Source organism: Choloepus didactylus, chromosome 4, assembly GCF_015220235.1.
Source record: "Choloepus didactylus isolate mChoDid1 chromosome 4, mChoDid1.pri, whole genome shotgun sequence".
NCBI lineage: Eukaryota > Metazoa > Chordata > Mammalia > Pilosa > Megalonychidae > Choloepus > Choloepus didactylus.
In genome coordinates this window covers 137,572,421-138,074,108 of record NC_051310.1, presented here as the reverse complement: position 1 = coordinate 138,074,108, position 501,688 = coordinate 137,572,421, and the positions used below count along the sequence as shown (strand labels likewise).

At 39.9% G+C, this 501,688-nt stretch overlaps 11 protein-coding genes and 10 pseudogenes across 26 annotated transcripts; 10 read left to right on the top strand and 11 right to left on the bottom strand.

Annotated features, from left to right (window-relative positions):
• Positions 1-2,449: 2,449 nt before the first annotated feature.
• Positions 2,450-5,394, top strand: LOC119532106 (annotated as a pseudogene).
• Positions 5,395-36,508: 31,114 nt separating this feature from the next.
• On the top strand, positions 36,509-107,668 carry TMEM62 (transmembrane protein 62). Of its 4 annotated transcripts, none has more exons than XM_037834164.1 (14): positions 36,509-36,955; positions 37,230-37,341; positions 38,468-38,605; positions 43,321-43,366; positions 67,170-67,311; positions 69,150-69,274; positions 69,421-69,543; positions 71,473-71,628; positions 80,472-80,631; positions 85,161-85,274; positions 87,149-87,233; positions 94,454-94,558; positions 97,841-97,959; positions 98,958-99,172. In XM_037834164.1, the coding sequence occupies exons 1-14, from the start codon at positions 36,776-36,778 to the stop codon at positions 99,027-99,029; spliced, it is 1,677 nt and encodes a 558-aa protein (XP_037690092.1). In that variant the 5' UTR covers positions 36,509-36,775; the 3' UTR covers positions 99,030-99,172. The 4 variants fall into 4 exon arrangements, with proteins under 4 accessions (XP_037690092.1, XP_037690091.1, XP_037690093.1 ...); XM_037834163.1 differs by lacking the exon at positions 98,958-99,172 and adding an exon at positions 106,782-107,668 and having other exon boundaries at positions 36,519-36,955; XM_037834165.1 differs by lacking the exons at positions 37,230-37,341; positions 98,958-99,172 and adding an exon at positions 106,782-107,667 and having other exon boundaries at positions 36,716-36,955.
• LOC119530921 lies at positions 41,978-42,974 on the bottom strand (annotated as a pseudogene).
• LOC119532102 lies at positions 52,357-53,858 on the top strand (annotated as a pseudogene).
• LOC119530920 (ecotropic viral integration site 5 protein homolog) lies at positions 73,052-76,353 on the bottom strand. The gene is made up of 2 exons (XM_037831593.1): positions 76,310-76,353; positions 73,052-75,682 (listed from the first exon to the last, which is right to left on the bottom strand). The coding sequence occupies exons 1-2, from the start codon at positions 76,351-76,353 to the stop codon at positions 73,510-73,512; spliced, it is 2,217 nt and encodes a 738-aa protein (XP_037687521.1). The 3' UTR covers positions 73,052-73,509.
• Positions 107,669-107,762: 94 nt separating the features above from the next.
• On the top strand, positions 107,763-115,536 carry CCNDBP1 (cyclin D1 binding protein 1). The gene is made up of 11 exons (XM_037834162.1): positions 107,763-107,966; positions 108,140-108,199; positions 108,565-108,641; positions 109,885-109,966; positions 110,729-110,825; positions 111,002-111,075; positions 111,603-111,679; positions 112,032-112,315; positions 113,417-113,477; positions 114,771-114,817; positions 115,062-115,536. The coding sequence occupies exons 1-11, from the start codon at positions 107,858-107,860 to the stop codon at positions 115,174-115,176; spliced, it is 1,083 nt and encodes a 360-aa protein (XP_037690090.1). The 5' UTR covers positions 107,763-107,857; the 3' UTR covers positions 115,177-115,536.
• A 1,911-nt stretch (positions 115,537-117,447) lies between these two features.
• Positions 117,448-135,686, bottom strand: EPB42 (erythrocyte membrane protein band 4.2). Its single transcript, XM_037835422.1, has 13 exons — positions 135,556-135,686; positions 133,059-133,244; positions 132,243-132,476; positions 130,007-130,125; positions 127,141-127,245; positions 126,122-126,299; positions 125,411-125,549; positions 125,036-125,139; positions 123,855-124,097; positions 122,500-122,799; positions 120,565-120,725; positions 119,727-119,860; positions 117,448-117,944 (listed from the first exon to the last, which is right to left on the bottom strand). The coding sequence occupies exons 1-13, from the start codon at positions 135,563-135,565 to the stop codon at positions 117,782-117,784; spliced, it is 2,076 nt and encodes a 691-aa protein (XP_037691350.1). The 5' UTR covers positions 135,566-135,686; the 3' UTR covers positions 117,448-117,781.
• An 11,834-nt stretch (positions 135,687-147,520) lies between these two features.
• Positions 147,521-189,798, bottom strand: TGM5 (transglutaminase 5). The gene is made up of 13 exons (XM_037835421.1): positions 189,720-189,798; positions 175,897-176,076; positions 175,514-175,759; positions 173,651-173,769; positions 171,044-171,172; positions 169,761-169,938; positions 154,127-154,265; positions 153,354-153,457; positions 153,008-153,247; positions 150,155-150,520; positions 149,516-149,676; positions 148,214-148,347; positions 147,521-148,031 (listed from the first exon to the last, which is right to left on the bottom strand). The coding sequence occupies exons 1-13, from the start codon at positions 189,727-189,729 to the stop codon at positions 147,878-147,880; spliced, it is 2,160 nt and encodes a 719-aa protein (XP_037691349.1). The 5' UTR covers positions 189,730-189,798; the 3' UTR covers positions 147,521-147,877.
• Positions 189,799-201,122: 11,324 nt separating this feature from the next.
• Positions 201,123-223,410, bottom strand: TGM7 (transglutaminase 7). Its single transcript, XM_037835101.1, has 13 exons — positions 223,308-223,410; positions 214,138-214,320; positions 213,260-213,505; positions 212,162-212,280; positions 210,442-210,570; positions 210,173-210,350; positions 207,856-207,994; positions 206,303-206,406; positions 205,639-205,881; positions 204,051-204,377; positions 203,481-203,641; positions 201,523-201,656; positions 201,123-201,282 (listed from the first exon to the last, which is right to left on the bottom strand). The coding sequence occupies exons 1-13, from the start codon at positions 223,408-223,410 to the stop codon at positions 201,123-201,125; spliced, it is 2,226 nt and encodes a 741-aa protein (XP_037691029.1).
• Positions 223,411-244,470: 21,060 nt separating this feature from the next.
• LCMT2 (leucine carboxyl methyltransferase 2) lies at positions 244,471-247,312 on the bottom strand. Its single transcript, XM_037834159.1, has one exon. The coding sequence runs from the start codon at positions 247,197-247,199 to the stop codon at positions 245,142-245,144; it is 2,058 nt and encodes a 685-aa protein (XP_037690087.1). The 5' UTR covers positions 247,200-247,312; the 3' UTR covers positions 244,471-245,141.
• On the top strand, positions 247,051-302,531 carry ADAL (adenosine deaminase like). The gene is made up of 12 exons (XM_037834160.1): positions 247,051-247,252; positions 248,535-248,612; positions 280,917-281,139; positions 281,407-281,537; positions 282,039-282,099; positions 285,787-285,874; positions 288,201-288,282; positions 292,228-292,354; positions 293,643-293,723; positions 295,545-295,683; positions 299,087-299,187; positions 300,566-302,531. The coding sequence occupies exons 3-12, from the start codon at positions 281,077-281,079 to the stop codon at positions 300,758-300,760; spliced, it is 1,068 nt and encodes a 355-aa protein (XP_037690088.1). The 5' UTR covers positions 247,051-247,252; positions 248,535-248,612; positions 280,917-281,076; the 3' UTR covers positions 300,761-302,531.
• Positions 260,099-260,683, top strand: LOC119532097 (annotated as a pseudogene).
• A 136-nt stretch (positions 302,532-302,667) lies between the features above and the next one.
• Positions 302,668-304,348, top strand: LOC119532094 (annotated as a pseudogene).
• A 5,559-nt stretch (positions 304,349-309,907) lies between these two features.
• Positions 309,908-323,332, bottom strand: ZSCAN29 (zinc finger and SCAN domain containing 29). 2 transcript variants are annotated; one of them, XM_037834151.1, is made up of 6 exons: positions 322,689-323,332; positions 321,763-322,200; positions 321,101-321,305; positions 318,445-319,146; positions 314,787-315,257; positions 309,908-313,173 (listed from the first exon to the last, which is right to left on the bottom strand). In XM_037834151.1, exons 2-6 carry the CDS (start codon positions 322,078-322,080, stop codon positions 312,287-312,289), a joined length of 2,583 nt encoding a protein of 860 aa, XP_037690079.1. In that variant the 5' UTR covers positions 322,081-322,200; positions 322,689-323,332; the 3' UTR covers positions 309,908-312,286. The 2 variants fall into 2 exon arrangements, with proteins under 2 accessions (XP_037690079.1, XP_037690080.1); XM_037834152.1 differs by having other exon boundaries at positions 318,445-319,143.
• LOC119530919 lies at positions 315,503-317,113 on the top strand (annotated as a pseudogene).
• Positions 322,664-354,834, top strand: TUBGCP4 (tubulin gamma complex associated protein 4). 5 transcript variants are annotated; one of them, XM_037834156.1, is made up of 18 exons: positions 322,664-323,616; positions 327,210-327,344; positions 330,822-330,944; positions 331,280-331,333; positions 331,801-331,857; positions 333,786-333,865; positions 337,197-337,398; positions 339,553-339,718; positions 339,966-340,090; positions 343,543-343,593; positions 345,911-346,016; positions 347,552-347,659; positions 348,129-348,267; positions 350,579-350,756; positions 351,290-351,424; positions 352,875-352,991; positions 353,610-353,749; positions 354,376-354,834. In XM_037834156.1, exons 1-18 carry the CDS (start codon positions 323,539-323,541, stop codon positions 354,386-354,388), a joined length of 2,007 nt encoding a protein of 668 aa, XP_037690084.1. In that variant the 5' UTR covers positions 322,664-323,538; the 3' UTR covers positions 354,389-354,834. The 5 variants fall into 5 exon arrangements, with proteins under 5 accessions (XP_037690084.1, XP_037690083.1, XP_037690082.1 ...); XM_037834155.1 differs by having other exon boundaries at positions 348,126-348,267; XM_037834154.1 differs by lacking the exon at positions 354,376-354,834 and having other exon boundaries at positions 352,875-353,743.
• TP53BP1 (tumor protein p53 binding protein 1) lies at positions 352,265-493,591 on the bottom strand. Of its 8 annotated transcripts, XM_037834145.1 has the most exons (29): positions 493,464-493,591; positions 492,714-492,898; positions 492,417-492,510; positions 492,096-492,180; positions 477,247-477,377; positions 476,536-476,685; positions 476,051-476,180; positions 474,582-474,748; positions 473,151-473,280; positions 472,292-472,386; positions 469,785-469,993; positions 460,277-460,331; positions 459,041-460,180; positions 452,511-452,630; positions 451,529-451,732; positions 444,767-444,824; positions 414,717-414,809; positions 410,625-411,102; positions 393,843-393,995; positions 368,752-369,023; positions 367,957-368,106; positions 367,225-367,655; positions 364,556-364,747; positions 363,932-364,147; positions 361,942-362,157; positions 358,298-358,392; positions 357,550-357,749; positions 356,860-357,005; positions 352,265-356,484 (listed from the first exon to the last, which is right to left on the bottom strand). In XM_037834145.1, the coding sequence occupies exons 1-29, from the start codon at positions 493,468-493,470 to the stop codon at positions 356,297-356,299; spliced, it is 5,790 nt and encodes a 1,929-aa protein (XP_037690073.1). In that variant the 5' UTR covers positions 493,471-493,591; the 3' UTR covers positions 352,265-356,296. The 8 variants fall into 8 exon arrangements, with proteins under 8 accessions (XP_037690073.1, XP_037690071.1, XP_037690072.1 ...); XM_037834143.1 differs by having other exon boundaries at positions 459,041-460,331; XM_037834144.1 differs by having other exon boundaries at positions 459,041-460,331; positions 473,151-473,277.
• LOC119532096 lies at positions 383,132-383,474 on the top strand (annotated as a pseudogene).
• On the bottom strand, positions 385,730-386,656 carry LOC119532093 (annotated as a pseudogene).
• On the bottom strand, positions 416,298-417,512 carry LOC119532095 (annotated as a pseudogene).
• Positions 440,078-443,285, bottom strand: LOC119532098 (annotated as a pseudogene).
• Positions 493,592-501,688: the final 8,097 nt, after the last annotated feature.

Sequence of the window (501,688 nt, the reverse complement as noted above, 5' to 3'; positions counted from 1 at the left end):
TGGTAAGCAAAGAAATACAGATTAAACAAAAGTGGGATGCCACTTATTTCTTGTAAATTTGGCAATTTTTTTAAGAAAGATAGTAAGCTGATAAGATGGTAAGAAACTGGAAGGGTACTCATATGTTATTATGGAAAATGCAAGTATAAATTGGTAAACCTTTTGGAAGGCAATGTGGCAATATTCAAAAGCCTTTTTAAAACAAATGCCTAATCTTTGGCCCAGCAAATCTATTTTTAAGTCTTCATCCTGGAGAAATAATTCAGGATGCAACTGAAGTTTTAACTACATCCTTCTTGGTAATGGAGAAAAGTTAGAACCAAATCAAATGTCCAACAATGAAGGACATTGGCTAAATAAACTACACTCAGCATACAATGTAAATACTCTGCAGCCATTAAAAATGTAGAACAACAATTCTAAAGTCTAGTCCACAAACCTCCTGAGGGTTCCCAAGACTCGGAAGTCTGTGATGTCAAAATTATTTTTATAATAATAATACAAGGATGTTATTTGCCTTTTTTTTTCCTGTGTTGGTATTTGCAGTCATCCACCGTGTACAGTTATTCACAGTTGTGCACAATTCATATAGTTGTGCATTCATCACCAAAATCAATTTCTGAATATTTTATTACTCAAAAAAAATAATAAAAATACAAGTAAAGAAGAACACCCAAAACATCCCATCCCCCTCCCCCCCATTATTCATTTACTTTTTGTTCCCATTTTCCCACTCATCTGTCCATACACTGGATAAAGGGGGTGTGAGCCACAAGGTTTTCATGATCACACAGTAACACCGTGTAAGCTACATAGTTATACAATAGTCTTCAAAAATCAAGACTACTGGATTACAATTCAGCAGTTTCAGGTATTTCTTTCTAGCTATTCCAATACACTAAAAACTAAATTATAAAAATTTATAATGCATAAGAATAACCTCCAGAATGACCTCTCAACTCCATTTGAAATCTCTCAGCAACTGAAACTCTATTTTGTTTGATTTCTCTTCCCCCTTTTGGTCAAGAAGGCTTTCCCAATCCCACGATGCTGGGTCCAGGCTTATCCCCTAGAGTCATGTCCCACCTTGCCAGGGAGATTTACATCCCTGGGAGCCACATGTAGGGGGACACAAGTAGAGGCGAAGGCAGTGAGTTTACCTGCCTAGTGGGCTTAGAGAGGCCATGTATCAGATCACCTTTTAGTAGGGATTAGTTTAACAGATCCTGTAATCCAAGTTCTTTGAAATTGTACACAATCATGCTGTTGTGTGTACAGGAAGCAGACTCTAAGATAGGTTAGCATGCAAGGAGGTTTATTAGAGAGTGTTCTTGGTACATACCGATCATCACTGGCATGTCAAAAGAGATATGGAGGTCAATAACAAAAAAGTGGGTTCCAGCATTGGAAAGGTTATTTTCTTGGTAGTAAATAACATTTTCTTAGAAGTAAAATGTGTTGAAATACCTCCTCAAACTCAGTGCATGCCTTAATTCCAATTGCCATTACTTCTGGTGGGAGAGCTCAGGCCTTTCCTCATATACCTCCAGTGCCTCGGTTGGGCTCGGAGGGCTATTATATATCCAGAGCTCCTGATTCAGACTGGAACAGAGACAGTCTGAAGTTTGGCTTCTACTAGGTCCTGCCCAAGTCCCTGGTATTCCCACTGCTAGCCCTGGCTCTGTCCTCTCTTCCCCACTCAGCTCCATCTCCTTCCCTAAGCATTAATGTTCAATCCCAAATCCTTCCCGTCTTTGGCATCTGGTACTTGGTTTACGGCCCTTCAATCTGGGACTCTGCCTCTCCTTTTCCGGCCGCCCAGGACCTCCCACCGTGGCCGCCTCCCTGAGGCTCGTTCCTCGATTTCCAGATCAACAGCTCCGGCTGCTAACCCTCCGGCATTCAATGGTCAAGGGGTTCCTTCATAACATGTGTGTGGCAGCACAGCGCTGGGGGAAAAATCTCAATGCTGTTTACCTCCGCAGGGATACCGCTGCCACCATTGATTGGGCGGGGCTTCGAGAGGGCGGTGTCAGTGTGTCGGCCGAGCCGGGTTTAATCTTCGGCCTCGCACCCCTACCCCCGCCCCCAGGGTGTCACTGAAGTAGCACCTCCCAAAGAGGCAGGGCAATCTCGTGAACCACAGCTTCGCGTCCCTCTTCCTGCTCGAACTCCCCAGGGCAGGTCTTGCTCTCCGGACCCCGAAGTTTTCCCATTTAATGAGGGACATCTCCTGGCTCCATAGTACAGACTCAAGACATGAACATCCTCAGAAGAGTCAGGGCCAGGTCCCAAGTTTTGGGATGATGAAATGAATTTGTCTTAGATTATGGAGGAAACAAATATATTTTGTGTTTAAAAAAAAGGGGGGGAGGATTTCTTCGGAAAGTTAAGAAAAAACAAAGAGTCTTTCTGCTCCTGCCTGCTCGCCAGACAGCTCTGAGACACAATGGTGAAGGTCGGAATAAACGGATTTGGCCGTATTGGACCAGGGCTGCTATACTCTCCGGCAAAGTGCAGGTTGTGGCCATCAATGACCCCTTCATTGACCTCAACTACATGGTCTACATGTTCCAGTATGATTCCACCCATGGCAAATTCAAAGGCACCGTCAAGGCTGAGAACAGGAAGCTTGTCATCAATGGGAATCCAATTACTGTTTTCCAGGAGCAAGATCCCACCAACATCAAATGGGGTGATTCTGGTGCTGAATATGTTGTGGAGTCCACTGGTGTCTTCACAACCATGAAGAAGGCTGGGGCTCACTTGAAGGGTGGCGCCAAGAGAGTCATCATCTCTGCTCCTTCGGCCGATGCCCCCATGTTTGTGATGAGCGTGAACCATGAGAAGTATGACAACTCCCTCAAGATCGTCAGCAATGCTTCCTGTACCACCAACTGCCTGACATCCCTGGCCAAGGTCATCCATGACAACTTTGGCATCGTGGAGGGACTCATGACCACCGTCCACGCCATCACTGCCACCCAGAAGACTCTGGATGGCCCTTCTGGGAATCTGTGGCATGACGGCCACCGGGCTGCCCAGAACATCATCCCTGCTTCTACTGGCGCTGCCAAGGCAGTGGGCAGGGTCATCCCAGAGCTGAACGGGAAGCTCACTGGCATGGCCTTCCGTGACCCCACCCCCAATGTGTGTGTCGTGGATCTGACCTGCTGGCTGGAGAAAGCAGCCAAGTACGATGACATCAAGAAGGTGGTGAAGCAGGCATCAGAGGGCCCCCTGAAGGGCATCCTGGGCTACACTGAAGACCAGGTTGTCTCCTGCAACTTTAACAGTGACTCTCACTCTTCCACTTTTGATGCTGGGTCTGGCATTGCCCACAATGACCACTTCGTCAGGCTCATTTCCTGGTATGACAATGAATTGGCTACAGCAACAGGGTAGTGGACTTATAGTCTACATGGTCTCCAAGGAGTAAGAGCCCCTGGACCACCAGCCCCAGCAACAGCATGAGAGGAAGAGGCCGTCAGCTGCTGGGGAGTCCTGGCCCCAAATCGATCCCCTGACACCGAGCGTCGCCCGTCCTCCACAGCTTCCATACCAGACCCCCTGAGGAAGGGGAGGGGCTGAGAGCCCTACTTTGTCATGTACCATCAATAAAGTACACCCAGCCAAAAAAAGAAAAAAAAGAAAAAACAAAGAATGATATGCAGGTAGAACTTGGATAAATATGAAGGTAAAACTAAAAATTATATATGGTCATTGTCTCTTTTACTCAATGATAAAATAACTTACAAATGGTGATTATTTTAATAGTGATCTAAAATCAAGCTTTCCCCTATAACAAGGTGATCTTTTCTTAAAATTTTAGCCAATCTGGAACAGACGTCTCCAAAAACATAGTGTGAAAGAGAAATTTAAAATTTGGTGCATAAAAAAATCTTACTGACTTTTAGATAATCATTACAATGGAAGAACTGGCTAATCTATTAAGTCTTCTAAAATATAATACAATTTTATATAATTATCTGCCATCAAAGTGGTGATTGAAGAGGATATATTTATTCTCTTAACTTCCAAGAAACACCACCTACTTTAATTTAAATTTAGTAGAGACTAAACAAAGAATAGACATTAGATCTATTAATAGCTACAAATTGTGTGTTTGTGAAACTGCTTTTTAAGTTTGATACTTGCCAGTGAGGAAACTATTTTTTGACTTTGTCTTTGTCTACATAGGTTAATAGGGCTTTAAATCAGTGCTTCTTAAATTTTAATGTCCCTATGAATCACCTTAATTATTAAAGTTTTGAAATAGTTTACAGGAGACCTAGACATGGTCTAAATGTATTATTAAAAGTATTCTACTGATGCAAACTGATATTAAAAAATAATTCTGTCTTGCCTAAATTGTATGTCTCTATGAGTGACATGTACAGTCCCTTAAAGATCAATTTTGTATTCTTCAGCTAACTATGAGACAGTACTGTGTACAAGAATCTATAAATAGAACTGTGTGATTCTGCTCCTTAAAAATTGCAAATCCTTGCATCAATTACTGCAGATTTCTCTACCAACAATCTGGTATCTAATAAAAATCTGACTTTGTAATTTTGTAATTTCCCCAAAGTTTTAAAATATAAATGTGTTTGTTTAGGACCATGGGTATAAATTGTGCCTAACATTAATTTTTTTTAAATATCCAGTTGCCACTAACAAAAGTGTATAATTGCTTAAGATTATATACTGATTATCAAAACTCCATTTATCAAAAGAAAATCATTTTCCTGTTCACTAGGTAACATCTCTTGCTTCTGGGAATGACAAGAACAGATGTGTGTTGTAGAAACTTCTGAAGTTGTGAAGGTGGGTATGGAGAATAAATTGTTGGGAGGCGTAGAATGAAAAAGGGCAGAGACTGGAAGGAGAATAGTTAAATTCAGGCAAGAAATGAGAAAGAAATGAACTGAAACAGTAGAAAGGTCAGTTTTAAGAGTAATATAGGAAATAGAATTAATAGGGTTCTGAGATTGGTTGGATGCGGGGATGAGTAAGGATGTCAGCAGTGTTTCTGGCCTGAGTTACTGAATATGAACCACTAAAATAGGGACTCTTAAGAAGAACTAGTTTTGAGAGAAGTTACTGAGTTAGTTTTGAAAAGATTTTGAAGTGTCTTTGGAACATACGGTTGGAGCTGTCTAATAAGTGCTAGACATTCTGGTCTGCAGTTTAGGGAAAAGGCCTGACTGGAGACATAGGAGTCCAAGAGAATGAAGATAATAGTTAAAACTATGGGAATAAACAGGAGGGCTTAAGTACAGTGTGTAGAATAAGAAAACAAGTAGGATAAAATCCGGGAGAGACGTACATTACCCACATTTGAAGTAGTAAAGTAGCTGAAGGGCTGAGAAGAATCAGTAATCCTATAGAAAGTAAGGATTAGCACAGATATGTTAAAGTAAAAATTTAAAGGTACTTATTTTTAAGACTCTTTATTTGGAAATAATTTCAAACTTAAGTAGAAGAATAAGAATAACAAGATCAGTATAAGAAATGGTGATGTGAAAACAATTTCTACATCTCATATTTATGAGTCACATAGTTCAATTTATAACTATTGACAACAGCATACATTGTAAATGTCCAAGTGATAAATTCTCCTATGACTTTTAATTCTGTGAAAGTTTTCTTTCTTCACGAATTGCTGTCTGTTTTCGTTTTGAGATAATAAAGAATCTATTTACCTTTCTACTTTGACTGTCAGGAACTGAGAGCCAATACCATTTTTCCCCCAGCTTTTTAAACAGTTGCTGTATGTCGCAGTACTGACATTCATAGCTGCCAAACTCTAGCTCTGAGTCTCAGGTGACACACTGATACTCCAAGTTCTAGCTACCAACCAGGTTATACACAAAAGAGCTCAGCATCTCAGAATTTAGAGATAACCATTACAACTCAGGAATAGATGTGACTGCTGTAAGAGCTTACGATGTAGGGACCTTTACAATAAGCCTTTCCCAGATAACCTGTGCTCTAAGATTCAATTCTCGGAGTTTGCACATTATGCTTAGTCCATATTAGTGAGGTGTTATAATGTTTGTCTTTTCATTTCTGGCTTATTTCACTCAAAATACTGTCCTCAAGATTCATTCATCTAGTTGCATGCCTCACAACATGCAACCTTCCTTGCAACCACTCAGTAGTCTATTGCATCCACTCAGTAGTCTATTGTATGCATACACCACAGTTCACCATTCTGTTCATCAGTCGATGTACCCTTAGGCTACCTCCATCTATTGCAAATCGTGAATACTGCCACCATAAACACCAGTGTGCAAATGTCCATTCATATCTCTTCTCTCTATTCTTCCAAGTATATACCCAATAATGAGGTTGTAGGACCTTATGAGAGCCAGTACCTTTTGTGCCTAACTGTAGTGATTAGCTGATCTATCCAGGAAATACTGGATATTGATCTAGAGAATCAAAAACCATCATTATTAAATAAATTCCTATTCCTAATCACTTTGAGTACTGACACAGTTACATTTTTACCTGAGCCCTGTGATCCTGGAAAATAGGAAAAGTTAAGAAATCCCCTTATCCTTTGTAGTCTAGAAAAGGAGCTTTCTGCAAAGACCCACCATTCCCCAAAAGACTTAGATGACTCACCAATGCCCCCCTTGTTTACCTGTCACAGTGTTGGACACAAACCTTTCACATCCCCATTCTTTGCCTCAAAAATGATTACCTGAACTGTTTGTCCCCACTGATCAATTGGGATAAAATGCTTGTTAACCAAATGTTGGTTAAACGTCTCTCCTTCCTCCAACCTCCTGAGCTTTAAAGGTACCTTCAAGAAAATAGGCTGCTTCAGCATAAAATAGTCTCAGATCTACTATCTGATCATGCCAACCTTTCATCCACTTTCCTACTTCTATAAAATAAAACCCTTTTTTGCCTAACTCTTGGTCAGAGAGTTCTCCTTATTGCAATATTCTCCCTCTCTCTATTGCAATATCCCCTTTCCCCACTTTGTAGTAATCCTTTCAAATAAAGTCTCTCCTTACCAAGTCCAGATTTGTTTTTTTATTTGACAGTGCCATGGGAGAACCAGCTTGCTTGCAATTCAGCATTTGCAATTCAGACTGCTGACCTTTGTAACTTGAAGATGGTTTCTCTATCCGAGATGCCTATGAGCATGTCTGTTCCTACCAGCCATCACACAGCCTCTTGCTGTACCTGGAAAGTGACTTGCCTATTTTTTGAGGTTGCTTCAATGCATTTTACATATGCCACATTGCCTATGTTTTAAATCAGATCATCTCAAGCTTATCTGCCAAATTTGGCTTTAAAATATCCATCCAGAAGTTTTCTAGTGGTGAAATATTAGACAAAACCAAAACAAAACCAAAAACTATTTCATTCATATGGAGAAACTTCTCCAAACACACACACACTATAACCCTGGTCCTTCAGTAACTAGCACCATCTTTTTTTTTTTTTTTTTGGTTGATCTGTCTCATAAGTCACTTTTTAAATTCAGTTTTTTTGAGATATGTTCACATACCCTACAGTCATCCACAGTGTACAATCACTTGTTGACAGTACCATCATATAGTTGTGCAGTCATCACCAAAATAAATTTTTGAACATTTTCATTACTCCAAAAAATTTTTTTTAATTTAAAAAAATTTTTAAATAAAAACAAGAATAAAAATACAAGTAAAGAACATCTAAAACATCCCATCCCCCATCCCCTCTATTATTCATTTACTTTTTGTTCCCATTTTTCTACTCATCTGTCCATACATTGGATAAAGGGAATGTGAGCCACAAGGTTTTTACAATCACACAGTCACACCATGTCAGCTACATAGTTATATAATCGTCTTCAAAATTCAAGGCTGCTGGGTTACAGTTCAACAGTTTTAGGTATTTCCTTCTACCTATTCCGATAACACTAAAAACTAAAGAGGGATATCTATATAATGCATAAGAATAGCCTCCAGAATGACCTCTTGACTCTTTGAAATCTCTCAGCAACTGAAACTTTATTTTGTTTCATTTTTCTTCCCCATTTTGGTCAATAAGTCTTTCTCAATTCCACATTCCGGGTCCAGGCTCATCCTCAGGAGTCATATCCCACATTGCCAGGTCGATTTACACCCGTAGGAGTTATGTCAAACATGGGGGGAGGGAGGCGGGGCAAGATGGCGGAGTGGTGAGGAGCAGAATTTTGTCTCTCCCCTAGAGCAGCTGGCAATTACCCAAGAACTATATGAAACAGTGTTTTCGGGGTCTCCCGTAACCAGTCACACATTGGACACAAGTTTGGAATTGGAGGAAAAGCTGAGATCGCAGCAAACATTGTAAGTTCCCCAGACCAGGGGTCTGGCGCCCCTCCCCACCCAGACCTCACTGACTGTCTTGCTGCCGGCTCCCTGAAAGGGGGGGGGGAAAAAAAACCAAAAAACAGCAATCTGCTGAGGGCAAGAAGGGAGGCTCAAACCAGCTTCAACTGCAGAATTAATTAACAAATTAATTAACTAACTTTGGGAGCTGGGGTGCTAAAGAAGGGCTGGGCTCCAAGAAGTGGGGGCACGTAAAAGCGGGCACCCATTCCCAGACTCCAAAAAAGCCATTTTTTTTTCCCTTACATTTTGTCCCTTCTGGCTTCTCACTGATCCCTTATCTTTTTGCATTTCAATAGCCCCCCAGCAGGGGTGGAACTGAAGCGGTTGGAGAGTAATTATCAGACAATAGCCCAAAGCATATCTTTAAATGCTCTATTCTGACACTGACAAAACTTCCAGGCTGGGGAAAGACATTTAAAAGAGACTCTTTTTTTTTTTTCTTCCCCTTTTTTCTTTTTCTTGATTTCTTTTCTATTTTTTTTTTTTTTTTTAATCTGAAAGTAATATATGTGGTTATTTTCTATCGGAAAGCCCAGGTTGAGGGGCTAGGCTGGGCTTGAGGGGAGACAGAGTACCCACAGTGTCTTTGAATTCCGTATTCACTACTGAAGGCCTCCACCCCCGTCTTTAATTTGCAACTCAGGCTGACCAAGGAATCTACCTGGAGAGGCCCCAAAGAGGAGAGAGGAGAAAGGAATAATGCCCCTGAGAGACAACTGGAATTCTGAGGATTGGGAGAGTGGAGGGAGGCCCAGCTCAACTGGCAGTCCTCCTTCTGGGAATTCAGACCCCAGGGGCTGGAATTCAGATTCCAGCTTCAGTCAGCCATGCCCCTGACAGGATCAGAGTCACCAGGAGAACTAAAGGTTCCATACCTTCTTACACTGGTGGGGGAGCTGCAGGCTGGCCAGCGCCACCTGCTGGACAGGAGAGGAAAAGCACCAATTCTAAAGGCCTCATAGGAGGGTCTCATTCTCAGGAAAACTCCATACCTTCCCAATGAGACCTGGGCCTCACTAGACTGGGAAAATCTGACTAGGGTCGACCATATCTGAGGAGACCCACTCACAAAAAGGTTACATAGAGGCAGAGCAAGAAACAGAAAAAACAAGAGGGGAAAAATTCTGATCAACTAAATAGAACCTAAGTTAGAGGTCTAGAATAAGTTGAACTGAATAACAGAGGCCAGAGAACAAAGCCAACCAACAAGAAAACCACTAGGTAAAAGACAGAAAGCAAGCTCCAAAATAAGCTAATCAAGAGAATCAGATGCCTAGACAACTTAAGATAACAAGTCATACCAGGAAACACGAAAACATGGACCAGCCAAAGGAACAAACTAATAGCTCAGCTGAGACACAGGAGTGGAGGCAACTAATGCTAAATAAATTTGATGAAATGAAGGAAGATATAGCAAAAGAACTGAAAAAGAAGACAGTGGCTGACCATAAAGAAGAATTCATAAACTTAAAAAAAAAATGGCAAAACTCATGGGAATGAAGGCCACAATGGAGGAGATGAAAAACACAATGGAGGGACACAACAGTAGATTTGAACAGGCAGAAGAAAGGATCAGTGAACTGGAAGACAGGTCATTCGAATTCATACACACAAAAGAACAGATGGTGAAAAAAATGGAAAAATATGAGCAGGGTCTTAGGGAGCTGAGTGACAACATGAAACGCACAAATATACGTGTTATGGGTATCCCAGAAGGAGAAGAGAGGGGAAAAGGGACAGAAAGAGTAATAGAAGACATATTCACTGAAAATTTCCCAACTCTTATAAGAGACAGAAAATTAGAGATTCAAGAAGTACAACATACCCCAAATAGAATAGATCCCAATACACCTACTCCAAGAGACTTACTGGTCAGATTGTCCAATGTCAAAGACAAAGAGAGGATTCTGAAAGCAGCAAGAGAAAAGCAATCCATCACATACAAGGGAAAGTCAATAAGACTATGTACAGATTTCTCTGCAGAAACCATGGAGGCAAGAAGACAGTGGCATGATATATTTAAGATACTGAAAGAGAAAAACTGCCAACCAAGAATTCTATATCCAGCAAAACTTTCCTTCAGAAATGAGGGAGAGATTAAAACATTTTCAGACAAACAGACACTGAGAGAGTTTGTGAATAAGAGACCGGCACTACAAGAAATAATAAAGGGAGTGCTACAGGCTGATAGGAAAAGACAGGAGAGAGAGAGTTGGAGAAGAGTGCAGAAGTGAAGATTATCAGGAAAGATAAAAGGAGAGGAAAAAATAAGATATGACATATAAATTCCAAAAAACAAAATGGTAGTAGAAAGTACTGCCCTTACAGTAATAACACTAAATGTAGATGGATTAAACTCCCCAATAAAAAGACACAGACTGGCAGAATGGATTAAAAAACAGGACCCATCTATATGCTGTCTACAAGAAACTCACTTTAGACACAAGGACAAACATAGACTGAAAGTGAAAGGTTGGAAAAAGATATTTCATGCAAACAACAACCAGAAAAAAGCGGGAGTAGCTATATTAATATCAGACAAGTTAGACTTCAAAAGCAAAACAATTAAAAGAGACAAAGAAGGACACTATATATTAATAAAAGGGTCAATTCATCAAGAAAACATAGCAGTCATAAATATTTATGCACCAAACCAGAATGCCCCAAAATTCATGAGGCAAACACTGCGATCACTGAAAGGAGAAATACATACCTCTACAATAATAGTTGGAGACTTCAATACACCACTCTCATCAATGGATAGAACATCTAGACAGAGGATCACTAAAGAAACAGAGATGTTGAATTGTATGATAAACTAACTAGACTTGACAGACATTTATAGAACACTGCATCCAACAACAGCAGGATACACTTTTTTCTCAAGTGCTCATGGAACATTCTCTAGGATAGACCACATGTTGGGTCACAAAGCAAGTCTCAACAAATTTAAAAATATTGATATTATACAAAACACTTTCTCAGACCACAATGGAATGAAGTTGGAAATAAATAAAAGGCAGAAGGTCATAAAATTCACAAACATATGGAGGCTAAACAACACCCTCTTAGAAAACCAGTGGGTAAAGGAAGAAATTACAAGACAAATTAGTAAATACCTCAAGGCAAATGACAAAGAAAACACAACTTATCAAAACTTATGGGATGCAGCAAATGCAGTGCTGAGAGGGAAATTTATTGCCCTAAATGCCTATATTAAAAGAGAAGAGAGAGCAAAATTGAAGAGTTAACTGCTCACCTGGAGGAATTAGAGAAAGAACAGCAAACTAACCCCAAAGCAAGCAGAAGGAAAGAAATAACAAAGATTAGAGCAGAAATAAATGCAATTGAGAATAAGAAAACAATAGAGAGAATCAACAAAACCAGAAGTTGGTTCTTTGAGAAAATCAATAAAATCGATGGACCACTGGCTAGGCTAACAAAAAAAGAGAGAGAGCAGATGCAAATAAATGCAATCAGAAATGGGAAAGGAAATATAACTACCGACCCTGCAGAAATTAAGGAGATAATGAGAAGATACTATGAGCAACTATATGCTAATAAACTAGACAACTTAGATGAAATGGACAACTTCCTAGAAAAGCATAAACAACCAACATTAACTCAAGAAGAAATAGATGACCTCAACAAACCAATCACAAGTAAAGAGATTGAGTCAGTCATCAAAAAGCTCCCAAAAAGGAAAAGCCCAGGACCAGATGGTTTCAAATGTGAATTCTACCAAGCATTCAAGAACGAGTTAGTACCAATCCTGCTCAATCTCTTCAAAAAAATTGAAGAAGAGGGAAAGCTACCTAACTCTTTGTATGAAGCCATCATCACCCTAATACCAAAACCAGGCAAAGATACTACAAAAAAAGAAAATTATAGACCAATTTCTTTAATGAATATAGATGCAAAAATCCTCAACAAAATACTCGCAAATCGAATCCAGCAGCACATTAAAAGAATTATACACCACGACCAGGTGGGATTTATTCCAGGTATGCAAGGCTGGTTCAACACAAGAAAATCAATTAATGTAATACACCACATCAATAAATAAAAGCAGAAGAACCACATGATCATCTCGATTAATGCAGAAAAGGCATTTGACAAAATTCAACATCCTTTCCTGATGAAAACACTTCAAAGGATAGGAATAGAAGGGAACTTTTTCAATATGATAAAGGCAATATATGAAAAACCCACAGCTAACATCACACTCAATGGGAAGAGACTGAAAGCTTTTCCTCTAAGATCAGGAACAAGACAGGGATGCCCACTATCACCATTGCTATTCAACATTGTGCTGGAAGTTCTAGCTAGAGCAATTAGGCAAGAAAAAGAAATAAAAGGCATCCAAATTGGAGAGGAAGAAGTAAAACTTTCACTATTTGCAGATGACATGATTCTATATGTAGGAAATCCAGAAAAATCTACAGCAAAGCTACTAGAACTAGTCAATGAATACAGCAAAGTAGCAGGCTACAAGATCAACACGCAAAAATCTGTAGTGTTCCTATACACAAGTAATGTGCAAGAAGAGGAGGAAATCAAGAAAAAAATCCCATTTACAATAGCAACCAAAAGAATCAAGTATTTACGAATAAACGTAACCAAGGACACAAAAGACCTTTACATAGAAAACTATAAGAAACTGCTAAAAGAAATTGAACAAGACCTGAAAAAATGGAAGAACATACCATGTTCATGGATTGGAAGATTAAATATAGTTAAGATGGCAATCTTACCTAAACGGATTTACAGATTCAATGCAATACCAATTCAAATCCCAACAACTTACTTTACAGAAATAGAAAAACCAATAACTAAATTTATCTGGAAGAGTAAGATGTCCCGAATAGCCAAAAATGTCTTGAGAAAGAGGAGTGAAGTGGGAGGTCTCACACTACCTGACTTTGAAGCATATTACAAAGCTACAGTGCTCAAAACAGCATGGTACTGGCATAAGGACAGATATACTGATCAATGGAATCGAATTGAGTGTTCAGAAGTAGACCCTCACATCTATGGACAACTGATCTTTGATAAGGCAGTGAAGCCGAAGCAACTGGGAAAGAGCAGCCTGCTCAATAAATGGTGTTTGGAGAACTGGATATCCATTTCCAAAAGAATGAAAGAGGATGTCCATCTCACACCTTATACCAAAATTAACTCAAAGTGGATCAAAGACCTAAACATTAGCACCAAGACCATAAAACTCTTAGAAGAAAATGTAGGGCAATATCTTAAAGATCTTGTGAAAGGAGGTGGTTTCTCAGACCTCACACCCAAGGCACGAGCAACCAAAGAACAAATAGACAAATGGGATCTCCTCAAAATTAAACACTTTTGTACATCAAAGGACTTTGTCAGAAAAGTCAAAAGGCAACCTACACAATGGGAGATGATATTTGGAAACCACATATCAGATAAGGGTTTAATATCCCGAATATATAAAGGAATCCTGCATCTCAATAACAGAAAGACAAACAATCCAATTAAAAAATGGGCAAAAGACATGAACAGACATTTTTCTGAAGAGGAAATACAAATGGCTCAAAAGCATATGAAAAAATGCTCAACTTCACTGGCTATTAAGGAAATGCAAATCAAAACCACAATGAGATATCATCTCACACCTACCAGAATGGCCATTATCCAAAAAACAGAAAATGACAAGTGCTGGAGAGGATGTGGAGAAAGAGGCACACTTATTCGTTGTTGGTGGGAATGTAGAATGGTGCAACCACTCTGAAAGACAGTATGGAGGTTCCTCAGGAAGCTAAATATAGATTTGCCATATGACCCAGCTATTCCATTGCTGGGTATATACTCAGAGGAACTGAAACTTAAGACACAAACAGACATTTGCAAACCAGTGTTTATTGCAGCATTATTCACAATTGCCAAGAGATGGAAACAGCCCAAATGTCCATCAAAGAATGAGTGGATAAACAAACTGTGGTATATACACATGATGGAATATTATGCAGCTGTAAGACAGAACAAAGACATGGATCATGTAATAATGTGGATGAACCTTGAGGACATTATGTTGAGTGAAGTTAGCCAGAAACAAAAGGACAGATTCTGTATGGTCTCACTAATATGAACAGACATTAATGAACAAACTTTGGGAGTTAAAAGCTGACAACACAGGCGACCAGGAGATAGAAAGAGGGCAGAGATCAGCCATTTGATGCTGAAGGACTACAGAATGTTTAGGATTGATTGCATAGATCCAGAAATAGACAGGATAATACTGTGTGATGGTAGCATGGTATTGTAAGTACACTGAACAAAGTTGTCTGTGAGTAAAGCTGAAAGAGGTGGGATAGGAGAATGTATGACACCAGAGGTAAAGATAGATGATAAAGACTGGGACTGTATAACATGGCAAAAACTGGAGTGGCCAATGACTGTTACTAAATATACAAATATAAAAATGTTTTTGCATGTGGGAAAGCAAATGAATGTCAACCATGTAGAAATTTGAAAAAGGGATGGTATTCAGGAAAAAACATAATCAAAGCAAACTGGAGTCTATGGTCAACAGTAACATTGTAATATACCTCCATTAAATGTAACAAAGGCAATACGCCAATGCTAAATGAATATGAGAAGGGGATATAGGGGAGTAATATGGGATTCTTGGTAGTGGTGTTATTTGCTGTCCTTAGTAGTATATTGTATTGTATGACATGTTATTTTTCTTTTTATCATTTTTTCTTATTGCTAAAAAAAAAAAAGCAATTTTTCTTGTAGTAATCAGTATGTTCAAATGCTGATTGTGGTGATAAATGTACAACTCTATGATGATACCATGAACAACTGATTGTACACTGTGGATAAATGTATGTGAATATAACTCTATAAAATTGTAGGAGAAAATATATATAGGAGTTAAAGTGTTGGAGAAAACATGGTGAGAGGGATGATGCCTCACCAATATGGACTAACTACAATGTGTAAACTCAGAATTGAATCTTAGAACATAGCCTAACGTGGACACAATAATTGTAATAGTCCCTAGATTGTAAGCTCTTACAACAGTTAACTCTATCCCTGAATTGTAAGGCCTATCTCTAAACTTTGAGATGCTGAACCCCTAGCGTATTGTCACAAACATTGGGACTGTCGGTTTGATGTGCTGAGCCCTCGAGCATGGGACTTGCCCTTATGAGGCTCATTACCACAAAGGAGAGTCTAGGGTTGTATGTAATGGTGCCTAAGAGTCTCCCCCTGAGTACCTCTTTGTTGCTCAGATGTGGCCCTCTCTCTCTCTAACTGAGCCATCTCGACAGGTGAACTCGCTGCCCTCCCCCCTACGTGGGACCCAACTCCCAGGGGTGTAAATCTCCCTGGCAACGCAGAGTATGACTCCTGGGGATGAATGTGGACCCGGCATCGTGGGACTGAGTGTGTCTTCTTGACCAAAAGGGGGATGCAAAATGAGACGAAATAGTTTCAGTGGCTGAGAGATTCCAAATGGAGTCAAGAGGTCACTCTGGTGGACATTCTTATGCATTCTTATGGGTGTTCTTTTTTACTTTTATTTTTTATTCTTATTCTGATTCTTTCTGATGTAAAGAAAATGTTCAGAAATAGATTGTGGTGATGAATGCATAACTATATGATCATACTGTAAACAGTTGATTGTATACCATGGATGATTGCATGGTATGTGAATATTATTTCAATAAAACTGAACTAAAAAAAAAATCAATTGGCCACAAAGGGTGAAGGTTGAAACTGACTGTGTGTTAAAACTTCAACTTCCATGTGAGGCCAAGGGAAGAAATGTTTATTTGGTGTAGGATCTATACTTTCTAAACAATATAACTTCTACAGTCAATTTGTTCAAACACCACAATTACATGGAACTAGGGTAGGAAGTGAGATATGGTAGGTCTGTATGGGTTGGAGTGAAGTAGCAACACATCCCAAAGTAATTTGGGCAAAGAATAAAACTATTTATTCGGAACCCCCCTGTGCCAGTTTGAATGTATTGTGTCCCCCAAATGCCATTATCTTTGTGGTCTTGTGGGACAGACGTTTTGGTGCTGGTTAGATTTGCTTGGAATGTGCCCCACCCAGCTGTGGGTGGTGACTTTGGTGGGATACTCCCATGGAGGCATGACCCCACCCATTCAGGATGGGCCTTGATCAGTTGAGCCATATAAAACATGCTGACTCAAAGAGACCAGATGGAGTGCAGCTGTGAGTGACGTTTTGAAGAAGAGCAAGCTTGCTAGAGAGGAATGTCCTGGGAGAAAGCCATTTTGAAACCAGAACTTTGGAGCAGACGCCAGCCATGTGCCTTCCCAGCTAACAGAGGTTTTCCGGACGCCATTTGCCGTCCTCCAGTGAAGGTACCTGATTACTGATGTGTTACCTTGGACACTTTATGGCCTTAAGACTGTAACTGTATAGCCAAATAAACCCCCTTTTTATAAAAGCCAGTCCATCTCTGGTGTTTTGCATTCTGCAGCATTAGCAAACTAGAACACCCCCTGAGGAGCTGGGGGAGGATGTGAAGGTGTTGGACTTCCTCACCTGGATTGCTGCTGATGTTCTCACAAACACTGGGTACTGACAGCTTGACATGCTGAGCCCTCTGTCTTGGGTCTTGCCCCTATGAAGCTTGTTACTGCAAAGGAGAGGCTAAACCTGCTTATAATTGTGCCTAAGAGTCTCCCTCTGAGTGCCTATTTGTTGCTCAGATGTGGCCCTCTCTCTCTAACTAAGCCACCTTGGCAGGTGATCTCACTGCCCTCCCCCCTATGTGGGAACTGACTCCCAGGGTTATAGGTCTCCGTGGCAACGCAGGATATGACTCCTGGGTATGAATCTGGACCCGGCATTGTGGGATTGAGAACATCTTGACCAAAAGGGGGATGCGAAATGAAACGAAGTAAAGCTTCAGTGGCTGAGAGATTTCAAGTGGAGTCAAGAGGTCACTCTGGTGGACATTCTTACGCACTATATAGATAATACTTTTTAGCTTTTAATGTATTGGAATAGCTAGAAGTAAATACCTGAAACTACCAAGCTCCAACCCAGTAGCCTTGACTCTTGAAGACGATTGTATAACAATGTAGCTTACAAGGGGTGACAGTGTGATTGTGAAAACCTTGTGGATCGCACTCCCTTTATCCATCCTATGGATGGATGAGTTGAAAAATGGGGACAAAAACTAAATGAAAAATAAGGTGGGATGGGGGGGATGCTTTGGGTGTTCTTTTTTACTTTTATTTTTTATTCTTATTCTTTCTGGTATAAGGAAAATGTTCAAAAATAGATTGGAGTGATAAATGCACAACTGTATGATGGTATTGTGAACAGCTGATTGTACACCATGGATGATTGTATAGTATGTGAATGTATCTCAATAAAACTGAGTTTTAAAAAAAAGTTTGCAAACATAAAAACCCTACTGTTGTGATTTGAATTGGGTCTCCCAAACTATGTTCACGACCTAACTCCCGCTACATGTGACTGTGACCTTGTTTGGAAATAGGGTCATTGTAGAGGTAATCAAGTTAAGACAAGGTCTTAGATCAGATGGCCCTATGTCAATGACTGGTATCCTTATAAGAAGAGGGAAATTTCTACCTAGAAACACAGAGGGAAGTCGGCCAAGTGAAGAAGGAGACAGATCAGAGCTAAGCTGCCATAAGCAAAGGAATGCTTGTAAATATAAATAACTGAGGCAACCTGATAGGGTGGCCAACAACCATCCAGAAGGAGCCAACCCTGCTAACAACTTGATTTTGGACTTCTGGCCTCCTACACTGTGAGAGAATAAGTTTCTGTTGTTTTAAGCCTCCCAAGTTTGTGATCATTTATTATGGCATCCCTAGGAAACTAACACAAGTACTCTACAAGGTTTAGGGATAAATATATGTAGTGGTCAGGATAGTAGTTACTTTTGGAGGGAGGAGAAAGCTGCAACTGCAGAGAATTATGCAAGGGTTAGTTCTTCAACTACATTGTTAAGTTAAATTTCTTAAGGTCAGTTGTATATCAACAGGTATATATTATTCTTCATACCTCTTTGTATGCTCTCAATATTTTGTACTAAATGTTTCAAGTTATCAAATTAATTCAAAATTGATGGATTTTAATGAATGATAAACACATTTTTCAAAGCAAAGGAAAAAATCTTTTCTCTAAAATGCTATAGCATTTTGTATATTTTCTTTGAGTCTTTATCCATATATGTATACTTTTATGAGGTTGCAATCATTATAAACCATGAAATATTAACATACTTAATGAATTTAATATTAAACATTAGGCATTTTCAATGTTGCAAGTCTTTGAAATTGTCAATTTATAATAAACCCCTAATATTTCACTGTGCAGATATGTCTTAATTTTAACTATTCCCCATTACTTAAACATAGATTTCTTCTAATTTCCCTGTTATAAATTAAAAATAATGCTGTAGTGAAAAAAAAAATCAATTGGCCATAGATGTGTGGGTTTATTTCATCCCATTGGTCTATCTGTTCTGTCCTTTTGCCAGAGCCTACTGTTTTGATTACTGGAAATTTGAAGTAAGTTTTAAAATCTCGAAGTGTGAGTCCTCCAACTTTGTTCTTCTTTTTGAAGATGGTTTTGGCTATCATTTGCCATTCCATATGATTTTTTTTTTGTGTGTGTGTCCCTGGGAGGGCTCGTATGAATTTGATGATTTGCTTTTCCATTTCTGCATAAAAGGATACTGGAATTTTAATCTGGATCACATTGAATCTGTAAATTGCTCTGGGTACATATTGACATCTGTGATGGTTAGGTTTATGTGTCAACTTGGCCAGGTGATGGTGTCCAGGTACCTGGTCAAGCAAGCACTGTCCTAACTGTTATTGCAGGGACATTTGTGGCAGGTTAATAAAGCAGAAGGCTGGTTTATTAAATCATCAGTCAATTGACTGCACCTGTGACTGATTACATCAATGAAGGGCGTGTCTTCCACACTGAGAGAATCCAATCAGCTGGATTTAATACAATCAGTTGAAGACTTTTAAGGAAGAGAGAGAGAGGACCTTCACTCCTTCTTCGGCTAGCCAGCGAAGTGTTTCCTGAGGAGTTCATTGAACACCTTCATCAGAGTTGCCAATTGGCTGCCTGAGGAGTTCATTGAACACCTTCATGGGAGTTGCCAGTTCACTGTGTGCCCTATGGAATTTGGACTTGTGCATCCCCACAGTTGCATGAGACACTTGTATAAAATCTTATATTTACAAATATCTCTTGTTGACTCGGTTTCCCTAGAGAACCCTAACTAATACAACATCTTAAGTCTTCCAACCATGAATATGGGATGTCTTTCCATTTATTTAAATCTTTACGTATTTCAGCAATGTTGTATGATTTTCAGTGTATACATCTTTTACATCCTTGGTTAAATTTATTCCTAGATATTTGATTCTTTTATATGATATTACAGATGGAATTTTCTTAATTTCCTTTTCAGATTGTTCATTGCCAGTATGTAGAGACACAATTTATTTTGTTGTGTTGACCTTGTACCCCACAAATTTCTCTAGTAACTTTCTTGTGGATTCTTTGAGATTTTCTCTTTATAGAATCATGTCACCTGCAAATAGAGATAGTTTTACTTCTTCCTTTACAATTTGGATGCCTTTTATTTCTTTTTCTTGCCTACTTGCTTGTGTGTCTAGAATTTCCAGTACAATGTAGATAACAGTGGTGACACTGAGCATCCTTGTCTTTTTCCTGATCTTAGGGGGAAAGCTTTCAGTCTTTCACCATTGAGTATGATGTTAGTTGTGGGTTTTTCATATATGCCCTTTATCATGTAGCAGAAGCTCCCTCCTATTCTTTCTAATTCATAAAGGGTGCTGAATTTTGTCAGATGCCTTTTCTGCATCAGTTCAGATGATCATGTAGTTTTTTCCTTCAGTCTATTAATGTGGTGTATTTCATTGATTGATTTTTATGTTAACCACCCTTGCATTCCTTGGATAAATCCCACTTGGTTGTGGTGCATTATCCTTTTAACATGCTGGTGGATTCATTCTTCTAGTATTTGGTTGAGGATTTTCATGTCAATATTCATAAAGGATATTGGTCTGTGATTTTCTTTTCTTCTGTGTCTTTATCTGGCTTTGATATTAGGGCAATGCTGGCCCAAATATTGAGTTAAGAAGTATTCCCTCCTCTTCAGTGTTTTTGGAAGAATTTGAGAAGTGTTTGGTGTTAATTCTTCTTTGAGTGTTTGGTAAAATTCATTTCACTCAATGAAGCCATCTGGTCCTGGACTTTGCTTTGTTGGGAGGTTTTTGGTTACTATTCAATCTCTTTACTTATTATTGGTCTGTTGATATTTATATTTCTTGTTGGTTCTGTTTAGGTAACTTATGTATTTCTAGGAATTTTTCCATTTCATCTAGGTTATCTAGTTTGTTGAAGTACATGTGGGTTGTTTTTTATTATTATTAATGATTCAATCTCTATTTGTTATAGATATAATCAGATTGTCTTTCTTCTTGAGTGAGTTTCAGTAGTTTGTGTCTTTTTAGAAATATTTCCATTTCACCTAAATTGTCTATTTGTTGGCATACAATTGTTTATAGAATTTCTTTATAATCCTTTTTATTTCTTAAGGTCAATAGTAATGGTCCCTCTTTCATTTCTAATTATAGTAATTTGAGTCATTTCATTTTTTTTCTTAGTCAAACTAGCAAAGGTGTGTCATTTTTGTTGATATTTTCATTTCGTATTTCATTTGTTGATATTTCATTGTTGGTTTCTTTGATTCTCTCTATTGTTTTTCTATTTCATTGATTTCTACTTTAATCTTTATTATTTCCATCATTTTACTTGCTTTAGGCTTAGTTTGTTCTTCTTTTTTTCCAGTGTCTTAAGATAGAAGGCTAAGTTATTGATTCAAGATCTTTTTCCTTTCTTAATGCAGGCATTTATAGTTATAGATTTTCCTCTGAACACTGTTAGCTACATCCCATAAGTTTTGCTATGGTTTGTCTTGATTTTCATTCATCTCAATGTATTTTCTCATTTCCCTTATTTCTTCTTTGATCCATTTGTTATTTAGGACTGTGTTGTTTAATTTCACATATTTATGAGTTTACCAACTTTCTTCTTGCTTTTGATTTCTAATTTCATTCCATTATGGTCAGAGAACATACTTGTATGTTCTAACCTTTTATATTTATTGAGGTTTATTTTATGGCCTAGCATATGGTCTATCCTAGACAATGTTCTAATTGCCACTAAGAAGAATGTATATTTTTGTCATTGTTGAGTGGAGTGTTCCAAAGATGTCAGTGAGATCTATTTGGTTATAGTGTTGTTCAAGTATTTTATTTCCTTGTTACTCTCCTTTCTAGTTATTCTATCCATTATTGAAAGTGGGGTTTTGAAGTCTCCAACAATTATTGTTGAATTGTCTATTTCTCTCTTCATTTCTGTCAACTTTTGCTTCATGTTTTTGATGCTGTGTTATTAGGTGCATATATGCTGATAATTGTTACATCTTCCTGATGAATCAACCCTTTTATCATTATAAAACGTCCCTCTTTATCTCTAATAACATTTTTTGTTTTAAGACCTTTTTTGTCTTATATTAGCTTAACCACACCAGTTTTCCAGTGATTGCTGTTTGCATGATATCCTTGTCCATCCTTTTACTTTCAGTCTATTTGTGTCTTTGAATCTAAAGTGTATCTCCTGTAGACAACATATGTTCGGATCATGCTTTTTTTTTTTTTTTTTTTTTATACCACTTTGATAATCTCTGCTTTTGATTGGATTATTTAATCCATTCACATTTAATATTATTGTTATCACTGGCTTATGTCCTCCATCTTTATTTTGTTTTCCATAGGTCTCATATCTTTTTTATTCCTCTATTTCTCCTTTACTGCTTTCTTTCGCATTGAGTGAATATTTTAATCCTTTACTGCTTTTTTTCACCATATTTTTAAGCTATTTTTTAATTTAGTAATTGCTCTGTGGTTTACTGTATACATCAGCTTCAGATTTATACTACCTTAATTTCAGTAATATATAGACATGTTGCTCCTATATAGCTCTATTCCCTTTCCCCCCTTTTTGTGGTATTATTGTCATACATATTATATCTATTAATATTAAAAACCCACCAACACATTGTTATAATTATTACTGTCTGTCATCATTTTCTTAGCCCATTACAGCTTCTCTCCCAGTCTCCTTTGTGCTGTTATTGGCAAACATATTACACATATATAACATTTGTAATGTTATAGGCCCAAAAATACATTATATACAAGATATTTTATACAATTGTTTTTCAAATCAGAGAAGAAAGGAGAAAAATATGCATTGATATTTTATTTAGTAATTATGCATTGATATTTATGCATTACTATTCTATTGTAATTACATAATTACCCTCACTTGTGCTCTTTGTTTGTTCATGTGGATTCAAATTCCTTTAGTATTTCTTCTAAAGTGGGTCATCTAGCAATGAATTCTCTCAGTTTTAGTTTATCTGGAAGTCTTTATTTTGCCTTCATTTTAAAATAATAGCTTTGCTGGATATAGGATTCTTGGTTGACAGTTGTTTTTTGTTTGTTTGTTTGTTCGTTTTCTGAGCACTTTGAATATGTTATCCCACTTCCTTCTGACCATTGTTATTTTTGCTGAGGAGTCAGCTGTGAATTTTATTGGGGTTCTCTTGTAAGTGGTGTGTTGTTTTTCCCTTGCAGCTTTCATAATTTTCTCCTTGTCTGTGACTTTCAGCATTTTTATTATGATGTATAGGTTTGTAAGTCTCTTTGCTTTTACTTGGAGTTTGTAGAGTTCTCTGGATGTGTAGGTTATTGTTTCTCAATAAATTTGGGAAGTTGTCAAACATTATTTCTTTAAATACTTTTTCTTCTCATTTCTTTCTCTTTCCTTCTGGTATTCCCATTAAGTGTGTATTGTTGTGCTTAATGGTGTTCCATATTTCTTTGAGCCTCTGTTAATTTTTCTTGATTCTTTTTTTCTCTCTGTTCTTCACCCTTCATAATCTATATCAATGTATAAATTCAATAATTTTTTCTTCTGTCTGTTGAAATTTACCTTTGAGCCCCTCTAGTGAAATTTTAAATTCATATATTGTTTTTTTCAACTTCAGAATTTCCCCCTGGTTCTTTTAAAAATTTCCTCTGCCTTTTTTTATATTTTCTATTTCATGTGACATTGTCATCATATCTTCCTTCCTTTACTTTAGTTAAGCTTTCCTTCAGTTCTGTGAGCATATTTATAATGGATACTTTGAAATCTTTTTCTATTAAATCTGACATTTCATCACTCTCACAAGCAGTTTCTGTTGCCTGCCTTTTTTCCAGTGTATGTGGCACACCTTCCTGTTTCTTTGTATCTTATAATCTTTTTGTTGAGAACCAGACATTTTAGGCAATCTACTGTGACAACTTTGGATACTGGTCCCCCCTCTCTGGGGCTTGCTATCATTATTTGCTAGTTTAATTGTTTAGTGACTGACTGGATTATTTTCATGAAGTCTCTCCCCCACACAGTGACACACGCATCCCCTACTCCACCCCAAACACAGGGTTAAGTCTCTGGTGAAGAGCTTGGATATGCCTACAGTCACCCTGGGATAACAGTGTTACTGGTAGGGCTCTCTTCCACTCTTTCCTTGATCTTACCTAGCTTTTAAACTCTACTAATTGCTGGTTGATTGCTCTATTGTTTTCACCAATTCCCTGGAGCATAAATTCTTCTACAGATTAATCTAATTAAATTGTGGCTCCTTGGAAGGAATTGTTTCTGAGGTTGGTGTTTGAAATGTGTTTTGACCTCAGGAGGCCTCCTCCCAACTGTCTTATTTCTAGATTCTCTCTTGCAAACTAGCCAGCCTACAGTCTAGGCTATATCTTCATTACATCCATGAACCTCCTTCCATTTCCTTCATCACAACCTCCACTGTTGCTTTTTTTTTCATACCTACAGATGTTTTATTTTTTAAATGCAATTTTATTGAGATATATTTACATAACATACAATCATCCAAGGTGAACAATCAGTTGTTCACAGTATCATAATAAAGTTGTGCATTCATCACCACAATCTGAACATTTTCATTACTCCAAAAAATGAAATAAAAGTTAAAATAAAGAACATCCAAAACATCCCATTCCCTTCTCCGCCCATTGTTCATTTACATTTTTTTAATCTTCATTTTATTGAGATATATTCACATACCACGCAGTCATACAAAACAAATCATACATTCGATTGTTCACAGTACCAATCCATAGTTGTACATTCATCTCCTAAATCAATCCCTAACACCTTCATTAGCACACACACAAAAATTACAAAAATAATAATTAAAGTGAAAAAGAGCAATTGAAGTAAAAAAGAACACTGGGTACCTTTGTCTGTTTCTTTGTTTCCTTCCTCTATTTTTCTACTCATCCATCCATAAACCAGACAAAGTGGAGTGTGGTCCTTATGGCTTTCCCAATCCCATTGTCACCCCTCATAAGCTACATTTTTATACAACTGTCTTTGAGATTCATGGGTTCTGGGTTGTAGTTTGATAGTTTCAGGTATCCACCACCAGCTACCCCAATTCTTTAGAACCTAAAAAGGGTTGTCTAAATTGTGCGTAAGAGTGCCCACCAGAGTGACCTCTCGGCTCCTTTTGGAATCTCTCTGCCACTGAAGCTTATTTCATTTCCTTTCACATCCCCCTTTTGGTCAAGAAGATGTTCTCCGTCCCACGATGCCAGGTCTACATTCCTCCCTGGGAGTCATATTCCACGTTGCCAGGGAGATTCACTCCCCTGGGTGTCTGATCCCACGTAGGGGGGAGGGCAGTGATTTCACCGTTCAAGTTGGCTTAGCTAGAGAGAGAGGGCCACATCTGAGCAACAAAGAGGCATTCGGGAGGAGGCTCTTAGGCACAATTATAGGGAGGCCTAGTCTCTCCTTTGCAGCAACCGTCTTCCCAAGGGTAAAACCTATGGTAGAGGGCTCAACCCATCAAACCACCAGTCCCCTATGTCTGTGCTCATGTTAGCAACCATCGAGGTGGGGTAGGCCAATAACCCTGCATTCTCCACAGGCTCCTCAAGGGGGCACTACATATTTTTTTCCTTGTTTTTCTTTTTTTTTTTTTTTTTTTAACTTTCCTTTCTTTTTTAAATCAACTGTATGAAAAAAATTAAAAAAAACATACAATAAAAGAACATTTCAAAGAGACCATAACAAGGGAGTAAGAAAAAGACAACTAACCTAAAATAACTGCTTTACTTCTAACCTGTTCCTACTTTACCCCAAGAAAGTTACCTAATATAGCATCATTTCTGTGAACTTGTTCCTACTATATCCATCAGAAATTAACAGACCATAGTCATTCCTGGGCATTCCCAGAACGTTAAATAGCTTATCTGTTCTTCTTGGATTATTGTTCCCCCTTCCTTAATTGCTCTCTATTGCTAATTCCCCTACATTCTACATTATTAACCATTTGTTTTACATTTTTCAAAGCTCAGTTTAGTGGTAGCATATAATATTTGTCTTTTTGTGCCTGGCTTATTTCGCTCAGCATTATGTCTTCAAGGTTCATCCATGTTGTCATATGTTTCACGAGATCGTTCCTTCTTACTGCCGTGTAGTATTCCATCATGTGTATATACCACAGTTTATTTATCCACTCATCTGTTGAAGGACATTTAGGTTGTTTCCATCTCTTGGCAATTGTGAATAATGCTGCTATGAACATTGGCGTGCAGATATCTGTTCGTGTCACTGCTTTCCGATCTTCCGGGTATATACCGAGAAGTGCAATCACTGGATCGAACGGTAACACTATATCTCGTTTTCTAAGGAACTGCCAGACTGACTTCCAGAGGGGCTGAACCATTATACAGTCCCACCAACAATGAATAAGAGTTCCAATTTCTACACATCCCCTCCAGCATTTGTAGTTTCCTGTTTGTTTAATGGCAGCCATTCTAATCAGTGTGAGATGGTATCTCATTGTGGTCTTAATTTGCATCTCTCTAATAGCTAGTGAAGCTGAACATTTTTTCATGTGTTTCTTGGCCATTTGTATTTCCTCTTCAGAGAACTCTTTTCATATCTTTTGCCCATTTTATAATTGGGCTGTCTGTACTACTGTCATTGAGTTGTAGGATTTCTTTATATATGCAAGATATCAGTCTTTGGTCAGATACATGGTTTCCAAAAATTTTTTCCCATTGTGTTGGCTGCCTCTTTACCTTTTTGAGAAATTCCTTTGAGGTGCAGAAACTTCTAAGCTTGAGGAGTTCCCATTTATCTATTTTCTCTTTTGTTGCTTGTGCTTTAGGTGTAAAGTCTAGGAAGTGGCTGCCTAATACAAGGTCTTGAAGATGTTTTCCTACATTATCTTCTAGGAGTTTTATGGTACTTTCTTTTTTATTGGGTCTTTCGTCCATTTTGAGTTAATTTTTGTGTAGGGTTTGAGGTAGGGGTCCTCTTTCATTCTTTTGGATATGGATATCCAACTCTCCCAGCCCCATTTGTTGAAAAGACCATTATGACTCACTTCAGTGACTTTGGGAGCCTTATCAAAGATAAGTCGGCCATAGATCTGAGGGTCTATCTCTGAATTCTAAATTCGATTCCATTGATCTATATGTCTATCTTTGTGCCAGTACTATGCTGTTTTGACAACTGTGGCTTTATAATAAGCTTCAAAGTCAGGGAGTGTAAGTCCTTCCACTTCGTTTTTCTTTTTTAGAGTGTCTTTAGCAATTCGAGGCATCTTCCCTTTCCAAATAAATTTGCTAACTAGCTTTTCCAAGTCTGCAAAGTAGGTTGTTGGAATTTTGATTGGGATTGCATTGAATCTGTAGATGAGTTGGTAGAATTGACATCTTAATGACATTTGGCCTTCCTATCCATGAACATGGAATATTTTTCCATCTTTTAAGGTCCCCTTCTATTTCTTTTAGTAGAGTTGTGTAGTTTTCTTTGTATAGGTCTTTTACATCTTTGGTTAAGTTTATTCCTAGGTACTTGATTTTTTTAGTTGCTGTTGAAAATGGTATCTTTTTCTTGAGTGTCTCTTCAATTTGTTTATTTCTAGCATATAGAAACATTACTGACTTATGTGCATTAATCTTGTATCCCGCTACTTTGCTAAATTTGTTTATTAGCTCTAGTAGCTGTATCGTCGATTTCTCAGGGTTTTCCAGATATAAGATCATATTATCTGCAAACAATGACAGTTTTACTTCTTCTTTTCCAATTTGGATGCCTTTTATTTCTTTGTCTTGCCGGATTGCCCTGGCTAGCACTTCCAGCACAATGTTGAATAACAGTGGTGACAGCGGGCATCCTTGTCTTGTTCCTGATCTTAGAGGGAAGGCTTTCAGTCTCTCACCATTGAGTACTATGCTGGCTGTGGGTTTTTCATATATGCTCTTCATCATATTGAGGAAGTTTCCTTCAATTCCTACCTTTTGAAGTGTTTTTATCAAAAACGGATGTTGGATTTTGTCAAATGCTTTTTCAGCATCTATTGAGATGATCGTTTGATTTTTCCCTTTTGAATTTTTAATGTGTTGTAATACATTGATTGATTTTCTTATGTTGAACCATCCTTGCATGCCTGGAATGAACCCCACTTGGTCATGGTGTATGATTGTTTTAATGTGTCTTTGGATTCGATTTGCAAGTATTTTGTTGAGGATTTTTGCATCTATATTCATTAGGGAGATTCGGCGGTAGTTTTCCTTTTTTGTAGCATCTTTGCCTGGTTTTGGTATTAGATTGATGTTAGCTTCATAAAATGAGTTAGGTAGTGTTCCATTTTCTTCAATGTTTTGAAAGAGTTTGAGTAAGATTGGTGTCAGTTCTTTCTGGAAAGTTTGGTAGAATACCCCTGTGAAGCCACCTGGCCCTGGGCATTGATTTGTGGGAAGATTTTTGATGACTGATTGGATCTCTTTGATTGTGATGGGTTGGTTGAGGTCTTCTATTTCTTCTCTGGTCAGTCTAGGTTGTTCATATGTTTCCAGGAAATTGTCCATTTCCTCTACATTATCCAGTTTGTTGCCATACAGTAGTTCATAGTATCCTCTTATAATTTTTTTAATTTCTTCAGGATCTGTAGTTATGTCACCTTTTTCATTCATTATTTTGTTCATATGGGACTTCTCTCTTTTTGATTTTGTCAGTGTAGCTAGGGGCTTGTCAATCTTGTCGATCTTCTCAAAGAACCAACTTTTGGTGATATTTATCCTGTCTATTGTTTTTTTGTTCTCTGTGTCATTTATTTCTGCTTTAATCCTTGTTATTTCTTTTCTTCTACTTGGTTTAGGATTGGTTTGCTGTTCATTTTCTAGCTTCTTCAGTTGCTCCATTAGTTCTTTGATTTTGGCTCTTTCTTCCTTTTTAATATATGCGTTTAGTGCTATAAATTTCCCCCTTAGCACTGCTTTTGCTGCATCCCATAGGTTTTGGTATGTTGTGTTCTCATTTTCATTTGTCTCTATATATTTAGCAATTTCTCTTGCTATTTCTTCTTTAACCCACTGATTGTTTAGGAGTGTGTTGTTTAACCTCCAGGTATTTGTGAATTTTCTAAGTCTCTGATGGTTATTGACTTCTAATTGTATTCCATTGTGGTCAGAGAATGTGCTTTGAATAATTTCAATCTTTTTAAATTTATTGAGGCTTGTTTTATGTCCCAGCATATGATCTATCCTGGAGAAAGTTCCGTGAGCACTAGAATAGTATGTGTATCCTGGTGATTTGTGATGTAATATTCTGTATATGTCTGTTAAATCTAATTCATTTATCAGATTGTTTAGGTTTTCAATTTCTTTATTGGTCTTCTGTCTGGTTGATCTATCTATAGGAGAGAGTGATGTGTTGAAGTCTCCCACAATAATTGTGGAAACATCAATTGCTTCCTTTACTTTTGCCAGTGTTTCTCTCATGTATTTTGTGGCACCTTGATTGGGTGCATAGACATTTACAATTGTTATTTCTTCTTGTTGAATTGCCCCTTTTATTAGTATGTAGTGGCCTTCTTTGTCTCTCAAAACATCCCTGCATTGAAAGTCTATTTTATCTGAGATTAATATTGCTACACCTGCTTTCTTTTGGCTGTAGCTTACATGAAATATTTTTTTCCATCCTTTCACTTTCAATTTCTTTGTGTCCCTGTGTCTAAGATGAGTCTCTTGTATGCAACATATTGATGGTTGATTTTTTTTTGATCCTTTCTGCGAATCTATATCTTTTAATTGGGGAGTTTAATCCATTTACTTTCAACATTATAACCGTGAAGGCATTTCTTGAATCAGCCATCTTATCCTTTGGTTTATGTTTGTCATATTTTTCCCCTTTCTCTATTAATATCCTTAATTTTACCCATACCGAATCTCTTTAATAGTGAACCTTTCTCCAAGTCTCTCTGTCCTTTCTTTGTTTCTCTGTCTGTAGGGCTCCCTTCATTATCTCCAGTAGGGCAGGTCTCTTGTTAGCAAATTCTCTCAGCATTTGTTTGTCTGTGAAAAATTTAAGCTCTCCCTCAAATTTGAAGGAGAGCTTTGCTGGATAAAGTATTCTTGGTTGGAAATTTTTCTCACTCAGAATTTTAAATATATCATGCTACTGCCTTCTGGCCTCCTTGGTGGCTGCTGAGTAGTCACTACTTAGTCTTATGCTGTTTCCTTTGTATGTGGTGAATTGCTTTTCTCTTGCTGCTTTCAGAACTTGCTCCTTCTCTTCTGTGTTTGACAGTGTGATCAGAATATGTCTCGGAGTGGGTTTATTTGGATTTATTCTATTTGGAGTTCGCTGAGCATTTATGATTTGTGTATTTATGTTGTTTAGAAGATTTGGGAAGTTTTCCCCAACAATTTCTTTGAATACTCTTCCTAGACCTTTACCCTTTTCTTCCCCTTCTGGAACACCAATGAGTCTTATATTAGTACGTTTTATATTATCTATCATATCCCTGAAGTCTGTTTCGATTTTTTCAATTTTTTCCCCATTCTTTCTTTTATGCTTTCATTTTCCATTCTGTCATCTTCCAGGTCACTGATTTGTTGTTCAACTTCCTCTAGTCTTGTACTATGAGTGTCCAGAATCTTTTTAATTTGGTCAGCGTTTTCTATAATTTCCATAAGATCATCTATTTTTTTATTTAGTCTTGCAATGTCTTCTTTATGCTCTTATAGGGTCTTCTTGATTTCCTTTGTATCCCATACTATGGTCTCATTGTTCATCTTTAGTTGTTTGAGTAGCTGCTCTAGGTGCTGTGTCTCTTCTGATCTTTTGATTTGGGTGCTTGGGCTTGGGTTGTCCATATTGTCTGGTTTTTTCATATGCTTTATAATTTTCTGTTGTTTTTGGCCTCTTGGCATTTGCTGAACTTGATAGGGTTCTTTTAGGATTTGTAGACCAATTGAAGTCCTTGTCTCTAATTTATCAGATCTAAAGCTTCGTGGAGTACACTTTCTCTAACTAACCAGCAGGTGGCGTCCATGAGCCACCTGTTCTCCACAAGCCAGTTCTCCCCTGCTTAGCCTTTGTGGTGAGTGGGGGAGTGAGTCTTGTGGGGTCCAATTGGTGTACCAAGCTTGCATGTGTAGTTGTTGTTGCCCGCCCTGTATATGGGGCGTGTTTCTGGGCAGTCAGGGAGTGGGGGTGGCTCTAACAATCAAATCTCCCTGGTGATCCTGGAGTTTTAAAGCTGCTGCAATAGTCTAATCCTTCAGTTCAGTCCTGCCACAGTTTGTCTCTGCCACTGACCCACAAGTCCTTGGTATTGGCATATGGCTCCTGAGACTTGCAAGTGGGCCTCTCTTCCAGGCTGTGCACCCCCTGGTCCTCTGTTGAGGAATGACTGTGCTATGTCACAGGTGAGTCCTATCCCCCCAGGGCAGTTCTGGGCTGCTGGGCTGTGTAGGGAGGCTCCCAGTCTGCTGAAATGATGACTGAATGCGGCTTTGTTAATTCACACTGCTCCACCTTCCCAACTCTGGGACAATCAGCTGAGGTTGCAGGGAAGGCTAATGTCCACGCCCAGTTTTGTGGTGTGTGCCTGTTATTTGAAGCACTTCCGTCACACTGGGTTGTCTGGGGCAGCTCTGGGCTATGGGGCTGGCGATGGGCAGGAGTGTTTCCTGTCCACCAGGATGATGGCTGTGAGCGGACACCCCCCTTTTCTTGGGAAGTTGTGGTGTTTAGTGAATTTTCTCAGCTACTGGATTATTGCTTTTGTCTCAGAGCTCTCTTAGTTCTGCTCTTGTCTTGACCTGCCCAAATTGCAAGTCTTTGAAGCTTTCTGTATTGGGCTTCTTAGAGTAATTGTTTTAGAAAAAGAAAAAAGGATTAAAAAAGAAAAAAAAAAAGGGGGGCCCTCCTCAGAGATCTAATGGGTTATTGAAATGCTAAGAGACAAAGCAATTAGGGCCATTAAGGAAAGGTCCACAGGGCAGAGAGATCAGCTTTTCTTCGGGATTTGCATATGCGCCTCAGGGCCTGAGCTCTGCCCTTCCCCTTTGTATGTTCACCAGACCTCCAAAAATCCTCTGCTTTTATTTTGGAGTTTTTCATGTTGTTTTTTCTATGCCTGTTTCCTCTCTGCTGGGCTGGCTGCTCTCAGATTCTCTGGTGTCTGGTCTCAGTCTGTCTATGGTTGGAGTTTGGATCAGTAGAATGAGTTTCTGATAAGGGCTGCCACTGCAGTTCTCCCTTCTCCTTCCGGGAGCTGACGGCCCCTCCTCCCACGGGACTGAGCCTGGCAGGGAGGGGAGCGGGTCCCCTGGCCACAAAAACTTACAGATTTCACTGATCTCAGCAGTTCGACGTGTTCATGAGTGTTTTATGAAGTATGCCCAAAGTCAGATTGCTCTGTGGGGTCCAGTACATGCAGTTCCTGGCTTTCTACCTACTTTCCTGGAGGAGTAACTAAAACATACAGCTCACCAGTCTGCCATCTTGCCCCGCCCACTCCCATTTACTTTTTAAAATAAAGTTTTATTGAGACATATTCACATACCCTACAGTCATCCACAGTGTACAATCAATTATTCACAGCACCATCATACATTTGTGCCTTCATCACCAGAATCAATTTTTGAACCTTTTCCTTACTGCAAAATAAAAATAAAAGCAGAAAAGAACACCCCAAACTTTCCATCCTCTCCATCCCACCCTATTCTTCATCTAATTTTTGTCCCCATTTGCCCACTCATCTGTCCATACACTGGATAAAGGGAGTGCAAGCCACAAGTTTCTCACAATCACACAATCACAGTGTGCAAGCTACATAGTTACACAGTCGTCTTCAAGAATCAAGGTCACTGGGTTGCAGTTTGACAACTTCAGGTATTTGCTTCTAGCCATTCCAACACACTAAAACTAAAAAGTAATGTCTATGTAGTGCATAAGAATACCCTCCAGAGTGACCTCTTGACTCCATTTGAAGTCTCTCAGCCACTGAAACCTTATTTTGTTTCATCTCTTGTCCCCCTTTTGGTCAAGGAGATTTTCTCAACCCCACAGTGCTGGGTCCAGGCTCATTCCCAGGAGTCATTTCCCACATTGCCAGGGGGGATTCACACCCCTGGGAGTTATGTCCCACGTAGGGGGGCGGGTAGTGAGTTCACCTGCCTAGTGGGCTTAGAGAGAGGAGGGACCACATCTAAGCAACAAAGAGGCTCTCTGGGGAAGACTCTTAGGCACAATTATAAGCAGGCTTAGCCTCTCCTTTGCAGCAATAAGCCTCACAAGGGAAAGCCCCCAGATCGAGGGCTCAGCCCACCAAATTGGCTGTCCTCACTGTTTGCAGAAAATCAGCAATGACCCAGGTGGGAAAGTCCAACATTTCTGCATTTCTTCCCAGTTCCTATGAGGGGAAGGGGGAATGCAAATACACTTTTACTTTCTGCCCATATCACTCTGGGATATATCGGGATTTCATCCAACCTGTACAAACTCATCAAATCCCACTTCCTATTCTAAGCTCCATGCATCTATAGTGTTCTAGTTTGCTAATGCTGCTGGAATGGAAAACACCAAAGTTGGATTCGCTTTTATAAAAGGGGGTTTATTTGGTTACACAGTTACAGTCTTCTGGCCATAAAGTATCCAAGGTAACACATCAGCAATTGGGTACCTTCACCAGAGGATGGCCAATGGTGTCCAGAAAACCTCTGTTAGCTGGGAAGGCACGTGGCTGGCGTCTGCTCCAAAGTTCTGGTTTCAAAATGGCTTTCTCCCAGTACATTATTCTCTAGGCTGCAGTTCCTCAAAAATGTCACTCTTAGTTGCACTTGGGATATTTGTCCTCTCTCAGCTTCTCCGGAGCAAGAGTCTGCTTTTAATGGCCGTCTTCAAATTGTCTCTCATCTGCAGCTCTTGTGCTTTCTTCAAAGTGTCCCTCTTGGCTGTAGCTCCTCTTCAAAAGGTCACTCACAGCTGCACTGAGTTCCTTCTGTTTGTCATCCCATTTATATGGCTCCACTGATCAAGGCCCACCCTGAATGGGTGAGGCTATGCCTCCATGGAAATATCTCATCAGAGTTATCACTTAGAGTTGGGTGGGATGCATTTGCATGCAAACAACCTAATCCAAACGTTCCAACTTAATCCCCACTAATATGTCTGCCCCACAAGATTGCATCAAAGAATAATGCTTTTTCTGGGGGACATAATACATTCAAACCAGCACATATAGTGTTCAAGCAAACTGATTGTACAAGTTGAATTATCTACTGTGCTACAGAAAATATAGATCCTGCACCAAATAAGCATCGCTTCCCTTGGTCTCGTACAGAAGTTGAAGTTTTAAAACACAGTATCATCCTCTTCCCTTTGGCTTGTTTTGCCTTAGTCCTAACCAGATGCACTTCATTCATATCTCTAACTGAAGTCTGAACTCTTTTTCAGCTCTTTCAACAGTTGTTGTATGGGGTGATACTGACATTCATAGTTGCTAAGCTCCAGCTCCAAGTCTCAAGTGTCACACAGATATCCAAAGTTCCAGAGACCGACCAACAACCTTTACTGTTTCTGAGATTACTTTTAGATTTAGACTTCTCCAGGACTGGTTGCAAATGAAGTCAGTTCCTTTGGGAATTGGTTAGGAGCTATCTGTTTTATGGCCTGCTTTTTTCTCCCCAGGGAAAAATTCTGAGCCAGGTCTCTGGAGTTTAGGGTAGGGAGAATGGAAAGCTTCTCTCTGAGTGACACCTCCACTTCAGGAGCTGAACATTTGGTGGAGGAGGGGACTGTAGCCTGAGGTCTTCTCAGTTTGCCTCTCCTGGCATGGAACCATTGCCTCACTAGCTGGGGAGAGGGGTTTCAGGGCCCTGGTATTTTCAGCAGGACACCCAAGGCAGAGCCTCCATTCCAGGAGTAGGGGTTGGGTGGAGAAAGAGTCTGCATCTCTGGACTGCACTTGTCTAGGACTTAGCCTCAGCCACAGGCAGCTGGGGGCAGGATGAGAAATGCTGAAGTCTTGCTCCTTCTGGGAAGAAAGCCCTGGGAGCTGGGGGTTGGGAGGGTTGCGAGGAGGGAACCCTTGTTCTTGGCTGCAGCAGTGTGGAGGGAAGTCTCCAAGTTACTGAGCTGGGAAGGGGAGAGGGAAGGAGGGATCTTGGTTCACATACTACAAGCTCTCACCTTTCTCACCAAATTTTTGATTTTCCTGAATAGATGTTTCTTCATTTTCCATTTGCCCTTAAAACTATTTAAGGGTTTAAAATGGTTGGTTTTAAAAATAATTTCACCAGTTTCACTGGGGAGTCGGTCAGTGGAGCTTCTCATGCTGTCATGCCAGAAGTCGATCCTATTCTTCTTATAGTGAATTTGTGTATTTCTTTCCCCTACATAAGGTCCTAAGACAATTAACTATAGCTCTTTAACTACTTTCCTTTAGGTTTCTTTGTTTTCTGCTTAGAACAATCTCTTGCATTCCAAAGGTACTCAAAAGTACTTAATGAATTTAAATTTGCATAATTCCAATACTGGCGTCAGATCCCAGAAAAACGAGTCTAACATATAGAAGGAATGTCTGATCCAAGGGCCCTGCACCTTATCTCATAGAAACCAGGTATGCCATAAACTAAGGGTTGAAGGCTGTTTTAGAAATCCCAGTCACAGTGGCGCCTCGACCCCAAAAGGCAGATAAGGCTAGATCAGATAGGTCCATAAGATGAATGACCACAAGCAAGCCAAAAGGTCTGCTTCCTCCACATAGATAATACAACTGCACATCAAAGAAGAGTAGTTAGTTAGAACCCTAGCAACCAATCAGCTCAGAAGTTGATAAGCGCTCACCCACTCAAAGCACAGGACACCCTTCCTTCTCCACGTGGGTTTTTTTCTTTAAAAAATGCCACTCTCAGAAAGAGAGCTGGAGCCATTTTCTTTCTTTTCGCTGGCTGCCACCTGCTTTCTTCCTCTAATAAATCTTAAACTTTATACTTAAACTTTGACTTGCTGCATTGTGTGGATTCTTGAACGACTCCGACCTAACAACTGGCAACATATCCCAAGGAAATAACTCAAAGGAGGTTAAAAAATAAAGCAGCTATTTACATTTCAAAGTTTATTCAGAACAGCAACAAATGGTAAGCAATCCAAAAATTCAACAATAAGGGAATGCTTAGATAACTTAAAGACTAAATATACTTCTTTGGTGCCTAGGAAGTACTTAATATTTATTAAATGAATAGTATACCACTATGGTGGAATATTATGTAACCAAGTCATATGAAATTAGGTTAAGGAAAAAAATAACTTTTAAAAAACTTAGAGATTACATCTATAGAAAACCTATGGAAGTACACTGTTAATCAGAAGTGGCCGGGGAAAGCCACCTGTCACATTAGCACAGCAATTAAAAAGGGTCCTCCTACATACTGACTTTGATTCTCAAAACAACTCTGCGAAGTACGCTCGGGAGGTATTATTAACTCCGTTTTACAGGTAAGGAAATTGACCCAGGAAGGTCAGGAATGATTGAGCAAGAAGGAGCCAGCACTTTAACACCCGCCCTTGGGCACCAGGCCCAGGACAACTTCCCTGTCACCACTCGGCAACTGTGATCGGCGTTGGCGGGGGGGGGAGGGGGGTCTCCGTTTTCTTTTCTTCTTCCGCTTTACATTTGCAAACAGAGCCCAGAGACGCTGGCGGCCGGAGAGGGGCAGGTGTCGGGAGAGACTCAGGTGCCAGCTGCGACGGACTAGCGCGGCGCCTCCGGCCCTGGCCCGCTGCGTCGCCTTTGTCGCTGCCTCCTCCCGCTCGTGTCCCGCGACCATAGAGTTCGGAAGTGCGACCAGAGTGGCTCCCGGCTGCCTGCGAGGGCCGCGCCTTGGTGGGCGGTCGGGATGGCCGCAGCGCTAGCGCTGAGGGTGGTCGCGGGGCTGGCGGCCGCGGCGCTGGTGGCAGTGCTCTTGGAGCACTATGGCTTGGCTGGCCCGTCCTCGCCGCTGCCCCAGCCCCGCGCCCCCCGGAGCTGGCACCCAGCGCCGGGCCCTGGAGACAGCAACATCTTCTGGGGCCTGCAGGTGACATGGCGGGGGCCCGGCGGGGGCGGGGGCAGAGCGGTTTCTGCGGGGACACAGCCCGCGCCAGTTTGGACCCCAGACTCTCGGCCTCTGGCCTCTGTCAGGTTGTAGCTCGAGAGTCTGTTTAATCCTGGCCCTGCCTGAGTTCGGTCTTTCCCTGAGGGGGTTGGCATTCTTGCCTTTTCTTTCCGTCCTAGAGAGCCGCTTAGCCGCCGCTGCCCATGCTGCCGCTTCCTGACTCAGATATCTCTGTTTTAATACCTGCTTTCGGCAGATATCCGATCTTCACGTGAGCAGGTTTCAGGATCGAGACAGAGCGGTAGATTTAGAGAAGTTCTGTTCTGAAAATATTGACATCATTCAACCAGCCCTCGTCTTAGTAACAGGTAGGGAGGATTGCTGTGCTGTTGTGTTTTTTCTGTGGTCTGGATGGTAGAATACTAACCTGGGCTGTGGCCTTTCGCTTTGGGGGGCTTGAGAACACTGTGGCCACGGCCCCAAGTGAGTTCTGTGAGGTAGGGATGGTGCATTATAATTCCCTTTGCGGGTGAAACTGAGTCAAGAGCCAGGCTAAATGATTCGCTGTAGCAGGCTTTTTGCCAAACCAGTAGAAGCAAGGCTTATGATTCTCTCATCTCAGTGTGCTGTCTGCTATATTTGTATCTGATTTTTGTTGTTCTCTTTGTTACAGTTCTGGATTTGAGAAAGAATTAGGGAAAGCCCTTTAACCACAAATCACAAGTTCTCTTATCTTGCTAACCTCTCCGTTTTCACATTGTTAGTCAGTTCTATATGATCAATTGTTTCAGGCTTCAGTGTCTCAGCACTTTTTCTTCATCCCTTGGTACTTCTGTGGCTTGGGCTCATACATTCTTCAAATGCGTAACCATTTGCTCCCAAACTGTCTTGATGAGGAAATTAAAGGAGCATCTATCTTGTCTACTGAGGAACTCATTTCCCACCCACCTTACTGAAACAACCCTGATGATATAATGGAGTATCAGTTTTCATTTTATGAAAGCACCCCAATTTCAAATGTTCCACTTAGTTTACTAGAAACTTTGTTGTTTCGTTGTTCAAACTGCACTTTCCAGATTGCTTCTTGTTTTAAAAATAATACTTGGTCAGATTCCATATCATTATTTGGGGTTCAGAAAACACGGTTGCCATAAATATTAGGCACCTGCCCAGAGTGATGGAATTTCATATAAAAGATTTTCATTTTATCAAAGTCTTGTGCTGCATTTTGTACTGTGTGTTTAAAGATTTTTTTCACAACCCATTTCTAATATCTCAGGAGGTTAAATAAGAGCTTGCTAACCCATAGCAAACAAATAAAACCCTTGCAAACAAATAAAACATTTTAGATGGCTTGTTTTTATATAGATGGACTCATAAGCAGTTATGCTTATACATTTTGAGTACTTCGTTCTTTGTTCCTTCAGTGTGCTTTTTTTTGACCCTCCTGGAATTCATTTTGCATTGTTATTCAATTCTTATATAAACCTACAGGAGACCTGACAGATGCCAAAACAAAGGACAAGCTGGGATCCAGGCAGCATGAGGTAGAATGGCAAACTTACCAGGGTATTCTAAAGAAGACAAGGGTCCTGGAAAAAACCAAATGGCTGGATATCAGAGGAAATCATGGTGAGTCAAGACCCATATATAATTAAGAACAGATTATTTTTCCTTTAGGAACTTAAATTCTCCAATTTATATTGTTAAGGGTTAGATATGCTGAAGGCTACAATTCTGAAACACAACTATAATATGATTTTTAAAGTTCAGATTTCACTGCTAGCCTTTGAGGTGAGAGTTAGTATGGTCCTTTCTTCTTTATATGGAAGAAAAACTTCCAACAAAACCCATGCAAACAAACCGAATCAATCCAAAACAAACAAACAAAAAACCCATGCAGGCAAATGTTTAAAAAATATATACATTTTGCTAAGTGAAAGAAGCTGACCCCAAAGTCTACAAACTATATAATTCCATTTATATGACATTCAGGAAAATACAAAACTGTAGATAGGGAACAGATTTCTAGTCACCAGGGGTTAGGGATGGGGGAGAAAATAACTATAGAGACACCGTGAGGGAATTTTTGGGGTGATGGAACTGTTCCATATCTTGATTGGGGTGGTGGATAGAGGACTATGCATATGTCAAAATCCACAGAATTTTACTCTACACAGAGTGAATTTTACTGCATGTAAATTTAAAAATTAAAATTTTTAAAATGCAAACAAATCCTGACATACCTGGGTAGAGAAATAGATAATCCCTTTCCATTTTTTAGATAATCATTGTTGTTTTAGTAAGGAAATGAACTCTTCTCCAAAAGAGTCCTGATTGTAGATTGTTTATTTTATAAAGATTGACTTTCTTGTTGATTTTTAAGTACTTTATTCATCTACTTCATTTGATTATTCATTTTCTGATGAGTGCCTCTTTTTTAACTATCATTTTAAATGAAATTCTACCTGGTAAAATATGTGGTTATTGGTTTGATCAGAAAATGCCTTTTTTTTATAAATAGTTCTTATAAAGCAGCTAAGAAAAATAAGTTAAAATACGATATTCGGCTTAGAACTTTCTGTAGTATATTTATGTTTCCTTTTTTTCCAGCTACAAATTAGTGGTATACATCAAATTCTTTTGCAACAAATAGCAAATTTAGATATATATATTTATTTTACTTTATCAAAAACTTAAAAAAAAAACATTTCAAACAAAGCAAAGGAATAAGAAAAACAAATAACCTAAATTAACTACATTGCTTCCAACATGTTCCTACCATATCCCAAGAAAATTAACAAACCTAGTCATTCCTGAGCATTTCCATATCATTAAAATTGCTCTCCATATCTTATCTGTTCTTATTAGATTATTGTTCCCCCTTCACTAGTTGCTGTCTATCCCTAGGTCCCCTACATTTTACAATATAAAACATTTATTTTACATTTTTCACAGAGTTCACATTAGTGGTAACATACAATATCTCTCTTTTTGTGTCTGGCTTATTTCACTCAGCATTATGTCCTCAAGGTTCATCCATGTTGTCATATGTTTCACGACCTTGTTCCTTCTCTTACTGCCGCGTTGTATTCCAGTGTGTGTATATACCACATTTTGTTTATCCACTCATCTGTTGTAGGACAGTTGGGTTGTTTCCATCTCTTGGCAATTGTGAAGAATGCTGCTGTGAACATAAGTGTGCAAATATCTGTTCATGTTACTGCTTTCAGATCTTCTGGGTATATACTGCGAAGTGAAATTGTTGGATCTTAGGTAACTCGATATCTAGTTTTCTAAGGAACTGCCAGACTGTCCTCCAGAGTGGCTGTACCATTATACAGTCCCACCAGCAATGAATAAGAGTTCCAATTTCTCCACATCCTCTCCAGCATTTGTAGTTTCCTGTTTAATGGCAGCCATTCTAATTGGTGTGAGATGGTATCTCATTGTAGTCTTAATTTGCATCTCCTTAATAGCTAGTGAAGACGAACATCTTTTTCATGTGCTTTTTAGCCATTTGTATATATATATATTTTAGAATAACAAAAAATATTTTATTAAAATGTAAGTTTTGAAGAAGTTTCCAGACAATCCATACAAAATGGTTATAAGCTACTTTAAAAAAAATAATAAATTCAGTTTTATTGAGATATATTCACATACCATACAATCATCCATGGTATACAATCAGCTGTTCACACTACCATCATATAGTCATACTTTAATCACCCCAATCTATTTTTGAACATTTTCCTTACACCAGAAAGAATCAGAATAAGAAATAAAAGTAAAAAAGAACACCCAAAGCATCCCCCCCATCCCACCCTATTTTTCATTTAGCTTTTGCCCCCATTTTTCTACTCATCCATCCATACACTGGATAAAGGGAGTGTGATCCACAAGATTTTCACAATCACACTGTCACCCCTTGTAAGCTACATTGTTATACAACCGTCTTCAAAAGTCAAGTCTACTGGGTTGGAGTTTGATAGTTTCAGGTATTTCCTTCTAGCTATTCCAATACATTAAAAGCTAAAAAGTGTTATCTATATGGTGTGTAAGAATATGTGTCCACCAGAGTGACCTCTCAACTCCTTTTGAAATCTCTCAGCCACTGAAACTTTATTTTGTTTTGTTTCACATCCCTCTTTTGGTCAAGAAGATGTTCTCAATCCCATGATGCTGGGTCCAGATTCATTCCTGGGAGCCATATCCTGCATTGCCAGGGAGATTTACGCCCCTGGGAGTCAGATCCCACATAGGGGGAAGGCAGTGGGATCACCTGCTGAGGTGGCTTAGTTAGAGAGAGAGGGTCACATCTGAGCAACAAAGAGGCACTTAGCGGGGAGACTCTTAGGCACAATTATGAGCAGGTTTAGCCTCTCCTTTGCAGTAACAAGACAAGCTTCTTTTTTGAAGGGAGGATTCAGTGTTATTAGTGAGGGCTTTTAATGTTCCCATTTTGGTTCAAACAATCAAGCTTGTCATCTATAGTGTCTAAATATAATTAGACTTAGCTAGAAGGTATGTTCTAAAGAACTAGTTAGCTGCTTTTAACCAATGCATTTAATTAGATTCCCATAAAAAAGTAGTGGGGGGAGAGAAGCTCATAAAATTAAAATAAAACTAACCCCCTCTTCAAAAATAAAAATAAAATAAAGAAAAACACCCAGGTGCCTGCAGCTAACCCTGACAGCTACCTTCATTCACAGTGCTTTATACTTAAACCATGATGGGGAAAATGAATAAAAGCAGAAGAGGGGCCACTGCTTTTAAATGTTTCACAACAATCCAGATGATACTTCTAGCTTCTGCTCATGTTTTACGACAGTGAATCAGGACAAGACATAGATTTGCTAATGTGCATTTAATCACCAAAGGACTGAATATGTCTAGGCTTTTATTCTGTAATGTTTCCAAGATTGTGTCCATTAAATGCAAACAAAAAAGAAACACATCTTAGCAGAACAGGAGAAATGATGCACACTTGATCAGATCGATTTAAATATTATTCATGGCATGTAGCCTAGTCCATGCTCTAGCTGTTTCTATGGCTTGGGCTTAGTTGGGCTTCCACTGCACTGCTACTTCATTTGCAAATGGATCCTCTGGATTGGGAGCACTTAACAAAGCCTGGATCCATAGCAGAACTGGATCTGCAGTGCTGGGGACCACTTATCTTTCAAAATATCTAAACATATTCTTCCTAACTTGTCTACATTAGGGTGATATATTTTAGTCAGAAATGTACTTTAGGAGCTGCCATTGGGTATTCTTCTGGAAGGAAGAGTTCAAGTTTAAGAGTCCCTCCCTCAAAGGGGGAATCTTGGGGGCCAGCAATGACCACATGAAAATAATGGGCGCTGTTTTCTTTTGGTTCTGCTTTAATATGGGAACTGGTTCTGCCAGCAAATGCTGGGTTTCCTTGATAATCCTGTGGAGTAGGCTATCTTGTCAGATCTTGAGCTCAGCCTCTGGTGTTGTCTCTATGTATTTTTAAAAGTTTCCAAGCCAAGATACTGATTTCTTTACTTCAAATAATAAATGACAAGAAGACTCTTGTGGTAAGATAATTTGGATAGTCCCTTGGTGTTCATAGTAATGTAATTTGACTTGTATAGGCATAAATGTTTAGGGCATATGTTTACAGATATTTATACACTGTGTTAAGATAGAGGAGGGAACTAATCTTTATTAAGATTTAACTGTAACACAGTTGTTCTTTTATTTAGCAAGAGGATTACATACATGTTAATATCTCTTTTGTCCCAAATTGACTTTATAGCTTACTCTCTAAAGTTATTGAAAATGTAGTGGATTCCTGGAAGTCAAAGCTGATGAACAACTTTGGCTATTGCAAACAGGCTGTCAAGTTCTATAAAATCATTATATTTTCAGAAGTTTTCTATGATGTTCTTAAACTTACCACTTGCCATTATATAACTCTTTTCCCACTAAATCTTTTTAAGATTTAACAATACAAGGACTTTGTCCCCATAATCTAAATGATTTGCTGTTTAGAAGCACTTGACATGGGTCAATAAATTAGGCATGAATTCACTCCCTGTTGACTTGCAGAAACACATGATTAAAACAGCAACAACAACCCAGTCTTTTAACTTCAAATTGATTTATTCTGAATAGTGCATAATTCAAGGTACCTGTTATTCCCTAATATACCAGGGACCTTAAATAAATTGTCAGATAATCTGAATTTTGTTATGCCATCAAGTTTTAAAAATTATCAATCTAATTGATTGGAATTCTACATTTTAAAGTGTTATAGAAAGAACTGTCATTTTTCTTTCATTGTTAACATGTTTGCTTTTTCCTTTTTAATATAGATGCATTCAATATCCCAAGTCTGGAGAGTGTTGAGAATTATTACAGGTACTGTAATGAAGACAGACCACTATGTAGGGTCTGCAACAGGGAGAGTACAGTCAATTCAATGAATGGGTGAAAACATTTTTTAACAGATAAAATTTCTACATAAAGAACCTCTGGTAATTTAGAAAAGGAGGTATGCGTGTGTGTGTGTGTGTGTGTGTGTGTGTGTGTGCTTTGACAGATTCAGTTCTTTTTGTTTGGATTTTTTTTCCTTTAGTTCTTTTCATTTCTTATACTTTAATGCCTTTTATTAGTTGGTCACTCCTGGCTATTTTGTCCTTTCATCTCAGTATGTGATACACAAATATTAAAATTTTCTTTATGTGCCAGGAATGTGAAAAGGGTTAGGGAGCTCTGAGGCAGAAAACCTCTAGCTTCAGTGAGTTGGAGTCTTATTTTGCTTGTAATTGCACTTTCAGTACAGGTGTATTCAATAACTTTATTCTGCAATGTCAATCAATCAAGTAACGAGTATTTATTGAGAATCTATTACTAGTTAGGTAATATGAGAGATACAAGAGTTAATATTAAAAAAAAATGTGGTCTCTGCATTAGTCTAGTTAAGGGAGATAACAATTGTTTACAAAACAATTAGAAAAGAACATGAAGAAATGGCTGATGAAATGCTAGATTATATGGTACACATGATAACACCACCATGAAAAACCAGAAAAGACATAGATTGGAATGGGGTGACTTAGAGAAGTCTTTACAAAGGAAATGAAAATTGAATCCAGTCTTAAAATATGGATAGCATTTGGATTAGTAAGAAATGCCAAGGGGTATATTTTAGACAAAATGATCAATATGAACAGAGCTTTAAAAGTTAGAATGGAGCTTTGGGAAGGAAGTAAAGAAACTCATATTACCAGAATAGAAGTTCATGTTCAGGTCTGGTATGATGTTGAATGGGTAGCTTAAGGCCAATTTATGGAGGTCTTTTAAGTGGCAAATAGAACTTTAGATGTGATGGGTAATAAGAGTTCATAATCCAGTATAGGTTCTTAAGTGAACAAGTAATGTTTTATATAGGGTAATCTCACAACAAAAAAAGAAACAAGATAGGGGTAAAATGAAAAAAAGAGGGAGAGATTGGAATTACGGAGATGAAATTGAAAGGATAGGAGGAGAGCCTGAAATGAATAGAAGACACACTCATCTGAACAAAGTTCATGGATATGGGAATGGTGATATCAATTTGAGGATGACAGGTTGGAAAGCATAGGTTAAATAACTGAATTTACATAATTAGAGTCACCATAACTTTAAACAACTAGCAAAATCTGGCAGAGTCATCTTCTCAAAACTCTGGTAAACATCAAAGGGTTGTAGTAACTGTGCCAGTGCCAAATCAAGAAACTGCAGCTTTAAAAATGGGTAGGAGAATTTGTGGAACCCTTGCTGGTCCCTCCCCCACCCCCTGCCAGGTTGGTGTGGAGCCAGTCTACACCCCCATTGTGGGTCCCTGGCCTTATTCTGAAGGGAGCAGAGTAACCCCTCTGTGCATACTGGGGTGCCTGTATGTCATTGCCAGTGGCAGCCTGAAAGACTGATACTTGTCTCTGGCTCATCCTCCTAGAACTTGCCCTGCAGGCAGAAACAGCTTGTGGACAGCTAAAGCAGTGTAAGAAACAATTAGGGCAAAGTGGCCTGGGTAAAGGGATTACCTGTTTAAGTCATGCAATAGAAAAACTTTGAAAGGGAGAAAGTATTTCATAGGGAGTATAGGGGGCATTTGAATTCCTGTAAATGGGGGAATTCTTAGTGTCACAAGCAAGCACAGGCCAGGACAGAACTCAGGCTCAGAAAGGATGGAGAGGACCCTGCACTTCACATTCACCTGGGGCTGATGTTGACAGGATGGCTATACCCGAAAGGAGAACACCAGCCAATGCAGAGCCAATTTGCAAAGACTGTGAAAAGGGCTTTTTGCATTGGTTTATTTGTTTTAATTAGCACCTGGCACTCAGGAAATCTCTGTCATATCACTAGCTGTGTGCAAACTTAAAGAGCAGACAGTTCAGAGACTAAATCCCAGAATTAACACTTCAAAATATTAAAATGTGCAGCATGCAACAAAAGATGACAAGACAAACAGAGAAACAGGAAATTATGGCCTACCCAATGAAACAAGATAAAAATCCAGAAACTATGCATGAAGAAGACCAGACTTTGACATAATAGACAAAGACTTTTTTTTAAAAAAGATCCTCAGTATGCCCAAGGAGATAAAGGAAAACACACAGAAAGAACTAAAAGTTAGCAGGAAACCAATGAATGAACAATATGAGAATGTCAATAAGCAGATTGAAATTTCTAAAAGGAACCAAACAGAACTACTAGAATGAAGACCACAATCACTGAAAGGAAAAATTTTCTAAAGGGTTTCAACAGCAGATAGGAGCTGACAGAAGAAAGAATCAGTGAACTCAAAGACAAGATGATTGAAATGATTCAGGCTGAGGAGCAGAGAGAAAAAAGAAAGAAAAACAGTGAAGAGAGCCTAAGAGGTCTGTGGGACACCATCCAGTGTACCAATATATACATTATGGGAGTCCCAGATGAGAAGAAAGTAAAAGGGGCAGAAGGAATATTCAAAGAAATAATGGCATAAAACTTCCAAAATTTAATGAAAGACAGGAATATGTAATTGCAAGAAGCCAATTGTGCCAGTTTGAAACTGTTGTGGACTTCAGAAGAGCCATGATCTTTTTTTTTAATTCAGTTTTATTGAGATATATTCACATACCATACAATCATCCCAGTGTGCAATCAGCTGTTAACAGTACCATCATATAGTTGTGCATTTATCAACACAAACAATTTTTGAACATTTTCCTTACTCCAAAAAAAAAAAAAAAGAATAAAAATTAAAAAGAACAACCAAAGCATTCCATCCCACCCCATTTTTCATTTAATTTTTGTCCCTGTTTTTCTACTCATCTGTCCATACACTGGATAAAAGGAGTGTGAACCACAAGGTTTTCACAATCATATGGTCATACCGTGTAAGCTACATAGTTATACATTCATCTTCAAGAATCAAATCTACTGGGTTGCAGTTCGACAGTTTCAGGTATTTCCTTCTAGCTATTCCAATGCACTAAAAACTGAAAAGGGATATCTATATAGTGCATACAGATAACTTCTGAGTGACCTCTTGACTCCATTTGAAATCTCTCAGCCACTGAAACTCTATTTTGTTTCATTTCTCTCCCCACTTTTGGTCCAAGAAGCCTTTTTCAATCCCACAGTGCCAGGGCCACGCTCATCCCCACGAGTCATGTCCACACTGCCAGGGAGATTTATACCCCTCAGAGTCATGTCTCACATAGTGGGGAGTGCAGCAAGTTTACCTGCAGAGTTGACTTAGAGAGAGAGGCCTCATTTGAACAACAAAAGAAGTTCTCTGGGGATGACTCCCAGGCACAATTTTAAGTAGGCTTAGCTTCTCCTTTGCAGTAATAAACTTCATAATGAGAAGCCCCAAGATCGAGGGCTCAGCCTTCTAAATTGGTAGCCCCCAATGCTTGTGAGAATATCGTTAATTACCCAGGTGGGGAAATTTAATATTTCCACATTTTCCTCCAGTTCCTCAAGGGGCCTTTGCAAATACATTTTTATTCTCTGCCCAAATTACTCTGGGATGTATTGGGGCTTCACACTAACCTGTACAAACCAACCAGATTTCACTCTCTATTCAATGTTTCATGTAATTATGTTGTTTAAATAAACTGACCATACAAGTTAAATTATATAGTGTGCTACAAAAAATATAGATTTTGCACCCAATAAACATCTCTTCCTTTGGTCTCATAAAGAAGTTTACCTTTGAAAACACTGTCAATATCGTCCTTTACTCTTTAATCTGATTTACCTTAGTCCTAGTTATGCATTCACCACCACTGTCTATATGAGGACATTTCCATTTCTTCCACAAAAAAAGAGGAAGAGGCAAAAAAAGAGAGAAAGAAATGAAATGACAACTAAAAACCAACAAAAGAAAATTAAACTAAACTAAAATCAGACAACAACATCAATGCCAAGAATCCCATCTCCTTCCCTAATACCCCCCACTTAAAGACATTTGGCTTTGGTATATTGCCTTTGTTAAAATTAATGGAATCATATTACAATGTTACTCTTAACTACAGACTCTTGTTTGCATTGATTGCGTTTTTCCCCAATATCACCCCATTTTTAACACCTTGCAAAGTGGCATTCATTTGTTCTCCCTCATGTAAAAACGTTCTTATATTTGTACATTCAATCTCAATCATTGACCACTCCAGGTTTCACTAAGTTATATCTTTCCTTCTGGTGCCCTACATGCCCCTAATCTTTCTCTTCCAATCATACTCACAGTCATCTTTGTTCAGTGTATTTACAATATTGTGCCACCATCACCCAATATTGTGCTATCCATTTCAGGATCTATACAATCAATCCTGTTGAACATTCTGTACTCCTTGAGCATCAAATGTCCAATTTTTACCCTCTTTCTATCTCCTGGTATCTTCATTTCTACACTCTTCTCCAAACCTCTCTTTCCTGTCTTTTCCTATCTGTCTGTAGTGCTCGCTTTAATATTTTTTGAGGAGGAGGTCTCCCGTTCATGAACTCTTGCAGTGTCTGTTTATCTTTAAATATTTTAAACTCTCCCTCATTTTTGAAGGACCATTTTGCCAGATATAGGATTCTTGGTTGGCAGTTTTTCTCTTTCAGTATCTTGAATATATCATACCACTGCCTTCTCGCCTCCATGGTTTCTACTGAGAAATCCACACATAGTCTAATTGAGCTTCCCTTATATGTGACAGATTGCTTTTTCTCTTGCTGCTTTCAGAATTCTCTCTTTGTGTTTGACATTTGACAGTCTTGATTAGTAAGTGCCTTGGCATAGGTCTATTTGGATCTATTCTGTTTGGGGTATGCTGTGCTTCTTGGACCTGTAATTTTAGGTCTTTCATGAGTTGGGATTTCTCGGTGATTATTTCCTCTATTCTTTCTGCTCCCTTTCCTTTCTTTTCTCCTTCTGGGACACCTATAACACATATATTCATGTTTTTCATGTTCTCATTCAGTTCCCTGAGCCCCTGCTCATATTTTTCCATTTTTTCCCTATCTCTTCTTTTGTGTGTAGGATTTCAGATGTCCTGTTCTCAAGTTTATGAATCTTCTTCTGCCTTTCATTCCCTTAAGTTCTGCCATTTGTTTTTTCAAGCTTTCAAATTCTTCCTTATGGTCACCCAGTGTATTCTTTATATCCCTCATCTCTTTTGTGACATTTTCTTTCAACACATTCATTTGATTTAGAAGATTTGTGTGAATATCTTTAATTAGTTGTTTCAACTCTTGAATCCAGTTGACGTGTTTGTTTGTTCCTTTGACTGGGCCATATCTTCGTGTTTCCTGGTGTGGCTCATGATTTTTTGCTGTCTAGGCATCTGATTTTCTTGATTAGTTTATTCTGGAGGTTATTTTCTCTCTTTTGCCTTGGATTTTCTTGTTGGTTTTCTTTGAACTCTATACTTAATTGTTTCTCTCACTGGCCAGTCATCAGATTGGCTGTATCCTCAGTCTTCCCCCCAAATCAGGCAGCCCCATGGCCTGCCACAGGGATGGGGGGTTGACACTGGGTACCCCAGCAAGTTCATCGTATATGGTAATATAGATCTGCTGGCTTCCAGTGGTGCTCTGTTTTCCATCAGTTAGCAAGACCTGGTTTGTTTTAGAGCCCTGCTTTGACAGTTGGGTTGTCTGTATTTCTCAACCCAAACTGGGCTGGGTTTCTGTGCAGGGCATGTAGACCAGCTCCTCTGGTCCTAATGAAGAATCTGAAGCATCTTTTTAAGTGTTTCATTCACTCGCACTTTCCAGACTGTCCAGCAGATGACACTGTTTGGCAACTTAATTGTCCTCAGAGGCCTGCTTTTCCTCCAAGCACAGGCTTTATCTACCCAGGTGAGCTGAAACTGTGGGATTCCTATGCCCTCACTTTGCTGGCCAAAATATGGCTCAATGTGGGGCTACACCTGTCGCAGAGTACTTCCTCAGCTGACCCAGTATTCCAGCCATCCCCAAGGCAAGGAAATGGCCACCAGCTGCTACTTCCCTCAATGGTGGGGGAAGGGTTTTCAGACCCAGGGTTGGAAACACAGTCTCTGTCCACGTTTTTTTGGTCTCTTTGTTCCTCACTGACCTGGGCCTTGAATTGTCTTCCCCTGTCCCCTGGGTCTTCAAACAGTGGGGATGTGTCTCACTGCTGTGAGATTTAAAATCAGTGTTCCTAGTGGGAGGGTTCCTGTCTGCTGATTCTGTGCCTTTCCCACACTAAGCCCCAGTGATGGGGTGGGGAAGGACTGGCTGGTCTTTGACAGAAGACTCCTACCTAATATTTCTTCTCTTTCTTCAATTTAGCATCTGCAGGGTCCTTCTGCAGTCTATATCCTCCTCCAGAGTTTCAAACAATTCAGAAATGTCCTTTTTTTTTTTTTCTTGAATCTCTGGAGAGCAGTTTTCCATAGCTGTTTACATTGCCATATTGATGGTGTCACCTCCCATGATCTTTTAATCCAGTCTTGTTGGATGGAACCTTTTCATTGAGTGTTTCCATGGAGATGTGACCCACCTAACTGTGGGTGAGAACTCTGATTAAATTATTTTTTGGAGGTGTGGCCCCACCCATTCAGGGTGGGTATTAATTAGATCACTGGAGTCCTTTAAAAGAGCTCATGGAGAAGAGCAGTGCAGAGAAGCTGAGAGAGACATTTTGGGGAGAAACTAAGAGCCAACACAGACCAAAAAGGTGTTCAAACTAAGGTATCAACAAGAGGATACCTTCACTGAAGGAAGGCCAATGGCATCCAGAATGCCTCTGTCAGCTGGGGAGGTATGTGGCTGGCATCTGCTGGTCCTTTGCTCCCAGGTTCTGGTTTCAAAATGGCTTTCTCCTGTCTCTCTTAGCTTCTCTCAGCTCTCTGCTTGGTTATCCTGGGACATTTCTCTCTAAGCATCTGGGAGCCCTCTTTTAGCTTCTCTGGAGAAAACTCTGGGCTTCATCTTTTAGCTTAGCATCTCCAAATGTCTTTCTGTCTGCATCTCCAAGCATCTGGGTCTGTGTTGGTTCCTTCAGTTTCTGTGGGTCCTGGCTTAGCATATCCTGGGGCATTTTTTCTTCTCTGTTCTCTGTGTGATCTCTTAAAGGACTCCAGTAATCTAATTAAGACCCACCTGGAATGGGAGGGCTCACATCTCTATGGAAATGATCTAATCAAAAGGCTCACCTACAGTTGGGTGGATCACATCTCCATGGAAACATTCAATCATAAGTCTCCACCCAAGAAGATTGGATTAAAAGATCATGGCTCTTCTGGGGTCCATTATAGTTTCAAACCGGCACAGTTGGTATCAAATCAAACATAATCATCATAGATTTAGGATGTTAAATTTTAGCCCGATAGTAACCACAAAGAAAATACATGAAAAAATATATACAGAAAGAAATGAGCCTGAGGACCTCTTGTTGCTCAGATGTGGCCTCTCTCTCCAAGCCAACTCAGCAGGTAAACACACCGCCCTCCCCCCTACATGAGACATGACTCCCAGGATTATAAATCTCCCTGGTAATGTGGAATGTGACTCCCAGGAATGAGCATGGACCCTGAATTGTGTGATTGAAAAAAGCCTTTTGGACCAAAACGGGGAGGAGAATTGAAATAAAGTAAAGTTTCAGTGGCTGAGAGATTTCAAATGGAATCCAAAGGACATTCTGGGTGATACTCTTATGTATTATATAGATATCCCTTTTTAGTTTTTAGTTTATTAAAATAGTTAGGAGGAAATATCTGAAATTGTTGAATTGCAAACCAGTATCCTTGATTCTTGAAGGCGAGCATATGACTATATAGCTTACATGGTGTGACCGTGTGATTGTAAAAACCTTATGACTCACACTCCTTTTACCCAGTGTATGAGCAAATGAGTAGAAAAAATGGGGACAAAAAGTAAATGAATAATATGGAGGAGGGACGTTTTGAGTGTTCTTTTACTTTTATTTTTAATCTTGTTTTTATTTTTTGGAGTAATGAAAATGTTCAAAAATTGTGGTGATGAATGCACAACTATATGATGACACTGTGAACAACTGTTTTACACTTTGGATGATTTTATGGCATGTGAATATATTTCGATAAAATTACATTTAAAAAAAGAAAGAAATGATAAGGAACTCAAATTTGTTTACTACAAAAAATCAAACATGGTAAATGTTCAAAAATATTTGATAAATGAAACTCCAAACATTCAGAAACTATTTGGAAAAAAAAACAAATTTTGTTGAGATATAAAAAAGACAAATAAAAAGAAATCACTGCTATATTTCTGGTTGGAAGAAAGTTAACAATGTAAAGATGTCAGTTTTCCCTAATAATCTGCAAACAAACAGCATTTATACTCAGAAAACTAATTTCCATTTTTGTTTTGGAACTTGGAAAACTATTCTAAATTTCAACTGAAAGAAATTAATAATAAAGCCTTTTTTTAGGAAGAAAAAATCAAATATTTATCAAAGTAGGCATTAGGGGAAGAATTGAGGGACAAAAAGGTATAAAACTTACAAAGTGTAAATAGCAAAATAGCAGAAGAAAGGCCTGCCTTATCAGAAGTTACTTTTAATGTAAATCAATTAAGCTCTTCAGTAAAAGATTGAAATTGGCAGAATGGATTAAAAAGCATGACCCATCTATGTGTTGTTTATTAGAGACTTAGCTTAAATTAAAAAACATAAGTAGATTGAAATGAAAGGATGGGAAAAACTCACATGCAAATAGTAACCAAGAGAGAGCTGAGGTGGGAATATTAATATCAGATAAAATAGGCTTGAAGTCAGAAACTGAAATAAAGGACAAAGAAGGTCACTATATACTGATAAAGGGGTCATTCAACAAGAACACATTATAATTATAAATATAAATATATATGCACCTAATGGGAGAGCTCAAAAATATATGAAGCAAATATTGACATATTTGAAGGGAGAAATAAATGGTTTAAAAGTACATCACTTTTAGAGAGCTGAGAATGAGAGAAGAGTTGGGCGTCTGACCTGCACACCGTGCCTCCTCTCACTTTGCTCTCGCGGCCTTCCTGCCCTCTGTCCTGCTTGCTGCACAGAACACCTTCCACCATGGCCACCTCAGCAAATTCCCATTTGAACAAAGGCATCAAGCAGGTATACGTGGCTCTACCCCAGGGTGAGAAAGTCCAGGCCATGTATATCTGGATCGATGGCACTGGAGAAGGACTGCACTGTAAGACCCGCACCCTGGACAGTGAACCCAAGTGTGTAGAAGAGCTGCCCGAGTGGAATTTTGATGGCTCTAGTATTTTTCAGTCTGAAGGCTCCAGCAGTGACATGTATCTCACCCCTGTTGCCATGTTTCGTGACCCTTTCCGCAAGAACCCTAACAAGCTAGTGTTCTGTGAAGTCTTCAAGTACAACCGAAAGCCTGTAGAGACCAATTTAAGGCACTCCTGTAAAACAGATAATGGACATGGTGAGAAACCAGCACCCCCGGTTTGTAATGGAGCAGGAATATACCCTGATGGGGACAGACAGACACCCTTTCGGCTGGCCTTCCAATGGCTTCTCTGGGCCCCAAGGCCTGTATTACTGTGGAGTGGAAGCAGACAGAGCCTATGGCAGAGACATCATGGAGGCCCACTGCCGGGCCTGCTTGTATGCCGGCATCAAGATCGCAGGAACGAATGCTGAGGCCATGCCTGCCCAGTGGGAATTCCAGATAGGACCCTGTGAAGGCATCGACATGGGAGATCATCTCTGGGTAGCCTGTTTCATCTTGCATCTTGTATGTGAAGACTTTGGCGTGATAGCGACCTTCTATCCTAAGCCCATTCCTGGTAACTGGAACGGTGCTGGCTGCCATACCAACTTCAGCACCAAGGCCATGTGAGAAGAGAATGGTCTGAAGTACATTGAGGAGTCCATCGAGAAACTAAGCAAGTGGCATCAGTACCACATCCATGCCTACGATCCCAAGGGGGACCTTGACAATGCCCAGCACCTAACTGGATTCAACGAAACCTCCAACATCAATGATTTCTCTGCTGGTGTAGCCAACTGTGGTGCCAGCATCTGCATTCCCTGGATGGTTGGCCAGGAGAAGAAGAGTTACTTTGAAGACCGCTGCCCCTCTGCCGACTGTGACCCCTTTGGGGTGACAGAAGCCCTCATACACACGTGTCTGCTCAACAAGACCAGCGATGAGCCCTTCCAGTACAAGAACTAAGTGGACTTAGACCTCCAGCCATCAAACCTCTCCCAGTTCTTCACCCCACTCCCACTTTTCCTCTCTCCCAGTTGTCCCAGTTGTAACTCAAAGGGCAGAATATCAAGGTCTTTTATTTCCCTCATGCCCAGTTAATAACTCTTGCTTTTCTGGGCCTGGGTGGAGGGGTCAAGTTCTTAATCTCTTCACACCCACCCCACCCCTCTTTTTATCCTATCATAGAAGCTTTGGAAGACTGAGGAAGTAGTGCATTAGTGGGGAAGGGAGGGAGGGGGAACATAACCACTGCTTCCATTTAATTAGGTGTGTTTGTCCAGTAGGCATAGTCTAGTCTGGACAGAGAGCATCCGTGTTTGTGAAAGGAGAGCAGGACTTTTTCTGTGAGGTTAGCTAAGGTGAGGGGAGCTTGACTTACTGTGTAGTTAGCTGAGAATATACCCTCCCCCACTTTTGGTGGGAAGTTCCATTTTTTAAAAAAAGATTATAACCAACTTTCCTTTTGAAGTGGGAGTTATTAGAGAAGGAAGGGTTAGGGAGATTAGGAGGAAAATGCCCTTGATCTCTTGCTGTTATGCTTCCCTTGCTTGAGGCTAAATGCCCTAGGCTGAAGAGTGTTAACTGATGGATAACCCTACCTTAAGAAGAAGAAAAAGTTCCTATTGCTTGGTCCTCCATTTATAACACAAAACAGAGTAGTATTTTTATATTTAAATGTAAAAACAAAAAAATTGTATATATGGGCGTGTGGATATGTGTGTTTTTCTAAAGGAGAAAACCATTCTAATCACTGGAAGGCAAATTTGTTGCAAGTAGTCTGGTTAGTAATGAGGATCTCCTTTTGAGTTGGGGTGGAAGAGGCATTGCGTGAGAAGTTGGCTACTTGAGGCCATTATTCTCTCCCTATCACTTAGGGAGCTTCATTGTGCCCTGCCCATCCTTCCAAAGGGAGTGGGAATTGGTCCAGTAACAGGTAGATGCAGATTACTAGCAGTAGCGGTCATGTGAACCTGGTGGCTCTGGTTTGAAAGACACACATGTAGTTGTAGACATAGGGTTTCAGTAATATGAGTTGGCTGGTCAGCTTAAGCTTTATGTTCCTGACAGGGGAGTATTGGGGTTATTTTATGGTGGGAGTAGCATGTCACTAAAGCAGGCCTTTTGATATACTAAAAAATTTTAAAGCAAAGTTTAGATTTTAATCATATTTGTAGGGTTTCTGAGTCTTTCTGTTTTACAGAATTGTTTGTTGCCTTCAACTGTTTTCCCATCTCTGCTCTTTGAGGAGATGGGAAAGGCCTGAAGTCACGCAACTGTAATTTTGTATTCTGGTATCTTTCAATAAGTGCAAGATATTCCTTTAACATTTCTGAAGAGTTGTATTCTTTTCCTTTTATAATTAAAAAAAAAAAAAAAAGCAAATACTACCTTAATCCCTACATTTTTCCCTACTTGTTCTATGGTTATTTTTGTGTTGGCTGCAGCAAGTAGGCCGTGGTTTTCTCTTGCCATGATGACTGCTGATTGCAATGTACAGTATGTTCACAGTTAGATAATTCCTCATTGTAAACAAACTGTAACTGCCCAGAGCAGCTCTTATAAATCAACGTAACATTAAAAAATATATACATCACTTTTAATAAGTGACAGAACATCTAGACAGAAGACCAGTAAGGAAATGGGAGACTTGAGCTATACTTTAAACCAATTAGATCTAACAGAACATTTAGATCTTTAAACCAATTAGATCTAACAGATCCAATTAGATCCATTTAGATCTTTAAACCAATTAGATCTAACAGAGCATTTCACCCAAATGCAGCAGAATACTTTCTTTAGTGCACATGGATCATTCCCCATTATAGATGCATTAGATCACAAAACAAGTCTTAATAAATTAAAAAATATTGAAATCCTACAATGTATATTTTCCAAACACAATGGAATGGAGATAGAAATAAATAACAGAGAGAGAATGGAAAATCCTCAAATGTGTGGAAATTAAACACATGCAATGGAAGAAATCATAAGTGAAATTAAGAAGTATCTTGAGGCAAATGAAAACGAAGCACAACATACCAAAACTAGGATGCAGCAAAGGCAGTGCTGAGAGGAAAATTTATAGTTCTAAATGCTTACATTAAAAAAAGAAGAAAGATCTCAAATCAGGGACGTAACCTCACAACAGGAGCATTTAGAACTATAAATAGAATAAACAAAACCAAAAGTTGGCTCTTTGAAAAGATCAATTAAATTGACAAACCTTAAGCTGGGCTGATAAAGAGTAAAAAAAGGACCCAAATTACCTTAATCAGAAATGAAAGGGGGACATTACTACCTACCCCACAGAAATAAAAAGAATCATTAAGAGGATGCTATGAGCAACTGTACACAAACAAATTAGATAACCTAGATGAAATGGACAAATTCCTAGAAACAGACTATCAGCCTACATTGACTCAAGAAAAAACAGAAGATGTCAACAGATCACTGTAACTAGGAAAAATGGGATCAGTCATCAAAAAGCTCCCAACAAAAGAAAAGCCTAGGACCCAGATGGCTTCACATGTGAAGTATACCAAAATTCCAAGAAGAATTAACACCAATACTACTCGAAGTCTTCCAAAAAATTGAAGAGGAGGGAACACTCTTGAACTCATTGTTTGAAGCCAACATCACCCTAATATAAAGCCAGATAAAGATACCACAAGAACAGAAAATTACAGACCAATATCCCTTATGAATATAGATGCAAAAATCTTCAACAAAATGCTAGCAAACTGAATCCAGCAGCACAACAAAAGAATTATACATCATGATTGGGTGGGATTTGTCCCAGGTATGCCAAGGTGATTCAACATAAAAAATCAATTATTGTTAATACACCAATTGCCATCTCAGTTGACACAGAAGAGACATTTGACAAAATCCAGCACCACTTCTTCATAAAAACACTTAGAAAACTAGGAATAGAAGGAAACTTCCTAAATGTGATAAAGAACATATATAAAAAACTCACTGCTGATAGAATACTCAATGGCGAAAACTGAGCTTTCCCTTTAAGACCAGGTGCAAGACAAGGATGCTCATTGTCACCACTGTTATTCAACTTCGTACTTTAATTCCAGCTGAGCAAATAGGGAAGAAAAAGAAGTAAAAGGCATCCATATTGGAAAGAAAAAAGTAAAACTTTCCCTATCTGCAGATGACATGATCTTATATACAGAAAACCCTGAAAAATCCACAACAGAGCTACTAGAGCTAATAAACAAATTCAGCAAAATGGCAGGATACAAGGTCAACATGCAAAGATCAGTAATGTTCCTATACATTAGTTATGAACAATCTGAAGAGAAAATCAAGAAAAAAATTCTATTTACAATAGCAACTCAATCAAATATCTAGCAATAAGTTTACCAAGGAAACAAAGGTCTTATCCGTGGAAAACTACAAAACATTGCTAAAAAATCAAAGTAGACCTAAATAAGTGGAAAGATATTCCATGTTCGTGGATTGGAAGACTAAATATTGTTAAGATATTTCAGTTAACAAACTGTAAACAATTGACAGTTTCAATGCAATGCCTATCAAAATTTTAACAACCTTATTTCAGAAATGGAAAAGCCAGTCACCAAATTTATATGTAAAGGTATAGGGCCCTGAATAGCCAAAACTATCTTGAAAAAGAAGAACAAAGTTGGAGGACTTACACTTCTTGATTTTAATAGGCATTACAAAGCTACATTAATCAAAACAGCATAATACTGGCTCAAGGACAGGCATATAGGCCAATGGAATCAAACTGAGAGTTCAGAGAGAAACGCACATCCATATCCAACTGATTTTCAACAAGAGTGCCAAGTTCACTCTGTTGGGAAAGAACAGTCTCTTCAACAAATGGTGCTGGGAAAACTGGATAGTCACATGGAAAAGAATGAAGGCAGACCTGTCCCTCACACCATACACAAAAATCAACTCAAAATGGACCAAAGACCTAAATATTAGAACCCAGCTGTAAAACTCCTAGAAGAAAACATAGGGAAGCATCTTCAGGATCTTGTGTTAGGCAATGCTTTCTTAGACTTCACACCCAGGGCATGAGCAACAAAAGAAAATACAGGTAAAAGACCTCATCAAAATTAAACTTTTGTGCATCAAGGGACTTTATCACAAAAGTAAAAGATAGCCTATAGAATGGGAGAAAATATCTGGAAACCACATATCTTATAAGGTTTAATATCCAGAATAAAGAAATCCTGCAGCTCAAATACAGAAAGACAAACAAAAAATGTAAACAGACATTTCTCCAAAGATATACAAATGGCCAAAAAGCACATGAAAAAAATGCTCAACATCATTGGCTATTAAGGAAATGCGAATCAAAACCACAGTGAGATACCATTTCACACCTACTAGAATGACTACTATTTTTAAAGTGGAAAATAAGTGTTGGTGAGGATACGGAGAAATAGGAATACTCTTTCATTGTTGGTGGGAATGTAAAATGGTGCATCAGTTTGGAACTGAAAGTTTGGAACCAAACTGGAAAACAGTTCGGTGGTTTCTCAGGAAGTTAGGTGTAGAAATACCATATGACCTGCCAATCCCACTTCTAGATATATACCTAAAGAATTGAAAGTGGGGACTTTTTAAACCAGGGAATGTTTAAATTGTGTTTGACAAATTTTGAGTGTTAAATATAATGTCTATGATAATACATTTTTTTCTTGGATTATGATAGATTTGATGTCTGTTGTGGATCCCTGATAGCACATTAAGTTTCAGAAGTTTATTTGTATTTTTTTATATGTGCTCCTAATTAAAACATCATATAAGAAGACACTTAGAGAAGGTGGGGCAAGATGGCGGACTGGTGAGCTGTATGTTTTAGTTACTCCTCCAGGAAAGTAGGTAGAAAGCCAGGAACTGCGTGGACTGGACACCACAGAGCAATCTGACTTTGGGCATACTTCATACAACACTCATGAACACGTGGAACTGCTGAGATCAGCGAAATCTGTAAGTTTTTGCGGCCAGGGGACCCGCGCCCCTCCCTGCCAGGCTCAGTCCCGTGGGGGGAGGGGCCGTCAGCTCCGGGAAGGAGAAGGGAGAACTGCAGTGGCAGCCCTTATCGGAAACTCATTCTACTGATCCAAACTCCAACCATAGATAGACTGAGACCAGACACCAGAGAATCTGAGAGCAGCCAGCCCAGCACAGAGGAGACAGACATAGAAAAAAAACAGCAAGAAAAACTCCAAAATAAAAGCAGAGGATTTTTGGAGTTCTGGTGAACATAGAAAGGGGAAAGGCAGAGCTCAGGCCCTCAGGCTCATATGCAAATCCTGAAGAAAAGCTGATCTCTCTGCCCTGTGGAACTTTCCTTAATGGCCCTAATTGCTTTGTCTCTTAGCATTTCAATAACCCATTAGATCTCTGAGGAGGGCCCTTTTTTTTTTAAATCTTTTTTCTTTTTCTAAAACAATTACTCTAAGAAGCCCAATACAGAAAGCTTCAAAGACTTGCAATTTGGGCAGGTCAAGTCAAGAGCAGAACTAAGAGAGCTCTGAGACAAAAGGCAATAATCCAGTGGCTGAGAAATCTCACTAAACACCACAACTTCCCAAGAAAAGGGGGGTGTCCGCTTACAGCCATCATCCTGGTGGACAGGAAACACTCCTGCCCATCGCCAGCCCCATAGCCCAGAGCTGCCCCAGAGAACCCAGTGTGACGGAAGTGCTTCAAATAACAGGAATACACCACAAAACTGAGCGTGGACATTAGCCTTCCCTGCAACCTCAGCTGATTGTCCCAGAGTTGGGAAGGTGGAGCAGTGTGAATTAACAAAGCCGCATTCAGCCATCATTTCAGCAGACTGGGAGCCTCCCTACACAGCCCAGCAGCCCAGAACTGCCCTGGGGGGATGGTACTCACCTGTGACATAGCACAGTCATCCCTCAACAGAGGACCAGGGGGTGCATGCCCTGGAAGAGGGACCCACTTGCAAGTCTCAGGAGCCATATGCCAATACCAAGGACTTGTGGGTCAGTGGCAGAGACAAACTGTGGCAGGACTGAACTGAAGGATTAGACGATTGCAGCAGCTTTAAAACTCTAGGATCACCAGGGAGATTTGATTGTTAGAGCCACCCCCCTCCCTGACTGCCCAGAAACACGCCCCATATACAGGGCAGGCAACACCAACTACACATGCAAGCTTGGTACACCAATTGGACCCCACAAGACTCACTCCCTCACTCACCACAAAGGCAAAGCAGGGGAGAACTGGCTTGTGGAGAACAGGTGGCTCGTGGACGCCACCTGCTGGTTAGTTAGAGAAAGTGTATTCCACGAAGCTGTAGATCTGATAAATTAGAGATAATGACTTCAATTGGTCTACAAATCCTAAAAGAACCCTATCAAGTTCAGCAAATGCCAGGAGGCCAAAAACAACAGAAAATTATAAAGCATATGAAAAAAACAGACGATACGGATAACCCAAGCCCAAGCACCCAAATCAAAAGATCAGAAGAGACACAGCACCTAGAGCAGCTACTCAAAGAACTAAAGATGAACAATGAGACCATAGGACAGAATACAAAGGATGTCAAGAAGACCCTAGAAGAGCATAAAGAAGACATTGCAAGACTAAATAAAAAAATAGATGATCTTATGGAAATTAAAGAAACTGTTGACCAAATTAAAAAGATTCTGGACACTCATAGTACAAGACTAGAGGAAGCTGAACAACGAATCAGTGACCTGGAAGATGACAGAATGGAAAATGAAAGCATAAAAGAAAGAATGGGGAAGAAAATTGAAAAAATCGAAACGGACCTCAGGGATATGATAGATAATATAAAACGTCCTAATATAAGACTCATTGGTGTTCCAGAAGGGGAAGAAAAGGGTAAAGGTCTAGGAAGAGTATTCAAAGAAATTGTTGGGGAAAACTTCCCAAATCTTCTAAACAACATAAATACATAAATCATAAATGCCCAGCGAACTCCAAATAGAATAAATCCAAATAAACCCACTCCGAGACATATTCTGATCACACTGTCAAACACAGATGAGAAGGAGCAAGTTCTGAAAGCAGCAAGAGAAAAGCAATTCACCACATACAAAGGAAACAGCATAAGACTAAGTAGTGACTACTCAGCAGCCACCATGGAGGCAAGAAGGCAGTGGCACGATATATTTAAAATTCTGAGTGAGAAAAATTTCCAACCAAGAATACTTTATCCAGCAAAGCTCTCCTTCAAATTTGAGGGAGAGCTTAAATTTTTCACAGACAAACAAATGCTGAGAGAATTTGCTAACAAGAGACCTGCCCTACTGGAGATACTAAAGGGAGCCCTACAGACAGAGAAAGAAAGACAGGACAGAGAGACTTGGAGAAAGGTTCAGTACTAAAGAGATTCGGTATGGGTACAATAAAGGATATTAATAGAGAGAAGGGAAAAATATATATGACAAACACAAACCAAAGGATAAGATGGCTGATTCAAGAAATGCCTTCATGGTTATAATGTTGAAAGTAAATGGATTAAACTCCCCAATTAAAAGATATAGATTCGCAGAATGGATCAAAAAAAATGAACCATCAATATGTTGCATACAAGAGACTCATCTTAGACACAGGGACACAAAGAAATTGAAAGTGAAAGGATGGAAAAAAATATTTCATGCAAGCTACAGCCAAAAGAAAGCAGGTGTAGCAATATTAATCTCAGATAAAGTAGACTTTAAAGGCAGGGATGTTTTGAGAGACAAAGAAGGCCACTACATACTAATAAAAGGGGCAATTCAACAAGAAGAAATAACAATCGTAAATGTCTATGGACCCAATCAAGGTGCCACAAAATACATGAGAGAAACACTGGCAAAACTAAAGGAAGCAATTGATGTTTCCACAATAATTGTGGGAGACTTCAACACATCACGCTCTCCTATAGATAGATCAACCAGACAGAGGACCAATAAGGAAATTGAAAACCTAAACAATCTGATAAATGAATTAGATTTAACAGACATATACAGAACATTACATCACATTTCACCAGGATACACATACTTTTCTAGTGCTCACGGAACTTTCTCCAGAATAGATCATATGCTGGGACATAAAACAAGCCTCAATAAATTTAAAAAGATTGAAATTATTCAAAGCACATTCTCTGACCACAATGGAATACAATTAGAAGTCAATAACCATCAGAGACTTAGAAAATTCACAAATACCTGGAGGTTAAACAACACACTCCTAAACAATCAGTGGGTTAAAGAAGAAATAGCAAGAGAAATTGCCGAATATATAGAGACGAATGAAAATGAGAACACAACATACAAAAACCTATGGGATGCAGCAAAAGCAGTGCTGAGGGAGAAATTTATAGCACTAAACGCATATATTAAACAGAAAGAAAGAGCCAAAATCAAAGAACTAATGGATCAACTGAAGAAGCTAGAAAATGAACAGCAAACCAATCCTAAACCAAGTAGAAGAAAAGAAATAACAAGGATTAAAGCAGTAATAAATGACATAGAGAACAAAAAAACAATGGAGAGGATAAATATCACCGAAAGTTGGTTCTTTGAGAAGATCAACAAGATTGGCAAGCCCCTAGCTAGACTGACAAAATCAAAAAGAGAGAAGAACCATATAAACAAAATAATGAATGTAAAAGGTGACGTAACTGCAGATCCTGAAGAAATTAAAAAAATTATAAGAGGATACTATGAACAACTGTATGGCAACAAACTGGATAATGTAGAGGAAATGGACAATTTCCTGGAAACATATGAACACCCTAGACTGACCAGAGAAGAAATAGAAGACCTCAGTCAACCCATCACAAGTGAACAGATCCAATCAGTCATCAAAAATCTTCCCACAAATCAATGCCCAGGGCCAGATGGCTTCACAGGGGAATTCTACCAAACTTTCCAGAAAGAACTGACACCAATCTTACTCAAACTCTTTCAAAACATTGAAGAAAATGGAACACTACCTAACTCATTTTATGAAGCTAAAATCAATCTAATACCAGAACCAGGCAAAGATGCTACAAAAAAGGAAAACTACCGCCGAATCTCCCTAATGAATATAGATGCAAAAATCCTCAGCAAAATACTTGCAAATCGAATCCAAAGACACATTAAAAAAATCATACACCATGACCAAGTGGGGTTCATTCCAGGCATGCAAGGATGGTTCAACATAAGAAAATCAATCAATGTATTACAACACATTAAAAATTCAAAAGGGAAAAATCAAACGATCATCTCAATAGATGCTGAAAAAGCATTTGACAAAATCCAACATCCGTTTTTGATAAAAACACTTCAAAAGGTAGGAATTGAAGGAAACTTCCTCAATATGATAAAGAGCATATATGAAAAACCCACAGCCAGCATAGTACTCAATGGTGAGAGACTGAAAGCCTTCCCTCTAAGATCAGGAACAAGACAAGGATGCCCGCTGTCACCACTATTATTCAACATTGTGCTGGAAGTGCTAGCCAGGGCAATCCGGCAAGACAAAGAAATAAAAGGCATCCAAATTGGAAAAGAAGAAGTAAAACTGTCATTGTTTGCAGATGATATGATCTTATATCTGGAAAACCCTGAGAAATCGACGATACAGCTACTAGAGCTAATAAACAAATTTAGCAAAGTAGCGGGATACAAGATTAGTGCACATAAGTCAGTAATGTTTCTATATGCTAGAAATGAACAAACTGAAGAGACACTCAAGAAAAAGATACCATTTTCAATAGCAACTAAAAAAATCAAGTACCTAGGAATAAACTTAACCAAAGATGTAAAAGACCTATACAAAGAAAACTACATAACTCTACTAAAAGAAATAGAAGGAGACCTTAAAAGATGGAAAAATATTCCATGTTCATGGATAGGAAGGCTAAATGTCATTAAGATGTCAATTCTACCAAAACTCATCTACAGATTCAATGCAATCCCAATCAAAATTCCAACAACCTACTTTGCAGACTTGGAAAAGCTAGTTATCAAATTTATTTGGAAAGGGAAGATGCCTCGAATTGCTAAAGACACTCTAAAAAAGAAAAACGAAGTGGGAGGACTTACACTCCCTGACTTTGAAGCTTATTATAAAGCCACATTTGTCAAAACAGCATAGTACTGGCACAAAGGTAGACATATAGATCAATGGAATCGAATTGACAATTCAGAGATAGACCCTCAGATCTATGGCCGACTGATCTTTGATAAGGCCCCCAAAGTCACTGAAGTGAGTCATAATGGTTTATTCAACAAATGGGGCTGGGAGAGTTGGATATCCATATCCAAAAGAATGAAAGAGGACCCCTACCTCACACCCTACACAAAAATTAACTCAAAATGGACCAAAGATCTCAATAGAAAAGAAAGTACCATAAAACTCCTAGAAGATAATGTAGGAAAACATCTTCAAGACCTTGTATTAGGCGGCCACTTCCTAGACTTTACACCCAAAGCACAAGCAACAAAAGAGAAAATAGATAAATGGGAACTCCTCAAGCTTAGAAGTTTCTGCACCTCAAAGGAATTTCTCAAAAAGGTAAAGAGGCAGCCAACTCAATGGGAAAAAATTTTTGGAAACCATGTATCTGACAAAAGACTGATATCTTGCATATATAAAGAAATCCTACAGCTCAATGACAATAGTACAGACAGCCCAATTATAAAATGGGCAAAAGATATGAAAAGACAGTTCTCTGAAGAGGAAATACAAATGGCCAAGAAACACATGAAAAAATGTTCAGCTTCACTAGCTATTAGAGAGATGCAAATTAAGACCACAATGAGATACCATCTAACACCTATTAGAGTGGCTGCCATTAAACAAACAGGAAACTACAAATGCTGGAGGGGATGTGGAGAAATTGGAACTCTTATTCATTGTTGGTGGGACTGTATAATGGTTCAGCCACTCTGGAAGTCAGTCTGGCAGTTCCTTAGAAAACTAGAAATAGAGCTACCATTCGATCCAGCGATTGCACTTCTCAGTATATACCCGGAAGATCGGAAAGCAGTGACACGAACACATATCTGCACGCCCATATTCATAGCAGCATTATTCACAATTGCCAAGAGATGGAAACAACCCAAATGTCCTTCAACAGATGAGTGGATAAATAAAATGTGGTATATACACACGATGGAATACTACACGGCAAGAAGAAGGAACGACCTCGTGAAACATATGACAACATGGACGAAGCTTGAAGACATAATGCTGAGCGAAATAAGCCAGGCACAGAAAGAGAAATATTATATGCTACCACTAATGTGAACTTTGAAAAATGTAAAACGAATGGTTTGTAATGTAGAATGTAGGGGAACTAGCAATAGAGAGCAATTAAGGAAGGGGGAACAGTAATCCAAGAACAACAGATAAGCTATTTAACGTTCTGGGGATGCCCAGGAATGACTATGGTCTGTTAATTTCTGATGGATATAGTAGGAGCAAGTTCACAGAAATGTTGCTATATTATGTAACTTTCTTGGGGTAAAGTAGGAACAGGTGGGAAGTAAAGCAGTTATCTTAGGTTAGTTGTCTTTTTCTTACTCCCTTGTTATGGTCTCTTTGAAATGTTCTTTTATTGTATGTTTTTCTTTTTTGTTTTTTGTTTTTTTTTTTTTTAATTTTTGTTTTTCCGTACAGTTGATTTAAAAAGGAAAAAAAGGTTAAAAAAAAAAAAAAAAACAAGGAAAAAAATATGTAGTGCCCCCTTGAGGAGACTGTGGAGAATGCAGGAGTATTGGCCTACCCCACCTCAATGGTTGCTAACATGACCACAGACATAGGGTACTGATGGTTTGATGGGTTGAGCCCTCTACCATAGGTTTTACCCTTGGGAAGACGGTTGCTGCAAAGGAGAGGCTAGGCCTCCCTATAATTGTGCCAAAGAGCCTCCTCCCGAATGCCTCTTTGTTGCTCAGATGTGGCCCTCTCTCTCTGGCTAAGCCAACTTGAAAGGTGAAATCACTGCCCTCCCATCTACGTGGGATCAGACACCCAGGGGAGTGACTCTCCCTGGCAGCTTGGAATATGACTCCCGGGGAGGAATGTAGACCTGGCATCGTGGGACGGAGAACATCTTCTTGACCAAAAGGGGGATGTGAAAGGAAATGAAATAAGCTTCAGTAGCAGAGAGATTCCAAAAGGAGCCAAGAGGTCACTCTGGTGGGCACTCTTATGCACAATTTAGACAACCCTTTTTAGGTTCTAAAGAATTGGGGTAGCTGGTGGTGGATACCTGGAACTATCAAACTACAACCCAGAACCCATGAATCTCGAAGACAATTGTATAAAAATGTAGCTTATGAGGGGTGACAATGGGATTGGGAAAACCATAAGGACCACACTCCACTTTGTCTAGTTTATGGATGGATGAGTAGAAAAATAGGGGAAGGAAACAAACAGACAAAGGTACCCAGTGTTCTTTTTTACTTCAATTGCTCTTTTTCACTCTAATTGTTATTCTTGTTATTTTTGTGTGTGTGCTAATGAAGGTGTCAGGGATTGATTTAGGTGATGAATGTACAACTATGTAATGGTACTGTGAACAATCGAATGTACGATTTGTTTTGTATGACTGCGTGGTATGTGAATATATCTCAATAAAATGAAGATAAAAAAAGTATATGTAAAAAAGAAAAAAAGGAAGACACTTAGATAAAAGATGATACCAATTTTTCTTATCATGTTCTGAAATTTAAATAATATAGGTATGCCCCCAATATAATCTATATTCCTCGTCTCATTTATTCAAGGAATGCTTAATGCATGCCTTCTCTGTGTACTATGTTTACCCCATCCTTTCTCCCTGATCTTCCTTCTCCAACTTTAGGGACATCTGAACACTGTTGACAGTTAAGGCAGTGAGGACTTTGATTACTGGATGTGGACCCTGTGTATGTTATCAGTATATTTTTAGGAACTGAAAAAGATTTACTGACCCAAACCTAGTCTTATCATTTTTCTCCTGGCCATCTTGATGACTCTTTGTAAGACTTGATTGTGAATTAAGCTTCTGCAGTATTGTTTCAAGAAGTAAAAGCCTTTTGTATCTCACTACCCTGAGAATTCTGCTAGTTTTTAATAGGCCTTCACCAAATTTTTTAATGACTGATAAGCACCAGTTCACTGGATTCTGATTCATCTCTTTTTGAATGTGTAGTGGGCTGCCTAGAATAGTCTTCCTACTTCTCTACCATACTTGTTGACCTTGTTTTTGGTCATTGATAAATGTGTTTTTATGAGTCTTTAGTGGAATATTTTATAAGAGAAAAAATCTTTGAAATTTCTTTTAATCATGTGATTAATTGTGATTCTATTTAGTGTATTTCTTTGTCAGATTAGAATTTTTTTTTTTCCAAAGGGAGGCTAAATCTAGTGTTATATAGGGGAAACAGCTCAAATTCATTCTTTATGATTGTGCTAAAATTTTCCTGCCTTGTGTTTTTTAGGAAATATTCTGCTGTACGTAGGGATGGCTCTTTCCATTATGTCCACCGTACTCCCTTTGGCAACTATTCTTTCATCTCTGTGGATGCCACTCTCAATCCAGGACCTAAGAGACCCTATAATTTCTTTGGAATTTTAAATGAGGTATAGTAAAAATTTCACTTCCTTTTGTATCTTACCTGTTTTATATATGACTCAAAGTTATCCTAGATAAATAAGTTCTTATTTAGAAATGCTTGAGAAATACATTACTCTGGTTACAGCTATGGCTAGAAGTTGTCACTGGCTATTTCAACATTATTATTGCTATCCTTGTTTTTATCCCAAAGTCTGGGAAAGAAGTTCCTTGCATTTTTTATTTATTCCATACACATTTATTAAAAATAGTGCAGGATGCACTTTGCAAGGCACAGGGTATACAGCTTGTGTACAATATGGTATTTTCTTAAATCCTCCCAGTTGCCATTTCTAACTAATGGCCTATATATATTTTTATAAGAGAAGGCCAACTATTGTAGTAGTTAAGTTTCTTTTAAAGTATTGTTGGCAAAGTTAGGTGAAAACTATTGCTGGATTAAAACTGCCTGGAAAATAACATCTGAGAACCTCTCATTGTTTCTTGGTACAACAAATGCCAAGTCATTAAATAGCTAATAAGCACATGCCCATATGTCAGACACATGTACCCATAGGCCAAGTCTCTGAACTGTTAGAGAATTTAATCTAGTGGTAGAGTATACTACCAGTACAGAAATAATTATAATAGAGGTCAGAATTTGCTGAGGGATATGAAAGTTCAGTGATGCTTGAAATCAAGTGAACAGAATATTGTCAAATGTGTTATATTAGGCATTTTATTCAATGAAGGTATATTTTGCTTCCTACCTACCAAGTGTCTCTAGACAGACTTGATTAACTTATTTTAAATTCTACTCCTTATAATAGTGTTTTTAAAGGTATGAGTCAAGAATCATCTGCATGAAAATCAACTAGTCTTATAAAAATGCAGATTTCCTGGCCTCTTCCCAGACTTATCAAATTTGAAACCCTGAGGGTAAGGCCCAGGAATTTATTATCATAAGCACTTTATAGATAATTTAATGCACATTTATATACATGAAAATTATTTTTAAAATTTGACTTTATGAGGTATGATTTAAATACAATAAAACACTCATTTTAAATGTATAGTTATAAGAGTTTTTATAAATGTATACTCTGGTGTAATTGCTGTCATAATCAATACATAAAACATTTCTATCACCTCAGAAAATCCTCTTTTGCTAATTTGCAGTAGTATTTCACCCCTCTAATCCCAGGGAACCACTGGTTAAGTTTTCATCACTACAGATTAGTTTTGCTTGTTCTAGTATTTTATATAAATGAAATGATAAATGAAATGAAAAGATGTGCTCTTTTGTCTAGATTCTTTTGCTCCTTGTTTCAGTATGTTTCTGAAATTCATTCATATTGTTGTGTGTATCAGTAGTTTCTTCCCTTTTTATTGATGATTAGTATTCTATTATATGGATATACTACATTTGTTGATGGTTTCCAGTTTTTGGCTATTATGAGGAGACCTACTACGAATATTCAGGAATAAGTCTTCCTGTGGACATATTGTACATGTTGTTTTAGAATTTTAATTTTGATGTCCTTGTTATTAATTGCAATGTGGTGAACAGGGCCAAAAAAATTAGTGGTGACTTATTCCTTTCTCAGTTTCCATGTCTACCAATTAGAAATAATACCAGCCCCTCCCTATTTATTGCAGAGAATTAGTTTTAGGATCACGTGAATTATAATGTATGTGAAAAGTTTGAAATTTTTAGAGGTGCATGCAAGTCATTAATTGGTAGGGTTTAAGCCCTAGACACAATATAATTATTATTATAAAATTTCAGGGGAGTTGTTAAATTTGTTGACATCAATGTCAGCCTGATTCACTAATTAAAGATGCTTCTGTGTTTTTCCCATTTCAGAAACGGATGGAAGAGCTTTTATTACTGGCCCAGGAAAGTAGTCGGAGCAACCATACTATATGGTTTGGACATTTTACAACATCCACTATCCTTTCTCCATCACCAGGCATTCGGTCAATAATGAGGTGAGACCGACTTCCAAATCAAAATTAATTGTTTTTAGTTCTTTTATGTTGCTCTACCTACCTTGCTTTCCTGAAGAGGCATTTTTATTAATTCGGCATTTCAAGTTATCTTTTAAAATTTATTCCATTTATTTTTCATTGGTTAGTTCGGCTACAGCTTATTTGTGTGGGCACCTCCATACACTTGGTGGATTGATGCCTGTTTTGCATACTCGTCACTTCCAGGGCACTTTGGAACTTGAGGTGGGAGACTGGAAGGATAACAGAAGGTAAGGGAACTGTCCCACAAAATAAAACTTATACATGTAAGTTTTGCTAAAGCAATGAGTTTTCTTGTTGATATCATGGGTGATCCCAGTGAAGGAAAAATGTGATATTTCCTTCTTTTTTTTTTTTCTTTACTTTTTTAAAAAGTAATATATGTAGCAACAATCTGTGTCATTTTGCAAAAACCTTATTGTAGCATGATATTTGCCTTCAGTATGTTACATTGGTATTGTAAGACACATCCATTAGAAAATGTTCTCAAACTCTAGTATGCATAAGAATTATAGAAGAGCTTGTTACAAATGAAAATTTCCAGGGCCTACCTCTTGAGATTTTGATTCTGTTGGTCTGAGCTAGGATCTAAGAAACTGCATCTTTAAAAAGCCCAGTCGGTGGTCTATGGATCGCACTTTAAGAAACACTAGAACTAGAAATATGTCATTTATCCTTGAATTTTATATCTACCATTCTAGTTATTGCTACAAGATTCTAGTGATTTAGAGTCTTTAAATAAATGATAGATAATTTTATTAAGGTAAATCCTCTCTACTAGAGAAGATGAATTATTTATTAAATTAAATTAAATTATTTTGTCATTTTAAAGACTTGACTGTATATTTTGAGAAATATTAAGTGAAATAATTTATCTAAGTATAGATGAGTATCATCTCATTGTTTAACTATTATCAGTTGCTATTTAATTTTTTCAGACCCAGTACTCTGAAGATACTAGGCACGAGAAAAATATTTGTTGAGCTGAATATGTTATTTTCTGTTTTAACTGCTTCCATTAATTAAAAAGCAGTTTTACATCTTAGAAGGTACTTCCTCAATTTCTATTGACTTTTCTAGACATTCATATGAACTATGGTTGTAGCCTGTAATTCCTTGGCAACTATAATTACTTTGAGCTAAGATTTCGTCTACCCATAACTGTGAGGCTATGGGCTGGGCTATGATAGCCCTCCTAACTCTTAATTAGCTTCTTTAGTTCTTATAAATGCTAAATTTTACAAGTTACATGATGCTAACTACAAATCATTTCCTTTCTTTCGCTTCCTATCTGCTCTCCTGTGTTCCAACTGTGAGATTTATCTGGAGTTTTAATGAAAGGACCTGAATTTTACCTGCCCTTATATAGTTACAATAGAACAGTTTCTAAAAACAATAGATTAGTAATATTAAACTAGGCTTTGTTGTGGATGCAAATAAATCAGAAGTATAAGTGGCTTAACACTACAAATTTTTTTTCATTCACATAAAATCTACTGTGATTCAGGGCAGATCTGTTCCATGGGGTCACTCAGGGATTTAGTCTTCTTCCATCTTATAATGTCACTATCTCAACACCTCAATTACAGGGCAGGGAAGAGAACATGAAACATTCATACCCACTCTTAAGTATTTTGGACCAGAAGTGTGATACATATCACTTCTGATCATAGTCCACTGGCCATAACTAGTTACATGAGTCCCAACCTAATGTCAGGGAGACAGGGAAATGCAAGGGAGCACATGGAATATTTGTGAGCACTATTGTTTCTGCCACAGTTAATCATTTCACATTTTTTAAAGTCAGAAAATAGAAAACTTTTGTTACACTTTAATGAATATTTTATACCCTTCATCATGCTTTTGGGAAATCAAAATAACTTATCTTTTTTTAATAGTTGTCAAATTTGGACATAAAGGTTTAAGAGAAGTATGAAAGGCTTCTAACTGTGTTTATATTGGCCATTCATTTTAATATTTTATGTAGCATTTTTGATGGGATGGAGAATATCATGTATTAGGATTATGATGAATGTCTTAGGTAAAGTCACGTATTAAAAATACTAGTTTTGTATTTTTTATATTTGTTCCATATATTGCCCTCATGCCCTCTTATAATATGAAGTGACTAAATTACCTTATTGTCTTCTGGTCTCTAGGTACCGGATCTTTGCTTTTGATCATGACCTCTTTAGCTTTGCAGATTTGGTCTTTGGCAAGTGGCCTGTGGTTCTTGTCACCAACCCTAAATCACTCCTCTATAGTTGCACTAAACATGAACCACTAGAAAGACTCCTTCACTCAACACACATCAGGTATGTAGCAATTTTTCAGAATTTACTCTCAGTTTGATATTGATGGAGAATAAGTCGTTATGACTGCATTCCCATGTGAAGGCTATAAGATGCCCCACTTCAGTTGTTTTCTTAACCTAAATATTTGTAAAGATAAATTTCTTACTGTTTCCTTCCTATTCAGTTTTAAAAAATACCGTTTCTTAAACTTATAAATTTTTTTTTTATTAGTGACATTATGGGTTTACAGAAGAATCATGCATAACATGCAAGGTTCCCATATACCGCCCTGTAATTAACACCTTGCATTGGTGTAGTACACTTGTTACCATTGATGAAACACCTTTTTATAATTGTACTGTTAACTATAGTCCATGGTTTAACTTAGGATTCACTGTGTTGTGTAATTCCTTGTTTTTTGTTTTTAAATTTTTATTCTAGAAAAATATATACAACCTAAAATTTCTCCTTTTAACCACACTCAATATATAATTCAGTATTGTTAATTACATTCACAATGTTGTACTATTATCAACAGCATCCATTACCAATTTTCCCATTATCCCAAATAGAAACTCTACATTTTAAGCCTTAACTCCCTATTCCCTACCCCCAACCTGTCCTCTTGTAACGTATATTCCAGATTCTGACTCTATGAGTTTGCTCTTTCTAATTCATATCAGTGAGATCATACAATATTTCACTCAATGTGATGTCTTCAGGGTTCATCCATATTGTCGCATGTATCAGAACTTCATTCCCTTTTACGGCTGAATAATATTCCATTGTGAAAATACCACATTTTGCTTAGCCATTCATCAGTTGATGGACATTTGGGTTGCCTTCCATCTTTTGGCAATTGTGAATAATGCTGCTATGAACACTGGTATGCAAACATCTGTTGAGTCCCTGCTTTCAATTCTTTTGACTATATACTTAGAAGTGGGAATGCTGAGTCATATAATATAAACTGATGAAATTTTTATAATCACCCAGAAACCCAACATCCTATCATTATTATTTTGGTGTATTTTTTTTTTTTTTTTTTTTTTTTTTTTTTTTTTTTTTTTAAATATTAGTGTTTGGTTTATTTTTCAATTTTCTTTTAACCAATTATTTACAGAAGTCCTGTTAGTATGCTGAAAGCAGTCATGCTGTAACATGTATGTTCTTCATATAAAATGATGTTGAGTAAATAGATTTATAAATATGTACAAATAAACAACACAGTTGTAGTTAATCTACTAGTCTGATGAGTAAGCAACACACGAAAACATCATATGCATATAAAAATTAGAACTCAAAACAAAATTTAAAACTGTCAGGACAGATAACCACTAATCTGTGTTTATAAAATTATACAAAAAAAGGCTGTGTGCTTGGAAACTTTCAGTGGTCCACTAAAAAAACAGCTATTTTAATGGAAAAAAAAAAAATACCCCAAACACAAAAACACAAGGTAAATCAGATGTATGTCTTGGTCAAATGCTTATAGACAACCATTCTGAAGACAAATTGAGAAACATAAATATATGATTGTTCACTGAGCATAAACTATTGCACAAGAGTACTTTTGTCTGAGGAAATTCAATTTTCCATAGTTCTGAACTTCAAAATGGTTCCCACATAGTGATACAATTGCATTTTCTAAACAAGACACATTAATATTCAGTAATACTGTTAGAACCTTATTTCACCCTTTAACCATATTCTAATCTACTTTATGGCAATGTAAGCCTGTGGTAAAGATTTGGCAAAGATAAAAAGGCAGGTAAGGTTTTAAAATATATATATATGCATATATATATATATATGTACATATGGAACAGATATTTTCCCCAAATCCCTAATTATATGTAACTGATCCTTTAAAGAAATCCACAGTCTAGGTCACAGTGATGGTCAGACAGCGGTTGAGTACGACTCTCTTTTTCTCGGGGGCTGCTCCACCTGGGCCACACGATTGCTCTCTCTGGTTTCCAGCACACTGTCTTCTGTTTCGCTCTCACTACCATCTGCTACAGTGGGGTCCAAAGACATTGGGCCAGATCTTCTGTGCAAAGGAAAAACAACACCGCCTTCCTGTAAAGAATTATCTATAAAATCTTCATCAGAGGAATGGAATGATTCGTCATCTCCTATTAAATGGTTGACAATGTGGATTCCATCAAAAGGGGGTTGGCCTGAAAAGTCCCTCTGGCCTTTTAGGCATCTGAGCTCATGATTCAGCTCTGCTATCTGATCTTTCAGTTCCCTAATATACTGGTTAGAATCAGACTTGTTAAGTTGTCCTTGAAGCTTTCCTTCTTCTTTCTGAATTTCAAGCTCAGCAATGTGCTGTTGTAGCTCAGCCACAGCAGCTATGCTGTCTGCTTCCCGGAGTCTGACAGCCATTACTTCTTCCTTGTTCTTGCATTCAATCTCTGCTTGTTTGCGTTTTGCTTCACTTAATTGAGTAAGTAGTCCTTTATTCTGTGCAGAAAGGTACTGCACCTTCTCCTGTAGACTGATCGCCTCTTGTTCTGCTCTTCGAAGATGGTTACTATTGATCTGGTTCTGTGTTTCCATTTCCATCATCCTTTGTTTTATTTCTCTTATTTCTGCCTGTGTTTCAGCTTCTCTAAGTCGAATGGTCATCAGTTCATCTTGTAACTCATTCACAGCATTTTTCTTAGGTGGGTCTTTCCACCTCCCAGTAGTACGAGCTAAGTGGCGCTGCCAATGTTCCTCTAAATCCTTGACTTGCTGTCTAAGTTCTTTCAAACCCATAATAGCTTCTGCTTCTCTCAGTTTTACAGCAATGAGTTCTTCCTGAAGCCTTGCAATGTTATTCTCATCTGGCAGGGAGCTGTTCCTCTTCTCTATATCCAGGACTTTATCCTGCATCTCCTTTAGTGCACACTGAGACTCTGCTTCACTCAGTCGGGCTTGGACTAATTCCTTCTCTAGCTGTAGCACAAAATCTTCATTGTAGTTGGAACTGCATTTATGTTTTTCTAATGTTTCAATGCGCTGTTTTAAAAGTCTATTTTCTGTGCGTAACCTTTTAATTTCAACTTGTTCTTCCATTTCTTTAGTTTTTATTGTAGTGTATTCCTTTTCAAGCTTTTTCATTTTTTTTGAGTTGTATTTGACTTGGTAAGCTGCTTGGATTAATTTGTCTGGACCGCCATCAAACTGATGTGGAATGACTTTCTGAAAATGCTGTAACATCCCTTCCATGTCGAGCTGCATTAGTTCCGCCTGATTCATTTGAAGAAGTGCTAATCCTACTCGAAACACTATTTCTAAACCCTCAGACATAAAGATATCAAATATCCTTGTTGCAATTGGTAGTGGAAAAGTTGTAAGAAAGATAGTCAGAAACCAGGATGATGCATACATTGAGGTATGAAAACTTTGAGACTGAAAGTGCACAAAAAGCTCTGGAAGATGCTCCTGTATCATGCATTCAAACTGGTACATACAAAGGCCCAATTCTGCCATACTTGGTTTAAAAAGTTCACGGAGTCTATAATCTTGCATTAATTTAACAAATACACAGAAAGCTTCTTCTTCTGGCATCTGCATAAGCAACAACCCAACGATAAAAGCACTTCCTTGACAGTAACCAACCTCACGGTCCACTAAAGAATATGCCTTCATTACATTAAATAAAACCTCCTGTCCAAGGCTATCTTTTTCTTTAAAAAAATTATGTTCAGGATATGTTCTAGCAATGTCTCTTCGGATCAGTTTTTCACACGGTGAGGTCATTTTCAAGAGTTCTGAATACTGATCCTTAATTGGCATACTTTGTGCACAGCATAAAAGTTGCCAAACTATTGCTCTGAAGTGGTGGGGTATCCCTTTACGAACAAGTTCCTTAACTTGCTTTTCCTTCTTTTTCCGTACATCTTCCCATTCATTAACAATTCTTCCCCAAAGAATCCAAGAATCTTCTTCAAGGTGGCTGAGGTTGCTAGAGGCTGATGAACTTGATACAAGAGAGGAGCCACTGTTTCTTCTTGATCCATTTACAGATCTTAAAGACTTACTATCCGTCTCTAACAATCTGGGAGAGCCGGAGGGTCGCCTTGACTGGGTCTGAAGGGGACTATCTGTTCCTTTTTCCTATTTTGGTGTATTTTATTCCAGACTTTTTACATTGCTGTAATCATAATGCACATAATTCTTTGTCTCCTACTTTTAAAATTTTACATTATGTATCCAAAATATTTTTTTTTCCTTTTGATACATAACCTTCCAAAAAAGCAAAGAATGTATAAACCTTATGGAATTGAAATTTCAGTTGGCATATGAATATGATGATACAGATTAACAGAATCTTAATGGGATATTAGCATCCTTTTGGAAAGAAGTATATAACCTCTTCAAGTGTAAGGGCACTCTTTTAAATATATTTTTTAAAATTTTATTTTTAAAAATAAAACACCATGACAACCTTTGGAAAATAGGGTGATGGTATTATAGGTGTGTTTTACCCCCTAATAGAAATATTAACATTTCTGAGTTTTCCTTCTGCCACCTCTTTTAGGCATGTTTTTACATAGTTGTAATCATATGGCACAATCTATTCTAATTCTTACATTTTTTCTCTCAAAATTATATTGTTGCTAGATTACCTTCATAATGATTACTTTAATAACTGCTTAACATTCCACTGACAGAATGTACCACAATTCTCTAAGCATTTTCCTACCTTACTGATGAACCTTTAGGTTTTTTCTTATTTGGGATGAACATCTGGTACATATAAATTCTTCCCTCAGTTGAATAATTGCTTTAAGACAGAGTATTAGAAGTTGGACTCTAGGTGAAAGAGTTTGAGTTCCTTTATGATTGTTGATAAAGATTGCTAATTACTTTTTTTTTTTTTTAATTTTTATTGGGATTCTTCAGATACCATACAATTATCAGAAGATCCAAAGTGTACAATCAGTTGCCCCTGGTACCCTCATACAGCTGTGCATCCATCACCACACTCAATTTTTGTTCAATTTTTAGAACCTTTTCATTACTCCAGCCAAGAAATAAAGTGAAAGATGGAAAAAAGAAAAAAAAAAAGAAAAGGAAACTCGAATCCTCCCATATCCCTAACCAACCCACCTCAATTGTTGACTCGTAGTGTTGGTATAGTACATTTGTTATTGTTTATGAAAGAATGTTGAAATACTACAAACTGTAGTATACAGTTTGCAATAGGTATATATTTCTTCCCTATATGCCCCTCTGTTATTAACTTATAGTTGTATTGTCATACATTTGTTCTGGTTCATGGAAGAGTTTTCTAATATTTGTACAGTTAATCATGGACATTGCCCACCATAGGTTTCAGTTTTATACATTCCCATCTTTTGACCTCCAACTTTCCTTCTGGTGACATATATGACTCTGAGCTTCCCGTTTCCACCTCATTCACACACCATTCAGCACTGTTAGTTATTCTCACATCTTGCTACCGACACCTCTGTTCATTTCCAAACATTTAAGTTCATCCTAGTTGAACATTCTGCTCATATGAAGCAACCACTCCCCATTCTTAAGCCTTGTCCTATATCTTGTTACCTGATATTTCATGTCTATGAGTTTACATATTATAATTAGTTCTTATCAGTGAGACCCTGCAATATTTCTCCTTATGTGTCTGGCTTATTTCACTCAGTATATTGCCCTTGAGGTTTTGACATCAACCCATTTTTTTTTTTTTTAAGATGGTTTTGTTCACACCCCGTACATTTCATCCTAAGTAAACAATCGATGGTTCTCTGTATGTTCACATATTTATGTGTTCACCACCTTCACCACTATCTATATAAGGGCATCTACATTTCTTCCACAAGGCAGGAGGGAGCGTCAAAGAAGGTAGAGAGGGAAAAGAAAGAGGAAAAAAATGACAGCTAGGAAGTAGCAAAAGGAAAAGTAACCTTAAGTCAAAGTAGGGTAAAGAGTCAGACAACACCACCAGTGTCAAGTGTCTAACATGCCTTCCCTATCCCCGCCTCTTATCTGCATTTACCTTGGTATATTGCCTTTGTTACATTAAAGGAAGCATAATACAATGATTCTGTTAGTTACAGTCCCTAGTTTACATTGATTGCATCCCTCCCCCAGTGCCTCCCCATTTTTAACACCTTGCAAGGTTGACATTTGCTTGTTCTCCCTTGTAAAAGAACATATTTGTACATTTTATCACAATTGTTGAACACTCTAGATTTCACCAGGTTACACAGTCCCAGTCTTTATCTTTCCTCCTTTCTTCTGGTGTTTCACATGCTCCCCACCTTCCACTCTCAATCATATACATAGCTATCTTTGTTCAGTGTACTTACATTGCTGTGCTACCATCTCCCAAAATTGTGTTCCAAACCACGCACTCCCATCTTCTCCTATCACTCTGCAGTGTTCCCTTTAGTATTTGCTGTAGGGCGGGTGTCTTGTTCACAAAGTCTTTCGTTGTCTATTTGTCAGAAAATATTTTGAGCTCTTCCTCATATTTGAAGGACAGCTTTGCTGGATATAGGATTCTTGGTTGGCGGTTTTTCTCTTTCAGTACCTTAAATATATCACACCACTTCCTTCTTGCCTCCATGGTTTCTGCTGAGAGATCTGCACATAGTCTTATTAAGCTTCCTTTGTATGTGATGGATTGCTTTTCTCTTGCTGCTTTCAGGTTTCTCTCTTTGTTTTTGACATTTGATAATCTGATTATTAAGTGTCTTGGCGTAGGCCTATTCATATCTATTCTGTTTGGAGTACGCTGTGCTTCTTGGATCTGTAATTTTATGTCTTTCATAAGAGATGGGAAATTTTCATTGATTATTTCCTCTATTATTGCCTCTGCCCCTTTTCCCTTCTCTTTTCCTTCTGGGACACCAATGATACGTAGATTCTCGTACTTTGTTTCATCTTTAAGTTCCCAGAGACGTTCATATTTTTTCATTCTTTTCTCCATCTGCTCCTTTGCGTGTAGGCTTTCAGGTGTTTTCTTCTCCAGTTCTTGAGTGTTTTCTTCTGCCTTTTGAGATCTGCTGTTGTATGTTACCATTGTGTCTTTCATCTCTTGTGTTGTACCTTTCATTTCCATATATTCTACTGGTTGTTTTTTTGAACTTTCAATTTCTGCCTTATATATGTCCAGTGTTTTCTTTACAGCCTGTATCTCTTTTGTGAAATATTCTCTAAACTTTTTGAATTGATTTAACATTAGTTGTTTAAATTCCTGTATCTCAGTTGAAGTGTACGTTTGTTCCTTCGACTGGGTCATAGCTTCATTTTTCTTAGTGTAGGTTGTAGTTTTCTGTTGTCTAGGCATCTGACCTCCTAGGCCACCCCAATCAGGTTTTCCCAGGTGAGAACAGGCTCAGGTCACAGAAGGAGGTAACATTTCAGTATCTGATTTCCCTGACGGCTTTTCTTAGAGGATTGAGACACCTGTGTTTTTCTGCGGGGCAGATGCACCTTTCAGCCTGTCACCGGCTGGTGTAAGAGGGTGTGGCCTGTGGCTCTCCTCCCCCAGGCTTTGGGGTCTGGTTCCTGAAAGACTGAAAGACGGGCAGTAGAGCTGGGCCCCTCCCTTTCCTCTTGGGAAGCTATGCCCCCTCCAGAGATTTCATTTGCATATCAATAAGTTCTTTGTTTCTGTGACTCTGATGATCAAAGTGTTTTGATTTTAAGATGGCTAAGGCTGTCTTTACTGCAAAGCACTGCGGGCTGAGAATGTCTGAGGTTTTCTCCACAGAGAGAAAAAGGGACAGAAAAACTCCCAGGTTCACCTGTCAGCCAGAAATAGCACCCGATCCTTTGGGCTCCCTGTTCTGAGACAGATATGTCCCCCGACTCTCCCAAGGTCAGTTGTCACCAAAAGCCTCTGTCTGCTTGTTGAGGATTCACTGTCTGTATTGAGCAGTTAAGATTAAAACCCCAGTTGGAGCGCGGCTTCCATGAGGGAGGGGCTCTCGGCTCTCGGCTCTCAGTGTGGGTCCGCAGTTTTACTTACAGATTTTATGCTGTAATCTCGGGCATTCCTCCCAATTCAGGTTGGTGGATGATGAGTGGACAGTCACGTTTGTCTCCCTGCTGTTATTCCAGGTTATTTACTAGTTTTTTGATCATTTATGAATTGTTCCAGGGGGAGCTAACAGTCTTCCACTCCTCTCTATGCCGCCATCTTAGCTCCTACCTGCTAATTACTTTTTAAAACAGGATACTAATTTCTGATGTTACCAAGCAATATGTATGCCAATTTCATAACACTCTTATCATTATAGGATATTACACTTTACAAGATTTCCCAATTAATGTGAAACAATGGTATCAAGCTGTTTAAATTTATATATACATTTTGTTACTAGTGAAGTAGAACACACATCTCTAAGTCTTGATGGCAGCTGGGTATCAGATTTAAGGTTATATTCTCTGTAGGAGCATGGTAGCCTAGCCATGTGTTTAACCTTGCTTCTTCCAGGCAGATATGTTGAAACCAAATGAGCATTAACCAAAAAATGTTGCATTAACTAAAAAAAAAAAAAAAAAAAAAAAAAAAGGGAGAGACAGAGAAACCAGGACTTCAGGAGTTTCTTTAGAAAGAACTTTGGATCTACTCCAGCTGGATTTGTCAAGAGAAAATTGATTTTCCTTCTAAAAAGTAAAATGATATTTCCTAATTTCTCACAAATTTAGGTCTGCTGAATTGTATCTATTCAAATAGAAGCCAAAATCATGTGAAAAATAGTCCCTACTGTTGTGCAATTTGATGGTCCTTCCTATACTTATATATTTTGGGGATATAGTAGGGATATTCTCCTTTATAAAAACAATCACAAATACCTAAAACCATACATTTATATATGTTTTTATTTTAGAGTCTTGGCCTTTTCCTTATCCTCCATTACTTCTGTCATAGTTAAGATTGATGGAGTTCATTTAGGACAGGCTATTCATTTGTCTGGTCCTATTTTCATATTGAAGTGGAACCCCAGAAACTACAGTGATGGGACACATAACATAGAAGTAATTGTCCAGGTAAGTTAGTAATTTTCAATTTGTTGTGTAAATGATTAGGCTGTACCCTCACTGAATTCTGATTTAGGGTTTTTTCAGCCAATTGGTAAAGATGAAGCTAAGTTTAATTAAAATTTTTGAATCTACTTTTTTCCAGTATATTCTGAAAATAGCAGCGAGAGGAATTCTCTTAGACTAAAAACTGGGGAGAGGAAGAGGAACATGCAATTACTGGCCACAGTCCTACTTTTTTAACCATAGGAAATCATTCTTTTCTTTTCTCCCAACTCTAACCAAAGTCTTTTAATAATGGGAGCAAATTCCCCAAAATACCCAAAGATACTAGAATAAGTCTGAAAACATGTATTTATTTATCCATGCCTTTGATTGCTGTCTCTAATATAGGAAAATTGTGTCACTGTTTGGAAAGTCTAGGATGCAGAAATTTCAAGGCATTGAAGGAATTTTTTGTTGTTTGGGAAGAATGCATTGCTAGCATATACAGTAAATATCTGTTATTATTCTGATTCAACTTGGGGGAAGAGGGCATTTAATTCACTAGCACCTGCCAGAGTAGGTCATAATCATTATCAAAATAGAGCAATTTCATGAAACATTATGAAACCCTTCAGTAGATAAACCACTTAGAATTGGTTTCTTTAAAAAAATCTGTTAATTTCTACAACTTTATGATTTAATGACAATTTTAACTATTTAAACTTCTAATGCTACGTCTTAGTTTGAAACACCAAGTAATTCTTCAGAAAACACATGTAATTATTTTCATTATTTTTTTTTTCACAGAGAAGGGTTGAGCAGGAAGGAACTATTCACTGAGCTCCTCCAATGTGCCAGGCATTTATAATTTTTCACTTAATCCACATAATAATCCTATGTGGTAGGTAGTTTTATCCACATCATAGAAATTTATATGTCTGCACAAGAGAAGGCACTTTGCTATGCCATACATCTTTGAAGTGTTCTGAATAGGAAGAAGAAGAAACTCACAGGGAGGATGTGGAAGGAGGGATGGCTGCGGATGAACTCTGTATGTCTTTCATATCAGAGGTTGGATCATTTTAAAGAGTCTTAAAGGTACAAGTGTACCTAGAATAAATTATTCCCTATCTTTACAGTTATGGGGAATAAGTAAGAGCAACCTTAGGAGACCTAGCCATTACAGGAATGGAAAACTCCCAAATTCTTGGATTGCCTCAGAACCACAGTGCATTATTCTCTTAATAAGATAGATAACTTCTATAGTTTTATGAGGAAAGAACCACAGCTCACATTCCTTGAAACATTTCTGGCTGCTTAGTTGAATCCTTAGTAAAAATGTGTAATTACATATACTTTTTATATGTTTTATTGAGTTATATACAATATACCCTACATATTTAAAGTATATAACTTGAATTTTGATATATGTATATATCCTTGAGACCATTAATACATCAATACTATATATCACCCTCAAAAGTTTTCTTGTGCCCTTTTGCAAGCCTTCTCCCTTCCACCTCCATCTGCAGGCAACCATTGATCTGTATTCTGTTTTCTATGTATAACTTTTAAAAATTAGTCCAATGAATATGAAGTAGGGACTCTGGACCCCTTATTTGTTAATGGAAAAGTTCTGTCCTAAATACAGTATTCTGTAGATAATTCTGATTTGAAACTTAAAATCTGTGAGAGAAGACATCAATTGGTTATCTAATATCTTACCTCCTGTTTATTGAATACCTATAAATTCCTAGCACTCTGTAGCAACTAGATCCTTAGATCAATTCTCAAAGTTTAGTCCCTGACTACTAGCATACAATATCACCTGGGGACTTGTTAGAAATGCTAATTCTCAAGCCTCAAACCAAATCTACTGAGTCAGAAGCTCTTGGGATGGGATCCAGCAATCTGTTTCAACAATCCCTCTAAGTGATTCTGATCGGTGCTAAAATTTGGGAACCAGTACTTTAGATTACTGTGCCCACTTTGCCAATTTAATGAGGAGGCTATAGAAATCTCTGTATCTCAAAACTAAAGAAAATTCTTGCTTTAAAACAACAACTTATAATTTAAAGTTAAAACATTTTGAGCAACAGAAGTTTAATAACACCAGTATAGGGTTTTTTTTTTTTTGTTGTTGTTATTTAAAAATTTGTTTATGATGGGAAATTTCAAAAATATATGAAAATAGAGATAATAGTATAATGAACTCCCATATATCCTTCAACCAATGCCAATTAATAACCACTTATGACCAATCTTTTTTCATCTACACCTCTATCCCTTTCCCTTCACCCAATGCCCATCATATCATTCCATCAGTAAATGTTAGGTTATATCACTAAAAGATATGAACTATTTAAAAAAATAATTATAATACCTGAATATCATACCCCCAAATTAATAGTAATTCCTTACTATCAGGCTATCCAGCCAGTGTTCATTTTTACCAATTTGCCTTTCTCTCCCTCTCTCTCTTTTGCATTTGATTTATTCAAAACCAAAATCCAAACAAGCTTCACCCATTGCATTAAGCTGATTTGTCTCTTTAGCCTCTTTTAATTTCTAAGTTCCCTCTCCCTCTTTTGTTTTTCCTTTGCAATTTATTTGCTATGGAAACTGGATATTTTGTCCTGTAGAGTTTCCTGTATTGTGGATTTTTGCTGTTTGCATCCCTGTGGTGTTGTTTACCATCCTTCATCCCTCTAGTTTCTATTACTCATAGTTAGATTTAGAGGTTTGATATTTGAGTCTTTTTTTTTTTTAAAGAATTACTTCAGTTGGCATTTTATGCTTTCATCAGGATGCCCATGGTATCTGGTTGTCTTTCTTTTAGTAATATTAAGATTGATCAGTGTGTTCAGGTGTTATTAGCATTATCCAATAGTGTGATGGTAAATACTTAACAATCAGCTTGGGGGTGGCAGGGAAAGGGGCTGATCTGTAGCATTTGCCAATTTCTGTGGTGTAAGTACTCCCACCTTGGCTGATTTTAAGCTACCAACACAATACCAATAGGCTTGCAAAATTCCTGAAACTTTAAAAATTGGCTCTTGTGAGCCAGTCAGGACAGCTCCAGCACAATGCGGGCTTATTCCTCCAGTCATTATGAAGTACCCTCAGTTTTTCACCTAAGGGTTTTAAGCAGCCATTGATGATCACTGCCTAGATCCATTATTTCATTAGAGTTATAAAATGGTGATATTCAAATTGTCACTCCTTAGTATAGGAATATTAACTAGAATACTCCTATAAAGTAAACTTTTCCTTCATCTATTTGGTACCTGGATATAGAGTTCATGCAGGAAAAGCAGGATAAATTCTTGATTCCCTGCTCCTCCACTTTTTCTAAACCAGTTTACAGAATAATCAGTTGGTTCTCTAGCATCTGTCAAAGGTGACCGAGTCTTTTTTTTTTTTTTTTAGTTATCATTTTGAGTTCAAAGTTTTTAAAAAACATATTTGATGTGTTTCAATCAATTGCATCTGTTCTCTTTGATGCTCAAATCGTTCCCTCTTTGGCTAGTGGGAGCCTCTTCATGCTGGCCTCTTAAGTCCTCTGACACAATCTTGACAGTCTTTGTTAGTTTTCTTGCTTTCTGATATGAGAAGACATTCTAAGCTCTTGGGTATTTCTTATTCAGCCATTTCTCTAAAAAGCATTCATTCCTTGGAGTGAGAAATGGTATTTTGAGACCACAATCTGGGCAATAGTCCAGCTAGCTCGTTCCTATTTGGGTTTTTTTGTTTGTTTGTTTGCTTGTTTGTTTGTTTGCTAAAGCTGACAAAATGCAATATACCAGAAGTGGACTGGCTTTTAACAATGGGGATTTATTAGCTTACAAGTTTACAGTTCTAAGGCCGTGAAAATGTCCACATTAAGGCATCAACAGGATGGTACCTTCTCCCTCAAGAAAGGCTGCTGGTGATTTGGACTCTGCTGTCACATGGCGAGGCACCTGGCAATGTCTGTTGGTCCTTCTCTCCTGGGTTTAGCTGCTTTCAGCTGTCTGTGGCTTCCTTTCTCACCTTCTGTGTCTTTTTTTTTCTCTCAGCTTCTCTGGGGGGGGCTTTTTATCTGTCTTTCATCCTCTTATAAAGGACTCCAGTAAGAAGATTAAGACCCACCTTAAATGAGGTGGGTCATATCTCAACTGAAATAACCTAATCAAAGGTCCCACCACAATAGATCTACACCACAGGAATGGATTAAAAGAACATGATCTTTTCTGGGGTACATAACAGCTTCAAACCAATACAGGTTTGTTATTGTTTCTGTGCCTTTTCAGTAGACAGAGGGAAACATGGTTTTTTGTTTTTCTTTTTGAAGAGAAAGTATATTGTGAGTGCCTGCTGATATTTCCAATTCAAATGGACAATTATAGGATTTAAAAGAAGTGCTGTTAAACTACTTATAGGAAGAATCAAAAGTAAATTTTTAAAATGTAGCTCATCAGAGATAACTGACAAAAGTTAATGGAAATGTATTCTTGGAGTGTTATAAATATTTAAATGCATAAGAGTTACTTCTCTGCTGTGCTTATAACTAGGATTCTGCTGGAAGAAGTAAGACTGTTCATCACATATTTTCCATTCAAGAGGATATTCATCTCAGATTTGATCCCCTGGCATCATTTATTCTCCTTACTGATTTCTATATTGTGGTGAGTAAATTTAACCAAATGTTACATGTGTTTTTACTGGATTTGGTAAATCCAAAGTCCTAAATAATATAGTTAAGAATAAAATGCCTTTATGTTTATTTTAATTAGAAGAAGCAGCGGTATGAACAGATAATACCTGTGATTTGGGACCTGGTTCTAACCAATGCCATAAAACCTGGATAACTGAGGGAATTATAGGGAATGCACTAACTTAGATCAAGGATTTTTCAAAAATATTATTTCTTCCTAAATAAATGATACATGCTCAACGTAGAAAACTTGGAAAATATAGGAATACATAAAGCAAAAACAGTTCCATATCATTCTTTTATCATATTACCCATTATAACCATTGTATTTGTCCTTATGATACTCTGTATTTATTTATTTTGGGTTTTGTATACATATATATGTTTTTAATATAAAATAGTATTATACTTTTCATTCTCTTTTGACTTCTGATTTTCTTCCACTGAGAAATTTGTTTTGAACATTTCTCACATCAATATATATTATTTTATAACATAATAATCATTGGCTGCATTATATTGTCATAGATAAGCCAAAATTTATTTAACCACTCCCCTGTTTTTGGATATTTAAGTTGTTCTAATTTTTTCCTCTATAAATAATGCTTATAGCTAAGTTTTCACATATATCTCTAATATGTTTACTTGGGATAAATTCTTAGGAGTGAATTGCTGGATCAGAGAGTGGGCACATTATTCTATATACTTAATTATTTTATAATTACATAAATTATTTATTATATTTGTTATTTTTTGTCTGACACCCCTCAATAAAATATAAGCCCCACAAGGGCAGGAGTCTGTCTGTTTTTGTGCTGAGCACTTAGTAGGCCCTCAATAAATGGTGCTTGAAAGAATAAATGGGTGTTTTAAAAAAAATTTTACTACACAGTCAAATTTTCTTCCAGAGAAGCGGTGGCAATTCACACTTTATTTCCCTCAAATCTCACTTATCCTGGATATTAACTTAAAACACAACCATTCTTTTATCACGCTACCTAGACACTAAAATGTTAACAAATTGTAAACCTCCCTTAATTTCACCTCCCAGACATAGCCTTCATTAATCACTTTAGTGTTTATCTTTATAGACTTCATTACTATTTGTATTATTTTAATTTACTTTTATTGTATTACTTGTGTGATTGAGCTTTTTTAAAAATATGACTAATGAGCATTTGTATCTCATTTTTATAGATTTTTATTTTTCTTGTTTATTTTTTTTTCTGGGATTTTTAATAGTCATCTAAATCAGGCTTCACAGATTTAATGGGCATACCCATCACCTGAAGACTGTATTAAAATTGAGATTCTGATTCAGTTGGTCTGGGATAGAGCCTGAGATTCTGCATTTCTAGCAACCTGGATGTAATTCCAATAATGATCTGGGAATCATACTTTGAGATATAAGGATCTAGATTATATGTTTCTGTACTGTGAGTTGATCTCCAAGTGAATGACTTCTTGATGGAGAAAGCAAAAAACTTAGTCTCTGCTCACTCAGCCTGCAGTCTAAATGTGTACTGTTTTATACCCTTATACAACTTTAAATAAAATAAAACAAATTATACTTCTCCTAGTACAACAAAAATTGACTAATTAAATTTAATCACAAATGTAACTATAACATTACTTAGTTTCAGTATTGTTCTTAGTATTCAAATTCTGAAAGAGCACTGCTGCTGAGTCAACTTAAAACTTTCTTTTTTGGTGGAACAGATGTTTGATTCTCTTTGACCATGTATTTTTCTTATATAGCCATTTTTGTTAATGATGTTATTTAAAAAACAGTAACTGAAACTATACTCATGTATCTATTTCCCATTAACATCTATTTCTCTGCAGGCCCGGGTCCTCTTTTTGCTGATTGTACTGATCCAGATCACCATTCTTATTACTTTTAGGTATCGAGGACATCCAAAGCTTAAAGGTTAGTCACGGTTGCTTTTATGCTTAGAGGACTTTATTTTAAAGTATCACATAATGTCCTCACTATTACCTAGTGATAAATATTAATTTAACTTGTCTTTGCATTGAGCTCTGTGAGTTGCATCCTTCAAACTTTCATATTGTTTCCACAATAATTTAGCTTGAAAAAAATGCTAAATGCACAATTTAGCTTAAAATGAACAACATTTAATATAAGTAGATATTTAATCTAACTCTTACATATGAAATACTTTTAAATAGAAAGAAAACTCTTAGTTCAAATATTAAAGATAAGGCACTGAACAAAGCTTGACAATTTACATGGCATATATACAAATTTTGAATTACCTGTACAGAGCAGGCTGTAGAAAAGTTGTAAAGAAGGTGGAAGAAGCCTGTGGTGCTTCCTACCTCTTCTGACAGATGTCTGTACCTAGATATGGTTCCTCCATATATGTGCCGTGCTATTTAGCTGTCTAGCTGCTAATATGGTAATATATTAATGAACAATGAAGGTTAACTGATGAGTATTAATATGTAACCCCTCTTAGAGGAATGTGAATTTTAAAATAGCAGCAGTGATTAGAAAGGGCCCTATTTCCTCACCAGATTCTTTTCCACTCTTAGCCATTATTTCCTTATTTTTGGGAACCTGAGACTTAGGAGATCTTCTTCCAGTGTTACAATCATGCCTCACCTCAGACTTCTTAAGGATGATTTATCAGTGTCTGACCCTTCCCCCCAACTGCCCTGGATGACATATATGAAAATGTCTACTTTGATGCATGGCACACAGCAAGTGGTCCATAAATATTTGTGAAGTCTACTGAATCTCACCCCATTGAGGAAATAAATAAATAAATATCTGACATGCCACCTCTGATAACTGTTAAAAAAATATGCCAAAACTTCATAGGCATGTGTTTGGAACACTCAAAAGGCTGTTGTATTCTTCTAGATAGTTTCTCTTCAATTAAACCTAGGCTGATACCAGCTTGATAGTGGTGCTTTTAATGGCCTTTTGAAACTGTGAATCTTCCCATAGGTATGTATAAACAAAAGAATAATATACTTTTCCACTCAACTATGTCTTTCCTAGTAAAACAGAACTCTTTATCAATATATCATATAAAAGCACTTATAGTGACTATTAGCAGTGATTAGAGAGTTGTAAACATGAAGATACAACTAAATAATGTCTGTCACTAATTTTCAACAATTTTCATCATTCACTGTGTAATATAACTTTGGTGCTATCAAATGGCTCTGCGTAGACCTTTAGCTAATAAGCATGTAAAGAGGTATGGCCCTTTTTGTCCTCCTTACATTCTTGATCTGCTTGAAAATTCTCTCTTTTCATTCCTCATATTTTACGGCAGTGATTCCCAAACCTGGCAGCACACCTCATCACCTAGGGACCTTTTTAAAAAATATAAATTCAGAATCTCAGGTGATTCTGAAAACCAGCTTGTTTTATAAACCACTACTTCACTGTCTAAACCCCAAAAGAGAGAAACAGAAATAGTCACAGCCTTTTTATAACTACTGATAGGGATGTTCTGTTAGTTAGCGTCTAAGTGTTTTGAAAATTGAACTTACATTACTAATTTTAAAGTAGCATTAAACTTACAGATTAATACTTTTCCCTGGCTGAGTCCCTTAATAACAAACAGCTTCAGATACTCTCCTGTTTGGCTTAAAAGTAATATGTCTTTTTAAATATACAAGAATCTAGTTTCAAAGCATATGACAAAGATTTAAAATAAACCTATATAATGTTTTCTCTCCCTTTTTAGACCCTTGCCCTAAAGATTTAACCAGAATCATTGAATTAAAATTTTTAATTTAACTGTCACGGGATAAAGATCCTGAAAGTATTTCATAGTCCAATTTGGGAAGAAATGAAAGTAGAACCCCCAATTTGTAAGTTCACTATCTGCCAAATCCATGGCTGGGCCCATTTTTCCTTCTCTATCTGGGGATTGCACCCTGTTGACTACTCCTTCTCTCTCAAAAACCTCTCCTCTTGGTGTGTCAATTACTCAATTCTTCACTGTCCTGTTTCCCCCCCACTTCTCTGATTCTTCTTCCTGTGTTTCCTTCATAGGCTTCTCTTCTTGTAAGCCTCAAATAAATAAGGTCTGCTACCCTCTATTCTTTTTTATTCTTTAAAACAAACAAACAAACAAACAAACAAAAACATTTACTCCTTTGGAAAATCACTTCACTCACAGTTTCATCCATCACTGCTTTATGGATGTTTCCCCAATTTTAATATCTGTTCCTAATCTCTCTCACTGAATCCCCAAGTACATGCTAGATATTTCTACCAAGACATTCTCAAATCTACTCCTCCTGCCCCCAGGTTGATTTTCCCATATCGTTTTTTTTTTTTTTTGAAAATTTAAACTCATTTATTAATTATTGTTAAATAAAGTAGGCAAAAGTAAGAAATAAAAGAAAAAAACAACCTTATTAAAAAGCACAAATAGGTGTATTGGGACATTTATACAATTACACATTCAACAAATAAAGAATACATATTCTTACATATGGAAATGGAATATTTTTAAACACTTATTAGAGGATTGTGAAATCCTCAACAAATTTTAAAGAAGAGACTCTATATAGAACTATGAATTTAAGATAGAAATTAACAAAAAATTATTTTATATATATTTTTTCCCGTATCTCTTAATGGTACCAATATTCCCTGTCATTTTTCATTAATCTCCAGTCTTTGTTCCTCAATGCCAATATATTATCAAAACCCATTAATTCTTTCTTTAAGTGTTTCTTTTCCATTTGAGGGGCCTCCAATGCCTTGTCAATACCACCTCCTCTCTGAAATTACTGAATAGACTCTAACAGCTGCTCCTACATTCAGTCTCTCCATCTAATCTACACTTTTCATCATTAGCAGGTTATCCTCTTCATGGCAACTCACCCATAAGATCACTTCCACACTCAAAAGTCATTAGTGGCTCCCCAGAACCAACTGCATAAAGATCAATATCTAGACATTAACGATACTCCATGATCTGGTCTTATCCAACTAGAAATATCTTCAACCAGTTACCTATATTTCAGGCTAGACAACTTCTTCATGTTCCTTACATATACCATGCTCACTTTTGCTTCTGTGCTTTTGGCCCTGCTGTTATCCCTGATTTAAATCATTTTTCTAAACACCTCTAATTCTTGACTTCCTTTAGGGCTCACTCAGCTCAAGTCCTTTTTTTTCCATACCATTTTCTCCATCCATTCCAGGTCATAATCAGCTCCTGCTTCTCTGAATCCTTATGGTTTTCCTTATGATTAATTTTATACTTAATTAGCCACTCACCCTGCTTTATGTATTTACTTCAAATGAATATACATTTTCTCCCCAACCAAGCTTGTATGTTCCTCAATGTAAGAGCTCTTGTTTTCTCCTTCTTTTCTGTTTCCCATAGCACCCAGCACTGATATACGTGCATAATAAACAATTAATACTGACGGATTAAAATTTCCGTATCCCTTTCTAACTTGGATGAAATCCTTGGGATCAGGGACTGATGGTGGAGAAGGGGAAAGGAGAGTGGAACAACTCCTTTTAGCCCTGTAATAATGACTAAACAGTGAAACTGCTAAATAGAAGACAGTTAACTGAATTGATACTGTGCACATCCTACTGAATATTTCCCTGATTATAATGTTTCCCTGATTTATAAAAAAATTTATTTTTAAAAATTTTATGAAAAAGTTTAAGAAGTATTATTATACACATATATTTTCCTGCATATAATTTAAATGAATAAATGTTTGAGGACCCCAGCCTTATTATATGGGAATACCAATATCTTTGGTTGTTTAAAATTTACAACATATTCTTACCTATATTATCTCACTGAATACTTACAACAATCCTATTAGGTAGGTATTATTGTCCCCATTTTAAAGATTAGAAAACTGAGGCTTAGGCAGGTTATGTAGTTTGTTCAAGTCCTCATAGCTAATAGAGATGGAGGAGAAACTCAAAACTCAAGTCTTCTGATCCCAGGTCACTTCCTTCCTCTAAACAAAAGTTCTCAACTTTGGCTGCACTGTAGAATCCCCTGGAGAACTTATTTTTTTTTTCATAATTTATAAAATTATGAAAAATTATTAAAATTATAATTTATTAAATTATTTTTATGTTTCTGAATGCTATAGAGGATACTAAAATAAATATGATCTAGATCCTGCCTTCACAGAGCTTTTAAATGAATCTAGGAGAAGAGTTTACACAGATAAATACACAGAAAATCATAAATATAAAGCACATACTTACAAGCACATAATTACCTTAATACATGAGAAACTTGTATCATGTAGGTGAAGTCCCAGAAATCTCCCAAAAAGAAGACATTATTTCTCTTGGGGAGGGAGCCCCTGGAGAACTTATAAAACTGCAATGTCTACACAGCACCCTAGGCCACTTGAATCATGATATCTTAAGGTACAGTGAAGATTGAGAAGCACTGCTCTGTCTAAAGCAATATTTCTCAATCCTGTCTGCTTAGAATCACTTGGGTTACTACTAAGCTCCCCCTGTACCCTAGGTCAATTAAATCAGACTCTCTGGAAGGTGACATCTGGGCATGGGAATGTTCTAAAAGTTTCAAGTTATTCTAATGTGCAGCCAAAGTAGAGAATCATTAAAGTTGAAAGCATAGCTGCCTGTAAGGCTAAAGGATTATTTTTAAAGAAATAATATTGTAGTTGGATATGTAGATTAAGACTTTGAAAAGTACCAGACTAGAACACAAAGAAGCTGAGAAAGGAATGAGTAGCAAATATGAAAAACATAAAGTGAGAAGGGTCATGCATTAACAGGCATTGTATGAAATTAACTCTGTCAGCAGTCTAAATAATGTTTTAAGTATAAAATGAATATACTGGCTTATTAACTTATGTCAGGCTGTCTTTTATTGGGACCTATTCTTTAGATATTATTCACCTCTAATGTTGCTAAGTGTGTGCTGAACTCCCTGTCATAGTCTTCTGTTGATGTGTTTATGATCAGCCACATGCATGAGTGAAATGGCTGGCTGGGGGTGAGGATCTGTGGCTCTTGAATTTATTGCCACAGAATAGAACTTCTCTGTGTAAAGATCTTATGTTTGGGCTTTTGGGCACTATATTTTAAGAGGATGTTAATTTGAGAGCTTTAGGAATCCCTTTGAATTAGAGTAGGAGGCCAGCTAGCTATGAGCTAAGAACTGTGTCAGGTACATGAAAGGAATATTTGACAGATACTCATATTTAAGATTATATTATGTGCATCAAGAGACGTTATCAAGAAAGTGAAAACACTACTTACCAGAAGGGGAGAAAATATTTGGAAACCATATATCTGAGAAGGATTTAATATCCCAATATATAAAGAACTACAACTCAATAATAAAAAGATAATCCAAGTTTAAAAATGGGCGAAGGACTTGAATAGAAATTTCTGCAAAGAAGAGATACAATGGTCAATAAGCATATGAAAAGATGCTCAACATCATTAGCCATTAGAGAAACACAAATCAAAACCACAATGAGATACCACTTCATACCCACCAGAATGCCTATTATTAAAAAAAAAAAAAAAAAAAAGTACCATATGCTGGTGAGGAGGTGGAGAAATAGGAAAACTTGTTCATTGTTGGTGGGAATGTAGAATGGTGCAGCTGCTATGGAAAATAATTGGCAGTTCCTCAAAAAGTTAAACATAGAACTACCATATGACCCGGCAATTTCACTTCTAGGCACAAACCCAAAATAAGTGAAAGCAGGGACTTCGACAGTTATTTGTACATGAGTGTTCATGGTAGCATTATATAAAATAGCCAAAAGGTGGAAGCAACACAAGTGTCCATCAACAGTTGAATGGATAATGAAATGTGGTATGTCTGTTACTGTGGAATATTATCCAGCCATAAAAAGGAATGAAGTTCTGATACGTGCTACAAAATGGATGAACCTTGAAAATATCATGTTGAGTGAAATACCCAGACACAAAAGGATAGATACTATATGATTGTACTCATAAGAAATAACTAGAATAGGCAATTTCATACAGACAGAAAGATTACAAGTTACCAGGAGGAGGGGAAGGGGAAGAATTGAGAGTTGATGCATAATGGGTGCAGTGTTTCGGTCTGGGGTGATGGGGAAGTTTTGGTAATGGATGGTGGTAAGGGTAGCACAATATTGTAAATGTGATGCCTCTGAATTGTTTGCTTAGGATTGGTTGAGATGGTAAATTTTATGTTACACATATGTTACTACAATTTAAAAAAGGAGAGAGAGACTAAAGAGACAATGACAATAAAATGCAGTACAGGATCTAATAATGGAAGAGAAAATGCCCAAAAAGATATTATTGAGACAATCGAAAAAAAAAGGGAATATGGACTGTATGGTTTATATCAGTGTTAAATTTCTTAAGCCCAATAACTGTGCTTATTTGGTTACATAAATGAAAATCCTCACTCTTAAGAAATATACATGGAAGTAATAAGGGTTAGAGGAGCATGATACATGCAGTCTTCTCTCAACTGTTAGAAGATAGATAGGGAGACAGAGAGAGCGAGAGTGAGAGCAAGAGCGAGAGAGAGAGGAGGAAATAAATTGGCAAAGTGTTAAAATTTGGTAAATCTGGGTATCTGGGTAGGGGGAATAGTGGACTTCTCTGTATAGTTTTTGTATTATTTTTGCAATGTAGCTGTAAGTTTGAAATTATTTCAAAATGAAAAGTAAAACAGATATTTTGATATTCCTGTGACATACCTTTAATATAGTTTCATATACCTTTGGAACATTTTATATTTGGATACTAAATCCCATACAAAACAGAGACTTGATCATCCTTTGAACATAGCCCCATCTTTCCCTCTTTCAAATCTACATGAAGACAAAATAGTAGAGTCCTCTGGCAGGTATTTCTCCATTGTCCTTAGTCATAAACATATACACCAGTGATCAACTACACCATTTCTGTGAACTTTCTACTCTCTGCAGTTCTAAATGAATTGGCTCACCAGGATTTCTGCCAACTTCGGAATTTAAAGTAGTGTCACCTGCATAGCTACCATATAACAAAGGATTTACTGAATAGATAGTAGACAGTCAATGGAAGTCTTCTAGAAAATGTTGTAAAGAAATTGAACTTTGCCTGTATTCACTGGATTTTTCAAATTTTATTCTGTTTAGGATCTCCAGGATTTGTAAATCTGACTTTGTTTTCCCTTCATGTTTTGAGCAAAATAAACATCTTCTACTATTTTGTGTTATTGCTGACACTGTATACAGTGCTGGGTAAGTAAATTAAGAAACCTGGAGTTGTGGAGTTTGCCAAAGAATATATAGAGAATTATGACAAAAGAATCATTTAGGCTGCTAAGGTCATAATAAATGGCACATGGATCTTTCATAAGTCATTTCTTGGGACATGGTCTTGGGAAATAAAGTTCTTTCCTAACATGTTTAAAGAACATTTAGCTGATACCATGTTAATTTAAAGATGCCCAGAAGACAGTTAAAGAATTGGTATTTCTGTAGAAACCCAATAGAACATGGAAGTTCAGCTTAAATACCACTTCCTCTGAGCAGCCTTCTTTAACTACCTTAAAGTTTTATCCTCCTTTCATCACACTTTTTATTTTCTTCATTACCTCATCAGAATTTATGATTATTTTGTTTGTTTCTTATCTATTTCTTCATTAGCATATGTGTTGGAGTCTTGTCTGTCTTGTTCACCTCTGTGCCCAGCGCTAGGCATCATGCCTCTGTGTAGTTCAGTGAATATTTACTAATGTGTGGCTCCTAAAAACTCAGCTCAAAAATGAGGAAAACTGAGATGAAATATGAATTCAGGCATATCTAAGCTTTTCAGTTGTATTTTTAATCATGATACCCAATTCTTCTGAAGTTACTTAGCCACTTATGGAAGCAAAAAGCCCTGCAAATCTCTTTTTGCTTGGACTTTTTGCCAGTGTTCCCTAAGCAAGGTCTGTGAATTAGGAATAGATTAGCCTATTTGTTCCTAGTCTTAGTTTTTGCTTTATAATTTTATTCTGCCTTTGGACTTTTCTTTGCTCAAAATTAACTCCTATCACAGAACAGAAAGTAGTTAAATTAAAATTAAAATGGGAAATCTTGGATTGGATATACATTACCAGAATAAAAAAATTTAAAAACCCATAGACCCATACAACACAAAGAGTGAACCCAAATATAAACCATGGACTATAGTTAATATAATTATAATAGTATTGTGTTTTGGTTTGTTAAAGCTGCCAAAATGCAATATGCCAGAAATGGATTGGCTTTTACAAAGGGGATTTACTAGGTTACAAATGTACAGTTCTGAGGCCATAAAAACATCCAAACTAAGGCATCAACAAGAGGATACCTTCACTGAAGAAAGGCTGATGGCATCCAGAACACCTCTGTCAGCTGGCAAGGCACATGGCTGGTGTCTGCTTGTCCTTTCCTCCTGGGTTGCATTGCTTTCAGCTTCTGATTCCAGTGGCTTTCTCATTCCAGTGGCTTTCTCTTTAAGCAATCTGTGGGTTCTCACTTAGCTCCTCTGGGGCAAACCCTGGGCTGCATCTCTTAGCTTAGCATCTCCAAACATCTTTCTGTCTGCATCTCCAAGCATCTGGGTCTATGTCGGCTCTGAGCTGTCTGTCAGCTCTCTTAAGGACTCCAGTAAAGTAATTAAGAACCACCTTGAATGGGCGGGGGTCACATCTCTATGGAAACAACCTAATCAAAAGATCCCACCCACAACAGGTCTGCCCCCACAAGAGTGGATTAAAAGAACATAGTCTTTTATGGGGTACATAACAGATTCAAACCAGCACATATTGTTTAATCAATTAGAGGTACCACACTAATGCCAAATGTTCATAATAGGGAAAACTGCATGTGTGTATGTGGAGGGGGTATATAGGAACTCTGTACTTTCTGTATGATTTTTCTGTAAACCTGCAACTGCTCTAATAAAAAAAAAACTTGTTGAAAATACTGCTTTACAATTCTGTGTAACAAGCTATAGCAGATTCTCCTTCTATTAGAAGATAGGTTGAAGCCATTTTAGACACTTGTATTACACTAGGAGGTAAAGCAAGTATATTGGTTCCTGGGCTATAAAAGAAAACATTAAAAGGGCATAAGTTGCTCCATTTGTAAGAGGCAAAACATGAAGGGACAATACTTTCTTAGCCTAATATGTCTCTAAAATAGTTTATTTAATGTATATCTGAGAAAATGTATGTTTTTTTAAAGATGAGCGCTACTCTCACCAGCAAATGATTGTTTTTGCATTTTTAAAAGGGGAGTTGGGCTGTCCTTTATCACTCTTGACAATATAGTAGTTCCAGAAACCTGCACACTCAGAAAGGGCAGTAAATTGTAGGAAGGAGAGAAAATTCAGCATGGCATTCTAGATGAAAATTTTAAACAAAGAAGCAAGTTAAACTCTGTACATAATAATCCTGACTATGTAGTTGATGTACAAAGTAATGACTGTGGGTCATCAAAAAAAGGTTAAAATACATTAATTATATTCTTAAGAAAGAGAAGTACATAAATGTATTTTAGAAAGATATCCATCAAAAAGTAGTTTTAAAAAGTTTTATTGCTGAAAGGAGTAAATCTTAGTTATCTGAAAATAAACTTCTGTGGAATACCTCTTTGCTTCTTAAAGGAAATGTTAATGCATTAATTGAGGCTATTATTTTAATAAAATCTTCTAAAATTTGTGAATGTGTTGCAATCTGTTCTTGTAATCTACAGACTACTTATCTGTTCCAGGTATAGCATATACTCAGGCAGTTTTATAATCCAGAGAAATATGGAGGAAAGGAGCAAGTAGTTAGCTGGTTAGCTAGGACATCGGGTGCAACCTAGAGATTAACAAAGGAGAAAAGCTATTCAAATAAAATGCTTATAGATGACTGTGCTGGTTTTTATATATTATGTCCCCCAGAAAAAGCTATATTCTTTAATGCAATCTTGTGGGGGCAGACATATTTGTATGGATTAGGTTAGAACCTATTGCTTCAGTGTTTCCATGGAGATGTGACCCACCCAACTGTTAGTGATAGCTCTGATTAGATAATTTCCATGGAGATGTGGCCATGCCCATTCAGCGTGGGCCTTGAATAGTTAACTAGAGGCTTAGATAAGCTCAGACATAAGGAGCTCGCTGTGGTAGCTGAGACAGACATTTGGAAGCTGATGCAGACATTTTGGAGAACGCCATTTTGAAACTCAACCTGGGAGCAAGCAGACACCAGCCATGTGCTGCTCCAGCTAACAGAGGTTTTCCAGACGCTATTGGCCATCCTCCAGTGAAGGTACCCGATTGTCGAAGTGTTACCTTGGACACCTTATGGCCTTAAGACTGTAACTGTGTAACCAAATAAACCCCCTTTTATAAAAGCCAATCCATTTCTCGTGTTTTGCATTCTGGCAGCATTAGCAAACCAGAACAATAACTATTGTATAATATTATTCCTATAAATGTATTTCACAGATATATGTAATGAGAGTTATATAATTGTCTCCTTTCCTATCCATTGTCTCTTTCAGGACCATGGTTTGTTGGTGAAATCACTAAAGGCAAATTGGGCTGCCTCTTTTCCTTTGGGATCTTTGTTGATGGGCATTTCCTACAAGGCAGCTTAACATTTATAGTTGGAATTCTTCAGGTAAGAAGTCAGAAATACAATTTAAGAACATCTTGGCCTTTTTTGGACTAATTGCATTACAGTTAAGAATTAAATCCAATATCTCAGATTGAATATCATAGATCATTCCTACTTTTACAGTCAGGGCAATCTTTAATAAATAGTGTTTGTTTACTTTTTCTTCCACCATTCTCTTGTAAACATCTAAATTACATTCTGTTAGTAATTTAATTACAAGAGGTGAAATACAATTTTGTTGTTGATACTGTTATTTGTTTGTTTCATTGTGCTTTTTCATTGACAAAAAGTGAAATAAAAGGCTTATGGTAGAATAAATGATAGGCTCCTGAGTAAACCAAAATTGGTTATGATAATGAAGAAGGATAAAGTTTCAAGGGGAGGAAAGGAAAAATAGATACACAAGAAAAGTAAGTTATTTATCAAATAGAAGCTGCGTTAAGCAAAAACCAGACTCGGGCTTTCCAGTGATGTCTTAGCAATACACAAATGTTTGGAAACACTGATGTATTAGGTTTACATTTGGATTAAGATTCCTTTAAGACACACAAACAGAAATCCCTCATCTATAGCACATCACCATAAACAGATTTGAAAAGTATTTCTCTAGCAATTTCTTTATTTTGCTTACCTAATGGAGCTAATGCGCCAAAATCTGAGGTGATAGCCTGAAGTTTGGAAAGAAATCCAAAAACATTGTTCAAATGAGTTCAAAGCCTCATAGCAGGGTAGGAAACCGTGATAGGCCAAATAGGGAAGACCTCTGCCTAGCAAACACTGACCACAAGGCAGAACATTCTCTGCATAACAGCATTATATATGTGAGTAGATCCCAGGTCCCATTAAGTTTTCCATTAGGGAGATGGAAACTGTCTCTCAGGAGTATTCTTATATCAAGTAATAGCTGGGCCTTACCAAAAGGCAATTTTTTTCCTTTGTAAATATTTACATTTGTATTTTAATAAATAGTATACTAATAATGGATTTTATGCATCTTCCAGGCCGATGACTCCCAAATCTGTATCTCTAGCCTACACCTCTTATCTGCATTTCAACTCCCATTTCACATCTAACAGGCATCATAACTTAACATTATGTTGTAATAGAACCTTGAATTTCCATCCTCAAACCTGTTCCTCCCCTGGTTCTTTCCAATTTCAATAAATGATTCTGCCATTTGCCAAGTTTCTCCAGGATGTATCAATTCTTCCCCATTTCTCATTCCTATATTTACATATGCTACATCTTGTCCATCAGCAAGTCCTTGTTTGATCTACCACAATATATATCTCGAATCCGTCCACTTCTCTTCATCTCTGCCGCCACCACCTTAATCTAAGTCATAATTATTTCTTGCCTAGACTACTCCAATAATTCCCTAACCAGTCTTCTTACTGCTACTCTTGCCCTCTACTGTCTGATCACCACAAAACATTCACTGTGATCTTTTTGAAACCTTAATCAGCTCACTCCCTTCTCAGCTTTGAAACCCTTTAAGCAGAGCACTGACATGATCTCAGTCCTGCTGACTGCCCCAATTTCCACCTGGCTCATCATCTCTGGGTACATTGACCTTAAAGAATCCAATACCTTCCACCTCTGGGCTTTTCATTTGTTTTTTTGCATGGAATGCACTTCCCTTCATTGATTCATTCCCATTTTTCAATTCTCAGGGAGGCCATCTCCCAGTTCTCTCTTGTGATCCAGTTATTTCTTTCATTGAACTTATCACAATTAACCTTTTTTTTTTTTTTTCAGGATCTTGGGTTAGATTTTTTTTTTATCTTCATTTTATTGAGATATATTCACATACCACGCAGTCATACAAAACAAATCGTACATTTCGTTCACAGTACCATTACATAGTTGTACATTCATCACCAAAATCAATCCCTGACACCTTCATTAGCACAGACACAAAAATAACAAGAATAATAATTAAAGTGAAAAAGAGCAATTGAAGTAAAAAAGAACACTGGGTACCTTTGTCTGTTTGTTTGTTTGTTTCCTTCCTCTATCTTTCTACTCATCCGTCCGTAAACTAGACAAAGTGGAGTGTGGTCCTTATGGCTTTCCCAATCCCATTGTCACCCCTCATAAGCTACATTTTTACACAGTTGTCTTCGAGATTCATGGGTTCTGGGTTGTAGTTTGATAGTTTCAGGTATCCACCACCAGCTACCCCAATTCTTTAGAACCTAAAAAGGGTTGTCTAAATTGTGCATAAGAGTGCCCACCAGAGTGACCTCTCGGCTCCTTTTAAAATCTCTCTGCCACTGGAGCTTATTTATTTCCTTTCACATCCCCCTTTTGGTCAAGAAGATGTTCTCCGTCCCACGATGCCAGGTCTACATTCCTCCCCGGGAGTCATATTCCACGTTGCCAGGGAGATTCACTCCCCTGGGTGTCTGATCCCACGTAGGGGGGAGGGCAGTGATTTCACCTTTCAAGTTGGCTTAGCTAGAGAGAGGGCCACATCTGAGCACCAAAGAGGCATTCAGGAGGAGGCTCTTAGGCACATTTATAGGGAGGCCTAGCCTCTCCTTTGCAGCAACCATCTTCCCAAGGGTGAAACCTATGGTAGAGGGCTCAACGTATCAAACCACCAGTCCCCTATGTCTGTGGTCATGTTAGCAACCATCGAGGTGGGGTAGGCCAATACCCCTGCATTCTCCACAGGCTCCTCAAGGGGGCACTACATATTTTTTTCCTTGTTGTTTTTTTTTTTTTAACTTTTTTTTCTTTTTTAAAACAACTGTATGAAAAAAAAAATTAAAACAAAAAAAAACATACAATAAAAGAACATTTCAAAGAGACCATAACAAGGGAGTAAGAAAAAGACAAGTAACCTAAGATAACTGCTTAACTTCCAACATGTTCCTACTTTACCCCAAGAAAGTTACATAATATAGCAACATTTCTGTGAACTTGTTCCTACTATATCCATCAGAAATTAACAGACCATAGTCATTCCTGGGCATCCCCAGAACGTTAAATAGCTTATCTGTTCTTCTTGGATTATTGTTCCCCCTTCCTTAATTGCTCTCTATTGCTAGCTCCCCTACATTCTACATTATTAACCATTTGTTTTACATTTTTCAAAGCTCACATTAGTGGTAGCATATAATATTTGTCTTTTTGTGCCTGGCTTATTTTGCTCAGCATTATGTCTTCAAGGTTCATCCATGTTGTCATATGTTTCACGAGATCGTTCCTTCTTACTGCCATGTAGTATTCCATCGTGTGTATATACCACAGTTTATTTATCCACTCATCTGTTGAAGGACATTTGGGTTGTTTCCATCTCTTGGCAATTGTGAATAATGCTGCTATGAACATTGGCGTGCAGATATCTGTTCGTGTCACTGCTTTCCGATCTTCCGGGTATATACCGAGAAGTGCAATCGCTGGATCGAACGGTAACTCTATATCTAGTTTTCTAAGGAACTGCCAGACTGACTTCCAGAGGGGCTGAACCATTATACAGTCCCACCAACAATGAATAAGAGTTCCAATTTCTCCACATCCCCTCCAGCATTTGTAGTTTCCTGTTTGTTTAATGGCAGCCACTCTAATCGGTGTTAGATGGTATCTCATTGTGGTCTTAATTTGCGTCTCTCTAATAGCTAGTGAAGCTGAACATTTTTTCATGTGTTTCTTGGCCATTTGTATTTCCTCTTCAGAGAACTGTCTTTTCATATCTTTTGCCCATTTTATAATTGGGCTGTCTGTACTATTGTCATTGAGTTGTAGGATTTCTTTGTATATGCAAGATATCAGTCTTTTGTCAGATACATGGTTTCCAAAAATTTTTTCCCATTGAGTTGGCTGCCTCTTTACCTTTTGGGAAATTCCTTTGAGGTGCAGAAACTTCTAAGCTTGAGGAGTTCCCATTTATCTATTTTTTTCTTTTGTTGCTTGTGCTTTGGGTGTAAAGTCTAGGAAGTGGCCGCCTAATACAAGGTCTTGAAGATGTTTTCCTACATTATCTTCTAGGAGTTTTATGGTACTTTCTTTTCTATTGAGATCTTTGGTCCATTTTGAGTTAATTTTTGTGTAGGGTGTGAGGTAGGGGTCCTCTTTCATTCTTTTGGATATGGATATCCAACTCTCCCAGCCCCATTTGTTGAAAAGACCATTATGACTCAGTTCATGACTTTGGGGGCCTTATCAAAGATCAGTCGGCCATAGATCTGAGGGTCTATCTCTGAATTCTCAGTTCGATTCCATTGATCTATATGTCTATCTTTGTGCCAGTACCATGCTGTTTTGACAACTGTGGCTTTATAATAAGCTTCAAAGTCAGGAAGTGTAAGTCCTCCCACTTCGTTTTTCTTTTTTAGAGTGTCTTTAGCAATTCGAGGCATCTTCCCTTTCCAAATAAATTTGATAACTAGCTTTTCCAAGTCTGCAAAGTAGGTTGTTGGAATTTTGATTGGGATTGCATTGAATCTGTAGATGAGTTTGGGTAAAATTGACATCTTAATGACATTTAGCCTTCCTATCCATGAACATGGAATATTTTTCCATCTTTTAAGGTCCCCTTCTATTTCTTTTTGTAGAGTTATGTAGTTTTCTTTGTATAAGTCTTTTACATCTTTGTTTAAGTTTATTCCTAGGTACTTGATTTTTTTAGTTACTATTGAAAATGGTATCTTTTTCTTGAGTGTCTCTTCAGTTTGTTCATTTCTAGCATATAGAAACATTACTGACTTATGTGCATTAATCTTGTATCCTGCTACTTTGCTAAATTTGTTTATTAGCTCTAGTAGCTGTATCGTCGATTTCTCAGGGTTTTCCAGATATAAGATCATATCATCTACAAACAATGACAGTTTTACTTCTTCTTTTCCAATTTGGATGCCTTTTATTTCTTTGTCTTGCTGGATTGCCCTGGCTAGCACTTCCAGCACAATGTTGAATAACAGTGGTGATAGCGGGCATCCTTGTCTTGTTCCTGATCATAGAGGGAAGGCTTTCAGTCTCTCACCATTGAGTACTATGCTGGCTGTGGGTTTTTCATATATGCTCTTTATCATGTTGAGGGAGTTTCCTTCAATTCCTACCTTTTGAAGTGTTTTTATCAAAAACGGATGTTGGATTTTGTCAAATGCTTTTTTAGCATCTATTGAGATGATCAATTGATTTTTCCCTTTTGACTTGTTAATGTGTTGTAATACATTGATTGATTTTCCTATGTTGAAGCATCCTTGCATGCCTGGAAGGAACCCCACTTGGTCATGGTGTATGATTTTTTTAATGTGCCTTTGGATTCGATTTGCAAGTATTTTGTTGAGGATTTTTGCATCTATATTCATTAGGGAGATTGGCCGGTAGTTTTCCTTTTTTGTAGCATCTTTGCCTGGTTTTGGTATTAGATTGATGTTAGCTTCATAGAATGAGTTAGGTAGTGTTCCATTTTCTTCAATGTGTTGAAAGAGTTTGAGTAAGATTGGTGTCAGTTCTTTCTGGAAAGTTTGGTAGAATTCCCCTGTGAAGCCATCTGGCCCTGGGCATTGATTTGTGGGAAGATTTTTGATGACTGATTGGATCTCTTTGCTTGTGATGGGTTGGTTGAGGTCTTCTGTTTCTTCTCTGGTCAGTCTAGGTTTTTCACATGTTTCCAGGAAATTGTCCATTTCCTCTACATTATCCAGTTTGTTGCCATACAGTTGTTCATAGTATCCTCTTATAATTTTTTTAATTTCTTCAGGATCTGCAGTTATGTCACCTTTTTCATTCATTATTTTGTTTATATGGGTCTTCTCTCTTTTTGATTTTGTCAGTCTAGCTAGGGGCTTGTCAATCTTGTTGATCTCCTCAAAGATCCAACTTTTGGTGAAATTTATCCTCTCTATTGTTTTTTTGTTCTCTATGTCATTTATTTCTGCTTTAATCCTTGTTATTTCTTTTCTTCTACTTGGTTTAGGATTGGTTTGCTGTTCATTTTCTAGCTTCTTCAGTTGATCCATTAGTTCTTTGATTTTGGCTCTTTCTTCCTGTTTAATATATGCGTTTAGTGCTATAAATTTCTCCCTCAGCACTGCTTTTGCTGCATCCCATAGGTTTTGGTATGTTGTGTTCTCATTTTCATTCGTCTCTATATATTTAGCAATTTCTCTTGCTATTTCTTCTTTAACCCACTGATTGTTTAGGAGTGTGTTGTTTAACCTCCAGGTATATGTGAATTTTCTAAGTCTCTGATGGTTATTGACTTCTAATTGTATTCCATTGTGGTCAGAGAATGTGCTTTGAATAATTTCAATCTTTTTAAATTTATTTGTTTCGATTTTTTCAATTTTGTTCCCCATTCTTTCTTTTATGCTTTCATTTTCCTTTCTGTCATCTTCCAGGTCACTGATTCATTGTTCAACATCCTCTAGTCTTGTACTATGAGTGTCCAGAATCTTTTTAATTTGGTCAACAGTTTCTTTAATTTCCATAAGATCATCTATTTTTTTATTTAATCTTGCAATGTCTTCTTTATGCTCTTCTAGGGTCTTCTTGATATCCTTTGTATCCCATACTATGGTCTCATTGTTCATCTTTAGTTCTTTGTGTAGCTGCTGTAGGTGCTGTGTCTCTTCTGATCTTTTGATTTGGATGCTTGGGCTTGGGTTATCCATATCGTCTGGTTTTTTCATATGCTTTATAATTTTCTGTTGTTTTTGGCCTCTTCGCATTTGCTGAACTTGATAGGGTTCTTCTAGGATTTGTAGACCAATTGAAGCCCTTATCTCTAATTTATCAGATCTACAGCTTCGTGGAGTACACTTTCTCTAAATAACCAGCAGGTGGCGTCCACGAGCCACCTATTCTCCACAAGCCAGTTCTCCCCTGCTTTGCCTTTGTGGTGAATGGGGGGGTGAGTCTTGTGGGGTCCAATTGGTGTACCAAGCTTGCGTGTGTAGTTGGTGTTGCCCGCCCTGTATATGGGGCGTGTTTCTGGGCAGTCAGGGAGTGGGGGTGGCTCTAACAATCAAATCTCCCTGGTGATCCTGGAGTTTTAAAGCTGCTGCAATAGTCTAATCCTTCAGTTCAGTCCTGCCACAGTTTGTCTCTGCCACTGACCCACAAGTCCTTGGTATTGGCGTATGGCTCCTGAGACTTACAAGTAGGTCCCTCTTCCAGGCCATGCACCCCCTGGTCCTCTGTTGAGGGATGACTGTGCTATGTCACAGGTGAGTGCCGTCCCCCCAGGGCGGTTCTGGGCTGCTGGGCTGTGTAGGGAGGCTCCCAGTCTGCTGAAATGATGGCTGAATGGGGCTTTGTTAATTCACACTGCTCCACCTTCCCAACTCTGGGACAATCAGCTGAGGTTGCAGGGAAGGCTAATGTCCACGCCCAGTTTTGTGTTGTATTCCTGTTATTTGAAGCACTTCCGTCACACTGGGTTCTCTGGGGCAGCTCTGGGCTATGGGGCTGACGATGGGCAGGAGTGTTTCCTGTCCACCAGGATGATGGCTGTAAGCGGACACCCCCCTTTTCTTGGGAAGTTGTGGTGTTTAGTGAATTTTCTCAGCCACTGGATTATTGCCTTTTGTCTCAGAGCTCTCTTAGTTCTGCTCTTGTCTTGACCTACCCAAATTGCAATTCTTTGAAGCTTTCTGTATTGGGCTTCTTAGAGTAATTGTTTTAGAAAAAAGAAAAAAGGATTAAAAAAAAAAAAAAGTGCCCTCCTCACAGATCTAATGGGTTATTGAAATGCTAAGAGACAAAGCAATTAGGACCATTAAGGAAAGGTCCACAGGGCAGAGAGATCAGCTTTTCTTCGGGATTTGCATATGAGCCTCAGGGCCTGAGTTCTGCCCTTCCCCTTTCTATGTTCACCAGAACTCCAAAAATCCTCTGCTTTTATTTTGGAGTTTTTCCTGGTGTTTTTTTCTATGCCTGTCTCCTCTCTGCTGGGCTGGCTGCTCTCAGATTCTCTGGTGTCTGGTCTCAGTCTATCTGTGGTTGGAGTTTGGATCAGTAGAATGAGTTTCCGATAAGGGCTGCCACTGCAGTTCTCCCTTCTCCTTCCTGGAGCTGATGGCCCCTCCTCCCACAGGACTGAGCCTGGCAGGGAGGGGTGCGGGTCCCCTGGCCACAGAAACTTACAGATTTCGCTGATCTCAGCAGTTCCACGTTTTCATGAGTGTTGTATGAAGTATGCCCAAAGTCAGATTGCTGTGTGGTGTCCAGTCCACGCAGTTCCTGGCTTTCTACCTACTTTCCTGGAGGAGTAACTAAAACATACCACAATTAACTTTTAAAGTTATTTTTTTTGTGTGTATTTTGTTTTGGTCTCTCTTCTCCTTGTTAGAATGTAAGCACTATGATAGATCTTTTTCTGACGTTTTTCGCCAGTATGTTCCTAGTCTAAAGCCTAGCATACTACCTGCTTCATAATGGCGGCTCAGTAAATATTTGTTGAATGAATGAATGAGTGAGTGAACCACACAGCTGCTAAATTTGTACAGGAATGCAAATTAGAAGAGTACTCACTCATCATGCTGCCTCAAACAAAAATGCAAAGATAAGAAAAAAAATAGTGATATCTAAGCCTCTCCCCAACCCCACTCTGCAAAGTTTTATTTCAACTTACACTATTGAATATCTACTGTGTGACACTGTACTACAAGTTGGAAATTTCAGGGCACAAGAGGACACAGGCAAATACACAACCAACTGTCAGTCAACTGTTTTAAGTGTTATAAGCAACTGTAATTAAAGCAGAAATATCAGAGCTAAGCATATTCTTAGGAGCCACCAATAATATATTTACAAGACCCAACCCCTCCAAGGGCTTCATGGTAACAATTCTGTTCTGCTCCTCCTTCCAGCTGGCGTTTTTTAACATTCCTTTGATGGCTTACCTGTGTTGGAGCTTATTGCAACGGTGCTTTGGTCACAACTTCAGATCTCATCTCCACCAAGATAAATACTTGAAAATTATACCTGTTCACCTACTTATGCTACTGCTGTACATCTGGCAGGCTTATTCCTGCTACTTTCTTCATGTGACATATGGCACCCTAGCTTTTTTCTTCTCCCCTTTGTGGACCTGGTTGACACTGCTGACACCTGTTCTCATTCGTCGTGTGTGGATACTGAACTCCACTGAGCTTGGAAACTTTGTGGTGCTGTTAAAAAGCCACCTGAGCTTCTGATGGCTATATCTTACCACTGGCAGCTGGACCAAGCTCTGGTTTCCGTCCCTCTAATGCAGGACCCTGCACCAGCAGCAGGTAGAAGTCCAGTTGGTGGGAAAACTTCAGGGAGCTGCTGCTCCTTGGATATCCAGAGTTGGAGGGATTACCCACTACTGATTCCTGCAGAATGGACTAGAGACAAGTCTGTAAATAATGCGTGATTCCTTCATTCTCCAAGGAGGCCAAGGGTTGATTTACCTTTGTGAAGAGAAAGCCCTTATCCAGGAGATGCATTGCAGGGTTGGGTGTGTGGGAGTGTCTGAGGCCCAGCGTGTTTTTTGGATTATCTCATTTAAAACACCTGGCACAGAGCCTGGCACTCAAAAACTGGCAAGGGTGCCATTTTAGGGGCAGTGAACCAGTGTGGACTTGGGCCCCATTCTAACTATCAGTTGAGAAATTAGCTCCCAGTCCTATTTGCCCTCAGGGTTATAGACTCTCTGCTTCCTCAGTCGGGGGTGTTTTCAACTAATCAAATAAATGAATGAATGAATGAGTAAGCAATATCCTGGTTTCTGAAGGCAGGAGGAAGCCTGTGGGACGAGGGGCGTGTTTTAGCTTCTGGGGCGGGGCGGGGCGGGGCGGGGCAGGTTGTTGCCGGAAGTGAACGCGCGTCTGTGGTCCCCGGAAGTGGAGCGGCTTCGGCAGGGCAGCTTTTCCTGGGGCCGTGGCTGTGTTTCTCTGCGGGTTCCGAGGGAGCGAGCGGAATGGCGAACCCAGCTGCACCTGCAGCCGCGGCCCCCAACCTGGATCCGCCTTTGGAGCAGCTCTGGCACTTGGCAGTGGAGCTGCGGCTGCTCATGACTCGAGTGCGGGGTGAGCTGAGTCCGTCGCAGTTGGGAAGGGCGACGGCAGAGGTGGGCTTAGGTGGCAGGCTGGGCTGCGGCGGGTGGCGGGGATCCTGCGGAGGAGGTGGGGAGCTGAGGTGACCCCGCTTACCCCAACTTTTCTTTTCGCCTCCTCTTGCGCATACACGCTGCACTCACAAGTCGGCGAAGCCCGGGAGACCACAGAGGAGTTTAATCGGGAGAAGTTTTGGAAAAGACTCAGTGAGTGCTGTTCCCACTGGGGACCCCCATCCCTCATTTATCCTTGTGTGCCTTTCTCCAGCCTGAGCTGCATCGCGACCCCTCTCCCTCCCTCTCTTCCCCACGGAGATGACTGCCTTTTCCTCGCTAAATTCTCACGGTGGGGGTACCTCATCTTACCCAATCTCCACACATGAGAGGTTGAAGTTAAGTGTAAAATCGTGATTTTTGGAAGTGTTTTTGAGACGCCTTAGCCGGTGAGGGTGGAGAGGGACTTCATTATTTTTAAAGTCCGTGCAGCAGCAGCAGCCTTAGCCATTTAGCACTAACGTTGGCAGCAGACTCCTCCTCTGTTACCCCTCCTTCACTCCCCCCGCCCCCGTCAGATGACGCAGCTGAGAATGTGTCAAGGGAAGCCACGAATCTGACCGTCTTCTCTCGACTTCCACTGTCGTCTCCACAGGTGGGCTTTACTTTTCGTTGTCTCATGCTGCCTCATTATTCTCTAGGAATCCTCTCATTTTCCTTCCACCTTTTACATTCAAACAAGGGGATTTATTTTCCTCATCTGTCACGTGGGATTACAGTTCTTACCTCACTAGATTGTATTAAAGACTCAATATAGTAACATGTAAATTGCCATGTGCAGTATACCTAGCAATATTTAGGTCTTCTAAATATTGGTTCAATCTGAACTTCTGCCTAGTTATTTTTTTTTCTGATAACTTTTTTAAGCACTTGCTTTTTGCTAGGTGTTTTTACATACATGATCCCCAGCTGACAGATGAGCAAGCAGGCTCAGAGGATCAAGTTATGGTCAGTTAATAGTGGAGCTAGGATTTAAATTAGGGTCTGATGTCTAAGCTGCACTCTTTGTGCTATACTATATAATATTTTCATATTCATTTATTTTTATGTTGATTCAGAGTTTTATAGTTTTAGCTCTTATAATTAGGTCATTGATTGGTTTTGAGTTAATTTTTGTATATGGTGTAAAGAATTTAGGATTTAGCAGATGAGGACAAGGAAGATAAGAGAAAGCCTATGACTACTTAGAAGGAAAATAGTCAACATTAAGCATTGTTGAATCCATGTTAATTACCTTTTGGAATATGTGACTACTTAGAAGGAAAATAGTCAACATTAAGCATTGTTGAATCCATGCTAATTACTTTTTGGAATATATGGACTAATGATCTAACATAGGAATTGGCAAACTTTTTCTGAAAAGGGCTAGATAATAAGTATTTTAGGCTTTGCAGGGCAGCTCCTCAACTCTAATCATATAGCATGAACATAACTATAAACAGTATGTAAATGAATGAGCGTGGCTGTGTTCCAGTAACACTTTATTTACAAAAACTGGCATAGGCCTGATTAGCCCCACTGGCTATAGTTTGCCAACTCCTGGTTATGGTAAGTACCTCATAGTAGAACACTAGTATTTTGAGATATAGAATATCAGGAATACATTTTTCATGGTGTTTCTTAATGTTTTATTGAGTTGTCAGCCTAATGTCTGGTATCCAGCTACCTCTTTTCTGGTATGTGAGGGGTATAGCGTAAGGCCTTCCTCACAGTAGGAGTTCAGAAAATGTTGGATGATGCTGTACAGATATCTTGCTGTCTTCTGCAGTAGATGGGTTGACCACATTGATCTAATCCATTTCCTTTTTTCACCCTGAAATTGGTCCGTCATCTTAAAGAAAACTCAGATGTGCTGTGAGAAGGTCCATGCTGCCATCGAGGCAATTACTGCAGTGTACTATTCACTTCCCAAGAATCAGGGTAAGGTACTATGTACACGAAAGCATTCAGTTAATAGGGTAGATCTTTGCAAATATTGAAAGTTATATCCTGAGACTTTTACCTTTCCCCCAATTTTAGCATGTAACTTTCCCCATAAAATGCCATCAAAGATAAATTTAATAATACGAGGGACCTTTGGAAATGAGCAGTTTTGCTAAGATACACAGTATTCCCTGTTCACTATCCCTCCTCCCTTGCCTGATTTGGCTTTAAGTTCTCACTGGCTCCTCTCTCTCCAACCCATGGTAACCAACACAGCTGCTGGCTGGATCTCAGCCCCATACCCAGGCCCGGGCCATCCCTCTCCTCCACCCATATTACATCATTCTCTTTCTAAGCTCCCTCGTAAATTAAGTAGCTTCTAGCCCTGCTTGTAGATTCATGTCTCGACAAAATTATAAATTAATACATGCCATGGATCTTTAGGGTTAACCACAAATGTTTTAGACTTTTAGTGTTTCATCCATAATTGTCGTGGGGCTATTGTCCTTAGTGAATGCATGCTGCTATGGCAATATTTTGTTCCAGATCTCTTTTAGAAAACAGCATTAAGAAGTGGTAGTCGGGGCAAGAAAATGACATGGGGATATAAATAAGACCTGAGTTTTGTGTTGGACACTCCAGTTAAAGCATGTGGGTACACATTACCTCATCATCCTGAAATACTTAGACTCCCAGGAAAGCAGACACTGACTTCTAGAAAGAAGACCTGGCCTGCTTACTCTTTGGATTTGGCCATAGGAATCACTCTACGAAAGCTGGTACGGAGTGCTACTCTGGATATTGTGGATGGCATGGCCCAGCTTTTGGAAGTGCTTTCTATCACTCCAGCTCAAAGGTAATGTTGCCACGGTTTGGGTTATCACTTACTGAGGTTCCTTGCCTCAGAGAGGGAAATACCTCATTTCCAATAGCAAAGTTACTAATAACTGAGGCTAATGACCAGCAGGAAGTAGCTTTTTAGGTGACAGGAACTTAGATCACTGACATATCCTTATTGATTCCTTTCTCCAGCCCCGAGAACAAGGATCTTATTTCCTGCAGCAGTGTCTGGGTTGCATGCGAGCAGGTGCCTCAGATACCAAGAGGTGGGTGAGAATGGGAAGTGGACCAAAGAAGAGAGACCTCTTCATAGCTAGCTTCCAGCTTTATAGCCTGTATGTATTTTAATTTACATGAAGAATTTAGTAATATATATATAGAATATTACCAACATCAGAAGATAGATGTTACTACTTTTTGCCATTCTCTAGTTTTCTTACCTTTAAATTTAAACTCCACACTTGCTGTGGCTCTCTTGTGGAACAAATATGGTTCCACAAATACAGCTCCAGGAGCTGTATTATGGGACACACTGAAGCAGTTGAGTTGTCCAAGAGGACCATGATGAGAAATAGCATGTAACCATTTTATTTCTTCTTGGGGTGAATGAAGAAGAGCTTTTTAGGCCCCTATCTGGGTACCCAGGGGATATGTGGGAGAAAAATTTTACATTAAACTGTTACCTTTGCTTGGCACTTTCTTCAGTGGGAACACTGTTGGTTGTCCTTTGTAGTCTTAAGAGAATTGTTTTGCTTCTCCTCTCATTCTAATGTTTCTGATTTTTCACTCTTAGATAACAGAGCTGCAGCCCTTTTAATGCTGACAAAGAGTGTGAATTTTGTGAAAGATGCACTTGAGGAAATGGAGCGGGTGAGGGGACTTCTGTCTTTACTGGTCATAGGAAGGCAACTCCATGACTAGTAGATGAGAATTGGTTATTAAGATAGATGATTTCCTGAGCATTGGTCGAATAGGTCCCATACCAATTCCTGTCCTCTGTCTCTGGTTTCCCACCCTGTGTCAACGTGTAATCCAGTACCACTCCCCTCTGTTCAATTGTTGGACTAGAGGAGGGAGAACATTGGGAGGTGATTCAACTCTAACCATTAGTGAAGTAGTTGGCCGAGGTTTTTGGACTACTCAGACATGGTGCTGGAAGTATAATAGGCTTTTTTTTTTTTTTTTTTTTTTTTGCCTTCACATATATCTTGGTATGTCTTAGGCTGTGGAAGAATGTGACCCTTTCTCTGGCCTCTTGAATGACTCTGAGAAGGACAACTCTGATAACCTTGATAATGAGGAGGAGGATGTGTTGGGGTTTCCAAATAATCGGGACATATACTGGTCAGAGGAAGATCAAGAACTCATAATCCCATGCCTTGCCCTGGTGAAAGCATCCAAAGCCTGTCTGAAGAAAATCCGGATCTCAGTGGCAGAGAATGGGAAGAAGGACCAGGTGGCCCAGCTGGATGACATTGTAGATATTTCTGATGAGATCAGCCCCAGGTAAGTGTAGCTCCTCAGTCGAGACATCTGAACAGCAGCATTCTTGTGGTGTCACCCCAAAGTTTTTACCCAATTTATATTTTGAAAACTTTGAAACCTGCAGAAAAGTTGAAAAAGTGCTAAAGTGAATACCCGCACCTTCACCTAAATTTTCAGTTCACATTTTTCTGTAGATAAGTGGTCCGTTTTTTCCCAGAACCATTTGAGAATAAGCTACAGACATCAATAACATTTCACGCCTAAATGCTTTAGCATGTATCCCTAAGAATAAAGACATTCCTCTGTGTGACTACAATATTATTATCTCATCCAAAAAATTTAACATCTAATATAATATTATTATTTAATATTCACATATCTTTAGTTGTTTCTAAAATGTCATATAACTTTTTTTAATCCAGAGTTCAGTCACGGTCTCACATTGCATTTGGTTTTCTTCGCTTTAATCTTGTAATCCAGAACAGTTACCCTTGTCCTTCTTAGTCTTTCTTGACAATGACATTTTTAAAGAGTTTAGGTCATATGTCTTGTAGAATAGCTCACAATCTGGACTTGTGATTGTTTCTCATGATTATATTCAGGTTAAACATTTTTTTTTTTGCAAGAATAACATATAGTTGGATGTTTTTTGCTTCTTATTGCATCCTATTGGGGAGACACAAGATGTTAGTTTATTATTATTGTTATTGGTGTTAATAATTTGATCACTTGGTTAAAGAAATGCCCACCCGAGTATAGGTTAAGGTAACTTTGACCCAGTGATTTTAGCTTCCATTGAAGAACCTTGCTTGTATCAGTTATTAAATTGGTGGTTTTAGATCTTCACATTTTTGACTGAATTAATCATGTCCCATTCCTATTGACCACTGGAGTTCCCCACCCCCACCCCCAGCTTCCTAGTGAAATGGGGTATGCACGTGTTTAGTAAATACTTGTTGAGCATATTCTGTATTGGTTGCCCAGTTGCCCATTTTAAGGAACTGATAGGCATTTCTGAGGCAGTCATTTTCTCACTAGTTGCAGCCTTAGTTCTGTACTGGAATCCACCTAGCTGAGTTTTGTTTTGTTTTGTAAATGATTGTTTTTGCGTTCTGCTCTTAGTGTGGATGATTTGGCTCTGAGCATATATCCACCGATGTGCCACCTGACAGTGCGAATCAATGTAAGTACCTGCTTTGAAGGAATACCTACAAACGTAATTGGTAGAATTTCACTATTCACTAGTATTTCCTCTAAGCTATAGGATACATATTTATGTTATACTTGGATTCCAGTACAGCAGTGATGTCACAGTTCTTGCATGTATCTGTTAAATATTTGCTGAAGTTGAATTAAATATAGCCAAGAGCTTTGGTAGTTATCTGTTCTATAACTGCTTGGGTAACTTTAGAAAAATCCAAAGACCTTAAAAAATGCTGCTTTTAAAAGAAAGTGTTCATTACCACAGTGCTTTTTGAATCCCTCAACCTGAAGTCACAAGTTTCTAATTTCCGAACCAGATGGAAATAAGTGTTTCAGAAACATACTTGGTTCTAATATAAACACATTGTGTGATTTAAGCATAGAGGGTCAAGCTCTTTAAAAATCTGATGTTATTGTATTCTTATTGTATTCTCTATTGTATTCTGTATGTGCCTTTTGCTGGAGAGAGTTCTGTTGTCTTTTTAATTTAGTTTAATTTTTGTGAACTTTATTAGTTAGCAAATTTCAAAGAATGTCATGGGTAACAGTTCCATGTTGTCTTCCTTTTATAAACTCAAGTTCTAATGTCTAATGGTATTGGAAAGAGAAGTAAAACTGCCATATGGCTTACATTTTATAATCAGATGAATCAGTTCTAATAATATTTGATAAATTAGATAGTGGAAATTTGAGTCATCAAATTTATCTTCACAGTGTACAAACACCTTGAAACGGCATAAGATTCTTTTGAGCATTAACATTTTAAAAATTGATTTCCTAATAAATAAATATCTTTAGTAAAATATCTTAGTAGTTATCCCTATCATGATTATCTAGTGTGGTATTTAAAAATATGTACTGTATCTCTGTTTTATTTTATACAACTGGCATACTTAGATCCACATGTTATCTTGATATTGGTGTTCTTAAAATTTTATATATGGATTTTTTAAAAAAGGAACATTGATCATTTCTGTTTTATATTCTGGGCTATCAGCAGTTGAGAGAAATTCAGGTTACATTCTTTATCATTTTTTTTTTAAATTAAAAATCCTTATAAATTTTATAGCAAACAGTGTTCATAAGATTTTGCTAATTAGAAAAGAATTCACCATCCCCCCCACCCTAACGTAGTCATTTTATGATCAAATTATGCATATTTCTTTCAAGGTTTTTTTTTTATGATTTGTGTTGCTTGGGTCTTTTTCACATTTTAGCTCTCCTTTCCTGGTGGTAGGGCTCAGGGTGAGTAACTTCTCTGTTTCTTTTCTAGTCTGCGAAACTTGTATCCGTTTTAAAGAAGGCACTTGAAATTACAAAGTGAGTATGAGGACTTCTTCCCAAATAGTTCTTTGATAATAAACCTGGGTCACATTCTCAAGTCCCAACCCCCCATTTCAAGGATTGGAAGAAGCAGGGGTGGACTTTTCTTTCAACTTCAGGTGTGGAGAAGCTGAGTTCCTGCAGAGGAGCTTGCCTTTTCTTCTGTAGTTTTTAGGTTTAAGGATAGGTTTTCCCTCAACACTGTAATAAATTTAACTTCTCTTCCCCATTCCATTTGCAGAGCAAGTCATGTGACCCCTCAGCCAGAAGATAGTTGGATCCCTTTACTCATCAGTGCTGTAGATCATTGCATGAACAGAATCAAGGAACTCACTCAGAATGAACTTGAATTATGAGTTTTCAGGCTTGTTTGTACTCTCCTCCTCTTTCCCTTTCTCACTGTTATAGCCAGGCTATGATGCTGCATTTAGAATGCTTTCTGGATTAAAAGGGAGTTGTCTTTACTTAATAACAGATGCTATTACCAAAGGTTTTTGGTTAGGCCAAATTGGCAGTTATTTATAAACCACGTTAAGTGTGATATATTCTTCTGTGCTAGTTACAGAAGCATGACTTTGTGTTCCTGAATCACCACAAAAATTCCCAGAGAAGCTGCCTTGTATTGTAAAATCCTTATTGGCAATAAAGTGTGTTCTTTCATTGTTAAAGATGTTGATGGTCTCAATAAAATGCTAACCTGCCAGTGGTGAAATGAGTATCGTTCCAAAGTTTCTTTTTACCAGAAATACAGTGGATTGGGACTAGAACGTTGCTTTCACTTGAGTTTGTAGGTCTAAAGGTGTGGTTCTGATCAAAAGTATATTTAGAACAGAAACGCTTTAATTTATTCAGAGAAAATGACTCTACAACCCCTCTTAGTATTTTAGCATGTTATATGTTATTATTCTTAACAGTATGTCTTTCTGAATATTATCCCAGGATAACTCCCTGCCTGTAGAATTATTTTTTGGCATTGAGCTCATTTTTTAGGTCTGTCCACGTGATTGAACAAGTTTATTGTCCTTATACATACCTGTATTGTTTTCTTTGTTTTATATTACGTGTTCTCAAATGTGCATGCCAAATATTTATAAATCAAACATTTTTAAATGTGTAAGAGAGTTTATATAATTTAAAGGGCCTCTTCAGTTAATCCTGTAATGTAAACCTATACAGTTAATCCTTTTGTAAAACCATCGCCAGTTTTTGTATCTGTCTATCAGATCACATATTGGAAAGCAGGGTAAACCTGTAAGGTTGTGTATCCTGGTGACCTGAATTGGGCCTTCTACGTGTACTACAGGTCATCAACCTCCTATGCCAGTCCTCTTTCTTTAGGTATAATTCACCACATCAGCCTTTCTGATATCTCCATGCTCTCTTTAGGTATAATCAGCAGTGGCATTCATTTCTTTTGAATGACTAGTATGTACATGGGGTTGAAATTCCTTAAGCCAAATGAGTTTTCATTTATTTTTTTAAAAATGTTATTCTCCATTTTTTTAATAATGTAATAAAGGAAGGAATTGTCTTAAAATCAGAGAGTGCCCGAGCAACAAAATAATATTAAAAACCCATAATTTGGTACAAAAGGAGTCCAATTCTATTACCCTCCCTTATAGGGCTTATTTTCTATATACTTAATAATTCTCTTATTTCTCTACAGGACCAAATCCTTGTTAACATCAGGCCTTACTTGTTTAGAGTTAATGAACATAGAACTTGAATAAAAACTATCTCTGGCTGAATCTAGAAGATCATTCTGCTCTCAAGTCCAATGTTGTATATTTTATAACTTGTTCAGTCATCTTTGTATCTTTAAGGATAAAGGTCAGAGATAACACTGATTAATGTTATTTTAGGATTATCTGAAAATTCTGTTTTTAGCTAATATTGTTCCATTTCATCAGAGATATAAGAATGATTTAAATGTTAGATCCTTTCCCTTACCTATAAATTAATGAGTGTGTTAATGAGCAGTAAAATGGTTGTGAAAAACCCTGAATCTGAAAAATCTGAATTACTTATGAGTAACTTTTCAAAGGCTTCCTTCTTGTCACTCAAGCCCAGTAGTTTTTATCTTTTTATTTCAGTTTTATGGAGATACATTCACTTATCATACAGTCATCCATGGTGTACAATCAGCTGTTCACAGTACCACCATATAGTAGTGCATTCATCACCCCAATCAATTTTTGAACTTTTTCCTTACTCCAAAAAAGAATAAGAATGAAAATAAAAGTAACAACACCTAAAGCATTCCATGCCCCGTCCCACCCTATTTTTCATTTAATTTTTGTCCTCATTTTTCTACTCATCTGCCCATACACTGGATAAAGGGAGTCTGAGCCACAAGGTTTTCACAATCACACAGTCACACCATGTAAACTACATAGTTATACACTCGTCTTCAAGAATCAAGGCTACTGGGTTGCAGTTCGACAGTTTCAGGTATTTCCTTCTAGCTGTTCCAATACACTAAAAACTAGAAAGGGACACCTATATAGCGCATAAGAATGCCCTCCAGAGTGACCTCTCGACTCCATTTGAAACCTCTCAGCCACTGAAACTATTTTGTTTCATTTCGCTTCCCACTTTTGGTCAAGATTTTCTCAAGACCACAATGCCGGGTCCAGGCTCATCCTTGGGAGTCATATCCCATGTTACCAGGGAGATTTATACCCCTGAGATTAATGCCCCATGTAGGGGGGAGGGTAGTTAGTTCACCTGCCAAGTGGGCAAGCCCAGTAGTTTTTATTCTAAGAAAACCAGTCTTCATGGCTGCCTTAAGCTGGGGTGAAGGAAATGAATGTCTTATCTGTCGATTCCTTGGAGTCTAGTTCTGCTCCTGGTCACTCAACTTGAATTGAGATTCATTTGTCTAATAGCACAGTTTCCCTGCCCAACACATTTGGCTTCAAGAGGGCAGTTGGTGAGAGTGGTGATAGAGCTGCTGTATTTTCAAGCTGTAGGTTCAGGGGCTACCACAGTAACAGTTTTGTAGCTGGTGAGATTCTGGAACATGTTGCAATCCATTTCCACAGTGAGCCTCTGGGGCCCCACGTGTGTTGGCGTGAACTGGAACTGGGTGCGCAAGGTGTTTCCAGGCCGCACCGAACCTAACCTGAAATAAAAAGGCAGGTGGCTAGTTCTGTCCCAGGTTCGTTGCTCTCCAGTGACTCTGATCCTTCCTTGCTGGAAGCAGAGGTGGATCATGCAGAAATGAACATCTAAATACCTTGCTGTCAAAACAGGAGGTGGTAAGGAGATAGAAGACTGGAACCCACCTCCACTGAGCAACTGTGTGGTTGAAAAGAGAAACATCCTATTCTAAGGGCTCCCAAGCTGCAGCTGTTGTTCCTCTTGTTACCTGTGTCTTCAGTCTAGTTTGGTTCTTGATAATAATACTGGAGTATTTTGGGAAAGTTATAATTTGGAACCCTCATTAATGGCTAAGTGCTGTGGTACAGTGGATATAACAAGATGCTATCAGTATGTCAATGGGTAGTGTTTGGAGCCCTCTAAGCAATCTCCTGGCCTGCCTATGCACCTTTTTCTGGTGGCTGAGGGAATGGTGCAGGTTTCTTTGGAGGGGCTTTGCCCTGTAATTGATCTGGGAGACCACAAAAGTCTGGTTGGATGTTGGCAGTCCCTCCTCCTGCCTTACTGACAAGAGTGACTTACTGAATTTCATGAGGCTGGGACAATGGCCCAATAATCTGACACCCTGTCAGGGATCTCTGAGACAGCAGGGGTAGGCATCTTGAACTTTGAACTGTGTATTGTGTATTCAACAAAGGGTGCAGTGGACATAAGTAGCAAAGAAGAAAATGAAAGAAGATAACTACTAGCTAAAACCAACAAGGAACTAAAACCTAGAGTATCCAGGGAACTTACACAAATCAACAAGAAAAAAGGAACGCCAAAGGAAAAGTGGACAAAGGATATGAACAAGCTATTTACAGAAGGGGAAACCGAAAAGGTTAACAAACATGAAGAGTTGCAAATTAATAATATTATTTTATTTCTATTAGACTGGAGAAAAAAGCTGGGTAGTGTCAAAAGTGGAGGAGAGGTAGGAATAGAAAAACTCCCAAGTACTTCTGGAGGGAGTATAGACTCCTGCAGCCATTCTGCGAACAACTCAGACAGTATCTGGTCAAACAGGTAATTCCTATGAGATGCTATCAGTATGCTTTCAAATAAGTATATAAGGGGACATATACAAGGATGTTCACTGCACCATTATTTGTGGTGTCAGGAAGCTGGAGACAATCTGAATGCCCATCACTAGGAAAGGAGTGGTAAGAAGTAGTAAATGTACATGATGGAGTGTTATGTAGCAGAAGCAACGGGCTAGACATATGTGGATGACTCTTAAAAACATAGTTCCAAGGGAAAAGTAAGAAAAAGAATTAGTTATAAGAACATTATTTATATATGTTAAAAATACAGGCTTACAAAAGCTCTAGTACATGTTCTACAAGAACACATACTAACAGAAGGTTATGAAGGGTGGTGGTGGGAATGGGAATAAAAAGGAATAAAATTAAATAAAATACTATGTCGTGGTGGCCACTAATAGAATGCAGCTCTCCGGTCGCACTGGGAGGCAGCTGACCCTCCCTGCAATATTCTCTTGTACCCAGCCCCACCCCTCTTGCCTGCACTCACCAGCAATACCCAGGCAGCAACCAGGGTCTGATGAGTGCCCAGAGACCCATACAACCTCTGTCATCCCCTTTCCCCTGTAGACATTGTGGCCCTAGTGCGAGAGAGACCATTTTGGTGGCCCTAATACTCTAGTGCAAATTTTTGTCTTCACAGACTTGTTATTAATCTTGGATCCCTGCCTTTCTGACCAGTTGAGATGCTTCAGTGGGATGGGTAGCTTACAATCTCTTACCTATAGCTCATCTCTCTGTAAATGAGGTCCCTCCCGAGGATGGAGATCACGCAGTCCTTCATGGGAGAATCTAGGGAGTTATGGATGCTGACTGTGGTCTTAAGAGGCTGATACTGCTCTGCTGTCTCTGGCATCTGTGAGAAGAGGAAAAACCTGGAACAGGTGCCAAGGGATGCCCAGAGCTGCAGTCACTCCTTTCCCCTCCTGTGCACCCACCTTGGACCCTCCTCAATTACTCTCTTCATCTCTGGCATCCTGACCCAATCTCCACAGCAGCCTTCTTTACCCCTCTGCCTGATCTTCCTGCCTTCAGTCTCACCCTTGGTTCATCATTGATCATCTCTGATAGTCCTTCACATCTTCTGCCTGGAGTGGCCTTCCTCCATCTCTGCACTGAAAGCTTATTACCCATTTTTAAAGGTCCGGCATAAATGTCACTGCCTCCAGGAAGTCTTCCCTAAACCACCAGCTGGAATTCATCTCCTTTACTTCAGTTATCCCACAGTGACTTTATACCGCTATTAAAGCACCTTCATAGAAGACCAAGCATTATGACACCCTTACCAAACTATAACTTCCTTTTGGGTAGGGACTGTATCTCATTTACTTTGGCCAGAGTAGACATGTAGAAAGAGGGCTGGACCAAGAGTCATAATCCTCTAGAACTCTCTGTTTTTATGATCTCAGACATGTCACTCTCTAGGACTCAGATACCTCATCTGTATAATGGGAACAATTCCACCTTACTGCGCAATATTAAAAGCAATAAAGGAGGTGAAAGTGCTTTGAAATATGTATGAAGTGATAAATAAACATAGATTATTATCCTAGTGCCTACCTCAATGGTCAGATGTGGTCTACAAATGGCAATATCTTCCTGCACAAAACAGCTAAGGCTGGACTTGGAGTGTGTTGCCATAGCAGTCAGTCTGAGGATGCTGTTCTCTGGTGGGTTTTGCTCAAAATCGGAGAAGGACAGGCTTTTGGTTCTTCTCATAACTGAAACATATAACAGGTGGAGTCAGTACAAAGGGGTGAGCATGTCTGTCCCGGAAACGAATAATAGTTATGCGCACAATGCGAAGGAGTTAGGCTCTCAACAAAGCCAGGGAGACACCTCATTCCCCACAGCAATTTCAAAGTGTAAACTTACTCAAGACCCCAGCCCCCACCAACTGTACCACTTCCACCAACTCTCTTGGCAGACCATCCCAATGGAGTTGTGGAAAGGTCCCTGTGACCTAGAACAAGGTAAGCTCTTTTCACCTCAGTTTCCTTGTCTAATAAAAATACCTGCTTCATGGGATGGTTTGTGTTAAATGAGACACTGCAAATGAAGTGCATCCCAGAACCTGGCACAGAGTTGTTGAAAATACACTTACTTAGTTCCTTCCCGTTCTCTGCCCCTTCTTGTTCCCCTTTGCAGACAAAATGAAGACATCAAGTAGGAATCCTTTCAAGCTCATGTTCCCATTCCCAACCTATAGAGGTGGGACATCTATGCCTGCTGTCACCACCCTGTGAGAGGATGAAGTGTCCTCCTGCCCAAGTCAAATCTTCTGCTTAAATCCATGCCCCATTCTGACCCCACTACTATCTAGTTGTGTAACCTTGGTCAAATTACCTAACCTGTCTGTGTCTTGGTCGGTCTCATCTGTAAAATGGGAACAATAATGGTTCTTGCCTCATACCATTGATCTGAGGATAAATGCAGTAATGCATATAAAGCTCTTAGTGCCATTTTTGGCAAATAATAAGTTTTCATTCAATAAAATGTGAACTATAAGTATTCTAGTTGCCTTTCATTTCCCTAAGGATCACACCGTCAATTATAACCTGTCCTCCTGAATATGCAGTCTTTCCCTCTCTACTGATTATTTCCCTCTGCATGTAAGCATACTCAGCTCCCTCCACCTTATGAGGGAAAATATATAGATTTAGTACCCTCCCTCTATTATCCCTGGCTGGCTACCACTCAGCCTCTTCTTTTCCCATCCTTGTTTCCATGAAGGACTGCACAGCTTGCCTCACTTCCTCACCTCTCACTCAGTCTAACCCTGGGAAGCTGACCTTTGCCATTTTTGGTAAGGCCACTTTCTTAGGTACCAAAAGCAATGAATGCTTTTCAGCCTTGACATCTCGTAACTTCTCTGCTTACCTTGCTGGGTGGCCTTTCTTTTCTTTGACTTCTCAGTCCCTGTCACTTGCTGCTCTTTCCCTGTCTGCCCCTTAAATTCTAGTCCAGGGAATCTCAACCCTAAAATATCCTAGGGAGCTTTAAAAAAAAATACCAGTGACTGGACCCAATCCCATTCCAATTAAATAAGGTTCTCAGGGTAGGAGGGGGCCCCTTTGCACATGTTGTTCCTTTGCCTGGAATGCCCCTGACTCACCCTTCAGTCCTTCACTCTTTAAGACCAAATTCATGTATGATTCCCTTGGGGAGAGCCTGCTCCAGCCTGGGTCCGATGCTCCCCTGCCCTTGAACTCCATGTTTACCTCATCAAACACTTCTTACACAGTTATCATGGCCTAGTTACTTACCCAACTCCCATCTGAACTGGGTTTTATCTTTCTGCATCCAGCCCAATAAATATGTATTGAATGACTGACATAGAGATTGACAGGGTGAGACACAGAGAGATGGAGACAGAGAGAGCCACAGGATGGAAGCCGTTGCAGGAGACCTGCCAGGGGTGCTCTATGGCTGCTGCCTGCCCAGGGTGGGAGCCAGATGTGGGGGGTGTCTGGTGGGGAAACAGAGAGGTATTACTCTGGTTGGCATTGAGTGTGAGGGACAGCTTCTCTCTCCAGAGCTCGGTAGCAAGGACACCATTGTAGTATACCGCCTGAACCCCAATCATCAGCAGTACTGCCTTCTCCTGGTCGTTGGGGTTAACCAGGGTCACGGAGAACTGGGCATCCCCTCCTAGGGGCAGGGAGCTGGGCGCTTCCAAGAACAGGTACAGAGGCTCTGCAGTCTCGAGACTCGGAGGATGGATGCTGTTGTCTTTCCCATGCTCCATTAGCTCTTTCTGGACTTCCTCCAGGACCTCTTTTTCTTGATGAGATCCTGAAGAATGGAAAAAAATGAAACAGGCCTCTTACCCAGCAAGTATAGACCCTTCTAATAAAAGCCTAGGATTAAAATTCATTTACCCACTTCTGCTCAAATTACAAAGTCACAAGAGCTTTGTCAACATCTAAGGCCATATTTAGCCAAAAAAGGATCTCTGTGACGTATCTTCACCACAGATAGTGTCTCTTCGTAGCTACTTAAGGGTCAACTTTATCTTAAAAGTGCTATGAATTTGCCTCTTGAATGATGAGTGAACATGCTTTTGGACAAGTCAACATGGTCACCAGGGATGGTTTTTCAGGGACCTAAATCTTCCTATGTGCAGGAGTTTGGACTTTATTCTATGGGCAATGGGGGCCATGGAATGCTCTGGAGCAGAAGAATAACAGAATTACACTTGTGTCTTAGAAAGCTCATTCTGGCAACTCTGGAAGTTGAGAAGGGAACCATGATGGAGATACTGAAGGCAGGGGGAATGATTAGGAGGCCGTTGCAAAACTGTACACAAGAGATGAAGAGAGCCTGGATATAGGCAGGAGATGGGTGCAAGATTGATGTCGGCAGTGAAGGGGGAAGACTCGAGGATACTGTAAGCCTTCTTGTTGGGACAAATAGATGGCTGGTGATCCATCAACTGATATGGAGGAATAGGCTGGGGGCACTGGAGGAGAGGAGGCAAGTTTTCTGGCAGCTGGGCTTGGTATTAAGTGTATTGTTCTATAGCAGCGGTTCACAACTATGGGAAATTTGAAGATGTTTGGAGACATTTTTGGTTGTCACACTTGGAGTAGGGCTGCTGGCATCTAGGGCATAGAGGCCAGAAAAGCTGCTAAACATCCTACAACATGTAAGTAAGCACCCAGCCCCACCTCCACCATGACAAAGAATTTTCTGGCCCAGGATGTCAAGAGTGTCAAGGTTGAGAAGCCCTGTTTTATGTGATGGAGAAAGGGCTGGGACTCTCTCTGGCCTGCATCTACCAGGCCCACCCTTTCCCATCATTTGCTGGGTGAAGTACTGACAAGCCTGGGCCCCTTCCTACCCAGTACCTTCAGGATACTTGTAGTTCTGAGTGATGTCCTCACATCGATCACTGCCCACACCCTTGGTGCTGATGTTGTTGCCAACATGCTTGGTGTTGGAGTTGGTCAGCTCCAGAGTCCCATCCTCACAGCACTTCCAGACCACACACGTGGCATTTACCGCAGCAAAAAGCTCTGATACTGCAGGAGTCAGCCACAGTGACCCCTCCTTGACTGCTCTGACTGGGACCAGATCACAGGCCTCCAGGACTGAGAGAGAGAAAGGCTGATGAGCAAGAGGAGCCACACTGAGACCTCTGCTGGGGTCAGAGCTGCATAAACCCAGTCCCCATCCTATACCCCATTTTCCCTCTCCTGGGACCAAGGTCAGAGATGGGCACTAGGCAGGGTTTCCAAGAGGGCACCACAGAGGTGAAACTCACAACTACTTAGTACTTGTTGGTCATGGATGTAGCAAGAGCCCTCTAAGAAACTGGAGAGGTAGAGCCTCAGAGGAACCATCTGCTTAGAAGGTCCTGAGGCAGCTTTGCTACTGATAAGATAGGAATAGGCCAGTTTCATTGAGCAGTTACTGTGTGTCCAGCTCTGAGCCAGTTCTGTTCCTGGATGCAAACAGACATCCTTTCATGGCCCTTGAAAATTCCCTTTCTGGACTTGAGCCTATCCCGACACCCCTTTCATCTGTGTGCAGGACTTCAGCATTCCCACTGTACAGGCACCTGAGCCAGCACATCCATCAGTCATCTTAAGATGCTCTGCCCCTCACAGAGACTCAACTCCCTCCCCTAGGCCAACTTTCCCTACAGTTTTGTGGCCTGGACAAACTGACACCTTTGTTCCCTTCAGCCCACAGGCCTCAGGTCAGCATTCTCCCGCCACTATCATTCATTCTGCTTCTGTTTTGGAGGAGGCAGACCCTTTTGGACCCCTTGTTGCTCCTGTTTCCTCTCCAAGGGACTCCTCCAGTTCCTGGTCCTTTTGAAGAGCAGAAAGGACATGGGTGCTCTGCGCCGAGTGAGCAGAAAGAGGCCAGCTCTGCTTCCACACCAGATTGGGCCTAACGGCCCATTATTCAGTGTCTTGGCCCACCAGAAGCTATCATATTATGGTAACTATGGTTTTATAAGAACCCAAATATGATGATATCTGTATAGCCTCTTGTCCCTGGTTTAGCCCCCAGGCTTTACCTCTACCTCCTTTAGGAAGACTTGGGTATAGAATCTGCCATCCACCATAACCCTTGGGCAAGGCAGGCCGGGCCATCCAGCACTCTGTGGAGGTCTGGAAGATCCTGTAAGTAGCAAAGGGAAAAATTCAAAAGGAAAAAGAGGAGTCTGACGAGACTCTAGACATGCAGCCTGGCAGAATCTTGTTGCCACGTGGCTGGGAGAGTGCTGTGGTAAACTGGCTGCAACACACTGTGGCTGGCCACTAGCGTCCTGCTTCCAAGAGTCTCAAAGGCCTACTCCCAGTGCCAGGGCCAGCCAGGGTGTGGGCGTTGCCGTGGGGTCACACCACACAGCTCTGGTGGTCTGGGACCTCTTCTTGTTTGGGTTTCTCACCAGATTCTGCCTCTGTGGCCTTCTCCATTCTGAAGCCCTTCCTCGTTGTAGTACTCATCCACAAGCAGGCCCCCGCCAGTGCCATGGGCTGAGGAGAAGGTGGTGACGACACGGGCAGGGATTCCCAGGCACCGTAGCACTACGCAGAAGAGGGCCGAGTGTCAGAGGATGCCAGAGGTGGCATCTGTAAGTCTAGAATTTTCACTGTCTCCTCTGGGCAGGTTCTGTGTTAAATGCCAGGTGACATCAAGGAAAGAGGAGGGGGCTCAGGTACCCAGAATTTAGAACTGACACTCAAGAACAGGACTTTTGAAGACTCATAAATAAGTTACAGACCAGTGACATAGCAACACAGAGTATACAGCAGGGGAGAAGTTTCTATATAACAGAGCACTGGGGGCTTGCTCAATAGGGGCAATGTTAGGAAAGTTTCAGGGAGAAAGTAAGTTTGGGAGCAGAGTTTGCCAGATGGGCCTAAATTTGCTGAGGGAAAAGGAGCTTCAGAAGCTGGTTTGGCGGAGCTGCCTGGCCAAAAGGAGCACCTCAACCAGTTTTGGGGTGTGATGAAGGTGGGTAAAGACTGGAGTAGAAGCAGTGCCTGCTTTGGGGTCTCCCACAAGGGAAAGCAAGGGGCAACCCAGGAGGCAAGGCAGACACTCTGCCCAGTAGTCCATGTGAGCTGTGGGAGTGACCGGCAGGGCTGCTCTGTACCTGTGCAGGCCACAGCAGCCAGGACCCAGGCCTGCCCGTCATACACGGGCCGCCCTCGGCCTCTGAGCCACTGCCGGAGGATGGGCACGCTGCCCCGGCGCTTGTTCAGCAGGGCCCCTTCCTGGGCAGTCGGGGTCTGTGGGGCGGGCAGGACTCTCTCCTCCTTGAAAGCGTGCAGCTGTTTGAGGAAATGTGCGGATATTAGTGTGAGTCCCTCGGGCAGGGCAGCTTCCAGGGCTGCATGAGGAGGCTTCCGGGTGGTTCTCCAAACGTGGTGCACAGCCCACCTGCATCAGAATCACCTGGCACTTGTTCAACCTGCAAGCTCCTGGGCTCCACCCTAGGGCCACTGGATTATAATCTCTAGGGGTGGGGCCCGGGAATCCTCCTTTATAACAAGTCCTCCAGAAGATAGGGGTTTGTGGACCACGCTTGGGGCAAACAAAGCTCAAGGCACAAAGCGGACACGAGAGCACTCTGTCCTCTCTCTTCGTGGGTCCTGAACTTCCCGATCCGGTTTCCCTGAGGCGATTTGCATCTGGGTCCTTGAGGCCCACTTAGCCCAAGTTTCCCCTTCCTCACAGGCTGGCTTTGTGCCTCCCTTACCACCTTTTCAAAGGGGAGTCCAGAGTCACAAGAGGAAATGAGGAGCACCTTACTCCTGGCAAGGGGCTTCTAGGGACAACGGGACTGCACCAGGCTGCTTGCATGATCTGAATATTCTTAGGAATAATTTAGAAATAAAAGCAAGTCCCTCTGACCACCTCAGCAGCATAATACATACCCCGCCCCACACCCCTCCTCCCAGGGACCTAAGCCTCCAGGTTGGAGCTGGGGGGCAGGGGGAAGGAGGAGGACTCGGAGGAAATCCAGGCCTGTTCTAGCCCTCGGCTTTTGTCCTACAGCCAATCCTGAGGGAGGGCACCCCCCTGGCTTCACTCGCCCCTGCGGATGCTAGTATTCAAAGGGTTCTTGTCTCATTCCCTCCCCACCTTGGCCTCCCCGCCAAACTCACTCACCAGGGCACCCAGGACCCGGGCCACATGCGCAGGGTTGCTCCACTCCTCCTCCTGCGTGTCCATGTTGAGTAAATGCAGGCTGAGCTCAACCACATCCGCCTCGAACTGTAAGGACCACACAGAACCATGATGAAGGGTCTTCATCCCACAACACAGCCCCCATCGTCCTGTCTTTCCTCCAGACTCCACTCGTTTCTCCCTTACTTCACTGTCCCCATGGGACATCTGGCTCTTCCCTCCCTTCCACTGTGACCCTTGTCCCTGTGCCCGGGCCGTCCAGCCTTTCCCTGTTAGGTTGTCTGACTCCCCCACAGGGCGGGAGCTCTTGAGGACCAGGACTATGTTGTTTCATTTCATTTCTATTGTTTTACATTTAATGAGCTCCTACTGCTCCTGCCAGCCCAGAACCAGGTGTGGAGGGTACCAAGCCAGCTCCTTCTCTTGAGAAGCCCGCAGCTTAGAAGTGGAGATGGACACGTACCCCTGAGATTACAGATCCCAGCAAAGGCAAGGGCTCTGGTCGAGATCCCAACACAGAACTGAGAACACAGTGGAGTGAGTCTGCCTTTGGTGGCTGGGAGAAATTCCAGAGGGTCTTGAAGATGGGTAGGAGATTTCCAGGGTGATAAAGGAGGGAACATTCAGCCTGTATGTTCAGGGGCTGGTGAGGACCATAGGTGGCTCTTGGGGAAAGGAAAGCAATGGCCTGGATATGAAGGGCCTTGAATATCAGGTCAGGGGATTTGATCTTTCTCCTGTAGACAGTGGGGATCTAACAGCAGTTTGATTTGCCTCAGCTTTTAGGAAGATAACTTGGGCAGCTGTGGAGGATGACTGGATGGGGATCCTTGGAGAAAGAAAGGCATTGAAGGGATGAAATTGGTTAAAGAAAAGAATGGCTTCAAAACCAGGGGTTCAACTTGGCAGGTGGATTTGCTGCCCTCCCCTCTACATGGCACATGACTCCCAGGGATGAGCCTGGACCTGGCATTATGGGATTGAAAAGGTCTTCTTGACCAAAAGGGGGAAGAGAAATGAAACAAAGCAAAGTTTCAGTGGCTGAGAGATTTCAAATGGAGTCAAGAGGTCATTCTGGAGGGTATTCTTATGCGTTATATAACTATTTCTTTTTTGATTTTTAGTGTATTGGAACAGCTAGAAGGAAATACCTGAAACTGTTGAACTGCAACCCAGTAGCCTTGATTCTTGAAGACGAGTGTATAACTATATAGCTTATATGATGTGACCGTGTGATTATGAAAACCTTGTGGCTCACATTCCCTTTATCCAGTGTATGGACACATGAGTAGAAAAATAGGGACAAAAAAGTAAATGAATAATGGGGGGGGGATGGGTTGTTTGGGGTGTTTTTTTTTTCTTTTGTTTTTGTTTTTTTAATAATTCAATTTATTGAGATATATTCATATACCATACACTCTACAAAGCGTACAATCAGTAGTTCACAGTACCACCATATAGTTGTGTGTCCATCACCAAAATAAATTTTTGAACATTTTCATTACCATACACACAAACGAAATAAGGATAAAAATTAAAGTGAAAAAGAACAATTAAGGTAAAAAAGATCACTGGGTTTTTTTTGGTTTTTTTTTGCCCCCTTTTTCCTACTCATCCATCCCTATACTGGATGTGCCGGTTTGAATGTATTATGTCCCCCGGAAAAAGCCATATTCTTTGATGCAGTCTTTTGGGGCAAATGTTCTGGTGCTGATTAGATGTGACCCACCCAACTGTAGGTGATAACTGATGAGATATTTCCATGGAGGCGTGGCCCCACCCATTCAGGGTGGGCCTTGATCAGTGGAGCCATATAAATGGGTTGACAAACAGAAGGAGCTCAGTGCAGCTGTGAGTGACATTTTGAAGAGGAGCTACAGCCAAGAGGGACACTTTGAAGAAAGCACAGGAGCTGCAGATGAGAGACAGTTTGAAGACAGCTGTTGAAAGCAGACTCTTGCTCCGGCGAAGGTAAGAGAGGACAAATATCCCAAGTGCAACTAAGAGTGACATTTTTGAGGAAATGCGGCCTAGAGAGGAACGTCCTGGGAGAAAGCCATTTTGAAACCAGAACTTTGGAGCAGACGCCAGCCACGTGCCTTCCCCGCTAACAGAGGTTTTCTGGACACCATTGGCCATCCTTCAGTGAAGGTGCCTGATTGCTGATGTGTCACCTTGGACAGTTTATGGCCTTAAGACTGTAGCTGTGTAACCAAATAAACCCCCTTTTATAAAAGCCAATGCATCTCTGGTGTTTTGCATTCCGGCAGCATTAGCAAACTAGAACACTGGACAAAGCGGAGTGTGGTCCACATGGCTTTCCCAGTCACATTGTCACCCCTCATAAGCTACATTTTTATAACAATCGTCTTCAAGATTCAAGGGTTCTGGGTTGGAGTTTGATAGTTTCAGGTATTCACTGCTAGCTATTCCAATTCATTAGAACCAAAAAGGGTTATCTACATTATGCATAAAAGTGCCTACCAGAGTGACTTCTCAGCTCTTTCTGGAATCTCTCAGCCACTGAAACTTATTTCATTTCATTTCACATACCCCTTTTGGTCATTGGGTGTTCTTCTTTACTTTTATTTTAATTCTTTTTTTTTTTTTTTTGGAGTAAAGAAAATGTTCAAAAATTAATTGTGGTAATGAATGCACAACTATATGATGATACCGTGAACAACTGATTGTTCACTTTGGATGATTGTAGGGTATGTGACTATATCTCAATAAAATTGTAAGGAAATAAAACCAAAAAACTGGGGGCTTTTGGACCTACCAGCTCTGGCCTGAACACTGAAGGTTGTGGGCAATCCCTGCCCCACCCCACTCTTGATGCCCCCAGTACCTGGCCAAAGTCCCAGGGCTCTGTCTGGATGCAGTCAGCCGTGCCCAGGTAGATGAGGCCATTCTGATTCAACAAGTACTCCCTGCGTTGAGCCTCATTCTCTAGGAACACAGCATCCTCTGGAGAGAAGGAGGTAGGGATGAGGGCCCCTGGGGTGCTAGGCCTGCCCTCCATATCCAGTCTCTGCCCTCCCTGCCCAGGTCAGGCTCAGCTGCAGGCCTCCCCTTCAGCTCTGAGCCTGATGTCGCCCCACTGGGACCTAGCCTCCTCTGGTGAAGGGAAGAGAAAGGGTCAGAGTCTCTGGATCAACTGAGGTGTGGCCTTCATGGTCAGCCAGGCAGACACAGGAACAAGCCATGCTTAAAAAGCCTAGTGGTTCCCAGATGTCTGCAGCCAGAGTGCTATCAGCCCAAGAGAACATGGCAACAGCCCAGGGAGCTTCCCGGAGAGCCTACTATGTCTTTTCCACAAGCTCAATTTTGTAACAACAAAAAAAGTATTTTAGAAAAAACACAATCAAATAAACGTTGACGGTGTGGGCAGAAGGGGAGAGGGGCATTTGGCAAGACAAGGTTGGAGGGAGCCTGGGAACTGGGGAAAATGGAAGCCAGAATATTTTATTTCCATTCTGGGGATGTCCAACTAGAGTCAAGTCAAGTCTTTGCTTGTGTCTTTGCTCTGGTTGTTGGGGCCTAGCTCTGGAAGTGGACTGAGAACCAACCAGTCAGCACACTAAAGCCTTGGCTTTGGAGGGAAATGGCCTAAGGGTCTTTCTGTTGGTATGTGGAGAGCAACAGGGTCTCCCCTCAGCTGGAGGGGCCCTGAGTCCACATTTACCCACATTGGGCAAACAGCACCTGAATGGACATTAATTCCCATCTATTGTTCCACCCACCCACCTCTTGGAGTAGGAAAAAGGGGCCTGAACTAAGGGTAGGGAGGGACATCAGAAGGAAGGGGAAGATTGGAGAACCCCATCCTGGACAAGAGAAGTGGAGACAGGGAGTCCTTTGGGATTCAGGTACCCTCTAGAAAGGTTGTCAGGAACTGGGGAGCAGGGTCCAGGGATAAGGGCTCTGGGATCATGGGAAGACTTCTTTTGCTTCCCTGTATTTGCTCCCTTTTTTTCCAGCTCTGCCTTGTAACGAGGTCTCCTTCATGGCCATCAGTGAAACTCTTGAAAGGAAAAGGGTTAGATGCTTGTTGTCTGGGGTGGTGAGAGCAAGAAGCTTAGAGAAACTGTTTTCCTATTCCCCCCAAAACCCTTCAGGGAGCCCAAAGGATTAGGGTGGGTGGTGGCAGATTTAAAAGGAAAGACCTGCTCTTCAGAATTAAAAGATAGGAAAGATGCCCTCTTGAGTCCTGTTCTGGGCAAGTCAATCATGTCCAATGGTTTTCTCTGGAAGAACTAGCCCAGCCACAGCTAGGGCTGAGCTTTGTCAGAGGGGACCACTGGTTGGGCCACAGACGGTCATCTGACCCCAGGACAGCCCACCCCCACGCTGGCTGAGCTACAGGGGCCGCCCATGTAAAGTGCTCTAGAGTCAGATATTTAGACAAGTCAGTAAGGAGAGGACCTGGCAGTCTGCAGTCAGAACAGAACAAACAAGTGGAGAGAAGCAGAGACAATGAAACAGGAAAACAGAGATACGGCAAATTTACTAGGAATCTGATGAAACTGAAGCTTCGGGGCTCCTTGCTGGCACGGATCTCTTCTGACTCTGAGAGGTCCCAAGTGATTCAAAATGTTGTATTTTTTTTTCTAAGGAGGGTCCCCCAATTTATGTAAGTTTCAGGCCCCACAAAAGCTAGATTCACCCCGAAGACAGGCTGTTGGAGCCCAGAGAGAGAGAAAGATTGAAGTGCATCCCTAGGGCTGCCTCTGCTCCTGAATAGCTTTCCTGTTCTCCTCCTGCACCCTTACAACAAACCCTCTCTCCTAGGGTGATCTCATTGAGTCTACCGCTGAGACCAAAACAACCTGAGCCAGAACTAGGGTTTGCTGGTGAGAGGAGCCTTTGCTTTCAGTGGAAAGCCCCAGGCTGCTTCTGCCAGGAGTGACACCAAGACAGGCCCTGGGTCTGAGGGCCCATTCACCAGGGAGAAGGCCCAGCACTAACTGCAGGCTGGTGCTGCCCACCGGGGCCAGGGGCAGGCGCTCCCTGCCAGAGCTGCACCTCAGCCCTGGTAACTGGAGTCCCCTGTGCAGCCCAGGTTGGCCCAGGTCCATGCTCACCTCGAACCCAGGGGTTAAAGAGCAGTGTGAACTGGCCCAGGGGGCGTGGCTTCTTGCTGGAGACCTGCAGCAGGAGTGAGTAATGGCCAATGACGGCATCCGCAGGTGTAGTCATGGAGATGGTCCAGCACTGGGCATCTGTTTCCTCCACCGCCGCACTCCACCCCTTTCGGTCCCCCAGGCTGGAAATTGGGAATGTGGCTTGGGTCCTGTTGGCCACAGACGGCTGATCTCCTGCAGTCACATGGCAACGAATCAGTCATTTGGCTCCCTTGGCCACAACTCAGAGGAAACAAGCCAAGGTGTTACAAAGGTGGAGAAGATGCCCGTTGGGTAGAAAGAGGCCCATATGCTAATGGGAGCCAGTAAAGGGTGATGGGTGAGAGCACAGGCCCTCGGCACCCATGGACCTATACCCATAAGAGATTCATATCCTATAAAATGGGCATAATAATAGTACCTGCCTCAGAGGTGGATGGGAGGATGGAGTGAGATATTGCATGTACAGTACTCGGCCCAATATGTATTATGGATTCAATAAATACTAGCAATTACTATTATATTCAGTCTGGATTAGATCCTATTCAGGCTTTTCTGCAAAGTCGATATTAGGGTTGCAGTGATAATGCTGCCGAGCAACTTCTGGATCATAATAAATAATAATTACTATGTTTATCTCATGACATCCTCCCAACATCCCCACTAGGTGAGCCACAGGTGCAGTGAGGGCCATTTGCCCCTTAGCCCCCTGAGGGGGTGCTGGAGAGAACCTCCCTCATCCTGCTGCCAAAGGGGTCCAGGCCTGGCCACGCTTACCAGTTTTTGCGATGAGGGCCATTTTCTTCAGGGTAGGTAGAAACGCGTGGACTGGAGCTTGGAAGTGCAGGATGATGGTGAAAGGCTGCCCCCTCCTCACAATGAGGCGCTGGGAGCTGATGGCCTTGGTGTGGTGCTCCTCATTGTTTCTTGCTGCTTGGAAGTCACAGGTCTTGATACTAAAGGCTTTTGTGGAAAAGAGACAAATCATAGAGAGTTGGTAAAAAATGACAACATAAGTAAAAGCAGAGACCCTAGAGTCAGAGGGACCAGAGTTCAAATCCTTGGCTCAAACACCTACTCGCTGTGCAAACTTAGGAAAGAAAAGTAACCACTCTGAACTTCAGTTTTCTCTTCCTTAGAATAATCATCCCTCCTTGTAGGGTTTTGTGAGGATTAAATGAGATAATGTGTATATAATACACTCAGCACAGTGCCAGACGCATGGCAAATCCCATTAAATGGGGCTGGTATATTAGTAAGAACAAGGCTTGTTCTCATTGTTGGCTTCCTTTTCTGGTCCCAAACCAAAAGCAATGTATAAAATCCAGAATCTTGCTCACCTCTACTGATTTTTCCTTAGAACACAATCAGAGAATTTTTAGAGATGGTTTTGAAGTCACTGAATCCAATCTTCTCATTTTACAGTTGAGAAGAGTGAGGTCCAGAGAGTGGAACTGACACATCCGAGGTCATACATGGATCTTTGACCTAAATGCTCACCAAACCCATTGCACCAGGCAGCCCAGAAAGACATTGGACAGAGAGATCCAGGGAGTATTGTTTCAGTCCACCACTCAATTAGGTTTTACAGAAGGAAAATAGGGAGGGACAGTGAAATCAAAATATATGCTCAGCAAAGCACAAAATGAGGCATAAGATAGCAAAAATAATTTTTAGTTCCTTTTTCAGCAAAAGAGTTGCTTACTTTTCATTCCTTTGATGGCAGAAGGTTGGGGCCACCTTGGTCTGAAAGACACCCTGCAGTGTTTACACTTGCTCAGCTGCTGGGAGAGAGAAGCTCTGACTTTGGCTTGCAGGAATGGAATAGGGTCTGACTCACTTCAGGGAAGGGTCCTGACTTTGAAGGCAAAGTCTCTTAGGCTCCAGGACATGTCTTGGCTACTTCATACTTCAATTTTTTATCAGTCCCCAAGCTTTCTGGCTTAGAACTCAAGAGTAGAGGTAGGGATTGGGAAAGAGAAGGAAGCCCACCCCCTCCACTTTTTACTTTATTAGTGATGGAGATTATAGAAGATGTCAATGATACAAAATTAGGGGGAAGGAACTGACAATGTTGAACACGAAGAAATGTAAAGGCCTGCATAGGAGGGAAGGAAACACCCTGCTCGTCTGGTCCTGGTGCCCCTGGGTACTCCTTGTGTCCTTGTACCCTCTACCAGTGGGTTGCCAGGCCAGGCTGTAGATAATATAGCCACCATGAGGCTGGGATTTGTAAATCGAAATACAGCAGCGCTTAGAAGCCAAGAGATGGTTCCTCTCTGCTTTGCACAAAGCTGGTGCTGGGGCCCAGGACAAGCCCCACCTCTGTAGACTGGTTGGGTTCAATTGGACCATGTAATGGTGTGCAATCATGTCCTAAGGGATGTGCTTTAAGGCTTGGTGTATCTGAATCTACTTAATGATCACAGTGTCACAGCAAGAGCTACCATTCAGAGTTCATCTGGACTCTGGTTCTGTCTGGAACCTAATCCGTTTCTCTCCCTGGCAAGTTCATCTTCCAAGATCCAAATGTACCTGCCTGTGAAGGCTTCACTGACTCCTCCAGGCAGAGGTCTGTTTCTGAGTTCCCATGGTACTCTCCTCCTCTCTTTTTAGCACTTATCCCACTATATAATTATCATTTGCTGTGAGCTCCTCAGAGTATATTGTTTAATTCATATCCACATCCCCATCCCCAGCCCCAGCAGTGCCTAGAACACAGCAGATGCCCAATCCATGTTTGCTTGATCAATGAATGGATGAGAACATTGAGACAGCCTTAAGGAGAGTTTTCCAGCTGCCCCACTGAGACTCCAGGCCTGAACCTGTGATGACAGACTTGAGAAGAGGCCCCTGAGGTCTCTGCGTTCTATGGGTCTGCCTGTTTCCTTGCTTTATATCTGCTCTTTTAACTGGATTCCCTAACTCCCACCTCCCCTTCTCTCCCATTTGGCCTTGAGGCTATGAAGTCCTCATGCTTTCCCAGGGTATTACCCATTTGTATCACAACCTGGTGAGAGTAGCCATGTTAACACAGAGACCCCCTAGTGGAAAAATGCCCTTCAGATGTTTCACTGATGTTCACGGTTCCCCACCGTAGCCACACCACCATCATCACCACCACCAGCACCCACTTACCACCCCCCCACACACACACACCATCGCCATACCACCAAGACCTCTACCACCATCCTCCTTCCTTTAATGAGAACATGTAATGACAGAGGGACTACTGATAGTCCGGAAAGCCCTGTGGAGAGCTGGCTTGGCTCACCGTGTCCCATGGCTGCAGGCTGCTCTTATCTGCTTGACCACAAGAAATCTGCCTCTTGAACTGTTGCTTCTGAGCTCCCTCTCTGGATCTGTCTTCCAAAAACAAAATGATAGAAGTTTTTTCGTTGGCTTAAGAATTCCTTCCACTCCTCCTGTGAGCTCTTTGACCATTTCCTTCTCTCCTATGCCCTCCCCACTGCTATCTCTTGGACCAGCTGCTGGGAGTAACCTGCTTTCACTTTATCTTTTGTGCCAGAAGGCCCAGGCTGGGATATGCCTGGCAGGTCTGGAGTGGAAGGTAGAGTGAGGAAGGTCTGCCCACTGGAGAAGCCCAGGAGAGACCTCTAAGCCTATTGCTTCAGTAGCCTCAGGAGACCCTCAGAGATGTTAGAAAACTGGAAGACCTTGGAAGAGATGGCTCCACAAACAGGACGCCCACATCCACCCCCAGATCTCAGGGCCTAAGCCTATCGTGGGCTGTTTTGATCATATAAAGAGAGAACATGTATGTCTGGGGATTCGTCTGTGTGAAAGAGATAAGGAGGTGGAACTTACTGGTGAAAAAGAAATGTCCTAAAAGCAGAAGCTAAGGCCCCAGCTCTTCCAAGCCTACCGGGTCTGGGACACTCCACCAGAGCAGGTTTGTAACAATCTTGAGATTCAGGGCCTTTATCTTTTATATTTCTCCTTGTTTAGTGACTGAGGAGACACATGAGAAGATCTCATATTTGGTGCTCTCTGTTCTTCTAAAGCCCAGCTTTCACTTGTCACCAAAGCACCCTCAGTCAGTTGCATTTGCTTACACATATATGGGATATCTAGAGAAGGATATGAAAGAAACTACAAATAATATTGGTTGCCTTTAGAAAGGGAGCTGGGAGATGGGGTGTAAAGGGGAGTTTTCTGCCTTTTACCTTTTATACTTTTAAAAATTTGAACCATTACCCATTTGAAGAATATATTGTATAAAAAGAAAAAAAAGAAAATGAAGGTGCTACCTTCACATTCCCTCCAAAAGGATTCTTTATGAGAAATGAAGAGGTAAATTTGAAGATGATATGATTTTTACCTGGAAAACACAATTGAATCTGCTAAAAATGATAATAAACAATAAGTAATTTAGAAACCCTGGCAAGTACTAAAATTATATTAAAAGTAATTGCTAGCTAGCCAATAGCTTTCATACCTACAATCAACTGAGTTAGAAAATGTAATTAAAGACCCAATTTACAATAGCACCACCACCAACAAAAGATGAAATATCTAGAATTAAACTTAAGAGATGTGCAAGGGCTATCAGGGAAAAGCTTTGAAATGCTACTAAGGGACACAAAATAAAACTTGAGGAAATGAAAATGCAGACCTTTATGTCAAGAGCATAAAAATGTCAATTCTTGCCAATTCAATCCCAAGTAATCCAAGTTAATGCACTCACAATAAAAATGCCAACAAGATTTTTCTTTGAAACTAGATAAGCTGCTTCTAATGGTCAAAAGGAAATTTCTTAAAGGGTAATAATGACCAGTCTTCCTAGATATTAAAACATACTATAAAGTTACTATTATTGAAAAAGTCCATAGACCAAAATGCATGCATTATTTAAGTATAAAAATAAAGTTGATAAAATAAAGTTGGCTTTCTGCATTACCCCATACACCAAAATAAATTCCAGATGGATCAAAACTTTAAATGTAAAAAATTAAATCCTAACAGTACCAGAAGAAAAGACGGGAGACTTTAAAAACTCAGCTTTAAGAAGGCCTTTTAAAATACTACACAAAACTCAGGAGGCATAAAGAAAAGATTGATAAATTTGACTCATGAAAATTTTTTAATTGAAAAAACTCAAAGTTAAAATATATACAACAAATTCAGGAAAATAGTTGAAACATATCACAAACAGTTAATTTCTTTAATATAAAGGGTGTCTACAAATCAATAAGAACAACAAACCAATAGAAAGGCAATGTTGGACAGTTTGCAATAAAGGAAATACAAATGTCTCTTAAATATATGAATGGATGTCCAGCCTCACTTTATAAATGCAAAATAAAACTATCCTGAAATATAATTTTTTCACTTATCAAAATGGCAAAGATAAAATAATTTGACAAGATTCTGAGATGGTGATGGGTTTGGAGAAATAGTTGCTCTCATTTGATGCTGACAGGAATGTAAATCGGTTAAGTAAAATAATATCTACCCAAACTTTAAATGTCTATACTTTTTGATTCAGCCATTCCACTGATAGATATTGTTCATGCAAATAACCAAATAAATTGTATTGTGAAATTTATACATGTGTATTCATTGCATACGTGTTTCTAACAGCAAAGGATTGGAAATGGAATAGAAGCTCCAGGGGGCAGTGATCTCCTCTGAGCTGAGAAAGAATCAGACAGTGTAAGGAGCTGTGCAAAGGAAGAACCAGCTGATTTTGGAGATGTTGGCCCAATGAATGTGTTTGAACAGATGCTGGACCACCCCTGTTAAGGGTGAGAGAACCCCTTCTGACTTCCTGGCCACCCTTGGCCTCCAAATCAGCCACTGGAACCAGGCCCGTAGATACCAAGGCTGGGCGCGAGGGATGGCCCTGCACATCCTTGTTTTGGGGCTCAGCCTGTAGTTCTTTATTCAGCCTTCCCCCTCACGGAGAAAAACGTATCTGAGTCCCTGTCCTCCCACATTTCCAGAGCACGTCTCCCTGCAGCATTATGCAGACCTGGACTTCATCTCGGCTCCCCCTTTCTCCACATTCTTTGCTGTGGGAAAATGTTTTCTGCCTGTCCTCACATTTTTACCCTCACTACTGCAACAACCTCCTGACTAGGCTACCTGCCTCTAGGTCTCCTTCTCCTCATCATGTACATCCTGTAATTTGCCAGAACACAATATGGTCTCATTTGCTCACTGTTCTGAAGCGTTCAATAGTTCCTACCTTCCTACAAGAGACTGCAGAAGGTGGAGAACTTGCCTTGATTTGGCTGCCACCTGCCTCTGTGAGAAAGTCTTGTTACTTTCTTCTGCCCACAGCACCAAACATGACATGAATGAATGAATGAATGAGGAAAAAAATCAGGAAGCTGAACAGATTCTCCAGTGTTTTTAGTTTTGTAGTTGTAGAGAAATGTTAGTATCTGTATGAGATTAAACAATGATAGTCATTTTTTTAATTTTCATTTTGAAATAAATTCAAACCTACAGTAACAGTTGCAAAAATAATACAAGCCCCATACACAGAACTCCAGCATACCCCAAACCCCCTCCCCTGATACCTCGAGCTACCAACTTCAATATTTTGTCACTTTACCATTTCTTTCTTTGTCTCCCTATCATCCATCATCTATTGCTCTGTCTTCTGAACATATGAGAGCAAGTTGCACACATCCTTGAACAAATAATATAATTCACATATACATTTCCTATGAACAAGAATATTCATTTACATAATCAAATTAAATGTAGTTAAGAAGTTCAAGAAATTTAACATTGATATAAAGCTTACATTCTATATTTCATTTTTTTCTTATGTCCCAGTTGTGTCCTTTTGAGCCTTTTCTCCTCTATTCTTAGATCTTATCCAGAATCATCTATGGCATTTAATTGTCATTATCTATTTAGACTGTTTTTTTTTCAATTGTGGAAACATATATACAGCATAAATCTTCCCATTCCAGCCCCTCCTAGGCATTCCATTTAGTGGGATTAATCACATTCACAATGTTGCAATGCCATCACCTTCCCAACATCCATTACTAGAAATTTCCCTTCACCCCAAACAGAAAACCTACACTCATTTCTTATTAACTCCCCATTGCCCCTTCCCCCACTTCTCGTAACCCGTATTCTACCTTTCATCTCTATGATCATATTCTCTGATACTTTCTTTGTGTTTACTGTGGGGCTTAAATTTAACATCTTAAATCTATAACAATCTTGTTTTCTTTGATACAAACTTAGCTTCAATAGGACACAAACTATGTTCCTATACTCCTCCATTCCCCCACCTTTATGCAGTTCCTGTCAAAAATTACATATTTTACATTGAGTCCAAAACCACTGATTTATCATTATACTTTATGTATTTTAGATCCTGTAGGAAGTTACAGTCAAAATACAGTAGCATTGGTATTTATATTTACCATGTGATCTTTCCTGGAAATCTTTATTTCTTCATGTGGTTTCAGTCAATGGTTTAGCATCCCTTCCTTTCAGCCTATACAATTCCCTTTAGCATTTCTTATAGGACTGATCTACTGGTGATGAAGTCTCTCAGCTTTTGATTATCCAGGAATGTTTTCATCTCCCCCTCATTTTTAACCTCCAGGTGTTTGTGAATTTTCTGAGTCTATGATGATTATTGACTTCCATTTGTATTCCATTGTGGTCAGAGAATGTGCTTTGAATAATTTCAATTTTTTTAAATTTATTGAGGCTTGTTTTATGTCCCAGCCTATGGTCTATTCTGGAGAAAGTTCCATGATCACTAGAGAAGAATGTGTGTCCTGGTAATTTGGGATGCAATGTTCTATATGTCTGTTAAATTTCTCTATATATCTCTCTCCTTTCTTTGTTTCTCTGTCAGTAGGGCTCCCTTTAGTATCTGAAGTAGGGCAGGTCTTTTATTAGCAAAATCTCTTAGCATTTGTTTATCTGTGAAAAATTTAAACTCTCTCTCAAATTTTTTTTAATTTTATTTTGAAATAAATTCAAAGTTATCAGAACAGTTGCAAAAACAATACAAACCCCATACACAGAACTCCAGCATACCCTGACCCCCCTCCCCTGATACCCCAATCCACCAACTTTCACATGCTGTCACACCGCTATTTCTTTCCCTCCCTCCCTCCCTATCTATCGTCCATCATCTATTGCTCTGTCTTCTGAACATATGAGAGCTAGCTGCACACATCCTTGAACAAACACTTCAATTCACATATACAATTCCCATGAACAAGAACATTCTTTTATGCAATCCCATTAAACGCAGCTAAGAAGTACAAAAGATTCAACATTGATACAAAGCTTACATTCTATATTTCCTTTTTCTTTTTTCCTTATGTCTCAACTGTGTCCCTTTGAGCCTCCTGTTCTCCATCCTCAGATCCCATCCAGTGTCATCCTTGGCATTCAATTGTCATCTATTTAGACTGTCTTTTTTTTTTCTCTCAATTGTGGAAACATATATACAGCCGAAATCTTCCCATTCCACCCCCTCCCTAGCACTCTATTAGTGGAATTAATCACATTTGGAATGTTGTAATGCTATCTCTTTCCCACCATCCATTACTAGAAATTTCCCTTCACCTCAAACAGAAACCCTACACTCATTTCTTAACTCCCCATTGCCCCTTCCCCCATTTCTCTTACCCCATACTCTACTTTTCATCTCCATGGTCATATTCTCTGATAATTTCTTTGTGTTTACTGTGGGGCTTAAAATTAAACTCTTAAATCCATAACAATCTTGTTTTTCTTTGATACCAACTTAACTTCAATAGGACACATAAACTATGTTCCTATACTCCTCCATTCCCCTACCTTTATATAGTTCTTGTGAAAAATTACATATTTTACATTGAGTTCAAAACCACTGATTTGTCATTAGAGTTTGTGTATTTTATATCATGTAGGAAGTAAATAGTGGAGTTACAATTCAAAAATTATTGACTTCTATTTGTATTCCATTGTGGTAGAGAATGTGCTTTGAATATATTCAATTTTTTTTAATTTATTGAGGCTTGTTTTATGACCCAGAATATGGTCCATTCTGGAGAAAGATCCATGATCATTAGAGAAAAATGAGTGTCCTGGTGATTTAGGATGTAAGGTTCTCTATATGTCTGTTTAAATTCTCTATATCTCTTTCTGTTTTCTTTGTTTCTCTGTTGTTAGGGCTCCCTTTAGTATCTGAAGTAGGGCAAGTCTTTTATTGGCAAACTCTCTCAGCATTTGTTTGTCTGTGAAAAATTTAAGCTCTCCCTCAAATTTGAAGGAGAATTTTGCTTGATAAAGTATTCTTGGTTGGAAATTTTTCTCTCTCAGAATTTTAAATATGTCATGCCACTGCCTTCTCACCTCCATGGTGGCCACTGAGTAGTCACAACTTAGTCTTATGTTGTTTCCTTTGTATGTGGTGAATTGCTTTTCTCTTGCTGCTTTCAGAACTTGCTCCTTCTCTTCAGTGTTTGACAGTCTGATCAGAATATGTCTTGAAGTAAGTTTATTTGTATCTATCCTATTTGGAGTTTGCTGGGCATTTATGCTTTGTGCATTTATATTGTGTAGAAGGTTTGGGAAGTTTTCCCCAACAATTTCTTTGAATACTCTTTCTAGACCTTTATCCTTCTCTTCCCCTTCTGGGACACCAATGAGTCTTATATTTGGATGTTTTATTTTATCTATCATATCCCTGAGATCCATTTTAATTTTTTTTATTTTTTTCCCTGTTCTTTCTTTTGTTCTTTCATTTTCAGCTCTGTGGTTCCAGAGGTCACTGAGTCATTGTTCAGCTTCCTCTAGTCTTATACTATTAGTATCCAGAATCTTTTACATTTGGTCAACAGTTTCTTTTATTTCCATAAGATCATCTATTTTTTTATTTACTCTTGCAATTTCTTCTTTATGCTCTTCTACGGTCTTCTTCATGTCCTTTATATCCTGTGCCATGTTCTCATTGTTTGTCTTTAGTTCTTTGATTAATTGCTCCAAGTACTGTGTCTCCTCTGATCTTTGGATTTGGGTGTTTGGGTTTGGGTTCTCCATATTATTTGGTTTTATCATATGCTTTAAGATTTTCTGTTGTTTTTGACCTCTTGGCATTTGCTTTACTTGATAGGATTCTTTTAGGATATGAAGGATTATTCAGACAGCAATCTCTAATTTGTCAGATCTACAGCTTGGTGGCATACACTTTCTCTAACTAACCAGCAGATGGCGTCTGCAAGTCACCTATTCCCCTAAAGTCAGTTCTCCTCAGCTTTGTCTTTGTGGTGTGTGGGGGTCTGGTTCTTGTGGGGTCCAATTGGTGTAGCAGGTTTGGGTGTGTTGTTGGTGCTGTCCACCCTGAATGTGGGGCATGTGTCTGAGCGGTTAGGGAGACAGGGCAGCTTTAATAATCAAACCTGCCAGGTGTTCCTGGAGATTTAAGGCTGTTGCAAGAGTCTAAACCTTCATTTCAGTCTCTCCACAGATGGTCTCTGCCATGACCCATAACTCCTTGGTATTGGTGTAGGGTCCCTGTGATTTCTGAGTGGGTTCCTCTTCCCAGCTGTGCTCTTCTAGGGCCTTTGCTGAGGGAAGACTGTGCTACATCACAAGTGCACGCTGTCCCTCAAGGGAAGCCCTAGGCCACTGGGCCGTGCAGAGACATTCCCAGCCTGCTGTAAAGATGGCTGAATGAGGCGTGTTAATTTCCCCCTTTTCACACAGCTCCACCTTCCCAGCTCTGGGACAATGAGCTGTGGGTGCATGAAAGGCTATTGTCCATGCCCAATATTGTGGCGTGTGTGCGGTGTTGCTGGAAACACTTCCTGTCACACTGGGTCCCTTGGCACAGCTCTGGGCTGTGGCTTCAGCACTGGGCAGGAGCATTCCCAGCCCACTGGGAAGATGGCTGCAAGGGGCATGGTTTTTTTCCCCTTTTGACTCACCTCTGCCCTTCTCGCTCTGGGACAACTAGCAGTGGATGCATGAAAGGCTATCTTCCATGCCAGATATTGAGGCATTTGCACAGCCCTTTCCTGCCACACTTTACTGTGTGGTTCTCGCTGCTGTATCTGCAGCCGCTTTTGGGTTTTTTTTAAAAAAGAACTAGTCTGCCTCCAAACACCAACCCATGGTTTCCCCACACTGCAGCGTGGCTGCCGGACATTCAGCAGGCTCACTCACTCGTTTCAGAATGCCGACTCCCAGTTTCACCAAGTTTGTGGTCCCTGTGGATTCAGCAGACCTTGTCCAGCTGGTACATCACTGGAACTGGTGTTCTGGGTCACTTTCTGGCCTCTTACTAGTATTTTTCACAGAGGTGTTTTTTGCCCTGTCTCTCCTAGCTGCCATCTTAGGTTCTCCTCAATGATAGTCATTTAATGCTTTCTTTATGCAAGCTTGTTCTCTGAAGAATTGGATAGCCTGCCTTATTCCATTAAGGGTGCAATATTTATAGAATATATAGGGAAATTGAGATTCAATTAACATGATCTCTGATGTTTCATTTTGAATTTGTAGCCCAGTTAATACCCACAAAAAGATCTCCAGGGTTCACTCTTTTCTAAGCCCCCCAAGTCTCCAGTCCAGTTTAAAAGGGCATGGAAGACCATGTGAATTTTTTTATTTCCTGGAGGATTTTTCCAGGTCTGAACAACTGGTGGGTTAAAGCACAGTTACTTCTGCCTTATCCTTATGTAGGATAGGAGAGTAATCTGTCAGCTCATTAGAGGCCAGAGCCCCGGTCTGTCTGATCTGGAGGTGTAGTTGGGGCTGCTTTCTTCTTCCCTTATTGTGCCACAGCTGGGCACTTTCCAGAGAAAGTGTGGGCTTCACTGCAGACCCACACTCTGCAGGTCCCATTATGTTTGCAAACCTATATCTGCTGCAAGATTTTTGTTCTGAGCTGTGGCCCCTTTAAACTGTAAGAACTTTGACTCTTTTGTCAAAGTATAACACACAGTTATGAACAAAGTAGGCATTTAGGAAGTAGCTCCTGGGGTGTGCAGATTGTATTCACAGTGGGGTAGTTTGAGAATACACCATCTATCAAGAACTGGACAGAGGAAAGTCAGGTCTTGGGGGCAGGTAGGGAAGTAGTACCTGCCACATAATGATTGCTTCCCAGCTGGACAATGAGCCTTGTAGGGTAACACCAGAGACCAGGGGAGGAGCAGGGTCTGGGAAACAAAGTCTAGCTCTGGCTGCTGCTCCACCTTTCCAAAGAGCCAGCCCCAGCCTCTCTAGTTATTCACAAGATTGGGGTGAATGAAAGTTTCTGCAATTTCCTTGAACTTCAGGCTAGCTTATAGCACTAACAAAGACACCTTTAGGACCAATGGGATCTAAGACCATCAGGTAGCATGGCATAGTAGGAATTTGGAGTCAGACATAACTTGCTGTGTGAGCTTAAGCAAGTCACCTAATCGCTCTGAACCAGATAAAGCTCTCTGAATGCAAGCAACCGAAACCAGTTTTGGCGGACTTAGACAAAAAAGCAAGAGTGTGAGGGAGCTCCTAGAAAAAGGAGAACCAGGCTGAGAAACAGAAGGGTGGAATTCAGGGCAGCTCAGGAGGTCTAGGCAGCCAGAATGGATGGATGATCTCTCTCTGGGGCTCTGTTGCCAGTATGGGTCAGCTTCAAGTTTCTCCTTTCTCTTCCTTCCCCACTCTGGAGTCCTGGGAGGAGTGTCTGATTGGTCCAGCTTAAGAGGTCACATGCCTACTCTTGACCAGCAGAAAGCAGGGCTTCTTGGCTGAGAGATCCACCAGGGCTACATACAATGAGGAAAAAGAGATTTCTCAAAAAGAAGCAGGGTGCTGTTACCAAAGGAGGGAAGATGGATGCTGGAAAGATAACTAGAATTAAAAAAAAACTCAACAAGCATCCGTTACACTTTTTTGCCTCTGGTTTCTCCTCTGTAATACCTCCCTTGCAGGGCTGTTATGAGGATGCACCCATTTAATGCAGGTCATGTGCCCGGCAGCTGCAGGTGAGGGGATTGATAAATGAGCTATTATTTCAACACCTACAGCAAGGAAGTGGTGATGAAAAGAAATGACATTGGATTTGGAACTAGAAAACCTGAGTTTGATTGTCTCTGTCACTGTCAGGTTTTGAGGCCTTAAGCAAGTCACTTAACTTTCTCTGATTCTCGAGTTTTTTCATCTAAAATTTGGGGATAATAACAACACTGATCTCACAGGTGTTCTGGGCTTCAAACATGTGGAAGCACAGAGTAAAGGCAAAGTGTGATACCTCATAAGAGATTCCTAACTGCCACTTTCCAAAAGTATTTGCAAGGCACTTTTTGTGCCTGAAGCTGAACCGAGTGCTGTATGAAGAAAATTATACTGAGTTCCACTAGGGCTGGGGGCATGTGGGTTGGAGATGGGTGGGTGAGTGGGGGGACCTCATTTGCCTTGTTTATTGCTCTATCTCCCAGGCCTAGAACATTCAACAAGTGGGTATTCAAGCAATGGTAAATGAGTGGATGAAAGGCAACCTTTGCACTCAATGGAGTTTTTAAACTCAAAGGAGTGGGCCTGGTGGGAATTGCAGGCTCCTATGGCCCACCATGGTAGAGAACTATTTGTCCTTTAACTATTTCTCAAATCACATGAAGTGAGCTCTGCTTTTGCAAAGTAAAATCAGCTCTGACCACTGATGTTACAGGCAGTAGCTATGACTCAAGACTTAAAAGAATAGATGCCTGAACATGGTCCAAACTCCTTGGGCCATCATCTGAAGCTCTTTGTCCCCTGGATTCTGCTCTGCCACCTGCTTTCTCCCACTCTGATCTCTGGCCACTAAATGAGTTACACCTTACCTGATCTTTACCCCATTCCAGGCCCTTCAAGCCTTGAGTCTTTATTTGGCTAAATCTAGTTGTTTAGCTCTCAGCCTAAAAGCCAATTCCTCCAGGAAGCCTTCCTTGATCCATGACCCCAAGCCTGGGTTAGTTGCTCCTCCTTGTGTTCCCATACTACCCAGCCTCACCTCAGTGGTGGTTCTCACCACCCTGTGTTATAATTTCATGTTTATTTTTCAGTCTCCCCACACTCTTAGACTTGAGCTCCTTGGGAGCAGGCACTGGTCCTTTTGTTGTCCTCGGTGGCTAGCACAGGGCCTGTTCCCTAGTAGAAAACCAGTAAATATTTGTTGAGTGACAGAGTTACTGAATGTGGCATTAAAATCAGGATTCATAAAAGAGTCGAAAGGTGTGGTCGCTTATATCTTCCAAGTACGTCAGAGGGCATTGTCTCTGTAAGATGTTCCTCTCCACGGTGTTTTCCTTAAACCATTTTTTCATGGTTGGCAGGCAGTAATTACAGGATGAAATAATTGTAGGCTGTTTCCAGCTCCCTGCCGCCAGTCCTGGGTCCTCAGCCCAGTCTCTAACAGGACTATCAACCCTGTAATTCCCACCACACCCTCTTCTCTCCCTCTGATTAACTCCATTTACTCTTTTGTTTATATATAATGGAAGCATTTAAGTTCTTTATTTACTGTGTGTGCATTTAACAAATGCCCTAAACTGAGCTGTCTCAGTCATATAGCCAATGCCTGGAGAGCAGGTGCATCATGCTTTCCGCACACAAACTTGCACAGTGCCATGAAAAAGCAGTTGTGTCCCAAGAAGAGCTAATTGGAGTGGCTTTGCATTCAGTATGACCCAGAAAAGGTGAACTTTGAATTACCATAAATGCAAACTGCAATCAAAAGAAAAGTCTGATAGTTCTTCAATCCCTACCAAAATTCTACCTCATTCAGCTGGCTTTATCACCTGATAATCACAGCCATCCCAAGTCCATCAAGGACCACAATATATTTTGGACACCTCTTGGATAGGATATGAGAAGGGATTCAAAGGAAGGCCAAGCATGAGCGATTTCCCAGGCTTATTCCCCTAAGACACAAAGATGGGTAGGTAGTATTTGATAAATATCTAGAGGAATTTGTGTTTTCCTAACTGGATCATGAGTGATACAACATCTGTAAATACCTTATTTATTGAGTAACATGTTTATTGTCTGCCCCTGCTCCCTTGCCTCAATAGAATGGAAGCTCCATGAGGGCAGGGACTTTACTTTGTTTGCTCCCTTATCCCCTGCACTCAGAATAGTGCCTGGCACATACCAGATACCAATAAATATTTCTTGAATAAGTCAATGGATTCAGGCATTAAAACAGTAGGACACTCCCAGCATCTAGGGAGCAGGTGGGAGCTGCTATTGGGGAAGTGATAATTACATGGGGGTGAAGGAGCAAGGACTGAATTTTATTGGTAATAGGGAATTAGTCATTGAAACAACCAAACGACAGTGAGCTGCTCCACAGGTCTTCTTTCTTTGACCTCTAGGGGGCAGTAGGTCCAACCAGTATCCTCTGACCTCTGCCATCTCACACCCCTGGATGGGACACCATGGAGCCCTAGGGAGTGTGCAACTGGCCCTGGGAACTCTCCATCACCGGCATCCTCACGGACATCCTCTCTGCTGCTCCCGTCAGAGCCCCGCAAAACCTATGTTGCTGTGGAGGATGGAACAGCTTGCATTCAAACTAGCTCCTTTACCTAAATCTTGAAATCTGTACGTGCAGCTCATGGCCCCAAAATTTATAACCCAAACTCTACATATACATTCCGGTAACCCTTGATGTCCTTAAACTTGTTGCTCCTCAGATTAGCTTGGATCTGCCTTTGTCCACTCTTGAAGGGAAGAGTCTCCAGAGTGATGCTACCCCTGTGTTGGGGCTGGAGGATCCCAATGCTGCAGCAGAGAATGGAAAATGTCAGGAAAACATAGGCATTAGGATAACCCCCAAACCCCTTTCCACTCAGATCCCTGGTCCCCCTCTTCTCGGTTGTTCTCAGAGCCCATGTCCAGCAAGAAGGGCAATGCTTCATCCCTGGATAAAATGGGAGAGAAGGCTGAGGACTCCTAGCACTTACATGACTCTCTGCTGTTTCTTGAAGAGACCACTGCCTTCCACGGTCAGTACACAGTCCGTAACCTGCTCCGACAGGGGGTTTGAGAACATCACCTGTATGGAGAGTGGCCGGTTCACAATGGCTGCTCCTAGAACCTAACCAGAGAGACCCAAGCGAGGGTAAGGAGAGGAGAATTAGCCCTCACTCACCAATTCACCAGACATTTTTGGAGGGTCTACTACCCCCCAGGCACTGTTTCCTAAGTCTGTTTCCAAAAGAACTGGACTTCCATAGCCTAAATTTGCCCACCTATAAGTTGGAAACAATTTAGTGGGTCATCAGCATTTAAAAAAAAATGAAATAGAATAGAAGAAAACATCACAGCACATACCACAGGACTTTGTTGCACAAACTATTGTTTCAGTTGTACATGTATAGACGTTTGTGCTGGGCTGTGATGTAAAATATTTTACATTGCTTAACTCGGGGGATGGAAAAATCTCATGAATTGGAAGTCTCCAGTCAAATTTCCTCTGCTCCAAGGATTTCATCCAAGTGTGAAAGAATCCAGAGCTCCAAAGAATTCTCATGCGTAATTTGCATGAATAGACTCTTCTTTAGCAGTTTTTGTTTGTTTCTTCTTATTGCAACTCTACTGCAACCCTTCCCTCCCTCCTATCATCATTGGCTCATCCATTCAGGGCTGTAGAGAGAAGGGAAGCAGCCTCAGAAAACCTGATTGCACTCTCTGAAACTCCCTGAAATGACTTCAGAGGCAGGGTTTGTCATATTCACCCCACCAGGGGGCACTACGGGCTCACTTAGCATGGTCCGGAAGCTAGTTGGCCTTGAGAAGACTGCATTGGAAGGATGTTGGTGATGCCTTCCCATTCAGAGGACAGCAATATCAGAGCAGGAAGGGTCCTCAGAGGCCACCTAGTCTAATCCTCTCATTTTACAGTTCAGTGGCTTGTCCAAGGATGTACAGCCAGGAAATGGCAAGTCTGAGCTGACCTTCAGGCAGTACTCATTCCCCCACCAAGTGCCCTACTATTTGAACTCATACTTCCTTGTTTTGGCCTGGGGAAAGGCCAACAGTGGCGGTGGCGCAAGAGAGGAACATCTTCCCGACCTCTCCGTGGCCCCTGCTCAAGGACCCCCCATAAGGCCTCTAATGGTACAAGAGGATGGAGGCCTCATGCCAGTGTTTTCTGAGACAGGGCTGTGGTCCTGAGCAGACCCAGGCTGCCCTCACAGAGGCCTCCACCCTCTCCCAGCTGCGTCCCAGGGAGCCTGCAGGCCCTTTGCAGGGCTCTTGCCTACATGAATCATGATGCTGGGATAGGTCAAGGTGATGATCTTGTTCACCAGGATCTTCTCAGGGCTACTCTTCTCTTCACCCAGGGCACTGATGCGGATCAGCTTGTCCGTTGACAGGTACTGGCTGTACTGAGAATAGGGGATTTTGCAGGGGTAGGTCTTTTCTAGGGAGAGAATGCAAGGATGAGGTAAGAGTGACTGGGGAAACCAACTGGGGCTGGGTTGTATCTAGCAGACCCTTCTACAGTGAAGAGGGAGACTCCATGAAGCTGGTACTAGCTTTTCAAATAGAGAAACTGAGGTAAAGAGAGGCTAAATGGTTTGCCCAGGGTCATTCTGCTAGTAAATGGGTGAACTGAGGCTCTAACCCAGGTCTGGATGTTTCCAAAGCTCAGGATTTTTCTATGAAACCGGGCTACTTTCCTCAGGGTAGTAAAAGAAGGGGAGAAGGAGAAGGAGAAGGAGAGCCAGGGGAGGGAGAAGAAGGGTAGGAGAGGAAAAGGGAAGGGGAAAAGAGGAGGGAAAGGAAGTTGTCACAGTGGTCTGCTCTCAGAGCCCTGTTGGCTGGCTCCACCCCAATGGCATTTATGTGACCCACTCCATGTACACAGTCTGTCCCCAGGCCCATCCCCAGACCCATACCTTCTTTAGGAGAGAGTGTGATGAACGCCGTGTCCTGCCAGAATGGGGGCAGGGGGCTGCCGTCATGCAGCAGGGACTGGGAACTCAGGTTCACCTTGAGGTCCTTGAACTGGGGTGACATGTTGAAGGCCAGCAGGACAAAGCTTATGTCCTGGCCCATGATGGGGGGGTTGAGCAGCTTGAATTTCAAGGAGACCTGGACAACATCACTGGGCCGAAGGGAGGGTGCATCCTGGTCCTGAGGGATGCCTTGGCTCAGTGGCCCAGCCCTGGAAGGTTGGGAGCCTGCTTGATAGGCGCCATGGGACCTTCCAGCCTTCAGCTTCTGAAGAGCCTTCAGAAACACCCGCCTCTCCTGGGGGGAACCTGGAGGACAGAGCACAGCACCGCTTGTGGGCCTGGCGACCCAGGGGATAAGCCTTGGCTGAACACCTCCCCCAACATCTAAACCAGCCATGTTCAACCAGGGATATTGAAACTTTCATTTCCAGTAATAAACACTAACTTCCATTCATCAAGGGCTTTCTAAGTACCACACCCTGCTGAGCCCTTCACACCTTCAATCTTCACATCAACCATGAGAGAGACTTATCTTTATTATTATTCCATGCTGCAGGTGAGGAAAATGAGGCTCACAGAGGTCATGTCATTGCCCAAGTCACACAAATGGCAAGAGGCAGAGTCCAAATCTGCCTGATTCTAAAACCTGTGCTCTCGAACCCTCAACTCTATCTTGCCTCCCAAGGGAAAGATGAAGGCTCATAAATGCAGAGGAATGCACTCTTAAAGACAACAGGTCCTGATGTGACTTCTTGTTCCAGAACTAAATCCTGGAAATCAAGACACTGTGAAGCCACAAGTGAAAAATGAAGACATTCAGGCAAGCGTGGCCCAGGACTCCCTGCTCACTCTTGGGGGAGGCCGTGTGGGCAGGATGTGCAGGAAGACCCTCCCCGTTCTTCCCTACTGATCCCAGCAGCTGCCTTTACTTCACCCTACTGTACCCAGGGACCGACTTGATCCCACAGTGCATTGGCACAACCTCCCGAGGCAGAGGTCATTCTTATCACCTGACTGTGGGGACCATTCTAAGCCCAGGTCCAGGTAGAAGAGGACCTTGAGACATCTGCTCCAGTAAGAGTGGGCCAGAGAGATGTGAATCAGATTTAGCTCCTCTGTGGTCTGCTCAACCCCCAGATCCTGTCAGGCTGGGTGGGAGGGCTTAGAAAACTGCTGGCCCAAGGGACCATGACTGAGCGGGACACTTGAGACCACCAGGATATAATTTTGACCCACCCACACACACACATTCAGCGCAGAACCTCGTGGACCTCTGCAGCAAATGCTGTCAACGCTCACTGATATCCCCTTGGAGCTTGCCATTTTAGTAACCTTGTGTACTGTTTTCAAGTTCTAACACCAACTCTTTGTCCAAGGCTTCCTCTATCTCCAGTGCTGACTCAGCCCATGAATGAGGCAGGCCAGAAGTGCTAAGGAATTTACAGCTCCCAGGAGCAGCCCTGACCAATGACTGACAGGAAGGAGTTGGTGGATAAATACCCCAGCCCCTCTGACAAATCTGCTGTGTTCTACATTTCGTTTTGTCTCCCAGCCTGGGTTGCCAGTTTTAGCAAATAAAAATATAGGGCCAGTTAAATTTGAATTTCAGATACACAACAAACAATTTGGGACATACTTATACTAACACATTATTTGTCTTGTATTTTACCTGGCAACACTACTCCTGCAGTGCCCCGGCATGATTTTAACTTCCAGCTGTCCACAATGGGCTGGAAAACACACCCTATATCAGCTTCCTTTCCTTCCCTGTCTTACTTCCTTATTTTCCTACCAGTATTTCCTGGAATTGTGATGCAAATAAACTACTTGTATTTGAATCCTTCTCTCAGGATCTTGTTTCTGGGGCAACCCAACCGAGACAACCCCCAGAACCAAGGGGAATGGAGGGGGTAGGTAGACAGTTACTGCTGGGCCGTGTTCAATATTTGTCTCTTATTGTGTGCGTCCCCTTCCTAGGCTCAGATTCTGGAGCTTCTCTTTGTCTGCCCTGAAGGTCCGCATAGACGAGCCACGGACACCAATCACCAGTGCTCTCAGCAATTGCCCAGTGACCCCAGGCCCCATGACCCACACATTCCCGACTTGTTCCTGCTCAGATCCTGCCCCTGCCAGATCTCAGCTCTGTCCCCCCACCCGTCCCCCCCGGTCTCTAGACCTCAGGGACTGGATATTTTGCCCTTTTGCCCCCCTGGCTTGAGTAAGAAGTCCCAGCCAGGGCTCTCACCTCTCAGAACCCCTCCTCTCACACTGCCAGGCCGAGCCAGGGTGGGGTTATGAGGGTGAACACTTTGGCCTCACACCAGTCTCGGTGCTGGCTGGTGGTCTGGCCTGTCTTCCAAACACTCACTAGAGCACAACTAATTAAACACTAAGTTAAATAAAATTAATTAAATTAATTAGTGGGAGAGTTCATTAAATCCCCTGCCATCTTCAAAGGACTGATTTTCAGGGAGGCAGGGGCAAGGAAGTCATATACTGTTAATGGAATGCCTGTTGATTCCAATGCAGTTAACGTGAGCATCTTTCGGGGGGCTGGGGGAGCATGCTGGCCTGTGAGGTGTGGGGTGGTGGTGGGCAGGAGGAAGGGAAGCACGAGGGACACCCCAACGGGGACCTTAAAGCTAAAAGGCTGAGGAGACGCGGGCTGGGGTTCCTGCCCACAGAGGCCTGCTGGCTCCCCAGCGACCTGCCCCAGCCGGCTGTGAGGTTCCCTGGGGCAAGGGAAGGGGCCCCTCAGGACTGGGCCTCTGAGTGGGGCCAGCTTCCACGTACCTTCTCCGTACTTATAGTCCTCTGTGATGTCGTCCCGCTCATCACTCCTGATGCTCTTGGTGCTGATGAAATTACCAACAGAATTCGTGTCCCGGTGAAGTTTCTGCTTCTTCCCTCCATAGACAAGCCAGGACATGCAGTCGGCATTCACCATGGAAAAGGCAAAGGGCGTGTCATAATTCAGATTCACTTCTCCTTCTTTGATGGCTCTGACGGACGCGGGGCCGCAGCAGTAGAGGCCTGAAGGAGGACAGAAGAGCCTTGAAGAGCCACTTCCTGCAGGGCCAGGTGGGGTCGGGGACGGTTTCTCGGGAGCAGGCTCTGCCTTCCGTCAAGAGAGCCTCACCGTTGCTTGTCTCCTGTGGGGTGGCATCCAGCACCTGCCAGCCACCGAACCCAGGAGGCAGGTCCCGTCGGGCCATCCAACACTCATTCCAGACGTGGAAGTTCCTGAGAGAGAAAAACCAGAGGAGTCAGGGTCGAAGGAGGCTAAGGGAGAGGTTCTATTGCTCGCCTTCTTTCTAGAGCAAGGCAGGGCTGGAATGAGCGGATGAACTGTTAGATAGACCGACCTAGGGTGCCCCAGGGCCTCAAACCCCTGTGGTTGGCATAATGATGGAACTTCCTCCCGCCAGCCTCGGTTTGCCACCCAGAAAAGAGATCTCCTTTGCGCCTCTGATTGTGAATAGACAGTGAGGGCTTCCAGAGTCAGCTGAGGTTAAAAGTTCTTTACTCCCCGAAAAGGCCCTTGAGGATCTTTTTCTGTGTGCGTTGCTGATCCTTAGAGGAAGTCACAGACTTCCTGGAGGTTGGACTTCGGGCCCTTCTGAAGAATTAGATGAAGGAGGTGACCAAGAGGAAGAGCTCAATCTAAAGCAGAGAGCTTTTATGACATGAGGATATCAAACCCAAATCATTGCTTTTGACTTTTGGTTTTTGCTGTCCTGATGTCTCTAGCCTTGAGGTTGGGGACATCGGACACCGGGTTGGCGAGAGGTAGGGAGGAGATAGGAGATGAGTGGAGCAGCAGGCTCATGGTCACAGGCCTCCTCCAGTTCCTGATAGTGAGGTTTGGCTCTGACTCGTGGCCCCAGAATAGATTGAGAGGTTGTCTCTCACCAGACAGTATCCTTCTTCTTATTCTCCAAAATCCTGCCTGTGCTGTCATAATACTCATCTATAATCAGGTTTCCATCTGTGTCGTGGCCGGAGTCAAAGTTGGTGACCACGCGAGTGGGGATCCCCAGGCACCTCATCACTGCAGAAAGAGCAGAACAACCGCATGTGGCTGAGGACTCAGCACTCTGTGGGTTCCTGGGCTTAGGGCCCTGGGCCTAGGGAAGTCATTCATTTGGCACCTGCAGGACCAGGCAGGAGCTGTCTGGAGCACCAGGTTGGCTATTTCCAACCTCCCTCCCCGCTTTGCTGCATTCCTCTCCCCCAGGCTCATGGGAGAGACTTGTGCCAAGACTGGAATGCTGGTTGCTCAGACAAGAACTCCCAGGGCCAACAGAAAGTCTGGCATATTATTGGTTCTGCCCATGCCAGCAGGGTGGGACAGGCACACCTTCTTGAGCAAAACGCAGGGGACTGACTCATCCTCTTCTCTCCTGGCCATAAGTCTCCATCTTTAAATCAAATTGCTACAATTCTAATTCCTTCCTGTGGTTAGGATACTTGGCTGAGACCGTCAGTTTCTCAGGCAAAGAACTCTGTGGCTTTGACTTCCCTTCTTTCCATGAGTGTGTTATCCTGGAAGCCCCTCAAGGAAAGCATCACAAATCAAGCAAGGAAGGGGAAAGAACTGTCTAACAAAGCTTAGAAAAGTGAGTCAATGCCTAGTAGAGCAAGTTTTGAAAAGAGGTAGAATGTTGTCTTCATTCCCGAGGGGCATCCTTCCGCTTTGCTGGCCAACTTCTTTCCTTTTCCCTCTGCTATATTTCCCTCATTCTGCTATTTTAAGTACAGCAATCTTCCCCAGTCTATCCCACCACCAAATACCCTGGAAATCCTGGTCCCCTCCATTCCAGCAGTGACAGCCCTCCCAATTAAACAGTAATAGTGATGATGATGATGATGATAATGACAATGATTATAGCTTCTACCAGCCAGGCATGCTGCCGAGTGTTTTACACACATCTTCAAGACAACTGTTATTATCCCTATTTTCTGAAGAACCAGAGGCTAAGAAAAATCAGCTATTTTGACCAAGCTAGTCACACAGCTAGTAAGCGGCAGAGTTATTACTCAAATCCAGATCTCACTGCTAAGCTGGTGCTCTTAATGAGCCCATCTCTCAGTACTGTGCACACAGTTCAACATTCCAGTATTTTCACCTGACTATCCACACCAAGCATTCTCCCATGTTATCAAATATTCACCAAGAGCAAACATTTAGTGGTGGTGATTTGGGGTTGGTTGGCAGTTTTTATTCCCTGTTGTAAACAATGCTGTGCTGAATATCTTTGTAGGTTGATCTTTTGTTTTTTCTTTCAGGACAAATTCTAAGAGGTAAAATGACTGAGTCAAAAAGTGTAGTTTTTTCTAAGAGTTCTTTCCACATACTACTGTGACATTTTTGGTTTTTAATATTTACAGTTTTTAAGTTTAAATATTGACTCATAATAAATATATTTAACATGCTTATAGTTTTTAGCTTATTCTGCACTTTGGCCTGAAGCATTTCCAGCCGGGGTGGGGACATACTCCTGGATGTGGCCCGGGCTGGAAGAGGGCTCCCAAAGGGGAACCCTGAGTTCTCAAGGCAAGTCTGAACAGAGCCCAAGAACTAGGGCAGGGAGTGGGCAGAGCTGACAGGTGGGTGGTAGGTGGCGTTGACACAGGACAGACTCAGAGGTGACGGTGAAGGTTGGAAAAGTTGCCACTGAAGAAACATGAGACAGAGTGAGGCAAGCGAGGGATTCAGGAGCTTTGTGTGGGCATATTTATGCTAAAAGTACAGTCAGGAAGGTGGATAACACAGCAATGAGAATGTGCCAAGGAGGGGTGGGCAGGAGAGCAGGAAGCAAGGCTCCTTTTCTCACCCTGTTTTGTGATTTTACGAATGTCCCCCTGACGTGCCAATGGTGGTGTCAACTCCTGCTAAACTCGGCTTGATGGGCAGTTTCCACCTTAGCCCAGGTAATTGGTCTCATTTTTTAAAGTTCCTTTCAAGAGAGAAAACCCATCTGTGTTTACACATGACCTCACCATGGCTTGTGAGAGGACTGGGTGGGGATGGGGGACAGCCTGTCAAAAACAAACAGAATGATTCTATGGTGGGGCAAAGCCAAGACTTTAGCTTCAATATCACCATAAGGGAGCTAACAACGCTCAAATCTGTGCAGCCAAGTTCATATGGGCACATGTTTCCAGGGGCCGTGTCCTTGTTCTGTCCTCTCACAAAGAGCTCATCCTGTCTTGTGGCTTCAACTCGCACCTCTCTGCCCATGACTCCTAAATTTGAATCCTGAGCCTGAATGGAGACCTCGCCGTCATTCAACGCATTCCCCAACCACCTTGCCTTTCAGTCTAAACCAGCGGCCCTTCACCGCCCCCCTTTCTGGTCAATGGCATCATCACTGTCACAGGTGCCAGGCATGGTGCCAAGCACTGCATCTCATTTATCTTCACCAAACCCCATGATTATCCCGACTTAAAGGTGAGAAACTTGATGCTTAGGAAGGGGAGAGCTGGGGCCAGACTTGAACATTTCTCTGATCTCAAAGCATGCTTTGAACTGCTGCCCACCCCACTGTGACTTCACTGGGCATCCCAGCAGCACCTCAGTGTCAACACACCCCCCACTGTGAAGTTTTTGCCCCCAACTCCACACCAGGCTGATCTCTCTTTTCATGCTCTTGACTCATCCCAATCATCTGTGCCACACGTTTTAGCACAGGATTAAGCTCTCTATGGTTTCCTATATTTGTTTTATCAGCCAGATGCTAAATCCCCCTAGAGTAGGACTCATTCAGCTATTTTTCTTGCTTTCTTCCTTCCCAGCACAGGGCTGGGCACAGAGCAGATATTCATTAAATTCCAGTTGAAGTGAGTTGTCCTTAACTTGTGAACAAGGTTTCTGCACACAATGGTTTTGATGGCACACTGTTTGACATGGGATCCAGGTGACCCTTCCACTGATAATTTTATGTGAGCTGATTCCTTCATAAAAGAGAAACTCATACAGGACATGTGTGTTGTGTGAGTGTACATACATGCATCCCCAATCATGCAGGGATACCTGAGCAAGGTGGACAAGATGCTAGAGTTGGGAAAAGATAGCAGTATTTCCAAGGTATATTGCACCACATCCCCAGCATTAATAACTATGTTTCTTCATTCAGCCATTCAGCAAACATTCAGTCATGCGCTGAGCCCCTGCTATGGACCCTGCAGTGGGTTAGAAGCAGAGAATACAAAAAGGAAAGACATTCCTACTTTCAAGAGTGCAACTTCACTTTTAAAATGTGTTTTCCAATGGTGGAGGGAGGTGAGCAAGAATGGGTTATGAGGATAAAAGGGAAAAAAACAACCATATAATGGTACTGTAAACAATTGAATGTACGCTTTGTTTTGTATGACTGCATGGTATGTGAATATATCTCAATAAAAATGAATTTAAAAAAGATTTGAAAATATTTATGGGATAAATAACCTAGTTTCCCTTTCCTTATTGAGGAAAATATTCAATGTTACATACAAAGTGTAGAAATATAATCCTGAATTCAAACTTTCTAACCTGTAAATTATGCAACTTTTCCTTGATTAAAAAAAAGAAAAAGGCATTTATGAAGATAAATGCCATGAAATGAGGAATGTGATTAATTTAAACTTCAACACTCCAAAGAAGAAAGGAAGGAAATAAAGAAAAGAAGTAGTAGAGAGGATTGGCAACTAAAGTTTGGGGGATGGCTGGAAACACCTTTTGAACAAGGCCCAGCTAGATCTCTGGAGTACAAGAGGCAGAGATCAAAACAGTCTCCAAATAATAATAGCTAACACTTATGTTAAACTATGTGCCAAGCCCTCTCCTAAGTGCTCGCCATATGATGGAAAATTCCAAAAAATCTTTGATGTCCCATGAATCGATGGAAAATAATGGTAGATTTGTGTTTCAGCCAGGGCGTTGAGCAAAAGAAAGTCTGGAGGAGGCGGGGCAAGATGGCAGACTGGTGAGCTGTATGTTTTAGTTACTCCTCCAGGAAAGTAGGTAGAAAGCCAGGAACTGCGTGGACTGGACACCACAGAGCAATCTGACTTTGGGCACACTTCATACAACACTCATGAAAATGTGGAACTGCTGAGATCAGCGAAATCTGTAAGTTTTTGCGGCCAGGGGACCCGCGCCCCTCCCTGCCAGGCTCAGTCCCAGGGGAGGAGGGGCTGTCAGCTCCGGGAAGGAGAACAGAGAACTGCAGTGGCAGCCCTTATCGGAAACTCATTCTACTGATCCAAACTCCAACCACAGATAGACTGAGACCAGACACCAGAGAATCTGAGAGCAGCCAGCCCAGCAGAGAGGAGACAGGCATAGAAAAAAAACAACACGAAAAACTCCAAAATAAAAGCGGAGGATTTTTGGAGTTCTGGTGAACATAGAAAGGGGAAGGGCAGACCTCAGGCCCGAGCTCAGGCCCTGAGGTGCATATGCAAATCCTGAAGAAAAGCTGATCTCTCTGCCCTGTGGACCTTTCCTTAATGGCCCTGGTTGCTTTGTCTCTTAGCATTTCAATAACCCATTAGATCTCTGAAGAGGACCCTTTTTTTTTTTTTTTTTTAATCCTTTTTTCTTTTTCTAAAACAATTACTCTAAGAAGCCCAATACAGAAAGCTTCAAAGACTTGCAATTTGGGCAGGTCAAGTCAAGAGCAGAACTAGGAGAGCTCTGAGACAAAACGCAATAATCCAGTGGCTGAGAAAATTCACTAAACACCACAACTTCCCAAGAAAAGGGGGTTGTCCGCTCACAGCCATCATCCTGGTGGACAGGAAACACTCCTGCCCATCGCCAGCCCCATAGCCCAGAACTGCCCCAGACAACCCAGTGTGACGGAAGTGCTTCAAATAACAGGCACACACCACAAAACTGGGCGTGGACATTAGCCTTCCCTGCAACCTCAGCTGATTGTCCCAGAGTTGGGAAGGTAGAGCAGTGTGAATTAACAAAGCCCCATTCAGCCATCATTTCAGCAGACTGGGAGCCTCCCTACACAGCCCAGCAGCCCAGAACTGCCCTGGGGGGATGGCACTCACCCGTGACATACCACAGTTATCCCTCAACAGAGGACCCGGGGTGCACGGCCTGGAAGAGGGGCCCACTTGCAAGTCTCAGGAGCCATACGCCAATACCAAGGACTTGTGGGTCAGTGGCAGAGACAAACTGTGGCAGGACTGAACTGAAGGATTAGACTATTGCAGGAGCTTTAAAACTCTAGGATCACCAGGGAGATTTGATTGTTAGACCCACCCCACCCCTCCCTGACTGCCCAGAAACACGCCCCATATACAGGGCAGGCAACACCAACTACACACGCAAGCTTGGTACACCAACTGGACCCCACAAGACTCACTCCCCCACTCACCAAAAAGGCTAAGCAGGGGAGAACTGGCTTGTGGAGAACAGGTGGCACGTGGACACCACCTGCTGGTTAGTTAGAGAAAGTGTACTCCATGAAGCTGTAGATCTGATAAATTAGAGATAAGGACTTCAATTGGTCTACAAATCCTAAAAGAACCCTATCAAGTTCAGCAAATGCCACGAGGCCAAAAACAACAGAAAATTATAAAGCATATGAAAAAACCAGATGATATGGACAACCCAAGCCCAAGCACCCAAATCAAAAGACCAGAAGAGACACAGCACCTAGAGCAGCTACTCAAAGAACTAAAGATGAACAATGAGACCATAGTACGGGAGACAAAGAAAATCAAGAAGACCCTAGAAGAGCATAAAGAAGACATTGCAAGACTAAATAAAAAAATGGATGATCTTATGGAAATTAAAGAAACTGTTGACCAAATTAAAAAGATTCTGGACACTCATAGTACAAGACTAGAGGAAGTTGAACAACGAATCAGTGACCTCGAAGATGACAGAATGGGAAATGAAAGCATAAAAGAAAGAATGGGGAAAAAAATTGAAAAAATCGAAATGGACCTCAGGGATATGATAGATAATATAAAACGTCCGAATATAAGACTCATTGGTGTTCCAGAAGGGGAAGAAAAGGGTAAAGGTCTAGGAAGAGTATTCAAAGAAATGGTTGGGGAAAACTTCCCAAATCTTCTAAACAACATAAATACACAAATCATAAATGCTCAGCGAACATCAAATAGAATAAATTCAAATAAACCCATTCTGAGACATATTCTGATCACACTGTCAAACACGGAACAGAAGGAGCAAGTTCTGAAGGCAGCAAGAGAAAAGCAATTCACCACATACAAAGGAAACAGCATAAGACTAAGTAGCGACTACTTAGCAGCCACCATGGAGGCGAGAAGGCAGTGGCACGATATATTTAAAATTCTGAGTGAGAAAAATTTCCAACCAAGAATACTTTATCCAGCAAAGCTCTCCTTCAAATTTGAGGGAGAGCTTAAATTTTTCACAGACAAACAAATGCTGAGAGAATTTGCTAACAAGAGACCTGCCCTACTGGAGATACTAAAGGGAGCCCTACAGACAGAGAAACAAAGAAAGGACAGAGAGACTTGGAGAAAGGTTCAGTACTAAAGAGATTCGGTATGGGTACAATAAAGGATATTAATAGAGAGAGGGGAAAAATATATATGACAAACATAAACCAAAGGATAAGATGACTGATTCAAGAAATGCCTTCATGGTTATAACATTGAATGTAAATGGATTAAACTCCCCAATTAAAAGATAAAGATTCGCAGAATGGATCAAAAAAAATGAACCATCAATATGTTGCATACAAGAGACTCATCTTAGACACAGGCACACAAAGAAATTGAAAGTGAAACGATGGAAAAAAATATTTCATGCCAGCTACAGCCAAAAGAAAGCAGGTGTAGCAATATTAATCTCAGATAAAATAGACTTTAAATGCAGCGATGTTTTGAGGGACAAAGAAGGCCACTACATACTAATAAAAGGGGCAATTCAACAAGAAGAAATAACAATCATAAATGTCTATGCACCCAATCAAGGTGCCATGAAATACATGAGAGAAACACTGGAAAAACTAAAGGAAGCAATTGATGTTTCCACAATAATTGTGGGAGACTTCAACACATCACTCTCTCCTATAGATAGATCAACCAGACAGAAGACCAATAAGGTAATTGAAAACCTAAACAATCTGATAAATGAATTAGATTTAACAGACATATACAGGACATTACATCCCAAATCACCAGGATACACATACTTTTCTAGTGCTCATGGAACTTTCTCCAGAATAGATCATATGCTGGGACATAAAACAAGCCTCAATAAATTTAAAAAGATTGAAATTATTCAAAGCACATTCTCTGACCACAATGGAATACAATTAGAAGTCAATAACCATCAGAGACTTAGAAAATTCACAAATACCTGGAGGTTAAACAACACACTCCTAAACAATCAGTGGGTTAAAGAAGAAATAGCAAGAGAAATTGCTAAATATATAGAGACGAATGAAAATGAGAACACAACATACCAAAACCTATGGGATGCAGCAAAAGCAGTGCTAAGGGGGAAATTTATAGCACTAAACACATATATTAAAAAGGAAGAAAGAGCCAAAATCAAAGAACTAATGGATCAACTGAAGAAGCTAGAAAATGAACAGCAAACCAATCCTAAACCAAGTACAAGAAAAGAAATAACAAGGATTAAAGCAAAAATAAATGACATAGAGAACAAAAAAACAATAGAGAGGATAAATTTCACCAAAAGTTGGATCTTTGAGGAGATCAACAAGATTGACAAGCCCCTAGCTAGACTGACAAAATCAAAAAGAGAGAAGACCCATATAAACAAAATAATGAATGAAAAAGGGGACATAACTGCAGATCCTGAAGAAATTAAAAAAATTATAAGAGGATACTATGAACAACTGTATGGCAACAAACTGGATAATGTAGAGGAAATGGACAATTTCCTGGAAACATATGAACACCCTAGACTGACCAGAGAAGAAATAGAAGACCTCAACCAACCCATCACAAGCAAAGAGATCCAATCAGTCATCAAAAATCTTCCCACAAATCAATGCCCAGGGCCAGATGGCTTCACAGGGGAATTCTACCAAACTTTCCAGAAAGAACTGACACCAATCTTACTCAAACTCTTTCAAAACATTGAAGAAAATGGAACACTACCTAACTCATTTTATGAAGCTAACATCAATCTAATACCAGAACCAGGCAAAGATGCTACAAAAAAGGAAAACTACCGGCCAATCTCCCTAATGAATATAGATGCAAAAATCCTCAACAAAATACTTGCAAATCGAATCCAAAGACACATTAAAAAAATCATACACCATGACCAAGTGGGGTTTATTCCAGGCATGCAAGGATGGTTCAACATAAGAAAATCAATCAATGTATTACAACACATTAACAAGTCAAAAGGGAAAAATCAATTGATCATCTCAATAGATGCTGAAAAAGCATTTGACAAAATCCAACATCCGTTTTTGATAAAAACACTTCAAAAGGTAGGAATTGAAGGAAACTCCCTTAACATGATAAAGAGCATATATGAAAAACCCACAGCCAGCATAGTACTCAATGGTGAGAGACTGAAAGCCTTCCCTCTAAGATCAGGAACAAGACAAGGATGCCCGCTGTCACCACTGTTATTCAACATTGTGCTGGAAGTGCTAGCCAGGGCAATCTGGCAAGACAAAGAAATAAAAGGCATCCAAATTGGAAAAGAAGAAGTAAAACTGTCATTGTTTGCAGATGATATGATCTTATATCTAGAAAACCCTGAGAAATCGATGATATAGCTACTAAAGCTAATAAACAAATTTAGCAAAGTAGCGGGATACAAGGTTAATGCACATAAGTCAGTAATGTTTCTATATGCTAGAAATGAACAAACTGAAGAGACACTCAAGAAAAAGATACCATTTTCAATTGCAACTAAAAAAATCAAGTACCTAGGAATAAACTTAACCAAAGATGTAAAAGACCTATACAAAGAAAACTACATAACTCTACTAAAAGAAATAGAAGGGGACCTTAAAAGATGGAAAAATATTCCATGTTCATGGATAGGAAGACTAAATGTCATTAAGATGTCAATTCTACCCAAACTCATGTACAGATTCAATGCAATCCCAATCAAAATTCCAACAACCTACTTTGCAGACTTGGAAAAGCTAGTTATCAAATTTATTTGGAAAGGGAAGATGCCTCGAATTGCTAAAGACACTCTAAAAAAGAAAAACGAAGTGGGAGGACTTACACTCCCTGACTTTGAAGCTTATTATAAAGCCACAGTTGCCAAAACAGCACGGTACTGGCACAAAGATAGACATATAGATCAATGGAATCGAATTGAGAATTCGGAGATAGACCCTCAGATCTATGGCCGACTGATCTTTGATAAGGCCCCCAAAGTCACTGAACTGAGTCATAATGGTCTTTTCAACAAATGGGTCTGGGAGAGTTGGATATCCATATCCAAAAGAATGAAAGAGGACCCCTACCTCACACCCTACACAAAAATTAACTCAAAATGGACCAAAGATCTCAAGATAAAAGAAAGTACCATAAAACTCCTAGAAGATAATGTAGGAAAACATCTTCAAGACCTTGTATTAGGCGGCCACTTCCTAGACTTTACACCCAAAGCACAAGCAACAAAAGAGAAAATAGATAAATGGGAACTCCTCAAGCTTAGAAGTTTCTGCACCTCAAAGGAATTTCTCAAAAAGGTAAAGAGGCAGCCAACTCAATGGGAAAAAATTTTTGGAAACCATGTATCTGACAAAAGACTGATATCTTGCATATATAAAGAAATCCTACAACTCAATGACAATAGTACAGTTGGCCCAATTATAAAATGGGCAAAAGATATGAAAAGACAGTTCTCTGAAGAGGAAATACAAATGGCCAAGAAACACATGAAAAAATGTTCAGCTTCACTAGCTATTAGAGAGATGCAAATTAAGACCACAATGAGATACCATCTAACACCGATTAGAATGGCTGCCATTAAACAAACAGGAAACTACAAATGCTGGAGGGGATGTGGAGAAATTGGAACTCTTATTCACTGTTGGTGGGACTGTATAATGGTTCAGCCCCTCTGGAAGTCAGTCTGGCAGTTCCTTAGAAAACTAGATATAGAGTTACCATTCGATCCAGCGATTGCACTTCTCGGTATATACCCGGAAGATCGGAAAGCAGTGACACGAACAGATATCTGCACGTCAATGTTCATAGCAGCATTATTCACAATTACCAAGAGATGGAAACAACCCAAATGTCCTTCAACAGATGAGTGGATAAATAAAATGTGGTATATACACACGATGGAATACTACGCGGCAGTAAGAAGGAACGATCTCGTGAAACATATGACAACATGGATGAACCTTGAAGACATAATGCTGAGCGAAATAAGCCAGGCACAAAAAGAGAAATATTATATGCTACCACTAATGTGAACTTTGAAAAATGTAAAACAAATGGTTTATAATGTAGAATGTAGGGGAACTAGCAATAGAGAGCAATTAAGGAAGGGGGAACAATAATCCAAGAAGAACAGATAAGCTATTTAACGTTCTGGGGATGCCCAGGAATGACTATGGTCTGTTAATTCCTAATGGATATAGTAGGAGCAAGTTCACAGAAATGTTGCTATATTATGTAACTTTCTTGGGGTAAAGTAGGAACATGTTGGAAGTTAAGCAGTTATCTTAGGTTAGTTGTTTTTTTCTTACTCCCTTGTTATGGTCTCTTTGAAATGTTCTTTTATTGTATGTTTGTTTTCTTTTTAACTTTTTTTTCATACAGTTGATTTAAAAAAGAAGGGAAAGTTAAAAAAAAAAAAAAAAAAGAGAAACAAGGAAAAAAAAAAAGATGTAGTGCCCCTTGAGGAGCCTGTGGAGAATGCAGGGGTATTCGACTACCCCACCTCCATGGTTGCTAACATGACCACAGACATAGAGGACTGGTGGTTTGATGGGTTGAGCCCTCTACCACAGGTTTTACCCTTGGGAAGACGGTTGCTGCAAAGGAGAGGCTAGGCCTCCCTACGGCTGTGCCTATGAGCCTCCTCCCGAATGCCTCTTTGTTGCTCAGATGTGGCCCTGTCTCTCTAGCTAAGCCAACTTGAAAGGTGAAGTCACTGCCCTCCCCTCTACGTGGGATCAGACACCCAGGGGAGTGAATCTCCCTGGCAACGTGGAATATGACTCCCGGGGAGGAATGTAGACCTGGCATCGTGGGACGGAGAACATCTTCTTGACCAAAAGGGGGATGTGAAAGGAAATGAAATAAGCTTCAGTGGCAGAGAGATTCCAAAAGGAGCCGAGAGGTCACTCTGGTGGGCACTCTTATGCACACTTTAGACGACCCTTTTTAGGTTCTAAAGAATTGGGGTAGCTGGTGGTGGATACCTGAAACTATCAAACTACAACCCAGAACCCATGAATCTCAAAGACAGTTGTATAAAAATGTAGCTTATGAGGGGTGACAATGGGATTGGGAAAGCCATAAGGACCACACTCCACTTTGTCTAGTTTATGGATGGATGAGTAGAAAAATAGGGGAAGGAAACAAACAGACAAAGGTACCCAGTGTTCTTTTTTACTTCAACTGGTCTTTTTCACTCTAATTATTATTCTTGTTATTTTTGTGTGTGTGCTAATGAAGGTGTCAGGGATTGATTTGGGTGATGAATGTACCACTATGTAATGGTACTGTAAACAATCGAAAGTACGATTTGTTTTGTATGACTGCGTGGTATGTGAATATATCTCAATAAAATGAAGATTAAAAAAAAAAAAGAAAGTCTGGACTAGGATCTGAAGAGAGGTAGGGAGAAAATAATGCAGCTGCTGCCACAGTCTTGGCTGAGGTCCCTTCTTTGAGAGCTAACAGCTCAGGAAAAAAAGTGACAACAAGGGTTATTATACTGAAATGAAGATAGTGAGATACTTTATAGAAGCCACTACATGATTGAGTTAGAAGAAATTTTAGATAACATTGAGGCCAGGGATTGTCAAAAAAAATTTTTAAGCAGAGGGCCCTATATGCAAGCCAAATCATAAGTTGAGACTCAATATATAAAAGTCCTACAAGTGAGGCTGCTTTGATTGGAGAGGGGAGAGCCCAGTCTGAATCAAATAGCCCCCCCACCTCCTGCTCCAATTTCCCACAGCTCCCCCACCCCACATACACACACCGTTTAGAGGGGAGGGGGTGATGCCCTAGAGATCACCTCACAATCTCATGTTAGTGCCCTCGATCCTCCACCCCAAGTCATTATTACCCTCCATCCCTGTCCCAAGCAGTTATGGGCAAGAACAGACCAGACACATTTCCAGGATGCCTTGCTTTATATATATATCAGCTTAATTGGGATATAATTCCATACCATAAATTTCACTCTTTTAAGGTATATAATTCGGTGGGTTTTAGTATATTCACAGGTAGTGCAAGAATCCCATCTAATTCCAGAACATTTGCATTACCCCAAAAAGAAACCCTATGCCCATTAGCAGTGACACCCCTTTCTCCCCTCAGCCAAGCCTCTGGCAACCCTGAATCTACTTTCTGTCTCTAAGGATTTGCCTATTCTGGGTATTTCATATAAATGAACTCATACAAACTGTGACCTTTTGGTGCCCGGCTTTTGGGGAGATTTTTCAGGCAAAAGAACATTGCCATCCTCTCTGTTCCCTTGCTGCAGCTCAAGGCATCCAGGCTACCTGACAGACCTCAGTCAAGGGGACAGGGTCCTGACCCTGTCACAAGGAGGGGACGGCCAGGACAGGGAGAGCCCAATGACCTAAAGCTGTGGGGCAGCCAGCCCTGAGCACAGGAGGGGTAGGCCAGAATTGCTCTGAAATTCCCAAAGTAACAGCCAACTAAATGGATGTAAGGGAAGAGCCAGTCCAACAATTTATCTTGGTTGTACACAAAACCTGCCTTTGTGATTTTTCCTTAGGAAATTGAAATTAGTATGTTGCCATCCAAAAAAGCCAACACTTGGAGGCAGGACTGCAGAGGGGAGAATGCATTTCTGAGTCAGGTGAGTCACTTGATTGCTTAAAGGGTCAGTTTTCTCATCTATAAAATGGCAGTAATGATACCTATTTTGCAGGTGGTTGTGAGGATTTGAAATAGTGAAAGTGCCCAGTGTGTGCCTGAAACACAGTGGGTGCTGGAAAAATGGCAGCTTCCAGCAATGTTTGTGAGGCACTGTGGCTCAGGGGTGAAAGCGTGGTGTGAGACAGCCTCTGCAACTCAACTTCCTCATCTGCAAAATGGAGATGATGACAGAGGCCATATCATTAAGTCATTTAGGGGCTCAAACAAGGTAATACTGAATACTCAGGTTAGCCAGGCACTATTCCAAGCATTCTGCGTATATAAACTAGTCCTTTCATTAACACTGTGAGGTGCCATTACATTCCCCATCATATGTATGAGGAAACTGAGGCACAAGTTAAGTAACTTGTCCAAGGTAACCCGGACAATTAATGATAGTGTTGGTATTCGAACTGCCTTCAGAGCCCACACACTTAACTGTTGCTCTAGGCTGCCAAGTGTTTAGCACAGTGCCTGACACAAAGAAAGTCCTCCATAAATATCAGCTACTGTGATTGAGAAATAACAACAGCAAATAATAATCACCATCGTCAACATGCTTTGATAGCTGTATTGGGTTAAGGAGCTTGCTAAATCCTTAACTCTGACTTAGATGGAGCCTGGAAGTGGGTCTTACCCATCTAAGACACTTGAGGCACACGGCCTGGTACAGTGTAGGAACTCAGTAGGAACTGTTGGATGGATGATTGCGCTTCTCAAACCAATATATTCACCAGTAAACAACAGAGTGGTCCTTTTGGGGTAGGCTGGTGCTGATTGAGCCACGGTTGGATTGAGCCACATTTGATCCATCTTGCCCAACTCTTTGGTCTCAGGTAACCAAAGGGCTATGAATCTCATAAACATTTTAATTGATCTGCTTCTGTTTCAGAATTTCCATTCACTGGCTCCATCTGCCTCTCTTTATTCAGTTCTAGGTAGCCATACTCAAACCTCTGGCCCTCTTCCCCTAAACATACACACACACATGCACACACGCACACACACCAGGCCCACGAGACCCTAGGCTTTTCCACACCCACAAAGGCTCTCTTTCTCTCTTGCACAAGATCCATTGTCTGCCTTTTGGTGTTGTGCCTGCTTCTTGGATGACTCATACCTCCCAGTTCACACAAATCTCCATGATTTTGGGTATTAAAAGATGTTGAATTACTTATTTCTTATCCCCAGGGTATGAAAGCATCCAATTCAAGATGCAAAGGAGGACTAAGCTCAGGACTTCCTCCTCACCAACGCATGCAAAATCACTCTCTGTCGGTGTTGACAGAAACCCTCTTGTGCCCTTGGAGAGCAGACTGGGGCTTCTCCTGTGTGGTTCCACAGCCCGGAGCACTCTGGGCTTCCTCCAAGGCTGCTGACATGGGGCTCTGGACTCCAAGAGCCAGAGTCGTGCCCTGCACACACATGCGCAGACTGTGCCAAGTTTCGTCACACAGGGAATTTCTATACAAAAGGCCTGAGCTCTCAATAAATACTAAGTTACGGACAGATCTCGCCAGCTGGTTGGACTAGAGAGTCCTGTTAGCAATAATCTCACTTGGCCTCTTTCCCCAGTGAATAAGAACATTAACTTCCTGATTGTGTCCCAAGTCAGGTATATGGATGTGCGTGCCAAGAGGCACTGAGCTGGCCTAGGAGAGGGGGTGGGGGCTGGGTGAGGGTGAGGGCCAGGAGCAGAAGTTTGACCTCCTCCTGTTCTTCATGTCCAGGTGTCAGTTCCATCAAGGTTCCACCCCCCACTGCCACCTCCTCTTTCTACATATTCCTCTTGCTGCCCACAAACCAATTTCCATTTATCTTCTTTTCCCCATATGCATTTTTTTTTCAGCTTTTCTTCTACTAATGTAGCATCCACACCCTATCTGAAAAGCTTATCTTCCATTTTCCTCCACCCCTAGCTCCCTGTCCAGAATCAGGCCTCCGGGTCCCCTGAACTTGAGAGAACTCCAAATTCAAAGTCATTTTATTAGGCTGTCATCTTGCTCTGGCCCCGCAGCCTATACCGCAACTCAGATGCATATTTCCCTTCCATATGCACATCTTCATTAAGTCCATTTTCTGTGCTCAAAAACAGCACTCAACCCTGTATAAGTTTTCTAATTACTTGGCCTCTCATTTCATTCCTATTTTGGACCTGGACAATTCCCAGCCAGGCTTTTAGGAATATCCCATTGGGATGCCCACGCTCAGACAGAGGGAAGGTCAACAGGTCCTGGGAGTGTGTGATTTCCACCTCAGAACCATCCTCTGAAATAGGCCCAGATTGGTGAAACCTGAGCTTGGTGATGGGACATTTTAGTTGGAAAGGGCTTCCTTCCACACATCCCTTGGTGGGAATGGGTGAGGCTGGGACAAGAACAGTTCAGAAGGGCTAATGCATGGGCCACTATACTTTTTGATCTTTCCATGGAGGCCCTTTCCACTTCTGGACCAGGCTTCCTACCTGTGCACAAGACAGCAGCAAAGACCCAGCACTGCCCGTAGCGCACCGGCTGGCAGCCTGAGGCCTGCCACTGCTTCAGGATGGCCACACTGCCGGTCCACTCTGCGGGGTTGATGCCATCCAAGTAACGCTCACTCCAGTTTCCATTGAGCACACCATTGTCATCATTACTGTTGATCTGAAAGGAAGCCACATATAGAAGCGTTAGGAGCATTCCTTTTCCCCTAAAAGACATGTATGAGCTGACTTGAAAAGCTCGTGGAAAGGTATGCCAGTTTATATATATTATGTCCCCCAGAAAAAGCCATATTCTTTGATGCAATCTTGTGGGGGCAGATGTATCAGTGTTGATTAGGTTGGAACCTATGGGTTCAGTGTTTGCATGGAAATGTGACTCAATCAACTGTGGGTGAGAACTTTCATTAGATTATTTCCATGGAGGTATTGCCCCACCCATTCAGGGTAGGTCTTTATGGATCACTGGAGTGCTTTAAAAAGAGCCACACAGGCCCAGACGGAGAGCAGCCGTAGCTAAGAGAGAACAAAACACTCCAAGAGCAACACTTTGGAAAATGCCATTTTGAAATGCAACCTGGGAGCAAGAGGACGCCAGCCACATGCCTTCCCAGCTAACAGAGGTTTTCCAGATGCCAATGGCCTTTATCCAGTGAAGGTACCCTATGCCTTACCTTGGACACTTTATGGCCTTAAGACTGTAACTGTTTAACCAAATAAACCCCCTTTATAAAAGTCAATTCATTTCTGGTGTTTTGCAAAATGGTAGCATTAGCAAACTGGAACAGAAGGAGACCTTTGACCTCATTGTACCTAGGAACTTCCCAACCTGTAGAGCAAGAGGTAGGGCTTGGGGGAGGGGGCAGCTATTCTGATTTGTCCTCTGCTGTTAGTTAATTTATTATTCTATCTCTATCTAGCTCTGAACCACCACCACCCCCTTCCCCAAAGCTGGAGCTTGGCTCTGAGAGCTTTTAAAAATACTTCAGAGCAAAGGAAATTTGGAAACAATAACAACATTTCCCAAACAACATGACTCAAACCAGAGCTACACTCAGTCTTTCTCAAAACATGCAATCTGGAATTAGTAGAGGTGATGGCCCACACCCAGCTATTTCAGAGCTCAGCTGAGAAAACCTGTTACCCACATTTTGGCATCAGTCTCACACACAAAAAGTGGCTCTCCCAGCTCTTCATATCCCCATTGCACTGGGCAACTGTGACCAGGCAGGGCTCCCCCTGAACAGCCTCCTCTCCTTGGACCTTACCATGGCACACAGCACTCTGCTGATGTAGACAGGGCTTCCCCGCAGAGCATAATCCGTGGATGGGTCGATCTGGAAGTTTAGGCTCTTGTCCAGCAGCTGCAGGCAGATGTCTATGATATTCTCTTCAAACTGCAAAGGGAAGTGCAGAGAAGTGAGGCACCCTTGCCTGGAGTATGTGCATATGCGGAGAAATACATGACACATCCCGCCCAGCTCTCTGATGGCACGTGTTTGCAGAATGTAAACCCATTTGGGATGTAGCTATGTCTAACAGAACAGCCACATACAGCACCTGCCTAGGATGTTTATTGAGCCTGGCAAGTCAAATCCTTCCCGCTTCATTTTGAATTGGCTGCTGCTACTGCTGGATTTTTTTTTCCCCAGTAAGTCTGGCTGAAAAGTCTGTGTGTCCCTCTCCAACCCCAAGCCCCACACTCCTGGAGCCCCTGGGATGTTCTTGCTAAAACCATGTCACCTCATCTCCATCTCCCATCTGCTGACCCACCTCATCATTGGCAGTTACTGCTCAGGTGTTGATGCCAACTCGCCATGGCATCTGTGATTCAGTGGGGCTCCAGAATGACTAATTGTATGTGAGCTGTGGGAACTTCCCAACCGTAGCAGGCTGACTTCTCCTCATCCTCAGGGCTTGGCACAAATGCCACTTCTTCTGGGGCCTCCCTGAGCCTGAGCCTGATTTAGCATCATAGCACTGGGTATGTTCCCTCCGCTCATCAGACTCATTTATAATGATGTAATCTATCAGTGTCTTCCCCGCCTCAGTGGATGCTCTGTTGCTCTCCAGATCTCACAACTCTAGATCCCAGATTTGGCACAAATGCCTAGCATAATAGGGACTCCATATATCTTTGTTGAATGAATGAATTTATTCCCATGGAACACACGGCAATAAACAGAATCAAGAGGATTCTCTCTGATCCCTCTTCCCAGGAGGCAGCCTGACCAGTTTGCTTCTGGGCTTTAAAACTTTCAAGGGCCCTCTCTGACCCTTGGAATCAAAACTCCAACCTCCTCTGCAAGGAGCATAAGACCTTCCCTGTTTTAGCCCCTACCTCCAGCAGCACCCGACTTTAACCTCTGTGGCAGGACATACCATTAATTTCTCACCTTCGTATCTTTGCTCAATTTGTCCCTCAGCCTGGAATATTCTTCCCATCTTCCTCCACTTGGCTAACTCAGCTCAAGCATCTCCTCTCCCAGGAAGCTTCCCCTGACATCCCAAGCCCAATAAAGTGCTCTTCATCCTGGCTCCTAGAACACCCCATGCCCATTTCTCAATCTTTACATAACTCACGGCATGTTAAGTGACCTGTTCATGTGTCTGAGTCCCCACCGTGCTGTGGGATAAGGGGCAGTGTCTTATTCACTTTCATCTCTCTAGCACCTAGCACCCTGCCTGGCACTGAGCAGGCATTCAATTTACATTTACTGAAAAAAAGAGAGAGAGAGAAAAGGAAGGACCGCAGCTCAGAAAGCAGCAGCTCCTTACTTCTGTTTCTCACAAACGACAGCACACTCCCATCCAAGGCCTCTCCGGATCCCCAGTCTGCCCGTGCTGAGAGAGGAGTTGGGAATGGTCAGTTGAGGCTGCCATGTCTCATCTTGGCCGTAGCCACCCCAGGGCCTGGTCTCATGGCCTAAAGGCCACGTGACTTGAACTTCTGTCTGGGCACATCCAGGAGAGGAACCCATATCAAACCGATACAAGGCTCCACAGAGACCCCAGGATTTCCCAGCCAAGACCCCTTCTGAGACCTCTCCCTCTCCACAGCGTTCCAGATACCAGGACTCAGCCTAAAATCTCTCCCCTGGCCTGGCACTGATTCCTGGAGCACCTGCTTTTGGAAAGGTAGGAACTGCAGGGCAGTGGGATCAACATGATGCTATTCACAACAAAAATCTCCTTTTAGAATAAGCATAGAAGACAAAATGGAGGGGAACATCCTCCCTGTTCTAGGTGCCCATTTTGTCATGTTTCTTTGCAAAGCACATCAAACAATCATGTATTGCTTTTATAATGAAAAAAAAAGACATAATCAAAACAAATTTAAAAATAAAATGGCAATAGTATTTGTGAGGGAAATGCATTGCTGCCCATCAGCCCTGTTTCTGGCTGCAATATTCAGGGGACAAGATTCCCTGGTGTGACAGGATGACCTTAGGGTGCTGCACCAGGGTTGTAGGGATGGAGTGAGAGAGCAAAAAATGGGGCCTTACTGGAAACACAGTTTCACAAACAAAAATAGCAGACACCATCATTGCCATCGTCCCTGCTGTCCCCTGCATTCTCACCCTCATACCCAGTGGAATTACTGGGTGGGGCATCGTTAGCTGCCCTTGCCCTTTAGATCCTGTTGTCCAAATCAGACATGGTCAGTAAAGAAAGGATCCCGCACCCCGAATTCCTGTAGCCATTCTCCTAGCTCCCTATGGTCACATCACACAACTTTCTTGTCCAATTTGGTTACCATTTAGTCAGCAGTTCTGGGTGAACCTCGCACGAGGGAAGTCCTCCCATCCTGCTGCCACTGCCCCCTCCCCACACTCCCAGGGCCTGCACAGAGCATGAACGGGGCTGAGATTCACCTGTCCATAGTTCCAGGGGCATGGTTGGATCCAGTTCTTGTTCCCTTGGTAGATGAAGCCATAATCATTCATGACATACTCCTGCCTCTGAGGCTCGCTGTCCAAGTAGACAGTGTCCTCTAGGAATCAAAGAGGGGGGACACAAAGGAGAAGAGTCATCTTGCCCCTCCTGCCCCATTCCCATCTCAGAAGACACAGTTGGGCCTATGAAAACCATGCTCTGGGGAGGGCACCGGCCAATACCAACTGGGGCATGAGAGGGGAGGCCTTGGACAGACCCACCTTTCACCATGCCCCCAACACCAGCAACAGGCTCGACATGAACTTGAGGTGGAATCATAAAAATTTACCTTCGGTGGAATCATAGTCTCATTTTAAGGTTGAGAAAATAGGCTCAGAGTGGTTAAGTAACTTGCCCAAATTTCACATGAGTACAGAGCTGAAATTTGAACACAGAGCCCATGTGACTCCATAGTCTACACTCTTTCTACTACACTCAAGTAATCCTGGTTGGAAAAGAGTCAATCAGAACTTACGGGTGGACCTTTTAGCGGAAGGGGCTTCCTGGCCAATATCCTGGGTGTGGTGCTGGGGATACTGATTGCAGCCCTCCCAATCCCTAGCCCCAACATGGGGTCTCCCTGGGACCCAAGTAGGGTATAAACCTCAGAAGAGAAGGCCCCACAGATACCACTCTCCCCAACCCCGCAGCTCGGAGGTGGCCCTCCCTCAGTGCAATTCTGTAACCCACCTGGCTGGAAAGTGAGAGTTCTGAGCCAGAGAGTGACAGGAAAGTGGCAGGTGTTTGGAGGGTCAGCCAGGGTTCTGACACCACCCAGCAGGTAAGGGGGTGGCCCCCCTTGGGATAAGGTTGTGGGGAGATGGGAAGGAGAACATCCTTTAAGTAAGGAGTGAGTTCTTTTTGAGTCTGTACTCTGCCCCAAAGCACACTAGACCTATTTTCTATTCTCCTCCTCTCCTGCCCTTCTTCCCACCCTCTCTTCTTTGCCCGCGCTTCATTCTACCCATACTATGTCCTTGTCTATGTTTCCACCCCCACTCCTGCTCCTCCAGGGTAGATTTAGAGGACAGGGCTAGTGGGACAGGTGGTGCTGGGATATTCACTACAGGTTTTTTTGTTTTTTGTTTTTGTTTAAATAAAAGCACATCTGGAAACAGTCTAATGTCTGCAAATAGGGGACTAGTTAAGAAGCATTTGGTGTCTCCATAGAGTAGAATAATTGTGGCTGATAGAAAGAATTAATGATAGGAAAATATGTCCAAAGTGGAGTTGTTAAATGAAAAAAGCAAATCGGAGAATGGCATGTATTCTATAATCCCATATGGGGTATGTGGTATGTATTGTATATCGTATATACGCATACATACACACACATTTGATTAAACATAGAAAAATTTTATAAGACTACTCACAAAAAAATGTTGAGTGATTTCCTCTGGAGAATGGAATGGGAATATTGTGAGGTTTTAGTTTTCACCTTATATCTTTAATTTTTTTTATCCTTTATTCATTCAACAGACATTCAGTGCAACCACTGTGCATCTATTACTTTTATAATGAAAAACTTGAGTTAACTTGAAAAATGTATAGTGGAGATAGATGTTAACAGTGTTCAAACTTAATTGTAATAGTTTTCTTTTACAAGAAAACTCACAATTTTGAAATTCTATACAAGTGAATAAATAGCAAGGGCTCCCTGTCCTGGTTGGTGGTGGCTGGGGGTAGTTGCTGATGTGGGTGACCAGGGAATAGGCATCTAGAAATCCTTGGGTTGGATCTCTGGGACAGCACTGACAGAGAGATGAGTACAGAGGGCCCCCCACCCAGGCACCCCACCTTACCTGGGCACCAGGGATTGAAGAGCAGAATGAACTCTCCGAGCTGGTAGGCAGTGATAGACCCCTGGAAGGAGTCGATATGAACCTTCAATAGGTACAGACCCACAGGTGCCATAGGAGGGGCGCATAGGCTCACTTCCAGGGAGTTGGCCCCATTGAGCTCCAGTGAAGCGATCCAGCTGTTGGGGCCACCACGGCTTGCCAGGCTGAACACGGCCCGAGTCCCCCTGGCCAGGTCCGGCAGGGGGCCTGGGAGGGAAGTGGAGCTGAGGCCCTCTGCAGTGATCTCCGAGCCCCCAGGCACAGCCCTCCCCCCAAGACATGCCCTCCCCCCAAGACATGCACATGCATGCACATGGCTTCTGTGCGCTAGCTGGGGTCCTCACCCATCTCAACCACGAAGATGACGTTGTCCAGGTCAGGCTGGAAGGCCCGGTTCCTGAAGTAAAGGGTGATGTTGAAGGCCTGGCCACGGCGGATGAGGAGGCGGGTGGAGCTTATCTCCTCTGTGTGGTGCCTCAAGTTGTTCCAGGAGCTCTGTAGGTCCGTGAGGACCACCTCCAACCCTGCGTGGGGCAGAGAAAGAGCAGGGTTGTGGAGTTATGGAGCCTGGTGCAAGCCTGTCCACCACTTACTAGATGTGCAAACTTTAGAAAGTGGCTCTCTGAGCCTCACCTTCCAAGTTGGTAAAATAGAGTCCATAATACCAGGCTTACAAGGTGGGTAGGAGGATTAACCATGGAGAAGCGTCTGTTTTCCTTCCTCTTTTCCTTCCCTTCTTCTCTGACCCTCTGTCTCTTTCTCCCTGATTCATTCCCTGAGGTACATGGTTTTTTGCCTCTGTTCAAATCTTGTGCAGGACTGGCCAAGTCTGGTTGCTCCCTTCAACACAGCATGTCTCCAGATTCACGCAGGAATCTGCCTTCTTGGACTCAAGTTTTACCTCCCGTTGCTCCTGTACCAGCCTCCAGACCTGGGAGCAAATTTCTGAGTTATCTGTCCCTGGGTTAGCTGCTCTCTTTTTGGCAATTTGCTGGCTCTCTGACCACCACTGATGCCATGTACCCAATGCCCTTGGAACTTGGATGCTGAGGACAGCCTTCCAAAGCTTCTGATAAAACACAGGCCAACTTCACTGTTCTCCTGGTGTACTTCCCCAAGAAAGGCTCAAATTCTAGGTTCTCCACATTTGGCCGTGATCCTGTGATAGTTCCTAGGCATCACCTTTGAGTCACACTTGGCTCAACCATCTCCTTCTTGGTCCATATCCGTTCATGTGTCACCCAGTCCATTGAAACCTTTTTGGTGTCCATCTGTCCCTTTCATGCTCATATAATTCCTACCCCCTCACCTTACACCTAGTGACTGTCGCAGCCTCCATCACATCTCCTGGCTCCTGTCTGTCTCCATATCATCCCACCCCTTAATGCATCACCAAATTACCTTTCCTCAAGAAAATTTGATCATGCCATCCTTTTAATTCAAAAGTTCAGAGATACCCTACAGGCCACAGTATAAAAGACATAGTCCTTGGGAGGCGGGGCAAGATGGCAGACTGGTGAGCTGTATGTTTTAGTTACTCCTCCAGGAAAGTAGGTAGAAAGCCAGGAACTGCGTGGACTGGACACCACAGAGCAATCTGACTTTGGGCATACTTCATACAACACTCATGAAAACGTGGAACTGCTGAGATCAGCGAAATCTGTAAGTTTTTGCGGCCAGGGGACCCACGCCCCTCCCTGCCAGGCTCAGTCCCAGGGGAGGAGGGGCTGTCAGCTCCGGGAAGGAGAAGGGAGAACTGCAGTGGCAGCCCTTATCGGAAACTCATTCTACTGATCCAAACTCCAACCATAGATAGACTGAGACCAGACACCAGAGAATCTGAGAGCAGCCAGCCCAGCAGAGAGGAGACAGGCATAGAAAAAAAACAACACGAAAAACTCCAAAATAAAAGCGGAGGATTTTTGGAGTTCTGGTGAACATAGAAAGGGGAAGGGCCCTGAGGCGCATATGCAAATCCCGAAGAAAAGCTGATCTCTCTGCCCTGTGGACCTTTCCTTAATGGCCCTGGTTGCTTTGTCTCTTAGCATTTCAATAACCCATTAGATCTCTGAGGAGGGCCCTTTTTTTTTTTTTTTAATCCTTTTTTCTTTTTCTAAAACAATTACTCTAAGAAGCCCAATACAGAAAGCTTCAAAGACTTGCAATTTGGGCAGGTCAAGTCAAGAGCAGAACTAGGAGAGCTCTGAGACAAAACGCAATAATCCAGTGGCTGAGAAAATTCACTAAACACCACAACTTCCCAAGAAAAGGGGGGTGTCCGCTCACAGCCATCATCCTGGTGGACAGGAAACACTCCTGCCCATCGCCAGCCCCATAGCCCAGAACTGCCCCAGACAACCCAGTGTGACGGAAGTGCTTCAAATAACAGGCACACACCACAAAACTGGGCGTGGACATTAGCCTTCCCTGCAACCTCAGCTTATTGTCCCAGAGTTGGGAAGGTGGAGCAGTGTGAATTAACAAAGCCCCATTCAGCCATCATTTCAGCAGACTGGGAGCCTCCCTACACAGCCCAGCAGCCCAGAACTGCCCTGTGGGGACGGCACTCACCTGTGACATAGCACAGTCATCCCTCAACAGAGGACCCGGGGTGCACGGCCTGGAAGAGGGGCCCACTTGCAAGTCTCAGGAGCCATACACCAATACCAAGGACTTGTGGGTCAGTGGCAGAGACAAACTGTGGCAGGACTGAACTGAAGGATTAGACTATTGCAGCAGCTTTAAAACTCTAGGATCACCAGGGAGATTTGATTGTTAGACCCACCCCCCCCCCCCCGACTGCCCAGAAACACGCCCCATGTACAGGGCAGGCAACACCAACTACACACGCAAGCTTGGTACACCAATTGGACCCCACAAGACTCACTCCCCCACTCACCAAAAAGGCTAAGCAGGGGAGAACTGGCTTGTGGAGAACAGGTGGCTCGTGGATGCCACCTGCTGGTTAGTTAGAGAAAGTGTACTCCACGAAGCTGTAGATCTGATAAATCAGAGATAAGGACTTCAATTGGTCTACAAATCCTAAAAGAACCCTATCAAGTTCAGCAAATGCCACGAGGCCAAAAACAACAGAAAATTATAAAGCATATGAAAAAACCAGACGATATGGATAACCCAAGCCCAAGCACCCAAATCAAAAGACCAGAAGAGACACAGCACCTAGAGCAGCTACTCAAAGAACTAAAGATGAACAATGAGACCATAGTACGGGAGATAAAGGAAATCAAGAAGACCCTAGAAGAGCATAAAGAAGACATTGCAAGACTAAATAAAAAAAATGGATGATCTTATGGAAATTAAAGAAACTGTTGACCAAATTAAAAAGATTCTGGACACTCATAGTACAAGACTAGAGGAAGCTGAACAACGAATCAGTGACCTCGAAGATGACAGAATGGGAAATGAAAGCATAAAAGAAAGAATGGGGAAAAAAATTGAAAAAATCGAAATGGACCTCAGGGATATGATAGATAATATAAAACGTCCGAATATACGACTCATTGGTATCCCAGAAGGGGAAGAAAAGGGTAAAGGTCTAGGAAGAGTATTCAAAGAAATTGTTGGGGAAAACTTCCCAAATCTTCTAAACAACATAAATACACAAATCATAAATGCTCAGCGAACTCCAAATAGAATAAATCCAAATAAACCCACTCCGAGACATATACTGATCACACTATCAAACACAGAAGAGAAGGAGCAAGTTCTGAAAGCAGCAAGAGAAAAGCAATTCACCACATACAAAGGAAACAGCATAAGACTAAGTAGTGACTACTCAGCAGCCACCATGGAGGCAAGAAGGCAGTGGCACGATATATTTAAAATTCTGAGTGAGAAAAATTTCCAGCCAAGAATACTTTATCCAGCAAAGCTCTCCTTCAAATTTGAGGGAGAGCTTAAATTTTTCACAGACAAACAAATGCTGAGAGAATTTGCTAACAAGAGACCTGCCCTACTGGAGATACTCAAGGGAGCCCTACAGACAGAGAAACAAAGAAAGGACAGAGAGACTTGGAGAAAGGTTCAGTACTAAAGAGATTCGGTATGGGTACAATAAAGGATATTAATAGACAGAGGGGAAAAATATGACAAACATAAACCAAAGGATAAAATGGCTGATTCAAGAAATGCCTTCACGGTTATAACGTTGAATGTAAATGGATTAAACTCCCCAATTAAAAGATATAGATTCGCAGAATGGATCAAAAAAAATGAACCATCAATATGTTGCATACAAGAGACTCATCTTAGACACAGGGACACAAAGAAACTGAAAGTGAAAGGATGGAAAAAAATATTTCATGCAAGCTACAGCCAAAAGAAAGCAGGTGTGGCAATATTAATCTCAGATAAAATAGACTTCAAATGCAGGGATGTTTTGAGAGACAAAGAAGGCCACTACGTACTAATAAAAGGGGCAATTCAGCAAGAAGAAATAACAATCGTAAATGTCTATGCACCCAACCAAGGTGCCACAAAATACATGAGAGAAACACTGGCAAAACTAAAGGAAGCAATTGATGTTTCCATGATAATTGTGGGAGACTTCAACACATCACTCTCCTATAGATAGATCAACCAGACAGAAGACCAATAAGGAAATTGAAAACCTAAACAATCTGATAAATGAATTAGATTTAACAGACATATACAGGACATTACATCCCAAATCACCAGGATACACATACTTTTCTAGTGCTCATGGAACTTTCTCCAGAATAGATCATATGCTGGGACATAAAACAAGCCTCAATAAATTTAAAAAGATTGAAATTATTCAAAGCACATTCTCTGACCACAATGGAATACAATTAGAAGTCAATAACCATCAGAGACTTAGAAAATTCACAAATACCTGGAGGTTAAACAACACACTCCTAAACAATCAGTGGGTTAAAGAAGAAATAGCAAGAGAAATTGCTAAATATATAGAGATGAATGAAAATGAGAACACAACATACCAAAACCTATGGGATGCAGTGCTAAGGGGGAAATTTATAGCACTGAACGCATATATTAAAAAGGAAGAAAGAGCCAAAATCAAAGAACTAATGGATCAACTGAAGAAGCTAGAAAATGAACAGCAAACCAATCCTAAACCAAGTAGAAGAAAAGAAATAACAAGGATTAAAGCAGAAATAAATGACATAGAGAACAAAAAAACAATAGAGAGGATAAATATCACCAAAAGTTGGTTCTTTGAGAAGATCAACAAGATTGACAAGCCCCTAGCTAGACTGACAAAATCAAAAAGAGAGAAGACCCATATAAACAAAATAATGAATGAAAAAGGTGACATAACTGCAGATCCTGAAGAAATTAAAAAAATTATAAGAGGATACTATGAACAACTGTATGGCAACAAAATGGATAATGTAGAGGAAATGGACAATTTCTTGGAAACATATGAACAACCTAGACTGACCAGAGAAGAAATAGAAGACCTCAACCAACCCATCACAAGCAAAGAGATCCAATCAGTCATCAAAAATCTTCCCACAAATCAATGCCCAGGGCCAGATGGCTTCACAGGGGAATTCTACCAAACTTTCCAGAAAGAACTGACACCAATCTTACTCAAACTCTTTCAAAACATTGAAGAAAATGGAACACTACCTAACTCATTTTATGAAGCTAACATCAATCTAATACCAAAACCAGGCAAAGATGTTTCAAAAAAGGAAAACTACCGGCCAATCTCCCTAATGAATATAGATGCAAAAATCCTCAACAAAATACTTGCAAATCGAATCCAAAGACACATTAAAAAAATCATACACCATGACCAAGTGGGCTTTATTCCAGGCATGCAAGGATGGTTCAGCATAAGAAAATCAATCAATGTATTACAACACATTAACAATTCGAAAGGGAAAAATCAATTGATCATCTCAATAGATGCTGAAAAAGCATTTGACAAAATCCAACATCCGTTTTTGATAAAAACACTTCAAAAGGTAGGAATTGAAGGAGACTTCCTCAACATGATAAAGAGCATATATGAAAAACCCACAGCCAGAATAGTACTCAATGGTGAGAGACTGAAAGCCTTCCCTCTTAGATCAGGAACAAGACAAGGATGCCCGCTATCACCACTGTTATTCAACATTGTGCTGGAAGTGCTAGCCAGGGCAATCCGGCAAGACAAAGAAATAAAAGGCATCCAAATTGGAAAAGAAGAAGTAAAACTGTCATTGTTTGCAGATGATATGATCTTATATCTAGAAAACCCTGAGAAATCGACGATACAGCTACTAGAGCTAATCAACAAATTTAGCAAAGTAGTGGGATACAAGGTTAATGCACATAAGTCAGTAATGTTTCTATATGCTAGAAATGAACAAACTGAACAGACACTCAAGAAAAAGATACCATTTTCAATAGCAACTAAAAAAATCAAGTACCTAGGAATAAACTTAACCAAAGATGTAAAAGACCTATACAAAGAAAACTACATAACTCTACTAAAAGAAATAGAAGGGGACCTTAAAAGATGGAAAAATATTCCATGTTCATGGATAGGAAGACTAAATGTCATTAAGATGTCAATTCTACCCAAACTCATCTACAGATTCAATGCAATCCCAATCAAAATTCCAACAACCTACTTTGCAGACTTGGAAAAGCTAGTTATCAAATTTATTTGGAAAGGGAAGATGCCTCGAATTGCTAAAGACACTCTAAAAAAGAAAAACGAAGTGGGAGGACTTACACTCCCTGACTTTGAAGCTTATTATAAAGCCACAGTTGCCAAAACAGCATGGTACTGGCACAAAGATAGACATATAGATCAATGGAATCGAATTGAGAATTCGGAGATAGACCCTCAGATCTATGGCCGACTGATCTTTGATAAGGCCCCCAAAGTCACTGAACTGAGTCATAATGGTCTTTTCAACAAATGGGGCTGGGAGAGTTGGATATCCATATCCAAAAGAATGAAAGAGGACCTCTACCTCACACCCTACACAAAAATTAACTCAAAATGGACCAAAGATCTCAATATAAAAGAAAGTACCATAAAACTCCTAGAAGATAATGTAGGAAAACATCTTCAAGACCTTGTATTAGGCGGCCACTTCCTAGACTTTACACCCAAAGCACAAGCAACAAAAGAGAAAATAGATAAATGGGAACTCCTCAAGCTTAGAAGTTTCTGCACCTCAAAGGAATTTCTCAAAAAGGTAAAGAGGCAGCCAACTCAATGGGAAAAAATTTTTGGAAACCATGTATCTGACAAAAGACTGATATCTTGCATATATAAAGAAATCCTACAACTCAATGACAATAGTACAGTTGGCCCAATTATAAAATGGGCAAAAGATATGAAAAGACAGTTCTCTGAAGAGGAAATACAAATGGCCAAGAAACACATGAAAAAATGTTCAGCTTCACTAGCTATTAGAGAGATGCAAATTAAGACCACAATGAGATACCATCTAACACCGGTTAGAATGGCTGCCATTAAACAAACAGGAAACTACAAATGGTGGAGGGGATGTGGAGAAATTGGAACTCTTATTCACTGTTGGTGGGACTGTATAATGGTTCAGCCCCTCTGGAAGTCAGTCTGGCAGTTCCTTAGAAAACTAGATATAGAGTTACCATTCGATCCAGCGATTGCACTTCTCGGTATATACCCGGAAGATCGGAAAGCAGTGACACGAACAGATATCTGCACGCCAATGTTCATAGCAGCATTATTCACAATTGCCAAAAGATGGAAACAACCCAAATGTCCTTCAACAGATGAGTGGATAAATAAAATGTGGTATATACACACGATGGAATACTACGTGGCAGTAAGAAGGAACGATCTCGTGAAACATATGACAACATGGATGAACCTTGAAGACATAATGCTAAGCGAAATAAGCCAGGCACAAAAAGAGAAATATTATATGCTACCACTAATGTGAACTTTGAAAAATGTAAAACAAATGGCTTATAATGTAGAATGTAGGGGAACTAGCAATAGAGAGCAATTAAGGAAGGGGGAACAATAATCCAAGAAGAACAGATAAGCTATTTAACGTTCTGGGGATGCCCAGGAATGACTATGGTCTGTTAATTTCTGATGGATATAGTAGGAGCAAGTTCACAGAAATGTTGCTATATTAGGTAACTTTCTTGGGGTAAAGTAGGAACATGTTGGAAGTTAAGCATTTATCTTAGGTTAGTTGTCTTTTTCTTACTCCCTTGTTATGGTCTCTTTGAAATGTTCTTTTATTGTATGTTTGTTTTCTTTTTAACTTTTTTTTCATACAGTTGATTTAAAAAAGAAGGGAAAGTTAAAAAAAAAAAAAAAAAACAAGGAAAAAAAAAAAGATGCAGTGCCCCCTTGCGGAGCCTGTGGAGAGTTCAGGGGTATTCGCCTAACCTACCTCCATGGTTGCTAACATGACCACAGACATAGGGGACTGGTGGTTTGATGGGTTGAGCCCTCTACCACAGGTTTTACCCTTGGGAAGACGGTTGCTGCAAAGGAGAGGCTAGGCCTCCCTATGGTTGTGCCTAAGAGCCTCCTCCCGAATGCCTCTTTGTTGCTCAGATGTGGCCCTCTCTCTCTGGCTAAGCCAACTTGAAAGGTGAAATCACTGCCCTCCCCGCTATGTGGGATCAGACACCCAGGGGAGTGAATCTCCCTGGCAACGTGGAATATGACTCCCGGGGAGGAATGTAGACCTGGCATCGTGGGACGGAGAACATCTTCTTGACCAAAAGGGGGATGTGAAAGGAAATGAAATAAGCTTCAGTGACAGAGAGAATCCAAAAGGAGCCGAGAGGTCACTCTGGTGGGCACTCTTACGCACACTTTAGACAACCCTTTTTAGGTTCTAAAGAATTGGGGTAGCTGGTGGTGGATACCTGAAACTATCAAACTACAACCCAGAACCCATGAATCTCGAAGACAGTTGTATAAAAATGTAGCTTATGAGGGGTGACAGTGGGATTGGGAAAGCCATAAGGACCACACTCCACTTTGTCTAGTTTATGGATGGATAAGTAGAAAACTAGGGGAAGGAAACAAACAGACAAATGTACCCAGTGTTCTTTTTTACTTCAATTGCTCTTTTTCACTCTAATTATTATTCTTGTTATTCTTGTGTGTGTGCTAATGAAGGTGTCAGGGATTGATTTGGGTGATGAATGTACCACTATGTAATGGTACTGTGAACAATCGAAAGTACGATTTGTTTTGTATGACTGCGTGGTATATGAATATATCTCAATAAAATGAATTTATCTCAATAAAATGAAGATTGAAAAAAAAAAAAAAAAAAAGACATAGTCCTTAACCTAACACGTACCTGGCCTCAACTATAGTTGCACTATCACTTTGTTCTGCTCCTAGCATGAGCTTTCTCCTTGAGCCAATCTGAAGTTGAACAGATGGCACCCCTGTCTATGAATTTTGTTCCTGCTGTTGTATCAACTCAGAATGCCCCCTCACTAGCTAACTAAATTCCACCTGCCCCTCAAGTACTGCTCAAAACCCACCTCCTTCATGGAACCTGCCCCAATTGGTCCACCCTTCTTCCCATGTCCTACTAATCTATAGTGCTTAACTGTACCACTCATAGGGAACCTTCATGGCTTAACTGTCAAGTTTAAATTACATGTCATGTTCGTTGTTCATTTATATCAAAAAGCATTTCTGAGAGCCTGCTAGTTTCAAGCTCAGCATGTGGTGTTCAATATTTTTTTAAGTACATTTTTATTTGTCTGTCTTCCACCACTAGATATAAGGCAGTGAAGACAGGGACCTAGATGCTTTATCTCACCTGTATTTGGATTTTTAAAAAATATTAACCAAAGTTTTTCACAAAACACAACACCCTTTCATGATAAAAGTACTCAACAAACTAAAAATAGAAAGGAACTTCTTCCCCTCAGTAAAGGGTATTTATAAAATTCCACAGCTAATATCACACTTTGGTGTGATATTTACCCAACAAACTAAAAATAGAAGGGAACTTCCTCCCCCAGATAAAGTTATCTATAAAAAATCCACAGCTAACATCATACTTAATGGTGAAAGACTGGATGCTCTCCACATAAGATCAAGAAGACAAGGATATCACACTTGCCACATCTATTCAACATTGTTCTGGAGGTTCTAGCCAGTTCAATTAGGAAATAAAATAAACAAAAGTTATCCATAATGAAAAGAAGAAATAAAATTATCTCTACTAGGACATGACATGACCTTGTATACAGAAATTAATAAAGAATCCACAACAAATATATTAGAACTAATAAACTAGTCCTGCAGGGTTGCAGGACACAAGATCAATATACAAAAATCAGCTCAATTTATGTACACCTGCAATGAACAATCCAAAAGTGAAATTAAGAAACCAATTCCATTTACAATAGTATCAGAAAGAATAAAATACTTAGGAATAAATTTAACCAAAAAAAGTGCAAGACATGAACACTGAAAGCCACAAAACATCCTTGAAAGAAATTAACGAAGATCTGTATAAATGGAAAGGCATTCCATGTCATGAATTGGTTCATGGATTAATACTGCTAAGATGGCAAACTGAGCAACAGATTTAAGGCAATCCTATTAAAATCCCTCCTGCCTTTTTTTTTTTTTTGCATAAATTGACAAGCTGATCCTAAAATTCATGTGTAAATATGAGGTACCCAGAATAGCCAACACAACCTTGAAAAAGAACAAATTTAGAGGACTCACACACATCCCTATTTCAAAACACACTACAAAGCTACAGTAATCAAGACAGTATGGAATTGACATAAGGATAAACATAGAGATAATGGAATAGAATTGAAAATCCAGCAATAAAACCCATTTGTCTATTGTCAACTGATTTTCAACAAAAGTGCCAAAACAACTCAAGGGGGAAAGAATACGCTTTTCAACAAATGATGTTGAAAGAATCAACAAGAATGCAAAAGAATGAAGCTGGACCCCTACCTCACATCATATATAAAATTTAACTCAAAATGGATCAAAGATCTAAAGGTAAGAACTAAAACTATAAGACTCTTAGAATAAAACATAGGGATATATCTTTGTAAACTTGGATTAGGCAATGATTTCTTAGATATGACAACAGAAGCACAAGCAGCGAAAGAAAACAAAACAGATACTTTTTTTACCAAAAATTAAAAATTTTTGTGCTTCAAAGTACACCATCAAGAAAATGAAAAGACAACCTGTAGAATGGAGGAAAATATTTATAAATCATATATCTGACAATGGATTTGCCCAGAATATATAAAGAAGCCTTATAACTCAACAATTAAAAGACAAATAATCCAATTTAAAAATGGGCAAAGGTCTGAACAGACATTTCTCCAAAGAAAATATACAAAAGGCCAATATGTGCATGAAAAGATGCTCAACATCTTTAGTCATTTGAGAAAAACAAATGAAATCTACTTCACCACCCCTAGGATGTCTATCATTAAAAAGACACAATAACAAGTGTTGGCAAAGATGTGGAGAAATTGAAAACCTCATACATTGCTGTAGAATTTTAGAATGGTGTGGCCACTTTGGAAAACAGTCTGACAGTTCCTCAAAATGTTAAATATGGAGCTACCATATGACTCAGCAATTCTTTTCCTAGGTATCTTCAAGAGAATTGAAAACATATGTCCATAAAAAAACTTATACATGAATGTTCATAGTGACATTATTCATAATAGCCAAAACACAGAAACCATCCACATGTCCATCAACTGATGAATGGATAAATAAATGTGGTATATCCATACAATGGGATATTATTCAGCCATAGAAAAGGAATGTTGAACATGCTACAACATGGATGAACCTAGAAAACATTATTCTAAGTGAGAAAAGTCAGACATAAAAGGCCATATATTGTATGATTCCATTCATGTGAAATGTCCAGTAAAGGCAAATCGATAGAGACAGAAAGTAGATAAGGGGTTGCCAGGGACTGTGGGGGAGGGAGGATGGGGAGTGACTGATAATAAGTATGGAGTTTCTTTGGGGGTGATGAAAATGTTCTGGAACTAAATAGTGGTGATGGTTTTAAAACTCTGTGAATATGTAAAAACCACTGAATTGTACTCTTTAAAAGGGTGAACTTTATAGTATGTGAATTATTACGTGCTATTATTACAAAACACAAACCAAATCAACTGCACTAAAATGTCCTGATAAATATTAAACTTTATAATTTTAATCCTCTTCAAGTTCTTGCTCATTAACTACTTTACTATTCTTATTATTGTGAAAGAAATATAAGCACAATGATTGGTACATTGTAGATCCTCAAAAGTATTTGCTAGTTGAATAGAGTTCTTATCTTGCATAGTCACTGTGTTCATCTTTCAGGTTTTAGATTCAACCAACACCTTCCTGAGCACCTTTCCACCCTGGGTTCAGCACTGCACCAGGTACTCCACGACAGTGGTCTCATTTAATCATTGCCACAGCCTTGCAGGGGCAAAGCAACCTGTCGTCATACTTGTAGATGAGAAAAACAGGGTTCAGATAGGTTAAATGTCTTGTCTGAGGTCAAACCCAGGCTTCCTGACCCCTGACCCAAGTCTAGTGCTCTTTCCATTTCCCAACAGATGCAGCCCATTGCTGGCCTTCACTCAGGTTCAGAAAAGACATCCCAACCCCCTGCCAGTTGAGAAAGCACTTGGCTTTTTCCTAGCAGCTGGAAAAGGAAGCTCGCCCCTCTTGGTGACCGATAGACCACACCAGGCCCATAAAATGGGCTCCGATTATGGTCAGGGCACATGACCTAGGTGACCCAGAGCACTTGCTGAGGCTCTGATTTGACCACTGGGAACAAATCTCATTCTCTGGCTACATCATATGACCGAGTGAACCTCTGCCCATAACCCGGGGATCATTAGTCACCTCAGACAGCTGCTTTCCCAATAGGAGGTACGTATTTAATACCAGGGAGAATTTGTGCTCTTTGATGTGAGGGCAGAATGGAGAGAAATGATCGGGGACTTAGAAAGAAGACTTCTCCTTCTAGGAAGAACTTTTAAAATAAATGACCTCAATATCTATCCTAGGGAGTCACTCTCACATGAGCATAAAGAGGCATGGATAAGGATGTATGTCACAACTTTGCTGGTAGAACTGAAAAATAGGAAACAACCTAAATGCCTATCAGTAGAGGACTAGATAAACAAATTTGCACTGATACTATGGAATACTATGCAAAGCGGAAAACTTTGAGGTTGATCTATAGAGACTGACTGGCATGAATAGAGCTCCAAAGCATACTGTTGAGTGAAAAAAAAAACCAAGGTGTAGAAAAATATGTACAATAAGATGATACCATGTATATACCAAAAGAAATAAGAGCCACATATGTTAATCCTATGTACTGTATTGAATAAATGTGTCAACAAAAGACTGGTAAGAGCAGCTAAACTCTGCAGATGAGCCTGGGGCTAGGGGTGTGTGCAATGATTGATTTATTTTACACTAACTATATGTTCATATATTTCTTATGCAATTAAACTTATAACAATTTAAAAATAAAATTCTAAAAACAAAAACTAGTAAATAAAAGTGAAGCTGTAATATTAAGAATAATTGATATGCATAGAGCAAGTTAAAAGTACATTACTATAAATGGTTTCAATTAACCATTTAATCTTCATAGCAGCTCTTTCTAGAGAGAAGGTAATGATCTATAGAGAAGGGGGGAGATTAACTTAAGATGGGGAAAAGACCCTCTGAGGTGGGGAAAAAGGGAAGATACAAAGTTTCAGAGACTTCAAGATTGCCTGATCCAACCTCCCTTATTTTCCAGGCAGGGGAGTGGTAACCAGAGGGGAAGTGACTTGCCCAAGGTCAAAGGGTCAGCTGATGGCAGCAAAAGGCAGGGGCCCTGAGCCCCTGATCCTGCCCCCTCCCACCTGGCCGTGGAAGCAGGTATGGTGGCACCAGGCTGGCTGGATTCACCTGCTGGTCTCCACCCTGTCTCCTGGCTCTCAGGCCACCGCTCCTGAGCTTCAGCTAATTCTGAGGGATCTGGGATTTCTGCTCTTCCTGCCCATGTTCTTTATTTACTCCTCCATTCCTCTGAAGTCGCCTTCCCCCCAGAGTTCCCACAGTCTCTCTGTCCTCCTCCCTGCGCTCCAGCGGCCCCTGGGCCTCCCCTACCTTGCTCCATGGCGGCTGCCTCCAGTGGCTGGCCGGCTCTCCAAGAAATGGGTGAATCGACTGGAGCTTCAGGAAACTGGCCATCCCTCAAGTTCTAGGAGACACCAAAGGCGGGGCCGGCTGCAGCGCTTCCATCTGCTTACTGAGCAGATCACAACTGGTTTACTCACTCGCCCTCAGGTTTTTCTTGGCTGGGTGGCAGAGCTGAGAGGAGGCGTGGAGGCCAATGAACTGTCAGGCCTGTGCTAGCGCTTGGGCAATGGGGCATTCCCAGCAGGTACTGCGGTATGGAGCCAGGTGGGTGAGGTGAGTTGATGGGGCCTCCGGGAGATGCAGAGGACCTGGGTCCCTGCAGGAAGGAGTATTGGTGTTCCAAGACTATAGCTCACAACTTAAAGAGACTTGGTGAGCCTGCAAGCCTGCTCTGCGCCCAAGCCCTCTCTTTTATCCTGGAGTCACTTTCTGGACATCATATGCAAACAGAGCCCACACTTGTTCATATTCGTCTGATTTTATTTTATGTTTTGGCTGCAGCATTGTCTTGGGTGAGACCTGCCATACTAAGGTGAATCTCAAATGAAAGCAATACAGGAGGAAAAATTGGGAAGATACATGGAGGAATTTTTGGAAAGGAGAGGGTGGAAATGCCAGTTAGCAAGCTCCTTTATCCTAGTAAGAAAAGTGAAAGCCCTTGGAGAGCTCATAAGAGAAAAATACAGATAGGAGAGCAGAGAGGGGAAGTGGGGTGAAGGGTTCTGCGTAGTGAGTAGAGTCGGGGGTCACGCAGAAGCAAGCATCTGCACTCACCCCACCCTGCCTTTCTCTGCTGCGCGAGACGACTCCTTGTCTCTCGCAGCTTTTTGGCCTCTTTTCCTCTCTCCTCAGAAAACTCATTCACCAGCATCAATCCTCCCTCCTGTATTTTCAACCCTCTCTCTTTCCCAATCAGCTCTTACATGTGCAATTACATGTACAATTCACTACCTTAACACACCCACATCCACACCAAGCCTCCCACAACCCCGTGTCCCCTCTTGCTCTGGCCTCTCTCTCAACCCACTGTCAGCCATGCACCTCGTCCCCTGCTTCACCTCCCACGCACTCCTCACCCACTAAGTCTGGCTTCGTCCTGAACCCCTGAAACCACCCTTTCCTCGCCCCTCGGACCACCCGGCACTCTTATCTTGGGGGCTTCCCGTAGCCCTGAGTGTCCTGGCCACGCCCTTTGAGAACCGACCTCCTCCTGGGCTGAGGTGATATCCCTCTCTCTGGGTTGTCCTCCTGCCCTGTCCATTCTGTCCTCTCTTTCTCAGTCCCCTTTACAGGCTCTTCCCAGGGACTCATTTGGGGCCACCTCTCTTCTCACTGTGCACACTCCCACAACTCCACACAAGACAAAGGTAAAGACGCCCAGATCTCCCTCTGCATCTGCTCAGCAATGAGGACAGCTCCATTGGGTGGACCTCAGACCCTTCCAACCCCACACTCCAGAACAGGACTCCTCCTCTCAGAAAACCCCGCCCTTTCTCCTGAGTGAGAACAGTGCCCACCCATCCACCCTGGGAGAAACCTGGGCACCGTCTCGTGCTTCTCCATCTTCCTCACCTCCCTTGGCTCATCAGTCCCCAAGCCCTGTCCAGCTGACTCCTGAGTATCTCCTAAAATTTGGCCTCTCCTGGCCACCCCCTAGCCCTGTCTTCACTGAAGCCCTCTCCTCACCTGAGCAACAACTGCCAGCCACTCTCCCATCTATCCTTTCCCCAAATGGGTCACCAAAGTGATTTTTATGAAGTGCCAGTTTGACCAAGTTGCAGTTCTACTTAACAACCAATCGTGAATCAAGTCCAGACTCCTCAACATCACCCTCAAAGCCCTCAGGCTTGGCCCCTCACCACCTGCCCCCAGAATTCCAGATTCTCCCACAGAGACCTGCTCTCCAGCCCCTCAGTGCTCACCTGAGGGTTGGTCTCTCTCTGAAATGTTCTTGCTTCTCACTTGTCTACTTTCTCTAGTGCCCAGGTTCAAACATCACCCACCTGAGAAGTCTCCCTGACACCCTCTGTCTAGCACACCAGGTGTTTAGGGGATCCCTCTATTAGCCTACTCATACTGCAACATTATAAATACTGACCCTTTTTCCCCCAACTAAATGAAGCTGGGAGCCCCTTGCAGACATGGATTGTGTCCTAATTAATAGTATACACAGTAATTATAGAGGCTAATAGTAGAGGAACCACTAGTAGACTTAGTAAAAGCTTGTAAGTGCCAGACACTGTTTTAAGTTCTTCACGTGCATTAGCCCACCTAATCTTTACTACATCCCTCTGAGCTAGGTACTATTATTGTCCCCACATTACAGATGAGGATTTTGGGGCCTAACAATGTCAAATAATTTCCCCAGGATTACTTACTAAGAACCGCTGGGGCTAGATTTTGAACACAGGCAGTCAGACTGCCAAACCCATGTGCTTTAGAAGTGCCGGAGGCAGCATCCGAAGCATGGTCACTTTTCCAGTTTGTATGTGTTGATTGAGTGAACAAATTTAAAATCTCAGGTACATCTCAGGTCTGATCTCCTCATTGATGGTTTCTAATGCTTTAACCTTCTCCTTTACCTGGACCATCTCTTCCTGTTTCTTTGCATGTTTTATCATCTTTTGTTGAAATCTTTTGATATTTTGATATTTTAATTTTTTATTACTGGAAGTTAGACTCTTGTACCCGTGCCTTACGCTTGATTCAATTAGTGTTATGACAGTTGCTTTTTCCCGTGTCAAAGATAAACTGAGGCAATTAAAATTTTTTTTTGTCAAAGTTTATTTAGGTAACAATTCATGAATCAGACAGCACCAAACTGATAGTGGTAAGGAGCTTGGCCGATGAAGTGGATGGAAAGGGGAAACTTATATAGGGCAATTGGAAAGCAAGTGAGGAAATGTTCTGATTGGCTGATGTTGTTTCCATTTTACACAGGGGGAGTTCTACAAAGTGGGGACCAGATATACAATGATTAGTGTGGTATGCTTGTCCATTCTGCTAAGCTATCTCTCCTGAACTGATACTGGTTTAACACCAAGTGTTGCTTATCTGCAGTTCTGCCCAGTGCATTCCACTGTTCCATTTTCTTGGAAAGCCCCGGCATATCAATTGTTTTTATCGTCTGGAAAATGCTTTCTTGGAAAGGGGTCCCGCCCAGCAATGCCCAGTGTAGACGGCCATTTTATTTTACTTAACACCAGTCTTTGCAGATTGCCCTGTGTGAGTGTGCTCCTTCAGAGCTTATACATCTGATGACTTGAGAGAATAGCTGGAGGCCATAGCAGGGAGGCTGCCCTGATCCTTTCTGCTCTGCCTCTTGTCTTAAGCATGTGACCTTAGGAAATCCCCCATTTATATGGATATGAATGTCCCCTCTTCCCTAGGAAACAGTTTCCTCTGGTCCCAGGCACTGCATTGTTTATCCTACAGCCAGCAATCCCTTGCCCAGGCAGCACAACTTATCTGCCCTCCCACAGCATTCTGTGGGAGAGATCCATGAACTGCCTTCTACACACAGGGCAAGTTCTGGGATGGTTAGTCCATGAAGAGTGTCCTGGTTCAGTCTCTGGGGCTGCCATCAGAACGATTGGGCCAGACATACATGCTCCCAGTATGTGCATGAGGGTTAATCTCTCCTTCCTGAACTGGGACCAGGGACCCACACAGGGCACCACGAGATCCTAGTGCCTTTTTTTTTTTTAATTCAGTTTTATTGAGATATATTCACATACCGTACAATCATCTACAGTTTACAGTCAGCTGTTCACAGTACCATCATATAGTTGTGCATTCATCATCCCCGTCTATTTTTTAACATTTTCCTTATACCAGAAAGAATAAAAATAGGAATAAAAAATAAAAGTTAAAAAGAACACCCAAATCATCCTCCCCCATCCCATCCTATTTTTCATTTAGTTTTTGTCCCCATTTTTCTACTCATCCATCCATACACTGGATAAAGGGAGTGTGATCCACAAGGTTTTCACAATCACACTGTCACCCCTTGTAAGCTACATTGTTATACACTCGTCTTCAAGAGTCAAGGCTACGGGGTTGGAGTTTGATAGTTTTGGGTATTTACTTCTAGCTATTCTAATACATTAAAACCTAAAGAAGATTATTTATATAGTACATAAGAATGTTCACCAGAGTGACCTCTTGACTCCATTTGAAATCTCTCAGCCACCGAAGCTTCACTTGGTTTCATCTCGCATCCCTCTTTTGGGGATGTTCTCAAAGAAGGTGTTCTCAATCCCACGATGCCGGGTTCAGGTTTATCCCCGGGAGTCATAGCCTGTGTTGCCAGGGATATTTACACCCATGGGAGTCAGGTCCCACGTAGGGGGGATGGCAGTGAGTTCACCTGCCAAGGTGGCCTAGCTAGAGAGAGAGGGCCACATCTGAGCAACAAAGAGGAACTCAGGGGGAGACTCTTAGGCACAATTATAAGCAGGTTTAACCTCTCCTTTGCAGTAACGAGCTTCATAGGGGCAAGCTCCAAGATAGCGGGCTCGGCATACAAAGTCGTCAGTCCTCATTGTTTGTGAGAACATCAGCAACAAACCAGGTGAGGAAGTCCAACACTTCCACATTTCCCCCCAGCTCCTCAGAGGGGCCCTGCATATATATTTTTATTCTCCACTCAAATTACTTTGGGATGTGTTGCTTTTTCACTCTAACCTATACAAACCTACCATATCTCACTTCCTATTCAAAGTTCCATGTAATTGTGATCCTAGTGTTTTTCAATTACCTTTTTCTTGCCCTGTTACTACAGTCCTTTAACTGATTTCTGGAGCTTTGAGAAAGATGTTTCTGCCAGGTCTTGCTGGTTGTTCAAAGCTTCTGTGGGGAAATGGAGTCTGGATACATCTCCCTCTGCCATCTTGATCAGGGTGGACTTGAATGAATGAATTTTAAAATGACTCCTTCATGAACAAATGGATAAAATCCACCAATACATTGGTTAAGCTGGGTTAGGCTACAGTCAGCAGAACTTGGGTGGGAGGAGGAGATATAAGCAGAGAACTTAATTTTCAGGGAAGGTTGGATGGCCTTCCAATGAGGGGGGTGGGTCTGGAAAGGTAAGGCAACCAAAAAGGAAGGTGCCTTTGGTGGTTTGAAGCTGTATCTACCCCAGAAAAACATGTTCTTAAAGTTAATCCATTCCTGTGGGTGTGAACCCATGGTAAATAGAAACTTTTGATGAAGCTACTTCAGTTAAGGTGTGGCTCACTTCAATCAGAATGGGTCTTAATCCTATTATTGGAGTCCTTATAAGAGAATGAAATCCAGACAAAGAGACAAAGCCAGCCATGGAAGCAGGAAGCTGGAATCAAACAAAACCTGGAAGAGAAGAGAGAGATCAGCAGATGCTTCCATGTCTTTTGCCATGTGGCAGAGGAGCCAAGGATTGCTGGCAGCCAGTCTTTGAGAGAAAGCATGACCTCGATGATGCTTTGATTTGGACATTTTCCCAGCTTCAAAACCAGGAGCAAATAAAACCCCATTGCTTAACCCGACCCATTTCATGGTATTTGCTTTGAGCACCCTAGGGAACTAAAACAGATTTTGGTACCAGGAGAGTGGGTTGCTGCTATTGCAAATACCAAGAACTTGGAAACAGCTTTGGGATTAGGTAATGGACAGAGGCTGGAAGAATTGCAAGGTGCTTGGTGGAAAAGGCCTAGATTGCTCTGAAGAGACTGTTGGTAGAAATATGGATGCTAAAGCTTCATCCAATGAGGCCTTAGAAGGAAATGATGAATGTGTTATTGGAAACTGGAGGAAAGGTCATCTTTGTTTTAAAGTGGCAGAGAACTTGGCGAAATTGAGTTCTGATGTCAGGTGGAAAGCAGAACTTGAGAGTGATGAACTTCACTATCTAGCTGAGGGGATTGTCAAGCTAAATGTGGAAAGTGAAACCTAGTTTCTCTTTGCAGCTTATAGTAAAATGCGAGAGGAAAGGGATAAGCTAAGAACAGTACTGCTGGGCAAAAAGAAACTAGAAATTGACTGTTTAGAAAATTCTGAGTTTCTGGAAAGTGAATCTCCAGAGAATAGAGCTCCATGTGAAGTTTTGACTGAACATGGAAACAGTCATTTCCATGCAAGTCAGGATTGGAGATGCAGTTATCCAGGAAGGAATTGTAGAAAGTTCTTTTGTTTGATGGTTTAGACCCCAGTGAACTACATGCAAAACCAACAAGTTTTTTGTGAGATCTGTATGAATGGAAACACTGACAGCTGGACTGAAAGGGACAGAAAAGGGACAGATTGGAGGGAAAATCTCTTCAAGGGCAGGACCATGGAAGCTGAGGTCTGGACTGAAGACTTCTTCTTAGGCTAAGAGAGCGGGCCCACCCCTATGTGTGGAAAGAATGAGTCTGTCCCAGTGCTTGGAGAGGGCTGGCTTTCCACCCCATTGTTCAGGAAGAGTGCTACCACCCCAGTGGTCCTCAGAGTGTGCCCCAGGGATTGCAGAGAGTCTGGCCATCATCCTGATGCTTGTAAAGGGTAAAGCCTTCACCTCCATGTTTGGGGAGAGCATGGCTGCTGCACAAATGCTTGGAAGGGCTGGGGATGCTGCTCCATCAGGCCTGGAGGACAAAACATCATGCCATAGATGACTCTCAGAACTTGAAATCTAATGGAGTATGTCCAGCTGGGTTTTGGAATTGTTTGGGACCTGTGACCTCCATTTTTCTTCCAATTTCTCTATATGGGAATGAAAATGTTTATCCTATGCCTGTCCCTCCTTCGTATATTGGAAGCAGAAAACTTGGTCTCTAGGCTTCACAAGTCCACAGAGAGAGGAGAATTGTCCCCAGGACAGACCATCCCTGTAACCGATTTTGATGAGACTTTGTACTTAGCCTAGTTTCTGAAATGACTTAAAGTTTGGGGGATATTTTGACATAATGAATGTACTTTGCATATAGAAAGAACATGCCTTTTGGGGGTTCATAGAGTGGAGTGTGGCAGTTTGAAGCTGTATGTACCCCAGAAAAACATTTTCTTAAAGTTAGTCCATTCCTATGGGTGTGAACCCATAGTAAATTGGACCTTTTGATGAGGCTACTTCAGTTAAGGTGTGGCCCACTTCAGTCAGGATGGGTCTTAATCCTATTACTAGAGTCCTTATAGGAGAATGAAATTCAGACAAAGAGGGACAAAGCCATGGAAGCAGGAAGCTGGAATCAACAAAACCAGAAGAGAAGGGAGAGACCAGCAGATGCCTCCAAGTGCCTTGCTATGTTGCAGAGGAGCCAAGGATTGCCGACAGCCAGTCTTTGAGAAGAAAGCATGGTCTTGATGATGCTTTGATTTGGACATTTTCCAACCTCAAAACTGTGAACAAATAAATTTCCACTGTTTAACCCAACCCATTTGCTTTGAGCAGCCTAGGAAACTAAAACAGTGTCCAGTGGCGGGCGGGACAACAGCCTGTTCCATGGCACCCCTGGGAATCGTTGAGAGAAACTTGGAGCCATCAGGCAGCCACTGTGAGTGAAGTCCACGACGTTGTGCCCCAGAGCCCCTGGTCAGTGCCCCTCAGTGGGGCCAGCCTGGGTCTGCCTTAATGTGGGACAGCCCCCCTAACCCTAGCTCCACCCCAGTGCAAACGATCCTGGATGGGAGGGAGCCAGCCCGGACCAAGTCACATGTAGGGGGTTGTGCACAGAGGACAGAGAATTCATGTCCACCTGTGAGGGCCCATCAGGGGACTGGGCAGAAGGCAGGAGATGGAAGACCCCCAAAGGGTCTCCTGGAGGAGACCCCTCTAAGGTGGCCACTGGGCAGGAGAGAGGGGGTAGAGGCACCACAGCAGCAGGAAGCCCATTAATGGGGCCAGGAAAACATGTACCAGCTCCTTTGCCTGGGCGCTGGAGGCTGAAAAAGACTTGGGCACAGGGCCTAATGAGCTGATTTATAGGTTCAACCTTTCATTTGATTCCTGCAAACCATTAGTTAAAGGGTGTGTGGAGGGTTGTGCTGGGAGGCAGGAGGAGGCCCTGATCAGGGCAGCTTGTCCTTTGGCCTCGGGTAAGGGAGGCAGAGGAGGGAGGGGAAGCCGAGCAGGATTGAAGAGCATCTGGGAGCAGGAAGCGGTCCCCAGGGATGGCACAGAGCAGATCCTAAGGCACTTGAGTAGAGCCGTGGGGGCTCACCTGCCATCCCCACAGGGCAGGCCAGCTCAGTATGGTGGGGATGGTGGCCCCCAGACCTAAGATCCAGAGGACTGGGGTCTAATCCTGGCCTCCAGGAATTCTCAGTATGCCCTTGGGCAAGTTTCAGTTTCCTTGTCTGTAGACTAAGGGAGGGTGAGGAGCTTCCCCACAGAGGATTGCAAAGGGAAGACAGAGCTTCAGATCCAAGAGCAGCCTCTGCCTTCTCCCTCCTCCCTCCTCCAGACATGGAGACAGCCACCCTGGAGAGGCGATTAAAGGGATAGGAGGGCCTCTGCACAGGAATGTACTCTACCATTCACAGAGCATGTTAGTATACATTTTCTCATATGATCCTCACAGCAACCCCGTGAGGGCAGGTAGGGCTGGCACTACTATTATCATAATTTTTGTTTTATACCCAGGGAACCAAGGTCGTGCCATGAGGGAGTCAGGACTAGATCCCTATATATGCACAAGGATGCTGGACAGCCACTGACCCCAAAACTATAGTCAGAGGACACAGGATGAGTCTCTGTGAACACCATGGGGGATGTGAAGACCAGGAATCAGGAGACGCGGGTGCTGGTTTCTGCTGCCACATCACACTTCTTTTGATAGATCCTTGGCTCGGAATTTGTCTTTGGGAGCCCTGCCTGGCCTGGTCTGTCTCACGGGGTTGTTGTGAGGCAAGGGGAGGGTGCAGGAATGAATGCAGGGCCGCTGGCTCTAACATCAGCCTGCTTTGCAGCAGCAGGCGTGGACGCCAGCATTCTGGGGCCCATCAAGATATTGGAGCCAGAAAGGAGCTTGGGGATTATCTAGATCATCAACCAGGGTGAGGAAATAAGGCCCGGACAGGCTTGCCTGAGTGGAAACAGAAAAAAAAACAGGAAGAAAACATTGCAGAGTATAATTTTTAGCCAACTTTTAGGTGAGGAGAGAGGAAATAATTGAAAGGTCAGCTGAGAAGACAGAGATGGCATATACCCACATCCCCTGGGGCCGCCTCGGAGGCGGGTAGGAAGCCAGCCCACTGTTCCCCTCTCCAGGGCTGCAGCTAAACAGAGGAGGGCCCAGTCCTTGGCAGACAGAACTGGGTTTCAGATTTCCACAGGAGCCAGCACTCTGCAGGCAGGGAGCCCCACGGAAAGGCCATAGGGCCCTTAATGGGGAGGGGAGCCCCGGCAGAGCAGGCCGGTGCCCTGCTTTCCCGCCCAAAGCAGCACTCGGTGTGGGCAGGGGTGAGAGGCACAGGCCTGGAGCAGCGGGAGAGAGAACATAGATGGGAGGCAGGGGTGGAGGACGTGGGGCTGAAATTAAAAAAAAAAAAAAGAAAGAAAGAAAAGAAACCACCAAGCAAACAAAGGCAGAGCGAAGAGAGGGAGGGGGGCCAGAGAGGCCAAACACACAAGTGGAGCCCCAGAGATGTGGGCCCACGCCTGAAAACCGCCTCTGTCTCTGCTCTTCTGGAGTTCCTACATTTTCCATGATGATGTATCAGTTTGTAATGACAACTTTAAAAAATCTAATGCAAGGGGAGTAAAGGCCAGAATGACTCATGGCAAAATGTTAGCAGCAGTTTCCCTTGTGAAAGGGGGCACTTCGTGATTTTCCTTCTCTTTTTTTTTTTTTTTTTCACTTTTCTGTTCTTTCCAAACTGTCTAGAATGAGAATGGATGATTTTGATAATTACAGAAAAACAAAAAGGAGTGGCTCCCTCTCTCTGTACTTAAAATAAAAACAAACAAAAACAAACATACAAAAAAAAAAAAAGACCAAAACATCTCAAAAGAAGAGAGACTGAGGAGCATTTAGAGTAAAACAGAGAGAATGAAAGATTAGAAGGCGTGAGGAGTAGGTGAAGGGGCAAAAGTGGGGAGTGCTCAGGGAAAGTGAGAGCAGCCAGCTGCCAAGAGCTCCCCAGTTATCCTGAGCCTGCCCTGAGGGGACCCTCAGCTCAGTTTGAATAAATCCGTGGGGAAGACAGCAGTAGCCGTTGGGGGCAGTGCTCCCAGGCTGGCAGCAGAGAAGTCCTGCAGGGCAGCTCTGGCCAGTCCCCAGGACACTGCAGTCACCGTTCTTCCAGCACAGCCAGCCGAACCTTCCTCCAAACTCAGCCAGCAGCCTCGCAAAGACAAGTTAAGTGTGGAGACCTGCAATCCTTAATTCCAGGGAGGCTGTTTTAACGTGAGGGTGGTGGGCTTATTATTTTTTATTACTTTTTATTTCAGATTCAAAAATTTTAATCATTGGATGAAGAGCACAATCATAGCCTCTACAAAAGTCAGACCCAGCAGACTTCTTGCTGCTATTTGGAGCCAATGACCTCTTCTGGTATCTAAACCTAGAAGCAACCAAATAGAATTCTGAGGGTTAATATAGCTACCCCTCAGGCATCGAATGAGTGTAAATGTCTACTGACAAGGAAGGAGGCTGGCCATGATGTCAGGTCACTGGGTAATGTGCGGGCATTAGAAGATTCTTTTTCTACCACCACCTTCTCCCCAAATCACTCTTCTAAAAACTCACCCTGATACATTCTAGGCTATTGTCAGGACTGGACATAGAGGTAGAAAATGGGGAAGTTGCAGCTTTGAACTATAAAGTTAATTTTGGTCATTGTTTTTGTGACAATTAGAGCTCCCCAGCCAACCTCTGCCCGCCTTGGAAATGCTAGTCCACTCCCACTCCAGTAACCCTGAGCATCACAGGCTTTTTCACTACTAGGAATGTGCAAATTGACCCCACCTCAAAGCTCTTGCTTTCCTCTTCTTTAGACCCTGACACCCTCCTGAGCCATCACTGGTGGTCTGTGGCACGCACACAGGGCAGGCAGTGAATGGAAGTGCCAATCCAGAGCCCTGCCCAGTGTATGAGCTTATTTTGTGGTTGGGACCCTTAAGGGAAGAGACAGGGGAAAGAAATAGCAAGGAGGGGCTCACCCTACAGCTGGCAGCCAAGCCAGCTCGGCCACCAGAGGGTTTGCTGGCATAGGAGAGAGAATACCTGTGATAAAAACATCTTTATTTTTTCTTCCCAAGGTGCACAGTGGTTCCAAAAGAGCTTCACTCACCCCCAGGCAAGCTGGAGAGAGGACAGAGGTGGAGTGAAGATAACGTGTTCAACAGTAAGAAAAAGGGGGAAGGGCGTGGGGTTGGAGGCTATGGAAGGGTACGGGAGAGCAGCATGGAGCTCAGGGAGCCCTGGCTGCAGCCACCCAGATGTGCTTGTAGCCCTTGATCTCCTTGACTTCGTTGCTACTGATGAGGACCTGCAGCTGGTGGTGTCCAGCTTTGATGGGGTAGAGGTTCAGCTGGATTTGGATGGTGTGTCCGGCCATCAGCGTCCCAAGGCTGAAAGTCAACACAGGCTTATTAGAGCTCTGAGGAGTAACCACTGGGTGGTGGTCTGGTTTTTAGACCTTCCCCTCTGGACTGGTACCTCCCACCTCCCAACACCACTGAGCTCAGCCTTCCCTGAGGAAGGGGGGAAGTGAGGGCAAAGATGCATCATCCAGGAGATTGAAGGCCCTATGACCCACAAGGCACCTGCCAGAGACCAGAGTGAGAGAGGCAATGGGTAGTGTTACTTACTCTTTTGATATCTGCCCATCGATAAGGCCACTTCCCTCCAGCACCATCGTGCAGTCACTCAGAGCCACAGATTGGGTATTGGTGAGGGTGATATGGACTTTCAACTTCTTGCCCACCTCAGCCCTCTCTGACACCTGTATGGAGAGAGACATATCTTGGGCAGCTGGCCTCCTTTCTGTACTCCAGTTCAATAACTTCCCTCTCCATCCCTCTGGTGACCACGAGGAATTGCTACTCAGAGCTAAAATGCTGCAGTTGGGAGAACAGAATATGAGCCGAGAGTATTCAAGGTTAACACATACAACCTAAGACCTCACCTGCTTAGAACACGATATTCCAGGAAGCCACTGCTAATCAGGAATGGGCACCAGGTTGAAACCTATTTCTCTTCCCACTATCTAGTTCAAGATGGCAAACAAATTTGAACTCAAATGGCAGCTCCAATCGGTGAGTGGTAGCTAGTAGGAATGTTGTGTTAAAAAGGGTCCCGAGGACAAGTGAAGGGTTGGTGGGAGAGTCATGACTGAGTAGCAGCACCTGACACAGGTGCAGGATAAGAGAGCAGTGTCATGCATGCCATTTATGTGCCATCGCTGATGACATTCCAACCTGTCATTCTGTAAATGAGGAAACCAAGGTCACATGATGTGTGGGTGGCAGAGCCAGGACCCACAGGATCTTGCCCCCATGCTGCTCTTCATCCACACTTTACCAGGTGCTGTAATTGCATCACATGTGAGGTCTGTGTCATGGGGCAGATCTTCTTGTCCCATTGGGGGTCCATCCTGCAGTCCTGGCCTGTGAGTGGGAGGCAGGGATTCTGTCATACTCATTTCTGGAGCCCTGGAGCCCAGCACAGTGCCAGCTGCATGGTGGGTATTTGGTAAACGTGTGCTGAACTGAAATGAACTCCAACCACCCAGATGATACTGGGGGCTTCTTTTGGCTCAGCCAGAGAATCAAGAAGAACAAACCCACCCTGACTTCACCAGGATCCAAACAAAAGAACCAAGTCCCTTGTCCCCTAATGAAGGTGCTAAAATAGAACAGGTTAAAATAACTTTGGAATCAGCACGGTCAAGCCCATCACCCCCAGGACACTTTCTGATGGGCACCAGTGAATAGACTACTTGCGTCTGATCGGTTTGCATTGGGATCTTGTTGTAACCAGGGCTCCATGGATACAGGCAGGGCCTAGGTCTTGCCACCAGGCTTGTGCCTGCCATTTGCCATTCTGTCCAACAGTTTCCTGTCAGGAAGGCTCTCTGTCATCACCTGACCAGATGATCTGACAGCATGCCCAGGTGAAAACCATTAGGTGGGCCCTGTGGTTTATGGTATGGAGCCACCCAACTGAACTTGTGGTCCTGGGGTGGCGTGAAGCATGTTGTTGACAGACCCACCAGGTGCAGTGCCAGGTTCAGATTAGGCAGTGGGCAAGGTCTTTCAGAGTGGGAGGGGAAGGTGGGAAAATCCCGGAAGGAGATGGGAAACAGTCCCTGCCCCTCTCACACCTACAATTCCTTTCCTGTTTAATGGTCTCAGCACCTACTCAGGCACCTGACTAGAAATCTTAGGCTCACCTTTTATTTCCTTCCCTCTTTTCTTGTCACCCTCAGCTCATCACCGGTCACCCTTTGGATCAGCCCTTAGGATCTCTCTCAAATCTTTCTCCTCTGCTCCATCACCAGTCCGTGCCATTCATAGCCCTTTCCCTTTACAAAGTTATATCCTTACTTCGAATGCCTCTACCTCCACCCTCATTTCCCCATACTGTGCCTTCCTAAGCATTCTTTGCATAAACGCCACATCCTCTGAGAAGACTGCACACCCCACACTGCACTTTAATTGTTGGTTTGGGGTTTGAAGGCAGGGACTGTCTCCCCCTACGGGGGCTCAATAAATGTCAGGTGAGTCAGAGAGCCCCGGGGGCTCCCACCTCTGTCCAGAAGCCTTACTTTGATAGATAAGTCAGGGGGCTGCAGTGAGATATCCTTTAGCACCAGCATGGACCTCCCCGTCTCCTCGATCTTGGCAATGCCAGACACACGGATCAGCTTTTCATCTGTCAGCTTGTTTCTGTAGTTGTTGTAGGGCAACAGGAGTGGCCACTGCACCTCTAGGCCCAGACAAAAGACATCTTGAGTCAAAGAGACAGAAGGAAAGATAGAGAGAAAGGGAAAGGAAAAACCAGTTTGTGTGTGAGAGAGAATATATGTGTAAGTCTATGCATGAGTATGTATGTGTGTTTGTGTAAGCCAGGCAGACAGACAGTATGCTTACCCTGAACAGACTATTCCTCAAGAGTTCACTGCTATGTTTCACCTGGTGGATGGCTTCAGAGGTACAGCAGCTGGCATTGGACCTTCTACCCACAGCAGCTTCACTGTGTGGTCTGTGTGTGTGTGTGTGTGTGTGTGTGTGTGTATGTGTGTGTGTGAGCTAGCTTGCTGGGCCAACCCAACTTTGTTCATGGCCCCAAAGCTCCCCTCACTGCAGGTATCCTCCCAGGCCTGCCTCATACTCACCCTCCCCAAAGTTCACATTCAAGTGCACCATTTGCCTCCAGAGGGGCCCCCGCAGGCTGCCCCCGTGCAGCACGGCCTGGGCACAGAAGTGCAGCACCAGCCCAATGGGGCCCCTGAGGTGGAATCTGCCTGGGACCCTCTGGGCATGCAGCATCAGCAGCAGGTCCTGGCCCCATTTGGGCTCTCTGGCCAGGTGAAGCTGCAGCTGCACCGGCTGATGCATAAAGTCCTCAGACCCCAGCAGATCGAGGAAGGGCGAAGAGGCCCTCCTTGGGCCCAGCATTTTCCGGGAAGCTTTCAGGAATACAGACCGCTCCTTAGGGGATCCTGGTGGAGAGGAGAGCAGGGCCAGGAAAGACATCAGTGGGAGGGGGTGAGAAGACCAATGACCTTCTTCAGGAAATGAGCCACCCAACAACTCCCAGCTGCCCTCCTGAAGCCCCAGCCACAAGAACAGCAGCATACACAGTCAACACAGCACCATGGCCAAAAATAAAGGGTTTGGTGGCTCCCAGCTCTGGGTTCAAATCCTTGCTCTAACACAGTCCCTTAATCTCTTGGTGCACAGTTCTGTCACCTATAAGAGAGGGATGATAAATTCTAGCCTCACAGAACTGCCAAAAAGTTGGGTTAAATAAGTTGCTGAATATAAAACCCTCAGCACTATTCCTTGTCATCACTACTATCAGCAAAGCCAGAGGCTTCTCTCTCCCACCAGCATCCTGGGTTCTAAAATACACGCTTGAGCCTTTTAGATGGAATTTCCTCACTTGCCCTTGAAAACTACTCAACCTTCAGGCTTAACCTGTACCACCCCAAATTGTGGACATCTCTAGACAGTTCCAAGTGCTTTCAATTGACTCATTTAACCCTCACAACAGACCTCCTGGGGTGCTGCTGTTCCCGTCACCCCAATTAGACAGGTGAGGAAGTGTAGGCACAGGGGGGAGGGTGAGAACGTGTCTCGGCCTACACAGCTAGAGCATGCAGAGCCTTGGCCAGTGCACAGGCAGACTGACTCCATCCTGGTCCTCTCCACAGGGACGTCCACTCGCTTGCATAGGGCTGGGAGCCCTTTCCCTCCCTGAGCATCCGACCCCTCCCCCCAGCACACACACACCTGCCACCCCCACTGCCATGGACACAGGGAGATCATGGGGTGACCTTAAGATAGGATTGTCAGAAAAAATGCAGGACATTTGTTAATTGACTTTCAGATAAGCAACAAACATTTTTTAGTATAAGTATGTCACAGGCAATATTTGGGACATGTCTATGCTACAAAATTACACCCAGTTAAATTTGAATTTTACATAAATGATCAATAATTTTTAGTATGTCCATGCAATCTTTGGGACATACTTATACTAAAAATTTATTTCTTTATCTGAATTTAGCTGATGTTTGAATTTAACTGGGCACACTGTATTTTCATTTGCTAAATCTGGTGACACTATTCTAGGAGCAGGAAGCCCCCCACCGCACCTCAGAGTTTGCTATGAGAAGAAGAGGTGATGATGTGGCACCATCCCAGTTGGGAGGCAGCAAAGAGGCCATCATCATCCAAAGTTCCCAGGGCCCCAGGCACCTTCTGGATACTTGTAGGAGCCGGTGATGTTCTGGTGCCGGTCTGACCCCACCATCTTGGTGCAGATTTTCTTCCCGATGTAACTGGTGTTGTGGGCCAGGATTTCCAGGGCCCGGCCATCCCCAAAAAGCCAGATAACTTCGTCGGCATTCACCTCGGCGTACACAAATGGGGTGTCATAGGCCAGGTGGACGTCCCCTTCCTTGATGGCCTTCACAGAGGCAGGGCCACAGCAAAACAGCCCTGTGGAGGGCACTGGCATTGAGGAACACGGCTGCTAGCTGGGAGGGCAGCTGGCCTTGGACTTGGGCAGTGGGGAGAGGGGATGGGGAGGGGCAGTGGCATTAATGAACCACATCTGTGGAGTGCTTGACAGGTTGCCAAGCATTCTTGTACCCATTAACTCATCTGATCATCAACATCATCATTATCATCATCTACCCCATTTCACAGGTGAGGAAGGAATGGCTCGGAGAGGTCCAGAAACTGACCCAGGTCACTCAGCTGTCAATGACCAAGCCACACCCTGACCCAAAGCTGTCTCTGCTATGGCAGCTCCTCGCAGCCTCCTGCTCACGTGGCCTGTCACCCTGTCACCCTTTTGTACCCCCCATCCCCCACCCCTGGGGGCCCAGATCCTTCCTTCTGCAGGGTCCTCACTCACCACTGCTGGTTTGTTGGGGAGTGGGGTCCAGGGCCTGCCACCCACTGTATCCTGGTGGGAGATCTTTCCGGATCATCCAACACTCATTCCAGACATGGAAATTCCTGTAGAAGGGAGTAAGAAGACAAGGACTCACATTTTCTAAGGATTTGTCAGATACCAGACATTGTGCTGAGTGTTTTATATCATTGCTGCTTCTGCTGCTGTTTTCTTTTAATTTTACTTTTTATTTGGAAATTTAAGCTTACTGTAAAGTTGTAAAAACAGTACAAAGAACACCCTTATACCTTTTACCCAGATTCTCCTATTGTTGACATCTTGCCCCATTTGCTTTCTTTTGATAGAGACATAGACATAGACACACACACACGCATAAACATACTCCTCTGTATTTCCTAAGAATAAGAATCTTTTCTTACATAACCCCGGTACAATTATCAGTCTCAGTAAATTTTATATTGATACAATGCTTTACTATTTATATTTCAATTTTAGGTCAATGGATCTAATAATGTCCTTTACACATTCTTTTACCACCTGGTACAGGATCCAGTCTAGGGTCACATATTACATTTAGTTGTACAATGTCTTCAGTCATTTGACATAGAGCAGTTCTTCCATTTTTCTTTCTTTTATTACATTGATATGTTTGAATGCAGTCCATTGTTGTTGTTATTTTAAAAGAGTAGCCTTATTTTGGTTTGTCTAATGTTTCTTTATGATTAGATTTGGGTTAAGCATTCATAGAATTCTACCTGTCCTTCTCAGGTACACCCTTCCCTCTTGGATCAGAAGTCTCAGCCTTCTAGGGTTATACTCATGCCTCCCAGGTTGACAAAGGTCCCACCTACCTGTATTTATCTCATTTACCCCTAACAACTGCCTGAGTTAGCCGCAACCTTCATTTTACAGATAAGGGAACTGAAGCTCAGAGAGGGGAGGGTCTCCAGGGACAGCAGCTGATTCTCACACAACTCAAAGGGCCTTATCTGGAAACTGGCTAGAAAAGGAAAAACAGGAAAGCAGATATGGAGTAAAACAGAGAAGGAGAAAAAAACAGGAGAAAAGAAGAGAGATACAAAGAAAAAGACAGACAGACAGACACACACACACACACACACACACACACACACACACACACAAGCAGAGAGGGAGTGCGGTGAGGAGAGAAAGGAGTCGAGAGGGAGAAGAAGAGGTAAGCAGAGGGAGAAGTCCAGGCTTTTCCTCTGATGCGGAAACAGAGTCTGGTATAAAAGGAAAGACCCAGAGAAGGATGAGTAAGATGAATACAGGTTTCAAGGTCAGCGTTCAGAGGACACAGTCAGTTCTTTGGGTTGTCACCTTCAGAATATTATCCCCCAGTCTCTGTCTTTGAAATGAGTTTGATATGATGATCCAGAATGGGTGGCCCCCTGGGTTGGAGAATTATTTTCTGAGCACCAGCAACAACATACAAAGTAATATAACCTCAAGGGCCTGAGAGAACCAGGTCAAATTTTTCCTACCCCTACCTGGAAGAGGGAAGAGCCGCGGCTGCAGACAGTGCCCCTTACCATATCTTGTCCCGTCTCTGACTTGGCAGCATCTCTGCAGTTTGGTCATAGTAGGTGTCAATAGTCAAGTTCCCATCCATGTTGTGTGCAGATCGGAAATTGGATACGACACGGGTAGGAACACCCAAGCATCTCATTACTAAAGAGAGGGAGAGGGATGGAGAATCACTGGGTTTGTTTCAAGCAGACCCGCTGATTTCCCAGGCAAATTTTCTAAATCTCAAGCAGGAGTAGAGAAAGAAGCCCAAGATTCATGCAGAATCACACCTGTGACCCCTTTATCTCCACAGCATCACATCAGGCCCAGAACCTTGCCACCCAGCTGCCCCACCGATGGTGTCCATCTCACAAGGAGAAAGAAGTCATTTGAGGGTCACTTAAAATAGCAATAACAACTCAATTTATCATTTAAGGCTTTTCCACTCAGCAGCTTTTCAAATTAAAGAGAGAACAAAATGTAATAATTAAAAAAGAAAAACTTTAGGGCTATGTTGTGGCCAGTTTCAAAAGAGAAGCTGTGTGATGTTAGGTAAGTGGCTTAACTTCTCTGGCCCTCAGTTGACTTATGTGCCACCAAATAGGGAGTCAGACCAGATGAGCTTCAGTTCTGACAGTCTGGATCTATGATTCTACTTAAAGATAAAGGTTGAGGAGAGGTATTAAATAAATCAGAAAATAAATATAAAGGCAAGATACACTCTTAGAGATACAGAGTGTGAGAAGACATCATAAAGAGAGGAAGCACCAGCCAACGCTGTGCTGACCATCTTTGATGAGGCAGTAGCGTCCTCTTGTGGCCTCTCAGGATAGTGCCACGAGACTTTTTCAGCTCTTACCTTACAGGTTTCCCAGATCTAGTCTCACAAGGCAGGCCCCCACCCCCACCCCCACCCCTACCCAGGGACAGATGAAATCAATTCAAGAATCAGGAGGAGGACTGTGGAGGATTACAATGCCTTGGAAACATGGGACTATTGAGAGTGATGAATTCTTTTGTTTCAATTCACTGAAGAACTCCAAACAGGCCACCTGTCCGTGACTACCTGTCCACTCTCAGCCACAGCCCCTGGGCTTTATTACAAACCCTTAGCTGGGGTGGGAGCTAGTCCAGGACTGCAAGTGGTCAAACCTACCAGGCCTTGAGGCCCAGGCCCTCCACCCTGGCTACCCCTGGGGACAAGACAGCCACTGGCAGGAGCAGCTCAACTCTAAGATCTGGGAGCGGGAAGGGTATGGGGTGCAGCAAGGACACAGACCTAGTCCTTCTCCCTCTGATCGCAGGTGCTGAAGGCCCAGGGCCTTCTCCACAGCACCCCAGCCCAAGATAAAATGGGGACTGCCAAGGACCAGTGCTGTGCCAAGCACTTCCAGTGCCAGAGTAGCCTCAGCTAATGAGGAAAGTGGGGACCCTTGATTTAAACACTTTCATTTGAACCTGTTCTGATGCTGCAGCACCTGTGCATAACTGCCAGGCTGTGTTGCTCCTCTCAGAAAAGACTAGAACTAGGGCCTCTGTTCCTGTTCTCCCCATTTCTCCAATTCAGAGTCTGCCTGTTATTTCCACAAACACTTATTAAGCACCACAGTAACACAGTGTAACAGACAGCACTGTGTAAGGTATTATGGCAAATATAAAGGTAATGCCCAGCCCCCAGCCTTGCATGGGGGAAACAGGCAGGCACCCTCAGTCCTCTCTGTCTTTTCCTGCTCTTCACAGAAAATCTACTCAACAACTTTATGCATAAACTGATAATGCATAAAAAGTTGATACTCCTTAAGGGTGGTTAGCAAAGTAGCAAATCTCTCATTGTAACTCCTCAAAAATCTCTCAGGGAAGCAGTTGGGGGCTGCCAGCTCTGCCTACAGGTGAGGTAAGGCGTCCCAGGCTGGCTGCCTGCACCTCCAGCTTCCCCTCACCTGTCCCCACCTCCAGGCTTACACTGACCTGAGCAGTCTGAGCAGGCAGCAGAGAAAAGCCGTTTTGTCTGCTGCCTTGGGTCTGCAGGCTCCTCTCTCCAGGTGACCATTTTAATAGTCTAACTCTCCATGAAGGAGACTTCTGGAATATTTGCAAAAGATCAACCCCCCTCCTGCATGAATGTTCGAGATTCCTGGAGACTATATAGTGCAGTGGTTAGGAGCTCATGTAAGGGCAGTCCCTAACTGTGGGGCTTTGGGCAAGCTCCTGCAACCTTGCTGGGCCACAGTTAACTCATCTGCAAGTAGGGATAACAACAGTCTGGACCTCAAAGGGTTATCGTGAGGATTAGATGCGTGACTACATGAGTGAAGTGCTTCCCATCTCCCCATCACTCACCAGTGCACATAACAGCTGCAAAGACCCAGCACTGACCATACTTCACGGGCTGCCCACCCCTGGTCGACCACTGCCGCAGGATGGCCACGCTGCCATTCCACTCCAGGGGGCTGACCCCTTTGGAGTAATCCTCTCCCCAGTTCCCCTGCAGCACACCATTGTCATCATTGCTGTTGATCTGCAAAGGACAGACAGGTGGGTTTCCACAGTGCCAGGGCAAGCTCAGCCTGTCCCCAACAGGGTCAGGGAGGGATGCCTTCCCTCTTTACCATGGCGCTCACCACCCTGCAGACATACACCACGTCGTTCCGCTGGGAACAGTCTTTGGACGGATTCTTTAAGAAATACAGGCTCTTGTTCAGGATTTCAAAGCAGATATCTATGATGTCATCTTCAAACTTCCAAGTGATTTCAAGAGGGGGAAAGAGAAGAATAAAACCGTCTAGAATTCTGAAATGTCAAGTCACTAAGGCTTTCAGGGAGGTTTATGGGTGGTGGGGGGGTAGGGATGAAGGCAGAAGGTAAGATAAAGTCCTGCCTTCAAAGAGCTTATAAAGCAAATTAAGAATGTGCTGGATTCAGAATAAACTGTCTGAAAGGCTCTGATGTTTTTGAAAAAGCAAACAGAATTCAGAGAGAAGAGAGAACCTTATTGGCTGAAGAGATCTGAGAAGGCTTCTGGAGCTAGTGGGCTTTGAAGGGTAGCCTGTAAGAGAGGAGACTGGGAGCATTTAGCTGGGTTTTTGAGAATGGTGGGTACCAAGGACAGGGGCTTACCTATTCTCAAATCTGGAGGACTTGTGGAAGTAGGAAGAGATCTGATGGATAAGTATAGGGCAGAAAAGTGTGGAGGGGCTTGAAATCATACAAGAGCTCAGAGCTGATACTGTGAGTGCTGGAGAAGCCAGTGTAGGCTGGTGACACATGTTTACAACTATATCACAACCACTCTGGCTGCCAAATGCACTGGTATTTGTCTCTATTTCAAAAAATTACACAGTTGGGCAGTGTGGAAAATGTGATTTTCCTCAGCAAGGCTCCTGGTGTCACCCTCCTAGTGTTTGTGGGCAGAGCTGAGATGGCCAAGTGTGGAAGAGAGAAATGTCACAAGGCCATACTTGGGGGTTCACAGTGGAAAAATTTCCCAGAGTCAAAGCTCCCTCTCTGTATAGTGACTGGATACTTGATGTTCTTAAAGAATGACTGTTCATTTTTCTGTTATGATAATGTATTTTGCGTAAGTTTTTCAGAAAGAGCCACTATCTTTTCGAGCTATATTCTGAAGCATTCCTGGATAAAATGATAAGTATCTGCAATTTGCTTCAAAAAATCCTATGGCAAGGTGGGGGCAATGAGGAAGTCTAGACCCAGGAGCCAGAAAACATTTTCTGTAAAGGGCCAGATAGTAAATATTTAAGGCTTTGCAGGCCATAAGTTCTCTGTCACAACTACTGAACGCTACCATTGTAGCACAACGCCATGACACCATGAGTATGGCTGAGTTCCAATAAAATGCTATTTATGGAAACTGAAATTCGAATTTCACATAGTTTTTGCATGGCACTAAATATCATTTTTAAAATTCTTCTTCAACACTTCGAAAATGTAAAAACCATTCTTAGCTTCTGGGCCATACAAAAACAGGCATGGAACAGATTTGGTCTGTAGGCCATGGTTTGCAAACTCCTGGTATAGATGAAACCAGATTCATAATTAATCACCATTGACTTTGAGAAATGGGTCCATGAAGGTTCATTATAGTAGCCTGTCTACTTCGATCATGTTTTAGGTTTTCCATAATAAAGTATTTTTTTTTAAATAAGTTTTTTAAAAGGGGCTTCTCCCCTTCCTTGCCTCCTCACTGGATGTGCAGCTGGCCCAGCCTCTGACACCCTCACCTTTGTGTGCAGCCCTGCACATGCTAACAGTCGTCTAAGGACCACTTTTAACGAGCTCCCACACCAGACCACCTTCAGGTAATAGCGTTACCTGCCCATAGTTCCAAGGCCACACGGTGATGAAGCTTTCATGACCCTTGTAGACAAAGCCATAGTCCATCATGATATACTCCTGCAGCAGTATTTCACTCGGCAGGTAGACGTCATCCTCTGCGCGAGTAAGGGTAACGGAGGGGTAACCCCCAAACAAAAAACAAAACAGAGCAATAAAATAAAAACACAGTAATCACAGTATCTTGTAAGGAGACAGGAGAAGCAGAGGGTTGCTCAGGAAAACAGCAAAAGGAATTAAGACTGAACCCCCTTAAAAGGCTAGGTGCTTTTCTAGAGGCCAGTGATTCTATCTCTGATTTAAAAAGCAACGATTCTACAACATGAATGAACCCTGAAAACATTACACTGAGTGAAATAAGCCAAACAGGAAAGGATAAACATTGTATGATTCCACTAATATGAATAAGCAACTTCATAGAGACACAAAGTAGATTAGGGGTGACCAGGGGCTGGGGGGAGGGAGAATGGGGAGTTACTGCTTTTCTGAATGAGTTTCACTTTGGAGTGATGAAAAAGATTTGGTAAGGATGGTGTTGATGGTAGCATGACATTGTGAATGTAATTAGTGCCACAGAATTGTACACAATGGTTAGGTAGCAAATTGTACGTTATATATATATATAAATATATAAATATATCTCCACAAAAATTTTTTAATGATAATAAATAAGAGGACGATGCTCTTTTTCTGATTGTATAAGTCACAGGCTTGTTGTAGAGGACTAGAAAATTCAGATGGCTGGACAGCAGGCAATGAAAATCAGTCATTCCCACTATGCAGAGACACCCTCTGTTACATTTCAGTTACTCTGGCCACTCTCTTTCTGCACACATAACATACATTTAATATAATTAGGATCATACCATGTTCCATGTCCTAATCTACTTCACTGACAACACACCATGAGTATTTTCATCATATAATTAAAAATTCTTTGTAAAGATAATTTTTAGTGAGATCATGCATTATATTGCACAGATATGCAGGGATTTATCTCCTAGGTGTTTCTCAGAACATGGCAGAGTCATGATCCCAGTGGATCAGTTAGCAATGCAACCTGTGGGCAAGTCCTACCTGCACTCCAAGGGTTAAAGAGCAGGATGAACGTCCCCAGCAGGTAAGTCACGCTGGGACCCCTGCCCTGGGAGACCTCCATTGTCAGAGTGTAGGGACCGATGGCTGCACTGGCTGGTGTGAAGAGGGACACCTGGAGTGAGTTCAAGTCAGCGATGAAGTCCGAAGCACTCCAGACATTCCCATGTTGGGCCTGGGTGGGTAAGAATGTGGCTCGGGTTCCCAGCAGCTCACTGGGCTCTGGTCCTGTGTAGGAGAGAATGGCCTAAAGTGAGGCTCAAAATTCTATGTGGTATAATAAGAGGGAAAACTGGGGAACTGGGGGGTGGGTGGGCAGTATATGGGAACTCTGTACATTCTGAATGATTTTTCTGTAAACCTACAACTGCTCTAATTAATTTTTTTTTTTTTTAATCTATGTGGTGTGGCTCCTGGGGCACTGGAAAGACCCTCAACTTCTCCCACCACTTGCTAAGCCTTTCGGCTTAAGGCTTTTATTACCCTTGGGTCTTAAGTTAAGCCACTTAGCTCTCTGGGTCTCAGTTTTCTTATCTGTAAAATGGGGATCAGAATAGTTCCCACCTGAAAGTCCTATCATGTGGTGGGATTTAAATGAGCTAATGTGTGTGAAGTTCTAGCACGGCACTTGGTGTGTAATTAAAGGCTGGCTGAGGTCACTACACTGTCACAGTTTGCTGAGGTGGCCAGATCTTCTCTTAACAGCACTGAGAGGGAACCAAGAATGAGAGTCCTCGGGGGAGGGGATGAGAAGAGAGGAGGGAGGCTTAGAAGGGGAAGGCAGGGACCCTGCGGGTGGAACTGTGCTAACATCCCCATGTTGAGGGAGCCGCCGGGACCTTGGGGCAGGGCAAACTCACCAGTCTCTGCTATGAAGGTGAGGTAGTCAGTCTGGGGCTGGAAGTCCCTGTTGAAGTTCAGGACCACGGTGAAGACCTGGCCGCGGCGCACAATGAGCCGCTCCAGACCCATCTCCTGCGTGTGGTGCGCATTGTTGTTCCTGGGGCTTTGCAGGTCAACAGAGCTGAGCTCCAAGACGGCCCCTGGGGGAGAAGAGGGGACAGGCCATGGCCCAGCTGCAGCTCGCTGGCCCCTCTCAATCATCTGTGAGGCACCTGGCTCTGACTTAGGTGAGATCCTTGCCCTTCTGCCACCCTGCCCCCTAATTTCAGGACTCAGCCTTGGCAGGCAATTCAGCAGTCCCTGGTCCAGGAGAGGGAGAACAACCATCCCAGGGGGGAATGAGGGGTCCTGGAAAGCGAAACCTTACCAGACGACTGAAACTTAACCCTTGAAGTGCCACGGCATCCTCCTAACCACTTTTGCTGATAATCTTTCTAAAAGTTTATTATCCTACTGATGTGAGAATGAGCATATTAGAAATTTTTGTATGAATTAAGTCAGCAAGTTGACTGGAGGCTGAGCTCTCTCCTACTGGGCAAGTTCCCACCTGAGGATACTGGGAGGCTCAGGGCACTGTAGCTTATTTCCTGCTTCCCAGCTGTGTTCCAGGCATAGGAGGAGGGCACTGACTGCTTCCTGACATGCTACTGTATGTGTAGGCCTAGTATGTGGTTTACAAATACTCAGACAGCACAGTGGGCAAGAGAGCAGGCTCTGGAGGGACACAGTCCTGGCTCCACCACCGCAGGTTTGTGAGACCTTGAGGGTCACTTGATATCCCTGGGCCTCAGTGTCCTTGCTAAAAAATGGGGACAGTAATATTCCTACCTCCTAGAATTCTTGTGAGCATTAAGTAAGAATGCCTACGTAAAGATGTGGGCAATTTCCTTTTTATTTTGTTACTGTGTATTAGTAATAACAATAACGCAGCCTCAGATTTATTTGCTTTGCTATTTTGCTGGTAGTGTTTATGCTGTGCTTACAGCCAACTTAAAATGCATTAGGTGTTTCCCCCTTGGAGTTCATTGATTTATCTCAGTGGATCTCAACTGCAGTAATTTTGCCCCCATGGTATATTTATCAATTTCTGGAGACATTTTGGTTGTCTTGGCTTGGGAGAGGAGCTGCTTCTGGCATCTAGTGGTTCGCGGGGTGAAGGGATGCTGCTAAACAGCATTCCAGAGGAAAAAGCCATGTTTGCTCTCAGCCAGTTTTCTGCAGTTTGAACTTCCTAACAGGTGTTTTATGGTTTTGGCTAGATGGGTTCAGCCCATCTTCCATCTTTCCTACCTGTCTGTGCCTTCTTTTTTTTTTTTTTTTTTTTGGTATATATTTTTAATTTATTAGAGAAGTTATAGGTTTACAGAAAAAACAATGCAGAATATACAGAGTTCCCATATATCCCCCCTCACGCACCTGTCTGGACCTTTTTGAATCATAATTTTTTCACCCAAATGCTTTACCTTGCTCCCCTAGCTGTGTGCCATCTGCAAATTGGCTAAACTGTCTTCAATGTCTTCATCCAAGTCATTGATAAGATAGTTCTAAGTTTTAGGGCTTAAGTCAGAGGCCAATGGAGTATCATCAGGGCTTTTTCCAAGGTTAGCTCTGAACTATTAGGCAACAGTCTCTGGGTCTATTTGTTTAACTAGCTGTGACTACATCTAATTCTTTAAATGAGGAAGTTGGATTAGGTATTTCTAAATTTCCTTCACACTCTAAAATCAAATCCAGCTTTCACATTTGCATCTTTCCCACAAGTTTCTCAAATGTCTGGCTGAAAACTGAATTCCGTGATGGTCCCTTGAGTACCCCTTCCAGTAACAATCTTTCATAAAAGGAAAGTGTGGATAGACCTGACTTGTCCTAGGTATAACTGCTGACTCCTAATGATCTCTGCATCCTTTCCTAAATTCTCACAGCAATCTGTTTAATAATCTGTTCTAGAATTTCTGCTCATGCCTGGTGCAAGTTAGGCATGGATTAGTGTCTAGCTGGTAGTTTCTGAAAACCACCTTTTCCTTCTTTTGCAAATCCGAACAAGAGCTGACTATCTTCTACCTTCCTCATCTCCCCACTCCCACAGTTCTCAGGTGGCTTCCCTCAAATGCCACTTTCTAGCTATGGTTCTGTGATCACCTGATTTCCTTCATCCTGGACCCACCCTAGTCACCCAAGCTTCAGTTTGCTTGTCTTTAAATTGTATCTCATATGCCTAGCTTGATACATGTTAACCAGAAGCAATAGCAGTAATGTAAAACAATAAAGAAGCAGAATGGCCCCAGAAGGCCAAAACAGCGTGCCCTGAGAAGCCCTATAGCATAATAAGAGTCTCATGCTCTACCGACTGAGCTAGCCGGGCACCCCCCAATAGCATAATAAGAAAGAGGTCAGAGACAACAGCAGAACTTCCAGGAATTCAGAGCCAGAGAGCCCCCAGAAAGAGCTAGGATAGGTGTGTCTGTGAATGTCTTCTACAGTCTAGAGAAGGAAACTCTGGCCCTGATAAGAAGAGCCTCAGCCCAGATTCACAGAGACAGAAAGCAGATTTAGTGGTTGCTAGGGGCTGGGGAAAAGGGGGAATGGGGAGTCACTGCTTAATAGGTCCAAGATTTCCCTTTGGGTTGATGAAAATGTTCTGGAATTAGATACTGCTGATGGTTGTGCGACATTGTAAATTTACTAAATGCCACTGAATTGCACACTTTAAAATGGTTAAAATGGTGCATTTTCTGTTATGTGAATTTTACCACAACAAAAAGAAAGAGGAGGAAGAAGAGGAGAAGAAATGGAAGCAGAGCCTTAGTTAACTGAGAAAGGCAAGATTCAGGCAAGAAGCCTGGGATCAAGGAGCAGCCTAGCCAGGAGGGAAGCAGCCCACCAGCCCACATGCACCCTGGGGTGGGGGTCTGCATAGCCTGGTCTGGCCAATCAGCCCAAGAAAGCTAAGGAGACAGAACTGGGGTATGGAATTTCTGCTCCCTATCAAGTCACCCACCCACTTTGGTATGCTGTAGTTTTTATTCTTGCTTCTCCCAGTTTTCTAGGAAAACACTGATCTTGACAAATTCTATATTTGTTTCAGCCGGAACAATGAAAAGAACAATCTGTTGATACATAAATGAAGGAAGCCAGGGAGATGAGAGTCCCTAGAGCCTCCCAGCAAAGTAGAGCAGAGAAGTGGAGGACAGTGTCGGGAAGGCAGGTGGAGCGAGTGGGAGAGCCAGGATGCCCACTGAGCTGTTCCCTCCCATCATTCCCTCCCTCTTCCCCAAATAGCCTCTTAAAGTCTGAGTTCATCCAAAACCAAGTTATGGAATCATATAGGTCTCTTGGTCCTCATCTGAATTATTAATGATTCCATTGACAAGTGTGATTTCTGGAGCCCTTCTTTTCCCTCTGCATCAAACTTGTGGTGGTTTGTTTTTCTGAAGTTCTGCTACATTAATCAGTTATACTTGAGAATTTCCTTTCTTCGTCTTCCCCAATTCCAAGGTGATACGGTTGTCTTTCCCCCAAGATTCCAGTCACTTCCACGTCACCAGTCAGTTCTTCCTTATTTGTCAGAATTAATTCAGACTAGGTATTCTCTGTAACATTTTTCTTTTTAAAATTTTGCTTTTAGCTGATTATAAAAGCAATTGTTATCTTGCCAAAAAATATTCAAGCCATACAGAAATGTATGTCATAGACAGTGAATACAACCCATAGATTTTTTTTGCACAAACACACACACAGTATTATACTGTATACTCTGTTCAGCAACTAGCTCCCCCCCACTTTTAACAGTAAATCTTGGCTATCTTTCCTTGTCAGTATAGATAAAATCACCTCATTTTTTTAACTGAATGTATAGCATTCCATTGTTTAGTTATACTGGCTATATTTATTGATGGACGTCTAAATTGTTTCCAAAATTTTGCAATTACAATGCTGCAGTGAACATTATTGAATATAACTGTACATCTTTAGACCCATGTATAAGGATTTTAAAAAGTAATACATGAATTGTAAAGAAACAGCTAAATAAGCTGTCATAGTCATGCAATGGAATCCTATGCAGTAGGTTAAGAACAAAGCAGATCTATATAGTATATAGACAAACATGGATAGACCTCCATAATATATGATGAAAAAAGTTATAGAATTCTATATACAGAATGATTGCCCAGTGTAAAAAAAAACCCTACCATCTGCCATCTATAATAGCATATAGCATGTACATATAGAGAGCATATATGTAAATTCTAGAAAAAGGATTGAAAGCATAAATGGGAAATTAAAATTGGTAATTCCCTTTGGGGCTGGGGAAGGGAAAGGGACCTAGGATTAGAGTGGTCGAGCAAAAGAAAATTTAGCCTTGCCTGTAATGTTTTAATTGCATAAATTTAAAAAATGTTCCAGTCTTTAACATTTTTAAAGCAATACACACTTATTGTGGAAACCTTAGAGTATAAAGAAAATAAAAGAACAAATTATCCAAATCCTACTACTCAGAGATAACTTCCGTTAACATTCAGATATACGTACTGACAGCTATTTTTCTTTCCCAGATAAATAAATTTTTCAGAGTTGAGATTAATACATTTTTTTGTGACTTGCTTTTTCCAGTTAACATTCCATTATAGCATTTCTCGATATCAATAATTGAATTGAAGCCCTGTTTTCAATGGCTGCATGACTTTCCATTGCATAGATGTATCATAATTTACCAATCCAATATTATTGGGCATTTAGGTTGTTTCCCGATTTTTATTTTTGTAAAGGGGTGATAAACATCTTTATACAAAAATCTTTGTCCACATCTCTGATTACTTCCTTAAGGTAGATACAAAGGTGAATTACTGGATCAAATGTTACAAAGTTTTTATGGCTCTTGATGTAATTTGGGCATTTAAATAGATATTTTATTGGAAACACAAAATTCAGAGCAAGATCTAAGACAAAATCTCAGGACTAATCCATTAGTGGTTTCTGATGTCAATTTAGAGAGAAGTGACCAATATATTTTTTAACTGAGTATGATAGAAAATATCACAGTGCATCACATAAAAAAAGAGCAAATATAATTTTATGTGTAACTGGGTCATAATGTAAACTGTGAGCCATAGTTAAAAATTTGAAAGCTACTGACTTAGATTCTGCTGGAAACTTACTGCATCTCATATGTTCCTGAATGGCCTGAAACTTTCATACCAGGATCTACTGGGCCTCCAGGGAAAGCCTCCCCACCCCGTATGTAAACTCTCAAAGGCGCTCCCCACCCCCAATGACTATATACCCAGAAGAGGGGCAAGGGGTGAGGGCAGCAGGACTTGGGGCAGCCTTTCCCTGGCTGCTGTTCACAGCTCCAAACATAATTCCAGTGGGCAGTCAACTCCATTTCCCCTTCACCCAGGCTGACTCTGGGTTTAGGAATGAAAGGGGACGAGGAAGAAGGAAAATATCTTCTCCTTGCCCCAGGTTGCAAGGCAAAGAGAAAACTTTTTTATTCCACTTAAGAAAATTATGCCTTTGGCTCACTGACATGCTTTTCATGTCAAGGAGACAATGACTTCAGAGAAGAAAAGGGAGGGAGTTCAAGGGAACAGGATGAGAAAGCCAAGAGGATCAGGAAGAGGCTCAACAAAGCAAGAAATCAAGCAGAATGAATTGGTAAGAACATGTCAGAACCCACAAGGCCTTCTTGACTTGGCCACTGTCCCACTGGAGTTACTGACTTTGAGTAAGAGAAATAAGCCTCCTCCACATGACTTCTGGCACTTGGTTGACTAATATAAAGACCAGGGTATAAACGGATCAAAATACATCCCGAAATATTATCAGCTTAAGAAAATAAAGGAGACTTGAAAACAGCCGTCTGCCCATGTGGAGTTCTGAGATGTGAAGCTCCCACCCTGGAAGAAACTAAACCCGAGGTAAGCCTGTTCTGGTGGGAGGCTCCGTCTCCCCACTCGGGCCTCACTCAGAGCTAACCAACCCACGGGGGCTTTCTCTGGCTACCAAATGGGATGCCCCCTCTACCCCGCGATCATTGCCACCACAACACCCTCTTTTTTCTGCAGAGCACTTAGTATCTAGAATTAGCTCCAGGGAAGCAGAGATCTTGACTGTCTTCTCACACCTGGAATCCCCATGCCTAGAACTGAGCATTGTGCAGAATTATAGATATATATGGCTAATGTACACTGAATACTTACCATGTGCCAGACATCACTGGAACCTTTTACATGGGCAAAATCATTTGCGTTCTTACTTTTGCTCTGTGCTGGAGGTGTTTGGATGGTTCCTGAGGTGCAGGAAGGTGTGGGGCTGAGCTGGGATTCAAACCCAGGTAGAAGGGCTCCAGAGCCGGCTCCCTTAACCTTCACAATCTCCTGCCTTCCTTGGTGGGTGCTCAGTAACAGATGCTGAATGGGTATATGAAATGGGAGGAGAGTAATTTGGCAGGAAGACAGTGGGGGAGTAGGGAAGAGAGGGAGAAGAATCTGCAAGAGCAGCAGGAGCTGGGATGAGAAGCAGTTTGACCTCAGGCTGACATGCAGTCGTTTGATTGAGTAAGTGATGGACATATTTATTTCTGATGAGAGGATAAACTGTTACATCTTTCTGAGGGCAATTTATCAATAGTTATTACAAAAATAAAAGAAAGCCTTAAAACATAAATACCTTTGGCCCATAAATTCCTCTTCTAAGAATTTTTCTAAGAAAACCATCACTTGTGTACAAAAATGCAAGTGTAAGGATGTTCAATGCAACCCAAATATCACACACTAAAAGTCAGATACATGTATTTTGTTGCTGTCGTATGATGCAGGATGACAACAATGGCGACCAACAAAAGAGCAAAGAACATGGGCAAATTATTTGTGAGATATTGCAAAGTAAAATAAAAGGTTTAACACCACCCCCCCTTCTCTGTACAGCCCAAGGGGTCCACACAACACAATGAAAACCGCAGCTTCTCCCCAGCCTCCTCATCCAAGCTGCCAGAGGGGCCAAGAGCCCTAAGGTAGCTCAGCCAGTCACCCGCCTGGTCTCTCTCCCTGCTCTGCAATTTCTTAGACTCTGAACCACTTATTTGTCTGCTAATCACCTGCTAGTGTATTGTTCCCTTGAAACATTATTTTCATTTGATGGTGTCTGCATGATTAATTATATCATTTAATTGTTTACACTCAGCACTGTTCTTACAATTCAAATGCTGTCACGGGAAAAAAAAGAAGTTCCTGGCTGGCTTCACAGATCTATCAGATCCTTTGCAGCATAAAAAACAATGGATTAATGTCTATACCATATCAAAGTCGCTATAATATTAAGAAAAAGGCAGTCTTGTTATAATCAGAGAAATGCAAACTAAAACAATAACAAGATCCCATATATAATCCATCAGAAAATATTGAAAAGATTAACAAAAATCTATTTTGTGGAGGGTATATGGAAATGGACTGTCTCAAATGCTTATGGTGGGAATTTAAAAAGAATTTAAAAAGAAATAAAATCAGTTGGAGTCCAACAAAATTTAAAGTTGACATTTCCTTTGACCCAACAGTTCTTCTTCTAGAAATCTTCAATACAAAAAAACATTTGCACATGTAGGCAAGGGTATAGCAACAGGAATATTCACTGCAGCATCATTTATAATAGCAAAATATTGGAAACAATCTAACTGCCTGTCAATAAGGGATAATAATAAATTAAACAAATTAACAAAGGTATTAAATAAAATATGCTTATATATCCAGAATGGAAAACTATAAGCCATTATATATTACAAATATGCACTGACATGAAAAGATTTCCAAGATATATAATTAAGTTACAAAGAGCATGCCCTCAAATAATATGTATTATATCATCATGTTTGTGTAAAAACAATCTTATGTAATAAAAATACTCTTTGGAAGCAGTTAACCAAATTGTCAACAGTTCTTCACTATGGGGAAGGAATAGGATTGGGAATATAGATGTATGCAGAGGGGGACTTGGGCTTTTTAAAAAAAAAATCCTAATGTAATGTATGAACTTTTTACTTCTTATAGCAAGCAGATATTTGTGTATTACTTTTGTAATCAAAAAATGCTATTTTAAAAGGTAACATGACATTTTAAACCTACTCTAGATGAGGATAACTGAGGGGGGAAATTACCCTTAGAATGCACCTGAACAAGTCTCTTGAGCCTTCTCTATTAAACTTTAGCTTGTATTTTTAAAACCATACAGATCTCTAATTTCTAATGGTTTCTATGATCTGTAACATAGAGTAAGATTTTATGAAATACACAGTCTATGTTTAGGGCCGTCTCCCAGCCTGCCAGACCCTGTTCTTTTCAACCCTGCAGAGGAGCAGTGGGGGTTCTGAGGGCACTCAGGAAGGGGCCTGGAGTCAGGAGCGGGAGCAGCAGCTCTCAGTGGGGAGCCGAGGGCCTGAGGAGACGCTGGCCTGAGAGAAAAGCCTAGGCCCTGAGAGGTGATCCTCCCCACAGCTCCAGAGTTGGCCACAGAAATGGCTTCCAGCAGCCAAGGGCTCCTGATGGCTGGAGCTAAGACCCTTGAGGGCCTCCACAGAATTCCCAAGGCCATTCCAGCCCCAGGATTTTAAAAAAGAAGAGTGTCTACAGCTTCAGGAAAGAAAATGAATGGCTGTATGATTTGTTCACCGAGGTCAGAATGAGGGTGGGGAAAGGGGAGAAAGGATCCAGATTACACAAGGAACCATCCACCACCCATTCAGACTCTCTTGTCTCCTCTCTTCACCCCCTTCCCTCTCAACCTTCTCCCCTCTCTTGACTTAGCACCTCAGAAAAGTTAAATAGATTTCCAGTACTCACCCTGGTCCATTGCCTTCCTTCTTCTGTCAGCCAAGGACCTGCAACTAATCAGCATCAAAATTCTAGACTTAATTGCCTCTCTGAGCATTTATTTACAGTCATCCTACTGGAACCTTTCCTTCCATCCTTGAGTTGGGTGGGGCTGCCGTTTCCTCCTCCTCCTACTTCGTCCTCCTCTGAAGTTTCCCGTTGTTCCGGGTGCATCTCAGCTGAAGGAGAGGAAGCACCTGCCTAATGCCTTTATAAAAATTGCTGAGGGATCTGTTTCTGTGGCCTCCTTTTTAAGCTGAGACAACGCCGAGTGACGTGAAAGGCGAAGGCTGTTCCGTTGTGCCTGTGTCGCTTCACGGCTTGGGACCCTGATTCCATCTCAGCCAGCTCAGCCTGGTGCCAGGCCATCACCCGACAGTGTCAGGACTGAGCTGAAGATGAGTAAGGAACAGAGCTGCCCTCAGCAAGGTCACAGGCAAATGGTCGTGAAAACGGGTTTGTGCAGCCCATTAGAACCCCAAGACCTTTGCGACGAGAAGAAAAACGAGGCACTTTGAAAGGTTTGTTGATAGCTGTCGATCAACAATGAAGCTGATGAAGTTTCCAGTGACAAGGGAAAATGCCAGTGATATAACATTAACTGGAGGGAAGGGAAACAGGATATTAAAAACAGTGCCAAAAATGTTATTTACACAGATAGACCCATTTTTAAAAATATGAAAGAAAATATAACAAACTATGGTTATCTAAGAGCAGTGGGATTGTGAGTGATTGTAATTTTCTTTTCATTGCTTTTCCACATTTAAATAATTTGTGAGGGGTGGCGGAATCATTTTTAACAGAAAATAAGAAAAGGGGTAGGAGAACTATGGCACCTAAAAGTGGGAAGCAGAGGTGTCCATTCAACAGCACTCCTGTAGGAGGAATTTAGTTTGGCAAAAGAACAAATGCTGCAGAGAAAACATAAAGCTACTTACACGTTGACTGATCCTTGTCAACGGCATGTAAGAGGTGCCTAATTCCCTGGGTTAATCTGTGTGATTCATCACAAATTCCTTTGCCTAGTGTTACTAAAGTTCTCTGTCATATCCCGCCTTTTCAAAATGTGTTGAGTATATTCGGGTATGTATGGTCCTCAGTTGGAGGCATTAAACTCAAATCTTCACAAACTGTTTACTTGGACCCCTAGGGGCTTTATTTTGTCCAAGTTACTGTATTTTGACTCAGAAAAATTATACTTTGGTTTCTGGTGTAGGAATCTCTTGTAGTAGAAACATACGCTCTTCTGAAGAAGGCAGAATTTTAAAACTTTTTTATAATAAAAGTCATAATTTATATTAAAGATATTTTGAACATATTTTTTTTTAATGGCAGAGGGGTGTATAAATTCTGGTGGCTTTCCTTCCTGTTCTTTTGTCTATGCCCAGGTGGCTTTCTCCATAGTTACGATCCTACCATATCTCAGGCAGGCGTTTTTTTTTAAAGTGAGAATTTCCATATAAAACAATTTACCATTCTGTTTGAAAATACAGCTTTAACAATGTAATGATTTCTGCCTTGTGAAAATGAGCTTTTACTTCTCAAATATTATTTATTTCAATCCTTCAATTTTTATTTCAGGGCTTAGAAGAGAAGAGAGGTTTCTCCATGTCAAAATAAAAACAACCACAATATTATACAGGTTAATTGGAGAAATTGTATTTGGTCAATCCTAAGGGCCCCATTATAAGACTGAGTGCCCCGATTTCCGCGATTACTTTCTTTCCTCCCTCCTTGCCTCCCTCCCCCTGTCCTTCTTTCCTTCCTTCCTTCATCTCCATTCTACAAATACTGAATAACCATAATGCTTAAGGTATTATATTAGACATTTTGAGGCACACTAAGGTAAGAGCTGATCCTTAGCTTCAAGGAGCTTAGAATCTATTGGTGGAGATATCCTCTACAAAGCAAATTGCCATGAATAGTAGGCTCAAAGCGACAGAGGAGTTCTAGGCAAACGCTCCGGAGAGGCATCCTGATAGGCCACTGACGGACGAGTAGGATGTTAGAGAGAGCGAAGGCGTGAGAAAGGTGTTCCAGGCCAGAGGCGCGCCTGAGCAAGGGGGAAAAGTGAGGGAAAACGTGGGACTAATGAACGGGAGTCGGGTTACCTGCAGCAATCAAAACTTACTTTATAAAACAATTGTAGGATGGAGAAAAATCCTTTTTTTTTTTTTTCTTAATAGAGGAAAAAGAAAGGGTCAGAAGCTTGAGAGTTTCAGACTTGCAAAAACAAAACCATTTTTCCTGAAGTACTTTAGATATTAGATTTTATAGCTATTTATATCTCAATTCACAGTTGTTACCGGATTTGCAGGTTCACATTTGTAAAATTGATATAGAACATGCCCTTTGCATAAGAGTACAACCAGAATACAGAGTGCATAATCAGAATAAAATGCTTTTCTTTTTTAAAAACAAAAGAAATGATTAGCTTTAAATCCCAAACATCACGGATCAAATTGCACTTTTGATTACCCCTAGCTTTCTTTCATGCCATAGCCCTACATTAGCATCTCACATACATTGTCACCTCTACCTAGCAACTATATTGGTGAACTAATTTTGTAGTTAACTCTTAATTAAGTTACAATCAGTTGACGAAGTTATGATCAATACCCATCAAAGTATCACAAATCATGTTCCTTAATTTTTTATATAATATTCACTTTGCTCTATAAAAGTTTCCCTGTAAGGCAAAAGCCTGATACAATCCAGCTCTAAATTTAGTGTCCAGAACAAAAAGAAACTTCTGTAAAATCCCCTCTAGGTTGATAGTAGACCAAGCTCTGCTAAGTTTAATCCACTAGATTTGTCACACAAGACCGTATGCTCTCCGAGGACCTTTATTCAAAATAAATTGAGATACACTGTAATCCTTTCCCAGGCTCCACACCATCATATGTGTCTACTGGTTTCTCCACTTAAAGATCTTGCAGTCACTTTGAACGTGACATATTAAAAATTGAGCTTTATTAACTCCACCCGCCCCCAAGATTCACATTATTTCTTACTCATCCTTGTAAATATTACAAAACTTCTATTAGTTCTTTGGAAACTACTATTTGAGGGCCATTTGTCCAAATGGACAGAGCACAGTTTTCTGGGTTAGAGAACCTGTTCAAGATTTCACTCTGGCTCCTTTTGAGCTTTAGTACTATTTCACCTATGCAGATAAGCCACTTTTCTCAAATGTAAAATGGGGCTAATAGCAACACCTACCTCAACGAGTTGCTTTGAGGATCAAATAGCTAATGTTCATGGAAGCATATGTAAGCCTTAAAATGCTATACAAACATTAGCCACATTCATTGGTAATAATAGTACTATTTATGATCCTTTGGAATGTGAAATTCTTGTTGTCAAGAGCATGTGTCAAGACATGCCTCCAAGAAGCTGCCCAAAGAGACGTTCATGATCATAGAAAATTTATCAAAGTCCAAAATTCAGCCTCAGTCCTACTCAGTCTTGTCAGTGCTCCTGGCTTGATTATTCTCAAGGGGACTTAAGACAATATATCCCACCTTAATTGATTAGGTCACAGCTTAAAACTCATTACTCCTGAATCAAAATCTTAACTTGGTCCATAGTTCTGCATTTTACCCTGACCACCTCAGCTCTCTTGTTTGTTTGCCCAGTATACCAAATTCTCAAATAGAAGTCTTCCCCCAAGCCATTCCCTTCTGTGGACACTCCTTCAGACCTCGGCTGAAATGTCACTTCCTCCCAGAAGCTTTTCCTAAGTAGCTGACGTCCCCGTATTTGCTCTCCTGGTACACTGTAATTCGTCTTCACCACACTTATCACATTCTGATTAGTCACATATAATTTGTTTGTCTTCCTCTCTAAGAGTCTGTCTTCCATGTGCATTCAGATGACCCTACCTGAATAGGCTGAGTCATCTATAATTTAAAGTCCCATTTTCTATGATACATGTATTACAATTCCATCCTTCACCTGTGAAATTAGTTGGAAGCCAAGTATTTCTCAGGGTCCCCTCCCCAGAACTCCTAGAGAATTACTTACTTTTGTCTACAAATGAGTCTGGCTCCCTTGAAACACTCTTCAAGGATGAGTTGACTGATTGACTCCAGGCATTCTCGACCAACTCCACAAGCCTGGCAGGGCTTCAGAGAGCCTTTAGTTAGATAGCCAGGAACAGTGGGGCAGGAGGGGTAATGGAATCAATCACAATCTTTGCCTGGCATCAGCTCCTGAGTCCTTGCTTTTGAGTCTTGGGTTCCCATACAGATGGCCCCTTCCTGGGGATGAGCCACACCCTTCTTGTCCTCACCTGCCTGTCTGACCTCAGTGCAAACCATCCCAGGCCACCAAACTCGTTTCAATAACTAAACATCCAAGGGGAATGGTCATGATTGGTACACCAATCCCTTTTTTACAGGAGGTTCCTCTGCCCCTTGGAAATGATAAAGAAGCATGATGATGTGCTCTGTTCAGCTTCTCCATGTAAACCCTGGGGTAGAAGTGAATGCTTAATTCTGCTACAAACAACCTTAGGAGCTCACCTGGCCAAATATATCCTCACTTCTTTTTTTAGATATGTTAATCCCACCAATTAGGCTCCAACCATTTTTATTAGTTCTAATCCCATCCACTTCTTTCCATGCCCACCATCACCCTCTGAGGCCAGGTCTCCATTACCTCTCCTGGACTCTCTCCTGGACCATTGCAATAGCCTCCTCACTGGCCTCATTTGCTTCATTTTGACCACATGCACACAACACAATACAGTCAGAGTGATCTTTTCAAAAAGCAAAGATTCTCAGGTCAGTCCTCTGCTTAATCTTTTCCACATCTTCTATTCCCATTAAAATAAGATCCAAAAGATAAAATGTGTCCACAAATGGCCCCTTCCTGGGAATGAGCCACACTCATTCCCTGTCTGACAGGTGATCCCACCTCTGCTTTCCTTTTCCTCGTTCTCTGTCATAGCCATTCATTCATTCAACAGACATTTGCTAAGCATCTGTATGTGTCAGGCACTGGGGATACAGCAAGGAATAAGATTGGGGAGGCCTCTGCCTTCAGGGAGCTTATGTTTTAATGGGGTTAACGAATAAGGAGACAGATAAATAGACAAGATATACTCAGATGGGGATAACTTCTGAAGAAAAAAAGAAATAAGGGAATGAGAGAGAGAATACTTGGGGGCAAGGTACCACTTTAGTTTGGGTGGTCAAGAAAGGTCTTTCTGGGGTGGTAATATTTATCTGAGGCTAAGTGACAAGAAAAAAGGGTCATTTGAAAATGGGAGAAAGGAAACAGTAAGATCAAATGTCCTGAGGCAGAAAGGGAGTTGACAGTTGGAGCAAAAGAGTGGTCAGTGTGGATGGAGTGAGGTTGGGGGGAAGAACGACTGGAGAGAGGATTAGAGAGGGAGGTAGGGGCCAGACCCCATGGGTGTTGTGAGCTATGGTTAGGAGCTTGGTGTTTCCCTTGAGTTTTTCTGGTTCCTTGGGCACACTTGTTTTCTCCTTGCCCAAAGCCTTCTTACGTGCCTCTGCCTGGAATGTTCTCCCTTCTTCTGTTCTCCTAGGTAACTACTCCTCTTTTTTTGGGACTCCAGCTTAAATATCACTTTCTCCTGGAAGATTTCCTTCATAAATGCTTCCTTCATAAGTAGCTTGCTTGTGTTTCATTCATTCATTCTACAAATGTTATGTGTTTTAGACTCTGGGGATACAAGTAAACAGATTTTCATCAAATGAAAAAGATACGTGTAGGATGATCCATCTGGGAATGTGGTTTACCCAGCATGCCTAGAATTCCCTCTGGGACCCTTGGATAGCACCCCAAAGAGATAGACAGGCATCCTCTGGAGCAGCTGAAGTAAGGTAGAGTGGGGCTCCGGGATGAATGAGATACATCTTATGAGCACCTATAGTAGCCTGAGAAAGCAGTGATTTCAAATTAGGGTCTCACACTAATTGCTGATGACGATTTGGAAACTAGTTCCTTCTCAAATGGGCAGCACTTTGTAATTCCATGTGGCCTGACTAGTTTCTTTCTTTACTTATTTTGAAATATTCAGGAAACTTTAGTTTTTAAAGGAGAAATCAAATAAAATACAGTTTTCATTTATCCAATATGCATAATCCATCCTTAATATAAAATGCACTCAATTGGTAAATTACACATAAAATACAAAGGGAATGCAATTATACTTATGTAAAACAATTGCTTCTATACCAATTTAGCAGTCAAATTAATCAAAACATGGCACATTTAAAAAATAATAATATTTTAAAGCTAGTCATCTCTAGTAAACCAAGGGAAATTCTGATATGGAATAGTTTGACTCAAAGCAAAAATTAGGACACCTACTATGAATTTAGAACAATGGCTTTCATTTTAAAAGTTTATAAAATAGATTTAGTTAACCAAACACCTGTTTCAAAGAGGGAAACAAATACAGATGTTGGATTTAGTGGGTGAGAAAGGCAGGTAACAATGTGGTTAAAAACCTGTTCGTCCAAGTTCCGCTCATTCCTATCCCTTCATTTGGAGCAGCTCAGCTAACTGGAGTAGTTAACGTCCTTAACCACTCCTATCCCTTACTTTTCCCCATACTCAGGGGGTATCAGAAGCTATGAGGTTCACACTGTGTATAGAACACAGTTTTCCCTTCTGTTCCTCTTGACTATTTAAAAGAGATATCCTTAGACTATTAACAAAGCACAGAGAAGCAGCTTTTTTCCAATTCATCGATACATAGATGCCTCAGCCTTTTTTTTTTACCACCAAGTTGTCTAAGAATATAATGGCCAATACTTGCAGTTTCTCAACAGTACTAGAAAACCCCAAAACTGCCTTATCACCCTCAGCCCTATTAGTAAAAAGGAAATTTGATCAATTAAAACCTGTAAAATGATAAAACAAAGAGAAGATGAAAGGCTGATCTTTAGTGGGAGACCCAAATTTGAAATCGCTGCTTTCTCAGGCCACTGGGTCCTCATAAGATTATCTCATTCATCCTGGAGCCCCACTGTACCTTCACTTCTGCTGCTCCGGAGGATGCCCGTCTATCTCTTTGGGGTGCTATCCAAGGGTCCCAGAAGGAACTCTAGGCATGCTGGGTAAACCACATTTCCAGATGGATCACCCTACACGTACCTGTCTCATTTGATGAAAATCTGTTCAGTTGTATCCCCAGAAGTATCCTCTAGTCTGATATATCTAGTAACTAATACCCTTTTAATCATAAATCCACTAAAATCAGTTCTAAACTAAGTGTAATTTTTAGTTTAGTTGATGTGCTTTTTTGGTATTAAAAGTGCTAGTAACATGCTAAGATGTCTTTTGGCACATTGCACTTAATAGCATGTCCTGATGAGGCATCCATTTTTAGGAATATTTTTCCTTAAATTTTATTATATTGGCTTTCTCCACTTTCCTGTCAGCAGGGGGCATAGAATGATGTGAGGAGTCTGGAAGCAGGGAGGCCACTGCAACAGTCCAGACGGAGAGAGAGGCCCCTAAAAGATCTGGACTAAGGCAGCAGGAATGGAAGGAAAGGGCTAGATTTGAGAGACATGCAGAGATAGAATGGACTGGATTTGTTGACAGTGTGAACAGAAAGGAACTTGATGGAGAAGGGAGGGAAATAAGGATGATGCAGGAATTATAACTTAAGGACAATGTTTTAAATTGTTGCCATTTCAAAGCCAAAATATTTGATAATTTTGACAGCTAACCTATTAATAATTACTATGCTAATAAAGCCCACATAAATCCAATCACCTGTGAGGAGAGGTGTTTCCATGTTTCCAGAAGCAGGCCCACCCTTAAAGTTTGCAAGACCCAGGGCAAGTATTTTTTGTGGGGCCCCTGTCTAAATAAAATTTGAAATCACCCAAAGCCAGCATCTTGACACCATCCTGGTAGTTCAAAAGATATATTGCATTGGCCAATGGAAGTGATCTGGTCACCAGGCTACCCTCCTGGAACCTTGTCTTGGCCAAAGGTCTTGCAGCCATAGATGTGAGTCCTGGGTCTCTTCAGGGTATCTGGTCTACCCCACGTGTGTGTGTGTGTGTGTGTGTGTGTGTGTGTGTGTGTGTGTGTGTGTGTGTGTGTGTGTGTGTGTGTGGAGGGGGTGATGGGGAGGTTGAGGGTCAGAGTGCCTCAAAGAAGTGAACCAGGGATTGGGCATGTGTTGTTTCCTAGGACTGCCATAACAAATTACCATGAATATGGTGGCTTAAAACAACAGAAATTTATTCTCTCAAAGTTCTGGGGGCCAGAGAGCTGAAACCAATGTATCAGCAGGGCTATTCTCCCTCTAGTACTCTAGGGGAGAACTTCCTTACCTCTTTCAGCTTCTGGTGGCTCCCGGCATTCTTAGGCTTGTGGCAGCATGACTCCAATCTCTGCCTCAATCTTCACATGGCCTTCTCTGTGTGTCTTCTCCTTTTCTGTCTAAGGACACCCATCATTGGATGTAGGGCCTACCCTAATCAATCTAGGGTAATCTCATCTCAAGATCCTTAACTTAATTATATCTGCAAAGACCCTTATACCAAATAAGGCCACCTCCTGAGGCTCTGGATGGACATATCTCATTTGGGGGGCACTAGTCAACCCCCAACTACAGGAACATGGTGGGACCAGGTCCAGGTAGTACAACACTGCTAGCCCCCTAATTGAAGAGAAACTTAGAAAACCTTGAGCAAGGCACTCAGAAGCCCTCTGAGGAGAAGGGCCTCACTCACCCAGGTCTAAGAGTGGTACTGCCCCAAATTATCTGAATTAATGGGAACTTCTTCAGGGAGCAGAAGAAAAGATGGAAACCAGCTTTTATTTTGAGCCCTGCCTAAGCACCATGCAAGATACTTGCTTCATTTGATCCTCACAAGAATCTTGAGATAGGTACTATTTTCAAACTCCTTTTACAGATGAGGAAACTGTCCCAGAGAGATTACATGACTTCCCTTGGGTCGCCCAGTGGTGGATCCATGTTCTAAAATGTGTTTCTGTTCTATTATCCCATGTCACTGCCCATGAAGGGTCTTACCTTTTCCACGTCTATTAAAAGGGTGTGTATTATTTCTCCACAAGGAGTATATCACTCTGATTTCCCCATTAGCTGCTGGACATTTTTATCTGTACATTCCACAATGAGTTTCTGTGATTAGGATTTTGGCCTGGCCCCAAACCCTCTCAGATCTCTTGACCAACAAAGGGATATAGATCACCCTTCCCTGGTTTGCATACAATGGGTCCATGGCCCCTCACGCCGGTGCAGGCTGTAGGACCCACCTGTGCCTGACAATTCCTTGCCTGTTGTTTTGGGAAAGTTCAACTCACATATAGAATGAGCTCAGACAACTCCCTGAACAACTTTTAAAACAGAAGAAGAGCAATCGGGCTAGGTGTTGGAAGGAGGTTTATTCAGAACCTATCAGGAAATCAGATTAAAATCATTCTGCATCAGTCGGTGATGTTGTTAATGATTATTCTGGCTTGGATTCTCATTGGTTGGGACAGAGGTTGGGCAAAAATCATTAAGGTGAGGCGTGGCTGTTTTTTAACCTTGGCTGACGACACCCTATACTTAGGCAAGGGGCCAGGCTGGAATGTAAGGACAGCTACATTGCTAAGCTAGTGTTTCAACACTTTTGCCAGAAGCCCTGAATGAGAGTAGATTCATCTCCTGAGAGGTGTTGGTTTAGGGTCAGGTAAGAGTTTTACTACTTTTACAGGCATCTTAGTCTCCTTCTCCTGCACCTCCTGATCATATAGCCTCCACCTTCTCCTCCAGCTCCTCATTTATTACCCCATAAATAACTACAAATGAATGAATGAAATGGAGCTCCTCCGATGGCAAAAAGTCACAATTTTCATCAGAGGAAGGTGAATAGGACGTCTGATTTCCTTGTAAACATGACATCCTAAAAGACAGCATCTGGAGAGTGTTTAAGAATGAGAGGGTATCCTAGGGTGGTCTCTGGTTTCAGCAATACCTAAAAGTTGAGGCAGATGAGGTGTTGAATGTAACCATTAAGCAGATTCCAAAGTTCGAAGCTGTTTTCTTTGAGCCCTAGGCCAGAGATGACGGTTACCTATGGCCTTGAGAAGGGGGCAAAAAAGATACCTCCCAGTGGGGTCTTACATCAGGATAGACCCATCATTTCCTCTATTGGGTTGGATTATCCCAGGCTCTAAAAGGTAGCACAAAAACACTCTTAGCTTTTGACCTATAGCAAATGAGGTTATAGATGTGAAACAAGGAGCAAAAAAGAATCTGGTTTCTAAGGTGCATGATAGAACAGCAGCAAAATTTCTGGATAAGAGAGTTGACTTCTAGGTTAACTTGAACTCCAGCACTAGTCCCCAAACATTACCTACCCAAGTTAGTTTTCAAGTGACCAGAGGTAGCTGTCTGTAGTATACTAGCCCCAAGAAATGCCACACATTTTTATCATAGTTTCATGCATGGCTGGTTGTTCTGGACAAAAGGACAGTGGTTCCCCTTGAAGGCTTGTGTTCAGCTGCTGCAACAGAAACTGATTCCTTGGTTATTTGACTTCAGTGTGGCATGAAATCATGGGCCTGTAAAAGAAGGAGAGGCAGTGAAGGGTTGTGTAAGGCTTGGGTCTCAAAGACAACAGAAATGGGTTTCAGGTTACTGGGTTGACAATGCAGAGAAGGGAGTTTTGGCATTCCAGGAGCAAGGTCAATGCTGCCTGTAAGGCTAGTCTCACCAGCAGCACGTTCCCAGAGGTATTTGTCTCAAGGTATTTATACCAGTTTGGGTGTATAAAATGTCAACGGCATTTTGTGGTTGCTGTTATACTTACAAGGCAGATTAGTGCGGTGGCTGTGAATTCAGTCCAAGCCTCAGAGCCTTCTTGAGATTGGTTCACTACAGGATTCTCAATGCTGAGTTACAGTCCTGTCCTGTGTCCACGAACAAATTACATCCCTTCTCTAAATCTCAGATCCCTCATCTTTATAGGGGACATGATAGTATCTTTATAGGGTTGTGAAGATTACAAGAGATTCTGTGAAAGTACTTGCACAATTCTGAGCACAGAGTAGCTCCCAATAAATAAAGCTGTTATGACTACTTGAAAATCATATGCATGTTCAAGTAGGGCTCGTCTCTTTCCCTCTGCCTTCCTTATTTTTGCTTAAGGAATCCCCAACTAGGACTACAGAGGTTGACAAGTTGCTAATGTACTTCATTATCCATCATTCCCCTCCATTTCTGGGTAGTTCACCCTCTGTCTTAAGGTGATAGTGATTACCTTAGAAAATGACTCAGGTATCTCAGTAATATAGAAGGCAGTACTATGGATTGTTGATACCTTATTCAATATAATAAATAAAGAAGGGTGAAGGTGTTTGTTGGGTAACCACAAGGTTGGGTTCAGCATCTGGAAATAGCTAAGCCTTGAAAAAGACACAAATTACCACAAAAGTTTTCTGCTGAGTGTAGAAAAATAACTTCTATTCTACTCTAGACTTCTAAATTTACCTCTCATTTGAGTGAATGTCTCTGATGTCGTGGAGAGAAAGCGTGTTACTTTTTTCCCATTTATCATAATACAAATGCAACAGAGAGGATTCAAGTTAACAAAAATAATGCACTTCTTTAAATTTGAGGACTGGCTTCAACTATCCTCCGTTCTAACTAAGGGCTTAAATTTACAGATTGGGTCTAAAACCTCACTTATCCGTTCCATTAAATCCCATTCATATGCATGCCATGTCGACATACGCAACATATCCCAAAGTAAACTAACTTTTCCCCTTAAACAATCTCTTCTTCCCAGCTACCCATTTCTCTCAATGGAGTTACCATTTTCTGCTCTCCAAAGCGAGCCGTCTTGGTGTGATCTTTGATTCCTTCATCTCCTTTCCTCCATGGTCAAGAACTACTTGGTCGTGTTGCTGCCTCAGGGTCAAATAGACTAGTTACAGTCTTGGGCTCCATGAGACCTCCTGGGTTTGATGCCTGGCTTTAGCACTTAAAGCTGTATGGCATTGGGTCAGTTAACTTAACCTCCCTGTGTCTCCCTTCGCTCATCTGTAAAATAGGAAAAATAACAGCTCACTACTCATGGGGTCACTGTGATAATTAAAGAGATAATGTTCAGTGCTGTGCTAGCACGTGGTAAGTGCTTGATCCATTTCTACTATTAATTTTATTATTATTATAAACAGTCTAGTGTGTGATTCTTCCTTTCTATTTTTATTGCAACTGCTCTATTTTAAGCTGTCAGCCTTTTTTGGCCAGGGTTCCATATAATTTTATCCTGCATCAAGACTCTCCTCTCCTCACCCTGTCCTACAGGACTCTGGAAGCCTGGTCTTCCTTAAACACCATGTATCTCTCCAGCTCAGAATCTATAATGAAACTAAGACCTATGGTGTCCAATCCACACTTCTCTGGGCAGCTTCCAAGGCCCTCAAGAATTCACCCTGCTCAGTGTCTTCCAGGTGTAGTGTAGTAATTGAGGGCACAGGCTCCCAGGCTCCACCACTTGCTGTTAGCTTAGGTATCTGTGTGGTCTTAGTTGTTTCAAAATTTAAACTCCCTATTCTGCTGTATCTCTGCTCTTGTAACATCTCTCCCTTCCCACCTTCTTCCTAAGATGGCTTCTGAGTGTAGGGGAGCTCACATATCCTTATAGGGGCAGGGACCTAGACCTCTGGCTCCTTTCTGATCTTGGATGTCTTGTGGTCTGGTCTGGTCCTGCTGTGTCCTACATTGGCCTTTGCCAAGGTTCGGCTGGTCCCACCTGGTTCCCTGAAACTTCTGCTGGCCCCACTCTGCCCATGTACATGGTCCCTGCCCCTGTGGCTTTCCTTAGCCGGACCCAACCCAACCTCTGCTATCCATTGATACTTCAGTACTTCTGTGTTCTGCTGATTATGAAGGAATTTCTGGTTCTACCACATGCCATACACAGGCCATGGATAACCATGGTACTCTTTCAGATCCTTGCATTTCTTAATTTCTAAACTACCTCCTGAGTAGCCCCAGTATTGCTCTGGTGCCATGTTGAATACATGGCTTCTCTGAAGGGTTTACAATTTTCCCAAGCTTTGCCCTGAGAATCAAAAAGAAAGACCCTGCACTGGGAGTTGCCTAAATCCATCTGGATGTTTCTGCCACTCCTTAAGCCTCCTCTGTAGAGTTTTAACTCCAAGGTGGAGGGGGAAGTATGGGAAACCAGTCCATTTACACTGTCTCCTTTTCTCTCTTTCCTGGGACCAGGGAGGCTTTCAGCTCCCCTTCCTGTCAGAGAGTCCTTCTCTTCTGTCTTCTCTTCCTTCTTACGAATTCCAGCCTCAAGACTTATTGTTAAAGGCTAAATGGCCGAAAGGAACCAAATAGGAATCACTAAGAAGGGAAAATACATTGGGAAGTATTTCAAAGGCACTATCCTAATTATACCTGAAAGCATTTGCTTCTTTTCTCTGTTCAGCTGTATTTCATTCATCCTTTCCATGCAGGCATTTATCGTACATCGTCCTTGAGGCATTTTTTCACTTTTCTTCCCATTCCAGTCAAGCTCATTTTGCCAAGAGTCATCTATGTAGCTCTGTAACCTCTCTGAATTAAACTCTCTTTATCTGATTTCTTCTAAGACTTTCTGTGGGTTTCTAAAGATTACACTGTCCAAACCAATTGTTCTCAATTGCTTCATATGCATTAATTTTTTTTTAAATTGTAAGCTTCTTGAAGGTAGCAACCATGTGTCTCCCATAAGACCTAGCACAGTGTTAAGTAGTCATTAAATATTGGACTCACTGGTTAAACACAAGGGATGATCTACTGGAGGAGGTCATAAGCTATTCCTTCCTGCCTGTGTCACATCTTACTGTATGCCTCACACCATGCAAAATGCTCTATGTTTACATTGTCTTATAAAATCTCATCAACTCTTACATGGGTCCCATTAATATAAGTTTAGAGAGGTTAAACAACTTTCCCATGGTAACACAGCAGTAATGAAAAAAGCAGGATTCAAACTCAGGCCTGTCTGACTCCAAAGCCCATGAGCTCACACTACTTGCACAGCCACCATTGGTTCAGTCTTCCAGTGTGAACTTTTTCACAGTTCTTTCTAGTCGGTTCTGCAAGATGACTGAAGAGTAGTTCAGATTGCCAATGAACACATGGTCTGTGCTCTTTTATGTCTCTTCTACCCTGAGTATTAGTGCTTTCATTCTTCATTTGCACATTACATTTTCCTCAGGTCTCCCCAGAGCTGATGTTGCAGATTATATTTCTCATCTTATATGAAAATTGTATACAGAATACCATAGTTAGTTGCATAACCTTAGTAACTTTAGGGACTTGGAGGTATTCTTATCAGATGTAGGTAAGAGAAGGCAATCATTCATCAATGAGAAGATTCAACAACCTGAGCAATATCATGCAGAAATGAGCTGAGCAAGAATCTGGCACAAAAACTATCAATCACTTGTTTTTATTCCCTGAAGATGATTTTCTTTATGGTTCTGAAAGAAAATTTTATTCAGAAATTGGAATAAAAGGCAAAACAGTGTGATCCCAACATGGTCAGAAGTTCTAGAAAATGTTTTAAAATAGCAGATCTTGCTTTGTCTACAATGAGTATGTATGTTTTATACAATAAGCAGCAAAAAAAAAAATCGATTTTTAATGAACTATTGGCTAACACACAGTAGGTGATAGAAACCCTGAGTTGCACGATTGAGGCCTGTATGTTCTGTTTCAATCCATATAATCCAGTGAACACTGGGGTAACCCTAGGTGAACAGACAAACAAATGTGGACACAGGGGAGTTTATCCAAACTGAAAACTCCAGGGAATCTGGGCTAGAGGGTGAGTTGCAGGTTCAAGTCACTATGGGGTAGAACTTAAGATTTAAAATGTGATTTAATACACTGATCTTCTACTAAAACAATACAAAGAACTCCCTGTCTCTGTAGTTACTTACCTCTGTCACTACCCAACAGATGTTTTTAGTGGGGGATGGAGGAAGCAGCAGGACTAAGAACTGGGCTCCTGAAGCAGATGTGTATAATCACAGCTGTGTTCTAAAGGCTCTGGCTGATTCTCTCTGAATTTATGACCAAGGGCCCAGGCGTGCATGGAGCTTGTGCTTTTTGGGTGTCACTATATTATCCTTCACTGGTATTACACTCTTCTACCCTAGGAAGTAAGTGGCACAGGATTTATTATGTTGAAGGGGTATGAGAAAGATCCAGTTAGAAGTTAAACACCCACATTGCGCACCAAGTACTGGGAATACAAAGATGAATAAGAAACTATCCCTGCCCTCAAGGGGCTTCAATCTGGAGTGAACAGAACTGAAAAACAGAGTATAGCACAATATGGTAAGTGCAGTATGGGTGTTATTTACAAGATGCTGTGGGAACTCGGAAGAAAGTCAACCTATCCCAGCCTGAAAAGGAAGGAGGTTGGAATCAGAGAATGCTTTCCCAAGATAAACTTTGAAAGTCAAGTTGGAGTTATATAAACAAGGATATGATGGTGTGGGAATGGGGTGAGAGTGGGGGTAGAATCTGAAGAATCAGACAGGGAGAACATTGTAAGTAAAGGAATGGAGGCATGAAACAACAAGGTGCAGTTCCTTCTAACTGGGATGTCAAGCAAGGAGAAATGGGATAAAGAGGCATGGCAGAGGAAGAGGTTTGTAGTTAGGGAATGTCAGATTCTAGCGTTATGAAAAAGCTGTTAATGAAGAACTACACAGTATGTATAGCAAATATTAATATAGAGAAAAGACAGTCAGAATCCAGTGGAGCAATAAAAAACTCAGCAATGGGTATGAATGGGGGTGGCTTGAGGAGCCAGGAGCAGTCAGGCATGGGCCATCTCAAACAGGATTTGTTCCACTCCTCTTATTCCCAAAGCTACAATTTGTGTTTTTAATTCAGCCTTTTTATTTGTTAGTACCATTCCTGGGTTGGTCTGATTAGTTACAGAAGAAGGGAAAGGAAAAAAGGAGTTAATGCAGAGAATGAGGAGGGAGGTTACACAGTGGATATTTGAATAAGTGGATCTCCATTTGGACATGTAATAAGCACCCCAAAGTCAATATATCCTATCTAAATGGATATTCCCCCACAAAGCTGCACCAGCTGTTGCCTTTCCCATCTCAGCTGATAGCAACTCCAACTTCCCAGTTACTTACGCCTAAAGTCTTAGAGCTATCCTTCACTCCTCCCTTTCTACCATACCCCATGTCCAGTCCATTAGGAAATTCTATTGGTTCTGCCTTCAGAATATACACCAAATCCCACAATCTCTCACCATCTCCACCCAAGTCCACATGCCCTTTTGTCTTGATTACTGCAACAGCCTTCCAACAAGTCTCTCTGCTTTTACTCTTGATCGCCTACAATCTATTTTCTTCACAGTGGTCAGAGGGATCCTTTAAAAATGTAAGTGAAATAAAATTACCCCAAACCCTGCACAGCCTCTCTTTTTCACCCAGATTAAAAGCCAAAGTTCCTACAATGAATGGCCTTAGGAGCTTTGCTCTGGCTGTTCCCTCTGCTGGAAAAAGCCTTCCCCCAGACATCTACTTAGCTAACTCCCTCACCTTCTCAAGACTTAAAATTTCACCTTCTCAGTAGGCTGACCCTATCCACCCTATTTAGTATTATAACCCACTACTCCCACCCCCACACACTCCTGATCTTCCTTATCCTACTCTATTTTTTCCACAACCTTTTCATTTCTAATATAATATATACTTATTTATTATGTTTATTGTTTAATTTCTTGTCTCTACCTGATAGGATGCAAGTTCCACAAGGGACTTTTTTGCTCATGATGTATCCCATTTAGAACACTTAATGTTGTTGAATAGATGAATGAATGAAAAAAATGAATGGATATCCTCAATTGAAAGCTCCATTTTCCATTACTCAAACTTCCCATTCCTAACATATCTCAGAAGCTGGTATTGAGAAACAGAGGGATGAGTCCATGCAACTTAATTCCAGGGAATAAATGAAGAAGGAGAAAAAAAAAATCTCCCTAGGGATGATCCTGGGGAGGGGGATAGCTTGTTGTAGGCTATTCCTTATGTAAGGAAGAAGAGAGGAAACACAATCTAAAATATTAGTTGACCTCTAACATTTTAATGTATTTTCAGTTGTCCAGAAGTTTTCAATATAGATATAGTTAAATTTATGAGATATTTTCTTTATGGATTCTGTGTGCATGTGTTCTTAAAGACCTTTCCAACAACCAAGATTATAAACATATTTTATAATTTTTCTAATGTTCAATGTTCATATAATTTAGGTTTTTGGTTTTTAGGTTTGGATCTGGTCTTCAATCCATCTGAATTTATGCCAGTGAATAGTGAAAGATAGGGAATTTACATCACTTTTTCACAAATGATTAGTCAAGTGGTTCTAAACCAACCTTCCTTCACCGATTTGAAATGTCATCTATAGCACCTCTAAAATCCCAGATATACACGATTTTGTTTTTTAATTCTCTGTTCATTTCATCTATTTGTCTATTCTGGCACTAATAACTATTTTAATTACTATGACTTTACACCATGTTTTGATTTTCCGGTGGTAATTTTTGATCTTGCTATTACAATTCGCTATTGATTTACTATCAATTTTCGCCAAAATCAACCACATATCCATTAATTTGACAAATATCTTTTGAGCATTTACTAGGTGTCATACACTGCAAATAAAAATATTTCTGGCTGGCCAGAGGTAGTGGTTGGACTCAATTATTCAAATGTAAATTCAGTGGGTAAGTATCTAGACTCTGCTTTTTTAATTGAGAATTTTTGGGGGAGAATGGGTGAGTTGGAGGATAGCAAAGATTTTTTTTTCTCTCTCTCCCTTAAATATTGGTTAAGTCAGTTTTTCTAGCTTTTTCTGAAGTAATAAGTGTAAAAATGAATCAGAGATTGGGGCTCTAATGAAAAGCCTAAAAATTCGGATAAAGAAAAGCAGAAAGTGGTACAATATTCTAAAAATCATTCCTATTACAATTTATTTCCTAGCCTTAGTCTGCCAATTAGGTGACAAATGATTTTTCACATAAAAATTAGGGCAAGGTCTCTCCTCTATTAAACTTACTTTGAAAATTACACACCAAGTCATGCACAGTGAAGCATCACAGCACCCTAGAAAATCCTGTGCGTATGTGCTCATGAGCACATCTAATTGCACCCTCCCACTCCCTCAGATTAGCCTTTTTGCAAAGTTAACTTGTTTAATCTACAAAGGATATGGGGTAACCATGGTACATTGTGGAGGGGATAAAGGCCAGCTGCCAAGTGCAATTAAGGAGATGGTTCAGGTCTATTCTAGGAGTGGCACCAGAAAGTCTGTCCCCTTTACCCAGGTCAAGGCAGTTAAATCTAAAAAGACTCTCCAATAGTGGTCTTTAAAATTTTAATGCCTCCTGCCCATTCCCTCAAATTTGTTTGTGAATTGTAGGCACCACAGTAACATTCAAAAATACAATTTATTTGAATTCCAGAATGAATCTTCATCCCACAAAAATTTATTATCTATTATGTTGGGGATAGAGAGGTGAATCAGATAGACACAATTCCTTCCTTCAGTCAAGGAATTACCCCTTCTTAACTGAGTTCCATTAGTCATTGTCCAACAGATAAATAAGTAATCTTATAACTGAATTGTGGAATGATAGAACTCCTTTGCTATGTAATTATTGACATCCAAGAAAATATCAGCCTATTCTAAAGCTGATATAAGTTTCATAATATTTCTTCTATGAATTCTCCATCTCTCTTTAAACGTGAAGTCCAAATGAGATTAGATTGGCAAGTGCATGACAGAACTTGCCAATCTAGTGCTATTTCATGTCCTTTTTTTTTTTTTTTTACTACAGTCAAAAGGCTTTTTGCAGTTTAGTTAAACTGGGTGGTCTCATTGCTTAAGAATCCAATTTAGTAAAAAGTTCTTATTCACCAGATTCTCCAAAGACCATAGGCTTTTCTCTCAGAGAATGAGACACAAGGCTTAACACTGATTGCTTCCCTTATTTCTGCACTTCCAGGCTAGCTGTTTACATTTGGGGTTGTCATAAGGGATGGGTCCCAGAGTGGTTATGGTTTGAGATCACAAAATGCATATGAATGAATTAGAACTTCAAGTTCTGAGGTCACTGAAAGAGAAGATCTATGAAATGTCTGGGCATTGGGACATATCTGATAAATGCCAACTCCCTGAAATCACTAAGGTAAAGCTGCAGAAAAGTGAAAAATGGGCATTCAGCCATAAAATCCAGAAAAGCACATGAGGAAGTAACAGCACTGGCCTTTGAAGAACATATTCTAGAACAGCTGTTTTTTTAAAACTTGTTTTATATCCTCATTAGTATGATATACTTTTTGACAACCTGATAGAGTAGAGATACAAAATAAGAAATTCTCCTTCTTCCTTAACTAGTTTTTCTGGCTTGGAAAGAAGTACAATCTTTAAAAGAGGAAGAGGCCTGATCATTAACTCTCACAACTACCCTAGAGCTCCATACCAGAATTTTAGAACAAAAATATTCAGAGGTGAAAAGTAGAAGCAAAAATTGTCAAACTTCAGTTCTCAATCTGGCCCACAGCTCTAACTGCTGCAAGCTACTGTTAATGAACCCCAGCACCATTCCATACTGAGTGCTGCTCCAAAGGCACAGAGTAAATGTTGCTGACAAAACTTCTGAGAAGTGCTTGAGGGATGAATACTTCCTTAACTGAGCATGATGTACACGAGTTAAAGGTGGAGGGCATCTTAATCTGATAATCACTTACAGAAAATATGGGTAATTTCTCTGGGAGAGAACAAGCCCAATTACTCACAGTGCGCCATCCTGGGAGTGATCAAGAGAATAGCCATCGCTACATGAATAATTTAGGTCTGGCACACATCCATATTCTGTTGACAATCCCCCCCTTTTCCCCCAAACGTAGTAAAATAATAATGGTCAATGGCATGATCCGAGAGGTAGCATAATGGAAGGAGGACCCTGAGCTTTGGAGTCAGATCTAGGTTAAATTCTGGTAGTAACTACTACATAGCAGAGAACACTCATTTCATCATAGTGCTCTGCTTTTATCTGCTCTTGAAAGCTGGAAGTAGGCTTTGATGAACTCAGAAACAGAAATATGGAACAGCCTATTCCCCCAATCATCTTCTTTCCAGTTACCTAGTACCTGGCCCACCATAGCCTTGCCAGATGTCCAGCTTTGGTAAATCATGTTTCCCAAGACTCACTCATGGCCATCACCAATGAGTTTCCCAGGAGCTCTTGTAAAGCCTTACAGAAGCTGAAGTCAGACTACAGGCCTTTATTCAGTATACCTTCTCCTGGAAGCCTTCACCCAACATAGCCAACATTGCCCTCTCTTTGCAGTTAGGTTTGTGTTTGCTACTGAGTTGTTATATTAATCATCTTTCACATTCATTTATATGTAAACGGATGTTAATAGAAATATTTAGAGAAAAAGGATTCTATGCCATATTAAGTTCACCAAGATGTTAATATTGATAGTAATTTTAGGTACTTATAGAATCTCAAGATTCCATTCTTAAGATTCCAAAGATTGCAGACTAACAGAAATACTAAAGTGGTACCAAAGTCCTACCTTTTGAAACATGCGACTTTTACAAGGTTTGTACAATTTAGGTCACAAATAAAGGCTCAAATTTTCAAGGATGAACATCTAAGATATTTCTTTAATCCCATGAGACCCACCAGGAAACAAATAGTCCATTTAAAGGGGATAATTGAGAATTTAATGAAGATACCAGTCAAAAGTGGAGGACAGTGTCAAGGGAAGTCAAATCAAGATGGTGCAGTATTGCAGTGGTATCCAACAGACCTTCCTGTGATGACAGAAATGTTCTTTATCTACATTGTTTAAGACAGTAACCACTAGCCACATGTGACCACTGAGCAACTTGAAATGTGGCTAGTGTGACTAATTTGTAATTTTATTTGGTTTTACTTAATCTAAATTTAAGTAGCCACATGTGGCTAGTGTACTTTATTTGACAATGCAGCTGAGGTCTAGCAAAGAGCCATTACCATTCCTAGGCTTAAAAAGATAAGGAGGGGGAGGAATTACTGGAACCTGGAGTGATGTAGAATTAGAGCCATAGAAATAGCTTACAGAAGAGGGCTGTGGCCTTTGACCGAAGAATGCAGCTGCTGCCACCCTGCAGACTGACAGGGGAAGAGTTGGGAATAAATACCCTGACTCACTCTTCCTACCTTCCAATATCCCCCTGGAGCCTCTGCCTGGTGGAACTTGACCAGAAACTAGAAGACAAGAGAGCTCACTGATACAGTCCATAAATGTTACTCACCTGGGGCAGAGAATATGATGGAGAAAGGTGGAGAGTAGATCTGGAGCAAAATATTCATACCATGTGCCAAGTAACTTAAAGCATCAAACATTTATTCTACTGGTGCTTATAAATTTAAATAATTCTGAAACCAGTGGCAAGACATGGACCAAAAATATGTTTATCAATAAAGTCCTACAAATGTTTTTTTGTAGTTGTTGTTAAAGTTACCCCAGAGTTCTCTGCTGCACTAAACAGCATGGTGCTTTAATCAAATTGCAACTGTGTTCATTTCAGGTTTTATATGCAAAGAATAAGGTCAATACCATTTTCCTTCAACTATATTCAATCTTGTGTTCTTACCAAGGATCTGTGTGAAATCTTTTTCTAAGGTACTATCTCAAATCACAAAGCCTGAGATAGGGGAATTTTTATTTGATTTAGGCAAAAGCTCATTTTAACTCAATAAATGAATCACCTTAGATTGGATAATGGGAAGATCAATAAATTGGATACATGAATCCAAAAGCCTCCAATTCCTACTCTAGGATTGTATGGCCACTGTCATCAGATAGGGCTAGCCATGTTTTATTTTTTGTACCTTCTCTCTGATTGTTGGTATCACTTTCTGCACTGTATAGTGTTGCTAAGAAAAAAAGAGGCATGGGAATAACAATAGCTATAGTCGGAGTAAAATTTTACTTGTGGACACTTTGATTGAATACTTTAGTGGGTACTGAATATATCAAGAATGCAGTCCGTATTAACCAGTACATAAGGAAGAAAGCTCTAATGTCACCGTATGGGGGTTGAAATAAGTGCCAAAGGAAAAGCAGTTCCCACCACCTCCAAGGAGCAGAAGCTTTTGCTCTTCAGGAAGGAGGATGCTGGTATGGTTGTGTAGCATTAATGGCCATGGCACACATGTTGTGTCAATCTGATATTCAGTGCTCAGTCTTGTAGTTAAGTCAATAACAGTCACTCCAGGAACTGAGGAGGAATGAATCCAGACCCCTCCAACCAGCAAAAGCTTCCCATTGAGCACATGAGCTGTGTGGGAGTACCTTGGAGTAATGGGAGGCTGGGTGTCCATTGACTCCCAAAGGAATCCACAAGAAACTGGTTTCAGAAAGAGTATAGAACTCAATGGTTCCTCAGAAGCCCCCAGACCTCCAGCAATAAGGGCTCCCCCTTGCCAACTGCAGGCACTGTGGGAATGCCTAGCTTCAGGTACATCTCCCTCCACTGGGATCCTGACCCAAGTCATTGTTCCCACATGTAGGAAATGCCAGTCACTTAGTACAGGTTCCACCACACTTCGACCCCCATACACAAACAAGTATTTCTGATTTTGATAAGACACTTCTGTTGTTGAATGCCGCCAACAAGACAAACTGCAATCTTTTTCAGGACTAGCCTTGATTATCGTCACCCTCAGATCCTCTGTGCTACTGTCCTCTCTCTTACAAAAACAAAAATGAAGCTGGAGAATCCCCAAGGCTGGAGTTAACGGGGACAGTCTCCCGCCCAGAACCACAACCTGAGTATCTGAAAGTCTTGTCATAGTGTGATAAAGCCGCCCATCCCACTGGTCTCCAGTTCCCCATATTTGGCTGCTTTTCCACCCAAAGTCATGATATCTTGAGAGCAAGTGAAACTTGCTCACTCGACAGTGCCGCCCGTCCTGTTCTCCAAAGCCTCCTGCACTAAGAATAATGCCTGGGCTCAAGAGGGCAGAGGCATGGCCGTATCTCTTAAAGGCAGGCCCCCGGCTGTCACTTGTAATTACTTTGGCAGGAATGAGCCCTGAAGGGGAAGCAGGATCTACCCAGAGAAACACCTCTGAGGGGGGAAACACCATAATTTGGGAAAGGGCATCTCCCCTAGAGGCTGCGAGAATGAAATAGTGGGCACACTTCAGATGCCACTCCTCAAATTCGTCAAAGGGTTCAAGGTTTTCCATCCGCCGGCGTTCTTCTGCTGACAGAAAGCGGTGATAGAATTCATTCATGTCCACGGCACTGCAAGCCGCCCAGCCAGCCTGAAGGAAGCGACGCCGCTGGGCCTCCACATCGGGAAACTTGTCTAGGCCATGTAGTGGTGAATTCAACTGCCGAAAATGTTGCTGCATGAACTGGCCAAAGGCGTCACGCGGCCTCATCTGCTCGTAGATCACGAAAAGGGCATTAGGAAAACGCCGGGCTGCCCAGGCGATGAGGGCTGCGGCACTCTCGGGCTCGAGGTAGGTCAGCACGGCCTCTGCTAGGAGCAGAGTGGGCGCGGCAGCGTCAAGGCCCGCGGCGGCCAAGGCGTCGTCCAAGCGCTGGAGCTGCCGCAGGTCCAGGCCCAGGATGTGGAAGTCCAAACTCTCGAAGCACAGCGCTGACTCGGGGTCCACTCTCTGGAAAGGTCCGGTTAACGCACATAGTTCCGGCGTATCTCGAATCCTCTGAGCTTTGCGTCGCGCCACGTCCGGGAAATCCACCTCCCAGACCGCAGCTCTAGCCAGACGGCCCGCAGTTTTGAGGCGAAAATACAGCGAATCGGACCCGGCTCCGAGGGATAGGATCTGGGCCCGAGGCGCTTCGGGAGACGCGCACGTCAGCTCCAAGAAGGCGCGCACGCAGTGCCGGACGGCGCGCGCGCGCACGTAGTAGCCGCGGTGGATGAGCGGCGCGCGACGCGCGGTCCCCGGAACCAGCAACGCGGCAAAGGCGTCATGTACGTACCCGCGGGCGGCCAGGGAACTCTTGCTGAGGGCGCTGCTGTCGTTGGTGTTCTGAACTGCCCCTGCCCGACGTTCTCGGCTTCGCGGGCCCATGGTCAGGAGAGACTCAGGATCGGCGGTCCGGCACGGTTGCGAGCTGCTCTTTGGTTTGTATGGTACCGGCGTCGCGAATCTCTGTACTGAAAAATCACCTTTCCTTTGTCACCCCACTTCCGCGGACAAGGTTCGCGTCACGTCCGGAAAGAGCGCGCCTCGTCAGAGTTGAGGAGGGTGTAACTTGTGCGAAATTCGACTTCTGATTTCCCGTTTGGGTACCGGGTTACCGCTAACTGGACTTGTGGACTGTGTTAGGGGACCTCGGGTTGTCACTTTTCTAAAGGCAAACCTTATCTACATCCTCATACTTGAGTGCACTGGTGAGAAATCTTTGAAGGCGTGAGTCTGTGGGACTGACAACCTGACCTTGGACAGAAGGATCCGTATCGAGTGTGTGGTAGGGGCAAAACCGGGTCAGCAACACCGACTTTATTGGGCAGGAAGAAGGAGAGGTCGTTCCTTGGATGCGAATAGTAGTTATTAATTTATTTAACGCCCTCGTCGTTACAAGAGAGATACCGTTTAAATCTGAAAACGAATCTATGAGGCTTGAGAGGCTGTGATTTACTTAATAAATGTTTCCCCACAGGTGTATACTATTTATGTCCTTTTATTCCCTCTTTATGCTAGGCTGACAATGAGTAACACTCAGGAGCCGTTTCTCATCTATAAAATGACACTCTCTTCCACTTCCAAAACTCTGTAATTCTATGGTGTTGAATATGTCCCCTGAAGGGGGAGTCTTGGAAAAGAGGTGATTTGTTCTGTGATTTGGTCTCAGCCAGTAGTTACAACTGAAATGTGTGTATGTGTGTGTATTTATTTTTAAGGAAGAAATTCTAAGTTGGTGTTCAAGATAACCATCGAGTTTCTAACTTGGATATCAGGGAATCATCACCAGTAAGAAATTGGTTCCAGAGATATTTAGGAGTTCTATTAACTGGGATTTGGTGACTGATTGGCATGGGGGCAGAAATAGAGAAGGAAATCAGGATGCATTTAAGTATGGTTAACTTGAAGCAGTGTAGCATATGGTTGAAAGCATGAGTTTGGGGTCAGCCAATTTGAATAGGAGCTCAAGGAAAAGTTTGGTTTGGGATAAAGGTTTGATAATTGAAAAGCAGGGTTTATACATGGCACTTAAGAGTTCATTAATGACTTTATGGAGAGCAACTTCTGTGGAGCAGGGAAGGTTTTCATGAAAGGGAGATGAGTTAATGGAGGCATTGAGTGCAGATTATGCTTTAAGGGAGCTTAACTCAAAATGAAAAGAGAGGGCAGTAGCTAAAGAGGAATGTTGGCTAAAGGAAGGGTTTTGTGTTTTGTTTTCAGGTAGAAGCAAATACTGTACATGCCTGTTGGTGCCCTGACGGAAATCAGTTCCGAGAGAGCGGATGAAGGAACAGAAAAGTAAGAAAATTACTGGTGGAGTAATGACTTGAAATAGATAGGGAATGGGATCCTGGGTACGAATTAGTCTTGGGGACATGGCATGAGAATGAATCCACCTTTTCTTCTGATTTATGAGAGAATAAAGGATATGGATGAAAATAAGTTTATAGGTTTGGGGGAGGGCAAAGAGAAGTAGAGGGAATTCATGCCTGATGACTTCTGTTTTCTCTGTAAAGTAGGCAACAGGGTTGTCAGTTCAATGTAAGGGTTTTGAGTTTGGTAGAGGGCTTGAGGAGTTTGGAATGGTCTCTGATGGAAATGGGAGGACTCACCTGTGCTTTCTGGACCTTGGGACTCCTCCTTTCTAAAACAAGTGGACTAATTGCTGCTTTGTGTGGTATCCTAGAGTTGTTTGAGGACTAAAGAGAGAAAACAAGTCGAAAGGACATTAAATAAAATATACAGCACTATAAAAATGAATTTTTAAAAGGTGTTAAGTTAGTAAAATGTAGATATGTTAGCAGCATTACTTTTCTGTAAAGAGCAGATCAAGAAAGTGAGTCAAAAAGAAAGGGAATGGGACAAGATTTGTGATTTGGGTGCCTTACAATTGTTTTCTGATTATTATTTTTTTTAATTTATTTTTTATTAGAGCAGTTATAGGTTTATGGAAAAATCATGCAGAAAGTAGAGTTCCCATACACTGCCCTTCCCCCAAACACAGTTTTCCCAATTATTAACATTTTACATTAGTGTGGTACCTTTGTTACAATTGGTGAAACATTATTATAATTAGTGTTCACTCTTTATGCTGTATAGTTCTCTTGTAGTAAACACATATACAATCTAAAGTTAATCATTTTAGCCACTTTCAAGTATACAATTCAGTGGTGTTAATTGCAATCACAGGGTTGTGCTACTGCCATCACCACCATCCATTATGAAAACTGTTCCATCACCCCAATTAGAAACTCTGTACCAATTGAGCATTAACTCCTATTCTCCACCCCACCCCTGTTCCTGGCAACCTGTATTCTAATTTCTGACAATGAATTTGCATTTCTAGTTATTTTATATAAGTGAAATCAAACATACTTGTCCTTTTGTATCTGGCTTATTTCATTCAACATGATGTCTTCAGGGTTCACCCATGTTGTAGCATGTATCAGAACTCCATTCCATTTTATGGCTATATAATATTCCATTTATGTATACACTACATTTTTGTTTATCCATTCTCCTTTTGATGAATTTGGGTTGTTTCCATCTTTTGGCAATTGTGAACAATGCTGCTGTGAACATCAGTGTGGAAATATCTGTTCCGGTCCCTGCTTTTAATTCTTTTGGGAATATACCTAGAAGTGGGATTGCTGGGTCATATTGTAAGTCTATACTTAACTTTCTGAGGAACTACCAAACTGTTTTCCACAGTGGTTGTGCCATTTTACATTCCCACCAACAATTTAGGAGGGTTCCTATTTCTCCACTTCCTCACCAGCACTTACTTTGTTTTTTTTGTTTTTTTTTTTAATGGTAGCCATTCTAGTGCATGTGAAATGGCATCTCATTGTGGTTTTGATTTGCATTTCCCTAATAACTATGATGTTCAGCACCTTTTCACGTGCTTATTGGCCACTCACATGTATGTCTTTAAAGAAATATCTATTGAAGTCCTTTGCCCATTTTTAAATTGGGTTGCTTGTTTGTGTGTGTGTGTGTTTGTAGCAGTTCTTTGTATTTCTGGATATTAAACCCTTATCAGATATATGGTTTCCAAATATTTTCTCCCATTCTGTAGGTTGTCTTTTCACTTTCTTGATAATGTCCTTTGATGCACAAAGTCTAGTTGTTTTCTTTTAACCTCAGTTTACTTAATGTAAAATGGGCGTAATAATACCTCATGAGTTGTGGTGAAGACTAAGTAAAATAGCTATCTAAGCACTTAACCCAGTGCTTGGCTCATGATAAGTGTTCAATAAATAGTAACAAATGTTTTTATTATTCAGAGTTCCTTTCTTTTTCTTTCTTCTTGCTTTTTCTTCTTTGTCAACTGAGAAATAAAGAACTGAGCTGCAAGGCAGCAAAAGTTTTATCTCGGGATCTTACAACGGCAGCTTGGGGAGCACAAATTCAGGTAGCAACCCAAATTGTGTCTTGCCTTGGGACTTCCAGGCAAGGGTTTTTAAATAAAAAGAATATTACATAAGTTGTTTGTGAATGGTGGATATTCAGGGTGTTCCAAATGCCCTTCAAGTTAGATAGTTTACTGTTTTTTTTAATGTGGTTTGTTTATGGTGTCCAGATGTCCTTGAGGTTTTGAGAAGCATTTGTTGCTTATGGCTATGCATACTTTGGCAGTTTGTGGTATCTGGCTGAGACATGCGTAAGAGTAGATTCCTGAATGGCCTCCCAACTCCATTTTAAATCTTTTAGCCACAGTAACTATTTTGTTTTATTTCTTTTCACATTTCCCCCTTTTGATCAAGATCTTTCTCTGAAAGCATTGCTGGTCCATATTTGGTATTAATCCATTGGCAACAGGGAGGCTCATCCCTTGAAGTCATGTCCCATGTTGGGGGAAGTTAGTGAGTTTATTTGTAGAATTTGGCTTAGACACGGGTGGTTCCATTTGAGCAACAAGGAGGTTTTCAGGGGGTGACTGTTAGGCATTAATTATGATTAGGCTTAATTCATCATTACAGAAATGTTTCATAAGTGCAGCTTCAAGATCACATTAGCATGACTTAAGAGGCAGTTGCAGCTGTTATTCTGGAGATGAGACAAAGAATAAGAGACATTGTGGTGACTATAATAAGGAAAAGGACCCTATTGTGAGTGATGGCCTATAGTTAATAGTACAATTATAAAATGTTCTTTCATGAAATGTACCACACTAATGCAAGGTTTAATAGTAGGGTGCTATATGGGAATTCTGTATTTTATGCATGATTTTTCTGTAAACCTACAACTTCTCTAATTAAAAATAAAAAGGATTAGTAAATTTTGAAATATGTTACAAATCCAGTCTCCCCAAGATCCAAGATTTAGCCAACTAAATAAGCCTCAGTCTTCAGGATTCCCTAATTCATGTAACATTTGAATTTTCTCTTTAATGTCTTGTTTATCGAGGTTTGAATGCCTATGGGTGTGGCCAGTAACTGGAGCCCTTCCATGGAGTCTACATTAGTGCAGGCCCAGCAATTTGATAGATTGCCTAGGTCAGCAGCCCTCTGTAAGGCTGGGGATAAAAGGATGCTGAATGGCAAGGGACCAGGACGAGAAGTTAAAGGCAAGGATGAGGAGTTTAAGAGGGGTAGGATTCATTATGGGATACAGAGATGGACTGGGGTACAAGAGAAGGGGTGAGGAAGGAATACAAAATGTAAATAAGAGAGCTAATAGAATAATAGTGAAGATTATAGTGAGTGTTACTGAATTCATTTCAATCTGATGAAAATCAGGTCTAGTCCTAATTCTTGGGTTAGGTGTCTACATCAGATGCCATGTACTTCTGGATGACTTAAGCCGAAGGTCACCAGTAAGTATTAATTCTACAGGTATGGATCCAGGTCTTGAGTTAGCCATCTGTCCCAGGTGTTGTCTACTTCAAACCCTTGGTAATTTTGAGCTTTAGGTCCCCAGTAGAAATGGATTTCCAGGCAGGCTGGGAGCTTTCTTTAAATGAGAAATATGAATCCAAGAATTGATACGTTCTAATTTACCTGTGCATGGGTTGGTTTAAAGTGCCTGATAGGGTCCTTTCCAGCGAGGTTGAAGTTCATCTTTATGGAGGTGTCTTTTCCAGTATTACAAAATTGTCAGGCTGAAGTTTATGGTTTTGAATATCTTCATCTTCCAGGAGTGCACTGTAAGAGGATTGTTTAACCAGGGTTTCGATTTTCTTTCAGATTTTGATTAGTTCCTGGCAATAGGTTAGCATATTTCCTTTTATGAGATAGGGCTCACATATTCAGGGTCTATTTTCATAGGTCTCCCTGTTATAATTTCAAATGAGATAACTTATGCTTTCCAAAAGGATTGGATCTTAGATTTAATAAGATTATAAGTAAGGCTTTGGCTATGGTAGGTTGAAGGATTCCATGAATTTAGCTAATTGAATTTTAATTTTACCATTTGTTCTTCTTAAGTCTGCAGATTGGGGGTGATGGCCACAATGAAAAAGTTGCAAAGTAGGCCGTATTTTGCATATTGTTTTCATAATGTGTCCTGTAAAGTGGGTTCCTCAGTCATTGTGAAGTTCCGAGGGAATTCCCCAATTTGGGGTTATTTTTTCTAATAATAACTTTGTGACAGTAGCAGCAGTAGCTTGTCTATAGGGAAAGGCTTCAGCCCAATGTGAGTACATATAAGTCATTGTTAAAGCATATTTATAGCCTTGGGATGGGGGTAGTTGAGTAAAATCCAATTTCTAAATTTCAAAAGGTCTAGTTGTAAGGGAAAATGTCCTTGAGAGATATAGAAAGGTTTTCCTGGATTATGCTTGGGACAAATTAAACCATTATGGTATATTTTCATAGCTGTTTTAGGGGATGGTATCCTGAAATATTGCTTTCCCTGGCTTACAATTTTATCAGTTTCCAGTGAGTCATATTATGAATAACTTCGAGAACTATTTCCTGGAGACAATTAGGGAGGACTGGTTTACCATTAGGGCCAAACCAGGATTGAATTGCAGGCTCATAAAAGCAGCCAGTGTTTTTCCATCTTTCTACCTCTTGGGGAGGAACATTTTGTTGAACTTCAAGGAGTAATTATTTTTTTATTTCTAATGGATTTATTTGGTTCAAAAGTCATTATAGAATCAGGAATGGGGTTAGTATTTATAGCTGCACTTTTATTTTCATTTTTTATTGTAGAATATAACATATATATGTAAAAGTGATAACTTTCACAGCATGATTTAACAAGGAGAGAGCAAATTTCAAAGAATTTTATGATTATAGTTCCACAGTTTCAGTTATTTTCTTATTGTGAAATGTAACATATATACAGAAAAGTGATAACTTCCCATGTACAATTTAACAAGTACCTATAGAGCAGGTTTCAAAGAAGGTTATGGGTTACAGTTTCACCGTTTCTGTTCTTTCCTTCTAGCTATTCTAATATCCTAGCAACTAAGAAAAAAAAAAAAGAAAATTATATAAAAATTCAGTATTTGTAATCTTTTGTTAAATTCTATCTTGTCTGTTGCTACCTCTTCCTCTAGGTTAATCACTTTCCTGATCTTCAGGGATGTCTAGGCAGTGACCACCCTAACTTGTTCATGTTGAAAACGGGTGTTGACATTATGGAAAAGGGGGATGCATCTGGTGGTTGTTCTTGAAGATGCTGTTGCCTCTGGGTTTGGAGACTTATCTGGCATAGGAACACTCTGGAGGATTTAAGTTTCTGAAGAATAAACTTAGTGAATGAAACTTTTATAGCATCTTAGATAGGGACCAGGGTATTCTTTCGGGTTTTTGGGACTACTGTTGATTTGCACTTGTCATACTGTGGCCATTTGGCATATCTAGCTGAAGCTTGCATAGGGGTAACCTCCAGAATAGCCTTTCAACTCTATTCATAATCTCTTAGCCACTGAAACCTTATTTTGTTGCCTGTATTCCCCTCTTTTGGTCAGAAAGCCATTCTCAATCCCTCGATGCCAGGGTCAGGCTCATTCCTGGGATCCATGTCCTCCGTCACCAGGGAGACTCACTCATCTTGGAGTACTGTCCCATGTCAGGGGGAGGGTGATGAATTTATTTGCAGAGTTGGGCTTAGAAAGAAAAAGACCATATCTGAGCAACAAAAGAGGTTCTCTGGAGGTGACTCCCAGGCATAATTTGGTGGGCTTAGCCTCTTCTTTACATCCATAAGTTTCACAAGAGCAAGCCTCAAGATCAAGGCTTAATTTATTAAGTGTGTGTGTGTGGGGGGGTGTCCTGATTTCACATAGTATATGTTCTGTCCAAGATAAACAATCAGTGTCTCACATTATCTTCCCTTAGTTGTACAGTCATCATCACTCTCCATTTTAAACAATTCTCTTGACTCCAAACACCCTAAAGCTCTTGTCAGCCCTTAATTATCTATCACTAGTATTTGTGTGATACTAGTAAGGTATTCCTATTAATTATAGTTCCTAATATGCAATAGATAGTTTTTCCCATATGCCATTCTGTTGTTAACTTTTTGTATCAGTGTCATACCTTAGAAGTATATCATGCAAGTGCTTATTTATATTTGTAGTATAAATAGTAGGGACTTCAGTGATTCCAGGGAATGTACCATTATACATTCCCACCAGCAATGAATAAGAATTCCGATTTCTCCACGTCTTCTTTAGCATTTGTAGTTTCCTGTTTGTTTAATGACAGCCATTCATATTTGTATGAGATGATATCGCATTGTGGTTTTGCTTTGTGTTTCCCTAATAGCTAGTGAAGATGAATATTTTTTCATGTGTTTTTTTAGCCGTTTGTATTTTGTGCTAGTGTGGATATATTATGTCCCACCAAAAGTCATATTCTTTAATGCAGTCTTGTGGAGGCAGACTTATTAGTGTTGATTAGGTTGAAATCTTTTGAGTGTTTCCATTGAGATGTGACTCAGTCACCTGTGGGTAAAGTGTTTGATTAAATTAATTCCATAGAGGTATAGACCCTGCCCATTCAGGGTGGGTCTTGATTTAATCACTGTAGTCGTATAAAAGAGCAGCTGAGAGTGACATTTTAGAGATCATCTGAGAGAGACAGTTTGGAGTCAGCCGCTGAAAGCAGACTTTTGCTGACACTTTGGAGATGCTAGCCTGGTGTTTGCTCCAGAGAAGCTAAGAGAGGAGAAACTCCCGAGAGCAACAATTTGAAGAACACACAGGAGCTGAGAAAGGAGCTGGAACACAACCTGGGATCAGCAGCCGCCAGCCACATGCCTTCCCAGCTAACAGAGGTTTTCCGGATGCCATTGGCCTTCCTTCGGTGAAGGTGTATTCGTGCTGATGCCTTAATTTGGACATTTGCATGGCCTTCAGACTACAGGTCTGTAGCCAAATAAACCCCCTTTATAAAAGCCAATCCATTTCTGGTATTTTGCATAATGGCAGCATTAGCAAACTGGAACATATTTCCTCTTCAAAAGAATGTCTTTTTATATCTTTTGCCCATTTTATAATTGGGCTGTTTGTACTACTGTCATTGAGTTGTGGGACTTATTTATATATGCAGGATATCAGTCTCTTATCAGATATATGATGTGCTGGTTTGTATATATTATGTCCCCCAGAAAAAGCCATATTCTTTGATGTGGTCTTGTGGGGGCAGACATATTAGTGTTGATTAGGTTGGAACCTGTTGGTTCAGTTTCCATGGAGATGTGACTCAATCAACTGTGGGCAAGATCTTTCATTGGATTATTTCCATGGAGATGTTGCCTCACCCATTCAGGGTGGGTCTTTATTGGATCACTGGAGTACTTTAAAAAGAACCTCACAGGCCCAGACACAGAGCAACTGAGGGTGACATTTTGGAGAGCAACTGAGGGTGACATTTTGAAAGAGCTGCAGCTAAGAGAGGACAGAATGCCCCAAGAACAACATTTGGAGAATGCCATTTTGAAACGCAACCTGGAAGCAAGGGGATGCCAGCCATGTGCCTTCCAAGCTAACAGAGGCTTTACGGACACCAATGGCCATCCTTCAGTGAAGGTATCCTATTTTAGATGTCTTATCTTGGACACATCATGGCCTTAAGTCTGTAACTGTGCAACCAAATAAAACCCCCTTTATAAAAGCCAATCCATTGCTGGTATTTTGCATTCTAGCAGCATTAGCAAACTGGAACATATGGTTTCCAAATATTTTCTCCCATTGACTCGGCTACTTCTTCACCTTTTTGACAAAGTCTTTTGAGGCACAGAAACTTTTAATTTTGAGGAGTTCCTGTTTATTTTTTCTTTCATTGCTTCTGCTTTGGATGTAAGGTCTAAGAAGCTACCTCCTATTATTAGGTCTTGAAGATATTTCCCCATATTATCTTATAAGAGTTTTATGGTCCTGTCTCTTATATTGGGGTCTTTGATCCACTTTGAGTTAATTTTTGTATAGGATGTGAAGTAGACATCCTCTTTCATTCTTTTGGATATGGATGTCCAGTTCCCTTAGACCCATTTGTTGAAGAGACTGTTCGGTCCCAGTTCAGTGGATTTGGGTGCCTTATCAAAAAATCAGTTGACCATAGATCTGGGGGTCTATTTCCAAACTCTTGATTTGATTTCATTGATCAGTATATCTTTGTGCCCATACCACTGTTTTGACCACTGTGGCTTTATAGTAGGCTTTAAAATCAAGAGGTGTAAGTCTTCCCACTTTGTTCTTCTTTTTTTAGAATGTTTTTGGCAATTTGAGGTCCTTTTCCCTGCTAAATAAATTGGATAACTAGCTTTTCCAAGTCTGAAAAGTAGGTTGTTAGAGTTTTGATTGGAATTGCATTGAATCTGTAGATCAGTTTGGGTAGAATTGACGTCTTAACAACATTTAGCCTTCCTATCTATGAACACAGAATATCATTTCAGCTAATTAGATCTCATTGATTTATTTTAGTAATGTTTTGTAATTTTCTGTGTACAGCTCTTTTACATCTTTGGTTAAGTTTATTCCTAGGCACTTGATTTTTTTAGTTGCCATTGTGAATGGAATTTTTTTCTTGATTGCCTCTTCAGTTAGGTCATTATTAGTATATAGGAACATTACTGGCTTATACACATTAATCTTGTATCCTGCCACTCTAATGAATTTGTTTATTAGCTCAAGTAACTTTGGTGTTGATTTCTCAGGGTTTTCCAAATATAAGATCATATCATCTGCAAATAATGACAATTTTACTTCTTCCTTTCCAATTTGGATACTGTTCCAGTTTGCTTAGAGCTGCTTTTAGGCAAAATACCAGAAACAGATTGGCTTTTATAAAAGGGGTTTATTTGGTTAAAAATTTACAGTCCTAAGGCTGTTAAAGAGTCCAAACTAATGCATCAAGAAGAGGATACCTCCACTGAAGAACGGCTGATGGTGTCTGGAGCATATTTGTCACCAGGGAAGGCACGTGGCTGATATCTGCTGTTCCTTTTGCTCCTGGATTGTGTTTCCAAGTGGCTTTCTCCAAAATGTTTCTGGGCTTCTGTGTTAGCTCCTCTTTCTTAGCTTCTCTGGGGCAAACTCTGGGCTTCATCTCTTAGCTTAACATTTCCAAATATCTTTTTGTCTGCATCTCCAAACAGCAGCGTCTGTGTTGGCTCTTGAGCTCTCCTAAGTACTCCAGTGAACTAATCAAGACCCACCCTGAATGGGCTGGGTCCACACCTCCATGGAAATAATTTAACTTAAGGTCTCAGTCACAGTTGGATGAGTCACATCTCCATGGAATCCCTCTGAATCAAAAAGTTCCTCCCAACAAAATTGGATTAAAAGATCATGGCTCTTCTGGGGTCCATAACAGTTTCAAACTGGCACAGATACCTTTTATTTCTTTGTCTTAGCGAATTGCTCTGGCTAGAACTTCTAGCACAATGTTGAATGATAGTGTTGATAGTGGGCATCCTTGTCTCATTCCCCATCTTAGAGGGAAGACTTTCAGTATATTGCCATTGAGTACTATGCTGGCTGTGGGTTTTTCATATATGCCTTTTATCATATTGAGTAAGTTTCCTTCAATTCATACTTTTTAAAGTGTTTATGTCAAAAAGAGATGCTGAGTTTTTTCAAATGCTTTTTCAGGATCTATCTAGATGAGTATTTGATTTTTCCCTTTCAATTTGTTAATGTATTGTATTACATGGATTTTATGATGTTGAACCACCCTTGCATGCCAGGAATGAACCCCACTTGGTCATGTGTATAATTCTTTTAACGTGCCTTTGGATTAGATTTGCAAGTATTTTGTTGAGAATTTTTGCGTCTATATTCATTAGGGAGATTGGCCTGTGGTTTTTCTTTCTTGTAGTATCTTTATCTGGTTTTGGTATTAGAGTGATGTTGGCTTCATAAAATGAATTAGGTAGTGTTCCTTTTTCTTCAATTTTTTGAAAGAGTTTTAGCAGGAATATTGTCAATTCTTTTTGGAAAGTTTAGTAAATTCCTCTGTGAAGCCATCTTGCTCTGGGCTTTTATTTGTAGGTAGGTTTTTAATGACTGATTGGATCTCTTCATTTGTGATTGGTTTGCTGAGGTCTTCTATTTCTTCTTGGGTCAGTCAAACTTGTTCATTTGTTTCTAGCAAATTGTCCATTTCCTCTAGATTGTCTAGTTTGTTGGCATACAGTTGTTTATAGTATCCTCTTATGGGTTTTAAAATTTCCTTGTGATCCATAGTAATGACCGTACTCTCATTTCTGATTTTGTTTGGGTCTTCTTTCTTTTGACTTTGTCAGTCTAGCTAGTGGTTTGTCAATGTCGTTGATCTCAAAGAACTAACCTTGGGTTTTATTTATTCTCTCTCTCTCTCTTTTTTTTTTTGTTCTCCAGCTCATTTATTTCTGCTTTAATCTTTGTTATTTCTTTTTGTCTACTTGCTTTAGGGTTAGTTTGCTGATCATTCTCTAGCTTCTTCAGTTGTTCAGTTAGGTCTTTGGTTGTAGCTCTTTCTTCCTTTTTGATACATGCATTTAGAGCTATGAATTTCCCTCTCAGCACCACCTTTGCTGCATCCACATAGGTTTTGATCTGTTGTATTCTCACTTTCATTCGTCTCTAGACATTTTCCTATTTCTCTTGCAATTTCTTCTTTGACCCACTGGTTGTTTAGGAGTGTGTTGTTTAACCTCCATGTGTTTGTGAAAGATCTGGTTCTTTGGTGGTTATTGATTTCTAGTTGCATTCCTTTATGGTCAGATAATGTGCTTTGAGTAATTTCAATCTTATAAAATTTATTAAGATTTGTTTTATGCCCCAGCATCTGATCTGTCCTGGAGAATGTTTCATGAGCACTAGAGAAAAATGTATTATCCTGGTAATTTGGGATGTAACGATCTATATATGACTGTTAGGTTCTTAATTTATCACATTGTTTAGGTTCTCAATTTCCTTATTGGTCCTCTGTCTAGTAGTTCTATCTGTAGGAGAGAGTGGTATATTGAAGTCTCACAGTATTACTGTAGAAATGTCTGTTGCACCCTTCAGTTTAGCCAATGTTTGTCTTATGTACTTTGGAGCTCCTTGATTGGGTACATAAACATTTGTGTTTGTTATTTCTTCTTGGTGAATTGTCCCTGTTATTAATACATACTGTCCTTCTTTTTCTCTTATGACATCTTTGCATTTGAAGTCTATTTTGTCTGATATTGGTATGGCTACCCCTGCTTTCTTTTGGTTGCAGCTTGCATAGAATTTTTTTTTCCTTTCTTTCACTTTCAGTCTATTTTTGTCACAGGGTCTAAGATGAGTCTCTTATAAACAGCATATACAGTGGAAGCTCAGGAAGTGTCGTCGGGAGTAGAAGATTCTTTAGCCAATCATGTCAACTGATACAAATGTTTCTCTGTCTTCATATGATGAAGATCAGGGATTTAAACTTATCGGAAAAGCTAGAGAGGCACCATCCCATTTGGGATGACAGGTTTTACAGCAATTGTTGCATATGGGTATACAAACTGAAGAGCAGGGGAAACACTAAAATGTCTGTTCACTTGATTCCCATGCGTGTGGCAGCCCAAGGCTTTGTTGTGGGAGCAGTGACTTTTGGTATGGGCTATTCCTTGTATCGGGAATACTGGGCAAAACCTAAACTTTAGAAGAAGAGGTGCTGTCATGCTATCTTGGTGTTGATGGTATTTGCTTTATTTAAACACCTCAAATTAAGGTTACACATATATGCTGAAAATAAAACATTTGAGTAGGTTCAGATAACGACATGGTATTTTGAATATTGGTTTCCTTTTTTTCAGGCTTGATTTGCCTGGTGACCAAATTATTGGTGACAAGTTCACTAACTAGGTCATTCAGGGAAGTCAAGTTAGTACAAAAGAAACATGTCATCCAAATTCTCTTGATAATGGTAAAATGTCTGCATTCTTAAACTCTCATGATGAAATTAGTTCTAAACAGGACAGCAGGCCAACCCTGAAGTACTTCGAGTTGCTGCAGAATATCACATTGTTTGGTTGTTATGTGCTATTTACCCCAATTAACTTTTTTCTGCCCACCCTGTAAACTTGTCTAGTGTTTTGGTTTCTAGGGCTGGTTTACTCTTAAAGAACTCAGAGAAGTGCATGGAATATAACATTGTAATGCCTCCCACAACTGAAAATGTGTGTGTGTGTGTATGTATTTAAGCTAAACCTAAAAACCTGGTAACAGAGCTGCTTACAACCAGTATTTGTTTTAGAATCATATTTATAAATAAATATGAGGATAACTTACTTATGGATTCTAGTTTAGTTCTGTAAGATTCACAAATGTTAAACAAAATATATTACCTGTGTTTTGTATTTACGAGCAAGTTGGTTTGGCCAGGCATTATACACAAACTTGACATACTACAGAATGCTTTATTGCACTTGTGAAATTCTCGTCTGACTTTACATTCCATGGTGATAACAGGGTAAATGTATTGTTATTAAAGTGAGTGAACCCAAAAACAAACAAACAAAAAAAACAAAAGAAAACACAACATATAGATGGTTCGTGCTTTTTAATCCATTCTAGCAGTCTGTATCTTTTAACTGTGGAGTTTAACCCATTCACATTCAAAGTTATTACTGTGAAGACAGTTCTTGAACCAGCCATCTTTTCCTTTGGTTTTTAGTTGCCAGAGCTATTCCCCTTCCCCCTCTATCTTTTTTTTCTTTGAGTTACCCTTACTGATAATCTTCAGTGCTGTGTCCTTCTCCAGACCTCTCTCTCTTTTCTTTTTTTCTCAGCCGGTAGAGCTCCCTTTAGTATTTCTTGCAGAGCAGGTCTCTTGTCAGCAAATTCTCTCAGCGTTTGTTTGACTGTGAAAATGTTAACCTCTCCCTCAGTTTTGAAGGTGAGCTTGGCTGGATAAAGATTCTTGGCTGGCAATTGTTCTTTTTTAGAATCTTAAGTATGTCATACCACTGCCTTCTTACCTCTCTGGTGTCCAGTGAGTAGTCAGTACTTAGTCTTACGTTGGTGTCCCTTGTATGTGGTGAATTGCTTCTCTTGCTGCTTTCAGGGCTTTTTCGTTCTCTTCAGCATTTGACAATCTGATTAGTATACATCTTGGAGTGGGTCTGTTTGCATTTATTCTATTTTGAGTTCGTTGGACTTCTTTGATTTTCATGTTTATGTTGTTTGGAAGGATTGGGAAGTTTTCCCCAACTATGTCCTCAAATACTCTTCCTACCCTTTTACTCTCCTCTTCTCCTTCTGGGTCACCAATGATTCTTATATTTGCACACTTCATGTTGTCCTTCTTTTCCCTGAGATTCATTTCAGATTTTTCGATTTTATTCACCATTAGTTCTCTTGTCCATTTACATTCAATTGCTCTTCCTTTAATTCACTTATTCTTCTGCCTCTTCAAATCTGCTGTTGTGTGTCTCTAGTGTATTTTTAATTTGATCTACAGTATCATTTCCGTAAGTTCTATTTTTTTAATTTACTCTTTCAAATTGTTCTTTATGCTCTTCTAGAGTCTTCTTGATGTCCTTTATATCTTTAGCCAACCCACTGAAGTTGTTTTGGAGATTTGTATATACTTCTGTGATTAATTGCTCCAGTTTCTGTGTCTCCTTTAGCTTTTTAATTTGTTCGTTTGGTTTATCCATATCTACTTGGCTCTTTAGATGCTTTCTGATTTTCTGTTGTCTTCAGACCATTTTTTTTAAATCTTGGTAAGGATTATTTGAGCATTTGTGTGTAATTTGGCAGAGCTGTAGCTTCCTAGAGTGCACTTTCCCTGTCCTCCAAGCAGATGGTGCGCTTTAGCCACCTCTTACTCTCAAGATGGCTTTCCCCCAACTTCACTTATGTGCTGTGCAGTGTCCAAACCAAGTGGAAATCCCGTCAGTGCACCAGTTCTCCATGTATGCCGGGGACTCCCAGCCCTGAGGGTAGGGGGTGGTCCCTGTGCAGCTTGACAGGGAGTTCTCTTAAGGGTGCAGTGAGTCTGGTAATTCCCGGGCCTCCAAATAGGCCACTCTTGAGTTGCGGGGCTCATGTCTTACCCCCTAGATCAGATGTGCCCCAGACCCTGTCCACTGTGCACCCACGAGCCTCTGCTGTTGGAGAAAGGCTCCTGACACTTCTGTGCATTGCCCCTGCCTCTCCCCACCTCTCACCCATGCACAATGTGGGCTTCTGTGGAGGAAGAGTAAATGCAGTCACCACAAGTCCGCTGAATCCTGAGTTCCCTCACAGGAGCTCCCGCTTGTGGGGCTGTGAAGGGTTGTCTCCCCAGACAACTCCTAAAATGGGTTTACTGGTGTGTGGAAAGCTGCTCCTTCCTGTGCTTGGCAGCCAGCTCCATCCACCAGTCCCCGGTGGCAGTCCCAGTCAAATACACTCAAGCCATCCTTTCAGTTGCAGTATCTCCTTCTCTTCATCCAGATCCCCACTGTGTGTTGTGGACCTCCCTCTCCAGCCAGTCGCACCCTAGAACCAGTCGCACCCTAGAATCACTGCTCTGGGTGCCTTGTGCCTTTCGTATAGTAACCTTTCACGGAGAAGTTCTCTCTGCCTCTTCTATCTACCATCTTCTTGGAAGTCTCAATGATGCCCATTTCAGAGGCCAGGAATCCAAATCAAGGCATTGGCTGAAAGGCTTGTTTTCTTACAAGTTGGTAGCATTCTGGGCAGCAAGCAATCCTTGAATCCCTCGGCTTCCCCACAGCTTAGAAATTTCCTTTTCTTTCTCATAGCTGCACATTTTACAGCTGTATCTGCCATGTGGTTGCCTGTGCTTTCCTCTGCATTTGCCTGAGAATGACCTGGAATTTTAATCATAACCAGAACCTTTGGTAACAGCATAGCATTTAGCAATTCTGTAACATAAGCGCCATCTTTTTTTTTTTTTTAATTTTTAATTTTTTCCTCCACTGGAGGTTGAAAAAAACCTCTTTGTTTCCATTACATCCCCAAATCATGAGCAACCCCAGAGTTATACCAACTATCAGTGTATATATTTGCTGTTTTTCCTCTGCGAGTATACAATCTCTTGTGAGGGCAAAAAGTTCAGCTTGCTGGACTGATATGATATTAGGTAAGGAATTTGTTTCTATTATGTCATAGTAGAGGTAATAGCATATTCAACAACAGATTCTTGAGTCATCTTTAAGGTAGGAACCATGTATATATCAGATAACATCTGCAGTATCAAATGGAGTTTCTTGTAAATCTATTTGAGGTGTTGAAGCTATGCAGTTGTGAGGCATTTTGTCAGAAATAGTAGGAAGTAAAGTAGCAAGGATTAAGGTTATGACAACGAACAACAGAAATATTGGGAGGGGAAGGTAAGAGAGCTTCATAAGAAGTTAATCTATTGGTAGAAAGGACTTCAACAGAATGAGGGACATAAATAGTTAAGAGAGAGCTCATAATTAATTCTTTAATAGAATCTAAAAATTTTGCCATTGCAGCAATGGATCTCATGCAAGGAGGAGGTTCCTAAGCTACATCCTCCAATTGCTAGCTATAATTTACCAGAGGTCTATGGTAGTCTCCATGCTTTTGTGTAAGTTCGCCTAAGGTGTTCCCTTCTCTTTCATGTACAAAAAGGAAAAAGGGTAATTTGTAATTGGAATGTGTAACATATTAATGCTTTTATATTTTTTCAATATCCCTGACTTCCAACTTTGTCAGCAGTTACGCACATTCCTGCATGTATTCTCTCAGCTCTATGCTTTTAGTATCTTTCCCCAAAGCTAACTTCAGGTGGAAAGTTGTGTTCAAAGAAACAAATATTAAGAAACAGTTAACTTTGTTGGCAGTCATGTGTATACACTCTCTTGGCTCCATACCATCTTTGTCTGTGCCCACCATAAAACACTGCCTTACCCTCTGATCAGTGCGAACCATCGTGGTAAAGAATTGCTGTCTCTCCTCCCACCATTGAGGACGAGGACCGCATGTAAGCCCCCAATAAATGTTCTATCTTACTTGCCAACCTGGACTTGTCCGCGTCATTCTTTGGTCTATCATACTCCTTGGAGTTGGGTGGAAGGCTGTCATTTTACATAGCCCCTACCTTAGTCAGAACAATTGGTGTAGTCTGCACGATACAACAGACCAAAGAATGAGCAGTGGTGGGGAATCCATGGATGTAACCCTGGGGTGGCCTTCTTCCTCAGTGTGGGGAGTGGTCATCTACTTGCTTAACTCTTGCAGACCTCCGTGTGAGTATGGGGACGCCCTGAAAACGCCTGAGGGAATAGAGTGTGTAAAATTTAGTAAAGATGACAGACATGCTGTCACTGCAGCTGGCTGGCATTTGTGTGCAGTACAGCTAGCTACAGCAGACTGTCTCAAGAAAGATAAATCTGCAAGTTGAAGGAGGAGTTACAGTTAGAAAGAAATATGCAGACTTCCACCTCTGCTTTAGTGACAGGCCTTTCAGAGCACTTAAATAAGGATGATGATATGGAAGTGTTGGCCTATCAGTTTTTAAAATTAGGAGGTTGAAAAAAAGACCCAGCCAAAGGTTAGAGCTACGTTAGCTAAAAAAAGATTGGGATCCAAAAACCTGGAATCCCCGGGAGGATGAAGATAGCGATACTGATATAAAGGTGATAGAAAAGGAGGCTCCCGGTCTCCAAGTTTGACCTTTTATACAAAAGAAAGCTAAATCCCAAGTACAGCATGCAGCCCAAGCTGGGGTATTCAGTGGCGCACCTGTATATGAAACCATGGTTGTGAGGGAGTACTTTGCTGGGGAATTAATTGACTTGGGAAAAACTGCTCTTTCTGGTAACCAAGAAGCAGATGCTTTAGCCCCTATCTGCCTGATATGCCCCACACCTGCTGAGGAAGCTGCCTTATGATTACATAAAAAAAAAGGGTGGGCAAAGAGGAGCAAATGGCAAAAGCATTAGGAATCCCTCTCAAACACTCTGATTTAAAACTGTTATAAAAAATAGTGACGCTTGTTCTGGGCTTTGCCCTCATTCAGTGCCGTATAGTAGTTGGCATATACATAAAGCTAATATACCTCTAAAGAATTTAACAAAACTGTAAAGACAAAATACCTTCATGGATTAAATCATTGCATTTTCCTTCTCCAGGGAACAGTTTAATATCTACATGTGCCATTAATTCTTGTAAAAAATTGTATATCACGTTTCAAAAATGCATTGACTAAAGTGTTTAAGTATTTAGCATTATTCTGACAAGTTTGATTTTGATGGCAATTAATTGTATATTGTGAGATGTTTGCTTGAAAACAGTTTCCAGAATCATTTTGGTATTTAAGTGTGTGAGATATACAGGTTGTCTTCCCCCCACCCCCCACAGACTTCTAGATCAATGTTTTATTTATTATTTTTTACACTTTATTTACCAAAAAATTTAAAAAAAGCTTTTCAAAGAATAAGAAAAAAACCAAAAATAGCTACATTGCTTCCAACATGTTCCTACCATACCCTCCAAAAATTAGCAAACCACAGTCATTCTTGAGCATTCCCATAAAATTAAGATTACCTTCCATAACTTATCTGTTCTTATTAGATTATTGTTCCCCCTTCAGTAGTTACTGTCTATCTCTAGGTCCCCTACATTCTACAAAATAAAACATTTATTTTACATTTTTCACAGAGTTCACATTAGTGGTAACATACAATATCTCTCTCTTTGTGTCTGGCTTATTTCACTCAGCATTATGTCTTCAAGGTTCATCCATGTTGTCATATGTTTCATGACCTCGTTCCTTCATACTACTGCATAGTATTCCATCTCATGTTTATATACCACATTTTGTTTATCCGCACATCTGTTGAAGGACATTTGGATTGCTTCCATCTCTTGGCAATTGTGAACAATGCTGCTATGAACATTGGTGTGCAAATATCTGTTCATGTCACTGCTTTCAGATCTTCTGGGTATATACCGAGAAGTGAAATTGCTGGATCGAAGGATAACTTGGTATCTAGTTTTCTAAGGAAGTGCCAGACTGTCTTCCAGAGTGGCTGTACCATTATACATTCCTACAAGCAATGAATAGGAGTTCCAGTTTCTCCACATCTTCTCCAGCATTTGTAGTTTCCTGTTTGTTTAACGGCAGCCATTCTAATTGGTGTGAGATGGTATCTCATTGTGGTCTTGATTTGCATCTCCCTAGTAGCTAGTGAAGATGAACATTTTTTTCATGTGTTTTTTGGCCATTTGTATTTCCTCTTCAGAGAACTGTCTTTTCCTTTACTTTGCCAATTTTATAACTGGTTTGTTTGTACTATTGTCGTTGAGTTGTAGGATTTCTTTGTATATTCAAGATATCAGCCTTTTGTCAGATACATGGTTTCCAAATGTTTTTTCCCATTGGGTTGGCTGCGTCTTCACCTTTTTTTTTTCATCTTGAAGTTGTTTTATTATTGAAGTTTCTAGTTCTAGAAAGTACATTTGAATTAGGGTTCATGTTTTCATAACTAGTTAGGTGTTCATTCAGAATGTAATAAGTGCCAGTGACATACCAGGTACCACATGCTGGGGACGCAGCAGTGCACAGATATATAAAATAGTCCCAGATCTCATGGAATACTCAGTATAGCAATAAATAAATAAGTAAATAAATAAATTAACAAATATGATACCTGTCTTAGGGTCTCCTTTAAACACTTAAAAAATGTGTTGACTGGATAGCTTCTGACCAGTTTGGGGATCCCCAGGGTATTATCTCAAATTTGAAGCGTCCCAGAGGAAGTTTATGGCATGGTTCATTGAGACTGATAATTGAGACTGTGGTTACCTAACAGAGGCATGAAAATAAGTGGTAGTTAGAAGGTGCTCAAATATAAATCTTCATTATCTTGTACAAATCTATCTGAAGTCTCTTTGGGGATTGCTTGTTTGGCTGAAGCACTCCATGATATGCTAAGGGCTGTTTGGCATAACACCTCTGATGTCGGATGATAGATGACTTGCAACTGAAAACCTTCCCACACACACTGCATTCGTAGGATTTTTCTCCAGTGTGAACTCACTGATGTTAAATAAGCCGTCTTTTTTTGGAGGAAGGCTTTCCTACGTTCAGTGCACTTGTAGGGCTTGTCTCTGCTATGAATTTTCTGATATTGATTAAGGGATGAGCAGTCAAAGAAGATTTTCCCACACTCATTACATTCAAAAGGAGTCTTTCCAGTGTATGCTCTCCTGTGGTGAATAAGGGATGAGCAGTCAAACAGAGCTTTGCCACATCCCTTACATTCGTAGGGCCTCTCTGCAGTGTGAGTGAGCTTATGGCAAGCAAGAATACTTTTCTGGCTAAAGGATTTCCCACATTCTGCACATTCATAAGGACTTTCTCCAGCATGAATTCTCTGATGTCGAGTAAGAGATGAGTGGACAGGGAAGACCTTATCTAATTCATCACGTTTAAAGGGCTTGTCACCAGTGTGAGTCCGCTGATGTTCGGTATGGGTTAATCAGTCATAGAAAGTTTTCCCACATTCAGTGCATTTGTAGGGGCTCTTCCCCATATGAGACATCAGATGTTTGTTAAGACTACTTTCATATATGAAGGCTTTCCCGCATTCTTTGCATTCACAGGGCTTCTCTTCAGTTTGAGTTCTCTGATGGTGGATGAGGGATAGATGGTTAAATAAGGTCTTTCCACATATGCTACATTCAAAGTTTCTCCCCTTACTATTGGTTTTCTTGGAAGGAGTGGATCCTTGTCTTGCGTCCTTCTCCTTGGGGAGGGATTTTGTCAAAGTCTCCCCTAAAGAATTTTCTTTCATCCAGCCCTTAGGTCTATCAGGTCCAAGTGCAGGACCCAGAGAACCATCTTTTCCATTTTTCCATTAATGTTTTTTGTGACTTTACTTCTTCAGAAACATCCTGCTTTTGAGTTGAGTCCTGTTTCTCTGGTCTAGCCTTCTGGTCTAGTAATGGAAATGCTGGATCATATGGCAATTCTATTCTTAGCTTCCTGACATGACTCCCGGGGATGAGCCTGGATTCAGCATCATGGGATTGAGAAAATCCTCCTGACCAAAAGGGGGAAGTGAACTAAAAAGTATTTCCTGGTTTGTCTCCGTCTTCAGCTTCCTGAAAGTCAAGTTTCCATGGCTCTTCACCTCTCTTCAACTAGAAAATCACATCAGACTTAGGAACTAGAAGTCCCAAGGAAACAAAATCCATATAGTTCTCCAGCATCACCTCCCTGTACAGGGCCCTTTGAGCAGGGACCAGTCACATCCACTTATCCTTTGAGAATTTCACAGCCACATCCTTAAACTGGAGTGACTTCCGCCATCTGGCTGTCAAAGGCACAGCTGCCATTCTCTCCCTCTCTCTGTTTTCTCAGAAAAAGGCACAGCCCCAAAATGGCAGAGCAGAGATGTTTATTTCTTTGTGCTGCTTCAATCTATTGGCTAGTGTCCTTCCCTTTCAACCTGCAGAACTCTCTTTAGCATCTCTTGTGGGGCTAATCTAATGTTAACAAACTCCCTCAGCTTTTGTTTATCTGGAAAAGTCTTAATTCCCCTCCCATTTTTGAAAGACAGCTTTGCCAGATAGAGAATTCTTGGGTGGCATTTTTTTTTTTCCTTTCAGTGCATTCCCACTGCCTTCTTGTCTCCATGGTTTCCGATGAGAAACCAGCACTTAATTTTATTGAGGCCCCCTCGTACATGACGTTTGTTCTTTTTTGCAAGTTTCAGAATTCTTTATCTTTGGCATCCAACAGTCTGATTATAAAAGGTTACAGCATAGGTCTTTTGATTTCTCCTGTTTGGAGTTGGTTGGGCATCTTGGATGTGCCTATTCATTTCTTTCATTCAATTTGGGAAGTTGTCAGTCATTATTTCTTTGTATATACTCTCTGCCCCTTTCTCTCTTTCTTCTCCTTCTGGGACTCTCACAATGCATATATTGGTTTGCTTGACAGTGTCCACAGGTTCCTCAGGCTCTGTTCACTTTTCTTTTTTTCTTTCTGCTCCTCAGACTGAATAATTTCAATGTCTTAGCTTCAGGTTCACTGAATCTTCTGCCAGCTCCAATCTACTGTTGAACCTCTCTAGGGAATTTTTAATTTCAGTAACTGTGGTCTTCAGTTCTGGTTGGTTTCCTTTTATAATTTCCATCTCTCGACTGATCCACTGTGTTCATCTGTGGTTTACTGATTTCCTTTACTTCTTTGTCAGCGTTTTCCTTTATCTCTTTGAACATATGCAGAACCACTTTTTAGAAGCCTCTGTCTGGTATTTTTCAAGACTGGGCCACCTTGCTGTGGTTTCTGATGCTTTAATCTTCTCCTTTCCCTAGACCATTGCTGTTTCTTCGTATGTTTTGTTCAAACTTGGATATTTTGATATTTTAAAATGTGCTATCACTGAAATTTAGACTCTGAGGCATGTGATCCTTAGGCCTGTATCCAGTTAGCTTTTTCCTTGAATGCCAGGAGCTAACAACAACAACAAAAAAGGTGGGGGGAAGGAAAACACCTTTCCCAGTCTTTGTAGACTGACTTGTGTGAGCAAGCAATCTCCTTCAGGACTTCTCCGTACGATGGGTTGTACCAGAACAGCTCCAGCCAAAATGTAGGGGCCTCCCCAATCCTTTTAGCACATGTATTTTGTCTTGGGCATGTGGCCCTAGGAATTCCATGTAGACAGTCCCAAATGTCCCTTAGGAATTCCTTGCTTTGCTTACACAGTCCCAAATGTCTCCTCTTCCCTAGGACAGTTTCCTTGCAGTCCTGGGCACTACACTGTATGTTTCACTGCCAGCAATCCCTTGCCCCCAGCAGCACAACTTGACTGCTCTCCCATCCATGTGCTACCTTCTATAAGCAGAGTAGGTGAGGGATGGCAAGTCCCTCAAGCCTCCCCCAAACAGACTGAGCCAGACATACATGCTCCCGGTATATGCATGAGGCTTACACTGCTCTCTCTGGAACTGGGACCAGGGATTCACACTGGGAACACAGGATGGCTCTGCACTGAGCCACTGAGGGGTGAGGGAAGGGCCAGCCAGGGCGCCATGAGATCTGACTGCTTTCACAAAGTCTTTTTCTCCTTGGTACTACAGACTTTAACTTTTTTCTGGATGCCTGAGAAAGACCTCTTCACCTTTTTGACAAATTCCTTTGAAGTATATAAGTTTTAATTTTGAGGAGTTCCCATTTATCTGTTTTTTCTTTTGTTGCTTATGCTTTGGGTATAAGGTCTAAGAAGCGACCTCCTAATACAAGGTCTTGAAGATGGTTCCCCACATTATCTTCTAGGAATTTTATGTCACTGTCTCTTTGATTGAGGTATTTGATCCACTTTGAGTTAATTTTTGTGTGGGGTGTGAGGTAGGGGTCCTCTTTCATTCTTTTGGATATGGATATCCAATTCTCCCAGCCCCATTTTTTAAAGAGACTGTTCTGTCCCAGTGCAGTGGGTTTGGGGACCTTATCAAAGTTCAGTTGACTATAGATCTGGGGATCAATTTCAGAATTCTCAATTCATTACCATTGATCAATATGCCTGTCTTTGTGCTAATACTATGCTGTTTTGACTACTGTGGCTTTATAGGAAGCTTCCAAGTCAGGAAGTGTAAGTCCTCCCATTTCGTTTTTCTTTTTTAGAATGTTTTTAGCAATTCGAGGCATCTTTCCCTTCCAAATAAATTTGATAACTAGCTTTTCCAAGTCTGCAAAGTAGGTTGTTGGAATTTTGATAGGAAATGCATTGAATCTGTAGATGAGTTTGGGTAGAATTGACGTCTTAATGACATTTAGCCTTCCTGTCTATCCATGAACATGGAATATTTTTCCATCTTTTTTTAGGTCCCCTTCTATTTCTTTTAGTAAAGTTATGTAATTTTCCATTTATAGGTATTTTATGTCTTTGGTTAATTTATTCCTAGGTACTTGATTTTTTTTTAGATGCTATTGAGAATGGAATCTTTTTCTTGAGTATCTCTTAAGTTAGGTCGTTTCTAGTGTATAAGAACATTACTGAATGTATGTGCATTAATCTTGTATCCCACTACTTTGCTGAATTTGTTTATTAGCTCAAGTAGCTGTGTCGTTGATTTTCTCAGGGTTTTCGAAATATGAGATCATATCATCTGCAAATAATGACAGTTTTACTTCTTCCTTTCCAATTTGGATGCCTTTTATTTCTTTGTCTTACCAGATTGCTCTAGCTAGCATTTCTAGCACAATGTTGAATAACAGTGGTGACAGCAAGCATCCTTGTCTTGTTGCTGATCTTAGAGGGAAGACTTTGAGTCTCTCGCCATTGAGTACCACACTGGCTGCGGGTTTTTCATATATGCCCTTTATTATATTGAGGAAGTTTCCTTCAATTCCTACCTTTTGAAGTGTTTTTATCAAAGAATGATACTGGATTTTGTCTAATGCTTTTTTAGCATCTGTTGAGATGATCATTTGATTTTTCCCTTCTGATTTGTTAATGTGTTATATTACATTGATGAATTTTCTTATGTTGAACCATCCTTGCATGTCTGGAATGAACCTCACTTGGTCATGGTGTATGATTTTTTTTAATGTGTCTTTGGATTCAATTTGGAAGTATTTTGTTGAGAATTTTTGCATCTATATTTTTGAGGGAGATTGATCTGTAGTTTTCCTTTCTTGTAGCATCTTTACCTGGTTTTGGTATTAGAATGATGTTAGCTTCACAAAATGAGTTAGGTAGTGTTCCACTTTCTTCAATGTTTTGAAAGAGTTTGAGTAAGATTGGTGTCAGTTCTTTTTGGAATGTTTGATAGAATTCCCCTGTGAAGCCATCTGGCCCTAGGCTTTTATTTGTGGGAAACTTTCTTTTTTTTTTTTTAATTTGAATTTATTGAGATTGTTCACATACCATAGAGTTATCCAAAGATCCAAAGTGTACAATCAGTTGCCCACGGTACCATCATACAGCTGTGCATCCATCACCACAATTTTTTTTTCAATTTTTAGAACATTGTCATTACTCCAGAAAAGTTTAGACAAAAAAAGGAAACTCAAATCCTCCCAAAACCCTAACCACCCCCCACTCTATTATTGACTTATAATATTGGTATAGTACATTTGTTACTGTTGATGAAAGAATGTTAAAATACTACTAACCATAGTATATAGTTTGCAATAGGTATATATTTTTTCCTATATGTCCCTCTATTATTGACTTCTGGTTATAGTGTCATATATTTGTTCTAGTTCAAAAAAGAGATGTCTAGTATTTGTACTGTTAATCATGAACATTGCTCACCACAAGATTCGCTGTTTTATACATTCCCATCTTTTAACCTCCACCTCTCCTTCTGGTGACATACATGACTCTGAGCTTCCCCTTTCCACCACATTCATGCGCCATTCAGCACTGTTAGTTATTCTCGCAATGTGTTACCATCATGTCTGTCCATTTCCAAACACTTTGGTTCAACCTAGTTGAACATTCTACTCATACTAAACAACCGCTCCCCATTCTTTAGTCTCATTCTATATGCTGGTAACTTATATTTCATGTCTGTGAGTTTACATATTATAATTAGTTCATATCAGTGAAACCATGCAATATTTGTCCTTATGTGTATGACTTATTTCACTCAGTATAGTGCCCTCAAGTTTTCTTCATCAACCCATTTTTTTAAGACGGTTTTGTTCACACACCATGCATTACATCCTAAGTTAAATGATCGATGCTTCCTTGTATGCTCACATATTTATGTATTCACCATGATCACCACTATCTATATAAGGACATCTCCATTTCTTCCACAAAGAAGGAGGAAAAGTCGAAGAAGGTAGAGAGACAAAAGAAAAAGAAAGGAAAAAAAAATGACAGCCAGGAAGCAATAAAAGGAAAGGTAGAATTAAACTAAAGTAGAATAAAGAGTCAGAGAACATCACCAATGCCAAGAGTCCTGTACCCCTCCCTTATGTCCCCCTCTTATATGCATTTAGCTTTGGTATATTGCCTTTGTTACATTAAAGGAAGAATAATACAATGTTTCTGTTAACTATAGTCTCTAGTTTGCATTGATTATATTTTTCCACCAATACCACCCTACTTTTAACACCTTACAGGGTTGACATTCATTTGTTCTCCCTCATGTAAAAACATATTTGTACATTTTATCACAACCATTGAACACTGGAGGTTTCACTGAGTTATACAGTCCTGGTCTTCATTTTTCCTGTTTCCTTCTGGTGTCCCACATGCTCCTAAACTTCCTCTTTCAACCATACTCACAGTCATCTTTGTTCAGTGTACTTACATTGCTGTGCTACCATCATCCAAACTTGTGTTCCAAACCTCTCACTCCTGTCTTTTCCTATCAGTCTGTAGTGCTCCCTTTAGTATTTCCTGTAGAGCAGGTATCTTATTCACAAACTCTCTCATTGTCTGTTTGTCAGAGAATATTTTAAACTCTCCCTCAAATTTGAAGGACAGTTTTGCTGGATATAGGATTCTTGGTTGGTGGTTTTTCTCTTTCAGTATCTTAAATGTATCACACCACTTCCTCCTTGCCTCCATGGTTTCTACCAAGAAATCTGCACATAGTATCGAGCTTCCTTTGTATGTGATGGATCACTTTTCTCTTGTTGCTTTCAGGATTCTTTCTTTATGTTTGATGTTTGATAATCTGATTATTAAGTGTTTTGGTGTAGGCCTATTCACATCTATTCTGTTTAGGGTATGCTGAGCTTCTTGGATCTGTAATTTTGTGTCTTTCATAAGAGATGTGAAATTTTCATTGATTATTTCCTCTATTATTGCTTCTGTCCTCTTTCCCTTCTCTTCAGCTTCTAGGACACCCATGACATGTACATTCATGTGCTTCATGTTGTCATTCAGTTCCTTGAGATGTTGCTCATATTTTTCCATTCTTTTCTCTATATGTTCTTTTGTGTATAGGATTTCAGGTGTCTTGTTCTCCACTTCCTGAGTGCTTTCTTCTGCCTCTTGAGATCTGCTGTTGTATTTCTCCATTGTGTCTTTCATCTCTTGTGTTGTGCCTTTTGTTTCCATAGATTTTGCCAGTTGTTTTTCAAACTTTTGATTTCTAACTTTTGTTCGCACGTTGGTTTCATTACACCCTTTATCTCTTTGCCATATCTTCCCTAAACTTGTTGAATTGATTTAGCATTAGTTGTTTCAATTCCTGTATCTCATTTGAAGTGTAAGTTTGTTCCTTTGACGGGCCATATCTTTGTTTTTCTTCGTATGGGTTATAGTTTTCTGTTGTCTAGGCATCTAGACATGGGTTTCATTGGTTACCCCAGTCAGGTTTTCCCAGACCAGAACGGGCGCAGGTCTCAAAAGGGACTATTCAGTATCAGGTTTCCCTGAGGGTGTGTCTTAGAAGATTGACACACCCTGCGAGGCCTCTAGTTGCTGTGCTAACCTGCCCAGCAGGTACCACCTTTCAGCCTGTCGCTCCTAACTGGTGTAAGGAGGTGTGGCCTCCTTAGTTTCTGTTTTGGCTGTTTTCCCCCAGGCTCTGGGGTCTGGTTCTGAAGGGAAGGCTGGTAGTAGAGCTGGGTACCAACTTCTTCCTTTTTGGGAAGATACACCCCCTAGGGAGTTATCATCAGCCTTTAAATAGGTTCTTTGTTTCTCTGACTCTGCTGTCTCCTCCCTTGCCTGGATCAGAGCACTGCAAATTGAAAATGGCTAAGGTTTTCTCCACTGAGCCGCTCAGGTTGAGAGAGAGAAAATGGGACAGAAAGCCCCCTTTCAGACGCAGTCCACAGGCCCCCAATTTCACTTGTCAGCCAGAGGTAGCACCTGGTCTTCTGCGCTCCTTCTCCCGGGACAGATGAGTCTTCTGGTTCTGTAAGGTCAGTTGTTACTAAAAGCCTCTGTCTGCTTGTTGGGGGTTTGTAGCTTGCATTCAGCAGTCCACATTTGTTAATTAAGACCCCAGTTGGAGCTGGACTGAAGTATATTCGTTTGTTCAGGGAGTGCTGCTTTCTACTGCTGCGAGGTTTTGCCGTTTGGCCTGCCATGGGAGGAGGGGACTCCCAGTGTGTTTCCGCAGCCTTTACTTACCAATTTTATGCTGCAATCTCAGACATTCCTCCCAATCCAGGTTGGTGTATGATGTGTGGACAGTCACAGTTGTCTCCCAGCAGTTATTCCAGATTATTTACTAGTTGTTCCTGGTGGTTTATTGGTTGTTCCAGGGGTACTAACTAATTTCCACTCCTCTCTATGCCACCATGTTGCCCCCTCTCCTTGGGAAGCTTTTGATGACTGATTGGATCTCTTTGCTTGTGATTTGTTTGTTGAGGTCTTCAATTTCTTCCCTGGTCAGCCTGGGTTGTTCATGTGTTTCGAGGAAATTATCCATTTCCTTTAAATTGTTTAGTTTATTGGCATACAGTTATTCATGATATCATCTTATGATTTTTTTGTCATCTATCAATTTTTTTTATTGTGATTGTTCACTTACCATACAATTATCCAAAGATCCAAAGTGTACAATCAGTTGCCCCTGGTACCATCATACAGCTGTGCATCCATCACCACAATTAATTTTTGTTCAATTTTTAGAACATTTTCATTACTCCAGGAAAGAAATAAAGAAAAGAAGAAAAAAAAGAGAAAAGGGTACGCAAATTCTCCCATATCCCTAACCACCCCCCCTCCATTGTTGACGTGTAGTATTGGTATAGAACATTTGTTACTGTTTATGAAAGAACGTTGAAATACTTCTAACTGTAGTATATAGTTTGCAATAGGTATGTATTTTTTCCCTATATGCCCTTCTATTATTAACTTCTAGGTGTAGTGTCATACATTTTTTCTGGTTCATGAAAGAGATTTCTAATATTTGTACAGTTAATCTTGGACATTGCCCACCACAAGGTTTACTGTTTTATACATTCCTGTCTTTTAACCTCCACCTTTCCTTCTGATGACATACATGACTCTGAGCTTCCCCTTTCCACCACATTCACACACCATTCAGCACTGTTAGTTATTCTCAAAATGTGCTACCATCACCTCTGTCTATTTCCAAACATTTAAGTTCATACTAGTTGAACATTCTGCCCATACTAAGCAACCGCTCCCCATTCTTTAGCCTTATTCTATAACTTGGTAACTTATATTTCATATTTATAAGTTTACATTTTATAATTAGTTCCTATCAGTGAGACCCTGTAATATTTGTCCTTATGTGTCTGGCTTATTTCACTCAGTATATTGCACTCAAGGTTTCAACATCAACCCATTTTTTTTTTTTTAAGATGGTTTTGTTCACATGCCATAATTCCATCCTAAGTAGACAATCGATGGTTCTCTGTATAGTCACATATATATGTGTTCATCGCCCTCACCACTATCTGTATAAGGACATCTACATTTCTACCACAAAGCAGGGGGAAGAGTCAAAGAAGGTAGAGAGGCAAAAGAAAAAGAAAAAGGAGAGGGGGAAAAAAACATGACAGCTAGGAAGCAGCAAAATGAAAGATAACCTTAGATCAAAACAGAATAAAGGGTCAGACAACACCATCAATGCCAAGAATCTCACACCCCTCCCCTATGCCCCCCTCTTATCTGCATTTACCTTGGTATATTGTGTTTGTTATATTAAAGGAAGCATAATACAATGATTCTGTTAATTATAGTTTCTAGTTTACATTGATTGTATTTTTCCCACAATACCTCCCTATTTTTAACACCTTGCAAGGTTGACATTCCTTTGTTCTCCCTCGTGAAAAAACACATTTGTACATTTTATCACAACTGTTGAATACTCTAGGTTTCACTGAGTTATACAGTCCCAGTCTTTATCTTTCTTCTTTCCTTCTGGTGTCCCACATGCTCCTAACCTTCTTCTTTCAACTATATTCATAGTTACCTTTGTTCAGTGTACTTACGTTGCTGTGCTACCATCACCCAAACTTGTGTTCAAAACCTCTCACTCCTGTCTTTTCCTATCAGTCTGTAGTACTCCCTTTAGTATTTCCTATAGAGTAGGTATCTTGTTCACAAACTCTCTCATTGTTTGTTAGAGAATATTTTGAACTCTCACTCATATTTGAAGGACAGGTTTGCTGGATATAGGATTGTTGATTGGCTGTTTTTCTCTTTCAGTATCTTAAATATATCATACCATTTCCTTCTTGCCTCCATGGTTTCTGCTGAAAAATCCACACATAGTCCTATTAAGCTTCCTTTGCATGTGATGGATCGCTTTTCTCTTGCTGCTTTCAGGATTCGCTCTTTAAGTTTGACATTTGATAATCTGATTATTAAGTGTTTTGGCATAGGCCTTTTCAGATCTGTTCTGTTTGGAGTACGCTGCACTTCTTGGATCTGTAATTTAATGTCTTTCATAAGACATGGGAAATTTTCATTGATTATTTCCTCTATTATTGCTTCTGCCCCTTTCCCTTCACTTCTCCTGGGACACCAGTGATATGTACATTCTTGTATTTCATTTCATCCTTAAGTTTCCAGAGACGTTGCTCATATTGTTCCCTTCTTTTCTCTATCTGTTCTTTTGTGTGTAGGTTTTCATGTGTTTTGTTCTCCAGTTCCTGAGTGTTTTCTTCTGCCTCTTGAGATCTGCTATTGTATGTTTCCATTGTTTCTTTCATCTCTTGTGTTGTGCCTTTCATTTCCATAGATTCTGCCAGTTGTTTTTTTTGAACTTTTGATTTCTGCCTTATGTATGCCCATTGTTTTCTTTGTAGCGTTTATCTCTTTTGCCATATCTTCTCTAAACTTTTTGAATTGATTTAGCATCAGTTGTTTCAATTCCTGTGTCTCAGTTGAAGTGTAAGTTTGTTCCTTTGACTGGGCCATAATTTCATTTTTCTTAGTGTAGGTTGTAGTTTTCTGTTGTCTAAGCTTCTGACCTCCTAGGCCACCCCAGTCAGGTTTTCCCAGACGAGAACAAGCTCAGGTCATAGAAGGAGGAAATATTCAGTATCCGGTTTCCCTGATGTTGTGTCTTAGAGAATTGACACACCCTGTGCTTTTCTGCCCAGCAAGTGGTGCCTGTCAGCCTGTCACAGGCTGGTGTAGGGGAGTGTGGCCTGCGGCTCTCCTCCCCTAGGCTCTGGGGTCTGCTTCTGAATGTAAGGCAGGTAGTAGCTGGGCCCCTCCTCTTTCCTCTTGGGAAGCTATGACCCCTATAGAGAGGTCATTTACATATGTAAAGTTTCTTTGTTTCTCTGACTCTATCTCCACCCTTGTCTGGGTCAGAGTGTTGCAATTTTAAAATGGCTGAGGCTTTCTCTTCTGCAAAGCACTGCGAGCTGAAAACGGCTGAGGCTTTCTCGAAACACTGAGCTACCCAGGTTGAAAGAGAGAGAGAGAGGGACAGAAAGCTCCCAGATTCACCCATCGGCCAGAGATAGCACCTGATCCTCTGGGCTCCCAGTCTTGAGACAGATTCATTCCCTGACTCTCCCAAGGTTAGTCATCACCAAAAGCCTCTGTCTGCCTGTTGGGGATTTGCTGACTATATTGAGCAGTTAACATTAAAACCCCAGTTGGAGCTGGGCTGAAGTATATTCGCTTGTTCAGAGAGTGCTGCTCTCTAGCACCATGAGACTTCTGTGAGGGAGGGGTTCTCGGCTCTCGGCGCAGGTCCGCAGTTTTTACTTACAGATTTTATGCTGCGATCTCGGGCATTCCTCCCAATTCAGGTTGGTTTATGATGAGTGGACAGTCACGTTTGTCTCCCCGCAGTTATTCCAGGTTATTTACTAATTTTTCTGATGTTTATGAATTGTTCCAGGGGGACTAACTGGCTTCTACTCCTCTCTATGCCGCCATCTGAGCTCCGCCTCCCAATGATGTGTTTTTTTAAACTGATTGATATTGCCAAATTACTTTCTAAAAAGCCCACACCAAGTTCTCCCACAGAACTTTTATTTATACCTTTACCAATATTGGGTTTTATTTTTCTGAGATTCAGAATTTTTTCTGGCTATCTTTTCAAGTTTATTTTTACAAGTAAACTTTAAAATCAATTTCTAAGGAATAGTTTTGGGAAATCTGATAAACATTTACTTTATAAGTGAAGTCATAGAAAATTTACTTTGCGAGAATAAGATGTCTTTCCATTTCAACGAAGTATTTTGTGTTCTTAAGTAGAGATATTAACCGCAATTTATTAAATAGTCCATCTTTTTTCCAGTTGTTTGAAATGCCACTTTTATCTCATACTGAGTTGGCCTTTTGATGGTTTTCTATGGCTCTGTCTAGTCCTATGCAAACTGTTTTCTTTATTGCACATTTTAAGATCTTGGTAACTTCTTTCAGTATCATTTTATTCATTTGTAATGTGATTCATATGATTACATTATATGGCAAATTTTTGTGGGAGTTAAAGATAAAAGTATTAGGAGTCCTTGACACATACTTCATACAGGCTCTGAAAACATGGAAACCACTGTTCTTATCAATACCATCATTAATATGTGAGAACTAAGAGGGTCAAAGTGGCTACTTTGAAAATCACTAAATTTCATTTAGAATTTTATCTTAATATATAAGCTGCCTTAAATCATTTCAGAGTTGAAGAGTAATTAGGATTTATATATCTTCCTAGGTACTGTGCTAGGTGCTAGGGAGATAAAATAATCTATAGTCCCTGTCTTCAAGAAGTTTACAGTCTGATGAGGGAGGAAAACAAGTAATTCAGTGATTGAGGTACAATGTGATAAATTGCTGAAGAGAAGTAGTCACTAGGTCATAAAGAGGGGCATTTAAATGGTATTATTAATCCTCACAGCTACTCTGCATTTTTATCCCATTTTTACAAATAAAGAAACTGAAGCCATGAAGTTAAGCTACTGAGGCCACACAGCTACTAAACAGAACTGATGAGACAACAAACCCAGATTCACCTGACTGCAGTGCCTGTGCTCTTCCTTCACATATTTTAATTCAAAAATGTAAATGTTTTCTCCCAAAATAGGCTTTTATAAAGTTTTTGAAGTGGGATGTTGGCAATTTTATAGGAACTGCCGATAGGTAAAGAATATACCCTACTACAATTCAAGTTTTAATCCATCTCTTTCAGCTTGAAGTTTTTTCCTATTTCTATTTCAGATCACTTACTCATCATTTCTCCACCTTGGATACTCTTAAGTTAGTTTTGGAGGGGCTTTTGTCTTTGAGGAATGAATTAACAAAATCTTGTTTCTTTGCTTTTCTGTCAGTATCTGAAAATGTTCGCATTTGTTAAAATAGGTGAAGCTGATCCCAGAGCAACATACCCGGCTAACCTTAATAAAATGTGTAGAAGTAAAGCAGTGTGAAGGAATTCAGGACCACACGTCTTACTGACTACAGTAACAGTTCATACCAAGAATAATACTGAAGAAGGACCTTTCTCCCTGTGAAAATCTTGATGGAGGCAGAAGAACAGCAACAACCATGGGAGACAAAATTTTACCTGGAATTACCAAAAGTGGTGAGAATTCAGCTACAGAATTTCTGAATGGTCATTAACTATGTTGGCTTCTGTGTTGTTTCTTTTAACAGAATAAAAGTAAATTTTACTGGTAGAATTTACAAACTGTAAACTTTTAAATTTAGAGGAAACACTCTAAACATTGTATATAGCTAAATCTAATAGGCAATTTGCCTAGTACAGACTACAAATAGCAGGTACCTGGTGTGATGCGATGAATCTGGTGGATACTTGGTAAGTTTTACTGATTGTATTCTCTTGTTTTAGGAACTTCATGCCCACTTGAATGGATCCATTAGTTCTAATACCATGAAGAAATTATTAGCCAAGAAGCCAGATCTTAAAATCCACAATCAGATGACTGTGATTGACATGGGAAAAAAGAGAACTTTAGAACAGTGAGTATTGGGAGGTTGTGGGCATACTTTTTTGTTTCTGTCTGTATTTTGAGACTGTAAGAATTATGTAAGAATTCAGATTTTAGTAATTGAAGAAATAGGGTAGCTCTGTGGTGTGAAGGATATACTTGTCATAAAGCTTTTTTTCCAGTTGTCAGACTCTTGATAATATATTTAGTTATTTATGTTGTTTGTGAAGTTATACTATATTGGAATATTCCTTAGGCTTAAAAATATAGATGTACTGATTTCTCCCCATTTGCTACTAGTGTCAGGAGGGTGGGGAGAGGAGAATTGTTTTCTCACTTAAAAATATCGGTAATTGTTATTTGATTATCTTTCCATATCAGTGTAATTTTTTGAAAAAATCTATTCTATTTATTTATAAATATATGCTTACTATTAGCCTAAAAGTTGTGAATACATTCAGCTTGTGAATTTCTCTTGAATGATGAGTTTTTAAGGACTTGAATATGTTTAAACTTTTCATTCATGTTGCAGATGTTTCCAGGTATTTCAAATTATTCATCAGCTTACTACTAGCCCTGAAGATATTTTAATGGTGAGATATGATGGATTTCTAAAACAGTTTAAGAAGTATTAAGTAATTTATGCCATTCTGTTATTGCATATAACCTATTGCTTTTCTCAAGCATCCAATGAAAAATGTTTTCTGCTTTTTTATGGCAACCCTTCTCAAGACCAATGTAAGGTATTTGCTTAGGAACCAATATAAAAAGACTGTAAAAGATATAAAAGATTGTAACTGATGGGAGGAAAGAATCAAGACCAACATCTTCTATTAAATAGAGGGCAATTTGGAGGAGAAAATCTGTCCTGTTTTCAATGTATTATATATTATATGAAATATTTAACCACAGAAGGGTATGTCCTTAATAGACTTTATCTATATTGTATAGGAGACTTATAAGTATGTGGATGGACATTATAGGGAATACAAAATTCAAGAACTGCTTAGAGATTGAGCTGATAACCCCTGACAAATTGATACAGGAAAATTGTGCCTTCTAGGGTATGAGGACTAGAGGACTCTACTGTGTTCTCTTATCTGAAGCTTCACAACAGAGCCTGACATGGAAGACTGGCCTCTATCACTGATCTGACTGGGAAGGCATTTTTAAATATCCTCTTTGTAAATGGAGAGAAGCAAAATCTTATTGGTGTTTTTAATTATTAGAACAAAAATGCAAAGTTAGACATATCCTGTGTTTCTAAAGAACTAACGTTGATCAAAAAATAATTTTCTTGTGCCTAAGAGTCACCCCTAGAGAACCTCTTTTGTTGCTCAGATGTGTCCTTTCTTTCTAAGCCAACTCAGCAGGTTGACTTTTTGCCCTCCCCTCTGTGGAACATGGTTCCCAGGGGTATAAATCTCCCTGGCAACGTGGGACATAACTCCCAGGGATGAGCCTAACCCCGCATCATGGGATTGAGAAAGCCTTACTGACTAAAAGGGGGAAGAGAAATGAAACAAAATAAAGTTTCAGGGGCTGAGAGATTTCAGATGAAGTCATTATGGAGGTTATTCTTATACATTATATAGATATCCCTTTTTAGTTTTTAGTGTTAGAATATCTAGAAGGAAATACCTGAAATGGTTGAACAGCAGTCCAGTAGCCTGAATTTTATATAGTTTATGTGGTGTAACTGTTTGATTGTAAAATCCTTGTGACTCACACTACCTTTATCCAGTGTATGGACAGATGAGTAGAAAAATGGAGGCAAAAAGTAAATGAATAATAGGGGGAAAGGCAGGGTGGGGAGTGTTTTAGGTGTTGTTTTTACTTTTATTTTTATTTTTATTCTTATTTTTAGTTTTTGGAGTAATGAAAATGTTCAAAAATTGATTGTGGTGATTGTACACTTTGGATAATGGTGGGTTATCTGAATATATCTCAATAAAATTTAATTAAAAAAAGAATTGAGGAAAAATAGTAATTTTCCTCATTGCTCAAGACTTCATGATAAATAGTGACTAAATTAATCACATTTTGGAGTAGGGTTAACTTTAATAGTTTAGTTCATGAGATATCAAGTGCCCCAATGTTTCAAGCACAAGGCTAAAATATAAAAATAGATTGACAGTCCTTGCCCCTGAAGAATTTTTAGTGTAGTTGAAGAGACATTCATAAGCAAATAGCATAATGTGCTAAACTCTGTGTTTAACAAATACTATTGAACACTGCCAGGAATGTCTGCTGCAGGGGTTCTGGTCTCACTTTTTGTTGTTGAGTGTAACAGAACAATACTGGTAAAACTTGAGTTTCTGATACTTTGATATTCCATGGGTATAATAATCCAATGCTATTGTTTAATTCCTCTCAGAGTTGTTGAAAAGCTTTATTAAAATGAGGCATGGAATTACAATTCTTTACATTTGTCTTAATGCTAATGGAATGAGCACATATAGGTGGTTCAGAGAATGACAGTGAGATAAATTAGTAAGATCTACATGTAATAGAAGAACCATCTGTGGGAGTAAAACAAGAGATTGTTTGTTTGTAATTGTGGGTTGGAGTGTGTGAGAATCATTTAGAACTCCAGTCTAGGTGACCTGGGTATAATCTTAAAGAAACAGGATTGAAATGTGACTGGAGTAATAGTATTAACTATAGATGTGTCAGACACCATGCTCAGGACTACTTTCTGGGTAGGTATTTTTATCATTCCCTTTTTGCTGATGAAACAGCTGAGGCTAAAGAAGTTAAGTGTAACTTGTTCAAGGTCACACAGACAGTAAATGGCAGAACTGATTATATCTGGCTCCAGAGCCCAGGCTCTTTCCCATTCACACTGTGCAATCTTACAGTCCTTTCAGTAATCAGAAACTTAATTAATTGTTAACTAGTTGTAATCTCTCTGGAGAAAGAATTTGAACGGATGTTCTCAGTTCATAGCATAGGAGGGGAAAGCCCAAAAAGTTGCCTTCAATACCTAGTGCCTCCCAGAGCAGATGTGTATCCCAGAGAATTGTGCTTAGATGTGATTTAGGGATGATTGCATGGGCTTCTCTGTAGCCTAGATAAATCCTCCTCTCTTTCCTCTCATTCCATATTTGCTAGCAACCTTCTCATTGTTCATTTGGTTTCTGTACCAGGTATGGGGGTGCCCTGGACAGTAGATATGATCATTTTGGTCACTGAAAAGGACTATCACTTCAAACCCTCACTTCCACCCAACTCCTTATTGTCAGTGCATGTATTACCAAACTGGCTTCTGCGTTACTCTCATGTGAGCTGAAGTAGAAGAGTGAGTGGGTCTCTCTGGGTCTGCTCAGTTCTGGGGCAAGGACAAAATCAAGTTCTTCAAACTATAAAGATAAGACCCAGACATTGGATTGCAATGAATTCACTAAGGTAGTGCCACCCTGTTAAGCAGTGTCTGCACAGCCAGCCAGCCCTATTCCTTTGCCAGGACACTGTACTTGCATGTCTGTGTTTATGAAGTCAAAAGAGATTAAGATTAGGATACCAATTGTAAGAGATTTCAAGGGCAGGCAGTCCCAGCATCCCCAATCTGGTCCTTTTTTCTTCTATACTTGATATTTTTTAGATGATAGTATAGAAGGAAAACACACCGTCAACCTTTAGATTTCGTTTACCCTGGTCATTCAGTAATATTTGGGTTGTTGGGATTTGGATAAAGTTTTATTTTTATTTATCACCCACTTACTTTGCCTAAGAAGAGTGTCCTGAGTACCTCTGGAAAAAATTTATCCCTATCTGAAGAATTAATTGTCAAGTTCAGCTGATTCCTAAATAACTTGAATAAGAACCTTAAGCCATGACTTTAAATGGTGCATAACACCTAATTATCTTAGGTGTTTATTTCCATGTGTACCTTTTCTAGCACTGTACACATACAGATGGTTTTAACTGGTTTTAAGTTTTGCCTCACTTCTGTGCCTTATCAATCTGTTGTTATGAACACTAGGAAATAGAAAAGTGGTTAAAAGGAGGGGGAAGAACCCATAAAAGGTGTGGATGATGTACAAATTTGGGATTTAATGTGGGTATCGGGGGATGATGGTAGCTACTGGAAGTGTTTCAACTCAGTCACATCATGACCAGGGATATGACAAAGTGGGTAACCTTTACCACATGAGAGACTTCCAACATTACTTGTAAATCAAATTTAATAAATGAAATAAAGCTGTAACAGTTGACACTTTAATTAGGACCCTTTTATTGACATTATCAATATTGTGTACATTGTCCTTTTTTATCAGGTTACAAAAGATGTTATTAAAGAATTTGCAGATGATGGTGTCAAGTACCTGGAACTAAGGAGCACACCCAGAGGAGAAAATACTACTGGTAGGATTTAATTACTTCTCAGCAAATGTACCGTCCCATTTCCCATGTTCTTTGGTCATTCATGTCTTTGCAAGTTGGGAGTATGGAGTACTTATTTCTCCCTATGGTATTGGTCTCTATATTCATGGGAACCTTTAGAGTCAACAGTCCAAGTCTTCTTCTTCTTGTGGGATAGATGTTTGTTTCAATTTGCTAAAGCTGCTGGAATGTAATATACCAGAAATGGGTTGGTTTTTACAATGGGGATTTATTAGCTTACAAATTTATAGTTCTAAGGCCATGAAAATGTCCAAATTAAGGGAACAACAGGATGATACCTTCTCTGAAGAAAGGTTGCCAGCATCTGGGATACTTCTGTTACATGGGGAGGCACATGACTGGCGTCTGCTGGTCGTTTCCTCCTGGGTTTTGTTGCTTTCAGCTTCTGTTCCAGTGGTCTCCTCTCTGAGCTTCTGTGGGTCCTCTCTTAGCTTCTCTGGGTCTTTTCTCTGTGAGGTTCTCTTAATTTCATCTCTTAGCTTCTCTGAGCTCTCTGGGCTTTTTATGTCTTTTATCTTCTCATAAAGGACTCCAATAAAAGTATAAAGGCAAACCTTGATTGGGGTGGGTCACATCTCAATTGAAATAACCTAATTAAAAGGTCCCACCTACAACAGGTCTGCACCCACAGGAATGGATTAAAAGAACATGGCCTTTTCTGGGGCACATAACAGCTTCAAACTGCCACCGATGTCTATTAACAAGTCAGTGATACTTAAATAAAAAGTAGGAAACCAAGTCAGGTGTATATGCTTAAGGGAAAAAAAGAAGGCCTGGAAATTTGTTGTTGTTGTTGTTGTTCCTTGTTTGTTTTTTTCACTCTGAGAAAGGGCACTTTCTCCTTATAGTTGAATTATTGCTTAAGTAAAGGCTGATTCTTGTTCCCTGCATCAAGGGCACTCATGAATATGCTACTGAATGAATGTTGAATCATGTTTTATAGCAGTCATGGGAATATAGATTATCATTCACCCCTCAGGAACTGATGATTTCTTAAGCCAGGAGCAAGCTGTGATGGTAAAACCTCTCTGCATGGAGAGGAGCAGAGCTGCATGTGGTCTGGAGAAATGTCCTGAGACCCTCCTTCCATAAAAGGAGCATCAGGAAATATTATACAGGGTCATTGGGCCCCTCTTAGCACCCTTGTTTATGACCTGAAGAGGCCCTACCAAGTCATCTTGCACCCTGAAATGTGTAGCCTAATGAACATTCAGAGGGTAAAAGTAAAGTGAGTATGGAAATAGGGCAAGGAGAATATTCTCATCTTGCATTTTTAAACTGTAGAATTAGTTCCAAGTTATGCTGGTGTGGGTAGCAAAAGGGAAGGACAGACAAAACCTGCCAATTTGTAGAGCTAGTTTGTTCCTTTCAGGGAATGGAGATTCAAAAGGAGGGTGTTAACCTATGTATGTAACAACAGAGGAATTGTTAAATAAAGGTTAATGGAATATTATGCTACCATTAGACATATTTGCAAAGATGCTTTAATGACATGGGAAAATGCTCAGAATATGGCATTTAATGACCAGAGTACATACTATACTTAATAGCATCTCAGTTGTTTAAAAATGTATTATGTATATGTAAAAACTTAGGAAAAAAAAGATATTGTTATCTCTGAATTGTAGGATTACAGGTTATTTTTATTTTTCTTCTTTATAATTTTTTGTTTTACTAGAGATTTCCCACCAAAAGTAAGTATTTTACAATCAGGGGAAAGGGTATTTTAGAGGTGGTTGTTCTGGAGATGGTTCTTCCAGAGCCCCCAAAAGAGGGTGACTTGAGCCCCATGTTTGGAAGAACATTCTTGGTGCCCTAGGAGAGAAACGCTCAGCCCGGGCAGGACTGAGGGAAGAGGAACCCAAGAAAGGATTTTTTTTCCCCTGGATTAGCGAGAAAACATTTTTTTTTTTTTTTTTTTTAGAACAAGCCTTAGTAAAGGAGCTTTTGTTGTTATTATTTGTTGTTTTTTTTTTAGAGTAAGCACTTAAAATTGTTATAGCAGTTTGTCAGTTATGTCTGTTGAATCTAAGGATAATTTTTAAATGGGCTTCTATTTTGTATGTCCTTTTTTCATTTCATTTTTATAGTTCTTAATTTTTTTCAGTTATTAAAGTACAACTAGCACTTAATAAAATGTATGTACAAGAGCTGTATTTTAACTCATCTTTAACCAGGCCCTTGTCGCAACATAAAGTGAAAATGTAATTGTTCATATAGAGATGCTAATGTTGAAGGATGGAATGGTTTATAATCTATGCACATATATTTTCTGTATCCTTTCCAGGAATGACTAAAAAGACTTACGTGGAATCTATACTTGAGGGTATAAAACAGTCCAAACAAGAAAACTTAGACATCGATGTTAGGTAAGAAATATTGTACCTTAGTACTTACTGTTTAAAAAACTAAAATGTGCAATTTTATTTTTTGATCACAGCTGTTACAGATTTTTATAAATCATCAGTAACTGATTTCTACCTTACAATAGAATAGAGTCAAAAACTCGATTATTTATTTAAAGTTGACAGTGCAATTCTGAATTTATTCATATGGTAATAAAATTCTCAGGATCGTTGCTCTAGTGAAATAGGACTTCCCATTGCACTTAAGCTACAATCCAGACTTTTCTTTGTGGCCTACAAGATTCTACCTGGCTGTCTCTCTACTTAAACAACCTCATCTAGGTGAAAACTCCTAACGTGCTATGCCCTGATCTGCTCTCTCTTCCTCAAATAGGCCAAGATTTTCCGACTGCAGTACCTTTGTACTTTCTGTTTTGTTTTTTAATAATTTTTCCCCTGCCATCATCTAAATGGTTTCCAAATATTTTCTCCCATTCTCTAGGTTGTCCTTTTACTTTTGTAATAAAGTCCTTTGATGCACCAAAGTGCTTAATTTTCATGAAGTCCTGTTTATCTGTTTTTTCTTTTGTTGATCATGCTTTTGGTGTAAAGTCTAAGAAACCATTGCCTAACACAAGATCCTGAAGGTGTTTCCCTATGTTTTCTTCTAGGGGTTTTATAGTTTGGGTTCTTATATTTTAGGGCTTTGATCCATTTTGAGTTGAATTCTGTATATGATGTCAGGGAGGGGTCTACCTTCATTCCTTTACATGTGGATATCCAGTTTTCCCAAACACTGTGGAAGAGACTATGCTTTCTCCTTTAAGTGAACTTGGCAGCCTTGTCAAAAATCAATTGGCCTTATTCTCTCTCTCTAGCTAACCCAACTTGGCAGGTGAACTCACTGCCCTCCCCACTATGTGAGACCTGACTCCCGGGAGTGTAAATCTCCCTCGCAATGCAGGATATGATCCCGAGGATGAATCTGGACCCGGCATCATGGGATTGAGAACATCTTCTTGACCAAAAGGGGAATGTGAAATGAAACAGAATAAAGCTTCAGCGGCTGAGAGATTTCAAATGGAGTCAAGAGGTCACTCTGTTGGGCACTCTTATGCACTATATAGATAACCCTTTTTAAGTTTTAAGGCATTGGAATAGCTAGAAGTAAATACCTGAAACTATTAAACTGCAACCCAGCAGACTTTACTCTTGAAGACGTTTGTTTTAACAGTGTAGCTTACAAGGGGTAACAGTGTGATTGTGAAAGCCTTGTGGATCACACTCCCTTTATCCAGTGTATGGGTGGATGAGTAGAGAAATGGGGACAAACTTAATGAAAAATAGGGTGGGAGGAGGGGATGATTTGGTGTTCTTTTTTACTTTTATTTTTTATTCTGATTTTTACTTTTTCTGGTATAAGTAAAATGTTCAAAAAATAAATTGGGGTGATGAATGCACAACTGTATGATGGTACTATGAACAACTGATTGTATACCATGGATGATTGTGTGATATGTGAATATATCTCAATAAAACTGAATTTAAAAATGTCAATTGGACTTAGATATGAGGGTATATTTCTGAACCCTCAATTTGATTCCATTGGTCTGTATGTCTGTCTTTGTGCCAGTACTGTGCTGTTTTTTAAATTTTTCTTTATTACAGAAGTTATGGGTTTACAGGACAATGATGCATAAGATACAGGATTCCCATATGCCACCCCACCACCAACACCTTGCATTGGTGTGGAACATTTGTTACAATTGATGAGAGCACATTTTTACAATTGTACCCAAGCTGTTTTGGTTACTGTAGCTTTGTAATAAATGGGAAATGTAAGTCTTCCACCTTTGTTCTTTTTCCAGTTGATTTTGACTATTTGGGGCCCCTTACCTTCCATATAAATTTAATGATTGCCTTTTCCTGAAATACTCTTCCTTGCATGACTAGCTTCTTCTCTATATTCACATCTTAGTCAGCTGTCATTTCCTCAGGGTTTTTTTTGACCACTCTATCGAAATTGTTCCCCTAAATCCCCTAGTCACCCCTTTCATTTCCTTTTTTTGGCACTTCTGACTAACAAAATAAGAAATTATCTTGTTTATACTTGTGTCTGTTTACCCACCCACTAGAGTGTAAGTTCATTGAGGCCAGGGGCATTATCTTTTTTTGTTTGCTTGTTTGTTTTTGTTTTTTTGTTTTGTTTTCAGAAATTTTATTGAGGTATAACTCATGCAGTAAAGTGTGCATATTCTTTTTTTTAAATTCAGTTTTATTGAGCTGTATTCACAAACCATACAATCATCCATGGTGTAAATCAGCTGTTCACAGTACCATCATATAGTTGTGCATTCATCACCCCAATCTATTTTTGAACATTTTCCTTACACCAGAATGAATAAAAATAAGGATGAAAAATAAAAGTAAAAAAAAACACCCAAATCATTCCCCTCCATCCACCCTATTTTTCATTTATTTTTTGTTCCCATTTTTCTACTCATCCATCCATACACTGGATAAAGGGAGTGTGATCCACAAGGTTTTCACAATCACACTGTCACCCCTTGTAAGCTACATTGTTATACAATCGTCTTTAAGAGTCAAGGCTACTGGGTTGGAGTTTGATAGTTTCAGGTATTTACTTCTGGCTATACCAATATATTAAAACCTAAAAAGGGTTATTTATATAGTGCCTTAGAGTGTCCACCAGAGTGACCTCTCAACTCCATTTGAAATCTCTCAGCCAGTGAAACTTTATTTTCTTTCATTTCAGTCCCTCTTTTGGTCAAGATGTTCTCAATCCCACAATGCTGGGTCCAGATTCATCTCCAGGAGTCATATCCTGTGTTGCCAGGGAGATTTACACCCCTGGGAGTTGGGTCCCACGCAGGTGGGAGGGCAGTGAGTTCACCTGCTGAGGTGGCTCAGTTAGAGAGAGAGAGAGAGGGCCACATCTGAGCAACAAAGAGGCACTCAGGGGAGACTCTTAGGCACAATTATATGCAAGTTTAGCTTCTCCTTTGCAGTAACAAGCTTCATAAGGGTAAGTCCCACGATCGAGGGCTCGGCACATCAAACCACCAGTTCCAGTGTTTGTGACAACATCAACACCAGTCCAGGTGAGGAAGTCCAACACTTCTGCACCTTCCCCCAGCTCCTCAGGGGGCTGTAAATATATTTTTTATTCCCTGCCCAAATTACTTTGGGATGTGAGACATTATCTTTTGATTCACCACTATATCTTCAGTATTTAGAACAAAGTATAACACATAGGAGAGGCTCAAGGGCTTAATTCCCTTAGTTTACTAAATGAAGAATGATAGAAAGCTAGCTGTATAGTTTCAGGCTATATGATTCTCTCAATTAAACTTAACTAGACCAATAAACCAATAAAAACAGGCAGCAGACAAGAATGGTGTTCAGGAAAGAAGAAAAATGGAATCTGATCTGATTAAGCCTCTAGATCCTATTTCCAATTTATAGGAAAATACAGGAGACAGGAGCACATATTCAACAATGCAGAGATACAATCAGCAAAATCCAGACTGTGGAAATTTATGGGACAAACATCCTGTTTTATTCAACAAATAAACTGCAAGAAAAGAGAGGAGGGTGCAGCTATTGATTAAAAGAGACGTATGGACCAACATAATTGGGAAGCCTATTTGGATCCTGATTCAAGAAACTGTAAAAAACAAATAAATGGAAGAAACATGAGACAAATGGAAATTTGGACACTGACTAGATATTTGAACACTGACTAGATATTTGATTCTCATTTGAATGAGAATTTATGTCTCATTCCCACTGTCACAGTAAAATGTCATGTTGTCCAGAATTCAGCCAGGCTATACCTTTCCTGGTAGATGTATTACACGTAGCCTGCCATGCCTCTGGGACCACACTCAGAGTTATCTTTTTCATTTGCATCATATTCATTTTCAACTGTGTTTTCTTATATTAAAGGTATTTAGTAGCCATTGACAGGAGAAGTGGACCTTCAGTAGCCAAGGAGACTGTTAAACTTGCTGAAGAGTTCTTCCTTGCTACTGAGGATACAGTTCTTGGCCTTGACCTCAGTGGAGACCCAACTGTAAGTTATTTTTCATAAAAGCATTCTATTTCTAAATGGTAGAATCAGTTAATGGGATAAGGATTAGCTTGGAGTATCAGGCACTCTCCATATGGCTCAGCAGACTCTGTGGTTCAAGTCCTCTTCTTCCATGGATTACAAGAATGTTTGGGGTAGCTCTTCTCAACCAGGGTTCTACAAGAGAATTAAGCCCCCTAAAAAAGAAAAAAGATTTGCATGATAGTTTTCTCCATTCTGCTAAAGATGGTACACATCTAGTACCACTTTACATGCATAGAAGAGAAATTAATTCATTACATACAATGGATGTCTTAGGTCATTAGGACTTAATTATCTCATAGAACCCCTGGTTGAGAAGGGCTAGCCTAGAGTTTCTTGAATATCAGATTGAGGTAGGGTGTTTTAACTGTGGCACTATTGACATTTGGGACCAGAAAATTCTTTCTTGTGGGAGCTGTCCTGGGCATTTTACAATGTTTAGCAACATCCCTGGTGTCTACTCACTAGATGCTGGTGTCACCTTCCCAGTTGTAACAACCATAAAGGTCTCCAGACATTGCCAAATGTCCCCCTGGTGGGGGGAGGGGGGGAAGTGTCCCCAGTTGAAAGCCACTGGACTAGAGAATCCCATGAAACTGGTTCTTAATGGCTTTGTCTAAACTTGGACTATTCCACTCTTGTTTTCATCCATCCATTTGATAGAAGCTTTCTTTAGTAATCATGGTGATTCCTGAATCAGGCCAGTGCTGCTCTTCAGGTGTGACAGGGCAGGATTCTGGGTGAAGGTGGGAAAATATGTGAGCCTCCATTTCTGAGCCTTTCACTGCAGCAGAGAGAGGCAGCAGCAGATAGGACCCGGAGTCAGGACACTTGTGTTCTAGCCTTGGTTTTCTCTTAATTTCTGGATGTTCATCCTTGCTTTCTATAAATTTTGGCATATCATTTAACTTTTCTGGGCCTTCTTTCCTTAGTTATAAAAATGACATGATTACACTAGATATCTAGATGTCTTTCCAGAAATAAAATTTGGGGACTGCTTTATCCCATTTAGCAGATTGACCTTAAGTTCACTGATATTTGACTTAAGATTCTTAAGCCAGCTTTGTATTTCCCAACGTGTCTATAATATTGTAGGTGCTTTAGAAACTTTTTAGTAAATCTGTAAATAAGTCAATCTGCCATAATTTTTTTGCCATTATTTTATTCCTTTGCTTATTGGGACAGAGTATCCAATTCCTCAGTTTGCTCAGAATTCTCATGCATCCTTGATTTAACTTTTATCTTTAAGGTAGGACAAGCAAAAGACTTCTTGGAACCTCTTTTAGAAGCTAAAAGAGCTGGTCTGAAGTTGGCATTGCATCTTTCAGAGGTAAATAATATTGTCTTTGGCTGCCGAGGGTAGATTACAATGGAAAATAATAGGGTCATTTGTAATTGGCTAGAAATAAACTTTGCTTGGAAAAAAAATTTTTAAAGGAAAAAAGTATTCTTCACGTAAGTTAAAATGATGAAGGCGTGACTTGTTTTAGTCCCTAGTGTTACTGTTTTTATCTTTTTGTCTTTTGTTGACTCACATTTCAGCTCTGTCATTAACAACAGTTTAATGACAGCTGCTAGAGAAGATACATGAATTTCCATCATCACCTTGTCACTGGTAAGCTGACACCAATTCAATCTCACTTGTCCACATGGTGGAAGGGACCTGAATGCATCACATGCAGTGGCAAAAAAGGAAATAGCTCATTATTATTTTGTGAGGCCCAGTGGGGAGATCCAGTGCCCTTCCTCGGCCCCCAGCTCCCTGGCAATATAAACACAGTGACAGATAATGTACAAATAATGGCAGCAGAACAGTCACTCTGAAGCATATCCCTGTGTGGCAAACAAGGGACTCTACCATACTTTTTCACGTTTTACAGTTGAACTTATTTTCTATCTCAGTTTTAGTTGCTTCTTGAATGCAGGTAATAAAACTTACTCTACTTACCTCACAGGGTTATTGTGAGTATTAAATGAGAAAATATATAAAGGTTGAGAAGCATCATGATTTAAGGATTAAGGAAAAAAAAATGGAGCCACTTGCCAGTACTTTTGTTTTTCATGTCTACAAGCAGATGGGTTCGATTCAAGGTCAGTAGTCTGGAGGCAGAACTTAAAATCTAGGATCCGTGTGTCCACACTCTGTTGTAATGAACCTTTCACTCAGGAAACCGTAGACCTAAGTGATACCTGATTGAAGCCACTGGTTGATATAATAGGACGGCATGTGTTACGGGAACAGTTACCTCTGGTCTTTGTGCACAGCATCAGAACCTGCTCTTCCTTTGTGACTTTTGCCTTAGTTTCTCTTGCTTTTCTTCTTTGATCCCTTGGCTGTAAAATACTTCATTCCAAAATGTTGGGGCTATCCGAGAGATAGAGAGCACAGCTAGACATTCTCATGGTGATCGTGGTATGTCTATGGCAGCCTTGCCAAAATAAAACATGAGCACACTGCAGGGAAAGAGCCTGGGGCCTGGAGTCCTCCAGACACAGGGTTGGCCCTTTAGCTGTACCATTCACTACTCTATGACCTTAGGCAACTTTTTAAAAAAAATTTTTATGTTTTTAACTACAAAAGTTATGGATACCTAAAGAAGATTCAAGTGTAGAGAAGTATAATGTAAAAGGGAAAAAATTTTAAAATGAAAGGTCTCCTTCACATTCCAGTTCTGCTCCCTATAGTTAACACTGTTAACAGTTTTGTGTTTTTATTCTTCCAGACATTGTTCTAGTATATATGAATACAAACAAATGACAGAACACACATAGAAATATAGAGTTGTAGGTTTTTGGTTTTGTTTTTTTTTGAAAATTACATAATTTTTCTGAGTCTTAATTTCTTCATCTTCAGTACCTTGTAAGATTCTTGTGAGGATTAAGGGAGAATTTATGTGAAAAGGAACAGAGTAGGCTCTTAGTAAGTTTCTATTATTAGTTAATCTAGAATAATTATTATTATCATCATTGAAGTTAGTCTGGGGAAGATATGGGGAAGACAAAAGGTAAAGAAGAAAGCTGGGAAGGTGTAAGTAGTTCGCCTCTCCAGGATGTTTGCTTCAGAGAGATGGAGGATCTGTCTATAGAAAAAAATGCTTTAAGAACTGCTCATAGAGATCACTGATCCCCTCTTCCTTTTTTTTTTTTGGAGATTCCAGACCAAAAAAAAGAAACACAAATTCTACTGGATCTGCTTCCTGACAGAATTGGGCATGGGACATTTCTTAACTCCCCCAAGGGAGGATCTCCGGATCTGGTGAACTTTGTGAGGCAACACAGGATACCACTGGGTAGGCTTAGTGTTTCAGGTCTCCCAGACAACCCTCTGTTCCACCCTCTACCCCACCTCCTCCCAGGTTGTAACCCACAATAGAGAAGTACTGTTCTGAAAATATAAATATCATTTGGAAAATAAAACATGCATGGTATGTGTGTTTCAGGCTCATTGAAGTCCAGAAAGTTTTAACTCTCACTACAGTATAAGCTCTCTGAGAGAAGAGACCTTGTCTTTCTTGTCACTGCTACATTCCCTAGTGCCTAAGACAGTATTCAGAACTCAGTAAACACTTATTGAAAGGATAAGGGTTATCTGGTATTTTGAAATGGCATTTACCAAATTAACATGTTATGAAAATATGTAATGTTTACTTAAAAACTAAGAATTATGGAATATTCCAAGTATATTTTTACATGTCTGTTGATCATTACACACTTGTCTACATTAATATACTTGGAGCTATTTATATTTAACAACAAATATTTATAAAGTGTCTACTCTGTTCCAGTTACTATTGTAATTGCTGAGAATAGAACAGATAACAAAACTGACACGTTTTGTTTCTCAAGGAACTTCTCTTCCAGTGGGGGGAAGATAATAAAAAAAATGCAAGAAAACATCAATATTAAGTTTCTATGAAGAAAATTAAACTAATATAAAATAAAGCTGATGTAATAGATTGGATGGTCAGGGAAGGGAAAGCAGTAATTTGCTGTAAACCATTTTACATTTTAGTTAGTGATCAATTCACTGAATTTACCAGTTTACCAAACACTTGAGTGGGTTTGTTTTTTTTTTTAACTATTTATAGTCTTCAGCAATTCATGTCAGGTCAGTTTTTTTTTTTTCCCTAGTCACTAAGGAAATTTTCGCACATACACAAATGCAGAGAGAATAAATAATAAATCCTCACATATCCATGGTTAGTTTTAACAATTATTAACATTGTGCTAATGTTCTTTCATTAATCCTTTCCCAACCTTTTTTTTTTTTTTTTGGCGGGGTGGGGGGTGGTGGAAGAGACTAGAATATTTTAGAACAAATCCCAGACATGGTACAATTTCACAAATAGAATGATTTGGTTTGGAAAGCTTTTGAAGATTTCTATGAAGTTTTAGTTGACCAGTGTTCATTTTGTCTTTGTAGCAACATTGTAGTGAATGCCCATTTTGTCAAAAACTGGGAGTTTTAGGTGGTTTAGTCTTCTTACAAATCAATAATATTTTAAATGTTTATTTCATAATAAAAAAAAAATTCAGCATTTCCTATAGAAATTTTTCAGTTTATACTGATTTCTTTAGTGTTCTTTTAAAGGTCATTTTCAGTTTTGCTAATGTTTTAATATTTTTATGATTTTTTTCCATCAATTTCTCAAGTTTCACATCAATCTTAGTTCATTTCCAGAAGGCAGCAGCCAATATTTAGTACATGATAAGGTTGCAAACTGCTACCCAATTACTGAAACTAGAAATTCAACAGAAGTTCTCTGTGACAGGATTTGTTAGCCAGCTCTGATTTCTTTTGGCTATTTCTCATTTCTTTTGGGTGCTTTTGACTGTCACTTTCTATTTTTTCACTTTTTTTTTTTTTTGTCAGTTCTTAAAATGGTATATATCAGCTTTAATTTTGTAATTTTGGCAATTAAACATTTTTATTTCAACACTTCAGCTGTAACAGGATTAGTCACTCGATTTTTTTTGCATCCTTTAAATGCCTGTTTCATTTTCTAATGTGTAGCATTTTTTGTTACCATTCTTTGACAGTTCTTCAAATAGCATACAAGAATTAAATTTGTATTTCTCTCACTAACCACATTTTTGGCATTATATTGATTTGGTTGTTCTGAATCCTACTTTAGCAGTTTCATATTTGTTGATTGTGTATATCAGATTTGAGGTTCTCCTTTTTTGTGGAAATTTTGGTTACTGCTTATGAAACATACTTTTCAGAATAATCATTAATAAGAAGACTAAACTACCCTATAATCCTTAGCTTTCAACAGATTGAATGTTCCTTAAATAGGTCTCTGAAGACAATTACTGAAACTGCTAGAAAACTTCAAAAGCTATAAAACCTCCTCATGCTGTGTAAATTGCAGTAAGCTTTATAAATAGTTATAAGAAACAAATATTTGGTACATTTTGTGAATTGACCTAGAGGAGGTCATATTAGAGCTGAGACCTAAATTACAAGAAGGAGCCAGCTATGGAACGATTTGGGGAAAAGACTATTCCAGGCAGAGAGAACAAACAGCTTCTGCAAAGGCCTGTAGGCAAGGTACAGAAAGAAGGCCTGTACAAAGGAACAGAAAAAAGGCCATGTAGTTAGATCATGAGTGAGTAAGAGATGCAGTTGGAGAGGTAGACAGAGGGCAGACCATTTCAGTATCTCTCCATATTTCCTCCTTCCTCTAGACCCTTGGAAGCTCTAATTTACTTTCAAAGTTAGGACTTTGTAAGCCAGGACAAAGACTTTGGATTTTCTTCTAAGGGTATTGGGAAACCATTGGAGGCTTTTAACAATGCAGAAGAAAAATGGGATCTGATTTACTTTTCAAAAAGATCATTTTGGCTGCTATGTGGTGAATGGAAAAGGGGGCAAAAGTGGAAGTTGAGAGATAAGTCAGGAGGCTAGTATATGGAAACCGCTTGCGTGGCAATCTTATTTGGTGGTGTTGTCCAGCTCTATTCACAGCAGAGTGAGGTGCAGGTTTGGCTTGCCATCCCTTGCACTCAGTGGCCCTGTGTGCAGGCTGCCTTACCCAAGTGAGCAGAAGCCTTTCTTCATTAATGAAGTATTCTACTCTGGCTGGGGATCCCAGTGCAGTGTTTGAAGGCAAGAATTTTTAATAGTAGGAATCATTTTTAAAATGGACTTACTTGCCTAAAAGCAGACAGTGAATAGGATGGTTATCTGGATGAAGGAGTTTAGGGGTTTCATTTGAAGCCATGGAAAAAATCCATATTTGCTCTTGGCTCTCTATAATGTTATAGATCTCAAGCAGTGCTACAGTTCCTTACCATTATTTTGGCCTCCACTCTAAGGCAGATTGGTAGCCCTTCAAAAAACCCTTCTGAGCTCCCCCATAATGATTGATTCCCTGCCTTCTTCATGGTGACTGGCTTATAACACTGACTTCCTCCCCATTTTGGCAAAAGAAAGGGAAGCACATAACTACAAAGGGGGTGTTAAATTTCCTCCCTAGTACAGTTGCTGACCTAAATTGCAGAACATATTTCCTCTACAGCTCCACTAATTGAACTTCAAATTTTCACATATTAAAAAAGGTCAATTTTGTAAAATAAGAACTGCAAATCAGCATAGTTTTGAAAAATTTCTCATGTATCTACTGGTGAACACTGAATGAGTTCACTTACCTGCTTTTAATTAGAGGCTTTTTATCCCCTTTCATCCAGAACTCTGTTTGACCTCAAATGTCAAAAGTCAGACAGTTTCATCTTATGACCAGCATCATTTTGGATTCTGGCACAGTATTGCTCATCCATCTGTGATATGTGTAAGTTGTTTGTGTGAAATGTTTTGCTCCTTTTTCATCCCGGAGTTGCATTAGGTCAGTCACTCACTCCTTAGCTGACATTGTGATGTTTGCTTTATTGCAGTGTGGTCTGGAACCGAATCTACAATATCTCTGAGATATGTCTGTACATATCTTCTTTGGGGGAATGTCTATTTAAGTCCTTTACCCATTTTTTTTAATTCAGTTTTATTGAGATATATTCACAAACCATACAGTCATCCATGGTGTACAATCAGCTGTTCACCTCACAGTACCATCTTACAGCTGTGCATTCATCACCCCAATCTATTTTTTTTAAATGTTCATTTTATTGAGATATATTCACATACCACGCAGTCATACAAAACAAATTGTACATTCGATTGTTCACAGTACCATTACATAGTTGTACATTCATCACCTAAATCAATCCCTGACACCTTCCCAATCTATTTTTGAACATTTTCCTTAAAGAAAGAATTAGAATAAGAATAAGAATAAAAATAAAAATAAAAAAAAAACACCCAAATCACCCCCCCATCCCACCCTATTTTTCATTTAGGTTTTGTCCCCATTTTTCTACTCATCCATCCATACACTGGATAAAGGGAGTGTGATCCACAAGGTTTTCACAATCGCACTGTCACCCCTTGTAAGCTACACTGTTATACAATTGTCTTCAAGAGTCAAGGCTACTGGGTTGGAGTTTGGTAGTTTCAGGTATTTATTTCTAGCTATTCCAATATATTAAAACCTAAAAAGTATATCTATATAGTGCATAAGAATGTCCACCAGAGTGACCTCTCTACTCCATTTGAAATCTCTCAGCCACTGAAGCTTTATTTAGTTTTATTTCGCATCCCCCTTTTGGTCAAGAAGATGTTCTCAATTCCACGATGCCGGGTCCAGATTCATCCCTGGGAGTCATATCCTGCATTGCCACGGAGATTTACACCCCTGGGAGTCAGGTCCCACGTAGGGGGGAGGGCAGCGAGATCACCTGCCAAAGTGGCTTAGTTTGAAAGAGGGTCACATCTGAACAACAAAGAGGCACTCAAAGGGAGGCTCCTAGGCACAATTATAAGCAGGTTTAGTCTCTCCTTGCAGCAACAGGCTTCATAGGGGCCAGCCCCAAGACAGAGCTTTACCCATTTTTAAATGGAGTTGCTTGTCTTTTTGTTGTTGTGTTATAAAGACTCAATTTATTTTCTGGATATTAAACCCTTTATCAGATAGATGGTTTCCAAATATTTTCTCCCATTCTGTAGGTTATCTTTTCAATTTTTTCCTTTATGTTTGTGTTTTCTGTGTGAAAACTTTTTTTTTTTTTTTAATAATTTTCTTGTTCATTTTGAAACTGTTTTGCTTATATTGGCAGACTGATGATAAGGGTGTTTTTGCAACATACCTTTCTCGAGAGTACCAGCTGGCAGCTGAAGCATTTAATTTGAACCAGTCTCAGATATGGGATCTGTCTTATGAATCCATCAACTACATCTTTGCTTCTGAGAGCAGCAGATCTGATCTAAGGAAGAAGTGGAATCATCTGAAATCCAAAGTCCTACATTTTTAAGGTGTAATGAGGTGAATTATTTTCAAGTTGCACGTTGCAACTAAGATCTTTCTGCCATGTCACTTAGTAAACCATGCACCACTCTCCTTTAAGCACAGCAGCCAAGTACTGTGGCCTCCATCATATCACCTAACACATAGCAGGGTGCTCAATAAATATGTATTAAACTGATAAGCAGGCTCTGCGGTCTTACATAGCTTACCTCAGTGCTGCTTATTGGAGGGGTTTACCAGTAACTCCCATTCCACCAGTGATTTTTAGACTTAGCAGTCCCTCACAATTAGAGATCGTAAAACTTCAGGATAATTCAAATAGTTGTTCAGCAGGAATGTTCTTTTTGTTGTTGTTGTTGTTGCTTTAATTAGAGAAATTGTGGGTTTACAGAACAATCATGCCTAAAATATAGGACTCCCATATACTGCCCCACCCACCAATACCTTGCATTGGTGTGAAACATTTGTTACAATTGATGATAACCCTTTTTTATAATTGTACTTTTTGTTAACAGTGGTTACCTTTGTTACAGTTGATGAAAGATTATTAAAATAGTACTATTAGCTATTGCAGCAGGAAGTTTTAAAAACCCTAGTCTAAATAACATGAGAAGGTAAAACAGTTTGCCGCCAAGACCTTTAAGCCTTCTAGCTTGTAATAACAGCCCTGTATTTTGTTGTGCTGACTCTAATCAGATTTCCTTCACTTGCTTTAACTTTTTAAGTATTCCAAAGACTGTTGACTCCAGTGAATGTCCAGTAGTCAATGTTAATGTATCTTGGAGGAACCTTAAGCTGCTGCGATCTGGCTTTGCCTTTCTCACGATTATCACATCACTACTTGAGACTGAAATCATTGCTCCAATTTAGGAATAAAGGGAGTGAGAGGAAACTGGCTAAGGGGTTGGAAAGACAGAAACTGCTGCAGTTTCTATTAAAACAGCTTCTGTCACTTTAGCTTTTCTTTACAGAAGCTGCCAGGGTTTCTATCCCTGTACGCACTTTCTCCTAATCCCAGAAGATCCCTCTACTAGCAGTGTAACATTGGTAAGAGAGTTCTCTGGGTCTCTTGTCACCCCTCTCCTTCACAATGAACTATTGGTGCACACTTACATAAGCTTGCACTCATATCACAGCCACTTTAGCTCAAAAGAAGGGACAAATTAAGATCCATTCTAAATGGTAAGAAAAAAGAATTTATTAGACATCAAGATATTTTTGAATTGCTTTGATTCTTAGAATGCATATTTTTTCCCTGGAATCAGAGGAAGGTAAGGTTGATGACACCCCTACATTTAATTACTAAGGGTTTCTGATAAGCTTTCTTTCTTTTAGGGAGCAGGATTTTGGAAAGCCCTTTAGGTTTTTGAAGTTCTTAGATATATGTTTGTGCCCTTGTAAAGCATTATATCATTCACTCTGCCCCACATCTACCCATATACAAATTACATAGTCCTGAACTCCAGAATCTTGAAATGAGGTCATAAATTAGCATCTAGTACAGTTTTAGTTTCTTCAGGGCCAGAAAATTTCAGGACTCAGATTGGAGACATAGGGTGTTTCTAAAGCCTGTTTTAATTAGAGGCCTACAAAATAAACTTACCTTTTCATCCCTTAATCTGTGTATGAAGTAAAAAAAAAAAAAATTTCCCTTAAAAATTAATCATAATATGATCAAAGATATATAGTTATATATAACATGCCCATTATAGTACTATATGGTATAAATTGAAATCAGTCTAAATATCTAAAAGTAAGGAATAGTAAAAAAAAAAAAATCACTGTTTACCTATATATGGATATTTTGCAGCTACTAAAATGTTTTAGAATAAAATTTAGTGACTTGAAAGTGTCCATGAGATTATATTCAGTGGGGAAAAAGTGGTTATAAACAATTCTATAGTTCATTTTTGTTTTATATACAAAAAATAGTGGGCTTATGAGTGGTTTTAGTTTGTTGGCCTTATCAAGTTCTTTTCACAGTATAAAAGTCATGTTAGCCTTAAGTGGGGGTAGGGGGTTAGGGAAGGCAAAAGTTTTCCAGTTTGAGTTTCCAGAATTAAAAATATGTGGATTAGATGATAAAGAGCATTTATAAAAAACTACAGCTAACATAAAATTTAGTGATGAAGAGCCCAACATGGTGATGCACCACAAGGTGGCGCCTCCGCAGACCCCGGACAGCCGGTGGGAGCTGGCCGAGCTCCTGAAGCGGAAGCAGGAGCTAGGGAAACATTGGCAAACTTGGAGAGACAGATCTATGCTTTTGAAGGGCGATACCTGGAAGACACTCAAATGTATGGCAATATTAGTAGCGGCTGGGATCGATATCTGACCAATGAAAAAAACTCCAACAGCAAAAATGATCGAAGGAACCAGAAGTTTAAGGAAGCTGAGCGGCTCTTCAGTAAATCCTCAGTTACTTCAGCAGCTGTAGTAAGCGCTTTGGCAGGAGTTCAGGACCAGCTCATTGAAAAGAGGGAGCCAGGAAGTGGGACTGAAAGTGATACTTCTCCAGACTTCCACAATCAGGAAAATGAGCCCAGCCAGGAGGACCCTGATGATCTGGATAGATCTGTGCAGGGAGCGAAACCTCAGAAAGCTGCTGCTTCCACTTGCTCAGGGAGTCATCACAGCAGCCATAAAAAACAAAAGAATAAAAACCGACACAGGTATGTATATTAGGTTAGGCTGGGAAGTTTTTTTTAAAAACAGAAAAACGTGATGGAGGATTGATCTGAAGTTGAACAAAAAACCACGAGCTGACTATTAGAAGACTCATTAGCACAGAAGCTTCCAGGTTATAGAGCCCTGCTTCCCTTCTTCGACCTCACAAAGATAAACATCCCTCTCCTGAGTGCGTGGCTGTCCACATCTGCTTTCCCAGACCCAGTGCCTGTGACTCTAAGTAGTTGGTTCTGAAATGTGACGACAAAAAATCATTTGTTAGACCACATCAGATCATTTACTTTGTGTTATTTTTAGTAACAGAACTGCAGGAAGACCAAGACATGGTTATAATCCCAGCAAGTTGGGAACTGGGCATTTCTCCCTTGTTGGAATGGATGCCTTCCCACAAAGCTGTTGGCATCAGCTTCATCTGTGATACCGGTCAAGAACGGTTTTGTTTTATGCTGAAAGTAGAATCTTGTTTTGTTTTATGCTGAAAGTAGAATCTCAAATCGCATGGCGTTACCGATGAAGGCTGTAAATATCTGGCATTTCCTTATTTTGCTTTGTGTTTTATTATTTTTCTATTGTTTTTATCATCTTATTTTCTTTGGGGACTTTGTAATACAGTTGTACAGCTTATACTTTTCTGCTGACATATCTGAGAATCTTGTTTTGTGCAGTTGCCAGTATTCTCAGCTGAAGATATTCTGGGTTGCCACAAATAAAATGGGGAACTTGCTATCTTGTGTTTTTGTAGGGGAATGGTAAAGAGTGTTTGTTTAATAATTACCTGTCTTAAATCTTTTCTGCTTTGGAAGCAGTTAGGGAATAGCTGAAAAACATGAGTTTAAATCAGCTCTTTTAAAGTAGATATGTTTATTCTTTGTATAAATAAAATTTCACAGGCTTTGACTTCTCATGCTTTACTTTTCAACCTGAGATTATTTTTCCATTTATTTTTTTTATTCATATCATGCCTTGTGGAAATTTCTTTTTCCACCATTTCTTTCATTGCTGGTATTTACCTGATTAAATATTGCTTTAAAAATCACTAATACATATAGAAAAGCTCAAAACTGAACCAAAAGCTGTTATGTCCAGCGCTCCTGAGCAGAGTGAAACAGCATCAGCAAGAGCCCGTGATGCCGGCCTCATCTCCCTCCCTTCCTGGGGTCGGCGGGCCGAGGAACCTGCTACTTATTCCATACCTCTAGAGCAGTGGTGATGCCCTATGGCTGCATGTTAGAATCACCCGGGAAATTTAAAATACTGATGCCTGGGTCCCATCCCCAGTGACTATGACTGGAGCACAGTCTAGAAATTGGGATTTCCTTTCAGAGTTTTCCCAGGATTCTGATAAGAAGCCAAATTAAGAAACAATATGTTAGGTGGCTGGATGATTTGACCTAAATCCTATGTCGTGAATTAGTTTAAGGGATAAGATTTTACTTTATTTAATAATAGCCCATATCCTGGTCAGAAAAAATTATGTTCCATTTGTGATAATATTGGTAGAGCCAAATATGGATGGCAGTCTATTATCAAAACAAGTCTACCTTGTCAGATGTGCAAAAACTTCCATTCTTGTTCTTAAACTTATTTTTATGTTTTGACTCTGTGGCTATTTAGATGTCTTTGCTATGTCTTTGGTAGGAGAACTCCAGTGTCAGAGTTTTTGAAGAAATAGTTTATTGTATTTAGATTGTTCTTAAAAAAAAAAAAAGGAAACTAGAAAAAAAATTTAATGATGTATTGAATTTTTTCCCCTAAGACTGGAAACAAAACAAGGATATCTGTTCTTACATGTCTCTTCAATACTATATTAGAGGTCCTAGCTAGTGCAATAAGGCAAGAAAAATAAATGAAAGGTGTCAAGTTTGGAAAGGAAGGAGTAAATCTATTTCTGTTTGCAGATGACATGATTATTTACATAGAAAGTCTTAAGAAATCTACAAAGAAACTATTAGAACTAAAAAGTGAATTAGCAAGGTCACGGGATATGAGGTCAATATATAAAAATCAACTGTATTTTTATATATTAGCAGCAAAAAATTGAAACATGAAATTTTTTTAAAATTCCATTAAAATTAGTTTCAAAAAACATAAAATGCTTAGGAATAAACTTAACAAAAGACATGCAAGATATCACTGCTGAAAACTACAAAACAATACTGAGAGAAATTAAAGAAAATAGAAACAAATGGAGATATTCTATGTTCATGGATTGGAAGACATACTATTTTTAAGATGTCAGTTCTTCCCAGTTTGATCTTTAAGAGCCAATGCAGTCACAATCATAAGCCCAGAAAACTCTTCTTTTTTTGTAGAAATAAGCTAATTCTAAAATTTATATGGCAATGCCAAGGACCTAGAATAACCAAAACAATTTTGAAAAAGAACAACAAAGTTGTACAGCTGATTTTAAGACTTACCATAAAGCTATAATAAACAAGATGGTATGGTATTGGTATAAAGATAGACAATTTCACTAATGGAACAAAACAGGCAAGAAATAAACTCACATCAGTTGATTTGGGGGAAAGGCACCAAAGCCATTTAGTAGAAAAAGTAGTCTTTTCAACAAATGGTGCTGAAATAATTGGATATCCATATGGAAAAAAAATAATATAATCCTCAACCCTTACCTCACACTGCATACAAAAATTAATTTGAGATCTATCTTAGACCTAACATAAAAACTAAAACTATACAGCTCCTGGGGTTGGCAGGGTTTTTTTAGATAGGACAGAGAAAGCAATAACCTTAAAAGAAGAAATTGATCTTTAAGACAAAAAAATGCAAAGGCAAGCCACAGACTTGAGAAAATGTTCACAATAAATGTATCTATTAAGGTCTTTTATCCAAAATGTATAAAGAATTCTTACAACTCAATATGAAAACATTTAAAAATGGCCAGACCATCTGAACAGGTACCTCACAGAAGATATACAAATAGCTAAAAAGCTAAACATTCATGTACCATAACACCCAACAATTATACTGCCAGGTGTAATTCCCCCCAAGAGAAATGAAAATATCCACACAAAGACTTGTTCATGAATATTTATAGCAGTTTTATTCATTGTAGCCAACATAGTGAAATAAATAAAATGTCCATCAACAGGAGAAAGGATAAACAAATTGTGGTATATTTACATAATGGACTACTACTCAGCAATAAAAAGGAACTACAGGTACTTGTAACTACATGGATTAGTCTCACAAAGATGCTGAATAAAAGTATCCAGATACAAGAGTACGTACTACATGTTTCAATTAATATGAAGTTCTAGAACAGGAAAAACTAATACAGTGGTTAACAACAAAAACAAAAAAATACCTCCTGATAGTTTTCTGAATGAAGAAGAAAGAAGTACAAGGGAACTTTCTGGAGTGATAGAAATGTTCTTGAACTGTATCTTGAAAGGGATGTGTGTCACATGGGCATATGAATTTATCCAAATTCATCAAATTGTACATTTAAGATTTTGCATTTCATTGTATAAAGTGTCCCCAGTAGTGTTGGATTGAAATTGGAGGTTTCAGTATTGATTTATGGTTGTGTGTTTGTTGTGGGTGGGTTGGGGAGGGGAGCCCTGTCCATCAAACAGGCATAGAAGTATTGACATGCCAGTATTAGTGACCATGCCCCTCGATCTCGATTCTAAATGCCGTTTCGCCCCTAAAAGGACAATGGCTCCTTAAAGAAATGGCTGATACAAGGGCTGCGGCAGAAAAGAGTACAAGATGAACCCAGAACATCTTGTTGCATCAGAAGTTAAGGAAGTGTACAAAGAACAAAAGAACACAGGAGCTAATTTTAAGGGACTCCCACTAGCCAAATCTGGGACAATTTGAGCATCAAAATAAATGATAGTATAGATTTTAAGTAACTGAAATAAGAATCCATGATTTTATACTAATATAAATAAATATGGGAGAAGGGAAAGCTTTTCCTTAAAGTAGAATGCCAGCTAATGAGTACTAAAGGAATGATGGAGTTAGAAATCTAGTGGATGCTAAAACTTGTGGGTGAAAGTTTGATAAGGAAAAAGATATTTACATAGTCTTAAAGTATCTCACCACGTATTATTAATTACAAAGAGAAAACTAGTAACTACATGGAAAAAAAACCTGGTAAATATACCTTAGCCAAGGATCAAAGTTAACATCACTAATATTGGGACAAACTTACATTATGTGCCTCCTGATATGATGCACGGAGAGAAACACATCTTGTTTATGGTATTCTTGTAAAAAAATGCATAACCTGAACTGAATCATGGGAAAACATCAGACAAACCTAAATCATGGGACATTCTGAAAAATAACTGGCCTGTACTCTTCAAAATGTGAAGGCTAAGAAAGACAAAGGCAAAGATTAAAGGAGACAAAAGAAACAGCTAAGTGCAAAACATGATTCTGGAATGGATCTTGGACCAAGGGGGTTAAATAGCTGTAAGGGACATTAGTGGTTCAATTGAAGAAATTTGAATTCATAATGGTATTGTATCAATTTAAAATTTCTTGATTTTGATAATTGTTCTTTGGTTATGTAAGAAAATGTTCTTATTAAGAAATGCATGATAAGGAGTGTTTAGGAGAATATTTCCACTTACTTTAAATGATTTTCTAAAAAGAAAATGTGTTTATGTGTATGTGTATATATAACTGCATATGTACATACAGAGAATGAAAAGCTGATGGTGATAAAATATAAATAATTGGTGAATGTGGGTATACAGGAGTTCCTTGTACTCTTGGAACTTAAGTTTGAAATTTTATCAAGATAAAAAGTAACAAGCTATATACAAGTAGATTGGAATAGCCCCTATGAAACCTTATTTCCTGGATTCCTCCACTGATTTGGCATCTTGAAAAATATGCCCACCTTCAGCTGATAATACCAGGTGATCTTGTGCACATATCCCTTTTTTGTCTTCAAAGCCCAGACTTACCTGGTACTTCTGCTCTCTGTTGCTTAGAACATGCATAGCTTGTGTATTACCCATATGTCAAATCAGCCAGGAGGCCAAGAGATGTTGAACTTGACCTGGAATGCAGTTTCATTTTGCCTACCCTAGTTCTAAATCAAGACCTCTAAGTTCACTAAAACTTGGCATTGGTCTCCTAAATGTTGCTTCTTCATTTATCTGTTAAAAGCTCCCAAATGCCAACTTAGGGCAATCAAAGATCCCATGGAGTTTTTTCTGAGGCATGAGATAGGCAAAGTGTGTGTTTGGTGGCCCACAGCATGGGTTATTGGACTAGAGACGTGTAGAGTGATGTGAATGTACTTTGGTTTCCATACTGTGTTCCAGGAAAGATGTCAATAAAATATCTGTAAATTGAATCCTAGTTTAAATAATTTGAGGAGCACACTACTTGAGGAAGCCTTTAAAATTACCTCCCTAATTTGTCTTTCCATTATACTGTATATAAAAAATAAATTAGGATTGCTTAAAGCATGGGAAACCATTAACAATTCTGCCCAACACAGGTTTTTTAAAAAAGTGTTCATCTTACCCTTCTCTCTCCCCACCTTTCTTTCTCTCCCTCTCCTATCCCCTCCGCTCCTTCCCTCTCCCTCTCCCTCTCCCCTTACCATAGTTTCTATTTCCAGCCTTCAACCTTATTTCCAATTATTCAAAATCTTTGTTTCTGAGTTTCATGGTGGGAGTAGTAGGAAAGGAGGAATTTAAGCTTTCTTTGTAGACAGCTCAAATATTATTCAGCTTGTGATTTAGACCCTTTACTTTGTGCTGCCATTTTTTTTGTCCATGTCTCTATGTGAGCAGGAATAGGAAATGGAATTGAAGGGCTTATTTTATCCTTTAAAAATATGGTAGATTTATTGCTGTTGGTCAGAACCCAAAACTCAATGAAACTCTTAAGCTTATCTCAAGTATTCTCAATCCTTTTTCTATCAGCGGGTTATCCAGGGTTAACCGTTTTGAGGAATCTTCAGCAGTTTTGCCTGTAAAAATATAGGCAGGTAAACCGCCTATCTCAGTGTGTCAGTGGGATAGGCAGCTAGCTAGGTAGGTAGATATACATACAGATATATAAATAACGTTTTAACATCTGTTACTTTAGGCACAGTGGGCTTGATTTCTCTTTCTTAGAATGAATGTTTGAAGACAATTCTTCCTTCCTTCCTCCAGCCTCAGGAATAGCAGACTAGACAGCAGAGAAAGGTGTGTGAGCTAGTTTGAAATGAACTGAGTCTTCTTCTGCTAAAGGCATTTGTCCTCACCCTGTACCTTTTGCACATTCTCTTCACCTGGAGGTTGGAGAGCTGATCCTTGGTCTTTTTAAAATAAAACTCACTTTCTTTGCTGTTATCATGGGTCTTAGTGGATTGTGGATATGGATAAAGATATCTAGGAAAGACTTTCATTCTAATTTCTCTTATGCCATATTTCTTCCTTTGCTTAGAACATAAATATTCAAACAGAGAGTAAAAAAAAGCAAGTAAAGATTTATCTTTTCTTACCATCAACAATTTAATCATAATAATTTGCATATATATATAACAGTTTAAGAAACACCCGGTACTTCATAGACATAATTTTTATTAACATGGTATCCCTGAGAGGCAGATTAAGGTGTAAACATTATTCTGCTTTACAGAAAGAGAAACTGAAGCAGGTTGACATATACACAAGACATCTGAAACCAGAATTCATTATCTTGTCGATGCTCTATCCGATGCTTTTCCCACAAGACTGTATAGATATACTAAAGACAACAATCTCTCCCCCTTTTTTGGACATTACAGTGTACTTCCTAAACTATCTCAGATTCTGAGGCATTGCTTTAGAGTGGTGTTTTTTGTGCCTGCCTGCCTGCTTAGGCAACATAATTGAGATACCATTGCCCCTTAATTCCTACTACACGTCAGGAGATGCTTTGTACTAGGCTGCCTCAACATCAGAACCCTAATTAATCTCCCATCTAACACAGTAAGTTATGAATGATGGAATATTCTATCTCCCCACTCCTCTTCAGATCTCATTTCAGCCACAGGATTCTAATTAAATATGAACTGTTAACAGCTCTTTATCATAGTTCAGCCATCTGGCCATGTTCATCTTTCCTTTCTTACATGCCCATCAAAGTATCTTCATGACATACACTTCCTAATCTTTGTCTCTCATAGTAGCTAGTCCCTTAAACCTGTCAGTTCTTGCTCCCCAGTGCCAGCCAGCTGTTTCATCAGTAAGTATAGCATGGTCCCTGGTTTACCGTAGATGATGGATGCCTCTGGCACTCCATGTTTCAGCTCAGGTGATTCTCTCTGCCTACTGCACAGCCCATATCATACTATTCCTCATGTTTTTTACTCCTCCAAACTACCTAATCTTCCTTACAGCCTGTCCTTTACCCTCCGCTCCATCTACACAAAACACCTGGCCCCCCAGTTTTCCCATTCCTCGCCCATCCAGCAATTTTGCAACAGTTTAGGAAAGTTAATCCCAAACTAATTTACCCAGTAACCTTTCCTTCTTTAAATACTTCCTGCTTTATGAAGCGTTCCTAAATAAAGAGAAAATACCTTCCAGATTTTCCTTAGAGCTAAGTCTAATGCATTGGAGTTTAACAATTATGCATATTGTTACTACCTAACTTTCTAGATTTTTCTAAAATTGTTGTAACTATACACGTGCACTTATTTATTTGTTCATGTCAGTTTAGATTATAAGGACAAAGACAGGTTGTTAAACTTGTGCTGTACAGGACTCATACTACTGTGAATGTATGGGCAATTATTTCAATACTATTTGATTATAAGGAACAGTGATTACACTCATGTTTAAAGAACTGCTTTTAAAAATAGATGTATACAGTTGAATGTGTGTGTATACCACTGAACAAAGAAAGCCCATCTCCCCTGGCATTAGGATAAAGGGTTGCTGGCACTAAGTGGCCTGTTTTCCCAATACAGTGGGATGTGGAATGTAGCAGTGGCTTCTGCTCATTGCAGGTTAACACTGAGTGCCCACAAGGGGCATAACACTATACTAGGTATGTGAGATATGAAGGATTCCCTATTGGCAGCTTTAACTGCTTTCCCTAGCACTACAGTTAGCTTGCTACTTTGGCTTCTGGACCACAGGGAAAGATGAAATTCAGATGACATGGGACAGAAAGAAAAACTAGATGCTGTATATTTAGTTTTATTCTATTCCAAATCTTCTAGGATATGGAAGAAACTAAGAAATCCAGGATTCAAGCCTCAATATTTGTACAAGGTTTACATTGTCTTCCTATATAGAACACCTAGGTTCTTGACAAGATGATTCAAAGGGCAGAACCAAGATGGACATTAAACTCTTTAAGTAAATGGAGGAAATTTTAAGGAAATTCTTTAAGGTGTAAATAAAGAGTATATGTGACAATATGTCATTCCAGGCACAGGCTTAAATGAGCAGGAAGACATACTTTTTAGCTTTTTCATTATTGTTTAAAGAGCTAGACCCACTTTATGAGAAAAGTCTCACAACTTCTCTCTGAAATATTGCTGGAATGGGTTTTCCAGTCAGAAATGCAGCTGAATCATTGGATCACTAAAGAAGGATGCACATCAAACTCATGGGATCTACTGTGTCCTCTCTACTTTATTAAAGGAACAGTATAGGCACTGAGAGGAAAAGGTGGTGTCACTTCAGATGCAGTTCAAGAGGAGGGACTGAAATCTTTTCACTTTTAAGACAAGCTGCCTAGAAAATGTGGCTCTAGATCCAGGAGAAACATAAGGTACAAACAGTGGGATAAATCCTAAAGACTGTTTCCTAAACTAGGAATAGGAGATGGATCTCACTATTGAAAGACTTTCCATTTATTGAGGCTCTTTCCTTTATAGATCCTCATGGGCTTGCTTAGGGGCCGACTGTGACAGAAGCTTTTCTCGTGTATGGATTTCTCGGTGCTTGTTTAGGGCAGAGCTTTTACTGAAGCACTTGCCACAATCATGACACCTGTAGGGTTTCTCTCCTGTGTGAGTTCTGTGATGTGCACGTAAGTCAGAACTCTTACTGAAACTTTTCCCACAGTCAGGACACACATGGGGTCTCTCTCCTGTGTGTATCCTCCGATGTGCACTAAAATGAGAACTGTTATTGAAGCTTTTCCCACACTCTTCACATTGATAGGGCTTTTCTCCTGTGTGGGTCCTCTGGTGAATTATAAGGCTTGAGCTCTGATTGAAGCGTTTTCCACATTCACCACATTGATAAGGTTTCTCTCCTGTGTGGATTCTCCGATGGGTGATGAAATTTGAACTGTCACGGAAACTTTTCCCACAGTCAAGACATTTATAAGGTTTCTCTCCAGTGTGGATTCTCCGGTGTCTGATGAGGCGTGCACTCCGACTAAAGCTTTTCCCACAATCAGCACATTTATATGGATTTTCCATCTGGTGGGATATCTGATGCATGAGATGGGGGTTTGGACCAAAGTTTTTGCCATATCTGAGATATTTATAGGGTCTCTCTCCCAAGCAAGGGCTCTGAACACTTAGGACTTTCCCTAAATTCTTCTCTGGGAGTATCAGTTTTCCTCTTCTCTCCCCTGGGTTTTTTTCCCACTGTCTTCCTAATTTACATTCACCTTCACTGTCTTTACTCTGATTAAGATGCCAGGGAATTTTCCTTTCAGATCTTGCAAGTAATGTGCTGTGCAGTTGTACTTCCTCAGAAATATCCTGTTTTGGATTCTCTTCATTCTCAAATCCAGCCTCAAAACCTGATATAAGAATAGAATTTTAAAAGTTATCCATTTCCTCAATTACATGTGTCAGGGCAAAGCAAACCTGGAAAATTAAGTATTATAATTAGGTGATTAAAGATAAAAATTAGAGGGCCCTAGATCCCAAATAATTCCCATCTATTCAAATTTCAATGTTTTACTTCTCTACTTGGTAACCTGTCATTTGCTTCTAATCTACATAGGGGCTGATTGCTATCTTCTTTTAACCCTTCCTGGATACCTAAGATCTTCAGAAATCCTTTCTGGATAGCAAGGAAAACCACTGGATTTAAGACAAACACTATCATGTTTCTAAAGAAAAGGCACTTTCTAATGCTGTATTTTTGCCTCAGTTCAGGTCTTCATGGTATTCTAGTTTCTGTTTTTTGCCAGTAGCTTTGGGAAACTTTTGTATCCAGAAAAAGCTGCATATGTCCCCCTTTCCCTCAAAATCCAATATATGTTGGGACAAAAAATGGGGTAGAAAATTACCCCATTTCTTTCAAAGAACAAAAGGCCTCCTGAGAGGCCTTTGCTTAGAAATGTCTCTCTCAAATAATTCTTGCCCATGGAAAAGTAATCACTAAATATTCCACAAGCACCTCATCTAATGTCCAGTGCTCTGCTAAACAACTTTTTTTTAAAAAGAGAATATTCTTCTAAGAACCAACTACTAGGCTCCTCTGGGCCTACACTGTGGGAATTTGCAGTTATTCAGAAGTTTCAGATCACAACTCTGAATCCCAAATTCCCTGGACTAAATCTAAGAGCAAAGAATGCCAAGTATTAGCCTGTATACGGAGCCCCTAAAGCAGTATTTCCATCCAGAAACTTTGTCTTATGAGATGATCCACAAAATAGGAGACCACTAAATTAAATGAAATCTCAGAACCTTAAATACACAAATACATATTGTGAGTCTCCAAGAGGGATACTTAGCACTTCTCAAACCAAAAAGCTATTTTTTTAATGGAACATACTACCACATGGAATTGATACTTCTTGGAATACCCTCCAAAAATGATGACCTAAAGGACTATGGAAAAGAAAACTATGACTTATTGAATACCTATGTGCCCAGGCACTGTGCTGCGTACTTTACACAGTACCTCATTTAAATCAACCCTCTGAGGTAGATCTTAATAGATAAGAAAACTTACAGAGATTAAGTAACTTGCTCTAAGCCACTAAGCTATTAAACAACAGAGCTAGAATCATATAGAGGCACATATGACTACAGGATCAGAACTCTTCTCCCTACAATGAGGAAAGCCATAGTGAAATATATTTTTCTTATACAGCAGCTAAGATTCAAAGGGTCAATTCCCTCAGAAATCTCAGACGTATGCAAAAATGTCTCTGAAGAAAGGGACTAACAGGTTTTTATATATGTCAATAAAGCAGACACAAAGCTGGCATTCAAGCTGAAATGAGAAGAAAAAACATATACAGTGTTTTTGTATATGCTGAGAATGAACTTTTAAAATCAACCTCATCCTACTGTGGGTACATGATGTGCCACTTGGTCCTCAATCTGATAATTTTTTTTTTCCTAAATTCCACTACCTCCCCTTTGCTATTTAGACCTTAAAAGGTAAAAAAAATCTTACCACTGGGGCTCTGGAATAAGAGTGGAGCATGGGTTATGACAGCCCTTGCGGGTACTTCAATATCCTCTTCACCTCCATCAGAATCTTCTTCTAAGGCCTCTTCTGCCTCCTCAACTTGCTTCTCAGTCTCAGCCTCACTGGTCCCTTGGATGGGACAAGAAGCTGTCTCCTCTTCCAGGTCATCACTGGGTGGGGCAGCAACCCGGGCACTCACCAAAGCATCCATCTCTTCAAAAAAGGGACAAGTCTCTGGTGCTTGGCCATTCTTGACCTTCCGATAGCTGGTTTGTAGGCTTTTAAACTTGGTCCGACACTGTTCAGGTGTCCTAAGGAAGCCATAGTCCCATAACCGCTCAGCCACTGCTCCATACAACTGGCTGTTACGATGACAGTTCCGTAGGGCTTCGTAAAACTGTGTCTCACTAAGAATTGCAAGGTAAGTCTTGGTCTCTTCATAGCCCCAGTGTACACCTGCCACCAGAAGAGAAATTTCAGCACCACTTAATCCAGAGCTTTAGAGCGTACCATCTGCATTAAGAAAAATCACCTAAGCTTGGAATTCTAGACGAAAAGGTAAAAATACATCATGTTTCCAAAATCTATTCAAACTCATAATAGAATGTTTACCTTCCTGTATCCTATAGCAACTTTACAAGACCTTTCTTCCAAATTATGTTTAGCCAGAGACCTTTCAACCTGATAATGAAACAACCATCATGGACACTGAGGCAAGTGGAGAGAATGCATTTTCCTATCCTTCAGGTAGGTTTTCTGACATTCTGATCCTAACTAGAATATAACTAGTTTAGGAAGAAGAACTACAATCCATCACTATCAGCCAAGAGTCATTCCTAACTTCTCTGATCATTCTTTTTCCAGCAGCCCTACTTTCTTATGGATTTAGTTTTCCAAAGAATGACCTAAAACCCCAAGGAATGGTCTCATTCAGAATCACACTGCTGCCTAATCCCTATTGTGGCCCTTCTTCACTTGCCACAATCTCAAATAACCAAGTCCAGCAATATCAAAGAACCTGAAGGGTGCAAGATAAGGACCTTAGAGCCATGCACCTTATCTGTAGGGGTGCAGGACTGATAGCAGCCCAGAAGAGGAAGCAGAGCAGACACATCTTCTGGCCTGAAGCACAATGGCACTGTGTGTCCCCTCTGGGCACTGCTGTCAGTACCCAAGGTCAGAGGAAGAGAGGGTCAAAGAGTCTTCTTTCTATCTGAGAGCCAACTGGGAGTTAAATTTTTTCCATCATCTGGTACTTGCTAGGAGTAAAATGAGAATTGAAAAGCCATGGAAGGGAAAAAACAGTGGAAAAAATGGAAAAACGTGGAAAGAACAAAGATAATGGCAGCTAGCACTTTAGTGAGTGCTTCCTATGTGTCATGTTTATAAGTGATTTACCTACATTTATTTATTTTGGTGACAAAAAAGAATGAAGACGTGTCATCGGTAGTGGAAGATCTTCAACCAATCATATCAACCGATACAGATGTTTCTCTACATATGAGGAAGATCAGGGATCTAAACTTATCCGAGAAAGCTAGAGAGGCACCATTTGTCCCGATTGGTATGGCAGGTTTTGCAGCAATTATTGCATATGGATTATACAAACTGAAGAGTAGGGAAAGTATTAAAATGTCCGTTCACCTGATTCACATGCGTGTGGCAGCCCAAGGCTTTGTTGTGGAAGCAATGACTCTTGGTAGGGGCTATTCCTTGTATCGGGAATACTGGGCAAAACCTAAACTTTAGAAGAGGTGCTGTCCTGCTATCTTGGTGTTGATGGTATTTGCTTTATTTAAACACCTCAAATTAAGGTTACAAATATATGCTGAAAATTGAACATTTGAGTAGGTTCAGATTACAACATGGTATTTTGAATATTGGCTTCCTTTCTTTCAGGCTTGATTTGCCTGGTGACCAAATGATTGGTGACAAGTTCACTAACTAGGTCATTCAGGGAGGTCAAGTTAGCACAAAAGAAACATGTCATCCAAATTCTCTTGATAATGATAAAATGTCCGCATTCTTAAACTCTCATGATGAAATTAGTTCTAAAAAGGACAGCAGGCCAACCCTGAAGTACTTCGAGTTGCTGCAGAATATCACATTGTCTGGTTGTTATGTGCTATTTACCCCAATTAATTTTCTTCTGCCCACCTTCTAAACTTGTCTAGTGTTTTGGTTTCTAGGGCTGGTTTACTCTTAAAGAACTCAGAAAAACGCATGGAATATAACATTGCAATGCCTCCCACAACTGAAAATGTGTGTGTGTGTGTGTGTGTGTATGTGTTGAAGCTAAACCTAAAAACCTGGTAACAGAGCTGCTTACAAGTAGTATTTGTTTTAGAATCATATTTATAAATAAACATGAGGATAACTTACTTATGGATTCTAGTTTAGTTCTGTAAGATTCACAAATGTTAAACAAAATACTTATGGATTCTAGTTTAGTTCTGTAAGATTCACAAATGTTAAACAAAATATATTACCTGTGTTTTGTATTTACGAGCAAGTTGGTTTGGCCAGGCATTATACACAAACTTGACATACTACAGAATGCTTTATTGCACTTGTGAAATTCTCATCTGACTTTACACTCCATGGTGATAACATGGTAAACATATTGTTATTAAAGTGAGTGAACCCCCCCAAAAAAAATGAAGAAAAAAGAGAAAGAAAAAAGTAGAAGATAGAAAGACAAGAAGACTAGAATTAAAATAACATCACACATATAATAACAAAAGGAAGGAAAAGATCACTGTTCACAGTGGAACTACAGAGATGTAGTCCTGCCACCATCCTCCATTTTACAGTTGAGGAAATGAAAACGTTAGAATTGTTAAATAATTGTCCAAGGTCACCCAGCTGATTAGAAGTAGTCAGGATTAGAATCAAAGCCTTCTGACTTATAGTTTGGTGCTATTTCTGTAATACCATGGTTGTACAAATTACATCAACAGTAATAGCTGATACTTTAAAAAGGGTTCCACAGGCAAATAATATTTCAAAATAAAGCATTAAGCAAGCTTTCCTACTGGAGGACTTCTCAGTGCTGTTAAAATGCCAATGTGTTTTGCAAATCTCTAAGAGGGGACTGCTGTGAAATGTTCCTGAAATTTAGCTATGGAGTCCTTTTTTGTGGGAAGTCTGGGAGGTCCATGCTTCTTAGAATATACTTTGGGCAGTCCTTCACTATGCTATTCTAGGTAAAAATGAACACAGTAGACGGTGAGATACGGGGCAGTAAAAGATAAAATCTGTAAAGCACTGAGTTCATATAAGGTGCTCAATAAATGCTAGCTCTCCTTAATATAGTGCCAAGTTTTTCTCAGTGAGCCTACAATCATTTTATAATCAGGAAAAAATATTTTAACAAAAATGTGGAAGGAATTATAGTCCTTTTCAGGACATTCTTAAATTTTCTGAGTGTATTTCTTTCAAAAATCTAAAATTATTCCTTGCCTACTATTCTCTCACTGATTTTCCCACAAAAGAGGATGAAATGAACATTGAATTGAGAGGTGCTCCTTTGTTACCTAAGAGGCAAAAAAGCTGCGAGGTGACATTAAGCCTCTTGACTCCACATCCAGTCTCACTTCTCCCCAGATCTAATCCCAAACCACAAAGAAGAAAAGCCCCTTACCACTTGGGCTTCGGAAAAGAACTGGTGCGGTCGAGCTGTCAGGGTCCTGGGGAGTGGCCTCCAGGCCTGTTTCATCATTGTCAGACTCCTCAGCCATGGCCTCTTCTGTTCCCTCCTCATGTTGCCAACCCCCTTGCCCTGGCTCCTCAGTCTCAGCATCGCTGCTCACCAGGCCAGAGTGAGAGGCTGCCTCTTCCAGGCCATTACTGGGCAGGGCAATGACCTGGGCACTCATTAGGGCTTCCATCTCATCAAAGAAGGGGCAGGTCTCAGGTGGGTGGCCACTTTTGACTTTGCGATAGCTCTTCTGGAGACCTTTGAACTTGGTCCGACACTGTTCCAGGGTCCGGAGGAAGCCATACTCCCGGAGCCGCTCAGCCACAGCCCCATATACTTGGCTGTTTCGATGACAGTTTCGGAGAGCTTCATAAAACTCAGTCTGGCTGAGAATTGCGAGGAGAGTTTTGGTTTCTTCATAGCCCCAGTGTACCCCTGCCACCTTCTCATCCTCAAAGCTCCAGGGATCCTGTTCCACCCAGCTTCTCTCTCTCCTGGATGGTAACAGATCAGCAGGCATTTGTCTGTCTCCTGTGTGACCACTTCTTGGGAATTCCCTCTCCTTGGAGCCCAGCAGATCTGGGATCCATGGCTCTCCGTGTTCCAGCCTGGAGACCACACCATATTTAGGAAATGGAAATCCTGCTTGCAGAGAAGCAAACAAAGGATATCATAGTTTGGACTGCTCATAAAAAAACACCTCTGAATTTAGTCCTGCCCTTTTTATCCAAAAGGATTATAAGGGAAGAATCTAGGGAAATGTTCTCAGAAAGTTCACTTGGTTAAGGAAAGTAGGAAGAATACAGGAAACCTCAAAACATGAGAAAAATTTCCTTTTCCAGAACAGGGTGACTAGAGAAGAAAAGGTCCTGTTGTGTGCTCAAAGAAGAGAATTCTTTTCCAAGTTGCTCCCTACCCTCCTGACTACCACTCTTGGGAACAGTCACCTCCTGGCTCCTACGGTTTCTGGAGAATTAAAACTCCGAGTGATTTCAAGGGTAGGAAAAAGGCAAGTGTCTTCAACTCATCCTTTTCCTTCACACTCAGTCACCGAAGTCTAAAGGCATTTCCTTTACTATGTCCTTCCTCTCCAATCCCACCGCCACCATCCAAGTCTAGACTGCTTATCCCATCACACCCACATCACCACAGTAGTCCTTCACTGTCCTACCTAGCTTCAGGCCCTTGCTTCCTCAGTTCACACACTACACTGCTGCCAGAATAGTGTACTATCAACACTGCTCCCATCATATCACTTCTTCCTCAGAAACTTTAACTTTCTAAATCTCAACCCCATCCAATTTAAACTCCCCTGCAGTTTTCGAGATCAGAATCTAGCCTTACCCTCCCTAATGAACCTTAACCTTATTGCCTACCACATGCTCTCCATTCATATTACGCTTCTCTCCAGAACACAGCACACCTTTTATTCACCACCCTACTTTTCCTCTAACTCCCTCCTATCAAATTGAACCCATCCTTCTAAAAGCTCTACTTGTCAATGCCCCCAAGCTTTCCCTACACCAGGCCTCCCTTATCTCCCACTCTGCCAAACACCTATAGTACTCACACAAATAAGTGGTTAAGTCATTGTTTGGCATTGTTTCAATACAGTTCTGTTCAGCACATGTTTATAGTTTGCTGTTGTGTCCTCAATCATATTGTAAGCTCTGAGGATAGGCACCTCTCCTTATTGCAGAGTACTCTGCAAGGTGTTGAGCACATGGTAGGTGTTCAAAAACCACTTTCTGATTAACTCTGCAAGTCTGTGTATGTGGTTCAGGCATTTGATCTGGATGATGAAATAGAGACCATTACCAAATGGGTTAAGAAAGCTAACGTCTTGGACGATAAGATCAGAATTCAAAACAACCTAAACAAGTTAAAGAAATTATCGAAGTAATATACAAAATGGAGTTCAATAGAGTACGAAGAAGAAAAACAAGTTCTACAAATCAAGTACAAGATTTAGCCAACTAGGCACAAGGGTAAGAGAAAGTGGTAAGAATCCTGGGAGTTACAAGGTGAACAAAAATTATCAAATAATCCTAAATTGGCCTATACTAAAAGAAAATACAGCAAAATTGTGAAGGAAAAGCTCTTATTCTGTCTCAACCTACCAGACCCTCACTGGAGTAGAATTAGTTCTCCACAAATAACATGACATTTGGAGAACTTAACATCTGGAGAGTAACAAAAAGAAATCTGAAAAATTCAGCTTCTGGGGCAAAAAAGCTTAAAGGACAAATATAGTTTAATTTGGAGAAGGAAAACAAATAAAGATGTGCCTTCAAGTATAGAAAATAGTTTTTATCTAGAAAATAGCAACCTACTATCATCATTACCAAAAGGAAATAAAATAGTTCCAAGTTCTGAAAAAACTAGGGAGCCAACCTCTAGCAGACTTATCAAAAGTAAAAATATAAAAATACTTACTGTAGGCAGAGAGCTAAACTACATGTCTTCAGGAGGGCCCCAACAACTGCACAGTCTTTAATTTTCCACTTATTTTCTGAAATCCCTTTCCCACTCACTATTCCCAACCCTACTTCCCAACTTAGAATGGCATCCTATCTTCCCACATCAATCTACTCCTCACCGCTCCTTTGAAAAGGTCTGAGCTTCTCCTTTGGGTTCATCTGCTCCTGTGGTCCCAGGTCTGGGCTTCTTGCCCTCTCTTTCTTGGGTACACCCCTGGACTGGGGTTCCACTGACTCCTGCCGAACACTTAATAACTCCCGTGATGATTTCAGGGGTGTCATCTTCTCCAAGCGCACTTCCTGCCCCTTCACAGAGACTGTGACCTAGAAACAACCCCCATTAATTGTCACTGCAAGGTCATAATGGGGGGCATTCCCAGAGGAGATTAGTTAAAACCCCAAAAGAAAGCATCCTTTGGGAAATGGATGGGATTGTAGGGATAGGGGATTATAGTGAACAAGGGTCTCATTCCATTACTGTTAGCTTAGAGCAGCTGGAACGCTAGAAGGAAAAGATCAAAATAATAAACCCAACTACAGGCTAGAAAAAGAAAATTCCCCTTCCTTCCCTATTAAATAAGAAACCATGAATAATTCATTATGGCAGGGTAGGCAAAGTTATACCCAGGTAGCATTTCCAGACAAGCTCTATCTGAAAAACTTACCTGTCAGGTTGTACTAAGGGAACTGTGCCCTTCATTAAAACTGTCTATACCTTAATCTGGCTCTTTACCCTTACCCCTTTCCAATCACACATTCTGAATTCCCCCTTCCTTCTCACCGAACGTCCAGGTCTTCCAGGCTCTCTTTCTAAATCTTCTACCAGAGCCACTGCCTCCTCTCCACTTTCTGGACATTGCTCCTGTACCCAATTCTGGATCTTCCCAGGTAAGACGGTCAGGAACTGCTCTAGCACCAATAATTCTACAATCTGCTCCTTGGTGCGCACCTCCGGCTTTAGCCACCGACAGCAAAGTTCCCAGAGTTGGCTGAACGCTTCCCGGGGCCCAGCCACCTCCTGGTAATGAAATCTCCTGAAGCGCTGACGGAAGGTCTCAGAGTTAGTTCCATCCCCTCTCAGAGTGGGTTTGGCCATCATTCATAGCAGAAAGCAGCTTCCCTCCACATTAGGGTCTGGGTTCCAGGGCTTACACCTATCTTCCCATGTCCTTGGAGAAGCACCTGCAGAAGAGTCTCTCTCTGTAAGACGAGTTTCCTCCTAGGGTAGAGAGAGATGGCACTATCAGAAGGAATGTATTTATATGTCTAAAGTCTTGTCAGGGCTGGCCTGACTTCCCATATGCTCCAAGAGACCATCTGAGGTAGCACCATCTTCAGAGCAGCAAGCCAACACTGTGAGCATGAAGGAGAGGAAACTTTCAAAAGTTGCATTTCTGGGCGATCTCCAGGACAGCCCGGGGAAGCAGCAGAGAATAGTACCGTGTGGGCTACTGTCCCACCTCCCCCAAATCTGATACTATTTAGTTCCCGACCTACACAGTGAGTTCAAACCATATGGGAGATCTGGAGTTCGGGAGGATCTAATGGCTGTTTACTATCCTACTGAAAGCCGCGGAAAGGGTCTGTGCAGCAGGACGCAGCCGATTTCCCCCAGGAACCCCCAGTGCTTCCCGAGGCCCTCTGCGTTCGCCCCGCCCCTTCCGACTCCACAACTACCAATTCCCACCCCAGGAAAAAATCAATTACTGAATGTCGGATCTTTGTTTTTCCCTCAATGCCGAAGTAACCGCTCAAACAAGGACTCGGGAGCTACTGAAGGAAAACCATGAGCATCAGGAGAAGTTGGTTTCAGCTCCCGAAGCGATGGCAAAGTGGGTTTGGGGAGAGTCACACTGAGTTGGTGTAGAGGAGTTGGAGGGGGCAGCAGTAATGGATCTCCTGAGAATTGAGCTCGAGTGCTGACCAGAAGCTCCGAGTGCTGCGGTGTTCGCGGGCGCCGAGCTCAGTTCAAGAAACGGCGGGTGAGGGGTTCCGGCCTCTTTGTCTTCGCTCGCTCTGGCCGGGTCACTCTCGGAGCCACCGTGCAATCTCTTCCAGAGGACTTCAGTCTAAGGCATCCTGAGAACACCCTCCGGTGCACCCCTGGGAGCGTCTCTCTCTGGAGCTGCCCTTTAACCCACTCGCATCCCTTCCCCGGGCCAGCCTCACCCACTTCGGGTCGGCCCCAGCCCGGGGTCTCCAGCCTCCCAGTCCAGCTCCCAAACCGGAAGTCCGAGCGGGAGACTCAGGGCACAAAAAGCGCATGCGCAAGGGCTGCTACAGCGGCTACAGCGACTCCATCTCCCGCGGAGACTGGCGCGAGCCAGCCGGTGGGCCAAGCGGAGCCGGCGCACTTCCGGGGCTCGGCGTGCCGACCCTTTACTCGCTTCCCGTCGGCTCTTCCGGCAGCAGTTGTCTTGGCGGGGTTGATTCAGGAGGAACCGCCCGCCCCACTGGCCTGTGAGCTTGTGGAGAAGGGAGCATCACCTCCGTGGTCGCCCGGAGAGACGCTGGAGGAGAGGGTGACGTATCCAGGGATTTGAGGTCCGCCGTGGGAATGATCCACGAACTGCTCTTGGCTCTGAGCGGGTACCCGGGGTCCATTTTCACCTGGAACAAGCGGAGTGGCCTCCAGGTACTGTCCGGCTCAGAGCGCGGGAGCTAACAGAGCAATGGAGAGCACAGAATTGGGGGACCTGAGCCATAGCCTGGGAAGGAGTCTGAGGGTACCGAGAAGGCAAGACTTGCAGGGGCTGTGTTCGAAGGGGCGTGTCCCTGGGCAGGTAACTGGAGGACGGTGCCCGAGGGGCCTAATGGTAATGTAGGGTGCGAGACCCTTGAGAGGGAAACTGAGAGCAGATCCTGAGAGGCCCGCCTTAGCGGGTGAGGGGGAGTCCGGGGGCAGCGGCTAAAGTCCCAGTGTCGGAGCCCTAGGAGCTGTAGAACAGGGTGTAAAAGGGAGGAAGGCACTTTCTCCCATTTTTGCACTTGCCCTGTGTTTCAAACTGAATTGTGAAGGCTGGCCCAAATACACAGCGCTTGACACACGGTCAGCAAATTGTGTTGAATGAAGAAATGAATGAAAGCATCTGGTGTTCCCCTTGTTACTCCTTTCCCATGAAATTTCTGCCCTAGGGGGAGAACTTGGAAGGGGGCCTTCTTGTAATCGGGACTCTGTGAAGTGCTGTGCGCTAGACATGGTACATAAGCATTATCCCATTTAATCCTCACATTCACCTGTCTCCATTTTACAGCTGAAGCTAGACTCAGAATAATAAGTAACTCTTTTGGGGCACTTAATTAATTAGTAATTAGCAGAGCCTGGCTTTGAATCCAGGTCGTTCTTCCTCCAGTATCCGAACTATTCTTATCTATTTCTGCTTCCCCTGGTGTTATCCATTGCTCTCAATAACTTGAGAAGTTAGGTATTGTGAGCCCAAGTTTACAAATGAGCAAGCTGAAGCTCAGAGAACTTCATGCCTGGCTAGTCCTGGTAGTGACAAGATTTGAATCTGGATCTGTGTGATCACAGAGTTGTCCTATTCCTTTCATAATTGGCATTATAGGCTGAGGAAGAGCAGAAAAATTATATTATAGTTTATAAAACTTATAAATCAAACAGATTCCTTATGTTATTTATAAATTTATGTTTGGGGTTTGAGAATTAAGATGAGGTTTCTTGAAAAATTAGGTGAGTTGAAAATGTGTATGGTGGAGTTGCATTGTTACTTTTTGTGTGTAGGTCTTTAAAGACTGAATTGTGTTTCATTTTTCCTCTGTAGAACTTTGCATAATTTCAGGCATATAGGCAGAGAATGTTCAGTATTGGCTGGATATTTGAATTTCTGAAGTAAAAAGAGATAGAGTAGAGGAAAGGTAGCTGCGAGGAGCTGAGGAGGGAACCAAGGGAGCCGCAAATAATTCAGCTTTCCTCTTCCTTTCTTTCTTATGGAAAAGTCTCTGTTGGTTTTTTTCCTCCTTTTCATCCTTAAGGTCTCAGCTTTAAAGTCATCTCCTCAGAAAAACTTTTCCTGACTACCTCTTTAAATTAGGCATCTTCCCCTTATGTTATTGTTCTCTATCACTGCAACCTGTTTATTTCTCTTATAATACTTATAATTCATGGAGTTTTACTTATTATTGTTACCTGTTTATTGTCTTTCTCCCTCATACATTGCCCATACATACAGTAGCCTTCATCATTGTACCCAGAGCATCTAGCATAGTTTCTGCCCCCTAGTAGGTGTTCAGATATTTGTAGAAGAAAACTACATGACCCATAAAAGCAAATATTGCATTCTTTCTCAGAGCAGTGGTTTTTGCATTTGAATAAAGGGAAAAAATTGTCAGGGATGCCCGATGTTTATGAAAATTATTTTATTGTAATATTGAATGTATATACACATAAAGCTATGTAGAAACTAAAGCATGTTACTTAAACAACTGTAAAGCCAAATAATTTTACAAATTAAATGTAATCAAAATTACTAAATCAATAAAATTCAAATTAACATTAATACAGAGTTTCTCAGACTTGGCATTACTGTCGCTTTGGACAGGATAATTCTTTGTTGTGGGGGGGCTATCCTGTGCTTCATGAGATGTTTAGTGGCATCCCTGGCCCCTACCCACTAGATGCCTTAGTAGCCCCCAAGTTGTGACAACCAAAAATGTCTCCAGACATTGCCAAGTGTCCTTGGAGAGCAAAATCACCTCCAATTGAGAACGGCTGATCTAATGTGACATATAATGTTTTGCTGAAACTAAATTGTCAACATTGACTTTGACAGTGAAATGACATAGCTATATATCTGGCTCTGTATTTTTCTATTCTATTTGGACTTAAGTAACTCTAATGCAAAGAATGCCTGTTAATATAAGTATGTTGTACAAAATTATATCAGTAATCTCGAGGTATTTTTGCTCTTTCAGAATAATTAGACATTGAACTTTTCTAAAACTCTGCCACCAAGCAATGCTCAAATGCCAATTTTAGTAGGAATATCACTAGATAACTGGGTAGAGCTGTCCTGTTAATAAAAGAGTACATACATGTTGAATATTTGCTATGTGCTTGACATATACACTTTACATGTATTAACTTATTTAATCCACACAATTATTATCCCCACTTTATAGGTGTGAAAACTGAGACACAGAGAGGGATAGTGACTTGCCTACGATTTCAAGTAAGAGGCAACACAGGGATTCAAACCCAGGCAGTCTGGCTCCAAAGCCCAGGTTCTTAAGCAGTGTGTCATGCTATCCATCAGATTATTAACCTGAAATGGGGTTAGCATTGTATCCTGATTGAATAGATTCCTAATCAAATTATTGTAGACTAGGAACAGAAAAATTCTTCTTTGCCAGTTTATTACTACATTTATTGTCTCCTAACGATGGTATCCACAAAATATGATACTCACAATGTGAATGAATATATAATATGCTAAGCTCCTTGGGGGCAGTAATTATATCTGATTTTGTTCACTATTCTGTCTCTGGTATGTTAGGATAGTGCCTGGGAGGTGTCAGGTGTTCAGTAAAAGTTGGTTGAATGAATAAATTCTCCCACTACTTTTTTCTACTTGAAATGCTGTAAAATCTTTATATAGCTATCACTGGGCCTTCATTTAAATTAAAAAATACAAATGCAAATATGGACACTAAATTTATATGATTGTTTATAAGGTGCTTTTACAGATTATTCATAGTGTGCTTACATTAATTTCAGATTTTTATTGAAATGAAAACAAAATTTTAAATTTCATAGAGAATTTGTAAGTCTCAAGAATATGTCTGAGAAATTCCTGGAATCTGCAGACCCCAGTTTGAGCAACACTGCTAAAGAGACTTTGTTGCAGCCATGTCATATCCTTACAGACCATCCCTGGATAACTGTATAAGAAATAGGTAACAGTGGCTGCCTCTGGGGAGGGATGCTTACTTTTAATATACACTGTTTTGAATTATTTATATATATATACATATACATATATATATATATTTACCATGTATTACATCTATATAAATAAGCACATAATTGTGGGGGGTATGGGGAACAAAACCTTTGTTTGGAAAACCTTTGTATTCCAGAACTTTCCATCCTTAACTGGGGCTTTTGAAACGGGAGAAGTTGAATAGCATGAAGCATCTGACGCTCCCTAAAGAATGGAGAGCAGCAAATAGCAGGCATCAGTGATTTTAGCCTTGGTCCTCTTCCTGTAGGTGTCACAGGACTTCCCATTTCTCCATCCCAGTGAAACCAACGTCCTGAATCGACTCTGCCGGCTCGGCACAGACTACATTCGCTTCACTGAGTTCATTGAACAGTACACAGGCCACGTGCAGCAACAGCAACAGGTTAGTTCCTTTCCTTACGGGAATGGACATGTCCAGGGCAGGAGTCATGTCCTTCTCTGGGTTCTTCAGATCCTTGAGTCCACTGTGGTTTCATGTCTGCATTAAGCTTTCAGTGAATCCATTGGCAATGCATGTGAAATAAGCAGTCTCATCAGTGGAAGTATGCTAATGCAGGCCAGACTGTATCTCAAACAAGGGGAAAATATACCTGGAGAACAATTTAAGCAGATTGGTGTAAGAGAAAATATGCTTGGCTTGAGTATTAGGAGACCTGAATTAAATCAGTTTGAGCTGGACTGGAGTTCCAGTTCCAGAGATGAAAATGTAAAGCATTGTTCCTTCAGATTCTTTTGTCACTCTGCTTCTAGCTATCTGTGTCACACTAAGGCAAGTAGCTTCATCTTTCTTACTTGTAAATAAAAACAATTAAACCAGGGAACATGGTTAGCACATAGTAAGCACTTAATAAATGTTACCTATTACTATGAATTAATTAGTATAGTTATTATAGTGTCAAAGTCAAAGGTTTGTTTCCCACTGTGCTGCTTACTGGCCAAATACCACAAGGCAGGTGACTTCATGTCTCTAAGGTTCAGTTTCTTCATCTATAAAATGGGGTTGATAATAGTACCTATCATATAGGGCTATGAGAATTAAACACTTTCATGTAAAGTGCTTAACACAGTACCTGGTAAACAGTAAACACTCAAAATTTTTTAAAGAGAAATTTTAAATTTCTCTTTTATTTTTAATAGTCTATAATCTGTCAGTGATAGGTAAAATATTACCACATTGTGTAATTCTGATTCAAAGATGCAGATTATTTCCCAGTTGAATGATTCTAGATGAGGAGAAAGGAGGGGAACTTCTAGAAAGGAAAAGAATATTTTTCTGAAACACTGCAGTCAATGCCCTCTAACCCTTTTTATTTAAACCATTTCTCAGGCCTTGGTGTTAATCTATGGGGCAAGGGAGTGGGAGAATAATGCCTTGAGTTTTCACCTTGGGACTGGGATTCTGGTCCTCTCAAACTGATTTTATTGCACAGAAAATACTTAAGCTAAACATGAGTTTAAAATCTAACCAAACGCAACAACAAAAAGACAAGCATCCAGTTAAAAAAATGGACAAATAACTTGACTAGACATTTCTCCAAACAAGGTAAATAAATAAATGGCCAATAAGCACATGACTAGATGTTTAGCATTAGCCATTTAGGGAAATGCAAAGCACAATAAAGTGAAGCACACTAAAATGAGGAATGCCTGTACAAGGTGCCAGTAAGCACTTGAAAAGATGCTGAACAGCTTTAGCTATTAGGGAAATACAAATCAAAACCACAATGAGATACTACTTCACACCCACTAGGGTGGCTATTATTTAAAAAAGGAAAATAACGAGTGTTGACAAAGATGCAGAGAAACAGGAACCGTTGCATATAGTTGGTGGGAATGTAAAAAACAGTTTGGTAGTTCCTCAGAAAGTTAAAGATAGAATTATCACATGATCCAGCAATCCCACTTCTAGGTATGTACCCCAAAGAACTGAAAATAGGGTTTTCAGTGGAAAAACAACCCAAGTGTCAACAAGTGGATAAATAAAATATGGTATATACATACAATGGAATATTATGGGCTGTAGAAAGGAATGAAGTTCTGATACATGCTACAACATGGGTAAGCCTTGAAAACATTTCAGTTTTAAAAAGCCAGACACAAAAGGACAAATGTATGATTCCACTTAGATGAAACATCCAGAATAAGAAAATTCATAGAGACAGAAAGTAGATTAGAGGTTACCAGAGATTGAGGGAAGGAGTTTCTATTTAATGAGTAAAGAGTTTCTGTTTTGGGTGTTAAAAATGTCTTGGTAATGGGTGGTGGTCATAGTAGCACAAAATTGTGAATGTAGTTGACGCCACTGAATTGTACCCTTAAAAATGGTTAAAATGGCAAATTTTATGTTATATTGTGTTAACACAATAAAAATAAATTTTAAAAATCTAATCAATGCCAGTTTGCTATAAAGTCATATTAACGAGGGCAATTTAATTGTCAAAGCCGGAATGAGTATGTATATTAATATAGATTAAAAGGTCTGTAATTGTTTTCTATGTACCTCTTGAAAGGACAAAACCTGACCTTTATTTGTGTGACTGTGGATTTTGTTTTATATAATATGTTGAATTCCTGCTTTCCCAGATTCTAAAAATAACAGTAATCTCTTTTTTTGGAAAAGTCAAAAACATACCTATTTTCCCTTCCATTTTATGATACATGAAGACACTTAGTGTTCTGGGGTGACACAAGATCCAAACAAAATTGGCAGTCCAGTCTGTCTGTTTCATCCTGTGTCCAAGCTGTTCTTACAGCTGTGAGCGTTTATCTGCAGGAAGTACAGTATCCTCTGGCTACACTGTGCCTTGTAACCCTGAGCCCAAGCTTCCTACCGCATTCCACTAGTGTATCTACACTAGAGCCTGATCACCCAAATCAGTACATAGCCACAGATAGAGCAGAGCCTCTATAGTTATCTGTTAACTATAATTCCCCATATAAAATTACATAAGAAACTCCTACACAAAAATTGCAGATTTCCTGAAAAACAAGCTGTTTTTGTAAATAACCTCTTTATGGGAATCTCACATTCCCTCACGTTGGCTTTCAGATCCATATTCTTGATGAATTGCGCTGCCGGACAGCAGAAGGGACATTAGAAGGAGGACTGAGGTCATTTTTTTCAGCAGATATTCACTAAATACTCTCTGTTCAAGGAATTGCTATGAGCTAAGACTCAAAGATGAGTAAAATGTGGTCCCTGCCACTAAACTCTTGGATTAGTGCAGAGGACATATAAACAAAAGTGCACCAAGTAGAGATGCTATGAAAGTGAAAAAGGGAGGGTTAGGAAGGGCTTTGCCAAGAAGGAGATTGTTGAGCTGGGTCCTGCAGAAAGAGTAGATGTTTGCCACCAAGATGAGGTAGGCAGTTATAAGCAGATCACATGTCCAACCACACAGGGATGGGAGATAGGAGCAAGGCACATTTAGTGAACTGTGGGTTCTATGCTGTGAAAGTGAGGACAGAAAGTTGGAAGCAAGGAAAGATAGGTAGGGGCCTGAATGCAGACATCATTGTTTGTCACTCAGAGGAATTTGGAGCTGTGAGAAGCCACCAAAGGGTGTTGAGCTAGAAGTAATAGGGTAGAACTGAGTTGTAGAAAAATCTCTCCACTTAGAGTATAGAGTACTACTGACTAATTATTTGTAACATCTGGGCCTGCTTGGAATATTAAAATATTGTCATATTTTAAAAGATCAGAGCTCAAAATCTTTATCTTCAGTCAGTTTTCCTCTCACTGAAACCCTGCTTTGATATGGAATTATTTAAGCAAAATCAATACCATTAATAAAGAATAATGCCTTTCTTAGTTTTCAGGGCCTAACTGAGAAGCTGACTTCTCTTTGTTTGATTTCAGGATCACCATCCATCTCAGCAGGGCCAAAGTGGGTTACATGGAATCTACCTGAGGGCCTTCTGCACAGGGCTGGATTCAGTTTTGCAGCCTTATCGCCAAGCATTGCTTGATTTGGAACAAGAGGTAAGAAAGAGGAGTTGGAAGAAACAGCACTCTGGGACAACAGATTAGGGACATCTTGAATCTGAAATGCCCTTTGATAACTATTCTCCATGTCAGGTAGTTAAGAATGAGCTATTTCCTGCATGGCTGGAGGGTACAGTTTTCTCTCGGTGATTGCCCAAGCCATGATCAAAGTAGCTTACAAATCTTGGCAAAGGTTCCTGAGTGAGTTTTTAAGAGCCCCTGGCTTTGGTTTTATCAGCTGAAAATCAGAAGTAATAATCTTCTAGTTTTCAGAGTTAAATATTTTCAGGATATTTTGTATGGAGTCCTAATAATGGTGTTTTTTATTGCAGTTCCTGGCTGATCCCCATCTCTCCATATCACATGTCAATTACTCCTTAGATCAGGTATGCTGCTCATATAACAGGATACCTTGGAATCTGTTGCTACTGTTAGAATGATCTAATTTATGATATTGTTTTCAAGAATTTTTTTCCTTCTGAATTCAGAGCCCAACATTTTATGTTTGACTAGATTAGCACTGTTTGAAGAGATCCAAATTTAGTTAAAACTTCATGTCTGAGGTTAATGCTATCTATACTGACATCAATATTAACAGTTATGCCATTCTTGGAAATAGATGCCACTGTTATCTGCGGTCCTCTTCCTATCTGCAGCCAACCCCCACATCAACCAAAATTGCCTTAGGACCCTGGATCATTTTCTTGGCTCTCCTGTGGGATTGCTGTCTTGACCTTGAGTTGGACTATTTAGAATCAAAAGCATTTTCTGAGTTAATCTTTTTTTTTCCTTGCCCAAGATTGCATAGTCTCCTATTATTATTTTTTATCATTTTTTTTTCTTTACTTTGCAGTTCCAGCTCCTATTTCCCTCTGTGATGGTTGTAGTAGAGCAAATCAAAAGTCAAAAGGTGAGAATTTTTCCTTTTTCCTTTTGCTCTGATAAGCACCAAGGAAATATTAATAAATTTTACCTTCTGTTTTTGTTTTTGAAGATCCTTAGTTTTTATTTATTTATTAATTCATTCAACAATATCCGCTTGGGTATTATACCAAGTTTCAGGAACCCAAAGTTAAATAGCGTGTAATTCCCTGCCCTTAAGCACCTCCTGGTCCACGGGGGTGGGGGAAATGTTGATAAATGTACCCGAAAATGCTGGTGGGGTAAGAAAAAAATGCTGTGGGTACTTGGAGGTGAGAATAATTTGCATAAGAGTTTGGGTATGGATCTTGAGGAGAAGCAGCAAGTTAATCCTTAAAAGAAAGGAGGTTATAGGTTCATGGGTTAGAGTGCTGGGAGTTCTCTGACAATTATGAGATAAATGGGCAAAACCCAGATGTTCATTTATTAGTTAAATTTGCCTATTCTTGTCACATGTTTTTATCATATGCATAAAAGTCAGGTCTCCAATGTCAGGAGAATGTCTTTATTTTTCTGGACAGGGTTAGAAACTGAGGAATGCTTTAAAACTTCACATCAGAAGAAGAATCTGCTCTCTAATTGAATTGTTCTAAAACCCCATTCTCAACAAAATGGACAAATGGATTAAACATGTTTAGCTCAAGTCTCCATGTTCATAAGCTCTTATATTTGTGAGTTAGCTTATAAGGGGCATTCATCTTGAGGAATATAACTAGTTAACCTGTTAATTTGCCAGGTTGCTGCTTCATGCTTTTCTGTGTAAGGACAGAAACTTGAGTGCTCTGCTACATTCATGCTGTGCCAGGAGAGCCAGAAGGAGAGGTGCTCTTTGGCTCTTCAAAGCTGATTGTTTTCATCAAATAACAACATCCAGCTTTTATTGAGCACTTACTCTGTACCAGGCACTGTGCTAAGTGCTTTATATACATTGTCACATTCAGTCTTCTAAGGGGTCAAGTAGGTTAAGGAATGTGCCCAGGGACACACAGGCATAGTACATGGTAGAGCAGGGATATAAACCCAGGCCTATCTAGTCCGAAAACTGTGCTCTTAACCATATACTAAATAATCTCCCCAAATGGGAGGGGAGCTTCTAGGTAGGTAGAGTTCATGGAGACAGCATAAGGATTTCCTGCCTAGCTGCACATCTCAGTTGACTTTCAGCTCCCATTGGTTACAGGAAGGAGGGTGGAAAACAAATAGAGAGATTGCTGATGGGCAAATCTTCCCTCCTGTCAGGATGGTGGTGGAGAAGCTAGTGTTCTATGGCTCTATAGAGTTAAAAAGTGAGGTGATCAAGAGCATGGACTGGGGTTAAGAATAGGGATTGACTGCAGACAAGTATAGCAGATCTTTTCGGAGTAGTGGAAATGTTCTAAAACTGGATTATGATGATGGTTACACAATGCAGTAAATTTACTAAAAACTGTCAGAAGTACACTTAAAATGGATGAATTTTATGTAATTTATACCTCAAGAAAGTAGTTTTAAAAAAAAGAAATAAAGATCCTGAAGCACAAGAAAGAGGCAGCAGATTTTTAGAAAATTATATACCTTAGAAGTAGTCTGAATTGTGCCTTACTCTGCAATAAAGAGCTTTCCTTGGCTCTTTGCTTGGAGGTGCAACTTGAAATGACTCTGGTTTCTCTAGTGCAGTGGTTCTCAAACTTTCTGTGCTTCAGGAGTTTCTGATTCTATAGCTCTAGAGTGGGGTCTGAGAATTTGCATTTCTAACAAGTTCCCAGGTTATGGTGATACTGTTTGGGGGTCCATACTTCAAGAACTGCACATGTGCCTTAGGGAAAAGTTTATCCCCATTCGTTTCTGGATTTTGCTCTCGGTTGAATATAGAGTGATCTTGTGCTGCATAAACTGACAAAATGGAATATAGTTTGACATGGCTGCATTTTTACACAGATTCATGGTTGTCAAATCCTGGAAACAGTCTACAAATACAGCTGTGGGGGGTTGCCTCCTGTTCGAAGTGCACTAGAAAAGTAAGTCATGGCTTAATTGGGAATTAGGGGTGGGTTGATAAGTGACTTGACCTCTCACATGTTTTATTTTCAGTTCATCTCAGATTTCTCTCTGGAGAAAGTTAAGACTAGGATAGAAAAAGCTTAAGAGCAGAGGAGCCCTTGTTATCCTTTAGATACCTCAGGAATTGCAAAAACATGATTACAAGGTGTTGAGTATCAAAGCCAGGATCTAGTTGCCTAGATGACCTTGAGGAAATCCTTTTTAACTTTTGGATCCTAAAACCTTGGCAGATTTCCATTACCTGGGCCAGCTATTGCTCAGCAATGTTGAAATATGTAATTGTGCAGCTGATATTTTCACATCAAGGTCCCTAGAAATGTTTATACATTATGCATAATGCCACTCGTAGGGATTTTATCTTAACAAAATTATTCAAAAGAAGAAAACAACTATACTTACAAACATATTCACTGTAATGTTGTCTACTGCATCAAGGGATTAGAAAATGACCAGCAATAGAAGAAAAGCTAAATAAAGATAATATTCTCTTGCTTGACTATAAAGCCATTAAAATTATACTTATAAACATGTAAAAATATTTTATATAATACTGACTGAAAAAATTCAAAGTTACATTTGTCTTATGATTACAACTAAATAAAAATATATGTGGAGTGTGAGCAAAGACTAAAAAAGTAAAATATTTATAGTCAAGTGAAAATTATGGTATTATGAATTTCCTTTAAAATTCTTTATTTTCTTAAATTCTTAAGAAATATATTTCAAAGATAAATATATAACAAGAAAAATAGTTTTTTGTCTAATTGAATAATTGCCTGTTTGATTTTTCCATTTTCCTCTTTCTCATTTTTTAAAATTTTGTTTTTTTTTAATTGAGGTGAAATTCACATAACATAAAAGTAACCATTTTAAAGTGGTCAATTCAGTGACATTTGCTAAATTCACAGTGTTGTACAACCATCACCTCTATTTAGTTCTAAAACATTTTCATCACCTCAAAGGAAACCGTGTATCAGTCAAGTAGTTGCTCCCATCCCTACTTGCCCAAGATTTGGAAACCACCAATCTGCTTTCTGTCTCTGGATTTAACTATTCTGGATATTTCATATGAATGCCTTTTATATCTGTCTTTTTTTACTCAGCATAATGTTTTTGAGGTCCATCTACATTGTAGCATGGTAGTACTTCCTTTTTTTTTTTTTTAATGCAATTTTATGGAGATACAGTCACACACCATACAATCTCATTCCTTTTTATGGCTGAATAATTTTTCATTGTGTGGAAATACCACAATTTGTTTATCCATTCTTCCACTGATAGACATCTGGGCTATTTCTGCCTTTCAGCTATAGTGAATATGCTGTTATGAACATGCATGTACATGTATTTATTTGAGTATTTGTTTTTCATTCTTTGGGTATATACCTAGGAGTGGAATTGCTGAATCCTTTGGTAATTCTTTAACTTTCTGAGGAACAGCCCAGCTGTTTTCCTCCTCCTTGTTGTTAAAAAAGAAGGTATAGCATTAATTGCAAAATTGGAATAGACCATCTCTGAGGCCCCTTACAACTCCTAACAATCTTTTCTTTTACCCTTGCACAAGTTAACTTTCAGAAGAGCTGAGAACTTGCAGGAACATAGTTTAGGATAAAAGGGTGGAGGAGGTGCTTAATTCTCTACTTTTTTCCTAACAAAAGAAATGCATTTTGATTGTAGAAAATACAGAAAGCAAAGAGAAGAAAATAGAAATCACTTCTAATCTCAACCCTTCGAAATACCAATGTTAACTTTTGATGTATATTCTCTACAGTGTCTCTATTTATATATAAATATTTATCCATAGACTGTAAACCCTATATAGATAATATGATATATGGATATAAGATTGTTATATATTTGCAGGGACCAAATTTTATAGATCACCTATTCAGATGTACATAAATGGAAGTGGCTTCCCATTAGATTGTTTTCTTTCCTTTGAGAAATTCCATTTAGTTGGCATACTATAAATAGCAGGTTCAAGCTCTTGTAGTTTCTTTTTCTCAGCAACTTTTTATTTTGAAAAATTTCAAACTTGCAAAAAAAATTTGAAAGAATAGTAAACACCTGTATATACTTTACTTTATTTCACCAGTTAACATTTTCCCAAATTTGATTTAGCAGTCTTTTTCTTTCTTTCTCTCTCTCTCTATGTATGTGTGAAAAATATACACATACATGCACACCAGTTTTTCTTTTGGAAGAATCATTTAAAAGTAGTTGCAGTGAATATTTTATATTTCCTTAGAAAAAGAACATTCTCATATATAGCCCCAATATCTTAATTACACCCAAGAAAGTTAATATTAATTCAATAATATAATGTTCAAATTTACATATTCAGATTTTCTCAGCTGTCTCCAGAAAGTCCCTATAGCTGTTTTTTCTTTTCTTCCCCTCACAACCCAGGATCCAATCATTGTTCAAATGCGGCATTTGGTTGTCATGTCTTTTATTTAGAATGGTCTCCCTTGCCTTTTTTTTTGTCTTTGATGACACCCAACATTTTTAGAGAGTGCTGGCCAGATGTCTTGAGAATGTTTCCCAATCTGGATTTATCTGACTGTTTCAGGTTAAACTTTTTTGGCAAGAACAATACATAAGTGATATTGTTTACTTCCTATTGCATTGTATCAGAAAGCATAGAACGTCAGTTTGTCCTGTTAATGGTGTTGTGAAGTCTGATCATTTGGTTTATATGGTTTCCACTAGATCTCTCCATTGTAGCGGTACTTTTTCCCCTTTGTAATTAATATGCTTCTTTGAGACCATGTGAATCTCCTTCCCCAATAACCTTTTACTCAGTTGTAGTGTCTGCATTTTATTGGATAATACATTTTCAGATATGCCTCCCTTTCACATACTGAATCTACTCTCTCAATATGATTCCAACAAGAATAAAAGAAAACAAATTTAATACTTGTGTTAGACAGATACTCCTCCAAGTCCACTTAATTTTAACAGGAATCATTAGTTTTGAACTTACTTTAACAAAAGGAGGAAATAAAGAATGCTTCTCCTGAAAGACTATTAGAATATTAACTGAACACTTCATATTTCAGGATATAGACTACAAGTGTGGAAATTTAATCACTTATTCTATCCACCAACACTTAAATTAAAATAGCAAAATTATTTTTAGCTTAATTGGTCATTTCCCTTATGATGCATCAAACTCTCAGGCCTCTGTTTATTCTGTAGCAGTTTAAAGCATGACCTCTGTGGTGGTTGTAGGGTTTAGTGTTCTCGAAGTGGCCTTCTGAAGCTCTTGCTTTCCTCTCCACTCAGAATCTTGGCTGTGTGTCACGGGGTCATGTACAAGCAGCTCTCGGCCTGGATGCTACATGGGCTCCTCTTGGACCAGCACGAAGAGTTCTTTATCAAACAGGGTCCATCTTCTGGTAATGTTTCTGCCCAGCCAGAAGAGGATGAGGAGGATCTGGGCATTGGGGGACTGACAGGAAAACAATTAAGAGAACTCCAGGACTTGGTGAGAGCCCAGCACACTCCTACCAGGAGTCAGAAAAGCCTGTACCCAAATGATCTTTTGGTGATCCCTCCCCAGCTCCTCATAGTCTGGGCATCTTTCATTAATTTTTTGGATGTAAACACTTGGCTTTATTTTAACTAATGTGAGACTACAAAATAGAAAATACATTTGTATGATTCCTTTTGTTCCCCTTTTCCCATACATGCATTTAGGAAGTGATAATAAGCCCTATCTCTCCAAGCTGTAGCTACTCTATGGCTTTTAAATGCCATTAGGAGTTTTGAATGGACACCTCGAAGTCCTATATTGTCCACATTCATTCATTCACTCATTCTTTCATTTGTTTATCCTATTACAACTTTTACTGAATGCCTGTTAGGTGCCAGGCACTATTTTAGGTGCCAGACAGATAAAATGTAGTAGTTCCTGTCCTTAAGGAGCTTATAGTTTAGTGAAGGACATGGTCATCAGGGACTGTTAGTAATTCATTTGAAATGGTCAAGTGAAGGCTGAAGTATAAACTAAGTGGTGAAAGGGGCTCGGGGGAAATGGAAAGAGATGAAATTGAGTTAAGCAGAGGCAATATCATGTGGGCCCTTGTAAACAATTGGAAGGAATTTGGACTTGCACCTGAAAAGAGGTGGGAGCCAGTGAAGAATTTTAGGCAAGAGAGTAACATGATCAGATCTGCATAATAGAAAGGTCACTCTGGATGCTGTGTGATGGGGAATCATTAAAAAGAAAATCAAGACTAGAGGCTGGTAGACCAGTTAGGAGACTGTTGGGAATACTTAGGTGAAAAATAATAAGCCAGACCAAGAGTGGTAAAAGTGAATATGGAGAACAGTAAAGAGGTTTGAGAGATACTTAGGAGGGAAAATCAGCAGGTCTTAGTGATTGGTTGCCTGTATATCAGAAGGGAAGAATCAAGGATAATACCCAAGTTTCTGCCTTCAGCAGCTAGGTGTGGGGGTAGTGACAGGGAATGTTTATTGCTCGTATTGTGGGAAAGAAAATAGGTCCAGTTTTGGACATTTTGAGTTTGAGGTACTTGTGGGCCATGTCCAGTGGGCTGAGCTTGGAGCTCAAGAGAGCAATCTAGCTTAAAGATTCCAATTTAGGAGTTTTCAGCATACAGCTCAGAAGTTTTTAATCTGGGATTCCTGGGTGGCTCAGAGGTTCTCTGAGGTTCTGTGAAATTTGAATGTCTATATGTTCGTCTGGAAAGTTTATCGCTTTTATAATTGCAAAGAGATCTGTGACCTAAAAGATTTAGAATATCTGTTATGATCAGTTAACCCACAGAAGATAATGTACACATCTAGGGAGTGGAGAAGAGCAAGAGGAAGAGGGTCTGGGCTAGTGAGTGCTCTGAGGAACACCAGCACTAGTGGAAGCCCAAGTCAGAACATGAACAGCAGAGTTCGAAGTCCAGATTATAGAGCCAGGAGTTCAGGAGTGAAGCTAGACAAGGATCAAGTCAAAAGCTGGTTAGGCAATGGACAGCTAGAATGATTAGGTAGTAGGTGTTTGGGGCATCGTGGACTAAATCAGTGGTGTTCAAACTTTAGTATGCATCAGAATCACCTGGAGGGCTTTTAAAACAGGGATTGCTGGGCCTCATCCCCAGATTTTCTGATTCTGTAGATCTGGGAAGGGGGCCAAGAATTTGCATTTCTAATTCGTCCAGGTGACACTGATGCTGCTGGAGCAGAACCACACTTTGAGAACCTCTGAGCTAAATGAATCAGTCTAATGTAAAGGACTGGGCAGAGCAGACATGCATATAGGAGAATAAAATAATAGACCCTTGGACCTGGAAAGAAATAAAGACCAACTCTTTCACTGTATAAGCAAGGAAATTGAGTTCCAAATAGATGGGTTCTTGCACAGGGTTTTACACAGCTAGTAAAGGTAAAGTGAGGACTAAAATTTCAATGTTAAAAAAGCCACTGTTCTTTCCACTGTACCACCCTGCTGTCTGAAAATGAAACACATCTCTCCAATACTGGTGATTTAAGGATAGTGAAACCTCAGATTTAAAGTTCCTGCTTCTAGAAAGTATAATTCTTGGACTGGGAGAGTTACTGGATGTTTTCATGTTTTCCTTTTACTTCCTACTTCATCTCAGATATGGATTATTTCCTTGATTAGCGCCTGATTGAGGAAGAGAATATGCTGGCACCATCTCTAAAGCAGTTTTCTCTGCGTGTGGAGATTTTGCCATCCTACATTCCAGTGAGGGTTGCTGAAAAAATCCTGTTTGTTGGAGAATCTGTCCAGATGTTTGAGAATCAAAATGTGAACTTGACTAGAAAAGGTAGGAATCTCGTCTAACGTATTACATCTCAAAGGCTCTTGCTACTTAATACAGTGTGGCCCAAATTGTGCCTGTTCAGAATGAGTGGCTAGTAATATTTACATACTGAGATTGAAGCACAATCTTGGCCTGCTTTCCTGAGAAGCAGGTGAAGGAGCTGCACCCTGGGGATTAGCCCTCTCCAGGAAACCTTGTCTGTGTTGGGTGTTCTCTGTCTTTCCTTGACAGTGCCTTCCCCTTTTTTCAGGATCCATCTTAAAAAACCAGGAGGACACTTTTGCTGCAGAGCTGCATCGTCTCAAGCAGCAGCCACTCTTCAGCCTGGTAGATTTTGAGCAGGTGGTGGATCGCATCCGTAGCACTGTGGCTGAGGTTTGTCTTGCATCTTAATATTTTTTAAGCAAGAAGATGGACTAGTTCCCCAGAAATTGAGTACTTTTGTTTCTTTCTGATGTGGTTAGAGCTTAGCTTGGAGGTATTGTTTAAGATAGTTGAGGGAAAAGAAGTCAAAAATAAAAGCATTCTTTGTTTATAATAACAGAGGCAGAACTGCCTTGGCCTTTTCACATTAGGCAGGTGTAACTTTAGTTAGTTAGCTAGTTACCTTAGTTAAATGAAGGGAAGTCTTGGTTTCATTTTAGACTTTCAACATTTTGTGTTTATCTAAATGGTGGCAATAACTCCAAGGGAGGAACCAACTGATTCTGACAAAATTTAGTACTTATATTTTAGTATGTCTTCATAACTTATACTTTCATTCATGTATGTGATATCATATGAGGAAAGCAGGACAGTATTATTTTTCCAATCTTATAGATGGAAAAAAAATACTCAGCTAACTTGTCTGGTGTTGCACCAGTAAGTGATAATGGTGAGATCAGAACCAGGTCTTCTAACTCCTAATCCAGTGTTCTTAAGTTTGATTGTGCTTCATCCACCAAATTAAATCATAACACCAAATTTTTCAGTTGGGCATATGTTCTAGGTATGGCTTATAATAGAATTTGACTTATTGGTACAGAAGTCACTAAATATCTGCTAACATGAAATGAGGTCTATAGTTAGTCAAACCAGTAGCTTAGTGGTTTTCAACTTAGACTATGCAAAGAATCCTTTGGGGGAATTTTAAAACATGCACTTGTACCAAATCCTTACTTACCAGAGCTTCTGATTTGTAGGTCTGGAGAGGGCAGATACTTGTACTTCAACCAAGCAACCAATAAACCTTGCAAGTTTTTGAAGTATGGACAGGGCAAAAAAAGCATTGTACTCAGGTCACTGTCTAGAACTGCTAAGAAGCACAGTAATTTTTCACAAATATTGTTTACTTTTCTAGTCACTGTCAGAAAAACTCCTGAGCTTTAGAGATAGAGCTGTGATGTAGTTGCAGAATAGTAGATGTTAAAATGACTTTGAGGTATCATTTGATTAGATTCTTTGCAGGCAAGTAAATATCTAAACTATTGAGAATACACATTTTTGTCCTTTTAAAATTTTGAGACACTGCCTCACTTCTCTCTGTAGTCCAATGAGGGTCTTTTTTAAAGGGGCTGGTATCTTCAGTTCCTTTGATCTTTATGCCATTGAATCTACTTCTGCCCTTTTATGAGTTTTGTTATTATTCTTTGGGAAATATAATTCATGGAGGAAAGTAAAATTTTACTGAATGAATTATACAAGATTTCAATTTTTTTTCTCTGAAATTTTATAAGGCATATATTGCTAGAAATTCTGTTTCCAGCTTGTAAAAAGATAAAGGAGTTGAAGTGTCTTGGGGTGGTAGCTGATACTTTTTCTGAAGTATTATATTTTTGTAATGATGATAAGAAGTTATAGTAATGAAAAAAAAAAAAATACAGTATACCCAGAAGGAAAAAGTTGGGGGAGGGAATGGGGTCCTTGGAAATACATATACTCATCCCTTCTTGGATCTCTATCTCCTTTCTTATTTTTTAAAAAAGTATGCTTACTGTATGAATCTATTTATATGAAATTCAAAAACAGGCAAAACTAATCTGGTGTTAATCATCAGGATATTTGCCCTTGAGTCATGAAAAGGGCATGAGTGGGGCTTTTAGGGTACTACTAATGTTCATTTTGTTCAGTTTCTTGACCTGGGTGCTGCTTATACAGGTGTGTTCAATTTATGAAAACTCTCCAAGCTGTAAACTTCTGATTTGTGCACTTTTCTGCATGTTTTTAATACTTCAGCAAAAAGGTTTTAAAAATTAATACCTAGATACTTTAATAGCTTTTATTATTTTAATATAGATTTTAGTTGGTCTTGCTTGTGTAGTGAAACGGTGGTATGAGTTTTGCCAGTTAATCTTTTTGATCTGGCAATTTGCGGAACTCTTATTTAAATTCTAATTGTCTCTTGATCGTATTGGTTTTCTAGGTAGATGATATCATCTGCAAATGAGAGTTACAACTTTCCCTCCACTTTTTTAAACATTTTTTTTTTCTTATAGTTGACTAGCAACTCTAATACTGATGGGATGGCCTATCATAGATGACCCAGATTGAAGCTCGGGGGCCAAGCAGGCCATTGTACTCCTTCATCTACCAGTCATTGGATGCGGGCTGCCCTTAGGGAGGGTGCGGAACCCTGGGTGAGAAGCTCCCTTTGGCCAAGGGCAGCTGTGGAGTCTCAGCAGCAGGCCATACTCCCAGTGGCTGGGGTAATGTGTACCTCAGTCTTAAAAGGGAGCTCTGGGAAGTTCCTTATAATGTCCACTCGGTCTGTTCTAAAACATATGCTTCAGATGGTATATGTTGGCTGGTCTGTTGTTCTTTATTCCTTATGTGCCTAATTATTCTGGCCTGTGTGTGTGTGTGTTCCCCTGCAGTTATCAGCTGCTTTGTCTAGTAACGCTGTTGGAGAAGGATGAAAGGCCAGTTCCTAATCTGTGTCAGTTCTAGTGAGTTAGAGAGGAGAACTACTGTTGATCATTTCAATGGGAAACTCCTATAGTCAGAATTTCGCCTTTGATGCTGATAATGGAAATGCAGTTGATTTTTTTGTATATTAATCATCAACCTTGCTGTATTCTCTTATTAGTTCTAATAATCTATGTGCCAGTTCTCTTGGACTCGCTATGCAGACAATGATATCATCTGTTAATAATGACAGTTTTGTTTCTTCCTTTCCAGTTATATTTTTTTATTTTATTTTTTGTCTTACTGTACTGGGAGAGTCTTTAGTACAATGTTGAATGACTGTAACGGTATTTCTTGTAACATTTCACCATTAAATAAGATGTGTGCTCTGCGTTTTTGGAAGATACCTTTTATCAAATTAAGAAGTTTCCTTCTATTTCTTATTTTCTTTCTTTCCTTCCTTCCCTCCCTCTCTCCCTCCTTCCCTGCCTTCCTTTCTTTTAGTCACATATAGATGTTAAATTTTACCAAATGCTTTTTCTGCAACTGTTAAGATGATCACATGGCTTTTCTCCTTTGCTAATGTGGTAAATGACATTCATATTTTTAGATTGGATGTTATTTTTATTAGATAAAATTCACATAAATAACACATTCAAAATTTTTACCATTTTTAAAGTGTAAATGGTTTTTAGTATATTCACAGTGTTGTGTGACCATCACCACTATCTAATCCCAAAATATATCCATCTTTTTCTTTTTCCTTTTTTTTTTTTTTTTTTTTTTTTGACTGTTATACTATCCTTTCCTTCCTAAAATTACCCCAACTAGATCATGGTGTAAATTCTTTTTTCAGTATATTGCTGGATTTGTACAGAACCATTCTTTGTAGGGGTTTTCATTGTAATGAAATTTTGTCCCTGTTTTGTTGGTTCTTTTCATAGCATCTCTGGAAACTGATGGTAGAAGAGTCTGATTTACTGGGTCAGCTGAAGGTAATAGCTTAGCTTTTTTTTATGCAATTTTATCAAGATATACTCACACACCATATAATCTATCCAAAATATAGAATCAGTAGCTCACAGTATCATCATATAGTTGTGCATTCATCACCACAGTCAATTTTGGAATATTTTCATTGCTCCAAAATAAAGAAAAAAAATTAAAATAAAGAACACCCAATTCATCCCATACCCTTTATCCCCCCTTATTATTTATATCTTTTTTGTCAATATCTGTTACTCATCTGCCCATACACTGGGTAAAGGGAGTGTCAGTCATTATCATATGGTTATACAATAAAAGCTATATAGTTATACAGTTATCATCAGGAATCAAATCTACTGCATTACTGTTCAACAGATACAGGTATTTCCTTCTAGCTATACTAATACACTAGAAACTAAAAAGGAATGTCTATATAATGCATAAGAGTAACCTTCAGATTGACCTCTTGACTCTATTTGAGATCTCTCAGCCACTGAAACTTTATTTTGTTTCATTTCTTTTCCCCCTTTTGGTCAGGACAGCATTCACAATCCCACCATGCCAGGGCCAGGCTCATCCCTGGGAGTCCTATACCTTGTTGCCAAGGAGACTTACTTCCCTGGGATTCATGTCCCACATGATGGGTTGGGGGGGTGGGTAGTGAGCTTATTTGCAGAGTTGGCTGAGAGAAAGAGGCCACATCTGAGCAACAAAAGGGGTCCTCTGAGGGTGACTCTTGGGTATAATTATAAGTAGGTTTAGCTTCTTTGCAGGAATAATTTTCCTAAGGGCAAGCCCCAAAATCAAGGGCTTGACTTATTAAATTGGGATTCCTTCATGTTTGTGGGTATATCAGGAATTCCCCAGGTGAGGAAGTTTAATATTTCCACATTTTCCCCAGTCCCTCGAGGGGACTTTGCAGATACTTTTTTATTTTCTGCCCAAAATACTGTGGAGTTTGTCATTTCCCCTTTCCTTTACTTCCCCATTTCCACATGTTGAACTAACCATTGTTAATGTTATGATGTATATTCCTCCAGGTCTTTCCTTAGCATATATAAAGAGATATTGTATATGGTAATATATAAAAATAGGACCATATTTTATATATTTACTTTAAAATATACCATGTCCCCCTACGTGGGACATGACTCCAAGGGGTGTAAATCTCCCTGGCAATGTGGGACATGATTCCCAGGGATGAGCCTGGACCCAACATCATGGGATTGAGAAAACCTTCTTGACCAAAAGGGGGAAGCAAAATGAAACAAAATAAAGTTTCAGTGGCTGGGAGATTTCAAATGGAGTCAAGAGGTCACTCTGGAGGGCATTCTTATACGCTCATATAGATATCCCTTTTTAGTTTTTAATGTATTGGAATAGCTAGAAGGAAATACCTGAAACTGTCAAACTGTAACCCAGTAGCCTTGATTCCTGAAGATGACTGCATAACTATGTAGCTTACATGGTTTAACTATGTGATTATAAAACCTTGTGGCCCACACTCCATTTATCCAGTGTACGGACAGATGAGTAGAAAAATGTGGACAAAAACTCAATGAAAAACAGGGTGGGATGGGGGAGCATTCTTTTTTACTTTTGGGCATTCTTTTTCACTTTTATTTTTATTCTTTCTGGAGTAAGGAAAATGTTCAAAAATTGTTTAGGGTGATGAATGTACAACTATATGATGGTACTGTGAACAGTTGACTGTACACCGTGGATGACTGTACAGCATTTGAATATATCTCAATAAAACTGAATTTAAAAAAAAATACTGTGGAGTGCACTGGGGTATTACATTAACTTGTACAGAGTAACAAGATCTGATACTCCATTCTAGGTTCTATGCAACCATGTTGTTTAAATAAACTGGCCATACAGGTTATATTAGAAAGTGTTTAGCTATTCTTTTAACTTTTAAAATAATGCTGATAGGAAATGTCTGTCATTCTCTAACCTTTCCTGAGACTACTGGTTACCTATATCCAGACTTCCAGAGTGACTTCTTATGTCCTTATCCAAGTGAGCACACCATACCTAATGCTACAATCTACTATAATACAAAGATTTGGGTGTATATTTTCTTCTGGTATGATATAATTGTGTTGCCATAGGGTAAACGATACCAAACACACACCAGTCATCTTGCCATGAGGAACACTTCTAAGTATGCCTCTTTAAAATGCCAAAAGCCTATATCCTTTGTAGGTTGGGTTCAAACTGAGATTGGGAATTCTATTCTATGTGAAATTCCCTTATGAAAGTGAGGCGCTTCTGGTCCTCCTGGATTACTGAATTGTGCATTTGAAATTCTTTCCTTAGATAATTAAAGACTTTTATCTCCTGGGACGTGGAGAACTGTTTCAGGCCTTCATTGACACAGCTCAACACATGTTAAAAACGCCACCCACTGCGGTAACTGAGCATGGTAATTACCCTCTTGCCCTGAGAATTACTAGCTTAATGAAGATGCAGGGTCTTTCCTGGCTGTTGCCAAATCATTTAATCCTGTTCCACAAAAGAGCAGCCTGGTGAGTCATAAAACAGTGTTTCCAAAGATGGAAGGCCCTTTTGGCTAGCCCTTCCTGCTGAAGTCATTAAGAGCAGCATCTTGACCTGTGACTCTTCCTGGAAGAGTCAGGGAAGGCCTTTAAACCAGATATTTGATCTCATTGGATTATAGCCATATATAACTTATGGGGCATATTAGGACTTATTGCTACTTGTTGTATTGGAAGTCTTTAAGTTGTGAATGTCAGAAACCTAACTGGAATTATCCTAGGTAAAAAGGGTAGTTATTTGCTAATATATCTAAGGGTGGGGTAAGGGTGTAACTGGGCCTGAGAACTGAAACTAGGGATTTAGATTCTATTAGAATTCTCTATCTCTTTTCTCCATCTTTACCAAATCTTGTCTGGGCCTTAGTTGTACCCTCTGATGGCCTTCCAGTTCCATTTGGAAACATGATCACCAAAAGTTCCCAGAAACATGCCTCAGTGTCCTCTCTACTGGAGGAACTAAACTTGGTTTCTCCGATGGCAAGTTAAAATGTGCCAGAGAAGGGCTTTGATTGGCCTATCCCTGTATCAAATCGCTATGACCAAAGAAGTCAGATACTAGGATATGCCTGGCTGGGCAAAGTGTCCACCCTTTGACCAATCATTTACCAATGAAATGACCATTCCCATTCAGATCACATGAGTAGAGTTGGTTAAGAATCATAGCCAAAACAAGAAAATTGGGCAGGGGGTGGGTGGGGATCAGCAGCAGGGCAACTGTATTCCTAGCCCATTAAAACAATAGATGTCTACTGTACTTAGGTAGGACTTTTTTTGTTTGCAGCCCAACTCATAAGCACTTAAGAAAAGGGGGGTGGGGGCGGTTATGGAGTCACATAACTGAGAAGCCCAGAGATTTGATGGCTGTAGGCAAAGTTTCATCTAGTGACTCACATGTTACTTTCAGAACTTGGTCTCTTTCACCTTTGCCTTTCTTCTCAGGCAGGTGTTCTCCAGATGGCCTCTAGCAGCACCAAGTTTACATCCTACTAAGTCCCTATATGTCTAGAAAAAAAGAGCTTCACTCTTTAAGAACTGAATATAGAGGTTCAGTGGCTGGATTGTTTTTTCTTGGGTGATATTCACATCCCAAAACAAAATATTGTAACAAAATAGAGTATTACATTCCATTTGATCACACCTGGTCACTCATCTACCCCTAGAATCAGCCCCACTGGAATTATATAGATTGTGCTAGGCAGGGGCAAGTCTCCAAGGAAAATCAGAGTGCTGTTACCAATAAGAGGAGGAGGAGTAATGAATGCTAAGCAGACAGAAGCAACAGATCTACACTCTGCCCCACTGTTAAGTGTTAGGGAGGTTGGGGGAGAAGCAGAAAACTGGAGGAGTCTTGGGTTTGTTGTGTAGCCAGGCATCCTTGTCACTCCATTGTTCTTTCTTGCAGATGTGAATGTGGCCTTTCAACAGTCAGCACACAAGGTACTGCTAGATGATGACAACCTTCTCCCTCTTTTGCACTTGACAATTGAGTATCATGGAAAGGAGCATAAAGGTTTGCCATTCTTTCCTGCCACCTTTCTGCTCCCATTGGTCATCATCCATTTTTCCATTTCTGTTTCCAACCACCGCCACAGAAGCCATATTATTTTCTATCTTAGAAATCACCTGTTCAAATACCCTAATTTTATACAGGAGAGGAGAGAGACCCAGGGAGGTTAAGTGAGATACCCAGGCCTCTTTTTTGCTGTCGTGCTGCTGGAATGGCCCGTGTTTATTTTTGTCATTTACCAGCCTGCAGACTTCAAAGCTGAAAAAAGAATCTATAAGATTTCCCAAGAGAACCCAGGAATATGCTTCCTTGCCCTCTGCCTTTGTGTCCATTTTGTGTTTCTGATACCACAGGCTTGAGTGAGCTTATTTCATGAATGTTATTCACCCTATTGAGACTCTGGTTATAGCTTAACAAAGTCATTATCTTCTTCTTTTCCTTATCTTTCCTTTTCTTTTCTTGATCATAGCAGATGCTACTCAGTCAAGAGAAGGACCTTCTCGGGAAACTTCTCCCCGGGAAGCCCCTGCATCTGGATGGGCAGCCCTAGGTCTTTCCTACAAAGTGCAGTGGCCACTCCACATTCTCTTCACCCCTGCTGTCCTGGAAAAGTGAGTATTTCTGAATTTCTCACAGGTAAATATTACTCACCTTACTTCCAAGGAGAGAAATTAGCAGGAATAGAATTGGTAGGAGCAAGATAGCCACCCAACTGGTTTTTAGTAATCTGTATAAATCAGAGGTTACAAACTCAAAGGCCTGTGGGGCAAGCAAGGCAGATAACATTAATAAGTAAAGCTGCAGACATGAGACAGTAGGGGGCGGTAGATGTTGGTACAAACCCACTTAAAACCAACAGAATTAACATTTTAAAAATTGTAAAATAACAAGCACTTTGCAGACTGCCAGTTTATAAGCTGTGGAAAATGCAGTCTTGGGCGCCACAGTGAGGGTCTGGTTCGTGATAATTCCATCAGACCTGACAAGATCCCTCTCTAACTTCTGTAATTTTTTGTTGGTTGTGAAAGTGCTCCTTATTGAGTGTTTGCTATGGATATAGCTTTTAGCTACTGGGGAAATTATCACCTCCCTACTCTCAGGGAGAAGCAACAGGGGCAGCCAAGCTGGGGGTGGGGGGGGGTGGAATAGAGGAGCTGGGCCAAGGTGGTAAGAGACTCTCCATCTGATCAACCTTGTTCTTTCTCACCAAAGCCTCCCAGTATCATTGGTTGGCCTTGGACAGGACATACTGTCCCCAAAACAGGAAAACTAGAGCCCTAGGGAAAAGAGGTGGGAGAAACATACATGACTGGTGGTGTCCTCGTAAATTCATTGCCACACCATTTCTAATGACTTCTCAAACCCTATTACTGGTTAAAGAACTGGTCCTTGGCCTTGCATAGAGAACAGAAGCTGTCATGGTCATTGATGCTAGAGGAATGGAGAAAAGAGAAAACATGAACAAGAGGGTCATCTCTTCTTCCAACCACTTCTTCATTCTCTCTGTTCCTCTTCACAACCCTCTCTACTTTTGAGGGGAAGAAAAGCTTAAGCTATCAAGAGACTGGGTGTAAACTGGAAACAAGGTTTAATGAGAAGATTCTATGGCAGGTTCAGAGCCCATGGCCACCTAAGTAAGTTGCATGGATCTTGTCCAAAGAGTCTCCAAAGTGCCGTAGCTCCCAGAATCCCACAGGTGAACAGTCCACTTAGCAGGTATGCCTTGATATGTTCTTGACACCTTTGAAGAAACTGAGTTTAGAACTATTCTTTTTAATTTATGAAAATTTCCAAATATAAACAAAAGTAGACTGTGAAACTCTCATGTACCCACTATGCAGCTTCAATAACCATCATTTTGCTACTTGTTTCATTTATCCTCCCCCCACCTTTATTTAGCTAGAGCTTTTAAAAGCAAATCTAAGACATGTCATTTCACTTCAATATGCAATTCAAAAGCCATTATCAGAACCAATAAAATTAATTTCTTATAATATCCAGTCCATATTGAAATTTTCCCATTATCTAAACAATGTCTTTTTATGGTTGGGTTCATTCATATCAGGATCCTAACAAGGTCTACTATTTCAGTTTGCTTATTACAAATAATTTTTCAAACTGAATGGAATCAGATTGTCTTCTGCAAACCTGCTTAAAACAAGGAGGTAGATCCATTTATACCAGGAATCAGCTTCTTTGGTCATGTGTCTTTTCAGTACAGGGTCTCAGCATTAAGCAGTTAGCCCCTGAGTTTGCTGAGAGTTTGCTCTCAGTGAGGGAAGCTATTTTATTTTACTTACTCTGAACTTCAGAGACAGAGTGGGTGAATCATAATCCTTGGTTCCTAAGACACTCTTTTTTGGTCAATGCAAGACAAGACCCTCCTTCCTTCCTTCTTTAATACACAGCCACACACACAGAAACACACACACACACACAAGCCATAAAACGTCTCCCTCTGTGAAAACTGGGACACTGACAATAGGTCCATCTACCCACGTGATCCTTTCCTGCCCCATTCCCACCCCCTAATAGATGTAACCACTGTCCTAAATTCTTTTCTTGTTTTCCTTTTATATAGTTTTATATATATATGTAAATATATTCCAAAAGTATATATTTTGCTTTTAGTTGCTTTAAGCAATTATAAAGAATATCAGGCTATACATAATATTTGGAGATATACTTTTTTCATTCAAAATCACATTGCTGAGATTATTTTGTTGTGTCATACAGCAGAAGCTCATTCATTTTGACTGTTATATAATATTACATTATATAAATAAATCACAATATTTGCCCACATTCTTCTTTCTTTCCTGTTTTTTTTTTTGGGGGGGGGGGTATAGCACAAAGTCCTAAGGGTGGTATGAGGGTAGGGGTGAAGTTTTTAACTTGAGTTGCCTGATGTTTCTGTCCTAGGTACAATGTTGTTTTCAAGTACCTACTGAGTGTGCGCCGGGTACAGGCTGAGCTGCAGCACTGCTGGGCCCTGCAGATGCAGCGCAAGCACCTCAAGTCCAACCAGACTGACGCAATCAAGTGGCGCCTAAGAAATCACATGGCATTCTTGGTGGATAATCTCCAGTACTATCTTCAGGTCTGTGCTGAGGGATAGGTAGAAGGAAAAGGTATGAAAAGAAGTCTGTAATGTTGGAAGGAGGCATTAAAGAGGAGACCACAAGCCTACATTTGGTATAATGCTATGGTTTGAGAAAATTCAGGGGCTCTATCACTAGGCATGTTTCTTGGAGGCATTTTAGAGCAAAGTAGAAATAAATGGATGAAGGAAAATAAAGAACAAGGGTCCTCATCAACAATGTATTATTTAATTATTGTTGACTTGACCCTTTGCTTTAACTTCTGGAATCCTATAGAACTTATTAACAAAGTTATAGTCAGTGAAGGGGATGTGGAGTGAGTGGACTGCATTAGGGGAGGTCTGCCAAGACATTGGAGGTTGTTACGATTTAAGCAAATAACTTTGTACAAGACTATGTAAAATAAAGGGGTCTTTGGCCAGCCTTAAAGTGGCTTAGAGGAAAATGAGTGAGGACAGAGAATTTCTATTTCACCTTGTTGAGTGCTCAGAATATGCAAGATGCTAAAATTATATATGTAATTCTCTGTCAGGTAGATGTGCTGGAGTCTCAGTTCTCACAGCTGCTTCATCAAATCAATTCTACCCGAGACTTTGAAAGCATCCGACTGGCTCACGACCACTTCCTGAGCAATTTGCTGGCTCAGTCGTTTATCTTGTTGAAACCTGTAAGTAGGATTGGTAGGTGGTTCCTCAGACTGCTTCTAGCACCGACTGTTCCCTTAGGCACTTTGAGTTGACACAGACAGGAACTATGTTTAAGCAATCGTTTAACCTCCATTTTTTTTTTAAAGAAATTTTTTTTAAAAAAAATTTTGAACAATTTACAAAGGGAATCTTAAAAGGGAATGTAAATGTCTTTAACTTTTGAAACATTATATAATAGGGGTGGGTGAGAGCTATAGATAAAAATATATGCTTAACCCTCAGCAGAAAGGATTTTAAAAAATTCAAAAATCTTCCTGACATCACAGAAAGACCAACCAAAAAAAAGATGCAATTTACTTTCTAGAAATCCAGGGCCATTCTGTTGTTTGAAAGTTGTTTCCACAGACGATTGAAGTTGTGTGTGTGTCTCCTTCCCTTAGGGCACTGGAATCACCTGGGAAATTTTTTTTAAATCTGAGATCCAAACCACTTAAATTAGAATCTCTGGTGTGGGACCCACATCAGTACTTTTTACGGCTCACAAGGCAGTTCCAATTCTAGAATAAAAAGCAGGAAGATTGAAATGATCCCTTCTATTCTTTTCTAATATAAGAGTTATACTTTATCACTGATGGAAGCTAATTGTTATTCCTCGGTAGTGTTACTACCACAAACATTACAGACTTCTCTTTTATATTTGGGGCTGTTATTTTTGCTGCACCAGGGGAGAGTGAATTATATAGATGTCACTCCAAAAGGTTCTGTGAATTAAAAACAACCAAGGGTCATTGTGACAAGTAGACTCTTCGCCTCAGATGGCATGGATGTATCCTTAGAGAAAAGCAAAGTATCAGAGCAAGTCGTCATCATTAAATATTTATTGAGTGCTTACTGTATGCAAGGCACTAGGGATACAGAGAGGTATAACTCATGGCTCTGCCCTTAAGGAGCTCACAATCTAGTTGGAGAGAGAGAACATATATTTATACAAAGATAAGTAACAACACAGTGGCCTAAATAAATGCCAAGTCAACAGTACAGATAGTAAATATAGAAGAGAGGGAAGTGGAGATTCACTAGAGGCTAAATTGGGGAAGGGAATGCTTCACTGAGAGAGGGAGGACTTAAACTGGTATTTAAGGGAAAAGAGGATCCCAGGCACAGGGAACAACATGGAAGGAAAGCCCACAGGCAGGAACACACTCAGTGGGACCCAGGAATGATGACTGGTTTAATGTGGCTAAAGTGGCTTAGTTAGGGCTAACTAAGACAATGATAGCTTCTTTGCCAAAAAGGGATGAGTTAGTTTCACTCATGTTGCATTGTCAGGGGCAGGACTTACAAGAAGCTATGTCTATCCTGCAGTCAGATGTTGGAGAGTGGGAATAAGTCAGCTCTGAGATATTTTCCCTAATCTTTAATTTCATAGATGCATCCTCCTCTTTCTAACACCAGCTGTTTTTTGGATAGGTGTTTCATTGCCTCAATGAAATCCTAGATCTCTGTCACAGCTTTTGCTCGCTGGTCAGTCAGAACCTGGGCCCACTGGATGAGCGTGGGGCAGCACAGCTGAGTATTCTTGTGACGGTGAGTCTGCATAGGCCGTGTGAGGTATACAGCCCTGTCCAAAGGACTAGAGATCGTTTTGCCAATGGAGAATCATGGTCTTTCTCTCTGAGTCAACAGAGCATCTCCCCAGCACATGTACACAGAAATAAGATACAAAGATTAAAAGTTTTCTATCAATTGGTTTTGAAGCAGATAAGTATGTGCCACCTCACAGCATTCAAAAATAATTCAGCCCCGAATAGTGTTCAGCCCACAAAATTTGTACTGGCTTTGTTCTCATTTTCTCACCTGTTTCACTGAGATTATATTTATCTGCCTGTCAAAAAACCCTCAGGCGCTCCACAACCCCAGTACATAATAGAATACATTCATTTTAAACCAAGTGCTAAATTCCTACTGAGAATAAGAGAACACTTGCATAGGAAGTCATGTGTTCTGTGGCCTTGGGCTGAGAAGTCAAGTCATTTTAGGAGCTAATAGAAATGGGAATGTGGGAAGGCCAGGTGGTTCTGTAGAATTCCAAACAAGGCTTTTCTGAGGTGCTTCCCCACACTCCTACACCCTACCCCCTGTATTCCTCACATGGACATATGGTGAATTTAAGAGGGACAACAGCTCAAGACCTTCTCTTTGCAGGGCTTTAGCCGCCAGTCTTCACTCCTATTCAAGATTCTTTCCAGTGTTCGGAATCATCAGATCAACTCAGATTTGGCTCAATTACTGTTACGGCTGGATTATAACAAATATTACACCCAGGCTGGTGGAACTCTGGGCAGGTAGATGTTGAACACCCCTTGGGAAATTCATTAGGCTTTTTTGGTTTGTTTTGTTTTTAATGAGTTGTAGAATTCCAGAGCTGGAAGGGGACTTTAGGTATCATCCATTCCAAATACCCTCATTATATAAGCAAGCATACTGAGGCTCAGAGAAAAGGGCATGTGTCTGTTTATCTTCACTAATTTTAAAAAGATATTTTCCAGTAAAAATCATCATTATAGAAAACATGAAAAGACCTAACACTGAGGTGGGTTTTAAGTTCTTTCCTAACATGCTTTGCTATGCTGGGAGGTAGTGTGGCTTCAATTCCCGGTTCTGACATTAACTGGCTGTGTACATTTGCCTGGCTGGCCACTAGCTTCCTCATTTTTGAAAAGCTTCTAATGTTAAATCTTTTTCTTAATCTAATAGTAAGATTCAGTGCACTGTACTTGGCAGCATAAAGCTTCCTTCTGTCTTCCCCTCTCTTTCTAAAATATAATTAAGCAGCTTCTTTATAAAAGATTTTAGCCGAAGAGCCAGATTAAGATGACAGCTAGATCAGCAGTTGTCCTGATTCATATTTCTTTGAAGACAATGTTGGGAAAGCATGATATTTAATGAGAATCTTTTTTTTCTCTTGTAGTTTCGGGATGTGAAATTTTCTGGCACATAAAGTGAGATGACAGTCAAGCACACCATGTTCCCAAATCTGTAAAAGAAGGTTCAAAACATCCCATTCTCTAGCCACTCACCAACGTCTGCAGCCTAGGGAGAGGGCTCTACCTTTTCTCCTAGAAACAACTACTGAATATCCAGGAGGACAAATCACTCCCATACTTCCCATGTGGAAGGGGTCTGCCATACCTTCGGTGAGTTCTTAACTCATCCACCAAGAAGACTCTTCACATTAACTTTCCCCCTGCATGACCCTCTGATGGCTTTATATGCAACAGTCATTTATTGAGCACCTACTATGTACCTAGGTAATCTTCAAACAGCAGGAGATAGAGAATAAACAATACAGATCAGAAAATTAAATATTTTGTGGGTCATATGTTAAAAAAAAAAAGTTTATAAATAAAAAGCTGGATGTTACCATCAAGCAGGAAAGGAAACAGGCTTCCTTTCTTACAGCAAGTAATTTATACCTACTACACAGATTATTAAGTGTAAATCTGAAGAATGTTGTCAATAATTTCTAATTATATTATTTAAGGCTGGAAAAGGGCAAGTCTAGCTAATGACAATACATTTAAAGCATTTTTTTTTCAAATCAAACAAAAAACTGAGGTTAAACTGCAAGATTTCAAATACTGAAAATATCCACCCCAATTATTCCATCTTAGTAGACCCACAGGAGTTGAGGTTCTCCTAATATGCCCCAACCATCAGTGGTGACCCTTAATGTTCACATCAATCAGTGTAAACCAAATACACAGCTGTGAACAACCCCCTCCAAACATCAAAAACAATGCAGTATACTGACTTTAGTTTGTAGCTACTGAATCTGGTCCTCATATCTACATCTTTTACCACCTACAACTACACCCTTATTCCTTGGCTATTTTCACCTCAAGATGACACCTCCCCCACCCTGGCCCCCAGCTGCCTCTAGACTGGAGTCAGGCAAACTACAGCCTGCTGCCTGGTTCTTTAAATAAAATTTTGTTGGAACACAGCAGTAGTCATGCATTTACATACAGCCTAAGATGCTTTTATGCTACCACAGCAAGGTGAGTAGTTTTGACAACAAATATCCCATAAAGCCTAAAATATTTACTATTATTAAAAAAAAAAAAGTTGTTGTTCTCTGCCCTTTACAGATTGAGAGGATAATGCTAGGGTTAGGGAAGGAATAGCTTCCAGGAATTGTGACAACAGCAGCAACAATTTCAAAAATACACTGGCCTTCTGGCTAGAGCTTTTAAAACATTTCCAAGTATTCCCACGTGTGCTTCTCATGTTTATCCGAGCATATGGCTGCTGCCCATTCATAACAATTAGTACTCTTCCCCATTAGCTGTGAGAGTTGGGAATACCCACAGGTCAGCTTCAGTGCACTCCTCAGGTCTATAAAGAGACATTTTTTAAAAACTCAGGAAATCTAGAGCTGTACCTGATTTCACTCAACTTGTGGCACAACTATTAATCTGGGCCCTCACCTACTTTAAGATCAGATATTCAGAAATACATTATTTTAGACAGCCAAGGATAACCTTTTGATAATGAAATGCCACAGAAAATTTTAATTCACTCCTAATTTTTTATTTATTTTCCTTAGCTAGCTATCCTCCTAACATGAACAGGTCTATTAAAAACCTCAGAGAAGTTACTATGTTTGTCTTGCTATTTGTTCTTAAATTAAGCTCAAAGGAACGGATGAAGAAATCCCAGTTACTACAACAACCAAAGAGATTCAACATTTATTTTATCATAAAAGTCCAGCAAATAAAACTATATACAAGATCCATGCAAGGAATCCAGTTACACACAACACATTTAAAACCTGGTTAAAACAGAATCTTCACAACAGCAGGGAATAAAACCGCTAAGAACAAATATCTTTAGTGAGAAACATAGTCGTGTTTATATTTTGGATGCTGCTTGAATCCAATTCTCTCCCCAACAATGAGGCACTGGATCACCCACTCTTGTGACACCACAGGCAGCTGTAATGCTTCAGCACACTTAAGCACCGAGGCTGGGCACGAGGGGTCTGTCACCACCACATCAAATACCCCTAAAGCAATATCTGCAAGAATGGGACAAAGTGAACAACCAAAGCAGATTCAATTTAGCCCTCCATTAAAAAGACAGATGTGCCTTCAAGCCAGTAAGTCCCACTCTGTCCAAGCTAATGCTCTTTTATGGCAAAACAGTGCTACTGATCACAACCAAAAGTGGAAAGTTATAAAATCACTCCATGCTGAACTTAAATGTTTGGCAACTTCACCACTGGAAACCATGAGAAGCAAGAACAGCCCAATGCTCTACCCCTTAAAGGTGGTACTTTTTTTTCTTAGAAACATGGATAAGGTCAACCTATTAGGACTGAGACTTGGACCTTAAGGCCTACCAGCTAAGGGCTTCCTTGAGCAATCAAGACACACACAAACTTTCTAGATACCTTTGTTATGAGCACTTGAATGGTGCTGCTTCACGGAGGCTGCCCCACCAGTCATGAGGATCTCGGACCAGAGTTCCAGGAAGTTCTGCTGTTGGTCTGATACCAAGAGTACCTTCAGATTCTGGAAAGGGTTATCACGGGGTTGCCTATGAAAGAGTCAGAGACACCACCTTGCAAGTGGAAGGGATCTTGGCATGACAGATAATACCCAGTAAACAGCCTTTCTGGCCATGACTCAAGTATGTCTGAATGCTTTCAAAATTAAACCTTCTATTATGTTACACATCCCCTCCACCCCATCTCCACCTTCCCTCCTTCTGTGAATGATGGGTATTTTCTGGGATACTGGCCAAAAGATATGGCAACTCATCTGACGTCCATGTTTGTCCCTGAGCATGAATAATGCAGATCATACCCCTGAGACTATATTTTTTAATGCCTAGCTTAAAACCTAGCTCCCTAACCTCACAATTTGGGAATACTGAGCCTACATACAAATCCTTATACATTTTCAAAAGGTCCCTGACAAATGTAAGTAAACTAAATGAATTCCTGAAATAATTTCAAACCTACTCATATTCTATAATTTACCCTTCAGTTCTTACACTTACTCTCTCGCTTAATTTCTCCTTTCCAAAAGCTCGCTGTCTTCCTCTCTGTACAATTCTAGATGGACTCACAGATACTCACCAATCCAGAATTCTTTGCTCCTCAAGGCTATAACCAGCTGGCAACAGATAATTGCGGTAGTTCTGGAGCTGGTTGGCATGGCAACTGTCATGGACCCAGACATGAGACACACAAGGAATCCCACTGGCAAGGCACAGGAAGTACTTCCGGGTTCGACAATGCTGATCTGCAATTAGTAGACACTGGTAGGCTGTGTTACACTAGAAGAAAAGCGACAAAGCCAATTGGTCTGGTAACTTCTCTGGAAAGCCCCTGAACAGCAGCCCTAGTAAGCTATAGAGAGCAGATCTGAGGACTTTCAAATGTTATCCAAAATGTGATTTAGCCTGTCTTGCTCAAGGCCTCCTTTCTCACTGAAAGGCTCAAGTAACTTCCCTAGACATTCTCCCTGTCTCACCTGCAGCAAGCTTTCTGGGGGCCTAAATCCTCAAGGAGCAACCCAACTCCATGTATTCAGCCTTTCTGGCTAAGGATCAGCAATACCGTAATAGGGATTTCTATTAAACTCAAATTTCAATGTGTGTCCTGGCAACCCAAACATCGCCCCTTAATGAACCCAAGATTCTCTCTTTTCTTCCCTGTATACAATAAAAATTCTATTTCATGCACAACTTTTTGGCAGATTCCCAGTTACTGAGATTTCTGGCCACTTTACCCAAACTCTCCCACTTCTCTCAGGTCTCTTCTCAGTACAGCAAGTGGACTCTTCTCATCACTGCCACCCTAGGAAACTATACAAACTCCTCACCTGGGCTTCATTGAAGTCTTCAAGGATATAACCAGCTCCTGCTCGAAGCTGGGATTCTGTGTACTGCTTGTTGAAAGGAGGAATTTCTAAAAATTCTATATCAAAAACAGATAACCAACACAATCAACAATTACTACTAGTTGGTTTCGCATTTGCTATTTTATGCCTGGCTTCTTACTGCCCTTTTTTCCCACACCCCATCTATCTCCACAGCAGTGTGTCCCAAAGACAGGTCAAGGCCTTCCCCACAGCTCAGAAAGAAATCTGTCTTGAGACCTATAAAATGCTGCCAAAAGAAGGGACAAGAGCGAGAGGGATGGGGAAGAAGAGGAATGGAGTTAAGTCCTAGACCTAAAAACATCAAAGGTTCCTGAAGAAAGGCTGCACTAAGACTTCTGAGTCATGGGACTGTTCATGGGTAAGGACACATAACCACTTTCCACAATGATGTATTCCAATTTGAATACCCTTACCATCAGGGAGTTCATTCTTGTGTCTACCCTAAATATCTCCTGCTGCAAACTAAGCCCATTTCCTCTAGTTCTGCCTTCTGTGGCGATAAAGAATAGCTGATCTGCAGTTCTTACAATAAAGCCTTCAAATTCCCCCTTCAGCATCTTTTTACCCCCTTGTAGACTAAAGTTTTGATATACCAGAATGCTCAAAGAAAGTATGGTTTTTAAAGTTTAGCTCTTATTAAGTGAACGTTAGCCAGAAAATCCTGTTTCAACCTTTTTATTGAAAACTATCTACCTTTGATGATCTTGAAGTACCTCAGGACACTGAACATCAATGACTGCTCTATAGTCTTGAGGGTGAAGTAGAAGATATGAGAGATGAGGCTGAAGCTGTAATGACCCTAGGCAATTAGAAATTGCTTCTTTTGACCAAATATCTAATTTGAGCTTGTTTTGTTGTCATCTGCTTCTCTCATATATAAATAACACATTAAAAAAAAAAAAAAAAAGAAAAGAAAGACATTAGAGATTTAAATTAATTAGGAGTTCTGGGAAAGTAAGTTCTAGTTAACTGAAATTTTTTTTACAAATAATCCAACCAGTGCATCAAGTTCAATGCCAGAACCACATCCCCTCCCGTCCTCACAGCCAGTGGCAAAACCTGGTAGAGCAGACCCATTGCAGAGATGGCCACCCCCACTTTGATGCCCTCCCTGCCTAATGGAGCTGCTCAGTCAATGTTTATGCCCCAGTCCCAGGATTCTAAACCTTTGTTTAGGTCTCATTTTCCAGCCTGTTCATTTTTATTATTCTTTTCTTAATTTAACATTCTTCACATTCATCTCAAAATGAAAACCTAAACTAGAAACTAAATAGTTTTTATAAGAAATCCAGAACATAGCAGGGCTATTTCTCAGCTTTGTCACAGCATCATTTTGGCCCATCTCAGTATATCATGTCACACTCAGTACCAAGACTCCACTTCTGAGTCACTGTTGACCCCCCTTGGTCCTCTATTTTTCTTAAGACTTCTATTTTATTTCTCCTGAATCCAGTTGTTTCTAATCCTGACCTATTTAGATTTTAAACCCCAATTTTATTTCCTTGTATTTGTGTAATTTTTCTCAATTAGTTTGGATTCAACCTTCTTTACTTTTGAGGTACCAGCTACACTATCCAACTGGAGGCTAAAATGAAAAGGTTGTTAATTCCGTCATCTAAAGCAGGGATGAAGACACTAAATAAACCCAACTCCAAAATAAATCCCTGTGGCTCATGGGTCCCTGATGTACATCCCACCTAGCAAGACTAGACACCATATTCTTAACTCAATAAATATGTCTCATAAAATGGATTCAAATATTTTACTGAGTTCCTGATAAAAGCTGGCGTCTAACAGATTTGCATTTTCTGTAAGACCTATCACATAGTTTCTTGAAAACTGTAATTCTGTAGAAATTGTTTTTACAGACATCTCCAGCCTTCATAAGACTAAGAAACCCCCAAGCATACTCTCAATGCCCCCCCCCCCAAAAAAAACAAGGATTCCAGTGCTATTAGGGCAGTGTGCAAGGAAGAACAAGCAAACATAAAGCAGACACATTTACCATAACCATACTTTGTACCAGAAATCTGGAGGCCACTTAAAACAATTGTCCAAACTCCTCCTCATTTAGATAAGGCCTACCTCCCTTCACTTCTGGTCACAAGATGGGATATAAAATGCTTGCTATATCAGCAAAGAGGGAATAGTGAAAATTTTTATGAGTTTACTAGATCTCACACAGGCTCATAGATTTTTAAGGAATTGGACAGTCTGCTTCTCATTCCAAAGTCTGCTTTCTTGACTATGCTGGACTAAGCAACAAATAAAACATCTGTAGGACTGCCACGTGAAGTCCTGGTTGGGCTAGGTAAGGGCTAGAAGTTTGTTAGAAAATAAAGAATGGAGTCTGGCAGTATCATGAAAGCAAAAGGAAATCAGACTGTGAACACTGTTTTGATACCATGACTGACCTCTTTGCAGAATCCTCAAGGGAGTATCCCTATCTGTATACTCGGACAAACTAGGCTTTGTACACAAGCTTAACCTGGAACCTCCCACACACCCCACACTACCACAGCCTGAATCCCCACCCAACCCTCATCCTAGAGCTTCTCTGCTTAAGACTCTGTCTCTTTCCCTTCCAAATAGCATAAACCTCAATTGTAACTCCCTGATCACTCTTCCAACATCTCTGTATTGATCTCCACATGGCTGTGATTAATGAGATATATGTTTAATTAGGAAAAAGTCATCCACACACCTGAAATGCCAACCACAGATCTTTACTGTTGCTATTTTATGATAACCACATTTCCTAATGTGACTCCTTCTTGCAAAACACAACATTAGTCAAAATTCTAACTTGTAAAACATCATTCCTTCAGGACCTTTAGCTTTCATAGACATAGTGAGCTATTGCCTTCGGTCACTTATGGGTATACGTTTGTATCTTCTAATTCTGTTCTCCTACATCACAAACTCTATGAACAGCTGAAATAAGTTTACCTCTTCCCACTGCAGCCTTCACTCACATACTAAGTAAAAGAGAACACAGACTAGCAACGTATGGATTTAGTTTAAGGTTAAAAATAGGTATAAAAGTTGACAAGGAAGGCCTAGAAGCTGTAGGTCTTAAATCACCCTGTGGTACCACACATCCCCACATTCCCAAGTCTTACATACAGACCTCAAGAGAATAAACCTCACCCTGGTATGTGTTGCTCTAGTGGTTGCCCCTAGACCACAAATGGGAAAGAAAGTAGGGCATTTAGAAGCCTGATGATCTTGAGTGATTAGAGTAGGGTCAAATGAACACTGTATTCTCATCCCAAGTCTATCATTATTGTGTGCTAAAAGTAAATTATTTAGCTTCGCTTAAGCTTGTGTCCTCACCTATAAAATGGATAATAACATCTAACTCCCATCTGTCTCACAGGATTGTTTTGAGGAACCACTCACTGAGAGGAATTTTGTGAAAACAGTTATAAACCTAGATGCAGAGTGCAAATTTAGTTTTACTTCCCTGACCAAGATCCCAGCTATCACCTGTCCTGGCAGGGGGAACACACAGGCTCATAAAAGTGAATGAAAAGGAAGGAAGTGCACATGTGTCAGGGCCCCAGGGCTTCCCAAGGCCTTACCCTCCTCCTCTTCACTGCTTCCTGTTGGACCATCTGGCAGTTTGGAGCGGCTGGCCAATTTATCACTGGTTGTAGCCATGGTGAGGAGAAAGGCATAGCCCAGAAACAAGGTCTTGTTGAGGGGCAAAGGCCCTTTCTGCTCTTCCAGGGCAGAGGGTTCACCTGTGTTGTCTCCACTCTCACATGGGCTTACAAACTCTCCTGCCCCTACTGCACCTGGGAAGGACAGAGACACAGTTACAACAGTTACAGAGGAAAAATGACCACTGCCTAGGCAAAGGCCCTAGTACCACCAGGCCTTAGCACCAAGCAGGAGGTGATGGATAGGCAATGTTCTTGCTGAACTTATTTGAGATATGAACCAAAGACCATTCCTATGGCCGACATTCTAAATGGCCAACAACCCAGAAGCAAATTTACAAAGCAGGGAAATTTTACATATTTAAATTGTACACACTCATGACAATGCATACATTGTTCTCAAAAAATGAAAATCAATTAGTATTGTTTTTATATAGCCAAACCAAATACTTCTGAGATCATCCGAAGAAAGAGGTGGTTCTAATACGAACATGGAGTAGGTAAAAGTAAAAAGCGTTTGGAAATCTTCAGCCCACTTTTTCTGCCCAGTGCTCCAATTTCCCCAGGATATGTGATACTTTGAAGCAGTCTTAAAAGAAAAAAACATTTTTTTTTTCATTACCAAGAAAAGTCCCCAGAAGGTTCTTCTACTCTATCCCCGACCCTCACCAGAATGGTACACAGAATACTTGATAATAAAGTGTTTTTACATGTTGATGGAACCACAACAAAACATTCTGCTTCAACATCCTAGTTTCTAACACGTTGGGTAAGTGAACCAGCCAGTCCAGGACTCCCAGAACGCCCAGGCTAGGAGTGCCCCAATTAGTCCTTGAGAAGAAAACAGATAGCTGACCTGGAGAAGCTGAATCATAGGTCCTTTAGGAGGCTAAGATGACAGACAGGTCATGCCTCCCTAAAATAAAAGCAGCAGCAAGAGAACAGTTTCAGAGGCAATATGATGTAGTATTTATGGGCCTGGACTTTGAAGTCAGACTGCCTGAGTTTGAATCCTGGCTTAACTTGGTCACCTTGGGCAAGTTAAGCCAACCTTCTGTGCCTCAGATTCTTCAATTGGAAAATGAATTTGTAGCACCTATACTTTCTAGAGATTATACGAGGTAATATATATAAAGCACTTAGCTCCATATCTCACACATGGTGAACAGTCAATAAATGACAGCTATAAATATTGTTGTTTTCAAATACCCTAAAACACTGCAGAGGTGTTAGGTAAATATGGAGATGACACAACTGAAATACACAGGAAACAAAAGAGCTCTGGTGCCAGGACAATGCAACCATCACGGTTTGCTATGCTCAGAGTTGCTTCAGGGCAGAAACTGAGCACCTTACTTCAGTATCCTCAGAACCTGCAGTTACAGGGTCTGAGTCACAGTAGACACACAATAAACAATAGATGGGTTGATGCCTCTCAACATTAAGCATGAAGGGACTGGAAAGGGATTGTCTGGGGGGATAGTGGGGATTGGGGGGAGGGGCAGATACACAGGCTGAGGTACAGCCTTTCAATATGAAGTCTGAGAAAGCCAGAGGGCCCCAAGCACAAGGGAAAGGTGAGCAGAGTTTCCAGGAGGCAGAATATGGTGTTAAGCAAAGGAAGATTACTAAGACAAATTTCACCTATTTCGAATCTGCTTAAAATTCAGTACTTCTTTCCTTCAGTGAATGCTTACGATCAAATCCTGGCCTCCTATCTACCCCCACTGGACTCTGGCAGAAGATATGGGGAAGGCAATAAGCTGTCTCTGATTATTACCTGTGTGTTTATGCAGGACCCAACTCTGTAGCCAGGAAAGAGGAGCCCATTGCCACATATGAGGCTCCAGCAGTTGAACCTGCGTTCCGCTGTGGTCTGAAGGAGAATGAGGCAAAAGGCAACACTCACCAGGTTTCACAGTGGCAGACTTCCGACCTCGTTTAGCAGGGGACCGTTCCTCTTCAGAAGTTATAAGTTTTCTTTTGCCTGAGAGAACTCCCATTGAGACACGAGGGCTTTCTGTGGTCTTTCGGGGAGGGGTTGTGCTGCTGCTGCTGGAGGCGGTGGGGGTGGCTGGGGAGCTGTTGTTAGTGCGCCGTTTCCGCTTCCCTTCCACCAAATTGTCTATGGTAAAATAAGCCAAAGGATGGTCAACCATGATCTGAGGCCCTGAACTCCAAGAAGCTGGGCACAGCCTGATCTAGATCCCACAGCATTCTTTCCCCTACTTCTCACAGGGGTCAGCAGCCTATTCTAAAGCCACCTTATTTTCTGTTCCAATCTTTGCCATTCTGAAGGTGTATTTGGTCCCTATGGAATTGAGGAGGACAAAAAACCCTGAGAATTTACTATTAGGAAAGAAATAGTGACAGGCAGTGGCTCCAGAAAATGACAGCCCATCATGATCTGATAAGCCACACACAGGAATAATAAGAGTTAGGGAAGTATTACCCACTGCTCCAGGAACCACTCCTCCCACCTCAAGCAGGGCAGGGGCCCAAAGAGAGTTTGTTCAGGAAGCAAAGGCCTCACCTAAGCTGATATCTGCTGCCTTGGTGAGGGGCGTTACTGCCTCATAAGGGCCAAGTCCATACTGTTCTCTCAGTCTGTTTCCTTGCTCCAAAGACAGGATGACAGCCATTCGCTTATACCACTTCCTCTGGCCTTCTTTCTCAATACTATAGTACAGCTCCCCAGATTCTTTCCTATGTCCTTTCACCACTCCTGAGTTGCAAGGAAAAACAACGAAGAAGCATGCTGTTGTCTTATGTTGCTAGGCACCTTCTCACAAGGACTCTGCAAAGTGGGCCTGAGTCAGGGAACTCAGAAATTCAGCAGTACACTAAGGTAAAGACTGAATATTCCAGCCATCAATCTCAAATAATAACAACACCTAGAATGTGTGCAGTACCACCCTGGGGTTGGGACAAGGAAGGTTTCTTTACAGAAGGAGGCCTTTAATTATAAAATAAAGCTAATACCCAAAGCCAGCATTTATGAGTTGTTAGTGGTTCAAATGGTTCTTTTGAAGTGAAATGGCATGTGGTTTCTAATGATCCCTTTATAACTTACTAAACCTTATCTTCTTTGTTTCTTTGGAGGCTGAGTGATAATTCTTGAGTTAAGGTGTAGGTGAAAGATGACATCATTCTAAGAGAAAAAGCATATGCGTGTGTGTGTTTGGATCTATGTGTGTAAGTGTGTGCAGCAAAATCAAAATAGAGATACAGAACAAAGAAAAGAAAAAAATAAGTCTTGCTCAATTTTTTCTCCCTATTATCTAATTTGCAGCTCTTGCTCTGATCCAGGACATGAAAGTATGGACTCAGGTTAGAAAGAGCACATGTATGGTAAAATGAAACTGAGCTGGAATTCAAGAGACTTGAGTTTAGGCTTAATTCTGCTACCACCAAGCTGTATGATCTTGGCCAGACCCTATTCCAATCCTGTGAAGAGATATCTCTCTTTCCCCTCTATCAATCCAATAATTTACAGGGTTGTTTTAGTCTAAAAATAGGTATGTATGCAATATAAAAACAAGGCATTAATATAAACATTTTTTCATTCCTATAAAAAGAAGAGTCCACTTTGTTTTCTCCCTTTAGCCTGTCACTGAATGAAGGAATAAAAGAAATTCAGAGCCTATCCCACCAAGGGAAAGAATAAAGAGAGAGTAGGCCTTGATTCTCTCCTTATCTATGCCACATCATCACTTTTTCCTTTTTTTTGTTCATTCTCTACCTTAAATCCCTGCTGCCAAATGATATCACAAAGACCGTCCCCAAAGTACAAAGAAACCCAAGGTACTGAAGAAATACTAGTCTAGTGTATACTAGTCTAGTGAAGAAATGCAGTCTAGTGTTGACATTAGTAGACAGCCTCAAACTGGGAGTCAGTTTGAGGCTATGAAGCACCCTGGATACAGAATTGTCTATCTTTGTTTTAAAAGGGCCAAATATAGACCTGCAAGATTAGCTTTGACACCTGAATAGGGTGTGAGACCTGAATGGATGTGTCTAATACATATAAATAAATACAAATTGTGAGTTACAGGTCATAAAAGACCCCAATTCCTGTGCTACTCCTAACTGATACCACATACAGATAATGGTGTTATCCAAAACTAGAAAGTGATGAGGCCCATTTGACAATGAAACAAAGGGGCGAACAGTAACTACTCAGAGGAAAGGATACCAATCACAAGAGAGCCGAGACAGACTTCAACAGGCAAGCTACTGGCTACTTCAACAATAAAAATAAAAAAGGCATCATTCTTCAAACCAGCGAATAAGTAATGAGTGTGCAGGCATACAAACACAGCAGTAACAGCTTCTTCCTAAGCAAAAAATATCTCAATTATATCTGCCACACTACAACTACTGGGTTCCCACCAAAGCAGGGAGTAAGTTTAGAAGTCAGCAGTGAAAGAACAGAGTATGGAAAGGGAAAAACAGTAATATCAAAGTGGAGAAACCTAACAAACACAACTCAACCAAAAGAAGAAGATTAATATCATCAGTGATGTTAACTCTGTAATGATATGTGGATATCAGGTACCCCCCAATATGATATGATGAGAAGGACACTTCACCTATGTAGCATTGTTTTCAGAAACTCCCAACTCCAGTCCAGTTATGAGAAAACATTAGACAAACCCAAATTCAGGGAGATTGCAAAATATCTGGCCAATACTCTTCAAAATTGTCAAAGACTAAGAAACTGCCATAAATCAGAGGAAACCAAAGGAGACATAATAACCAAATGCAATGTGGTGTCCTGGGTTGGATCCTGGAACAGAAAGAGGACATTATGGAAAAACTGCTGCAATCCAAATAAAGTCTGGAATTAAGTTTATAATAATGTACCAAGATTGGTTTCATAGTTTAAACAGATGTACTTTGTTAATGTAGGATGTCAACAATAAGGGAAACTGGGTGAAGGGCATAAGGGAACTCCCTGTACTATCTTTGCAAGCTTCCTGTAAATCTAAAATTATTCCAAAATAAAAACTTTATTCAAAAACAAACAAGCTCCAAATGAACAGACAAAAATGTCAGTGGTGAGAGTAACCAGTGTTGTAGGAATGGGATTTCTGACTTTAGAGACCCCAGGCCAGAGTGAATGCTTTTTGTAATTGCTGACAGAACCAAGAATTGCCCCAGGGCACAGTACAACTCTACAGATTGTGCTTCTTTTATTACCTGCACTGAAATACTCATCCTCCGAAAGGGCTGTCACTTCAGTATCCAGTGGGATGGGGTCACACAACAGAATGTCTTTGCCCAACACATCACACTCGTACCCATCATCAAAGAGCAATTTATACTTCCCAGCTCCAACATCTCGTGTGATTTTCCCAGAGTAAAAATAGCCATTGGATGACCACTTGGCTACAACACGGAGCCCTACAAAGCTGTTCCCTGGAGAGGAAGCATCTAAGCCATCAGAGGGGCCAGCAGAAGCCTGGAAAGGAATCTCTGGAGAGTCGCTACGACGTAAAGCACCAGCACCCATGTCTGCTCGTCTGGTGGAATCTGGCACTCGGGACACAATACGAGTGAAAGATTTATCATCTGGTGACATGCTGGGTGAAATGTCCTCTATGCCCAAGGGGCCAGGCACAGCTGTTTCTCTGAAGAGAGATAAGAGATAGGATAAAGCAATGAGAATAAGAAGAGAGATGAGTACATATCTACCAATTTTCCCACTTCTTTGTTCATGGGTCTCTTCAGCTCATTCTTTGATAATCCCATCACAGGCATAAGCCTGGTTTTTCAATGGCCTCACTCTGATCCCTGCCCACTCCCCAGTAAGTATGGGCCCCTCTTCTCCCTCTTGACACCCCACATACTCTCTATGCCCCTTTCTTCTCTCTACTCCCTTTTTTTTCTGAACAAGTCATAGACTACTTGTATCTCACACTACCCGGGTACCTGGTTCCAGTGGTCCGAGAAGGCGGGCGGCCCCTTCGCCCGCGCCCACGAGGTGTGACTGGAGCCTTCCCTCCCTGTCTGATGCCAAGGCCTGCATCACCATCCTCCTCACACACTGGCGCCCCTGTCTGACTGACCCCTTTTCTAGGACTAGAGAATGAAGACAGGTTAGTCTGATAGCACCTGCTACTGAATCCTTTCTTCACAAAGCTTCCCCTTGGCCATCAAACTACATGCTAGGCCAACATGTGCTGGGTCTCCAGGGCAGCAGGAGCTGGTCTACACACCCACCACCAAATTCTCAGCCAGGAAGGAGGGAATGTGGGATAACACTCAAGGATATTCTTATCCATGAAAGCCTGTTCCCCTCCTAACAAAGCTTCCTACTGCTGCCCTCAAAAACAGCACACACATCTGTGCCCTGCCTTCTCCTCTTCTTTAGGCTCTGGACACTGGCAGTGAATAACAAAAAGGCAAGAGTGCATCAAAGTTGGGCCACTACCCCCAAACTTCCTATATTCCCAACCATAACACCCATGGGGGTGGTAGGAACAGGTACCCCCAGAATTCCTCAAGTCCCCACCAGGTCTTTGCCAACAAAGAGTACCTCCCACAGGGCTCTACCAGACCTCCCATGCAAACCCCAAACAGGACAGGAACAAATCAGGAGAAAGAACTGATTTATCCTAGATAGAGGATGGGGCAGATTTCCCATTACTCCCCTTTTCCTGTGATATTAAAATGCCAGCAACCCTGCCCCTGCTGTGGCTCTCCCTCTGGAGACCCTGTCTGCACCTCAGTTTTCCTGGGCCTCCTCGAGAGCTGGGTAAGGCAAAATCTGCGGGTTCGGTCCCGCTGGTTTTCCCTTTGAGTGGTCCGGCTCCTCTCCCTGAGCTGCCACTGCTGTGCATGGCTGAGAGACTCGTCCCACTTGAGGTGCGGTGTAAGCTGGATGCCTTGGAGGAGAAAGAGCTGATATCCCCCAGGTCACCTGAGGAGCCCCCAGTCTGTGAAGCAGAAACTTCGGTTTCACACTCCTGACACTCTACAACTGGCTCTTCAGATTCCTGAAAGGAAGAAATGGATACAGAAACTAAAAGAAGCCACAATAACATAATGCTAATGTGACAGTCGAAACATTCTAGACATGGAAAGAAATTTCAACTCAGAAAGGAGGGAATCAGGAGGAAACTTTCTGGAATAATGAAAATGTTCTATATCCTGTTTTGGGTGGTAGTTTCATGGGTATAGACAATCGTCAAACCCTAATGAACGAAATGCTTAAGATCTGTGCATTTTACCAAGAATATACTACACCTTGATAAAAAATAAAGGTGGTATTAGTTTGAGAAGAGAGAGTCCTCTATATTGAGCCTAGTTAAATTATCTTTTCATTGGAAAAATTCACAACCTTAGACTACTGAGAAATGAGAAAGGGTTCTAACCCAGAGGACAGAGATCAATCCCTAACTGAGGGAAGACAGAAGGTGTAGGTAGAAAGGTTACAGGAGGAAAATGATTGGTGATTAGCAGTCCTTCTGAGTACCTGATTAAGCAGTAGGTATCATTTGATGTTTTTTGATATTAATTATTTTATATAGCCTTTCAATGAGTAATCAAGGAAACAGAAACTTACAGGTAAAATAGGCTAAAAAATGCTATTACTGTTTGGGAAAATGAAGACTAAAGAGGTTATGATCAAAATATCAGTTTTCAATATGTATAAACTGCAGGAATATCAAACTGATTTTATCTCACATGTCTACTTCAGTGGACTGGTTTGGTTTAGCTCTGTTTTAAGAAGCCTTCTGAGACTAAATCCCAGGGTCAGTGACAGAAGGTTCTAAAACCAGTCAGCAATGTCTACTACAGGCACAGGATTGAGAAATTATAGCATGGGTGCCATAAACTCGCCTTGCTGCTCTAGACTGTTTGTGTAATATTCTGCTGTCATAGAGGATACGGAGAAGTACAAGACAGACTCCTTCTCAAAGAGTTTACAATCCCTCTGGAGAGAAAGAATGTACATGTACACTCAATGCACATATATATGTGCATTTAGATAATACTATGATTAAAAGACTCCATTTTTTTTACCACTCCCTTCTTGAAAATCTCTTCTCCTTTAAAATCCATAAAATCACTTTTGCATCCTTTCATTCAACCTCTTTGGCTACTCCTATTTATGCTTCTTTTGAGGTTCCCCTTTCTCTGCTTATCCCTTTAAAATTGGTATTTCCCAGGACTCTGTTCTCATTCCTTTTCTCACTTTTACATCCTTTCCCTGGACAGTCTTACTATACTCATTCCAAACTCACAGATAAAAATGCCTACTAAACTCTTCCCCTTAGATGTACCACAGATACTTGAAATTCAAAACATCCGAAACGGAATCCATTATCCATCCTCCAATTCCTTGCCCTAATAAATGAATCCTGGATATCCCAGGTGAATACCACAACCCCTGCAGCTCTCTCTAGCAGTCTAGCAGAGACTGGTTTTTTCCAACCAAACTTCGATACAAGAGTTTGGAGATGAGAGACCTCATTACTCCCCATTGATAACTACAGACCATTTCTATCTCCCCACCTTCCACTCAAATCAAACCACTATTTGGCCATTCTGTTAAACAAGACCCTCCTTTTGTTATCGACCAATATCCTCCCAGTAACTCTCTCTCATGCACTGAAGACCCTAAATCCTGGTTCACAGCTTCTCCTCCCTCCACAATCTTACTTCTATCTTTATTCTCAGTGGCTTACATCCTCTAAATGACCTACCTGGCACCTCCCAGTTTCCTGATCCAATTACCACTATTAACTTCCCCTCTCCTCTACCTCAGCCATCTACTCCCATAGTAATTACCATAAACTGTACTACCTCCAAAATCTCAATTATAATCATGCCACTCTCCAATCACCATCTACTATCATTCCAACTTGCCAGCTCTAGCTGGATCCGAATTAGCATGATTTGCCATAGACACTTGACGAAAACACATGTGAGCCCAGAACTTGAGTAACTTCCCTCTCTTGGACATGGCAAATGAGTTGGGCAAGGCCTTCTTAGAGGGCTGGGACTCTGGGCAGCAGGCCAGCATGAGTAGTCATGCTGTTAACTGTCTATAAGTAGAGTACTGCTCTTAAATAATGACTGAGGCCCAGACCCCAAGTTAGCCTGTAATGATCTTTTTTTAAGACGTATTTTCTAAATGGATTTGTTTAATTGTTTTCCTGTTTGTCTCCCCTACAACAATACAATGTAAGACATATTAAGACAGAGATCTTTGTAGTACTTTCCCCCAAATCTAGCACAGTGCCTGCCACAAAATAGCCTCTCAAAATTTACTGAATGAAGGCTCTTCATTTCAAATGAGCATACGCTACCACCATTCATCAAGTTGCTCAAGCCAAAACACCTGGAATTATATTAGATTCCTCCCAGATTCACCAAAGCTGATCAATTCTGCTTTCTAAATATTTCTTATATATATATTACTCTCCTCTCAATCCCATCCTAACCTGACACTCATTACTTTCTTGCCTGAACTATGCCTCTAACCTCAACCCACTCCAATCCATTGTCTCCCTGCTGTCAATGTGACTTTTCCAATGTGCAAATCTAAGCATGTCACTCCCTTCCCCAAAATTCTTTAAAGGATATCCATCCCTCAGAAGATAAAAAGTTAAATTTGTTCCTATGGTATACAAAGCCCTTGATGCTGTAGGCCTTTACTAATCTCTCCATATCCTCTCTCACTATTCCCCTCCCTACAGATTCTTTAAATTTTTTTTTTTTTTTATTAGAAAAGTTGTGGGTTTACAAAACAATCATGTATAAAATACAGGATTCCTATACAACACCCCACCCCCGACACCTTGTACTGGTGTGGAACATTTGTTGCAACTGATGATAGCTTTTTTCTAAATAATCATACTATAAGAGATCACTTGTGTTGTACAGTCCTATGCTTTACCTTTTAATTTTTATTCTAGTAATACATACATCCTAAAATTTCCCGTTCTAACCACACTCACCTCTATACTTCAGTTCTGTTTATTATACTCACAATAATATGCTACCATCACCACCATCCATTTCCTCATCTTTACCATCAACCTAAATAGAAATTCCATACAAGTTAAACATCAACTCCCCATTCTCTAATCTAAATCTATCTCCTGGTAACCTATATTCTAGATTCTTAGTCTTTGAGTTTGTTTATTATAATTAGGTCATAACAGTGAGATCATATATTCTATATCCTGGTAACCTATATTCTATATTTCATGTCTATGAGTTTACATATTAGTTTATATAAGTGATATCATACGATATTTGTTCTTTTGTGTCTGGCTTATTCCACTCAACATAATGTCCTCAAGGTTCATCTATCTGTTACATGCATCAAGACTTCACTCCTTTTTACTGCTGAATACTATTCCTTTGTAGGTATATACCACTTTTGTTTATCTATTCATCAGTTAATGGTCACCTGCATTGCTTCCATCTTCTGGCAATTGTGAATAATGATGCTATTAACATTGGTATGCAAATATCTGTTCAAGTCCCTGCTTTCAATTTTTCTGGGTATCTACCTAGTAGTGGGATTGCCAGATCATACGGTAATTCCATACTTAGCTTCCTGAGGAACTGCCAAACTATCTCCCACAGCAGATGCACCATTTACATTCCCACCAGCTATGAATGAGTGTTTGTATTTCTCCACATCCTCTCCAGGCCTTGTAGTTTCCTGTTCTTTTAATAGTGGTCACTCTAGTGGGCGTGATTTGTGGTTTTGATTTGCATTTCCTTAATCACTAGTGACGCTGAGCATCTTTTTATGTGCTCTTTAGCTATGTGTGTTTCCTCTTTGGAGAAACATTCAGTCAAGTTTTTTACCCATTTTTTAATTGGGTTTGTCTTATTGTTGAGTTATAGGGTTTCTATACAAATTCTGGATATTAAATCCTTATCAAATATGTAGTTTACAAATATCTTCTTGTATTGAGTAGGCTGTCTTCACTTTTGTGACAAATTCCTTTAATGCACAGAAGTTTGTCATTTTGAGAAGGTCCCACTCATCTATTTTTTCTTTTGTTGCTTGTGCTTTGGGTGTAAAGTCTAGGAAACCATTGCCTACCAGCTTTCAAATTACAATTTAACAAGTAGCTATAGAACAAATTTCAAAGGATGCTATGTGTTACAGTTACACCATTTCAAGTCTTTCCTTCTAGCTATTATACTACCCTAGCAACTAAGAAAAAGAAAATTATATGAAGATTCAGTATTCATAATTCTTTGTTAAATTCCATCTTGTCTGTTGCTACCCCTTTCTCAAGTTTAACATAAGAAGTGCTGCTTCTTATATTTAGGTCGTTGATCCATTTTGGTTTAATTTTTATATATGGTGTGAGTTAGGGGTTCTATTTCATTGTTTTACATATGGGTATCCAGTTCTGCTAACACCACTTGTTGAAAAGACAATTATCACCCAGTTGTGTGGACTACGCAGACTTGTCAAAAATCAATTTGCCTAGAGAGGGTGAGGCAAGATGGCAGAGTGGTGAGGTGCAGAATTTGATCTCTCCCCTAGAGCAGCTGGCAATTACCCAAGTGCCAGACCCCAGAAAAAAGAGTGTAACATACAGAAGGAATGTCTGATCCAGGGGCCCTACTGCTTATCTCATAGATACCAGGTGCACCATAAACTAAGGGTTGAAGGCTGTTTTAGAAATCCCAGTCATAGTGGCACCTAGACCCCAGAGGGTGGACAAGTTAAGATCAGATACGCCCATAAGATGAATGAACACAAACAAGCCAAAAGGCCTACTTCCTCCACATAGATAATACAGTGCACATCAAAGAAGAGTAGTGTGTTAGAACCCTAGTAACCAGTCAGCTCAGAAATTGATAAGTACTCACTTAGTCGAGGCACAGAACACACTCAACAGGACCCTTCCCTCCCAACACCCAACGTGGGTTTCTCCTTTTAAAAAATGCTGCTCTCAGATAGAGGACCAGAGCCATTTTCTTCCTTTTTCTTTTCTGAGGGCTCCCACCTGCTTTCTTCCTCTAATAAACCTTAAACTTTCTACTTAAACCATGACTCGCTACATTGTGTGGATTCCTGAATGACCTAACACCAAGAACTATATGAAACAGTGTTTTTGGGGTCTCCAGTAACCAGTCACACATCAGATGCAAGTTTGGAATTGGGAGGAAAAGCTGAGAACGCAGCGAACATTTTAAGTTCCCCAGACCAGGGGTCTGGCACCCCTCCACACCCAGACCTCACAGACTGTCTTGCTGCTGGCTCCCTGAAAGGGGTAAAAACAAAAACAAAACCCAAAACAGCAATGTGCTGAGGGCAAGATGGGGGGCTCAACCCAGCCTCAACTGCAGAATTAATTAACAAATTAATTAATTTTGGGAACTGGGGTGCTAAAGAAGGGCTGGGCTCCGAGAAGTGGGGGGCACATAAAAGCGGGCACCCATTCCCAGGCTCCAAAAAAAGCCATCTTTTTTTCCCCTACATTTTGTCCCTTCTGGCTTCTCACTGATTCCTTATCCTTTTGCATTTCAATTGTCCCAGGCAGGGGTGGAATTGAAGCTGTTGGAGAGTAATTATCAGACAATAACCCAAAGTACATCTTTAAATACCCTATTCAGACACTAACAAAACTTCCAGGCTAGCGAAAGACTTTTAAAAGGGACTCCTTTTTTTTTTTTCTTGTTTTTTTTTCTTGTTTTTCTTTTCTGTTTTTTTTTTTTAATCTAAAAGTAACATATGTGGTTATTTTCTATCGGAAAGCCCAGGTTGAGGGACTAGGCTGGGCTTGGGGGGAGACAGAGTACCCACAGCGTCTTTGAGTTCTGGATTCACTTCTGAAGGTCTCCACCCCCATCTTTAATTGGCAACTCAGGCTGACCAAGGAATCTAGCTGGAGATGCCCCAAAGAGGAGAGGGGAGAAGTGAATAGTGCCCCTGAGAGACAACTGGAGATCCGAGGATTGGGAGAGTGGGGGGAGGTCCAGCTCAACTGGCAGTCCTCCTTCTGGGAGCTCAGACCCCAGGGGCTGGAATTCAGATTCTGGCTTCAGTCAGCCACGCCCCTGATAGGATCAGAGTCACCAGGAGAACTAAAGGCTCCATACCTCCTTAAACTGGTGGGGGAGCTGCAGGCTGGCCAGCGCCACCTGCTGGACAGGAGAGGAAAAGCACCAATTCTAAAGGCCTCATAGGTGGGTCTCATCCTCAGAAAAACTCCATACCCTCCCAATGAGACCTGGGCCTCTCTAGACTGGGAAAATCTGACTGGGGTCGACCATATTTCAGGACACCCTCTCACAAAAAGGCTACATAGAGGCAGAGCAAGAAACAGAAAAAACAAGAGGGGAAAAATTCTGATCAACTAAATAGAACCTAAGTTAGAGATCTACCATAAGTTGAACTGAATAACAGAGGCCAGAGAAGAAAGCCAAACAACAAGAAAACCCCTAGGTAAAAGATAGAAAACAAGCTCCAGAATAAACTAATCAAGAAAATCAGATCCCTAGACAACTTAAGATAACAAGCGATACCAGGAAACATGAAAATATGGACCAGCCAAAGGAACAAACTAATAGTTCAACCAAGATACAGGAGTTGAGGCAACTAATGCTAAATAAATACAATGAAATGAAGGAAGATATAGCGAAAGAGATGAAGGATACAAAGAAGTCACTGGATGACCATAAAGAAGAATTCATAAACTTGAAAAAACAAATGGCAAAACTCATGGGAATGAAGGGCACAATGGAGGAGATCAAAAACACAATGGAGGGACACAACAGTAGATTTGGACAGAAGAAAGGATCAGTGAACTGGAAGACAAGACATTTGAATTCATACACACAAAAAACAGACGGTGAAAAAAATGGAAAAACATTAGCAGGGCCTTAGGGAGCTGAGTGACAACATGAAATGCACAAATATACGTGTTATGGGTATCCCAGAAGGAGAAGAGAGGGGAAAAGGGGCAGAAAGAGTAACAGAAGACATATTCACTGAAAATTTCCCACTCTCATAAAACACAGAAAATTACAGATTCAAGAAGTACAGCATACCCCAAATAGAACAGATCCCAAGACACTTACTGATTGGATTGTCCAATGTCAAAGACAAAGAGAGGATTCTGAAAGCAGCAAGAGAAAAGCAACCCATCACATACAAGGGAAGGTCGGTAAGACTACGCACAGATTTCTCTGCAGAAACCATGGAGGCAAGAAGATAGTGGCATGATATATTTAAGATACTGAAAGAGAAAAACTGCCAACCAAAAATTCTATATCTGGCAAAACATTTCTTCAAAAATGAGGGAGAGATTAAAACATTTTCAGACAAACAGACACTGAGAGAGTTTGTGAATAAGAGACCAGCACTACAAGAAATACTAAAGGAAGTGCTACAGGCTGATAGGAAAAAACAGGAGAGAGAGAGTTGGAGAAGAGTGCAGAAATGAAGATTATCAGGAAAGGTAAAAGGAGAAAGAGGAAAAAATAAGATATGACATATAAATTCCAAAAGACAAAATGGTAGTAGAAAGTACTGCCCTTACACTAACAACATTAAAAATAAATGGATTAAACTCCCCAATAAAAAGACACAGACTGGCAGAATGGATTAAAAAACAGGACCCATCTATATGCTGTCTACAAGAAACTCACTTTAGACACAAGGACAAAAATAGACTGAAAGTGAAAGGTTGGAAAAAGATATTTCAGGCAAACAACAACCAGAAAAAAGCGGGAGTAGCTATATTAATATCAGACAAATTAGACTCTAAAAGTAAAACAATTAAAAGAGACAAAGAAGGACACTATATATTAATAAAATGGCCAATTCATTAAGAAAACATAACAATCATAAATATTTATGCACCCAGCAAGAATGCACCAAAATTCATGAGGCAAACACTGAGATCACTGAAAGGAGAAGTAGATACCTCTACAATAACAGTTGGAGACTTCAATACACCACTCTCATCAACAGATAGAACATCTAGACAGAGGATCACTAAAGAAACAGAGATGTTGAATTGTATGATAAATGAACTAGACTTGACAGACATTTATAGAACACTACATCCAAGAACAGCAGGATACACTTTTTTCTCAAGTGCTCATGGAACATTCTCTAGGATAGACCACATGTTGGGTCACAAAGCAAGTCTCAACAAATTTAAAAATACTGATATTATACAAAACACTTTCTCAGACCATAATGGAATGAAGTTGGAAATAAATAAAATGCAGGAGGTCATAAAATTCACAAACATATGGAGGCGAAACAACACCCTCTTAGAAAACCAGTGGGGAAAGGAAGAAATTAGTTAATACCTCAAGGCAAATAACAATGAAAACACAACTTATCAAAACTTATGGGATGCAGCAAAGGCGGTGCTGAGGGAAATTTATTGCCCTAAATGCCTATATTAAAAGAGAAGAGAGAGCAAAAATGGAAGAGTTAACTGCTCAATTAACTGTCTAATTAGGAATTAGAAAAAGAACAGCAAGCTAACCCGAAAGCAAGCAGAAGGGAAGAAATAACAAAGATTAGAGCAGAAATAAATGCAATTGAGAACAGGAAAACAATAGAGAGAATCAACAAAACCAGAAGTTGGTTCTTTGAGAAAATCAATAAAATCGATGGACCACTGGCTAGGCTAACAAAAAAAAAAAGAGAGAGCAGATGCAAATAAATGCAATCAGAAATGGGAAAGGAAATGTAACTACCGACCTGCAGAAACTAAGGAGATAAAGAGAAGATACTATAAGCAACTATATGCTAATAAACTAGACAACTTAGACAAAATGGACAACTTCCTAGAAAACCATAAACAACCAACCTTGACTCAAGAAGAAATAGATGACCTCAACAAACCAATCACAAGTAAAGAGATCGAGTCAGTCATCAAAAGGCTACCAAATAGGAAAAGCCCAGGACCAAATGGTTTCACATGTGAATTCTACCAAGCATTCAAGAAAGAATTAGTACCAATCCTGCTCAAACTCTTCAAAAAAATTGAAGAAGAGGAAAAGCTACCTAACTCATTCTACGAAGCCAACATCACCCTAATACCAAAATAAGACAAAGATACTACAAAAAAAGAAAATTATAGACCAATTTCTTTAATGAATACAGATGCAAAAATCCTCAACAAGATACTCACAAATCAAATCCAGCAACAAATTAAAAGAATTATACACCACGACCAGGTGGGATTTATTCCAGGTATGCAAGGCTGGTTCAACACAAGAAAATCAAATAATTTAATACACCACATCAATGTATCAAAGCAGAAGAACCACATGATCATCTCGATCGATGCAGAAAAGGCATTTGATAAATGTAACATCCTTTCCTGATGAAAACACTTCAAAGGATAGGAACAGGAGGGAATTTTTTCAATATGATAAAGGCAATATATGAAAAACCCACAGCTAAAATCATACTCAATGGGGAGAGACTGAAAGCTTTTCCTCTAAGATCAGGAACAAGACAGGGATGCCAACTATCATCGTTATTCAACATTGTGCTGGAAGTTCTAGCTAGAGCAATTAGGCAAGAAAAAGAAATAAAAGGCATCAAAATTGGAAAGGAAGAAGTAAAACTTTCACTATTTGCAGATGACATGATTCTATATGTAGGAAATCCAGAAAAATCTACAGCAAAGCTACTAGAACTAGTCAATGAATACAGGCAAAGTGGCAGGCTATAAGATCAATACACAAAAAACTGTAGTGTTCCTATACACAAGTAATGTGCAACAAGAGGAGGAAATCAAGAAAAAAATCCCATGTACAACAGCAACCAAAAGAATCAAGTATTTAGGAATAAACTTAACCAAGGACACAAAAGACCTTTACACAGAAAACTATAAGAAACTGCTAAAAGAAATTGAACAAGACCTAAAAATATGGAAGAACATACCATGTTCATGGATTAGAAGACTAAATATAATTAAGATGGCAATTTTACCTAAACTGATTTACAGATTCAATGCAATACCAATTCAAATCCCAACAACTTACTTAACAGAAATAGAAAAACCAATAACCAAATTTGTTTGGAAAGGCAAGGTGCCCCGAATAGCCAAAAATGTCTTGAGAAAGAGGAACGAAGCGGGAGGTCTCACACTACCTGACTTTGAAGCATATTACAAAGCTACAGTGCTCAAAACAGCATGGTACTGGCATAAGGGACAGATATACCGACCAATGGAATCAAATTGAGTGTTCAGAAGTAGACTCTCGCATCTACAGACAACTGATCTTTGATAAGGCAGTCAAGCAAAGCAACTGGGAAAGGGCAGCCTCTTCAATAAATGGTGTTTGGAGAACTGGATATCCATTTCCAAAAGACTGAGGGAGGATGCCTATCTCACACCTTACACAAAAATTAACTCAAAAAGGATCAAAGACGTAAACATTAGCAACAAGACCATAAAACTCTTAGAAGAAAATGTAGGGCAATATCTTAAAGATCTTGTAATAGGAGGTTGTTTCTTGGACCTCACACCCAAGGCGCGAGCAACCAAAGAACAAATAGACAAATGAGATCTCCTCAAAATTAAACACTTTTGTACATCAAAGGACTTTTGTTAGAAAAGTAAAAAAGCAACCTACACAATGGGAGATGATATTTGGAAACCACGTATCAGATAAGGGTTTAATATCCCGAATATACAAAGGAATCCTACACCTCAATAACAGAAAAACAATCAACCCAATTAAAAAATGGGCAAAAGACATGGACAGACATTTTTCTGAAGAGGAAATACAAATGGCTGAAAAACATATGAAAAAATGCTCAACTTCACTAGCTATTAAGGAAATGCAAATCAAAACCACAATGAGATATCATCTCACACCTACCAGAATGGCCATTATCCAAAAAACAGAAAATGACAAGTGCTGGAGAGGATGTAGAGAAAGAGGCACACTTATTCATTGCTGGTGGGAATGTAGAATGGTGCAACCACTCTGGAAGACAGTGTGGAGGTTCCTCAGGAAGCTAAATATAGATTTGCCATATGACCCAGCTATTCCATTGCTGGAACTGAAACTTAAGATACAAACAGACATTTGTAAACCAATGTTTATTGTAGCATTATTCACGATTGCCAAGAGATGGAAACAGCCCAAATGTCCATCAATGAACGAGTGGATAAACAAACTGTGGTATATACACATGATGGAATATTATGCAGTTGTAAGACAGAACAAAGACATGGATCATAAAACAATGTGGATGAACCTTGAGGACATTATGTTGAGTGAAGTTAGTCAGAAACAAAAGGACAGATTCTGTATGGTCTCACTAATATGAACAGACATTAATGAACAAACTTTGGGAGTTAAAAGCTGACAACACAGGCGACCAGGAGATAGAAAGAGGGCAGAGACCAGGCATTTGATGCTGAAGGACTACAGAACGTTTAGGATTGATTGTATAAATCCAGAAATAGATAGCATAATACTGTGTGATGGTAGCACAGTATTTTAAGTACACCGAACAAAGATGTCTGTGAGTAAAACTGAAAGAGGTGGGATAGGAGAATGTATGACACCAGAGGTAAAGATAAGATGATAAAGACTGGGACTGTATAACTTGGCAAAATCCGGAGTGGCCAATGACTCCTACTAAATATACAAATATAAAAATGTTTTTGCATGTGGGAGAGGCAAATGAATGTCAACCATGTGGAGTGTTGAAAAAGGGATAGTATTCAGGAAAAAACATAATCAAAGCAAACTGGAGTCTATGGTCAACAGTAACATTGTAATATACCTCCATTAAATGTAACAAAGGCAACATGCCAATGCTAAGTGTATATGAGAGGGGGATATAGGGGAAGAATACGGGATTCTTGGTAGTGGTGTTATTTTCTGTCCATACTATTATTGTATTATATGACATGTTACTCTTCTTTTTATCTTTTTTTTTTATTGCTAAAAAAAAAACACAATTTTTCTTGTAGTAATCAATATGTTCATGTGCTGACTGTGGTGATAAATGTACAACTTTATGATGATATCATGAACAACTGATTGTACACTGTGGATAAATGTATGGTACGTGAATATAACTATAAAATTGTAGGAAAAAATATATATACGAGTAAAAGTGTTGGAGAAAACATGGTGAGAGGGAAGTACCTATCTAGTGTTGATGAGCAGGTAGAATGGTGTAGCCTTTCTGAAGGTCAGTGTGGTAGTTCCACAAAAAGTTAAGTATGTGGAGACCATAAGGTCCTGCAACCTCATTATGGGGTATGTCATTTGACGATCTGAGAGCAGAGACATGAATGGACATTTGCAAACTCTTGTTCATGGAGACAGTAATCATGATTTGCAATGGGTGGAGGTGAACTAAGGGTACACAGACTGAGGAACAGAATGGTGAACTGTGGCGCATGCATACAATGGAATATTGAGCAACTACGAGAAGGAGTGAAGCTGTGAGACACACAATTAAGTGAATGGATCCTGTACACAGTATTTGAGTGAAGTACGCCAGAAATAAAAGCAAACACTATAATGCCTCACCAATATGGACTAACTACAATGTGTAAACTCAGAATTGAATCTTAGAACATAGCCTAATGTGGACATGATTATTGTAATAGTCCCTAAATTGTAAGCTCTTACATCAGTCAACTCTATTTCTGAATTGTAATGCCTATCTCTAAACTATGAGATGCTGATCCCTTAGTGTATAACCTGATTGGTGTCTGGAACAATGCGTATCTCTGAGACACCTGAAACTAAGAGCTAGAGCTCGGCAGATATGAATGCCAGTATTAGTGAATACAGCAAATGTTAAAAAAAAAAAAAAAAAAAGCTGGTAAAGAGCCCAGACTTCAATTAGTGATATGAATGAAGCAGATCTGGTTAAGATTAGGCAAACCGGGCCAAAGGGTAAAGGTAGAAACTGACTGTGTTTTAAAACTTCAACTTCTAGTGAGACCAAGAGAAGAGATGTCTATTTGGTGCAGGATCTGTATTTTCTAAACAGTATAACTCTACAGTCGGTTTGTTCAAACACCACAATTACATGGAACTTTAAATAGGAAGTGAGATACAGTAGGTTAGTATAGGTTAGACTGAAATAGTGACACATCCCAAAGTAATTTGGGCAGAGAATAAAAAATATATTTACAGCTCCCCTCCCCGAGGAACTGCGGGAAGGTACAAAAGTGCGGGACTTCCTCACCTGGACTGGTGTTGATGTTGTCACAAACATTGGGACTGGCGGTTTGATGTGCCGAGCCCTCAATAGTGGGACTTGCCCTTATGAAGCTCATTGCTGCAAAGGAGAGGCTAAACTTGCATATAATTGTGCCTAGGAGTCTCCCCCTGAGTACCTCTTTGTTGCTCAGACGTGGCCCTCTGTTTCTCTAAAGGTGAACTGACTGCCCTCCTCCCTATGTGGGAACCAACTTCCAGGGGTGTAAATCTCCCTGGCAACGCAGGATATGACTCCCGGGGATGAATCTGGACCTGGCATCATGGGATTGAGAATATCTTCTTGACCAAAAGGGGGATACAAAATGAGATGAAATAGTTTCAGTGGCTGAGAGAGTTCTAATGGAGTCGAGAGATCACTCTGGTGGACATTCTCATGCACTATATAGATAACACCTCTTAGGTTTTAATGTCTTGGATAGCTAGAAGTAAACACCTGAAACTACCAAACTCCAACCCAGTAGTCTGGACTCCTGAAGACAACTATATAATAAGTAGACTACAAGGGGTGACAGTGTGACTGCGAAAACCTTGTGGATCACACTCCCTTTATCTAGTGTATGGATGGATGAGTAGAAAAATGGGGATAAAAACTAAATGACTAATAGGGTGGGATGGGGGAGGATGGTTTGGGTGTTCTTTTTTTTACTTTTATTTTTTATTCTTACTCTGATTCTTTCTGATGTAAGGAAAATATTCAGAAATAGACTGTGGTGATGAATGCATCGTATTGTGAACAGTTGATTGTATATCATGGATGACTGTATGGTATGTGAATATATATCAATAAAACTGAATTAAAAAAAAAAATCAATTTGCCTAGGCCTCGCCACCGACTCCCGCAGGCCCGGCCCCACACCCCCATACCCCGTCGCCCGCAGGGATGTCTTACAAACCCAACTTTAATATGCACATGCCCATCGCCTCCCTCAACGCAGCTGGAAGTGTATCCTCTAATTCTACCAGCATGGCAACATCCTCACAGTACCACCAGCTGCTGAGTGACTATGGACCACCATCTCTTTGCTACACCCAGGGAACTGAGAACAGCCAAGTACCTCAAAGCAAATATGCTGAGCTGCTGGCCATCGTCGAAGAGTTGGGAAAAGAGATCCACCTACACAGGAAGAAACAGTGCCATGCAGATACTAAAATGAGGCATCATTCATGCTAGAGGATTGGTTCGGGAGTGCATGGCTGAAACAGAATGGAATGCCAGATCCTAGCCATCTCATTAGCTTTGAAGGTTTTCCATCTTTTTATAAAATGAGAAGTTGCAGTTCATCTTCCCTGTTAAGATGAAACTCTTGTTTTCAAAATGTTAACAGTTTGTTTTTATTTCTCTCCATTTCCCTACCATGGTTCATTAGACTCTGAACCTAGACTTCAAGCCTGAGAAGAGATTCTGCAGTTGATTAGGATTTGTGTTTTAAATAGTTAGGAAGTTGTGCCGGTTTGAATGTATTATGTCCCCAAGAAAAAGACATATTCTTTCATGCAATCTTGTGGGGCAGACATATTAGTGGGGATTAAGTTGGAAAGTTTGGATTTGGTTGTCTGCATGGAAATGAGCCCCACCCAACTGTAGGTGATAACTCTGATGAGATACTTCCATGGAGGTGTGGCCCCACCCATTCAGGGTGGGCCTTGATCAGTGGAGCTATATAAATGAGCTGACGGGCAGAGGGAACTCAGTGCAGCTGAGAGTGACATTTTGAAGAGGAACTACAGCCAAGAAGGACACTTTGAAGAAAGCACAGGAGCTGTAGATGAGAGACAGTTTGAAGGCGGCCGTTGAAAGCAGACTCTTGCTCCGGAGAAGCTAAGAGAGGACAAATATCCCAAGTGAACTAAGGGTGACATTTTTGAGGAAATGCAGCCTAGAGAGGAACATCGTGGGAGAAAGCCATTTTGAAACCAGAACTTTGGAAAAGACGCCAGCCACATGCCTTCCCAGCTAACCGAGGTTTTCCCGACACCATTGGCCATCCTCCAGTGAAGGTACCTGATTGCTGATGTGTTACCTTGGAAACTTTACGGCCTTAAGACTGTAATTGTGTAACCAAATAAACCCCCTTTTATAAAAGCTAATCCATTTCTGGTGTTTTGCATTCTGACAGCATTAGCAAACTAGAACAGAAGTACTTAGGTTTTCTACCTTAAGCATTGATTTAAAAAAAAAAAAAAAAACATGGAAAAAGTTACCTATCATCAAACTGTAGTGTGACTCCAAGATACCAGTATCTCACTTTCATCTTCTCTTTTGAATACATTTGTTACCTAAATTGTTCTTCATTCATTTGCATAAGCTAATGAACTCTAAGGATCATGTTTTTAGTAAATACTGAAGGGACGCTTTACTTAGTAGCCAGACCCAGTTTGGCAATACGTGTAGATTCTGCTTAATATAACTTTTTTGTTGATTAAACATTTGCATAATTATTAGTGCTTTGAAGTCAATTATAAAGTGCACAAGTTATAAATACAGAAGAAAGAGCAACCTATCATATTTAACAAGGACCCCTGAAAATTTTCATACTGAGACTGTATATAGATTTTCAGTTCTGTGTTTTCTGAAAGTTGATTAAAATGTCTGGGAAAAAAAATGACTAAACCTGTTTGCATCTTTGTATGTATTTATTACTTGATGTAATAAAGCTTATTTGCATTAGCAAAAAAAAAAAAATCAATTTGCCTAGTTGTGAGGGTCTATTTCTTAACTCTCAATTCTATTCCACTGGTCTATATATATATATAAATATCCTTATGCCAGTGCCATGCTATTTTGACTACTGTAGCTTTATAATATGCTTTAAAGTTAGGAATTGTGATTCCTCCAACTACATTCTATTTTTTCAGGATGTTTTTGGCTATTTGGGGACCCTTATTCTTCGAAGTAAACCTGATAATTGGCTTTTCTATACTTCAAAACAGGCTGCTGGAATTGGGGTTGGGATTGCACTGAATCTGTAAATCCATTTGGGTAGAATTGACATCTTAACGATATTTACTCTTCCAATTCATGAACATGGATTATCCTTCCATTTATTTAGGTCTTCTTTAATTTTGTCAGCAATGTTTTATAGTTTTCTGAGTATAGGTCCTTTACAACCTTGTTAAATTTATTCCTAGAATTTGATTATTTTAGTTATTATTGTAAATGGAATCTTTTTTCTTGATTTCCTCTTCAGATTGCTCAATAACAGTGTATAGAAACACTATTGATTTTTGCATGTTGACCTTGGTATCCTGCCACTCTGCTGAACTCATTTAATGGCTTAAGAAGCCTTCCTGTACATTTTCAGGAACTTTCTATATTATGGGATCATGTCATCTGCCAACAGTGAAAGTTTTATTTCCTCCTTTCTAATTTGGATGCCTTTATTTTTTTCATTTTTTATTTTTTGGCTATTTAATTTATTATTATTATTATTATTATTATTATTTACCCATCACAAATAACACTTTATTTTGTCTGAATTTTGCACAGATTCTTGGACTGGTGGCTCATAACCATCAGCTCGTTCCACTTTAGCACATCTCGTCTCCAGTTGCTTTTCCAGAACTATTACCTTCACCGTGAAGCTCCACAAGTTTTCCCAATTCAAACTTGGGCTTCTTCAGCATTTTTACTTTTCTAACAAACACATCATGGAGAGGACAGATAGATTGGCAAGCCTTTTCTATGTCTTCACCAATGCTGTCTGGAATCAATTTACTGACCACTTCTTTCAAGTCATTTGTCTGCACCTTTCGGGTAATGATTTCCATCATCTTTTTCCGGATTTGGCAGACCTGTTGGTGCTGAGCATTAAGAGGCCTTCCGAATCTGATTGTTGCGTTTTTTGGTAAAACCAACACAGAAAAGATGAAGCAAATAACCATCGGGAGTTTTGACATCAACATGAGCTTCAGTCATGGTCTGCCATTTTTTGACCATGGAACACATTTTGTCACGGGTAAGATCCATGCCATGGAAGTTGGTTAGGCAGTTTTTGCCCTGCACATCCTCAGTAATTAGCTTGAATTTTCTAAATGCAACTTCATCATTCGGCAGATCAGCAAGGCTCACTTCAAAAAATACGACCCATAAGGCCATCAGATGCAATTTTGGTTCCTTGAGTCCGTGTAAGTAGTGTTTTCCCAATATTTCTTACATTAAACATTGCTGGTGCTTTCACATCATACCAATCTTTCTTAGAAAATGGATCAACCACTTTCTTCTTGGCTCCTTTTTTGCCATGTTTTGTAAGGCGCTTGTTCTTTCCAACCACCATGGTCCTTCTCAGAGAGCCAAAAAACAGCTCTTTTTATTATTCTTTTGATTGAAAACATGACAGTGACATTAATGAAAAAATTTATTATAGCATACACTGTCCTGTTTGTGTAAGGTCTATATAATAGTATATTTTTCCTTCGTTTCCTAAGAATGATACCTTGAAAATGACATAAAAAGAAGATGAAATTTGAATTTACCTTAAAAAGTGGATATTACTCTTATGTACCCGACGATTACTTTCATGATACTCCTCTTCCCATCTCTGTTTGACTAAATATTAGGGAACAATTCCAATACCCCAAACCCACCTACCTAACCCTAACCAGAACTGACCTCTTTTCCTCAGTATCCTTCCATAGCACTTTCTTTGACTTTCTCCTACTATTTGCTGCTTTCTGTCCTTTATTATGTTTAATTGTGTCCAGATCTTGCATAGACTACTCTTTGTGAACTTGCTGCGGTTTAAGATCTGTAACTGATTTATCTTTCTAACTCCAGGGCCTTGTTGTGGTTTAAGATCTGTGACTGATTTATCTTTCTAACTCCAGGGCCTTGCATATAATTGTTTATAAAATTTCATTAAAGAAAAAGTCTCATGAACAAATTGTCCTGTGAAGCATCATCACATGTGTTATTTATTACTCTCCTTTCTGCTCTCTCCACATGTTGACCTCTCCTGCTGTGTGCAAAGGGTACCAAGTGGTGGCCATCAGGCTAGTCCTTGGACCAGCATGTAGTAAGGTCTATATCCAGTCATGGGTGCTCCGTGAATGTAGAGGGCGATTAAGGTAGCATGCATGAAGTCCACCTTCAGCTATGCCGGAGATGTGCAACATGGCCGCCAGGGCTGATACAACAATAGCTTAAGTTACCCTCAGCCTTCTTTACGGAAGTAGTTCGCGCCAAAAGTGCTAGTTCGCGCCAAAAATGCTAACCCTACATCTGCCATCCGCCCTAGCAACAGCAGCCACCAATCCTAGACCGCCAGGAGCCCTTGCTAGCCACTTCCCCTTCTCCTAGAGTATATATACCCTGCCTCTTCAATAAAGTTTTGCAGCTTGATCAGAAACCTGTCTTGCTGTCATTCCTCGTGTCTCTTGTCCCATACCATTCCTCCCTCACAGGACTCGGAGCCTCCGTTGATCGTCCCGCGGGCCGGGACACATGAAGCCCTGCTGCTCAGAAGCATCAGATGATCGGCTACAAATCCATCGCAGGTCGTAACTGTTTCAGGCATTTGCCGAAATCCCACCGCATGCTTTTGGAGTCTCCTGCTCAGCGCTCAGTCCTCGCTGGGGACCAGAGGGCAGAAGAATCATCCGAACTCTCCAGGGGAGGAAGCTGAGCCTTAGAAGCAGGGATCCCCCACCAGAACGCGAATCGACAGCATTCAGGGGAAGGGGAGCGGGACGCGGTTGCCCCAGACCTGCGTCCACCCCGCATGCTCCCCTTTTATTCCTTTTTCTTGCCTAACTGCTCTGGCCAGAACTTCCTGCACAAAGTTGAGTAATAGTGGTAACACTGGGCATCCTTGTCTTGTTCCAGATCTTAGAAATAAAGCTTTCAGTCTTTCACCACTGAGTACAATGTTAGTTGTGGGTTTTTCATATATTCCCCTTCTCATACTGAGGAAGTTTCATTCTATTCCTATTTTTCTAAGTGATTTTTTCAAGAAAGAATGCTGGATTTTCTCAACTGCCTTCTCTGCATCAATCAAGATGATTATGTGGGTTTTCTCCTTTATTTTGTTAATCTGGTGTTGTGCCAGTTTGGATGTATTATGTCCCCCAAAATGCCATGTTCTTTAATGCAATCTTGTGGGGGCAGATGTATTAGTGTTGATTAGGTTGGAACCTATTGACTATTTCAATGGAGAAGTGACTCAATCAACTGTGGGCAAGACCTTTGTTGGATAATTTCCATGGAGGTGTTACCCCACCCATTCAAGGTGGGTCTTAATTATATCACTGGAGCCATATAAAAGAGCTGACAAACAGAAGGAATTCAGAACAGCTTAGAGAAACATTTTGAAGACGGCCACCAAAAGCTGATGCTGACATTTTGGAGAATCCAATTTTGAAACGCAACTGGGAGCAAGAAGACACCAGCCACGTGCCTTCCCAGTTAACAGAGGTTTTCCAGATGCCAATGGCCTTTCTCCAGTGAAGGTGCCCTATTGTTGATGCCTTACCTTGGACAATTTATGGCCTTAAGTCAGTAACTCAGTAACCAAATAAACCCCCTTTATAAAAGCCAATCCATTTCTGGATTTTTGCAAAACTGCAGTATTAGCAAACAGGAACAGGTGTATTATATTAATTGATTTTATGCTGAAAAACCCTTGCATACCTGGGATAAAACCCACTTGCACTGTGGTGTATGATTCTTTTGATGTGCTGTTGGATTTGATTTGCACATATTTTGTTGAGGATTTTTGCATCTATATTCATCATAAGGAGAAACTGATCTGCAATTTTCTTTTTCTTGTACTAGGGTGATGTTGGCTTCAGAATGAGTTGGAGAATGCTCCCTCTCCTTCAATTTTTTGGAAAAGTTTGAGCAGGATTGGTATTAATTCTTACTGGAATGATTGGTAGAATTTACCTGTATAGCCACCCGGTCTTGGGCTTTTCTTTATTGGGAGGTTTTTGATGACTGTTTCAATCTCTTTACCTCTAACTGGTCTGCTGAGGTCTTCAATTTCTTCTTGAGTCAGTGTAGAATGATCGTGTGTTTCTAGGAATTTGTCCATTTCATCTAGGTTGTCTAATTTGTTGGCATACAGTTGTTCACCATAACCTCTTATGATCCTTTTTATTTCTATGGGGTCAGTAGTAATGTCCCTCCTCTCATTTCTGATTTTATTTATTTGCATCTTCTTTTTCTCTTTTTATTAATTCTCTCTATTGTTTTTTATTCTCAATTTCATTTATTTAAGCTTTAGTTTTTATTATTTCTTTCCTTCTGCTTGCTTTGGGATTACTTGCTGTTCTTTTTTCTAGTTCCTCCGGGTTTACAATTAGGTTTTTGATTTCAGCACTTCCTTCTTGTTTAATGTAAGCATTTAGGGCTATAAATTTCCCTCTCAGCACTGCTGCGCTACATCCCATAAGTTCTGATACGTCGTTTTCTCATGTTCATTTGTCATGATATTTACTGATTTCCCTTCCAATTTCCTCTGACCTATTGGTTGTTTAATAGCGTGTTGTTTAACATTCATATATTTGTGAATTTTCCAGTTCTCTGTCTGTTACTGATTTCCAGCTTCATTCCACTGTGGTCAGAGTCCTTTGCATGAGTTAAATCTTTTAAAATTTACTGAGACTTGTTTTTTTACCTATCCTAAAAAACTATCCACGCACCCTTGAGAAGAGTGTATACCCTGCTGTTTGGGGGTACAATGTTCTGTGTTTGGTATTGGATCTAGTTCATTTATTATATTATTCAAGATTATTGTCTTGTTATAGATCCGCTGTCAAGATTTTCTATCTGTTGATGGCAAAATTGTGTATTGTGTATTAAAGTCTCCAACTGTTATTGCAGAGACATCTATTTCTTCCTTCAGTTTTGCCACTGTCTGCCTCATGTATTTTGGGGCACCATGGTTAGGTGCATAAATACTTATGATAGTTATTTCTTCTTGGTGGATTGCCCCTTTTATTAATATATACTACTGTCCTTCTTTGTCTAATAACAGTTTTGCATTTAAAGTCTATTTTGTCTGACATTAGTACAGCTAACCCTATTTTTTATTTATTTGCTAATTTTTCTTTTTTTTTGGTTACTATTTTCATGGAATATCTTTTTCCAACCTTCCACTTTCAACCTGTTTGTGTCTCTTGAGTCTCAGATGAGTCTCTTGTAAACAGCATATAGTTGGATCAGGCTTTTTTATCCATTCTGCCAATCTCTATCTTTTGATTGGGGTGTTTAATCCATTAATATTCAATGTTATTACTGTAATGGCAGCACTTACTTCAGCCATTTTATCATTTGGGTTTAAATGTCACTTTTTTTTGGGTCTCTCTTTTTACTCTTTTAGTTACCCCTTACTGATAATTTCTTCACACTACTCCAAACCACTCTCTCTTGTTTTCCTTTCAGCCTGAAGAACTCTCTTTAGTATTTCTTGTAGGGCAGATCTCTTGTTGACAAACTCAGTTTCTGTCAAAATTTTAAACTCTTCATTTTTGAAGGACAGTTTGATAATATGAAAAATTTGGGGCTGGCAGTTTTTCTCTTTCAGTACATTAAATGTATCATATTACTAGCATTCTCACTTCCATGGTTCCTGATGAGAAGTTGGCACTTAAGTCTATTGTAGATGCCTTGTATATGACAAATCACTTTTCTCTTGCTGCTTTCAGAATTCTCACTTTCTCTTTGGCACCTGACATTCTGATTACCATCTATCTCACAGTAAGTCTATTAAGATTTATTCTGTTTGGGGTATGTTGCGATTTTTGTACCTGTATATTTATGTCTTTCACAAGAATTGGGAAATATTTGGCCATTATTTTCTCAAAAATTCTTTCTGCACTTTTTCCTTTCTCTACTTAGTACACCCATGACAGGTAAGTTTGTGCACTTTGTGCTGTCATTCAAATCCCTGAGACACTGCTCAATTTTTTCCATTCTTTTCTGTGTTCTTCTGTCTGTAAGATTTCAATTGTCCTGTCTTCTAGTTCACTGATTCTTTCTTCTGCCTGTTTAAACCTGCTGCTATACACCTCTGTGTATTTTTACTCTCTCCTGTTTCTTTCCATACATTCAAATTCTTCTTTATACTTACACATTGTCTTCTGAATATCCTTTACCTGTTGAGCCATATTTTCCTTCATCGCCTTGAATTTATTTAGGAGACAGATTGAACATCTTTGAGTTTAATTAGTTGTTCCAAATTCTGTATCTCCTCCGAAGTTTTTAATTTTTTTTTCGCTTGACTGGGCCATATCTTAACATGGCTTGTAGTTTTTTGCTGATGTCTAGGCATCTGATCGTCTTGATGAGTTTACCCTGACAGTCAGTTTCTCCTGTGTAGGGTTTTATTTTTGATTGGCTTTGTATTAAGGCTGTTCTTTGACATTCGAATAGTCAGCCTTATTCTTAGAATAGCCTCTGTTTAACTGATTAGATTTTTATATCTCTTATTCATTTGATTCTTGCCCTGGATAAGCAGTACAATTTTTAAGATGGCAATTTTTATGCAATTGTTTCACCTCCAGGACAGAGCTTCCTTTTCTCTGTTCCTTCTCCAGGAATCTTGATCTGTTCTGTTTGTTTTTGTTTTGCCTCTTTAGTTTAGTACACTCCTTTTGTTGTCTCTAGCTGCTTTTGCCTAGAGGGTAAATTCTGGAGGAGGGCCACCCAGGAGAAGACTTTCACAAATCAGTATTTCCCACTTAAAATAGGGTAAAGGACCCACAAAGAGGGTGCAGACCGGCTCCCAAGTTCCCTGGGGAAGAGATCAGGAAGGGCATCAAAAGCCTCTTTGACTTCACCTCAGATATGTACTTTCCTGGGCTGCCCAGCAAATGCAGCCATTCAGTTAATCGTCCCCTGGATCCCTGAGGAAATGCTGTATCTTTAAATCTTCACCTCTCTATCCCTGTAAGGAGTGGAGTTTAACAATGGCTGTCACTACCTTTATCCAGGGCAGATTAAAACACTAGCTCAGAGCCCGGAGCCAGTGATCTGAATTCACTAATCAAGAGTCATAAACAGTTATCCACTGTACCCATCCATGTTTCTTGGGGAAGAGAATTTTTATGTCCCTTTGTGTAACCAGCATGTCCCTTTCTGTACTCAGTAAGCTAGCCAGGGAGCAGACCCCAAGGCAGCCCATTGCATGAGTGGGAGATGGGCATCAGCCCCACCATACAGAGAGAACAACTCATTATCCTTCACCATATTTTATCAGCCTATTCTTCCTGCTCTTCCCTGGATGCTGTACAGTGTTCTTCTGGGCTCCGGAGCCCCAGAACAAATGTTTCAAACAGTTCTTGCCTATGTAATAGCTATTTTAGTGGAAGGACTGAGTCCTGGAGCTCCTTACTCCACCATCTACCCTGGAAATTCCTTCCTGCACATTCTTGTCATATTGTGCTACTAGATATTCAAGCATGATATGCTGTCTACATATTTACACAACTTTTCATTCTAACCGCAATGTCCTTCTCTCCCACTATTCAACATTATATGCCACACTCTTGAGCACTACCCTCTCCTATGAGGTCTTTCAGCCTCCTTCAGGTAGGCTTGTAGGCTTTCTCCCCTCTTTCTAACACACTCTTCTCCACACTTCTACAACAGCAATCATCAAGTTTTGGATTTGCCCCATGTCAATTATAAGCTCCTGGAGAAGAGGGACACTGTCTTTATCTTCACAGTTTCAGTGCTCATCTTAGTGCTAAAGTAACATCAAATGTTACCGACATCGGGGCCACAGTGGCCCACTGTTGAACACTGCTAGCAATATTTTCATTTAATAAAACTAAACATCATAATTTAATTTTCCCTGGGCATAATGTCCTATTTCGCTAGCAGTCAGAATTAAAGAAAAATATCTGGGAAAAGAAAGAAAAGGAAGTAAGAAAACACGAGGCCTCTTATCAATTAATAAAATGGTTCCCAGATCTAAACATATGTACCAAGAAATGTCCCAAACCTTTAATTCTAGAAAATCTGTAAAACTTTGGCCAGTATTAGATCTAAACAAAGTTGGCATGCGATGTCCAACGTAACAAACAACATACGCCTATGATACGCCAACAGTGGAAATAAGTCCATAATGAATCCTACTAAGAAGTGAGGGTACATCTCTTACCAACATGTCTGTAACCACACTCACAGAGACCAAGAAAAAACATGAATAAACACATGGAAACACACGAGAAAATACTGAGAAAACAATGACATACAATAAGGAAGCATATGCAGCTAAACAAAGAGTTCCAAACTTTATTAGAGCTTTGAAGGATTAAAAATAGTATCTGAAACCTTTATATTTATACTGAGAGAGATTTACAGAGATTTATCAATCTGTTCTTTACAGAAAAGGAAAGAATGATGGGATTAGTTAAGTAACTGGCCATATGTCTAACAGCATACCCATGCTGGGAAAGACAGAATTCAAGACTTCTGGTTTCTAACCCAGTCTCGTAACTTGTAGTCACATACATTACCCTTCTCATTTTCTAATAAAAAAGATGAAAAAAATACAATGTTAGTAGCTAACTGCACAAGAAAGTGGGAGAGACAGAGTGATTTTTCTTTAGAAAGAAATCTGCCATTTAGATCCAGGGTATATTATTACCTCAGTTACTTTTCTTTCTACTTCTGTTCCATCCACATAATAAACATCTGTGATGACACGTGTGACAACTGTGCGCACTTCACGAATTGTTCTCATGTGGCGATGCAGGACATGGCCATGTGGAGGCTGAGGCATATCAAACTCTTCCTCTCCCTGTGATACAGAAATAGAACACAAGCACAGGCCTCATGGCAAACGGAAAGTATCACAAACTGACTTCTTCATCATGAGCACTGTTCAGAGGTTCTATGAATCTAGTGTGATAGAATTTTCCAGCTACTTTATTTTCACCTATAGATAAGATCGGGATGGACCAACTTATAGCCAGATATGAGGAGGAGTTTGTATCAGCATGACCTAAAATAACCTATTTCTTTCTAAATCAGAATCACAACTTATAGGTGAACCTCTAACCCCCAAAAGTATATATTTTTAGATGGTAATTCTGATTTTGATGCTGACTTGTCTATCAGTATACAGCTTATACTTGCAATAGCTCTTTAGAATCTCCTGAAAAAAAACAAGGCATTACTTAGTCCTTTACATAAAACCAGAAGGGCATACCTGCTAATCTCAGTGAGGTCTGTTTTCCTGCTCTAGTAGTGAAAAATAGTTTATTTATACCTGGAACAAGGTACAGTGATTTCTCCCAGTATTAAATATAAAATACTGAATAATCTAAAGACTATATTATGGCTAGAGAGTTGACGTAGTGTTCAGAAACAGGAAACATTAGCAAATTAAGATTATGTAATTAGTTCTACTATAAAGAATAATCAGTTAAACAGTTTAAATAAGACCTTATATTTGTATGACAATTGTTAACAGAAAATTATTTAGGGAAATTGAGTCTTTGTCATTCAGAAAACATGAAACAAACATTTACTGAAAAACTTATGAATGCCAGGCACTGTGCTAGACAAATTCCTACTGGAAAATTCAGGGCAGGTGTAATTAATCCAATACTTCCAAAACAATTCAAATGTATTATCTCTGATTGACAGAAATATAATAAACTAACACTTCTATTCAAACAAGCAACTGGGTTAACTAAAATACCAACCAAGTTCATTATCATGTGTACATAATTTTCTACTCACAGATTGTATTTCTATACATCAACAATGAACGATCTGTAAAGGAAGTTAAGCAAACAATTCCATTTACAATAGCATTAAAAAGAATAAAATGCCCAGGAATAAATTTAAACAAGGAGGTGTAAAACTCATGTACTGAAAACCAGAAAACTCTGCTGAAAGAAATTAAATTTCTATATATTTAGAAATTACATAAAATATAGAAATTCTATATATAATAGAAATTATATATATATAATATAGCGATTCTATATAGTATAGAAATTTCTATATATTTAGAAATTAAATTTCTAAATATATAGAAAGCCATCCAATGTTCATTGACTGCAAGACTTAATAACTTAATATAGTTAAGATGATAACTGCAATATACAGAGTTGATGCAATCAAAATCCCAAGAGCTTTTATTGCAGAAATGGAAAAACCCACACTAAAATTCATATGGAATTTCAAGGGACCCTGAATAGACAAAATAATACTAAAAAAGAAAAACAAAGTTGGAGTCTCATATTTCCTGATTTCAAAACTATAATAATCAAATCAGTGTACTACTGGCATGGTCTATACACATACATACCAATGGAATAGAATTGAGAGTTCAGAAATAAATCCTCATATCTGTGGTTAATTGATTTTGACAAGGGTGCCAAGGCCAATCAAGGGAGAAAGTACATTTTAACAAACGATTTTGGGACAACAGGATAGCTACATGCAAAAGAAGGAAGTTGGACCCTTACCTTACATAAAGCATGTCATATATAAAAATTAACTAAAAATGGCTCAAAGACCTAAATTTAAGAGCTAAAACAAGGGTCAAATCTTCATGACCTTTGATTTGGCAATGGCTTCTTAAATATGACATCAAAAACACAGGTAATGGGGGTGGGGCAAGATGGCAGCAGAGTGGTGAGCTGTGGAATTTAGTCTCTCCCTTAGAGCAGCTGTATGAAACAGGGTTTTCGGGGTCTCCAGTGACCAGTCACACATCATACACAAGTTTGGAAGACGTGGAAAAGCTAAGACAGCAGCAAAATTCGTAAGCTCCCTCAACCAGGGGTCTGAGGTCCCTCCCCGCCCAGACCCCATGGACTTTCTTGCAGCTGGCTCCCTGAAAGGAAAAAAAACCACAACAATCTGCTGGGAGCAAGAAGGGGGACTCAACCCAGCCTCAACTACAGAATTAATTAACAAATTAATTAATTAACTTTTGGAGCCGGGGTTGCTAGAGATGGGCTGGGCTCCAGGAAGCGGGGGGCACAAAAAAGCAGGTACCCATTCCCTGGCTCCAAAAATGCTTTGTTTTTTTCCTACATTTTGTCCCTTCCCCTGTCTGACTCCTTAACTTTTTACACTTCAATAGCCGCCCCCCTCTCCCCTCCAGCAGCAACGGCAGAATTAAAGTTGTTGGAGAGCAATTATCCAGATAGTAGCCCAAAGCACATCTTCAAATACCCTATTCTGACACTGACAAAACTTCCAGGCCGGGAAAAGGCTTTAAAAAGGGACTTCTTTTTTTTTTCTTTTTGCCTTTTTTTAATTAAAAGTAACATATGGCTTGAAAATGTGAAGTAACATATGTGGTTAATATCTATCAAACAGCCCAAGTTGAAGGTCTAGGCCAGTCTTCTGGGGAGACAGAGTACCTAGAACTTCTTTGAATTCCAGATTCACTTCTGAAGAAAGTCTCCACCCCAGTCTTTTATTGGCAACTCAGGCTGACCAAGGAATTAAGCTGGAGTTACCCCAAAGAGGAGATGGGAGAAGGGAAAGTACCCCTGGGAGACAGCTGGAGTTCCTATGATTGGGAGAGTGGAGGGAGGTCCAGCTCCAGTGGCAGCCCTCCTTCTGGGAACTCAGACCCTAGGGGCTAGAATTCAAAAACCAGCTTCAGTCAGCCATGCCCCCAACAGGATCAGAATCACCAGAACTAAAGGCATCACACCTCCTTACATTGGTGGGGGAGCTGTGGGCTGGCAAGTGCCACCTGCTGGAGAGGATAGGAAAAGCAGAGAGTCTAGAAGCCTCATAGGAGGGTCTCATTCTCAGGGAAACTCCATATCCTCCAGAGATCTGGGCATCTCTAGACTGGGAAAACCTAACTGGGGTCAACCATATCTGGAGACCCTCTCACAAAAAGGCTACATAGAGGTAGGGCAAGAAACAGAAAAACAAGAGGTGAAAAATTCTGATTTTAGAACCTAAGTCAGAGGTCTAGAATAAGTTGAACTGAACACCAAAGGTTGGAGAACAAAGCCAACCAACAAGAAAACCTTAGGTAAAAGAGTGAAAATGAGCTCCAGAAAAAACTAATCAAGAAAATAAGATGCCTAGACAACTTAAGATAACAAGTCATACTGGGAAATTCAAAAATATAGACCAGCCAAAGGAACAAACTGATAGTTCAACCGAGATACAGGAGATGAGGCAACTAATGCTAAATCAATTCAACGAACTGAGGCAAGATGTGAAAAAAGGGATGAAGCATATAAAGAAGACACTGGATAACCATCAAGAACCCGTAAACTTGAAAAAACAAATGGCAGAACTTATGGGAATGAAGGGCACAATGGAGAAGATGAAAAAGACAATGGAGGGATGCAAGAGTAGATTTGTACAGGCAGAAGACAGGTTCAGTGAACTGGAAGACAAGATATTTAAATTCATACACACAAAAGAACAGATGGTGAAAAAAATGGAAAAATACGAGCATGGTCTTAGGGAGCTAAGTGACAACATGAAGTGCACGAATATACATGTTACGGGTATCCCAGAAGGAGAAGAGAGGGGAAAAAGGGAAGAAAGAATAATAGAAGAAATACTCACTGAAAATTTCCCAACTCTTATGAAAGACAGAAAATTACAGATTCAAGAAGTACGGCGTACCCCTAACAGAATAGATCACAATAGACCTACTCCAAGACACTTACTGATCAGATTGTCCAATGTCAAAGACAGAGAGAATTCTAAAAGCAGCAAGAAAACAGCAATCCATCACACAAAAGGGAAGCTCGATAAGACTAGGTACACATTTCTCCGCAGAAACCATGGAGGTGAGAAGTCAGTGGTATGATATATTTAAGATACTTAAAAGAGAAAAACTGCCAACCAAGAATTCTATATCCAGCAAAACTGTCCTTCAAAAAATGAGGGAGATTAAAATATTTTCAGACAGACACTGAGAGAGTATGCAAATAAGAGACCAGCACTACATGAAGTATTAAAGGGAGTACTACAGGCTGATAGGAGAAGACAGGAGAGGTTTGAAGAAGACTGCAGAAATGAAGATTATCAGGAAGGATAAAAGGAGAAAGAGGAAAAAATAAGACGTGAAAAGCTGATAATAAAGGTTATCAGGAGACAGAAAGAGGGTAGAGATCGGACATTTGATGCTGAAGGATTACAGAATGTTCAGCAGGATTGATTGTATCAATCCAGAAACAGCATAATACTGTGTGATGATAGCACAATATTCTAAGTATACTGAACAACGATGTCTGTGAGTAAAGCTGAAAGAGGTGGGATAGGGGAATGTATGACACCAGAGGTAAAGACAGATGATAAAGACTGTGACTGTATAACAGCAAAAACTGGAGTGGCCAATGACTGTTACTAAATGTACAAATACAAAAATGTTTTTACATCTAGGAGAACAAATGAATGTCAACCATGCAGAATGCTGAAAAGGGGACAGTACTGGGGAAAAACATAAAGCAAACAGTAACATTGTAATATGCTTCCATTAAATGTAACAAAAGCAACATACCAAAGCTAAATGTGTACGAGGGGGATATAAGGAAGGGATATGGGATTCTTGGTAGTGATGTTGTTGTTTGTCCTTAATATTACATTGAATTACATGACATTTTATTTTTCTTTTCATTATCTTTTTTATTATTCATTAAAAAAATTTTATTTCATAGTATTCAGTATGTTCAAGGGCTCACTGTGGTGATAAATGTACAACTGTATGATGATACCGTGAACACTGATTGTACTCTGTGGAAAATTGCATGCTATGTGAACATATCTTTATAAAACTGTAGGAAAATATATAAATAGGGATAAAAGTACTGGAGAAAACAGAGAGAGATGTATCTATTTACTGTTGATGAAGAGGCAGAATGGTGTAGCCTTTCTGGAGCTAAGTGTGACAGTTCCACAAGAAGCTAAGCATGTGGGGGCCATCAGGTCCTGCCACCTCATCATGGGGTATGTACTTGGAAAATCTGAGAGCAGAGACATGAATGGACACTTGCACACTGGTATTTATGAAGGCAGTATTCATGATTTGCAATGGGTAGAGGTGGCCTAAGGGTACATCAAATGAACAACAGAATGGTGAACTATGGTGTATTCTTACAATGGAATATTGAGCAAATACGAGAAGGAGTGAAGCTGTAAGACATGCAACAAGGTGAATGGATCCTGTAAACAGCATTTTAAGTGAAGTACACTAGAAATAAAGGCAAACACTATAATGCCTCACCAATATGGACTAACTACAACATGTAAACTCAGAATTGAATCTTAGAGCACAGCCTATCAGGGGAACAATTATCATATGGTCCCCAGATTGTAAGCTCTTACAGCAGTCAAATCTATTCCTGAATTGTAATGGCTATCTCAAACTCTGAGATGCTGATACCTTTGTGTATAACCTGATCAGTCTCTGGAACATTGGGTATCTGTGTGACACCTGAAACTCAGAGCTAGAGCTCAGCAGATATGAATGTCAGTATTAGTGCATACAGCAAATGTTAAAAAAAAAAAAAAAAAAAAAGCTGAAAAAGAGCCCGGTCTTCAATTAGAGATACGAATGAAGCAGATCTGGTTAAGATTAGGGCAAACTGGGCCAAAGGGTAAAGGTCAAAACTGACAATGTTTTAAAACTTCAACTTCCATGTGAGACCAAGGGAAGAGATGTATATTTGGTGCAGGATCTGTATTTTCTAAACAATATACCTTCTACAGTCAGTTTGTTCAAACACCATAATTACATGGAACTTTGAATAGGAAGTGAGATATGGTAGGTAGCGTGAAATAGCAACACATCCCAAAGTAATTTAGGCAGAGAATAAAAAAATATATACAGGGCCCTCCTGAGGAGCTGGGGTAAAACGCCCAAGTGTTGGACTTCCTACCTGGATTGCTGCTGATGTTTTCACAAACACTGAGGGCTGACGGTCTGGATGCCGAGCCCTTGATCTTGGGGCTTGCCCTTATGAAGCTCGTTACTGCAAAGGACAGACTAAACCTGCTTATAATTGTGCCTTCAAGTCTCTCCGAGTACCTCTTTGTTGAGCAAATATGGCCCTGTCTCTCTAGCTAAGCCAACTTGGCAGGTGAACTCACTGTCCTCCCCCACTACGTGGGACCTACTCCAAGGGGTGTAAATCTCCCAGGCAACACAGGATATGACTCCTGGGGATGAATCTGAACCTGGCATCGTGGGATTGAGAATATCTTCTTGACCAAAAGGGGGATGAAAATTAAACAAAATAAAGTTTTACTGGCTGAGAGATTTCAAATGGAGTTTAGAGGTCATTCTGGTCGACATTCTTACACACTATATAGATAACACATTTTAGGTTCTAATGTATTGGAATAGCTAGAAGTAAATACCGGAAACTATCAAATTCTAACCCAGGAGCCTTGACTCTTGAAATGACTGTATAACAATGTAGCTTACAATGGGTGATAGTGTAATTGTGAAAACCTTGTGGATCGCACTCCCTTTATCCAGTGTATCAATGGATGAGTAGAAAAATGGGGACAAAAACTAAATGAAACATAGGGTGGGATTGGGGGTGGTGGGTGGTGGTTTGGGTGTTCTTTTTTACTGTTACTTTTTATTCTTATTCTTATTCTCTCCCGTGTAAGGAAAATGTTCAAAAATAGATTGGGGGAAGGCGGGGCAAGATGGCAGATTGGTGAGGTGTATGCTTTAGTTACTCCTCCAGGAAACTAGGTAGAAAGCCAGGAACTGCGTGGACTGGACACTGCAGAGCAATCTGACTTTGGGCATACTTCATACAACACCCATGAACACGTCGAACTGCTGAGATCAGCGAAATCTGTAAGTTTTTGTGGCCAGGGGACCCGCGCCCCTCCCTGCCAGGCTCAGTCCCATGGGAGGAGGGGCCGTCAGCGCTGGGAAGGAGAAGGGAGAAATGCAGTGGCAGCTCTTACGGGAAACTCAATCTACTGATCCAAACTCCAATCATAGACAGTCTGAGACCAGACACCAGAGAATCTGAGAGCAGCCACGCCAGCAGAGAGGAGACAGGAACAGCAAGAAACAGCAAGAAAGGCCCAAAAAGAAAAGCAGAGGCTTTTTGGAGTTCTGGTGAACACAGAGAGGGGAAGGGCAGAGCTCAGGCCCTTAGGCTCATATGCAAATCCCGAAGAAAAACTGAGCTCTCTGCCCTCTGGACTTTTCCTTAAAGGCCCTAATTGCTTTGTCTCTTAGCATTTCAATAACCCATTAGATTTGCCAAGAGGGCCCTATTTTTTTTCTTTTTCTAAAACAATTAATCTAAGAAGTCCAATACAGAAAGCCTCAAAGACATGCAGTTTGGGCAGGTCAAGACAAGAGCAGAACTAAGAGAGCTCTGAGACAAAAGGCAATAATCCAGTGGCTGAGAAACTTCACTAAACACAACTTCCCAAGAAAAGGGGGGCATCCACTCAGCAGACCGGGAGCCTCCCCAGACAACCCTGTAGCCCAGAACCGCCCTGGGGGGACGGCACTCACCTGTGACACAGCACAGTCATCCCTCAACAGAGGACCAGGGGGTGCAAGGCCTGGAAGAGGGACCAAATCGCAAGTCTCAGGGGACATACCAAGGACTTGTGGGTCAGCGGCAGAGACAAACTATGGCAGGACTGAACTGAAAGACTAGACTATTGCAGCAGCTTTAAAACTCCAGGAACACCACGGAGATGTGATTGTTAGAGCCTTCCTCCCTCCCTGACCGCCCAGACACACGCCCCTTATACAGGGCGGGCAATACCAACTACACACGCAAGCTTGGTACACCAATTGGACCACTCCCCCACTCACCACAAAGGCAAAAGCAGGGGAGAACTGGCTTGAGGGGAACAGGTGGCTCTTGGACGCCACCTGCTGGTTAGTTAAAGTACTCCACGAAGCTGCAGATCAGACAAATTAGAGACAAGGATTTCAATTGGTCTACAAATCCTAAAAGAACCCTATCAAGTTAAGCAAATGCCAAGAGGCCAAAAACAACAGAAAATTTTAAAGCATATGACAAAACCAGACGATATGGATAACCCAAGCCCAAGCATCCAAATCAAAAGATCAGAAGAGATACAGTACCTAGAGCAACTAATCAAAGAACAAAAGATGAACGATGAGACCATGGCACGGGATATAAAGGACATGAAGAAGAGCATGGAACAGGATATAAAGGACATCAAGAAGACCCTTAGAAGAGCATACAGAAGAACTTGAAAGACTAAATAAAAAAATAGATGATCTTATGGAAATTAAAGAAACTGTTGACTAAATTAAAAAGATTCTGGACACTCATACTACAAGACTAGGGGAAGGTAAACAACGAATCAGTGACCTGGAACATGACAGAAGGGAAAATGAAAGCACAAAAGAAAGAATGGGGAAAATAGAAAAAATCGAAATGGACCTCAGGGATATGATAGATAATATAAAATGTCCAAATATAAGACTCATTGGTGTTCCAGAAGGGGAAGAAAAAGGTAAAGGTCTAGGAAGAGTATTCAAAGAAATTGTTGGGGAAAACTTCCCAAATCTTGTAAACACCATAAATACACAAATCATAAATGCCCAGCGAACTCCAAATAGAATAAATCCAAATAAACCCACTCCGAGATATATTCTGCTCACACTGTCAAATATGGAAGAGAAGCAGCAAGTTCTGAAAGCAGCAAGAGAAAAGCAATTCACCACATACAAAGGAAACAGCCTAAGACTAAGTAGTGACTACTCAGCAGCCACCATGGAGGCAAGAAGGCAGTGGCACGATATATTTAAAATTCTGAGAGAGAAAAGTTTCCAACCAAGAATACTTTATCCAGCAAAGCTCTCCTTCAAATTTGAGGGAGAGCTTAAATTTTTCACAGACAAACAAATGCTGAGAGAATATGCTAACGAGACCTGCCCTACTGGTGATACTAAAGGGAGCCCTACAGACAGAGAAACAAAGAAAGGACAGAGAGACTTGGAGAAAGGTTCAGTACTAAAGAGATTCAGTATGGGTACATTAAAGGATATTAACAGAGAGAGGGAAAAATATATATGACAAACATAAACCAAAGGATAAGATGACTGATTCAAGAAATGCCTTCCGGTTATAACATTGAATGTAAATGGATTAAACTCACCAATTAAAAGATATAGATTCACAGAATGGATCAAAAAAAATGAACCATCAATATGTTGCATAAAAGAGACTCATCTTAGACACAGGGACACAAAGAAATTGAAAGTGAAAGGATGGAAAAAAATATTTCATGCCAGCTACAGCCAAAAGAAAGCAGGTGTAGCAATATTAATCTCAGATAAAATAGACTTTAAATGCAGGGATGTTTTGAGGGACAAAGAAGGCCACTACATACTAATAAAAGGGGCAATTCAACAAGAAGAAATAACAATCATAAATGTTTATGCACCCAATCAAGGTGCCACAATATACATCAGAGAAACACTGGCAAAACTAAAGGAAGCAATTGATGTTTCCACAATAATTGTGGGAGACTTCAACACATCACTCTCTCCTATAGATAGATCAACCAGACAGAAGACCAGTAACGAAATTGAAAACCTAAACAATCTGATAAATGAATTGGATTTAACAGACATATATAGAACACTACATCTCAAATCATCAGGATACACATTCTCCTCTAGTGCTCATGGAACTTTCTCCAGAATAGATCATATGCTGGGACATAAAACAAGCCTCAATAAATTTAAAAAGATTGAAATTATTCAAAGCACATTCTCTGTCCACAATGGAATACAATTAGAAGTCAATAACCATCAGAGACTTAGAAAATTCACAAATACCTGGAGGTTAAATAACACACTCCTAAACAATCAGTGGGTTAAAGAAGAAATAGCAAGAGAAATTACTAAATATATAGAGACGAATGAGCATGAGAACACAACATACCAAAACCTATGGCATACAGCAAAAGCGGTACTGAGGCGGAAATTTATAGCACTAAACGCATATATTAAAAAGGAAGAAAGAGCCAAAATCAAAGAACTAATGGATCAACTGAAGAAGCTAGAAAATGAACAGCAAACCAATCCTAAACCAAGTAGAAGAAAAGAAATAACAAAGATTAAAGCAGAAATAAATGACATAAACAACAAAAAAACAATAGAGAGGATAAATAACACCAAAAGTTGGTTCTTTGAGAAGATCAACAAGACTGACAAGCCCCTGGCTAGACTGACAAAATCAAAAAGAGAGAAGACCCATATAAACAAAATAATGAATGAGAAAGGTGACATTACTGCAGATCCTGAAGAAATTAAAAAAATTATGAGGATACTATGAACAACTGTATGCCAACAAACTAGATAACGTAGAGGAAATGGACAATTTCCTGGAAACATATGTACAACCTAGACTGACCAGAGAAGAAACAGAGGACCTCAACCAACCAATCACAAGCAAAGAGATCCAATCTGTCATCAAAAAGCTTCCCACAAATAAATGCCCAGGGCCAGATGGCTTCACAGGGGAATTCTACCAAACTTTCCAAAAAGAACTGACACCAATCTTACTCAAACTCTTTCAAAACATCAAAGAAAATGGAACACTACCTAACTCATTTTATGAAGCTAACATCAATCTAATACCAAATCCAGGCAAAGATACTACAAAAAAGGAAAACTACCGGCCAATCTCCCTAATGAATATAGATGCAAAAATCCTCAACAAAATACTTGCAAATCGAATCCAAAGACACATTAAAAAAATCATACACCATGACCAAGTGGGGTTCATTCCAGGCATGCAAGGATGGTTCAACATAAGAAAATCAATCAATGTATTACAACACATTAACAAATCAGAAGGGAAAAATCAAACGATCATCTCAATAGATGCTGAAAAAGCATTCGACAAAATCCAACATCCCTTTTTGATAAAAACACTTCAAAAGGTAGGAATTGAAGGAAACTTCCTCAATATGATAAAGAGCATATATGAAAAACCCACAGCCAGCACAGTACTCAAAGGTGAGAGACTGAAAGCCTTCCCTCGAAGATCAGGAACAAGACAAGGATGCCCGCTATCACCACTGTTATTCAACATTGTGCTGAAGTGCTAGCCAGGGCAATCCGGCAAGACAAAGAAATAAAAGGCATCCAAATTGGAAAGGAAGAAGTAAAACTGTCATTGTTTGCAGATGATATGATCTTATATCTGGAAAACCCTGAGAAATCAACGATAAAGCTACTAGAGCTAATAAACAAATTAAGCAAAGTAGTGGGATACAAGATTAATGCACATAAGTCAGTAATGTTTCTATATGCTAGAAATGAACAAACTGAAGAGACACTCAAGGAAAAGATACCATTTTCAATAGCAACTAAAAAAATCAAGTACCTAGGAATAAACTTAACCAAAGATATAAAAGACCTATACAAAGAAAACTACATAACCCTACTAAAAGAAATAGAAGGTGACCTTAAAAAATGGAACAATATTCCATGTTCATGGATAGGAAGGCTAAATGTCATTAAGATGTCAATTCTACCCAAACTCATCTACAGATTCAATGCAATCTCAATCAAAATTCCAACAACCTACTTTGCAGACATGAAAAACCTAGTTATCAAATTAATTTGGAAAGGGAAGATGCCTCAAATTGCTAAAGACACTCTAAAAAAGAAAAATGAAGTGGGAGGACTTATACTCCCTGATTTTGAAGCTTATTACAAAGCCACAGTTGTCAAAACAGCATGGTACTGGCACAAAGATAGACATATAGATCAATGGAATCGAATTGAGAATTCAGAGACAGACCCCCAGATCTATGGCCGACTGATCTTTGATAAGGTCCCCAAAGTCACTGAACTAGGTCATAATGGTCTTTTCAACAAATGGGGCTGGGAGAGTTGGATATCCATATCCAAAAGAATGATAGAGGACCCCTACCTCACACCCTACACAAAAATTAACTCAAAATGGATCAAAGATCTCAATATAAAAGAAAGTACCAAAAAAGTCCTAGAAGATAATGTAGGAAAACATCTTCAAGACCTTGTATTAGGTGGCCACTTCCTAGACTTTACACCCAAAGCACAAGCAACAAAAGAAAAAATAGATAAATGGGAACTCCTCAAGCTTAGAAGTTTCTGTACCTCAAAGGAATTTCTCAAAAAGGTAAAGAGGCAGCCAACTCAATGGGAAAAAATTTTTGGAAACCATGTATCTGACAAAAGATTGATATCTTGCATATATAAAGAAATCCAACAACTCGATGACGATAGTTCAGATAGCCCAATTATAAAATGGGCAAAAGATATGAAAAGACAGTTCTCTGAAGAGGAAATACAAATGGCCAAGAAACACATGAAAAAATGTTCAGCTTCACTAGCTATTAGAGAGATACCAAGTAAGACCACAATGATATACCATCTAACACGAGTTAGAATGGCTGCCATTAAACAAACTACAAATGCTGGAGGGGATGTGGAGAAACTGTAACTCTTATTCATTGTTGGTGGGACTGTATAATGGTTCAGCCACTCTGGAAGTCAGTCTGGCAGTTCCTTAGAAAACTAGATATAGAGTTACCCTTCGATCCAGCGATTGCACTTCTCGGTATATACCCGGAAGATTGGAAAGCAGTGACACGAACAGATATCTGCACGCCAATGTTCACAGCAGCATTATTCACAATTGCCAAGAGATGGAAACAACCCAAATGTCCTTCAACAGATGAGTGGATAAATAAAATGTGGTATATACACACGATGGAATACTACACGGTGGTAAGAAGGAACGATCTCGTGAAACATATGACAACATGGATGAACCTTGAAGACATAATGCTGAGCGAAATAAGCCAGGCACAAAAAGACAAATATTATATGCTGCCACTAATGTGAACTTCGAAAAATGTAAAACAAATGGTTTATAATGTAGAATGTAGGGGAACTAGCGATAGAGAGTAATTAAGGAAGGGGGAACAATAATCCAATAAGAACAGATAAGCTATCATGGGTAAATTTAATGTTCTGGGAATGCCCTGGAATGACTATGGTCTGTTAATTTCTGATGAGTATAGTAGGAACAAGTTCACAGAAATGTTGCTTTGTTAGGTTACTTTCTTGGGGTAGAGTAGGAACATGGTGGAAGTAAAGTAGTTAGCTTAGGTTAGTTGCCTTTTTCTTACTCCCTTGTTATGGTCTCTTTGAAATGTTCTTTTATTGTATGGTTTTTTTAATTTTTAATTTTACTTTTTTTTTATTTTTCATACAGTTGATTTAAAAAAAAAAAAAAAAGAAAAAAAATGCAGAGCCCCCTTGAAGAGGTGGTGGAGAATGCAGGGGTGTTGGCCTGCCCCACCGCGAGGGCTGCTAACATGCCCACGGATATAGGGGACAGGTCGTTTGATGGGCTGAGTCCTCTACCACAGGATTTGCCCTTGGGAAGACTGTTGCTGCAAAGGACAGGCTAGGCCTCCCTATAATTGTGCCTAAGAGCCTCCTCCCGAATGCCTCTTTGTTGCTCAGATGTGGCCCTCTCTCTCTAGCTAAGCCAACTTGAAAGGTGAAATCACTGCCCTCCCCGCTACGTGGGATCAGACACCCAGGGGGAGTGAATCTCCCTGGCAACGTGGAATATGACTCCCGGGGAAGAATGTAGACCCAGCATCGTGGGATGGAGAACATCTACTTGACCAAAAGGGGGATGTGAATGGAAATGAAATAAACTTCAGTGGCAGAGAGATTCCAAAAGGAGCCGAGAGGTCACTCTGGTGGGCACTCTTATGCACAATTTAGACAACCCTTTTTAGGTTCTAAAGAATTGGGGTAGCTGGTGGTGGATACCTGAAACTATCAAACTACAACCCAGAACCCATGAATCTTGAAGAAAATTGTATTAAAATGTAGCTTATGAGGGTTACAATGGGATTGGGAAAGCCATAAGGACCACACTCCCCTTGGTCTAGTTTATGGATGTATGAGTAGAAAAACAGGGGAAGGAAACAAACAAACAAAGGCACCCAGTGTTCTTTTGTACTTTAATTGCTCTTTTTCACTTTAATTATTATTCTTGTTACTTTTGTGTGTGTGGTAATGAAGGTGTCAGGGACTGATTTTGGTGATGAATGTACAACTATGTAATGGCACTGTGAACAATCGAATGTACGATTTGTTTTGTATGACTGCGTGGTATGTGAATACATCTTAATAAAATGAATATTAAAAAAAATAGATTGGGATGATGAATGCATAAGCATATGATGGTACCACGAACAGCTGATTACACACTGTGCTGGTTTGTATATTTATGTCCCCCAGAAAAAGCCATATTCTTTAATGCATTCTTGTGGGGCTTAGGTTGTGTGGATTGGGTTGGAACCTATTGGTTCAGTGTCCATGGACATATGATTCACCCAACTGCAGGTGATAACTCTGATTGGATAATTTCCATAGAGGCGTGGCCCCGCCCATTCAGCATGGGCCTTGTTTAGTTTACTGGAGCACTATATAGCTCAGACAGAAGGAGTGCATAGTGAGATGGAAGTGAGACAGACATTTTGAAGACGGCCATTGGAAGCTGATGCAGACATTTTGGAGAACGCCATTTTGAAACACAACCTGGAAGCAAGCAGACACCAGCCACGTGCCTTCCCAGCTAAAAGAGGTTTTCTGGACGCCAATGGCCTTTCTCCAATGAAGGTACCCTTTGTTGATGGACAGTTTATGGCCTAAAGACTGCAACTGTGTAACCAAATAAACCCCCTTTTATAAAAGCCAATCCATTTCTGGTGTTTTGCATTCCGGCAGCATTAGCAAACTTGAACATGTACCATGGATGACTGCATGGTATGCAATTATATCTCAATAAAACTGGATTTAGTTTAAAAAAAAAAAAAACCACAAATAACAAAAAAGTAGGTAAACTGGACTTCATCAAAATTAAAACTTTTATGTATCAAAGGATGCTATTAAGAGAATGAAAAGACAACCAACAAAAAAAAATAGGGAGAAAATATCTGCAAATGACATATCTTTAGGGTTTACTCTCCAGAATATACAAATAACATAATATAATAACTCTTACAACCCAGCAACAAAAAGACCAACAACCCAATTTAAAAAATGGGACAAGAATCTGAATAGCCATTTCTCCAAAAATGATATGCAAATGGCAAGTAAGCACATAAGAAGATGCTCAACATCAGAAATCATTAGGGAAATGCAAATAAAAACCACAGTGAAATCATGGAAAATTAGTCTTGATGAGGATGTGGAAAAACTGGAACCCTTGTACATTGCTGGTAGGAATGTAAAATGGTGCAGCCCATGTGGAAAACAGTTTGGCAATTCCTCAGAAAGCTAAGGACAGAATTACTACATGATCCAGCAATTCCACTCCTAGGTATATAAATATATAGGTATACCTCAAAGATTGGAAAACAGGGACTCAAACAGCAGCATTATTCACAAGAGCCAAAAAAGTGGCAACAACCCAAGTGTCCAGCAACAGAAGAATGGATAAACAAAATGTAGTATGTACATACAATGGAATGCTATTCAACCATGAAAAGGAATGAAGTTCTGGTACAAACCTTGAGGACATGACGTTGTGTGACATAAGCCAGACACAAAAGAACAAAGAGTATCTGATTTCACTTATATGAAATATCTAAAAGAGGCAAAGTCCTAGATAAAGAAAGTAGATTATGGGTTACAGAAAGTATATTAGAGGTTACCAGAGTCTAGAGGAAAGAGGATTGGGGAGTTATTGCTCAAAGCGTATAGAGTTTCTGTATAGGTCGATGTAAATGTTATGGAAATAGTCGTGAATGGTTGCACAACACTGTGAATGTAATTAATACCACTAAATTGTACACTTTAAAAAATGATAATGGTTAAAATGTAAATTGTTTTTTTAATATATATATTTAACCACAATAAGAGAAAAAAAGATCAAATTTAACTCCACATAAATGTAAGGCAGAGAAGCCAAATTATTATGTGGCAGAATGCAAAGCACTTTAAGGATAAAAATAAACAAAACAAATAAGCAAAACAGGGATCTGATATGCTGTGACCACTATATCCAAAAGGTTATGTTATTTTGAATCTGTAAGAGCTGACAAAGACATGTGACTGTAAAAGTCAAATACAAACAGAATTTCTGCAGTTTTGGGAGAGGAATGAACAAACAGAAAAATACTGCACAGATCATGATTTAAAAAACAGAAAAACAACATAGCATAGGAGAAAGAATACCATTCTGAAATAAGATATGCTGAGTTCAAATTCCAATTCTGCCACCTACTGATTGCAAAATCTTGGGCAAGTTACTTAAAAACCTTCCTCAGGTTGGTTTCTTTACCTGTGAAATGGGAGTAGTAACACAAACCTCATGGTTACCTTGAGCATTATGCTGATAATACTGTAGATGTCCAATAAACAGGAACTTACCTGGCTATGGAGCGACTCTGTATCATCCCCAGGAGCACTGGATGGTTTCTCACCACCCCCTCTGTCAGTCTGAACTATAGCATCTTGTTTTCCAGCGTTCTGGTCCACTGTACTGGTCCCCTGCTCACACACATTTTTTACAGTCTGGGTTGCTGCTGAAACAGTTTCTGGAACCCATAAAGAACGGTCTATGGTCTGGATTCCTATGTTATTTAAGCTCGGCCTTTCAAACAGGGCCTTACTAAGTTTTTCCTGATAGGCATTCCGTCCTTCTTTCTTGCCATCTAACACATCTGTCTCCATTGGTTCTCCTTGAGGACTAGATGGCCCCTGTGTTGCCATCTGTTGGGAGGAAGGAGAAGCAGGGTCCTTGCCAGGGCTAATGGGCTTCATAAGCTGTTGACTCTGCCTGGTCCTTTGGTCAGGCAATTTTTCCTTCTCTTCTTCCTGAGTACTCGGAAAATGAAGCAAGTTTCCCCTGGAAATCAACCACATAAAGAAATAACGTCAAATAAGCAAGAACATATGTATGTGTCAATACTGGGCAAGAGGGAGGCATATTTTGACAATTTGAGAGAGGTAAGGAAGGGAGAAATTAAGTTGGCCAAGCATATAATACTGTGAAGTTTCTCATCCTAATTAAACTCCTGTGAAAAAATAACAGAAAGATAACTATTTCACCATTATGACAAAATAGTCATAAAATTTCTTCCCATCAAAAGGTATACACTCTGAAACTTGACACAGAAAATGAGGTAAAGAAGAGGTAAAGAATGCCATTATCAAAATTAAAGAAAACAAAAGACATCTTAGGGATCTACTTCAAAAAAAATCAATTAGTCAACAGGTCTCCTTTGGCTCTCCTAACTTCTAACATTCTAGATACTCTTCATCCCCTTCTGACCAATAATTTTAGGAAAAGAAATCTACTCTATAAAGGATAAAGTTATAGGTAAGATTCTAGCTTTATTAGCCATGCTGCTACATCTAAAATTAATCATTTCAGAATGACTTGGCTCATTAAAGATACTTCTCAAGATAAAGCATATTTCTTTTCTTTTAGTCTTTCCATTTGGATACCAGTGATTCACTCATTCATCCTACAAGCATTTGCTGAATGTCTCCTATAAACCAGATACCATAAAGCTCTGAGGAACCTATGTGACTTATTAAATATCCATAACAATATGTCAGAATAAAAAGGCCAAGGCTATTTCCGAGAGAGCAAATTCTACGGAAACTCAATGTTCCCACTGGTATATGAACAGTGTCCTATTTATCTTGATATTTAAAATACCTAGCAGAGGACTTAATATAAAATATATGATTAAAGAATTACTTTGAACAAAAGAATGAATGTTCTCTCAATTGATTACAACTACAAAAATCTACTCACATTAAATAAACAAATTATGTAAGTAGCAAATTGATGTGAAAAAGGCCCTCATTTTAACTTTTCAGTAAATTACAAGCTCAATCAGAGTCAATGAAAACAACAAGAGCAACAAACACAAACTACTGCAATTTTAGCCTACATTAAATGTATAAAAGCCATAATAAAGATAATAGGAATCCATTCTGAACTGACCACGGTGAGACCCTATCTGAAATATGTTTTGGTGTTGTCTATCACATTTTACAAGGGATAAACAGAGATCCAGGAGGTAACACCTCGGATCATATGATGTCTAGAAACCATGTCATATGTTGCTGTAAGTGTTTGGCCAGAGAAAATTGAAGCTAGGGCTGTCGCCTACTTGAGAGGAGCTCTCATCCTTAGGAACTAATATGGCCTTGGTGAACAGAGAAAAGTAAGCATGAAGAGCCTTTTAGGACTTGCTCTGCTCTAGATCTTGAAGGAGAAGGAGAAATGGAGAAGTTTCTGACATTTCTCTATTGCTCAGCTCAGGTTACCTGATCAGATCAAAGAGGGATTTATAACAGAAGAGCCAGGAAGAGCCTGATACATTTGGTCGATGTAGCTTGTGTCCTATCTCTCACGAATCTCAAATGAATAAGGATACAGGGTCAAAGGGAGAAAAGGTAAGACACAATCACTAGGAGACGCAGGTTTATTAAATACTATGTACATTAAGTGCTTAGCACAGTGCTAGGTACACAGCAGATACTCAATCAATATTAGCTGCCTAAGACAGAGCAATTAAAGAGACTCAATTCACCTTTTATATGAACTGAATACCCATGTTTGAATCTTTAATACATGTAACACATCAATAGCTGAGCAACAGTGTGAGTCAAAAACTAGAAAAGACTGGATTAATCATTTCAAGAACTGAATTACCAATGTTCCCCACACTGAACACAAGCATGCACTTTTTACTCAGAAGCTATTATTCAGGGTAGACTACTGAATGGAATTTCACTTCTAAACAAAGTTCTGTTTTATTTTGGATTTTTTCCCCTCAAGAGACAAATACCAAGTTGCTTATTTTGTTGCTCTCCCAAGAGTTAATCAGAATAACTCTTTTCTCTTTGAAGGCCAAAAGGCGTATCACTGTAAATAAGCAATATTCAGTAGATTCCTATCAAATATCAGAGATGTCATTCTCACATTAGCATCAAATGACAAAGATTGAAATCACAGTCATTTTCCCCTAGATTCATATATATTGTTTGGGTTGACAAGATTTTCTGATTACTATCAACATAGAATAGTAGGTAAGGAACAAAGCCTTAATTGCAACACACACTGAAAATAGTACCTTCCTCCTTCCAAGTTTCCGAATCCTTAGACAAACAAAACAACTAAGAAAACTCCACCACTAAGATATTTATTAATGCCCAAAGAAATAAGAAAGAAGGCATAAGAAGCCAAGAGAAATCCAATAATTTATAAGAAGGACCAAACCTTACTTTTTCAACTAATTGCAGCTACACAATTCTACTCTGGTCACTATATGCCAGATTTAGAAACTGATATTAACAAAGCAAATTTTAGCCAAAAAAAAAAAGCCCAGATAAAATTAATCCAAAGTGAAAGAGAAGAAAAAACAAACTTATAACCATTCTATTCTGAGTGTAGGTATGTCTGTGAAGCAACTAGTATCAAATGCAGCTGGATTCTCAGGCCCTTGTTCTGCCACAGTTAAAACAGTATCACCAACATCTTCACACTTCTAATTAAGATATTCTAATATAACAGGAAGACAATATAATGTCATCAACAAATTTAGTAATTGTTGAGCCATTACTACACTACTTTTGGAATCTACCAGGTGGCATTTCATCTAACAAGCTTTCAATACAATAGAGGATATGATCTCCTTGGCATCTGGGTTATTCAATTCCCAAGAATATCAACAAGCTTACAGTCAATAATTAAAGTGTCAATTAAAAGCATTGAAATGTTCTTCTAAGTATTTCTATCAATAAAGAATGTAAAAATTATGCTGCAAATACCCACTAATAAAACCATACCTACCGACAAACAAAACATTAACATCTTCCATAATTACAAAATCACTGAATTCTAGAGATGAATATCACCTCCTAACAAAAATACAAGCTTATTCCCATAGCCATTACTTATTAATGTATACTAAATATAAGAATCATATATTCCAATGGGCTACTCTTTAATTGTTTAAATAGAGAAAAAATGTCTTTTAACTCAGATTTCTGTTTCTGCTTCAGGACTATTCTAAGGAATACAGAATAAAGAAATTATGGGAAAATCTTAATTCCATCAAGTCTGATAACTTAAGCATTCCAGATTTTTTTTTTTTTTTAAGAAAAACGTAAGCTATGGGAAACTAGAGAGAATTTAAATATCTGTTAAAAGAAAACATTTCTAAAACTAAGGAAAAAGAAATAATCTTAGGAATGTAGAATTGTATGGTTATGAAGAATGAGTCATTTCAAATTGACAAAACTGGCATGTAAAGACAAAAATTCTGTATGTATAAAACAATAAATAAAATTCTCATGACATCACATTTATGACTCCATCTAGAATATACCCAAGTCCCTCGGATAAATAGTAAGCTCCAGATCACTAGTTAATAGCAATACATGTTTGATTTTGGTACCAACCATTTTGTGAATTAATATAGCTGTGAAAATAATGCTTGCCTGGTGGACGTGGAAGAGGAATCCTGACTTTGAGCCTCATCTTCTTGCTGGGCTTCACAGATGCAGCTAAATACAGATGTAGTCTTCTGGGGACTGATAACAAATTACAGTAATACAATATGTTATTTTTTTTTTTTTTAAGTTGGTTCAACTTTATTGAAAGGTGACTTGTCACAGAAGAGACAATTCAAATAGGGACCACTCTGTGGTTTCAGGACCTGTAGAAATCTGAGTTATGTTTACTACAAAAGAAGATAAGATACATTAATTACAACTGTAATGTAAAAAGAAATCAGAAAAAACAAACAGTATATCTTCATTAAATTAAATGTCTGCCACCCAGGGTAGTGAATCTCCCTGGCAACGTGGAATATGACTCCCGGGGAGGAATGTAGACCTGGCATTGTGGGACGGAGAACATCTTCTTGACCAAAAGGGGGATGTGAAAGGAAATGAAATAAGCTTCAGTGGCAGAGAGATTCCAAAAGGAGCCGAGAGGTCACTCTGGTGGGCACTCTTACGCACAATTCAGACAACCATTTTTAGGTTCTAAAGAATTGGGGTAGCTGGTGGTGGATACCTGAAACTATCAAACTACAACCCAGAACCCATGAATCTCGAAGACAATTGTATAAAAATGTAGCTTATGAGGGGTGACAATGGGATTGGGAAAACCATAAGGACCACACTCCACTTTGTCTAGTTTATGGATGGATGAGTAGAAAAATAGGGGAAGGAAACAAACAAACACACAAAGGTACCCAGTGTTCTTTTTTACTTCAATTGCTCTTTATTACTTTAATTATTATTCTTGTTATTTTTGTGTGTGCTAATGAAGGTGTCAGGGATTGATTTAGGTGATGAATGTACAACTACGTAATGGTACTGTGAACAATCGAATGTACGATTTGTTTTGTATGACTGCATGGTATGTGAATATATCTCAATAAAATGAAGATTAAAAAAAAAGAAAAAAAAATGTCTGCAAATATTTCTTCTTAAGCACTCACTACTTAACAGCTCTTTTAAAAATTCAAACAGCATACTGAATTTCATGAGAAAACCCAGATACTGTAACATGAAAGAAGATGTTCACATTAGTTATTTTGGCCCCAACTTTTAGAAACCACTTCACTTGTATCAGGGAAAATTATATTAGACTAGCGGTTTTAAGTGGGCAATAGCTCACACAGAGTATTACAGACAAATCACTTTTGCCTTACAAATACATAATAAATTTACATATTAATACATAATAAATAAATAAAAATACATAATAAATAAATAAAAGTGTAATTTATTTGACATGGGGCAAAAACAAAACAGACTTCAAAACAAGAATTGGCTGAAAAAGACATTTCTGAGGGAAGCTTATCTGATCATTGTGTTAAGGATTTTCTTGATCTTCAAGCTCTTTAAATCCACTCCATTCCCCAGATCATTCTGAAAATTAAAATAAATCTGATGGCCCTCAAAGCAACCTTCATAATTTCAAGGCAATGTTTTAACTCATCCCTTATTATTTCATCACATTTCCTACTGACAGTGCCCCGACCCCACCCACCCCCGGCAACCCCAGAGCATTTGAAGTCCTCAGTAATATGAACTCATGCTTTCTTTAGCTTTAGGTAAAACTTGTACATCTTTTGAAAAATGTGTTTAGTAAACAGCCTTCAAGACTGCCACTTGCATTTCCTGAAGGACCATATAAAACAGGGATGCAAGTGGTATCCCCGAGGGGCTGTCTAAGGCTTAACTTTTGTACCAACTACGTAGGTAGGCCCCTTGACTCTAAGTTTGCCTTTAGAGACTAGAAGTCAACATAGAAAACAAATTCAGCTCTCAAACATCTGTTACTAATGTAAAGCAAGGCTACACTACATAGCAAAACTCCATTTATTAATCTTACGCCAACTTAAAAAAAAAATCCAGGCCCCAGTGTAGATCATGAACCTACTCAGACTCAAACAGGGTAAAACAAATATTTTAATTTTTCCAATCTTCCTTAAAAAAAGTGTGATGTTTTGGACTGACAAATTAATCAACATCAAAAATCTAATCTGTCATCATGGAACACAATTTGTGACCTGATAACAGAAAATCATTCTGGTAAGCCAAGATTTCAAGACTAAAATGAAAGGCATTCTTTTGGATTCTATCCTTTAATAATTTTCAGAGAGGAAAACCATGAAGAGGCTGCCAGCTCAGTAGAGGCACTGATCAAAGGTTGGTAAGAACAGATGGTTTTGCAGACCTTCAGTATTGCTCTTCAACAAATTCAACAGGCCAAGGAGTAAGTTTTTCACTGATGGGCCTCTCACCCACTCACTGGTTTTGTGCCAGTTTTCCACAGCCTCCTCTACCAGCATCACAGTCTTGCAGATACTCATCTTATACCTGGCCCCAGATGGCACCTAGCCATATTGCCGGCCCTCCTTAAAGCCTTTGTCCCAGTCTGTGCAAATGATCAGGTCATCTAGACGAGCTCCACTTATGTACCACATGGTATTTTCTGCTTCTGTTCTTGAATACTACTCCATGAAACAGAATCCACATGCTGCTTTTTTTTTTCCATTTTATACAGGCCCATAATGATTTTCTTTATGTCATCACTTTTGCTGATGAGTTCATAAATTTGTTCTTCAGTTGTGTAAAAGGAAAGGTTTCCAACATTCAACGTACAGCTTTTCTTCAGTAATTTTTCTTGTTCTTCATTGTCACCCCAGAAGTGCTAGTCCCACTACTGACTCAGCTTCACATAAGTCACCACACAGCCTTCAGAAGTCCACTGGGCATAGTGGAAAAAGGTGAATGAGGACGCTGCAAAGCCAGGAACAAACGAAGTAGTGGAGGTGGAGCCGGAACTAGAAATCAATGGTTAGTTTTGAAAGGAAAAGTACCTCTGGAGATTTTCCTTTCAGGTACAGAGGGAATCGAATCCTTTCTCTGCTTCCCAAACTTCAAATGAGCCTTAAACCAAAATGCTATTTCTACATACTTGTTTCACATTAGCATAATAAAAAACTCTCAGAGAAGAGTCAGAGGCTCCCAGGGGTGTAAATCTCCCTAGCAACAAAGGATATGACTCCCGGGGATGAATCTGGACCTGGCATCAAGGGATTGAGAATATCTTTTTGACCAAAAGGGGGATGCAAAATGAGATGAAATAGTTTCAGTGGCTGAGAGTTCAAATGGAGTCGACAGGTCACTCTGGTGGACATTTTTATGCACTATATAGATAACACCTCTTAGGTTTTAATGTATTGGAATAGCTAGAAGTAAATACCTGAAACTACCAACTCCAACCCAGCAGTCTGGACTCCTGAAGACGATTATATAATAATGTAGATTACAAGGGGAGACAGTGTGACTGTGAAAACCTTGTGGATCACACTCCCTTCATCGAGTATAGGGGTGGATGAGTAGAAAAATGGGGATAAAAACTAAATGACAAATAGGGTGGGATGGGGAGATGGTTTGGGTGTTCTTTTTTTCACTTTTATTTTTTATTCTGATTCTGATTCTTTCTGATGCAAGGAAAATGTTCAGAAATAAATTGTGGTGATGAACGCATAACTATATGATCGTACTGTGAACAGCTGATCGTATGCCATGGATCGTATGGTATGTGAATATATTTCAATAAAACTGAATCTAAAAAAAAAAAAACAAAATGTAAAAAGGACAGTATTAAAGAAGACCATAAAGATGTTATTCAGCAAAATCCAGAGTGCAGGACAAACAACCCAGTTTGCCAGGACAGGGACCCTACAGATTGTAAGAGATGTAACAGCTAACTTCAATATGTGGCCCTTATTTGCTATCCATAAATAGCAAAAAAATATTTATGAAGCATCAGGGAAATCTGAACACTGAATATCTGATGACATTAAAAGGACTCAACATCAATTTTTAAAGTATGATAATAGTACTGTGGTTAAGTTTAAAATAAGAATCCTTATCTTTTAGAGACTGCATTGTTATTTACAGTTACAATGATATAATGCTGGAAAATAACTCCAAAATAAATCAGTAGAAGTGAGGGGGAGGTAAGAGGGAATAGAAGAATTTATAAATGAATCAAGATTGGCCATGAGTTGATAAATTTTTGAAACTAGTCAATGAATACAAAGTGGTTCTTTATAATATCGTCAAGTAAAATAAAATGGCCACTTGCATTGGGCATTGCCGAGAGGGAACCCCTTTCAAAGAAAGGCTTTTCCAGAAGACAAAAACAATTGACACACCAGGGTTTTCTGCAAAAACAGAAGACACCCTACACAGCTGCAGATATGCAACATCTGGTGATAAACCAGTTTCAATCCAGTAGAGAAAGCTTATCATGGTACCAATGTATCTGCTCCTCACTTTGTAAGACTGCCCTATATAAAATGGAAATTAAATATCGGCCAAAAGAACATTCCCTCGCTTGCTTCCATTTTTGCCCTATATAAGCTCCCCCAACCACCTCCCTCAGCAGAGCTCCCTTCTGTATTCTGAATGAGATACTGCCTGATTCATGAATCACTCAATAAAGCTGTGTGATCCCTAAACTGCATGAAAGATTTTTAACACTACTTACTCTCTCTACTTTTGTATAAGCTTCAAACCTTCCATAATAAAATACTGTTTTAAAGAGACAAAGAAAAATGAGGCAAGAGCAGTGAGAACAAGTAATCTGGACAGACTCCAGTTCCAGACTACACTTAAAAACAGACTGGTAGAGAGGCGGGGCAAGATGGCAGACTGGTGAGCTGTAAGTTTTAGTTACTCCTCCAGGAAAGTAGGTAAAAAGCCAGGAACTGCGTGGACTGGACACCACAGAGCAATCTGTCTTTGGGCATACTTCATACAACACTCATGAAAATGTCGAACTGCTGAGATCAGCGAAATCTGTAAGTTTTGTGGCCAGGGGATCCGCGGCCCTCCCTGCCAGGCTCAGTCCCGTGGGAGGAGGGGCTGCCACCTCCGGGAAGGAGAAGGGAGAACTGCAGTGGTAGCCCTTCTCGGAAACTCATTCTACTGATCCATACTCCAACCATAGATAGACTGAGACCAGACACCAGAGAATCTGAGAGCAGCCAGCCCAGCAGAGAGGAGACAGGCATAGAAAAAAAAACAACACGAAAAACTCCAAAATAAAAGCGGAGGATTTTTGGAGTTCTGGTGAACACAGAAAGGGGAAGGGCGGAGCTCAGGCCTTGAGGCGCATATGCAAATCCCGAAGAAAAGCTGATCTCTCTGCCCTGTGGACCTTTCCTTAATGGCCCTGGATGCTTTGTCTATTAGCATTTCAATAACCCATTAGATCTCTGAGGAGGGCCCTTTTTTTTTTTTTTTTTTTTTTAATCCTTTTTTCTTTTTCTAAAACAATTACTCTAAGAAGCCCAATACAGAAAGCTTCAAAGAATTGCAATTTGGGCATGTCAAGTCAAGAGCAGAACTAAGAGAGCTCTGAGACAAAAGGCAATAATCCAGTGGCTGAGAAAATTCACTAAACACCACAACTTCCCAAGAAAATCGGGGTGTCCGCTCACAGCCACCATCCTGGTGGACAGGAAACACTCCTGCCCATCGCCAGCCCCATAGCCCAGAGCTGCCCCAGACAACCCAGTGTGACAGAAGTGCTTCAAATAACAGGCACACACCACAAAACTGGGTGTGGACATTAGCCTTCCCTGCAACCTTAGCTGATTGTCCCAGAGCTGGGAAGGTGGAGCAGTGTGAATTAACAAAGCCCCATTCAGCCATCATTTGAGCAGACTGGGAGCCTCCCTACACAGCCCAGCAGCCCAGAACTGCCCTGGGGGGACGGTACTCACCTGTGACATAGCACAGTCATCCCTCAACAGAGGACCCGGGGTGTACGGCCTGGAAGAGGGGCCCAATTGCAAGGCTCAGGAGCCATACGCCAATACCAAGGACTTGTGGGTCAGTGGCAGAGACAAACTATGGCAGGACTGAACTGAAGGATTAGACTATTGCAGCAGCTTTAAAACTCTAGGATCATCAGGGAGATTTGATTGTTAGGGCCACCCCCCCTCCCCGACTGCCCAGAAACACGCCCCACATACAGGGCAGGCAACACCAACTACACATGCAAGCTTGGTACACCAATTGGGCCCCACAAGACTCACTCTCCCACTCACCAAAAAGGCTAAGCAGGGGAGAACTGGCTTGTGGAGAACAGGTGGCTCGTGGACGCCACCTGCTGGTTAGCTAGAGAAAGTGTACTCCACGAAGCTGTAGATCTGATAAATTAGAGATAAGGACTTCAATAGGTCTACAAACCCTAAAAGAACCCTATCAAGTTCAGCAAATGCCACAAGGCCAAAAACAACAGAAAATTATAAAGCATATGAAAAAACCAGACGATATGGATAACCCAAGCCCAAGCATCCAAATCAAAAGACCAGAAGAGACACAGCACCTAGAGCAGCTACTCAAAGAACTAAAGATGAACAATGAGACCATAGTACGGGATATGAAGGAAATCAAGAAGACGCTAGAAGAGCATAAAGAAGACATTGCAAGACTAAATAAAAAAATGGATGATCTTATGGAAATTAAAGACACTGTTGACCAAATTAAAAAGATTCTGGACACTCATAGTACAAGACTAGAGGAAGTTGAACAACGAATCAGTGACCTGGAAGATGACAGAATGGAAAATGAAAGCATAAAAGAAAGAATGGGGAAAAAAATTGAAAAAATCGAAATGGACCTCAGGGATATGATAGATAATATGAAACGTCCAAATATAAGATTCACTGGTGTCCCAGAAGGGGAAGAAAAGGGTAAAGGTCTAGGAAGAGTATTCAAAGAAATTGTTGGGGAAAACTTCCCAAATCTTCAAAACAACATAAATACACAAATCATAAATGATCAGCGAACTCCAAATAGAATAAATCCAAATAAACCCACTCCGAGACATATACTGATCACACGGTCAAACACGGAAGAGAAGGAGCAAGTTCTGAAAGCAGCAAGAGAAAAGCAATTCACCACATACAAAGGAAACAGCATAAGACTAAGTAATTACTACTCAGCAGCCACCATGGAGGCAAGAAGGCAGTGGCACGATATATTTAAAATTCTGAGTGAGAAAAATTTCCAGCCAAGAATACTTTATCCAGCAAAGCTCTCCTTCAAATTTGAGGGAGAGCTTAAATTTTTCACAGACAAACAAATGCTGACAGAATTTGCTAACAAGAGACCTGCCCTACTGGAGATACTAAAGGGAGCCCTACAGACAGAGAAACAAAGACAGGACAGAGAGACTTGGAGAAAGGTTCAGTACTAAAGAGATTCGGTATGGGTACAATAAAGGATATTAATAGAGAGAGGGAAAAATATGGCAAACATAAACCAAAGGATAAGATGGCCGATTCAAGAAATGCCTTCACGGTTTTAACGTTGAATGTAAATGGATTAAACTCCCCAATTAAAAGATATAGATTCGCAGAATGGATCCAAAAAAATGAACCATCAATATGTTGCATACAAGAGACTCATCTTAGACACAGGGACACAAAGAAACTGAAAGTGAAAGGATGGAAAAAAATATTTCACGCAAGCTACAGCCAAAAGAAAGCAGGTGTAGCAATATTAATCTCAGATAAAATAGACTTCAAATGCAGGGATGTTTTGAGAGACAAAGAAGGCCACTACATACTAATAAAAGGGGCAATTCAGCAAGAAGAAATAACAATCGTAAATGTCTATGCACCCAATCATGGTGCCACAAAATACATGAGAGAAACACTGGCAAAACTAAAGGAAGCAATTGATGTTTCCACAATAATTGTGGGAGACTTCAACACATCACTCTCTCCTATAGATAGATCAACCAGACAGAAGACCAATAAGGAAACTGAAAACCTAAACAATCTGATAAATGAATTAGATTTAACAGACATATACAGGACATTACATCCCAAATCACCAGGATACACATACTTTTCTAGTGCTCATGGAACTTTCTCCAGAATAGATCATATGCTGGGACATAAAACAAGCCTCAATAAATTTAAAAAGATTGAAATTATTCAAAGCACATTCTCTGACCACAATGGAATACAATTAGAAGTCAATAACCATCAGAGACTTAGAAAATTCACAAATACCTGGAGGTTAAACAACACACTCCTAAACAATCAGTGGGTTAAAGAAGAAATAGCAAGAGAAATTGCTAAATATATAGAGACGAATGAAAATGAGAACACAACATACCAAAACCTATGGGATGCAGCAAAAGCAGTGCTAAGGGGGAAATTTATAGCACTAAACGCATATATTAAAAAGGAAGAAAAGCCAAAATCAAAGAACTAATGGATCAACTGAAGAAGCTAGAAAATGAACAGCAAACCAATCCTAAACCAAGTACAAGAAAAGAAATAACAAGGATTAAAGCAGAAATAAATGACATAGAGAACAAAAAAACAATAGAGAGGATAAATACCACCAAAAGTTGGTTCTTTGAGAAGATCAACAAGATTGACAAGCCCCTAGCTAGACTGACAAAATCAAAAAGAGAGAAGCCCCATAGAAACAAAATAATGAATGAAAAAGGTAACATAACTGCAGATCCTGAAGAAATTAAAAAAATTATAAGAGGATATTATGAACAACTGTATGGCAACAAACTGGATAATGTAGAAGAAATGGACAATTTCCTGGAAACATTTGAACAACCTAGACTGACCAGAGAAGAAATAGAAGACCTCAACCAACCCATCACAAGCAAAGAGATCCAATCAGTCATCAAAAATCTTCCCACAAATAAATGCCCAGGGCCAGATGGCTTCACAGGGGAATTCTACCAAACTTTCCAGAAAGAACTAACACCAATCTTACTCAAACTCTTTCAAAACATTGAAAAAAATGGAACACTACCTAACTCATTTTATGAAGCTAACATCAATCTAATACCAAAACCAGGCAAAGATGCTACAAAAAAGGAAAACTACCGGCCAATCTCCCTAATGAATACAGATGCAAAAATCCTCAACAAAATACTTGCAAATCGAATCCAAAGACACATTAAAAAAATCATACACCATGACCAAGTGGGGTTCATTCCAGGCATGCAAGGATGGTTCAACATAAGAAAAACAATCAATGTATTACAACACATTAAAAACTCGAAAGGGAAAAATCAATTGATCATCTCAATAGATGCTGAAAAAGCATTTGACAAAATCCAACATCCCTTTTTTGATAAAAACACTTCAAAAGGTAGGAATTGAAGGAAACTTCCTCAACATGATAAAGAGCATATATGAAAAACCCACAGCCAGCATAGTACTCAATGGTGAGAGACTGAAAGCCTTCCCTCTAACATCAGGAACAAGACAAGGATGCCCGCTGTCACCACTGTTATTCAACATTGTGCTGGAAGTGCTAGCCAGGGCAATCCGGCAAGACAAAGAAATAAAAGGCATCCAAATTGGAAAAGAAGAAGTAAAACTGTCATTGTTTGCAGATGATATGATCTTATATCTAGAAAACCCTGAGAAATCGACGATACAGCTACTAGAGCTAATAAACAAATTTAGCAAAGTAACGGGATACAAGGTTAATGCACATAAGTCAGTAATGTTTCTATATGCTAGAAATGAACAAACTGAAGAGACACTCAAGAAAAAGATACCATTTTCAATAGCAACTAAAAAAATCAAGTACCTAGGAATAAACTTAACCAAAGATGTAAAAGACCTATACAAAGAAAACTACATAACTCTACTAAAAGAAATAGAAGGGGACCTTAAAAGATGGAAAAATATTCCATTTTCATGGATAGGAAGACTAAATGTCATTAAGATGTCAATTCTACCCAAACTCATCTACAGATTCAATGCAATCCCAATCAAAATTCCAACAACCTACTTTGCAGACTTGGAAAAGCTAGTTATCAAATTTATTTGGAAAGGGAAGATGCCTCGAATTGCTAAAGACACTCTAAAAAAGAAAAACGAAGTGGGAGGACTTACACTCCCTGACTTTGAAGCTTATTATAAAGCCACAGTTGCCAAAACAGCATGCTACTGGCACAAAGATAGACATATAGATCAATGGAATCGAATTGAGAATTCGGAGATAGACCCTCAGATCTATGGCCGACTGATCTTTGATAAGGTCCCGAAAGTCACTGAACTGAGTCATAATGGTCTTTTCAACAAATGGGGCTGGGAGAGTTGGATATCCATATCCAAAAGAATGAAAGAGGACCCCTACCTCACCCCCTACACAAAAATTAACTCAAAATGGACCAAAGATCTCAATATAAAAGAAAGTACCATAAAACTCCTAGAAGATAATGTAGGAAAACATCTTCAAGACCTTGTATTAGGCGGCCACTTCCTAGACTTTACACCCAAAGCACAAGCAACAAAAGAGAAAATAGATAAATGGGAACTCCTCAAGCTTAGAAGTTTCTGCACCTCAAAGGAATTTCTCAAAAAGGTAAAGAGGCAGCCAACTCAATGGGAAAAAATTTTTGGAAACCATGTATCTGACAAAAAACTGATATCTTGCATATACAAAGAAATCCTACAACTCAATGACAATAGTACAGACAGCCCAATTATAAAATGGGCAAAAGATATGAAAAGACAGTTCTCTGAAGAGGAAATACAAATGGCCAAGAAACACATGACAAAATGTTCAGCTTCACTAGCTATTAGAGAGATGCAAATTAAGACCACAATGAGATACCATCTAACACCAGTTAGAATGGCTGCCATTAAACAAACAGGAAACTACAAATGCTGGAGGGGATGTGGAGAAATTGGAACTCTTATTCATTGTTGGTGGGACTGTATAATGGTTCAGCCACTCTGGAAGTCAGTCTGGCAGTTCCTTAGAAAACTAGATATAGAGCTACCATTCGATCCAGCGATTGCACTTCTCGGTATATACCCGGAAGATCGGAAAGCAGTGACACGAACAGATATCTGCACGCCAATGTTCATAGCAGCATTATTCACAATTGCCAAGAGATGGAAACAACCCAAATGTCCTTCAACAGATGAGTGGATAAATAAAATGTGGTATACACACACGATGGAATACTACGCGGCAGTAAGAAGGAACGATCTGGTGAAACATATGACAACATGGATGAACCTTGAAGACATAATGCTGAGCAAAATAAGCCAGGCACAAAAAGAGAAATATTATATGCTACCACTAATGTGAACTTTGAAAAATGTAAAACAAATGGTTTATAATGTAGAATGTAGGGGAACTAGCAGTAGAGAGCAATTAAGGAAGGGGGAACAATAATCCAAGAAGAACAGATAAGCTATTTAACGTTCTGGGGATGCCCAGAAATGACTATGGTCTGTTAATTCCTGATGGATATAGTAGGAACAAGTTCACAGAAATGTTGCTATATTATGTAACTTTCTTGGGGTAAAGTAGGAACATGTTGGAAGTTAAGCAGTTATCTTAGGTTAGTTGTCTTTTTCTTACTCCCTTGTTATGGTCTCTTTGAAATGTTCTTTTATTGTATGTTTGTTTTCTTTTTAACTTTTTTTTTCATACAGTTGATTCAAAAAAGAAGGGAAAGTTAAAAAAAAAAAAAAAAAAGAAAAACAAGGAAAAAAAAAAAAGATGTAGTGCCCCCTTGAGGAGCCTGTGGAGAATGCAGGGGTATTCGCCTACCCCACCTCCATGGTTGCTAACATGACCACAGACATAGGGGACTGGTGGTTTGATGGGTTGAGCCCTCTACCATAAGTTTTACCCTTGGGAAGACGGTTGCTGCAAAGGAGAGGCTAGGCCTCCCTATATTTGTGCCTAAGAGTCTCCTCCTGAATGCCTCTTTGTTGCTCAGATGTGGCCCTCTCTCTCTGGCTAAGCCAACTTGAAAGGTGAAATCACTGCCCTCCCCCCTACGTGGGATCAGACACCCAGGGGAGTGAATCTCCCTGGCAACGTGGAATATGACTCCCGGGGAGGAATGTAGACCCGGCATCGTGGGACGGAGAACATCTTCTTGACCAAAAGGGGGATGTGAAAGGAAATTAAATAAGCTTCAGTGGCAGAGAGATTCCAAAACGAGCCGAGAGATCACTGTGGTGGGCACTCTTACACACACTTTAGACAACCCTTTTTAGGTTCTAAAGAATTGGGGTAGCTGGTGGTGGATACCTGAAACTATCAAACTACAACCCAGAACCCATGAATCTCGAAGACAGTTGTATAAAAATGTAGCTTATGAGGGGTGACAATGGGATTGGGAAAGCCATAAGGACCAAACTCCACTTTGTCTAGTTTATGGATGGATGTGTAGAAAAGTAGGGGAAGGAAACAAACAGACAAAGGTACCCAGTGTTCTTTTTTACTTCAATTGCTCTTTTTCACTCTAATTATTATTCTTGTTATTTTTGTGTGTGTGCTAATGAAGGTGTCAGGGATTGATTTAGGTGATGAATGTACAACTATGTAATGGTACTGTAAACAATCGAAAGTACAATTTGTTTTGTATGACTGCGTGGTATGTGAATATATCTCAATAAAATGATGATTAAAAAAAAAAAAAAAAAAAAAAACAGACTGGTACTGCATCACCTAAATGTGGAGGAAGCAAAGATCACTGAAATGTTCTAATGGAAGTTACTTTTTAAGATTCCTGGCTTCTGGTCAACCAAGATGGCAGTATAAGAGGCTCCTCCAGGGTGCCACTCCCCCAAAGAATCTTTGAATAACTAACAAAAACTGGCAGTCATATTCCACAAAATGCCGGAAAACAGTTAAAGGGCTGCAGTAACTGAACAAGGGCCAAATCAAGAAAATGCAGCTTTAAAGACAATAGGAAAAGTTTGTGGAGTCCTTGTTGACCCCTCCTCCCTCCTCCCCACCAGCATGATGTGGAATCAGCCTGAGCTCCCATTGTGTGTTGCTGGTCCTGTTCCAGAGGGAGCAGCGTAACTGTTATGCATATACACGTATATTGGGGTGCCTGCATGCCTGTATGCCCCTACCAATCTCCAGGTGACAATCTGAAAGACTGAACCAGGAAACCAGGAAACCCCTCTAGGACTCACCTTCCCAGAATCTACCCTGAGACAGAGAGCTAAAGCAGTAAGTCAAAACGGCCCAGGGCAAAGGATTATGTGCTTTAAGTCATGAAATAGAGGGGAGAAAGTCCATTTCATAGGGAGTAGAGGGGATATTTGAATTCCTATAAACAAGGGAATTCCTAATGCCATGAGCAAGCACAAGGCCAGGACAAGAAAAGACAGAGAAGATCCTGTACTTTCCATTCACCTCTGGCTGTTGTTCTCAATAGAAGGGCTAAACTCTGAAGGAGAAAACCAGCCAACATAAACCCAAATTTCAAAGACTGTGAAAGGTGGTCATTCTTTCAAAAACGTTTTTGTTTTGTTTTGAAACATTTTTTTATTGTGAAATATAACATATATGTAGAAAAGTGATAAATTTCAAAATAAGTAGTTACAGAGCAAATTTCAAGATATAGTATGGGTTACAGTTCCACAATTTCAGGCATTTCCTTCTAGTTATTCTAATATATTAGACACTAAAAAGAAATATCTTTATAATGAGTGATTCAGTAGTCATAATCATTTGTTAACTCCTATCTTCACTGTTACAACTCCTCCTTCTCATTTGATGATTCAACTTTCAAGGAAATTTGGGCAATGACCATTCTAAGTTTTTTTTTGTTAAATCTGGTATTCAAGGAAATCTCTGTCATATCACTAGCTGGATACAAATTTAAGAAACACACAGCTCAGAGACTAAATCCCAGAATTAACACTTTATAATATAATTAAAATGTACCTTGCATAACAAAAGAGTACAAGTCAAACAAAGAAACAAAATAACGGTATATCAAATGGAACAAGACAAAAAACCAGAAAACATCAATAAAAAGGATCAGATTTTGGACATACCAAAGATTTACAATTGAAATGATTCAGGCTGAGGATAAGAAAAAAGAATTTTAAAAAAGCGAAGATAGGCTAAGAGAAGATTGTGGGAATCCCAGAAGAAGAAAGGGGCAGAAGAAATATTCAAAGAAATAATGGCAGAAAACTTCCCAAATTTAATGAAAGACATGAATATGCACATTCCAGAATGCCAACAAACCCCAAACAGGATAAACTCGACGAGAACCATGCACAGACACAGAGTAGACAAACTGCAGAATACCAAGGATAGGGACAGAATTCTGAAAGCTGCAAAAGAAAAGCAATGTGTTTTGTACAAGGGAGTCCCAATACGAATAAGTGGCAACTTCTCATCAGAAATCATGGAGTCAGGAAGGAAGTGGGAGAAAATTTTGAAGTGCCGAAAGAAAACAACTGTCAACCAAGAATTTTATATCTGGCAAGATTTTCTTTCAAAAATGAGGGAGAAAGTAGAACTGAAAAAAGAAAAAAAAGGGGGAGAGAGTAAGACATTCCCAGATAAGCAAAGGCTGACGGAGCTCATCACTGCTAGGCCTGCCCTACAAGCAATGCTCAAGAGAGTTCTTCAGTCTGAAAGGAAAGAACACTAGCCAGTGGATTGAAGCATCATAAAGAAATAAAGCCCTCCAGTAGAAGTAACCATCAAGATAGTTAAAAATGCCAGTACTACTGTATTGTATTTTTTGGTATGCAACTCTACTTGTTCTTACAGATTCTATAATTTAACTTTATAAAATGTAATGATAAATCTATGATATTGGACATACAGTATATACAGATATAATCTGTAAACAAAATACAACAAAAAATCAGGGGTATGGAAGGCTATAGGCTCAGTTTAAGTGTATGTTATTGAAGTGAGGTTAGTATGAATTCAAACTTGATTCCTGTAAGTTCATGATGTTAAATTTAAGCTCATTGGTAAACACAAAGAAAACATATGAAAAATATACAAAAAAAAAAAAAATGAAAAGGGACTCAAGACCGTACAATACAAAGTCAGTAGTGTTTCCATATACTAGTTGTGAACAACCCAAAGAGAAAATAAAGAAAAAAATTCCATTTATAATGGCAACTAAAAGAATCAAATATCTAGGAATAAATCCAACCAAGGATGTAAAGGACTTCTACACAGAAAACTACTAAACACTACTAAAAGAAATCAAAGACGACCTAAAAAAAAAAAAAAAAAAAAAAAAGGACATTCCATATTCTTGGATTGGAAGATTAATTACTGTTAAGATATCAAATCTACCCAAAACGATTTACAAATTCAACACAATCCCAATCAAAATTCCAACAGCTTTGTTTGCAAAAATGGAAAAACCAATTATCAAATTTATATGAAAGGGTAAGGCCCCAAATAGCCAAAGCCATCCAAAAAAAAAGAATGAAGTTGGAGGAGTCACACTTACCAATTTTAACTTATTACAAAAGTCATAGTAAAGAAAACAGCACGGTACTGGCAAAAGGACAGACATACAGACCAATGGAATCAAACTGAGAGTTCAAAAATACGCCCTCACATCTATGGCCAACTGATTTTCGAGAAAGCTGCCAAGTCCACTCAATTTGGAAAGAACAGTCTCTTGAACAAAATGCTGTGAGAAAACTGGTTATCCATGTGCAAAGAATGAAGGTGGACCCCTACACCTCACACCATATACACAAATTAAATCAAAGATCTAAAGATAAGTACCAAAACAATAAAATTCCTAGACAAAATCATAGGGAAGCGCCATCAGGATCTTGTGTTAGGCAATGGTTTCTTACAGCAAAAGCACCAGCAACAAAAGAAAGAATAAATAAACTGGACCTCCTCAAAATTAAAAACTTTTATCACAAAAGTAGAAAGATAACCTACAAGCGGAGGCGGGGCAAGATGGCAGACTGGTGAGCTGTATGTTTTAGTTACTCCTCCAGGAAAGTAGGTAAAAAGCCAGGAACTGCGTGGACTGGACACCACAGAGCAATCTGTCTTTGGGCATACTTCATACAACACTCATGAAAACGTGGAACTGCTGAGATCACCGATATCTGTAAGTTTTTGCGGCCAGGGGACCCGCGCCCCTCCCTGCCAGGCTCAGTCCCGGGGGAGGAGGGGCTGTCAGCTCCAGGAAGGAGAAGGGAGAATTGCAGTGGCTGCTCTCATCGGAAACTCATTCTACTGATTCAAACTCCAACCATAGATAGACTGAGGCCAGACACCAGAGACTCTGAGAGCAGCCAGCCCAGCAGAGAGGAGACGGGCATAGAAGGAAAACAACACGAGAAGCTCCAAAGTAAAAGCAGAGGATTTTTGGAGTTCTGGTGAACACAGAAAGGGGAAGGGCGGAGATCAGGCCTTGAGGCGCATATGCAAATCCCGAAGCAAGGCTGATCTCTCTGCCCAGGGCACCTTTCCTTAATGGCCCTGGTTGCTTTGTCTATTAGCATTTCAATAACCCATTAGATCTCTGAGGAGGGCCGTTTTTTTTTTTTTTTTTTTTTTTTTTTTTTTTTTTTTTAAATCCTTTTTGCTTTTTCTAAAACAATTACTCTAAGAAGCTCAATACAGAAAGCTTCAAAGAATTGAAATTTGGGCACGTCAAGTCAAGAGCAGAAATAAAAGAGCTCTGAGACAAAAGGCAATAATCCAGTGGCTGAGAAAATTCACTAAACAACACAACTTCCCAAGAAAAGGGGGGTGTCCGCTCACAGCCACCATCCTGGTGGACAGGAAACACTCCTGCCCATCGCCAGCCCCATAGCCCAGAGCTGCCCCAGACAACCCAGTGTGACGGAAGTGCTTCAAATAACAGGCACACACCACAAAACTGGGCGTGGACATTAGCCTTCCCTGCAACCTCAGCTGAATGTCCCAGAGCTGGGAAGGGGGAGCAGTGTGAATTAACAGAGCCCCATTCAGCCATCATTTGAGCAGACTGGGAGCCTCCCAACACAGCCCAGCAGCCCAGAACTGCCCTGGGGGGACGGCACTCACCTGTGACATAGCACAGTCATCCCTCAACAGAGGACCCGGGGTGCACAGCCTGGAAGAGGGACCCACTTGCAAGTCTCAGGAGCCATACGCCAATACCAAAGACTTGTGGGTCAGTGGCAGAGACAAACTGTGGCAGGACTGAACTGAAGGATTAGACTATTGCAGTAGCTTTAAAACTCTAGGATCATCAGGGAGATTTGATTGTTAGGGCCACCCCCCCTCCCCGACTGCACAGAAACACGCCCCACATACAGGGCAGGCAACACCAACTACACACGCAAGCTTGGGACACCAATTGGGCCCCACAAGACTCACTCCCCCACTCACCAAAAAGGCTAAGCAGGGGAGATCTGGCTTGTGGAGAACAGGTGGCTCGTGGACGCCACCTGCTGGTTAGTTAGAGAAAGTGTACTCCACGAAGCTGTAGATCTGATAAATTAGAGATAAGGACTTCAACTGGTCTACAAACCCTAAAAGAACCCTATCAAGGACAGCAAATGCCACGAGGCCAAAAACAACAGAAAATTATAAAGCATATGAAAAAACCAGACGATATGGATAACCCAAGCCCAAGCACCCAAATCAAAAGACCAGAAGAGACACACCTAGAGCAGCTACTCAAAGAACTAAAGATGAACAATGAGACCCTAGTACGGGATATGAAGGAAATCAAGAAGACCCTAGAAGAGCATAAAGAAGACATTGCAAGACTAAATAAAAAAATGGATGATCTTATGGAAATTAAAGAAACTGTTGACCAAATTAAAAAGATTCTGGACACTCATAGTACAAGACTAGAGGAAGTTGAACAACGAATCAGTGACCTGGAAGATGACAGAATGGAAAATGAAAGCATAAAAGAAAGAATGGGGAAAAAAATTGAAAAACTCGAAATGGACCTCAGGGATATGATAGATAATATGAAGCGTCCGAATATAAGACTCATTGGTGTCCCAGAAGGGGAAGAAAAGGGTAAAGGTCTAGGAAGAGTATTCAAAGAAATTGTTGGGGAAAACTTCCCAAATCTTCTAAACAACATAAATACACAAATCATAAATGCTCAGCGAACTCCAAATAGAATAAATCCAAAAAAACCCACTCCGAGACATATACTGATCACACTGTCAAACATAGAAGAGAAGGAGCAAGTTCTGAAAGCAGCAAGAGAAAAGCAATTCACCACATACAAAGGAAACAGCATAAGACTAAGTAGTGACTACTCAGCAGCCACCATGGAGGCGAGAAGGCAATGGCACGATATATTTAAAATTCTGAGAGAGAGGAATTTCCAGCCAAGAATACTTTATCCAGCAAAGCTCTCCTTCAAATTTCAGGGAGAGCTTAAATTTTTCACAGACAAAGAAATGCTGAGAGAATTTGCTAACAAGAGACCTGCCCTACTGGAGATACTAAAGGGAGCCCTACAGACAGAGAAACAAAGACAGGACAGAGAGACTTGGAGAAAGGTTCAGTACTAAAGAGATTCGGTATGGGTACAATAAAGGATATTAATAGAGAGAGGGAAAAATATGGCAAACATAATCCAAAGGATAAGATGGCCGATTCAAGAAATGCCTTCACGGTTTTAACGTTGAATGTAAATGGATTAAACTCCCCAATTAAAAGATATAGATTCGCAGAATGGATCAAAAAAAATGAACCATCAATATGTTGCATACAAGAGACTCATCTTAGACACAGGGACACAAAGAAATTGAAAGTGAAAGGATGGAAAAAAATATTTCATGCAAGCTACAGCCAAAAGAAAGCAGGTGTAGCAATATTAATCTCAGATAAAATAGACTTCAAATGCAGGGATGTTTTGAGAGACAAAGAAGGCCACTACATACTAATAAAAGGGGCAATTCAGCAAGAAGAAATAACAATCGTAAATGTCTATGCACCCAATCAAGGTGCCACAAAATACATGAGAGAAACATTGGCAAAACTAAAGGAAGCAATTGATGTTTCCACAATAATTGTGGGAGACTTCAACACATCACTCTCTCCTATAGATAGATCAACCAGACAGAAGACCAATAAGGAAATTGAAAACCTAAACAATCTGATAAATGAATTAGATTTAACAGACATCTACAGGACATTACATCCCAAATCACCAGGATACACATACTTTTCTAGTGCTCACGGAACTTTCTCCAGAATAGATCATATGCTGGGACATAAAACAAGCCTCAATAAATTTAAAAAGATTGAAATTATTCAAAGCACATTCTCTGACCACAATGGAATACAATTAGAAGTCAATAACCATCAGAGACTTAGAAAATTCACAAATACCTGGAGGTTAAACAACACACTCCTAAACAATCAGTGGGTTAAAGAAGAAATAGCAAGAGAAATTGCTAAATATATAGAGACGAATGAAAATGAGAACACAACATACCAAAACCTATGGGATGCAGCAAAAGCAGTGCTAAGGGGGAAATTTATAGCACTAAACGCATATATTAAAAAGGAAGAAAGAGCCAAAATCAAAGAACTAATGGATCAACTGAAGAAGCTAGAAAATGAACAGCAAACCAATCCTAAACCAAGTAGAAGAAAAGAAATAACAAGGATTAAAGCAGAAATAAATGACATAGAGAACAAAAAAACAATAGAGAGGATAAATATCACCAAAAGTTGGTTCTTTGAGAAGATCAACAAGATTGACAAGCCCCTAGCTAGACTGACAAAATCAAAAAGAGAGAAGACCCATATAAACAAAATAATGAATGAAAAAGGTGACATAACTGCAGATCCTGAAGAAATTAAAAAAATTATAAGAGGATATTATGAACAACTGTATGGCAACAAACTGGATAATGTAGAAGAAATGGACAATTTCCTGGAAACATATGAACAACCTAGACTGACCAGAGAAGAAATAGAAGACCTCAACCAACCCATCACAAGCAAAGAGATCCAATCAGTCATCAAAAATCTTCCCACAAATAAATGCCCAGGGCCAGATGGCTTCACAGGGGAATTCTACCAAACTTTCCAGAAAGAACTGACACCAATCTTACTCAAACTCTTTCAAAACATTGAAAAAAATGGAACACTACCTAACTCATTTTATGAAGCTAACATCAATCTAATACCAAAACCAGGCAAAGATGCTACAAAAAAGGAAAACTACCGGCCAATCTCCCTAATGAATATAGATGCAAAAATCCTCAACAAAATACTTGCAAATCGAATCCAAAGACACATTAAAAAAATCATACACCATGACCAAGTGGGGTTCATTCCAGGCATGCAAGGATGGTTCAACATCAGAAAAACAATCAATGTATTACAACACATTAAAAACTCGAAAGGGAAAAATCAATTGATCATCTCAATAGATGCTGAAAAAGCATTTGACAAAATCCAACATCCCTTTTTGATAAAAACACTTCAAAAGGTAGGAATTGAAGGAAACTTCCTCAACATGATAAAGAGCATATATGAAAAACCCACAGCCAGCATAGTACTCAATGGTGAGAGACTGAAAGCCTTCCCTCTAAGATCAGGAACAAGACAAGGATGCCCGCTGTCACCACTGTTATTCAACATTGTGCTGGAAGTGCTAGCCAGGGCAATCCGGCAAGACAAAGAAATAAAAGGCATCCAAATTGGAAAAGAAGAAGTAAAACTGTCATTGTTTGCAGATGATATGATCTTATATCTAGAAAACCCTGAGAAATCAACGATACACCTACTAGAGCTAATAAACAAATTTAGCAAAGTAGCGGGATACAAGATTAATGCACATAAGTCAGTAATGTTTCTATATGCTAGAAATGAACAAACTGAAGAGACACTCAAGAAAAAGATACCATTTTCAATAGCAACTAAAAAAATCAAGTACCTAGGAATCAACTTAACCAAAGATGTAAAAGACCTATACAAAGAAAACTACATAACTCTACTAAAAGAAATAGAAGGGGACCTTAAAAGATGGAAAAATATTCCATGTTCATGGATAGGAAGGCTAAATGTCATTAAGATGTCAATTCTACCCAAACTCATCTACAGATTCAATGCAATCCCAATCAAAATTCCAACAACCTACTTTGCAGACTTGGAAAAGCTAGTTATCAAATTTATTTGGAAAGGGAAGATGCCTCGAATTGCTAAAGACACTCTAAAAAAGAAAAACGAAGTGGGAGGACTTATACTCCCTGACTTTGAAGCTTATTATAAAGCCACAGTTGCCAAGACAGCATGGTACTGGCACAAAGATAGACATATAGATCAATGGAATCGAATTGAGAATTCAGAGATAGACCCTCAGATCTATGGCCGACTGATCTTTGATAAGGCCCCCAAAGTCACCGAACTGAGCCATAATGGTCTTTTCAACAAATGGGGCTGGGAGAGTTGGATATCCATATCCAAAAGAATGAAAGAGGACCCCCACCTCACCCCCTACACAAAAATTAACTCAAAATGGACCAAAGATCTCAATATAAAAGAAAGTACCATAAAACTCCTAGAAGATAATGTAGGAAAACATCTTCAAGACCTTGTATTAGGAGGCCACTTCCTAGACTTTACACCCAAAGCACAAGCAACAAAAGAGAAAATAGATAAATGGGAACTCCTCAAGCTTAGAAGTTTCTGCACCTCAAAGGAATTTCTCAAAAAGGTAAAGAGGCAGCCAACTCAATGGGAAAAAATTTTTGGAAACCATGTATCTGACAAAAGACTGATATCTTGCATATACAAAGAAATCCTACAACTCAATGACAATAGTACAGACAGCCCAATTATAAAATGGGCAAAAGATATGAAAAGACAGTTCTCTGAAGAGGAAATACAAATGACCAAGAAACACATGAAAAAATGTTCAGCTTCACTAGCTATTAGAGAGATGCAAATTAAGACCACAATGAGATACCATCTAACACCGGTTAGAATGGCTGCCATTAAACAAACAGGAAACTACAAATGCTGGAGGGGATGTGGAGAAATTGGAACTCTTATTCATTGTTGGTGGGACTGTATAATGGTTCAGCCACTCTGGAAGTCAGTCTGGCAGTTCCTTAGAAAACTAGATATAGAGCTACCATTCGATCCAGCGATTGCACTCCTCGGTATATACCCGGAAGATCGGAAAGCAGTGACACGAACAGATATCTGCACGCCAATGTTCATAGCAGCATTATTCACAATTGCCAAGAGATGGAAACAACCCAAATGTCCTTCAACAGATGAGTGGATAAATAAAATGTGGTATATACACACGATGGAATACTACGCGGCAGTAAGAAGGAACGATCTGGTGAAACATATGACAACATGGATGAACCTTGAAGACATAATGCTGAGCGATATAAGCCAGGCACAAAAAGAGAAATATTATATGCTACCACTAATGTGAACTTTGAAAAATGTAAAACAAATGGTTTATAATGTAGAATGTAGGGGAACTAGCAGTAGAGAGCAATTAAGGAAGGGGGAACAATAATCCAGGAAGAACAGATAAGCTATTTAACGTTCTGGGGATGCCCAGAAATGACTATGGTCTGTTAATTTCTGATGGTTGTAGTAGGAACAAGTTCACTGAAATGTTGCTATATTATGTAACTTTCTTGGGGTAAAGTAGGAACATGTTGGAAGTTAAGCAGTTATCTTAGGTTAGTTGTCTTTTTCTTACTCCCTTGCTATGGTCTCTTTGAAATGCTCTTTTATTGTATGTTTGTTTTCTTTTTAACTTTTTTTTTCATACAGGTGATTTGAAAAAAGAAGGGAAAGTTAAAAAAAAAAAAAAAAAAAAAAAAGAAAACAGACAAGGGGAAAAAAAAAAAAAAAAAGATGTAGTGCCCCCTTGAGGAGCCTGTGGAGAATGCAGGGGTATTCGCCTACCCCACCTCCATGGTTGCTAACATGACCACAGACATAGGGGACTGGTGGTTTGATGGGTTGAGCCCTCTACCATAAGTTTTACCCTTGGGAAGACGGTTGCTGCAAAGGAGAGGCTAGGCCTCCCTGTATTTGTGCCTAAGAGTCTCCTCCTGAATGCCTCTTTGTTGCTCAGATGTGGCCCTCTCTCTCTGGCTAAGCCAACTTGAAAGGTGAAATCACTGCCCTCCCCCCTACGTGGGATCAGACACCCAGGGAAGTGAATCTCCCTGGCAACGTGGAATATGACTCCCAGGGAGGAATGTAGACCTGGCACCGTGGGACGGAGAACATCTTCTTGACCAAAAGGGGGATGTGAAAGGAAATGAAATAAGCTTCAGTGGCAGAGAGATTCCAAAAGGAGCCGAGAGGTCACTCTGGTGGGCACTCTTAGGCACACTTTAGACAACCCTTTTTAGGTTCTAAAGAATTGGGGTAGCTGGTGGTGGATACCTGAAACTATCAAACTACAACCCAGAACCCATGAATCTCGAAGACAGTTGTATAAAAATGTAGCTTATGAGGGGTGACAATGGGATTGGGAAAGCCATAAGGACCAAACACCACTTTGTCTAGTTTATGGATGGATGTGTAGAAAAGTAGGGGAAGGAAACAAACAGACAAAGGTACCCAGTGTTCTTTTTTACTTCAATTGCTCTTTTTCACTCTAATTATTATTCTTGTTATTTTTGTGTGTGTGCTAATGAAGGTGTCAGGGATTGATTTAGGTGATGAATGTACAACTATGTAATGGTACTGTAAACAATCGAAAGTACAATTTGTTTTGTATGACTGCGTGGTATGTGAATATATCTCAATAAAATGATGATTTAAAAAAAAAAAAAAAAAAAAAAAAAAGAAAGATAACCTACAAAATGGGAGAAAATATTTGGAAGTCACATCCAATAAGAATTTAATGCCCAGAATATATAAAGAAAACCTACACCTCAACAACAAAAAAACAATCCAATTAAAAACTAAGCAAAAAACTTAATAGATATTTCTGCAAAGAATACACAAATGGACAAAAGCACATGAAGAGATGTTCAACATCATTAGCCATTTGTGCCAGTTTGAATGTATTATGTCCCCCAAAACACCATTATCTCTGATGTAATCTTGTTTGGGCAGATGCATTAGTGTTGATTAGATTGTAATTCTTTTGAGTATTTCCACGGAGATGAGCCCCACCCAACTGCGGGCGATGACTCTAATTGGATAATTTCCATGGAGATGTGGCCCCACCCATTCAGGATGGGTCTGAATTAAATTACTGGAGCACTATATAAGCTCAGATAGAAGGAGCAAGCTTGTTACAGCCAAAAGGGACACTTTGAAGAATGCACTGGAACTGAGAGGAGCTTCAGCTTACAGAGACATTTTGGAAACAGCCTTTGAAAGCAGACTTTTGCTCGGGAGAAACTAAGAGAGGACAAACGCCCCAAGAGCAACCAAGAGTGACATTTTTGAGGAGCTGAAGCCTAGAGAAGAATGTCCTGGGAGAGAGCCATTTTGAAACCAGAACTCTGGAGCAGATGCCAGCCACATGCCTTCCTAGCTAACAGAGGTTTTCCAGACTCCACTGGCCCTCCTCCAGTGAAGGTACCCAACTGCTGATGCATTACCTTGGACACGTTATGGTCTTAAGACTGTAACTGTGTAACCAGATAAACCCCCTTTTATAAAAGCCAGTCCATTTCTGGTGTTTTGCATTCCAGCAGCATTAGCAAACTATAACACCATTAGAGAAATGCAAATCACACCCAATAAAATGGTTCCTATTAAAGAAAATCAGAAAATAACAAGTGTTGGAGAAGATAACAGAGAAACAGGAACACTCATTCACTGTTGGTGCAGCTGCCGTGGTCAAGATAGTTTGGCAGTTCCTCAGACAGTTAAATATACAATTACCATATAACCCAGCAATGCCACTTTTAGGTAAATATGCCAAAGAATTGAAAGCAAGGACTTAACAGATATTGGCACACTGATATTCATTCATAGCAGCATTCTTCACAATTGCCAAAAGATGGAAGCAACGCAAGCGTGCATCAACAGATGAATGGATAAACAAATTGTGGTACCTACATACAATGGAATATTATTCAACTATAAAAAGGAATAAAGTTCTGATACATACAACAACATGGATGAGCCCTGAAAGCATCATGTTGAGTGAAATAAGCCAGACACAAAAGGACAAATATTGTATTACCTCACTGATATGAAATAATTAGAATAAGCAAATTCATAGAGTCACAAATTAGGATACAGGTTACCAGGGGCTGAGATGGATTAGGAAATGGAGAATTAATGCTTAATCGGTAAGAATTTCTATTTTGGATGGTGGAAAAATTTTGGTAATTTATGGTGGTGATTAGTAGAACAAAATTGTAAATGTAACTAACACCACTGAATTATATATTTGAATGTGGTTAAAAGGGAAATTTTAGGTTGTATAAATGTTGCTAGAACAAAATTTTTTTAAAAAACAGGACCATACAACACAAAAAATGAACCCTAATGTAAACTACAGACTACAGTTAATAATACAATTTTTTTTTGTATGGTAAGGATTTGAAAATTTATTCAAAACAATATGATCTGAGGGGTTTGTGGTGGCTGCATCTCCCAATCAAGAGTGTACCTGGTAGAGTGTTCTAGAAGATTCTAGCGACACAATAAGCAAGGGCTCAAGTAAGAAAACTACTTTGTTTACATTTAAGCTAGAGAATTTAGCTTCTGAATTTATTTAAAGCCAAAGACTGAGTTTAGCTTTAACCTGGACAGAAAGTGAAAGGCATTTTACAAGTGGACAAGACCGCAAGAAACAAGGCAATAGATAATGTCAAAGCTGGAACAAGGTCAGAGGTCAGGACACATCTGGCTATCAGCTTTGTCCTTGACTGCTAAAGAAAAGCCAACCTTTTTTGTTCCTCTGGATTGTCAGGATACCAAGTTCAGAAGTTATGCAAATAGATTTCCAAAACGATCCCTATATATATCAGGAGCTGGGGGTTGAAGAGCCATAGGGACTTGTGGTAATGAACTGAAAAGACCCTTTAGAGAAAGGGTTCTCAAATGCATTGTCAGCAGATTTGGTAACTGGCAGGGGCTCCCTGTCTGGGTGCTGGCTTTGGTGGTTCGCTGATCCTGCTCAACAACTGATTAGCATCAAAGTCATCATGGTCTGCATTATCTTGAGGAATGCCAACTTTGCAGTGAAAATAACTGGAGAAAGCACTGGAAGTCCCAAAGGAAGTATGTTCTCTCTTCCTTGCAGGTAAAACAGGTGGCTGCTGCAGTTGTTAAGTCCTTAAACATTTCTTTCACTTCCTTAACTTCTTTATCCCCTAGTGGGTCTAAGGTGATGAAGTCATCATTAGAGATGTCCTGTGCAGCAGCAGTTCTGGGAGGTGGCTGAGGACGAGCAAAGAAGAAAGGGGAGCATAGAAGAGTACTGGGCAGACACAGGAGCTAGAAAAATACTGCTCTGGAAAGGATTCCCCAAGGATGTTGCTGATTGTCAAGCACTAGCGGCCACAGATGCTAAAGGGCTCCAGATAGCAGGGGCTGGAGGGGAAGTTGAGGCTGCAAAGGATGAAGGTTGGTTCCAACCTGGAACGGCTGGACTTTTGCCAAAAATGAGCAACTGACCAAATTGTAAAGGTTGTCCACCCACAACGGCTCCTGAGACCACTGAAGGGGACTGATTAAAGACTAAAGATGGTGGGGTGTTTCACAGTCTTGCCTGAGGGGGTGTAACCCAAACCTGTAAGGGGCCCTACTGGGACAGAAACACTTGTTTTGAAGAGATCCAGAGGGATGGTCTGTTGGGTTGCAAGTTGTCCTGTAAGTGAGGTCTGGCCTGAAGATTCTGAGACGGAACGAGCAAAAGAGGTCTGATGGAAGTAAGTCACTGGCTAAAGACAGTGAACTACATAGGTCAGGAGGTACAGACATGCCCCCAAACAAATCCATCTGGTCAGTATCCAATTTCAATTTGTTAGCTTGGTCATCAAGAGTCAGGAGGCTCTCACTCCCATTCTCTACTGCTTGGTTAGCTTCTTCAGTCTTTTTTTTTCTTTACATTGTGGATAACTTGAAAAAAATCTTTAAGATCAACAACAAATGGCTGAGCCAGTTACCATTTAGATGGCAAAAAACCGGTGCTGCCCTTCTCCTCCACAGACATAACTGAATGCCCAGTTATCTGTCACATCACAGGCAATGAAAGAAATTTTATTCACTGGACGTTCAATGTTCTATTTTTTCTCATCAATTAATTTTATCCCAGAAACCAAAACGTTGACCCAGAGCTTTTGTTGTGTTGTCCTTGAAACCAAGAACTGCCACCATTTCCTTTAGTTTCATCATAGAATCTTGGTTCATTTTATCCCCTGCTGCATATGGCATATTAATATGCCAATTAGCTTGGCCTTGTATTTCACACCATCACCTTTGTTCTAGTTCGCTAATGCTGCCGGAATGCAAAACATCAGAGATGGATTAGCTTTTATAAAGGGGGTTTATTTGGTTACACAGTCACAGTCTTAAGGCCATCAAGTGTCCAGATAACACATCAGCAATAGAGTACCTTCACTGGAGGATGGCCAATGGTGTCGGGAAAACCTCGGTTAGCTGGGAAGGCACGTGGCTGGCATCTGCTCCAAAGTTCTGGTTTCAAAATGGCTTTCTCCCAGGATGTTCCTCTCTAGGCTGCAGTTCCTCAAAAATGTCACTCTTAGTTGCACTTGGGTTATTTGTCCTCTCTCAGCTTCTCCAGAGCAAGAGTCTGCTTTCAACAGCCATCTTCAAACTGTCTCTCATCTGCAGCGCCTGTGCTTTCTTCAAAGTGTCCCTCTTGGCTGTAGCTCCTCTTCAAAATGTCACTCACAGCTGCACTGCACTGAGTTCCTTCAGTTTGTCAGCCCATTTATATGGCTCCACTGATCAAGGCCCACCCTGAATGGGTGGGGCCATACCTCCATGGAAATATCTCATCAGTTATCACCTACACTTGGGTGGGGCGCATTTCCATGCAAACAACCAAATCCAAATGTTCCAATTTAATCTCTACTAGTATGTCTGCCCCACAAGATTGCATCAAAGAATATGGCCTTTTCTGGGGGGACATAATACATTCAAACCAGCACAACCTTTAAAGCTTTAAACTTTAAATCTTTAAACCTGGCCAAGAGATACTCATCTGTCTTTTCAGAGCCTATCTTCTTTTCCTTCTTCAATGGGGTTTTTGGTGCAGCCTGTTGGTCAGGCTGACTGTTGGTTGTGCTTGTCTCTACTTCATTTGACATGGCAAGAAATCAGGCAGCCAACCCTGGCTTTGTGGACACTTAGTAATACCAGGTGATTTCCGGTGGAGAAGTATTAAATGAATGTAAGTTACATGATAGCTAGCGCCTCTGCTATACCAGCATGACTTCCCCATCCCCAGAACCTCCTGGCTGCAACAATAATACAATTTTAACAATATTCTTTCATCAATTGTAATCAAGTTACCACACTAATGCCAAGTGTTAATGGGGGAAATATATGAGAGCTCTGTATTTTCCACACGATTTTTTTTAAACCTACAACTTCTCTAATAAAAAAAACCTTTTTTGAAAAAAATTCATTGTCTTCAAACACTATAAAAGCTTATTTTATCTTCATGTCTTTAAGATGATTCTTAATATCTTACTGCTATTAAATTTTGGTAAGGTTACAACAGCTTATCTTCTAAAACCTGATACACAAATGCTACATAGTCTTTTAAAATAATTTTTCTTTTCCACAAACGTTTAATTATTACTATGTAAATACTGTTCATTAATGAACCACATAGAATCATACATTTTTCTTTTAAAAACTTGTCTTTATTATAGTTAATAAATAAATACCTCTATTGGTAAAAAGAAAAAAAGAAAAGATTCCTTATAATGAAACCAATGTTAAAATGAACAAAGATTTTTTAAAACCTAGATTCGTATATGTAAAAAAAATCCAATAAATTTCATCTCCTTCTATGATCTACCATTCTGACCCTATGCCTCAAGTCTTTTCCTCAGTTTTCCCTCTCTTCATTCCTCCCTAAGGTTTGGGGAAGTTTCAGCAGCATATTCTGTTTCCTCTTAATGTGCATAGCGCAGATTAATTACAAGTTGTGTCCGGCATGCAATTCTGTTAAGACCAAAGAGATCAAACACAAACTCCACTATCAATCAGTAAGACTACAAATCATTAAAGGGTCTTCAACTGAGTAAGGACCCTCATATACTTATCTTTCAGATTAATATGCAAGAACCCATAGATATGAAACTAATTTCTTTAATACATAGCTAAGAACAGATCAAAGGATTTAGACAAGTCAGAAACTCACGAATGAGGGTCAAACATCATCCACAGGCGTGTTTTATTTGATTCATCAAGCAGGAAATTTTATTTTTAAAAATCCAGATTTCTCTTTTAAAATTTAAAGAATTGGCAACAGGAAGCTTGCATTCTTGTGGCAATAATCAGGCCAGTTCAAAAAAGCCACTGTCCTTTTAAATGGGCACATGTTCAGTCCACCATAGTCCTCAATACTCCAGGCTGTCTTGTACCTAGCCTGCTTTACTTACTTACTTATTTACAAATCTTCAGCTATATTTCACCAACTGCTACATTTTCATGCTGGATGACTCATGCTGAAACAAATGAAACAATTTCACCCTCTCAACCACTAGATGGCAAAGGTTAACCACCCAAGCCTCAGGATGGGGTCATACACATCCACAAACCATTACAACATTCATGACAAAGCAAAAATAACAGCTCAACACAATAGTTCATCTGGCAGGTAGAACAGAAAATGCCCTGAGACTGTGGCTGAGCACGGGATCTCAGAATGAGCAAGACCCACAGCTACCTCTTGATAAACCTTCTGTTTCCTCACTAATACCAACAACGATCTCCGTCTCATTGATAGAAAAAGAAAAAAAGGGAACACTTACATGAACAAAAGAGGAAAAAAAACAACAACAACAACAACAACAAACCCTTAGTTCTCGGTATGGCAAAAGTTTGACTGCTCTTAAAATATTAATAAGAAAATCTATGATCGATTCAACACATTGCTAAATCTTTATGCTGGTGTTTCATTTTAAGTTTTTTCCTCTGTTCATAAATCATCTTCCCCTTATTACCAGTGGCTTTGTATTAAACTCCTCTAAATAGCAACCAGCTCTGGTTACCTGGCAACAGCCTCAGCAACAGCAGTGGATCCATTTTTTCTTTCACCAGTTACAGGCTCTGAATAACAACAAAAGCAGGGAGAGAAAGGGAAAAAAAAAAAACAGAATTCAGTTAGTATTATACCTAAAAACCTTCATCCTGCTCTACAAGTATCTTCCCCTAACTCTAACAAAACAAAATAGAAATAGGTAAGAATAATAATGAACACAAAAAGATTTCTTATAACTAAATGGTACAAGTTTTTCTCATTTCCATCAATCAATTTTCTTGCAAACCTCTTAAAGAAGACTAATCAGTTTAGCCAGAAACACAATATAATGAATTACTAAGCAGTAACATTTAAAAATGAAAATTAAACTTCTCCAGAATCACAATTCATTTCACAGGAAGTAAAATTATATAGGAAAATGTTTAGGTTGATGCACACATTTTAAATAGTATGCAATTTTAAGAGCACCTGCAAATAGAAAGTACCCAAGTTCTTCTCAATAGTGCTTTGGGAAAAACATATATGAAAACTAAAACATTTCCAAGAAATAAACTGCAGCAAACAATTAAGGGTGATATGAAAAGAATCCCATATTCTCACAGCAGCATCACTAATGTCAAGACATTAAAATTTGTCCAATTACAATTTATTCCAGCCTTAGAGAAAATAACCCTTAAAATTTTTTAAACATTTCTAAAATATTCACTACCCAACATAATCTGAACAGTCCATCAAAGAGACAGCTGTAGTTCAATGGTTTAGAGCCCTGGCTCCAAGAGGAATCTGGTTCATTCCCTGAGTAGTCCAACCTAGGGGTAAACTACCTAAAATCATTCCACATCTCAGCTTCCTCATTAATAATTTAGTTTAAATCAGGATCAATCACACAGATTTGTAAAACTGTGACTACAGTGCCTGATATTGTGCTCCTAGGAGTAGTAATATTGTGATCGCCCTTAACATTAAGCTCCATTTAAGGTCTTCCCAATTGTGTTTCAGATCTAAAAGCTGACAAATTTAATGCTACCACATGGTATCTCTTTTGATAAACCCTTATTTTATTCCAGAGATGATGATGGTAAGGAAGGAAACATGTAATACTACAAGTGAGGTTCTAAGATTCAAATCAATAAGCACTGAGACGAGCATTGTACATTAGAATCAGACTGCCTGTCTTTGAATGGAGACTATTCCATTTACTAGCTGTGTGCCTCTGGATAAGGTATCCAAACTTCCTATGCCTCAGTTTCCTGTAAAATAAGGATAATAGGAGTGTCTACTTCATATGTTTGTCAGGACATTTAATGAGGTTAAGTGCCTTACAGAGTAATAGCTCAAAAAATATTAGCTAAAATTACTTTTTTTAAAAACTAAGAACTGATATGTGAAAGACACTGTGCAAGATGCCATGACAAAGCTGACAAGGTCTGAATCTGTTGTTCACAAGTCTAAAACAAGTGACAAAGGAAGATATGTCTAAATGTCTTTGTACCTCTAATAACCACTCTACGTATGGAAATAAAAACTCCATAGACCAGTTTTGTGATTTTTATTGTAGCCATGAGTTTCTTAGGAATGTCAAATTTAAAGTTATCATGGATAATAGAAAACTTCAAAACTTCAACACTAATTTTGAAAATGGCAAGTTTAGTTCTCAAATCTATATCACATAGACTATCATCATCAAATCTGGAGGATGCAAACAGTCTAGTATAAGTTGGGAAGGAGTTGAAGTTAGTGAGGCACTAAGGGTCAGATCTGGCAGGGTCTTCTATTTTGACACACCCAGTCTCTACAATTTGATTAAAACTGGCCCAAGTACATAAGATAATCAGATCCTATTCATACCAACAAGGTCAAAGACATCTTCCATAAATAGATCTCCAAAACTTAAAAGTACATCTTGTGAATAAAACATAGGCTTTTGAAATGGGCATCAAATAAGAAATAGGACACGAATATCAAGTATCATGCCCTAATCTTACAAATAAAAATCATCCTCTTTAATTTTCTAGGTCCACCATGACTCTAACAACAAAGACTGAGTCTTTCCACTCTGATGTCTTGTTACTCCTCTAAATTCTCAGCTTCCAAAAGTAACACTCAAGTCTTTATGCAGTTTAACATAACGGCTAGAACTGCCATATTTCAAATATCAAGTAGGAAGTATCCCAAAAATGGGTTACATAAGTCCTTTCTTATTTCCTCCCACAAACCAATGACTAATGAAGAAACATTTTTTAAATAGGTAAAACTCAAATGTGTATAACCACCTAATAAACTTTATATACCTCTCCTGGGTAGTCAATACGGAGAAGGGAGGAAACACTTATGAACTGGCTAAAGACACTATTGTCAAGGCTGAGGATCAAAATATTCCATCCACACTGCCAATGACACTAGAAAATTAATCATTTAAGAGACATATATATATATATGTTTATCTATATTCATATATACGTATAAATATACACACTAAATGTCAAAATATACAGATACTGTTAACTAAGGGAGGTATAGCCATAAGATGAAACATTACACAGCTGCCAAAAATAACATTAAGAATTTTTAATGGTATGGAGGAAAACTTAGGGTAAACCCAGCGTAAAACATAGAGTTAAAAAATGAATACGTAATATGATTCCAGGATTTTTTTTTTCAAAACTCAAATGCATAAAAATAGAAAGTATTATAGTAAAATACAACAAAATTTTAACAGGGTTGTGAAATTACTGGTGATTATCTTTTATTCCTTTTTTCCCTCAAAATAGCATTACATGTGTATTTATGCAATTATTTTATTTTTTAACTTATGTATTTATTTTAAATAGGTAATACATACATGATTCAAAAATTCAAAAATATAAAATGTACAAAACTTTCTATCCCACCCAGTCTCACAGCCAGATGTGAGATGCACAGCCATCTTTATGTTACCAGTTTCTTCTCTGACTTCCCAGAGATATTCTTTACACTGTATTACTTTTTTTTTACTCCAAAAAAATAAAAATAAGAATAAAAATAAAGGTAAAAAAGAACACCTAAAACATCCCATCCCCCCGCCATCCCACCCTATTTTTCATTTAATTTTTGTCCCCATTTTTCTACTAATCTGTCCATACCCTGGATAAAGGGAGTGTTAGCCAAAAAGTTTTCACAATCACACAGTCACACCATGTAAGCTAGTTAAATAATTGTCTTCAAGAATCAAGACTACTGGGTTGTAGTTTTGATAGTTTCAGATATTTCCTTCTAGTTTATTCCAATACACTAAAAACTAAAAAGGGATATCTATAGAGCGCATAAGAATGACCTCCAGAATGACCTCTCGACACCATTTGAAACCTCTCAGCCAATGAAACTTTATTTTGTTTCATTTCACTTTCCCCTGTTGGTCTAGAAGACTTTCTCAATTCCACAATGCCGGGTCCAGGCTCATCCCCGAGAGTCATGTCATGTGTTGCCAGGGAGATTAACACTACTGGGACTCATGTCCCATGTAGTGGGGAGGGCAGTGCCTGCCAAGAGGGCTTAGAGAGAGACAGGTCACATCTGATCGACAGAAGAGGAGACACTTCGGCACAATTATAAGTAGGCTTAGCCTCTCCTTTGCAGTAACAAGCTTCATAAGGGCAAGCCCCAAGATCAAGGGCTCGTCCTTCTAAATTGGTAGTCCTCAATGCTTGTGTGACCATCAGTAATTCCCCAGGTGAAGTTTAATATTTCCGCATTTTTCCCCAGTTCCTCAGGGGGGACCCTGCAAATACATTTTTATTCTCTGCCCAAATTACTGTGGGATGTATCAGGATTTCACACTTAACTGTACAACCTGTATTACTTAAAAAATAAAAAATAAATAAATAAAATAAAATAAAATACACAGGCATACCTCAGAGATATAGCAGGTTTGGTTTCAGACAACCACAATAAAGTGAACATTGCAATAAAGTGAGTGAAACGTATATTCTGGTTTCCCAGTGCATATAAAAGTGATGTTTACACTATACTGGAGTCTATTAAGTGTGCAACAGCATTATATCTAAATTAACAATGTACATACATTTAACTTTAAAATACTTTACTGCTTAGAAATGCTAGCCATCGTCTGAGCCTTCAGTGAGTCAATCTTTTTGCTAGTAGAAGGTCTTGTCTCAGTGTTGATGGCTGCTGGATGAAAGCGGTGGTATCTGTTGGGTGGCTGCAGTGATTTCTTAAAATAAGACAATAGTGAAGCTTGCCACATTAACTGACTCTTCCTTTCACAGATTTCTCTGTAGCATGAGATGCTATTTGATAGCACTTTACCCACAGAACTTCTTTTAAAATTGGAGTCAATGCTTTCAAACCCTGCCAATGCTTCATCAACTAAATCTGTGATATTCTAAATCCTTTGTTGTCATTTCAACAATCATCACAGCATCTTCACAGGAGGAGATTCCATCTCAAGTGGCCACTTTCTTTGTTCATCCATAAGAAACAACTCCTAATTCATTCACATTTTTATCATGAGACTGCAGCAGTTCATTCACATTTTCAGGCTCCATTCCTAATTCTAGTTCTCTTGCTATGTCTACCAAATCTGCAGTTACCCACCTCCTCCACTAAAGTCTTGAATCCCTCAGTTATCCATGAGTGTTGGAATCAACTTCTCCAAAACTTCTGTTAACCTTGATATTTTGACCTCTTCCCATGAATCACCAACATTCTTAATGGCATCTAGAATAGTGAATCCTTTCCAGAAGGTTTTCAATTGACTTTGACCAGATCCATCAGAAGAATCAGTATCTATGGCATCTCCCTCCATCAGCTACTTCCAGTCCATCTGTTCCTTTCTTGTCCTACTTCCTTCCTTAACATGCCTAGAACCATGGGTCATACCAGACCTAATCCCTTACCAACACCCATGAATCCCTTGCATTCCTATCCTTCCACCACACTCACCAGGCTAGTGTTAGTCCCAGATCAGTGTTAACAGCCTGATTCCTGATTCCACTCATTTCAAAGCTGCTGAAAATCATGCATCATGTAGATAGGTGTTGCTCCAAATTCAAGAACCTCACTTTCAACTAATCCTCAGCATCAAACATCCATCCCTTTATTTGGCCTGGATCAGCTCCTCTTCCATTGCATCATGTAAATCCTCTATTCTATAAAACACCCTACCTCAACTTCTACTCCCCTTCCATTCAGTAGAACCCTTGTCTTCTACTTCAGTGTTAGAACTGAGGATATTAAATGTATCTCCCTCACCTTTCCTACCTTCTAAACTATAAATTTAGCTACCCTACACAAGTAAACCCTCAATCTTTGGTCTCAGAGAATAAGAAATCCCTCTTATTCTAATCTACCCATACTATGTGTGATCTTTGAAAGCCTTATCTCCTCCAGGGCCTCGATCCATCAATTGTCTCTCCTATTCACTCATCTTCAATGTCTCTCTCTTTTGGATCCTTCCTGTCAGTCTATAAAATTGCTCAGGCCTCTCCCAGCCTAAAACAATGACAAAACCCCCTCAACTCTACATTTATTTCCCTCTAACTTACCGTATTTTTCTCTTCCTTTCTCCCCTAAACTTCTCAAAACTAGAATACATTTGCTGCCTCTTATTCTCTTCCCCATCACTAGCTCCCACCCCAAACACTCCACCAAATGAATCCTAATTACCAAATTCAATGTCGATTTTCAGACATCTTACTAGACCACAACTCCTGCATCTGACATTATTTTCTTAGAAATTTCCTCCCCAAAGACTTCCACAATTTCAAAATCTCCTAGTTTTCCTCCTCTCTGAATGTTCCTTGGCAATCTCTTTTATGAGACTTCTTTCTCTTCCAACCCCTTTAAACAGTATTTACAAACTACCCAGTGTAACAAATGTAAGTTTCAGAGTCAGAGCCTGATTCAAATTCAAATTCCACCTCTTATCAATCATTGTGATCTCAGGCATATAACTTAAAAGTCTCTCAGTCTCAGTTTTTTCATCAATAAAATGGAAATAAGGATACCTACAATTTGGAGCACTACTATGAAAATGAAATGTGGTAACACTTTCTATATAAGAGTCATTCTTTTTCCTCCCCCATATTTCCATATTCAACTGGTCTCAAGGTTCTGTCTTTTCTACTATTCATCTCTCAAAATCATCTCCTCATCTCCATCCTCACTACCAATGACCTCAATTCCTGGTTAAATCTTAGGTAACTACTTGCAAGGCAGAATAGGAAATGGACCTTGCAGGAAAAGGAATTATCATACACAAAGTCACAAAGTTTTGAAACACTCAGCTGATCCTTTCAACAAAGCAAATCTAATCATATTGCTTCTCTGTCTGAAATTCTTCAGCTCCTCAGCATGATGTAAAAGGCCCTTCAGAATCCGCTTCCTACTTCGTAGCCACTCTCTGGTAATTTCTCTGTATTCTATCCTTACCATATTAACTTTGAATTAATGTGGCAATGAGTCAACATAAATCTACAATGTAAATCTATAATTCTAAATTTTCTGCTGTCTTTGGAGTTGCTGCTGAATGTGGGAACTAATTATTTTATATAGACACAGATTAATACAGAGATACAGGCAGCAACATACAGACCATAAAACGGACCACCTTTAGTAACATGAAAGGGACCAGCCAAAAGCAAAAAATTAAATCTATGAGAATAAGCATTTAAAAACAATTTATAATTATGAAAGTATCAATCATTATAACTAGAAGAAATATAATACTTCTGAAGCTACAAATTATGCAAAATTAACATAAAATAAAGCTTACTTTCCAAGTTAAACTGTAAAGACTCTTCACTTGTCTCAGTTTCAGGACTGACCAGTTTCATTCTTAGACACAATTTATCATCTGCTTCTGGGGCAGCCCCAGAGTCCTCTTTTGCATTCCTAAGTATAGGATCGTTGGTCTCCACCATGCTTTCAGACATGACATCACTGGCTGCTACAGTACTTTCTGGATAGTTGCTGATATCTGAAAGAAAAGAGGCAGGAGGAAAAAAAAAAAAAAAAAAGAACCCTAAAATACAAACATGAAGAACAGCAATTCAAGGTCATCATTTTGCCTGTTTGACTCCATGGCTCTGCAGGATTAAAGGGGGATCCTAGGTTAGATCCTGTCACAAGTATCAACAACTACATACTAATATTGACACCTGGTCTTAAGAGGAGCAACAGGATTCAGTTCCACTTCTGCATCTGGACAAAGGATGCTGCATGAGCCCTCAGCCAACCCACATCTGCCAGCATCAGGCATAGGTAGCAGGAGACTCCAGACGGCATGACTGTTACCTCCCAGCACTGACTAGAGAAAACAAATAGGTTAATGTAGAAGAGTTCTAGCTGCTTCAGGGAAGAAGGATCTAAGTTTTCTTGCCCTGTCAAGCAGCAGACTAACTGATTAGCCAGGGTACTAAATAAATAGTATGTCTAACCCTACCTGCTGTCCCTTCCTTATAAAACAGCTCTACATCACTGCTCAGCATTCAGGTTTTATCTCCTTGCAAGCCATACAGAATGATCATCAGAAATATTCTCTCTCTTCCTTCCCTCCACCCTTTCTTTACTTCTTGTCATCATGTCTTAACATCTCCTGGGAGTAAACTCCTAGAGTCAGACATCACAGCCTTATTCTTTCTGAGATTAAAATCAATCTTGTTAGGCCCAGCTTCTCAGATCTAAAAATGTAACTTGCAAAAAGAATGATATCTCAGTATTTCTGGCTTAAGTGTCTTTACTTTTTAGTCACTCACCAATAGGAGTACTGTGTCTCTTGGGCTCCAATTTAAGGTGCCCAATCAGAGGTGGGGTTGCATCAGTCAAGGGTGGGATAATATCACCAACTTTAGGCAAAGTGAAATGAAATGGTGTTTCTGAAAATAAACAAAAACAAAAAAATAAAAGAAATTAAAAATGGAAAGCAAAAAGTAAGCCAATACTGAAGTTTATAAAAGAAGCAAAACTGAAGACAACTACAAAGAATATTACGCACTCTCGTCCTTTGCTCCCAACTTCTACCTTATTCCCAACCCCACTCAACATACTTCCCAACTAATGCCCCACTACTACTCTCTCTGCTCTTTATAGCCTTCAACAACAGAAATGACAACAAGTAGACAACCAGAGAGTAGGCAAAAAGAGCAAGCCCAAAGTTTGGTGGAACATGGGGCCATGGAAAACATCTAAGATCTAAGATAGTATGTTTTGGGGTACTCGATACAAATTGGATAATGTCAAATCTAGACAACGTAATTTTGTATAAGAATTAGCAAATTGCCATAGCTGCATTTTCTGATTTCCTAATTGTTTATCACTTAATAAAACAATTGTGTTTGGAAAAAAGTAAGAATTGTCCCAGACCGCTCCTCTTAAACTTAATATATGAAAATTTGTACTTACTTTCCTAGAATGGCTTAAAATAACTTTAACCGGGCATATCCAGTCACTATTCCTTGTGAAAATAGTTTGCTTCTTTCATTTTTTTCCATTCCACTTCCATCCTTGATTATTTTTAATAAACACCTTAATACTTTTTTCTTCAAAATCACCAAACAACAACACATACCAAAAACCCACATCTTTTACATAAAAATGTAAGAAAAAAATGAATTAGTAACCTGAAGGGATTAAAAAAAAATGAAATGTACTTTAGAAATAAAGAACGAAAAATGCATATGCTCTGCTAAGGGAACTGTAAAAAGTATGAGTGGAGGAATTCAATATCACACCTCACTGGCAGACTTCCACTATAGTTACAGAAAGAAGACAAATGAGTTAGGTAGATAAGAATTCATTTTTTTGGCAGCTCCTTAGAAAACAAGAGCTTTAGGTTAGTAAAGAAGAATTTAAAAGAGACGTAGAAAACAAAACAAAAAAACAAAAAACAAAAAAAGATAACCACATAGCCCGTATATTCCAAAGATATATTTTACAGAATTTTCATTCCTGGAATAATCAAGAATGAAAGACCACCTGCATTTCTCTCTCGACAGGAAGCATCCCTCATATCATGATTGATCACACAGACTTTTTTTAAGTTTTTTAATTCAGTTTTATTGAGATCCATGGCGTACAATCAACTGTTCACAGTGCCATCATACAGTTGTGCATTCATCACCCCAATCGATCTTCCTTACACCAGAAAGAACAAAAACAAGAAATAAAAGTAAGAAAGAACACCCAAATCATCCCCCCCACCATCCCACCCTATTTTTCATTTAGTTTTTGTCCTCATTTTCCTACTCATCCATCCATACACTGGATACAGGAAGTGGATCACAGACTTTTGAAAAATCTATGTGAAATCTTTAAGCAGATCCTTCTTCTATGTGACATCCCATAATATGCAAATGTAAAATGAATGCAGTAATTACTGAAAATTATTTCCCTGTAGCAAGATTTCCTTTGCACAGTATTAGATATGTTGTTTTAACACCATTTATCTAACTGCACCACTATTGAATAACTGAATCTTTTCTAGGCGCTAGGGGCATGTAAAATAGGCAGCACTGCCACTATCCTTATTTGGTCTTTAATGCCCCATGCCTGGATTATTACAATAGTTTATCAATCAGTTTCTCTGCCTGAAGTCTCCGCTTTGCCTCAACCCCAACTCTTTCTACACACCACAACCAAACAAGCCAACATTGTTTTGATCATGTGAGCCCCTGGTTAAAAGTCTGTAAGGATTCCAACAGAAGATAAATTCCTAACTCAATTCAATTAACTATCACCACCCTACATTTGTAGTTTTGTATTGAATGATTCATGTTCAAAAAGCTTCTATCACTGTCCTCCAAATGCTTTCCCATTTCTTCCATTGATGCCACACTAACCTAGTCAAAATTCCTGCTAAATCCTACAAAATACATTTACTGGCATATTTAATCCTTTTAGACTTAATGGTATTTGCAAATATCCAGTTCTTTCTCTAACATTTAGCACTCCTATATTATTTAAATTGTCAACTCCTTTCTTGTTTTCCCAGATTACCATTAGCTATCCTATTGTATGCCAGTGTAACAATCCATGAAGGACAGAATGAAGAAACAAAAGGAAACTTAATGCCAATTGTCAAACCATCTGAGTGGGAATCTTTCCTTATTACTCAAGATTTTAGAGAATTCATTAGTCCAAAGCAATATTTAAAACTCTAAATATCAGTTCAAACTTTTTGTTATAGTTTAAAGCCCATTATTTCTTTTTGTTCTCAAAAGAAGAACTGGTAATTCCTTACAATTGATTAAAAGTCATTAATTAAAAATATAAGAACGTTATATTGAGTGATACCATGCATGAACAGTCTACACTAAGAGTCTGCCTCTGACATTAAGGGCCAATTAGGATGATGCTTCATGACATAAGCCTCTACAGGTTAGAGCTAGAGTCCGACACATCTCGATTCCCTGATCATTATTAACCTACTATATATAGACCACCATGTGTGGGATTAATTGAAGGCTTATTGAACTTGGTACCGTTTTTTACATCATCAATGCACTACAAATTTATTCTGTTGATTAAGGTAGGGCCGACAACTACCATCTTTCTAAATTAATTTTTTTATAAGTTTCAAGAGGTGCTCTTCATAGAAAGATGTCTTGAAGACGTCTCCAAACTATTAACAGTGACAAGTTATCTATAAATGGAAGCATGTGGAGTGATTCTCTCACTCTCCTCCACTCTCTGTCCCTCTGTCCTCTTTCCTGTATTGTTTGAATGTTTTACACAATTTAGCATGTATCTTTAAAAAAAAAAAAAAGGATAAAACTATTAACCAAAAAAAGAGTGTCCTTGTGACTTTAGCATACACAAAATCTAATGAACAAACCTGGAGCTCAACCAATTCACACCTTTCATTCTGCCTTTACAGACTGAAGAACCATTAACTTTTTAGGTTACTCTCATTTAAATTAGTCTCTCAAGGTTTAGCAACAAAAACAACTATTTTAAATACAGAAGAACTGCTGTCTATTCTGCCTGCAATGCTTTTCTGAGTGATTTACTTTACTTTAGACTAGTTCTTTAATAGTTTAAAATTATTACTCTCCCTTGAAGACCTCCAGCTAAAACTATTTTAATTTCTTTAACTTCTCATAAATACTATTTTTTCCAACCATTAGCTTTGTTGCTTTTAGCTGTCAAGAACTAAAATCTTAAAGTAAGCAGAAAACCACTAATATTTTCAATAACTGCATTAAATATTAAACTTAAGTTTTACTATGGCAGGAACTATGACAAAGAGTTGGTTCTTTCATTAATAATGTAAACAATTCATAGAAAATACTGTTAAACAACATAGAACTAATATCCCCATATCTTAGAGGTCTCATTTGGATGATAATTACAAAGTACTCTTAATATATTAAAACAATCTACAAGACCTGATACTTTTTCTTAGCCTAGTTCAATAACAGTATTTAAATGTAATAAAATTACAAAAATATTCAATACAAACTCTCAAGCCATTTCAGATAATTCTCATCAGAATCAAAGAAGCTATAGTATACAGTTCAACAGGAAGAAAATGAATAGAGTAAGAAATTGGAGACATAGGTTCTGGTCACCTCAATCATTAATCAGCCACCTGACTTTAGGAAGAAGAGACTGAGATTGAACCCAATAATCCCTCACCTCCTTTCCAGCTCTAACATTCTTTGTTTTGAGGAGGAAAATATTTCTGAATATAAAAACCAACGAATAGACATCATCCCTTTCAAGAGTCAGACTAAAGTTCATCAGATAGTTCTAAGAAAATAACATTTGGACTCTTAATGCCAAGGGAGAAAGCAACTAGAAAGGGGCTGGAGGACACCAGGGACCAAGGTTCCAGGGTGTGACCAGCCATAGAGAGTCCCCACAGTACGTGGAGGGGAAACACCTGACAGAAAATGGAAGAGAGACGGTGGCTGAAGGGACTCTGTGTGTTCCCCATTCAAAATACCCCCCACACACACACACACACAGGCCTGGCAGCAGCAAAACTGCCACTGGGCAAGGGAGTGAGCAGTGGCTCTCTGTTGCTGTCCACCAACCTTAAGAGTTAGCTGGGGGGTGATCCTCCTCAGCCAGACAGCAGGGAGCTCCCGTGAGGGAATCCAGTGGGCAGTGACTGCTCTCCCTCCATGGCGAGATCAGGAGCCCCTCCCACAGCCCAGAGACTTGCAGGTGCAAGGCAGGCAGAGAAACAGCAAGCAGGGCCCATATTCCAACTGGTGGGTGCCTGATGGGGCTCTCTGCCCACGTGGCAGCCCCAGGAACGCGATACCCAAGTGCACATGGTGAACAGGTGCACTGACTGGCTCCCCACCCGGTTTGGACTCCGCCCACCCCACAGGAAAAGTTCGGGGAACACCTACTTGAGAGCACCACCAGCTGGTAGATAGGGAAACGCTACTCCAGCAGGCTGTGCCTCAGGGGCACCACCTCCTAGTAGGACTGGGAAGCTGCAATCCAGCAAACCAAATTACATATAAATGCTCAATTCTGCACTTCCAAAAATAACCTTATCAAGACAAGCAAATGCCCGGAAGCCAGCAGAAAATTACAAAGCACTCAAAGGATATAGAAAACACGGACAAGCCAAATGAACATATTTGTTAAAAAACCACAAGAGACACAAAATTTGGAGCAATTAATCAAAGACGTGCACAGAAACATCAATATTATAGCTCAGCATATAAAGGACATGAAGAAGACACTAGAAGAGCATAAAAAAGAATTTGCAAGAGTTAAATAAAAAAAAACAGCAGGATCTTACGGAAATAAAAAATACTGTTCATCAAATTAAAAAGATACTTCAGACAAATAACACCAGATTTGAAGAAGTAAAGGAACAACTTAGCAACCTCGAACACAGGGTGATGGAAAGTGAAAATAAAAAACAATGAACAGTAAAAAAAATCAAAAAATTTGAAATGGATCTCAGGGAAATGAAGGACAACATGAAATGTACAAATATTAAGAATCACTGGTGTTTCAGAAGGGAAAGAGACAAGTAACGGGGTAGGAAGAGTATTTCAAGAAATTATTAGGGGAAATTATTAGCTCAATTAAGTAAGGAGCAAAAAACTTGAACAAATATCTCTCCAAAGAAGATATTCAAATGGCCAGAAAGCACATTAAAAGATGCTCAACATCATTAGCCATCAGGGAAATGCAAATCAAAACCACAACGATATACCATTTCACACCTATCAGAATGGCTGCTACTGAAAAGCAGAAAATTTCAAGTGTTGGAGAAATTACAGAAAATTGGGAACACTCATTCACTGCTGGTGGCAATGCAAAATGGTACAGCTGCCGTGGAAGACAGTTTGGTAGTTCCTCAGAAAGCTAAGTATAGAACTACCATATGACCCGGCAATCCCACTACTAGGTATATTCCCCAAAGACCTGAAAGCAGGGACTCAAACAGATATTTGCACACCCATGTTCACAGCAGTATTATTCACAACTGCCAAAAGACTGAAGCAACTCAAGTGTCCATCAACAGATAAATAGATAAGTCATATGCAGGATACACATATAATGGAATATTATTCAGCCACAGAAAGGAATGAAGTCCTGATATATGCAACAACATGGATGAACCTTGAAGACATCATGTTGAGTGAAATAAGCCAAACACAAAAGGACAAATATTGTATGACTTTACTGTTTTGAAACAATCAGAATAAGCAAACTCAGAGTCAGAATCTGTAACGTACATTAACAGGGATTAGGGTGGGGACAGGCAATGGGAAGTTAAGGCTTAAAATAGAAAGGCTTCCTACATGGAATGATGGAAACATTTAGATAATGGATGGTGGTGATGGTAGCAAAACATTATGAATGTAATTAACAGCACTGAAGTATATATCTGGATGATTAAAAGGAGAAATGTTAGATGGTATATATGGTAACATAATAAAAAAAAAATTAAAAATCCATGGAACTGCACTACACAATCAGGGAATCCTAAGTTAAACCATGAACTTTAATTAATAGCACAATTATAAAACTGTGCTATCATCAATTGCAACAAATACTCCACACCAATGTAAGGTGTTGGTGGTAGGGTGGTACATGGGAATCCTGTGATTGTTTCGTAAACCCACAACTTCTCTAAAATAAAAAAAGAAAATACAACACAAAATTTTTAATTTCCAAATTATTACTGACTGTTCATAAACATAAATCCAAGTTAATATTTAGCCCTGACATAAGCATACAGTTCTCTCCTACCTCCCAGTCTAAACTATAATTTGGTTGGAGACACAGAACAATTTACAATCACACTTACCACTAGAGCTTTCACAGAAGCTTTGTGAGGCATGGGCAGAGGTCTTCTCCCACTGCTGATCCTCTACCCCTGAGCCCAACTGCTTTGTAACAACCACTTTTGAGTCTTCTATTAATGAGTTATCTGTTTTCTCTTGAGGTCGAAGTTGCTGCAGGTCCTGCTCAGGTCTTGAATGTGGAGAGTTTTCTCCTATAGGTTCCTTTTCTGCAGTTACTGATTTCAGATCTCCTTCATATTCCATACTCTTTTCTTCCTGGAAATTTGGTCTAGTCTCAGCACAAGGTTCAATTTCTGGAGCAACATCCTCCCAAGACTGGGAATCTGAGCATTTCTCCACTCCCTCCAAAGGTTCAGAAGAAACATCAACTCTGGGGGATGGATCCTTCACATCTACAATGACAACACTCGAGTCCTCTGAAGTGTCTTCTTCCCAAGCTTCCTGATCCTTGTGTTCCAATTCCTGGTCAAGTACTGGCAGCTTTTGAGGGGAATCAATACTAATGACACTGGTTTCAACATCCATAGCTTCCTGGCATCCTTGATTTGGGATTTCCTTTTGAAGACACAATCCCTGAGACTGAGTTTCTGTCAAAGAAAGGTGCAATGGAACACTCTCCTTATTTTCTTCTAAAGGTTCCTCTCCTTGACTTTCACAAGGAGTCTCAGGGATTTCTTCCACCTCAGATCCTGAAGACCCCTCCTCTGGATGGTGTTCTTTAATTTCCATTGCTTCCTCCTGATCTAAAACACTAGAAAGTGCCTCAGATCGAGTAGCTGGAGAAGGAACTGCCTGACTCCCAGAATCACAAGTGAGATCAATACAAACATCTTCTGCTACAGTCTCTTCTCTGCCTTTACAGCCAGTGGCTAAAATACTAATGTCATCTCTGGTCTCTATTTCATCCCCCTTTGTTTTCTCATCATTTTGATCCAGATCTACTTGGTCATCCTGTGTCTGATTCATCAGGATACTGTCATTATCAGTGGGAACAAGTTTAGAATTGAGGACTGGAGACACAGGTTCAGTATCCTCAATCTGTGTGTTTTCTCCATCTTCATCAATCTTATGAGAACTCAAGCTCTCCATCTTTGGGGACTGACTACACTCACTTGTAGAAAGCATCAACTTGCAAGAATCCCCTGTCAAAGACAATCCAAGATCCTCAGTAGAATTCTTTGGTTCAATCTCTGAGGTTTTAGAACATTCAACAGTCAAAGATGAACTATGCAAATCACCTTTATTCCCAGCATTTGAATGCTCTTCCAAACTCGGAGATGGAATGAAGATGTCCTAAGGAAGAACAAAAAGAGACAAATCATTGTTTGTCCATAATCATATTTCTTCTACGTCTAATCCTTGCATTTATCTGAAATTTCTAAATCAATTCTTTAAGTTAAGAATGAAAGAACTCTAGAACCACTCTAGAACCATAATCTCAGGAATATGGTATTTCATAATCACCAGTCTTTTCATGAATACAAGTTACTATTTAAAGCCTTTATTGCAAAATCACTAACATAAAATGAGCAAATCCACACAAAAACTAAAATATTAACTTGCCCTTCTAAGAGCAGGAACATTTAAATTTAACTGTATATCATCAAGCTACTAAAATCACATCATGTATATGACGGGCCTTCAACTATATAAGAATCTATTGAACGTAAGCCTACACAAGCCACTTTAGTTCTCACAAAGTAGAAACAGTATATTCATTTTACTTCTATTTCAAAATAGGTATTAAAATCAAGAGCTTACAGTATCATTAATCAACAGAGAAATGCAAATTAAAACCACAAATGAGATATAACTACAAACCCATAAGAACGGTTAAAATTTAAAAAAAATTACAAAATCATGTATTGGTAAGGATGCAGACAACTGCGATCCTCCCACATTGCTAAGGGAAATGCAAAAAAATATAGTCATGCTGGAAAACAGTATGGCAGTATCGTAAAAAATTAAACATATATTACCTAATAACCCAGTACTTCCTCTTGTAGTATTTGCCCTTGAAAAATAAAAATTTATTTCCCTACAAAGACGTGTATGCAAATGTTCATAGCAGTATTACTCATAATATCATAATAGCCAATAACGAAAGCAACGCAAATGTCCATCAATATTTGGAATAAATTGTGATAAATCTACATTATGGAATACCACTCAATAGTAAAAAGGAATGAAATATTCATACACACAATAGTATAAATGAATCTCAAAAAAATATGCTAGATGAAATATGTCTAGCACAGAAGGTTAAACACTCTTTATGAGTTAAATTATATGAAATTCTAGAAAAAGCAAAACTATACTACAAAAAACAAATAAGCCGCTGCCTGCGACAGAAGGTAGTAGTTTGTGGGGATGAACTACAAAGGGTTACGAGAGGACTTTTTTAGGGTGAGGGAACTACTCTATACTTTGATGTTAATAGTGGTTTCAAATTTGAATACAATTACCAAAATTCATCATCATTAATATGGGAATTTAATTTTAAATAAAGAATACCTTAATTAAAAAAAAAAATAATGCAAAGCACAGATAAGCTTTTATGTAAGAATTTACATTTAGTGTGTAATTTTGCCTAACATAAATTCTACAAACTCTTGATAGCTGGTAAGGCATTCATTTCCTATGATTTTTAAGAGAGTAAGGAATCAAAATCTTACTTAAGTAAGAGAGTAAGGAATATATCATTCTGTATATTCTGTAACTTCTGGTATTTCAATGCCTGGTCCTATGGTCTACCTGATCAGATTATAAAAATGTCATATATGTGAGCCTCTTCAAATACTCTCAAACATGACTGAATTTAAACTGGTTCAACATTTCTAAACTGCAATTGAACAACACACAACAGCAGCCCTGCAATTCTATACACCTCTTAACCCAATAATTCCATTTCTGGGAAATAATTTAAGAAGTACACTGAGATTTAGCTACAAGACTGGTATGCAATTATTTGGAATAGGAAACAATATGAACTATTCTAAATGTCCACTGATAGGCGATTCATTTAAAAAATTATTAAATAATAGAATACTTTGTATCTAGTTAAATTGTATAACAGAATATTAAAGCATATGGAAAAACATTCATGCTATACAGGCATATCTCTTTTTATTGCAATTTACTTTATTGTACTTCACAGTTACTTTTTTCTTTTTTTTTTACAAATTGAAGGTTTGGGGTAACCCTCCGTCAAGCAAGTCTATAGGCACCATTTTTCCAACAACATGTGCTCATGTCGTGTCCGTCACATTTTAAGGTATGTACATGTTCTTTTTAGAAATCATCAATTAGGCATTTTTACAATATTTGTAGAATTTCAGTCAGTCAGAGTAGAATTTAAGGCATTAACACCAGCCTATCAATATCAACGTGCCACATTTCTAAAATCTGCTTGGATATAGACATACCCTGAGTGCCTGGCCCCTAAAAATCCACAGTGCTGAGGCTCCCCAGAAGCCTAGTCAGAATAACTGAGCTAAATTAACAACCCCTCAGGCCTCTGGATGAAGAATGACATAGAACTTTTAGGACCACTCCCAATGTGACTCAACCTCTCAGTACAGACCTAAATTCACAGTATCCAACCAGTTGAAAACGACCCTCAGATACACAGTTGACAGCCATTCATTCACTCATCTACATTATGACTTGTCACCCCAAAAGGAGTAAGTACATCAAGAATGAGAAAAGTATTGTATTAAATATCAAAACTATTTTCTATTAACCTCCTTCCCTTCCCTCACATCCTGGCAAAGGGTCAAAGGGACCCTTCACTGTGCTAACAAATATACTAGGAAAAAAAGAAAAAAACATTTCACAATATTACCTTTATCCCAATTTTCCCTTGATTAGTAATACCTCATTATAAACACTTAAATTATACAACCCCATATTAGATTAATTTTGGTAATCCAGTAGACTTAATTCTTCATGCTAACTGTACAGTTAACTATATACCTTTTATCACATGACCATGTGACAGTGAAAACCTGGTGACTGACACTCCCTTTACCCAGTGTATGGGCAGATGAGTAATAAAACAATGACAAAAAATAAAAAGTGGCAATCTATCTAGCAGTAGTGAAAGCTAAATTCCTAAGTCAGCAATGAAGAAAGCCAAGAAGCAACCCGAGGTACACTGCAGAACCACAAACTCCACCCCCACCCCCCAAAAAGGTTCAGGACTTAGCAGAATTGCTATGAAAGTTAGGGTGGGGCTAAAAACAGGACTGGTTGAAAATCTATTCTAGGAGTTCCAATATCCAAACAATTGGTGCTCCATTAAGAGAGAATAAAAAAAATGGGAAGAAATTAAAGAAATAATTAAACTTTCAAGAACTGAAGAACCTGAGTCTCTAGACTGAAAGGGCCTACCAAGTGTCCAGTAGAACAAATGAAAAGAGGCCCATGCCAAGGATCTGGAAATTTCACAACACTGGGACAAAGAGAAGATCCTATAGGATTTCAGTAAGGAAAAATATATAGGTCACTTATTAAAGATCAGACTGGCCTCACATTTCTCAACAGCAGCACTGGAAGCTCAGAGACAATGGAGCAAGGCCTTTTAAAAGTTTAAAGGAAATTTATTTCCAAACAGGAATTCTATACTTTTACAAACTACGAATTAATCTGAGAGTAGAATAAAGGTCTCTAGAGAATGTCCTCCACCAAAGTAAGAAAATAAACCAAGCAGGAAGACATGGAGCCCAGGAAAAGAGGTATTCAATACAAAAGACAGGCATGGAGAAACTCCAAGGATAACAGAAAAGGGAGTGCACCAAGGATAAGGGGCAACAGTACACATGAGTAATTAGGAGGCCGTAAGAGGTTCCTCCAAAAGAATGAAACAAAGTTGAAGGCCCCTGAATGACCTGAAAGAGATATGACAACTGATGGAGAGTCTAGGGTTGATTTAGTGAAAAGGTCATAGAAAACAAAACAAATACAAAAAGATAACTATTACTATCAAAGAAAACAGGAAATTATGCAAACGTAAAAATAATTCACATCCTCTGCTGTGAACAGTGTATAGTTATAATGTAAACTCAACAATGATCTAAACAAAATTATATTATACAGAGAAAATGCAGAAATGAGCAAACTTTTTATTTTTAAAAAAGTAAAATTTTTAAAAAATTTTAATTTTTTGAAGTAAAAAAAGTGTAAATTTTTTAGTTTTTAATCTTGATATATAGAGATGGAGGTAAATATCAAAAGGAAAAGCTTAAAGAACTGAAAGTGGTTCTCTAGGTAGAGGTCAGAATAGGCCTTGTTTTAGCTACCTGACTCCTTTAACAGTTTTTATAAATGTCTGTTAAGTAAAATCAAACTCAGCATTAAAATTATATGCAAAGGTACTCAAGATTTTTAAGAGGCATGGTCTGTGCTGGCAGAGGCATCTTAAATTTTGAGTCCAAAGAAATTTGACTAAAGTCATCTTTTTTTAGGTTCCAGGAACCTTTAAACTAACTATGTTCAGAATCACTCATTTGTCTCAAATTTCCATTGTGGATTTAATAGCTGCTGCTGACAAATCTTTGGTAAATCTTGAGGTTGGGGCAATTTCTTCAACAATGACTTGTTCTTCACAAGGCAATTCTCCCTTTGTGGGCAGGCATTCTTCAACCCCACGAGAAAGGGTAACTTTGCAAAAACATTCATTTCCATAAAAGTCCTCTTTGGTCATCTGTAACCTTTCTCTTATGTATCAGTTACCTTTTCTGGAAAATTCTCCTCAGTGCTGTGTTGGTGCTCATCCCTACATTCTGATGACTCTTTTAAACTACAAATGTTTATGTATAATTTTTTTTTTAATTTTATTTTGAAATAAATTCAAACTTACAGGAACACTTGCAAAAACAATACAAATCCCACACACAGAACTCCAGCATACCCCGATCCCCTCCCCCAATACCCCAATCCACCAACTTTAACCACCTGTCACACCACTATTTCTTTCTTTCCCTCCCTCCCTATCATCCATCATCTATTGCTCTGTCTTCTGAACATATGAGAGCAAGCTGCACACATCCTTGAACAAACAATATACTTCACATATACATTTCCCATGAACAAGAACATTCTTTTATGCAATCAGGTTATGCACAGCTAACAAGTTCAAGAAATTCAACACTGACACAAAGCTTACATTCTATATTCCCTTTTTTTTTTTTCTTATGTCCCAACTGTGTCCCTTTGAGCCTTCTCTCCTCCATCCTCAGATCCCATCCAGGATCATCCCTGGCATTTAATTGTTATTACCTATTTAGACTTTTCTTTTTTTTTCAATTGTGGAAACATATATACAGCCTAAATCTTCCCATTCCACCCCCTCCCTAGCATTCCATTAGTGGGATTAATCACATTTACAATGTTGCAGTGCTATCACCTTCCCACCATTCATTACTAGAAATTTCCCTTCACCCCAAACAGAAACCCTCCATTCATTTAACTCCCCATTGCCCCTTCCCCCACTTCTCATAAACCATACTCTACTTTTCATCTCTATGGTCATATTCTCTTATACTTTGTGTTTACTGTGGGGCTTAAACTTAACATCTTAAATCTATAAAAATCTTGTTTTTCTTTGACACCAACTTAACTTCAATAGGACATGTAAACTATGTCCCTATACTCCTCCATTCCCCCACCTTTATGTAGTTCTTGTCAAAAATTACATATTTTACATTGAGTCCAAAACCACCGATTTATCATTACAGTTTATGTATATTACCTCCTGTAAGAAGTAAATAGTGGAGTTACAAATCAAAAATACACTAGTATTGGTATTTATATTTAGCATGTGATCTTTACCGGAAATCTTTATTTCTTCATGTAGTTTCAGTCAATTGTTTAGTGTCCCTTCCTTTCCGCCTGCTCAATTCCCTTTAGCATTTCTTATAGGACTGATCTACTGGTGATGAAGTCCCTCAGCTTTTGATTATCTGGGAATGTTTTCATCTCCCCCTCATTTTTACCCTCCAGCTGTTCGTGAATTTTCTAAGTCTCTGATGGTTATTGACTTCTGTTTGTATTCTATTGTGGTCAGAGAATGTGCTTTGAATGAATTCAATTTTTTTTAATTTATTGAGGCCTGTTTTATGTCCCAGCATATGGTCTATTCTGGAGAAAGATCTGTGATCACTAGAGAAGAATATGTGTCCTGGTGATTTGTGATGTAACGTTCTATACATGCCTGTTAAATTTCTCTATATCTCTCTATCCTTTCTTTGTTTCTCTGTCAGTAAGGCTCCATTTAGTATCCGAAGTAGGGCAGATCTTTTATTAGCAAAATCTCTCAGCATTTGTTTGTCTGAAGAATTTAAGCTCTCCCTCAAATTCGAAGGAGAGTTTTGCTGGATAAAGTATTCTTGGTTGGAAATTTTTCTCTCTCAGAATTTTAAATATGTCATGCCACTGCCTTCTCTCCCCCATGGTGGCCGCTGAGTAGTCACTACTTAGTCTTATGTTGTTTCCTTTTTATGTGGTGAACTGCTTTTCTCTTGCTGCTTTCAGAACTTGCTCCTTCTTTCAGTATTTGACAGTCTGATCAGAATATGTCTCAGAGTGGGTTTATTTGGATTTATTCTATTTGGAGTTCGCTGGGCATTTATGCTTTCTGTATTCATATCGTGTAGAAGGTTTGGGAAGTTTTCCCCAACAATTTCTTTGAATACTCTTTCTAGACCTTTACCCTTCTCTTCCCCTTCCGGGACACCAATGAGTCTTAAATTTGGACGTTTTATTTTATCTATCATATCCCTGAGATCCATTCTGATTTTTTCGATTTTTTTCCCCATTCTTTCTTTTATTTTCCATTCTGTGGTCCTTGAGGACGCTGAGTCATTGTTCAGCTTCCTCTAGTCTTGTACTATGAGTATCCAGAATCTTTTTAATTCCGTCAACAGTTTCTTTTATTTCCATAAGATCATCTATTTTTTTATTTACTCTTGCAAGTTCTTCTGTATGCTCTTCTAGGATCTTCTTCATGTCCTTTATATCCTGTGCCATGCTCTCGTTGTTTGTCTTTAGTTCTTTGATTAATTGCTCCAAGTACTGTGTCTCCTCTGATCTTTTGATTTGGGTGTTTGGGTTTGGGTTCTCCATATCATCTGGCTTTATCATATGCTTTAAACTTTTCTGTTGTTTTTGGCCTCTTGGCATTTGCTTTACTTGATAGGGTTCTTTCAGAAAATGAAAAACACCAATCTCTAATTTGTCAGAACTACAGCTTGGTGGCATACACTTTCTCTAACTAACCAGCAGATGGCGTCCACAAGTCACCTATTCCCCTCAAGTCAGTTCTCCCCAACTTTGTCTTTGTGGTGTGTGGGGGTCTGATTCTTCTGAGGTTCAACTGATGCACCAAGTTTAGGTGTGTTGTTGGTGCTGCCCAGCTGAATGAGGGGTGAGTGTCTGAGCAGTTAGGGAAGAGGGCAGCTTTAATAATCAAACCTCCCAGGTGTTCCCGGAGATTTAAGGCTGTTGCAAGAGTCTAAGCCTTCATTTCAGTCTTGCCACAGATTGTCTCTGCCACTGACCCACAAGTCCTTGGTATTGGCGTAGGGTCCCTGGGATTTCCGAGCGGGTCTCCCTTCTCAGTTGTGCTCTTCCAGGACCTCTGCTGAGGGAAGGCTGTGCCACATCACAAATGCACACCAAACCTCTAGGGAAGCCCTGGGCCGCCAGGCCGTGCAGGGGCGTTCCTAGCCTGCTGTAAAGTTGGCTGAATGGGGTGTGTTAATTTCCCCCTTTTCGTACAGTTCCGCCTTCCCAGCTCCAGGACAATTAGCTGTGGGTGCACTAAAGGCCACTGTCCATGGCCGATACTGTGGCGTGTGCGCGGTGCTGCGGGAAACACTCCCCATCACACTGGGACCCTTGGAGCAGCTCTGGGATGTGACTCCGGCCCCGGGCAGGAGTGTCCCCAGCTCGCTGGGAAGATGGCTGCAAGGGGCACGGTTTCTTTCTCCTTTTGGCTCCCCTCTGCCCTCCTGGCTCCAAGACAATTAGCAGCAGGTGTGGGACGGGCTATCCTCCACGCCAGATATTGAGGCGTTGGCATAGCCCGTTCCTGCCGTGCTTCACTGAGCAGTTCTCACCACCATATCCGTAGCCGCTCCCGGGTTTTTGGTTTTTTTTAAAAAGAACTAGTCTGTCTCCAAACGCCACCCCACGGTTTCCTCACACTGCAGTGCGGCCGCCGGACTTTCAGCTGGCTCACTCACTCATTTCAGAACGCAGACTCCTGGTTTCACCAAATGCATGGTCCCTGTGGATTTAGCAGACCTTGTCCAGCTGGTGCATTGCTGGAACTGGTGTTCTGGGTCACTTTCTGGCTTTTATTTAGTATTTTTCACAGAGGTGTTTTTTCGCCCTGTCTCACCTAGCCACCATCTTAGGTTCTCCTATGTATAATTTTGAAAAAAAATAAAGTCTAAGAAAAAGATGTATGGTGGCTGAACATGCACTCCACCTCTAGATAACCCTGTCATCACTCTTTCACTCTCAACAATAGCTAGCTAACCCTTATGCAGTGTTAACTGCATGCAAAGCACTGTCCTAGGTGCTTCATATACATTAAGTCATTTAACCTTCACAACTACACTTTGAGGTAGATAGTAACTCTATCCCCATTTTAATGATGAGGGAACTGAGGCATAGTTTCAATCTATAAGAGTTGGTAATGGCAGAGTCAGGAGTGCGTCCAGGCAGTTCTAACTCAAGAGTCCTTGTTCTTAAAAAATTCTCTGTTAAATCAATTCTAATGATTTGCATAAAATGGAATTCAACAAAATAAGTTTACAAAACCCCTATCAACAACTAAATTTCTCTCTACTTTCCCCTTCTCACTAAATTTATGGTATATACCATTATGCATTCATAAACTTCATATTTATTTTTCTAAACTCTTATTGCAACACCTACAAACTAAAAGATAATGAAAGATGTTCTCCCAATAACACTAATAATTCTCCACTTAAGGCCTTGCAAGAAAAGGCATTTAGACTGGACAGATAATAGAGTCATTTAGATTTAGCTAAGAACCTTCAATTCACCATTAAACCTGCATTTCATTTTTTTTAATTTTTAAATTTAAAATTATACAAATTAAATGTCAGTATTCCCTGTTTTAGAAAAACACACACAGCAGAAAACTAAAAAATGATCTAGATGCCCTCGGTATGGGAACGATTAAATTATGGTATAACTACTCAGAGGAATATTATTCAACTTTCAAAAATAACATGAAGACAATGTAACAATGAAAAATTCTAATTAAAATTAAATATAATTAAAACGATAACTTTTCAGTGTTACATTGCTTAATATTGTCTCTTTCAAAGGTTGCATAAAGAACAAGATAAAGTTCTGTGTTTGCTACAGACGACATTAAAAAAAAGTAGGCATGTGGAAAAACAAAACTAACAGTATTGTATTAATGTAGAACAATAATTAATGCCCCCTTTCAGTTTTGTAGTAACAGTTTCAAAAAATGTAAGGACATGGTACAAAATTTAAACTTAAAAAGTTTATCAAGACCTTAGGAGACTTTGGAAGTGTTCTAAAACAGGGTTATGCTGTTGGTTGCAAAACTCTATAAACTTAAGAAAAATCATTTAATTGTAACCTTTAAAATGGGTAAATTTTATGCTTTATAAATTATACCTCAATAAAGAGGTTTTATTAAAAAAAAAAAAAAATGTTTGAAGACTTTGCAATACCCACATGAGAAAACTCAGGCTGGGATGGGACAGAAAGTGGCCCAGGAGTGGAGACTGGTGTGCTCTGAGATACTGGTGTTGAGGCTTGTGGTGATACAGTGGGCTCAGAAGGGAGAGGGGGGTTTTCTATCTCCACTGGCCCATCATCTCGGAGTTTCTTCTGAAAAGGTTCTCCTCCTTCCTCAGACAGTACTGACATGTCCATTGGCTCATCTGGTTTAAAATAGGAAAATAAATTAGGAAAAAAATCATTAATCAACATTACTCCAGTTTCAACACTACTGATAACAATTATATCAGAGAAATTTCCACTCCTAAAACAACAGTCACTTAATTTCCAAAAAAGCTGATAGAATACTAGTAGATTGAGTCCTAAAGTACTAGCAACATTTCCTTCTCGGGGTAGGGGGTGCGGTCCAGATTAAAACGGGGTTAATCTGGGGATATGCCCTACTCATCCATATGAAATGCTAAATTAACTTAGCTCCTTTGAACCCCTTTCTTGATTAGTTCTGTTTTTCACATTTTGCTTAAGAATGCCAAGATTAATGGCACCTTAACCATCATATACTCTGCCACAAGCATCAAAAAACAGTGAACTTGTTCACCATTCTAAGTAAATATCTACATATCTGTGAACTCATATATTTATGTTAAACTGCGAAGAACAGAGAGATGGATGCCAGGACAAAAACAAAGGAAAAAAAAAAATCGATCAATGTCAATCAGCATTGATTTATCAGAGAACTAAGACATATAAGACACTAATCCTGAGGTAAATTACTAAGGGAGGAAAACACACATACACACAAACATTGCTTTCCCAAAGTACACTACCCATCTGTAAACTAATAGGACCTTCCTCAGAGTCAACACCTAGCTAGCTAGGTATTTACATCATCAATACCCTTTCCCCTACTTACAACCTTACCCCTAACAGGCTACCTCTAGAACATTCTAACTACCTAGCTACATCATTTGGTTTTTCCCTATAAACCACATTCACACTACCGGCCAACCCCACCACTCTCCAGTCCCCCAACCTCATTATTTACCCTTGCTGCTCAGCTTGGCCTCAACCTCACATTCCCATCTAATACTAGATTAGGGATCTGGTGCTACAGGACTTTATGACACTACCATAGTATTTTCATTGCAACTATTGATCTTTCTTGCCATGACAAAACACTTACTTAAGGACTCACTGTAACAGGAACTGTATCTAAAAATAATAATCTAAAATAGCAAAAAACACAAATAAACACAAAAAGGATACACAGTCCCACAGTTTCGCACATAGTATGCAAATAGATTAAATATAAAATACAACTGACAAGGGAAAAACAGTATGATGTATCTGAAAAAAGCACAGTGAATAATATACACAACATAATCCCAACTTCATAAAAATAGTTTTTATATTTATGCATACAAAACACTCTGAAAAGGGAATCTATCCAAATATTAATTGTAATTATACCTGGATTTGTTATCACAGGCAAATTTTGTTTTCCTCTCGTTACTTTCCTATACTTTCTGGGAGAAATCATTTTTCATACTATTCTTTAATGTTCACACTATATATAGAAACAATGGTTCAAAGAAGAAACCCAACTTAACATGCAATGACAGGAATTTTTATAGAATGAATTCACCTTATTCTTACTGTAGAAGTCACTAATCACCTTATGCATAGGAGGCATATGATTAGCAGAAAAGAGCAAAGGCTCTGAAGGCAGCTGCCAATTTCAAATCCTGCCTCTGTGTGACTTACTGGTTGTGAAATCTCTTTGCAGCTCAATTTTCTAATCTGTAATATGGGAAGAAAAATAATACCTACTTCTCTGGATTGTTGTGAGGGCTCAATGAGAAAAATAAATGTGAAATACCCAGAACAATGCCTGACACATACTAAGTGCTGAAAAAATACTAGCTACTGTACCATTATTGGTATATGGAAGAATGGAAAGGGGAGAATCATGGAATTATTGGAAAGGGCTTTTCCAATAAGAAGTGGTAGGGATTTAGAAATATTCTGAATGATTTGGACAGGGGAATAAGGCAGAACAAAAGAAGTTTAGATAATGAGATAAATTAGGTAAGTGTAAAAGAAAGCTTTCTTGTGAATAAAGTAATCCAAAATCACTAAGTCTTCACAGAAAAGAGTTTTTTAACATGTTGCTGGAAACTATGGAGCCTTTAGTAATAAACCAGTTCTTCACCATATTGTCAAGTTCAATCTTAAAAACATAAAAATTTACCCGTAAGAATCATTTTTAAATTGGATTCAACAATACAGAATTCCTAGAAGAATCAGTGCTAGAAAAGCAAAGAATAGAGAGCACTTTACACTAGGACACATCCCTGAAGGTTAAAAGAACATGAGTCCTACTGACTACCGAATAGTGTAGGTCACCATGTTCTAACATTAACAGAAACTACATTTCTCAAGGCAGAAGTGCTGCTCCTCTTCCAATCTGAGACCCACAGACATAGACCAAGAGAGCTCACCTCTTCTCCCTTCTTGCTCTGTGGGACTGCTAGGAACGATAAAAGGGGTAGATCGGAAAGCATCAGGGGAAGGAGCAACGAGATCTGAGGAATTCCTTTATACAAAGAGAGAATCACACAGATTACTTTACTACAGCCACAGCTTTGTGCTTCTATAGTTATCTTTACTTTTTAATAGCAAAAATACCTAAGTCATTCAGATAAATACTGATCAGTATTTCTACCAAACAGCTACCAAGGCAGGTGGAAGAACCATGAATACTTCAATAACTATTTTCTATACCAGACACTTCCAAAATAAGAAATTTATTAAAAAAAAAAAAAAGGGCAGGATGATTATAAGAGAAAGGGAATGACCAGACATCATGATTAAAAAGCAGCATGTGCAAATACTAAAAAATAAATTAATTTACAGATTTGATACATAAAAAATATTTATCCAATTTTTGCCCGATTAAAAAAAAAAGCCTCTTTGCCCTAACAAAGAGATAAAGGAACCCAACTACTGTCAACTACAACATAACCTATTTTCTCTTCTGTACTGTTGAATGAAAAGTACTACTAGAAAAAATGGAGGAGCAGAATGCTTATTTAGGATGTGTAACATTCTTTAAATAACTTGGCATTTTCTACACCATTGAAAGTTGTGGACTACTGTTATAAAACCTCAAAAGGGAAAGCAGATATACCCGCCTTCAAAAGCTCCATTAAACATTCACTCCAAAAATCCTAAAGACTAGACACTACCTTTTGGTTTCATAAAGAATTCTGGACTAGCTGGTAATTTTAGCTCTTTCAACCTCAGCCTTAGACCTCAAACACGTGCTTCCTTCGCACAAGCTCATTTAGGCTTACTTACGTGGAAAGACTATCCTGAACAAGGGACCTCTGGCCAGAGAGCTGCAGAAGGTGCAGAGTAGTAGCAGGTGTGGAGGCCAAGGAACATACGCCTTCCTCCTTTGAAGGAGTAGAGCAACCATCAGAGGCTACTGAAGAGAAAAAGAAATTCTAGTTGCATTTACTTCTCAGATTGACAATACTGAATTGTCAAAAAACCACTCTCAGTACTACAAAAAGAATAATATCCATGTTTCCAACCACGTTTCAAGAAGGCAGAAATTGTCTTCCAATTGTAGTACAATTAATGGAATGCTACACTACTACAAAACTTGAATGACTATTAATCCCCCCTCCCTACAAAATCAGGGTTTCTTTAATAAAAAAATTGATGAAAAGAATTCTTTAATCCTTTCTGGTATGATCAAAGCGTGGAGAGGAAAAGCCAGAATCCTTATACCTCTGCTTGGCTGCTCCTTCTTTCTTGTGATGCTTGTATTATAAAACAGCAAGCGAGCCTTTAATTCCAAGGTCTACCTAAGGTGAAGTAAAGCTCATGCCATGATGCAGATGGGGAGAAGTCAAAACAATGCGCATGACACCTGATGATATGAATGCAGCAATTTTCATATGATTAGAACTTGGGCCTCCCCAAAGGAGACAAAAAATACTAATGCATTAATAAAAGACTACATGAGCAGCCACTACTGAGTTACACTGTTAAGAGTCTCCTTTTGGTCCCTTCTCTACTAATCTCAAATGTAAAGAAAATTTCTTAAACACAACCTTATAGCCTTAGGGAGAGAACAAACAAGGTTTCTTAATGACCTTCCTTACTTACCTCATAGTAAAGGAGTACAGTCTTCTTTCCTACTCTCCTTAGTACAACCAAAATGCTGTATTTTACTGGTTATTACTGAAGCTTTCTAGCTCTGTGAGGATATGGGAAGCGGGACTTGAGAGTAACAATGTGTGAAGCAAATACCAGTCTAGTCTTTTAAATTCTATGTTCTTTCTGCTAAACAATAACTTCTTATTCTGGTAGATGAACTAATAAACAGATGAGTAAATAGACTATTAGGCAGGTGAGTATGACAATCTTAAACTTATGCTACTTAAGATTTGAAGACTTAGTAAACATATGATAACAGAAGAAGCAACAGCTACTCTGTTCCTAGTATTAAATTTACTAGATTAGCTATTGTTTTTCAGTATCTCCATTTCCAAAGAGAGAAAATTATGGTTAAAAATAATAATAATAAAAAAAAGCAAAATAGCAATCATTCCCAAAAAGCCCTTCTCACTAATTAGCTAGAAACACATATCCCTTTCATATCACAAACAAGTCTGTGTACCTATAAAGTGCTTTCTACCTTAAGCAGTAGCCTCAGAACAAAAATAATAAAAGTTTAATATCTGAAGAGGAACTATAGCAACCAATCATATTTTGTACCTCTTTTATTTCTCTGCTCAAACAAGTCTTCCTGAGTTGAGAAAACCTCAGGCTCTGGTGACTTTTGAATCTGCAGTTCACCTTCCAGAAGTTCTTGAGCAGACATTTGTTCTTTAGTTTCCACAGCAGCAAGAGGAACTCTGGGACTAGAAGACATGTCCTCTGACCTAGGAAATTCATATCACCAAGTAGAAAAAGTTGCTAAGTTCAAATGCTTTCATCTTTTAACTAAAAGGCTTTTCCTGTTTTTCTTTAATAATTTTTTAAATTACGATATCAGTATTCCACATAACTATCTACTAAAAATGAAATAAGTTACTCTTTATAATACAAAGTCCTCAGCCCAATGCAAAGCCTATCCCAGTCTCTCAATTAGCTCTTCAACTCTGCTCACCGCTGTGCTGAATGCTTTCCAAGATTTCTGATGAGTGATTCAGGGATATTTGTTTTATACACTGTTCTGTAGCCCTTGTATGATGTGCTCCAGATCACAGCAATGCCAGTAAGGAGAACAGTTGTAAAAATGACCTCACACGGAGGAAAGTGCCTGGATGTGAATTCTCCTCTTATCGTCTATTAACCCTTTCCATTTGATCTAACCAACGTAGGCTCCAAACCAAGACCCTCTTCACACCAATACCACCCACAAATGTAAGACTTACCAGGGACTTAGAAGATTCACCTATTCTACTACCCCCCAGGCTAGCAAAACAGGCTAGAATTTAACTTCCACAAGAAAAACCTGAAAAGTCAACCCAGTTAAGCTGAGTGTTTTCAATTAGAAAGACAACTTCTCTCCATATTCAACTTTGTTCAGGAGCCCACTCCCCACTGGGTGCTATTGAACATAACAATATTAGAATGTTTATCACCTCCCCCAAACTGGAAACATCCCATTTTTCCTCTGCCATATCCAAACTTCAGCTCTTGGCCAGAGGCAATGCTGTTGTAGATATAATAATCATAATAACCACCATTGAGAGAGTAGGCGTATACTTCCCAATTTCTACTAAGTTAAGAGCCTGAAGGACTCTTAACTGCATCTATACCATAAATTTCCAGATGCAGGATATCTAAACACCCGAAGCTATCTGGGTGCTCCTCAAGTATAGAAACAGTAAGCTTTCAAATAAAATATTCACATTACTTCTCATAATACCACGGAGGCTAGGAAGACCTCAAGAGAGAGACAGTGCCTCTGTAGACACAGATCAGAGAGAAAGAGTGGCAATCAAAGATTAAGGAGTCATGATTACATCACAACAGCAATAAAACTTTTATAATAGCCTAAAAAGAAGATGAAGACACAATGAGAATAAATATTCAATATTTCTACTGTAACAGAAATATTCCCAGTATAAGGGGGAAAAAAATCAACAATTTCTAAAACGTCTCCACCCAGCAAAATGAAATTAGTACAGGCCTATAGCAGAAACCCATAAATACCTTTCCGAAAGAACATGGTTTACCTTGTAGGTGGTGGATTTTGCTCTTCTACCACGTGTACATCCTCACTGGGCTGTCCTGTAGTGGGGACATCCTTGCTCAGCTGTCCAGCCATGGGGTTATTTTCATTAGACTGTTCTTCATGCTTATTTGCTTAAAGTTTCAGAAGACAAGAAGCAGATATTTTTCAGAACAGTAAAAGCAGTCCAAAATGCTTTTAAAAGGCAAAGATTTTAACAGAAAGAAATTCAATTTGAAAATACATATAGGCATCATTCCAAAAAGAAAAGTAACCAGTAACCCACTTCCCAAAAACCCGAAGCTGCAAGTCATCAATTGACAAGTATTTACCAGGCAACTCTCCAGCTGGTGCGGAACACCTTATTATATTAACTTAGACTACATTAACTTAAATAGTATAAAACTTATCAAGGACAAAATAACTAGCTTTACATTGGGAGGAAAACACTAATAAACAATTCCAAATGCCAGAAAACATGCTGCATACCACTATCAGCATCCACAGCAGATAGCCTGGTGTAACCAGGGTTGGTGGTTACTGACTGTGCATGCTCTTTGTCCACTCCATATGTATGTTCAACATCCTGGCTCTGGGAGAGTTCCAGAACCCCAAAGTCCAACTGTGATGAAGCAGGATCTAGGATCAAAGCCACAAGAAATAATGTATCATCCCACATTATGTACTGTGCAAGCCGTTATCCTACGTAAAGGGGGATTATGTTAAGTCCTTCAAATCAAAGCCCTGTTCCCCTAAATTTTGCAAAATAAAATCAAGAATAAAATCATTAAACATGATGGAGAAAAATGTGTAATGAAGCAAAAGCCTGATACTTTAAAATCTTACAAGCCCCTCATATTAGTAGACTGTATTTACTTTCTGAATATATACTATAAAGCATACCCAGGCATGAAACAATTCTCCCCACAAAGCATACATTCCAAAAATATCTGAAAAGCAAATGAATACGAAAGGGAGAAGAGTCAATACACAGAAAAGGGGCTAACCAATGAGCTACAAATCCCAGAATGCCAAATACCTTAGAGTTCTAGCAAATTTTTCTTAATGACTATTCTCAACTTAGATAATCTATTTGATGAGAAATCTATAACCTGATAAAGAGGAGAAATATAGCCATGTGCATGTTCACATTAAAGGAATGTAGACCAATCTACTATCCTGAAAAAGGCAGAAGTCTACCTTCAGCACCAAGGGAGTGTGTAGTACCATCTGGAGTATCTTCTTTCTCCTTTTTCTCCTCTTCTTCCACCTCTTGCTCTTCTTTCTCTTTCCCCACAGCAGGAACAGATTCCACTGATGTTCCCAGAACACTACAGCGCAAAAGGATAAAATCATGTGTTCCCAGATGGGTTACATACTTTGCTCAAAGCACTCCAAATTTTATTTTGGCTCCCAAACACCAATCACCTATTAATCAAATTTGAAAAAGTAAAGGACTTCACCCCTGTAAGTGTTTCTACAGAAAGTACCTAAAAAGTTAACAACTCAAAATACCATTCAGAATTAAGTACACAATATTAAACAGAAGAAAGGCACAAACATACATGAATTTTAACTTTCTCTGAAAAGATATGAGCAAGGATAGAAAAATCTTGCATTTAGTAGAATTACTGACAAGTGGCAAGAGAAGACCTGAGTAGATGAGCAGGGGAACAAAAATACATCTATTAAAATTGGATAAATTTCACAAAAATATTTTAGTAACAAATCTTAAGATTGTAAACACAAAATCCCAGAGGGTCTGAATAACGACTGAGGTAAGAGGCCTATGTATTTAAAAGGAGTTACCACAGGTCAAAAAATTATAACAAAATTAAAAGACAAATAACTAATTAGGAAAAAAACATCTGCAACCAATGTAACAAGTTTCCATAAAATATAAAGAATTCATACCAAGAATCCTAAAATATAAATGGAAAAATAGAAGGCATTTCAAAAGAATACAAGTATTTTTAAACATGTAAAGCAATCAGAGAAACCATTTGTCTCCAAATTAGAAAATAAAAAAGATCTAATATGGTACTACTATTCAATGCTGCCCAAACTGAAGTGAGATAACATTATCATACACTTCTCAGAAGACTATGAACCAGTGTATTCTCTCTAAAAAATGATTTGGAAACATATAACAAGAGCTCTAAAAAATGATCAAACCCAGTAATTCCAATAATTTCAATTCTAAGAAATAATTTGAAATGTGGAAAGATTCTTGTACAAACTTATATCCCAAAGTTTACTGCTATTAAGAAACAATCTTTAGGTGGGGCATTAGGGAAATAGTTAAATAATTTTGACATCTATAAATGGAGTATCATGCAGCCATTAAAAATATTTCAAACAACAAAATAGTGTGTGAACTTTGGATCCTGTATGAAACAATAAATAAAACAATATAAAAGTTATCTTTGAGACAATAGGGAAAATCAGTATATTAATTATATTATTAGATATTAAGGAATTATTACTTTCTTAGGTATAATAATGGTATTATCAAATAGGATAATGTACTTATTCTTAGGGCATGAAGTATTTAAAGGGGAATTATAATGTCTGCCACTTAGTATCAAGTGATCCAGACCCCAAAAAAGTATATACATAATACACGTATAAACATAAACACACACACATACAAAGAAAGAGAGAACATACGTACTATTCTTTCATCTCTTCTGTAGGTTTAAACTTTGAAAATAAAAAGTTGGGGGGAAGGCGGGGCAAGATGGCAGACTGGTGAGCTGTATGTTTTAGTTACTCCTCCAGGAAAGTAGGTAGAAAGCCAGGAACTGCGTGGACTGGACACCACAGAGCAATCTGACTTTGGGCATACTTCATACAACACTCATGAAAACGTGGAACTGCTGAGATCAGCGAAATCTGTAAGTTTTTGCGGCCAGGGGACCCGCGCCCCTCCCTGCCAGGCTCAGTCCCCGGGGGGGAGGGGCTGTCAGCTCCGGGAAGGAGAAGGGAGAACTGCAGTGGCTGCTCTTATCGGAAATTCATTCTACTGATACAGACTCCAACCATAGATAGACTGAGACCAGACACCAGAGAATCTGAGAGCAGCCAGCCCAGCAGAGAGGAGACAGGCATAGAAAAAAAACAACACGAAAAACTCCAAAATAAAAGCGGAGGATTTTTGGAGTTCTGGTGAACATAGAAAGGGGAAGGGCCCTGAGGCGCATATGCAAATCCCGAAGAAAAGCTGATCTCTTTGCCCTGTGGACCTTTCCTTAATGGCCCTGGTGGCTTTGTCTCTTAGCATTTCAATAACCCATTAGATCTCCGAGGAGGGCCCGTTTTTTTTTTTTGTTTTTTTTTTAATCCTTTTTTCTTTTTCTAAAACAATTACTCTAAGAAGCCCAATACAGAAAGCTTCAAAGACTTACTATTTGGGCAGGTCAAGTCAAGAGCAGAACTAGGAGAGCTCTGAGACAAAACGCAATAATCCAGTGGCTGAGAAAATTCACTAACCACCACAACTTCCCAAGAAAAGGGGGGTGTCCGCCCACAGCCATCATCCTGGTGGACAGGAAACACTCCTGCCCATCGCCAGCCCCATAGCCCAGAACTGCCCCAGACAGCCCAGTGTGACGGAAGTGCTTCAAATAACAGGCACACACCACAAAACTGGGTGTGGACATTAGCCTTCCCTGCAACCTCAGCTGATAGTCCCAGAGTTGGGAAGGTAGAGCAGTGTGAATTAACAAAGCCCCATTCAGCCATCATTTCAGCAGACTGGGAGCCTCCCTACACAGCCCACCAGCCCAGAACTGCCCTGGGGGGACGGCACTCACCTGTGACATAGCACAGTCATCCCTCAACAGAGGACCCGGGGTGCACGGCCTGGAAGAGGGGCCCACTTGCAAGTCTCAGGAGCCATACGCCAATACCAAGGACTTGTGGGTCAGTGGCAGAGACAAACTGTGGCAGGACTGAACTGAAGGATTAGACTATTGCAGCAGCTTTAAAACTCTAGGATCACCAGGGAGATTTGATTGTTAGAGCCACCCCCCCCTCCCTGACTGCCCAGAAACACGCCCCATATACAGGGCAGGCAACACCAACTACACACGCAAGCTTGGTACACCAATTGGACCCCACAAGACTCACTCCCCCGCTCACCAAAAAGGCTAAGCAGGGGAGAACTGTCTTCTGGAGAACAAGTGGCTCGTGGACGCCACCTGCTGGTTAGTTAGAGAAAGTGTACTCCACGAAGCTGTAGATCTCATAAATTAGAGATAAGGACTTCAATAGGTCTACAAATCCTAAAAGAACCCTATCAAGTTCAGCAAATGCCACGAGGCCAAAAACAACAGAAAATTATAAAGCATATGAAAAAACCAGACGATATGGATAACCCAAGCCCAAGCACCCAAACCAAAAGACCAGAAGAGACACAGCACCTAGAGCAGCTACTCAAAGAACTAAAGATGAACAATGAGACCATAGTACGGGAGATAAAGGAAATCAAGAAGACCCTAGAAGAGCATAAAGAAGACATTGCAAGACTAAATAAAAAAATGGATGATCTTATGGAAATTAAAGAAACTGTTGACCAAATTAAAAAGATTCTGGACACTCATAGTACAAGACTAGAGGAAGTTGAACAACGAATCAGTGACCTGGAAGATGACAGAATGGAAAATGAAAGCATAAAAGAAAGAATGGGGAAAAAAATTGAAAAAATCGAAATGGACCTCAGGGATATGATAGATAATATGAAACGTCCAAATATAAGACTCATTGGTGTCCCAGAAGGGGAAGAAAAGGGTAAAGGTCTAGGAAGAGTATTCAAAGAAATTGTTGGGGAAAACTTCCCAAATCTTCTGAACAACATAAATACACAAATCATAAATGCTCAGCGAACTCCAAATAGAATAAATCCAAATAAACCCACTCCAAGACATATACTGATCACACTGTCAAACACAGACGAGAAGGAGCAAGTTCTGAAAGCAGCAAGAGAAAAGCAATTCACCACATACAAAGGAAACAGCATAAGACTAAGTAGTGACTACTCAGCAGCCACCATGGAGGCAAGAAGGCAGTGGCACGATATATTTAAAATTCTGAGTGAGAAAAATTTCCAGCCAAGAAGACTTTATCCAGCAAAGCTCTCCTTCAAATTTGAGGGAGAGCTTAAATTTTTCACAGACAAACAAATGCTGAGAGAATTTGCTAACAAGAGACCTGCCCTACTGGAGATACTCAAGGGAGCCCTACAGACAGAGAAACAAAGAAAGGACAGAGAGACTTGGAGAAAGGTTCAGTACTAAAGAGATTTGGTATGGGTACAATAAAGGATATTAATAGACAGAGGGGAAAAATATGACAAACATAAACCAAAGGATAAGATGGCTGATTCAAGAAATGCCTTCACGGTTATAACGTTGAATGTAAATGGATTAAACTCCCCAATTAAAAGATATAGATTCGCAGAATGGATCCAAAAAAATGAACCATCAATATGTTGCATACAAGAGACTCATCTTAGACACAGGGACACAAAGAAACTGAAAGTGAAAAGGATGGAAAAAAATATTTCATGCAAGCTACAGCCAAAAGAAAGCAGGTGTAGCAATATTAATCTCAGATAAAATAGACTTCAAATGCAGGGATGTTTTGAGAGACAAAGAAGACCACTACGTACTAATAAAAGGGGCAATTCAGCAAGAAGAAATAACAATCGTAAATGTCTATGCACCCAACCAAGGTGCCACAAAATACATGAGAGAAACACTGGCAAAACTAAAGGAAGAAATTGATGTTTCCACAATAATTGTGGGAGACTTCAACACATCACTCTCTCCTATAGACAGATCAACCAGACAAAAGACCAATAAGGAAATTGAAAACCTAAACAATCTGATAAATGAATTAGATTTAACAGACATATACAGGACATTACATCCCAAATCACCAGGATACACATACTTTTCTAGTGCTCATGGAACTTTCTCCAGAATAGATCATATGCTGGGACATAAAACAAGCCTCAATAAATTTAAAAAGATTGAAATTATTCAAAGCACATTCTCTGACCACAATGGAATACAATTAGAAGTCAATAACCATCAGAGACTTAGAAAATTCACAAATACCTGGAGGTTAAACAACACACTCCTAAACAATCAGTGGGTTAAAGAAGAAATAGCAAGAGAAATTGCTAAATATATAGAGACGAATGAAAATGAGAACACAACATACCAAAACCTATGGGATGCAGCAAAAGCAGTGCTAAGGGGGAAATTTATAGCACTAAATGCATATATTAAAAAGGAAGAAAGAGCCAAAATCAAAGAACTAATGGATCAACTGAAGAAGCTAGAAAATGAACAGCAAACCAATCCTAAACCAAGTACAAGAAAAGAAATAACAAGGATTAAAGCAGAAATAAATGACATAGAGAACAAAAAAACAATAGAGAGGATAAATATCACCAAAAGTTGGTTCTTTGAGAAGATCAACAAGATTGACAAGCCCCTAGCTAGAATGACAAAATCAAAAAGAGAGAAGACCCATATAAACAAAATAATGAATGAAAAAGGTGACATAACTGCAGATCCTGAAGAAATTAAAAAAATTGTAAGAGGATACTATGAACAACTGTATGGCAACAAACTGGATAATGTAGAGGAAATGGACAATTTCCTGGAAACATATGAACAACCTAGACTGACCAGAGAAGAAATAGAAGACCTCAACCAACCCATCACAAGCAAAGAGATCCAATCAGTCATCAAAAATCTTCCCACAAATAAATGCCCAGGGCCAGATGGCTTCACAGGGGAATTCTACCAAACTTTTCAGAAAGAACTGACACCAATCTTACTCAAACTCTTTCAAAACATTGAAGAAAATGGAACACTACCTAACTCATTTTATGAAGCTAACATCAATCTAATACCAAAACCAGGCAAAGATGTTACAAAAAAGGAAAACTACCGGCCAATCTCACTAATGAATATAGATGCAAAAATCCTCAACAAAATACTTGCAAATCGAATCCAAAGACACATTAAAAAAATCATACACCATGACCAAGTGGGGTTTATTCCAGGCATGCAAGGATGGTTCAACATAAGAAAATCAATCAATGTATTACAACACATTAACAAGTCAAAAGGGAAAAATCAATTGATCATCTCAATAGATGCTGAAAAAGCATTTGACAAAATCCAACATCCGTTTTTGATAAAAACACTTCAACAGGTAGGAATTGAGGGAAACTTCCTCAACATGATAAAGAGCATATATGAAAAACCCACAGCCAGCATAGTACTCAATGGTGAGAGACTGAAAGCCTTCCCTCTAAGATCAGGAACAAGACAAGGATGTCCGCTGTCACCACTGTTATTCAACATTGTGCTGGAAGTGCTAGCCAGGGCAATCCGGCAAGACAAAGAAATAAAAGGCATCCAAATTGGAAAAGAAGAAGTAAAACTGTCATTGTTTGCAGATGATATGATCTTATATCTAGAAAACCCTGAGAAATCGACGATACAGCTACTAGAGCTAATAAACAAATTTAGCAAAGTAGCGGGATACAAGGTTAATGCACATAAGTCAGTAATGTTTCTATATGCTAGAAATGAACAAACTGAAGAGACACTCAAGAAAAAGATACCATTTTCAATACCAACTAAAAAAATCAAGTACCTAGGAATAAACTTAACCAAAGATGTAAAAGACCTATACAAAGAAAACTACATAACTCTACTAAAAGAAATAGAAAGGGACCTTAAAAGATGGAAAAATATTCCATGTTCATGGATAGGAAGGCTAAATGTCATTAAGATGTCAATTCTACCCAAACTCATCTACAGATTCAATGCAATCCCAATCAAAATTCCAACAACCTACTTTGCAGACTTGGAAAAGCTAGTTATCAAATTAATTTGGAAAGGGGAGATGCCTCGAATTGCTAAAGACACTCTAAAAAAGAAAAACGAAGTGGGAGGACTTACACTCCCTGACTTTGAAGCTTATTATAAAGCCACAGTTGCCAAAACAGCATGGTACTGGCACAAAGATAGACATATAGATCAATGGAATCGAATTGAGAATTCAGAGATAGACCCTCAGATCTATGGCGGACTGATCTTTGATAAGGCCCCCAAAGTCACTGAACTGAGTCATAATGGTCTTTTCAACAAATGGGGCTGGGAGAGTTGGATATCCATATCCAAAAGAATGAAAGAGGACCCCTACCTCACCCCCTACACAAAAATTAACTCAAAATGGACCAAAGATCTCAATATAAAAGAAAGTACCATAAAACTCCTAGAAGATAATGTAGGAAAACATCTTCAAGACCTTGTATTAGGCGGCCACTTCCTAGACTTTACACCCAAAGCACAAGCAACAAAAGAGAAAATAGATAAATGGGAACTCCTCAAGCTTAGAAGTTTCTGCACCTCAAAGGAATTTCTCAAAAAGGTAAAGAGGCAGCCAACTCAATGGGAAAAAATTTTTGGAAACCATGTATCTGACAAAAGACTGATATCTTGCATATATAAAGAAATCCTACAACTCAATGACAATAGTACAGTCGGCCCAATTATAAAATGGGCAAAAGATATGAAAAGACAGTTCTCTGAAGAGGAAATACAAATGGCCAAGAAACACATGAAAAAATGTTCAGCTTCACTAGCTATTAGAGAGATGCAAATTAAGACCACAATGAGATACCATCTAACACCGGTTAGAATGGCTGCCATTAAACAAACAGGAAACTACAAATGCTGGAGGGGATGTGGAGAAATTGGGACTCTTATTCACTGTTGGTGGGACTGTATAATGGTTCAGCCACTCTGGAAGTCAGTCTGGCAGTTCCTTAGAAAACTAGATATAGAGTTACCATTCGATCCAGCGATTGCACTTCTCGGTATATACCCGGAAGATCGGAAAGCAGTGACATGAACAGATATCTGCACGCCAATGTTCATAGCAGCATTATTCACAATTGCCAAAAGACGGAAACAACCCAAATGTCCTTCAACAGATGAGTGGATAAATAAAATGTGGTATATACACACGATGGAATACTACACAGCAGTAAGAAGGAACGATCTCGTGAAACATATGACAACATGGATGAACCTTGAAGACATAATGCTAAGCGAAATAAGCCAGGCACAAAAAGAGAAATATTATATGCTACCACTAATGTGAACTTTGAAAAATGTAAAACAAATGGCTTATAATGTAGAATGTAGGGGAATTAGCAATAGAGAGCAATTAAGGAAGGGGGAACAATAATCCAAGAAGAACAGATAAGCTATTTAACGTTCTGGGGATGCCCAGGAATGACTATGGTCTGTGAATTTCTGATGGATATAGTAGGAGCAAGTTCACAGAAATGTTGCTATATTAGGTAACTTTCTTGGGGTAAAGTAGGAACATGTTGGAAGTTAAGCAGTTATCTTAGGTTAGTTGTCTTTTTCTTACTCCCTTGTTATGGTCTCTTTGAAATGTTCTTTTATTGTATGTTTGTTTTCTTTTTAACTTTTTTTTCATACAGTTGATTTAAAAGAGAAGGGAAAGTTAAAAAAAAAAAAAAAAACAAGGAAAAAAAAAAAAAAGATGTAGTGCCCCCTTGAGGAGCCTGTGGAGAATGCAGGGGTATTCGACTACCCCACCTCCATGGTTGCTAACATGACCACAGACATAGGGGACTGGTGGTTTGATGGGTTGAGCCCTCTACCACAGGTTTTACCATTGGGAAGACGGTTGCTGCAAAGGAGAGGCTAGGCCTCCCTATGGTTGTGCCTAAGAGCCTCCTCCTGAATGCCTCTTTGTTGCTCAGATGTGGCCCTGTCTCTCTAGCTAAGCCAACTTGAAAGGTGAAATCACTGCCCTCCCCCCTACGTGGGATCAGACACCCAGGGGAGTGAATCTCCCTGGCAACGTGGATTATGACTCCCGGGGAGGAATGTAGACCCGGCATCGTGGGACAGAGAACATCTTCTTGACCAAAAGGGGGATGTGAAAGGAAATGAAATAAGCTTCAGTGGCAGAGAGAATCCAAAAGGAGCCGAGAGGTCACTCTGGTGGGCACTCTTACGCACACTTTAGACAACCCTTTTTAGGTTCTAAAGAATTGGGGTAGCTGGTGGTGGATACCTGAAACTATCAAACTACAACCCAGAACCCATGAATCTCGAAGACAGTTGTATAAAAATGTAGCTTATGAGGGGTGACAAGGGGATTGGGAAAGCCATAAGGACCACACTCCACTTTGTCTAGTTTATGGATGGATGAGTAGAAAAATAGGGGAAGGAAAGAAACAGACAAAGGTACCCAGTGTTCTTTTTTACTTCAATTGCTCTTTTTCACTCTAATTATTATTCTTGTTATTCTTGTGTGTGTGCTAATGAAGGTGTCAGGGATTGATTTGGGTGATGAATGTACAACTATGTAATGGTACTGTGAACAATCGAAAGTACGATTTGTTTTGTATGACTGCGTGGTATATGAATATATCTCAATAAAATGAAGATTAAAAAAAAAAAAGTTGGGGGGAAATGCTATTAAGTTTTCATTTTCATGAGAAAATGCTCATGTTATTAAACAAAAAGACCAACATACAAAAACTTTTCACGTGATTTGAACTATGTGAATCAAATATAGAAAAAAAGAGAGGAAATATGCCAAAATTTTACAGCAACTGGCCTCTGGGTGGCAGGATTACAGATGACATGTTTTGCTTCCTTGTAACTTTCTACACATTGAATATTCATATGAGACATTAAGCATCACTTTAATACACATAAAAGAGGTGGAAACACAAATTTGGAAAGTTAGGGACCATGATCCAACAAAGAGAAAAAGGACTAAGTAAAGATTTTCACAAAAACATAATAGAACATTACCTACATAAAATAGGAAAATCAAATACATGAGCTTGGGAAATAAAGAGAAAGAAAAGTTCAAGATCAAATATGACAAAAGGTAAAAAAGCAGCAGCAGCATAAAATCACACATTTTAGATCCTTCTCCATCTCTTTTGGGGTCTGTCTTCATGTCTCTGACCTTAACACCGGTGGATCCACAACTCAGTGAGCCCTTGGAACTCTTCTCCAGCTGCACTCACCTTTTTAGTGAGCTTATTCAGACTCATGACTTTGAATACTATCCACAAGCCTATGACTCTGCAATTTAAATCTCAGCCTAAACCTTTCCCCTGAGCTCCAGAGTTACAATTCCTAGTTGACTCAACATCTCTGCTTGGTTATCAAAGAGGAAACTCAATTTTAACACATCTAAAACTGGACTTCTCCTCTTGCAGTCCTCTCCATCTCAGTTAGCAGCAATTCCATTCTCCCAACTGTTCAAACCAAGAACTTGGAATCATTGTTAACTCCTTCTTTTCTCTCATACTTCATATCTGATCTCTTTAAATTCTATTTTCAAAATATACTCAGAATCCCCACACTCCAAATTCACTTCAGCCCTGGTCCAGCCACCATCATATTTTTCCTAAATTACTTCCAAGTTGATCTTCCTGCTTCTTCCCTTGCTCCCCCACCCCATCCTTTCAGTCTATTCTTGATCTAGCAGCCAGAGGGATCCTGAAAATCTAAGTCAAAATGATATCATTTCCCTGCTCAAAATCCTCAAATACCTTCCAATCTCACTAAGAATAAAAGCCAAATTCCTCACTCTGACCTGTAAGGCCTTATATAATATGGTAACTTTACTTCTCTGACCTCTTTTCCCATTCCTCTTAATCATTCCACTCCACTCCAGCCACATTAACCTCCTTGCCATTTCTCAAGTATTCTGCCTCCAGTGCCTTTGCACTTGCTGCTCTCGATGTATGGTTTACACTTATCCCAGATAACAAAAGAGATCAATTACTCATCTTCTATTTTTAATCAAATATCACATCAGAGAAGCAGTCTCTAGCCACCCTATCTGAACTCGCAACTCCTGTGATGCTTCCTGCCCCTTTCTCTGCTTTTCTTTCTCTTCAGCCCTTATAAATATCTAAAATACTATACATTTTACTTATTTATCATCTATTACTTTATCCCATACAAGAATGTAAGCTCTGTTAGGGGCTAGGCTTTTTTCTTTTCTGATCACTATATATTCTCAAAACCCAACAGTGCTCAGCATATGGTAAGTACTCAATAAATGTTTATAGAATGACTGGGTGAATCAGACTATAGACAAAAAATAGTATGTTAAACTTCTCTCCACTCTCTAAAGCTGATGGAAAAAGAAAATAGAGTTTTAAATATTAGTTAGAGGTACAAATCTAGCCAGTAGAACTAAAATAATTATTATCAAAAATTGAGAGGGTGATGGTGTGAGTTAAATCCTCATCTTTCATTGCCAGAACTCAATTGTCCTAATCTGATAAGACACTAAAAGCCAGTAAAATAGTATTACTTAATTTTATAATAGTATTAGAGCTAGGGAGCTAACCTCCCAAAGAAGTAAAACCACGAACACTTAAAGAAGGTTGCCTCTGTGAAAGGGGACTAAGGATGAAAAAGGACCATTTATTTTTCATCATAAGACCTTTTTAAAAAAACTAAGTATTTATATCACTCTGTTAAAAATACCTAACAGGTCTCATCAAAATTAAAAACTTGTTCTGTGATAGACCCAGTGACGAGGATGAAAAGACAGGCTACAGAGTGGTAGGAAATATTCGCAAACCACATAGCCAATCAAGGATTAGTATCTAGAATATATTAAGAACTCTCAAAACTCAACAGTGAAAAAACAATCAAACAAGAAAATGGGCAAAAGACATGAACAGACATTTCAATGAAGAGGGTATATAGATGGCAAATAAGTACATGAAAAGATGCTCAGCGTCATTAGCCATTAGGGAAATGCAAATTAAAACCACAATGAGATATTACTACATATCTATCAGAATAGTTAACATAAAAAATGATAGATGCTTGCAAAAATGTAAAGAAATTAGATCATTCATACATTACTTGTGAGACTTAAAAGCAGCAGTTTGCCAGTTTCACAAAAAAAAAAACAAAATACGCATCTATCACACAACCCGGCAATTATGCTCCTGTGCATTTATCCCAGAAAAATGAAGATTTATGTTCACACAAAAACCTGTACGTGAGTGTTCATAGCAGCTTTATTTGTAGAAATCAAAATCCAGAATCAGCCCAGAAATCCTTCAAAAGGTGAATGGTTAAACAAACTGTGGCACATTAATACCACAGAATACCACTCAGCAATAAATAGGAATGAACTACTGACATATACAACAACTTGGCAGAATCTCCTGGGAATTATGTTCAGTGAAAAAAGCCAATGCCCAAAAGTTACATACTGTATGATTCCATTTATATAACATTTTGAAATAACAAAATTTTACAAATGGAGGACAGTATAGTGGTTGCCAGAGGTTTGGGTGTGGGAGAGGAAGGTGGTGCATGGCTACAAAAGGGCAACACAAGGGACTGTTATAGAACAGTGTTGGAACTATTCATTACCGTGTATTATGGATGCACAAACCTACACAGGTGATAAAACTGTATAAAATTTAATACACACTCACGCAAATGAATACAAGTAAAAGTGGGAAAATCTGAATAAGATCTGTAAATTTTATCAGTGTCAATATCCTTGTTGTGAAATTATACTATTATATAGTTTTACAAAATGTTGCCATTGGGGAAAAGTAGGCAAAGTGTATAAAGGATCCCCATATATTACTTCTAATTCCTGCATGGGAATCTATAATTACCTCGATTTAAAAGAATGTTTAATAGGGAAATAAAAATATACATCTGTATTTCTTTAGTGTAATTTTTAGGACATTCCATGTTTAAGACCATCAGCTTACATCAACAGAACACTAAGGCAAGAAGATATTCTGGAATTTTATGCAAGTTTTACAGATAGTTTTTTCAAATTATCTGCATTAATGAATAAAGAAAACAAAAATAGAGAAGACGGAAAAGCCCTGAAGAAATCAATATACATGTGTTTTGAAGAGCTTTTGATTCCTTGGGAATCAACCCCAAATTCTTTCCAGCTTCATGGCCTTTGCACATGCATTTCCCTAAGTCTGGAAAGCTCTTCCTTTCACATGCCGTGCTTCTCCCCAGCACCTCAACTAAGCCTAGCAAATTCATACTTAGTGTTTAGATTGCAACCTCAAAGAGGCTTTCCTTGATTTCCCCAGATTAGGTTACATATCATACTATTCTATTTTTCCCCCATTGCAATGATCACGATTGCAACTGAATAGCTATTTATGTAACGATTTGTTTAACTGAATGTCTGTTCCCCTATTAAATTACAAGCTCCATGATGGCAAAGCCCCTTCCAAGCACCTGCCACAGTGTCTGCACATTTCCTGAATGTAGACATTCAATACACTTTTTTAAGTGAAAGCGTAACACCTTGATGTAAAAAAAGAAAAAAAGAAGTAGCATGGAACTTCTCAAACAGCACTGCTTCACTGAACACAATGAGGGGTATACATACTTCCTACTCCTCACTGGTTTAACCAGGGTGCTAGGCCACACAAAAACATTGAGAAAACGTGTAATAAACTTAAATGCCTTCAGAAAGCAAAAAAAAGTGGCATAGGTGAATGAAGAGCTGGGTATAACAACAACACACAAGAACCATGATAAATGACAGAACAGCATCTGACCTCAGTGTCTAAGTACAATAGTGAGTCTAGGGACTATACCACACATGCTCCATCTAAGCAGAGTTTGGCTGCTTTTCACAGCTTCAATCGACAATTGTCAATAAGGAATAGGAATGCCAGAAGCCAGAAATCCAGGTTTTATGTGAAACTTCCCCATTTTAAAATTTTGTCAATTAATTTAAATATATTTTACAATCCTGCCAAATAAAACCCACCTGCAGGCCAAAATGAGCCCAATAGTATACAGACTGCTCTAAGGTTCCCATTTTATTTAATGATTTGGGAGAAAAAAAATCACATGGAAACAAACATAGAAAGCATATACAAAAGAATGCAAAAAAACATGTTTAATTTTGAGATAACACAATTGTCTTTAATCACTTCAAGCTAACATTCCTTCTCTGACTACCTCCTCTTTCCATCCCTCCACCTGCAAGACTCTTGAAGGTGTCTATGTTCTTCTTTAACCTTAAGAAAATTTAGGCAAAAGAGTCTGGGAAGTGAAAAAGAAAGAGCAGGCATCAAGTCAGAAGAACCAGATTCAAAGCCCAGCTCTGTCCCTTACTAACAATGCATTCTAGAGCAAGTTATTTAACTTTTTTGTTAAATTTCTCCCTTTTTACAAGGGGAATAGTATCATATCTTCATTGCATATTTGCTTTAAAGATAGAATTAAATGAGATTATACGTCAAACATCCAGTATAGTGCCTACCACAAAGGATGAATTCAATAAATGGACCCTGCAAAGAAACACATTAGACATGGTAAAAGCTGAATACCGTTTCGGATATGAATTAAACATTGTGGGTATAAAACTGGCCAGGTACTTTGGTTGCTAATGGAAAGCAGGCCTAACAGTTTTGATAATACACCTGAACAATTTTTGATATTTTTTTCTACTAATAAAAATGCTTATACATATCTAGACATATATATATATATATATATATATATATATATATATATATGTTTTATAATTGATTTAACAAAACTAAACATAGAATATCTCTGGCAATAATCAAAAGGGTGACATGTGGCCAAAAAACTGTTCAGAGAACTCAAGACTCATAGCAAGATGAAACACTACAAAAAATGAAGTAAAATCTCTGCCAAGAATGAGGAACATTTATTTTGTTTCACATAAGTTAGATCACAGTTTGAATAATGTGGGTGTGAAAATGTTATTACCTACACAAAAGAGATTTTCATCTGTCAGTAGTAACAATACAATCTAATACAATTCTCAAGTTCTACTACCAAACTCACAAAAATAAAATCAATCCCCTTATCCTTGGGATGAAGCAACAAGTACAAATAAAAGACAGAAATGGATAGTTACTAAATCTAAACAAATTCCTTCAAATGTTAGTATACCTGCTTGTCCTGTTTGGCTGAGGCAACTGTTCAATGACCTGACTGACAGAACCACATGTGTCCAAACGAGGAGAATCCACAGGGTCTGAAAAAAATTAACAGAAATTAGCACAGAAGGCATTCACCGCCAGACTTTAATACAAATTCAGGAATACAGACAACACCAATCTAATCAGCTACATTAGAACACTCACCTTTTGAGTGCCTATTATGCACCAGATTCTGAGCTAAACTTCCTTACTCACTTTCACCACTACCACACAATGTTTAAATCCACCCAGCCTCAAAATGCAAAGGAACCAATAGCTTTAAGCACCTCACCTGAAGGCTTGTTTTCTTTCAACTGTTCATTGAACCCACTTTTACTGTCTTCATGTTCTTCTTCTGCTGTTTGTTCAGGATTGGGAACAACATCCTAGAAAATACACGTAAGTAATATCTCCACTATACTAAAATAGTCCAAAATGAGGCATACTTCTTGTAAACATATTAATTTCATTTTTCCAACCAACTTTATCTAAAAGATAATGATCTCCTAAATACTTATGTTTGCTGGTTGGTTTAGATTACAAAGGAAAAGAAATCTCCTCCATCATTTCCAAACAAGATACCACTCACCAACACAGGGTTTTCTTTGTGTGTCTGTAGATTAGGAAGGTGTCGAGACAGCATACTGAAATGAGAATCAGAATCATCTTCTAGAACCTGGCTTTCAGGCTGAGAATCTTCAATTATCAGGCAAGGAGTATCTTGCTGAGAGAAATCTGAATCCAACTGACTTCCAGTAGGGTCCATCTGCTCCCCTGGATTGGCATAACAAAAGATCAGTTCTGTGTAACCTACTAGCCTTCCTCAAGCCTTCTGAACCTAAATAATGGGGCGGAAGTACAAGACCTGGGAAAAGGGACCAATCCAGGGCTCCTCCAATTAGAACATTATATTTATTATCCCTGCAAGCACTTTCCTACCACACTCTCAAGCCCCCGCTTCCTCGTTATTTACATGCAGCCTGCCTATCCCTCTCTCTTCCATCACCTTTTCGTAGACACCCGTTCCCCTCCTTCCTAACCTCTTCTCTCCCCGCCCCTTTTTCCATCCCCCATAACTCTCTCCACTTCCTTCTACCGTCCCCCTAAAGGCTACTTAGTAACATCTGTTCTCCAGAACCACCACAACCCATCACGTTTTCTCACAACCACCCAGCCTTCCTAGCTATTGCTTCCCCCACCCCCTCCTCAGGGCCCTCCAACCCCTTCCCCGTCACCGCCGCCATGCTTGCCACCCCGCCCCCTCCGGTCAGCCATCCCTTCAGACCCGAAACCCAAACCTTCAGAGCCGACCTCGCCCCCATTTTTCTACCAAGCGTACCAGGCATCCCAGCGAGAGGGCTCTCGCGCTCGAGTTAGAGGTCTCTGCACGCTCCCCTAGTCCCTCCAGCTCGATCCCCAGGTCGCCGCGGTAGCTACCGCCGCCACCGGCCGCGAACTCCCCCTTTTCCCGTCGCGTCACTCAGGATAGGATCGCCCATTCGCTGCTGCTGCCCGCCACTCAAGAAACCCTGTGGATGATAGGTAGCCCAGGCGGAGTGCCCCGCCCCACGTAAGAAAAAGGAACACGGCGGCGCGTTTCCATAGCAGCATGGACGTTGTGGGCCCTCCTCCTAGAACAGTCAGAGGATAACCGTATCCTTGAACCGAAGGGACATTGAGAGGGCGTGAAATATATTCTTCTGCCTCAAGAAACGATTATATTTACACTACTCAGGCATATTAGGATGTTTACCTGCTGTCTGTCATTTATGCACCTTAAGGCCTTTTCTCTCCCCTCCTCCGTGGAAAAGAGAGGGTTTCCCGGCTTTCTAATAAAAGGGCCAAGAAGATCCAGGATGGCTGGTACTTCAGAGCTGGTGAAGGCGAAGAGAGAGAGAGAACTCTTTGGGGTTTACCTGTGTCAATCAGGATCTCTTTTGTGGGCTTCTAGCTGAATTCAAGGGCCTCATATTTCATCTCTGCCAGTTTTTTTGTTTGTTTTTACATTGTCTGAGTGTTCATTAAGCCATACAGCTTCCATTACCCTTTCTTATCCATTCTGTAACGTATTTCAGGATCCTCATTTGCATATAATTGGCCTGTCTTTTAGGGGATTGCAGCCTATGGAGACTACAGCCCCAGACATGTTTTGCACTTCCCTTTGAGAGAACTGAGCTCTTTGATTCTCAAACTCCCAGGTGAAGCGGAGAACAGCTGCCACCCCTTCTAACTAGATGACCTCCAAGGTCCCTCCAAACCCTGAGATACTATCCTAATTATGGTGCCAGGGTCTTCTAGAGGGTGTGGCAGCTGTGGCAAGTATCAAAGAATTAGGCTCCATGAGGAATACGTGGTGGTGGTTTTTCATTTGTTTGTTTGTTTGTTTGTTTAATGTGGTGGTTGGATCTGGGAAGGGGTTCTAGCCAGAGCAGCTGTCAACAGGGTAAGTACCTAGCATAGTGCCAACCATATACAAATTAGGCGCTCAAAAGCAGTTTGAATTCTGTCTCTACCCCAGGCTCAGAATACTTAGGTGCAGCCCAGCCATGATTCTTCATTCCTGTAAATGCCCAATTCGACACTTTATATAGGTTAAGCTGAAGTGAGGCTTCCTACCTGCTGCTATAAATTGCAATGATCTTTTTTTCCAAACCAAAAATCAAAGCATGTGATCTGAGTATCTATTACTTACGGAAACAAAAGGATTTACTTTTTGAAATGAGACTGTTCTGAAAAATCTTGGATCTATGATTGCCATAACTAGAATGTAATTAGGGCTCCCAGAATATTTCATTAGTGGAAAAAAAAATGAAATAGAACAGACAATGACACATCCCACTTCTTAATCTTAAAATAACTTACTCTTCCACTCCTAAAGCTGCAGAAGACCAGTGACCAGATAAAATGAATCCTAAAAAGACCAGATCAGGTCAATATAGATCAATAACTTAACTGCTCAGTTAGAGAGAGCACAAACAACTAGGTCCTTTTTTAGGCAAATCTTTACCCCAATCCCCACTAAATTCCCCCAAAAGTCACTAATTTTTTGTTCTTCTTCTCCGTCCCAGTATGGCATTTTCTCCTTCCCCTAGCAAGACATAAACAAACAGGCCTTCTTGATTATTTGACAAATAACTGTAGGTGTTTGTCAAAACTCATAAAATCATATGCTAAAAAGGGTAAATTTTACTGCATGTAAATCAAATGTCAATAAATGTGACTAAAAATAGATAAGTAAATGGGACTGAGCCATTCCCATTGCCAAATAAAACAAAAGCCTTAAAAAAAATAAAAATTTTAAAAAAACCTGCAAAGAAAAACTGAATTCTGTTAGGCAGTTTGGTGATTAAATTAATCATTAAATTACCCAGAAAGATCAGAAAATGCAGGCAGAATGGTTACCCACTGAGGCTGTGACTGTTGGCAGTGAAGTGGGCCAAAAGCCCTCGTTGACTTGTAGGCTGCAAAGATCCTTCAGCAAACATCTACCTACAGATACGTCCTTACCTAAGCCACCTCAGACAGAGAAATCTAATCCACCTCTAAATTTAGTCCTCTCAGAAAAGGAAATTCCATCAGACCTTATGTTTACTCACTTTAAAGTTTAACAAAGCTTATTGTCAGAAACTTTTCTTCCAATCATCTAACCTAATTCCTTTATTCTATAGCTAAACAGCCATTTCCTCTCATGTTGTCTTTACTGGTATCTTTAAAACCTAGATAAATTCTCATAAGGCTTGGATCACCTTATCTGGTCCTCTAACTCCATGATATATTTCAGTCAATCAAACAACAAACACAAATGCTACAGATTTAATTTTAAGTCTTTTTCTGAGGTCTTCTCACAGACTTCTCTAAGCAAAAAAAAACCATCCATTTTAAACCTCCCTCAGAGGTACTATTCACCAACCTTTAATTTTACTCCATTTTCCTCTGGAAGCTCATAGTTTTGGAGCTCAGTGGGAGACAAATCTACTGAGCATATGACAATGATTAAAATTAATGATAGGAAAACTACTGCATATCCTTTTAAACTGAAATATTAACATATTAGACTGCTGATATGTTTAATTGATTCTGCCTTTTGTTGCATTTGGACCTATGCAATTGTTTCCAGTCATATACCAATGATATAATTAATAGCATGTATTACATTCTTACTATGTGGCAGGCACTGTGCTCCATTTTACATTCAGTATCTGACCTAATATCCTCATAACTCTATGAGAGTTACAGATGCAGAAACTGAGGCTTAAAACGATGAAATAATTTGCTCAATATTTCAGAGCTAGTAAGAGAGACAAAGAAGCAGAATTTGAAATCAAGTCTGTATAACTGCAGAGGTTTTATATATCCATGATTGAGGAAGAGCAGTGGCAAAAAAAAATTGCAAAATAGTTCATGCAAAACTTCTTTGTTTCAGAATATATTTTTATTTGAATACTGAATATGAGTATCTCTAATATTCTAGGAATTCATAAGAGAATAATGTGAAGGCAGCTGAAAACTTGTCAACTTCCACATCCTTATGAAGGAGTTAAGTCAACAGAAGTGTTATAATTAAAATGTGAAAGCAAAATTGCTTAAGGTAGTTAATAATTGCTTATGATATGTTAACCTTCTAACATCAGAGTGATAATTTGTAGATATCTGCAAACCCCTGCAATGGAAGTAATCCCAGCTGGTGTGTATCTTGTCTCTTCAAAGCTCCCCTCCTGTTCTTTTCTTTAAGTAAATTTTATTTTGAAAAAATTCAGAAAACAGAAAAGTGGCAAAAATAGTATAAAGAAAAACAGGAGTATATTAATCTCTCATAAACCCTTCATTTAGATTCACACATTGTTAATATTTTGCCACATTGCTCCTGTTAATTTTAACCCACTTTTCAAACCTTTCCAGAGTCCCCACCTCTGCCACACTGAAATCTAGATGAAGCTCAGAAGGCACATTAGCAGCACCATACTGACACAGTAGTTTTAATCAAAAAGAGAAAGAATAAAAAAAACCATGTACTTTTGCAACTTCAACAATTATCAAGTGGCCAATTTTGTTTCATCTATATTCCCATCCACTTCACCCAACTTATTATTTCTAAGGAAATTCCAGACATTATACCATTTCATCCACAAATACTTGTATGTATGTCTAAAATATAAATAATCTTTTAAACAAAACAACTATTATAAAGAAGCTATGAACATTCATGAACAAGGCTTTTAAACATTAACACAGCTAAAGAAAATTAACAGTAATTTCTTAGTGCTCAAATTCATTCAATTGTTGCAATATATTTGACAATGTCAAGGTTTACACATTGCATTTGAATGATACATATCTTAAGTTTCTTTTAATCTGTAAATTCTCCCTCTTTTTATTTCTTGTAATTTATTTATTTGTTGATGAAACCAGGTCATTTGTTCTATAAAATTTCCAACATTGTGGATTTTTCTGTGTCATTTAACATATTTCTTGGTCCCTTGTTGTGCCAGTTTGGATATATTATGTCCCCCAAGGAAAAGCCATGAACTTTTGATCCAATCTCGTGGGCTCTTTGGATTGGGATATTTCCGTGGAGATATGATCCACCCAACTGTGGGTAATATCTTTGATTGGATTGTTTCCATGGAAGGTGGGTCTTGATTGATTGACTGGAGTACTTTAAAAAGAGCCACAGGGACCCAGATGCTAGCTGCAACTTAGAGAGACATTTTGAAGATGGCCATTGAAAGCTGATGCTGACATTTTGGAGAACACCATTTTGAAATGCAACCTGGGAGCAAGCAGACACCAGCCACGTGCCTTCCCAGCTGACAGAGGATTTCTGGATGCCAATAGCCTTTCTCCAGTGAAAGTACCTGTGCTAGTTTGCTAATGCTGCAGAATGCAAAACACCAGAGACGGATTGGCTTTTATAAAAAGGGGGTTTATTTGGCTACACAGTTACAGTCTTAAGGCCATAAAGTGTCCAAGGTAACACATCAGTAATCGGGTACCTTCACTGGAGGATGGCCAATGGCATCCGGAAAACCTCTGTTAGCTGGGAAGGCACGTGGCTGGCATCTGCTCCAAAGTTCTGGTTTCAAAATGGCTTTCTCCCAGGACATTCCTCTCTAGCAAGCTTGCTCCTCTTCAAAACGTCACTCACAGCTGCACTCTCTTTCCTCTGCCCATAAGCTCATTTATATGGCTCCACTGATCAAGCCCCACTCTAAATGGGTGGGGCCATGCCTCCATGGAAATATCCAGAGTCATTACCCACAACTGGGTGGGGCGCATCTCCAAAGAAACACTCAAGGAAATCTAATCAAAACTGATAACGTCTGCCCACACAAGATTACATCAAAGAACATGGCTTTTTCTGGGGGACATAATACATTCAAACCGGCACAGTACCTATTGTTGATGCCTTACCTTGGACACGTTATGGCCTTAAGACTGTAACTTTGTAACAAAATAAACCCCCTTTATGAAAGCAAATCCATTTCTGGTGTTTTGCAAAACGGCAGCATTAGCAAACCAGAAACACTTGTATTGCCTCTAAATGGGCAGTTACATATAAAGGCTTGTTCAGATTCATGTTCCATTTGAGAGTGGGTCAAGAATACTTCGTAAATGGGGTTGTATTCTTCCTATTGCATCTCATCAGAAGACACATAACATCTGGTTGAATGTATTTTTGTGTTGTTAAAACTGATGAGTCCAAATGTTGTCACCTTTTTACTTAATAGTTTAGCAGTTGCTGATAATCAATCCCTAGATCCATTATTTCACTAGTGACTGCAAAATGGTGATAGTCTAATTCTAACATATTATCTTAATTTATTAGCTGACATTCTATTATAAAGTCATCAAATATTTTATTACTTAAGGAAAGGTGAGATAAATGCTTGATTCTTTCCCTTTATTTACTAGTTTTTGAAGTCATGTGCTGATTCTCTAGCATACTCCAAAGATAAACAATGAGATTTTTTATTTTAGTATCATTGTGAACTCATGGATATTAATATATTCAGTATGTTTTGATCCATTATAGTTATTGTACATTTTGAAATTCATATTGTCCTATTTTTGGACTGTGGCAGTCCCTTCCGGTTAGCATCAGCATCCTTTAAATATGACTTAAGAAGTTTTTGATAGCTTCCTTGCTTTATGGTATAACACATTGTCCCAGGTTTGTGGTATAATTCCTGCCATAAACCTGGAATCAGATGGTTCTCAAGGGGCCCTGAGATTAAATGGTATTTAGAGACTACAATCTGGGTGTGGGAATGCTTATTGCTACTGGGTTGATCATTGTTTGGCCTTTTTTCAATTAAATTTTAGGTTTATAAGAATTTTACCCAACATTCTGATTTTATATTTATATCTCTTTCTCTTATGCTGAACATCTTGGTACTTAATAACATTAACATAATTTTTTGCTTCATTCTACTATATATATAATAGTTTCAAGAAAACAATACCAATATTATCATTAATGAGATGACTACTGGAAATGCAGTAGCTGATTTTTTCCTTAGAGTATATTCTATTAAAAACGTACAGTTTACCAATCCTTCTCAAACTCTTAAAAAAAAAAAGAAGAGGAAGAATTACTTCCTAACTCATTCTATGGGGCCAGAATTACCTGGATACCAAAGCCAGAAAAAGACAGCATGAGAAAAGAAAATTAAAGACCAATACCCCTTGTAAATATAGATGCAAAAATCCTCAACAAAATACTGTCAAACTGAGTCCAACAGTATATTAAAAGGATTACACACCATGGTCAAGTGGGATTTACTCCAGGAACACAGGGATGGTTAAACATAACAAAATCAATGTAATACAACACAGTAATAGAATAAAGAGAGGGGAAACCCCACATGATTATCTAAATGGACACAGAAAAGGCATTTGGCAAAATCCAACATCCTTTCATGATAAAAACACCCAGAAAACTAGAAATAGGAGGGAACTTTCTCAACATAAAAAAAGGCATTTATGAAAAACCCACAGAAAATATCATTTGCTATGATGAAAGACTGAAACCTTTCCGCCTAAGATCAGGAACAAGACAAGGAAGTCTTCTGTCTCCACTGTTATTAACATTGTACTGGGTATTCTCTCTTGAGCAATCAGTCAAGAGAAAGAAACAAAAGGCATCCAAATTGGAAAGGAAAAAGTAAATCATCCCTCTTCACAGATGACATGATCCTGTATAGAAAATGCTACAGAATCCACAAGAAAGGTACTAAGAGTAATCAACAAATTCAGCAAAGTTGCAAGATACAAGATAAACACTCAGAAGTCAGCTGGGTTTCTGTGCACCAGTTATGAACAATCTGTAAAGGAAATCAAAAAAACAATTTCACTTACAATAGCGTCTAATAGAATAAAATGCCTAGAAATAAATTTAACCAAGGAGGTGAAAGAGTTGTACACTGAAAACCACTACAAATGACTGCTGAAAAAAATTAAAGAAGATCTAAATAAATGGAAAGATGTCCCATGTTCATTGATTAGAAGACTTACTATAGTTAAGACGTCAACACAGTCTAAAGCAATCTACAAATTCAATGTACTCCTTATCAAAATTCCAGCAGCGCTTTTTTGCAGAAATGGAAAAGCTGATTCACAAATTCATATGGACTTGCCAGAGGCCCCAAATAGCCAAAACAATCTTGAAGAAGAAGAACAAATTTGGAGGACTCACACTTCCTGACTTCAAAATTAATACAGAGCTGTAGTAATTAAAACAGTGTGGTACTGGCATAAAGATAAATATATAGACCAATGGAATAAAATTGAGAATCCAGAGATATATCCATACATCTATGGCCAGTTGATTTGCAATAAGGGTGTCAAATCCATTCAATGGAGGAAATAATGGTCTATTCAACAATTTGTGTTGGGAAATTGGAAATCCAAAAGAATGAATGTGGATCCCTATTTCTCACCATATACAAAAAATTAATTCAAAATGGTTCAATGACCTTAATATAAGAGCTAATACTGTAAAACCCTTACAAGAAAACATAGGAAAATATCTCCAGGACCTTGTAGTAGGCAATAGATTTTTAGATTTTACACCAAAAGCACAAGCAACAAAAGAAAAAATAGACAAAATGGACTTCATCAAAATTAAATTTTTTTGTGCATCAAAGGACTTTTTCAAGATAGTAAAAATATAACCTACAGAATGGGAGAAAGTATTTGGAAACCATATTTCTGATAAGGGTTTAATATCCAGAGTATGTAAAGAATTCCTCTAGCTCAACAACAAAAAGAAAACAACCCAATCAAAAATTGGACAAGGATTTGAATAGACATTTCTCCAAGGAAGATACTCAAATGACCAGTAAGTGTATGAAAAGACACTCTGCATCATTAACCATTAAGGAAATGCAAATTAAAACTACAGTGAGATACCACTTCATACCTACTAGGATCTCAATTATTAAAAAGTCAGAAAATAAGAAGTGTTGGCAAGGAGGCAGAGAAATAGGAACCCTCGTACATTATTGGCAGGAATATAAAATGGTGCAACTGCTGTGGAAAACAGTTTGGCAGTTCCTTGGAAAG

Excerpts from the sequence above, each read along its gene's own strand:
- TMEM62 (XM_037834163.1), top strand. The coding sequence starts at position 36,776 with ATGGCCGCAGCGCTAGCGCTGAGGGTGGTCGCGGGGCTGGCGGCCGCG. Across the intron at positions 94,559-97,840 it reads GACACTGTATACAGTGCTGG|GACCATGGTTTGTTGGTGAA; the intron begins GTAAGTAAATTA and ends TGTCTCTTTCAG. Across the intron at positions 97,960-106,781 it reads TTATAGTTGGAATTCTTCAG|CTGGCGTTTTTTAACATTCC; the intron begins GTAAGAAGTCAG and ends TCCTCCTTCCAG.
- LOC119530920 (XM_037831593.1), bottom strand. The coding sequence starts at position 76,353 with ATGTTCATCCCAAATAAGAAAAAACCTAAAGGTTCATCAGTAAG. Across the intron at positions 75,683-76,309 it reads CCTAAAGGTTCATCAGTAAG|GCGACCCTCCGGCTCTCCCA; the intron begins GTAGGAAAATGC and ends GACCCAGTCAAG.
- CCNDBP1 (XM_037834162.1), top strand. The coding sequence starts at position 107,858 with ATGGCGAACCCAGCTGCACCTGCAGCCGCGGCCCCCAACCTGGATCCG. Across the intron at positions 112,316-113,416 it reads TCTGATGAGATCAGCCCCAG|TGTGGATGATTTGGCTCTGA; the intron begins GTAAGTGTAGCT and ends TTCTGCTCTTAG. Across the intron at positions 114,818-115,061 it reads AAGGCACTTGAAATTACAAA|AGCAAGTCATGTGACCCCTC; the intron begins GTGAGTATGAGG and ends TTCCATTTGCAG.
- EPB42 (XM_037835422.1), bottom strand. Across the intron at positions 130,126-132,242 it reads CTTTAACCCCTGGGTTCGAG|AGGATGCTGTGTTCCTAGAG; the intron begins GTGAGCATGGAC and ends CCTTCTCTCCAG. Across the intron at positions 117,945-119,726 it reads TACAGAGAGATGAGCTATAG|GTTAGGTTCGGTGCGGCCTG; the intron begins GTAAGAGATTGT and ends TTTTTATTTCAG.
- TGM5 (XM_037835421.1), bottom strand. Across the intron at positions 150,521-153,007 it reads GGACTATAAGTACGGAGAAG|GTTCCCCCCAGGAGAGGCGG; the intron begins GTACGTGGAAGC and ends TCTGTCCTCCAG. Across the intron at positions 149,677-150,154 it reads CACACTCTCTCCTAAAGAAG|AAAAGACCTACCCCTGCAAA; the intron begins GTATGGGTCTGG and ends TTCTCTCCCTAG.
- TGM7 (XM_037835101.1), bottom strand. The coding sequence starts at position 223,410 with ATGGCCTGGCACCAGGCTGAGCTGGCTGAGATGGAATCAGGGTCCCAA. Across the intron at positions 207,995-210,172 it reads TGCAGCTGTTATGTGCACTG|TAATGAGATGCTTGGGTGTT; the intron begins GTGAGTGATGGG and ends CCCTCTCTTTAG. Across the intron at positions 201,657-203,480 it reads CCCCTGACTTATCTATCAAA|GTGTCAGAGAGGGCTGAGGT; the intron begins GTAAGGCTTCTG and ends CTCTCCATACAG.
- LCMT2 (XM_037834159.1), bottom strand. The coding sequence starts at position 247,199 with ATGGGCCCGCGAAGCCGAGAACGTCGGGCAGGGGCAGTTCAGAACACC.
- ADAL (XM_037834160.1), top strand. The coding sequence starts at position 281,077 with ATGGAGGCAGAAGAACAGCAACAACCATGGGAGACAAAATTTTACCTG. Across the intron at positions 288,283-292,227 it reads AACTTAGACATCGATGTTAG|GTATTTAGTAGCCATTGACA; the intron begins GTAAGAAATATT and ends CTTATATTAAAG. Across the intron at positions 299,188-300,565 it reads CTCATCCATCTGTGATATGT|ACTGATGATAAGGGTGTTTT; the intron begins GTAAGTTGTTTG and ends TTATATTGGCAG.
- ZSCAN29 (XM_037834151.1), bottom strand. The coding sequence starts at position 322,080 with ATGATGGCCAAACCCACTCTGAGAGGGGATGGAACTAACTCTGAGACC. Across the intron at positions 319,147-321,100 it reads CAGACCTTTTCAAAGGAGCG|CAGGATTTCCATTTCCTAAA; the intron begins GTGAGGAGTAGA and ends CTTCTCTGCAAG. Across the intron at positions 313,174-314,786 it reads CTTATTCCAGAGCCCCAGTG|GTTTTGAGGCTGGATTTGAG; the intron begins GTAAGATTTTTT and ends TTCTTATATCAG.
- TUBGCP4 (XM_037834153.1), top strand. The coding sequence starts at position 323,539 with ATGATCCACGAACTGCTCTTGGCTCTGAGCGGGTACCCGGGGTCCATT. Across the intron at positions 347,660-348,125 it reads TCATGGAAAGGAGCATAAAG|CAGATGCTACTCAGTCAAGA; the intron begins GTTTGCCATTCT and ends TCTTGATCATAG. Across the intron at positions 348,268-350,578 it reads ACCCCTGCTGTCCTGGAAAA|GTACAATGTTGTTTTCAAGT; the intron begins GTGAGTATTTCT and ends TTTCTGTCCTAG.
- TP53BP1 (XM_037834143.1), bottom strand. Across the intron at positions 476,686-477,246 it reads ACACTCCCTTGGTGCTGAAG|ATCCTGCTTCATCACAGTTG; the intron begins GTAGACTTCTGC and ends CTTTGATCCTAG. Across the intron at positions 452,631-459,040 it reads CTTCTGTGAAAGCTCTAGTG|AAACACCATTTCATTTCACT; the intron begins GTAAGTGTGATT and ends GTTTATTTTCAG.